This window comes from Saccopteryx bilineata, chromosome 11, assembly GCF_036850765.1.
Source record: "Saccopteryx bilineata isolate mSacBil1 chromosome 11, mSacBil1_pri_phased_curated, whole genome shotgun sequence".
NCBI lineage: Eukaryota > Metazoa > Chordata > Mammalia > Chiroptera > Emballonuridae > Saccopteryx > Saccopteryx bilineata.
In genome coordinates, this window is record NC_089500.1 from 39376784 (window position 1) to 39953499 (window position 576716).

At 38.2% G+C, this 576716-nt stretch overlaps 2 protein-coding genes and 1 pseudogene across 3 annotated transcripts; 2 read left to right on the top strand and 1 right to left on the bottom strand.

Moving 5' to 3' along the window:
• Positions 1 to 179317: 179317 nt before the first annotated feature.
• LOC136315043 (uncharacterized) lies at positions 179318 to 180942 on the bottom strand. Its single transcript, XM_066246241.1, has 3 exons — positions 180901 to 180942; positions 180036 to 180771; positions 179318 to 179940 (listed from the first exon to the last, which is right to left on the bottom strand). Exons 1-3 carry the CDS (start codon positions 180940 to 180942, stop codon positions 179909 to 179911), a joined length of 810 nt encoding a protein of 269 aa, XP_066102338.1. The 3' UTR covers positions 179318 to 179908.
• CDH2 (cadherin 2) lies at positions 180768 to 426344 on the top strand. 2 transcript variants are annotated; one of them, XM_066246179.1, is made up of 16 exons: positions 180768 to 181363; positions 217265 to 217376; positions 360639 to 360865; positions 362430 to 362576; positions 364869 to 365024; positions 369444 to 369588; positions 372450 to 372622; positions 381455 to 381592; positions 382296 to 382481; positions 384752 to 385005; positions 386422 to 386564; positions 389475 to 389708; positions 389997 to 390230; positions 392435 to 392574; positions 415541 to 415705; positions 424958 to 426344. In XM_066246179.1, the coding sequence occupies exons 1-16, from the start codon at positions 181304 to 181306 to the stop codon at positions 425162 to 425164; spliced, it is 2721 nt and encodes a 906-aa protein (XP_066102276.1). In that variant the 5' UTR covers positions 180768 to 181303; the 3' UTR covers positions 425165 to 426344. The 2 variants fall into 2 exon arrangements, with proteins under 2 accessions (XP_066102276.1, XP_066102277.1); XM_066246180.1 differs by lacking the exon at positions 180768 to 181363 and adding an exon at positions 181537 to 181668.
• On the top strand, positions 258364 to 258529 carry LOC136315857 (U2 spliceosomal RNA; annotated as a pseudogene).
• Positions 426345 to 576716: the final 150372 nt, after the last annotated feature.

Consider the following 576716-nt stretch of genomic DNA (forward strand, 5'->3'; position numbering starts at 1 on the left):
CCTCAAGTCAAAGTCACCCATTAGAGAAGTGCTACATCTCATAGAAAGGGGCTGCCTTAGGACCCCCACTAGACTCAGTCATGGACTATGAGCAGCCCACCAAGAAAGTATGATCTCAGGGAAAACATGATGGGCAGCTCCTAGGCTGTCAGTCAATTATGCTACTGCATCAGGAGGTCTGATAGGTATATTTTCATGGCCACTAAAATAAGTGTATCTTTGTAACATTTCATTCTAGATAATAGTCAATGGACTTCAATCCATTTAAAACATGGGCAATATCAAAGACTTGTAATGAAAATTATTTATTTTCATAAACTTCTACAAAGCATATACCATAATTCAGGTACCATGTCACCTGCCATGCTATTCAAAATATTATGATTAAAACACAATACCAGTCTCAAGGAAATTGCAAGCACAATGTTACATGAAAGAAAACACTTTACTACATAAACAAAAGTTTAAGCCTCTTAACATCAATTAAACAACTGACAATGTGATGATGGCAGCAGTATAATTTTCAAAATACTCTCCAAATTCTCCTAAATAATAAATCCTAATAACAAATCTTAAGGAAGACAAACAAAACAAAACTATGGACAATGAATTCAGCAAAACTAGGGACAAGGAATCCCCATGAACTTCAGAACAGGCATGAGTGTGACCAAACTATCAACAGCTGTGTGTTCACTCTGTGAAGAATAACCACTACATGTTTGGAGCACTAAGGAGTGAAAAAGTGATACTCACTTATCCTTCCAGCCATGAATACCAAGTTTTACTACAAAATAATTACAACCCAAATTAGATCACCCAATGGAAGCCAATAATAAAGAATCTGAGAACAGCCTAAATGTCCTAAAAACTTTCACAGACAGCAAATGTGGCTTATGAATGCAAGATCAAACAGAGCTGTGTTCGGGTTAGCCCTTGAGAAATGCACAGAAAACAATCGTTTTTAGAAGTGCAAATCCTTACTCTCAAGGAACACCACTAAAAGTAGATGCTAAAGTGAGTGCCACAAGAACACTGAGTATAAAAATGTGAGAAGCTTCAGATGTGGGGTAAAGGCACCGAAATGAAGATAATCCTGGAAAGTGGTATAAAGACAAAACAACAAGATTAAGTCTGACCTTGGAGTGCAAGGTCTACATAGTGGGGGCTGAAGCCCACAGCTAAAGAAGAAGGAGGGGAAGCAACAAGACACAGGCTATATTTTCAGTATTTCACATAACAACAGAAAGAAAATTCTCAATCCAAGGAGTTTTCCACAAGAACATCTTTTTAATAACCTAAGGAAATCTGCAACATTGAAATATTAGGGAGTGAGAGGTAATATGATGTAAACCATAAACAGTCATTAATAAGAAAAGTAAGTAAAATTAACATAATAGCATTTCAATAAGGAAGAGAAATGCTGAGCATACCCTATCGATCCATCTCATTAGGGATCCAAAGGGTAAACTACCTTCTGGAAGCCTCAGCACCCAGCCTATAGTGCCTGCCATGGGTCCCAGACTATGGCCCTATTCTCCACTCAGGCTGGAAGCCAACCAGTGACCCCATCCTAACATGGACCATAGTCTGCGGTCAGGTTCAGGAAACGAGGAGAGAAACATCACCCAAAAGTGCAGTACAGCCAGCAGATCCTGGACCACAGAACCCAGCCTGCAGTCCCACTCAACTTTAGGATACTGTCTATATTCCCATCTGATCAACAGTATAGCCTGAGGCCCCTCCCAACCAAAAAGCCATGGCCCTGCCTAGCCTGAACATGTAGCCCAGGCAACAGATGACCTGCTCTGATATTCCATCATTTTTATTAAAATTTTTGTGGATACTTTTTTTTTTTTGTATTTTTACGAAGTAAGAAGTGGGGAAGGAGACAGACTCCCGCATGTACCCGACTGGGATCCACCTGGCATGACCACCAGGGGGCGATGTTCTGCCCATCTGGGCTGTTGCTTTATTGTAACCAGAGCCATAGTGCCTGAGGTGAAGGCCACAGAGCCATCCTCAGCACCTGGGCCAACTTTGCTCCAATGGAGCCTTGGCTGAGGGAGGGGAAGAGAGAGATAGAGAAAAAGGAGAGGGGGAAGAGTGGAGAAACAGATGGTCACTTCTCCTGTGTGCCCTCGCCAGGAATCAAACCCAGGACTTTCACCCGCCAGGCCAATGTTCTACTGCTGAGCCAACTTGCCAGGGCCTGGATACATTTTTAAATCACTACAAATATCAACTGGCATTTTTCTGAATAGAGACACTTTGATTTTAAAATTAATCTGGAAAAACAAATAAGTAAGGATATCTACAAAATAATTGGAAATATATTATGATATAAAGAATATTTTCCCACTATATATTGTCTTATTACTGTTTATATAACTTAAAAATGTAATAAACCAGTGGGAAAAAGGTCTAAAATATATCCAAGTACATTTGGAAATATATTCAATTATATTCATAGCATATCAGAAAGAAAAAAGTGGACTTTTAATAAATGGTTATCAGATAACTGGGGGGGGATTACTGAAAGTATAAAAATCTATACAGAAACACAGAGGACTTAGTAGAGAAGACACAAAGAGAAGCAAAATTTCACCGAAAAAATATCGATATATAGCATTAATTTGGGGAGCACATGTTTCATGTATTTAACAATAAAATAAACAAATTAGATAACAGGTAAAAGTCTATCTTAGAAACTACAAATACATTTAAACAAGTAAGTTTAAGTTTGTGACTTTCACATGAAGAAAATGTGGAACTTGTTCAGGACTACTAACCTTGTTTTTACACAATGATAGAAAGTAAAAAAATAGGTAGAGGATATAAATTCTACTTCAAAATATTTGTGACCCAAATAACAATCAAATATAATATATGGGGATTTTTTTTTTTTGGATTTTGAGTTGAAAAAACAACTTTTAAACTCAAAACAAACTTTTTTGAAACAATTAGGAACATTTGCCTCTAGGCTGGATAATAGATGAAACCAATTGTTGTCAATCAAGATCCTTGTAGAAAAAAAAAGATGGCACAATTAAAAGAAAAAACAGTCATTGAGGTATAATAGCAAAGAGAGATTTAGAAGGCTCAGAGATGAAAACAAGAAATGGTGATGCACCCCTGTGCTAGCAACCATGGAAAATGGTTATCATCATTAGGTTAGAAAGGACACAATCCAAGACCCATAAGGGTAAGAAAAAACCTCCACTCTGAGAGAGCTCTCATTTCAGGTAGAGAAGCACAGTCAGACAGCCCAGCTGGAGAGACCAGGAGAATAAAGACCTGAGCCTCACCATTCTGCCCTCCAAATGTGCTGTCCTCCACAAAATGGAGCCAGAGGGAAAGGGAGCTAGCTCTATGATGCCATTCTGCGGAGTGAAATTTCCCACTAGGCACGGCTGGAGTATTTCACAAGGTAACTCTGAGAAACTTACAACTAAATGATAAAAAAAATTACTTACCATTAAGTAGTAATTTCAAATTAAATGTACAAAACCTCTTAAGGGCTTAGAATAATGTTCTACTGCCCTTAGGCTCTTTCAAGTCATAGTGTGAGACAGCCCTAAAATTTCTGTTGCTGCACTAACCAATTAAGTTTAATCAATACAGAATATTCCACAGCTACCTGCTTTATAACCAAAATAATCATTGAAGTGTCCCTGAGATGATTTCCCTGTGCCCTTACAATACACACACTCATTCTTTTGCAGTTATATTTTTATTTATATAAGTAATAACTTGTATTTCTCCTTCTTAAAAAAATAAATCATAAAAACACCAAGTACACCAAGCATAGCAGGAAAGCCTGATTTCTCCCCTCCAGTTTCCATTCCACTATCCATAAAGTCATTAGGTATGAGACCTGTCTATATATATATATACATATAAAATTATAAATACATACACAGACACCATCCAATAATATCTTCATGTAAACTGCTGCCAATTTTCAAAGGCTTCACCAGTACTTATGCTATCAAAGTGTTTGTTCACACCCTGGCCAAAAACAGTTCTTATCAGCTACTTCAAATTTTATCTAATCTTATAGAAGAAAAGAGCTTTTTGTTTTTTAATTTGCATTTACAAATGTAATAAACTTTATCATTTATTTTTATCTTCGATAATAAATTGCCTGTTCATATCCATTATCCATTTTTTAAATTGAATTGTTTATCTTTTTCTTTTAAGCCATAGTAGCTCTTCAGAATTGTACATACTTATCCATTATCTGTTGATGTATTTCCAATATTTGCTCCTCTTCATAATTTTTAATTTACTTTATGATGACATCTCTCTTTCATAATTAAAGTTCTAAATATTTTATGAGATTAAATTTGCTACTCGTCTGTTAAAGCTTTTAGGATTTGTGTTTGTATGAAGAAATTTTATCCTTGTTATTTGAAACAAATAATTGCACTATTTTCACCTAGTATTTTAGCTACTTATTTACACATTATATTTTTCAACTGCTTATAAATAGTTCCTAGGAAAAAAAAGTCCATTTTTATTTTTCTATTTATTGCCATACAATTTTTCCATTTTTACACAGTTTTAATCATGTCAGTAGTGATTTTAAAAAGTTCTCCAATTTCTCATTATCAGATGTATTTTATATTTAGCTAGCTAAGACTTGCCAAAGTTTTTAACCTTTCAAACAGCTTTTATTTTTATGACTCAGGACTATTTCATTAATTCCTGATTTTACTTTTATTAATTCCTCTATTTTATTACCTGTGGCTTTTTTTTTATCATTTTCCTAGAATGTGAATTTATGTTAATGTATTCTGTTTTCATTTTTCTTATTTTCAAAAATATATATATGATTTACATAATGTGTTTCAAGTTTTATCTTTATTCTGAATAGATTTTGAGCTTTTTATAGTAAAATCATCCTGCCAAAGACAACTGTGTTTTGATATTTACCCATAGTCTGAGAATTACCTATTAATAGAAAACTTCAAATTATTTAAATTTATTTTCATGATTATGTCTGGTCTTCTCTAATCTAGTTTTATTTCTTTCTATTTATCATTCTTCCTGTACATTATATTTTAATTTTTCCTGAGACTTTAAAGGTAAATGTCTTGTTTTTTATATGTGTTGAATTGCACTTTAAAAATATTGAACCTAATGCCCCTACTTATAAATATCAATTATTTAAGAACATATTCTGACTTCTATGTAGAATAATAAAATTACCAAACTTTTAATTCCACTTCCATGCTATCATTTTTTGTTATAATCTGTATTTAAATCTTAATTATCATTTCTAAACTATTTTACAATAATTTTGTCACAATAATTTTGCAATTTTACATCAGTTTCTTTTTTAGAACCAACTACAAGTTCTTTGCTAATCTATTTATTTCCTGATACTTCACTTAACTTGAGTATGACTTTAAAGTGTTCAATAGTTATCAGTCATCAGAATAGAATAAATGCTAGTTTTTTAGTCTTTCCCTTCCTTTTCACAACATAAACAGGAACTTGATAGATGCAGAATGCTTATATCACAACTTTTTCCCTTAAAATCCCTTATAACAGACCTTTCAACCTGGTGTGTCAAGAATAAGTTCTAGGAATGATGACAAGAGTGGGAATCCCCACAAGTAGAGGGTAACCTAGCAAACACCATGGCAGTTGGAACTCCATACTAATCACCTAGCCAAAAAGAGCCCTAAGGACTTAACATGCAAAATTTTATTTCCTCTTTGTGCCATGGTGCAAAATGTTGGAAAGTTCTATCATAAATGTTCTCTATTCTTTTCTCTTTAAAGTTTGGAAAAACTTGAAACCCAGTTAGTTTTTGCTCCTTGTATTTAATTTTTTCTCCCTTCTAGAGTTTGTAGGTTTCTGTTTCACTGTTAACTATCTAGATTTATATCAGAATATGTTTATATTCAGTTCCTTTTAGTTAAATGTGACTACTTCTGAAATATTTGAATTTACAGAGTAAGTTTATTCTTCAGTTTGAACATTTTGTCTTACAATATTTTGTATATGTCTTCTAGGTTATTTGTTCTTATTTTTCTTCAAAAAAGTAAGTTTCCATAATTTGTTGTCTTTTCTGTATATTGTTTTTTCCTTAATTGTTTTCACCTCTTTTTCCTTTCCTCTGCACTCTAGGCAAATTTTAAATTAATCTTTTATGTAATTCTTGACCATCTGTCATGTCAATCCTAGTCTTACTTTGTCTTTAACAGGTAAAAATTGTATTTCCATTTTTAATGTTTTATAATTTATATTTATTGTACCTAACAATCTTTATATTACTTTATATCTTTTGGCCCACATAATTTTTCATCTTTATTATTTCTTTTCTATATTGTCATGTATATGATATTTTATAAAATTTCATTAATTTCAAAAGTTTATGCTAACACTATAACAAAATATATACTTTTATTATGTAGGTATTATTTATTCTTTTTTTTGCTACAAAATCTCTTCATGGGCTCCACATTTTTTTGAATTTTCTTCATATTTGCTAGATAGAGATAATTGTACACAGGGATCTATTTGTCAATAAAACAGAGAACTGTATAATTTTGGAACCTCTTGTTCTCCAAATGAATGCTAGTGATTTCCTCTGATTTGACCTGAAGTCGGAAAGTTAGTTGATTGCTTGTTTTTGCAGTTATCTAGAAGCCTAAGAAATATGGACAAAGAACTGTGGCCAGTCTGCAAACTATCTTTCAGTGTTTCTGTAAATGGAAAATATTAAAATATCTCATGTTATAGCCAGATGAGAATCCTAGTGCTGTCACCAACTGCCTCAAGATAGAATTTGTGTTTCAAAAAATATATATATCTATCAAAATCTACTGTCACTTACCTTTACTTCCACTCTCCACATAAGCTTAGGTTTCCTGGCATATCTACCTTTAAATTCTACCTCCAAATTCCACCTAGTCCCCTTCAAGTGGTTACCATCAACCACACCAGAGAGGAACCCTGAAACTTTGGGCAAATGTTATTTTTTTCCTTTTCAACATAAAAGGACTCAGGCACACACTTAAGTTTATATGTAAATTAGTTCCATGCTTTTTCCACTCCAGGTAACTGTCTCTCAGACTCAGCAATACCTTCAGAATAAAGGTCAAATCTTGTCTTTCATCTCATTTGTGTCTAAACATGCTACACATAATTGTTGTTCAATATTTGCTTGTTCCCTTGTTTGCATGACGGATAGACTTGTTAGAGCAGCTCCTATTATTATAAACAACCTAGTGTTTGGGACTCCTATTGCAAATAAAGATCTTTACTGTTAATCATAGAGATTCCAAAAATTTGGAGCACAGGTAATTATATTTCAATACACCAGTAAAAGAAAGAACAAGACATCTATACCTCAGTACAAATCCCAACCCTTTGTTCTATACCGTCAAGGAAAATCTGCATTATTTCTCAATACTGCAGTCGAGGTGCTAAAAAGATAAGTGATGAGTAAGAAATCTGAATACACAGTTGTATAATGATCTTGGAAAGAGAATTAAGTATGGGCAGCAGGTCAGACTTGAGGCCTGTTCAGGGAGCAGAAGGGACTTTCATTAAGGGCAGTTGTTTCATAAAACCTAGTCCAGTTGTGGCCAAAAGAACTTCCTGCGACTGTGGACATGTTCTATATTTGTATACAATGTATTTGATACCTTAGCCATTAGCCACATGTGGCTATTAAGCACTTGAAATATGCCAGAATAACTGAGAAACTATATTTTTAATATTAATTTTAGTTAATTTTAACTTAAATTATCAGATGTATTGTATAGTACACACCCAGTAAAATCATTAACTTGTCTTTTGTCAACTCCTTCCCCTAATCCAATCCTCCAGCTTTACCAAGAGACACTGGGAATTTATTTTAAGGAGATTTTGAAGCAAATACTGCCTTTTTTTACATCTTTTTCTTAATCACTTTAGATTTTAAAGAATCCTGCATAGCGGGTCTAGAAAGTTAAAGAAAGCATTAACCCCTTCCATCCAGAACTCGACCTGTCTCAGAGCTGGCCCACAACTATTGTCAAATAAACTAGAAATTTCAGGGACCCTATAAGATTGACAAGGACTTTAGGAAGGAACTGGGCTCTTTCACCTTAACACTGTCTTTTCTTCCCCTTCTGGAGTCCTTTCTTAAAAAAGTTCTTAAGAGCCTACCATCAATGGTCCCGGTGTTCATCACTTCCCTTCCCAAGAACTAGCAAGATCTGTCCTCATAAAAACAAACACCTAAACTTCATGGTTTTTCAAGGTTGAGGGTTGTTGCTATAGCAGATATTCAACTTCTAATTTCACTGTGTCTGTAAAATATTGCATTATTACTGCATCTTACATTTTTTTTTCTGAGTTAAAATAAAACACAACTGTTGCTTAATGACCTATATTATGCACAGCATGTGGTTAAAATTAAAGTAATACTGTTCATTCTACATACAAACTATTTTTCATCTCAAGAAAAACACTGATTACTCCCAGAAAACACGGCTGCACAGTAGTTATTACTTTATCATTTCACAGATGAAGAGTGGGAGGAGGAAATGAATAAAGACTAAAAGAAGAATATCTGTGTGGCACCCTAGCCAAAATCAAAGCTAAACTTTTAAGGTATGTGGTTTTTTATTTTAACCTCAGACTGTCCTCTCTCTATTTAATATTATCACCACAAATCATCCTCAATTAACTGTGACCATACTTTACGTAGTAAATCTAAGTTCATACCAACAAACAGACAAGAAAGAAAGAAAGAAAGAAAGAAAGAAAGAAAGAAAGAAAGAAAGAAAGAAGAAAGAAAGGCTTGATTAGCCATGAAACTGTTTGTTATTATGCTGTTAATTTCATCAACTATAATGCTTACAAAAATTAAGAGGATATTTCAAAATGAATATGAAGCAATAAAATATCCTCTCATTTTTGTGAGCAGTATATTTAGTTGACTGGCTCCATGGGAGGAACTCAGACAATAGATACATGTGAGCAAGGGAATTGCAACTTCTTGCCCCACCCCGGGTTAATAACCTAGAAAATATCATGAAACCACACATCACATGATTTACAAATCATCCACACACAGAAATGGCTGCTTTTGCTCCCAAATCTCTATTACCTACAGAGCCTGCCTTATCACTACAAAGATAACTATACTTGATGGCATGTGATTGGGTGGGAATGTTTATTTCGAGAAACATCTTTGAAAATTTTACTTCGGAGCAAAATCTCAGCTATAAATACTTTCCTCATGTGGTTTTTTACCTACCCCCAATTTTTTTCTTCCTAAATATACTCATGTCAGAAATCTATTCTCTTTGTCACAAGGACTTAAAACCTACCAAAAAAAAAAGTTGTATTTTACTTAAGAATAACTCTTTTTAAGTCCAAATATCTTTGAAAATATTATAGATCTGTACTCCAAAAATAGCTCATCAAGCTGTTAGAGAAATTAGACTTAATTCTGGGGGCAGGGCTGCATAATAACAATTATGTGCAGCAAAGCAAACCCATTTAACATGCCAAATTTAGGTTAGTGCTCTTTATGCCTTAGTGTAAGTAACATCAACTTCTAGAATTTGGAAGAAATGGATTTCTTGGCCCTACCCAAGAGATTATACATCAGTAATTTGAGATAGGTACAAAAATTTGCATTCAAACAAGTTTTTCCAGGCAATTCCAATGCATGGTGCTCAGTTCCAGGAAACGCTGTCCCCAGGCATGTGCACAGAACAATCTGTGTAACATACGTAGGGCCCTGTGCATCACTCATTTAATAAGGGTAGGTCATTTGAATACCTGGAACATTGGGAATCATGAGGAAAGGGCTAAAATGGAAAGAGAGATGAATATTTCAAAATGACTCAGTGCCAAAGGCATACTTTGTCATTTCAAAATTTCATCAGAATTTGGCTTTGAACCCAGGAGAGCAGCAACCTCTCATATTGTTCGTTTTTTTCTCCTCCCCTGCTCTTCTACAAAACTCTCTACACTGAGGGCCAGGAATCTATTTTAAATAGTCCAGTATCACATGGACAAAACCATTTTCATATGCTGCCTTGGGAAACCATCTATCATCTGTAACATTTTTCAATAGGATATTGTATTAAGTACAAACAATGCAACACATCCGTCCCCTAGACAGAAACTTAACCAGGCAGACAAAGTTCCAAAAGAAAGATAAACAAACTCTACATTGTCAAGAACTACCATATAAATTAATTATATTGCTTTTCAAAAAAAATTGCAGTAATCAAAAGAATAATATTAGGAAATTGTTCCCACTTCCAAGGTTTTCCCCAATCTCTGTAGTTGTTCTTTAGAATGTTTTTATTAGTGTGCACTACATTTTTAAAAATGTAATATAAACTCATAATAAGAGAAGTACATAAGAATATTCTAAAACAAGTTATGAACAAATTTTGGATCATTCATCTGTTTCTCTCCATTAGGCCAAACTGTTACACCAGTGGTGGGATTCAAATAATTTTTTTTTTTTCATTTTTCTGAAGCTGGAAACAGGGAGAGACAGTCAGACAGACTCCCGCATGCGTCCGGGATCCACCCGGCACGCCCACCATGGGGCGACGCTCTGCCCACCAGGGGGCAATGCTCTGCCCATCCTGGGCGTCGCCATGTTGCGACCAGAGCCACTCTAGCGCCTGAGGCAGAGGCCACAGAGCCATCCCCAGCGCCCCGGCCATCTTTGCTCCAATGGAGCCTTGGCTGCGGGAGGGGAAGAGAGAGACAGAGAGGAAATCGCGGTGGAGGGTTGGAGAAGCAAATGGGCGCTTCTCCTGTGTGCCCTGGCCGGGAATCGAACCCGGGTCCTCTGCACACTAGGCCGACGCTCTACCGCTGAGCCAACCGGCCAGGGCCGGGATTCAAATAATTTAACAACCGGTTCTCTGACCTAATGACTGTTTTAAGTATAAAAATAAATACCAAAAAGTAGTTTATTATTTCATGCATTTAATACTTAAATATTAGAATTAAAGAGGTATGCAAAATTAGATTATAAAAGTTTTAAAATATTAATAAAAAGTATTAAATAATATCTAAAAAAAATAAAACTTTTATTTAAGATATTTCCATATTGCTTCTTGATTTGCATCCTCACTTGCAATTTTTTTCATCCTCAGACGGAATGAATATTACTCCGGGTCCTTAGAATACGTTGTTGCACAGATGAATGTTAAAAAAGAGTAAAGAACGTAAATTTGTGATTTCCACATTGGGCTGCTGCCCAGGTGCCCACCTTAGAGAGAACCCTGATAACAAGTTTCATTTTAACAACTGGTCCACCAAACTAAACAAAAAGTTATGTATCAGTTCTATGGAACCGTTGTAAACCAGCTGAACCCCACCACTGTGCTACACCTTATAAAACGTGGAACTCAAACTTGCAGCATTAGCATCACCTATGTACTTGTCAGGAATGAGAATCACAGGCTCCACTCCAGACCAACAGAGCCAAATCTGCATGTTAACAAGATTTCTGGTGACTCCTATGCACATCAACATTTAGAAACACTATTTTCTTTCACATCAAGACTTACCTTTGAGGGAAAGCAAAATCCATCTGCTATGGATGCTCTCTGAAGTTGATGATATTAAGTACCTTCAGTCTGGGTCTGAAATATTCATAGATATTATGAGTTTAGAATCAAACATAAATCCATTTTTATAAATGTAATTTTCTACAAAAAATATGTTCTCAAAGTTTTGATTCTTACTAAGGATGCTATAAAACAAAACTGAAGTCCTCCATCTGTTACAAAATGGCAGAGCCTCTTTCAATGGAGGGTAGGCCCAAAGATGATACTAGTTAAAAATTTTTAGCCTGACCTGTGGTGGCACAGTGGATAAAGCATCCACCTGGAAATGCTGAGGTTGCCAGTTCGAAACTCTGGGCTTGCCTGGTCAAGGCACATATGGGAATTGATGCTTCCAGCTCCTCCCCACCTTCTCTCTCTGTCTCTCTCTCCCTCTCTGTCTCTCTCTCTCCCTTTCTCTCTCCTCTCTAAAATGAATAAATTTAAAAAATAAATAAGTAAAATAAAATAATAAAAAGTTTTTAAATACATGCAAAAAATCATATTATTATAAAATAAATGCTTGTTCAGTTTATTATTCAGTTAGTAAACCTAATTAGACTATGTATTTGATGTTTGGCCACTTTGAGAATGCAGAAGAGAAAACTGTTATTTTAAGCACCCATAAAGCCCTCTAAATTTCTTTGGTTATGAAATCCAGAAGCAAAGTTTAATTCTTTATTTCATGACTCTCCAACTAACATCCCAAATCTTCAATAAAAGATATCAAAAAAATTGTGAAAATAAAATAAAATGGGGGTGAGGGGGGAAGAGGCATTCATAAGAGGGTTCATTCATGATATCTGTTCTTTTCTCTTTTCAATATAAACTACTTATTTTGCTTTTGTTGGTTTCCTAGAATTAAGGAAATTCAGACACTTGAAACTGGCATTTGATTTCTAGTCACTTAATCTTATCACCAGCTGCGATAAATAAAGTAACTAGTTTACCAGGGGTCAAGGACAGAGTTCTGTCCTTTGAGTAAATTTCCCTCACATTATTTCTTAACTATAATTGCAGGCCATACCCAAGCTAATCATCTGAAAATATATGCTGAATTTTAAAAAAGCAACATGCAAAAGAGTAGGTAGATGAACACAAGGCTATCAGCATAATCAAACCATTTAAAGCACATTCCTTTAATGAATTCATGATGTATGTGATGAAAAGCTTATTTTTATTCACCATATTAAGACACTATACAATTTTGATGACCCAATTTTTGCTCATTTAAATTATTTTATCTTTACTTTGATGTACTGTTTTCTTATTGCTTACTTTGCATTATTCCAATTTAAGACAGTCTGAATTTTTCTTATGTCCTTTTTATACAATTTTACTCACTGTAAAGGTCTCCTTTTTCTAACATTTTGATATTTCCCAATCGACTACAATAGTGTAGGTAATCAGTTCCTACTGTGCTAACATTGGTATAAAAATGCCATACATTCAGCAGATAAGAAGGTCGCTGCCAATATTATTCTTTGAAGAATACATACTCTCACTTTTATGAAAAAGGGGAGATAGATATTTGTGATTTGGCTTCTATAACTCAAAATTTCCATTTGTGCTATATAATTACATATATTTAGTTTGGCTAATAGATGGAGGGGAAAGATTAAAAAAATATAGCTTGATTTTATAGGACTAAGCTTTTCTTAGCAGTTGGGAGCTTAGTTACCTCTGTAAATTAAATACACAGATATATACAACCATGTGCAGTGCGTGTAGAGATTTTCAACGTCTATCAAGTACCTTAATGCTATCAAAGTACTCCAGTGATAATGAAACTCAAGGCCCACAGGACAGTGAGAATAATATTCCATATAATGTATTATGCATCAATAGTTTCAGGCAGGCAAATTCTACCAGCCACCACAACAGTCAGTGAGAAGAATATTAACTGATTCAAGAAATGGGAAAAGAAAAATAAAAAAAAGAAAAGAAAAGAAGATAAAAAACACATCCCTTCCTTATTTTATTTTAATCTCTGGCCATCTTTTTATGTCTACCTTGAGTTGCACAGATTTCCCCTATGGACTCTACACCCACCATCCACTCTCCAAATCTTCCTCTGACCCTTCCTTTGCCTCTATGTCTCTCTCTTGATAATGCTTTTCTTTTTTTAATTTGATACCAAAGCTAAATCCAAGGTCAAAGTCAAATATATAGCTGTTGCCTTTCATCCCCACATAGTCACTTGTCAAATTAAAGCTTTTAATTCATTTGAATCCATTATTATGACCACACTCTAATTCCAACCCTAATTAATATGCTCACCCCAGTGACCATGACATTAATTCCACCTGAGCAATATTTTTTCTGCATAGAAAAACTACTCTGTCCCTTTGCCCTATACTAGTGTCTACTTGTCATTTAAAAAAGATAAATAGGGTCTACTATCAGGAAAGAGTTGCTATTGCTAATCTTTTTTGACACCCAAACTGTACCCTGTTCTTTAAAACCCTGTATTATTGATTACTCTCAGATCATATTATATTGGACAGACATATTTTAGACAGTTTAAGACTCTTCCTCATCATTGCATAAGAACTGAAACAAAATTCAGTTGATATTTACTAGGAGATATGTATTTCATTTCTTGTGTACCATACAAAAAAAAATAAAAATTACTATTAGGTAGGTTACAGACATTTGCATGGATATTTTGAAAAGAGGCTGAAATAGCACAGACAGAAGTTTTTTCCAGCCTCATTGTTTTCCAAAGCAGGACAGATTACCAACTTTGCAAAACTTTTCCTGTTGAGTTTAAACGTACTGCATGTCCACGATTTAATATGGATTTTTAAACAACTTGTTCCTGAATATCAGAAATTAGCCTACTTAATTAAACTATCCCAGTAATTTGGTAAAGATACTTTAATAATTTTCTCCTAGCTCTGCTACCCTTTTCCATCCAAGTCATGTGTTCTGAAGGTCTCTTACTAGTCACATCCTGCCTCTATGTCTTACAATCTGCTCAGAAGTTTCAGTACAGGCACATAGCACAGCAGGTGTGTGCATATGTCTGCTCATCTTTTTATTGTTGCTGTTTACATAATGATAGGAGTTGCAATTATAAAATATGGTTACAGGAGAGTTTCAGTCAACATCTTGGAAACATCAGGTCCTGTCCAGTTGGCTCAGTGGATAAAGTGTCAGCCTGGCATATGGATGTCCCGGGTTTGATTCCCAGTCATGGCACACAAGAGAAGCGGCCATCTGCTTCTCTCTCCCACCCCTCACTCTTACCTTCCCACAGCCAGTGGCTGGGTTGGTCTGAGCATTGGCCTCAGGCACTAAAAATAGCTAGGTTAATTCGAGCATTGGCCCTAGATAGGAGTTGCCAGGTGGATCCCAGTTGGGATGTATGTGAAAGTCTGTCTTTCTGTCTCCCCTCCTCTCATGTAAAAAATAATCTTGGAAACATCAGTCTTCAAATAAAATGTGCAACAGAAATGCTATGGCTATTCTGTAAAAAAAAAAAAAAATTGGTGGATAGTGTAGAAAGTTTTTGCTCTATTGTATTTTACTTTTTTTTTTTTTTTTTTTTCATTTTTCTGAAGCTGGAAACAGGGAGAGACAGTCCGACAGACTCCCGCATGCGCCCGACCGGGATCCACCCGGCACGCCCACCAGGGGCGGTGCTCTGCCCCCCAGGGGGGGGTGCTCTGCCCATCCTGGGCGTCGCCATATTGCGACCAGAGCCACTCTAGCACCTGAGGCAGAGGCCACAGAGCCATGCCCAGCGCCCGGGCCATCTCTGCTCCAATGGAGCCTTGGCTGCGGGAGGGGAAGAGAGAGACAGAGAGGAAAGCGCGGCGGAGGGGTGGAGAAGCAAATGGGCGCTTCTCCTGTGTGCCCTGGCCGGGAATCGAACCCGGGTCCTCCGCACGCTAGGCCGACGCTCTACCGCTGAGCCAACCGGCCCGGCCAGGGCTGTATTTTACTGTTTTAAAAAGCCTTAACACTTTAGACAAAGTGCCCCTAAATTCACATATATGTACATTCATACATATTTGCTCATTTGTATATATATATATGCATATGTGAATATATATATATGTATAAGATCATTTGGTATGCTCCTTCAGCTCCAGTTTTGATCATAGCTCACCTTACTACAAACTTTGTCTCCCAATAGTGGCTCTTACCCATTCCCCTTAGCTCCTCCTAGAGGTGAGCCAAAACAAATTGAATGTTGAAACAAACCCAATAACATGCCTTAAACAGTCCCTTCCACACAAATAATGTCACCAGGATCATAAGCAAAAGTCATCAAAAGTATAACTAATTAGCTCCCTTTTGTCAATGCTATATGATGGCATTTGTAGCACTTTTTTATAATAAATAATAAAAATATTCAACCTACATCTATTTTTCTTTGAAAAAGCACAGAATTCAATAGCCAAGCTTTAACAAACTTTTACAAACTAGACCTGAAACTATATGTTGAAACTAAATTATGTTTTAAATAGTTTCCTTTATAGTTTAGAATAAATGATTTCCAGATGAGAATTAAAACTCAAAAATAGAGCCTCGAATTTAGAACTGTTTGGTTGAATTAAGACATTCGTAGGCTAAGACGAAATGAAGGCTCAAAATCTGCTAAAAGTATATATTTTTGGTCTCTTTGCTTAGAGAATATTCACATAGATGCTACAGAATATCAGTCAATTCCTAAAATAATCAAATATTCTACTTTTAAACCTAAAATAAATAGGAGAAGCACAGCTTTTTTAGTGGAACATAGCATGAAGTCAAAAATGAAAGCTTGGAACTAAACCTATTTACTGGAACAGGGCAGATCAGATCTAGGAAAATCAGCTGCATTGCCTTTGCGCTACTACTATTCCTCTCCATTTTTTTAGGTTTTATTCCTGTATTACCAGATACATAGTCTCCTGCCTTGGGAAAGAGAATTATGAAAAGAATACATGTGCTTCCTTCTTTCACAGAATATTCTTCTTTCTTGAAACCAGAACATATCACAGAATCAGAAAATAATGTCAGATTCACATTTTTTTTGTGACAAGTCGATCTCTGTCAGCACAGTGAATGTATGCAGCAGCTTGCTGATACAGATTTGGAAGAATCAAGGTTGAATTCCAGCTTCAGTGCCTACTAGCAAGTAAAGATCTGTCTGAGCTACAATTTTCTCCGCTGCAAAATGAAAATAATGCCTAGTTTTAAAGGATGTTTGTGAGGATTAGAAATAATGTACAAAAAGTTAGTGACACGGTTTTTGAGTCATAATAAGCGTCAATGTGAGGCCAATTATAGGAACCAGTTGAATTAACATGCCAGCACTCAGAAATAACCAGCAATACCTTCCTGGATCTATAGATATCCAAAAACGATCAAAGGTATGGGTTATAAATGCTAGTTATCTCTATCCTTCCCTTTAGGAAGAAGCCTGCTTTTACTAGGGTTTTGGGTATGCATTAGAATTTTGTAGTCACAATGACGAAATAAATGAAAACCAACAACTGGTACATGAACCAGGAAAGGCACACAAGCTTTTACCACTTTTTCTATTATGTTTTTCATACACAGTGTTTCTTTGACAAATCTTATCATAATTTATAATTAAAGGAGTACCAATAAATTATAGATAAATGTGTATATGTGGTACAAAGTATGTTTGAAGAAAATTACTCTCACTGCTCTAGGAAATAACTCTTTGACAAACCTATCTCCCCTTCCTATAGTAGTATTTCTCCTGTTTTCTTCCTTGCCCCTCTGCATTATTGGAAATCCCGATTCTACCCATTTTCCATGTCTCAGCTCAAAGTTCACTCTGCCCCATGAACCAGAGAGAAGCAATTTTTATCTCCTTATAACTGGTGTGGTAATATGGTTGCACATTTTTTAAAGCTGTCATTATTAACAAACAAGTAGAGAGCTGTCATCCCTGCAATTACACATACCAAAAACTTAAGAATAGCTTTCATCAATAAAATAGAAGGAACTCACCTGACCAAGTGGTGGCACAGTGGACAGAGCGTCAGACTGGGATGCAGAGGACCCAGGTTCAAGACCCCGAGGTCGCCAGCTTGAGCGCGAGCTCATCTGGTTTGAGCAAAGCTCACCAGCTTGGACCCAAGGTCGCTGGCTCGAGCAAGGGGTTACTCGGTCTGCTGTAGCCCCACGGTCAAGGCACATATGAGAAAGCAATCAATGAACAACTAAGGTGTCGCAATGCGCAATGAAAAAATAATGACTGATGCTTCTCATCTCTCCATTCCTGTCTGTCTGTCCCTATCTATCCTTCTCTCTGACTCTCTCTGTATCTATAAAAAAGAAAAATAAATAAATAAATAGAGGGAACTCTTACCTTTTGTGACAGCATGGATGGATCTGGAGAGAGAGCATTATGCTAAGTGAAATAAGCCAGTCAGAGAAAGACAGGTACTCTATGATTTGACTCATATGTGGAATCTAATGAACAAAATAAACTAACAAGCAAAATAGAGACAGACTCATAGGCAGAGAGCAGGCTTACAGCTGTCACAGCAGGGGTTGGATGAGGGGGATGGAGAGATTGCGCAAAAAAGGGCAAAAAAAAAGAGAAAACTCATGGACACAAACAGTGTGGTGAATGCCAGGGAGAAGGGGGGAAGGTGAAAAGGGGTATCGGGGGAATAAACAGTGACGAATGAAGACTTCGGGTGGGGGCAGTGAACACACCATATGGTGTACAGAAATGTGGTATAGAATTGGCACTGAAAGCTGTATAATTTTGTTCACCAGTGTCACCCCAATAAAACAATTATAAAAAAAGAACAGCTTTCACCTTTATCTTTAACTACAAGTAATCCTAACAGTCACCGTGGGCTGCCACACACTGCTCATTGCCTCTGTCACCCCCGTGATTTCTGACCTTTCAGGAACTGGCACTCCTCACCTGGCCATCCCAAAGCCTCTAAATTGCATTTTCTGTCTCCAGTCCTACAACTCCACTATTTTCTTTTCGACTGTAACAGAATGCTCTTCTTCAAGCAGAAATCTCATCACAGCACTAACTTTATAAATCTTTTCTCCTTTGTCTACTTAACAAAATTCAAGCCTGGGGCACGACTGCACGTTCTTGCCTGAGAAGGTAGGTTTGGGCAGGGGTTGAGAGCATGGCCTTTAGAGTTGCATGCTCCTGGGTTTCAGCCTGTCTCTACAGCTCACCAGCTGTGTGAGTGAGGCACTTACTCAAATCCTTTAATTTTGACTCTTCTCTTTTAAATGAGAACTGTAGGGAGCATTGAATACAATAATAAATTTATAGTGATGAGCAGAGGGCCTCCCACACAGAGGTAAGTGGTTTTTGTTATTCATAACATGACACCCTAATTGCACTACCCTCTTCTACCTCTCTCCCATTCAACTCCATAGCCAGAAGTTCCCTCCCTCAGACCTCTGCCTTACAACATACTGCTATCTCCACCTGGAGAACTCTCTAGCCCTTCTCTCTTCATCGACAACAGTAATAATATGTAGCCAATATGACTTAGTGCTCACAATCTTGAGCATGCAAGAAAACTTATTTTATAATAAAAACTAATTTTCTATGTTGAGCTCCATTTTTCCAGGAAGTGAATACTTACTATTAATCGATTCTTGAATCCATCACCCTCTTACCAATTCTCTGGGACTGTGCCTAAGTTCTGAATCACTCACGTAGCACCAAGGCGCTGGGAAGGGAGACATTCAGTGATGGTTACCATGCTTGCATCCTCAATAACTATACTGTCTTCACCTAGCATAGATCATTTATTGGCAATCCTGGGACCTCTTCTTGCTACTTTCATGCTCTTCTTGGCCACTCAAGTATTCATTTTGCTACTTCTGCTTCACTCTAAAACTATGAGACAGTCTCTGACATTTCTGTCTGGATTTCCCAGAGAACAATTTCTTCTCTGGGGTCCTGTCGCCCCCTGAACATAGCCCTCTCTGCACATGGATGCTGCAGGTCCACTGCAGAGGCTCCATCCAGCCTCTCCCACCACACTTACCCCTCCTGGTGGTGGGAGGCGGGGGACAGGAACAGTGTCCCATCTGAAGGACACTCCTACTGAGATCCATATGGCTTCCTTCTTCACTTGATCTAGTCTGACTCATGAGAGATTTTTCTAAGCTTTAGGTCGAGTGGTGGGATTCAAATAATTTTACAACTGTTTCTCTGCCTCACTGACCATTTAAGTATTAAAAAATGATGCATGGAGGAGTAGGCGGACGTACCAGCATCTACCTCCCAGAACCAATGTGGATTACAAACTAATTTTATGAACTATCAGCTGGAAAAACCAACTTTGGACTAAACTAAAAGGACTCTTCAACCAAGGAATGCTGAAGAAGCCACACAGAGACTGGTAGGAAAAGCGGAAACGCGGAGAGGGCTGCCCAGCTTCTCGGAGTGAACGGCAGCAGGGAGAGACTCACATGGCGGGAAGTGAGTTTAGCAGAGGGGAAAGGGTCCTGAGCCCCAGGAACAAAGCCCCAGCCTGCAGCCCCAGAGCCCAGAAGAAGCGTAAGGACAGTATTTAGCTGGAAACAAGTCAGGATACTGTTTGTGAGAGAGTCTGATTTCTCAGACCCAGGATCCTTCTTAAAGGGACCACACAGAACATCTCTCTCACAAACACTCACCCGGGGCTCCTGGAGTCGGAGGGAGAGGGGAGAGAACCACAGTAACAGGAAGGGAGTGCAATCTAGGAGGCATAGGGAAAAACATTTTGGGAGATAGCCACCCTAACCCCTGGGACGAGTCACTCCCCAAAGCTGAAGTGAATATTTCCCCCGGAAACAGCAATACCAGCAAAAGGAAGCAGGAGAGCAGCCAAACAAGCTCCCCCGCAGCATTCAGAGCAGAATCGCATAGAAGGAGGGAGCTTTCGGGTCTACAGTAGTGAGTCTTAGGGTCCGAGCTGCAACGCCCCCACCCACGCGGCTGAGGGCGCACCGCGGGCGGCAGCAGGAGACAAAAGCGCGGTTCTGCTGGCAGGGGCGGAAGCCGGTTGGCCACCACTGGGCTCAGGTGTGAGCTCAATCTTGCCCGGCTAGGGAGAAGGGGGCGTGCAAAAGCGGCCAAGCTCAGCTGCCGGCAGCCTGTAATCCAGCCTCTGGGAGAAGGGCAGGAAACCCAGAAAGGGTAGAAACCAGCCCCGGAGCAAGGGCAAAGGAGCACATCTCTGCCCCGCCCGTGCAACCCAGGCTTGCAGTCTGACTTAGTAGCCTGCTCCTCCCGCGAGGGTGGAGCCAAAAGCCCAGAAGAGGCTGAGTTGCACTACAAAGCTGAGCTTGGGCACGCAGCCCTGCCTGGCGGTAGAGCCAAGGCTAGCAGATGTTCCTTGTGTGGGATCATCCTGCAAAGGCAGGGCGAAAGCTCGGAAACAGGCGGAGACCCGCAGCTGAGCAAAGGTGCTTGCCAGTGACCTCAGGACCGAGCATAACGTCACACACGGGGGCGGGGCAAAGGCCAAGGCCACCAACCCTTGTGCACCCGAACACGTGATCACAGCCACTCTCGTGAAGAGAAAATGCGGAGGCAGAGAAATACAACACAAATAAACCAAGAGAAATCCCCAGAAAAGGACCTAAGTGAATCAGATATAACCAAATTACCAGATGCAGAGTTTAAAATAACGATTGTTAGGATGCTCAAAGATATTAGAACCACCATAGATGGCCATTACGAAAACCTAAATAAAGAGATAACAAATATAAAAAAGGACATTGAAATAATAAAAAAGAATCAGACAGAAATGACAAATACAATATCTGAAATAAAGAATACAATGGAAGGAATTAAAAGCAGGATGGATGAAGCAGAGAATCGAATCAGTGAGTTAGAGGACACAATAAATAAAGGCACGGAAGCAGAGCAGAAAAAAGAAAAGAGACTCAAAAAGTCTGAGGAAACTCTAAGAGAGCTCTGTGACAACATGAAGAGAAATAACATCCGCATCATAGGGGTTCCTGAAGAATAAGAGAAAGAACAAGGGATAGAGACTTTGTTCAAACATATTATAGCAGAAAACTTCCCCCAATTAAGGCAGGAAAACATTCCACGTGTTCAGGAAGCACAGAGAACTCCATTAAGGAGAAACCCAAAGAAACCAACACCAAGACACATCATAATTAAATTACCAAAGCTAAATGATAAAAAGAAAATATTAAAAGCTGCTAGAGAAAAAAAGACTATCACCTACAAAGGAGCCCCCATAAGGATGACTTCTGACTTCTCAACAGAAACACTTGAGGCCAGAAGGGAATGGCAAGAAATATTCAAAGTAATGCAGAACAAGAACCTACAACCAAGACTACTTTATCCAGCAAGGCTATCATTTAAAATTGAAGGAGAAATAAAAAGCTTTACAGACAAAAAAAAAAACTCAAGGATTTCACTGCAACCAAACCAAGGCTGCAAGAAATGCTAAGGGACCTGTTGTAAACAGATCAAAGGAAAAAAATATATAGCAAAAGAGAAAAACAGTTTTAAAGAAAAAAAATGGCAACAAACAATTACATAACAGTAATAACCTTAAATGTTAATGGATTAAATGATCCGATCAAGAGACATAGGGTAGCTGCGTGGATAAGAAAACAGGACCCATACATATGCTGTCTACAAGAGACACACCTTAAATCAAAAGATGCACACAGACTGAAGATAAAAGGATGGAAAAAATATTTCATGCAAATAGAAATGAAAAAAAAGCTGGGGTAGCAATACTTATATCAGACAAAATGGACTTTAGAACAAAGACCATAGTTAGAGATAAAGAAGGTCACTACATAATGATAAAGGGAGCAATCCAAAAGGAAGATATAACCATTATAAATATCGATGCACCTAATATAGGAGCTCCTAAATATATAAAGCAGACTTTGATAGACTTAAAGGGCAAGATCAACAGCAATACTATAATAGTAGGAGATTTCAATACCCCATTAACATCATTAGATAGATCCTCAAGAAAGAAAATTAACAAAGAAACAGCAGACTTAAAGGACATATTAGATCAACTCGATTTAATAGATATCTTCAGAACCTTTCACCCTAAAACAGCAGAATATACATTCTTTTCAAGCACTCATGGTACATTCTCTAGAATAGACCACATGTTAGGGCACAAAAGCGGGCTCAACAAATTTAAGAAGATTGAAATCATATCGAGCACTTTCTCTGATCACAATGGCATTAAACTAGAAATCGACCACAATAGAAAAATTGAAAAACATTCAAACACTTGGAAACTAAATAGCACGTTATTAAACAATGAATGGGTTAACATTGAGATCAAAGAAGAAATTAAAAAATTCCTAGAAACAAATGATAATGAGCATACATCAACTCAAAATTTATGGGACACAGCTAAAGCAGTCCTGAGAGGGAAGTTTATAGCATTACAGGCATACCTCAAGAAGCTAGAAAAAGCTCAAATAAACAACTTAACCCTGCATCTAAAAGAACTAGAAAAAGAACAGCAATAAAGCCCAGAGCTAGTAGAAGGAAGGAAATAATAAAGATCAGAGCAGAAATAAATGACATAGAGGCTAAAGAAACAATACAGAGGATCAATGAAACCAGGAGCTGGTTCTTTGAAAAGGTAAACAAGATCGATGAACCTTTAACAAGACTCACCAAGAAAAAAGAGAGAGGACTCAAATAAATAAAATTAGAAACGAGAGTGGAGAAATAACAACTGACACAACAGAAATACAAAATATTGTAAGAAAATATTATGAAGAACTGTACGCCAAAAAACTAGACAACCTAGATGAAATGGACAAATTCCTTGAATCATACAATCTTCCAAAAATCAATCTGGAAGAATCAGAAAACCTAAACAGACCAATTACAACAAATGAGATTGAAACAGCTATCGAAAAACTCCCAAAAAAGAAAAGTCCTGGGCCTGATGGCTTCACAAGTGAATTCTACCAAATATTCAAAGAAGAACTAACTCTTATCCTTCTCAAGCTATTTCAAAATATTCAAGAGGAAGGAAGACTTCCAAACTCCTTTTATGAGGCGAGCATAATTCTGATTCCAAAACCAGGCAAAGACAACACAAAAAAAGAAAATTATAGGCCAATATCCCTGATGAACTTAGATGCAAAAATCCTCAATAAAATATTAGCAAACCGAATCCAGCAATATATGGAAAAAATCATACACCATGATCAAGTAGGATTTATTCCTGGGAGGCAAGGCTGGTACAATATTCGCAAATCAATCAATGTGATTCATCACATAAACAAAAGAAAGGAGAAAAACCACATGATAATTTCAATAGATGCAGAAAAAGCATTTGATAAAGTCCAGCACCCATTCATGATCAAAACTCTCAGCAAAGTGGGAATACAGGGAACATACCTAAACATGATAAAGGCCATCTATGACAAACCCACAGCCAACATCATACTCAATGGGCAAAAGTTAAAAGCAATCCCCTTAAGATCAGGAACAAGGCAGGGGTGTCCCCTTTCATCACTCTTATTCAACATAGTTCTGGAAGTCCTCACCACAGCAATCAGACAAGAAAAATAAATAAAAGGCATCCAAATTGGAAAAGAAGAAGTAAAACTATCATTATTTGCAGATGACATGATATTGTATATAGAAAACCCTAAAGTCTCAGTCAAAAAACTACTAGACCTGATAAAAGAATTTGGCAAGGTGGCAGGATATAAAATCAATACTCAGAAATCAGAGGCATTTTTATACACTAATAATGAACTGTCAGAAAGAGAAATCAGGGAAGCAATCCCCTTTACCATTGCAACCAAAAAAATAAAGTACCTAGGAATAAATCTAACCAAGGAGATTAAAGACTTGTACTCGGAAAATTATAAAACATTGATAAAAGAAATCAGGGAAGATACGAATAAGTGGAGGCATATACCATGCTCATGGTTAGGAAGAATAAACATCATTAAAATGTCTATATTACCCAAAGCAATTTATAAATTCAATGCAATACCAATGAAAATACCAATGACTTACTTCAAAGACATAGAACACATATTCCAAAAATTTATATGGAACCAAAAAAGAAAACGAATAGCCTCAGCAATCCTGAAAAGGAAGAAAAAAGCGGGAGGTATCACACTTCCAGATATCGAGTTATATTATAAGGCCATTGTACTCAAAACAGCATGGTACTGGCATAAGAACAGGCACATAGATCAATGGAACAGAACAGAGAACTCAGAAATAAACCCACAGCTCTATGGACAACTGGTATTTGACAAAGGAGTTAAGACAATACAATGGAGTACAGACAGCCTGTTCAACAAATGGTGTTGGGAAAACTGGACAGCTACCTGCAAAAAAATGAAACTAGACCACCAACTTACACCACTCACAAAAATAAACTCAAAATGGATAAAAGACTTGAATGTAAGCCGTGAAACCATAAGCATCTTAGAAGAAAACATAGGCAGTAAGCTCTCTGATATCTGTCGCAGCAATATATTTGCTGATTTGTCTCCACAGGCAAGTGAAATAAAAGACAGGATAAACAAATGGGACTTTATCAAACTAAAAAGCTTCTGCACAGCTAAAGACAATAAGAACAGAATAAAAAGACAAACTACACAATGGGAGAATATATTTGACATAGCGTCTGATAAGGGGTTAATAACCAAAATTTATAAAGTACTTGTAAAACTTAATACCAGGAAAACAAACAATCCAATCCAAAAATGGGCAAAAGAAATGAATAGACACTTCTCTAAAGAGGACACACAGATGGCCAATAGGCATATGAAAAAATGTTCAACGTCAGTAATGATTAGAGAAATGCAAATTAAAACCACAATGAGATATCACCTCACACCAGTCAGAATGGCGCTCATCAATAAAACAACACAGAATAAGTGCTGGCGAGGATGTGGAGAAAAGGGAACCCTCCTGCACTGCTGGTGGGAATGCAGACTGGTGCAGCCACTGTGGAAAACAGTATGGAGATTCCTCAAGAAATTAAAAATTGAACTGCCTTTTGACCCAGCTAAACCACTGTTAGGAATATACCCCAAGAACACCATAGCACTGTTTGAAAAGAAGAAATGCACCCCCATGTTTATGGCAGCATTGTTCACAATAGCAAAGATTTGGAAACAGCTCAAGTGTCCATCAGAGGACGAGTGGATTAAAAAGCTTTGGTATATATATACTATGGAATACTACTCAGCCATAAGAAATGATGACATCGGATCTTTTACAACAACATGGATGGGCCTTGATAACATTATACTGAGTGAAAGAAGTAAATCAGAAAAAACTAAGAACTATATGTTTTCATACATAGGTGGGACATAAAGATGAGACTCAGAGACACGAACAACAGTATGGGGGTTACAGGGTGGGGGGAGGAGAGGGAGGGGGTTGGGGGAGGGGAGGGGCACAAAGATCATGGCTTTTCAGCATTTGCCATATTCCCCCCTTAATCTACAGACAGACAGCAAATATTTACGTATGGTGTTCCCACTGTAGAGAATGCTGTCTTGGGGACAAATGCTGATGGACTGTTTCAGCAGTTCCTCCTTCTTCAAAGACTTTTTTTTTTGCATTTTTCTGAAGCTGGAAACAGGGAGAGACAGTCAGACAGACTCCTGCATGCGCCAGACCGGGATCCACCCGGCACGCCCACCAGGGGGCGATGCTCTGCCCACCAGGGGGCGATGCTCTGCCCATCCTGGGTGTCGCCATGTTGCGACCAGAGCCACTCTAGCGCCTGGGGCAGAGGCCACAGAGCCATCCCCAGCGCCCGGGCCATCTTTGCTCCAATGGAGCCTTGGCTGCAGGAGGGGAAGAGAGAGACAGAGAGGAAGGCGCGGCGGAGGGGTGGAGAAGCAAATGGACGCTTCTCCTATGTGCCCTGGCCGGGAATCGAACCCGGGTCCTCCACACGCTAGGCCGACGCTCTACCGCTGAGCCAACCGGCCAGGGCATTCAAAGACTTATATGTAAACATAGAGCTCCATGTTTCATGGGACATGCTCGAGCTCACTCCATGCTCCCTGGTGCTTTAGCACAAGGGAATGCCCCCCACCTTTTTTTTAATTTAATTTTATTTTTTTTTTAGTATTTTTTCTTTTATTTATTTATTTTTTGTATATTTCTGAGGATGGGGATGGGGAGGCAGTCAGACAGACTCCTGCATGTGCCTGACTGGGATCCACCTGGCATGCCTACCGGGGGGAATGCTCTGCCCATCTGGGATGTTGCTCTGTTACAACCAGAGCCATTCTAGCGACTGGGGCGGAGGTCATGGGGCCATCCTTAGAGTCCAGGGTGGATTTGCTCCGGTGGAGCCTTGGCTGCAGGCGGGAGGAGAGAGACCAAGAGGAAGGAGAGGGGGAGGAGTGGAGAGGTAGATGGGCGCTTCTCCTGTGTGCTCTGGCCGGGAATCGAACTCGGGAATCCTGCACACCAGGCCAATGACTCCGACGGGTCTACCATATCATGCTTTTTACTTAAAAAAAAAATACATTTCTTTTGAATGCTGATGAACAGGAGACACCAAATCTTTTTCGCCTGCAAACTACTACCTTCTTTATTTGATCTAGGTAATAACACTGTTCTGTCTTTTTTCCAAATAGCTCCAGATGTATGGAAAAGATTTATATAGGCGGAAGGGGATCCTCAAACCCCTCAGCGAGATCTTCTGAGAATGGCTTTTAAGATACCTAGAGGCAGAAAAAGCCCAATAGAGATCAGGGGAACTACCAGCTTTTAGGATACACTCTTAAAGGCTCCAACACCCCAAAGGGTCTCATAGGATGCCATCTGGGTCCTGCTTCAATAGTAGAAAGGAAGGTCATTGAGCTAAAGCCTGCCAGGCTTACACGCCTCTGCTCTGAGGAAACAGGGACACTGGAAGGTGGGCTTCCCCCTCGCTCCTCTAGGGGAGAGTTCAGTCTCTTCCAGCCCTGCTCCAGCCACCTATGACCTAACCTTGCCCAGAAAGCTGGGGTTTGCCACTGAAGGCTGAAGGTGCCCAGGGCCGTCGGCCCCATCTACGACACTGTGGACGAGCCTAGGGTATTTCTTCCAAGAAGCAGGTAAACTGATCTCATTCGCACAAGGGCCACTTAATTATGTTTTGCCTGAATAGTCAGGTTTTTTTATTCTTCCCTCAAAGATCTCTGTTGTGGGTGTTGATAGTCCTATTTTCTGCTGCTTTGCTTAATATATAGTGTTTCCTTTGTCCCTCCTACCTCAATGCCCCACTCATATTTCAGGCTGAGACCTACTCTTAATTTAGAGCTCTCTTTCCTCCTTTTGCCAACTTCTATTATGAATTTACCTTTGCCACCCAGCTTAGTGTATCCCAAGGTTCTCTTTACCAGGCCACAGTCACAGAGCTTCAGGGAAAAGCAACCTGGTCTCAACTCTCCAGGCAGAGGAGAACAGAAGCTCCATATCCACGTATGCTGCAAATGCCTTTTTCCAGTCTGCCTGAATCATTACCAGCTAGAAGCAGCGGTCATTGGGACTTGGACATGAGCTGCAAAGTATAGAATGGTGACAACAATTCCAGTGCCATGCGGACTTTTCCTGTGGGGAACTTTCCTGGACTCCTGCTCCCTGTGACAGCTCCTAACAGACTGAACTGTGGTTGAGTTGCATTTTTCAGGGATTTGGCATGGTGATGGGGTCAACTTGGACTTGGGGAACATGTTAAGGACACTACTCATTCATGGATTCTTGCTGTATTGGCCAAGAGTTTGCTTAAAGGCTGTTAATCACTGTAAAAAAAATAGAGGACTGGATGGAGAAGATGGGGCACATATACACCATGGTATATTATTCAGCTAGGAGAAATGGTGACATCGATCACTTATAGCGGAATGGTGGAGTCTTGGTAGCATTGTGCGGGGTGAAATAAGCGAATCAGAAAAAAACAGGAACTGCAGGATTCCATACATTGGTGGGACATAAAAGCGAGACTAAGAGGCATGAACAGGAGTGTGGTGGCTATGGGGGGTGGGGGGAGGGAAGGAGGGAGAGGGGGAGGGGGAGGGGTACAGAGAGAACTGGATGGAGGGTGGCGGAGGACGATCTCTCTTCGGGTGATGGGTATGCAACAGAACTAAATGACAAGATAACCTGGAAATGTTTTCTTTGAATGTATGTACCCTGATTTATTGATGTCACCCCATTAAAATAAAAATTTATTTATAAAAAAAAATGATGCATGGAAAGGTAGTTTATTATTTCATGCATTTAATACATAAGGATAAAAGAGGTACACAAAACTAGATTATGTTATAAGAATTTTAAAATATTAATGAAAAATATTAAACAATACTAACAAAAACAGTAAAACTGTTATTTAAGATATTTCCATATTGCTTCTTGATTGGTGTCCTCACTTGCAATTTTTTCTCACCTGTGGATGGAATGAATATTACTAGGGGCACTTAGACTATGCTGTTGCACAGAGGAATATTAAAAAAGAGTAAGGAGACCCTGGCCGGTTGGCTCAGCGGTAGAGCGTTGGCCTGGCGTGCGGGGGACCCGGGTTCGATTCCTGGCCAGGGCACATAGGAGAAGCGCCCATTTGCTTCTCCACCCTCCCCTCTTCCTCTCTGCCTCTCTCTTCCCCTCCCGCAGCCAAGGCTCCATTGGAGCAAAGATGGCCCAGGCACTGGGGATGGCTCCTTGGCCTCTGCCCCAGGCGCTAGAGTGGCTCTGGTCGCGGCAGAGTGATGCCCCGGAGGAGCAGAGCATCGCCCCCTGGTGGGCAGAGCGTCGCCCCTGGTGGGCGTGCCAGGTGGGTCCTGGTCGGGCGCATGCGGGAGTCTGTCTGACTGTCTCTCCCCGTTACCAGCTTCAGAAAAATACAAAACAAAACAAAACAAACAAACAAACAAAAAAGAGTAAGGAATGTAAATTTGTGATTTTCACATTGGGTGGCTGCCCAGGTGCCCACCTTAGAGAGAACCATAATTACAAGTGCCATTTTAACAATCAGTTCACCAAACTCAACAAAAAATTAGTTCTCAGTTCTGCTGAACCAGTGCGAACCGCCTGAATCCCACCGCTGCTTAGGTCCTCCGGAGTCTATTTCAGTTTCTTCTCTGTTTATGGCTATAACAAACCTTTTGGTAAGGCAGTGAAATCAGTTGCCTACCTATCTGCTCCAGTTGGGACTAATAAAGTGACAATAGGCATATTAGAAGAAAAAACATTGCTTACATTTCAAAATATTGCCACAATGCAATATTAAAAATAGGGAACATTTATTGAATGAGTTAGCCAGATATGCCTTCACACAATTTACAGTCTGTAGCAGTGACTGTCTCAGCAGTCAACAGATGGTACACTCAAATAAAAATGCTTTGAATGGGGCTTACAAAGGGATAATTTTGCAAGTCTTTAGACAGAGTGTAGGTAAACCAAAAAAGAGAATGCAGTTTATTGGGGCTAAGGGTAAGCTGGGCAGGTGACCATCCCTAGACACATAGAGACAAAGACAGGAGCAGTAAGTGGAAGCCAGGAGAGAATGGTGGAGACCTGCCACCTTGAGGGGAGGGGCAACTTTTAATTCAGAACCAGGCAGCCAGAGGCAACCCTGCCAGAGGGAAGCCTATGGAATAAATACTCCAACCTCACCCTTGGCTCTCCCCCACACCCCCTCCCAAGGCTCAGCCACAGGGAGTTAGAGCAAGGGGAGGCCTTTAAAGGTACCCCGTACATACAGGTTGGTTTTATGGACTAGAGAGCAAGACAGGAGAGTGGAAATCAGATCCGTGCGTCAAACGAAAGATACCTAGTGCAGAGTACACTAGAAGTCTCTTATGTTTTAACAAAGTTCAACTCTATTTTAGCTCTGTCTGCTAATATATATATATATATATACACACACACACTCATACATATATATGTGTGTGTATGTACACACACACACACACACACACACACACCATACACATGGATGCTTTAACAACTGACATTTTTTCCCCCTCGCTCAGTTCTGGAGGTTGGATGTCTGAGACCAGGGTATCGGCATGGTCAGGTTCAGCTGAAGTCTCTCCCCCGGAGCACAGACAGCCACTACTCACTGTGTCTTCCCATGGCCTTCCATAGTGAGTGCACATGGAGAGAGATCGCCTCTTTTAAAAAGGTTTTATCTCATCATGGGGGTTCCACCCCGATGACATAATCTAACCCTAATAAACTCCCAAAGGTCCCACTTCCAAGTACCATTACCTTGGAATTTAGAATGAATATGAAAATGAGAGGGCCACAAATATTCAATCCATGACAAACTCAGGAAGTGTTTTCTCCATAAAGTCTTTCTCATCTAATAGAATCAACTCTTCCTATATTTTACTTCGTGCCTCAATGCTTTATACAGACCTCTGTGAAAGACATACAAATATTTTACTGTATTTTTAGTGCACATGTCTTTCTTTTTCACTCTATGAAGTGCCTTCAGAAGAGAGAAAAAATTTTGCTTATTTTTTTCTGACACCAATGACAGTGCCTAAAATATGAAATATAGTATGCTGGCTGAATGAACAGATAAATGAATAATCGCTTTTACTCCATTGCTTGGAAACAAACTTCTTAAAAAAAACAACCTTTTCATAGATAAACTAATTCATGATATTGCCGTTCTTTTCCAGACAAAATATATGTTTTATAATCATGGCTTTCCATAGGTAATACTTCAGCATTTGTCAAATACAAACTGATTTGCTCTGATATTGTAAATTTTAGGTATGGCAAAAGAAAAAGAGTGAGAGTTTGTGGCAGGGTGATAAAATATATACTGGTTCTATTTGGAGGCAGGTATAGCCCTAGCTTGTCAAGCAAAGCTTACTCAAGTTGAATATAAACATTAACATGAATTCAACAGGAAACCCTTACACATGATGCCATCTAGAATTATAGTATAACATAATGGGGTTTTTTTTTTTGCCAGAATGATGTTTTTTGGCTTAAAAAAATAAATATGTATCAATAAATTGGGTTAGCCTGTCACGCAGAGGTGCAGACATAGCTGTGCTGTTTTTCAGTACCCTGCACAGGACTTGACCACATAAGAGGAGAAGATCCTTCTAGCTAAACAGGAGCCTTCATATGAAACTGCATATACCTGAAGAAAAGGTGCTTTTTGCTTCACCTAAAGATGTAATTCACAGCCTGACCTGTGGTGGAACAGTGGATAAAGAGTCGACCTGGAACGCTAAGGTCTCTGGTTAAAAACCCTGGGTCCAGTCAGGGCACATATTGGAGTTGATGCTTCCTGCTCCTCCCCTTCCTTCCTTCCTTCTCTCTCTCTCTCTCTCTCTCTCTCTCTCTCGCTCTCGCTCTCGCTCTCGCTCTCACTCTCCCTCTTGCTCTCTCTCTGTGTCTCTTCTCTAAAATGAATAAATAAATAAATAAAAATAATTTTTAAAAAAAATATGTAATTCACAGACCCAGAAAAGGTTAACTTTGAGGGAAAATGTTTTTCAATTTATTGAGAGGTCTCTATATGCCAGCAGTAGCCCTAACCTCAAACTCACCTCAAATTCAATACAGTTGACCCTTGAGCAACACCGAGGTTAGAGGTGCTGGCTCCTTGCACAGGTGAAAAATGCTATTTTGTATCTGTGGTGGGTTGAATCTGCAAGTGTGAAACCTGTGAATTCTGAGGACCTGAGAAACAACCATATATTCAAAGAAAAAATATCCGTATATAAGGGGATGCACACAGTTCAAACCTGTGTTGTTCAAGGGTCGATTGTATTATATAACCCAATAAGCCCTCCATTCTGTGCCTCTTTTCCTTTTCAACAATTGACTTTTTTAATCATTATCCTCAACTTGTTTGTTCAAGATCAAAGTATTTTTTTGACTCCATGGATTTAAACAAAGAAATGTTGTATACTACATATAGTATACTGCTATATTTCTGTTCCAGAGATCATAGCAGCCATTTAGGAAAAGTAAATCAAAGGATGGGCCTTCAAAAAGCAAAACATTTAGTTAAAGAGATAAAATGTAAAGAGCCATGGAATGACAAATAACTGAAAAGGTCAGTAAATTGAAATTGCCAAGTGATATGAATAGAAACAGTCCTCACAGTCCCTGTGTGTCCCTGACTCCGGTCCCTCTCCTTTTTCTGCCATCCTCATGCCTTTTAATCCCCAAGAGGCAGACTGAGGGGGATCTAGTAACTGCCACAGCCATTAGCCACCTTCCTTAAATACCACCATGTTCAATACTTAAACTTTCCTAAATCTTGTGCACAAAGTGAATATGGGCAATTTTAGAAAACTTTATTTTTTTAATAATGAAAAACATACTATCTAAGTAAAAAAAAATGTGTGTGATATGCAAATGCATTTCAGCACAAATCCCTTAAAATCTTTTGCTTACATACTTCCAAAAATAGTTTTTAAAAGATATACAGCTCTCTCACATTTCTAAGTTGATATCTAAAAGTTTTCAACATATTTTCCAGTAATTTCAAAGGATGTAATTTCTGGCATATAATAAATATTAACTTGTTTAAAGAAAACTGTTACTAGCTTATTAAATATATCTAATGGAAAATAACCACAGCAATTTGACACCCTCCAACATCCATCTAAAAAAATACATGACCTAACTTAACTGTTTTGTATATCATTTCATTTTTCCTTTCAGTTTATATTTTCATTTAATTTACTGTAGAATTTCACCTTTATGTGATATATTTTTATTCAGGAACTCTTTTTTTATTTTAATTTTTATTTATTTTTTTAATTTTTAATTTATTCATTTTAGAGAGGAGAGGGAGAGACAGAGAGAGAGAGAGAGAGAGGAGAGACAGAGAGAGAGAAGGGGTGGAGGAGCTTGAAGCATCAACTCCCATATGTGCCTTGACCAGGCAAGCTCAGGGTTTCGAACCGGCGACCTCAGGATTTCCAGGTCGACGCTTTATCCACTGTGCCACCACACGTCAAGCCAGAAATTCTTGATTTAGTTATCCACCCATATACTTCTATTATCTAGGATGGTAAATCTCTAAATATTTTTAATTAAATTAATATTGTAACAATTAGTATATAATTAGCCATTATGTAACATATGCAATATATACATTATGCATTAGGTAACTGCAACATATGCATTATATTTTGTGCAAATGCAACATAAATGCACTTGATATTTTGATAATTAATATAAAATAAAAATATTTCCAAAAGTACATATCTTAGACATATGAAACTTTTCAAATTAGTTCATGTATCTGTGAACACCTGTTAATTATTGCTTAAATAAGATGCAGTTCCAGGCCTTGGCTGGTTAGCTCAGTTGGTTAGAGTGTTGTTCGGAAATGACAAGGTTGTAGGTTCAATCCTTGGTCAGGGCACACACGGGAAGCGATGAATGCACGTACAACTGAGTGAAACAACAAGTGATGCTTCTCTTCCCCCTTCCTTCTTTCTCTCTTCCTCTCTCTGTCTCTCTAAAAAAATCAATCAATAAATAAAAAATTAAGTCCTGGCCAGATAGCTCAGTTGGTTGGAGCAGCGACAGGAAGCTCAGAGGAGGCAGGTTCGTCAGGGCACTATTCTTTATTCTTGTGTGTGGAAGTAAGCCTTCCAGCAACGCTGTTCAGGTAAATACATAGTAGGGAGCTAAAAGTCTATTATTTTTCCTGTAGTACATTACTCAATTATTATTTTTTTTTTGTTTTGGTGGGGTTTTTTTTTGTATTTTTCTGAAGCTGGAAACGGGGAGAGACAGACAGACTCCCGCATGCGCCCAACCGGGATCCACCCGGCACGCCCACCAGGGACGACACTCTGCCCACCAGGGGGCGATGCTCTGCCCCTCTGGGGCGTCGCTCTGCAGCGACCAGAGCCACTCTAGCGCCTGGGGCAGAGGCCAAGGAGCCATCCCCAGCGCCCGGGCCATCTTTGCTCCAATGGAGCCTTGGCTGCGGGAGGGGAAGAGAGAGACAGAGAGGAAGGAGGGAGGGGGGTGGAGAAGCAAATGGATGCTTCTCCTATGTGCCCTGGCCAGGAATCGAACCCGGGTCCCCCGCACGCCAGGCCAACGCTCTACCGCTGAGCCAACCGGCCAGGGCCAGTACATTGCTCAATTATTTAAACTGCTTCTAAGTTTTATTTTAAAAAATCACACCTTATCAAAATAAAAATTAATGATCAAGTGATAACTTGGTAAGGTACTTTCTTACATTTTGTTGAAAGAAATGCATTGTAAACCAGTTGTCTTATAAAGTTTGGGGCTTTCACTTTCTTGACATCCACAACAATATTTTAAACTACCCTTCTTAATCTGTCCTCTTACATTTTACAATGACCTCCTTTCTGGGAATCCAGTCATATCTTCCCCATTTCATGCGCATATGTTGCTCACTTTTAGAGAGTGTCTTTGACCATGTGACTTTCTTAGCTTGGAATGCTTCATCCTCTATCAAAATGTGGTTATCTTCCTACTGTGCATTGCCCAGAAAAATTCTCCTTTCCTCTGCATACCCAACTGCTCTCTGAATTCTCATGATCTTATATACAAAACATGAAAGTAAATATTGGAACTACTTTTTCATTAAGGGGAGGTAGATTCTTAAAAATCAGTTGCATTGCCTGAAGATATGATATTTTCTTGTTTGTTGTTCTTCATGTTTATTAATTTTGCATTTCCAATCAGGCAGTGATTGGATAATGTATAGAACAGTGTTATATTTCTATTTCTTGCACTAACAAACTAGATGGCCAAAATAGGACACAAAAAGAGTACTGATCTGACCCAGACTCATCTGTCATATATAAAATAGCCATTTCTTTTCGTTGTTTTGGGTCTTCAACATATTTTTCCAAAACTCTTTAGGGTATCAGATAACCTATTAAATCTTCAAGTGAACTAGTTAAGTATTTATTCACTACAAGGTTTAGTGAATGAGAATAAAATTTTTCAACAGTATAAGCTGTTAATCTGCTAATTCTCAACTGGAGTGCAGAAGCACATACATACTAGGTAGTTAATAGTGTAGAATTCTACCATAAAAAAAAGAAAGAAAGAAAACTCTACTAAGTAAATGTATAATGGGTTGTGAAATGCACCTTTCCCCTATACAACAAGATTTTACTTGTCACAATAACACCTTGGGTCACTAGTCCTGGTGAAGAAAGTCATGCTTTATTATTCCAACATGTTGTTGCTCAAGTGAAAAATAACAACACAGAAATTAAATTTAAACCATTGAAACCTAATTAAAACCTCAATACCAACATTGTTAAACTTGGGTTTGTTTCCCACAGCCACCGAATGCCCTCATCTAAGGTCCATAGACTAAGAAAAGGCCACATGGACTTTCTTTTTAAGACACAAGTAAATTTTTGGCTCTCACGTCTAATTAATTTTGGATACTTCCTCTACCTTGGAAGTCTGGAATCACTGATGGCTAGTTTGACATCTAATTATAGTCATTACATGCACTACTAATTTGATGAGGATTTGTTCTGTACCATTTTGAGATTTAGACATTCCAATTGTATTTTTTTATCTCATATAAAATATACAGATTATATAAATTTTTGGTCACCAAAGGTCAGCACAGTGGTATCATAAATTAGTGTTTCCAAAAGAATCGCAAGTAAGCTAAAGCATGGTACCAAATATTCTAACTACATACGTTTACTGCCTTAACTTATAAAAATAAACCAGAATATTTAAAAAGAAGGTTCTATGAAATTATTTCAGCATTTTTGGGCCATATATGTGAACTCCTAACAAAGAATGGAACAGATAGTGTGTTTGTAGAAAACTTTAGACCTTAAATATATATAATTTTGTTGCTGAGGTTAGATGCTGATATAACTATAGACTTCATATAACATGGAAGAAAGAGGCAAAAGCTAAAAGGGAATGAACTCAGATTTAGTCTTTATTAGTCACAGTTTGGGTGAAGAGGAAACAGAAAATTAATCAAGAGAAATAGGTTAATGTGTTTCCTGATGTCCAAACAATCAGATCAAAATGTATTCATAGTTGACAAATGACAACTAATCAATGTCATGAAGGCAAAACTAAGAAAAAGGAATTTGTGACAAGTAAAACAGTCATTCATTAGAAAGCCAGATGATTCAGTTTCTGGAGAAGGATTTTGATTCTACGAGTAGGAATTTTTTAAATTATTTTTTTTATTTATTCATTTTAGAGGAGACAGAGAGAGAGAAGGTGGGGAGGAGCAGGAAGCATCAACTCCCATATGTGCCTTGAACAGGCAAGCCCAGGGTTTTGAACCAGTGACCACAGCGTTCCAGGTTGACTCTTGATCCACTGAGCCACCACAGGTCAGGCAGGAATTTTTTGATAAAAAAAAAATTGCAGCCTTTAGAGATGGTTCAAAGCACTGATATTAGAAGGGAACACCAGCCCAGAAGAGTATAATGGAATGACACACATGAAGAAGTTATGAGAATGAACAAAAAGTAATTTTTTTCCTACCATATCCTTGTCAGCATAACAACAAACAGAAGCCAAAGAAATCAGCATTGTACAGACTGTGCTAAATAAGAAAGAATTTGTTAGTTTGTAAATTCAAAAAATGCATAATTCTCATTTTACTTTATTTTTTACAACATAATTCTTTGTTGATTATTCCACCCTTCTTGAAATTCCCTTCTCTTTGTTTTAGTAATATCATTTCCTGACTCTCCCAAGGGTTACTCTATCTCATTCTCACTGGAAGGCTGCTGTGTTTTGTCTTTGTATATTGATGTTGGGTTTCCCTCATCTTCTTTCACTGGTACTCTTAATTTTTACTCCATATCATTTCCCAAGGCCACTTTACCCATGACTTCAACCATGAAGTGCCCGTCCTTAACTCTGAAATCTGTATCTTAGTTAGTAGTGGGTTAGTACAGACCACTACTAACTAACCATGTCCAATGGATGATCCCAGACCTATACATTATATATTACATATATGCATTATATATGAAGTTGAATCTTCCCCTCCTAGATGTTCTCCTTCCTCTTATGAAGAAATGGCACAACATCCACTCTTGTACAAGACAAAGCTTTAGAAGCAATCATCCACACAGGTACAATAGACTCCATGTGTCCCGCTCAAATCCCCTTTACCAACAATCTGTCCATCCCCCAGCTGCTGGGACTACTGGCCACGACAGTACACAGCTGCCACCTTTTTCTGAAAAATTGTCCCTAACTGACAGGAGTGCCCTCATGATGAACTCGGCCATTCCAGTGTGGCTCACAGCCAAATACTGACTGCTACAAAGAAGAAAGCCACCTCCCTTACCTCAACACCATGCTGCAGTTTATACATGAGAGTCTTTCTCTTGAGGACCAGGCGAAGCCTCAACTTCACATGAGACCATGTCTTTGCTGTTTTTTTCCCCCTCTCTGTCCTGCCTGAAGAACCCTTTCTTGAAACATGAGCATCTATCTCAGGCTCTGATTCCAGAAAACCCAACTTTGAACATTCCCCATTCCCAGTATGTCAGTGTCCTATTCATTCTTCTTTCTTAAGAGGTAAACATGATCCATCAACACTGTCAATGCCTTAGTTTGGGTTTCCTCATTTATTTTCTTAATCACTTTTTTACCTTGTCTATTTCAGATTATTAGTGTCCCTTTCTCCTATCTTAATCTTTCCAGCACATTCTCCTCATTGCCACTACGTTAGTCTTTCCAAAATAGAAATTTGATCCTGTCACTTCCTAGATTAAGTTTCTACTGACTGGGATAAAGGTAAGTTTTTTTCCACTGTGGCAGTTATGTTCCTAGCTGGCATTCAATTTCTGTCACCACTAATAGAGCCCTAGTGGATTGTACATATTTATTCCAACTCTCACCTCCACATCTTCTTCATTGCATGCGGACTGGTCTATCCCAATCTCTTCACAATATGAATAATTCCCAATTATCCTTCAAAAGTGGGAACCAGGCCCCTCCAGGAAGATCCCCCTATGCATACATATCTACAAATACTTCTTACAATCCTCTGATTACTTATCTGTTTTCTTTACTACTCTGTAAACTCCTTGAGTGCAGGAACCTTTTTATCCCCTGTGCCTAGCCTAGAGACGTGTATTTAGAAGACACTCAAAAGCTAAATTTAAAAGGTCGTGATTTTAGAAAAACAATAGCGAAGTTTCTAGCCACTGGATAGTCAGGGAGTCCGAGGTTCTCTAACCACCACCCTGCACATTTATGCAAAAGTGCATCACAGCCCACTGAAGGAAGACGAAAGAGGGGCTACTAGAAGTACAGTGCATTCAGGTTGAGTACAATAAAAAAGAGGTAACTATCCATGTTTTACTAGTACCTAATGAGTCAGAGTGTAAGGCATTCAAGGCCAGTTTCATAAGTGTGTGGCCAGTGCCATTACACAGGGCTTTGCATTGAAAAGAGTTTGCTAATGCTCTGCTGTCAGCATCTTGGAATTTTTAAGAATTCTTGTAAAGAGGTCCCACATTTCCTTTTTCATTGGCTTCACAAATTATGTAGCCAGTCCTCTGTACATTTTTTCCAGAATTAGTTACATGTTAACCCATTAGTGAACTTGTATAAAAATATTACTGATCACTTAATTTTATTTACTTCCAGGGAATAATTTACCTTCTATTATTAGTGGTTCTCCCTCCACTGTCTCTTCTCTCTGCTGGTCTCAGGCTAGGTTTCCTTGATGCCACAGCCTGAGACAAAGGTGTAAGAGTATGTGCTTTATGTGAGGGTCTGGGGAATCTTCTGGGAAGGGCAGTAGACCCATAGGAGATGTATTTTCAAGTGGCCCACATCACAGGTGCATAATGCTCATCCCAGGGAACCCCCTAAAGAGCCTATGAAATGCTGCCTAGAAGGAGAAAAAGCATAATGCTTATCCATTGACTTCCTTCCATCACTGGTGAAAGGACAGTCCAATGGGATTACTATCCTTCCTCTACTGAGCATGCACTTGTATCAAACAGGTCCCTAAGAGCATCAAAAAACCTAGGGTAGGTACATGGTTTGGTCCCCCAGTGGGGCACTGCCAGGTTGTGCATGCCCAAAGCAAGTCAAAGCTCCACAGAACTGGCTGATGCCACAGTGGTGGATATAAGAGGTGGGGCCAAGAAGATATGATAAGGCACTGAAGAAATGTCCAATGTGCCACAATTCAACTTCTTCTAATTGACACTTTTCTTATCTGTTTACTCATCTGACTCTCCCACTTAAAATGCAGACTCCTAAAAACCAAAGTTGAGCTTACTCAACTCATATCTCCACTATAGTTCCCATTCTGTAGGATTAAAAAAAAAAGGTGTCCAAATGATGATATTCACCCTACTTCAGATTTGCCCAAGGTCTTGAGTCTTACACTAAAATAGTTCATGACAATGTCCCCGTGCACAGTGGCAGGCCTCTCATTCAAACCATGCTTAGGAAATTTGATTACACCCTTCATATACACAGCACTACTAAATGTGTTGATAACCTCCAGCCTCCTCCTGAACTTATCAGTTCTTTGGTGTAAGTTTTTAAAGGCTGTGACGGAAGGATGGAGGTGTCTCACCTCTACCTCAAGAAAAAAGAAGAGGAGGAGAGTGATAAATGGTGATGGAAGAAGACCTGACTTGGGGGGGGACATACAATACAGTGGACAGATGATGTCTTGTAGATTATGTCCCTGAAACCTGTATAATTTTGGCAAGCAGTGTCACCCTGATAAATTCAATTTAAAAAAGGAGAAAAAGATGCAATCCAAAACAGGTGACTCATTGTCATAATCACCTGCCTGACCAAAGAGTATAAGCTGTACTTTCACAGATCGCAGGACCTGGAAGTATATGAGTGTTTATTTTAAAATTTAAGTGGAATCTTAGAGGGCCTTGGACATCCCAATAAAGAACATCTGTTTGAGGTAGACTGACGTAGGATGTCATATGCAGCAAACCAGAGGAGAGATAAAAGTCACATTTGGAGACTTTCAGTTGGAGCTAGTTATTAAGAAAATAGTAGAGCCCTGGCCAGTTGGCTCAGTGGTAGAGCGTCGGCCTGGCAAGCAGGAGTCCCAGGTTCGATTCCCGGCCAGGCACACAGGAGAAGTGCCCATCTGCTTCTGCACCCCTCCCCTTCTCTTTCCTCTCTGTCTCTCTCTTCCCCTCCTGCAGCCAAGGCTCCATTGGAGCAAAGTTGGCCTGGGCACTGAGGATGGCTCTGTGGCCTCTGCCTCAGGTGCTAGAATGGCTCTGGTTGCAACAGAGCGACACCCCAGATGGGCAGAAAATTGCCCCCTGGTGGGCGTGCCAGGTGCCAGGTGGAACCCGGTTGGGCACATGTGGGAGTCTGTCTGACTGCCTCCCCATTTCCAACTTCAGAAAAATACAAAAAAGAAAAGAAAAGAAAAAAAAGCAATAGTAGAAAAACTCAAAGGCAAAGAAGCCCCTAGGCAAGCATATGCCCTTCCACTGTCCCCCTACCCCCAGCTCAACACTGGAGACAGTAGGAACCACTGCAAACAAGCATTATAGGTTCCAGGTCTGAAGAAGTAGTAAACTGAGTCAAGAGGCAAAATCAAATTAGTTACAAATTCAGTTTTAAATCATGACACCGAACTAAACACACTAATTACTAGAAGGATGTTTTTCTTGGTCCAGAAAATAAATAGAGGCTTTTTTATTTTTTTCTAATATCAATGTGACTAGAAAAATCTATGCAGCTTGACATTTCGTCCATGGGGTAGGAAATTTTTAGTCTGTCTACAAATGAGGCTGAAATAGACCATGGAAAAAATATCTTCTACTGTCACTATATTGAATTTAAAAAATTCAATATATTTGTTAGAACTCTTCGATACTTGTTTGATGATCACATGCATGAACTCATTTATTAAGTCCCAGCTAAAGACTTCTGGTGTTGTCAATGTGGAAATCACTGAAGTCAAATTCTAATGAAACTCACTCAGAAATTCCTACAAAATTGGAATTTTAACTTGAATGGTTATAAGAAAATATCATACCTTCATAGGCTACAATGATATGCAAATACTTCATTAACTAAGAGGGAGTATATTTAAAAATGTGGGATGTAAAAACTCAGGCAAATTATTCAATTATTCTGACTTTTCTTACAAAGTCCTTTAATGTAAAAATGTCTCATTAAGAACTGATATAGGGAGAGCAGAGAAGGATTTATGATATTTAATCTTTCTCTTTCCTTTTTTTCTTTTTAGTGAGAAAAGACATAAATTGAGTAAAGTTAGATTGATCAGAAAACAATGTTAGAAATATTGAGTGGCCAAAATTAAAGATAAAATAAAGAAGAAAGAAAAAATAAATTTAGAGTAGAAAGTAGTGTGTAAATTATTCTCCCATATTTTATCCCATAATTATATTCTTGTCTTCACTGAAGTCTTTACCTATTCCTCGGGCCACCATCATCTTGACTCCGTTTCATCTCTTAACTCCAGAAGAGTCAACCACCTATTACACAATGTATCATTTTATTATCTGTGCTAATATTCATTTGAACATCTGTTGTAGGATTTATCATGTAACCATAACAAACTTAATCAGATAAAAGTATTATTTTCCTTTGTGCTTCCTTTTCTAATAAAACGAACACCTTCTGACTAGTTCTTAGACCAGGGGTCCCTAAACTACGGCCCATGGGCCGCATGCGGCCCCCTGAGGCCATTTATCCGGCCCCCGCTGCACTTCCAGAAGGGGCACCTCTTTCATTGGTGGTCAGTGAGAGGAGCATAGTTCCCATTGAAATACTGGTCAGTGTGTTGATTTAAATTTACTTGTTCTTTATTTTAAATATTGTATTTGTTCCCGTTTTGTTTTTTTACTTTAAAATAAGATATGTGCAGTGTGCATAGGGATTTATTCATAGTTTTTTTATAGTCCGGCCCTCCAACGGTCTGAGGGACAGTGAACTGGCCCCCTGTGTAAAAAGTTTGGGGACCCCTGTCTTAGACTATCCTTTGTAGTGCAGAATTCAAGTAATAGGTTGAATTTCCTGAGAAAGGTTGTCAGAGTCAATTATATTTCTCAGGGATTCCTGCTCAGTTGAGAACATCAAATGAGGCAACAGAAGGAGGAGGTAGTAGACAGAATTATCTGGTGGAAGAAAAGATGATGCGAATACAAGATAGCAGTATGGCGGTGTGGGTGAGAGATAGGGAGGGAGTTAGGGCAATTGCCAAGGGAGTAGCACCGAGTCTCAGAAAAGAGAGACTGGGGTTCTGGTGGAAATTTGAGGGTAAGGAATAAAGAGAAAGACCTTGAAACAACTTCATGAGTTTCAAGACGTTGTAGAACAGAATATGTGAGGAAAGGGGGTATTAAGAAATGTTGCTGTGGGTTATAAGAGTTACTTCTATGACATTCTTTGAATTTTTGAGAGGTGAAAATTGTGGTATACATGGTCATTTCTTATATAACGGTTATTACTATCCCTCTTTTCCTAAAAGAAAGTTCGGCCAGCAGTGGAGGAAGATCTTGATCAAAGAGAATAGCAATACCAACCCCTAGTCACAAATCACGACCTGATAATCAGTCCCTGCAACAGCACTGCTCTTGGTTTATGATTACTTTTAACTTGAACATGTATCCTGGGTCTGACAAACAGGAATAATGGAAAGTCTAACCAAAAGAGAAAAAGGGCCTCCATTCCTGAATAAAAATGTAAAGTTATTAAGGAAACAGCTCTTTCCCTCTTCTGCTTCCTTCATTTTTTCTGCCTAGATACAGAATTGGTGGCCGACGTTGGAGGACCCAAACTTGACCATGAAGATAAACGCCAAGAAAATCTTAGAAACCTAAGCACTGATTAATTATTACTGATTATTGAGCCACTCAACTAATGCCAGTGATCACTATAAGATTTTCTATAGTGTGAGAAAAATAAACTGCTCTTTACTTAACCACAATAGTTAGGTTTTGTGTTACCTATCACTGATGCATTTTTAGTTAATCAAGTAAAAATACTACTTTTTATTACTGACAGTATCTGGAGGAATGGATAGAATATCGCTTCAAGACAGACTGTCAGCAACCTTGGAATTCATTAGCCTATTATTATAGGACATCATAATTATATACACATGTATACTGCCCACCCAAATGCTGAGACCTTCAAGAAGAAAGACTACATTCTATTAGTCTTCTTATCTCTAATATTATCACACATATAATCACAAGGTATATTATGAATACATACAACTGAGGACACTTAAAAAATGAAATATCAATCAAGGTATAAACAGGTGTTTTAAAGCCAGCTCATTTTAATCAATACCTTTAGACATTTGACCTACGTACATTTTGAAATAAACTAACTTTGCATTTTCTAAGTTCCAACTCCCTAAGTCCATCTTCACTCTATATATGTTCTACCCAACACCACTGCCATTGGGTGTTGCTTTTGTGATAAATCAAGATAAACCATAAGATAAATAAATCAACCCATAGAATAAATAAATCCATCTTACATTATACTTTTTATATTCAATATTTTTTCCTATATGACAGGATGCTTGAATCAATATCCTGATTTGCACATTCTGCATAAATTTACATATCATGTTCAAGCATCCTTAACTCTAAACTTGTAAAATAAAACCCAATTAATTAATTAGTGCAACTACTGCAATTGTATTTAAACCCAATAGTCACAGCATGACACACAGTGTATTTTTCAACCAATTAACTTAATCACATTCCAGTTCCAAAAAAGCAGACACATAAAGACAAAGAACTAATGACAGAAAAAGATAGAGGCAAGGGAGCCTGAAGCCCTCCTATGAATTTAATTTTAACATCGGTATTAAAAGTCTAAAAATCAGAAATATGAATTAGAATGGTAAAGATCCTAATGTTATCAACATCTATTCTAGTATGATAATGAGAAATCTATTCTGGATAAAAGAAGAAACAATTTATGCTCAGTACAGTTCTACATAAGTAATATTGCCAGATACATCAGAGTCGAGATCTCTCTTCAAATTACTACTGTAATTGCTGCTGTTATGGCAACCCATATGAATGCTTCTTCTCTCTGAACTATTATCTTTACAGTAACCATTACACAATTTAACATATAATTATTTTACATTTCTTTATGTAGGCTGTTTTCTTTTATTAATTTGATCAATTTCTACAAAGGCCAGGATCATACTCTATGTTTATATAGTTCCACAAGTCCTTGGCAGTGTCTTAAAGAATAGCCGTGCAGTAATTTGAACTGGAACACCCTTACTGAGTTGTGAAGAAGAAAACATTAAAAAGCCAGTGTAGCTTCACAGAGATCATTTAGTCTTATCTTTAAGTGACCCAGAACATTACTGTTCTAAGGGATAACACCATAGGACCTTTGAGAAAATTATATTACACACTGGCCAATATTGGAACAAGTTGAAAAGAACAAATTCAGAGTTCAAGAACGTAGAGAAAATTATCAACAAAATGATGAAAGATAAAGGATTATAAGGCAGAATCAGAAATCATAAAAAAATTAACTGGGCATTTCAGAACTAAAAATAATATAGCTAAAATATAGAGCTCAGTAGATGGTTCAATAGCATTTTGGACATGCAAAACACAAAACTAGTAAACTAAAAACATAGAACATAAAAATTGAAACAAAGATAAAATAAAAATGGAAGGGAGCCTACAGGACATGCTAGACAAAATAACAAGACATAATATTTACAAAATTAGAGTACAAGAAAGACAGGAAAAAGGAATTGGGTAGAACAATTATGGTAAAGATAATACCCAAGATTTTTCTTTAAAAAAATCAAATATAAGTTATAAAACTACTAAATCATGAAGCTCAGCAAATTCCTAGTAGGATAAATACAAAGAAAACATATCTAGGCTTATCTTGATAAAACTGCTAAGCACTGAAGTCAAAGAGAAAACCTTTAAAGTGGACAGCCATCTTTGAAGAAAAATAATAAGACTGACTACTTTCAAAAGTAATCCACTGCTCAACAACAAAAATGTCTTTAAAGAGAAGACAGTAGAATGACATCTATGTCCTAAAAGAAAATATGTGCTAACCTAAAACTCTATACTCACCAAAATATCCTTTAAAAAATATAAAAGAAATATGCTGTCATATATGAGACTTAATTACCAAGAGACAATTAAAAAGAGGGTCTTCAAAAGAAAGAAAATTTTCTTAAGACAAAAATTTAAAAATGCAGAACTTTCACAGCCAAGACTCCATTAGAGCAAAGTTGGCCCAGGCACTGAGGATGGCTCCATGGCCTCCACCTCAGATACTAAAATGGCTCCAGTTGCAATGGAAAAATGCCCCAGATTGGCAGAGCATCGCCCCCTAGTTGGCATACTGGTGGATCCCAGTAGGGTGCATGCAGGAGTCTCTCTGCATCCCTGCTTCTCACTTCAGAAAACTACAAAAAATAATGCAGAAAAACATGCAGGCATGAGGTGATCCAGAAAGGATAAATATGTTACTAAAAATAGAGAAATATTAGCTGCAAAAAAAAAGATATTTGTAATGACTTCTACAGTTAAAAATATTTTTTATTTTTATTGATTTCAATTTATTGTGTTTACATAGATTTGTGTCCCATCAAATATATCTCCTTCCCCCCCCACCCCCGTGTTCCCCTTGATACCCCTTTTGCCCCTCGCCCCAACACCTTCTCCTCTTCCCTCCAGGATTTGCTGTCCTGCTCTCTCTTTTGTGTGTGTGTGTGTGTGTGTGTGTGTGTGTGTGTGTGTGGTTGAGACAGAGAGAGTCAGAGAGATGGACAATAGGGACAGATAGACAGAAAGGGAGAGAGATGAGAAACATCAATTCTTTGTTGCAGTTCCTTAGTTGTTTATTGATTGATTTCTCATATGTGCCTTGACCGAGGGGCTACAGCAGACCGAGTGATTCCTTGCTCTAGCCAGCAACCTTGGGCTCAAGTTGGTGAGCCTTGCTCAAACCAGATGAGCCCACGCTCAAGCTGGTGACCTCGGGGTTTTGAACCTGGGTCCTCTGTGTCCCAGTCTGATGCTCTATCCACTGAGCCACTGCCTGGTCACGCTGTCCTGATCTCTTTATCTCTGTGTTATGTATATATAATTTCACTAATCCCTTTACCTTCTCTGTTCCCATCCTATCATCCCTTTTTCCTCTGGCTACTTTCCCTCTGGGCCCTTTGACCCTGCCTCTGCCTCTTTTCCATTCCTCAGTTCACATTGTTCATTAGATTCCTCATATGACTTAGGTCATATGTTATTTTTCTTTCTCTGCCTGGCTTATTTCACTTAGCATAATAGTCTCCAGGCCCAACCATGCTGTCACAAAAGGTAAGATTTCCTTCCTTCTCATGGCTGCGTAATATTCATTGTGTATATGTACCATTGCTTTTTAATCCACTCGTCCAGTGATGGACACTTGGGCTGTTTCCAGTGTCCATCCAGCATTGTAAACAATGCTGCAATAAACATGGGGGTGCATGTCTTCTTTTTAATCAGTGATTTGGTATTGTTAGGATATATTCCTAAAAGTGAGATAGCTGGGTCAAAAGTCAGTTTCATTTTTAATTTTTTTGAGGAATCTCCATACTGTTTTCCACAGTGGCTGCACCAGTCTGCATTCCCACCAGCAGTGCAGGAGGGTTCCCTTTTCTCCACACCCTCGCCAGCACTTATTATATGTTGTTTTATTAATAAGCGCCATTCTGACAGGTGTGAGGTGGTATCTCATTGTGGTTTTAATTTGCATTTCTCTAATGATTTGTGATGTTGAACATTTTTCATATGCCTATTGGCCATCTATATGTCCTCTTTGGAGAAGTGTCTATTCAGTTCTTTTGCCCATTTTTTTTTTGTATTTTTCCGAAGCTGGAAACAGGGAGAGACAGCCAGACAGACTACCGCATGCGCCCGACCGGGATCCACCCGGCACGCCCACCAGGGGCGACGCTCTGCCCACCAGGGGGCAATGCTCTGCCCCTCTGGGGCGTCGCTCTGCCGCGACCAGAGCCACTCTAGCGCCTGGGGCAGAGGCCAAGGAGCCATCCCCAGCGCCCGGGCCATCTCCGTTCCAATGGAGCCTTGGCTACGGGAGGGGAAGAGAGAGACAGAGAGGAAGGAGGGGGGGTGGAGAAGCAAACGGGCGCTTCTATGTGCCCTGGCCGGGAATCGAACCCAAGTCCCCCGCACACCAGGCCGACGCTCTACCGCTGAGCCAACCGGCCAGGGCCATTTTTTGCCCATTTTTTGATTGGATTGTTTCCCTTCCTGGTATTGAGTTTTATAGGTTCTTTATAAATCTTGGTTATTAACCCCTTATCAGATGTATTGTTGAATATGATCTCCCATTGTGTGGTTTGCCTTTTTATTTTGTTCACAATGTCTTTAGCTGTCCAAAAGCTTTTTAGTTAGATATAGTCCCATTTGTTTATCCTGTCCTTTATTTCACTTGCCCATGAAGATAAATCAGCAAGTATATTGCTGCGAGAGATGTGTTGGAGAGCTTACTGCCTATGTTTTCTTCCAAGATGATTATGGTTTCACAACTTACAGTTAAGTCTTTTATCCAGTTTGAGTTTATTTTTGTGAATGGTGTAAGTTGGTGGTCTAGTTTAATTTTTTTACATGTACCTGTCCAATTTTCCCAACACCATTTGTTAAAGAAACTGTTTTTACTCCATTGTATGCTCTTACCTCCTTTGTCAAATATCAATTGGCCATAAAAGCGTGGGTTTATTTCTGGGTTCTCTGTTCTTTTCCATTGATCTATATGCCTGTTCTTATGCCAGTACCAAGCTGTTTTGAGTAAAATGAAACTTGATATCAGGAAGTGTGATACTCCCCCCCCCCACTTTATTATTTTTTTCAAGATTGCTGAGGCTATTTATGTTCTTTTTTGGTTCCATATAATTTTTTTAAACATATTGCTTTTTTTTATTTATTCATTTTTAGAGAGGAGAGAGATAGGGAGAGAGAGAAACAGAGAGAGAGAAGGGGGGAGGAGCTGGAAGCATCAACTCCCATATGTGCCTTGACCAGGCAAGCCCAGGGTTTCAAACCGGCAACCTCAGCATTTCCAGGTTGACGCTTTATCCACTGCGCCACCACAGGTCAGGCCCCATATAAATTTTTGGAATATTTGTTCTATGTCTTTGAAGTATATCATTGGTATTTTAATAGGAATTGCACTGAATTTATAGATTGTTTTGGGTAATATAGACATTTTAATGATGTTTATTCTTCCTATCCATGAACACGGTATATGCTTCCACTTGTTTGTATTTTCCTTGATTTCTTTTATTAATGTTTTATAATTTTACGAGTACAAGTCTTTAACCTCCTTGGTTAAATTTACTCCTAGGTACTTTATTTTTTTGTTGCAATAGTAAAGGGATTGTTTCCTAAATTTCTCTTTCAGACAGTTCATTGTTGGTGTATAAAAATGCCACTGATTTCTGAATATTAATTTTATATCCTATCACCTTGCTGAACTCATCTATCAAGTCCAGTAGTTTATGGACTGAGACTTTAGGGTTTTCTATGTACAGTATCATGTCATCAGAAAATAATGATAATTTTACTTCTTCTTTTCCAATTTGGATGCCCTAAATTGATGAAGGAAAATGTCACACAAGTTCAAGAAGCAGAGAGAGTCCCATTAAAGAGGAACCCAAGTAGGCCTACACCAAGACACATCATAATTAAAATACCAAAGTTAAGAGATAAAGAAAGAATACTAAAATCTGAAAGAGAAAAGCAGTCAATTACCTACAGAGGAGCCCCCATAAGATGATATCCAACTTTTCAACAGAAACACCTGAGTCCAGTAGGTAATGGCAAGAAATACTCAGAGTAATGCAAAACAAGAGCCTACAACCAAGACTTCTTTATCCAGCAAGGTTATCGTTTCAAATTGAAGGAGAAATAAAAAGCTTCTCAGACAAAAAAATTAAAGGAATTCATTACAACTAAACTAATACTGCAAGATTTGTTAAGAGGCCTGCTGTAAACAGAGCAAAGGAAAAAAAAAATCTAGAAAAAGATGATTGTAGATTTAAAGAATAAAATGGCAATAAACAACTACATATCAATAATAACTTAAATGTAAATGGATTAATTGCTCCAATCAAAAGACATAGGGTAGCTGAATGGATAAGAAAACAAGACTCATTCATATGCTGCCTATAAGAAACTCACCTCAGAACAAAAGATATACATAGACTGAGAGTGAAGGGATGGAAAAAAGTATTTCACGCAAATGGAAAGAAAAGAAAAGCTGAGGTAGCAATACTTGTATCTGACAAAATAGACTTTAAAACAAAGGATATAGTAAGGGATAAAGAAGGTCACTACATAATAAAAAAGGGAGCAATCCAACAGGAAGATTAAACCATTATATTTATATGATTTAAATTTATGTGCCTAATATTGGAGTGCCTAAAATATAAAAATAATTTAATGTAATATTATGTGACAAAGTAATGCAAATAATGTGAGAGAGTAAATCAGAATTATATTTTAGAAATGTCTTGGGAAAGTTAAAAATTAAAATTGGTATTATTTTGTAATATGTTAAAGGTGAAAATTGAAATCTCCAGGTAAACCCCCAAAATAAATAAATAAATAAAAATTTAAATATTTATCCAGAAAATTAATTGAAGGAAAAATATATAAATCTATTTTAAATGTTTTGATCAAACAAATGAGGTCAAGGAAAAAGGAGAACAGGATCATAAAAGAGATAGACTAAAGATTATGAGGATAACAAGATGGTATGCTCTATATTGCACTAAGTTCACATGAGCTTAATTCTCTAGTACTAAACTTAAAATGTAATTAAAGATTAAGTGTCAAACTGAATAAAAATGAATTACCTGCTACTTTTTAAGAGGAACAATTTAAATATCACACCACAGAAAGACTGAAGTAAAATATTAAAAAATAAAATATACAAAACTTGTCAACAATAAAAAATAACTGAGTTAGTTGGATAAACTAATATCAAAGTAGGCTTTAAAAAAGAAGCATTATTAGACATTAAAAAATATAAAGCTATACACCTGACCAGGTGGCGGTGCATTGGATAGAGCATCAGCCTGGGATGCTGAGGACCTAGGTTCGAAACCCCAAGGTCGCCAGTTTGAGCATGGACTCATCTGGCATGAGCGTAGGGGCACCAGCTTGAACATTTGATCAAAGACTTGACCCCATGGTCACTTGCTTGAGCCCAGAGGTTGCTGGCTTGAAGCCCAAGATCACTGGCTTGAGCCCATCGCTGCTGGGTTGAGCAAAGGAGTCATTTGCTCAGCAGCCACCCATTCTCCCCTTTAAGACACATGTGAGAAAGCAATCAATGAACAACTAGGATGCCTTAACTATGAGTTCATGCTTCTCATCTCTGTCCCTGTCTGTTCCTGTTCTGTCTCTTCTCTCTCTCTCTTTCTTTCTTGCTCACTCACTATCTATATAAAGAATATATTTATATAAAGATATTCTGTCAAGGGGTTAATATCCAAAATTTATTAAGAACTTACACAACTGAACACGAAAAGAAAAAAATCCAATTAAAAAATGGGCAAATGGCCCTGCCTGTTTGACTCAGTGGTAGAGCCTTGGTTCGGCATGTGGATGTCCTGAGTTCTATTCCTAGTCAGAGCACACAGGAGAAACATACATTTGCTTCTCCACCCCTCCTCCTACTTGCTTCTTTCTCTGTCTCTCTCTCTTTCCCTCATGAAGCCATGGGTCAATTGAAGCGAGTTGGCTCTGGGCACTGAGGATGGCACAATGGCCTCACTTTAGTCACTAAGTTGCTGAGTAACAGAAAACACCCCATATGGGCAGAGGATCACCCCCTACTGGGCTTAACAGTGTACCCCAGTTGGGGTGCATGCAGGAGTCTGTCTCTCTGCCTCCACTCCTCTCACTGAATAATAATAATAAAAAAAGGACAAAGGACCTGAGTAGACATTTCTCCAAAGAGGACATACAGATGCCAATAGACAAATGAAAAGATGATCAATGTAAGTAATCATCAGAGAAATGCAAATTGAAACCTACAATGAGATAGCACAATGCACCTGTCAGAATGGCTATCATCAGTAAATCAACAAACACTACTGTTGGCAAGAATGAGGAGAAAAGAACACCCTCATGCACCGATGATGGGAATGAAGATCGGTGCAGTCACTACAGGAAACAGTAGAGTTTCCTCATAAACAAAAACAAAAAATGGAACTACCTTATTATTCAGTGAATTTCTGCCTCTGTGTGTATATATATATTGAAAGAAATCCAAAATAATAATTTGAAATACTATAAATATATGCATCTCTATGTTCACTGCAGAGGTATTTTCAATAGCCAAACTACAGAAGCAACCCAAGTGCTCATCAATAGAGTGGATGAAAAAGCAGCAGTACATTTACACAATATAATACTACTCAGCCATAAATAAGAGGGAAATCTTACCTTTTATAAAGGCATGATGGACCTAGAAGGTGTTATGCTAAGTGAAATAAGTTAGTCAGAGAAAGACAAATACTATATGATTTCACATCCATGTTGAATCTAAAGAACAATATAAATGAACAAACAAAATAGAAACTGACTCATAGATACAAAGAACAGATTGATGGTTGTCTGAGGAAAGAGGGCTTCGGAGAGTGCATAGTAAAGGTGAAAGGATTAAGAGGTACAGATCGGTACATACAAAACAGTCGTGGGGATGGAAAGTACAGCATATAGTCAGTAATATTGTAAAATTAACACAGCTTCAAAATATGCAAAGTAAACATCAATAGAATCGGCCCTGGCCAGTTGGCTCAGTGGTAGAGTATTGGCCTGGCGTGCAGGTGTCCTGGGTTCGATTCCTGGCCAGGACACACAGGAGAGGCGCCCATCTGTTTCTCCACCCCTCCCCCTCTCCTTTCTCTCTGTCTCTCTCTTCCCCTCCCACAGCCAAGGCCCCATTGGAGCAAAGTTGGCTCGGGCACTGAGGTTGGCTCTGTGGCCTCTGTCTCAGGTGCTAGAATGGCTCTGGTTGTGGCAGAGCAACGCCCCAGATGGGCAGAGCATTGGTGGGCATGCCGGGTGGATCCCGGTTGGGCGCATGCGGGAGTCTGTGTGACTGCCTCCCCATTTCCAACTTCAGAAAAATACAAAAAAGCAAACAAACAAAAAAACCCACATCAATAGAATCAAAAGAATAAATCTATAAATCAGTTGGGTATGCATATTTTATGTTTCTTGACCCCTACTTAACATATCAATTACAGATGGATTACAGATCTCAATATGAAAAGTAAAATGCTGAAGTTTTTAGAAGAAAATAAAGAAAAACAGTTGATGGAATTAGCATAAGCAAAGATTTTTTAAATGAAACATAAAGGCATAAAACCCATTTAACAAAGACTTTAAATTGCACTGTATTAAGATTCAGAACTTGTATTCAACAAATGACACCATTAAGGGAGAAATAAGGCAAACCATAAAATGGAAGATGTTCCTAACCCATATATTAAATAAAGGACATATATTGAATATGTAATAACTCCTAAACACATTGAGAAAAAGACAACAAACCCGACAGAAAAAAAAAATAGATACAACAATTGAATGGAGACTTCATAGGATGTAAATGATCAATAAGTATATTAAAGTTGCTTAACTTCATAAGCCTTCAGGGAATACAAATTAAAACCACAATATGACACCAGTAACACCTCCCTTCTTCCAGATTAGCTAAAATTAAAAATAAAATGCTATTCAGTGTTGGCCAGGATGCAAGTAAGCAGGACTTTCATACTCTGCACATAGAAGTGCAAACTGATGTAATGAAGTTAGATAACTATTTGGTCTTACCACTAGGCATATATATAGATACACAATTCAGCAATTTTATGGCTAGAGAATACCCAAGAGAAATGCATATGAAATTTCAGAGCTAATTCATGTTGCTACAATTTATAATAACATTAATTCAACGTTATCATAGACTGGGTTCTCTGGAAGATCAGAACCTGTGAAAGGTGGAAGCAGGATTTGAACAGGAGGAAATGAACAAAGCCTCAGCCAACCTGTTAGGGAGCCCAACCTACTCAGCTGCTGGATACAGGCTGACCTGGGAAGGATGTGATGTTGAGCAGGTCGATCCTCTAGCTCAGGGGTTGGGAACTTTTTGGCTGAGAGAGCCATGAACGCCACATATTTTAAAATGTAATTCCATGAGAGCCATACAATGACCCGTGTACGTTACACATTATCCAATAAAAATTTGGTGTTGTCCTGGAGGACAGCTGTGATTGGCTCCAGCCACCTGCAACCATGAACATGAGCGGTAGGAAATGAATGGATTGTAATACACGAGAATGTTTTATATTTTTAACATTATTATTTTTTTATTAAAGATTTGTCTGAGAGCCAGATGCAGCCATCAAAAGAGCCACATCTGGCTCGCGAGCCATAGGTTACTGACCCCTGCTCTAGCTGAAGCCAACCCTGAAAGAGTAGACAGCTCAAGTTTGCCTGCTGAACACTCTCTCCACATAGGACAGCAAGTCCTTTTTGAAGAGAGAAAACTAGGTAGCACATCCCTAGGTCCACCATTGCTTGGGGATTCTTCTGAGCAGTAGAGAGTCTAGTTCATTTTTCTTAGGGTATTTTTTTTCTTTTTCTACATACAGTTGAGTTGACATAATTTTGAAATGTATTTGGGGAGTGGGGAGAGAGGCCTAACTTGACCAGAGACATTGAAGAAGTGGGAGAGAGAAGGAAAGGAAGGAACAAGAATGAGGAGGCAATCCTGGGTAGAAGAAAGCTAGAAAGAGCAGAATGGTTAAAGGGTTCTCATTTGGGGTTTTTCATTGTTGTTTTTGAGACAAGCTGCTGTGTGATTCTCTTCATCATCTTCTCTGAAAACATTAGTAAAATACCAATTGTTCTTTTTGAATTTTAAAATAATCTTCTGTGTTTAAGAAGAACTTTACAAAGTGTACAACTGGTTTTAGGGAAGATATGAAGCAAAGGAAGTTAAGTCACATCAGTTATTTAGGATAAAGACACAATTATGCAAAAATACTTAAGTCCAAGTATCTTCTATACCAGCCTCTTGAGGGTTTTCACATCTATTTTCTTATACTACAATTTACCAAAAGACTGTTACTGTTTTATGTGCATTATTATATAATTCAGTACTTATTCCAGGAACAATTTGAGGCAGACCTTATTTTATCCGATTTTATGGATAAAAAAAAGCTTCACAATGAAGTAATAAACTTAATATTTCACAGCCAATAAATAGCAGAGCAAGAATTTTCACCTAAGAAATGTCTACCTGTAAAGCTCATTCTGCCTTTAACTTTCCCATTATACTCCTCTTGTTCAAGGTCATCAATCTGATCATCAGTCACTATTTTGATGGGCTTTATTTCCACTCATACTAAATTATGAAAGGCTGATAAATAGTCCTATGTATTGCAGATAGATTTCAGCAAAAAGTACTGAGTAGTTAGTGTGCCAAGGACTGTGGTGGGGTGAAGGCAGTGGTAGGATTCTAACAATTTAAAAATTGAAAGGTAGTTTATTATTTCATGCACTTGATACTTAAATAGGAACAATAGAAGAGGTACACAATACTAGATTGCTATAAGAAAGTTTTAAAATACTAATGAAAAATATTAAATAATACCTGACAAAATACAATAAAACTGTTATTTAAGATATTTCCATATTCCTTTTTTTTTAATAATAATTTTATTTTTTTAATGGGGTGACATCAATAAATCAGGATACATATATTCAAAGATAACAAGTCCAGGTTATCTTGTCATTCAATTATGTTGCATACCCATCACCCAAAGTCAGATTGTCCTCTGTCACCTTCTATCTTGTTTTCTTTGTGCCCCTCCCCCTCCCCCTTTCCCTCTCCCATTCCCCCCTCCCCCCGCCGTAACCACCACACTCTTATCAATGTCTCTTAGTTTCACTTTTATGTCCCACCTACGTATGGAATAATGCAGTTCCTGGTTTTTTCTGATTTACTTATTTCGCTTCGTATCATGTTATCAAGATCCCACCATTTTGCTGTAAATGTTCCGATGTCATCATTTCTTATGGCTGAGTAGTATTCCATAGTGTATATGTGCCACATCTTCTTTATCCAGTCATCTATTGATGGGCTTTTTGGTTGTTTCCATATCCTGGCCACTGTGAACAATGCTGCAATAAACATGGGGCTGCATGTGTCTTTACGTATCAGTGTTTCTGAGTTTTTGGGGTATATACCCAGTAGAGGGATTGCTGGGTCATAAGGTAGTTCTATTTTCAGTTTTTTGAGGAACCACCATACTTTCTTCCATAATGGTTGTACTACTTTACATTCCCACCAACAGTGTATGAGAGTTCCTTTTTCTCCACAGCCTCTCCAACATTTGCTATTACCTGTCTTGCTAATAATAGCTAATCTAACAGGTGTGAGGTGGTATCTCATTGCCGTTTTGATTTGCATTTCTCTAATAGCTAAAGAAGATGAGCATCTTTTTATATATCTGTTGGCCATTTGTATTTCTTCCTGGGAGAAGTGTCTGTTCATATCCTCTTCCCATTTTTTTATTGGATTGTTTGTTTGTTTGTTGTTGAGTTTTATGAGTTCTTTGTATATTTTGGATATTAGGCCCTTATCTGAGCTGTTGTTTGAAAATATCATTTCCCATTTAGTTGGCTTTCTGTTTATTTTGTTATCAGTTTCCCTTGCTGAGCAAAAACTTCTTAGTCTGATGTAGTTACATTCATTAATTTTTGCCTTCACTTCTCTTGCCTTTGGAGTCAAATTCATAAAAACCTCTTTAAAACCCAGGTCCATGAGTTGAGTACCTATGTCTTCTTCTATGTACTTAATTGTTTCAGGTCTTATGTTTAGATCTTTGATCCATTTTGAGTTAATTTTTGTACAGGGGGAGAGACTGTAGTCCAGTTTCATTCTTTTGCATGTGGCTTTCCAGTTTTCCCAGCACCATTTATTGAAGAGGCTTTCTTTTCTCCATTGTGTGTTGTTGGCCCCTTTATCAAAAATTATTTGACTATATATATGTGGTTTTATTTCTGGACTTTCTATTCTGTTCCATTGGTCTGAGTGTCTATTTTTCTGCCAATACCATGCTTTTTTGATTGTCATGGCCCTATAATATAGTTTGAAGTCAGGTATTATAATGCCCCCAGCTTCATTCTTTTTCTTTAGGATTGGTTTGGCTATTCGGGGTTTTTTATAGTTCCATATAAATCTGATGATTTTTTTGCTCTATTTCTTTAAAAAACGTCATTGGAAGTTTGATGGGAATTGCATTAAATTTGTATATTGCTTTGCGTAATATAGCCATCTTGATTATATTTATTCTTCCTAGCCAAGAACAAGGTAACCATATTGCTTTTTTGATTGGCATCCTCACTTGCAATTTTTTTCACCTATGGACAGAATGAATAGTACTATGGATGCTTAGAAAACACTGTTGCGCAGATGAATGTTAAAAAAGAGTAAGGAATGTAAATTTGTGATTTCCACATTGGTGCTGTCCAGGCGCACACCTTAGAAAGAACCCTGATTACAAGTGTCATTTTAACAACCAGTTCGCCAAACTCAACAAAAAATTAGGTATCGTTTCTGCAGAACTGGTGCAAACTGGCTGAATCTCACAACTGGATGAAAGCAAAGATAAATGAAGACAGTTTAATCTCTTGAGAGGCTCACAATTTAACAGGAATAAATTAAATCATATTTTTTCATTTGCTATAACAATGTGTTGTTATTTTTCAATAAGCCTATTTTGAAATGTAAATAATGATTATAATAACTAGTCACAAAACCCAAAATGAAATGTGATATAAAAAATCATCAGCCTGATCAGGCGGTGGCGCAGTGGATAGAGCATCGAACTGGGATGCGGAGGACCCAGGTTCGAGACCCCGAGGTTGCCAGCTTGAGCGTGGGCTCATCTGGTTTGAGCAAAGCTCACCAGCTTGGACCCAAGGTCGCTGTCTCGAGCAAGGGGTTACTCGGTCTGCTGAAGGCTCACGGTCAAGGCACATATGAGAAAGCAATCAATGAACAACTAAGGTGTCGCAACAAAAAACTGATGACTGATGCTTCTCATCTCCGTTCCTGTCTGTCTGTCCCTGTCTATCCCTCTTTCAGACTCTCTCTCTGTCTCTGTAAAAAAATTAAAATAAAATAAAATAAAAATATCATCAGCCTGACAATTTTTCTCATTCTGAGGTATATAACACAAATATTGTGTTGGGTTAGAAATTCTTACCTTCAAAGTATATTTTATTTTATTTCTTCTAAGAGATAATGGCTTTAACAAATACACACACTACTGAGTGTATACATATTGCTATCATAAATAATTTCCCAGCAACTATTTAATCAGCTGTTCATTCATCTAGACTAAAATACATAAGTGATGTATTATCTGGGATTATAACTAGCTCTGACCTGCATGAGTTCACACGTCACATAGATGAAAATTCAAAATGTCCCAAAGTCCCAGAGAAAGGGTAAGTGAGAAGTACTTAGCTGGCTCAATTAGACTGTCTTTCTAGATTAGCCAAGTCAAAGTACTCGAGCCAGGTTTAATCATATGCTTCTTTTCGACTCTACTCTTGGTACGCAGGGCTTCACCTGGACATAATATTCCTTCTCAAACCGCTTTGTCAATGTCACTTTGGTAATGTTTTCTTAACACATAACTACAAATATCTGTAGGTGCTATTATCCTTATTAGACATTCTAGTACAAGCAATGTACCCACAGTTAGTCTCCTTGCAGGTTAGCAACGTTCTTTCCTTATTTTCAACTCTGGTCTGTCTCAAGGTTTCATTTGGCATTGTGTGTTGAAAGAGAATTTTGAAAATTATGTAACTTGTACTCAGGAGATCTTCTCCCCCTGTTTAATCCAATAGAAATCTATACATAGAGATGACGTCAGAGTAATGGCGGAGTAGGAAGCGATACCGATAAATCTCCCCCAAAACTCAACAAGATCTTCAACCAGAAACAGAAAAACCTATACTTGGAGCTTCCAGATTCTTCGCAATACACCCAAAGGTATGATTGAGTGAAAAATTGGCTAAATATATAACCAAACCCCGAAAGAAATAGGGAGTAAGAAATGCTCCGCCTTCCTCACTAACCTAAACAGGGCGGCTTTTTCTGGTAACTGTGAATATAGAAACTGAGGCGGGCAAAGGGGGTGAATAGATCCAGGCCGACGCAGCAAAAACGGCCGAACCAGGCTGTGGCTCAGAGATCCAAGCCGAGGAAAATCTGATCCTGTGGCAACCCGGGCAATACAAGCTAACACTCGCGCCAAACCCAAACAAAGAAAGACAAGCGGAGCGGCCATTTTACCCGGTCTCCTGGTCGGTGCGCAGTTAGTGGAAGAGAGATTTCTTCCTAAGCCGCGGAAGTGGGTGCCCGTGTTGCCCCACAGAGAGGCAGGGTCAGAGGCCTTTCTGTGGGCTGAGGGCAGAGTCTCTGGGCAGCCCCAGCGCCCTGGGAAAGCCACGCACGGGAGGGAGTGAGAACTAATCCCAACGGTGGAGATTTTCTGTGCTGGAGGCTGTTTCACTCAGAGGGAACCGCGGCCGGCCTCATATCCTGGTTTGCGCGCGCAGATAAGGAGTGAGCGATTCCTCCGAGTGCCTCGGCAGTGCGCGCCCGTGTTATCGCACAGAGGGGCAGAGTCAGGGGCCTTTGTGTGGGCCAAAGCGGAATCTCGGGCCGCCCCAGCGCCTTGCAAAAGCCGCACACGGGGACGGAGCGAGACTCAATTCCAACGCTGCAACTTTTCCCTGCGGTTGGGGGTTTCACTCAGAGCGTGAGACTGCTGGCCGGATATCCTGGTTGCAGACAGTGAGTGAGAGTTTCCTCCAAGCGCCCCGGAAGTGGGCGCCCGCTTGTGTTACCGGATAGAGTGGCAGAGCCAGAGGTCTTCGAGTGGGCGGAAAGCCCGCCTGATTATGCTAGCAGCTCTGACTGACTGAGCCTTACCCAGAGCCCTGTGCTGAGTGGAAATAGAGTGGGGAGTTGCCAGCAATTTGAGCCTCTTACTATCCAGGCAGAGGCAGCAGCAACCCCATTCCTGGACTATCAGGCTACTAATTGAGGAAGGAAAGACTAGGAGAAAGGCTCCAGGAACACGGACTCTCTCACTGTTGGAGCCTATAAATGCTAATGAGCCTCGACTCCCAACAAGAATAAAGCACAATACATGACATTGCCATAGAGACTTATCAACTGCAAACCTCTACCTGAGCTTGCCAAAGGGGCAGAACCCGGGGTACAGAGTCACCGACCAGGAAGAGGGAGAGAAAAGAAAAAGCAAGAAGATAACCTCTCAAAATCAAGAATAATCTGCAGACTTTATAACCTATCCCATTTTATTATATTTGTTCGTTTGTTTCTCTTATCTTCATTCTTGAGACTTTTTTTTCCTCCTCCAATTTGGCCGATTAACTCTCTACCGGTCTTACTCTCTCCTCTCCCTGAACTACACTACCCATAAGTGTTACATCTCCCATTATCATTTCTCTTCTCTTCCTTTCTCTCTATGAGGGTTGCACTCCAAAACCCTTAACTCTCTCTCTCTCTCTCCTTTCTTTTTTCTTCTTTTAGTGGTTCCCTTTTTTTTTCTCTCTCTTTCTTTTCTCCCTCTATATTAGTTTCTTCCTTTCTCCTTTACATCTCCTCTCATTCAAACCTCAATAACAAACAAATTATCTTATCTGGGACTCAAACCTATGTTTGTGGCATTTTGGGGCGTTTTGACTTCACCTTTTTAACTCACTAGCAGTGCTCCCATCCCTGGCTCTCCATATTATCTAGTTCTTGTTCCACTAAATACAATAGTAAGTTTTTAATTTGTCCCCCCATTTTTCCATTTTCCTCTTATTCCTCTCATCATAACTCTTAGAAAACCAACACCTAAAAGCAAATCATTTCATTCTTGACCCAAATTTTTTCCTTATTTGCTTTTTGTGGGTCCATACGCTCTTTTTTTTTTCTTTTTTCTTTTTTTTTTTTCCTTTTTTTTTTTTCTTTCTCTCTTTTTTGCCCCTTTATTACTTTTCCCCAATTCAGGCCCTCCATCACAGGCATTGTTTGTTATAACTCACAGTCCACCACAAGATTTTCTCAAGAAAGAGGGGAGAGGAGAGGAGAGGAAAAAAAGAGGGGGGGAATAATTTCCTTTTTAAAAAAATTTTTATTTTATTTTATTTTTCTTTATTTCATTATTAATTTTTTTAAAAAAAACAACTCTTTTCGATTTGTTATTTTTTTATTTTTTTTAACTTTTTATTTTTTATTAAATCTCATTAATACTATCAACAAAACCACGCTCAGATGCCATTAAGGAAGAGAAAATCGAATATCATGGATACAAAAGAAAGAGAGGTAACACAGCTAGATGAGGAAAAATCTATGGAGAAAAAATTTAATATATTGGAAACCTTGGAGCTAAATGACAGAGAATTCAAGATAGAAATCCTAAAAATCCTCCGAGATATACAAGAAAACACAGAAAGGCAATATAGGGAGCTCAGAAAACAACTCCATGAACACAAAGAATATATGTCCAAGGAAATTGAAACTATAAAAACAAATCAAACAGAGATGAAAAACTCAATTCACGAGCTGAAAAACGAAGTAACAAGCTTAGCTAATAGAACAGGTCAGATAGAAGAGAGGATTAGTGAAATAGAAGACAAGCAACTTGAGGCACAACAGAGAGAAGAAGAAAGAGACTCAAAAATTAAAAAAATGAGATAGCCCTACAAGAATTATCTGACTCTATCAAAAAGAATAACATAAGAATAATAGGTATATCAGAGGGAGAAGAGAGAGAAAATGGAATGGAGAATATACTTAAACAAATAATTGATGAGAACTTCCCAAGCCTGTGGAAAGAACTAAAGCCTCAAGTTCAAGAAGCAAACAGAACTCCAAGTTTTCTTAACCCCAACAAACCTACTCCAAGGCATATCATAATGAAATTGACACAAACCAACAGCAAAGAAAAAATTCTCAAGGCAGCCAGGGAAAAGAAGAATACAACATATAAAGGAAGGCCCATTAGATTATCATCAGATTTCTCAGCAGAAACTCTACAAGCTAGAAGAGAGTGGACCCCAATATTTAAAGTCCTGAAAGAGAGGAACTTTCAGCCACGAATACTATACCCATCAAAGCTATCCTTCAAATACGAAGGAGAAATAAAAACATTCACAGATACAGAAAAGATGAGGGAATTTATCATCAGAAAACCCCCACTCCAGGAATTACTAAAGGGGGTTCTCCAATCAGATACAAAGAACAAAAAAAAAACAGAGCCACAAGTAAAAGCTCCAAGAAGAACACAATAAAACCAAATTTAAACTGTGACAACAACAAAAAGAAAGAGGGGGAGAAGACGGAGATTAACAGTAGCAAAGGACGATGGAGTGCAAAAGTACTCACAAAATAGTTCGCTACAATGAACAGGGTAGGGACCCTTTTCATTACTCAAAGGTAACCACCATTGAAAAAACCACCACAGAAGCACATGAGATAAAAAAGATAGCAACAGAGGAAAGATGTATGGAATACAACCAAATAAAAACAAAAGATAGAAAAACGAAAGAGAAGGATCAAACAAGACACAAAACTAATAGAAAGCAAGATATAAAATGGCAATAGGGAACTCACAAGTATCAATAATTACACTAAATGTAAATGGATTAAACTCACCAATAAAAAGGCACAGAGTAGCAGAATGGATTAAAAAAGAAAATCCAACTGTATGCTGCCTACAGGAAACTCATCTAAGTAACAAGGATAAAAACAAATTCAAAGTGAAAGGCTGGAAAACAATACTCCAAGCAAATAACATACAAAAAAAAGCAGGTGTAGCAATACTCATATCAGATAATGCTGACTACAAGACAGCAAAAGTACTCAGAGACAAAAATGGCCATTTCATAATGGCTAAGGGGACACTGAATCAAGAAGACATAACAATTCTTAATATATATGCACCAAACCAAGGAGCACCAAAATATATAAGAGAGCTACTTATTGATCTTAAAACAAAAACTGACAAAAATACAATCATACTTGGAGACCTCAATACACCGCTGACGGCTCTAGATCGGTCATCCAAACAGAGAATCAACAAAGACATAGTGGCCTTAAACAAAACACTAGAGCACCTGGATATGATAGACATCTACAGGACATTTCATCCCAAAGTGACTGAGTATACATTTTTCTCCAGTGTACATGGATCATTCTCAAGAATTGACCATATGTTGGGCCACAAAAACAACATCAGCAAATTCAGAAAAATTGAAGTTGTACCAAGCATATTTTCTGATCATAAAGCCTTGAAACTAGAATTCAACTGCAAAAAAGAGGAAAAAACTCCCACAAAAATGTGGAAACTAAACAACATACTTTTAAAAAATGAATGGGTCAAAGAAGAAATAAGTGCAGAGATCAAAAGATATATACAGACTAATGAAAATGACAATACGACATATCAGAATCTATGGGATGCAGCAAAAGCAGTGATAAGAGGGAAGTTCATATCATTTCAGGCATATATGAACAAACAAGAGAGAGCCCAAGTGAACCACTTAACTTCCCACCTTAAGGAACTAGAAAAAGAAGAACAAAGACAACCCAAAACCAGCCGAAGAAAGGAGATAATAAAAATCAGAGCAGAAATAAATGAATTAGAGAACAGAAAAACTATAGAAAAAATTAATAGAACAAGGAGCTGGTTCTTTGAAAAGATCAACAAAATTGACAAACCCTTGGCAAGACTTACCAAGGAAAAAAGAGAAAGAACTCATATAAACAAAATCCAAAATGAAAGAGGAGAAATCACCACAGACACCGTAGATATACAAAGAATTATTGTAGAATACTATGAAAAACTTTATGCCACTAAATTCAACAACCTAGAAGAAATGGATAAATTCCTAGAAAAATACAACCTTCCTAGACTGAGTCAAGAAGAAGCAGAAAGCCTAAACAGACCTATCAGTAGAGAAGAAATAGAAAAAAACATTAAAAACCTCCCCAAAAATAAAAGTCCAGGCCCTGACGGCTATACCAGCGAATTTTATCAAACATTCAAAGACTTGGTTCCTATTCTACTCAAAGTCTTCCAAAAAATTGAAGAAGAAGCAATACTTCCAAACACATTTTATGAGACCAACATAACCCTCATACCAAAACCAGGCAAGGATGGCACAAAAAAAGAAAACTACAGACCAATATCTCTAATGAATACAGATGCTAAAATACTAAACAAAATACTAGCAAATCGAATACAACAACATATTAAAAAAATAATACATCATGATCAAGTAGGATTCATCCCAGAATCTCAAGGATGGTTCAACATACGTAAAACGGTTAATGTAATACACCATATCAACAAAACAAAGAACAAAAACCACATGATCTTATCAATAGACGCAGAAAAGGCTTTCGATAAAATACAACACAATTTTATGTTTAAGACTCTCAACAAAATGGGTATAGAAGGAAAATATCTCAACATGATAAAGGCCATATATGATAAACCATCAGCTAACATCATATTAAATGGCACTAAACTGAAGGCTTTCCCCCTTAAATCAGGAACAAGACAGGGTTGTCCACTCTCTCCATTCTTATTTAATGTGGTACTAGAGGTTCTAGCCAGAGCAATCAGACAAGACAAAGAAATAAAAGGCATCCATATCGGAAAAGAAGAAGTAAAGGTATCACTTTTTGCAGATGATATGATCCTATACATCAAAAACCCCAAAGAATCCACAAAAAGACTACTAGAAACAATAAGCCAATACAGTAAGGTCGCAGGATACAAAATTAACATACAGAAGTCAATAGCCTTTCTATATGCCAACAATGAAACAACTGAGAAGGAACTCAAAAGAATAATCCCCTTCACGATTGCAACAAAAAAAATAAAATACTTAGGAATAAACATAACAAAGAATGTAAAGGACTTATATAATGAAAACTATAAGCCATTGTTAAGGGAAATCGAAAAAGATATAATGAGATGGAAGAATATACCTTGTTCTTGGCTAGGAAGAATAAATATAATCAAGATGGCTATATTACCCAAAGCAATATACAAATTTAATGCAATTCCCATCAAAATTCCAATGACATTTTTTAAAGAAATAGAGCAAAAAATCATCAGATTTATATGGAACTATAAAAAACCCCGAATAGCCAAAGCAATCCTAAAGAAAAAGAATGAAGCTGGGGGCATAACAATACCTGACTTCAAACTCTATTATAGGGCCACGACAATCAAAACAGCATGGTATTGGCAGAAAAATAGACACTCAGACCAATGGAACAGAATAGAAAGTCCAGAAATAAAACCACATATATATAGTCAAATAATTTTTGATAAAGGGGCCAACAACACACAATGGAGAAAAGAAAGCCTCTTCAATAAATGGTGCTGGGAAAACTGGAAAGCCACATGCAAAAGAATGAAACTGGACTACAGTCTCTCCCCCTGTACAAAAATTAACTCAAAATGGATCAAAGATCTAAACATAAGACCTGAAACAATTAAGTATATAGAAGAAGACATAGGTACTCAACTCATGGACCTGGGTTTTAAAGAGCATTTTATGAATTTGACTCCACAGGCAAGAGAAGTGAAGGCAAAAATTAATGAATGGGACTACATCAGACTAAGAAGTTTTTGCTCAGCAAGGGAAACTGATAACAAAATAAACAGAAAGCCAACTAAATGGGAAATGATATTTTCAAACAACAGCTCAGATAAGGGCCTAATATCCAAAATATACAAAGAACTCATAAAACTCAACAACAAACAAACAAACAATCCAATAAAAAAATGGGAAGAGGATATGAATAGACACTTCTCCCAGGAAGAAATACAAATGGCCAACAGATATATGAAAAGATGCTCATCTTCTTTAGCTATTAGAGAAATGCAAATCAAAACGGCAATGAGATACCACCTCACACCTGTTCGATTAGCTGTTATTAGCAAGTCAGGTAATAGCAAATGTTGGAGAGGCTGTGGAGAAAAAGGAACCCTCATACACTGTTGGTGGGAATGTAAAGTAGTACAACCATTATGGAAGAAAGTATGGTGGTTCCTCAAAAAACTGAAAATAGAACTACCTTATGACCCAGCAATCCCTCTACTGGGTATATATCCCCAAAACTCAGAAACATTGATACGTAAAGACACATGCAGCCCCATGTTTATTGCAGCATTGTTCACAGTGGCCAGGACATGGAAACAACCAAAAAGCCCATCAATAGATGACTGGATAAAGAAGATGTGGCACATATACACTATGGAATACTACTCAGCCATAAGAAATGATGACATCGGAACATTTACAGCAAAATGGTGGGATCTTGATAACATGATACGAAGCGAAATAAGTAAATCAGAAAAAAACAGGAACTGTATTATTCCATACGTAGGTGGGACATAATAGTGAAACTAAGAGACATTGATAAGAGTGTGGTGGTTATGGGGGGGGAGGGGGGAATGGGAGAGGGATAGGGGGTGGGAGGGGCACAAAGAAAACAAGATAGAAGGTGACAGAGGACAATCTGACTTTGGGTGGTGGGTATGCAACATAATTGAACGACAAGATAACCTGGACTTGTTATCTTTGAATATATGTATCCTGATTTATTGATGTCACCCCATTAAAAAAATAAAATTATAAAAAAAAAAAAAAAAAAAAAAAAAGAAATCTATACATATTTTTTACTTTGAAATGTCAATGGTTCTCTAAGTTAGGCCAGTGGTCATCAAATAATGTGTAGTAGAATTCAAGCTTTTTTCAAATACTGTTGTTCAAAAGCTCCCAGCATGTTATGAAAATATATACTGTTTTCTCAAGAAGCTAAATTCCTTCATTGTTTATTGGAAGACTCATCATTGAAACCAAAGGAATCAATAGAGCAGTTTCATAATCACTCCCTTAGATATTCTTGTGTAACTTGTGATAAGCATTGCATTATATTTGTATTGTGACTGCCTCTTAGATGCTAATATTTTTCCATCTATGTATCTTTGTAACTTGTAAACTTGGGATAATCAGAGTCAGATGGAACTAGACTCAAACTCTGACTCACTGATTCTTTCTTGTGGCCACTGAGCAGTTAACTCAAACTGTCAGGGCTTTCTTATCACTAAAGGGAAACAAACAATCCTTGTTGATACATGGCAGGCTTGAGGAGTAATGAGGCCAAGTTCTGCAGATCTTTGGCATGCAGCAAAGCTCTCCAGAGAGGGCTGGTCTCCTCGACTCCACTGTATACGTCACAATACACACTAACAGATCAATCAGACCACAAAACGTACTAAAATGTAACTGCACTAGTGTCATCACTATCTGCTGGCTTGCAGAAATTGTTTGAAAAGCTACTGGGTCTCTGAAGCACATTTCCACTGAAAGTCTCAATATTTACCCAAAGTAAACTGCCTCTTCAACTTTCACAAAGACTTATCTCACTTGACAAGAAATGTTTGAACTCAGTTGGTGAGAATGTAAATTGGTACAGCCACTTTGGAAAACAAATTTCTCAAAAAATTAAAAATAGAACTACCATGTGATTCAGTAATTCTATTCTGGGTACATACCTAAAGGAAATGAAGACAGGACACTGATGAAGAGATATTTACATTCTCATGTTTATTTCAGCACTATTCAAAACAGCCAAGGTATGGAAACAATCTGTGTGTCTATAAATGGATGAACAGATAAAAGATGTGATATATTAAATCCATGAGAAAAAAGAAAGTCTGCCATTTGCAGTGACATAATGGACCTTGAGGGCACTATGATAAGTAAAATAAATCAGGCAGAAAAAGACAAATATTGTATGATGTGTGGAATCTAAAAATCCAAAGGCATAGACATAAAGAGGAAAGGTGATTATCTGGCACTGGAGAAATAGAGAGATGTTGGTCAAATATATTGACCTTCCATTTAGAAGATAACTAAGTTCTGGAGATCTAAGGCACAACATCTTGCTTGTAGTTAACAATACTGTATTATATACCTGAAAGTTGTCAAGAGGGTACATCATAAATGTTCTCAGCAATGGTGATTATGTGATGTGGTGGAGGTGTTAGTTAATGTTACAGTGGTAATCATATTGCATTATCTAAGTGTATCATATCAACAAGTCATATACCTTAAATTTACACAATGTTATATGTCAATTATATCTCAATTAATCTGGAAAAATTATGTAATAGCAAAGTTTAAAAAAAGAAATCTTTGCACTGTTTGGAACATTTAATAAAACAATTTCATAATAAGTTTTACTAAACACATATAAAGGAACTGACATTATTTTTTCATGGCACATATATAAGCCACCATTGTTTTTTCTCTCTAGCCTCTCTATATAATAAAACTTCTATATTATAACAACATATACCTTTATTATAGCTTTTTTTTTCTCTGTACTTTTATCGTACACCAATTGTGGCTTTCCTTTAATTAAACATTGTAAATATTTATACTAGTTTGGATATATCTTTTCAGCAGGCATTTATATCATCTTGCCATTTCTTTTTCCTTTTTTACTTAGAGGCAGGGAGGCAGAGAGACAAACTCCCTGCATGCACCCCTACTGGGATCCAGCCAGCAAGCCCCTTACAGGGCGATGCTCTGTCCATCTGGGGCCATGTGCCATTGCTCAGCAACTGAGCTAATTTCAGGCCTGAGGCAAGGCCATGAAGCCATCCTCAGAACACCAGGTCAGCTTGCTCATTCGAGCCATGACTATGAGAAAAGAAGAAAGACAGAGAAAGACAGAGAAGGAAGAGGGATGGAGAAGCAGATGGTCACTTTTCCTGTGTGCCCTGACTGGAAATCGAACCCGGGACTTCTGCAGGCCAGGCCAACGCTCTACCACTGAGCCAATAGTCAGGGCCTCTTCTTGCCATTTTTAAAGTCAAGTGCACACTGGTTTAATCATTTCCTGAAATGGATGCCAAATCTTTGTTTAAATTCAGTTGTGTTCATATGTTAAAATTTTTAAATGACAATATTGTTTTTTAAGAAAGAAGATAAAATATAAACTGATATGCATAGGTGATTTTTGTTTGTTCTTCCTATACTGTTATTGCAGAATACCTCTTAGAGAATATGTCATAATAATATTTTTTTAAATACCATACTTTTGTTTTATAATAAGCTTTACTTCGTAAAGCAGTATTAGGCTCAAAGCAAGACTAAGGAGAAAGTATAGAGAGTTCCCATATAACCTTTGTCCCCCCACCACCACCAAAAGCACAGTTGAAAATTTTGTTACAATCAATAAACTTACATTGAGATATCATTATCACTCAAAGTCTACAGTTGACAGCAGAGTTCACTTTTGGTATTGTACATCCTATGAGTTTTGAAATGTATAATTTTTCAAAATGGCTGTGTATCCACCATTGTGGTGTTATATGTAAGAATTTCACTCCCTTAAAAATTCTCTACTCTCCCTTCCCTGTCTCCTAACCCCTGAAAACCACTGATATTTATATGGTCCCCAAAGCTTTGCCATTTCCAGATCTTATAGATATGAAACATTCTTTACATAGCCTTTTCCAATAGGCTTCTTTCACTTAGTATTATGTATTTAAGATTCTTCTCTGTTTTCATGGCTTTATTGCTCATTATTTCTGCACTGAATACTATTCCATTGGCAAGATATACCATAGTTTATTCATTCACCTACTGAAAGACATCTTTATTTCTTCTAATTTTAGGAATTATGAATAAAGCTGCTATAAACATTTGTGTATAGGGTTTTGTGTAAACCTAAGTTTTCAGTGTATTTGGGTAAATAACAATGAGAGTGATTGCTTGATTGTATGGTTAGAGTATGTTCATTTATGTAAGAGACTGCCTAACTACTACTTTCCAAAATAGCCCCTGCTTTTCCACCAGTAGTAAATAAGAGTTCTTGTTGCTCCACACCCTTGCCAGCATGTGGTGGTGTGGGTGCTTTGTGTTTTCATTATTCTTATAGGTGTATAGTGGCATCTTGTTTAAATTTTCAATTCTCTACAATATATTGAGCATCCTTTTTTTTTTTTTTGTATTTTTCTGAAGCTGGAAACAGGGAGGCAGTCAGACAGACTCTTGCATGTGCCCAACCGGGATCCACCCGGCATGCCCACCAGGGGGCGATGCTCTGCCCATCTGGGGCATCACTCTGTTGCAACCAGAGCCATTCTAGTGCCTGAGGCAGAGGCCATGGAGCCATCCTCAGTGCCCGGGCCAACTTTTGTTCCAATGAAGCCTTGGCTGCGGGAGGGGAAGAGAGAGGCAGAGAGGAAGGAGAGGGGGAGGGTTGGAGAAGCAGATGGGTGCTTCTCCTGTGTGCCCTGGCCGGGAATTGAACCCAGGACTCCTGCACGCCAGGCCGACGCTCTATCACTGAGCCAACCGGCCAGCATCCTTTTATATTATTTTTATATATTCTTATTTCATCTATTTTATATTATTTGCCATCTGTATATCTGATTTTATGAAATGTCTGTTCAGGTGTTGGCTCACTTTTCAATTAAGTTGTTTGATTTCTTATTGTTGAGTCTTGAGGGTTTTAATTTTTTATGTGTTGGATCCTTTATAGATGTGTCTCTGGCAAATTTTTTCCCTTGTCTGTGGCTTGTTACTAATTCTCTTGATACTGTCTTTCACATATCAGAAGTTCCTAATGTTAATGAAGTCTAGTTTACCAATTGTTTCTTTCATGCATTCAGCCTTTGTGTTGTGTATAAAAAGTCATCACTACACTCAAGATTGTCTAGATTTTATTTCTATTCTTTCCTCCAGGAGTTTTATAATTTTTTATAAATTTTATATTTAGGTGAATGATTCATAATGAGTTAATTTTTACAAAAAAGTGTAATGACTGTGTATAATTTATTTTTTTTGTATGTGGATGTCATCCTAGTACCATTTGTTGAAAAGACTGTCTTTCTGCCATTTTATGGCTTTTGTCCCTTTGTCAAAGATTTGTTGACAATTCTTATATGGGTCTGTTTCTGAGCTCTTTATTTAGTTCCAATGACATATTCACTTATTCTTTTGTCAATATCACAGTGTCTTGATTGCTATAACTTTTCAGTAAGTCTGGAAGTTGGGTGGCATCAATCCTCTAAATTTGTTCTTTTTGTTCAATACTCAGTTGGCCATTGTGGGTCCTTTGTCTCTCCATATAAACTCTAGAATTATTTTTTTCAATATTAATCCACAAATTAACTTGCTGAGACTCTGATTGGGACTTCACTGAATCTATAGACCAATTTGGAAAGAACTAACATATTGACAATATTGTCTTCCTATTCATGAAGTATAATATCTCTCTATTTATTTAGTTCTATAATTTTTTTATCCAAGTTTTGTACTTTTCCTCACATAGACCTCATAAGTATTTAGTTTGGTTTGGGTTTGTTTCTATAGACTAGAAAACCTACAATTTTCTAATTTGCAAGCAACCAGATGGGTATATACAGAAGGTCCAGAAATCAAGGTTACATAATCTCCCCAAAAATATACATGCAATTCAATAACAATAGAGGTCTAAGAGATAGAGCATAGAATTTAATACCAAAAAGATATAAATTTACATTTGAACAATTTATCTTCTTAGCCACATGACTTAGATCAAACTACATAACAAATCAGTGTCAGGTTTTTCACCTGTAATATAGGAATAGTTCTGCAACTCATATTTGATGTATAACACTATCTATATTGTTGTTTGAAAGAAATGCATTTCATGAAAATAAGATTGAAATGTGATTTTAAATGAATGAATGAGGCCTAGAACTCAAATGGTCAAGTAGTTAAGTCCAGGAGGAAAGGTGTAGACAGAAGAGGGAATAACACAAAAATATTGCAGAAAATTTAGATTGAAAAAGTACAAATCTGAGTTCAAAGATTCAAAGTAATAAGTGGTCAAAATTCTGGCCATGATATGTTTAACAATTTTAGAGTAACTGCAAGAATAATCGATTCTGAATCAAAGAGTAAGAAAAAGAGTGAGGTGTAGTGCCCTAAACACTTTTTAATTGAGACTAAGTTATTTAGCAAATTGGATGTACTGGAAATATTAGAATCCAGCCTCAATTAGTGCAGTGAGTTTTTCTGTTTTATTCACTTTGGTATATTTAGCATATAAAAGATTACCCAAAACATATTATGCACTCAATGAGTACTTGTCAAATGAACACGGTAAAGAGACTAAGTTTTTTTTAGAAGCTGGAAATATTTATACTCTAGTTTGTGTTAAAATGAAATCCAACACTTAGCACAGCACATATAGGATGATATTTTTATCAGACTGAGAATCTTGACATGTTTTATCAATGTACTGATTGATTGAATGATTGATCACCTATAATATATTGATGTGTTATCTAAGTACAATGGTACATAGCATTATCTATGTGCTAAGTACAATATTTCAAATGTGTCAAGTGAAAGTAAAAAGCAACTAGTAAGAATGATTCTATTCTTTCTCCTTGTGCTTCTTTCAGATCCTAATGTATTACCTGCCTTTGGCTTTTGTTTCCTCCCATTATAAATAAAATGGTTTCCTTGGCTGCAAGCTAACATCTGATTACTTCTTGCCTTTGAATAGCAATGATAGTATTAACTCTAACCCAGAATAATGATTTTTCTTGTGTGTTTTTTTCTTCTTTAATTTTCTTTATTAAGTTGAAAAAGAAGCAGCAGTTTTAGAATAAAAAAGCAGCAAGATGTTAAATAAAAAGATATTGCAAATCTTTCACAAAATAGCAAGCTGAACAATGGTATTTCTTAGAAATAACATGACATAAAATCAGGGTTTTGTTAAAGACAGTAGAATACAATGGGTTATTATAGGTTTTTAAAAAGTTTTTCTGTAGCATTTTAAATAAAACTAACATTTAAAAAATATAAACACTTATTGAATAACATACGATAATTTGTTAGTGTTGTGTTATATATCTATTTACATAGCCAATCTCTGTTTCCTTGAAAAGAGATGATAAAATAGATTTAAATTATTCCTAGGGGTGGAAAGTAGAAGGAAGGAGCTACTTTATATTGAACACTGTAAGACGTTCTATTATAGTACTACAAAGGAATGGTTTTCATTAAAGCTTTCTTATTTGAAATCAAATATAAATTATACCTCCCTGTATGCATGAAAAAAACTAAAAATCCACACACAGAAGTAAAAATTCAAAATGAAATTTTCGCATGCACAGGCTGGACCAGGGATTGGCAGAGTGCAGAACACTTGGTAATGGTCTACCCACCTTGCGGTCGGGTCAGATTCTGCTGCCAGTGTACCATTGATTAGTCACTGGGGGTATTATCAACTATCACGTTATTTATGGCCAGGGTGGGTGGAGTTCTGCTCAAAAGTTAAGTTTGGCATTAAGAAAAATAAATTACCAAGGAAATTGATTCAGATTGATTGGAGAATTCTAAAACATTCAATATTCATTGCAAGCTTCAAGTTACAAACTCTTCCTCAGCATGTTCAATTCCATATTGCCTCGCCTTTTCAGTCACATTAAGGAAAAGTTATTGTCTCTACTACAGTCTACTCTTAATCCTGTCACCCCAGTTTTGAGTCCTTTATTTATAATGGAACATGATTAATGCCAAGAGTCAAGACAAAGAAAGGTAAAACTTGTGTAAAGGGAGAACGAGAAAAGACTTTTCTTCCAGTAGTACATTAACAGGATTAGAATATCGGTAAGCAAAGACGGACTAACCATGTGTTGCAGTCCCATTCCAACACCCATATCTGGGGCTGTTGTTCAAAATTTTAGGATATTGAAAATATGGTCAACATTCTCTCTGATTACTTAATGTAAGTCTTCTCTTTATTCTCAGTAAAAGGAGTTGTATGATAACTCTAGTTTATTCTATTCTTACTTTATTTTTCTGGACAGAAATTTTTAGATTGTGAGATGTGTTTAGTACTATACTATTATCTTACACACACACACACACACACACACACACACACACACACAGAGCTTTACCCTTTACTTCTTTTGGTTTTTCTTTTTCCATTGGTCTTTTTGTTCCTTGGTTTAATATTACTCATCCTACTCCAAACTTTTACATAACAAAAGCACAGCTCACACTAATTTAAAAAAATAAAATGCATTTGTTGATTTACAAATGCAAAGATAGAACAATTATGGCCAGATTCATAGATTTAGCTATTTCACCATTCATCAACTATTTATCTTGCAGTTCTGTTTTCATTATGTTGTTTTCCTTTATGGACAGGTTCTCTGCATGGGGCAGGTCCCCAGTAATATCAAGCTTATACATTCTTTGCAGTTTAGGAAAAAGTACTGGCTCAGAGGTCATTTGTGAAAGTTATTTGTGAAATCTTTTGCTGTTTTTAGAGGTTAAAAATATTTAAATTTTTAGTTCTAGTTCTTTTTTGCTTGATAATTCATTCTTCAATTTATCTCTCTCCTTGCATTTTACAAGCAGCCAGAACAGTCTGATCCTTTAATATTTTGTTTGAATTTTTCCTTATTTAAATAACCAATTTCATTACTTATATGCTTTATTGGCATATCAGTAAGAGTAAAAATATACTAAGCTTTCTGCCACTTTGTGACATGGATTTCCCCCTTCCATGAGTTTCTAAAAATTGTTCCTTACTTCCTTTGATGCCCTCACTGGTAATATCCTCAAACTCCAGATTCCTACTCAGTGTTCAAGCAATTTAGGCTTTGTTTATTATAGTCCTCAAAATCTTTTAGTTTTCCTACTTTTTGGATCCAAAGCAAAGTCTACTTTTAGCAGTAACAACTATTAATAAATTGACTCATGTCCCTCAAAAAGGATATTAAAATCCTTGCCTTAAATACCTGTGAATGTGACCTTATTTTGGAAATAAGACTTTTACAGATGATCAAGGTAAGATGAAGTCATTAGGGTGGTTTTAATCCATTGTGACTGTCCTTATAGAAAAGTAAAGGCTCTGGTCAGGTACTTCACTGATTAGAGGGTCATCCTGATGAGCCATTGTTGCAGATTGGATCTCCAGTCAGGGCAGGGCACATTTAGGGGTTGGCCGGTGACTGCATAAATGAATGGAACAAATCAATGTCTCTCTTTGTCCCCAACTCCATTCCTCAATCTCTGAAAATCAATCAATAAATACTTTTCTTAAAAAAGGAAAAGTAACATTGTACATTAATATAAATATAAACACAGAGAAAACACCATGCAAAGATAAAAGCAGAGATGAAGGTGATGCCTTTATAAGCCAAAGATTGCCTGTAACAAACTAGAAGTTAGGCATCAAGGAACAAATTGGACCTCACTATCCTCAAAAAGAACCACCCTGCCAATAAACTGTCATAACTATGAGGTGATAAATGTCTGTGTTTTAAATCTCTAGCTTACTATACCTTGTTACAGCAGCCCTCGCAAACTCATTCACTCACTTCCAGACATCAAAACCTATTATTAGTTAACACTTACTGTGTAATATTCCACTACAAATTCACCAGCTTAAAACAGCTCAAACTTATCATTTCACACTTTCTTTCAGGTGGGTATCTAGACATAGGTTGGCTAAATCTTCTCACATCTGCTATAAGATGTCAGGATAGTCTGGGTCTTCATCAGAATCCCCCCTTGGGGAAAAATATCATTCTAAGATCATGTGATATGGGACAGAATTCATTTGTTTCTTGATGGCTGTTGGCCAGAGCCTGTCTTAAGTTCTGTGCTATGTTATCCTCTGTTTAAGGATGCTCACAACATGGCAGCAGGCTTCTTCAAAGCCAGCAAGGAGTCTCCTAACAAGTTGGACATTACAACCTTATCCAGAGTAATAACGTACATGGAATAACATTCATCTAGTCGCCTTTGTCATATTCCCTTGGTTCAAATCAAGTCACGGGCCCTGTCCATACCTAAGGGTAGATAATACAGGGCTAAATAGCAGGAGACAGAGGTCAAGGGGGCACCTTGCAGGCGTCCCCAAACTATGGCCCGCGGGCCGCATGCGGCCCACTGAGGCCATTTATCCAGCCCCCACTGCACTTCTGGAATGGGCACCTCTTTCATTGGTGGTCAGTGAGAGGACCACTGTATTTGGCAGCCCTCGAATGGTCTGAGGGGCAGTGAACTGGCCCCCTGTGTAAAAAGTTTGGAGATCCCTGCTTAGAGTCTGCCTGCCTGCCACACTCTTTATATATTTTAAATGGATGAATTGTACAAAGCATAGTTTTATAGTTTGATCTTTTTATTATTTCTGACTATTTCTGCCTTTAATTGGGATGTTTAAACCATTAAGGCTACATGATTCCATACATTGGTGGAACATAAAAACGAGACTAAGAGACATGGACAAGAGTGTGGTGGTTACCAGGGGTGGGGGGAGGGAGGACACAGGAGGGAGGGAGGGAGAGATTTAGGGGAGAGGGAGGGGCACAGAGAAAACTAGATAGAGGGTGACAGAGGACAATCTGACTCTGGGCGAGGGGTATGCAACATAATTTAATGAGAAGATAACCTAGACATGTTTTCTTTGACTATATGTACCCTGAATTATTAATGTCATCCCATTAACATTAATAAAAATTTATTAAAAAAAAAAGGCTTAATGTAATTACTTACATGGCTAGATTTGTGTATATAATTCTATTACATATTTTCTACTTGTCTCTTCTGTTTTTTGTTTCTCTGTTTCTCCTTTAATGCCTTTTGATATACCTGAATATTTTTTAGAATTCAATTCTAATTTCCCTATTAGACATTTTAGCTATACTTTTTATAATTATCTTTTAGTAGTTGTGCTAAGGTGGCAATATATTATCCTTAACTCTTCACAGTAGACTCACTTACAGTTAATATTGTTCCACTTCATGCAATACATACAAATCTTACAACTTTATAGTACATATGACCCCATCATTCTTTATTTTAGAGTTGGTATAAATATATTACATCTATACACATAATAAATCTTAGAAGACAATGTAATAATTTTAGCTTTGAGTAATTACAGGTTTATAAATAAAAAGGACAAAAGTAAAAATAATTCAATAATCTTCAGGCCTCCCTAACTTCTAATAATATTTTAACCATTAATTGAGTAACTGTCCCCTTGCATGTAATATCTGATTATTGCTCTTGCTATTTTCAGTAAAGCATAGCTGCTGTCACCAAATAAGGAGAAAGTAAGGAATTAAGCAAATTCAATAAAATGTAGAAAGTGATCAGATAATTGGCAGGAGTTTTTGTTGTTGTTGTTACATTAATTTTGAAGTAAATTGTATGCATTAGGAAAAAAAATTTATAATGCTCTTTTCTTTTTTTTTATTTATTTTACTTATTCATTTTTAGAGAGGAGAGAGAAGGGGAGAGAGAGGAGAGAGAGAAGGGGGAGGAGCTGGAAGCATCAACTCCCATATGTGCCATGAACAGGCAAGCCCAGGGTTTCGAACCAGCGACCTCAGCATTTCCAGGTCGACGCTTTATCCACTGCACCACAACAGGTCAGGCTAATGCTCTTTTTCTATACACTAAAAACAAATATAATCACTGTTAAAAATAGTTGTCCTCAAGTGTGTGACATCAGCAAGATGGCAAATAAGAGGTCCCAGCCTTTATACCCCACAGAAGCACCAATTTAACAACCAGCCATAGGCACAAAGTTCTTAAGAGAACTCCTGAATCCAATTGAGAGGTTATAGCACCAAGGTGAAGAATAGAAACAAGAAAAGATGCATTAGAAAGGATAAGAACTGTTTCACTTTGCTCACATCACCCCTACCTCAACTCAGACAGCGAAGTACTGAGAGAAGTACCCTGGGCTATCAGTTCATTCTCCCTTCGGTGGGAGAATGAGCCCGCCCACCCACCTGGCATCAAGCTGTACAAGAGATGCTAGAGATTTTTTTTCAAGAGGAAATGAAATAATGTTACACGGCAACATAAAAGCATATGAAAGGATCTAACTGGTAAAGAAAATTATATAGACAAAGAATAATGTAATATTGTAATGGTAGAATATACATCATTATAAGCCTCTTATGAAAGTTAAAAAATTAAGAATAACTATAAACATGAAAGTTTGTTAAAGAATACACAATATATATATAATTGTAGTGGTTACGGGGGGGGGGGGCACAAAGAAAACCAGATAGAAGGTGATGGAAGACAATTTGACTTTGGGTGATGGGTATGCAACATAATCAAATGTCAAAATAACCTGGAGATATTTTCTCCAAACCTATATACCCTGATTGATCAATGTCACCCCATTAAAATTAATAAAAAATTAAAAAAGAATACACAATATATAAAGTAAATACTGACATCAATAACAGAAAGTGGTGAGTAAGGTATAGAGTTTCTTTTTATATAAATTTTTATTAATATTAATGGGGTGAAATCAATAAATCAGGGTATGTATATTCAAAGAAAAAATGTCCAGGTTATTTTGTCATTCAATTATGTTGCATACCAATCAACTAAAGTCAGATTGTCCTCCATCACCTTCTATCTGGTTTTCTTTGTGCCCCTCCCCCTCCACCTTCCCTCCTCCTCCTTCTCCTCCCGCCCCCATCCAAGACACACTTGTCCATGTCTCTTAATCTCGTTCATATGTCCCACCTATGTATGGAATCATGCAGTTCTTAGTTTTTCTGATTTACTTATTTCACTCAGTATAATGTTATCAAGATCCAACCATTTTGTTGTAAATGATCCGATGTCATCATTTCTTATGGCTGAGTAGTATTCCATAGTGGATATGTACCACATTTTCTTTATCCAGTCTTCTATTGAAGGGCTTTTTGGTTGTTTCCATGTCCTGGCCACTGTGAACAATGCTACAATGAACATAGGGCTGCATGTGTCTTTACGTATCAATGTTTCTGAGTTTGGGGGGTATATACCCAGTAGAGGGATTGCTGGGTCATAAGGTAGTTCTATTTTCAGTTTCTTGAGGAACCACCATACTTTCTTCCATTATGGTTGTACTACTTTACATTCCCACCAACAGTGAATGAGGGTTCCTTTTTCTCCACAGCCTCTCCAACATTTGCTATTACCTGTCTTGTTGATAATAGCTAATCTAACAGGTGTGAGGTGATATCTCATTGTAGTTTTGATTTGCATTTCTCTAATAACTAATGAAGATGAGCATCTTTTCATATATCTGTTGGCCATTTGTATTTCTTCCTGGGAGAAGTGTCTGTTCATGTCCTCTTCCCATTTTTTTATTGGATTGTTTGTTTGTTTGTTGTTGAGTTTTATGAGTTCTTTGTATATTTTGGATATTAGGCCCTTATCTGAGCTGTTGTTTGAAAATATCACTTCCCATTTAGTTGGATGTCTGTTTATTTTGTTGTCAGTTTCTCTTGCTGAGCAAAAACTTCTTAGTCTGATGTAGTTACATTCATTAATTTTTGCCTTCACTTCTCTTGCCTTTGGAGTCAAATTCATAAAAACCTCTTTAAAACCAAGGTCCATGAGTTTAGTACCTATGTTTCCTTCTATGTACTTTATTGTTTCAGGTCTTATATTTAGGTCTGTGATCCATTTTGAATTAATTTTAGTACAAGGGGACAAACTGTAGTCGAGTTTCATTCTTTTGCATGTGGCTTTCCAGTTTTCCCAGCACCATTGTTGAAGAGGCTTTCTTTTCTCCATTGTGTGTTGTTGGCCCCTTTATCAAACATTATTTGACCATTTATATGTAGTTTTATTTCTGGATGTTCTATTCTGTTCCATTGATCTGAGTGTCTATTTTTCTGCCAATACCATGCTGTTTTGATTGTCATGGCTCTATAATATAGTTTGAAGTCAGGTATTGTAATGCCCCAGCTTCATTCTTTTTCCTTTGGATTGCTTTGGCTATTCAGGGTTTTTTATAGTTCCATATAAATCTGATGATTTTTTGTTCCATTTCTTTAAAAAATGTCATTGGAATTTTGATTGGAATTGCATTAAATTTGTGTATTGCTTTGGGTAATATGGGTGTTTTGATTATATTTATTCTTCCTATCCAAGAACAAGGAATATTTTTCCATTTCATTATATCTTTTTCGATTTTCCTTCACAATGCTTTGTAGTTCTTGTTATATAGGTCCTTTACATTTTTGTTATGTTTATTCCTAGGTATTTTATTTTTTTGTTGTTGTTGCAATCGTGAAGGGGATTATTTTTTTTTAGTTTCTTTTCTAATGTTTCATTGTTGGCAAATAGAAAGGCTATGGACTTTTGTATATTAATTTCATATTCTGCTACCTTACTGTATTGGTTTATTGTTTCTAGTAATTGTTTTGTGGAGTCTTTGGGGTTTTTGATGTATAGGGTCATATGATATGCAAAAAGTGATACCTTTACATCTTCTTTTCTGATATGGATGCCTTTTATTTCTTTATCTTGTCTGATTGCTCAGGCTAGAACTTCTAGCATCACGTTAAATAAGAGTGGAGAGAGTAGACAACCCTGTCTTGTTCCTGATTTAAGGGGGAAAGTCCTCAGTTTTATGCCATTTAATATGATGCTAGCTGAAGGTTTATCATATATGGCCCTTATCATGTTGAGATATTTTCCTTCAATACCCATTTTGTTTAGTGTCTTAAAGTTGTGTTGTATTTTATCAAATGCCTTTTCTGCTTCTATTGATAAGATCATGTGGTTTTTATTCTTTGCGTTGTTGATATTGTATATTATGTTAACCATTTTATGTATGTTGAACCATCCTTGAGATTCTGGGATGAATGCCACTTGATCATGATGTATTATTTTTTTAATATGTTGTTGTATTCGATTTGCTAGTATTTTGTTTAGTATTTTAGCATCTGTATTCATTAGAGATATTGGTCTGTAGTTTTCTTTTTTTGTGCCATCCTTGCCAGGTTTCGGTATGAGGGTTATGTTGACCTCATAAAATGTGTTTGGAAGTATTGCTTCTTCTTCAATTTTTTGGAAGACTTTGAGTAGAATAGGCACCAAGTCTTCTTTGAATGTTTGATGGAATTCACTAGTATAACTGTCTGGGCCTGGATTTTTATTTTAGGGGAGGTTTTTAATAGTTTTTTTCTATTTCAATCCTGCTAATTGGTCTGTTTAGGCTTTCTGCTTCTTCATGACAGTCTAGGAACGTTGTAGTCTAGGAATTTATCCATTTCTTCTAGATTGTTGAATTTGGTGGCATATAGTTTTTCATAGTATTCTACAATAATTCTTTGTATATCTACGGTGTCCGTGGTGATTTCTCCTCTTTCATTTAGGATTTTGTTTATATGAATCCTTTCTCTTTTTTCCTTGGTGAGTCTTGCCAAGGGTTTGTCAATTTTGTTGATCTTTTCAAAGAACCAGCTCCTTGTTCTATTAATTTTTTCTATAGTTTTTCTGTTCTCTAATTCATTTATTTCTGTTCTGATTTTTATTATTTCCTTTCTTCGGCTGGTTTTGGTTTGTCTTTGTTCTTCTTTTTCTAGTTCCTTAAGGTGTGAAGTTAAGTGGTTTACTTGGGCTCTCTCTTGTTTGTTCATATATGCCTGAAGTGATATGAACTTCCCTCTTATTACTGTTTTTGCTGCATCCCAGAGATTCTGATATGTCATATTGTCATTTTCATTGGTCTGTATATATCTTTTGATCTCTGCGTTTATTTCTTCTTTGACCCACTCATTTTTTAAAAGTGTGTTGTTTAGTTTCCACATTTTTGTGGGGTTTTTTCCCTCTTTTTTGCAGTTGAATTCTAGTTTCAAGGCTTTATGATCAGAAAATATGCTTGGTAAAATTTCAATTTTTCTGAATTTGCTGATGTTATTTTTGTGGCCCAACATATGGTCAATTCTTGAGAATGTTCTATATACACTAGAGAAAAATGTATACTCTGGCACTTTGGGATGAAATGTCCTATAGATGTCTATTATATCCAATTACTCTAGTGTTTCATTTAAGGCCAATATATCTTTATTAATTTTCTGTTTGGATGAACAATCTAAAGTCATCAGCAGTGTATTAAGGTCTCCAAGTATGATTGTATTTTTGTCAGTTTTTGTTTTTAAGTCAGTAAGTAAGCTGTCTTATATATTTTGATGCTCCTTGGTTTGGTGCGTATATATTAAGAATTATTATGTCTTCTTGATTCAGTGTCCCCTTAATCATTATGAAATGACCATTTTTGTCTCTGATTACTTTTGCTGTCTTGTAGTCAGCATTATTAGATATGAGTGTTGCTACACCTGCTTTCTTTTGGATGTTATTTGCTTGGAGTATTGTTTTCCAGCCTTTCACTTTGAATTTGTTTTTATCTCTGTGTTTCTTTTAGGCAGCATACAGTTTGATTTTCTTTTTTAATCCTTTCTTCTACTCTGTGTCTTTTTATTGGTGAATTTAATCCATTTACATTTAGTGTAATTATTGACAGTTGTGGGTTCCCTATTGCCATTTTATAAATATCTTTCTGTTAGCTTTGTATCTTGTTTGATTCTTCCCTTTTGTTTTTCTATCATTTGTTTTTGTTTGGTTGTATTCTATACTTCTTTCCTCTGTTGCTACCTTTTTTAAGTCATGTGCTTCTGTGGTGGTTTTTTCAGGAGTGATTACCAATAAGTAATAAAAAGGGTATATCTATCATGTTCATTGTACTACACTATCTTATGAGTGCTTCTACACTCCATTGTCCTTTGCTACTGTTAATCTCTGTCTTCTCTCCCTTTTTTTTGTTTTTATTGTCACAGTTTAAATTTGGTTTTATTGTGTTCTTGGTGGAGCTTTTACTTGTGGTTTTGTTTTATTTTGTTCTTTGTATCTGGTTGGAAAACCCCCTATAGTATTTCCTGGAGTAGGGGTTTTCTGATGATAAATTCCTTCATCTTTTTTGTATCTGTGAATGTTTTTATTTTTCCTTCATATTTGAAGGATAGCTTTGATGTGTATAGTGTTCTTGGCTGAAAGTTCCTCTCTTTCAGAACTTTAAATATTGGGGTCCACTCTCTTCTAGCTTGTAGAGTTTCTGTTGAGAAATTTGATGATAATCTAATAGGCCTTCCTTTATATGTTGTATTCTTCTTTTCCCTGGCTGCCTTGAGAATTTTTTTTTTTGTCGTTGGTTTGTCCCAATTTCATTATGATGTGCCTTGGAGTAGGTTTGTTGGGGTTAAGAAAACTCGGTGTTCTGTTTGCTTCTTGAATTTGAAGCTTTTGTTCTTTCCACAGGCTTGGGAAGTTCTCATCTATTATTTGTTTTATTATGTTCTCCATTCCATGTTCTCTCTCTTCTCCTTCTGATATACCTATTATCCTTATGTTAGTCTTTTTGATGGAGTCAGACAATTTCTATAGGGTTTTCTCATATTTTTTTAATTTTTGAATCTCTCTCTTCTTTTCTCTGTTGTGCCTCAAGTTGCTTGTCTTCTATGTCACTAATCCTACCTTCTATCTGACCTGTTCTATTAGCTAAGTTTGTTACCTCATTTTTCAGTTCATAAATTGAGTTTTTTATCTGTTTGATTTGTTTTTATAGTTTCAATTTCTTTAGTAATATATTATTTGTGTTCATTGAGTTGTTTTTTGAGCTCCCTAAATTGCCTTTCTGAGTTTTCTTGTATATCTCTGAGTATTTTTAGGATTTCTATTTTAAATTATCTATCACTTAGCTCCAATGTTTCCAATATATTAAATTTTTCTCCATAGATTTCTCCTCATCTATCTGTGCTACATCTCTGCATTTTGTATCCATAATATTTGATTTCCTTTTCCTTAATGGCATCTGAGAGTGGTTTTGTTGATAGCACTTCGTGTTCAGTGTGTGGGACTTCCAGATGCTTCAAGGATAGATTTTTCTGTCACTGCTTGAAGAACTTGTTGAAATTTTGGGGAGACATATTGGGAGCGCTCCTTACGGCATCATTTCTCTGACATCACAAATGGGTATAGAGTTTTTATAAGGTATTGAAGTAAAGTTGTTACCATTTTATAAAGGACCATTATAACTGAAAGAAGTTTCTGCAAGTCTCACAATAACTTATTTTAAGACTACAGTAGATACATAAAAGATGTAAATAAAAGAATCAAAGTTTATCAGGACAAAAAAGCACAAAGAAGACAAGAGAGAAAAAGGGAAATGTTATCAAGATCTATAACATTATTTGGAGTAAAATAAGTAAATCAGAAAAAAACAAGAACTGCATAATTCCATACATAAGTGGGACATAAAAATGAAACTAAGAGACATGGACAAGAGTATGGTGGTTATGGGGGGGGAGGGAGAAGGGAAGGGGTAAGGGAAGAGGCACAAAGAAAACTAGATAGAAGGTGACGGAGGACAATCTGACTTTGGGTGATGGGTATGCAACATAATTGATTGACAAGATAACCTGGACATGTTTTCTTTGAAAATATGTACCCTGATTTATGGATGTCATCCCACTAAAATTAATTAAAATTTTTAAAAAGGGAATTGAAAAAATTACAAGGCCCTGGCTGATTGGCTCAGTGGTAGAGCATCGGCCTGGCGTGCAGGAGTCCCGGGTTTGATTCCCAGCCAGGGCACACAGGAGAAGTGCCCATCTGCTTCTCCACCCCTCCCCCTCTCCTTCCTCTCTGTCTTTCTCTTCCCCTCCCACAGCCAAGGCTCCATTGGAGCAAAGTTGGCCTGGGTGCTGAGGATGGCTCCATGGCCTCTGCCTCAGGTGCTAGAATGGCTCTGGTTGTGACAGAGCAATGCCCCAAATGGCAGAGCATCGCCCCCTGGTGGGCATGCCAGGTGGATCCTGGTCGGGCACATGCGGGAGTCTGTCTGACTGCCTCCCCGTTTCCAACTTCAGAAAAATACAAAAAAAATTACAAAACAGAAAACAATTATCTCACTAATCAAAAGCAGCTGAATAGAGTGTGTGTGTGTGTGTGTGTGTGTGTGTGTGTGTGAGAGAGAGACAGAGACAGAGAGAGAGAGAGAGAGGGACAGATAAGGACAGCAGACAGAAAGGGAGACAGATGAGAAGCATCAAATCTTCGCTGCGGCACCTTAGTTGTTCAATGATTACTCTCTCTAATGTGCCCCTGACTGGCAGGCTACAGCAGACTGAGTGACCCCCTTGTTCAAGCCAGTAACCCTGGGCTCAAGTCAATGAGCCTTGCTCAAACCAGATAAGCCTGCATTCAAGCTGGTGACCATGAGGTTTCAAACCTGAGTCCTCCGTGTTCCAGTCCGATGCTCCATCCACTGCTCCACAGCCAGGCTAGGCGCTGAGTGGATTTTCAAAGAGATCCAGTGATACGCTATGTATCAGAGACTCATGTTAGGTTTAAAGACATACATACATTGAAAGTGAAAGTATATATAAAAAATATGTATTCCATGAAGTGGTAACCAAATGAGAGCAAGGATGGCTATACTTATATTAGAGCAGACTGCAAGTCAAAAATGGTCACAAGAGACAAAGAAAATCTTTACATAATGAAAAAAAGGGTCATTTCAACAGAAAAATATATCAATTATAAATATATATGTACTGAACATGAGAGAAACTAAATATATAAAGCAAACATCGACATATTAGATAGGGGAAATAACAACACAGTAATGGATGGATACTTCAATACTCCAGTTGAAATAATGAACAGATCATCCATACAGAAAATCGGTAACAAAACAGCAGGCTTGAATAACATGTAGATCAAATATATCTTACAGAAACATATAGGTCATTCCACCCAACAGCAGCAGAATATACATCTTCTCAAACACACTTGGAACAGTCTCAAGGATGATAACATGATAGGGCACAAAACAAGTCTTAACAAATTTAAGATTGAGGTCATCCCATCTATTTTTGCTCACCACAATGGAATGAAATAGTGGAGTGAAATCATCAAGATAGCAGAGTAGGAGACATCAGCTTACACACACACACACACCAACACAGCTTCCATGAGTGGAGATAACTCTGGGAAAGCTCTAACGTCCACATGAACTGCTTCAGCAGCACAGTTGAACAAAAAGCCTGAGAATTGCTGCACAAAAGGTAGAAATAATAGCTTTCTTCTGCAGCATCATCCCATCCTGCAGGCCAACACTTCGTAGCACCAAGAGGAATCTCCCAATAGAAACAGAGTTCTCCTTGCCAGGAAACGGAGAACAAGGCAAGTGCCAGCTTCTCCCAACTTGCAGAGCACTACACAAAGGATCAGCTTTGGATTCACCTTACTCAAAAGTGGCAAAACCAAGACATCCAGAGTCACCTTGAAAGAGGGGAGAAGGTCAGGGGATACCAGTATCGACCACATAGTGGACAAATCATAGTTTGTCCCACTATTGCCTGCTCCACAAAGAACTCATCAGCTTTTGCCACTGAAGAAATCAACAACAGCCAGCACACTCACCAGAGACCCTCTGCAGGTTTTTACCACTGAGGTTCTTGTCCAACAGGTTTCACATTTGCAGCCTATTGAGTCCCTCCATGCTCCTTTACTCTACCCCCTGAATCCCAGGATCCACACTGGCAGTCCGCCCTGGCCTCTGAGGCTGTGCATGTGGAAGACAGCAGCCTAGACCTCAGCAGGTGACCACCACGACATGGGACATGCCATGGCTGGCTGTGTACCTGCATGCCATTGGTCCAACTCCCAACTCCACTGCTGGGCACATACCAATAGTGAGCCTCCATAGCTGAGTGAGTCACACTGACACCAATGGCCCTCACAGGTGCTTGGGGGTCCGCATCAGGTCATGACTCCTGCCATTGACCTGCACTGCTCGGCTCACCTGCCACTATCCCTGCAACAGTACACCTACATCCCACCAGCCAACTCCTGTCAACCACCTCCAGAACCATGCACACACATGACAAGACACTGCAGCCACAGGAGTGCACATCAAAGCCAGGACCACAACCTAATGGTCTGCCCACAGTTAGTCCTGGCCACTACTTCTCTGGCCCTGGTCTTTACCACTCTGCGTGGATGTGCAGCCATACCATGCTAGTACACATGCACCTAAAGCCAGCCCTCAAGCCAAAGGTATCCATGCTGCCGAATCCAACCCCTACCACCACCTGCCCTGGCCCCTAGCTTCTGGACCTGGGGGCACCACTGAGGACTCCAACAGCTCTAGCAGCCACTCTGGACAACTGCAGCTCTCACCAGGATCATGTAGTTGTCAATGTCATGAACTCCAATGGCCAACAAGACATCGCACCACTCAGACCCCAGACCACCGCACATTTCCATGTTAGGCACCCTGCACCGCTAGACCCAGGATTATAACATGCTCCAGCATGTTCTCACCCTCAGGTAAGGTCTATCCTTGCTGAATTCATCCCATGGGTCTGAAAGCTTCTTCAAGTGTGCGGACACCTATGCAAGGCTACAGGGATCATGAAGATTCAGGGACACAACACCCTCCAAGGAATACAGCAAACTTGCAGTAAGTGATCTGAAATAAATATACACAAATTGCTCTCTCTCTCCCTTCCTCTCTCTTTCTCAAATCAATGGGAATAAAAACTATCCTCAAATAACACTGAAAATTAATTCTCCTGAAGGATATATTATATATGTATCTGCATGCTTATTTGTGTATGTGTAGCTGAGAAATATATTATGTATTTAGTTTCTTTTCCCTAAAAAGATATTTTTCAAAACTCCAAAAAAAATACACAATGGCAGAAGTGATAAAATTGAGGTGTTCTACCTTTAGAGAAATAACCTTATGCTGAGTAATTATTTTATCAACTATCCTACAATTTACTTAGACAACCAGGAACAGTGCAAAGTACACTCGTTTGTGACATGTCCAGCATTAAATGCTACAGTCAGTATTTTATAACCTAGTGCTCTTAAACATGTCAGAATGGATTTTGTTCAAAGCCTGAGCATAAGATGGGGATAGACTAAGTAAAAATAACTGTCAGGAAGACTCCTCAGTCACCTTCTCACCTCCTAACAAAGTATGTATTATACTACTAATATATTGTGTTATCTTAGTTGTAATTTTCTGAATTTTTATCTTTTTGTATAATTTTCTGTATTATAAGGCTTTCCTTGCCTTAGTCTCAAAGGAACCCTGGGTAGGTATAGGGAGGTTGAGAAAAGATATGCCAAGTAATGTCCTACAATATGTTTTAACTAGGAGGCCCAATGGCCACCCTAAAGCATATAAGATTTTTCCATTTGCTTGTCTTTAGTAGATTAATTACAATGTACACAATGCTTGTCCTTGCTTCCAACATTCTAACCAGAGTAATAATCTTAATGAGATGCACGATTAGCTGATTTGAGAGATTTCAACAGATGCCATTTTATTTCATTTTTCTATCTAACTGTTAGCTACTTTTTTGATTAACACTCATAAATGTAATATCTATTATAATAAGAATAACATGTTAGTGATATCATACCAATTTTTCTTAAACATCAGGCTACCAGCTATTATTGATATAGCTTCAAACATTTCAAATTATGCTTGGGAGCACCACTGTGATCTGAAATTAACTTTTTAAAAATGTTCAATAAAATAAACCAAGCATGAAAATTTTAGCCTGGGTCATGTTCCCTTCTGCCTGAATGTTTATATAATGTAAACACTTAAATGTTTTTAGCACATTGCTACCTTTCCAAATCAACATTTTTCAGCCTGATTATAAACTGAAAGACAAAGACTTAGCATATTTCATTCAAGTTCCTAGAAAAGATTCATGAGCAAATAAATGAATGCTGCAGTCAATCATAAGTTGTAGCAAGGAACAGATGGTCAGTAGGGTCAACACCTGAAGAAACAGCCAGTGGATGAGCCCCCATTTTGACAGCACTATAAGCCAGAAGAAAAAAAGTACTAGAATCAAACAGGTTGAATCAGAGGTAAAGTGGTAGCATCTGTTGGCTATGAGCTAGAATTCACATCCAGATCTGTCCAGTTCCAACACTCTGCTACGATGTCTGTTTCACCACAGTGCCTGATCGACTTAGCAGATGTCAAGGACAAGCATACTGTCCAAGTCTTCATTTAAAAAAAAACACATATTAGTCCAAAATATATTGCAATAGAACACTAACTCTAAATTCTGGGCATGCTTATCAACAGTAAGAAATACATTCTAAGTTAATTAAAATCACCGGTAGAAGCTGTTAAAGTTTGATAAATAGGTAAAATCTTTTTAAACTTCTACACTACATAAACTAAATTTCACCGTGGGTAATGGTTAACGCCAGTTGTTTTACAATGCGTGAACTAAGCAAGCAATATAACAATTGGCTATCTCCTAGAACAACACATTAAAAGTGAAAATAAAATGCAGCACATTGCATGGTTTTATTATCTACAGAGAAACAAGAAGCTCAAGAACTTTAGTATGCTTTGACTAAAATTAGTCAGCTAGATTTTTATGTTGTACTAACACAACAATGCATTTTTTATTTCTATTATATAAGGCTACCAAGATTATAAATCGATTACAGAAGTTAGCTAACAAAGTGAGCTAAAACTTAAGAGTGACTTCTGTTGACCCTTATATACTGCTCACAAAAATTAGGGGATGTTTTCTATCTTGGTATTCATTTTAAAATGTACCCTAAATTTTGTGAACATTATATTTCTAAAGGTCATTAAACATTAGTTTTATCTGAAGTCAATTTTTCTCTTCACTGAAATAGGGGTAACTCACAGATGTTTAGCTCCTTTATGGTGTCATATATATATATATAATATATATATATATTATATATATTTATAAAAGTTGTTTAAAATTTTAAGAAATCAATATATGTTAAGAACCTACTATGTGCTCACTGTTTTTCCAGGTTCTAGCAGAAGAGTAAATTCCATATCTTTCTGAAACAACATGCTATGTGTGCCAATAATGTATGAACGATTCAGGAAAATTTAGTACTAAACTGGTGATTTCTTGACTGTAAAGATTAGATGATTTATATGTGTGTCAAAAATAAGAGCTATCTTTACAGGAATGATGCACATTAACATAACCTCAAATATGCCTGGGATTTCAATTAGGAGGGATGGTTACTTCTCAGGCAAAAGAAGTAACAGGTAAAATAACAAAATATCATGAACTCATAAAATAGTAAAGAAAAGGCCTCAGCACTGCCAGCACAGAGAAAGAAACAACTGTTCCCTTTGCCTGCTGGAGTGCTCCATTTTACACTGATAAAGGAAGTCTGCATGCAGAAGAGCAAGAATTGAAAGAATCCAGTAGAAGACTCTAATTGGGTGCAAGTATTGCTCAGCCTATTTCTATCCATTATGTCTCCCATCCCAATCTGATTCATTCTGAATTGTAACTTTCTTAAAATATGAAAAAAAAACCCCAAATAATATTAAGCACAAATTTATATGTACTCAGATGAAGAGTAACATTAGTTTAAAAGATAGTATATGCTGCCCTTTTTAGTAATATACAAAACATACTATACCATTTAGATATAATATTCATTTAGCTGTGAACTTGAAAGAAATTGACATGCTTTTCACCCAAAGCTTCTCAAATATAATTGGGTCGCATGAACAAAAGAATAACATAAAACTATTTAATGATTTATTACAAAGAAGGCTATGATATTTTTGACAGTTTATGACACTTCTTGTAGATAGTCAATTTTAATATGAGATCAAATCCTTCTAAAATGAGTCTTGAGGAAAAGTGGGGGGAAAATAGAAAAACCAGGCATAATAGAATCAGTGAGTTTGTGACCCACCATGTTCCTGCTTCCTAATGGAGGTGTGCAAGAAGAAATATGTCATAGATTTGCAGAGCTATAACCCCACATTGCCCGATCCTTGTCATAGACGTCTCAGAAAATGTGTTATTCCAGAATACCATATATTTATATAACAGAGCACATATATTAAAAAATATTAACATGACAATATGAAAAGACACTGTATCTAAAACCTAAAATAATCAATAAACTACAATTATATTAAATAATAATAATATTAAATCTGCCACAGTGTGTAGAGACATCTGAAGTTCTTCTGCATAATCAAAGTAGGCACAGTTTAAAATTATACATTAGAAATAAGTAGTAATATAAATACATATGCATATATGTGTGTGTGTGTATATATATACAGATACATACATGTGTATATATATATATTTGATATATGTATATATACATAATTCTGTCCCTAAATGATTGAGCTAAAAGTGAACATATCCCCCAATCAGGATCATGTAGGTATGCTAGGCTGTAACATGACTCGAGTGTTGAGAAACACCAAATAAATAAAACAATATTAATTCAAAAATGATAAAGGAAAAAAGTAAAACATTCAAAAGGTAGTGAAAAATTCCAGGATTTCAGGCGACTAACATCCCTCTTCATTTCTGAAAAACAAAACCTATAATTGCATAGAACAACCTATACAGAAATGAATTCAGCACTGACTTGATGGGAAGAATGACATTTACTAAAGCAACACTATCTCCTTCCTAATGATCACAGATGTTCCTTGGAGCTATATATACACACAAATAAAAACAAAGATTAACTTGACTTTAAAGATTGTTACCTGGTATTTTGTTAAAGTAGTCATATTTTGAATAAAAATAATATGTTAAATGCCTATAATACAAAAACCTCAATCTCTGCTATGGAATAAGAATATGACCACAAATGAGATATACTTTTATTCCTTTCATAAGACTATAGAACATAAACAAATGCACACATATTTGATAATATATCTGAAAATAATTTTAAATTACTTAAGACTGTATTAATGCTTTCTAAGAATTACACAAGCCAGAATACAAAATGTAAGCAATATGAGATTTTTATGTTTACTTAGCAACTAAAGTAAAGCAATATGTCATATATTACTTTATTTTTATTTTTTTATATTTTTTTATTTTGAGAGTAAGTTTAGTCCCTGGCCAGTTGGCTCAGTGGTAGAGCATCGGCCTGGTGTGCAGGAGTCCCGGGTTCGATTCCCGGCCAGGGCACACAGGAGAAGCACCCATTTGCTTCTCCACTCCTCTCCCTCTCCTTCTTCTCTGTCTCTCTCTTCCCCTCCTGCAGCCGAGGCTCCATTGGAGCAAAGTTGGCCTGGGCGCTGAGGATGGCTTCATGGCCTCTGCCTCAGGTGCTAGAGTGGCTCTGGTTGCAACAGAGCAATGGCCCAGATGGGCAGAGCATCGTCCCCTTGTGGGCATGCCGGGTGGATCCCGGTCAGGCGCATGCGGCAGTCTGTCTGCCTCTCCGTTTCCAACTTCAGAAAAATACAAAAAAAAAAGAGAAAGTAAATTTATTAAATCTGGAGACAGTGAAACAAGGAATGGCCTAAGATAGAAGATACAACAGGAGAAAGCTTAGGCAAGGTTGCTTTGGCTCTCTTGAAATATTATGGGAGAGAAGTGAGCCAAGGTAGGGCTGCTGTCAGCTCACTGGAAAGTCAGAGAAATGGGGGCCTTGGATAATAATCTCTAAGTCCACCCATTCTTTCACAAAAGGTAAGATTTCTTTCTTTTTATGACTGAGTAGTATTCCATTGTGTAAATGTACCACAGCTTTTTTATTCACCCATCTACTTGATGGGTACATGGGCTGTTTCCAAATCTTGGCTATTGTAAATAACACTGCAGTGAACATAGGACTGCATATATTATTTGGCATTGGTGTTTCAGGTTTCTTTGAATATATGCCCACCCTGGCCAGTTGACTCAGTGGATAGACCATTGGCCCAGCATGGACATCCCGGGTTCAATCATTTGTCAGGGCACACATGAGAAGTGACCATCTGTGTCTCTTCCCCTGCCTCCCCCTCTTCTTTCACTCTTCCTTTCCCACAGCCAGTGGCTCTATTGGTTCGAATGTCAGCCCCAGGTGCTGAGGATAGCTCAGGTGGTCTGAATGTCAGCCTCAGGCACTAAAAATAACTCAGTTGATTCAAGCATTGGCCCCAGATGGATTGCCAGGTAGATATTGGTTGGAGCACATGTGAGTCTGTCTCTCTATCTCCCCTCTTCTCACTTAAAAAAAAAAAGAAAGAAAAGAATATATACCCAGAAGTAGTATTGCTAGGTCATAGGCAGTTCCATTTTTAATTTTTTGAGGTAACTCCATACTGCTTTCCACCGTGACTGCACCAGTCTGCATCCCCACCAACAGTGCACAAGTGTTCCCTTTTCTCCACGCCATTGCCAATACTTCTTGTTTGTTGATTTGTTGCTGAGAGCCATTCTGATAGGTGTGAGGTGAAATCTCATTGTGGTTTTAATTTGTATTTCTCTGATGATTAGTGATGTTGAACATCAGATTATTATGCTAAGTGAAATAAGTCAGAGAAAGACAAATACCATGTGATTTCACTTATATGTGGGAATCTAATGAGCAAAATAAACTAATGAACAAAACAGATACAAACTCAGATACAGAAACAGATTGACAGCTGTCATTGGGGATGGAGGTTAGGAGGCTGGGTGAAAAAGGTGAAGGGATTAAGCAAAGAAAAAAAAACTTACAGTAACAGATAACAGTGTGGAAATTGAGAGGGAAAGGGGGTGGGGAGAGGTAGGAGAGGGGAGAGCGGTTAGATGGTGATGAAGGAAGACTATTTTCTGCTGCTTTGCTTTATATATAGTGTTTCCTTTATCCCTCCTACCTCAATGCCCCACTCATATTTCAGGCTGGGACCTAATCCTAATTTAGAGCTCTCTTTCCCCCTTTTGCCAACTTCTATTATGAATCTACCTTTGCCACCCAGCTTAGAGTATCTCAAGGTTCTCTTTACCATGCCACAGCCACAGAGCTCCAGGGAAAAGCAACCTGGTCTCATCTGTCCAGGCAGAGGAGAACAGAAGCTCCATATCCACGCATGCTGCAAATGGCTTTTCCAGTCTACCTGAATCATTACCAGCTAGAAGCAGCGGTCATTGGGACTTGGACATGAGCTGCAAAGTATAGAATGGTGACAACAATTCCAATGCCATAAGGACTTTTCCTGGATGTGGACTTTTCCTGGACTCCTGCTCCCTGTGACAGCTCCTAACAGACTGAACTGTGGTTGGGTTGCATTTTTCAGGAATTTGGCATGGTGATGGGGTCAACTTGGACTTGGGGAACATGTTAAGGACACTATTCTTTTATGGATTCTTGCTGTATTGGCCAAGAGTTTGCTTAAAGGCTTTTAATCACTGTAAAAAAAATAGAAGACTGGATAAAGAAGATGGGGCACATATACACCATGGTATACTATTCAGCTAGAAGAAATGATGACATCGGATCACTTACAGCAGAATGGTGGAATCTTGATAACATTATGCGGAGTGAAATAAGTGAATCAGAAAAAAACAAGAACTGCAGGATTCCATACATTGATGGGACATAAAAACGAGACTAAGAGACATGGACAGGCATGGAGTGGTTACGGGGGGTGGGGGGAGGGGAGGAGGGAGAGGGGGAGGGGGAGGGGCACAAAGAAAACTGGATAGAGGGTGACGGAGGACGATCTCTCTTTGGGTGATGGGTATGCAACAGAACCAAATGACAAGATAACCTGGAAATGTTTTCTTTGAATATATGTACCCTGATTTATTAATGTCACCCCATTAAAATAAAAATTTATTTTAAAAAAAAGATTTGACTTGGGGTGCAGAACACAATGCAGTATACAGCTGATATATTATAGAGTTCTGTACCTGAAACCTGTATAATTTTATTAATCAGTATCACCCAAAAAATTCAATTAAAAATTTTTTAAAGGGGACCTTGGACACAGGTTCAAAGAGTTAGCTCAGGACAAGCTGCCACTACCCACTGCTTCCCTCGTTGCAAGTCTTGTGAGAATCCTTAGAGCTAAGGAGAAAGAAAATTCACTAAAAAATATTTGAGTGAGCATGACCCAAGGAGGGCACACCTGGCATATATCAAATTAAACCTAGTGACATATTTGGTCCCTTTATGTTTGTATAATACAGGGTTTGAAACATGTATTGCCTGGACTCTTCAGGCTTTCATGACAAAAGTCCAACTCAAACTGTCTAAAGCAAAAGGAGAATGTGTTAGTTCAAATAACTGAATGATCTAGTTGTAGATCTTTCTAAGCCTGGCTGTGTCCAGGGATCAAGCTGGGTTTTCAAAATTTACTTTTGCTTGCCTCTTGACTCTATTTAGACTAATAGATCTCTGTTTTAGGTACAGATCTCTTTTCTGTGGGACACCCTTCTCTAAAACACAGTGTACTGACTGAGAAAAGAAAATATCTATAGCACAATATAAGTGCAAATAAGTACAAACACATAGTTCACAAGAATAAATATAGATAGATAGATAGATAGATAGATGATACATAAAGTATATCAATGTATCTATGGAAAAAGGAAACAACAGTGGGCTAAGGAATGAATGGATAAAAGGAAAGCAAAATAATGCAAGGCAAAGCTATGCAAATAGAAACCAACGATTCAATTGTGCAATGAATGGAAGGAAGGGGGAGGGAGGGAGGGAAAAAGGAAAAAAGGGAAGGCAAGAGAAGGGAAGACAAGGGAGGGGAGGGGAGAGGAAATGAGGGAAGTGGGAAGGGAGGGAGGGAGGGAGGAAAGGGAAGGGACGGATGAGGGAATTTGGGAGGAAAGGGGAAAATAGAGGAGGGGAGGGGAGGGAACCATCCAAGGAAGGAAAATTGAAGTCTGTTTATAAAACAAGGGCACCAGTAGTCACCCTCAACACCTGAACTCATGTCCAACTCCATGCAAAGCAAAATCACCTGGCACTTAAATCCAGGTTATAAAAATAGAAAATGATTTAAAAAAAAAATTGAATAGTTTTGGAAAAACTGGTGTAAATAGTGATGTTCCCGAGTAGAGCTCTTCACTTTTAGCCAATTTTAATTCCAGCAGCAGGAGGGGTGGATCACAGCAGCATCCTCACTCTAAAGACAGAGGGAGTCCATCCAAACACAGAAGGGATTCCCTTTCAGAATCCTCATTTAAGAGAGAGAACTTGAAGAGACCTACCTTTAAGAAGTGCTAGAAAAAGCACTTCCACAACAGAGTAAACCCTTATTAGCAACCCATTCCTTTTGAAAGTGTAAAAGGAATCATTACCAGACATATTAGGACACCTAACCACATGAAAGAGAAATATCGGTTGACCCCTGAAAAAGAGATGATTAAGGGTATTGAAAGAACTTTAAAACAAATCTGGCATTTTCAGAGTTATTAGAAAAGAATCACATCCTTAAAACAAAGCAAGGATGTTGTGAAATGGGGAAAAACATAGAGCAAGAATTTTTCAAGATTTAAGAAGAAAACAAATTTTTAAGAAAATAAACTATATGAACACTGCAAATTAACATCTAGTAAAACTCCCAGAATAAATAGCAAAAATGCGGAGTGCATTAGTTTACCATTGCTATGTAACAAATTACTACAAACTTATAGCTTAAAAGAATACCCATTTAGCCCTGGCCTGTTGGCTCAGTGGTAGAGCGTCGGCCTGGCGTGTAGAAGTCCCGGGTTCGATTCCCGGCCAGGGCACACAGGAGAAGCGCCCATTTGCTTCTCCACCCCTCCCCCTCTCCTTCCTCTCTGTTTCTCTCTTCCCCTCCCGCAGCCGAGGCTCCATTGGAGCAAAGATGGCCCCGGCGCTGGGGATGGCTCCTTGGCCTCTGCCCCAGGCGCTAGAGTGGCTCTGGTTGCAGCAGAGCGACCCCTGGGAGGGGCAGAGCGTCGCCCCCTGGTGGGCGTGCCGGGTGGATCCCGGTCGGGCGCATGCGGGAGTCTGTCTGACTGTCTCTCCCGGTTTCTAGCTTCAGAAAAATAAAAAATAAATAAAAAAATAAAAAGAAGAATACCCATTTATTATCTCACAGCTCCTTTAGGTTAGAAGTCCAAGTACTGTATATCTGGTTTCTTTCCTTAGGCTCTCACAAGTCTAAAATCAAGGGTTCAGGTAGACATCAATTTCACTTGAAGTTCAGGTCCTTTTCCAAGCTCATTCTGGTTGTGGCAGAATTCAGCTCCTTATGGTTTTAAGAGTGAGGTTTCAATTTCTTATTTGCTATTAGACAAGGTTCACTCTCAGCTACTACAGCTTCCGGGTTTTATCAAGGAAGCTTACTTCTTCGAAGCCTGAAAGTCCAATATTACACTAAGAGGAATTCAAAAGAGAAAGAAGAAAGTAATGGAGGAAAACAAAACAGCAAACAAAATAATAAATAAAATTTCCTGGAAAATGAAGGACACAAATCTTCAGAATAAAAAAACCTCCCTGGCCCTGGCCGGTTGGCTCAGTGGTAGAGTGTCGGCCTGGTGTACAGGAATCCCGGGTTCGATTGGGGCCAGGGCATACGGGAGAAACGCCCATCTGCTTCTCCACCCCTCCCCCTCTCCTTCCTCTCTGTCTCTCTCTTCCCCTCCCGCAGCCAAGGCTCCATTGGAGCAAAGATGGCCAGGGCGCTGGGGATGGCTCCTTGGCCTCTGCCCCAGGCGCTAGAGTGGCTCTGGTCACAACAGAGCGACGCCCCGGAGGGGCAGAGCACCGCCCCCTGGTGGGCAGAGCGTCGCCCCCTGGTGGGCGTGCCGGGTGGATCCCGGTCCGGCACATGCAGGAGTCTGTCTGACTGTCTCTCCCCGTTTCCAGAAGAAAAAAAAACAACAACAAAACTTCCTGACTACCAAGTGCAAAGAAAATAACAATAATAGATATGGCATGTCATCAAGAAGGAAAGAAAGATCCTAAAAGCTTCCAAACAGGAACCAAACAAGCCAATTAACTAGCATCTGACTTTGTAGTAGCTACATCAGTTGTTGAAAAACAAGGAAAAAATGCTTTCCAAGTTCTGAAAAGAAAACGCTTCTCAATCAAGAATTGTATAATTGGCCCTGGCCGGATGGCTCAATGGTAGAGCGTCAGCCTGGCGTGCAGGAGTCCCGGGTTCGATTCCCAGCCAGGGCACACAGGAGAAGTGCCTATCAGCTTCTCCACCTCTCCCCCTCTCCTTCCTCTCTCTTTCTTCCCCTCCCGCAGCCAAGGCTCCATTGGAGTAAATTTGGCCCGGGTGCTGGGGCTGGCTCCATGGCCTTTGCCTCAGGCGCTAGAATGGCTCTGGTCGCAACAGAGCAACGCCCCAGAGTGGCAGAGCATCGCCCCCTGGTGGGCATGCCAGGTGGATCCTGGTCGGGCACATGCAGGAGTCTGTCTGACTGCCTCCCCGTTTCCAACTTCAAAAATATACAACAACAACAAAAAAAAGAATTGTATAATACACCCAGACACCCATAAACTGTAAAGACAGAATAAAGTCGATTTCTGACATGTTCGAAAAGTGTATATATGTAAAAAATTTTAGAGAACTATTTAACAGTCTACTACAATAAATAAGAGAGTAATGTGTGTGTGAGAGAGAGACAGAGAAAGGCAGATAGAGAGACAGAGACAGGGATCCACCCAATACAATTAAGGAAATTCCCAAGGTAATTTCTGTGCTATGGGATTCAAGAGGGGGATAGAGGGATGGGCATAGAATACAAGAGTCATTATTGGTTAGGGGGAAAGTCCGTTTGAATTAATAAAGTATATAGTAAAATATCTAAAAATATTAAGCTTGTGCTGAAGGTAAACTGTGTAAGAATAATGGAAATGCTTTAAAAACAATAACAAAAATTATTTAATGGTGATGGTATGAAGCTAACTAAAATGTGGCATGATTTCAAACAGACAGTAGAATGTAAGAAAAGTGAATTGATTTGACATTACTAGTGAGAACATTTCCCTTCAATGGTACTATACTTTGGGAGAAGCAAACGTAATCTCAGCAATGACTTGACTCCACACCCAACAATATTTTTATGGTCAATATAGACTGATGAGAGGTACTTGTCAACTATTTGTCGTACCTGTTTGTGGTTCAGTATAAAATGCATTAATTAATGACCTTGAATTTTACTAAAATAAAAATGTACTTGACAGAAGGTAAGTTTCAGAGGATGGGGAAGGGAAGCAGTGGGAAAGATGGAGAAAAAGATCAAGAGAGTATTTTTATTTAACGAGCGGAGACCTAAGAGATGCTATCAGACATTATCAAATCAGGAATTAGAAATGTATGTGTATTGTTTAAAATTATTCAATAGGCTAAAAATACTAACGTAATTAAGATTTGGGAGTAGAGAGTTAGCATGAAAAAAATGCTCATCTTTCATATTACAGAGTTAATAGACATTGTTTAAATTTTATTCAAGAAGTAGGAAAATGAGTATATTATTCAGTTAATCAAGGAAACACATTTTCTTAGGTTGTGCTAAGCTCCAATAAAGTAAAAAGTGGGTGATTTAGAATTCTTTAAGTCAGTTCTATATGTAATGAATATACTAATTAGCCATAAAAGGGAAATTTTAAGTATTATAACACAGATAATTAAGGGTAAGGGTGACGCAGTCTTATAATTATATCCTGGAAAAAGAAAGCCTTTATTTACCTCCTAAGGAATATAATCTTGAAGGAAATTAAAAATCACCAAAGCTTCTTAAAGAATAAGAACATTTTTCATTGTTTGCCAATAATATATATATATATTTCCTTTAATTTGTAATATAATACCCACTATGATCTATTTTTCAGATATTGTTTTTTTCCTGAAAAATTGCATGATTTTTAACACCATGCTAATATCTGTAGATTTAAGAAAAATAAGCACCCAAAACATATGTATCCACTCATTTATAAACATCTTATATTTATAACTTATAAAAGACTATCTTAATGAAACAAAATAAAACTTATTCTCAACGACCGATTCTATTTCCAAAGTGTAGCCCAAATTTAAATAAACATTAGAGTTTAGCCTTGCAAAGCCAAAAAATACCAAGCTGTCAAACACATTTTTACCCAGTTTAAAATATTTAAATTAGCAAAAAAATATTGCTTTTGTTTCCAGAAAAACTTCTAGGCTTTAAGATTATTAAGCTTATTTAAGATTAAAAAGATTGTCAAGTATGTGACTACAATGAGCCCACAATATTTGTCAAGTTAAATCTTCCAGTAAATTGTTAACAGTGTGATGTTGGATACTCATATCAAAATAATCCTGCCTAAATAGTCATGTTTGATTACCCCTTGCTCTGTGCTGAGAGAAAAAGTCCAATAAATTCTCACTACTGTGTGTCAAACCATGGAATAGCCACTATAAACATAAAAGAATAAGACAAAATGAGTACTAGCATGAGCACAGCGTTTGTCCTAAATGTTAGATTCTGAGAGAAAGGTAATAAATGAACAAGAAGAAAAGTCAGAAAGTACATATTTTTGAGAGACTATGGAGTAGGATTATGTCAGTAAGATCCCTCACTATTTTACATCATATGAAAAACACAAAAAATATTTATTTTTCAATTAATATAAAAGTAAAAAGATACTCTACAAGGCAGTTAGTTCATTTCAAAGCTTGTCTCCATATATGGGAGCTCACAGGTCGACAGGCTATGAAGCAGTCTACGAAGATAAACTGTATAAACAAGGCATCATAACAAGCAAATGATTGACTAAAAATGCCCTTTCTGTTCAGTTACCGTTTCAGTTACGTGATGGGCTTTGCTGCTGTAAATGAGACACAAAATGATAATGCATTTAAAAGGTAAAGTTTATTCTCTCACATAAAATATGAGCTGATGTCATGGTGACTCTGCAGTCACATGGGGCAGAGAGTGTTGTGACATCTTGTTGTTCTGACATCCCTAGGGTTTTGCCCTCACCCATACAGTTCATGATGGCAATTTTGCATTCCAGTCTTCAAAGAAAGAGAAAGAGAAAAAGGCATCCCTTCATTATAAATATATGACTAAGAAATTGAGCCCATTGAAGCTATCTTCTTTCCACAGGCCAGCAATTTCAGGCAAATGACTACACTTTGCTGTAAGGATGTCTGAACAATGTAACCATGAACCAGGCAGCCACCTACCAAGAAAACAATCATTTTAATTTGTAGAGAAGAAGGCGTAACTGGATATTAGGAGACAATTAACAGCCTCTGCCATTGTGACCGTTGGCCATCACAGCATGGCTGCAGGTTACTGTCAAATCAAGACACTAATGCGTGAACGTATTATGTAAACTAAGGCAGTTTATATACATGAGATTTTAATTATCCTGATTTATTACTGACCAAATGGAAAAAAATTAAAAGGAGAAAGGTGAAGCAGAGGAGATATGGAATTACTTTGTGATACTGTTTTCACAGAAGAAACGTAAAGAGAAATTTTTTAAATAAAGTCTAAAGTTCAGCCTGGTCTGCTAGATTCAGAATAAATTTAGAGTGTGAATGTTATTGCTGTAGTTTGAAATGACACCTATTTGCATCAAAATATTTCAGGTGACATTCCAATTCATGAATTTTTTTTTTCCATAGGAACTACTGCCACTTCAACTTTTGTAAAGTCAGCATTGTGTGCCAGTAACACTGCTCAGCATTGGAGATGATGATAAACGTCAGTTAGGTAAGAGAGGATGTGTATGCAGGTTTAAACAGAAAAATTACAAAGCAGTGTCATAACTGAAATTATAAAGATATTTTTAAAAGTACTGTGGGAGGAGCCTACAAAGGAAAGAAATCTATGCTAGCAGTCACAGCGTGTTGGGTGTCATGCCAACAATACTTTAAAATTTTCACATACCGGCCCTGGCTGGTTGGCTCAGCGGTAGAGCGTCGGTCTGGAAATGTGGAAGTCCCAGGTTCGATTCCCAGTCAGGGCACATAGGAGAAGTGCCCATCTGCTTCTCCACCCTTACCCCTCTCCTTTCTGTCTCTCTCTCTCTCTCTTCCCCTCCTGCAGCCAAGGCTCCATTAGACCAAATTTGGCCCGGGCGCTGAGGATGGCTCCATGGCCTCTGTCTCAGGTGCTGAGGGCGGCTCCAGTCACAGTGGAGCAAACACCCCAGATGGGCAGAGCATCACCTCCTGGTGGTTATGCCGGGTGAATCCCGTTCGGGTGCATGCGAGAGTCTGTCTGCCTGCCTCCCCACTTCTCACTTCAGAAAAAATACAAAAAAAAATATTTTTTCTTACATACCAGTAGCATGCTTCTGTAAAGATAAAATATTGGCTAGAAAGTCATTAGTTTTGGAAAATAACAGGTATTACTCAAAATATCTCCCAACCTTCTAAAGTCCCTAAAATCCCAACAAAACCTAAATGACAGAAATGTAAAAAACTCTTCATATAAACCACTTTAATGGGGGCGTCACTGGTGGTAAAAAAAACTAACAAATCCACTTTATATGAGACTATTTAAGATGAGCAAACCTACATATATTAACTGATTATTATATTGTTTTACCCATATACAATATAAATACAGGGCTGTTTCTTATGTTACTATCTTTAATGAAGCCATTTCATTGAAAGAACTGAATATATATGGAATAAGAGACTTTTAGAAATACTCCCTTTTTCTTTAAATAAATTTGCTTTTTGAAAAGAACACAAAGCAACCCATCAAAATATAAAATTATTTCCAGTGTGAGAAATTTGGGAGCATTGTTTTTAAAGGATCTATAACTATTTCCTATATGTTTTCCTAGGTGGATGTTTAAGGACAGAGTGATAAAATGGTAATATTGTTAGACACTAAGTATTCTGGCACTCCTGAGTTTGTTATTACATTTTATGTCGTTATTAAGTCAGAATGCATCCAGGCTCTAATTTTGTTTGGGGATGTCTTGCTAGCTATACAGTAAAATTAAAAGCTGAGGCCAACTAGAAAGTCATCTTGAGGTATTGGTTTATAGCTTGATGATGGATGCCTTAGCAAAAAATCTTTACGTATTCAGGTTAATTTTTTTTGATGTTTGTATATGCAGTCTGAATACATGTAAACTTACCTGTTTATATTTGATCCTAACCCCTAGAACATTTTCTGAAATTAAATTTTTAGCAGAATATTGTATTTTGCCATGCACTTTATATTCTTGAGGTACTTGTTTTCTGGTACATTCCTTTACAATTAGATTCTCATAGCTATTTCACTACTTACTACAATTTAAGGTATTTCTTTTGATAATAATCCTAGTGTGCCTTAAATTTATCAAATTAGATATTAAAAAATAGAGTTCTGCTATTTTTCAGACCATGATTTTTTTGCAATATGAATTAAAGGATCTTAATATATCAGCGACCAAAAATATCCACCACCCTTCTGTAGTCTCTGAAATCCCAGCTTTAAGACCCATTTATTTTAACTAAAGTATATATAAACTCAGATGTTCTTGGCTCTCCCCTCAATGCCTTCTTTCAGATAAATATTAGTTTTGAATCATTAGCATAACACAGGTTATTTGACAGCTGTCAGCTAACTGTGGGTAGGGCTGCAATGGACCAAGTACCAGAGCACACTGTGATGATGGACAGAGTGGGTATTTACGTCCCAAGGGATGTACCTCATTGAGAAGATAAACCTGGAAAGGGTGTAAGTTAGTGACTCGGGACATTCTAAAGAAAGAATAAGAACATGTGATGTCAAGAAACAAGCTCATGGAAAGCAAGAAAATAAAGCAAGGAGACCACACCAAAGGCAAATATAGCCAACTTCACCATTTTACCTAGGGATTCGGTCTTAGATACCTTCAGGGAGAAGAAACATTTTAAAGAATAAAGCAAGTAAGGCATTCAGGGGTCAGTTCAGCACTCCGCAAGGATTTCTATAGACACACAGGTTTGGAGAACTCAATATCCTGTCATATCCTCTTAGAAACCCAAAACTTATATTAGCATCTTAAAAGGTTTTTTTGTTTTGTCTTGTTTTGTTTTTTGTATTTGTCTGAAGTTGGAAACGGGGAGGCAGTCAGACAGACTCCTGCATGCACCCGACCAGGATCCACCCAGCATGCCCACCAGGGGGCGACGCTCTGCCCATCTGGGGCATCGCTCTGTTGCAACCAGAGCCATTCTAGCACCTGAGGCAGAGGCCACAGAGTCATCCTCAGGGCCTGGGCCAACTTTGCTCCAATGGAGCCTTGGCTGCGGGAGGGGAAAAGAGAGACAGAAAGGAAGGAGAGGGGGAGGGGTGGAGAAGCAGATGGGCGCTTCTCCTGTGTGTCCTGGCTGGGAATTGAACCTGAGACTCCTGCACGCCAGGCCGGTGCTCTAACACTGAGCCAACCGGCCAGGACCTTAAAAGTTTTTAAAAGTTTTAGAGTTTATAAAACTGTATAAAAATCCAGCATTTCCCAGAGTTATTTGACCTCATAACAATGTTTTTAGTAATATCTGAATATTTTGCTAGAAATATTGAAATTATTATAACCCCTCCTATCTTGGCAGGGAAAATTTGTTCCTAGTTACAAAATATGTTAAAGGGAAGGCAATTGATATTTTCTCTACCTAGTCATGACAGCCACACCATTATGATTGACTAAAATACATATCTTTGTCAGAAATACCCCTTTTCATGAAAATTTAGTAAAACAGAGAATGTTAAATGACCATTACTAAATATCCAAAAAGACCTACTATCTTCAAAATAGATACTAAATAAGCAATAATCAACACAGCATTGGTAACAGTGAGTGTATTGACTGATTTACAACATAGATTTGACCAAAGGATTGTTAGTTTTTGTTCACTATTGTGCTGATTGCCCAGCTAACATGAGGCACAGAACCTATTAGTAAAGTCATTTTATAATTATTAATTCAAGCCAAATTTTAACAAATAGTCTAAGAGAGAAAATCTGGATCTGATTTCTACTGTCTTTCAGCTTCCAGAACTCATATGCAAAATTAGGCAAAAATATTCAAATATACCTATAGAGAACAGAACAGGAAGCTGCTTGGATCAACTGTGAGACTATCTCTGAGTCTGAAGCCATTTCTCAAGGACTGCCCCAAAATCTGGACTTTTCTGTTAATAGAATTTTCTGCTTTAAGCAAAGACAAGACATCTTCCTAAACATTAAAATTTGAAGGTTTGTGTAGCAACAGTCGTATTATCTTAATCTCTAGTCCAGTATTGCCTTTCTCTCTCTGTCTGAACTTTTGAAATAATTGCCTTGTATTACACAGAAATTGTCATCTAGTTTTCCCACTGCCATAGTTCTTTGAATATTTTAGAATATATCTCTTAAAATGATAAGACCAAGAAATTTTGTTTCAGTAGGAAACATGGAATCAGTAAATTACTTAAATTTCTAACTTCTATATAGATCACACTTGGAACCAAGAGACACTTGGACAATGATCTGGTACAGCAAAAAGTAGAGGAGGTTTCCCGACTGACATTTAAGTCTCTTATCCATTTTGAGTTTATTTTTGTGAATAGTGTACGTTGGTGGTCTAGTTTCATTTTTCTGCATGTACCTGTCCAATTTTCCCAACACCATTTATTAAAGAGGCGGTCTTAACTTCATTGTATGCTCTTACCTCCTTTGTCAAATATCAGTTGTCCATAAAGATGTGCGTTTATTTCTGGGTTCTCTGTTCTCTTCCATTGATCTATATGCCCGTTCTTATGCCAATACCCATATGGTTTGAGTACAATGGCCTTGTAGTATAACTTGATATCAGGAAGTGTGATACCACCAACTTTATTCTTCTTTTTCAAGATTGCTGAGGCTATTCATGTTCTTTTTTGGTTCCATTTAAATTTTTGGAATATGTGATCTAAATCTTTAAAGTATGTCATTGGTATTTTAATCGGTATTGCATTGAATTTATAAATTGCTTTGGGTAATATAGACATTTTAATAATGTCTAATCTTCCTAACCATGAGCACAGTATATGCTTCCATTTGTTTGTATCTTCCTTGATTTCTTTTATCAATGTTTTATAATTTTCCAACTACAAGTCTTTAATATCATTGGTTAAATTTACTCCTAGGTACTTTATTTTTTTGTTGTTGTTGCAATAGTAAAAGGATTGTTTCCTTCATTTCTCTTTCAGACAGTTCATTGTTGGTGTATAAAAATGCCTCTGATTTCTGAGTATTAATTTTATATCCTGCCACCTTGCTGAATTCATTTATCAGGTCCAGTAGTTTTTTTTATCAAAGGGACTAGAGGAAAAGAGGACAGAGGGAAAGGGGATGATAGGATGAGATAAACCTGAAGGGAAGGGGGGAGAGTGCTATGGGGAGGGGGCAAGGGAGATGTTGAGGGGAATACGGCGGAGGGGGATGCATTCGGGGCATCACTAGAATCTATGTAAACACAATAAATTAAAATCAATTAGAAAGTAAATAAAAAAAAAAAAACAGAGGAAGCCGAAGAAAAACTGAGAAGGAAACAGAAAGAATGGGACACAGGAGATGAACTTTTCTTTTTTTTTTAAAAAAATAATTTTATTTTTTTAATGGGGCGACATCAATAAATCAGGATACATATATTCAAAGATAACAAGTCCAGGTTATCTTGTCATTCAATTATGTAGCATACCCATCACCCAAAGTCAGATTGTCCTCTGTCACCTTCTATCTAGTTTTCTTTGTGCCCCTCCCCTCCCCCTTTCCCTCTCCCTCTCCCCCCTCCCCCCGTAACCACCACACTCTTATCAATGTCTCTTAGTTTCACTTTTATGTCCCACCAACGTATGGAATAATGCAGTTCCTGGTTTTTTCTGATTTACTTATTTCACTTCGTATCATGTTATCAAGATCCCACCATTTTGCTGTAAATGATCCGATGTCATCATTTCTTATGGCTGAGTAGTATTCCATAGTGGATATGTGCCATATCTTCTTTATCCAGTCATCTATTGACGGGCTTTTTGGTTGTTTCCATGTCCTGGCCACTGTGAACAATGCTGCAATGAACATGGGGCTGCATGTGTCTTTACATATCAATGTTTCTGAGTTTTGGGGGTATATACCCAGTAGAGGGATTGCTGGGTCATAAAGTAGGATGAACTTTTCTTATTTCACAGTTCTATCCCTGCTTTGCTACAAAGTTGTATAGAAGAGGTTTCCAGGAAGCTTTCAAAGTATTTCATGTTTATGGTGCAGAATTCTCAAATATCTATCATTTAATATGGAGATGCAATATGATAGCATAAAAGAGTACAGGCATAGAATAAGATAGATATAGATTCAAATCAAACTTCCAGGCCCTGGCCGGTTGGCTCAGTGGTAGAGCATTGGCCTGGCGTGCGGGGGACCCGGGTTTGATTCCCAGCCAGGACACATAGGAGAAGTGCCCATTTGCTTCTCCACCCCCCCTCCTTCCTCTCTGTCTCTCTCTTCCCCTCCCACAGCCAAGGCTCCATTGGAGCAAAGATGGCCCGGGTGCTGGGGATGGCTCCTTGGCCTCTGCCCCAGGCACTAGAGTGGCTCTGGTTGTGGCAGAGCAACGCCCGGGAGGGGCAGAGCATCACCCCCTGGTGGGCAGAGCGTCGCCCCCTGGTGGGCGTGCCGAGTGGATCCCGGTCGGGCGCATGCGGGAGTCTGTCTGACTATCTCTCCCCATTTCCAGCTTCAGAAAAATACAAAAAAAAAAATCAAACTTCCATTTTCTGGCACCACAGCCTTGGGCACCTCCAATGGCTTCACCTGATAAGACCTGGTCATCACACCCATTGCTCACCTCTGCAACATGATGTTCCGTGAACTCTGTAATCACAGCAACCTCCCTGCCTTGGACTCAACAACCATTCCAAATATACTTCTCCTTTAAGTTTTCAGGATCCAAAACATGTTTTTGCATTTTTTCCTGTTTTGTTTTTTGTTTGTTCAGTTATTACAAAACTATTGAATTTAGTTACCCATTGTTATATCTTTCTAGGAAACAACTATTTTTTTCTCTTCCCAATTATTTTTTCTGGGTGGTCAGAGATCATGCTTTACTCAGTGACAATGTTAAGATAACATAATAAACACTCATATGCACTTAAATAATAATACTTAACCTCTTAAATCACCTTTTTTTCTCCCCAGAGATATGTGCATACTAGAAGTTTAATAGAATTTTTATAAAAGTTATAAAAAAAAGGGATGCCTAATACATATATTATTTTGTACATAAAAAGTAATCAAAACATATTAGGGGCTTTAGGTCAAGATGACAGATAGGTAAACACAGTATTCACATCATCCCACAACCAAATCAAAATGCCAACTAAACTACAGAGCAACCGTCATTTAGAAAGAACTGCCTGAAATCTAGCTGCACAAAAGTCCTACAACTAAGGATATAGAGAAGCAGCCACATCTAGACTGGTAGAAGGGGCAGAGACTCAGACAAGCTGGTCCCACAGCCCACGTGTGGCAGATAAAAATGAGGGTGGACATCTCAGCTGCAGAGGTCTCTCCAAGGAGTGAGGAATCCCAGAACCCTTCCCTGTACACAGGCATGAGTCCCCAGCCCAGGTTTCCAGTACCAGAAAGGAAAGCCTCCATAACTGCTAGCAGTGAAAACCAGCAGACATTGTGACTGAGTAAGACAGAGGGCTCATGGAGCCCCAAGTGTTCCCATTAAATGGCCCACTCATGAACTTACGCACACTCACTGGCTCTGAGTTCCAATGCTGGGTCACCACTTGAAATGTACTGGTACAAAACAGGGAGAAACTGAGTTGTCTGACTTTGAAGCAAGAGCTGAAGGGCCAGCATTCTCCCAGACAGAAGAGGTAGCAGAAACCATTGTTCCTTTGCTGAGCCCTCTGCCCAGAGCTAGCAGATGGAACCATAGCTGAGTCTCCATTACCCTAGCCCTGTTTGCCTGAGACCTCCCCCAACATGCAGGCCCACCCAAGCCATATTCAGTGGCTTTTCCACCCAAATTCCCTGTCTTGGCTCATGTTGTAGACTTTCCTAAAGCCTCTCAAAAAGTTCACAAAACGCGAACAAGCAGCATTTGACCTCCACGTGCCCCATACCTCTTGCTAAGTGGCCCCAGGCCCAGCTCTAGCGGCAGTCAGCCTGGGTTTGCTGCTTAGCCTTTCCTGGGCCCTGCCAAGCCCAGCACAAATAGCAGCCATCCGTAGATTGCTTTGTAGCTTGTGCCTGGTGGCATCAGCTGATCTTAAATTAACCCTCCTAGGAAGCTTCAGAGCCAAGAAACTTAGTGGCTAGCTTCAGACCTGCCAAACCACCATCCAACCATCTCCACTGGAGAAACACTCAAGGGGAAGACTCATCAGGCACAAGAACCCCACTGAGGTGAGTCCTGCTGTATGGGTTGGCCCCTGCAGTTCTTCTAATGTGGTCATAGCCAGTCCTCAAAGTTGATCGGCCTGGGTGGTAAATCTCTCCCATTGAAGTGCCAAAGGCAATCAAGGCTCAACAACAACAGAAGGGTACACACAGCCCATACAGGAGGTCATACCTTGAACACCCAGCTCAGCTGACCAGAGAGGCTGCACCAATGGTCCTCACAAAACACCTAGTACAAAAGGCCAATCTACCAAGACAGGAGACAGAGCAACTCTACCTAATACATAGAAACAAACACAGGGAGGCAGCCAAAATGAGGGACAAAAAACATTTTTCAAATGAAAGAGGCAGCCAAAATGAGAGACAAAAAACACTTTTCAAATGAAAGAACAGAACAAAACTCAAAAAAAAAAAAAAAAACCCTGCAAAATGGAGACAAGCAATCTATCAGATGCAGAGTTCAAAACACTAATTATAAAGAGGCTCAATGAAGTTAGGGGAAGAGTAGATGTATTTAGGTGAGAACTTCAATAGAAAAATGGAAAACATAAAATGGGAGATAGAAAAATTTAAAAAACAGTCAGAAATAAAGAATAAAATAACTGACATGAGAAATACATTACAGGGAATCAACAGTAGAGTAGATGAAGCAGAAGATTAAATCAGCAATTTGGAAGATAAGGAAACAAAAAATACCCAATTAGAACAGCAAAAAGAAAAAAAAAAGAATAAAAAATGCCTCTGGGATAACTTCAAGCACATCAAAAGTTGCATCAATAAATGCATATCTATAACAATTACTTTAAATGCAAATGGATTAAATGCTTCAATTGAAAGACATACAATAACTGAATGGATAACAAAACCAAACCCTTACATATGCTGTTTAGAAAAGACTCACTTCAGACTGAAAGACACACACAGTCTGAAAGTAAAGGGATAGAAAAAAATACTTCATGAAAATGGAAACAAAGCAAAACAAAAAAGCTGGGGTAGCAATATTTATACCAGACAAAACAGACTTTAAAACAAAGGCTATAACAAGAGACAAAGAAGACCTTGGCCAATTCTACTACTGGGTATTTATCTAAGAAAACCCAGAACACTAAATTGAAAAAACATACATCCCTATGTTTATTGAAGCATTATTAAAATAGCCAAAATATGAAAGCTTTCTAATTGTTCATCAATAGATGAATGGATAAAGAAGTGGTGCATATATACAGTGGAATATCCCTGGCCAAATAATTCAATTGAGTAGAGAGTTGTCCTGATATGCCAAAGTTGCATTGTGATTTGATGTGATGGTTTCAAAGTGAAAAGCAAAGGACACACATGAGGACAGGCTGTGCCTGGTACTTTTCAGGGGCATTGAAGCTAGGGCCTCTTGCATGCCACAGTCCCCCAAAAAAACACTAATAAAGGAATACTTCTCCTGTGATACATGCAAATGGATGACAAAGGGAACTGGTGGACTAGAACAGAAGGAGTGAGTCATATTGTAGTTGGTTGTGGGTTTTTTTTGCATTTTTCCAAAGCTGGAAACGAGGAGGCAGTCAGACAGACTCTGGCATGCGCCCGACCGGGATCCACCCAGCATGCCCACCAGGGGGTGATGCTCTGCCCATCTGGGGCATCGCTCTATTGCATCCAGAGCCATTCTAGCACCCGAAGCAGAGGCCACAGAGCCATCCTCAGCGCCCTGGCCATGTTTGCTCCAATGGAGCCTTGACTGCAGGAGAGGAAGAGAGAGACAGAGAGGAAGAAGAGGGGGAGGGGTGTAGAAGCAGATGGGCGCTTCTCCTGTGTGCTCTGGCCGGGAATCGAACTTGTAGTTTTAAAGGCTACTAATCTATAGATTTCTTTTATCTCACAATTACTGACTGGCTTGAAGGACGTACTTAGTAAAATAATCAAGCCCCTCAGGTCCTGGCCAGCCAGGTAGCTGAGTTGATTAGAGTGTCATCCAGATACATCGAGGTTGCAGGTTCGATCCTCATCAGGACATATACAAAAATCAGTTAATAAGTGCATAAATATGTGGAACAATGAATTGATGTTTCTCTCTCTGTTTTCTTCTCTCTCCCTAAAATCAATGAATAAAAAATATGTATAGTAACTCCCTTATTAATGCCTTTTTTACTATGATGCAGAGCTACAGAAAAGACAAAAAGATAAAAAACAGTACAGTGTGTGTGTGTGTGTGTGTGTGTGTGTGTAATGATCAAATATAAGTGTCTTATTAACAGGAGGTGAAATCTCTTACTGCTTTATAGACATTATTATAGAGATTTCATGTAAAGATTCTCTAGAAAAATTTGTGATGTCTCCAACATACTTTATCACAATTTTCTCTTTTCTATCAACCTAAATTCATCTCACTTTTTAAAATAGATTGTGCCTCTTCGTGCATTATTGGTCCCATACACCATATTGGTTATTTGTAAATGTAAATGATCAAGCAAAAAAAGTGTTTGTGTAATTGACACCACACTACTAAGATTAAAGTTCTATTTACAATCTGCTCAGTGGAGAAGAAAGAGGGAAAGGGGATAGTTAAGGGAGTTAAGCAGAATATAACAAGCAGTCTTCATTTCTGACCACGCAGAAACTGTTTTCAGCTCACACCCCTCTCAGAATATTAATCTTCTTGCAAAATCAGGTGTAAGATAAAACCCTTGCTTCTCTGAGCAGTTGAGGGCCCAGGAGCAAAACCCAAAGTACTAAAAAAAAAATCATGTCAGCAGAAAGAAGAAACTATTTCAAGATAATAAGTAATTAGTTCTGGCATTTTACAGAGTGTAATTGAGAGATGATATATCCTGAAGGGCCCCCATTGATTAAAACTTAGTATTTTAAGTGAACTTAGTGAACTTTCATAAGAAAAAACTAATAATTTCCTGTAAATAGTGAAAATAGTCCTAACTCAAGAAAGGCAGCTGCTACCACAGACCCAGGTGGAAAAGGAATATTGAGTAGCAGAGGAACGGATGAGCCAAATTTTCCAGAGATGGAAAAGTATCGAGAAAAAGTGTCCTTTTAATCATACCTGTCTAAGTGTTATAATTAGTTCCTTAAAGAGAGGAATTTTAAAATTATATCAGAAACATACAGTATTTCCTTTTATTACATTGTAATAAAGTATGCTTAGCTTTACTATATGGTAAAGTATCTATGGTTCTCAACTGTTGGGTGTCAGATGACTTTTTTATTATCGTAATAAAATAAGATTCTGAGATAAAAACCCATTCATCTGTTGGTATATTTTCACATGGATGAACTATAACTGATCGTCACAGTCAAAAATTAAGAACTCAGTAGGAAAAAAACTGGTAAGTAATAAGAGCAATAAACTTGATTTAATAAAAGGTAACTCTTTCCGAGGTATTTTTCTGATTAATTTTGCATATGCCAGATATAGAGAAGGATATGAAACAATTGTGGTTTCCTGGCAGCCCTATGTTCAGTTTCTTTTCCATCCCTTGCTCTAATTTATCCTGCACAGCTTTGGCAGATTCTATTTAATTAAATACATATTTATGGAATAATTACATATTGGATGTAACAATGAATGACAGATACCCTCAAATTCTTAGAGTTCACTGAGAAAACAGATAAGGAAACACATTATGTTTGGGAGAAGGTTAAGAGGCTATGGGAAGCCCATAAGAGAGACCCCTAAAGCAGACTCCTGGGTATAGAGAAGGCTTACCACGGAAGTGGGTTTTCAAGATGCACAGCAGTGAAGGACATACAGCAGTTGTACAGATGAATGTAATAAAACATGCCCCCTAGAGGGTCACAGGAAATCTGAGAGAGGAAGTAAAGAAGGATAAGGTGTGAAACTTACATACTCAGAAGCAGAAGGGAGCCATTATCCTACTTAACAATACAATAGATTAAATAGGACTTTCATAGTTAAACACTTGGATGAATCACTTGTTGGTTTTCCTTGCTGATACTGATATCCCCTTTCCTGGGAAGAGACCCTTAAACCACATAAGAGATTAGAGGAAAAATTTTGGTGAGACTGGAAGCAGGAAAGTCATCATTGTTTCGCAGCAATCTAGGAAAGAGATGACGTTGTATCAAACAAAGTTATCAACAATGAGGAAAAAGAAAAATAGACAAAGTAGAGAGACACTTATACAATTGAAACAACAGAATCTAGCCATCGATTAGATGTGGCTTCAGTAAAGAAGACTGAACAATATAAGACAAATATTTATACTTTGAGCATCCGGAAGAATGGCACTGCTACTGTATTCCATTAGTTATGAGGAGTTGGTTTATGGAAAGGAAAGATAAAAAAATAAACATTTTACATGTTGAATTTTGTATTTTTGTGATAATCAAGTACAAGTGTTCCATAGACAGTTAGATATATATAGGTCTAGACTTCAGGGAAGAGATGTGTGGAAGAGATCTAAATTTTGGAGGTTGTAAAACAATGTAATCTACACATTTATGAAAGTTTATAAGACTATATTTTTATTCTTCCTATCCTTATATATCACCTTTGTGCTAAACCCAAATGCCTCACAGGTGCTGAAGAATCTCATTGTATCTTATCCCTTAATTATTCTTTTTATCTTCCTCTTCCCTACTGGATACTTTCCATCATCATCTACATATGCTAAAGTTTCTTTCATGTTTTCAACAAGTAAGCAAATAAGCAAAGCTCTTTCTCCTAGCTACCATGCTATATCCCTTCTTATAACAAAACTGCCTACATTTTCTCTCTCAGTTCCTTCTAAAGTCTAGCTTCTGTCCTTCACTCTGATCTCCACTGCTATTATCCCACCAAAATTACTGTGTTCATTTTTCCACCAAAAATGTACTGATCACTTTGCTGTGAAATGTAACAATGCCTCTCAGCCCTAATCTTCAAGGGCTCTGACTTTGTGTCCAGCTCTTCTCCTGGTTGTTGCTACTAGGTCTCCTTCACATGGTTCTGTCTTGTCACTTAAAAGCTGGTATACTTGTTATGTCCATTATATGTCATTTATTCCTGTTATTATTTCATATCAATGATTCCAAATCTATATCTCTGGCACAGGACTCTCACTGAGGAGAGTACATGGCAACAAGATGAAATTCTATCTCCTTCACTAGGTATTATCTTGTCTTGCAACCCTTTGTAATGCTGCCAGTTCAACTTGTTTGCTGACTATTCCAAGACACACCACAAATGAAGACACCTGTGTTCTTTGCTCCCACCTGCTCTCTAATCTAGAATGCCCAACTCCCTTATTCTATTAATTAATATCTTATCATTTTTAAGTAAAAGCTCAAAACTTAATTTTCCAGGGGATACGTCTCTAATCACTCCTTCCTCTGAATCTCTAGCATAACACTGTGTCATCCCCACAGTACAGAAACAGCAAAGAGGTTTCACCTTGAATAAAAATGCTGATTGACAGGCAACACCAACTTGGAGTTCAGAACCAAAGAAGATTCACTCAGCAAAAAAAGTATCATGATTGATTATCAATGTCTACCATGAGCACAAGAGAGAAAGAGCAGCTTCAAGTCACATAGTTACCATCTAAGTTTATTATAAACATCCTACCTTTATTGTAAAATTGTATCTAATTATTGGTTTTTACTTGATTGTAAATGTCCTGTCCAGATTTAAAATCACCAGATTTAAATCTCAACAAATTAAAGACTGTATCCTAATCTTCATCATATGCTCATTAAAAAAAGTAATGATCAATAAATGTTTGAGGAGGGGGAGAAGGAAGAAATGTTAGTAATTTTGGGAAGCCCAAACAAATGTAGTATTCAGAAAAAGTAAGCTTTCTAAAAAAAAAAAGAAATTTATGTCTTATTACCCAATCTCTAAAAGTACATTCCAAAATTAAATCACTTCCTTTTTACTGACTCAGATGGGATAATATTTTCAGAGAACGTATTTTCCTTTTGAAGCTTATACAATCTTCTTCTAACAACTTATCAGTTTTAAAGTATATATTATGGTTAAAATGGCTTCTACAAAGCCATATACATGGCTTTTATTAAATCCAAAGTCAATTTCCAAAGTTAATTATTCTTATTTGTTTTCCATTTTAGTAAAACAAGAGCTTGAGATGTAGGGTGCATTGAAATATCAAACATATTTTGGAACATAAACGTAGAGAGTGTTATACTAAAACAATGTTACAAAAATGAAAAGTGACAAGGTTAAAACTATCTAAAAGGATTATTCTTTTGTACCTCTCCTTCCCTGTCTCACCCCATTGCACAAGACTCACCCCATTGCACATACTCTTCAAGGGTGCTGCTCTCATAGTCACAACATATAAAATACATGCTTCCTACTGTAGAGGAAGAGATCCGGACATATAGAAGAACTCTATCTATAAAGAAGATATTTAAATATTTAATATTTTAATTCAGTTTCATAGTAATTCTAGGGTTGTCTTTAGTGTCTTTTGTACAGTTTTATTATATTAATGGTTGATGGACTAAAATTAATTAACAACTTTTTAAACAATAAATCAGAATATTGTTTCCAAATTTAGCCTTTTAAATTAGTTCTTTTATTACATACTGTACCATTTCTCTGGTACCTCTGTAGAAAGCAGCATTATCTTATAGAGACACGGTTCTGAAATAATGCTAAGAAAACTGTGTACTAAAGATACTATGCCTGTCTGATTGAATACAGGAGAGTAAACAGTCTTCAGAATTAGACCAAATTTTGAATCACTCTCTATCAGTTACTTTGTTATCTCAGGTAAGTCATTTAACCTCCATACGTCTTTGGATAAGTGTCTGACTTGCAAAATAGTAATAGTAATACCTATTATGTAAAAGTAGTCCATAGTCAAAGGAAATCATGAGTATTGTTTAAGAAGCACAACACCTAAAGTATAAAAGTGATTAATACAATAGATGCTAGCTCTGATTGTTGTTTTCCTTTCAAATGATCCAAAAAAAAAGTTATAAGCAGAAGTATTGATTTAAACACATCTATTTTTTCTTAGCATATTCACGAAAAAATTTTCTTGACTGAAATGGAAAAAGACAAAACTGAATTTTATATCTAAAAATAATTTTTATAGAAGTACTAATATCTACATATATTATCTACCAAATCAGCTGATTGACATATATTGTTTTCTACCCTTTCTTGCTATTTTATAGTGATCTCTGGATAAGATGTGAGAACACCCATGATATCATGAAGCCTAAAAAAATAGAAAAGCAGGAGACAGATGTTGTCTTATTACTTTCAGGGAAATGGAGGCTGAAGAGATAGAATAAATAAAATGAAATGCAAAGTAAGAATTAAAGTATTAAAAACATCATTTAAGCCCTGGCCAGTTGGCTCAGCGGTAGAGCGTCGGCCTGGCGTGCAGGAGCCCTGGGTTCGATTCCCGGCCAGGACACACAGGAGAAGCGCCCATCTGCTTCTCCACCCTTCCCCCTCTTCATCCTCTCTGTCTCTCTCTTCCCCTCCCACAGCCAAGGCTCCATTGGAGCAAAGATGGTCCGGGCACTGAGAATGGATCTGTGGCCTCTGCCTCAGGTGCTAGAATGGCTCTGGATTCAACAGAGCGACGCCCCGGATGGGCAGAGCATCGCCCCCTGGTGGGTGTGCCAGGTGGGTCCCGGTCGGGCGCATGTGGGAATCTGTCTGACTGCCTCCCCGTTTCCAGCTTTGGAAAAATGGAAAAACAAAACAAAACAAAAAAAACCTTATAATTTAATAATATGCACATAAAAGAAATCTTAGGGGTTCAGAATACATATATGAGTAGACTTTTGTAACCCTTTGGAGGTCTAAAACAACCTGACATTAGTAGTTTAGAGGCAAATAATTTTGTTTGTTTTATTGTACTCCACAGTAAGTACAGAAAATGATATCTTAGATATTATTATATTATTACTTTAGTGGTTTCTAGCCTATATGTCTAAGAAAAGCTACCATGTTATAGTTGGTAGAATAACAGATTGCGAGAATGCAGTGTTTCAATGAATAACTGATCATCAGACCCAATAGAAACTGGTCATTTACTGAGCATTAACTCTCAAGGAAATCACTAGCATATGTTCTTTCTATTAAGTGATAATAGTGATAGTGGTCTCAAAATACTATTATAAGAATTAATGTGGCAGCACATCACAAACCCCTCAAATGATAGGTTTTATGTAAGACCAAAAACAGTAATAATCTGTTAAAAACCTGAAAACTGCTCTGGAAGGTAAAAAGAGAACTTTCTGTATAAAAACAATACGTCATTATGCTCTTTGAAGCTGCAAACAATGTGGGAGGGTGAAATTTTATTTTCTCAGCTGTTCCAGGGACACAGAATTCTATGGAAAAAAAATTAGATGTACATATGAAATAGAGGACACCTGGAGACAGAGGAATTGAAAAGCTAAATTTGAAATGAATGACTGAACTAATGCATAAACCTTATGGGTTTAAATGTTTTTTTTACCCATGCTTTCTTGCTAATTGCATTTGTTTCCTGCTGCTGCCCTTATTGTCATGAGGTTTTTAATACCAAATCTGTGTGTGTGGAGAATGAGGCCTGTTATGTTTCATTTTTAGAGATTCTGAAAAACAGTGACCTATATTTAGTTCAATGGTGAAAAGACTTATGAGAACGCTGGATAATGCTGACTTACCTAAACCACTTCTTAGCAATCTGAGGAAACATTAATTGGCAATCTTGACCTGAGAATCCAGATACTCTCTCCTCTTTACACCCTCAGCTCTCCTAAAACAGAGCAGTGGCGTGATGATCTATAATATATCTGTAATTAAGGTCTATGTGTTCAATATCATCATCTCCAAGTGTCAAAGCTGTTGTATTTTCCAGTTTTGAAGTTATGTGAAGGATAACAAAAATCTCACGATGCCATTAATAGATATTTGCAAAACCCATGACTTCACTCTATTTTGTGTGATCACAAAATAGAGCTAAATCCTGGAAACAAAATAATCTGGAAACTGAATGTTTGGGGTAATTTAATTCACTGCCTAACTTTAAAATAATCACAGAGCTATTTTTTTACCCCATCAGTATAGCTGCATGTTAAATAATACACAACCACGTGTTGCCAATGTCCATTGAAGCCAATAATCATATTGTTTATATGGAGAATTGAACAGAGCTTGCACTGCTGTCAGAGATCTACTGGAAATTTTTTAAAAATCAATATTTGGTGGAGTCTTCACTTTTACTTTTTTATTTCCTCAAAAATGTTCAAAGTAAGAGATACAAAAAATGTCATTTGGAATTAATGTAAAAGTAAAAATTGGTTTTTATTTTGCATATCTCTGAAATTAGAAATTAATAAACAAAAGGTCTTTAAATATATTTGTCACTTTTACTTAGGAGAAATATTATGATGATCAAGTATGCAAAGAATATATAATATATATTCATATAACTCCTGCAACTTAACTCATGAGGCTCAATTAGCAGGTCATACTAATGCCCTGAAAGAGGTAAATCACCCACACAAAAGGACTCAACCAGATGACTAGTGGAACCATTTCCTCTCCACCCCTTTATCTGATGTTATAAAGGATAATTTTTTCCTTCATTTCTTTATTGGACATTTCAAAAACTTTCCTTTAAATCAGGTTTTAAACAAAGAGACTTGTTCAAACATATGTCTTATGAAATGAAAATAGGTTGGGATATGCTGTACATTAGCTATCAGATGTTTACAATGCATTTCACTTAATGGAGACTTGGAGATCTTTAGTAAAGTATCTTTTTTTTTCATTTAGACAATTAAATTTAACAGGATGACACTGGTTAAACAGAGTACAGAGAGTTAGAGAAGACATCTCCACATCATTTGGACAGTCGATTATGTTGTATGCCCATCATTCAAAGTCAAATCATCTTCTGTCACCCTATATTTTGTTTCTCTTTAAGCCCCTCCACTTCCCCCACACCCCTTCATTTCCTCCACCCCTCCCTTTCCCATCATAACCACTGCACCCCTATCTATGTCCATGAGTCTCAACTTTGTGCCCTACCTATGTATAGAATCATACAGTTCTTAGCTTTCTCTGATTTACTTATTTCACTCAGTATAATGTTATCAAGGTCCATCCATGTTGTTGTAAATGATGCTATGTCATCATTTCTTATGGCTGAGCAGTATTCCATCAGATATATATACCACATCTTCTTTATCCAATCTTCTATTGAAGAGCATTTTGACTGTGAATATACATAACAAAGAATGTAAAGGACCTATATACTGAAAACTACAAAGCATTATTAAAGGAAATTGAAAAAGACACAATGAAAATGGAAAAATATTCCTTATTCGTGGATAGGAAGAATAAATATAGTTAAAATGGTCATACTACCCAAAGCAATATACAAATTTAATGCAATTCTCGTCAAAATTCCAATGCCATTTTTTAAAGAAAGGAAACAAAAAATTATCAGGTTTATATGAAACCATAAAAAACCTCGAATAAAGAAAGTAATCCTAAGGGAAAAAAACGAAGCTGGAGGCATTACAATACCTGACTTCAAACTATACTACAGAGCCACAATAACCAAAACAGTACTGGCAGAAAAATAGACACTCAGACCAATGGAACAGAATAGAGAGCCCAGAAATAAAACCACATATATATGGTCAAATCATCTTTGATAAAGAAGCTGAAAACACACAATGGAGAAAAGAAAGCCTCTTCAATAAATGGTGCTGGGAAAATTGGAAAGCCACATACAAAAGAATGAAACTTGACTATAGTTTATCTCCTTGCACAAAAATTAATTCAAAATGGATCAAAGAATTAAATGTAAGATCTGAAACAATAAATTACATAGAAGAAATTTAATACATAGGTACTAACCTCATAGACCTTGGCGATAAAGAACACTTTATGAATTTGACTCCAAAGGCAAGGGAAGTGAAGGCAAAAATATATGAATTGGACTACATCCGACTAAGAAGCTTCTGCAAGGCAAAAGAAACTGTCAACAAAACAAGTAAAGGATCCTAGAAAAATTTATGTCTGACCAGGAGGTAGCACAGTAAATAGAGCGTTAGACTGGCAAGCAAAGGATGATCTGAAGCCCCAAGATTGCCAGCCTGAGTGCAGGCTCATCTGGTTTGAGCACAGCTCACCAGTTTGAACCCAAGGTCTCTGGCTTGAGCAAGGGGTCACTCAGTCTGCTGTACCCCCCCTCCCAGTCAAGGCACATATAAGAAGGCAAGCAATGAACAACTAAGGTGCCACAACAAAGAACTGATGCTTCTCATCTCTCTCCCTTCCTGTCTGTCCCTATCTGTCCCTCTCTCTGTCTCTCTCTCTCTCTGTCTCTGTCACATAAAAAAAAAAGAAAAATCTAATCTTTCCCAAAACTAACTTAAAGTTAGGATTCTTTTATATTTTTTCCAAATCTATAAACATTTTTTAATATATTCATGTTTCACAAGACATTCAAAAGACATTACTTAAATCATTTCAAGATTTGAATACTTTTTATTATATTGGAAATATGATCCAATCCAATAACATTTATTAAAGTATGTACGTACATCTCTCTTCTAATTAAATATTTTAGTAACTTTGCTTTTTATATCCATACTAATTTTAATCTTTCTTTATCAAATTGAAGAATGGTAGAAAAGAATTATTCTTACTTTTGTCTGAGGATAATTTTTTAAAGACAATTTCATACAATTATAAGTGAACACGTGTTCAAGGTCCTTTTTAACTCCTTAATTAGTGAGGAAAGCCATAAAATGTTGCAGCCAGTTCAAAGAAGAGTTCAAAGGATACACAGATAAAGGCAATCATGAATACAGAAATGAATTTACTGGTAGGTTTCATCTCCACTGGGCATAATCATTGACATGTCTATGGACAAAAATCATTTTGTATTACTAAAACTACAATTTACACATCTATAAAATAACTCAAAGACAGAAAAAGGTGGAGCTAACCTAACTGGATGCACAGAAATAACTTCTTTCACCCATTTCTAAGTCTTTCACAATATCCTGGGCATTTTTTAATGCAAAACAATTCTATCTCATTTAACCACCATTAATGAGTGCTTTTCTTTGTAATTATTACCCTAAGATATACATACTTTTTACTGTCAGTTATATTACTACTATCTTATTTACTAAGTGGTTACTATCGACTTAACATTATATTTAAATTGCTTGTATGCATTATTTCATTTAAACCTCAAAAATATAATAATATTTTATTACCAGAGGAAGATATCTTTAAAGCAATTAAGTCTTCAAAGTAACACAGCAAATAAGAAGTAAAAGTAGACCTCAATACTGACTCAAAGGTTCACCATCCTAACTATCAACCTGAACATACTGCTTAACCTATATCTTTCAGAGAGCAGAACAAACTCACTTTAGGTTTAGCATGGAATCAGTATCATTAAGATAAAGTGTCTCAACAAGAACCTGATCACCTCTCTATTTCCAGATAAAATCTCTCCCTTGAGGCCAATATTTATATGTTCAACAACTTTTTAATATTTCACTTGGATTTCTAATGAACATCTCAAGATTAAGTTTCCTCCTTTCCATACCCTACCCATCAGCAATTTCAACAACTCTTCTTTCAACTTTTATTCCAACCTTGTTTGTTTATTTCCATCTTTGCTGCTGCCTCCCTGGTTCATTCAGTCATCATTTCTTACATAAATTACTTCAATAACTTCTCTTCGTAAACAGTCAGGCTATGTCTGAATGAGAGAAAAGGAATGGACCAAAACAAAACATTTTCATTGTTTCAACTGTCTTTTAGTTACTTGTTCACATTGTCAAGGCAACCAGTGAAAAATAAATAATGAAAAATTTAGTCAAATAGTTATTCTGTTGGAGATACATGAATCTAAATAATGGCTTTTCCCAATGAACAGTATGATTGTTTCTCCAAATAAAGTCATTTGGTTATCGCCTGGAATATGAGTCTCCTTAATTTAGGAACAGTGTCTTAGTTTAGTGTCTTTTTATTCCCAGCTCCGACTTCAATAACAGAGCATATAAAATAGATAGTCAATAAATGATATGAAATAAATGAAATGTCATACCAGATATAGGTCCAATTGATGGTTTATATTGCCACATGGGACATCCAATCAGTTGTACTATGTATCAATCAGTCACTAATGCCAATACAAACAAACAAACAAAAAAAACAACAGGAGCTGATTTAGTTGTTTCTTAAGCAGTCCAAGTGTTAAGACCTAAATGGTAGGTACTTTTAGACCATTACAAACATTAGTTTACTATAACCAAGAATTTCGAGATCTAACTTCTAACCCCCATGATAAAATATTTAAGTATAGCGTTTTTATAACACGAACTTCAAGGAGAAAAGATGACACACTTCGGTGAGAGACTGCCTGCTTAAAAATGTGTTTTGATTTTTGTAAGAAATTAAATTTTGAGTTTTACAAAATAATTAGCTCCATCATAAAGACTCAAATGGCTATTTTGAGTCATTGAATATATCTTCTCCTATATTTTCATGAAGGTTTATAAGGTTTTTTTTCAGGATATTTTAGCATTTTTAAAATCTTCACAAAAAGGACAAACTATTCACAAAATAGATATGAACTTTTTATTATTATAATGGAAAAAATTTATAAATTAACTCCAAAAAATTTTCACAAAAGCCAATGGAATGAAAAAATTGAGATAAGAAATCAAGTCAAGGCTCAAGGCAAAGAGTGTGAGGGTCAAGACCTTGAATCTAGGAACAAAGTCATAATAAGGTGTAACAGTGAAGCCAGAAAAGCTATGTAGTATCAACAAAACCAAAAAGCATAGTCCTGGCTGGGTAGCTCACAGTGGTTAGAGCATAGTGCCTATCCTCCAAGGTTGCAGATTTGATTTCAGTCAGGGCACACACCAGAATCAATCAATGGATGCATGAATGGGTGGAACAACAAATTGATGTTTCTCTTCTCGCTTTCTCTCTCCCCCTTCTTCTCTCTCAAAAATCAATCAATAAATATAACTTAAAAACCAAAAAGCATAATATACCATATAATAAATCTGAGGGCACCTTAGGAGGTACAGTGGGACATTATAAACTAAGAGTGTTCTCTAGTAGGTCTAAATATACATCTATTCTAATTACAAAATCAACACGTCAAGTTAACAGAAGCTAAGTTTAAATTAGCAAACGTCTGCAACCTATTTGTCTCAGGAGAGCTGATACATTTGTTTGCATTTTCCCAATATCTCACTTTCCAAATGAGATCTTTCAGAAAGTAAAAAATCTAGGAAGATTATTCAAGCCTTATTGCTCATTATCTATATCTAAAAGATCAACTTTGTCAATTACTGAGAGTAATTTAATTTCATTTGTAATAATGAAGGCTACGTAGGTGATAAAGACACTAAACAACTGATATAATAGACTATGACCCTAATAACTAAAATTAAATTTGCACAAAATATTTCTTTACTGTATACGATGAGATTAAATTGTACTCAATTACTACCGCTTGACTCAAAGTAATTAATGATAGCAGGAATAATTCTTTTATTTATTTGGCTATTGTTGTAGGTCAGGCACTATTCGATTTATTTCTTCAAGTAGCCCTACATATATGAGCAAACTAAGGCTCAAAGAGTTCAAATAATTTTTCCAAGGTAACACAATTATTAAATGATTACAGAAAGAAATTAATGTTTTCAGTAGAACTTGACAGTACAGTGGAAATGAGGATATGTGATTTTCCTGGGAAAAAGTCCTCTGTAAACCCAATTTTTATCCTTGTGGATATTATGAGAAATCGAATTATAGCAACTTAAGCCCTTTGACTTTTTACAAACAGCAAGATTTTAAGAAGACAGTAAACTACTACAATGTTTACTTCTTTACTCAATAAAATCATTGTACATGATTAGTCTAACTATAACCCTATTTAGCTCGGAATGATGAACTGTGTTCCTCGGTAAAACACCACAAAACCTTCTATGCCTGCTGTAGTGACTGGGTACACTCCATTCCCAAGCACCTGCAGTATCCACAGCCTATCTTTCATTATCATCTTCCCTTCTCCTACAGAAGCTTCCACCCTCACTCATTGCCTTTTCTCACTAACAAGACAATAAATTTCCAAAGAAGCCTATGCTCAGAACTCAGAGTCATAAGTACGTAATAAGTAAGTTTTAAAATACTAACAAAAAGGTAAGAAAGAAAAAGTAAAACAAAAAGAAATGAGGAGAGGAAGAAAAGAGTGGAAAAGAGTGGGAGGAAGGAAGGAAGGGAGGGAGGGAGGGAGGAAGGAAGGGAGGAGGAAAGGAAGAAAACAAAGAAGCAAGGAAGGGCTACAACTTACGTTACTAAAATTTATCTTAAATTGTTCAACCAGTTATTTTAAAAGAAAATTTTTCAATGAATGTTTTAAGGAGCAGGAACTAGTAAAAGCAACTCAGATTTAAAGTTAATTGATAATATCAAAATAATTAATTCTGTGACATATAAACTTAAGTATTATAAAGATTTAGTGTGAAAGTATTTTCAGCCCACATCTGCATAGGGAGGTTAAGTTCTTTCACTGACTCATACGAAATTTTTGGTGGTCCAGTGGTCCCACTGGTCTAAAATGTAATAATGTAGAATGAAGAATGCCACCAAATCTAATGGGGGAAAAAAAGTACATTTATAAAAACAAAAATAAATAAGTTTTGTTATTTTATTTATTTATTTTTTTGTATTTTTTTTTCTGAAGCTGGAAACGGGGAGAGACAGTCAGACAGACTCCCGCATACGCCCGACTGGGATCCACCCGGCACGCCCACCAGGGGTGACACTCTGCCCACCAGGGGGCGATGCTCTGCCCCTCCGGGGCATCGCTCTGCTGCGACCAGAGCCACTCTAGCGCCTGGGGCAGAGGCCAAGGAGCCATCCCCAGCGCCCGGGCCATCTTTGCTTCAATGGAGCCTTGGCTGCAGGAGGAGAAGAGAGAGATAGAGAGGAAGGGGGGGGGGTGGAGAAGCAAATGGGCGCTTCTCCTATGTGCCCTGGCCGGGAATCGAACCCGGGTCCCCCGCACGCCAGGCCGATGCTCTACCGCTGAGCCAACTGGCCAGGGCCCAGTTTTGTTATTTTAAACTGATTAGTGCAACCTTGGCTGCTTTGAATAAATATACCTTAACAAGTGTTAGTAATTATCTTAAGCGATACATAGAACTTTCTGTAGTTTTAAAAGACATTTTGAAAATGAGTCCTGTGTACATATTTTTAGCTTGACAGCTTGCAAATCATGTTATAAGAAATGCACTGGTTAAGCTTTATAACAAGGGAGTTTCAAAAAAGAAAAATGTTCTTAATTATAATTTTATTATAATATTTAAATTATCATAAATAGATTTGTCTTCTAATAGATTATAAACCATAGAACTTAATAAAGATACCTTTAATTTTGTAAATAATTAACAGGCCTGACCTGTAGTGGCACAGTGGATAAAGTGTTGACTTGGAATACTGAGGTCGCCGGTTCGAAACCCTGGGCTTGCCTGGTCAAGGCACATATGGGAGTTGATGCTTCCTGCTCCTCCTCCCTTTTTCTCTTTCTCTCTCTCTCTCTTCTGTCTCTCTAAAAATGAGTAAATAAAATCTAAAAATGTTAAAAAAAATTTAATTAAGTTATATTGTAGAATAAAGAAATACGATAAACTACACATATTTAAAGTGTACTTTGGTAAGTTTTGCCATCTGTATATATCCGCAAAACCATCACCACAATCAAAATAATTAATATAGAGATCCCAACCTGATGTTTCTTCAGAGTCCTTGGAATCGCTCTCTCTCACCCCTCCTATTCCTTCTCCCCATCCGCTCAATCACTTACTTGTGTTTAGTTCCCATGGATTTGTTGACTCTCCTAAAATGTTACATAAATAAAATAGGACACTATGAGCTCTTTTTTGTTCTAGCTTCTTTCACTCACCATAATCAGATTGAGCTTTATCCTTGTTGTGGTATACGAACAGGCCTGGGCTGCACAACCATACTTCAGTCAAGGATGCAATCTACATAAGATTATATACAAGTGCCGAGAAATTCCTTTTGCTCAATGACAGGTTAATTACTGTTTGTGCGGTCTCATGCTATCTATAGTAAAGCTATCTGCTACATGTTCCTGATAGCCTCACCTGGGTCCCAGAAGCTTCTTGCAGACCTGTCTTACTGAACAAAATGTTACAACTGAAGTGACCTTTGTGTTTCTTATTAAGATTACAAGACACCCTTCAGCAAGAACCATTAGGAAACTTCAAGAAAAATAGTTTGTTACTTACAGGCACACCAGAGGTCACACAAACCTGGAGTTCTGTTTTTACTAGGGTGAAAAGTGAGGGCCCAGGGTTTGGGGGGATCTCTCTTTATTGGTGAATTTAAAATATAAGAGTGCAAATTTAAAGCGCAGAAAGAGAAAAAAACAAGTAGCCCAATTCGGTTATAGAAATTGATCAAGATCTAAAACGAAGTGGCTCTTTATCTAGCATTGGGCTAAAAGTCTGCTATAGGGAGCAAGTTGGCATTGAAAAGTGTGCCTTGCTTGCTTTCACAGTCTGTGTCCTCACAAAGCAGATTCCAAGGGCTGAGGATTGCTTCAGGCGTTCATAAATTACACGCTGAAGCTTTTCTCATTCAGGCTTGTGGTTTGTGTTATCAGTTGCAATACCTTCATACACTTAGTAGGGGAAAACCTTCTACAAAGGCAAATCGGAGAGCCATGAAGACAACAGACAGGTAGTTTCTCAGAGAGTGGATCCAGAATTTAAACAAGAAACTTTTTACGTGGCCACGGCATAGTCTTCCCAATCTGACCTACGGAATTCACTACAGCTATGGACCAGTGAGTAAGTTCTGTTTTTCCCCATCTTCCACTGCCCAAATGAAAATTTTTATTAGGGCTACGCTGATCCTACTATTCATTATTGAGTATGGCATGGGAGGTAGAGAAATTATTTTTTTAATAGCTTGTAAATATGTGGGAGCTACTTCTCAGCCTGCTTGAATGCAGGGCACATCACTCAGAGATCCTGGACTTGGAGCTGCATGCAGTTTACTGAATGGGACTTCGGTCTTTTTCACTTGGGGCAAGCGGATGTGGTCTGTGTGGGAAGATGGGTGCACATGCAGATGGGGTGGCCAGAGTTGTAAATTGGGGCACACAGCTGTTGTCTCTAAGTACTGTTTTTCCTTTCTTCTTTTTCTTTTTTTTTTTTTTCCTGAAGCTGGAAATGGGGAGTCAGTCAGACAGACTCCCACATGCGCCCGACCGGGATCCACCCGGCACGCCCACCAGGGGGCGATGCTCTGCCCCTCTGGGGCGTTGCTCTGTCGCGACCAGAGCCACTCTAGCGCCTGGGGCAGAGGCCAAGGGGCCATCCCCAGCGCCCGGGCCATCTTTTGCTCCAATGGAGCCTTGGCTGTGGGAGGGGAAGAGAGAGACAGAGAGGAAGGAGAGGGGGACGGGTGGAGAAGCAGATGGGCGCCTCTCCTGTGTGCCCTGACCGGGAATCGAACCCGGGACCTCCGCACACCAGGCTGACGCTCTACCACCGAGCCAGCCGGCCAGGGCCCTTTCTTCTTTTTAACAGTAGAAATTTTCTTTGTTAGCTAGGCATGTGGCTAAGCTACAGACTGTATTTTTCAGATTGATTCATATCCATTTCCTTTATTCCTATAAATGTCAAGTTTATTTATTGCACTTAAATACACATCAAATATCATTCTCAAAGGACCATCAAAGCAGACTGATTAAAATATGAAGCTGTCTACAAGGAGTGGTAGAATAAAGAGTTTAAAAATTATTTGGATAACTCAGGTTGAAGTAGCTTCAACAACCAAAAAAGACCATTTTTTATCCAAAAACGTTCAACAATTTTTTAAAACAATTCTCCATTTAATTTTCATGTGAAACAGTCACTTTAGAAACATTGCATTGGCCTTGATAAATGTAAAAACTTGTCATGTTTGTGTAAATAATGGTTAGTTAGAGGGCTAAAAATATGTGGTTTCTCAACATATGTAATTTTTTTTAGATCTGGTTTAATGTATATGTATGCCTGCACATTTGTATATATATTAGGGTTATATATACAGTGTATATGTTATGTATATATGTATATATATTAGTTGTATTATTTTTATAAAAGCTAGAAAAATTTTAGCTAGAAGGATAAGTTAATATTTCATAAGCTACTTGATACCTCAATTAAAATAAGCTGTTATTAGAAAAGAAGAAAAAGCCTATTTTATTTATTTATTTATTTTTTTTCATTTTTCTGAAGCTGGAAACAGGGAGAGACAGTCAGACAGACTCCTGCATGCGCCCGACCGGGATCCACCCGGCACGCCCACCAGGGGCGATGCTCTGCCCATCCTGGGCGTCGCCATGTTGCGACCAGAGCCACTCTAGCGCCTGAGGCAGAGGCCACAGAGCCATCCCCAGCGCCTGGGCCATCTTTGCTCCAAAGGAGCCTTGGCTGCGGGAGGGGAAGAGAGAGACAGAGAGGAAAGCGCGGCGGAGGGGTGGAGAAGCAAATGGGCGCTTCTCCTGTGTGCCCTGGCCGGGAATCGAACCCGGGTCCTCCGCACGCTAGGCCGACGCTCTACCGCTGAGCCAACCGGCCAGGGCGAAAAAGCCTATTTTAAATTGAGCCATAAGAACTGGCCCAGCAACTAAGATTATAAGCTTTCCTCACAGTCTCCCTTTTTAAAAACATTAAACAAATATAATATCATGACACAACTCAGTACAGAAAGTCGTGAAACTAACATTTAATGTTGCCATTAAAACAACATTAAATAGTTTGGGAAGAGAATAAAGAAGCTGAGAAGATCACATCTGCACAGATAAGACGGTAATGCTGATTAATGTATTTATAGGGCAAAGACAGAGCAGCATGGTGCTGAAAGAGATACCCAGTGTTATTCATGCAGTCTGAGAGAAAATAGAGCATTTATGTAAAAAAAAATTGTTAATGACTGTTTTAAACATATACAATGTAACTGTTAAGCATTTTTAAAATTACAAGATTATAGCTAAATAGAATGAACAAAATTTTTGCAAGCCATCATTTTCATGAGACAAATACATTTTTATCATATTTTATATATAATATGTTCTATTGCTCTTTAAATCCAGATGGACTGTGGAGGTGCTTTGTGATTTTAATCACTAAAGTAATTGTTTCATGAACAAAGAAAATAATTTAGGACTACAAAGATGATAAACTACTGAAGGAGATCTGTGGTTTAAAATTCATTTTATTAAGTATCAAATTATATTTATTCCTTTGCAGAAATCCTGGACAGAGTATGAAGGACAACATTTCTAAAACTGATTGGGTATTAAATAATTCAAAACCCAAGTGTTGTGATCAAACAGATCTGTAGGCATATGTAAGTACCACTGAGGTGAAAGTGCCAACCAAAGCAATTAGATTGAAAATAAATGTCTGGAGGTAATCAATGAAAGAACGGGCTGTGGAGCTTGACGTCTGCATCATCTTTGTTTATTGCTGTAGCTGGGTATTACGGAAAAACCAACTCATTTCTCAAAGACAGGGAGAGGATGTTTCCCTCAATGTAGGCATTCCTAAATTAAACTGGAATCTATAGGAAGTGATTCTACCCTCAGATCTTAAGCTGATTTTTATTAATGTTGCTGGCCAGTAATGAAGATAAATGCTAGGTGTATTCCACTGAAGGCAGGAACTGCAAATGCAAGGTTGGGGCAGTTGGGAGTGATTAATTATATTCTCTCTGCAAAGGTTCATGGGCGACTGGGGTTACCTTTTTCTCTAATGATATCTCTTCCCCTGACATTAGCAGCCATGATGTAGGAGTAAGATATTTGACATTCTTTCCATTATCCAAATGTGACTTAGAGTCATCATAATGACTGCTTCAAGGTGAGCCCATTTGGGGCATGGTCTTTAGATTTCTTAAAGTGTATTATACCCATTGGTAATATTAAAAATGCCAATAAGACCCACTGTAGCAGTTGTTTTCATGATTAGGGACTCTCTGTTAACTTTTCATGAATAGAAGAATGTTTCTGGATAACTGAGGGGTTAAATAGAAACACCTGTTTTGTTTCAACCAAGTAGCTGAAAAAAATCTTTTCAAAATACATTAGTCTACTTTACAGTCTTGCTAAATACAGTATACTAAAGCTAATTTAATATATATCTTTTTATGATTGATGACTGTGCAGTGCTTTGAGGTCAGCATGAATTGTTGTTGAGGTAATAAGCAGTGGTATATTGAACTCTGAATCTGAACTGACCAGATATTGAGTTATTTCATTGTGTTTTGCTTCTTTCTTACTAAAAGCACAGTACAGAGAAGAAATTCACTGATCTTGTGTTTCTAGTTAGAGCTCTGTACTGTATATGTGTGTCATGCATTGTGATTCTTAGGGCATTCAATGATTCTGCCATATAATCTTAAATGGACACCCCACTACCCTGTTCCTGCATGTAGGGGACTACTACAAGCCCCACTCAATTTTAAAGTACCTCAGTGCTTTCACATCCTCTGAAACTGCCATGATTCTGATCAGTAAGAAATAAGCACAACCGTAATTGGACTGTCAGCTTTGTAACGCCTTCATGGTCAAATTGGCAAGCATCACAATTGTGCTCTGAATTCTGATCTTTTAATAAAGAGATAATAATGACAATTTACCATCAAATTACACCATCACTATAAAAGACCATTCTCTATAACAGTGCTGCCCCCGTGCAAGTCTGCCGACCTATAAGAGCTTTCTTATCTTACTTGGAACACTTTATGTAAACACAGTAGTTCTTTTCCTAAAGCTTCTTCTTCAGGAGGTTAGAAGAGGGGTCCATCACTCTGTTCCTGTTTTTGTTTTAGGATTGTATCAAATTGATCAAAGAAAGGGACCACTAAAATCCCTTGGGGGAACAAATATAGAAACTAATAGAATATGACTCCTTACGAATACTATTTATGTGAGCTGAAGGGTCAGTTCTGTCTGCACCATTGAAAACCAAAGACTGGAGGTGCCCATGGGAAATGACAGAATGCTGCATGGCATGGTGATGGGGGAACAGGTGAAGATAATTCCAAATATTTCCATAACTTTTCTAACCTAAAGACCCAAAGTCCTTAATTTGCTAGTTTCCACAACAGACTACAGAGTTAGAAAACTCTTAGGAATAACCGCTTTTGAAAGAACAAGGAAATTGCTCCTTTGTTATATCAAGAAGTAAGAGGTGGGAAAGGGAGTGGAAGAATAGAGGATAAAAATCATTTACAGAGCACCTACTATGTGAAGACATTTTGATAAGAACGTTAAGTATATAACTTAATCCTCTTTGCAATCATATTAATAATGTAATGTTAGCCCTATTTATATATGAAGAAATTGAGATTTAATGGTATTAACCAACATGCTCAAGGTAATATTTTTAAATAACAACAAAAATAATCAATAGTTATTATTTATGGAAAGCCTAATATGTGCTGTGTTTATATCATTATATAACTTAATTTTAACTATAACCACATAGAATAAATAATACTCACTTTGTACAGAAGCAGATTGAGGCTTAGAGAGTTCTAAGCCCAACATCAAAGTACAAAGCAATTAAGATTTAAAGTCAGGTTTGTCTGAGTCCAAAGCCTGTTTGATTCCCATTATAACAAGTTTAAATGGGGAATGGTACACACCCTGGTTTTCACTAGTATTGATGGAGTAATTGATTGAGTAAGCCTTACAGTTCCAATTAGGGTGGGTGCTGAATGGGAGTTTTTGCCCATCAATAAAAAAATGGGATTTTCAGAATATAATGGGATTTTCAGAATATAATTTTAAGCATTAAAAGGAATACAAAAATGCATATAACAGTTTTTGCCTTCTACAAATATGTGATCTATAAAATATACAGGAAAAAGACTAGAGTGGCAGTTTATGATGTATACCAAATGACTTCTAATAATAGTGAATATTTATTGAACACTTATTTGCTGCCAGGCATTTTATATACGCTTTACATATATTAGCTAATGTATACTAAACGCAGGATAGGTAGGTAATATCACTACCCATTTTACATGAAAGGAAACTGAGAGACTTCTCTACACATAAGCTCCGAAGATATTTTGAGGATGAAAAGATCAAGATTTCTCCTAGGGGCATTAGTGAAATATTCTTGGAAGTGGCAAAGGAGGGGAGCAGAGCTTTGGGGAGGCTTCAAAATGGACAGTTTCTTTCAATAGTAAAAACGTTTTCCATTTCAGTCACTTGTTAAGCGCTTCAGTAACACTGGGAATTACAAAATGGAAAAATTCTGATATCCTTATATACAAATGGACAGCAACAGGGAAAAATAAGAATAGAAAGTTTATATAATAATCACTAAGCCTGACCAGGTGGTGGCACATTCAGACTGGGACGCAGAACCAGGTTCAAAACCCCAAGGTCACCAGCTTGAGCGCAGGCTCATCCAGCTTGAACCTAAGATTGAGCTGGGCTTGAGCCCAAAGGTCACTGGCTAGAAGCCTAAGGCCACAGGCTTGAGCCCAAGGTAGCTGACCTGAGCAAGAAGTCGCTCACTTTTCTCTAGCCTCCCAATCAAGGCACATATGAGAAAGCAGTCAATGAACAACTAAGGTGCCACAAGGAAGAACTGATGCTTCTCATCTCTCTCTCTTCCTGTCTATCTGTCTCTATCAGTTCCTTTCTCTGTCTCTCTCTCTGTCTCTGCCACAAAAATAATAATAATAATCCCTTAAAATTCTATATCCATATATGTAAAAAGCATAGACAAAAATCCCCCACTTATTTTAATTTTATGCAACTTATGGAAAGAATCTTTAATAAAAAGACTGAACTCTTAGTTAACATGACTTCAAATGAGGTAGAAAGAAGAGAATTTAAACCATTAAAATCATAATAAAATTCCATCATTTTTCAATTATGTTAGGGAGAATTTGAAGCAGAAATTGTTAGAACTGGGCTATGGGAAAGAAAAAATGATAACCATGGCAATAAAAAGTGAACTCCCCAAACCCATCCCTGCTCTAAACAGCACCTTCTTTCCCAGCCCTGTAGGGGAAGTACATAGAGCAGAACTACATGTGAGTCAGGGTTACTCTCCTTTGCCTAATTTCTCTGTATTAAAGAGTTAAGTATAGTATTTCATCTACACTAGGAAACAATTGCCTTGGCCAGATGGCTCAGTTGGTTAGAACATTGTCCCAAAGTACAGAAGTTGCCCGTTTGGTCTCTGGTGAGGGCATATACAGGTGCAGATTGATATCCTTTTCTCTCTCTCTCTTTTCTATCTTCTCTCTACAGAAAATCTAGAAAATAAATATTAAAAATAAAAAAAGATCTAGGAAACAGTCAATTGAAAATATGCCTTTGTTTAAATGCCCCTAAAATAGAAATATTAAACTATCATCATTAAACCATGACAAATACTTCCTCAGCATCAATTACAAGGCCATCCTGATTTCAAATGATTTAAAATGTGAACAAATGAGCATATTTTAATCAATAAGATATTATATAATCCAATTCTCAACTAGGTGTTAACCTTATTCTAGTCTGCATATCTTTTAGGGATTAATGAAAATGTGACTACGTGACCTGATTTAACTTACAGCTAGAGACAGAGGACAATCTGACTTTGGGTGATGGATATGCAACATAATTGAACGACAAGATAACTTACAGCTAGAAAATTGTCATTGGTAATCTACTTTGAAAGAATGGAGGAAGAAATAGCAAGGCATTGCAGAGAGCACATGGATTTTGTAATTAAACATACTTGGGTTTTAACTCTAGCCCCATGATGTATACATAACAGAAAAAAAATTATTTAATTTTTAATCTTCAATGATCTAATCTATAAAATGGGAATAATCTGGGTTCTTGTAAGAGTTGAGTAGAGAATTTTATGTGTAACACCACAATTTCTGGCACAGTTAACTATTCACTAAAAAGATCCTTAGTATAATAAATAATGCCCTGGCTAGATAACTCAGGCTAGTTCGATTCCTGGTCAGGGCACATACTGGAATAGATAAATGTTCCTGTCTCTCTCTAGAATCAATAAATAAACAGAAAAAAAGAATAAACAGATTTATAGGCAATTAAATCATGCAATCAAGGGAGTAATCAGTATTAGTATGAAAGGCACAGGTTCTTGCCAATCCTGTGAATCAATTGTTCTTTCCTTCCTCATTGATATAACCAAATATCTCTCTGGTGATAGTATGCCAAGGTATGAAAACAATAAACATTGAACAAAATAATGAATAATTTGAAGTTAATTTCTATATATATTTATTAAAATGCACTGATTAAAGACTATACTTTCAGGGATCATTTCTATAGTTTGTAAAATGCACTGATTGTACCACAAATGAAAGCAAAAGAGGAGTGTGAAACATTATAATTGGTTTAATGAGTTCAAGATGGATAACACTTGGTATTACATTCAAGGGAGAGAGGACTATTGGTGGCCACAAATTATAATTTATTGGTTTGTCTGAGGGATAATCTGTTGTAAAATAAGTTTTATTTGTTTGCTTGCTCTAATTTGTTCTTCATGATTCTATAATGATCTTCAGACTTATATTTTGTTTCCCCCTAAGGATATGATAAAATAAGCTTTCTAATATGTGGCTGATTTCGTTTGCCTACATGAAATTCATTTCTGATCTCTGTTGTACTAGATTTTAGCTTAGAAATGCTCTAGTGGACTTATTTTTATTTTCTTTTTTCCTTCAGTGAAACATACTGCCAAATTGACTTGAAGCCATTATGAAGAATAAGAAAAGTTTGGAAAAATCTAAACAACAAAATTCAGGAATGTCGTAATACATTAAACAAGCAAATTTCTCTCAAAAAAAATTTATGAAAATAAGGAGGGTCATTTTGTCAAGAACCTTGATTTAACAAACAAGTGCCCTGACTATTTTAAAGAAATGCTTTATTTTCAGTTATATCATTAAAGCAAGGTTCAAGTATTATATATTATATCATTAAAAGTAATAGCTACCTGGATTCTTGAATATATGTTTAAGTTTCTATTACCCTTAGAATAAAGCTCACATTGCTATGCTTGGAAATTGTAATAGCAATTTTTTTATGTATATAAAGCCAGGTTAATTTGAGGCCTACTGGCTACCTCCTGTAACTGTTGAAAACAGAAAATTACTTTACACCAAATTAATTAAAACCAGGCAAAGTAGCTTATTTCTATTGGTAGGCACCTTCGCCTAAGTAACAATTCCATCTAGCCCTTGTAAGAAGTGTTTAATATTAAAATTAAAGTAACTACCATCAGGGAAAGAAAATCACCTTAAGATTTTATTGCTTCAGATTTTTGTCATATTCATTAAATATTTGACATGCATAAATAAAACTGATATAACATACTATATAGACTCTGAATCTTGGATCCCATATGACATGTTGATCGGATCAGTGCTGTTGAAAGGAACAAAGAAACACTAGAAAAACACAGAGAAAATCATCTAGTCCAAGCCTTGCTGGGCCAAATTTGAATGTGTCTGAGCCCCATACCCCCAGGTGCATGTGGAAATGAAAATTCGTTGCTTGGTGTAAAGCCAGTATGCACAGCCACCATCACAGCCACCTGGCCCATGCAGGTTCATATTGGATTCAGATAGTCGGTAAAGAAACAACGGAGCCAAAAACTGGTGGACCATCATCTTTAATCCTAGCTTGTACCCAGTGGGCAAGTAAAAACACACATGGGGCTCCAAAACCCACTCAACATTCAGTGCTCACAAAGCTACTGATTTATCTGAGTTTCCTAGAATCAAAGGTTTCTAGCTCACCAGACTTTATTCACCTCTATTCCCCATCTCCTTCCTTCTCCCTGCACAAACTCTGCACAAACTGGCTTCTCACTCAACACTCCACCATCTTGGCTACTTCTCCTGGCCTTCCCCACGTGGCCTCCCCTGCTCTCCTCTCTAATGTTAATCTCAGGAACTGAGAGCAAGCTCCCGTTCTGCCCCCACTTTATAGTGTAGATTCAAAACCTTCAATCCAATATACAAAATAGGGAAGTCTCTAATACAAAGTCACTTATCTGGGGCATGATGGGATCGCACCACCCCACATCAAAAAGGGTGAGAAAGGCTTAGTCCTAAAACCAAGCCCAGGGCCACAAGGATCCTGCCTGCCCACAGCCCGCCCCCAACACACATTAATATCACCTGGGCGACGGCTTCCATGTGGGCAGAGCCATCTTTAACAAAGTGAGCATAATATATTTTATCTGCCTAACACTTGGGATCTCTTAAATAGGAAGTAATCTGAGTTTCTAAGATAGGATTCTCAAGAACTTTGATGAAGTGTAGGGTACATTTCTCACTTTATTTAAAAAAAAATAGCTGTCTCTCTGATTGGGAATTATCAGGCAAGGCAGTTTCCTCTCGCTCTGCTTGTTAATAGTCATGAGGTTTGGCTGGGAGTATTGCCTGGGACAGACCCCCCAGCTAGTCTTCATTGACTAGGATAACACACATTTCCTGCAGCAGTTACATGTAGCCGAAAGGGGTGGGCGGGCATGAGGTTTAAAATGTCCTGGGGACAGGAATCTTCTGGGGACAGGAATGAGGGAACATGTAGTCCTAGTTGGTGCTAATAGTCCTTTTATTTATGCCCAATTCACAGCAGAGGATGGACTCAAAGGTGTTCATGACTGAGTTCTCCTTTTGCTCTGGACAGTTTAGTTACAGTGCACAGCAAATCCCCTTTATATTAAAGTAAATTGGTTGCAACCCAAAGCATTATAAACTGAAGCAGGAGGATAGGCTTACCTATTCATCCAGAACCTGGCTGAATTCAGGGGGCATGTTTTCTATTTCCCAAGACAAGAGACAAGAATTACTGACCCAGCACACACTGTGCCCTCAGAGCAGGACACTCTCGGATTTATGATCCCTTGGAAAATTTGAACATATCGTGTCCCCTTAGCCTCTGTGACCTAAGCAGACAGTCTGCTTTAGGTTATCACATAAAATTGTTACAATAAAGCAAAGCCCCTTCATATCCAAGCAGATCTAGATACATTCTCTTAAAACAGCCATCACTGCCAGTGTGGAAGTCGGCCTGCCCACCACCTCCTCACACTGCTCTGCCCCACCAATGCAGATCTTTGTGCCAAAAGGTGAGCATTCCAGAAAGTAACCGAGTGTGGATAGCTTCATTCTCTTTCGGCCCTGCTGCTGTAATAACTAGAACTCCTGAGAATCCGTGTCTTCAGCCACCGCCCAGGTTTCACGGAGGTTTAGGCTTAACCAGTTTTACAAACAAGAAAGGATGAAGCCAGGAAGAGAAAAAAAAAGAGAAGGAGATCACAAAGTTCTCCCTCCAGGATCACTGATGGGACAGATGCAATCACCAACAATGGAATTCCAAAACAGCAGACAGGGGCCTCCTTCCGTCCCTCCAACCTTGGACCCCAGGGTAGACTGGGAAGCTGCAAGAATCTCTCATAGTCTCACATAGAGTCACAAATCCCAGTAAGACAGCAACAACTCGAAATGTGGGACTTTATTTTCTGTACAAAAGTAGACATGGATACATAAACGACTTCTCCTTTAAGCATTCAAAATTTTCCTTATTAACTATCCATGTATATGAAATATACAAAAGGAAAGGTGTCGCTCTGAGCTAGCACACAGAAGAGTATCAGAATGTTCAATTAGAATTTGATTGGGGCACCAAAATGAACAGATATGAAAGTCTTAACTGAGGTACCAGATTGAAAAGATATACATTTTCAATAAGTGTTTAAGTAACTATTTTAAAACTTATCATTTAATTCAAATTCAGTCACAGAGACTGCCTAAAAGGAGAGAGCTGTTCAGGTGCTGTGAGCCCCATTTCTTCCCAAGAAGAGGTTGGGAGTCATTAGCAGCTCGTAGTAAAAGGGGCTTCAAGCAGATCACTGGGAAATCCTGATGCATGGCCACTTGTATGAGGTATACACTAAATTGTGTCTAAGTCTGCCTGACCAGGCGGTGGTGCAGTGGATAGAGTGTCAGACTGGGATGCAGAAGACCCAGGTTCGAGACCCCAAGGTCGCCAGCTTGAGCATGGGCTCATCTGGTTTGAGCAAAAATTCACCAGCTTGGACCCAAGGTCGCTGGCTCAAGCAAGGGGTTACACAGTCTGCTGAAGGCCTGCAGGTCAAGGCACGTATGAGAAAGCAATCAATGAACAACTAAGGTGTCGCAATGTGCAACGAAAAACTAATAATTGATGCTTCTCATCTCTCCGTTCCTGTCTGTCTGTCCCTGTCTATTTCTCACTCTGACTCTCTCTCTCTGTCTCTGTAAAAAAAAAAAAATTAAATAAATAAAAATAATTTAAATTATGTCTAACTCTTTTCCACACACAAAAGCTTCTTCCTCAGTGGGAGAGAAGGACAATGTGTAACGGGTTCATATTTCTCTTGCACAAAAAACAGACCATACACACAGACAAGTTGAAGGTAAGTCATACTCAGTCCCAGAAAAAAAAAAAAAAAAAAAGGAAAAGGAAAAAAATGCCATCTAGAGGATGAACAACCCTCAGCAGAGAGAAGGGGAGCCAGATTCCTACCAACCGCAGAAAAAGAAGTGGTGAACCAGGTAAGAGTGGATGCAATAAGAATTTCCCAGCAACTTCTTGATCCAACTCCAGACTGATCAATATCAAAGTTAGAAAACTAGAGAAAAGAGGGTCTTGGGTCCTTCTGAGCGTGGCCTCCACCAAAGTCTAGCTGGGCAAGGGGGAAATTTGGAGTTGGAATATTTTAAATTTTATAAGAGATATGATATTCTAATTTCAGACTTCAGTATTAAGAGGGACTCTGATATTTTTTGCCTAATTCACATCAGAAAAGTCATGGACTGACCAATTGGAGGACTGGAGGGGTAAGAACTTTTCTCGTTGAACACAAGTTTAAAGAAATGATGGAAATCAATATAAAGTTATTTATTTTTAAACATTATTGAGGATTTTAAAATATATTCATATAAGATCTTTGGGGAGGAGGAAAAATCTTTGTTAAGAACATCTCAGCACTACCAAGGGGTTGAAAGGTAACAGGACGGGCACACTGAGCAAAAGATTACTCTTTATCTGATGGATAAAAAAGCTGCTGACTTATAAACAGAGACAGTGCTGACAGCAGAATGTGGGTTTGGAAAGGGTATAAAAAACTGTGACAGTGGAAGGCAAAATGACCCTCGACTTCTTGAAAGGGTTTGTTGAATACATAAACAATGTTCCATATTTAATACCTAAGCTTTTGAAATGGATTATAATCTAAATGTTTTCTTATGTTAATTAAATCAGATTTAGTAAGTGGAACTTCACTAACGTATAAACTCATGCATCCTTGTTTACTAGTACAAAGTCTAGCATTGTTATCAATATACATTGAATTCTATACCTTATGTTTCCTCCAAGAAAAGCTCAAAGCAAAGTAATTATCTAAGGTGTTTTTATGAAGTAGGCAGGAGAGCTCATTATTAGAAAAGTTAAGTAAGACACACAAATTTGGAATGTTTTTTCCAAGTTTCCATAACAAATTGACTCATGGCATCTAAAATTAACAGCCTTTTTCTTGATTTCTAGCTCATTACTTAAGAGCATTAGTGTACCTCTTGACCTTTTTTTTTTTGTAGAAACTCTAAAATGTGCAGTCTGAATATTTTTCACTAATTAAACAAATATTTATTTGGTACCTACTCTGCCCAGGCACTATGATACATAGATGAAGCCATACAGTTTTAAAGATTATAAACTGTCAAAGCAGCCAAGCATATAAGGAATAGTAGTAATTGTGACAAATATTATTAAGCAATTTAATTTTTGCTATTAACACCAGTATTTGATTTTATGTTTCCTACAGATAGAAGAAAGGACTATGGAGCCATGAGAGGTTTTTATTGATTGATTTTCAGGTTCCATTCAGCCAGCAGACTTTATCTCATGGATTATAACCAACAACAAAAATATATTTGAGATAATATGGACTTGATGTTTTTATTGAAGTATTCTTTTATTCTGTTGTGCAGTTTTCATTTTTAATAGATATAACATTTTTTAAAAATGTAAGTTGTTGCATTTCTTTTTGTTGTTTGCTACACAGTATTCTATTTTTATAACACTGTGATCAGCAAAAATGTATTCATTCTGCGCTTTTTTTTTTCTAACCACAGAATAACATTAGCAGAAATCAACCTTGGAATGGATGCTATAGGTGCTGAAGACTCTTGTTCTGTATTAGCTGAACCAGGAACTTATTAACATCCATAGTGTGGGATATAAGTAAAGATATAAGTACATAAGTATGTTTGTTATTTTTCTTATACAAAGTCATGAAAAAATCAAATATATAGACGATGTCAAACAGGCTCCTTCTGCTGTCTGTATAACCTAGCGCCACTTCCCCATCTTAAACACCCCTATTCTCTCTAGCTGAAAAGCTGGCCATTACATTTCTTGAAATCCCTTGCCAGTTGGATTCCAGATTATATTTTTGCCAATGATAGGCTCTTGTGATATATTTGTAGGGTGCAAAAGTGGAAGCAGAATACATACAATTGCTTCTGTGTCAGTGGTGGGCAGAAAAATGCTCTTCAGCAGATTTGTGGTTTTGCCGTGACCTCCAGGTGTTGCCTAGTGATCCATCTACCTTGGTACTGTAGGAAACTGTAATGATTATTAGTAGTTTTCAATGGCTTTTGAAATGCCGTGCTCCTCTGTAAGGTAGTGATGAGCCTTAGAGTTAACAGTGATATTTTTTACTTTTGCTTCTCCGCGCACTTTGGCAATTAGGAAAGCAGCTAAGGCTCTCTATAGACTAAATCTTCTCCTGTCTGAAATAATCCAAGTAGTTGCTGTTGTTCAGGTAGGACCTTCTAAGAAAAGATTCAGTACTGAAAGTCATCCTAAAAGGTACACTTTGCAATTGAAAAGGATCTTGGATAGCTTGTCCACCTGGTTAAGTTTAAAGATAAAATAACCCCATTGCCATGGTCTTGACATTCAAAGATTTTAAAATAATCATTAACTTATCACTGTAATTGCCTGAAATGAATTGCCTATTAAAGGCAAGGATTTGGGATACCGAGAGACTGCTAGAATAAAACAGTCTGTTGTAAATGATGACGAAGACTAGGACATAGTCTATCTGCTTCTGACTGTACCACTTCTTTCTACAAAAAGAAATTGAATGGCTCAGAGTTTTAAATTTTCAGCTCAATGCATGTTCAGGGGAAAAAAAAGAGCTCCTAAAATTGATTTTATTCTTGTAGCCAAATATATGATCAATGTTCCTGAAAGCTAGACTCCGAGTCTGGTAATGCATAATCTAGAATTATAAAGCACATAGAATGCACAGCCTTGCTTGGTATCTTATGTGAAATTTAGGCACTTATTGGGAAGGAGTTGGGGCCTTGGTATGCATTCTGATGGGTCTGAACCTCCAAATTCCTTGAAAATAGGAGGAGCTTGAAGGAGCCCTTCCCTCCCTTTCTGAAGAACTTGCAAGGGATGCACTTGAGGAAACTGCCTTGCTTGGTGTTACTGATTCTCCACCAGATATGCCTGATCACCTCCCTTTGTTTCCAGACCCATAACTACACTAGGATCAGAGGAAGATGAGTACAAAGTCTGTAGCTTGTCCAACAGAAGAATTGGAAGGTTTTGCTAACTTATAATAATGGAAACCTGGGAAGGAACATCATGAATAGATTCTGAGGGTACTGGTACAGGGAGACAAACGCAAGAGGCTGGATTAAGTCACATTTATTCATGTAATTGCAGTTTTCAGATCTAGTCAATTCAAGATGTTTGATGTTTGAGTATATAATTGTGGCTCACCAGATTACTTGTTCAATAGATTGAAACATGGGCTCTATGGTGGCCAAGGCCAAATGATGAGTGTGAGGATTACCAGGGTATAAGGTAAAGGAATGTATACAAAGAAAGGTAGCAATGCTAGTGCAGATTTACCAAGTAGTTGTTGTTGTTCAGGTAGGACCTTCTAAGGTAGTTACTTGCTACTCATCCCCTCACTATTTTGACTGGATATACTCCAAAGACATCCCTTCTCCAAAGTTCTAAGAAATACCTGGTGAAACCAGGGATGAATTATAACAGGAAACCCCATTTAAATGGGCTTCTTAAATTTAGTGGGGGTATTGGAATCCTGGAGAGTGGCAGAAGCCAAGTTACTTTGCATAAGCATGCAGGCCAGAGACAAGTGAAGATGATTTCCAAAGTGGGCACCGTCTAAAGCAGTGATCAAAATAACTTATGCTACAAGAATCATTAGTGGGCACCAATAGATCTTAGTATCTGCTGGACTAAAATAGAGTTCCGACCTACTAGCAACTTGATTTTATAATTTAAAATATTCTAGGTCTCATTATCATATTTTGGGTATAATTGAGGGTCATAGCCTTTTACTTAATCCAGACTCAGGGTTCCTAGAATGAAGAGTGTGTCAGGTTCTTTTGAAGAAGTACCCACTGTCTGCCAAAATAATAAACTCTGAATCTTCTTAGCAACCAGAATGACTATAAATTATATAAAATGAGGCAATCTCCTAGTTTTTGAATACATAATAATCAAAGATATATTCTTCCAATGCCCACATTGGCTTTTTGACTCATGGGATATTCATAAGGAATGATTATTTGTCCTTGGAACTGCTTCCCCACATCCAAATTGTAAACTAAATTCCAGAGTGGCACATTTTAGTGCCACCAGAAAGGACTAGAAGTATGCAGACATGATTCCTGTCATATACACATTTAAATGATCTATTTGACCAGGCCTGGAAATAGATGGCCTTAGTTAAAGAAAGGGGATTGCTGTAAACATAATCAGGAAATAACTCTTTTCCATGTAGCTGCTTTTCCATATGTAGTCTTTTATTCAGAGTAAATCAACACACCAGTAAGATCTGGTATGCAGCTATTGATCAGGCAAATCCTTTTTCAACTTGTTATTAGGAAAAAATATAGCAAAGAGATCTGACTTCCCAGAATAGGGTACGATTGTATCTGCATGTCACCTCACCTCAGGGCCAGGCCTGCTGTCTGCCCTCTGTCAGACTCTACGCCACAGAACCTGATGGCTCAGCTATCACATAAGACATTTTCTTGATCTACTGCATTCATTGTGGTAGGATGCATTTTCCAAGGTGGAAAGATGGTCTGTGTAGGCTTCTCTTAACCTCTAATGAATCGTATCCAGGACACCTGGCTCTTTTGTTTGAGAAAACACTGTCCTGGAACTTTGGGTTATAAAAGTCAGGGTACTAAAATGAAGCAAAGGCAGGTAAAGTACTCTGTTCTATCTTTTTAAAATCAGCTTTCCATTTTCTTTTGTAAGCTCAAGAAAGAAAATTTTAGAGAAATCCCCAGACTTGAGGAAAAGAAATAATGGAGAAAGACCTCTATGGAGAGTAAGTGTAGATAGGAGTCAGCCATAATGCCTGCGGCTGGGTTCTCAAGAACAAAGCTGGTGCATATGAAGGAAATGCTGCCTGTGGCTTAGCAATCGTGATAACCTATATGATAATGCAGAAGGAAATTGTTATTGTTCTGTGCTATAACCTTCATTTTTTTAACCTCCTACATTCAGGAAAATCTCCATAAATTATAGAAATCACAATAGTGGCCCTGGCCGGTTGGCTCAGTGGTAGAGCGTCGGCCTGGTGTGCAGGAGTCCCCGGTTCGATTCCCAGCCAGGGCACACAGGAGCAGCGTCCATCTGCTTCTCCACCTCTCCCCCTCTCCTTCCTCTCTGTCTCTCTCTTACCCTCCCGCAGCCGAGGCTCCATTGGAGCAAAGTTGGCCCAGGTGCTGACGATGGCTCTGTGGCCTCTGCCTCAGGCGCTAGAGTGGCTCTGGTCACAACAGAGCGATGCCTCGGATGGGCAGAGCATCGCCCCCTGTTGGGCGTGCCGGGTGGATCCCGGTCGGGTGCATGCGGGAGTCTGTCTGATTGCCTCCCCGTTTCTGGCATCGGAAAAATGCAAAAAAAAAAAAAAAAAAATCACAATAGTGCACTTAGCTGTATTTTTTAGTACCGAATCCAAGAACTAGACTAGCAACTGGCACATAGCAGGTGCTTATTTAAAAATGATAAATAACTGCATTGGTGGTGCTTTGGAAAATATCACTTGGAAATGATGTTTTATCTGTGCTTGGGATAACGTCTGAGGAGTGAATATTGCTAAGTATACAGATAAAGCAATGTATAGTAAAAAATAATAATAATAAGCAGTGATTCAAAGTTCAGAGTAAGAGGGGTAGAAAACATTACATGTTTAGGCACATGTGCCCTCTATACACTGAAAAATCCTTAGAAGTGGGAGGGCATGGGTTTTTCATCAATTACTTGGAATAGAGACTCATGCGATTGTATATGAGTATCAAAGGAAAGGTTGACTTCAAGAGGCTGAAGGACTTCGGGATATTAGGTAACATATAATAAAGTCATTTCAGATAAATCTCATAAATGTGCACCCAGCTTGGTGAGAGTTATAAATTACTGACCTAGCTCTTGTGTGTAAAGGGAAAATGCCGAGAGCAAAGGTGCACACACAGTCCTATTTTAGACCCCAAAGCAGTGTGCAGTCGAAGGACAAGCCCTACCAGCTGCCTACGTTGAAATGCCATCTGACGGGCTTTTACATTTCATGCTGGACCCTTGAAAGGAGAGGATCCCTCTCCACTGGAGACTGAACCTCATTATTTGCTGTGGGCGTGAGGCCCCCAAGCAAGTCATGAATGAGGCAGTAAGTCTGTTTGTGCAGGGCCCAGATGGAGAACTGTGACTGTGGGAGCAGTGTTCCCAAGCACACAGATGTTCTCCTAGCTCAGAGCTCTTCGAAGGGCTGTCCCCTCAGACATAGCTTCGCTTCTCTCTGAGGACCACCAGGGCATGAGCTGCACAATGGTGACCTGGGCGACAGAAACGTCTTACTTCTAGGTGGGTTAAAAAGCAAAATACAGTATAACAAAACTATAGCAAAAAAAGCAAAGCATCCTTTCTGACTTTTTTTTTTTTCTGGGACTCCTAAATTTGTATTTAAACCTCAGTACAAAGTTTTTACTAAATGCTAGCAGACTGGGGACTAATCTTCACAGTTACAAAACTTAGGTTGTACAAATGATAGATGTCTTTATTTCTTTATAACTGAACTGAACTTGTTCAGGCCTAATTTCTGCTGGTAAATTTTACGTGAAAATCAAGGCCCACTATCTTCATATAGTGATTATTTAGTGTCTCCAGATGTAAAGTCACTTTGTTTTGGGTAATTTCTTAGGCTATCAGAATATGTTCTCCTCTCCTTTTTCATTCCCTCCAGGGACCGTCTAAATCTCGTGTGTGTGTGTGTGTGTGTGTGTGTGTGTGTGTGTTGGAGAGGGTGAATATACCATCTTTGGTTTGGTATAGAATAGTGTTTTTCCATGTGAAATCCTCAAACAGCAATATAGTGCTGCCAGAAACTTATTAGAAATGTAAATCCTTGGGCCCCATCCCACATGGACCTACTGAAGAGAATCTCTGGATGAGGAGCCCAGGAATCTGTGTTTTAACAAGGCCTCCAGGTGATTCTGATGCACAATCACTTTTGAGAAGCACTGATCCAAAGTCATCAGCAAATACCTACATTCATTTCTTTTTTCTTTTTTTTTTTTTTTTTGTATTTTTCTGAAGTTGGAAATGGGGAGGCAGGCAGACAGACTCCCCCATGCTCCCGACCAGGATCCACCCAGCATGCCCACCAGGGGGCGATGCTCTGCCCCTCTGGGGCGTCACTCTGTTGAAACCAGAGCCATCCTCAGTGCCTGAGCCAACTTTGCTCCAATGGAGCCTCGGCTGCGGGAGGGGAAGAGAGAGACAGAGAGGAAGGAGAGGGGGAGGGGTGGAGAAGCAGATGGGCACCTCTCCTGTGTGCCTTGGCCGGAAATCGAACCCGGGACTCCTGCACACCAGGCCGACACTGTACCACTGAGCCAAATGGCCAGGGCCTACATTGATTTCTAATGAGACTTATGATCATTGCTGGTGTTGGGATTTGTGGCACCTACCTCCACTAAATGCATGACTGCAGTATCCTCCAGGCTTACAAGTTACCTCTGTGTCCATTCTGCTTTTTTTTTGGCCTGACCAGAGTGCCTGGTTTGCTGCTCTCTCCTTGTGTGCCTGCTCAGAGCCTGGAATACTCTTGCATGCTCCCCTCTAGCCATTTCTATTTTATAGCTTAAGAGTCCAATGCTTAGCTTCTCTAAAAAATTGAGGTCTCCCTACTCTATCTGGAACCTAGGCAATGCATCTCTTCCCTAAAGTCCCCCAAGCATCCTTGGAGTTTTGATCATCCTTAGTTGTCAGGGATTGACCTCAGGGGAGGGCAGGGAGAAGGCCCAATTCTCATACCACTCAGCCTTAACTTATTCTGTTCTCTCTCTTTTTTTTTTAAATCTCACTTCTCCACAGTCAAGAAGTTGCTTTGTTTTTGCTTCCTGTGAAACAAACAAACAAACAAAAAGAACTTGCTTAGCCACATAGACCTTATTTTTGAAAAGACCGCTCTTTGTAATACAACTCATTTTTTTCTTCTTGTAATGTCCACTCTTGTCATTGAAAACCTTAACTTCCAGTTCTGTGGGCCCATACAATGTCTCAAAATCTGTTTTGCATTATAAACCTTAGCATTGACCAGTTCTTTGAAGTCTTGCCTTAAAAATCCTAATTTTTGTTAAGACAATCAATGATACGTCTTTCTTAATAGAAGGTGAAGTATAAGAATGTGTGGAAATGGATTAGATGAGGTTGTGGGAGAAATAAAAGAGTTAAGAATAATTTTTTTACAGAAGGCTGTGTGGAAAAGCAAACATATTACTTAAAATTTCTATGATATTATCACACCATACCTGAAATTGTAGTAGTTTCCTTAGTATACTATTTGATTCTAATCACTTCACATGAAAATCTTTTTGCTATTAAACTAATTCTCATTAAACACTCCTTTTACCATATCATTTTCCTCCTTGGGTTTCCTCAATAGGTCCCTTTTTCACATAATTTTTAGACAAGTCTTTACTTAAAATTTTGTATGTTCATGCACAGGTACAATGCTTGTAAATGAATGAACAAATTCCAAGCCATCATTGACCTCCTCTTGATTATTGCATTAAACATTATTTCTAACATATCATTTACTCCCATTATACTCAGCCTAATTTACACTATAAAGAGATTCATATTTAAAATATAATTCCCATTTGTGGGCTCAGCCTGACTCCATGATCTAGCATTGACTCTTATCTTTGTTGACGACGATTTAGGCAATATCAGACCAAAGCTCTAGACTCAGAAGGAAGTTACCCATATGTCCCGCCAGTCTCTGTTTTCATAAAGTTTCTGCTTTATTTTCAAGAACCAATCTCTACCTTAGTCCCAGTCATTATTTGTTTGGCTTTCTTTCTGTTGAAGTCCAACAACAGCAACATTAGGTATTCAATAATATTTTTAATTAATTTTATTTTTTCATTTTATTAAGGTACTATAAGGTATTTCCACTGACATTTGCAAAATCAAATTTTCCTCCATTTACTTTAGTACTAGTTACTGTGATATGACCCAAAATATATTTCATTTGTCAGGATTTCACAGGGTTGAAAGACTGAGCCCTCATTAATAATTTATTCCAACAGTTACAATTCAATAAAATAGTTATATCTAAATTTAGAGTAACTAATCATAATTTATACACTTGTATAATGTAATCTTTGGCAAAAAGGTTTTCCATTAAATGTGATATATAAGGTTACAATGGCAGTTCCTATTTTACATTTTTAGTGTTCTGTATTTCATATTTCACTGCTATGTGGAAATCTGTGGAATAATGGGGGATTTATAATAGTCTTTTAAAAAATTCCTCACAGCAGACATAGCAGAATTGTCTCCGGTTTCAGGTGCTGTGTTTGATGACAAAATCATCTCCGACCTTTGTCCAGGTATTACAGAGTATTTGAGGGTAACGATGTGTCATCTCTGTTCTATATTACCACTTCTCAATGCACTTCTGTGAGGGGACCGCGGCGCGACAGTGGTGCTTCGTGATTACTTTGTGGTTCTCTGTGACTCCTTTCAACCCTCCTTTTTCACTCACTCTCCCTCCTGGCAGCCTTTCAGGTTGGAGAAAGATCCACTTGTTCAAAATTACCCATGTAGCCATGCGTTGAATTAGTTATAGAGAAAGGATCTCTGTTAAAATCAAATGACTCCATGATAGCCACATTCTGGTCTCTCGGAAAGCTGCATGGAAAACTAAAGGCATTGATTAGCTAACATTCTTTTATAAATATAATTTATGAAACACACATTCAAATGTGTGTAGCTAATGTATTTCTATTACTACCATGCTAATTTTTGCAAAGTTGCTTTAAAAATCTGATAACATAACTATTAAGGTATCTAAGTAATTATAAACAACAACTCAGATTTCATGTCACAGAATAACCATTCTGAGTGCAAATATTTTTAGAGTATTTGTACTCAGTGGATTTTGAAAAGAGCCAAGGTTTTTTTTAAATATATAAAATACTACACCTATAGAGACAATAATGTGAGTCCATTTTTAACCTACAATGATTTCTACAGGCAAATAATAGGGCTTTGAATAACAGAACTGCTATAATTAACTCAGTTGTCAATAAAGGCACTTTTCCAGGGCATCCATTCATACTTTAAAATATTTCTGAACGCTCTAGACTTTTGTCATTACTGTCATACTTTAGAAAAAAATATGTAGCTGCACCTGAATGATTTCTTTTAATCCTCTATTTAGGAAGCTATCAGAATAATTTGTTGGATGTGTCATAAAGAAATAGTATATAACTAATATTGTGATAAATACTTTTGAAGAAGTTGGTGCTTTTTAGTTGCAAAATCAAAACAATTACAACTTTTTTTGTGTCACAAAAACCTGTTCATTGTGTAGCTTAAACTTATGCCTGACCTGAGAGCTGCCTTCTAACCCAAAGACCTTCGCATTTATTTAATACACCAGCTCCAAGGAAACTGTACTACAGCAGAAGAATATATATATATTTAAACGTGGCAATCACAATATTCATTTGATTCACTAACTTTGGAAAAACTTTTGAAATGATGTTACTTATAAATACTATTTTATATAGAGGTTTATTTGTGAAATCATAGACTAATAGGTTTTTTTTTTTCAATTTCTCTATAATGTAGACAAATTCATCTTCCCCTTTCTTATTGTTTTAGGTAATCAGCTTTAAAAAATAAATCAAGATGAGATATTTATAGCAGTAAACTGAAATATAAAAATACCAAAGTATACTTTTAAAAAAGATCATGGGGCCCTGCCTGGTTGGCTCAGTGGTAGAGCGTTGGCCTGGCGTGCAGGAGTCCCAGGTTTGATTCCCAGCCAGGGCACACAGGAAAAGTGCCCATCTGCTTCTCCACCCCTCCCCCTCTCCTTCCTCTCTCTCTTTTCCCCTCCCGCAGCTAAGGCTCCATTCGAGCAAAGTTGGCCCGGGCACTGGGGATGGCTCTATGGCCTCTGCCTCAGGTGCTGAAATGGCTCTGGTTGCAACAGAGCAACGCCCCAAATGGGCAGAGCACCGCCCCTTGGTGGGCATGCCGGGTGGATCCTGGTCGGGCACATGCGGGAGTCTGTCTGACTGCCTCCCCGTTTCCAACTTCAGAAAAATACAAAAAAAAAAAAAAAAAAAAAAAAAGATCATTGTACTTTATATTATATTAAAATGATTTAAGTTTCTAAGTCATCAATGAAATAAAAAAGACCATAGGCCCTAAATGAAGCCATCTTCATTCGACTGGTGATCAAGAGCTCTAGTGCTTCTGGGTTAGGAATGGAGCTGTAATCAATAACAAAAGGGAAACTAAGGAGAGAGTGTGCAGAGAGGATTACAAGGGTGCAGGTTGCTGGTGCTGGAGCATCCTGACACACCAACAACCCCACTGTCATCCTGGCAATGCTGTGGAAACCTGGCAGAGGTGGCGTGGGTCACACCATCAGAAGGGCTAAGGAGGTTGCTGCAGAAGCCAGGTATAGGATAGCATTACTGAGAAGGAAAAAAAGACTGTGTTAATTTAGTGGCAATTAGACGAGCTTCTAATTGGTAAATTAGCAAGCAGTTCAGGCTTCAAAAATAAATCTATGCAAAACCAACTAAAAGAGCAATTCTGTTAAGTGAATGTAAGAACATTTCCTTTCACCCCAAATGTTTAACATCTTGTGAAAAATCTGTTGATCAAAGGTCTAGCATTATTTTTAAATCAGAAAAGAGAATGTAGTTTGTGTACAATAAGTTCCTGAAAGAGAGCAAAAGAATCTGCTTCAAGATTTGACCCCACAACTTTCCCCTTGCCTATGATGTATATGCAGCATGTAAAACAATGGTGGAAATAATTAGGCTGGTGATAATCCTCCCATCTTTGTAGTCTTAAAAGGCACATCAAATCTTTTTGATCATACTAGAATTAAAATTTTTTTAAATTATTTTCTAACTAAATTTAAGGGTCACCAATCCCCATTTAATCTATAAAAGGACATGCTTATCACCATGAGGCCTTCTTTACTACAAAGAGATTTTATGAAGAAAGACTGCGTGGTGAGATTAATATTATTCCCTAAAGACCCCTGACAGTTTTGTTATCCTGATTTCTACCACTTTAGGAAGCATATGTCCTCCGGGCAACTTAGCTATGCAGCAGAATTTCCCAGATGCCAGACTGCAGACTAGCACCCTTTGTGGTAAATTCTTACTTATTTACAAAATGTTTATTTCTGAAAGGGGCTTGGACTGTCATCATCTGGTATAAACTTGTGTCTCCCCTACCCGCAGCCTGACAAGTCCTGGTAGAGAATCATGAGATCCAGAGCTCAGTCACCTGGGACTGAGGTCCCTACTCTTCCCCGGGAAACACTCCTGTCCTCTTCATCAGCTGTTCCTCTTCCTGTCTCTCCTAAGATTTCCAGCAGGTGCCTCATTTGACATAGGTAGTCTAGTCTCTGTGCTTTAAGTTGATCCAACATTGATTACAGGCTTGCTCTGAGGTGGATAATGCCTAAGTCACTAAGGCATATATTAATAAGACATCAGCCCTGGACTTGAAGAGCTTATGATAAACTGGTGCTAGTCCAAAACTAACAGACCAGGGAGAGTTTTCCATGGGAAGGACCAGGTAGCAGCCGAGTTTATAGCTCCACCTAGGATTTTGTCCAGGCTCTCTAGAGGGGATTATCTTGAACTGGTATTCAAAAATGAAGGCAAGTCAGTCACTCAAGGAAAAGTGGAAGGGCTTTTAGGCCCAGGTGATAGCATAAATGAAGGCCTCCAGGGTTCTAGTACTATTCATATATTGAAACTCAAACCCTAGTTATGACTGTATTTGGAGATAGAACCTTTAAGAAATAAAGTTAAGGCCATAAGGGTAGAATCCCAATCCAATCAAATTGGTGGCCTTATAAAAGAAGAAGAGAGAGTTCTTTCTCTCTTTCTCTTTATCCTCCAACCCCAAGCACACATACCAAGGAAGAGCCATCTGAGCACACAGCAAGTGACCATAGGCAAGTCAGGACAAGAACTTTCAACAGACCCAACCATGCTGGAAGCCTGATCTCTCTCGGCCTCTAGAACTGAGAGAAAATTAAATTTCTGTTGCTTAACCCATCCAGTCTGTGGTATTTTATTATGGAAGCAAGAGTAAAGAAAGCCAAGTACTCTCAGGCACTTGGGTTACTTTTAAAAGTGTACTTATTAGACTAGATAGTTGAGGCCTGTAGTGGGAAAGATGTAAGGAAGTAGAAGGGGGGAAGAAGAGAACTAGAAGTGAATAGAAACAGAAACCACTCCTCATAGCAGTGGTTCAAGTAAGCAGAGAGAGGAAAGGTCGTTGCTAGGGCTCTTGGAAGCATATCATGACTTAGGCAACTGCAGAAGGGGACCCTAGTTCCTCTTCCTTCTTCCTCATTCTGCTATTTCTTACAGAGGGGTCAGCTTCATTCCCTTGAGCTGAATGCCCAAACTCAACAGAATTCTGATACACTTCCATCTTGACTGAAAAGCAGAAGTAAGTTGGAGAATTTAGGAATATTTTGCTTGGCCATCAACTGATGACCATAGTGTTGTAACAACTGTTGCAAAATATAACTATAAAGAAAATTCTGAAAACTAAAACAAAAAAAAAGTTTTGGTAAGGTAATAAAAAGCAACAGCTTAAAAATACAATTTCTTGAAAAGAGATATATGTTTAGGTATAACAATGACAAATTTTATGTAATCAGATAAATTGTTAAAGACTGAGTAAGGGAAAGAAATGGATAAAGGAGATTTAATAAACAAGATGCTCTTTGTTGCTATATTTATTTATTTTTTGTATTTTTCCGAAGTGAGAAGTGGGGGAGGGGCAGACAGATTCCTGCATGTGCCCAACTGGGATCCACTCTGCATCCCACGAGGGGGCAATGCTCTGCCCATCTGGGGCCATTCTAGTGCCTGAGGAAGAGACCATGGAGCCATCCTTAGCGCCCAGGCCTACTTTGCTCCAGTGGAGCTTTTGCTGTGGAAGGGGAAGAGAGAGAGAGAGAGAGGAAGGAGAGGGGGAAGGGTGGTGAAGCAGATGGGCACTTCTCCTGTGTGCCCCGGCTGGGAATAGAACCTGGGACTTCCACACGCTGTGCCGACGCTCTACCACTGAGCCAACCGGCCAGAGCCTTTGTTGCTATTTTGAGTAATGAAAATTAGTTATAAATATATCTTGAGAGTAATGGCGGAGTAGGAAGCGATACCGATAAATCTCCCCCAAAACTCAACAAGATCTTCAACCAGAAACAGAAAAACCTATACTTGGAGCTTCCAGATTCTTCGCAATACACCTAAAGGTATGATTGAGTGAAAAATTGGCTAAATATATAACCAAACCCCGAAGGAAATAGGGAGTAAGAAATGCTCCGCCTTCCTCACTAACCTAAACAGGGCGGCTTTCTCTGGTAATTGTGAATATAGAAACTGAGGCGGGCAAAGGAGGTGAATAGATCCAGGCCCCCGCAGCAAAAACGGCCGAACCAGGCTGTGGCTCAGAGATCCAAGCCGAGGAAAATCTGATCCTGTGGCAACCCGGGCAATACAAGCTAACACTCGCGCCAAACCCAAACAAAGAAAGACAAGCGGAGCGGCCATTTTACCCGGTCTCCTGGTCGGTGCGCAGTTAGTGGAAGAGAGATTTCTTCCTAAGCCGCGGAAGTGGGTGCCCGTGTTGCCCCACGGAGAGGCAGGGTCAGAGGCCTTTCTGTGGGCCGAGGACAGAGTCTCTGGGCAGCCCCAGCGCCCTGGGAAAGCCACACACGGGAGGGAGTGAGAACTAATCCCAACGGTGGAGATTTTCCGTGCTGGAGGCTGTTTCACTCAGAGGGAACCACGGCCGGCCTCATATCCTGGTTTGCGCGCACAGATAAGGAGTGAGCGATTCCTCCGAGTGCCTCGGCAGTGCGCGCCCGTGTTATCGCAGAGAGGGGCAGAGTCAGGGGCCTTTGTGTGGGCCAAAGCGGAATCTCGGGCCGCCCCAGCGCCTTGCAAAAGCCGCACACGGGGACGGAACGAGACTCAATTCCAACGCTGCAACTTTTCCCTGCGGTTGGGGGTTTCACTCAGAGCGTGAGACTGCTGGCCGGATATCCTGGTTGCAGACAGTGAGTGAGAGTTTCCTCCAAGCGCCCCGGAAGTGGGCACCCGCTTGTGTTACCGGATAGAGTGGCAGAGCCAGAGGTCTTCGAGTGGGCGGAAAGCCCGCCTGATTATGCTAGCAGCTCTGACTGACTGAGCCTTACCCAGAGCCCTGTGCTGAGTGGAAATAGAGTGGGGAGTTGCCAGCAATTTGAGACTCTTACTATCCAGGCAGAGGCAGCAGCAACCCCATACCTGGACTATCAGGCTACTAATTGAGGAAGGAAAGACTAGGAGAAAGGCTCCAGGAACACAGACTCTCTCACTGTCGGAGCCTATAAATGCTAATGAGCCTCTACTCCCAACGAGAATAAAGCACAATACATGACATTGCCATAGAGACTTATCAACTGCAAACCTCTACCTGAGCGTGCCAAAGGGGCAGAACCCGAGGTACAGAGTCACCGACCAGGAAGAGGGAGAGAAAAGAAAAAGCAAGAAGATAACCTCTCAAAATCAAGAATAATCTGCAGACTTTATAACCTATCCCATTTTATTATATTTGTTCGTTTGTTTCTCTTATCTTCATTCTTGAGACTTTTTTTTCCTCCTCCAATTTGGCCGATTAACTCTCTACCGGTCTTACTCTCTCCTCTCCTTGAACTACACTACCCATAAGTGTTACATCTCCCATTATCATTTCTCTTCTCTTCCTTTCTCTCTATGAGGGTTGCACTCCAAAACCCTTAACTCTCTCTCTCTCTCTCCTTTCTTTTTTCTTCTTTTAGTGGTTCCCTCTTTTTTTCTCTCTCTCTCTTTCTTTTCTCCCTCTATAGTAGTTTCTTCCTTTCTCCTTTACATCTCCTCTCATTCAAACCTCAATAACAAACAAATTATCTTATCTGGGACTCAAACCTATGTTTGTGGCATTTTGGGGGGTTTTTACTTCACCTTTTTAACTCACTAGCAGTGCTCCCATCCCTGGCTCTCCATATTATCTAGTTCTTGTTCCACTAAATACAATAGTAAGTTTTTAATTTGTCCCCCCATTTTTCCATTTTCCTCTTATTCCTCTTATCATAACTCTTAGAAAACCAACACCTAAAAGCAAATCATTTTATTCTTGACCCAAATTTTTTCCTTATCTGCTTTTTGTGGGTCCATACGCTCTTTTTTTTTTCTTTTTTCTTTTATTTTTTTCCTTTTTTTTTTTTTTTGTTTTTTTTTTTTTTTTTTTTATGTATTTTTTTCCCCTTTATTAATTTTACCCAATTCAGGCCCTCCATCACAGGCATTGTTTGTTATAACTCACAGTCCACCACAAGATTTTCTCAAGAAAGAGGGGAGAGGAAAGGAGAGGAAAAAAAGAGGGGGGGAATAATTTCCTTTTTTAAAAATTTTTATTTTATTTTTCTTTATTTCATTATTAATTTTTTTTTTAAAAAAAACAACTCTTTTCGATTTGTTATTTTTTTATTTTTTTTAACTTTTTATTCTTTATTAAATCTCATTAATACTATCAACAAAACCACCCTCAGATGCCATTAAGGAAGAGAAAATCGAATATCATGGATACAAAAGAAAGAGAGGTAACACAGCTAGATGAGGAAAAATCTATGGAGAAAAAATTTAATATATTGGAAACCTTGGAGCTAAATGACAGAGAATTCAAGATAGAAATCCTAAAAATCCTCCGAGATATACAAGAAAACACAGAAAGGCAATATAGGGAAATCAGAAAACAACTCCATGAACACAAAGAATATATGTCCAAGGAAATTGAAACTATAAAAACAAATCAAACAGAGATGAAAAACTCAATTCACGAGCTGAAAAACGAAGTAACAAGCTTAGCTAATAGAACAGGTCAGATAGAAGAGAGGATTAGTGAAATAGAAGACAAGCAACTTGAGGCACAACAGAGAGAAGAAGAAAGAGACTCAAAAATTAAAAAAAATGAGATAGCCCTACAAGAATTATCTGACTCCCTCAGAAAGAATAACATAAGAATAATAGGTATATCAGAGGGAGAAGAGAGAGAAAATGGAATGGAGAACATACTTAAACAAATAATTGATGAGAACTTCCCAAGCCTGTGGAAAGAACTAAAGCCTCAAGTTCAAGAAGCAAACAGAACTCCAAGTTTTCTTAACCCCAACAAACCTACTCCAAGGCATATCATAATGAAATTGACACAAACCAACAGCAAAGAAAAAATTCTCAAGGCAGCCAGGGAAAAGAAGAATACAACATATAAAGGAAGGCCCATTAGATTATCATCAGATTTCTCAGCAGAAACTCTACAAGCTAGAAGAGAGTGGACCCCAATATTTAAAGTCCTGAAAGAGAGGAACTTTCAGCCACGAATACTATACCCATCAAAGCTATCCTTCAAATACGAAGGAGAAATAAAAACATTCACAGATACAGAAAAGATGAGGGAATTTATCATCAGAAAACCCCCACTCCAGGAATTACTAAAGGGGGTTCTCCAATCAGATACAAAGAACAAAAAAAAACAGAGCCACAAGTAAAAGCTCCAAGAAGAACACAATAAAACCAAATTTAAACTGTGACAACAACAAAAAGAAAGAGGGGGAGAAGACGGAGATTAACAGTAGCAAAGGACGATGGAGTGCAAAAGTACTCACAAAATAGTTCGCTACAATGAACAGGGTAGGGACCCTTTTCATTACTCAAAGGTAACCACCATTGAAAAAACCACCACAGAAGCACATGAGATAAAAAAGATAGCAACAGAGGAAAGATGTATGGAATACAACCAAATAAAAACAAAAGATAGAAAAACGAAAGAGAAGGATCAAACAAGACACAAAACTAACAGAAAGCAAGATATAAAATGGCAATAGGGAACTCACAAGTATCAATAATTACACTAAATGTAAATGGATTAAACTCACCAATAAAAAGGCACAGAGTAGCAGAATGGATTAAAAAAGAAAATCCAACTGTATGCTGCCTACAGGAAACTCATCTAAGTAACAAGGATAAAAACAAATTCAAAGTGAAAGGCTGGAAAACAATACTCCAAGCAAATAACATCCAAAAAAAAGCAGGTGTAGCAATACTCATATCGGATAATGCTGACTACAAGACAGGAAAAGTACTTAGAGACAAAAATGGCCATTTCATAATGGCTAAGGGGACACTGAATCAAGAAGACATAACAATTCTTAATATATATGCACCAAACCAAGGAGCACCAAAATATATAAGACAGCTACTTATTGATCTTAAAACAAAAACTGACAAAAATACAATCATACTTGGAGACCTCAATACACCGCTGACGGCTCTAGATCGGTCATCCAAACAGAGAATCAACAAAGACATAGTGGCCTTAAACAAAACTCTAGAGCACTTGGATATGATAGACATCTACAGGACATTTCATCCCAAAGTGACTGAGTATACATTTTTCTCCAGTGTACATGGATCATTCTCAAGAATTGACCATATGTTGGGCCACAAAAACAATATCAGCAAATTCAGAAAAATTGAAGTTGTACCAAGCATATTTTCTGATCATAAAGCCTTGAAACTAGAATTCAACTGCAAAAAAGAGGGAAAAAATCCCACAAAAATGTGGAAACTAAACAACATACTTTTAAAAAATGAATGGGTCAAAGAAGAAATAAGTGCAGAGATCAAAAGATATATACAGACTAATGAAAATGACAATACGACATATCAGAATCTATGGGATGCAGCAAAAGCAGTGATAAGAGGGAAGTTCATATCGCTTCAGGCATATATGAACAAACAAGAGAGAGCCCAAGTGAACCACTTAACTTCCCACCTTAAGGAACTAGAAAAAGAAGAACAAAGACAACCCAAAACCAGCCGAAGAAAGGAGATAATAAAAATCAGAGCAGAAATAAATGAATTAGAGAACAGAAAAACTATAGAAAAAATTAATAGAACAAGGAGCTGGTTCTTTGAAAAGATCAACAAAATTGACAAACCCTTGGCAAGACTTACCAAGGAAAAAAGAGAAAGAACTCATATAAACAAAATACAAAATGAAAGAGGAGAAATCACCACGGACACCGTAGATATACAAAGAATTATTGTAGAATACTATGAAAAACTTTATGCCACTAAATTCAACAACCTAGAAGAAATGGATAAATTCCTAGAACAATACAACCTTCCTAGACTGAGTCAAGAAGAAGCAGAAAGCCTAAACAGACCTATCAGTAGAGAAGAAATAGAAAAAACCATTAAAAACCTCCCCAAAAATAAAAGTCCAGGCCCTGACGGCTATACCAGCGAATTTTATCAAACATTCAAAGAAGACTTGGTTCCTATTCTACTCAAAGTCTTCCAAAAAATTGAAGAAGAAGCAATACTTCCAAACACATTTTATGAGGCCAACATAACCCTCATACCAAAACCAGGCAAGGATGGCACAAAAAAAGAAAACTACAGACCAATATCTCTAATGAATACAGATGCTAAAATACTAAACAAAATACTAGCAAATCGAATACAACAACATATTAAAAAAATAATACATCATGATCAAGTGGGATTCATCCCAGAATCTCAAGGATGGTTCAACATACGTAAAACGGTTAATGTAATACACCATATCAACAAAACAAAGAACAAAAACCACATGATCTTATCAATAGACGCAGAAAAGGCTTTCGATAAAATACAACACAATTTTATGTTTAAGACTCTCAACAAAATGGGTATAGAAGGAAAATATCTCAACATGATAAAGGCCATATATGATAAACCATCAGCTAACATCATATTAAATGGCACTAAACTGAAGGCTTTCCCCCTTAAATCAGGAACAAGACAGGGTTGTCCACTCTCTCCACTCTTATTTAATGTGGTACTAGAGGTTCTAGCCAGAGCAATCAGACAAGACAAAGAAATAAAAGGCATCCATATCGGAAAAGAAGAAGTAAAGGTATCACTTTTTGCAGATGATATGATCCTATACATCGAAAACCCCAAAGAATCCACAAAAAGACTACTAGAAACAATAAGCCAATACAGTAAGGTCGCAGGATACAAAATTAACATACAGAAGTCAATAGCCTTTCTATATGCCAACAATGAAACAACTGAGAAGGAACTCAAAAGAATAATCCCCTTCACGATTGCAACAAAAAAAATAAAATACTTAGGAATAAACATAACAAAGAATGTAAAGGACTTATATAATGAAAACTATAAACCATTGTTAAGGGAAATCGAAAAAGATATAATGAGATGGAAGAATATACCTTGTTCTTGGCTAGGAAGAATAAATATAATCAAGATGGCTATATTACCCAAAGCAATATACAAATTTAATGCAATTCCCATCAAAATTCCAATGACATTTTTTAAAGAAATAGAGCAAAAAAATCATCAGATTTATATGGAACTATAAAAAACCCCGAATAGCCAAAGCAATCCTAAGAAAAAGAATGAAGCTGGGGGCATAACAATACCTGACTTCAAACTCTATTATAGGGCCACGACAATCAAAACAGCATGGTATTGGCAGAAAAATAGACACTCAGACCAATGGAACAGAATAGAAAGTCCAGAAATAAAACCACATATATATAGTCAAATAATTTTTGATAAAGGGGCCAACAACACACAATGGAGAAAAGAAAGCCTCTTCAATAAATGGTGCTGGGAAAACTGGAAAGCCACATGCAAAAGAATGAAACTGGACTACAGTCTCTCCCCCTGTACAAAAATTAACTCAAAATGGATCAAAGATCTAAACATAAGACCTGAAACAATTAAGTACATAGAAGAAGACATAGGTACTCAACTCATGGACCTGGGTTTTAAAGAGCATTTTATGAATTTGACTCCAATGGCAAGAGAAGTGAAGGCAAAAATTAATGAATGGGACTACATCAGACTAAGAAGTTTTTGCTCAGCAAGGGAAACTGATAACAAAATAAACAGAAAGCCAACTAAATGGGAAATGATATTTTCAAACAACAGCTCAGATAAGGGCCTAATATCCAAAATATACAAAGAACTCATAAAACTCAACAACAAACAAACAAACAATCCAATAAAAAAATGGGAAGAGGATATGAATAGACACTTCTCACAGGAAGAAATACAAATGGCCAACAGATATATGAAAAGATGCTCATCTTCTTTAGCTATTAGAGAAATGCAAATCAAAACGGCAATGAGATACCACCTCACACCTGTTCGATTAGCTGTTATTAGCAAGTCAGGTAATAGCAAATGTTGGAGAGGCTGTGGAGAAAAAGGAACCCTCATCCACTGTTGGTGGGAATGTAAAGTAGTACAACCATTATGGAAGAAAGTATGGTGGTTCCTCAAAAAACTGAAAATAGAACTACCTTATGACCCAGCAATCCCTCTACTGGGTATATATCCCCAAAACTCAGAAACATTGATACGTAAAGACACATGCAGCCCCATGTTTATTGCAGCATTGTTCACAGTGGCCAGGACATGGAAACAACCAAAAAGCCCATCAGTAGATGACTGGATAAAGAAGATGTGGCACATATACACTATGGAATACTACTCAGCCATAAGAAATGATGACATCGGAACATTTACAGCAAAATGGTGGGATCTTGATAACATGATACGAAGTGAAATAAGTAAATCAGAAAAAAACAGGAACTGTATTATTCCATACGTAGGTGGGACATAATAGTGAAACTAAGAGACATTGATAAGAGTGTGGTGGTTACGGGGGGGAGGGGGGAATGGGAGAGGGATAGGGGGTGGGAGGGGCACAAAGAAAACAAGATAGAAGGTGACAGAGGACAATCTGACTTTGGGTGGTGGGTATGCAACATAATTGAACGACAAGATAACCTGGACTTGTTATCTTTGAATATATGTATCCTGATTTATTGATGTCACCCCATTAAAAAAATAAAATTATAAAAAAAAAAAAAAAAAAAAAAATAAAAAAAAAAAAAAAAAAAAAAAAAGAACCAGAGATAAATGAGCCAATATTACTAGCCTTAAAGACTTAATAAAGCGGGAGGGACACATATGTAAACAAACAAACAACAAAAAAAAATATATATATATCTTAATAAGGATGAGATAGCCACTAATAATTAAATATAGAAAATCTGCTTTCTAAAACCATTGGAATATAAGAGTAAACAAAATAGTCAGCATTACAGAGGTCAAAGTGAACAAACGAAAAACAGACAATAAAAGTATCTGTCAGACCAACAAAATTAATCAATATAGTTTAAACTCCTTCATAAAAAAGGCAAAATATATCAGATTGAATAAAAAGTAATTCTGTGATTTCAAGAGAGATCTAAATACTTTAAGAGAGATCTAAATAATCGTACAAATAGTTACAGCAGAGGTGGTAGTTCACACAAACGGGACTAATGAAGGGCTGGTACGTATCAAAAACAATCACAAGGAGTAAGCAAAATGATAGCATAGGGTGCCTAAAGCTGAATAGCTTAAAACACATAAAACAATATTATTAAAAACATAGGAAATTACATTTTTAAACATAGAACTCTATCATCTATCTATCTTATCTATCTATCATCTATCTATCTATCTATCTATCTATCTATCTATCTATCTATCTATCATCTATCTATCTCACCTATTGTGTTAAACACTCCAATAGGTAGACAGGCAGACAGACAGAGGGATACATGTAACAAATATCTCTATTTTTTTATATCAATGCCTATATTGATCTGACAAAAACAATTATAAAGAATCTGGACAAGGTAGAAATAGTAAATTTCTTTTCCTGTACTCTCCTGATGGGAAGTCATTCTCCACGAGTGTCTTGCACTTCTGCACATAGTATGAGCAGAAGCACTAACCTCCTTTGTTCCAGACCATCTTTCCAAGGATGTTTTTATAGAAAACAGCCTTGGGAGAGAGAGATAGTCTCCCATATGCAGCAAAGAGCTGTCTTTCTTAGAGTCTGGGAAGACAGACAAAGTCTTCCTCTGGAACTAAGGGTGGGAATGCTTACTGCCGTTTAAAAAAGAATAAGGTTCCTTACGATCAGAATTCCTCTCCTGTAAATATACACTGTAATTATAGGTGTCATCTGGTCCTCTTCACTCCATCTTGTAGAAATCATGGCCTGGAGAACTGACACAAAAATGATGATACTTTAGCCATTGCCATTGCTGTGAGTAATAAAATCTATTCTCTCTGATCTAGGAATTGCCTGTCTTCTCTCAGCATTCATACAACAGAAGCTAACTTGTTAAGTATTAATTAGCCAAAATATCTCAACCTTTCACCATTATTGGCATTACCTATAACTTTATTCATGTAAAATATGCAAGAAGCATAGAAAAAATTGGTATCAGACCAAAAGCAAAGCCAGTAATCTAAATAAATCAAAAGTATGCAACATATTAACTGACAAAAATGTAATAAAAATATAAATATTTCTGTTATTAAAAACAAAGTTCATCCACTTAGATATGAAAACATACCTTTCTAAATAACTATTGAGCCAAAGAAGTAATAATATTAAAAAGAAATATAGAAAAAATGTTAAAGCAAAAGTTGAATACAAAAGTGAATTTATTAGTGTAAATATTTTTCTGCATATTATGAAGGATGCAAGCAAACTTTATTTTTAGAGAAATAAAAGGCCCTGGATGCTCAGTGGTAGAGCATCAGCCTGATGTGTGGATGTCCTTGATGGTTTGATTCCCAGTAAGGGCACACAGAAGTGCCACATCTGCTTTTCCACCCCTCCCCCTCTCGCCTCTCTCTCTCTTTCTCTCTTCCACTCCTATAGCCATGGCTTGATTGGAGCAAGTTGGTCTTGGGAGCTGAGGATGGCTCCATGGCCTCCACCTCAGACACTAAGAAGAGCTTAGTTGCTGAGCAATGGAGCAACATCCTAGATAGGCAGACATCACCCCCTAGTGGGCTTGCTGGTGTATCCCAGTCGGGGTGTATGTGGGAGTCTGTCACTGCCTCCCCTCCTCTCACTGAATTAAAAAAAAAAGAAAAAAGAAAGAAAAAGAAAATAAGAGCAATTTACAATAAATGAAGAATTAGGTAAGAAATTTAATTAATAGAAAATTAAAAATAGAGAAATATATCTAAATATTTAAAAACTAGAATAAAAGCAAATGTTTAGTAACATTAGGTAGTATTAAATAAAATTATAAGTGATAAATACAATATAATACTTTTAGAAATGAAACACCAAATTCTGCCAAGACTATTAAAAGAAAAAAGTCAACATATCTCATTGTAAAAATAAGTTTTTAAAATCACAAATAAATCTCAGAAATAGAACTTGACACCACACAAAAAAATCAAGTAAGATTTATTTCAGAAATGAAAAAAGTCAGTATCACATAATTTATTATAATACATTCAATTATTAAGTCAATTAAGAAATTCATAATCAGCATAATATTTGAACAAGGCATTGAAAAATTCAACAGTTACAATTATTGAAAACACCTTAAGCAAAGAATATTCCAAAAACATGATTAAAAACAGTCACTATCATACTTTTCTAATGTTTAAACCCAAGTGAGAATGGTATTAAATGTGGAAGAGGGAAACAGTGAAGTCTAACATCCTTATTAGAAGGCTTTGGTCAATGTTCGAAAGTGTGAAACAGAGCCAGAAGATATAAACATGAGACATAAAGAACAGTGATTCATTTAAGGAAAATATAAAATGGCATTATATGGAAAATGTATATATATACAATTATTTTACTACAAGAGAAAATGTAAAAACAATAGCATGTTCATATGCAGGTAATAAATATAGAAATAAAAGTATATAAAGAAATTTTACTCACTGTTGCAATGAAAATATAAAATCCCAAGGATCTATTTTAATAAAGACAATTTAATTTATGAAGGACATTATAATATTTTTGAGAGATATAAAAGACTTATATGTGAAGGCTAAATCTTTTACAGATATTATTATCAAATTAATTGCTAGTTAATACTATTCAAATAAAAATCAAATGTGACTTATAGTAATTTAACAAAATAATACTAAACTCTTCCTAGAAAAATAGTCTGGTGATAATAACAAAGACCTTTTTTAAAAAAAGAACATTAAGAAGAAGAAAAGGTAAGTCTTCTGATATAGTAAATGTATTACAAAGCTGTTACAATTAAAATGGGATGGGTCTGATTCACATACAGAAAGATCTTAATCAAAGGACAAAAAAAAAAAAAAAAAAAAAAAGGTATCCCAAATCAACCAGTAAATATCCTTAACACACTAGGCTAATAATTAATGGTGGGGTTGGAGGTGAAATAGAATCTTCACTTTTTTCATCACTGAAAATCTCCAATAGACATGTAGTGTATACCAGAACTAAACCTTTATTAATTTAAGCCACTGAGTTTTAAGAAAAGTTTAGCCTTTTAACACTGATAGTGATGCTCCAAAATAAGACCTTTCTAGTAAACTTTAATGTTGATTCCTACGATAAGCATTGATTTGAAATTACCTTAGGTAACAAGGGGTGCCAGTGTCTTATGGAACTAGGGTGCAAAATCCTATGCTGCCAATAGGTGTCGTGCTCTACATAATGCAGTGAAGGCTAAAAATGCCTGAGTTAAAATAAAGATTATGAGTTGAGTGCCACAGACAAAAAAGTAAGTATTTCTATTGTCCTAGAGCTAACTCCAAGTAATAATATCTATAATTTCTTAAACTAGGTCTCTATTTCATCAATTTTTAAAATGTACAATTAAAAACTTTTATGCACTGGTTTCTTTCAACGCAGAAATGTTAAAAAAAATAATGTTCAGTGCCAATATTTGATAGCTGACACAAGATTATTGAAGCCATTGTTAAACCAGTTAAGTACTTTATGCATAGCATTATAACATTTTAGTACTTGTACAATACCCCCTTAACAATAATTTGTATTACAAATAACCAGCCTAGGACTAAAATCCTTTACTTTTCTCCAAACAGTGTCTCAGAGGTAGACCTTGGAAACCTACCAAAGACATCCAGTGGTCTTACTTGTCCTTTAGTCTTCCTTGTTCCATGCAGGCACATATTTGTGCCAAACACTTGTCAAGTAGACAGTTTGGATCTGTTATAGCAAATAAAAAACAATAATGGTGGAAACAAAATGCTAGTTAACATTTTGAATGGTGTCCACAATAAACAGCTGTGAAACTGAATTATGAAGTAGACTCTACCCGTAAGGCATATTCCGGATAGAAATATACTCTTCTATTTTGTAAAATTAGATGTGGTCCTTGGGAAAACTTCCTGAAGACCTCTGCTTTACACCAATGATCATTAACTATTTCTTTCTGAAGGCAAAGTAACTGAGCAGTTGTTCCTTCCAAATGCATGTTTTCCTTTTAATCTGATGTGTTTGTAGGAGGGTCCATTGGTGTTCTGTGGTGACAGATGGCATAAAAACATTTGTGTTTTGGACTAATTAGATGGCTTCAGTTTTTAGGGCTGTCATCTTGACAATTTTTGTAAGTTTTAAGTTCAAGTGAAGTGAAATTCTGAAATTAAAGTTTACAACATAAAAACTAAACAATAATTAGCTTTAAAGTTTTGAAGAGTTGGTGTTAAATTATGAGCACATCCTAATGGGACCTCCTAAGAAGCAGAGCCACAACACATTCCTTTTAACATCAGGCATTTAAATAAAGCAGAGAAAAAGTCAAAATGTGGATAACTCCGTATCTTTTTGTTTTTTCTTCCCCCCAATATCCTCTCTACTTTTTTTTCTTGTTGGCTTATTTTTTTTAAATTTATTCATTTTAGATAGGAGAGAGAGTGTGAGAGAGAGAGAAAGAGAGAGAGAAGGGGAGAGGAGCAGGAAGCATCAACTCCCATATGTGCCTTGACCAGACAAGTGCAGGGTTTTGAACTGGCGACCGCAGTGTTCTAGGTTGATGCTTTATCCACTGCGCCACCCCAGGTCAGGCTTGTTTGCTTATTTTTATAAAATTGTAAATTGACTCCAAATAATTACATATTTTTTAGCATCAGTCACAGAGAACTAAGAAATTATATTAGCCGTCAGTTTTGAATCAAAGGAGAAAATAATTGGAGAAATGTTTAGTGAAAAAGATTGTAGTCAAAAGCAATTTTTGTTTGTTTGTTTTTCATTTCAAAGGTTTGAGGTAGTTGAAACTCCCTTTTCTTTCTTTCTTTTTTTTTTTAATAATTTTATTTTTTTAATGGGGTGACATCAATAAATCAGGATACATATATTCAAAGACAACAAGTCCAGGGCATCTTGTCGTTCAATTATGTTGCATACCCATCACCCAAAGTCAGATTGTCCTCTTTCACCTTCTTTCTTGTTTTCTTTGTGCCCCTCCCCCTCCCCCTTTCCCTCTCCCATTCCCCCCTCTCCCCCGTAACCACCACACTCTTATCAATGTCTCTTAGTTTCACTTTTATGTCCCACCTACGTATGGAATAATGCAGTTCCTGGTTTTTTCTGATTTACTTATTTCGCTTCGTATCATGTTATCAAGATCCCACCACTTTGCTGTAAATGTTCCGATGTCATCATTTCTTATGGCTGAGTAGTATTCCATAGTGTATATGTGCCACATCTTCTTTATCCAGTCATCTATTGATGGGCTTTTTGGTTGTTTCCATGTCCTGGCCACTGTGAACAATGCTGCAATAAACATGGGGCTGCATGTGTATTTACGTATCAATGTTTCTGAGTTTTGGGGTATATACCCAGTAGAGGGATTGCTGGGTCATAAGGTAGTTCTATTTTCAGTTTTTTGAGGAACCACCATACTTTCTTCCATAATGGTTGTACTACTTTACATTCCCACCAACAGTGGATGAGGGTTCCTTTTTCTCCACAACCTCTCCAACATTTGCTATTACCTGTCTTGCTAATAATAGCTAATCGAACAGGTGTGAGGTGGTATCTCATTGCCGTTTTGATTTGCATTTCTCTAATAGCTAAAGAAGATGAGCATCTTTTCATATATCTGTTGGCCATTTGTATTTCTTCCTGGGAGAAGTGTCTGTGCTGGGAAAACTGGAAAGCCACATGCAAAAGAATGAAACTGGACTACAGTCTCTCCCCCTGTACAAAAATTAACTCAAAATGGATGAAAGATCTAAACATAAGACCTGAAACAATTAAGTACATAGAAGAAGACATAGGTACTCAACTCATGGACCTGGGTTTTAAAGAGCATTTTATGAATTTGACTCCACAGGCAAGAGAAGTGAAGGCAAAAATTAATGAATGGGACTACATCAGACTAAGAAGTTTTTGCTCAGCAAGAGAAACTGATAACAAAATAAACAGAAAGCCAACTAAATGGGAAATGATATTTTCAAACAACAGCTCAGATAAGGGCCTAATATCCAAAATATACAAAGAACTCATAAAACTCAACAACAAACAAACAAACAATCCCATAAAAAATGGGAAGAGGACAAAAGCAATTTTTTGTATGTGACAGAGTCAGAGAGAGAGAGACAGAGAGAGAGGGACAGATAGGGATAGACAGACAGGAAGGGAGAGAGATGAGAAGCATCAATTCTTTGTTGCAGCACCTTAGTTGTTCATTGACTGTTTTCTCATATGTGCCTTGACCAGGGGGCAACAGCAGACCAAATGATTCCTTGCTCAAGCCAGTGACCTTGGGCTCAAGCTGGTGAGCTGTGCTCAAACCAGATGAGCCTGCACTCAAACCTGTGACATTGAGGTTTCAAACCTGGGTCCTCTGGGTCCCAGTCCGACGTTCTATTCACTGCTCCACCGCCTGGTCAGACAAAAAGCAAATATTTTTAAAGTGAAAATAGATGTTGGGGAAAATGGTAACTAAAGATACAAAACACATTTATGTTCAAATTTTTGCATAATGATTTAATAATTTGATTTCTGGAAAAAATGTAATGATAACATTAGTTGTTTAATGCAGATACACCACTTTAGAAGGCCACACACATTTTCTACTTTTATGAAGACTTTTTTAAATGCAAATTTTTTAAACAATAATTTTGGAAAACTACAAATAGCAAATACATTCTTTTTACTTTGATAATAATCCAATTATGCTATATTGATTTTGGGAAATATTGTTTATAACCTGAACTGCACAATTTATAGTGAAATACAAAGGAATTTCTTAAAAGTACATAGCATTCAAGCAACAGAATTTATTAGTGATTCTCAAAAAAATAATGAAGAATAAAAAACACGTACCTTGGAAGTTGCTGATTATCCAGGGAAAGAACTAAATCTCTGAGTAAGTGTGTGTGTGTGTGTGTGAGAGAGAGAGAGAGAGAGAGAGATGATGATTATGATGATGATGATTTCTAGAGCTAAGATTTCAAACTAAATTTAATCAACATCATAAGACCTTTAAGATTTTGGCCAGGGTCTCAGGTTATCTTTCTAGGCTCTGCTGACCAAACTAAAGAATTCTTTGCTTTTTCAGCTCCAAGGCACCTACATTCCTTCAGGCAGGAATTATCAATATATGAACTCATCATCTATTCAGTGCTAGCTTTTGCCAGGCACGTGGAGTATAAAAATCTCACTGGAGCCTTCGAGGATGTGTTCTCCTGCTCACCGTGGTCTTCCCTCCCGCCAGCCTGCTGGCTGCCCCATTGTTTCTTTTTCCATAAACTCTACCGTCTGTGCCGAACTGCCCTAAACTGCCTGTCTCCCATAGCGCTGGTCTTGTATTTTGTTCTCACTTCTCAAGTTCTCTAAATTGGACATAAAATTTTAAAAAGTCACCATTTTTTAAGGGTAAGTAGTTCCTATATTATTAAAAAGAGGTTTTACCTTTCCATATGTTAATAAATGTGTTGTTATTACTAAGTGGTAACCTACTCAATTTTACTGAAGGGTAAACTAAGTATTCTAAGCAGGTAAGCAGGAGCGGTACATTTCTTGGAACTAATTAACTGGAAATCAAACTTCTGGTGAAACGGTAAATAATTACTATGCATCTGTTAAATGGGTGCTAATATCTGTTTTAACTTCAAGCTTGAAATCATCATGTATAAAGTCTTATAAATCCTTGTAAAGTGAAGTGATGGCACCTTGTTGAATAGCAAGATGAAACTGAGCGCCTTTAGGACGTTCATTAATAGTTTTAAATCCTGGCTCCAAGAATCATATCATTCTCTCTCTACATATATACCTCTCAGAAATCTAGCCTTTCCCTGGATAATCAGCAATGCCCCAGGCAGCAGAAGACAGAAGTCGGGACCTGACTAATGGTCCTAGTGTCTGGATTTCTGGCAGGCTAAAGATAACATCTTGACCTAAGTTATATTTCATTTCCTGAACCCTAAGGTGGAACAACCCCTTGGCTACTCTCCCATGAGACTAGATAAAGGAATACCAGAAAACTCTTCAAGACCTAAAGATATGATTTATCACCGTTTCCTCACAGCTGACTACTTACCTCCCAGCATGATCTGGAACCCCCTAACCCAGGGGTCCCCAAACTACGGCCCACGGGCCGCATGCGGCCCCCTGAGGCCATTTATCCGGCCCCCGCCGCACTTCCGGAAGGGGCACCTCTTTCATTGGTGGTCAGTGAGAGGAGCATAGTTCCCATTGAAATACTGGTCAGTTTGATGATTTAAATTTACTTGTTCTTTATTTTAAATATTGTATTTATTTCAGTTTTGTCTTTTTACTTTAAAATAAGATATGTGCAGTGTGCATAGGGATTTGTTCATAGTTTTTTTTATAGTCCGGCCTTCCAACGGTCTGAGGCACAGTGAACTGGCCCCCTGTGAAAAAAGTTTGGGGACCCCTGCCCTAACCCATGCTATCTTGTGATGTTACCCTATATAAACTGTAACCTATGAGCAATTGGGGAATCTGGTCCCTAGAGAATTATCTCCCCGTCTCTGTATTACCAATTTCAATATTAAACTATTTCTCCCCCTATATTGCAAACTCCTGCTCATGCATGTCTTTGAACCAGTACACACAGGATGGTGGGTCTAAAGAAAAGCAGTGGATTATTGATAACAAAGGTGACAAAATTCAACCTCATAAGTTTTCAAATGCATATTAGAAGGTTCACACTAAGGGAAAGTGGAGAGCAATTAAATAACCAATCAGTGATTCTCAAAAGCTGGAGTATTAGTGGGTAAGGTATTAATGACCTTCCCCACCAGAAACTTGTCACAATATTTAGAGCAAGTTTTAATAAGAGTACCTACTGAGTCACATACATTTATAGGGTACATCTTTCCCAATGTAAGATAATTGTTTTCTAGGACATTTTAGCACACGCTTACAGGAAAGTATGTGACCCACCACCATTCTTTTAAAATTGTTTCTGCAAACGATGACTTGTAAATTCACATGTAGCTATGGGCAAAACAGCCTGTGTGCTTAAAGGATTCTCGGAACTAACCTAAAGAAAGCATTTCAGCTCCAGGAGATATGCTCACCTTTGATGGCAAATCCAGGATGTCGAAAACCATACATACCATCGCTTGACCTGGCTCCAAGATGGTTTCAGAGCAGACCGTGCTGACTCACACACAGCACCCTCAACAGAGAGCCCACAACCCCCTCCGTCTCCCCGGTTTCCTTTGTTCTGCCTTTGCCTTCCCCTGCTCTTCAATACCCTTACCTGTATGAGATATTAAGGCAGTCTTTGTGAAAATAGTCCCCCATCTTCTCAGGTTGCTGGCTCTTAAATAAACTGACTTTTCTTGCACCATCCTTGCCTCCCAATTTGGCTTTGCAGGTGACAAGCAGCTGATACCGGGTTTGGTATCAGAATGACAACATCAGGAAAAAAAGAGGTTGAAGATAATTATAGTAAATGTGGTGGTTATTGAGGAATTTCTACTTCAGCTATGCTGAATTTCAAGTGGATTATCAATATTGTAAATTTACATTTCATTTTTGTCTATGGGAAATATGAATTTATCCATATTATGAAGATAAGTATTTCATTTTAGATTGTTTTAACTAAGTTGATGCAAGTGAACACATTAGGGTGACTACACCTCCATGGTTTGCTCTGATATAATGTGGTTAAAACCTTAAAATTCCTTTTTATAATTATTATTATATTGTGTTGAGAATAGAGCATTTAGAATTTTTTTAAAAAATAGCTAAGAACTACAGGGGTGTCAAGCCAGAAGCCAAGGCCACTATCAAAGCAGCCCGGCTCATGCAGGTTCGCATTGGATTCAGACAGTTGGTAAAGAAACAACGGAGCCAAAAACTGATGGGCCATAGTCTTTAATTCTAGCTTGCACCCGGCAGGCAAGTAAAAATATACACTGGGCTCCAAAACCCACTCACATTCAGTGCTCACAAAGCCACTGACTTACCCGAGTTTCCTAGAATCAAAGGTTTCTAGCTCCCCAGACTTATTCACCTCTGTTCCCCATCTCCTTCCTTCTCCAGTGTCAAACTGCACAAACTGGCCTCTCACTCAACACTCCGCCATCTTGGCTGCTTCTCCTGGCCTACTCCACGTGGCCTCCTTCTGCTCTCTGCTCTGCTCTCTCCTCTAATGATAATCTCCAGAACCAAGAGCGTAAGCTCCCGCTCCGTCCCCATTTTATAGTGTAGAAATCCAAACCCTTAATCCAATATACAAAATAGGGAAGTCTCTAATACAAAGTCACCCTCTGAGGCATGATAGGATTGTACCAACCCACATCAAAAATGGGTGGGAAAGGCTTAATCCCAAAACCAAGCCCCAGGCTACAAGGATTCTCAACACACATTAATATCACCTGGGCGACGGCCTCCTCGTGGGCAGCACCGTCTTTAATAAAGTGAGCATAATATATTTTATCTGCCCAACAAGGGGCTAAAGAAAATGATCTGGGACTCTGTAATTCATGACAGAGGCATTATTTTTCATAGAATATGGAAAGCATTCTTTATTAACTTCACGAAGGGCTGGGTTTCAGAGGGTCCTAAACTGCTGTCATGAACATGGGCCTCAGTTGAGACTGATGTGTATGTCATCCTTGGGAACGGGTAGATGACCAATTCAGACAGGGAGAAGTATCAGCAGTCAGCCAGCCCCCAAAGAATCATGCAGGCTTCTTCTTTCCTTTGTCAAAGGAAAAATACCAGATTAAATCTGGACAGAGATAAGTAAGGTCAAGTCACCAGCACAGGACGGAGTGGCTTGAGCCTGTTCCAGCAGAGAGGTTCTTTACATACTTCTACAGTTTAGAAACTGGTTCCAGGGGGCATACTGAGCATGAGACATCTGGTGTAGGTGGGGTGATAACAACCCATTTTACATGAATGTGAGAGGGCAGTGACTAGAGGAGTATCTGAAAAGATAATCTTAAAAAATGTCTTTGAGACAAGCTCTGAACTCACCTGACCCAAGCCAAGCTGAGTCAGGATCAGGTGGCTTATTGAAAACTGGGAGGATTAAGTGAAATTCTAAAGTACACACTAAACATAATACCCCTCCTCTAGAAAGTCTTTCTCTAACATGAAAGACAAGAGATAAAAATAAACATCACAAGAAAAATATAGATATCAAACAAAGAAAAATGTTTTAGGATAACTTTAAAACAATATATAAAGAGATAAGAGAAACACTCACCTTCATGAAAGAAGAGCAAGTTTCTGTGGAAGAAACCATCAAAGAAATGAAAAGCTCTTGAAATAAAAAAACATGGCCAAATAGTCTTTAAAAATATAGAAGCTAAAAAAACAAACAAACAGAAAAAAGAAAACTCCCAGAAAGTTATCTAAGAAGAGAATGAAATGATAAGAGGGTGAGAGAATAACAAGCAAATTAATAATAAATAATCAATCTGTAAAGTTCCACATCCAAAAAGCCCCCAGAAGTTCCATAAAATGAGGAAAAAATAAAGAATAAAGAAACCAGCATACACATTCTTCAGCTAAAGCTTAGATTATCTCATTAACATACGGATAGTGCCTATTTTTGACTTAAAAAAGGCTATGAACTAGAAAGAGCCATTTTACATAATTTCTACTTTCCCAAAAATAATTTAAGAGGGGACTTTTTGAAGTATAATTAGGTTTTTAATATTTGTGGAGGTAACAGTTTGAGAACCGAGAATAACACACACATCACCACCAGAGTGGAACTTTGTCAGTGATGCCTTGCAAATATCTGGAAAAGGACAGACTGAACTACCCTGGATGGACTCTTATCAGTCCCCCTGTTGTGTGGACTTTCCTATCTATTCCAGATACTGAAAGGCTGTCGTCCCCACGCTCCTGTCTAAATTCCATGTCCTGTTTTTTTGTTTGTTTGTTTTATTCCTGGCATGATTCACTCCTGAGACTGAACAAATATTTATTGAGTAATGACTAGGATTATGATCATGTAGTTTGACCATATTCCACATTCTACTACATCCTACATCATTAGCCCCTTCTCTCTTCAGAGAGCACAAACCTCAGGTATATTTGTTCCTTCCCTTATTCAGATGCCCAATTTTATACATTTGTCCCTAACTCTGCTCATCCTGTCTCTTATTGTCCTAATGACCAGACTCCTTAAAGTTCTCTTCCTTCAATCAAAGATATCATTTGTCCTAGTGAGCCTCAAAGAGATTGAACTCAGTTTTTGGAATGCAAATATATGTGTATTATTGGCTGTCACAACAGCTTTAGACATGAGAATATGTTCGTCTCCTGCAAACACATTTTTGAGAAAAACCTTTCTCAAGTATAACTCAAAATAATAAAACTCCTCCAACGATAATGCATATTTGTGGTAATCACTCAAATCTTTCGAACTATGTAAATAATGAATCACTGTGAAATACATTATAAATTCTGTAATAAATGAGTCTATTGTTGACTTTTTTTTACATTTTCTTCTTAAAAGGAAAAGTAAGACTGTATCATCCCAGATACTACTGCAATGTGAGGACTCTTCTATTAACCATATATGAATAATTATGGTGCGTATGTGATTATTCCACTGAATATCATTCTCTCAAACACTATGCATAAATGTATTGCCTTTTAATAGAAAGATAAGTGTTATTTTTAAATTTTGTGGACAAATTTTTTTTAAAAAGAGCAAGATTTAATAAGCAGTTAGTGTCTTTTGGTTGTGACCACATCATTAAACTGTGATTTATCTTAATCATTCCTCTTCTGATACTGATTCTACCATCTTAAAGAATTCCATGTATTTATCTAGAATTTCTCTCTAAAAAACTAAATAGGTATATATTAAAATTATTTTCTTAGTCATCTTAGCATTTCTGTGAAAAAAAAAGTGGAATTATTTCTGTGCTACAGATGAGAAAACATGTAAAGAAATTAAGTGGGTTGTTTCATATTATTCAGTCAACTATGGACCTGGGAAGAGAACACTGGTATCCTGAGCTCAAGAACTACTTTATCAACTGCCTCAATTTTCTCTGAAGCAAAGGGCGCAGGCAGGGTCAGTCTGGATACTAAACATGTTTTACTATCCTCTAAATACTGACAGTCGTATTTCAGAACGATCCAGGAGGCAGTTCTGTGCTTTTAAAAGGACACGAGGGCAAAAGTTTTGGCACAGCCAAATGTTAACAAAGTCTTCAGTATGATTTGTTTTATTTTCTGAAGATACCTTTATCTTGAGAAATAGGTCTTCTGATTTTCAAACAATTCACCGTGCTGCTGTTACCCCATAAATAGCCATGCTCCCAGGGCAGAAGGTAGATGTCTTCAATATCATGAAACTCTTATTTTCTCTGATACAGCTGATCATGGAGCAGAACTCATGAAATCAACGATGAAAACTTGACTCTGGGAACATATACTCAAAAGTGGTTAGAGAAATGACAAAAGTCAGGTTTACAGGAGAAAGATTCTAAGTAAAATAAGCTTTAGTCCTGCCATACTATTATATGTTTATAAGGTAATTCCAAAAATGAAATTATTTTCCTATACGAATTTGATACATAAAAATGGAATATCTTGTTTCCCATGAATTCTTTCATATCTCAGATGTCTTTATGTGTCTTACAAAGCCACTGGATTTTTAGTACTTGTGTCAGCTTGTATATTATTCATTCAGCCATTACTATCTACATTAACTATTTTGTATTGTTTTATAAAGTATGAGCATCACAAATAAAACTCTGATTAAAAGCTCTGGGTTGGTTTGGGTTTCTTGGGGGGTGGGTCTTGGTTTTTTAAATTGCAGACAGAACTGGAAGGGGAAAGAGGAGCATTTACTGAAATTCCTGAGTACTCTGCTCCAAATCCTCAATGGAAATGAGTGAATTTAAACATATATAAGTAAAATGCTAAGCCCTTGCTGTTGTCCACTGTGTCTATCAGGCTTTCTTAAGAAATACTGGTATATTTTCCATATTTGAAGGCAAGGAAAAGGACCATTAAAAATGTTCAGAAACTCTCTCTTGATTCATCCTTGACCATATGTACTTTAAGTTACTTACTTTGTTAAATTTTCCATGAAAATGTTGAGTTTGATTTTCAAACATTAAAAGAAAAAGAAAGGAAAAAAGTGAATAATATCCAAACAAAGAGTGTATTACAAAAAGAAAACCAGGTTTTCCTTCTCATATTGGATCTGATCACGACTTCTCTGGTTGAGGACCAGATGAATGACCGCTTGTGTTTAACAGCGTGGTTATAGCGAAGATAGGGATCTTGAAATGCCAGAGTCACACTAACTATGGTGAGGTGATCACTCTGAGAAGGGCCCAGGAGAAAAAACCAGCAGAAAAAAAAGCAGAGTTAGGACTCCAATCTCGCACTCATGGTAGTCCCCCTTATCTGCTGTTTCACTTTCTGAGGTTTCAGTTACCCGTGGTCAACCACGGCCCGAAATTACTAAATGGGAAATTCTGAAAATAAACAGTTCAGAAGTTTTGAATTGTGACCTGCTCTGAGTAGCATAATGAGATCTTAAGTGATCCTGCTCTGTCCTGAGACGTGACTTATGAGCATATCCAGGCTGTACACGCCCCCTGCCCAACAGTAACTTACTCGCCAGTTGGGTTATTGATTGGTTGATGTGTGTGTGAGTGTGTGCGCTGTGTGCTTGAGACAGACATTCATAGAACTTTTTTTTTTTTCTTTTTTTTTTTTTCTTCATTTTTCTGAAGCTGGAAACAGGGAGAGACAGTCAGACAGACTCTCGTATGCGCCCGACCGGGATCCACCCGGCACGCCCACCATGGGGCGACGCTCTACCCACCAGGGGGCGATGCTCTGCCCATCCTGGGCGTCGCCATGTTGCGACCAGAGCCACTCTAGCGCCTGGGGCAGAGGCCACAGAGCCATCCCCAGCGCCCGGGCCATCTTTGCTCCAATGGAGCCTTGGCTGCGGGAGGGGAAGAAAGAGACAGAGAGGAAAGCGCGGCGGAGGGGTGGAGAAGCAAATGGGCGCTTCTCCTGTGTGCCCTGGCCGGGAATCGAACCCGGGTCCTCCGCACGCTAGGCCGACGCTCTACCGCTGAGCCAACCGGCCAGGGCCCATAGAACTTTTATTATCGTATTGCTGTAATTGTTCTATTGTATTAGTAGTTACTATTGTTAATCTCTTACTGTGCCTAAACTTTACCTGCACTGTACCACAGGTATGTATGTATAGAAAAACAAACAAACACAGGATATATGAGATTTGGTACTGTCCAAGGTTTCAGAAAGTTGGCCTTTAAGACCCACATGCAGATTCACCCAACCACGAATCCAAAACATGATTCTCCATCCAGTGCAGAATCCACAGTTGGGAAGGTGTGGTTTGGAACACAAAAATATTGTTTCCAATCTGCACTCGGTTGAATTTACAGATGGGAAGACCCATGGCCATGAAGGACCAACTGACTGTATTTATTGAAAAAAGTGCATGTATGTATACGTAGACCTGTGAGTTTAAATTTATGTTGAAGTTTCTACAGTTAAAAGGGAATCCTTAGACTCACATGGAGAGACTAGGTAAAGAACCTAGAGAGCCTGTGTCTCATCAGGGGCTCTGACTTGCCAGCTGGTAGGGACCCTTGCATAGCTCTTTGAGCCTTAGTGTTCCCATAAAATAAGGGGGGGGCGGGTTGCATAGACCATCTTTAAGTTTCATTTAGAAAATTTCATAGCCCTGTGATAGGTATATTACCCAGGGACCCTCAGCTTTAAAACACTAAAATTAATTGGGGAAAAACTTGTAATGTAAAGAACACTTTGTAAGGGAGAAGGAACAATCCTAGGTCATCCTGGAGGTTTGGAGAGAAGGCAGAAAAGTAGAAGAGGGTCTTCGTTCAATATCTGGGAAGGACACTTGGCTTGGTGTCAGAAGTAAGGACAAATGTGGTCTCTGCCTGGGAGCTGCGTGTTGGGGCTGTGGTAGGGGGCGTACTGCTACTGATAGACTACTTTTTTGGCATTTGTTCCCAAAGTGAAGGCTTTTTTATGCAAACATTCATATAATGTATTTGTACATTTAGCATCTCCTGTTTGAGGAAACTCACTAGAACAAAAAGTTATTATGATTTCACTTTGAAATTAATGTGTAAAAATGAATTATCACGGCATTACATATATATGAAAAGCGGCTATGTGTGCAGTAGATGTTATTTACTTAGGTTTCACACAATGCACATACTTACTTGCAGACGTCTTGTAGTAAATCAGCAGCAACCCATAGGTCAGATATCAAGAAATTAGACTGATTTTTTAGTGTATGAGTCCAGCCTTATTTTTTTTTTTTTTTTGTCTTACCCTGCTTCTTCCACCACCTGGATGTTTCCCTGGGTCCCTGCCAAGCCCCTGCAGCCCTGCACTGCTGCAGGCTGATGGAACATTAGTCTTCAGACAGTGATGCTTTGAGCAGAGGCTGAAAATCTGAGTTTGCTCACTGTTTGCCCAGAGGAATGAATGGCCTCATTAGATTATCTTAAGTATGGTGCAGTGGAGGTAAAGCTGTGTAGGGTGACAAAGTCAACACCAAATCTACTTTTAGTAACATCAGATGAATTCACTAAGTCTCCAGTGACATGATTTTAGACTAGGCTATTCCTTCCTCTGATAAAAGGCTGATTAGCAAAATTTGGCTGAGCATGTGATCAGGTTACTCAGGCAAGATTACAAAGCAAAACCTAACTGTTGAAGAGTGAGAGGTATGCAAGTTGGACCAAGGGGTGGGGGAAGCAAGTGCTTACCTCTGTGATCAAAAACTATTGGAACCGGAGAATTAGATGACTGACAGACATTACAAAGCAGATTTTGAAGTTATAAGAGCTTAATTTATTAGGGGTATGATGTTCAAAGTTTTAAGCATAATATTAATAAGTAACAGTTAATCTTGCTGGAAGCTAGCTGTTCTACCTTTATTATTTTTTTATTATTATTTTATTTATTGAGTTTAGCCAGAAAGGGGAAGAAAGAGACACAGGAACATCGATTTGTTCCTGTATGTGCCCTGACCTGACCGGGGATCAAACTGGCAATCTCTACACTTTCGGATTATGCTCTAAGTCTAACCAAACAAGCTACCCAGCCAGGGCTGTTCTATCTTTAAATTAATCAGAATGGCAAGAAATATCAATGGCTATTGCTGGGAGTAGAGAGGATGGTAAGGCCTCTGGTCCGGGGTCATGGAGATGGGATCTATAAATCTACTCTGTAGTACAACAAACATTATCCTCTTATTGCAACCGAATGTTTTGGGGTTTTTTTTTTCTTTATATTTTTCCGAAGCCAGAAGTGGGGGGGGGGCAGTCAGACAGACTCCCGCATGTGCCGGACTGGGATCCACCCAGCATGCCCACCAGGGGGCCATGCTCTGCTCATCCAGGGCGTCGCTCTGTTGTGACCAGAGCCACTCTAGCGCCTGAGGCAGAGGCCACAGAGCCATCCTCAGTGCCTGGGCCAACTTTGCTCCAATGGAGCTTTGGCTGTGGGAGGGGAAGAGAGAGACAGAAAGGAAGGAGAGGGGGAGGGATGGAGAATCAGATGGGCGCTTCTCCTGTGTGCCCTGGCCGGGAATCGAACCCGGGACTCCTGCACGCCACGCCGACGCTCTACCACTAAGCCAACCGTCCAGGGCGCAACTGAATGTTTTATTATCATGTATGACTCCTTGAAAATGGCACTTACACATATCCTCTTGCAAGGACAACTTTTATGCGATTAGCAATAGTATAACAATAATTCTAGCAAAGAAGGAAGAGAAAAAAAGAACAAGTCAAGCCTGACCAGGTGGTGGCACAGTGGATAGAACATCAAACTGGGATGCGGAGGACCCAGGTTCAAGACTCTGGAGGTCGCCAGTTTGAGCGCGGGCTCATCTGGTTTGAGCAAAGCTCACCAGCTTGAGCCCAAGGTCGCTGGCTTGAGCAAGGGGTCACTTAGTCTGCTATAGCCCCGTGGTCAAGGCACATATGAGAAAGCAATCAATGAACAACTAAGGTGCTGCAACAAAGAATTGATGCTTCTCATCTCTCTCCCTTCCTGTCTGTCTGTCCCTGTCTCTCTCTGACTCTAATTAAAAAAAAAAAAAAAAGAACAAGTCAAGCTTTGGTCATTAAATTTAATTAACATGACATTCCTTATTCTTCTGAGAAGAAAAGCCAGGGAAATTTTTTGAGTTTAAGAAATGGCTGAAAATACTATGTTTTAATTAAAATTCAGTAACCGTCCTCATGAATATTAAAAAAATTTAAAGCCTATGCAGCAATAGTATATTATTAAAAGCTGCATCGCCTATGTCAAAGAAATTAGTACTTGATTTTTAGAGATTCAACATCAAGTTCTTAAATGATCAATATTTTGAAATTCAAATCCAAATAACGTTATTTCAGTTACGAAAAGCAGAAGAATTGTTCATATGCTTAGATAAAATCAGTATTTTTATTTACCTGTAAAACTTAAAAAGTTCTGGAAAAATATTATTACCTCGCCAAAACAATTGCTCCCCCAACCTTCCCTCCAGTCCACAAAAGTTTGTGACCTAAACTTGTAAAGTCTCTCACTTTTTGTTTCACTCCAAGTTCTTGCTTTAAAAGGAGGAAGTAAAAATCCTTTACTTCGTGAGAACTCTACATCAGTCATTTTATCTTTTAGATAATCCTATTTCACACCAAGTTCGAGCTTTTAGATTATTTCTCCCTTTCTGTTTTCATTGTTGTTGGGGGTGGTGTAGGGAGGAAGTCCAAAACCCCTGAAACCGCTGAAAAATATGAACTGTACCACTAACAAGTAAAATTATAGAACGAGAGATTATAAAGGAAATAACACGCACTCTCAAACTCTCAGAGGGAACAAAAGAAAACAAAAGAAGAACACACGAACTTTGGCTGTTCCCGCACGGCTGCAAAGGTGAGAGGTGCAAGCCTCGAGAAGCCACGGCCTCTGCCCTGCCTGCCGTCAGGTGGCTCGTGGCAAGGGCCCTCAGACAACAATGGCCAGACTGGGCTCGCCTGCGTCCCTAGTTGGTGGTGTCTGCCCTAGAAAAATAATCTATTTCGAAAGAATGATAAAACAGAGAGAAGCGTGAGTTAGGCTACCAGGGAGGCATCTCCTGCCCGCCCTCCCCCCCATCCCTAATCTCTAACCGTTTTCCCCACTGCGGTCCAAGAAGAACCTGGCACCAATCAAGTTCCTGCGCAAGTTATTTCCCGCAGCCCCTCCACCTGCCGGGGCGGTGCTCCGCGCACCCCAGGCTTCCCTTCGGCGACCCCCTGTGGGCTGCAGCAAAAACGGGGCGCTTCTGCGGGGCGGGGGCAGGCGGCTGCCTTGGATCTGGCCGGCCACCACCGCCTCCGATTGGCCACGACGCGGGCGGGGAGGCAAGGCGATGGAGGGGGGCGGGGGCGAGGGCGGGCGGCGGCGGCGACGGCGGCAGCAGTGGGTAGAAGAGGGGATCGGGCCGTGCAGCCCGGCAGCGCGTGCAGCCAGAGCAGGGAGAGCGTCGTCGGCGGCGGTGGTGGCGGAGGATCCCTGGTCGCGGTGGCCGAGGCCGAGCGGAGTGCGCGGGCGGCGGCGGCGGCAGAGGGTGGGGCGGCGCGCGCAGTGAGCGGCGCTGGGCGAGCACCCGCGGGCGGGCGCTGGCGCGCAGGCAGCAGGTTCGGCCGCGGCAGCAGCTTCGCGGGACGGAGCCGCGCCGGTAGTGGTAACGCTGGCCCCCGACTTCACCCCTGCGCGGTGAACGAACACTCTCCAACTCGCCCAGGGACTGGAAAGGGGAGCCGAGAAGCGGCCCTCAGCCCCTACGCAGCGGAGGCGCCGGGACTGCTGTCCTTTGTGGGCGCAGCGCGCAAGATTCCGAGCGTCCTCCCTGCGGCGCTCTCCCTGTCATCTTCGTCGCGGCGAGCGGCTCTAGAGAGGGCACCCTGAGGAAAAAGCAAAAAGAAAAACAACAACAAAAAACCACGAGCCTGAAACCTCGCGTTGCGGCCGCTCTGCTCCGCTTCCACCTACGCATCCTACAGCGGCCAAGGTCCCCGCAGCTGCCGCCTGCATCCCTCCCGGCTTCCGCTGCGCTTTGGGCCACGGCAGAACCGCCTGCGCTGCCACTGCGGCCGCCTACACGCGCGCACACACTCTCACACTACACGCACGCCCGCCTCCTCCGCCCCCTCCCCGGCTCCTTGATCCCTTGGTCTGTTTTATTACTCCTGGTGCGAGTCCCGCGGACTCCGCGGCCCGCTATTTGTCATCAGCTCGCTCTCCATTGGCGGGGAGAGGAGAGCCGCGGAGAAGGGGTGGGGTGGGGAGGAGAAGAGAAGGGGGTGGAAACTGCCTGAAGCCTTCTCTCCGCTGCTGTTGGTGCTGCCGCTGCTGCCGCCGCCTCCGGCTCCTTGCTCGGCCCCTCTCCGCCTCCATGTGCCGGATAGTGGGAGCGCCGCGGACCCTGCTGCCGCTGCTGGCGGCCCTGCTTCAGGTACGCGGCGGTCCCGCGAGCGGGCCGCGGGTGGGGTGGGGTGGGGTGGGGCGGGCGACACCGGGTCCCTTTGTTCCCCGCGCCGCTGCGGGGCCGGGCTGCGCTCCCAGGAAGGGAGGTGCTGCACCGCGCGGCCAAGAGCTGCGCAGACTGGCGGCTCGGGCAGGGTGCAGGGTCGGGGATGCCGGGACCAGCTGGTCTCTCGCGCCTCTCCTGGCGGGTCTCGAAGAGGCGATCACCGGCCCCCTTTGGTCCTTCGGGGTTAGGCGAGCTCACGGGCTGACCCTAGGCAGCAGAAGGAAGAGGTAAGATAGCACACTGCTTTTGCAGTTTTCTCGCCCCTCTAATTTCACTTTGCCCTATTTTCTTTTTTTTTTTTTGTTATTGTTGTTGTTTATTTCTGCAGGGATAGGTCTCGAGTTTGCGATAGCAATGCTCAATCTGGTGACTTGGTTATGGGATTTTCTCCACCCCACCCCGGCACCCGCGCGTCTCCGGGTGTCCGACGACTCCACTGTCTTATTGTCTTTACCCCAGCCCAGAGTTGCCTCTTGCCTCCTATTTTTTTTCTCTTGCTTCGTAATTTGCTGTGTCCTGGGGAAAAAAAAAAAAAAAAAAAAAAGCATCACTCCTTTTGCCTCCAGTAGTCTGTGCGGGTTGGCGCCTCCGTACCTGGCCCCTGGCCGGCGCCCCACTTATCCCGCCTAGAGGGTGAAGTTCCGTTACTCGGCTATTATTCCTCTTTCTGGGTCCCGCTGCGTCTTCTCTGCGTGCGCTACCTAGGGGCTCCTTCGGCAGAAGCCTCCGCACTTTGCAGGCTTTCAGAAGAGTGCCCGCTAGTCTCTCTTGGAATCGGTACTAGGAGACTCATCTGCGGCAGGAAACACCTGCTTCGGATCTCCAGCCCGGCCCACCCCCTAACTTTACCGCCGCGTCCGTCGTGCCCTGAGGCCCCTCCCAGCGAGGCAACCAGGTCCCGGGAAGAGACGCCGCGCACCTACTCCGCAACCCCTGTGTTGTCCGGCGGGGGTCCTGAGTCTGTCCCCGCTTGCGGTGGGGTCCCAGGGCAGCTGCAGGGGAGGGGCCTGTCAGCTCTCACTGCGAACTAGGGTCTCTGGAGAAATTCGCAGGAGGGGCCCCATGAGCACTGCCGGGTGATGGGGGTGGACAGCCTGTGGCAGCTCCGAAAAGTACGGACGCGGCTCGGAAGTGTCGCTGCGCCGGGATTGGTGACAGATGGTGTGGATCACCCTTCTCTAGTTTTCACGGGTCAGGGTCTAGCGTGCTCCGGCCTGGGAAAAGGGGCCTGCGGGCACCCGGGGCAGGACGGGGCTGAGGCCTGCGGTGTCTCGCGCTTTTTCCCACTGCCCCCTAGAGGGGTGTGGGCCTCGGCGGCGCGGAGCCCTGTCCATGGTGCGCCGCGGAGCGGCACGCCGGACCCTGGCGGGCTTCGTGCTCTCCTCCCCCAAGTCGTGATCTCCCACTTTCGGGATCTCTCCCTCCCACTGTCTCCAGCCGCCCGGGCCCCGTCGTTCCTTTCTCCTTGGGTTTCTGCTTTTGTTCTTTCATCTCCTGCTGGTCGTTCTCTCTCCCCTTCCCCCACCGGCCAGTCCTACCCCCCTTGTTTCCCTTTGGACTCTGGGGTTTCAGAATTGTTAGATTAGACATTTTTGGCCTCTGCCGTTTTGGGGAGTGGATGGAATTTCTTTTAACTTGGAGGAGGAGACCTGCCAATCACTTGCTAACAAAAGTACCTCCTGTTATAAATCCGCCCTTTATTCTTGGAGCACACACTCTTCATTCTTTCACCTCCTGTCACTTCATTTATTGTTTTTTCTTTTAACATGGGGTTTATTAAAGAGGTTAGGCTAAAGAAGAAGAAGGAAAACAGTGCTACTTCAAGCGTGTGAAGTTAAGGGGAAGGCAAGATAAATTCATGAATCCTAGGCACATCAGATATATTGTTTTTCATACAAAGGAGAGGTCACAGATTTAAAAAAAATCTTATTTCTAGAAGTATCATTTTAAAAAATATATAATGTATCCTTAGCATGTGAGTTCATTAGTAGATGGTACTAACTTTTTGATCTGAAGGTAAGTTTTAATTTGAATTCTGTACAGTGAAGTTAGGACTGGAGGGGACATTTGATGGTCGTTAAGACCGTGGTACTTAATGTGGTACCACTGACACAATTTCATTTCCTCTTTTAGTCATTCACCTTGCAGTCAGGTGTGAATTTTGGAGGTCATTTACATTTTTATAGTGTTTTTGATACCATTTTATAAATATCAAACATTATACTTATCTTTTCCAATGTAAGATCTCAGTTTCTTTTAGATGATGCTCTGTTGACTTTTATAAACTTTCAGGAAAGGGGAAATTTTAACTTTGTCACCAAGTTGCTTGGCGGTCTTATAATTCATGGGTGCAAGTGAAGCAATAACACTGAATGATTTGCAAGGTCATTAGGAGTGGAAACCGAACAGTTTATGCAACATGAATTTTAGGGTTATGTGTACTGTGTGGATTGTACAACTGAGATTAGAAATGACTTTGTGCTAATGGTCTGCTTTACACTCCAGAATAGCAAAGAGCTGTCTGCAAGGTGAAAATGACCCCTCTGCAGTCATTTGCTATTAAAAATCTAGTTTTTCTTTTTAAGTGCAGACAAAGGAGTAACGAGTTTTAGAAAAGTGAATGAGCAGGGTATTAGTGTAGATGCAGAGTAATCTTATTATTCAGACCAAGTAAATAAGAATAATTGAATATTCAAAAGGATGTTATAGCTTTACTTGTTATCTGAAGTGTACCTTGTTTTTCTTGAACACTTTTTTTTCACTAAGAGAGATTATTTTTATTATTCTGTAACCTAGATTTATTTACATATTAAAATTTGCTCTCATTTTAATTTAAGGTATTAGTGTTGTCCTTTACAATTAAAGAAGTAGAATTTGAGCATTAAACTTTACTTATTAAAGAACATAACAAAGTTATGACAAGCTTTCTTTTTAAATTATACAGGTTGGAGGAAATGTAGGGTTACAGTTGTGAATATGAAAAAACAGAATTATTCTTGTATTATTATTAATTATTGTATTTTCCATACAAATAACTATAAACCTTCTTTTGCCCCATCCTGTACAAGTAACTTTCAAATCCATCAATAGTATTATGCTCAGGGAAAAAAAAATCAGTTTTGCTTTTAGTACCCACCAAGTAAATCTGTTTTGTTTTTCTAATTCACATTTTAATTGGATAACTCTGTTCTAATTTAAATAACTTATATGTGTTATGACACATCAAGGACATCACCTTAGTGTTCATAGATATTATAGACTCACTGTCTTACCACATAGGTCTTGCCTTCAAGCCTGGATGAGGACATATGAAAAAAGATGCATTGACTTTGTGTGGTTTTCATCTTCATATGTATAGACTTTGAAGAGATTAATAGTCAACATGTAAAACGTGTATACAAAGAGGCTTTTTTAAAGTATGTGAAACCTAAGATGCATTAATCATTTTAAATGTAAAATCTGTATATCTTCGTGTTTATTTTTGTTTTTATGTGTCTTTGCTACAAGTTATTCTGAAAGTAAGGAGAATTAACATAGTCGTGTTCACAGTTTATTCTACTTATTGAACATATTTACTCATAACTTTGCCCTTTTCTTATCTTGTGGTATGTGGTCATTACTAATAGATGGTGCATTGCAAACACACTGGGTATGATTTGAAAAATAATAAGTTGTGTATTCTAAAGTATTTTATAGGCATTTTTAAAATATATATATATATGTAAATTTTAGGCCTCAATTGCAAATCAAGAATTTATTTACAGAGTAGACTCTGACTTTCATTCCTGTATTAGTCTGCTTTGACCTTCTTTTAAACGCTTGGACTGAGAGACTTGAATAGGAAATTCTTTGTAGATAGTTCATGTTCTTTTGCATGTAGAGACTAAAGTCCTCTTGGAACAGATTATTGTGGCGACAGTGTACTGCACCAAACTGTCCTTAATTTCCTTTTTCATTAAAAATCTTCAATTCTTAAATCTGATGTGCCTCATTAAGCTTTAGGGTTATTAATCAGGAAATGTCAAGACTTAAAACAACAGTTAATCTTGCTTTAAAATGCCTTAAAAAAAAATCCTGAGTAACTCAAATCCCCATTCTGTTTTCCAAGGGATAGTTTCAAGTTAGAAGAGTGATCTTTTTAAAAAAGAAAAATCAGAGCTTGTTATTTAAGAAATGTAGTATTTGTGGATACACTCTCACTTTGCCCAAGTTAATGTTATTCAAATTTGTTCTTTTGGCTCAAATACAAAAAGTAATCAAGTTTAAGCACTACACAGACTTATGGTGAATTTTATCAACCATTTAAAATATGTGATAGATTTGGAATTTGGAGTTTGTAATTTGAGTATTTCGTATCTGCCATTAGTATACCTTTTAGAGCTAAGTATTTTCATGTTGGGTTAAGAAGTATAATTGAAAGATAATTTATACCAACAAATCATTATGCCTCACATTTCTGTTTATTCCTACTAAAACTTATGTTTGCCTTAATTTTTCAGCAAATGATATCAGTGAATTTGAGTAGATACTAGTCTTTGTGTATTTAACTAAATGTAGATAAATTTCAATTAAAGAAACCCTATGTCATGCCTGGCAAATGAATGTTTTAGTTAGAGCTGTATCTTCTACATATATAAAGGCATGGGTTTAAAGTAAGTGAAAGAAGGTGAAGTTTTCAGCCAATTATATTAGTTAATTTGAGTAGAAACTAGTCTTCATGCATTTAACTAAATGCAGATCAATTTTAATTAAACCACCCTATTCATGCCTGGTAGATAAATGTTTTATTAAGAGCTATACCTTCTATGAATATAAAATAATGAGTTTAAAGTAAGCGGAAGAAGGTGAATTTTGGAGCTAAATGGGAACTTGGAAAGGTTTGGTCATAAAGATTACAATTTGGATTATAATACAATTTTTAAAAGAAAATTTAGGTTACACATAAATATTGCTCAGTTTTTATTTCTTGTTACTCTTTAATACTCTGTGCTCTTTGTTGTTTGAGTTTCCAACTGTATATACTGCACCCTACCCATTTTCATGGGCTACATATATATACACACAACATATATGTTGAGGATGGCTATCTACATATGTGTCTCCTCCAACATTTATTTGTATTTGGCATGAAGTCTCACTGAAAGTTAATTGAGCCTGACCAGGTGGTGGTACAGTGGATAGAATGATGGACTGGGCCGCAGAGGACCCGGGTTTGAAACGCTATGGTCACTGGCTTGAGCCCAGAGATCGTGGGCGTGAAGCACAAGATTGCTGGCTTGAGTCAAAGGTCGCTTTCTTGAGCAAGGGGTCACTCATTCTGCTGTAGCCCCCTGGTCAAGGCACATGTGAGAAAGCAATCAGTGAAGAAACAGTCAACGAACAACTAAGATGCTACAATGAAGAATTGATGCTTCTCATTTCTCTCCCTTCCTGTCTATCTGTCCCTCTCTCTGTTTCTGTCAAAAAAAAAAAAAAAAGAAAGTTAATTGATAACTTTGTGTGTGTCATCCAAGGTGGTTTGAGTCCAAGAGTATAATAGCTTTGTTCTCTGCAAACGAGCTGCCTTTACAGAGGGTAAAGGGCAAGAGCTGGTAGCAAGGGCAGCATGTCTGTGGATCTAATCTGAGCCAGATGTAGTTTACTCTCTCAACTCTCACAACATCTTCTTTCTCAGTATAATCTTGGACCTGGTTGAATTAGTTGATCTCTAAGGCATTTTCAGTTCTGCGACGTGGGGCTGCTTAAATACATCCCAAATATGCCTCCTTTTCAAAGAGTTTGAAATTATATTTTAACTTGAAGTGCAAGGATTTTTAGGTACTCACAGTGGTAGAATGTGATTTTAGGGTTATTTACAGTAGTATCATATATGGTAGGTTAGAAGGCCTCTGTATTCTTTACATGCTTGATTTTTAAACATTGTTTTTTCATTGGCTGCACTGCCTTTACCACTAAAGGTAAACGTTTTGCAGAGAGGAGCTGGTTAGGCTTAAAGGTAGGGAATTGTAATATTAAGAATACTAATTACACTGGGGAAAAAATTTTTGTTGCATCCACAAAAACACTGGTTCTTACCTAATTCAAATGTGCTGATCTCAAATCTGACATTAGTTTTTCTCTGTAAGCTACAGGTTTTTTTTGCAATTCAAGATTTTAGGTTTTCATCTTATTGTAAAATTTTCAACATTTAGTTTAACATAATGAAGTAGAATGTCTTCTTGGGCATCATCTTTGTGAAAATATAATTATATAATGCAGTAAATACATTAGTACACTAAAAGATACGATTGTATCAGAATTTGTCTACAATTTCAAAATAGAACATATTAAAACACTTATTTTAATCATAAAATTTGCGCAAAACTTATTTAAATTCTGTTCAGGCAAAAATTTGCGTTTGTAGCTCTTGCTTTTGTGTACTTGTTGAGGACAATCTCGTTTGATGCTCCAGCAGTAGTCTGCTCATCACTAACAGCTCCAAGATTTTCGGGAAACTTATCAAGGTGACTGTTCAGGAAGTGAATCTTAACGTTCATGTTACCTCCAATGTCGTAGAAAGCCAACAGCATCCTTTGAACCAGAAGTTCATAGTTTTCTGTTTTTTTGTTGCCAAGGAAGTTCTTTGTAACTGCCACAAAAGACTGCCATGCTGCTTTCTCCTCCTTATTCATCTTCCTGGCAAATTCTTCATAACGTATCAGGGTTCAAATTTGAGGTCCATCGAGTACACCTGCTTTTATCTTCTCAAAAGACAAGGCAGAATGGGGAGTCACTACTTAGTGGTTATGAGGTTTCCTCTTTGGGTGATGAAAATGTTCAGGAACTAGAAAGTGGGGATGGTTGCACAACATTGTGAATGTACTAAATGTCATTAATGGTAAGTTTTACATTATATGTATTTTACCACAATAAAAAAAATTAAAATTAAAAAAAAAAAAACCACAAGGCAGGAAAAGCAGAAATAACATGTTGAAAGCATTCACTTTCTCTATTCAAAGCCTGAACAACTGCTTCATTAAGCCAACTATGATGTGGAGTGGGGGGAAAATGATCCTGTCTTGATTAATTATGGGTTCATTCACAGTATTTTGCATCCCTACTTCCAGAGCTTCATGTTTCGGCCACTCCTTCTATGTCCAGTGTTTCTCCCGAGCTCGGCTGTCCCACAAACACAGATAGCAAGGATACTTCATGATACCTCTCTGTTGTCCTAGCACAGGGGTCGGGAACCTATGGCTCATGAGCCAGATGTGGCTCTTTTGATGGCTGCATCTGGCTTGCACACAAATCTTTAATAAAAAATAATAACATTTAAAATATAAAACATTCTCATGTATTACAATCCATTCATTTCCTACCGCTCATGATCATGGTTGTGGGTAGCTGGAGCCAATCACAGCTGTCCTCCGGGATACCACCAAATTTTTGTTGGATAATGTGTAATGTACACAGGTCGTCGTATGGCTCTCACAGAATTACATTTTAAAATATGTGGCGTTCATGCCTCTCTCAGCCAAAAATGTTCCCGACCTCTGTCCTAGTAGGAAATTTACCATTTTAAGATACACACAAATGATCCAGTTATGCTCCTCATACTTCAGAAAGTCGAGGACAGTTTTTATGTCATTATAATCTTCTCGCAGATGAGTTGAATAACCAATTGTAACTGCTGCATAAACATTACCGTTGTGTAGTAGAACACATTTCAGACTCCATTTAGAGCTGTCAAGAAATAGCTGCCATTCTGTTGGACTGTAAGTGGTAACACCTAGCTGGCTGAGAAGACTACTGATATCATGACAGTAAACAAAGTGTTTGTCTTTGGAAAAGAAGTCAACAAAAATTTGTTCACGCTTCCTGAAATGGGATACTTTAGCTGACCGGTGAAGTACATTCTTTTCTTGAAACCTGGAGGTTAATAACTCAGCTGCTTTCTTTGATAGGCCCAAATCTCTTACTAAGTCATTCAATTCGGGTTGGCTAAACTACTGAGGGGTTAATGACTGCTTGGCATCAGAAGAAGACCCTTCAGATTCTACAACCATTTCCTCATGCATCTTATCAAAATACACTTGATCACCATGTTCACTTTCTTCGTCTTTAGAAGAAATAAAATAATTGAAAACTGGAACTGGGACTGTCTCAGAGTGTGGGATAGGTCGTATTGCTGAAGGAATATGAGGATATGCGATCATAAGCCGTTTTTTCTTGCTGATGTCCTTTGTATGGATCAGACAGAAATACCAGTCACTGCTGTGGTCCTTAGGTTCACGCCAAACCATGGGAATACCGAAAGGCATTCCTTTGCATTTTTCTTTTGTCCAGTCATGAAGCATTTCCTCACAATTATGACACACAATATGAGGAGACCAATTCTTGTCTTGATCACCAAGGGGAACTTGAAAATAGGCAATATATGCACAAATGATGAAATATTGCACCTTTGCCGTTGAAGTGTGTAACAGCCACATATATAACAGAAGGTGTCAGGACTATTTATGCCTACTCGAAGAAGCCATGATTCAATCTTAAAACAAAATGGTGTTTTTATCAGATAATAATTTTTTACATTTAAAAACAACTACAATTATGTAAAAGTGATGTTTGTAAAACATTAATTGCCTTGTGTTATGTTCAATCCAAGAGTCATTGCCCTTTAACTCCAATTTAAAAACCAATGCATGCCATTAACTGTAACAAAAAGAAATAAAAATTGCATAAAAATGAGAGCATGCACCAAAAAAACAGATTTCAGATTTGGAATCAGCGGTGCAGAACATATAGAAAAAGTTCTAAAACCTCATGCAACTGAAAATGAAAAAAAATTGTTCCCCAGTGTTATTCATTTTGTTGTTTTTGTACTTTAGTGTTTCTTTGAGAGATGATAGGCTTCATGAGAATCACTGAATTCAGTGATCTGGGTCAGCACTAACAATGTAGGCTTTTGACTTAGTAAGTCGTCCTCTAGCTATTTCTCTACCGATTTGTCTGTATTCGTGATATACACGTGTTGTGTGTACGTGTATAAAGTAAAAGTGCATTGAAGCATTTTTAAATAATTAAAAAAGATTGAAGTATTTGATCTCTGAAAATCCAGTAGGTACGGATTTTGTAAATTATGGTAGTATGCACTCAGTTTTGAGAACACTTACTGAGTAGAAGAAAACATTATAGTTCTAGTTCCAGATCAAGAAAGTGATTGTTAGACTACTCAATGTTTTTGGCATTATCATCACACTTAAAAGAGCTGCGGGGTAGGAGAATCAAAATAATCAGTGGGATTTTAGTGCTTCTGAATGAAGAGAAACTGGACAAAGACCACAGACAGAAGCTGTAACTGAAGAATAGAAAATCAAGCAGAGTAGAATTATGATGAAATTTACCTAAATTAGCACTAGAACATTCTCAAGTTAGGTTGAGAACAACCTATAGCAGGCTGAGCTGTAAGTAGGTCCAAAGGAAGTTTGGCTAAATTAATGGATAGTTAAATAATAGATAAGTTTCCATGTTGTATCACGGAATGACCACAATGTGCTGAGTTATCTGTGTGGAGAGATTATACTAGTTGGGTAAACCATTGTGATGTTTCTTATATTCTCTTGGATGATTAAATATTTAATTTTTCATCTTTTTTTATAGTGAAAGTATAGTCTACGGTGGACCTGACTACTATCTAGAACTTGAGGCACAGAAGAATGTTAGTATAGGATGTTCTGGTCTACTGCTTCCTAGATGAAGTGAACTATTTAACTTGTGTTTTTCCCAATCACTGGAAGAATTAGTTGTGTAATGCTTTTAAAACAGCTTGAGCTGTTTAAAAGGAAGTACTCATATAAATACAATATGGCATTCATAACAGAGTAACTTGAAAGGTGCTCGAACCATGATCTATTCTTAGGGTTTTTTTTTTGTATTTTTCTTTAGTTGGAAACTGGGAGGCAGTCAAACAGATTCCTGCATGCGCCCGACCGGGATCCACCTTGCATGCCCACCAGGGGGCGATGCTCTGCCCCTCTGGGGCATTGCTCTGTTGCTACCAGAGCCATTCTAGCCCCTGAGGCAGAGGCTATGGAGCCATCTTCAGCGCCTGGGCCAACTTTTTTTGCTCCAATGGAGCCTTGGCTGCGGGAGGGGAAGAGAGAGACAGAGAGGAAGGAGAGGGGGAGGGGTGGAGAAGCAGATGGGTGCTTCTCCTGTGTGCCCTGGCCGGGAATCAAACCCGGGACTCCTGCATGCCAGGCCAACGCTCTACAACTGAGCCAACCGGCCAGAGCCAGGTTTTTTTTATTAAAATATACCTACCTATAATAAAAATAAATACTTGAGTCATAGTGTACTTGCATTGTTCTGTGTATTATAATTTTAATATTGGTTTTTATGTTAATTTAAACATTTATTTGACTATAGTACTTGCATATAACTATATATTGTAGTTTTAATATTGCTTTCCCTGTTAGTTTTTTTTTCAAGTTACTTCACCATCACAATTTAAAACATTTAAATCTAGATTCCTTCTCTCCCCAATTCTGATATGTTGTTTAATATTTTAGTAGATTAAGGAAGTGTAAAAAAAAAAGTTAACTGAAGGGAACTGCTTTTGAATCTTTAGTATTCTGGAAATTACTGGCACTAGAGATGTGAAATGACTTCTTTCTTTGTTATTAAAATAAGTTTTGGCTTTATACAACTTCCTTCTCTTGCATTATACATAGCACTTTTGTAGTACTGCTTTCAGTGAGGATTCTAAAAATTATCCTTTCAGTTTTTGTTGGGTTTTTTTTGTACATATGTAGCTCTCAGTCATCTCACAAATTATTTTATTTTTAGTAATTGTCATAAGTTCATTTAACTCTAAAATGCACGTACGCCAGTGCAAATCACGCAAGCTTTATTTTAAATTTTGCTGCTACCTCTTCAAATCTCTTCTTAAAAACAATGTCTGGTAGTACTGAACCTTAAGATGCAATAGTTTTAATTTCAGGGAAGGAGACTACTATGTTGTCTCAGCTAATTATTTCTGTAACTCTGGGTGATAAATGGTTTCATTCCCATTTTAAAAATGATGAATCTCGGCCCTGGCATGTTGGCTCAGTAGTAGAGCATGGGCCCGGCCTGTGGATGTGCTGGGTTCAATTTCGGGTCAGAGCACCCAGAAGTCCCCATCTGCTTCTCCACCCCTCCCTCTCTTGCCCCTCTCTCTCTCTCTCTCTCTCTCGCTCTCGCTCTCACTCTCGCTCTCTCTCTCTCTCTCTCTTCCCCTCCTGCCACCATGGCTCAATTGCAGCCAGCTGGCCCTGGGCACTGAGGATGGCTCCATGGCCTCTGCCTCAGGCGTTAAGAAAATCTTGGTGAGCAATGCCCCAGATGGGCAGAATATCAGAGTGGATCTCGGTTGGGGTGCATGCAGGGGTCTGTCTTTCTGCTTCCCCTCTTCTCACTGAATAAAAAAAAAATTAAAAAAGGATGAATCTGGAACTCCAGACATGTTGAATATGATGAGAATCCAGAGGTGAACCCTACTGTCATGGTAGACGTGAACCTGACTGCAAAGCACATAGCCTTCTCCCTCTCAGGCTTGGACCTTTTAATATGAGACTCAGAGAGTAAATATCTCATAGTTGAAATTCCTCTCTACTGAAATGATAAAAAGTTTTAAAGTAGTTCTCTTCTGAGTGACATACTCTATTTAATCTTGACCTTAAATATTGTTACTTATTTTGGAATCTGAAGCCAACATTTTCAATGCTTGGTTAGGATTTTCACTTATTTTTTAAATATGTTCTCTTTGGAGAAAGAAAAAAAATCGTAGGGAAATGATTCATAGTCAGTTTTATAATGTTCTTCAAATCATTTTGATCATCATAGACTGATAAGTGCTCAAAAAGTAATTCTTTTATGTGAATCCTGGAACTTCCCAAGAGCCTATAGAAACTTGCAAGGCTATGCATGTGCAAGCCTTGCTTGCTCTTTTTCTTCCATGCTCTTTTCTGTAAAGAAAATTCAAGAGACACTCACTACGTTTTGAAGTATTTTAATGTTTAATGGCACCTTTTCCATGTTTCAATAGTTAGAATCCCTTTTTCTCCCACAAATAAAATTATTTGGCATCTTTAAAAATATATATGAGGCTCTGGCTGGTTGGCTCAGTGGTAGAGCGTCGGCCTGGCATGCAGGAGTCCCAGGTTCGATTCCTGGCCAGGGCACACAGGAAAGGCGCCCATCTGCTTCTCCACCCTGCCCCCTCTCCTTCCTCTCTATCTCTCTCTTCCCCTCCCGCAGCCGAGGCTCCATTGGAGCAAAGATGGCCCGGGCGCTGGGGATGGCTTCATGGCCTCTGCCTCAGGCGCTAGAGTGGCTCTGGTAGCAACAGAGCGACACCCCGGATGGGCAGAGCATCGCCCCCTGGTGGGCGTGCCAGGTGGATCCGGTCAGGCGCATGCAGGAGTCTGTCTGACTGCCTCCCAGTTTCCAGCTTCAGAAAATTAAAATATATATATATATTATAGATATATAGATATATATATATATCTATCTCTGAGGTGTCCACACCTCAGAAGGACCTACAATAAACAGTTTCTTCCGAAATGTTTTGTAGAGTGACTGTGTACAGACATTGATTTATTTGTTTGCTTGAGGAAACCTAGAGCTATTATGTTTGTAACTTGACTTATTGGTGGTGGTGGATATACTTTGCTGGACTATAATCTCCAACAATATATCTGTTAGTTGATTGGGGAGCTTTTAAGTGAACTCTGAAATAAATGACTAGTAAACATTAATTGTATTAAGTTTAGAGGGGATACAATCTACTCCTGCTTAACATAAACGTTTAATAGACTAGATCTGTGACTACTTTAATTTTTTTCTTTTGTTGTCTCAGTTGATTAATACAATGATTCAGAGTCTGAAGTTCATTCTTTATGGCTTTTTGGTACAATACAGAGTAAAAAATGTGCTTTGTGCAGCCAAAATATTTGTCTTTGGTAGCTCCTTTTGGCTCCCACCCCCAATAGAATCTAGCTGGTGTCAATGTCTCCAAGATTGGGTTCTAATGTCCTATTTCCCATGTTACAGTTTTGGGAATTCAAAATTTTAATTTTCCCCACACATTATTCACACTCACACTTATAGTTTATAGAAGTATCAATTGCATACAGGAAAGTGCACATACAGTGGATAGTATGTTCACAAATTGAACGTACTATTGAATCAGCAACCAGTCACAGCATTACCAGCAGTCAGCAGTTCCCTTCATCCAGTTTTAACTATCCCCTGATGGTAAATCTTTACTTGATTTCTAATATCATAGATCACTTTGCTTATTTTTCTACTTTATAATGTTATACACTGCACTGTATTTTCTCTCGTGTCTGGCATCTTCCACTTAATTTGTAAAATCGTTCATTTAGAGTATTTGTGTCATATTTGTTATTAGTCACCGAATTAGGACTCATTGACAGTAGAGAAATATCTGGGAAGTTAAGGAAATTGAAATTTAAAAAACCACAAAAATATGATGAACTTATTGTTTCATTGCAGCCGAAGGTCACCGCATGTTTATGGTGTGGAGCCATGAAATACCTTTTGTGGGTTTTCCAACTCAGGTATCTTTTTCTGTAACTTTGGTAATTTGCCAATGTTACTCCAGTTAAAAGCCGAATATATTTGGAATCCAGTAAATTATAGCTTCTCTTTATGAGAAGGAGGATGGAGGCAAAGAACTAAATGTCTTTTTGACTTGAAGTCTTCAAGCAGAAGGTTTGACTATTAACAGAGTCTAATCTAACTGATGCTTCTTAATACCTTCTCTGAGCTTAATAGTGACCCACTTCTTAATGAGGACTTACCTAGATTTATTTTTAATTTAAAAAAGGTTAAATGGAGGATTTATAATTCCTCAGACTGCCAGTTTTCCCGGCTGTTCAGTGCATCTTTGGGTCAAATTGACCCTCTTTTGTGATTGTGTGGAATTTTTAAAGATCTGAGAGATTGCCATGAAGGACGCTGGGTGCATACTTGCACTAAGATCTTTCTTTCTAGGGGCCTTTTCTCTCCATTTATAGAGGTTGCTGAGCAGATCTCGAATCTAAGGAGAAGAGTTTTTGCATAGTGATGAGAACTAAAGATTCAAATGCCAGAAGTAATGTCCCAACTAGGATTTGTTTGCTTCAAGACAGCTCTGATTTATTTATGTTCTTACACATCTGGGCTGTATTTTACGGTATTTAAAAGGATTGTACACATTGTGTGGACTTAGTTTATTGGTATATAATTTGTATTTTCTTGAGTTTCATTCCTGCATAGAGTTTTTCTACCATAAAAGTAATTGTTTACATATAATGTTTGTGGTTTTGTCATTAAATTTTATTTCCAGTTCTGACTTTTCTGTTCAGCAGAAAACTAAGAGCATTTGGGGAGAATGTCATAACCATTAGTTTAATTTACAGATTGATTTATAATAATAAAGTATTATGTAATGAAATTGAGTTATTTCATGATTTGGGTTATGGTCTTACCTATATTTGAGCGGTCTCAATAGAGCTATGTTTAAAAGGGGGATAGTGATATATTTAAATGTAGAGAAGAGTGGATTATCTGTAGATCACTCATAACATTTTATGGCTTAAAATAAAAGCATTTTGGAAAATAGTGAGGTTATTTTTTTAGCATTTGCATAAGTAATAGAGATTGTCAAGATTCTGAATCTTTATTTTCCTGAGTCTTGGTTCTTCATAATTAACATAAAGAAATATCTAAAAATATATATATAAATATATATATTTATATATATATATAAATAAATGTGTTTCTGGAATCCTACTTGTTGGGTGAACCAAGATGTAAATTGAGACTATCTACCCAGAAAGTCCTCTCAAATCAAATGCTCTATCACACTGTATTCATCTGTTGATATTTTCATATTTAGCTATTTCACTTGTCTGAAACTTATTTTTGTATGTAGTATGAGGTAACAGGTCTTGCTTTATTTCACCTCCAGATTTTGTATCATGACACATTTATACACAATAACACATGGGTGACTATCATTCATCAAATCAAATTTTTATTTTTCTGAACTGAAATGCTTTCTTTATAACATTTCTCTAGATTTTTTAGATCTCATTGTTTTCCTCTCCAATTTTACTGACTTAGCTGTTTATAAAGGCAGTGTAGCACAATGCTTAGAAGTGGAAGTTGTAGCTAGAAAACTTATATTTGTGCCCTGGTTCTGACACTTGAGTGTTACGGAATTTGGATGTATTTGACATTGCTAACTTTTAGTGTGCCCATTTGTAATGTGAGGGTAATAAAGATTATCGATCATAAGGTTTTTGTGAAGAGTGAATGGGCTAATATATATATAAATCACTTAGAAAGGTGCTTTCATACAGTAAGCAAGATGAATGATCTTCAAAGGTTTTTGAGCATAGTCATTACTATTATTTACACAAATACAGTCAGGGATAATTTAATTATTTGGCTAAGTCTGAGCACTTGATATGAGCAAGGTTTTGTTCATTGTTATGGTTGGATCACTTATAGCTCTGTATTAACTACCACCAGTGTTCCTTAGATCACACTTAGAAGTCACAATTTTGGGGCACATATTTTAACATTTTTCCTTAAATTATAACAGATGGGATTTGAGAATTACAAATAAATAGAAGCTATTCTGGTGTCTTCTAGGTCTGGGTCTTTTCTGTGATTTTGTTTTAATAGTCTAATATGGAAGCGCTTGTGTGTGTCTGGGTGTATGTGTGTGCACGCACGTGTATGTGTGTGTATGTATGTGTACATGTATGTGTGTGTGTGTTGTGTTTTAAGACTGGTTTGTGACCAGAGTACTGTAAGTTATTTAGTTTCCGAATAGTTTTAATCTTTATTTATTTATTTATTTATTTATTTATTTATTTTACAGAGACAGAGAGAGAATCAGAGAGAGGGATAGACAGGGACAGGCAGACAGGAACGGAGAGATGAGAAGCATCAATCATTAGTTTTTCGTTGTACATTGTGACACCTTAGTTGTTCATTGATTGCTTTCTCATATGTGCCTTTACCACATGCCTTCAGCAGACCGAGTAACTCCTTGCTGGAGTCAGCGACCTTGGGTCCAAGCTGGTGAGCTTTTGCTCAAACCAGATGAGCCCACGCTCAAGCTCGCAACCTCGGGGTCTCGAACCTGGGTCCTCGGCATCCCAGTCCGACGCTCTATCCACTGCGCCACCGCCTGGTCAGGCCTGAATAGTTTTAATATGATAATAAGACTCGATAGAGGATAGGGTTGGGGATAATGTTATCATATTGGTTGTTGCCATCCTTGAATATGCAAAACCAGTGTGAATTTAGGTTCATTGTTCTTTGTAGATGCTGATGACTTACTGACAAATAGATGCAGGCAATGTTGCTTTGAAATTAGTTTATCCTATTCTAATAATAGCATATCTTTTTTAGGTAACATGTGTGTAAGCCACTGGTTTAAGTACCTTAACATGTATTCATTTACTTTGCATAAAGAAAAATTATGATCCTTTTACATAGGAGGACACCAAAGCACAGACAGGTTAAACTAAGGTGCCCAAAGTTATTTTATTAAGCAATATAGCAAGGATTCAAATGCCAGCAGACTAATGTCAGAGCTTGTTGTGTTCCTAGATTTGACATTTATATAAATGCAGGTGAAAAAATCAAGGCAGGATTGCCATCCACTTCTAACTTGTATGTGTATGAAGTTCAACCTTTTACAAAACTTCGTGAATTGTAAAATGTTGTACATGTAGAGGAGTAGAAAAAGTATATATGCACAGTTTAAGCAATAATTAAAGTATATAAAACATGTCATAACTACCAGCTGGGTTAAGAAATAGAATATTGCTGGTGCCTTGGAAGTCTCCAGAGTACCGTTCTCATTCCCCTACTTCTAGAGGTAACTCCTGTTTTTATTTTTCTAATAATTTATTCCTTGCATATCTTTATAGATTTACCATCTCTCTATATATTTCTTTTATGTTTGTATATATATAGGTGTTTATGTAAATGTATATACCGTTATGTCATGCATTTTTGTATAAATGTACAGTTCATATATGTGTATGTGTGTATATATATATATATAATGTATTTTTATTTGCTTCTGCTCAGCATTATGTCTGTATGATGCATTCACTTGAATTGTAAAACTGTGCTCATTTTTACTGCTCTTGTGTATCACATGTTCTGAATATGGTACAATTTACTTATTCAATTTGTTGTTAACAAGTTTGGGAACATGGTTCAAAATTTGCTTCTGTGAACATTGTTGTACCTGCCACCTGGGCCTAAATGCCAAGAATACTCTGGGGCTCCATTTCCCAAACGTTAGTTGCATAAGACTTGCCTGGAAGCTTGTTACACATAGATTCCTGGACCCACCCCCTGAACTTCTGATACAGTAAATCTACGGTGAACTGTGAATTTGCTTGTCTAAGATATTTAGAGCGTTGGTCTGCTCTGAACTACATACCAAGGAAAAAAATTGTAGAACTGCTGGGTTGTAAGCAATGTGCACGTTCATCTTCACTAGTTAATAATAGGAGCATGTTTTCTAAACTGTCCATATTTTTGTTTTCCCATAATTTCGTGTACATGTTACAGTCACACTTCAACATTTTTAACAATCTAGTGGATTGCATATTGCTATCTCTTTTTCATTTCATTTTGCATTTCCCTGGTGACTAAGGAGGTGGAGATTGTTTCTATATGTGTTTTGGCCTTTTCTTGTTCCTCGAGCTCTCTGTGTGAACCGTAGCCTATCAGTGAAGTTTGTAACTTGTCTGTCACTTGGTCTGGCTGTTTGTTTCTCATTCCCTTTGTATAACATTTTTCAGTCATGGCTTGTATGGTGTGTTTCCAAGGATTGTGAGCCTTCACGGAAGTGGGTTCATTTGATTAAATCTAATATTTGCCTAGTGCTACTTTGTGCCAGGCAAACTCTTCACACACATTGTCTCATAATTCTCACATCAGCCGCCTGGGATAGGTAGGTGTTTACTGTCATCCGAAGACACCCCACCAGGAGGTGGCCAGTGGGGTCGGAAGCAGTGGGAAAAAAATAACTGTCTAGTTAAGATTTTGAAAGATTGCAGTCTGTAGGAGGACTGTAGAATAAGGACTTACAGGATCTCAGTTTCAGGGAGCAGACTTTGGCCTTATGAGTGGGAACATCCAACAGATTAATCCAGAAGTGGAATAGGCTTCTGTGAAAGCAGGCCGTTGCTGCCCCTGGGCAGTGAGTTTAAGAGAGGGAAGTAACTGATGAGTAGTTGGCGATTCCGTGAACTGCCCTATTTTTCCTGATCTCTGCTTGGCCCAGAACTGTAGTTAGCCAGTCATCCAGAAGTACATGTGACTTTCTGGTCCCAGCCCATCAACTCCCCAAGCAGTTGAAGATTCTTCGTTGTCCACTCTCAATCCTTGAGTGTCCAGCCATCCTAGTGGCCTTGTGGCCCTGCTGGCAGTATAAGAGTGTACTTGGCCTGGCTTCTTTTTCAATCTCCCAGCGTTGGCCTTTAAGTATTCAGTAATACTGAGTCTGCACGTTTCACTGATGTCTTTGAAGGGACCTAATACATAGGGCAGGGGTCCCCAAACTTTTTACACAGGGGGCCAGTTCACTGTCCCTCAGACCATTGGAGGGCCAGACTATAAAAAAAAACTATGAACAAATCCTATGCACACTGCACAGATCTTATTTTAAAGTAAAAAAAACAAAACGGGAACAAATACAATATTTAAAATAAAAAACAAGTAAATTTAAATCAACCAACTGACCAGTATTTCAATGGGAACTATGCTCCTCTCACTGATCACCAATGAAAGAGGTGCCCCTTCTGGAAGTGCGGCGGGGGCTGGATAAATGGCCTCAGGAGGCCGCATGTGGCCCGCGGGCCGTAGTTTGGGGACCCCTGACATAGGGCTTCCTATCATCCAAGTTCTGAATAGATAAAACAAAAGAGGAAGCAGATAGTGAACTAAAATACAACCTTTGTTACTGATAAAGACAAGATTGGAGAACGTGGCTTAAATGTCAGGTCTCAGAATTAATCCCCCTCCCAACCCAAAAACTCTGGATGAATGCTGGTCTCCCACCTGGAAGTCCTGCCTCTACAAATTTACCTACAGCATAATGATGTTTGCACTGCGTGACCGGATTGACCCCCAACAGAAAAGAGGTGATGGGGGACTGGACTCTGTAGGTCCACTTGTTTCATACAGACTTGCCAGAGAGGTTGACAGAGGTCAGGAGTGGTGTTGCTTGTGTGGTGCCCTCTACCTGAAAGTAGGGTTCAGCTAAACCTTCCCTAGATTTTGCATTGAACAATGAGTTTGTTTTTGGCCATCAAATGTGTGGCCCTCCGGAAGCACCATGATCGCTCTCAGGTGGGGGATGGGCTTCTGTTAGGACAGTTTTGTTTCCAAGCTCATGACGTCTTAGAAGATCTATAGCTTTACTTTTTACAGAGTCCTCAAATCTAATGGGGCATGGATCCTGGCCGGTTGGCTCAGCGGTAGAGCGTCGGCCTGGCGTGCGGGGGACCCGGGTTTGATTCCCGGCCAGGGCACATAGGAGAAGCGCCCATTTGCTTCTCCACCCCCACCCCCTCCTTCCTCTCTGTCTCTCTCTTCCCCTCCCGCAGCCAAGGCTCCATTGGAGCAGAGATAGCCTGGGCGCTGGGGATGGCTCCTTGGCCTCTGCCCCAGGCGCTAGAGTGGCTCTGGTTGCAGCAGAGCAACGCCCCGGAGGGGCAGAGCATCGCCCCCTGGTGGGCAGAGCTTCGCACCTGGTGGGCGTGCCGGGTGGATCCCGGTCGGGCGCATGCGGGAGTCTGTCTGACTGTCTCTCCCCGTTTCCAGCTTCAGAAAAATACAAAAAAATATATATATTTAAAATCTAATGGGGCATGGGAGACCGGCACAGCAGTAGTCACACAGCCTGCAACGTTGAACACAAATCAGTTCCCACCCTGGAAGATTTATCCCGGGAGAAATTATGACCCCATGAGTCTGTCCTTAAGTGTCCCAAAGACCAGAGTAGACAGCAGTGGTATTTGAGGGAGGAACTCGCAGTTGCCAAGAAACCTTCCCAGCTTTAGCCTTTCTGGAATGCGAGTCAGGCTAAGCCTCTTGTGCTAATCCATGACCTTTGAACAAAACACAGAGTTCAAAGGGGAAATGAAAACTTAAAGATATTGAATATGCTGGGTGAGAAAGAAAGGCACCTCAACAAAGATGGGGTTTTCCATCATCAGGCATTTCTGAATCTTGCACATAAGTGGCAGTAGCTCAAATGCCAGCTCTCGGAGAATAAACCCAGAATGCTGGGGATGCCCTCTCCTTCGAGTACATACAAAGTGCTAAATTTAACCTCTCATTGCGAGCCTCTTCCTGGTGAGTTTCATTTTGTAACCAGCACATTCAAGCCTCCTACTTTGCCTTTCCCCGTGAGCCACCTGGGACTGACAGCCTGCCGCTGTCACTAGAGCGGGCTCTGGGGGGTGGGTGACAGGGGGACACGCTGTCTTGGAAGCAGGTGTTTTCAGTCTCGTGCCACATTGGCTCTTTCCATGCCACCTGCTCTGGGGTTGTTTTAGGTAAAGAAGGCCATCAGCAAGGAAGATTTTTCCTTCATTTGCAGAGATTAGTCCAGACCACTAATGGAGACTGACCCTTGAGCCTGTGGTCAAGCTATGAGAATCCAACATGTGTTCTTTTTTTTCCCTCTGAATAAAGAGCAGAATCTGAAGCAGCCATTCCAGTGCTGCTCTCATAGGCCTGTCATTAATAATTTAAAGTGAGAACCTGGCTAGGGCTCTTGAACTCACTGTCATTTAAAGATAGCAAATATTGTTCTGCTCACTAGTCTTTAGGCAAGATGATGAAATAATCCCCCTTTGCTGTGTTTCTGCTCTCGCTGCTTGCTCAGGTATGGGGCCCATGGGTACCTCCAGAAGTGCTGACCTGCCTCAGACCTTTGCCAAGGCCCACCTGCAACAGCCCTCATCAAACATTTAGCTAAGGTCACTGCGAGTCCTGCCTCTTTTCTGAGATCTTTGGCCTTTCCTGGGGTCTGTTGTCTTTGCTCTAAGCCCTAACTGTGTAAACACCTACTTTCCTTGAGAAAAATCACCGTAAGTTGTGGTCATACATGGAGATCAAAATACCCTGTGGTTTAGGAATTAAAGCCTCTTAATGCTAAAAGCCACCTGTTCGCTATGAAAACCAGCCACAGTGTACATTCAAGATTGCACACCACCAAGTTAAAGAATATTCAAGGCCCAAATAAAGCACCTTTTCTTCCCTGCCTGAAGGCCCAGTACCTCCTTGAGTATTCTTTCCCAATGTTGGACTCCTTTTTTATTTTTCATGGTCCCTAGAGAGTATACCAATATACCAAAGTTTCTGAAGGGACCCAATAAATAGCACCTTTCCTTGTGCCAAGTTCGGAATGAAGTGAAATAGAAGCTAGAAGAGTCAATAGAAAAGGAAAATATCACCGAGGTTCTGATAAAGGCCGAGCTGGAGGGTGTGTAGCTTTTACCTGTGGGCATGTCTGTTGCTAATACAGAACCCCAGAATTCCACAGACATGCTCACTCAGTGGCAGGCAGTGATGGACTGCACCCCCCCACTCCACGCTGCAGGGGAGCTGCAAACTCCCAGCATGGAAAATGAGATCACCACGCTTGTTTTCTAAGGGCCTGTGACTCCCAGGTGGGAGGAGTAAGGGGCAGGGCTGGGCACCAGCTGCCTGGATTTTCCTTTGAAATTCAGACTACAGATAAGTTCAGTCCACCTCTCTTCTCTCTAGGGCTGGCAATTCACAACCTCTTGGTGTAAGAACTCTTTTACACTCTTAAAAAATATTGAGTGCCCCAACGAGCTTTTATAATGTGGGTAATATTGAGCAGTGTTTAGCATATTAGAAATTGAACTGAGAAAGTTATATAATATTTATTTAATTCTTTAAAAAGTATTAAAACAATTACCTGTGTAACACGAATACCGGTGTTTTTTGAACAATAACTATATTTTCCAAAACAGAAAAATGAAATTAGTGGGGAGAGTAGCATGATGCCTTAATATTTTTGCAGATCTTAAAGTGCAGCTTATACAGGACAGTTGGCTCCCCATTACTGCTTCTGTACTTACCGTGTTATCATACATCACGCAGCCTCTGGGAAATTTCACTTTACACTTGCGGGAGAAGGAGAGTGAAGTGCAAGTAATGTCACGTAATGGAAATAGTTTCACCTTTTTCAATCTTCTGGAAGGTTCCGGTCCTCTTTTCAGATCCTTAAAAGGACCAAGACCGCCCTTGGAGAACTGCCAGTCAGGATGTGTCTGACTGGGTGGTGGAGTTAAAGAGGTAGGAGGGTATTGGAGTGAACAGAGGTCCTTCTGCATTGAAAGGACCCTCAGGCGGGGAAGAAGCACTCCCCCTCTACAGGTTACCCAGTGGAATTGTCCAAATGCTAGCCTTAAATCACTCAGGATAGCCATGGGTGGAAAAAATGCCCGTTTCCCACCCCTGAGTTGAAACCGGAACTGATGGTATTGGCTCTAACCTCTGAGTTCGCATGCAGGACTTGAGAGTTTGCGTCTTTGTTGTTGAACCTATTGGAACTCCACTGGACCGGTGCTGCTTCCGAAACAAGCTCGGGAATGGCTGTGAACTCTGATCTTATGGGCTGTGTTCTCTTTTCACTGCAGCACATTTCTGAAACCTGTGTTGTTTTAGCACAAGAGTAATGGTATAATTGCTTGGGTTTATCTTTTCAAGGGCTCAGAATTAAATAATTCATCAATATGGCCAGCTATTCAAATTAAATCAAGAGTTAGGGGGACTGTAAAGGTCTGGAACCATTTTTAAAAAGGGAAAGTGTGGGCCCTGGCCGGTTGGCTCAGCGGTAGAGCGTCGGCCTGGCGTGCGGGGGACCCGAGTTCGATTCCCGGCCAGGGCACATAGGAGAAGCGCCCATTTGCTTCTCCACCCCCACCCCTCCTTCCTCTCTGTCTCTCTCTTCCCCTCCCTCAGCCAAAGCTCCATTGGAACAAAGATAGCCTGGGCGCTGGGGATGGCTCCTTGGCCTCTGCCCCAGGCGCTAGAGTGGCTCTGGTCACAGCAGAGCGACGCCCCTGAGGGGCAGAGCATCGCCCCCTGGTGGGCAGAGCTTCGCCCCTGGTGGGCGTGTCGGGTGCATCCCGGTTGGGGGGCATGCGGGAATCTGTCTGACTGTCTCTCCCCGTTTCCAGCTTCAGAAAAATACAAAAAAAAAAAAAAAAGGAAAGTGTGCTCCAGGTTTTATGAAACTGACCTAATTGTATGTGAACACAAGGCAGTCTGGATGACAGTATATTAACACAGTCTGTTCCATTCCTTCATTGATATCACTTACTGAAAATTAACATACTCAATGTGTATGTTTGGGTGTGGCTGTGGGGGCTTTATTTGGGTAACTTAAAAATCAAGATGTTTGCATAAGTTTGACTTAATGTCTTTTCTCTCAATTTTTTCCATCGAGAACAGAAACATTGAAATTATCTTATTAACATATATCACATGTCATATGTGAGAATTATATTAAAGAGAATTCACAGTGGCAGCAGGTAAATTTGTCACTTGGTCTTAATTTACATAGGGCAGTTTCTAGCCCTTAGCCTGTCATTCATATATATATATATATATATATATATATATATATATATATATATATATATTAGCACATTTGGAGGCTTCCAGGTGGTTTAATTGATGATTGGGCAGTGATGAAGGGTGGTCCCCAGAAGCATCCAATGATGGTTTCAATATCATCTCTAAGTTGACCGGCTGCATGACCTAGGGCCATGTTGTTTCAGTTCACTTCCTTGCTGCAAAATAACAGTAATACGAACACTTACATTGTCGTTGGGTTGTTGTACGGCTTGTTGAGAAATGGTGTATGGAAAGCATCGTATCATGGTTCCAAGCACATGGTAAGCACTCAGGAAATATTAGCTATCACTGATATTCAGTGCATTTAGTTAAAGTAATCACCAAATTAATTATAAAAACAGACTAATATGAAATACTATAAAATTGGATATTTTAAACATTGCATATAAACATGTTGTAATTTCTGGTGAGTGTAATGAGTTAATGGGACAAAATTAATCTAAACTAGTATTGGCCATCTCTACTGGAATTGCCTTAGACACTTTCTGAAACTTTTTTTTAAAGTGAGTGTGAGAGTCCAGCCACACCAGGGACCCCTTGCTCAAGCAAATGACCTTGGGCTCATGCCAGTGACCTTGGGCTTCAAGCCAACAACTGTGGGATTCAAGCCAGTAACCTTTGGGCTCAAACCAGCGACCGTGGGGTTATGTCTATGATCCCACACTCAAGCTGGCGACCTTGGGGTTTCGAATCTGGGTCCTCATTGTCCCAGACCAATGCTCTATCCACTGCACCACCATCTGGTCAGGCCATTTTCTGGAACTTTTAATGGGGTTTAATTGCCTAAATGCTTGAGCCATTTAGCCCACTCCCACTAAATGGAAGTGTCATACTTTCACAAGCCAAGTCAATCGGTAGGTGTTGTGTTTCTATTCATGACTTAAACATCCAGGACACTTACTGGTAAACTCCTGTCTGTCCATTGGCACTTTACTCCAAGACATCTTAGTGCTTAGGAGGCCTCCGCTCACATGGGCTCTGAACATAGGAGATTGGACAGGTCTCCGTGGAGCCCACTTGATGTATGTTTGTATACAATCCTAAACATCAATAAGTTCAACCCCTGAAAGTAGAAAGTTGATCCTCTAAAACCACATTTTATGTGTGGAATTCAAATTATCGTCCATCAAGCTGTTGTACTATGGTACTTGTTGTAGCTCAGACTTCAATTTCAGCAGAGTTATCAGGTTCCTGGTCCAGTATGATGCTATCATTTGACCATTTTTCTCTGTCATTACTTGGTTAAAAGAAATAAAAGCCAGAAAAATAACTGTACTGATACTAAAAATATTCAAGGACCTACCATAATAATACAGTTGAAGCAAGGATGGAAATCTCTAAGTGGGTTGCAGGTGTGGAAGAACAGTATATAAAATATATATGAATTTGAATTCAATTGAACATGAACAATAAGGGTCACAAAAAATGGCTACAGGAATGACTGAGTCATTTACTCGGGTAAATGGGATGAGATATCCTGCTACAGTTTCCCCGGAAGCCAGAGAGGATGGTCTTATCATTTGATTGCTGGCCTAGTTAATTATTCCGGAATGTGGTGACCTTTCTTTATTCCTAGAGGATATGCACAAAGGGTCCTTGTGTAATAGCCTCCATCCAAAATTTTTCCATAAAAAGGTCAGGATCTCAGACTGCCCCTGAAGCTTTAGAGAACTCTTCCTCATTGATGTGCATGGCAGGTGGCTGGCTTTGGAGCCCAGGTTGATGCTTCCCTGTCTGCTGATGTGTTCCTCCATGATTTGGTGACATTTGTACTTACTCATAATTCTCCTTTTCTTAGTCTATTGTTTTAACTAGCTATCACTCTAGAACCCAGGCTGATGTTTCTTTGTCTGGTGATGTTGTGTAGCTTATCATTATGTTGATTCTTTTCCTTTATTCTACTTTAGGTTACCTAAGTTCAAACTCCTTTTGATTTTTGCCTTGATTATTTTTTATTGTTATTAATCATAATAAATTCCCCCCTAAGATCCATCCATGAGTAATTGCAACTCTGTACCACGCCTCCTGAACAGCACAGCAGGGCACAAGGTGTGGCCTTCGTCAGGTAGTCTTTGCACTTAAGCTGGTCCAGGTTATATCATGAAGGCAAGAAAGAGTTCCAGACCCTGTTTGAAATGCTGGGCTTTCCCACTAGAACAGTATGTGACAAAACAAAAATATCAAAATCAGAGTTAAACTTCTGCACATTTTAAGCATGTTTCCAGGGATATGAAATTCAAAGTGTCATCAATAGATGACTGACACAGAGAATAATCTTTAAAGAGTGGCAGTAGCTCTTGAATAATCTTCTTAACACAGGATCCAACATCATGGATAGAATCCTATGAAATGTAGAGAATATGGCAAATGTAACTGTGTGGTTATAGATTGGATGAAAAAGTGAAAAAAATTAGTCATGTAAAATTGTTCTTCAACAACTTCATTATGCTATTGCCTTTTGGTGAACTAACCACTTGAAACATGTCTTCACTGATTGTTTTTATTTTTCTTATTTTTATTTATTCATTTTAGAGAGGAAAGAGAGGAGACAGAGAGGAGAGAGAGAGAAGGGGGGAGGAGCAGGAAGCATCAACTCCCATATGTGCCTTGACCAGGCAAGCCCAGGGTTTTGAACCGGCAACCTCAGCATTCACTGATTGTTTATATATGCTTATAGCATTTAGAAGACAGAACCGTGCAACAAAAGTATTTCCATGATTGTCCCCGCTTCTTCTACCACCACTGCCCGCCCTCACTCCATAAATCACATGTTATGAAGGGAGTTCCACTGTTTTTCTTTGTACATATTTGTGAATGAATTTTTATTAGTTTCTTTTCAGTATTTCTACTTCACAACATTCTTTACAAATATTTATCCACTACACAGAAGCAAAGGGATAAAAGTCTCCGTAACAAAAACAATAGTATCATAATAAGAGATAACCATTGCATTGTGGTGAATCAGCTGTTATTTTTAAGCCCTCTGTATGTTTCACAGCAACCCTGTGCGCCTGATACTCTATTATTAGTATTGAGGAGGAAGCTGACGCACTGATGAAGTTACATAGCTCATCGAGGTCACACAGGTAGTGGGGATTGGAGACGGGATATAACCTAAGCAGGTTTGCTCCAGAACCACTACAACATATTTGTATCCATAAAGAAGGAAGGGAATAAGCTCTTATAAAGTAAAAAGGAGGTTTTCAGCTTTGTTGACTATGGGTAACCTACTTCTTAGGACTCTTATTTTTACAGTATTCTGACCACAGAATACCAGGAAGAGAAAAAGGAAGAGATTGATACTTCCGGGGGAACTGTCCAGTTGATTAAGGTAAATAGTTTATGAAAACCAGCAAAGCCTAGGTTTTAGTTAGGCAGACTTCAGAACCAGAAGGAAAAGATCGTATTAGGTTTGGGCTTCTTTCAGATGTGAAATTTTTAGCCAATAACCATAAAAGTTCTTGATCAGAAAGAAGATGGAGACAAAGATGAAGGCTTCAAAAGAATATTTAAGAGCTTGTATTTAGGAGTGACTTGGGGGAAATTGGAAAGCAGAGCCAGTGACTTGTAAAAAAGAATGATAATGGGCACCTAAAAGAGTAGGGGACTCAGGGCTTTAAAGCTCCCAGTACTGAGGCTATGGAAAAATTTTAACGAGAACAAGAAAGCGATGTCTCTGTGAGTTCAGAACTGGAACAGATAGACTAATACTAACAGGCAAGCAGAACTCCTCAACTCCTATTACACTTCTGTCCTTTTTAGAACAAGAAGGTCGATCTTCAGCCTGGGAAGAGTAGAGCAAATACTTGTAAGAGGAAATTGAAACTCAAGATAGGTGTGCTGATTGTGTGAGAGCGCGGAGCGGCACTAAATGAGTTCACATCCTCTGGCCAGCATGCATTTCATCCTGATGGGTCAGAGCACTTGCTGACTGCTTTGGATCTTTGCAGAACTATACAGAAGAGGCGAATTACAAAAGGACTTGGATGGGATGTGTCCCAATTAAAAAAAAAATCAAGAAGGAATGGTTTTCGAATAAAATAAGTCTTGTGCCGGCTTGGGGCAGAATTCGCCTACTAGTAATTATGAACAAATGGTTGTGGTTTCAATTTCCAGGTGTACACAGAAACTAGGAGACAGCATGGAATAGTTAAGAGCAGAAAAAGTAATTGCTTCATTATTCCTTTTTGTTGTTGCTAAGTTATTAGAACTGAAGGCTAGGACAAAAGAAAGATATACCTAATCTGGAGTTCAGAAAGTTTTTAGAGATGGAGGTACAGGCTGCATGTGTGGTCACTTGTTAAATGCTGAGCTTTGATGAGAAAGTTTGAGAGCTAAATGGGCTGTATGACAGATGTATTATGAGTTAGATTCATGTTCCCATGAAAGTATTAATACTACTATTGCCATTACCTAATACATTGAATAACCATGTGCCAGACACGATTCTAAGTTCTTTACCCATATGATCTCTTTTAGTCCTTATTATATGTTTTGTGCAGCTGTGGGAGCTATTGTATGACTTCTCACAGGTCTCAGAGATAGGAAGTGGTGGCGTGGTCTGGCATGTTGAAAGTCCATGGTCTAAATTACTCCATGAATTGTCCCCCTAGAGGGCGATATCTTGGTATGTGTCATGCCCTGTCTTTAGTATCTAAGTAGCATCTTTTATAAAGGCATCAGGTATCTCATTAGATTTTTTTGATACAGAAAGTCAAGAGGAATGACTAAATCTAGATGGGATAATTAATTTATTGAGATCAAATCTTGTAGGGTTAAATATAAATTGTTGTTCCCAAAGATACGGGAAGTCATGACTTAACAGTTGCCTGGTACAAAAGATCAGGGTTATTTGGGTCAACTACAATCTCAATATAAATCAAGAGGGCCTTTGTCTGTGCTGCACCTCTTGCCTGAAATGAATGCCCTTTTCCGTTTCCTCCTCTTTCTCCTGGCAACGTTTTAATCATCTTTAAAGACAGAGCCTAAATGTCATTTCAGCTATGGAGTTTTTAATTTCTGCAGGCAGATTTACCATCCTATTCTTTCTGCTTCTTTATCACTTTGTTCCTGGTATAGTAATTTTGCGATTATCTTTCTTAGTTTGTGCCACACATGTCTCTAGTCACTCAGCTGGAAACATGGGGAATGGCATCATTTCCTTCCTCCTTGCCTCCTTTTCTTCCTCCTTCCGCTATGAGTCCCTGTCTTCACTGAGCCCTGTCATTTTTAACTGTCTGCATATTGATACAATCTGCCCCCTTTTCATTACTGCAGCCCCTGCCTGATTCAAGTTTATGTCCTAACTTGCCTCCCAACTGTCACTTGTTCCCCCTGCCACCCACTGCCACATTTCCCACGAAACATCAGAAAATGGTATATCAGACACAATCTGCCCCTGCTTAAAATCTGTGCCTGGTTCCCCTCAGCCGACAGGATAACCCCAAGCCCCCAGCGATCTAGGATCTAACCCTGTCTAACTCTCCAACCTTGACTTCTGACTTTCTGCTTCGCTGCTTGGACTCCAGTGACACTGAGCTCATTGTAATTCCCCAGACGGCATGCTGTTTCTTGCTGCCTTGTTCTAGCTCAGGCAGTTACTGCCTGGGATGGCTTCCTGCCACCCCGCACTGCCTGGCTACTCCTGAGCCCAGCTTGGGAGGCCCCCAGACCCCTGCCCGGGGCTCTCCCCCCCGTGCTCTCTGCGTATCTATACTTCTCAGTCAACACTTTCTATTGCATTCAGTCACCTCTGCTTTTTGTTCCCACATTAAGCCTTGAACTTCTTAAGGGTGGGGACTGTATCTTGTTCTGCTTCCACTGGCAAATGGATACTCAGTAAATGTTTCTTGAAAGAATTGTAATTGTTTGTTGTACTTGGGAAGGGTTAGATTCTTGCCTCTTCCTCTTCCAGGATGTGAAGTCTTGGGTATTTACTACAAAGTGAGAACCTATTTTGCTCATTTGTAAAATGTGGATAATTTCACACTGCTCAGGGAGTGATTGTGAAAATTAAAGGAGATAATAATGTTTTATAAAACTCAAAACTCTGTTTCAGGGAACTAAAAACTAGAGTCCCGATGCCTATTCTTTTTTTTTTTTGTATTTTTCTGAAGCTGGAAATGGGGAGGCAGTCAGACTCCCACACGCTCCCCACTGGGATCCACCTGGCATGCCCACCAAGGGTGATGCTGCCCATCTTGGGGCGTCGCTCTGCCTCAATCAGAGCCATTCTAGCGCCTGAGGCAGAGGCCACAGAGCCATCCTCAGCGCCCGGGCAAACTTTGCTCCAGTGGAGCCTTGGCTGCAGGAGAGGAAGAGACAGAGAGGAAGGAGGGGGTGGGGGTGGAGAAGCAGATGGGCGCTTCTCCTGTGTGCCCTGGCCGGGAATCGAACCCGGGACTCCTGCACGCCAGGCTGACGCTCTACCACTGAGCCAACCGGCCAGGGCCTGATGCCTATTCTTCTATGTCCAAGAGTATTTTTCACATTTTTAAATGCTTTTAAAAATAATCAAAAGAAGAATGATATTTTTTGACACTTGAAAATTAAATGAAATTCAGATTTTGGTGTCCATAATAATGTTTTATTTGAATGAACAGTGCCGTGTTCCTGTATCTCCAATTGTTAATGACTTCTTTTGAGCTACATCGGCAGAGTTGAATGGTATCAACAGAAATCCTATGACCTGCACATCCTCAAATATTTGCTGTTTGGCCCTTTTACAGAAAACATTTGCTGATCCCTGCATTATTCAAATATTACAAAATTCATGTAATTTACAACCTCATCCTTGCACTGTTAGGAGCTTTTTGAGGGGATAGTTCTCTCTCACTTTCTAACATTTAGAACAGGGGTCCCCAAACCACGGCGAGCGGGCCACATGCGGCTGCCTGAGGCCATTTATCCGGCCCCTGCCGCACTTCCGGAAGGGGCACCTCTTTCATTGGTGGTCAGTGAGAGGAGCACATTGACCATCTCATTAGCCAAAAGCAGGCCCATAGGTCCCATTGAAATACTGGTTAGATTATACGAAGTGAAATAAGTAAATCAGAAAAAACCAGGAACTGCGTTATTCCATACGTAGGTGGGACTTAAAAGTGAAACTTAAGAGACATTGATAAGAGTGTGGTGGTTATGGGGGGAGGGGGGAGAGGGAGAGGGAAAGGGGGAGGGGGAGGGGCACAAAGAAAACTAGATAGAAGGTGACAGAAGACAATCTGACTTTGGGTGATGGGTATGCAACATAAGTGAACGACAAGATATCCTGGAGTTGTTATCTTTGAATATATGTATCCTGATTTATTGATGTCACCCCATTAAAAATAAAATTATTAAAAAAAAAAGAAGTACTGGTTAGTTTGTTGATTTAAATTTATTTGTTCTTTATTTTAAATATTGTATTTGTTCCCGTTTTGTTTTTTTACTTTAAAATAAGATATGTGCAGTGTGCATAGGGATTTGTTCATAGTTTTTTTTTTTATAGTCCGGCCCTCCAACGGTCTGAGGGACAGTGAACTGGCCCCCTGTGTAAAAAGTTTGGGGACCCCTGATCTAGAGTCTCATCTGAGGCCTGTAGAGTGACCAGTTAATGTTGGGAAAAGCCACAGGTGCTAGGTTTTGGCTTGCTGGAAAGGAAGATGTTCTAATAAGAGTTTAATGAGCTACATAGAAAGCAGGCTGACAGCTAGCTGTTGAGGGGTGGTGGTGGTGGGGGAGGTGGAGGGATGGAGCAAAAAAGGGCAAAAAAATAACACCTCATGGACGAGGACCAGAGTGTAGTAATTGCCAGGGGTGCGGGGCTCGGGGGTGTTGTAGCGATGTGGGGTTAAAGGAGAGTAAGTGGTGATGGACAAAGACTTGACTTGAGAGGGTGAACACGGTACAGTGTCCAGAGATGTGTTGTAGAATTGGGCACCTAAAACTTGAATAATTATGTTAACTAGTGCCATCCAAATAAAATTTAATTAAAAAAAAGTTTAATGAGCTGTTTGAAGAGATAACGAGCTTTACACTGCTGGAGGTATCAAAGGGTGCAGCGTTATTCATGGGTGCACCCTTGACCCTATTGACATTTGGAGCTAGATAATTCTTATGGTGGGGCTACTTTTTGCATTGTGTGGTTGGGAGCTTTCCTGACTTCTAGGCAGTGGAAGCCAGTAGCACCCATCTTCCATTTTCTTTCTTTTTTAATTTTTATTATTCAGTTTAGAGGGGGGCGGTAGAGAGAGAGAGAAAGAAGGGTATGGGAAGGAGCAGGAAGCATCAACTCCCATATATGCCTTGACCAGGTAAGCCCAGGGTTTCAAAACGGCTTCCTCAGCGTTCCAGGTCAATCAATACTTGATCCACTATGCCACCACAGGTCAGGCTTTCCTTTCCCATTTCGACAATCAAAAATGTGCCCAGACATTGCCATATGTCCCCTGAGGGCATATCTCTGCTGGAGTAAGTCCCACTGCTGGGGAAAATTCAAGCATTAGCTATAGGTTAGACTCGAGAGATTTCAGTGTCCAAAAGATGTTGTCATCAGCGCCTTTACAAATGAAGTCAGCTTCCTGGGAGGATCAGGACACCAGATCTCCCACAGTCTCAGCCCCAGGATTGGCTCCAGACTCAGAGGGCTGCCCATAGCATTAAATGGGTTATTGATGCACCAGCACAGTACTAGGCATGAAGCAATCCAGTGATAGCTCCAGCTTTGAGATTGTATTCATTTCAGTGCTTCCTATATTTTATAAAATGTTAATTTAGTTACTTATGAAATGTGTGCTAAGAGGGGAAATTAATATTGATAGGGAGAAATATATGTTTCAATTTTATGGAGCCTGTTTTTAAGGAAATACAGGTTATGAACAGCATGTTATTTCTGTGAGTCCATTTTGTCTTGGGGAAGAAGAATTTAGGAAAGGTTCAGCTGTTTAAAATAAATATGAAAATTTCGTACTGCAATACATTCCCCTCGTGGTGTTTAATACTGGCGGAGAGCGCTTGTTAGAGATGTGATTTACAAACACGGTTCCAGGAACTCTCACAGCCACAAGGTACAGATAGGTGCCTGTTTCTGGGTGAGGAAAATGAGCAGAGAGTTCGAGTAAAGGGTAGCATTTTAAGGACAGAAGTTCCCTTTTCTGAAATAAGGGGGAGGCAGATACTCAGAAGTGAGCATTTACAGTATCACCGATGGACTTGATGGGGCCCTGAAATGCCATTCCTGTGGGTTTGCAGGAGGGGCATGGCTGCTGGTCCCCCTGCCGTAGGGCAGGGCCACTGGAAAACAAGACACCTGGGGTGGAGACGGAGATGACTGCATACCGTAAAGGAGATGATGTTAGCTAGACTTCCTGTCGTGATTATTTCACAATAGATATAATATCAAATCATTACATTGTACACCTGAAACTAATATAATGTTCTACGGCAACTATAGCTTAATAAAATAGAGGGATGTCAGGTATGGCCATTATAGCTCAATTTTAAACAGTTTTTTAAAAAGTGTAAAAGAAAAGGTGACAGTTTTCCTCTAGTCTTTGGGCTTCATTGATCGCTGGGTACGTACCTGACTCCAGTGTCCAGGTTGGAATGTGATTCCTGCTTACTCTGTGCTCCTCATTCTTCACCTTGGACCTGTTGCCCTGCCAAACTGTGTTCCCACCTGCCGCCCTGTGGCCACTGACCCCCTCTGCAGAAGCCTGGACTGGAGGTGAAGAGGCAGATCCCTGCCTTCGGTGGACACAGACTTACAGCACCTTGACCTGCTCATTGTATCTGTTTTGGTTTGCTAATAGCAAAAGCTTTCACTTATTGCATGGTTGCTCTGAGCCAGGCCCAGGATAAGTGCCTAGATATTTAGAGTTGGCAAGTATCAAAATATCGCCCAGTGTTCCAGACCAAGGGGTGGTGTTAGAAGCCCAGCTTCTTACTTCTTAGTTAATCCCTAATATTTTCTCTTATTAAGAAGTATGTACAGCATGCAGAAAATATAGAGACTAATATAATTTGCACCCGTGTGCCTATGTACATCTTTACATTTTGCCGTTTGCTCTAGATTCTTTGTGAAAGAAAGAAATTATTACAAACAACACCAGAGCCACCTGTATGATTCTTCCTGATGCTTTTCCTATCTTGCTTGCTCTGTGGAAGCCATTATCCCAAAGGTAGTATTTATCACTACCTTGTGTATTTGCACACTCTTACTACATGTGTGTCAACATTACATTATCTTTTGTACTTAAACATTATATATGAAAATCGAGTATTCAATCATTACTTTTATTTATGTTTTTTTACAAGATGAATATGGCAGTATGCTTTGTCTCCAGTTGGAATTTGGAATGTTGCATAAATAGATTTCAGAACTTACTAAAAATAACAGTCATCCGTAGGTTGGTTTATAATTAAATTTCTCTTTTGCTCTTAGATAGCTATCAAAGAAACTGACTTCTTGTTTATACGTTTGTTTTGAGATGGAAACTTGTGGATCAGTGCAGTTCTAAGTTTTCATTTTAATGCTGTTTAGTATATTCCTTTTTTTGGTTGTTTGAAAATGTGTGGTCCATCCATCCCCTGCTGGGTGGTTTGGTAGGTCCTGCTGTTCTAACCGTGCTGCCGTGAGCATTCCTGTACGTGTCATCTGGGGCACCCGTGGGGGAGTTACCCTAAGACTCTACCTACCATATAGGATATGTCACATTTTCGTCTGTACTAGAATTTTCCAGATTGTACCCTAGTGTGACTAGACCAGCTTCTACTGACAGCTGTGTAAAGAGCTGAGTTGCTCTGTATCATGGACTTGATTCTCATAGTCCTTCTTGCACATAGAAGACTAGACACTGTTGGCTAATTTATGGGTGTGAACTGTTACCTTGTTGTTACTCCAAATACTTTTTTGAGATTAAATACTGTATGATATATTTAACAAAGTTTGAATTTACTTTTTATATTTTCTCATATCTGGAAAAGGACAGAATATTACATGAGAATTCAGTTAGAATTTTAGATTAATCTGGATTTTTGCCACTTTAATATTTTTAAAAGCTCACGTGCATAAGCCAGGTAGTCCTTTAATTATGAGGTTGTGCTGTGCTGCTTCATTCAGACTACGGCTTGGAGGTCTCTGTGTTTCTGAGGCTTCCTGTTCTTCTTCCTCTCAGTTTATAATCTTCCTCAGTAGTGCAGACTGGCTCAGCCACCACTGAGACCCCCTCCCTCCAGCAGCCGCTACCACTTTTCCTCCTCCTGTGTTTGTGTCCTCATCAGTGCAGGGTAAGATTTCCTATAACTAAGGCAAATGCTGCGTGAGTTCTACTGAGATCTCGTCCTATGATGCTGTCCCCAGGACCGGAAGAAGTCGTGAAACTAACTTGGAGGGCTAGGTTTATAGCACTTGGTATAATGGCATTCTAAGCACACCAGGTAGATAACTGTGTATGTGATGATAGAGAGGAAGATGACAAGAGAAAGTCATTTTCCAATTTTAAGTCTTAAAAAAAGTAATTGTATTAGTCTTTATTTATATTTTAATGTATTCTGTCCTTCAAATATACACACACATACACACACAGATATATAATTTGAATTGATTGGCTTTACTTTGTATAACATATTTTATATCCTTCAGTAAACGTATTGCAATTTCATTTTTTAATTACCAGAGTCAAGAGTGAAACAAACTTCAAAGCGAATTAGATGAGCGTGTAAAATTCTATATACTTGAATGTATACATTTTTCTTGATAAAATTAAGTTAGCAATTTGTGGAGCCTACAAATTATTTGGCTGTCTCCACCCCCAGGTCCACTTGCTAGTTCTTTCATCACAATAACTACTTTAATGGAAAAACTCAGTTCTTAGATCAACCCGGAATGCGTGTGGTTGAGAACTTACTGGACAAGTGAAATTTATTTCTTCTACTCTAGTGATCAAAAGATTAACCCTTTGCCTTCTACATTCTAATTGTAACCATTCAGAAACAAAGGGGTTGTTTGTACATGGAAAAAAATGAGGGGTTGGGCCAAGTGTAATTTTGAAGGAGGTAGCAATCATTGCACACATTTTTTTTCTTGTGTTGCAGGCATCTGTAGAGGCTTCTGGTGAAATCGCGTTATGCAAGACTGGGTTTCCTGAAGATGCTTACAGTGCGGTCTTATCGCAGGATGTGCATGAAGGACAGCCTCTTCTCAATGGTACTATCTCAAAATATCTATGTGTGCATACAGTGTCTATGCTCTTGAAACAAAGTAGCCGTTAAACAGTTTCTAAATCAACTCTGCTGTAACACTAGCATGAAATTTTTCACAGTCACTGTAATGAGACTGTAGTAACCTTATTTTAGGGTTGCAGAAGAGCTCATGAATCTCTCATGTACGAGACTGGAAGGGTCCTGATCTCTTGAACACTTCACATTTCTTCCATTTATAAAGTACAGTGGGAACCATTATACATCTCTAATCTTTACTTCTCTGCTTATATTTCACTTATTTTGAAGATTAATATTTACTGAACATCTGATTCTAATGGTTATAAAATTATTTACAGCAAAAATTCACTTAGTCTTTTGAATTAAAGAAATTATTACAGCCCTGACTGGGTAGCTTAGTTGGTTAGAGTGTCATCCCAGGTTCAATCCCTGGTTAGGGCACATCCAAGAAACACCTAATAAATGCAAAAATAAGTGGAACAGCAAGTTCACATTTCTTTCTCTCTTTCTCCCTCTCTAAAAATCAATTAATCAACAAAAAATACAGTACTATAATAGTATCTTTTGTAAAGCATGCCAGACTTTAACATTTAGCTAAATTATAATGAACAGATTTGGCAGGTAAAGACTTGAGGCAGGAGCCTGGAAATGCGTATTTTTGTTATGACATTGTTTACTGAAGTTACTATATAACTAATTTGGTTGTGGCATATGTGGATTTCAAATATAGCACCATTTATTTAAATATGGATCAACTTCATTATAGTTATCATATGAAAACTCTTGCCAATAAATCTAGCTAAAACCTGAAATAAAACTTGAGTGTCAGAAGCAAAATTGCAAAGCCCCCTCTGTTACCTCTAATTGAAATCACATAAAATGTTGGTTAGTTGCATTTTCATGGGTTTATATATCATTACACACAATGTCATTGAAATGTGAAAGCAAGAAGAATTGATTAGTAAGTTGTATTTAAATTCTAATTCCCCACAAATTGTGCATACCTCTGAGGTTGTTTTAGAGAGCTGCTTTTAGAAAATCTCTACAACCTCAACTAATTAATTTACACAGGGCTCTACCACACAGCCTTAATTGAAGTGTCTCTCAGCACTGACAAACTGCAGTGGGACAATACTTAAGAATACCATAGACAGAGGACTTTGAAATGAGAACGGCCTCTTTGCCACTAAGGTTCTTTGGTGCAGGTTATGGTTTTATTTTCATTTCTGTTCTAATTGGAATTTGCTCACACCTATGTGATCTTTCTAAAGTTTATCTTTTGTAAAGACATCTTCCTGTCCCTGCCTCATTACGTGGTATTTTAATGAGGAAATAGTAAATCAGTCCATCTCAACACTGAATCGCAGTGTAGTCTAATCTACACTAGTGAGGAACGGTTGCCAGGATAGAGGTTTAATTCAAATCAAAGTGTGAAGATTTGGTTACGCTTTAATGTGAGTCTTGGAGTTCTGCATGTGTGTCATTTTCTTTAAATTTGTAAATAATTATGCGGCATCCTTGGACCTCTGTGACCTATAAAGATGATTTGAATGCTGAAGAAAAGTACTGATTTGATTTTGTAGAGTAATTCAGACAGATTAAAAAAAAAAACGTCTGAGGAAAGTTATTGCAATTTATTTTTTAGATTCATTTTTTTAACGGATAATTTCTTCTAATCTCTTTTCCGAAGAACTTGAATTTATTGATTGCAAATAAACATATGGTCCGTCAGCAGAAACCGAGTTAAGATGAAGTGCATTGGCTTGTTAAACAGTTTCCAAAATGAAAGCCTGTTTTCTAATTATTAGGGAATGCTGGTGACAGGAGAAATTGGGCAGAGCTGCTTGCCAAAGTCTTTTTGGTATTATCTGTACACTTCGAATTTTGCTCGCGTTTAAATTAAATGTGAACGATTGGTAATTCTTTGATTTGGTGCTCTAGTTGTCACTGCACTTAGCCGCTGGTAGAATTTTTAAGGTTCAGTTGTGCCTGGTGTTTACCGTTTTTATATTTTAGCCTTTTAAAAAAACCGTTTCTTTCATGACACTTTTTTTTTCTTTTTCACTCATACAGCATGTTAAAGGACACCAGCACCTTAAAGCTTAAAACATAAACTTCAAAATATTGATTCATAGGAAAAATAATTTTGTTTGGAAGAACATTGACTGAGGCTCTTGTGCTACATCAACATTCTTTTTTACAAGAGTGTTATCACTTGTTACATTTCACTTAGAAGTGTGTGTGTGTGTGTGTGTGTGTGTATGAGGGATCTACAGTGGGGCCAGCCAGACTGATCATTTTAGGAGTGGCTTTTGGTAGTTTTTAGTGTGTGTGTGTGTGTGTGTGTGTGTGTGTGTGAGATCTACAGTGGGGCCAGCCAGACTGATCGTTTTAGGAGTGGCTTTGTGACTTAGAGTGTTTAACGAAAGACGTAATGACACCTAAGGAATATGCAGCCACTTCCAAGGCATTTGCCTCATAGTAAGTCTTCACCCAATTAAAGTTGACTTTGGAGTCAAGAGCTATGTTGAAGTTACATTTAAGTTTCATTTCCCATTGATGAGGGTTGAGGAGAGGAGGACAGTGGTCCAACGATATGTATGGTGTGGTTTCATAGGACACATCCCTGGTGCAGTAGACCTTGAATGAAAGTTTAACATTTTGGTTTGTAGATGCCACTAATGCTGATTACTTTTCAGACATTTCAGTAACAATCTTTGTGAAGGTGCTTGAAAACATTCAGCATTAGATGGAGCCTTTATAAGGCGGTATTTGTTGTGTCAGAAAAGCTGTCTAGAAGATGCATAAAATATAGATGCTGAACTGTAGTTTAGAAAGCATTCCCTTCTCCCTATCCTTCTTTTATTTTTTTGCCATTGTAGTGACCTTAATAGTAGACCCAATGAACCAACTGTATCCTTCCAGTTTCCCATCTGGTTTCCATCAGTGTGTTGTTTGTAAAATACTGAAGAGGGCCAGTATATGTTGTGATGAATCTTTACATTTCATGTTATGTCATATTGACTGTTACCACTCTCTTGAGAATTGTTTAGGATTTAAAAAATGGCTATGGAGGCCTTTGTTCCATTTTGTTAGCAAAACCAGATTTTGCTTAACTGTGCCTCTATTTTTGTACAGGTTGTTTCCAGTTTTTCTCTCTTACATATAATGCTGCTATGGAGATTCTTTTTTAGAGAACTTTGATTTTTCTTTCGAGATATTTCCTTTGGGGATTTGTGTTCAAAAGAAGTACTAGGCCAAAAGGAATGTAGAGTATGACATTACTGTTCTTTGCATTTTTGTAAGACTCTTCTTTACAGGGCTAACATATGTTAGTTCTTGTCTACGTCCTTATTACCATTTAATTGTATAACGTTTTTCATTTTCCTGTTTCCCCTCAGGTAAAAAAAAAATTCCTTTTTTTATCCTGTGCTATTTTTCTGTGTTTGCCTTTATAAGTTCGGATCAATGTTAAGCATTTGCTGCCAACCTCCTTATTTTTATAGATAAGTAAATTGGAGCTCAAAGAGATTATAAGCTTTTCCCATGATTATATAGCTCTTTAGATTGTTAGCTACAGATCTGGAATTAGAACCCAGGTTTTCTGATTTCTAATTTAGTTCTGATGATGGTGATGATAAGAACTTATTGTGCTGTAATACATAGATGGTAGGGGCTGTGGAGGGCTTACCTAACAGCTGTTGTATGACAAGTTTATGTTAGAGCTGGCCTTCCTTATCCCGACTTACTGTCATGACTTGTATGTTACTAGACATATTCGAGAGCTGGAGGCCATGAGGCACACCACCCATAATGAAGAATAACTTTCAGTTACTGTCACCATTAGTATTTTGTGCATACCTCTTTACAAGCAGAAAAATTTAGGGCTTTGGAAAAGGATATTTAGCCCTTGATATTTAACTTACACTTCACCGAACTAGAAAACTCTCTTCTGGTAGCACATTGCTTGAAAATAAAATAACTGCAATCGTAAATTTTTATTCTGTCACCAGCAGTGTATCTGACACTATAAAATAACTACTACACTGTGACAGTAGAGAGAGGATCCAGGCTATTAGTAGAGTGAATGCCAGAGTGATTTTCCCGTGTGTTCTGCCCCGGTGGTCTGCATGCTTAGACATTTCACTAAGTACACTCCTCCAACTCTGGCCCACATAAATAGCAACTTGCAATTACCGAGAATATTTTCAGTAATTCATTCTTACTCACCAGCTCTGGGCAGCACTTGATGATTATTTTCAACTAGATGGAATTCGATTTAGATTAGTTCACTTACTGATTGAGTCTTGTCAGCATTAACATGCTCGGAGGAAGCTATAGTATGGTATCTTTAGATAACTGTACTGAAATATTTTTTATTAGTTTAGTAGGATTTTACAACTACACTACTTTTTTTTTTTAAATATTGTGAATATTTTTATGTGACATGTATTGCTGAATTGGAAAGCCATCCATATTTTAGGTAGGTCTGCTATGTTAGGGACTTGTATTAATTTGTTATGAAACTGTGGGTTTTGTTTTATTTTGATAAGTCTTTTGATTACTGAAACTGTTTTAAAATATTTGAAAGGTAGGTTTATGAATATCTTGTTTATAATGTTAGCTGTCCCTGTGCACTGGACTGATTTCCAGTTGGTTGTGGCAAAAGCACTGAGTACTGAGCTTGTTCTTAGATGTTGTCAATGAGTTCTAAGGACTTATAAATGAACGGCAGCCCTGTAGATTCTCGGCAGTGGAGAACCTTTTTTTTTTTTTTTTTTTTTTTTTTGTATTTTTCTGAAGTTGGAATCGGGAGGCAGTCAGACAGACTCCCGCATGTGCCTGACCGGGATCCACCCGACACGCCCACCAGGGGGCGATGCTCTGCCCATGTGGGGCGTCGCTCTGTCGCGACCAGAGCCATTCTAGCGCCTGGGGCAGTGGCCAAGGAGCCATCCCCAGCGCCCGGGCCATCTTTTGCTCCAATGGAGCCCCGGCTGCGGGAGAGGAAGAGAGAGACAGAGAGGAAGGAGAGGGGGAGGGTGGAGAAGCAGATGGGCGCCTCTCTTGTGCGCCCTGGCCAGGAATCGAACCCAGGACTTCCGCATGCCAGGCCGACGCTCTACCACTGAGCCAACCAGCCAGGACCGAGACCTTTTTTTTTTTTTTAACACCTTATGGCAGTTTTGTTTTTTAAAAAAGCAATTAAGTACATAATATGATCAATACAAAAACTAAGAAATTTTATTCCTTTTTTATTATAATTAGATTTTATTTAATACATAGACTTTTTATATCCTTTTTGATATATTTTCAGTCCAGGTTTCTTAACATAATGCTGCAAAATAAGTAAGCCCATTTGGGTGGTCACTTTTTAAAATCCCTTGGCAGTTATTTATAGCCTTCAATACTTTGAAGTAGCTGAGGTCTGTTTTCTCACAAAGTAGCAAGCAGATCTGTGTTTAGCAAAGTAAGCCACAGTTCACATATGAAAACATATTAGCAAGAAGGCACCAGAATGATTTAAAATCTGTCTTTCTAATATCGTAGAGCCCCTCTCTCTCTTTCCCATTGAGCTCTCTAGTAAGCGCCTAGTGAAGAGTAGATAATAATAACACTACGTAAGTAAAAAGTATTCAGGATTAGACGATATAAATGCTATGGAGAAAAATAGAGCAGGGAAGAGAACTAGAGAGAATGTGTATTCTGCAGGCTATGCAAGACATTCAAGAAAGGCATCATTGTATAAGAGACATTTGAATAAAAACTGATGTTGGAGACAGTTCAAGAACTTTAGATATCTAGGAGAGGAACATTTAAAATGAAGCGAACAAGTGCAAGGGTCCTGAGGCAGGAGTGTGTCTGGATTGTTGATAGAGCAGCAAGGAGCCTGGTGTGGCTGGAGTGGAGAGACAAAAGGGCAGAGTTGTGGGGAATGAGGTTAGATGAAGTGATAAGGGTAACAGGCCATGCTGTTTTGGCACCTTATAGGACTTTGGCTGTGTCTATAAGAAGGTAAAAAGCTATTGGAAGGCAGAGGTAGAAGGAGGGGTTGGATTCTATAATAATTTATAGAAGTGAAATTCACTTAATATAAAATTGACCATTTTAAAGTGAACATTCAGTGGAATTTAGTACATAATATTATTTTGCAACCACCATCTCTATCTAGTTCCAAATCATTTCCATTACTCTAAAGTAAAACCCTTATCCATTAAGCATTTTCTCCCAAATCTTCCCCTTCAACCCCCAAAAAGCCTTTTTGTGTTTGGCTTTCTTATTTAGTATAATGTTCTAGAGGTTTATCCACATTGTAGCATGTATCAGTACTACATTTATTTTTTATGGCTTAATAGTATTCCATTATATGTGCAATGTATGCATATAGTTTATGATTTGTAAACTATTTGTTTATCCATTCATTAGTTGATGGCATGTGAGGTGTTTTCACCCTTTGCCTGCTGTGAACAGTGCTAGTGTGAACATGTGTATACATGTATTCCTTTGACTACCTGGTTTTAGTTCTTTTGGGTATGTACCTGGAAGTGGAATTGAGGGGTCATAGAATAATTCTATGTTTAACTTTTTGAAGAACTGTCAAACTGTTTTCCACAGCATTTGAACCATTTTATATTCCAGCTAACAATATACAAGGGTTTCAGCTTCTCCCATCCTCACTAAAACTTGTTATTTTTCATTTATTTTGATTGTAGACGTCCTAGTGGGTATGAAGTTGTACCACTCTGTGGTTTTGATTTGCATCTCCCTAATGACTAACGATGTTGAGTATCCTGTGATGTGTCTCATTTGTACATCTTCAGAGAAGTGTCTGTTCAAGTCCCTGGCCCGTTTTTAATTGGGTTGCTTTTTTGTTTGTTTGTTTTTGAGATGTAAGAATTCTTTATATATTCCAGATACTAGACCCTTATCAGATATATTATTTGCAAATACTTTCTCTTGTTTTCTAGGTTGTCTGTTCACTTTCTTGATGTCCTTTTATGTACAAAAGACTTTGTAGTCCATTTTTTTCTCTTGTTGCTTTTTCTTTTGGTGTTGTATCTTAGAATCCCTGTAGTATGAGGTAGAAGTCCCACTTTATTCCCTATGTTTTGAAAATAGGGTGACTAGTTTGATGGATTGAATAGGTGACATGAATAAAAGGAGTCAAGGGTGAGTCTATGATATTTTTTCTGAAAACTGGGAAGGATGTGTCACTGTGATGAGAAGATCAGAAAGTTGTTTTCAGTCTGTAGAGGTGAATGTCAGAGGTGTCAGGGAGACATTTAAATATGGATTTGGGGTTCAGTGGAGTGGGCTGTGCTGCAGAGTGGGTAGTACTTAGTATAAAATAGTAAAGGCATGACCCAGGGTGAAATCACTAAGTAGACAGGTATGAGGAGGAGAAAACTAAAGAAAGAAGAGAAATGGTTTCATACTGAGTCTTGAGCACTCCAGTGTTAGGAAATCAGGATCGAGGGGTAGCTTGAAGAATGAGAAAGAGTGAGAAGGAAGGTAGGAGAAAAGTCAGTAGAGTGTGATGTCTTTGAAGGCAAGTGAAGGAGTGTCTCAAAAGGAGGGAGTGGTCATCTGTGCCAAATGCTAGTGACAGGTCAACTCAGAGGAGGATTGAGATGTCGCCATGTGGAGGTCACTGGTGCCTTTGGTCTGGGTGTGCTCCACCATCAGGTGGAGGAGGGAAGCTGGTTACAGATTGAGTTTTTCTATCAAAGGAAGAAGAGAAGTGGTACTTGCCTAGGGAAGTTAATCAAGAGTATTTTTATAAAATGGGAGTAACATGTTTGCATGATGATGGCAAAGACTCCAGTAGGCAGGGAAAAAGCGATGGTTTGGAAGAGAAGAGGGAATTGCTAGGTCTATGGCGTGTAGTCGACTCGTCCCATGGAGTTCACACGGGACTTAGAAGTCTGTTGGATGACAAGCTCCACAGATGTTTTTATATACCTGCATTTGGGAACCACTCTTTTTTTTTTTTTTTTTTTTTGCATTTTTCTGAAGCTGGAAACAGGGAGAGACAGTCCGACAGACGCCCGCATGCGCCCGACCGGGATCCACCCGGCACGCCCACCAGGGGCGACGCTCTGCCCACCAGGGGGCGATACTCTGCCCATCCTGGGCGTCGCCATGTTGCGACCAGAGCCACTCTAGCGCCTGGGGCAGAGGCCACAGAGCCATCCCCAGCGCCCGGGCCATCTTTGCTCCAATGGAGCCTTGGCTGCGGGAGGGGAAGAGAGAGACAGAGAGGAAAGCGCGGCGGAGGGGTGGAGAAGCAAATGGGCGCTTCTCCTGTGTGCCCTGGCCGGGAATCGAACCCGGGTCCTCCGCACGCTAGGCCGACGCTCTACCGCTGAGCCAACTGGCCAGGGCCGGGAACCACTCTTAACACATTTTGTTGAGTCACTCCTCAAATGGTTTAAAATCCTACCTTTCAGCTTGACGATTTCATTGTCAGCAGAAGGTTTGCTCAACAGAAATGGCAGCTCAGATAAAAATGAACCCTCGTGGCGTTCAGTGACGGGGACAGTGTTTGCACTGCCGCAGCATCCTGACAGATGGCTGTCCCGGCACTGTCCCCCCCCCACTTCCCCGAGGAGCTCACTTCCTCGCAAAGTCTGCTTCTTCTTTGGAGAGCTCTAATCGTTAAGTGGTTTCTTAAAAAGTTTAACTGGAGCATATTTTCTTAAATTTTTACCCACTGATGCCTGTTTCATCTTTTGGTACCACACAGAGCAAATTTATTCTTTTATATTCTGAGGTCAACTATTTTATCATTTTTTTCATTCAACAAGGCTTTTTGAGCATTTGTCATGCACCAGATGTTTTCAGGGAAGGGGCAACGGTGGTCATCAGGCCAGGCAAAGTGCCTGTGGTAGGAACTTCTATTTAAGAGATCTACACATACCTGAACATAATCACCTGGCTCCTTAAACGATTTCTGCTGCAAGCTAAACATCAAACAATGCCCTGAGTGATGTTTGAGCTTCGGGTTTACTTCTGTCTTCCAAAGAGAGGAAGCTGGGGTTCCCTGTGTGGCTGAGCCCATGCCACCCGTGTCCCGTGCGTGCCGCGGAGGCCGTCTTCTTGCCTGTGATGTGGACACCGCACTGTTGGTGCAGCCCAGAGTGGGTGGGCAGTGTCTGCTGTGGCCTCATTCTGTATGGCACTGTTTGAGATTGTGGCTAACTAAAACTCTTGGGTGTTTTTCAGACGAACTGCTAGCCATCTTGAGCTTGTAAAATTGATTTTTTGCATTCATATGTTAGACCCATGAGTTGATTATTTTCCTCAAAAGGCCATTGCTTCAATATCATCAGGAGACCCCACTAGCCACTTGCACACATGGTAACCTCAGGAATCAATGCCAGCACTTATTTTAAATCCTCATGGGGACGAAGGGGATACGATAGCATCTAAAAGTTTGACATAGCTGAAAAAATTGATGGAGTAAACTACTGTTGATATGTGAACATGTAAACAACAGGGTTTAGATCAAATTGGTTAGTAGTTTCAGAATGCTGCTGAAAAATGAATTTCATTTCACAAAAATAAAAATCATCTCTTTTTAGGAATGCTCCCGATCTTATTGAAGTACATCTATAACTGTTTCACAGTCTCCATTTCATCTTGAGAACTTTTATGTCAATAGATGCTTGTCCCCTAAACTGATAGAATGTAGAACAAAGATGGGTTCTTTATGGTGTGTGAAGATCTGAGCACTGTTCTTTTATTTTTTGCCTTCAGTTACTGTTTTGAACTGTGTCTCTGCAGGAGTCTAAAGTTTGCTTCTTTAATTGTTCCTTGTTGAATCTTGTACAGATCACTCCGGTTGGGTTTTGCTCACTTGTAAAGGGGAAAGTCACTGAGACCTTGATCTCTTATCTTTCCTTGTTCAATGTGGACTAAGTTTCTCTTATGGATGCTTGACTTTACTGTCATTTTGAAGAAAATGTCTTATATGCTTTTGAAAAAAATGGAACTGTCTTTGATGCTAATATTCATATTCTTGTGTTGTATCAAGAATGTAATTGAGCGTGCCAACCATTTTTGAAGTCTTTACAACAGGATATGCTTTGTCTGAGCCTCACTCCAGGAGCCAGTCATTCTCTGTGAAAGTGTGTCATTTCTCCTTGGTGTAAGGCATCTGGTGTGAGGAAGTACCCTTGCAGTATATGAATTCATCAGGTTATAATTGCAGTGCCTTTTAAATTGACTGTTACATATTCTACACTGTTGATATAGTCTTATTCCACCCAGGTTAGTTTTTGTTCCTACTGTCTGGATTAAAAGGTACAAGGAATAACTCTTATAAAGTTCTCTAGTTTTTAACTTTTTTAAAAAACCAGTATCATTAATTTTCAGATTTTAGGGTGCTTGAGAGTTACTTTGGGGTGAGCTGGTTAAAATTCCAATTCTTGGGATCCACCCAAGGTTTTAGGGGCTGGATCTTAAGAATATGTATTTTTACAAGTGAACTCCAGGTGATTCTAAGAAAGGTGGTCTTTCACCAGACTTACCTAATTGGCCTGAGTATGTATTTTCATGACAAACATCAGTCAAGTTTAGTTATGTTCCCTCTATGTTTGAATAGTCAAACCCTGCTAGTTCAGATGGATTTTGGAAGTGTTATACTTTTTGTTTGGATAGCTATTACATCTTCCAAAATAGATATCAATGAATATTATGTTAACGATTGATCAGAACACCTGTATACACTATTACTATATTTGTTTGTTTTTAAACATCTGAGTATTTATTTCACCAGATGCTCAAATATGGAGACTATATAATATGTTTTAACGTAACTGCTAATAAATTGAGATTAAGATTCTTTACTTACCTAGTAGGAAAAAGCAATTACAAGCAAAGAAAATGGCTCATAAGTTCCACTTTCAGTTAATTCCTAGGGCTGAAAGCTGCTTCTTCCTGACCCATTCCCGTATTTGCTGAAGGTGTGGTCTGACCAAGGGCATTTCAGTCAGCGGGGAAGCCCCTAAGAGACTGCATTTGATACTCCTCTGACACCAACCAGCCTTCCTGATGTTTATCTTTCATATTGGTACTTGACTTTATTTAGAAGTTTGTTGAATTACAGTTTTAAGCCCTACAAATAAAGCTTATTTGTATTATCATTATCACTGACTTTCAATTCAGAAACTCACTTTAAGTATTCTCAGATTAGCAGGTACTATGAATTTAAGAAAATGTTGATATGGAAATTCTCAGAGTTCTGTACCTTCATTCAACAGATACTTGTTGTGTGTAAGGAGACAACTCACTGCATTGCCTCGGAGAACGCCAGTGTAACACGGATTAGCTGTGGTTGTAGGGGACGTGTTTATAAGTGTGTGTATTCATTTAAATTATAAATATTTCTTTGTTTCATGTGGTTTTGAAGGCCAAATAATGGGCCACCTTAATGAACTGATCAGAGAACTATCTCAACAGAATGGAATATTTGTTTTAATTCCTTTGTGAAATTAAGTCCTGCCGATTTTCCCATTATGCATATACCTATGCAATTATTTCTTCACTCTAGTCACAGATTTGCTGTGGCATCTTTTGTTGACTTGTTGTCTGGTCTGTCGATGCAGAAGACATTTATGAAAGCATCCTGTTGCAGTTCCATTGTAGGAAAATGGTCCCTTATGAGGTGACCTCACATTAACTGCTCAAAGTGATCAAGCCTTAGTGTGGTATGTCACTCCACTCATGATGAACAAATTAATAGATAGCATGAATTCTCAATTCATTTTAGTGCCTCAATCTCAGAGATTTGGTAGTTTAACCCATCTCAAATAATAATTGTAATTTATTATTTTTCAGGCAGCTATTTAAATAAATTAAGCAATTAAGAACAGATTTATTTTTTGTTTTGCTGCTGGTTTATATATAATGCCTGGTGCTCACAGTGTGGGCATTTCAGCAAGGCTACATCGACATGTGTAAGAAGTGCCTTACCTTTGGCATTCAGGACAGTTATTTATAAGTGCATTGTATTTGCATAGCATTTTCTATTTCTTGAGCAGTTTTATAAATTTTATTTTAGCTGCTGCAGACTCTATGAGTCAGGTAGGACGGTGGAGCCTATTTTCACATAATGAAACTGAATTCCCAGAAGTGGAGTGACTCACTTAGAATCAGAAGATTAATAAGTGGCTGAACTCGGTCTGGATACTGTCTTCTGATTTCTGTCCATTGTATGGAGTCCTTTCCGGCCCATGCGGTCAGTGCGTCTCATAAAGGCCACTTCTGATGGAGAACTTTTTGCGTCTTTCACTTTCTTACCCCCTCCTTGCCCACATGCTAGGACTTGCTTGTCTGTGGGGTTTTAAAATTCATGTTGCCAGTCAAGTTACATTTTTTTTCCCCACAGAGACAGAGAGAGAGTCAGAGAGAAGGATAGACAGGGACAGACAGACAGGAACGGAGAGATGAGAAGCATCAATCATTAGTTTTTCATTGCACATTGTGACACCTTAATTGTTCATTGATTGCTTTCTCATATGTGCCTTGACTGCGGGCCTTCAGCAGACCGAGTAACCCCTTGCTTGAGCCAGTGACCCTGGGTCCTAGCTGGCGAGTTTTTGCTCAAACCAGATGAGCCCTCGCTCAAGCTCGTGACCTTGGGGTCTCAAACCTGGGTCCTCGGCATCCCAGTCCGATGTTCCATCCACTGCGCCACCTCCTGGTCAGGCTAAGTTACATGTTTCTTTTCCCATGTTTACCCTCAAGAATTAACTTTGCTCTGTGTCCTTGAGATGTGAGTACACCCAGAATTCTTCTCAGTACTTGAGTCTTGTTGCTCCACCTTTCTGAACTATGATAATTTCTCAAAAGCTCTTAGTTCTGTTTCCCTTGTTGTTGTCTTGGGGAACAGGTAGTTTGTCTCATCACCATCTACCCAGTGTACTTTAAGCCATGAGTGTTTTATACTGAAGATATAGAAATTAATTTCTATAGATAACAATAGAAGACAAGTGTAGCCCTCATAAAGAAGCATCTCTGTTTTGTCAGAATCAGAGGCTGTCAGTTAATTGAGCACAAATATAGAGCTGGAGCTCTTGTTTGCCCCAGAACACTAGTTTTTTAGGGAAGATCTAGCAATGAGAGCCCTAGAGAGCACTAGGACACAGCATATAAGCAAGAGATTTTACGGATCAATAATGATAATAGATTTTTTTTTCTTTATCAAGTGACTTGTATGTGCCAGGCTTTTAGTAGAAATTATCTTTAGTCTTTAAAATTTTGTGCTAATTTTGTGTTACAGAAAGGAAATTCAGATGTAAACAGTTTTCAAGTGATTTTATTCAAGGCATATCATAAGCAAGTGGTGGCATCAGGAGTTGAACCCAGGTCTGTTAGACTTCCTGCTTGTACTCTTCCTAATATACCATGAGGTCCCCAACCTTTTTTGGGCCATGGACTGGTTTAATGTCAGAAAAATTTTCACAGACCAGCCTTTAGGGTGGGACGGATAAATGTATCACGTAACCGAGAAAAGCGTCAAGAGTGAGTCTTAGAAGGATGTAACAGAGGGAATCTGGTCGTTTTTTAAAAATAAAACATCGTTCAGACTTAAATATAAATAAAACAGAAATAATGTAAGTTATTTATTCTTTCTCTGCGGACCGGTACCAAATGGCCCATGGACCAGTACCTGTCTGCGGCCCGGGGTTTGGGGACCACTGCACTACACAACTGATTTACACAAGATATTATTCACCTACTATTTACAGCCTTTAAAGTCATCTTCATCCATACTGTCCTTTCCAGAATCCACAATTGCCTAATCTTCCTTCCCAGTAGATGAATCCAACCTTATCGGCCAACTGAATTCCCTCCCTCAATTACTGTTTGGGAACCTAGTTCTGACCACTGATATGCAGTCCCTAGCTTGAGAAGGAGTTTAGTCACCTCTAGTCCTAGGAAAGAGATATCATGGCCCTGTTCCTGTGATTGCAGTGGAAGCCTCTGGGCCAGTGAGGTCAAGGGTAATAGGGTTTCCTCGCAAATCTGTCTATATCTTTTGCTCCCTCACTCACCTGGGCCCCTACATCTGCTTCCCTTTCTCTTCATGTTTTTTTCTTTCCCTCAATAGTAATAAAGGAGCAGATATGCTCAAGAGGTCATGTCAGTCATCCACATTAAGCAGAATAGAGAGAAACTTGACCCTTGGTGCAATTACTAAATGGCTGAATTTAGAAACCCTGAGCTTTTCCTATCCCTGGGCTTCCAGTCATGTTAGCTGATACGCGCCATTGATTGCTAAAGCAGTACTGTATAAGGTGAGTGTTCTGTTATGTGCAGTGAGTTGCATCCTAACTGATAGCGGGTCTCACTGAAGGTTTCAGTGAGGTTGGGAGAACAGACTTTATTACTTGGGAGGAATGAAAATATGCTTTATTTGATTATGACCAGAAAGGGGAAGTGTCAAAGTAGGGAGATGAAAGGTGTTGTTTTGATCAGGGGTCTGTGTATTTCGGCTGTGGTGTTTAGCTCTAGGAGGTAGGGACTGTTTCACTGGTCTACCCAGTACCCACAATGCTTAGAGCAAAGCCTGGCAGATCCTGGCCTTTACACTAGTTGATAGATCAAGTGAATGAATGAGTATAAACAAAAGTTTGCAGATTTACTGGGAAATGAGGTCAAGGAGAGTATCATGTATTGCTGGGAATAGTATGGACCCTAAAAACAAGTGAAGTAGTTATTGGGATGCTGACTTGTGAAATTGGCAGGAAGTATTTGGGTAAAAGAAAATTTAACTAAGTTGTGTGGTCACACTGTTTAAGGCCACAGGAACACTGCTTTGGGAACAGTTTCTTCTCTAGTTTGTCCTTAATTCTTTTTCTTGTTAAATGGATCATTTTTTGTGTGTCTTCCAAAATATTTTGACTTTCTTACAAGACTATACTGTAAGATAGAGAGCAAAGGAAGAAAATTTAAGGGCTTTTTTTCTAGGTCAGATCTTAATAGAAAATCAGCATGGCAGTGATTGATGTGCTATGTGAAGATTCTATTACAGTGTTCCTGTGACTTGCCGAGATGTGAAGAGAGGTGGTGTCATTAAAAACCCACGGTGTGCTTGCATAGGGACTTTGCTATGTGAGCTTTCCTTCTGTGGCCTCTTTTCTTGCAAAATAGGAATGCAGAAGTTATTCAGAATGTTAGATTTAAAAAAAATTGACAGAAAACTCACTATCCAAGAATAAATAAATATATATGTTAGTTCTTAGTCCATTTAGGCTGCTGAAACAGAATACTATAGACTGGATTACTTATGAACAACAGAAATTTATATTTTACTGTTCTGGAGGCTAGGGAAGTCCAAGATCTAGCCCCTGGCTGATTCAATGAAGGTCTGCTTCCTGGCTCATGGACATGGTCTTCTCACTGTGCCCTCACAGGTTGGAAGAGGCAAAGAGCTCACTTGGCCGTTTTTGGGTTTGTTTTTTTTTGTAATAAGGTTGTAATTCCGTCATGGGGGCTGCACCCTCATGATCATTTACCACCTAGAGGCCTTACCTCCATATACTATCATATTAGGAAATAGGTTTCAACCTATGAATTTTGCTGAGCCACAGATATTATCTATAGAAATTCTTAGCAGAAAAATATTTTAGTATTTTTGAAAAAATTAGGATGTATTTCATAATTATAGATTTGTGAATAGGGCAAAAGAAACTTAAAAAGAAATTATAACTTTCAAGCACTGTAGAACTTGGAATATCTTAATTGAGGTTGTTGTGGGTTTTTTTTTTTTTTTTTTTTTTTTTTGTGTGTGTGTGTGTAGGTCATTCTATCAACAAATTATATGGTATTTATTGATCCAAAATGACATTTGCTTTCTCAGGTTTTTGGAACTATTTTTTGGTATATATGAGGTTAGCCAAGGAAATGCTATAGAGAGCGGTTTTTAAAAATGAAGTTTGCATTAAATGGATACATGTGTGTGCTCATCAATGTGTCAATTCTAAATTTTACATTACCTCTTAAAGGGAACTCATCAAAATTTGTGATTACAGGATTGTCAGTCTCCCATGGAAATGTAATCTTTTCACTATTCTAGATGGCATTCAAGGAGGGATTAGTGCTCTCGCAGTCCACCTCCACTTTGGAAAGTCTTGGCAGCGTTATGGCTCTCTGAGGAAGTAACACAAATTTTAGCTTCCAGTCACTGTGAATGGAGCCCTGGTCCCTTCTCCAGGGCTCACTGGAAGAGGCCTGCTCAGATGCTCTGCTCACATCTTTTTTAAAATTTATTTCTTATTTACAGAGACAGAGAGAGGGACAGACAGGAAGGGAGAGAAATGAGAAGCATCACCTCTTTGTTGTGGCACTTTAGTTGTTCATTGATTGTTTTCTCACATGTGCCTTGATTGGGGGGGCTCCAGCTGAGCCAGTTACCTCTTGCTCAAGCCAGTGACCTTGGTCTCAAACCAGCGACCTTGGGCTTCAAGCCAGTGATCTTGGGCTCAAGCCAGTGACTATGGGGTTATGTCTATGATCCCACACTCAAGCTGGTGACCAGCGTTCAAGCTGGTGAGCCCATGCCCAAGATGGATGATCACACGCTCAAGCTGGAGATCTTGGGGTTTTATAACTGGGTCCTTTGTGTCCCAGTTCGTCGCTCTACACTGTGCCACTGCCTGGTCAGACTCTGCTCACATCTTGGTGCTTTCCATTTTCTTGTGGCTGGTGTCAGTGAATTCTGCCTTGTACCTTCCAGGTAGGGTTGGTGTGACTACTGCACAGATGTCCTGTTTGGTATGGGTGTAGACTCATATCTTTGAGGGCAACTGTTTTCAAATTCTTATGACTGGGAAACACTGTCAGAAATGCATTTGACATTATGATACTGTATTCTCACATATATGATATCCATGTTTTCACAAGAAAGTACACTTACCCTTGACAGTGATGTACTCCGTTTTCCATTCCATTTTATACTAATAATCTGTTGCTATTGGCACTTCGAAAAGCATGCATTTGCCCTGATTTCTAAGGTAGAGTAAGTAGTTAACCCTGGAGTCTCCAGAAGTGTTTCTGTCTGTTCTCCAGCAGAAATGGATTCATTTAATGACTGGCTGTAACCTACTCATGCCCACAGTCACTCTGTTAGTGTTAATGACATTCCAAAAATACCATAATACTGCAATATTTCTTTATAGAAAACTCTGTACTAGATATGAAATTGTATTTTTAGTGAATTAGCACCTGTGCCCCTCATAGTCATCTATTAGGTATGAACACTGTGATTGTATATCTATTTTATAAATGAACAGAGAGGTTCATTATTCTGCCAAGAAAGTAGCAAAGCAAGGACACTGTACAATTCAGGCGTCCCCAAACTACGGCCCGTGGGCCGCAATGCCACCCCCTGAGGCTATTTATCCAGCCCCCACTGCACTTCTGGAAGGGGCACCTCTTTCATTGGTGGTCAGTGAGAGGACCACTGTATTTGGCAGCCCTCCAATGGTCTGAGGGACAGTGAACTGACCCCCTGTGTAAAAAGTTTGGAGACCCCTGCCATAATGCTGCATTATTGCAAAAGTTCTGCTTTTTGTCCTAATAACACCTTTCTTACATAGTTATGAATGTTCTAAAATGGGTATTAAGGAACGTATATAAATTATGATTACTTACATATAAAATCATTTACTTTTTATAAGTTAATAATTTGTATTTTTAAAGTTGTGGGCAGACTATAGTGTAAATCTTCATCTGATTTGCAAATTATAAGCTGAACTTAAATGAGAAAAAATAAGTTTTGAGATTTTATCTGTGGTTTACATTAACCAAAGACATCGAGGCTGCCTCCTTTCCCACATTTATTGCTAATTACCACGCCTCAAATATATTTGCTTTAGCTGTAGATAGATTTTTATATGCAGGTAGTTATGTTTTTATGAGCTTAAAATTTTTATAGCTGTGATTGAAAAATATTGAACTAATGGAAGCAAATCTTTTTCAGAGGGAAATAACAGCATGAGAAATATGTCAACTTTGGACTTGATGTTTTGAAAGACAAATTATAATTTTCAGTGGAGTAGCTATTAACCAAATCACATGGTGGTAATTCTAGGTACAAAATCACATGATATATGATGCCTCATTGTTTTGAGTGAATTAGGAAACATTTTATACCTATATATAAAGATCTGACGTCATTATAGATTATGGGTATGACCTGTCTGTTGTTGGTTGCTCCGGAAACTAGTATACAAATTTACTTTCAGATATAAGCAAAACATTAATATACATAGGCTTTGGTTTGTACCACTGGATTGGATCTACTAGAACTCAATAAATAGTGTGTATTGAATTTTGACATAGCTCATATGATTTATTATTCTTTTCATCCTTCTGTGGGAGTTATCCTCATTAATAATGGGGTTAATGCTACACCCAGCACTTGCTCCATGAATGCCACTGAAGTATATTAAAGAGAAACTCTGGATATTACAGTTTAGCAGTCAGGCTTTTTTGAAGGGAAGTCAAATACCTATATATGAAAAATAAGTATACATACATCTGATACTTTAGGTACATGCTTACAATATCTTATTGTACACAGAGAGTTCTTGAAGCATAGTCTATGAAATTACTTAGATGAGAAGATTATGAGACTTAGTTGCAATTTGAAATGTTTTCAGAGCCTAATTACATATCCTGGTGTGATGTACTAATTTGTTTTAATTTTTTATTCAGGAAAAAACAAAAACTGGCAAAAATTTTAAAGCATACCAAGAGTGTGATAATGGGTTGCCATCGACTCCATTTAGTTGTTAGTGGCATACTAACCATCAGTTTTTGCTATTTCCTTTAGCCAGGTATCCCTGGGAATGTTGGAGTATCTCAGGATAGCAGCCAGCTGGCCATGGAGCATTTCTTAAGCTTTTCATTCATTATCTAAATTCTTTGTTGCTGAGCATTCTTTTTAAGATTGTAAGTTAACAAGTAATTGTTTAACCTTGCCAAATATTTGACCACCATTGTCCTTGGCCAGCATCACCTGTGCGCTTTGATGCCTAAGCACAGACAGCTTTGCAATATGTTAACCTTTCTTTAGCTGAGTTCATATGTGTATATAAAATGAAAGCAGATATGTCACGCATTTTTTTTTTTTGTATTTCTCTGAAGCTGGAAATAGGGAGAGACAGACAGACTCCCGCATGCGCCCGACCGGGATCCACCCGGCACGCCCACCAGGGGGCGATGCTCTGCCCCTCCCGGGCGCCGCTCTGTGGCGACCAGAGCCACTCTAGCGCCTGGGGCAGAGGCCAAGGAGCCATCCCCAGCGCCTGGGCCATCTTTGCTCCAATGGAGCCTCGGCTGCGGGAGGGGAAGAGAGAGACAGAGAGGAAGGAGAGGGGGAGGGGTGGAGAAGCAGATGGGCGTCTCTCCTGTGTGCCCTGGCCGGGAATTGAACCCGGGACTTCTGCACGCCAGGCTGACGCTCTACCACTGAGCCAACTGGCCAGGGCCCATTTTTGTTGTTTTATGAAAGAATTTTCTAATGGTACAAAAATAGCCTTACGGCAACATTAGAACAAACTCTACCTCCAACTATAATGAACCCCATTTTTTTCTGACCTAATTGTGTATATGTATATGTATATGTGTGTGTATATATGTATATGTGTGTGTGTGTGTGTGTGTGTGTCTGTGTGTACAAAGCAGTTTTTTGGGCACAGCTTAAATTGCTATATTATAATCAGCCTTGGTGCTCTTTGAGTAGATCATTTTTCTTATGAAAAATTGAAATAATTATTATTTTAATAATGCTAAATAAAATCTTAATTGTATTTTGAATAGGTAAACCAGTTTGACCATTGCTCACTCTGAAGAAAGTATTCTCTCTGCGCCTAGGGGGCCTTGTACTGATGGCTGCCTCCCAAATTTCTGATAGAACTGGAATAACCTGTCACTATGGCTACCAGAATTTAAATTTACTGTTATTAGGGGGAAGCTTATAAACTCCCAAGACACTCAGAAGTTGAATTCATCCACTAAATCTCTAACTGCTCCCATAGGACCTAGCAGAGAAGCCCTGTAGATATTAGTATTATTTCTTCCACATCAGGTTTGTGGATTGGATAACTTGACAATTTTTCTACTTTTTTTACAAAAGAAAGTGGTTTAGTATGTAAAAGCAATACTGATCTCTTTTTTCTTTATAATACGATTGCTCTGCAAGCCATTGTCTATACTGTTGCTGGAAGTCATTATACAAGGCAGATAGATATCCTGTGTCTCCTGCATGAAGAACTCACCATGGGCTTATATGCACCTACAAGTGTCTTAAGGCAGTGGTCCCCAGCCTTTTTTAGGCCACGGACTGGTTTAATGTCAGAAAATATTTTCATGGACCAGCCTTTAGGGTGGGATGGATAAATGTATCACGTGACTGAGACAAGCGTCAAGAGTGAGTCTTAGATGGCTGTAACAGAAGGAATCTGGTCATTTTTAAAAAATAAAACATCGTTCAGACTTAAATATAAATAAAACGGAAATAATGTAAGTTATTTACTTTTTCTCTGCGGACCTGTATATCAAATGGTCCATGGACCAGTACCGGTCCGCAGCCCGAGGATTGGGGACCACTGCCTTAAGGAGAAAGTCTAGCTGCGTACCCTACCCTGCAAGGTCTCAGATATGGCCCTGGAATGCTTCTGCGGTTCCTCTGCCCAATAGCCCTTGTGGACACTCTGGGCCCTAGTCACATAGAACTATTATTGGTGGGTGCTGGCTGTACCATTAGATCACACTGCCGTATCTTTGCTTATATTGATATGGCTCTCCAGAACCTACTGGTTCCCTCAGTCTACCTTTCAATTCTAGGAAGGTGTTTTTCTGTACTAGTCTGGCAGTTCTGCGGGGATGGTCTACATCTTATTTACAGCTCTGTCTCTTGTGTCAAGCAGAGAACCCTCAATAATGTTTGAAATCAGTAATGAATATCACCCACCCATCATTCTCTTCACTTAAGAGATTAGAACATTAGAGAGATTTGCCCAGTGTTAAGATTTTTTTCCAAGGTAGATTATTTGTAGATGAGAGGTTAGAAACATTTGATTGTATTTTATGTTTATGTAAGTGTACCAAATTTGCTTGAGTTCCAGATATTAGGGTAGGAGCTATATATAGATGTGTTAGCCTAATTATCATGACAACCAGTTGGGGTAGATTTTATATATATTTTAAAGGAACTGAGTAAACAGATTCAGAAAAGTTCGGGAGTTTGTAGAAATTCCCAGTCAGTAAATAGAAAATTCCATACTGTTTTTACAGGTTATTTGCCATCATTCTAAGACTAGATTATTGACTGTAGTATATGTTAAAGAAATAATTTATTTTTATTTTTTAAATGTTTTATTATATAGTCATATTATCTCCTCCAGTTATTCTGTTTCAGTGTTAATTTATGTGCCTATTTGAGGACAATATATAATTGAGCAATAATGGATATATATGTCCATTTTCTCAAGATGATGGCAGTCTTCAAAATAAAAATGTACAGTTTTTATAGCATGATTATGGATATTTGCTTAGAATAACAATATATGACCTTTAAACAGTCTCCTTTTTATTAAACATTTCCCTACATTTCTTTAAATGTGAACCATTGTCATGTCAGTCTGAAAAATTCAAAGTGTGATATATTGCAGTTGACCATAGACTTCAGCTCTTTACCATTAAAAATACTTTACATTCAGTAAGTTTTCATGTTTTTTGATTGATATACCACTTTCAGTTCATAATTAAGGAAAATGATAAAACCACCTTGTAATCTTTTCTATACTCCCAAATATTTCTTAAATATAAATGTGTATACTTTGTCATCGGGAGCTGTGAGCTGTAGGTCCTAAATCATAGCTGAGATTTAACCCCTTCAGATTCCTTCAGATACTGAGGATGATAATCGTCCCTATCTTACAGGCTTGTTAGGATGAGTAAATGAATTAATATTGATAAAGTGCTTAGAAGAAAACTCAGGCACACAGTAAATGCTCAATAAATACTTATTATGATGATTTAGGATTTTTAATTTACAACTTTATTTTCAACATGAAGTATTTTCAGAAATCCAGTTAATTTACATTTAATGTGTACCTTTAATAAATTAATGCATTAGAATAGAGAAGACCATTCTTAGAAAGCAGGTTCTGGGTTCAATGTTTTATTCCTCCTCTTCGGACATGAACAGACACTTCTCCCAGGAAGAAATACAAATGGCCAACAGATATATGAAAAGATTCTCAGCTTCATTAGTTGTTAGAGAAATGCAAATCAAAACTACAATGAGATACCACCTCACCCCTGTTAGATTAGCTATTATCAACAAGATGGGTAATAGCAAATGTTGGAGAGGCTGCGGAGAAAAGGGAACTTTCATCCACTGTTGGTGGGACTGTAAAGTAGTACAACCATTATGGAGGAAAGTATGGTGGTTCCTCAAAAAACTGCAAATAGAACTACCTTATGACCCAGCAATCCCTCTACTGGGTATATACCCCAAAACCTCAGAAACATTGATACGTAAAGACACATGTAGCCCCATGTTCATTGCAGCACTGTTCACAGTGGCCAAGACATGGAAACAACCAAAAAGCCCTTCAATAGAAGACTGGATAAAGAAGATGTGACACATATACACTATGGAATACTACTCAGCCATAAGAAATGATGACATCAGATCATTTACAGCAAAATGGTGGGATCTTGATAACATTATACGGAGTGAAATAAGTAAATCAGAAAAAAACAAGAACTACATGATTCCATACATTGGTGGAACATAAAAACGAGACTAAGAGACATGGACAAGAGTGTGGTGGTTACCAGGGGTGGGGGAAGGAAGGACATGGGAGGGAGGGAGGGAGAGAGTTAGGGGGAGGAGGAGGGGCACAGAGAACGAGATAGAGGGTGACGGAGGACAATCTGACTATGGGCGAAGGGTATGCAACATAATTTAATGACAAGATAACCTAGACATGTTTTCTTTGAATATATGTACCCTGATTTATTAATGTCATCCCATTAACATTAATAAAAATTTATTAAAAAAATAAAATAAATAAAAAATAAAAGAAGTGCAAAAAAACCCCCAAAACATGTAATTTATTCCTCCTCTTCCCCAACATGTTCACTTAATGCTGGCCTTCTTTGGATGCAGAAAAATTAATAAATAAAATATGTTATTTGAGTATTACTCATTTCCACCCGTCTTCCTTGGATTCATGGTTGGCTGATGCTAGTTTTTTTTTATTTGGTGTATTCACTGAGTGGCAGCAGCTCCTTCATTCATTCTAGATACTTTGTAAATATTGGTTGAATGAGTCAATGGCTGTACAGTAATGTGCTGGGTTTCTGGCTTCTTGATCTTCAGAAGAAGGAACTCAAAGTTTTCTCATACTCCATATACTATAACATAAATATTAAAGAAGAAGTCTCTTCGTCCACCCTCCCCAAATATAAAGCCTTTAATATCAGTCACAGTTATGGCATTTGCCTGATAAAGTAGACATAAAGATACTAGAATTTAAATCCCAGGAAATTTTTTTTAAATAACTCACATTTGTATCTAATACTGCTTTCAAATAATCATCTTAAAATTTCAGAACCAACTCAGTGAGCAGGCAGCATGTGCTTCATAATACTAACACCAAAAGGCAGGGTGACCTGCCTGAGATTCTGCACTGCACTACCCTTCAGTGGCTAAACCAAGGTTTGGGTTGCATTCAAGTTTGAATTCAGTCCCTGGGCCGGATTTCAAGCCCCACCCCCCAACTTACAACCAGTTACTTTATATCTTCTAATGATTCATACTTTAGTCATTATTAGCCAGTGAAGATGAAAAGACAAGAAATATTGTAGAGATTAATGCAGTGATTTAATGGTAAACCATTGTCTTCCTCTTTATTAAATACTGAAATATTGGAGTAGTAATATTGAGTAAATATGGTAGTATATCAGAGTACTTAACCCTTTAGATTTGGAAGAGAAGGTGAAAAGGCTTTTGGAAACATGACCTTGGCTGATGTTTAGAAAAACAGCTAGTTTTTCTTTTATTTGTTTTAAAATCGAGAATTTGTTGTAAGTGTAAATATGGACAGTAACAAAATTTAATAACACATACTTGGTCTGTGTTTGGAAAACCAGGATAAAGGGGTATGCTGTCTCCTTTTCTGATATTAAAGCGTGCTGTAAATTTGGCAGCAATGTTTTATTGTAATAAGAGCAGTTCATAACATTCAGGCTTATTTTGAATGAAAATTGAGTTTTACTAAAGAAAATCATGTCTTTCCAAATGGAAATTGAGCAGATGTACAAAAGAAACCTTAAAATCAATCTTAGATTCCCCCCCCACACACACACACATGCATCATTTCACAGTAACCTGGAACGTGACAAGGTGTGTGTAGGGGTGCTATATATTTAGAATTTAAAATAATCACTATGGAGGTACTTTGGGGTTTTCAAAGGAACAACTATTAAGGAAATGAAATTGCCTTCCTGCTTAAAAATATGCAAAGAAAATATTCTTCTTTTTAAAATCATTTTTACCCTTAAATGATGACATCATTTTAAAAACTGTGAATTATTTGAATTTAATACAAGTTTTATCTCCTTCCTGTTCTCTAACTGAATGCTGTCTATTATTTTAATCATGTTAATCTATTACTTAGTGTCAAACAGTGCTCTGTGGCAGCCAGAGAACAAAAGTGCTTTCTGTTCTTCCGTCTTAGTGAACCGGCCTTCACATCATGCCCGGTCCTGCAAACAGTTAGGGGTTTAATTCAAGCTGATCAATACATTCAGAACCCTTTATTTAGAGAGATCAATACAGTGTAATGAAGTCTGTGTTCCAATTTCCTTCCAAACATCACTGCCAGGCTAGGAAGGTGTCTGTTTTTCTGTTCAAAAACTCAATCAAAATTATGTTTGAGGTTCTTTTCTTATTACTCAAGATGCAGCAATGCTTTGAGCCCCATCCAGGCAAACTCCACAAAACTCACTCCTCAGTATGTACCAAAGACATGTCTTCTGTAATAACGAAGGAGTAAAAAGATACCATGTGAGCTGAGAAAGCAAAATTGAGTATCAGCAAAATACTGTGTCAGTTCATATTTATGACTTTATCTCATAAGATGATCGCTGTTAAGTGGTTTTGAATAAAATCCTTCATTTTATGGAAAGATGCCCACAGGTTAACAGCATACTTGTGAAAAGTATATGGATTATCATAACATTGGAGAGGTGATCTGTCAACTCTTAAGTTTTATAGATTCATTTATATGCAGCATGAATAAAGCAAATTGGAATCTATTGTACTTTTCCTTCTGGGTTGTTATGCTTTGTTCAGGATTTGCTCTTAAGTGAGACTTTAAACAGTTTTTTATCTTAACTTTAAAAATAGTTATATATTTGGAGTAGTGTTTAAGAGTATTGGGGGTATCAGTTTTAATATAAGACAGTTAATTAATAATTAATTGAGACCTACTGAAGAATCTCTATGTCCTAGTTTATTTTTTACTAAGTGCCGTAAGACAGAGCTTCTTTCTATTCCTAGGCAAGACTGAAGGACATGACTTCCAGTAAGCTGGAAGAGTTGTCCTAAAACAGTTTGGAGAAATTACCTTATAAAGTGTTGCTTTAAAAAGTTTATTTTTTGATCCACTCGTCCTCTGACGGACATTTGGGCTGTTTCCAGATCTTCGCTATTGTGAACAATGCTGCTATAAACATGGGGGTGCATTTCTCCTTCTGGAACCGTTCTATGGTGTCCTTGGGGTATATTCCTAAATATACTATGGAATACTACTCAGCCATAAGAAATGATGACATCAGATCACTTACAATAACATGGATGGACCTTGATAACATTATACGGAGTGAAATAAGTAAATCAGAAAAAAACTAAGAACTATATGAACCAATGCATAGATGGGACATAAAAATGAGACTCAGAGACATGGACAAGAATGTGATGGTAACAGGAGTGGGGTGGAGGGGTGGGGAAGGGGCGAGGAAGGAGAGGGAGGGAGGGGGGGAGGGTAGGGGCACAAAGAAAACCAGATAGAAGGTGACGGAGGACAATTGGACTTTGAGTGAGGGGTATGCAGCATAATCAAAGGTCAAAATAATCTGGAGATGTTTTCTTGGAACATATGTATCCTGATTTATCAATGTCACTGTGTTAAAATTAATAAAAATATGATTTAAAAAAGTTTATTTTTTGGTGTTTTTAATTAGAAATCTTAATACTAATAATGTTTAGGTAACTGTATTTTATAAGATTGATGACTAGAATTCTAGACTTGGATAGGAATATTGCAGGTGGCCTAGGCACCCTCTTCCTATGGGGCTCACTAGTTAAAAATAACAGCTTAGCTAACTTAACTTATGTTCACTTTGATAATAGAGTAATAGGAGATTGTTAAAACACTCGCAATAATAAAAGTCAGTGTAAGGATGAGCAGGAAATAAAAATTCTACTTGGAGAAAAGGCACCTGGTATGTACAAATATTGTAGTGCAAATGTGAGTAGAAATAGTTTTGTTTTCTGTCAGCTTTTCATCAGATAGAGTGGTTGATCACAAATATAGATAGTGGTATTATTAGAGACATCCTTTAAGGAGTGATTCTGTCTGTGATGGGGTTTGGAAACGGCTTCCGGGCAACAAGGCATTTGAGCTTGGTGTTAAAACATAAGCACAAAGTAGATGAAGCCAATGGGAATATTCTACTGGGCATTTGTTGGGTTTGGGTTCCCAGGAGTAGAAGGGAGCCCAACACTTTCAAGATGTAGGTATAAGTAAGTGGAAGATTGTTGGCACCATTACCTGAAATAAGCACTAAGACCAAATTTCAAGTGAGAGAGAAGACATCCTCCTTTTCTAAAACCTTTAGCTCTTGCTTTGCCAAAAGAAGTAGATACAGTTCCTGCACACAGTTCCTATACAGCAGTTCCTCAGCTGTACACCTTTGTAAGTGTCCCTCTGACACTTACACCTCCTCCTGCCCACTCTGCCCAGCTAGATTCCTTGCTTGTAATTTGTTTTTTTTTGTTTTTTGTTTTTTTGCAAAACTCATGTCAAGTGTCATGGCTTTGTGCATGGCCACTGGGACACGGGCTTTCCTGCTCCCTTTAAACCTTTTATGGTTTATCACACTAATGAGTGCAGCTTTATTCTGAGGCACTACAGTGACCTTGTTTTCCTTGGTAACACTAATCCTGGCACACTGTTAATACTCAGTAGATTTCTGTTTGGTTAATGAACGAACGTAAAGATTGCCAATTGTTGTAAGGATAACGAAGGGAGGACACCCACCAGCTGTGGTTTGGGCATAGATTTGGCGAAAAAGTTTGGGACTCTAATGCATTAGAGATGGTGCTTTGAAGCCAGAATCAAGAGAAGAGAAAAAGTCCGAGGACTGAATTGTGGGACCCAGATGTGGAGTGGAAGGAGGTTATAGGGGAAATTAGTACAACATAAGCTGAGGATAAAGAAAATCTCCAGAGTTAAGGAATGACCAAGGAGTTAAAATACAGCATGGAGGCCAAGAAAAATGAGACATAATAAAAAGGTTGCATTCAGTGAATGGTCAGTCTCTGAGGCCCTTGAGACTAGTTTAAATAGAGTGGTTAAGATGAAAATATGCGTTCCTTTAAGAAAACATTTCACATGTTTTCACATGTCATTTGTAATGATGTGCTGGGCAATTTAGTTTATTTAGGTGTTTTCAATTGACCTTTCACCCTTTAGTAACCAGAAAGAGGGCTGAGGATTTATTTCTTGTGGTCCTTTTCAGTTGATGTAGAGCTGGTTATTGGGTAAAACACATTCTAAGTACTGGGTACTTATGGGAAACTGCACAGAATAACATTAGTGTTTCACCGTGGTTTCATGGGTTTCTCTATTTGTCCTTGATTCATAATGAGCCTAATAGCTATAAGCTGTCACAGTGCTGTGGGTCCAGTCTGATTCCAAGAGGAAAAGGTAACAACTATGGCCAAAGGGGCTTACTCTTGAGAAGGGTTGAAACCTTTGGTAGACAGTTTAATTTTCTAATCAGGAAATTCTTATCAAAGGAAATAAAAATGTTGAGATAACTTCTTGATAGATTGAGAGATATCTGGCTAGGATGCCCTTTATATGTTGTAGCTGGGTATTTATTTCTTCACTACTGTTCTTTCATTCTTAGGTTTACAATTTAGGACAGGATGGATGGGGTCAGTGAAGTGCCATAGGTTTTCTGTCTGAGTTGGACATAATTCATGCCATTCTTTTATTATCTATCTCTTTTATATTACTGCTCATCTGTCTTCTTTATTATGGTCATGCTTGTTTTCTAAATGTACACAGGCTGTCTAGCCATGCATTTGTTGGATGAAATATCAATTTTAGTCATAAAAAGGCATATATTTGTTTTATATCTATAATCATGTAATAGCAAAACTTTTGAAGAAAACAAAGTGATGTATACAACTTAATGTATCACAATCTCTATCTTTTCTATTATTGAATATTCTGTCATTTCTTAGCTCAAGTTCTCTACTAGTCATATTTTAAAGCATCCAGTCCAGACAAATGTATCAGGGAGAGGGAGTTTAAGAAGTGTTGGGGCTAGCCCCATGCTGTGCCTTATCTAAATGATTGGGACCTGTGCACTTCCATACTACAGACATGTATTTCTGTGTCTGTTGTTCTACTTGTGTGTGTGTGTGAGAGAGTGATATAATTTAGACAGAGTACTTAGAGACAATTAAAAGCATGGTTTTTGGCCCTGGCTGGTTGGCTCAGTGGTAAAGTGTCGGCCTGGCGTGCGGAAGTCCTGGGTTCGATTCCCAGCCAGGGCACACAGGAGAGATGCCCATCTGCTTCTCCACCCCTCCCCCTTTCCTTCCTCTCTCTTCCCCTCCTGCAGCCAAGGCTCCATTGGAGCAAAAGATGGCCCCGGCGCTAGGGATGGCTCCTTGGCCTCTGCCCCAGGCGCTAGAGTGGCTCTGGTCGCGACAGAGTGACGCCCCAGATGGGCAGAGCATCGCCCCCTGGTGGGCATGCCAGGTGGATCCCGGTTGGGCGCATGCGGGAGTCTGTCTGACTGCCTCCCTGTTTCCAGCTTCAGAAAAATACAAAAAAAAAAAAAAAAGCATGGTTTTTTGTTCACTTGTTTGATGAATTGGGTAATACACAAATTTGGTGGTGTGAAACAGGAACAGGAAATAAAAAATAATTTAAGAAAGAAGTTTATTTTTCTCATAGATAACCATTCAGAAGTCGGCAATCAGGGGAAGTAGGATGGCTTTGCTCCACAAAGTCATTCAGAGGTCTAGGCTCCTTGGTTACTTACTGTTTTGCCTTCCTAGAAGGTTGTCTTCATTTGCATTCTCAGGTGGCTAACAATCAAGTCCACAGTCCAAGCAGCTGAAAGGCAAAGAATGCACCTTCTTTTTAAAGACATGACCTGGAAGTTACACATATCACTTACCCTGGCCAGAGATTTCTTGTGAGACCTGAAGGAAGGCAGGGAAATAAACCTTTATTTTCAGCTGTATTGGGCCCAGCTAAAAATTGTATTACTCTGTAAGAAGGTGAGAATGAATAATGGGTTATAGTTTCTGTCCAAGAGCACAATAGAGTTGGTGTATCTAAAGAGCAGAAATGTCATTTTCTGTATTTGCATTACTATAGATCATTTATTGAATGTCCATGCAATATTGCTTATTATTAAGGCATTATTGAATGAATCAGATATCTTCTTCAGTTGAAAAACTTGATGATCTCAAATTCCAGAACTTTAATCTCTGAGGACTTTGGTTGTGTAGGAGGTGGCATTTAATTACCGATGGAAATCCACTTGATTTCTCAGCAGAGCAGCGGTGGCCAGTGTCTGGTTACTTCTTGAGTATTGTTCTATTTATTCATTCATTTCAATTCTGTATTAAGCATTCCTCAGTGGAGGTCTTGTTCCAGACACTGAATGAAAAAGGACATGCATTGGGACACAGACTCAGGCATGAAGGCCTTTTTTACAGTTGTGTGTGCGAAAAGCTGATCTTGATGACAGTGGCTATGCCTGGTGAAAGTCACCAGAGATATTGCCTAAAAGTCTCTTCCTCTCATTCTTCCCCAGTTAATAATGTGAGGAAAAAGGTTTTGAAAGTTCAAATTCTTTATTTTCTTGGATTATTTTGTTGGTTTTGAATTTTTTAATGCATTAAGAAGCATCCCCACTATAGTCAGTTGGTCATGTCAGGGAACATGGAAAATAACTAATTTGTGATTTTTTTATATTTGGAGAGTTATTTTTTAACCTAACAAAATATACTTTCAGCTAGTAATTTAGTGAGATGATAACTTTTAACTAGCTCTTGAAGAAGTAATCCTTTCTAAAGCAATTCAGATTTAAAGTTTTACCATTTAATCGGACTATAACTTCTGGACTTTTTAGAATGGATGATCTTAAGAAATAAAAGGCTGGTTTTAATATGAAGTAATGGAATACATCAATAACCATTAAGGTATACAGGCTAAGCCTCCCTTAGGTGCACTATCTGGATTTTATTCTTAAAATCCCAAACGCAGCAAAACCTGGTATGACCTTCATATTGCTCACAACCTGAAGTCACACACACACACACACATCAAACCTTAAATGTACTCTATTATAAAACAGCAATAAAGAACACGGTTCTCCTAGTTTTTTTCTTTGTTTATGAATTCCCTTTAATGAGATCTTTGAAACTTGTTCTTTTTTTTTTTTAAGTCTTCTTTTGAAATAAGTTGATTATTTTTTTCTTTGATTACATTGAAAAACTGAAGACCAATTTTGATATTACTAAATGTCATATATAATAGAAGAGGAAGCACATTGTTTACCTATAAATATGCCTCATTGCATTTGGGGCACAATCAGCATTTATTCCTAATTCATTTATTCCCTATTGCATGTCTGTTCTTTCATTTCTTTTTCTTTCTTTTTTTTTTTGTGTGTGACCGAGACAGAGAGTCAGAGAGAGGGACTGATAGGGACAGGAAGGGAGAGAGACGAGAAGCATCAATTCTTCGCTGCGGCACCTTAGTTGTTCATGGGTTGCTTTCTAATATGTGCTTTGACTGAGGGCTATAGCAGAGTGGGTGACCCCTTGCTCAATCCAGTAATCTTGAACTTCAAGCCAGAGACCTTGGGCTCAAGCCAGTAGACTTTGGGCTCAAGCCAGCGACCATGGGGTCATGTCTATGATCCCACGCTCAAGCCAGTGACCCTGTATTCAAGATGGTGAGCCCACACTCAAGCCAGATGAGCCCACGCTCAAGCTGGCAACCTCAGGTTTTGAACCTGAATCCTCTGCGTCCCAGTCTGATGCTCTGTCCACTGCACCACCACATGGTCAGGCTGTCCTTTCATTTCTTACTCTTTTTTCAACCTCAGTCTGCTCTCTATCTTTTCACATAGAGAAATATGAATATTAATTATCATATAGAACAGTGGTCCCCAACCCCCGGGCCGTCGACCGGTACCAGTCTGTGGGCCATTTGGTACCTGTCCACAGAGAAAGAATAAATAAGTTACATTATTTCTGTTTCATTTATATTTAAGTCTAAACAATGTTTTATTTTTAAAAAATGACCAGATTCCCTCTGTTACATCTGCCTAAGACTCACTCTTTTTTTTTTTATAAATAAATTTTTATTTTAATGGGGTGACATCAATACATCAGGGTACATATATTCAAAGAAAACATTTCCAGGTTATCTTGTCATTTAGTTCTGTTGCATACCCATCACCCAAAGAGAGATCGTCCTCCGTCTCCCTCTATCCAGTTTTCTTTGTACCCCTCCCCCTCCCCCTCTCCCTTATTCCCTCCCCCTACCCCCCGTAACCACCACACTCCTGTCCATGTCTCTTAGTCTTGCTTTTATGTCCCACCAATGTATGGAATTATGCAGTTCTTGTTTTTTTATGATTCACTTATTTCACTCTGCATATAAGACTCACTCTTGACGCTTGTTTCAGTCACATGATACATTTATCTGTCCCACCCTAAAGGCCGGTCCGTGAAAATATTTTCTGATATTAAACCAGTCCATGGCCCAAAAAAGGTTGGGGACCACGGATATAGAAAACTCTTGAAAGATTTAATTTTATGATATAGATAGAATTGTATCATTGGGTGGAAAACAAAATTCATAGTTTAAAATATGTGTTATGAATATATTTTATAATATAATGTTGTTAAGCTCTAGTCCCTGGGTTAGATAGCATGACGCCTTTTTATGTTGTATTCAGGAGTATATACAGAAAAGGAAGAAGTCTATGTTTTGCTACCCTTGGCAGGAGGACAGAGATTTCAAGATGAAGATATAGCATCACTATTCTTTGCTATTGACTTTTTTTTTTAACAAATTAAGTCAGAACACTTAGGTTGGGATAAATGGAAGCTCTTAAAATATTTCCCAGGATTGTGCATATTAATTGGGTGACAGGCAGCCTAACCTACTAGGAAGAATGGGAGTCCAAGAGTTGGGAAACTTGGGTTTCAGGGTCAGGTCATCCACTAACTGTAGTGTAAACTCACCATGGATTGTTAGTATCACTGTGTGACCATTTCTCACTTGTAAAATGCAGGGTTTACTCAGTGTGATTACTGGGATTTTTTCTCAAGTCTGTGATTATCATTTTACTGGTCACTTTCATCTTAAAAATAGCACAACATAAAACAAAAAGTATTTTTTAAAGCCGTGTTCTACAGAAGCAGGATTTGTGCACACATCTGTGTGATTCATCTTACCTTAAGGCTACATACTTTTCTTGATAGTTTAAAACCCTCATGAATATATGTTACGATGTAGTGTTGTTAAGCTCTAGTCCCTGGGTTAGATAGCATGAAGCCTCTTTGTTTTGTATTCGGGAGCACTTACGTGAAATCTCTTTGAACCAGCTCATAAGCAGAGCTGTTGGTATGAACGTGGTGTTGGCAGCCCTACAGCTCTATGGATTGTGCGTTCTCTATGGGTGAGGGGCCAGGTGGCCAGCCGGGATGGAATGTCCCTGACCCGCTGCTTGTGAGCATTTGTCCCAGTTGTATGTTTTTCCTTTAGACATTTTCCCCTTGGATCACATGCCTAGCCACAGGGATTTAGCTTACTTCATTTGAGGTTGGTATTTCCAGTCTTATTTAACCTTATTTATAGAACATTTGGTTGTGACAAAGAGGTGAATGGATTTCCTCGGAGTGCCATTACTTCCCTTTTGGTAGTAGCAATCCATTTTAATTTGAAGGGAATTTTAAATGTCAGTTTGAGAAAAATGAATAAGATAAACAAGCCCCTTTTCAAACTTTGAAAGTTAGATTTATTTCAAATACATTGTAATTTGTAAGGGAAGGAGAGTACAAAAACTAGATTGTGGGTATTGTTGTGGGAGATGAAGCTACTTAATGAACCTTATCCTGCCTACAAAATTTGTGTAATCTAGTTAAAAAAGGTGAAGTACTGATTCTTCCCTCTTCATTCCTAAGTTGGGTATGTCACATTGATTCTGTGCTCAGGATCAAAGAAAACAGAAATAGCATAAAACTAATAACGAATAGAAGGGTAGCTTGGAAAAACATGACACATATAGTCTTTATCATTGATTTGTTTTATATAAAAACATTCAAGGTCAGTAACCTTTGGTATCTCCTTTAATTCTCTGGCCTTTTGGGAATTCTTTCTAAAATTGGCGCATGCATGGTCATTTGCTCTCCACTTAAAGTCTTATTGTGATAAGGAACTCACTTCCTACTGAAGCAGATATTTCCTTGAGAAATTTTACTTTGTACTAAGTTAAATTTGTGGAGTGAGACCCAGAATGGTTCATAAAAGGCTATTCAAAATAACACATAGAGTATGATCAGAAAATAAGTTAAAGCAGTTAGAACATTTAAGACATTATGCAAATATATTATCACCTTTATCATTATAGATGAACACGTTTCAAAGTTATCTAGGCCAAAATTATTACTACTATTATTATGTATTATTATTATAAGAGGAGGGGGAGATAATGAGACACACTCCCGCATGTGTCCCGACCAGGATCCACCCCACAACCTCTGTCTGGGAATGATGCTTGAATCAACCAAGTTATCTTCAGCGCTTAAGGCTGACACTCAGACCAACCAAGCTATCCTCAGCACCTGGGACCAATGCTCGGACCAACCAAGCCTCCGGCTACTGGAAGAGAAGAGGGAGAGAAAGAGGAGAGGGAGGGGAAAAGAAGCAGATGGTCACTTCTGTGTTTCCTGACCACGAATTGAACCCAGGATGTCAGTACTCTGGGCTGACACTCCATTCACTGAGCCAACTGGCCAGGGCTCCAAAATTATTTTAATTTTAAATTTTATCAATCAGTGGTCACTTCCTAACAAATCATTTTTTTCAGCCTAACAATTCTAGGTCATTTAGATTAAAAAATAAGTAAAATTTCAAAGAACTTGCCAAGTGAACACTTGAGCTCAGCTTTCTCAACCTCAGCATTTTTGACACTTTAGACCAGATAATTTTGTGATGTGTTTGGCTGTCCTGAGCATTTAATGGTGGTTAGCAACATCCCTCTAGCCATCAGATGCCCCAGTTGTTAAAACCAAAAATCTCTCCAAAGATTGCAGAGTATTACCTAGACGGCAGAATCACCACAAGTGAGAACCACTGCATTAAATAAAAAATTTCACCATTTAAACACCAAAAGTGTCAGAATAAAGGACAGGCTGTCTCAAGGAAAAATTTTGTGTGGGAAACAAGTTGACTTAACAAAAATTCAATATTCACATTTTATAAGACTGAGTTGACTTGTTTTCCTGATGCACTTTTGACAAATCTAGATCAGATCGTAGAAGGTGAACTGGAGTTCAGATATCTCATTTGTTTTGTCACTAGAAGTTATTGTGAAGATTGTAATTCACATAGACATGTTTGTGTAAATGGAGGTAATACTTTTAACATCAGTTGCTTGACTTTGGAATATTCTGAGCAACCTGGAAAAGCTGGCCAATAAATCGGTTGTGGTGGTTCTGATGTGGTTCTGGTGGGCCTATAGGTTGATCATCAAGATATTGCAGCCAGCGGCCCTGGTATCAGGAAATTCCCAAGGGACCAATGGGAAACGGTTCCCAGCCAGCCGGAAATCGTGGCCTGTGTTTGAGAATCCAGAGAGGTTAGTCAACCTCTCTGGATTCTCAAACACAGTCATGATAGGTGCTGAGGCGTAAGCCCCAGAAGAGCGAGGTGATTCATGCTGGAGTCATCCCTACCTCTTCCAATTTGGTGGGTCTGAAGAATAGGGCAGGAATTGTGAATCGTATTCCCTTCCTACAGGCATTTCTTCCAGAAGTGATCACGGTGGCATCTTGTGGGTGGGGGATCTTGGTTAGGAATGTCTTGGAAAAAATCTTTCAGCCTTAACTCCCAGGAGCCAGCACGCTTGAGTAACACTCGTTCTTTCCAGGATATCATGTCAGTTCCCAGGTTCAAGTTAAGACTGAAAATTCCCGGGCACCCCAAGATCATTGACTTAGTGAATTTTAATAGACAAGTTACATTCTCCAGTACTAAGAGTGTATGGAAGTGACATTTCCCCTGTTGGTATTACTACTTAGTAGGCCTAAATATTTTTGAAAAACAGGAGCTAAACCTTAATACACTAATTAACATTGTTTTCCACTATAAATGAAGCCTACAGTTTAGATGTAGTGTTAAATTTATTTTGTTAGAAGATGGACAACTTGAGCTAAAGATTGCAATGTGCCTAAGGTCATGGCATATTAATAACAGATTCAAGATCTCAAAACGTAAAGGCACTGTAACTAGAACCTCTCAGAAAGTCCTAACTGAAGTAAAATACTGACACCAAATCTAGAGAATGTCGGCATTGAACTGCAGCTTGATATGAGCTATTATTATTAAAAACCGTGTTTGACAGCTACATGCTGTTGAAGTTAAAGGAGAAGAACACAGTTTAAATGAAACTAAGGTCTACATTATTGCTCATCAGTTGTCAGTTAAATTGAGAAATAAACTCAAAGAAAAATCAGGTAATCCAGATATGAAATCTGTAATCATTTACATTTTCTTACTGAACATATGGTTCTGTACTAATTGTGTGTTGGAGAGTCACACGACTAATCAACTGGAAATATTTGAGGATTCGCTTCTCTTGTTCTACGTAATATCTTAATTGTTGGAGCAGAGGGACAGGACTAAGTACAATGAAATCTGATTTCTTCTCAAATGACTGCTCTTTTTAACTAGTCTTTTTTTCCTTTTAAGGATACCATTATTAGTTTTTTAAAAAAGGAAATGCATACCTTCATTATACGTCCTTGGGGTTTGTGTAAATTACTCAGTCTTTTATGAGGGGGTAAATTTATATACACTAGGAGTCATTATTAAAAACTTGAAGGAACATAGAGCAGTAGCATTTCATATTCTCTGTCTTTTTTCAGGGCTAATTCTATAGTATTTTTAAAAATCGTGCTTATTTTATCCAGTATTCTTAGGAAGAAGAACTGTCTAAATGCCTGCAGTAGAAATGTTCCAGTCCCCATAGCTATGAAGTTCTTTCTACTGTCTAAATTTAAATCATTCACATGTCTTTTATGCCTAATACCGCTCTGTCCCACCTTCCCTTCTCAAGCAGCAGAGACTGTCTGTGCCACATCTTTGGCACATGCACCTTTCTTAAATCTTTCCCCCCTTTGTCTTGGATTGTCACGGCATTTTGACAGTTCTGCATTCCAGATAGTAAACACCTGCCTGAATTTGAATGTTCTGTTCAGCATGGTAGCCACACATGGCTATCAAGCATTTGTACTGGGGCTACTCTTGATTTTGAGCACTGAATACAAAAAAGAAAAGTAAAATATCTTCTTTTAAATTATTGATTGCATATTAAAATGATAATATTTTAGATATTTTGGATTAAATAAATTTTACTATTAAAAATTAATTTCATCTGTTTCTTTTTCACCTTTAAAAAAAATAAACAAAAAAACCTTCAAAACCTGGCTACCAGAAACTTTGAAATTACATGTGCAGCTCGCATAGTATTTCCATTGAGCGACACTACTATGAATCTATACAGTTTATTTGCACCCTGCCACCCAGATTCAGTATTTTACTCAAGGTCTGATATATACCGATTGTGTTGAAATAGTACTTACTGTCTTCATATTCTCTGAATACTTTCCTGTTTTTTTGCTCAACCCTCTAGTATTCTTAAATTTTAACAAAAAATGATGAATACCTTAAAAAGTTTTTTTCATGCTGCAAATTTGGTCTCCTTCATCTCCTTCCCTGTGTTGACTCTGTGCGTTGACTTTCATCCTTCAGAGAATTAGTGGACACTCTCTTAATGGCTGGGCCTTGTTTGCCTGCCAGCCTGCCCTGATAAGGGGCCTTACAACGTGGGCTTTGATGTGCGTGTTTTAGTTCCCCTTTTTTGATCTGCTGTTTGAGCTTGTAAATCTGCTACTGTGAAGGTGGGCAGGGATCCTGAGGCAGGTTTCTTTCTTTTTTTTTTCCTTTTAAAATATATCTTGAATTACCAATTAGAGAACATTATAGGAGATCATGGACTTTAGAGAAGTAAAGGTTATTGGATATTAAAAGACCAAATGAGCACTAGAGTGTAGTCGTAAGAAACTTATTCTTTACCAAATCAGCCTGTTAATTTTTTAAAAATTGAATTTATTGCAGCGACATTGGTTGATAAAATTACTTAAGTCCATGTGTACCATTTCATAGTACACCGTCTGTATTCTGCACTGTTCATTCAACACCCCGAGTCAAGATCCTTCCGTCACCGTTTATCCCCTTTTAGCCTCTTCTACCTCCCCCTTTTCCCTCCTCAAATCACTGCACTGCAAATCTGTGAGCTTCCTTTTATTCTCTCTGCTTAATTTATTTTAAGAGTGTTTGAAGCCTTAGTGAAACTTTACATGAACTACACAGCCTTTTGCTAAATCCATCACCCCTGTCCCTCCTTCAAAGGAGTTTGAGTCTGGCCTTTTCATTGGCCATTTGGTCTCTGCCTTGGGCGGTGTGGAATGTGTTTCTGCGCATTGAGACCAGGGTGTGGAATTCTGCAGGCTGAGGTATCACTAACCCATTTGAGGACAGTAAGGGTAGAAAGTCAGAAGGTTTTATTTGTGTTCATTGAATGTGTCTGTGACTGGAGAGTTGAAATATGAAATAAACCAGCTCTGAAGACAGAGCGTTTTGCATTCATAGTGGAAGAGATTAGACAAGTAGCTGGGTAGTGACACAGACATGATTCATGCTTTATCTCCTAATGACGAAACTTTCCAAATACTTTCAGTGTGCTGATAGTACATTTCTTAAATGCTAAATATATCCAACTCTTAACAGTTAATTGTCTGTCAGGCTCACTGTCTGTTACCCTTAAATGCTAAGGTCAACCTGTCCTTCTAGGTTTGTAGAGATAATAATACCTATGTGTGGCGGGGGCTAGGAAATAAAATATGTAAAATTAAGTGTACACTTGTAAAACGTGGTTAGCTTATATTTTGAAAGTAATCATTGTAAAAGCATTTATGCTGTTTACATTTTATTCTTGTTATTTACTCTTGGAAAAGAGCCATAGAACTTTAGATCTGGGAGAAGAAACTATAGATCAACTCTGTGAAGCTCTTTATCTTTGCATATTGCAGATTAGCAAACCGAGTTTAAAGATGATAAGCACGCTCTTTTAAGTCTCCATGCTAAGGGACAGCATAGGGAGTGAGACCAAAATCGGAATCTCTGACCTTTAAGTTCAGTGTCCTTTCTGCCTGTACTTGATGCTTCTCGCTCAAAGTTTCAGGCAGATCAAGATATCTGAGAATTCAGTGTTTTTAATTTTAAAGAAATAGCATCTGCCTCTCTGACCTGACTTACTTCATTTATAAAAATAATAGGTCTTGATTAGATGATTCCTAAGATTTTTTGGCTCACACAAATTATAACACAGTTGTTTCCTTTTTTAATGGGGATACAATTAGCTCAAATACATATTTTTGCAACCTTTTGAAATGCCACTTCTATTTCAAGTTTGCATTAAGTAACATTCAAAGTCCAGATGAAACCAAGGAGGAAAGAGGGATTGTGAGATTCCGTTGCTGGGGTGGGGGCGAGGGACACGTGGACACCTGGGGGAGCGACTCCCCGGCTCTGATGTGTCTCCATCTAGGTCAGCAGGCAGGCTCCGGGAGGGAAGGTGAGGCTGAGGCCAAACTGCGAGGCTTTGAGATTGGATAATAGAAATCCTGCTCTATTGTTTCCTTCCCAGCAGTATTTGTCTTGACTGTTTCCAAGGCCTGTAAGTAGGCCAGGCGGGCCACTGAAGGTCAGCCTTGGGAGCTGATAGGACAGTTGATAAGCACTCGCTTCTGAACAGCGGTAACTGGGAAAGTCCACCGTCCATGACTGCGCTGTCAGATCAGCATGTCCTTTCTTTCCCATTCTCTTTAACGTCCCTGCCATACTAAACCGCTGCAGCTAGATCTGGAGGGCCCACCTGTACACGCAGTTGAGGAGCTAAAAGGTAGACCAAGGCCAAAGAAGGCTAATGATGCACATGACATAAATGCATGACGTCAGTGCTGAAGTAGATCTCTTATTTACTGCAGCAGAACTCAGAGAAGAAGGGGGCCCCTGTTGACATAATGGACCATGGAGACCGGGTTGCTGAAGAGAAGCCACAGTTTGGAGAAGAATGATTTAGGTTCTATAGACAGCCTTGGCCTATGCAGCTCGATTCCCTTGGCCAAGTCTGGCCACCTCTTTCTGACCTTAGTTTCAACTGTAGCCTCTGTAAGCCTACCTAATAGCATGTGCAGTTAGTCCTCTATAACTATGGGTTCCACATCCGCGGGATGAACTAATCACAGATGGAAAACCTTTTTAAAAATATTATCTTATCATTGGTCTGTACTATATATATGCCTAGGATAGTTGTCTGTACTGAATGTGTACAGGCCTTTTTTCTTGTGGTTACTCCGTAAACAATACAGTGTAACAACTGTTTCCATAGCACTTTGTATTAGATATTATAAAAGATATAGAGATGATTTAAAGCATACAGGAGTGTGTATAGATTATGCAAATTCCACACCATTAGTGCCGTGAGCAGTCTCGATTTTGGTAGCTGCCAGGGTCCAGGAACCGCTCCCCCGTGGAAACCACGGGACAGCTGCACACTCATTATCCCCCTTCTGATAACTCCTACTATCGCCTGGGTGGGTCTGCCCACTAACGTGCAGAGCGGACTCATTATCCTAGGACTGGGGAACAAAGGCAAAGGTTTATTTTCAAGAAATAATTGATGCAGGGAAAGAATGTGGCTGATAGAGGGTCTCATATAGGGAATTCTGTTTGTGTCTGGTTGACACTAAAACAAAGTAGAATTAACCAGAGGACAGTGCTACATAGCGGAGATAACAGCAGAGGTCCCCGGATGTAATTAGTACAGTGTGTGTTCTCATTTTCTGTGTTAATACGGGCAGCACCAAGTTCAGAATCCAGAAAGGAAATAGGCTCGTCAGTATTTTAGGTTCATTGCCTTTCACCTTTATCTCAAGAAGGGCCACCATATGGCCCCGTAATTGTTTGTATACTCTTGCCATGACAATTCCTCCCATCAAAAATGATTTTCTCCAGAAGTACAGCATGTAAATTCTTGGCCCATCATTCTGAAAGGAAGGAAATAGCATTTATTAACCAGCATTTTTGGAAATGCTGTTTTGGCATATGAAAGGGGTAAACAACCCCTTGTAAGTGCTGACACTGTGTATGTACTTTTAATGAGAACAAGGATACATATTGTATAAGCTGTAAAATAAAGCTTGCTTCTGGATCGAATCTGATTGTCTCAACATGGAAGATTATTTTTCAGAATGTGATAATCCAATCGCTTCTCGGCCTTTTGGCTAAGATCAAGTGTAGAATGTGATATGCCAGAGTAATAGGGAAAAGTGACAAAGAGATTTTTGACACTAGTTATTTGTGAAATCACCTGGAAGCTAAGACTTGGTTGTGTCTTGTGTGATGTTGAACTTTGCGTTAAGAAATCATTCCTCCGTTTCTGAGGATAATAGTCCAATGTGACCATTCCATAACGAACCCCTCATGCTGTTTTGTTTATTATTATAATATGTAGAAGGAGACAGGCCAAAGAGTTCCATTTTATTCTCATTACGTTCAGTGAACCTTTCACCTTGAATCTTTCGCGACCTGTGTGAGGAGGAAAGCGTTGCTCTTCTAAGTGTGCAAGGACATGGGAATCCCCCCACTTAAAATTTGATGTCCCACTTATTTATTTGTCAATTCTTTGTAAATTAGTAAAACTTCTTTTCTGTCCCCTAACAGCATTTAAAATGAAAAGGAAAGAAAAAGGCTACTGAGGGCCACAGGCCAATCTTCGCAAAATGTATTTCTTTTTCTGTATAGGAATCTTGTTTCTGTGGGCAATTTCCTTAATTTGTATTGGCATTTCAAGAATGAACTTTCTTTTTCGCTTCTTTTTTAGCTCTAAAAAAAGGAGTTTGTGGATCCAGTATTTATGCCATTAGCAATCTAATTATTCTTCCATTGCATCTGGACACGGTTCAGACGCTGGTTTAATAAGATTAATCATACTGCTTTTAGTACTGGAGAAGGTGCCGTTGTGTTGTCATAGAATTATTTAATGTTCAGCACAAACAGCCTCTTGAGGTTAGACTGGATGTGGGTTTCATTATTTTTCATTTCTTGACTGGTCAGGTAAAGGGAATTCTACAGACTTGAAGGAAAGGTAGGGAAATGTTTTTATTTGTTTAGACATTACTCCTGCTTGTAGTTAAAGTTAAGAATTTGGGAAAAGCTCTTCTCATCTTGACCTTGTTTTATTTCAAGGGCCCAATATTTTTGTTATGCTAGGTTCACATCAGTAGAGAATGGCTAGTTAAAACCTTCTGATCATTCATCTACCTATGTAAAATATTATCCCGGAATAAACTAGAGTTTGTAATTTTGCAATTGAGGTTTGTGTACATTCGGCATGCACAAATGCATCTTGAGGACTTAGAATAAACTTGAGGTTTGTAAAGTCCTCATTGGATGTGTATTGTGCTTGACTTTTAAAGGGACACAAAGGTGTCTTTGAACAACTGCTTGATTAAAAGCTTAGCCCCAGTCTGTCAGGGTGAGTTAGAATTGGCCAGGACTCCATTGTATGTGACTACAGTTTGTCCTTCAGTGACGACCAGATGTACCAATGACTATAGATGCCATTGACCAGAAAGAGTTAATAATGCTTTTAATTAGAGAGCTGTTTCCCATCGTAGTTTTAAGATTTATAGATGAAATAAGCAAGTGAGAGTTTTCAGCACTTTTTCAGATTTCAGAAGTTGTCTCGAAAATCTGATCCAAGGTAAATGAAGCCATGCCCTCTCAACACCTATGTGTTAATGGGATAAGTAAGAGTGGTTTTCATTCCGGAAACCTGTGGGCTGTCAAATGGAAGGGCTGAAACAGTCAAGGTTACTGCTTCCTCTGTTTACCAGGTTTTATTATGGAAACTGTGCACCAGATAATTGGGTTTAATTTGTAGCAGAAGGGAAGCTTTATATTGTAAACAAGAAAGTCCTTTGAAGTTAAATGGAGCAGTCTCTGTTGCAAGGGTGCTAGAGGAAGCCTATAGATATATATATATATATATTTATATTTTAATATAAGATAGTATTACATTATATATATATAATATATATATTAATGGCCTGGAGTGGGATAATGGTCTTTTTTTTTTTTTTTGTCCCCTTCTCCTCTTTTGCTAGACTACAAAGTGTTAGAGAGGTTGGAAGGTGATAATTAGTAGCCTTCACCGGATTTTTTTTTTCAGGCTAGTAATTAAAATGCATCAAAACTTTCAGGTGTTTTTTTTTTCCCTAAAGAGAAACATACTTTTGACAGCTGCCTTTCTGACCTTCTGCAGTCTTGCCTGTCACTCTCTTTGTTTTATCAACTGCTTCTTTATACCATTGAGAAAAACTCTAATATGCTTATTTGTAGCTCTTAAGTATTAGAGGACTGAGTCTACTTGTAAATGCAAGGTTTGTACCAACATTTTATCAATATTATAATATACATGTTATAGTCCTATTGCATCATGTATTTAATTCTTCTAGTCTTTTTTGCATTGGGTTTTTCCTTACTTAGTACTGTGTTCTGTCCTGAGGTCTTAGTGTTCCTACAATCTTGGGTTGTAATAGATCACCAGTACAGTGGTTTCGGTGTTGATACATATACCATTCTCATTCCAGACTTTGCTGTTACACCAGTCATCAAATAATTTTTCAACATTTTAAACACAATATCTGCAGGTAGTGAGCATGAGGTGTTGTAGATTTTAGGTTTATTTTCTTAGGTGTCTTGCTCCAAGTAACATATTATTGATAAAGTTTAATTTTATAAAATATTGCATGATTTTTATGAGGCATTACTACAATAAATGTATTAAGCACTCTATTCTACTTTTTGCTTGGTTTTAATTGTCACATTTGTGGGGTTGAAAAACGGTTGTTTTTTTTTTGCATTTTTCTGAAGTTGGAAACGGGGAGGCAGTCAGACAGATTCCCGCATGCACCCGACCGGGATCCACCCGGCATGCCCACCAGGAGGCGATGCTCTGCCTATCTGGGGCGTTGCTCTGTCACGACCAGAGCCATTCTAGTGCCTGAGGCAGAGGCCATGGAGCCATCCTCAGCGCCTGGGCCAACTTTGCTCCAATGGAGCCTTGGCTGCAGGAGGGGAAGAGAGAGACAGAGAGGAAGGAGAGGGGGAGGGGTGGAGAAGCAGATGGGTGCCTCTCCTGTGTGCCCTGGCCGGGAATTGAACCTGAGACTCCTGCACACCAGTCCGACGTTCTACCACTGAGCCAACCGGCCAGGGCCTGAAAAAGAGGTTTTCAAGTTTTTTTATCATATAAAAAAATGTCATGGAATTGATAATGAATGTTTAGTTGTGTGTGTGTGTGTGTGTGTGTGTGTGTGTGCGTGTGTATGTATTTTTTAATCAACACTGTGTTAGGTTATGTCTTTGTATATAATCTTGATTTTTGTGCTTAAATCCAAAATAATTTAGCTAAACACGTGTGTAATTAGATTTGTGGTAAAAATAAATTCCATGCTACCCATGATATGATTAATGCAATTAGAGATGCTAAACCAAAGCTATAAATTATTTTAAGAACTTGAATTTTATTTTTTTAAATGCTGATATATCCAATACTTACCATTAGCATAGGAAAATAGTTTTAAAAATAATAGCTTGATTAAGCCGGAAACAAGAGTCTATGAAATGAGATTCTCTGAAACTCAGGAACAGATGAGTAGCTGCTCCCATGGACTGCATAACTGATAAGTAGTTGTATGCACATGATTTTTTTTAATTATATCTATACATTTATAACTGTGGGTAATTTCTATAGATAATTGTTTTCTCTCTCAAATGAAAATATAAGTTCATTTAAGAGGAAAAATTTTGGTAAGTTTATACCCATCCTACCCCACATATGCTACCGAGAGGAAATAAGGTTTTTCAAGATTCGCACATTGAAAATCTCAGAGCAGAAAACCCGTGACTAAACTCGGTGAATGGAATAATAGCATGATGATACTATTAAAGAGAATCTATTTCACTAAGTTTTTATTTCTTACAACTTCTAGTTAATGCTTTTACTACAAATCTTCAATTAACTAATCTACATAGTTGAGTGTTGTTGTTTTCTTCCTAGTTAATAGAGTCATGTAGGGTTTAACCAGGAATTCATTTATGTATATTCAAGCTTTATTTTTAAACCGCTTTGTAAAATGTATTAGGATACTTTTCTATTATAACACCATTAATGAGTGTGATTATATTTTTATCTAAGGACCTGTGTATTGACCTGGGTAAATAATTTTCTAAATTTGAATTTCCATCTTAGAGTTCTGTGCCATAGGCCATGCCCCTGAGATTAGTAGAGAGCAAAAAAGTTTATCAAATAAGTGATATAAATTTTTTTCTGTTGTCAGATTGAACTTCTCTTCTAAGATTGGAGAATACTTTAAATATATCTGATTGACGAGTTCTGTTTAATTAAGACTTCACTGTATTCCTTCTTGTGAACAGCTAATTTTGAACTGGTTGAAGGAATTTTTTTTTTTTGACAGAGACAGAGAGTGAGTCAGAGAGAGGGATAGATAGGGACAGACAGACAGGAAGGGAGAGAGGTGAGAAGCATCAATTCTTCCTTGCGGCACTTTGGTTGTTCATTGATTGCTTTCTCAACTGCGCATTGACCAGGGGGCTACAGCAGACCGAGTACCATCTTGCTCAAGCCAGCGACCTTGGGCTAAAGCTGGTGAGCTTTGCTCAAATAAGATAAAACAGATGAGCCTGCGCTTAAGCTGGCAACCTCGGGGTTTCAAACCTGGGTCCTACGTGCCCCAGTCCAACGCTCTATCTACTGTACCACTGCCTGGTCAGGTTGGTTGAAGGAATTTGAAAGTATTCCAGAACTCTCTAAAATTCCTACTTAGTAATAACTTCATTGAGATTTTTTTGATTGGCATGCGACTCCTATCCTGTGTTCTGAGATCTGAGATAACCCAAATCACAACATTTTGATAAAAGTCTGCTCTAGTTTTGAATTGTTTTAAATAGTAATTTAAAATGTTCATTAATTGGAAAGTACCTTGTCATCACATTTTCTTTGTGTCATGAAAGGTTATCTATATTTGGAAGTAACATTTTGGTAAAAGGAAGATTATGGAATATTTATGAACTTTCTCACAGATTTGTTGAGTATTTGAACAGGATGGAACTTTAGAGCTTTTCAACCACAACCTTCTCAGTTTACAGTTTCAGGACATGAGGCACACAGGGATTAAATGACTTGCCCAAGGACACACATCTGAAGCATAGTATAAAGAAGGATTGTAACCCTGGACTCCTGACTCCAAGTCAAGTATTTTTACCACAAAAACCTTCTCTCCAAACATATGTAATATAATTTTAAAAGAAATCCTGGTATGAAGTTGGAAGAGAGTGAACTTTATTTATTTAAAGTATACTTCATTATGGTGAATTAGTTTTTGTATATACATTTGTTTAGGTAGTTAATTTTTTTCTATTAAAGTAAGTTTAATTCAGTTTTTTAATTACAATGAGAATAATTTTACTTGGGTGAGGATAATTTTACTTAGTCTTATGAATCAAATTTAGGACTATTGCTCTTTAATAACACCTCCATAACATAAGGAAAGGAATTAGGGATAGAGTGTAAAACACTTAGCTTAAATTAAATTCTTGGGTCGCTTTATGGTATTTTTTAAAAAAATATTTAAAGAAAGATGAAAGTTAAATATTATCTGTAAATGCCAACAGTTAAAATCTCAACGTTCATGTAACCAGATTTTATGGTACAGAACAAACACCTGTGCATTCCAGTTAATTTTGTTTTAGTTAATTTCTTAACAAGCAAACGTTTTCGGAACTTGTTAATGAATATAGATGGTAAATATGTTCACAGTTGTAGTATTTGGAACCAACAGAAACTGTTGATAACATTATGTGTAGTCTTCTTATATTATTAAATCAGTTTAAGGAACCAAAATCAATAACATAGCTAACTGGAATTGATTGTTTTCTTGGAGAGGCAGACAGGATACTGTCACAGCCACTTGGCATCAAGAAGGCACTACAAGCATGCTATGCCACTGGCGACAGCTGGTAGAGTTTGCCAGAGAAAGTGCTACTCCAGGTTCTTCTGGGCCATTGGTATTCACAGTATGCAGCCTGTTTTTATGTTACAGAACCAAAAGTTTTTTTGTTTGTTTTTTGTATTTTTCTGAAGTGAGAAGCAGGGAAGCAAAGAGACAGACTCCCATATGCGCTCAACCAGGATCCATCCGGCATGCCCACTAGGGCTCTGCCCATCTGGGGTGTTGCTCTGCTGCAACTGGAGTCATTCTAGCACCTCAGGCAGAGGCCATAGAGCCACCCTCAGCACCCAGGCCAACTTTGCTCCAATGGAACCTTGGCTGCAGGAGAGGAAGAGAGATAGAGATAAAGGAGAGGGGGAAGGGTGGAGAAGCAGATGGGCACTTTTCCTGTGTGCCCTGGCTGGGATTTGAACCCGGACTTCCACAGGCTGGGCCGATGCTCTACCGCTGAGCCAACTGGGGCCTCAGAGCCAAAGGTTTTTAAACTGCAGTTTAAAATCCTATTTTTTTATTCTATCTAAATACAAAGTTTATCCATTGGGCTTAAGACCTTTACTTTTATCACTCTATTTCTTAAATGGCTATTTATAAATACCGACTATTAAGTTCCTAGTGAAAACAGGATGTTATTTCTAGGTAAATAATGTTTTGATTATTATAATCAGCTCTGCTGTATATATTATGTATTTTACCTGACTTCAAATTTATACCGTAAATTGTGTTATGATCTGAAAACCTGTTTCAGTTGTAGTGCTAGGGATTCTTAGGTATTTAGCATTGCTCGCTATATACTAATAACCTATTTTTGTACTTTATGTGTCTTTCTAATTTTCACTTCAGTTTCTCAGATAAGTAATTTGGGCCATTACCTTGACCTTTTTGCCAACTTGCCTACAAATACGCCAAATAAATAACACCTCTAATGATTAATTCACTCTAAACTACAAGATAGGTTTGAAAATTTTCTATATTTTATTTACATTAAGTGTCTAACCTCTTGACTTAAAAAGGCAAGGGGATAATTTGCACATTTATATAAAAATAAATAATCTGCTCTGCAGTTGGTCTTCCCCAAAGTACCAAATACTGTCATTCACTGTTGGGTACTCAGTATGGAAATGGGCCTTTTGTCCTGCAGAGGGTCCACAGCTTTGACTGGATATTTAGAAAGCGAAGACACTGGTCTATAGTACTCTGTTCTGTGTCTCTAGTTAGGACAAACAAAACAAAACAACATATTTCAAGAAATGAGTCTGCAGAGATGGGTCCGCTTACCCAGACTGTGCTTGAAAAGTTTCGTCTCCTCATTCTTTAGACATTTTGCAGTCGATCAATTCCAAACACTTGGGATTTCATTTCTCCATTAATAAAGTAAAACAGTAACATTTTATTCTACTAAAATAAACTCATGATGTTTTGGCTTACGGAAAACGTAACAGTTTCTCTCACAGAGATTGAGGAACCCCTAACTTTTGCTCTGTCTTCTACCTGGAAAACGAAGACATAGGCCAATTTCATAGCAGAGGGGTTTCAGCTTCCTGATAATAGTGAGTTGACTTGCGGGCATTTCTTTTCAGAGGGCCTTGGGAAGTGGGCACAGGCCTCAGCGTCTCCCTGTATGCTGTCACCACCAGTTCCTTCTAAAGCAGGTCGAGAACTAGCAGGCAGACAGGTGGCAATGGAGAGGGCAGAGGATAACTGCAACAATAGCACAGGTGGCTAATTTTGGCTTTGATAGGGCAGACATTCACATGGCCAAAGGAGAAGTCTCTGTAAGGTGAAGCCGGTATTTTACTTTCCTGTATTTGGAATCCTTCTTAAGCAATCAAGGAAATTAGAAATGCTTTCATGTTTAGGGCGGATTTACTAATATGTTCTGTGCTTCAAGCCATGCTGTTTTGTTTCCTGCATTCCAGAAAAGTTTATTCAGGTAATTCAATCCATTCTTTCTCTTTTGAAAAACTCTGAATCTTCAAGAACTGCTATTTCAGGCAAACATAACATTTTACTCAAATTAAATTGCACATAGGTATTAAAATAGGTGAGATTAAATTCCCAAAGATGTTGGGAAGTATTTGTTTATAAATCACAGGTGTGGTTACTGTCAAGCCTCCAGATGGCTTGTAGAGAAATACAAGTTAATAGGATTCTGTTAAAGACATACATACAGGTGCAGATGACTTGGAAAGGCAGGAGAATGTACCACTACCTTTATTATGGCTTGATGAAAATTAAGGTGAGTATAGCAAGGAGTGTCACATAAACAGCTACAAGGGTCATATGATACTGCTAGGGAAGTCAAGTTGATGTAGTTTAAAATTGTGGAATACGGGAAGCTCTGGAATACCTGGAACAAAAGTTTGGATATAAAATAAAATCATAAGTAGAAAGCAAATTACTAAGGTATTCTAGATACCATATAACTAGGAAGTGATTTAAACCACTAACATTAATTAGAGTCATAGCAGTAGATGCTTTAGAGGTAAAATATGTTTTAATTTTTCAAATCATCCTGTGCAATAGATGGTCAGTTCTATGTGCCACATGTAATATATTAATACTTGTTAACAGATTTTTCACAATTTCCCTCTTTTAAGGCAAATGCCTGCATGAATTCCATTTTACCCCTCTTCACAGTGTTTGTCTCATTCACCTGCATTCAGACCATCTTGCTCAGTGGGACAGACAGAGGTAAAGTTTTAGCTAGTGATTTGGCACATGTCATTGCTAAGAGGTAACCTGTTGTGAGTTATCTTAAATTGACTATACTAACTATACAGATTCTAATAATTATAGTTCTGTAAGTTTCAGCAAAAAGTTTTTTTTTATTAGAAATGCCCTAAAACTTTTGGAATATGTATAATATGAGTGACGTTAGATTGTCTTATCATTGAAAAATCTGCCTCGCGAGACTGAGGACCATAGTGAATTTGTGCTATACACCAGGTTTGAAGACACTCAGGCACAGTCCCTCTGGTTTGCTCATATTTACCTGCTAGTCTAGTCTAGTGTATTAGTAAGGGTCGCAGAGAAACAGGAACAATAGGATGGACACACATGCACGCGCACACACACACGCACACACATGCACGCACTCACGCACGCACGCACGCATAACTTAAGGAACTGGCTCATGTGATTGTGGAGGCTGACAAGGCCTGAATGCTGCTGGGTGAGTTGGCAAACTGGAGACGCAGGAGCGCTGAAGGTGTAGTTCCAGCCCCAAGGCTCTCGGGCTTAGACCCAGAAAACAGTATGTTTTAGTTCAAGTCCGAAGGCAGGAAAATGTCGACTTCCCAGTTTGAAGGCAATCAGGCAGGAGGAATTTGCTTTTACTGGGGGGAGGGTCAGCCTTTTTGTTCTACTCAGGCCTTCGACTGATTAGATGAGGCTGACCTGTTTTAAGAAGAGCGATCTGTTTTGCTCGATGTGCCTATTTAAAACATTAATCTTATAAAAAATCACCCTCCCAGAATCACCCAGAGTAATGTTTGACCAAATACCTGGGCACCTCATAGCTCCATAAAGTTGACACATAAAATTAACCATCACACGTGGTGTCTGTACAGTGCTCAGGACAGTATTTTACAAATATCAGTGCTCAGTAAATATTGATGGATGGATGGTTGTTGAATATATGGATAACTGAATGAATGTTCATCACAAAGCTTTAAGAATCGCCAAGTTTGGCCCTGGCCGGTTGGCTCTGTGGTAGAGCATCAGCCTGGCGTGCAGAAGTCCCGGGTTCGATTCCCGGCCAGGGCACACAGGAGAAGCGCCCATCTGCTTCTCCACCCCTCCCCCTCTCCTTCTTCTCTGTCTCTCTCTTCCCCTCCCGCAGCCGAGGCTCCATTGGAGCAAAGATGGCCCGGGCGCTGGGGATGGCTCCTTGGCCTCTGCCCCAGGCACTAGAGTGGCTCTGGTTGCAACAGAGCGACGCCCCACAGGGGCAGAGCATCGCCCCCTGGTGGGCAGAGCGTCGCCCCTGGTGGGCGTGCCAGGTGGATCCCGGTCGGGTGCATGCAGGAGTCTGTCTCTCCCCGTTTCCAGCTTCAGAAAAATACAAAAAAAAAAAAAAAAGAATCGCCAAGTTTCCAGTTTGTTTTTTTCTTGTTCAACATCTGTAATTTCACACATTTTTTTTTTAAATATAGTATCCTTTAACCTCATATTTAATATATGGGCCAACCTGAAGGTTATTCCTACCTTTGAATGTACTCAGAAATACTGAAAAGGATCTAAGCTTTTTCTTTTCCAAAATTTGCACATTTTATTTGCTATTTGCTTTCTTTAATATTACACAGCCTCTCAATTTTTCTTATATTGCTGTGGTGTCTTTTTCTTATCAAGGTGGTATTTACTCTTTATATTTAATTTTGTCTTTACTTATTTTTATTTATGTTTATATTTAATATTTTTCTTTGGTTCACTCTTAATTTATTTTGGTTTTGGTTTGGTTCTGACCTTAATAAACTTTGTATCAATGTCTTGTCAGTTGTCTTTTTACTATATAAATAATAGCTTTTCAGATTTTAATTAATGTAAAAGTGTTCGATGAACTATTGCAACCATATTAGTATCAACCATGTTAGTATGACTGTTAATATTTTAAAAGTGAGATACAACATAATACTTTGAAAATGAATAATATATTCTATAAGTAACAAGTTTATTAGCTCTTATTCTGATATCTTCACCACAGAATTATAAAATTTTCTTGACCTGCATTCCTTTTAGTTCCTACAGAATAGATGTTGCCAATATTTAAGGGCCATGGTTAATTTCAAATAACAATATTACAAAATGTTTAACAGTATAAGTTAGTTCTTAAAATACATAGAGGCACCATCATTCCAAGGATTTTGTTAGGAATAGTTTTCTTCCCCTAATCAATGTGTGGTGTAGAAAATGTGAATAGATAATTTGGAGAAAATATGTGAGGTTGATAAGCTCTGTTCTGCCTTGAGCTGTTGTACTAGTGGCTGTGTGTTAAATGTTAATAAGTTAAATGTATATATTAATAAGATGTCTTTAAACAGAAACAGAGGACAAAGAGGCTCGCAGAACCCCAATTTTGTTTTTCTCCTAGGAGAAATAGTAAAGTATTTTTAGTGTTTGAAGTGACTTTATAGAACATAACTACCTTGAATAATGAAAATAAACTATAATGTTTTTTCTTTTTTTTCAAAAATTGAGTTCTAGTCTGATGAGGCGGTGATACAGCGAATAGAGCATCGAACTGGAATACAGAGGACCCAGGTTTGATACCCCAAGGAGCGTGGGGTTGCTGGCTTGAGCATGGGACCATAGACATAATGCCATGGTCACTGGCTTGTGCAAGGTGTCACTTTTCTGTAACCCCCCCACCTCAGTCAAGGCACATATGTGAACATAATCAGTGAACAACTAAGGAGCTGCAACAAAGAATTGATGCTTCTCATCTCTCTCCCTTCCTGCCTGTCTGTCCCTATTTGTCCCTCTATCTCTCTCTGTCTCTGTCACATACACAAAAAAGAATTCTGTGCACTTTTGTGCATTTCTTCCTAGTGTTATGAATACTTATCTGTGTCATTAAATATTTGTCAGTATATTTTTAATTCTGTGTAGCAGTATAGCATACCAAATGTGCTGTCAGTTTATTTAATACAAATCCTTTTATAGAACACTAGCCTACTCAGCTTTTTTGCTATTACATGCAGTTCTGAAATAAGCATCCTTGTAGTTTAATCTTTATTATAGCCATGATTATTTCCTTAGGATAAGTTTTATGCAACTGAAGTTTTTGAAACAGTATATGCAAATTGAGACTTGCTGTTTGGAAGCTTTCTTTGTGATCTTTGTGGTTCTTTTCTGAATAAAAGGAAATTAACAAAAAACTATTTTAAAAAATTTTTTGAAAACCTTCATAAGAATATAAGAAAATTATGTGATTTCTGTCCCTTACTCCTGTGGCCATTTATAGTAAATTTGTTTTAATGTGTTTAAGCTGCAGTGCAGTGTACTTTATTTATTTTTTATTTTCTTAGATTTTATTTATTCGTGTGTGTGTGTGTGTGTGTGTGTGTGAGTGAGAGAGACAGAGAGAGAGTCAGAGAGAGGGACAGATAAGAAGGGAGAGAGATAAGAAGAACCAATTTTTCGTTGCAGCTCCTTAGTTGTTCATCGATTGCTTTCTCATATGTGCTTTGATGGGGAGGCTACAGCAGAGCAAGTGACCCCTTGCTCAAGCCAGCGACCTTGGGCTCAAACCAGCGACCTTTGGGCTCAAGCCAGTGACCATGGGGTCATGTCTATGATCCCATGGTCAAGCCAGTGACCCCGCGCTTACATTGGTGAGCCTGTCAAGCCTGGTGACATTGGGGTTTTCAGAGAGCTAAATTCCAGAAACACCAATCACAACGTCTATTTTCTGTAGAGACAAATTCAGAAGTGAAGGGATACCATTCCCTTCTATCTAGCAACTCAGAGCAGGTTGACTTAGACTCTGCTACAAAGAATATCCTGATTAATGCCTCTGGAGAAATCTAAACAATGTATTGGAAATGCGGAGATTGGTACAAATATTACTTTCTGCTGTGAGAACTAGCCACTGAAAGAGGCGGCTGGTGCCCAAGACATTGAAAGATGATTTATGTTCATGGGAAAAATTATCCAGTGCTATAGATTTGCATACTTGTACTACATTGGCAAATTTTTAATTTTGCATATGATGTTTTTTGAGTAGAGAGTATGTCTTGCTTATTATTTATTAAAGCATTGCTGCTATAAGACAAGTGTTGAATTATGCTATTTAATTATTTATTAAGTTCACGTGGCATTTCATAGTTTATACATTTCTAAATAACCATTTTAATTTGTGTCTCCAGTATCTTTTTGATCATAAATTATTGAACACACAATGTTACATTGTGTCATTTCATTTTATGTATATTTTGTGTATATTTTAATTTAATATCCTTCCATAATTTGATTATTTTGGATTTTGTTCCACTTTTTGATCAATATGGATACTGCCAGATGAACAACTAATGCTTTTATAATTTTTATTTCTTGTGGGGTATTTTTAGAGTATATATTCCTAGGAGTGGAATCACTTGGAACTGTTTTATTGCTTTTGTTGTATATTTCATATTGCTGTCCAAAACTGTGTTATTAATTAATATTTCTTACAGTATTTACCCCATGATTGTATTGTAAGTATTAAAAACAAAACAAATCCTGATTTCTCTACAGCCATAAAATACCATCTCGAGGTTGCTTTAATTTATATATTTACTAGCAAGGATTGATCTTTCGCTAATAGTATTTACTATTGGAGTTTTGTCCTGTGTAAAATCATTGTTTATAATTTTAAAACAAATACCTGCATTAGAGAGCCTTCCCTTTGCCATAATTAGGGTAATTTCATACTTTATGGAGTTATTCTAAGTTAAATATATATTTATGTAAATGTAAAATTTAACACCTCTAACATGAACCTTTAAAGACCTAGTGGGACTATCACCTTATGTTAATTGTTCTTACTTGGATCTAAATACTTTAAGGAATAAAAACATGTCTTACCCACCCACAGAATGGCCTGTGAACCAAGCTAGTACAAAATGCACGATTACCAAATAATTGATTTGTTCCTGTTGGAATGCGCCCATTGATCCACTGTAATAACTCTCATGCATCGTATCAATTTATTTATTCCCCTTTTGTGTTGTTATTTTCCCTCATATACAGTGTGTCTATAAAGTCATGGTGCACTTTTGACTGGTCATAGGAAAGCAATAAAAGAGGATAGAAATGTGAAATCTGCACCAAATAAAAGGAAAATCCTCCTAGTTTCTGTAGGATGATGTGGCAGCATGTATGCATCCACAGATGATGACGTAACGCCATGTATACAGTGGAGCAGCCCACGGCCATGCCAGTCGAGATGTGGATGGTACAGAGGAAAGTTCAGTTTGTTCAGTGGCTCGCTAAATTCGAATCCGTGACCAAAGTGCAACGTGAATATCGGCGTGTTTATAACAAAGTGTCACCACATAGGAATAACATTACTCGGTGGGATAAGCAGTTGAAGGAAACTGGCAGTTTGGTGGAGAAACCCCGTTCTGGTAGGCCACCAGTCAGTGAGGAGTCTGTAGAGGCTATACGGGATAGCTACCTAAGGAGCCCTAAAAAATCTGTGTGTGAGCCCACATTGAACTGCACTGAATAGGTATGAAACTGGGAGAGTTTTCCTTTTATTTGGTGCAGATTTCACATTTCTATCATCTTTTGTTGCTTTCCTGTGACTGGTCAAAAGTGCACCATGACTTTACGGACACACTGTATGTTCTTCATTGTGTATCTTAATTACAGGACATTGTAATTCTTAGTTATTTTCCTATATCCTTGGTTATGGATTGCTAAGGGGAGGAAGAAACCATAACTAGATTGTGTAGGCATGAGGAATTAAACAGTACAGTCTCTCCTAAGTTTGTTTGTTCATTCAGCAAGCATTTATTAAATGTCTGAGTGCTGTCCTCAGCTTTATTGGGCATAGAGTATATAATGATGAAAAAAACCCAGTCCCCAAAGTCTGGCTAGATCATTTATGGGGAGATAGGGTGGGAGTGGGGATCTTAGGTCCCTAGGTAATTGGCAGAGTGTGAAGTCTGATTTTTAGAGTTTGCAATAAATGGACTTTAAGCACTAAAATATATGAGTTGAGACACCTTATTAAAGCAGCAATGATCAGGAATTATTGGAAAAAAATATAGAATAACATGTTATAAATTTTTTAAAGGTTATTTTCCCAGACTTGATAGAATTTTAGTTAAATTAGGGTGGCCAGCTATAAAGCCCCACCCTCATTCATTAAAGTTATAGGAATGTTGTATTTAGAGCTAGCAGAGACCTTAGTAATCATCAAGCATTTAAAACTCCTTTTTACAGTTGAGGAAACGGAACTACAAAGCCGTTGTTACTTTCCTCAGGCTAGCTGAGCTTTTTCTTTGAAAAGAAAATATTTCGATAATGTTGAAGGATATAATTCTTCGTAAATATGATGAACTTTATGTACCTCTTTGCACATCTGAGCCTAAGGGTTTTAATCAGATGCAAGTATAATTTAGACTCATTTATGTGATGGCGCTGAGAGTGTGTCCATTTGGTCTTGAAGGAGTCTGCACTCACACATGGCCCTATGTCTATATGTAGCTCCTAAAGTGATCCATGGATCTGGAAACTGTGACATGTATATATGTGTTTTGCTTTTTAAAAAAGAAAGATTGAAATTTACTTTGGGGTTTAATTTGGGTCCTCTCTGACATGTCTCATGACAAAGACATGTATAAATTACTACTGGGTTTTGAGTTTTAGTTTTTCAGTATAATGTTTAATTTTAAAGTAATGCAATAGAAAATGTCAAGGAAATTGTATTAATCATTCAACTAGCTGGCATTAATAGTGTTTTTCACAATGTTTTATCTGAACTTTGTGGCAAATGTTTTATTGTTTTTGAGAACAATGCAGTGTTTTCTTTTTTACTTTGCTTAGACTTTAAAAGATAAAGACGTAAGTATCTTAATCACACCAGAAAGAGCTAACACAGTCTCTCTCTGTGGGATTAGAATAGTGTAAAGGGGCAGAAAGAAACCTTTGAAACTATGTTATCTTGTCATTGAATTCTAAAAACCTAGAACTCTCATGTTGTTGCTTATGACATGGAAACTTTTTCAGTTAAGATGACAGCTCAGGGGCAGGAAACTCTACTTGGTATCTCCTAAATTGGGCTTTGTGATTTTCATCTGAGTCAGAGGTTTTAATTACTGAGTTTTGTTTTATTATTATTTATTGATTTTAGAGACAGACAGAGGAAGGAGGGGAGAGAGAGAGAGAGAGAGAGAGAGAGAAAGAGAGAGAGAGAAAGAGAGAGAGAGAAAGAGAAGCATTCATGTGTTGTCCCATTTAGTATGAGTTCATTCATTGGTTGCTTCCTGTATGTGCCCTGACTACGGATTGAATCTGCAACCTTGTCAATTCCTGAGAACTTTTTACAGGAGTGTTTGATTTCCCTAAAATGCCAAATTTTGTGAGTATATGTACTTTTTCTTGAGAAGAGAATTTATTCTATTATCAACTGTAATCTCAAAGTCCTTCTTGAACAAAAAGAAGATGAGGACATCTGTTGCTCCAAACTTTGATGTGGTACCTGTTGCAGCTAGATTGTGGTAACATGAAATGACAGACAACTCTATTGTCACTATCCTTTTGAACATGTCTTTCAGAATGACAGAAGTGACAGTTCAGTGTTACCTACATTTGTACTTTGCTCAGTAATATGAAAGATGTTCAGATTTATTTTTTGTTTTTGGAAAGAGCATATAACAAGAAGATGGCTCAAATATAGTGTTGTATGAAAGGAGAGAGGGTTAGGGCCTAGGCTTGAATACTGACTGATTACACTTAGTTGTCAAGAAAATTTCTTTTTAATGGTCCTTATCTTTCACTATTAAAACAAGGGTGATAGATTTGAAGATTTCTATAATTCTATCTTTCTCCTGTAATTTTGTTCATCCTATGAAATTAGAAATAATTTTTTACTTTAGTGTAATATGTATTTATGTATAATGTATGTATTTGAGGGGAGGGGACATGGTTTATTAACCTGTGAACATAATAAAAATAGACTCATAGAGAACAGACTGATGGTTGTTAGGGGAGGAGGGTTGCAGGCTGGGTAAAAAGGTGAAGGGATTAAGAAAAAAAGAAACTAAACTCACAGACACAGACAAAAGTATGGTAATTACCAGAGGGCTGAGAGGTTGGCAAGGTAGAAGAGGATACTGGGGATAAATGGTGATGGAAGAAAACTTGACTTGGGGTGGTGAACACAATGCCATATGCATGTATTTAACCCTTTGAGTAGTGAGTTCTTTGTTAACTCTCTGAGTGAGGACGTACATGAATGTTCGTACTTCTCAAAGGGTTAAAAAGAGAATTCAAAGTAGTTCTTTCCTTATGCCTTATATTAGTCAGCCCATGCAAAATGTCATTTGATACTACCCCAGAATACGGATTTTGTCTTGCTTTGGGTTCTTAAACGATACGGTCTCGACCCTGGCCGGTTGGCTCAGCGGTAGAGCGTCGGCCTAGCGTGCGGAGGACCCGGGTTCGATTCCCAGCCAGGGCACATAGGAGAAGCGCCCATTTGCTTTCCACCCCTCTGCCGCGCCTTCCTCTCTGTCTCTCCCTTCCCCTCCCGCAGCCAAGGCTCCATTGGAGCAAGGATGGCCCGGGCGCTGGGGATGGCTCTGTGGCCTCTGCCCCAGGCGCTAGAGTGGCTCTGGTCGCAACATGGCGACGCCCAGGATGGGCAGAGCATCGCCCCCTGGTGGGCAGAGCGTGGCCCCATGGTGGGCGTGCCGGGTGGATCCCGGTCGGGCGCATGCGGGAGTCTGTCTGACTGTCTCTCCCTGTTTCCAGCTTCAGAAAAATGAAAAAAAAAAAAAAAAACCAAAAAAAAAAAAACGATATGGTCTCTACCAAAATAATATATAAGAGATTTTTAACCGCTTAGTTTCTGTGAAGCTTTTACAATTTCCATGCTCTTTATTTTTGTTTTTCTCTTTCAATATTTTATTCCGAATCCTTGAAATAGAGTCTTTGAAGGAATTTTGTTAATTGGATGAGTGCAGTTTAATTACATTGGGCTTTTAAGTGATGATGACCAATATTTATGTGTCCCAGCTGTTCTTCTGACTTATTTATCTTTTATTTTATATTAATTAATTCAAATTTATATTCAAAAGTAGTCTTTAATTTTTTAAAAATGCTAAGATTAGACCTTAACTAGCATGGTTTAGCATCATGGTCAATGGTTTTTCTGACTTTTCCACTCTCTTCTTTTTTTTGACCTTGCGGATAAAGAAACAATGTTGGTTGAGAAAAGTCGACATTGTAGAGGCACTTGGAAATGAAGTGTTAATTTTTGGTGAATCAGGAGATTATGGACTAAATTCATCTCCTTGAAATTAATATGTTGAAGTTCTTACCCAAAGTACCTCAAAAAAATGATTATATTTGGGAATAGGATTTTTTATAGAGTTAATTAAGTCAAAATATGATCATTGGGGTGGGTCCTAATCCAATATGACCTGAGGAAGGCCAGAAGGACACAGACATACCCAGCGTGAAGACCATGTGAGGAAACAGGGAAAAGACATAGCCACCCAAGGCTAGTAGAGAGGCCTTAGGAGAAACGAACATTGCCAAGACCTTGATCTCAGACGCCAAGTCTCCAGAATTGTCAAAAAATAATTTTCTGTTATTTAAGCCCGTCTGTGGTAACTAGGTAATGACAGGCCTTAGCAAATTAATGTAAGAGACCTTGTTTAATGAGTGATTAAAATAGCATAGTTAATGAAATAAAAACATGTAAATCTAATATATTTCTTTGGAAAAAAAGGTGTTTTTTGTGTGTTTTTTGTTTTGTTTTTTTGTGGGAGAGACAGAGTCAGAGAGAGGGACAGACAGACAGGAAGGGAGAGAGATGAGAAACATCAATTCTTCGTTGTGGTTCCTTAGTTGTTCATTAATTGATTTCTCATATGTGCCTTGAGCAGGGGGCTACAGCAGACCGAATGACCCCTTGCTCAAGCCAGCGACCTTGGGCTCAAGCTGGTGAGCCTTGCTCAAACCAGATGAGCTCGTGCTCAAGCTGGCACCTTGGGGTCTCGAACCTGGATCCTCCACATCCCAGTCCGATGTTCTATCCACTGTGCCACTGCCAGGTCAGGTGGAAAAAAAGTTTTTATTGAACTTTGTCTCTTCCTCCTAATCCCTTTGAGGGTATTCCAAAACCGTTGATATTTCATTTCTTCATTTTTTAGTGGCAGCTCCTTCAAATAGCAGATCAGTAGGTTTTCTTTATAGTGTATTTTCTGTGACTCTCCAGGAAACCTATACTTTGAAAAATAATTTGAGTTAATCATTAGGATTAATTGCTTCGTTCCCATCAAAATATTGTTTTTTCTTCTTTGATGGTAAAAACATTAATGAGGTTTTTTTCCAACCATTTTATAAAAACGTACTGAAAAAAGTCTGCTGGCTAACTGAACTAACAGGAATTAAACCCAGTTTGTTATAGAGTAAGTGAGAGGCATTTAAGTGTCAGGGGGTGTTTTTCATTTTCTTTCTATTTCTCAAAGTAATTTAAGAGCAGTGGAGGGAAATGAGAGAAAGAACAGGAAATACAATTTTATCACTTTTGCTCTTGTTTTTGGTTTAAGATATCTAATATGAATTTTCAATAAGGAAAAAGAAAACCTTTGAAATCATATAGGTATTAGAGAAACCAGCACTCATAAGTTTACTTCTTCTTTTGGCTTCATACCAGAGTATATCTAGATCCTTTCATTTTTACAACCTAGTCCTGGAAAAATATGAGAACATCAGCCTATACAATTAAATGTAAAATCAATGTAAACTGCCCGGAGGACTAACGTATTCAGTATTAGCTTGTAGAGACAAATGCTTTCTCAGCCCCCTGTGATTCTACTAGTATTGAATATAGAAATTTAAGGCTTAATCTGTATTATCTCAGTGTTATAGTTGTAGGCACAGCAAAAAAGAATAAAAGAACTTTCTTTATCCTTCCCCAAATGAGATAGATCCATGTTGCAGTAGAAATATTATATAGGCTTCTGGGTATTTTTAGGCCATGATAGATATAAATTCTACAGCACAATAAAAGAAAATTTGTGGGGTTTTTGCCCTGAGGTTGTATTTTAACTTTCATTAAATTTTTATCTACCATGAGATTGGAAGGAGAAAAGCATTTCCAAGAGTTTGCAGGAATGTAGTAGAAGACACTCTAAATAGCACACACAGTTTCTTTTGCATTTTGTAGGTGAAGGAGAAATGTACTCTTTGGGAGAATGTTGTGGGTCGCACCTAAGTAGACGTTTGTAGAGGATATACGGTTAAAAGTAGACTTCAGGACTGGATAAAGAAGATGTGGCACATATACACTATGGAATACTACTCAGCCATAAGAAATGATGACATCAGATCATTTACAGCAAAATGGTGGGATCTTGATAACATTATAAGGAGTGAAATAAGTAAATCAGAAAAAAACAAGAACTACATGATTCCATACATTGGTGGAACATAAAAATGAGACTAAGAGACATGGACAAGAGTGTGGTGGTTACCAAGGGTGGGGGGGGAGGGAGGACATGGGAGGGAGGGAGGGAGAGAGTTAGGGGGAGGGGGAGGGGCACAGAGAACTAGATAGAGGGTGACGGAGGACAATCTGACTTTGGGCGAGGGGTTTGCAACATAATTTGATGACAAAATAACCTAGACATGTTTTCTTTGAATATATGTACCCTGATTTATTAATGTCATCCCATTACCATTAATAAAAATTTATAAAAAAAAAAAAAAAAAAGTAGACTTCAGTGTTGTCAAGTCCACTAGAGTATATTGCTAGCCAGTGGTATGACCTTGGGAAGATGATTTGGTCATTTCTGGCCTTTAATTGGCCAATGATGAGTGACAGGAAAGGGATGACATTTTTGGCTTTTTTCTTTAATAGGCATCAGAATTATCACCCTATATATAAATCCTAAAGTCAGTTAACATTACCCATTTGCTACTGTTTTTAAAATTTGATGTTGAGATAGTGTAATTTCCAAGTATTTAAAAGCATACTGAATTCAAAGTGATTCTTTCAATATGTAGTATGTTAATCAACCCATGATAAAAAGAATAATTACCAATATGAGGAAGGGAATCCACAGAGTTCTGTTTTTGTGTAGTTTTGTTTTGTTTATAAATTAAGAATTAGTACTTACATTAAAAAAGGAAAGGAACAACTAGACTAATTGATTTCCAAGATCTTTACAGCCATGACACTTAGTAAGTTTTTGAAGCTTGCTAACTACTATTTTAGTTTCTCATCCCTGAAACCTCAAAGATTTACTAAAATATATAATCAGAGAGTTTATCAAAGCACAATTTATGGTAGGTATTGAAGATTTTCTGTCAGTCAAATGAATCTGAAGTGTAGGGAGCTCCATTAAGATGGGCATCAGCTCCGTATTGTTGATAACTGTAGTCCTGGCACCTTTCCAATGCCTGCAGGTAGTAGGTGCCCACTAAATATTGGTTCTGGTAAGAGTACTAAGCATATCTTCAGCTAACCTTACATCTTCCAAATTATCTTTAAATAAGCATTTGTTTTAGAAAAGATTATTGGACAAAATTGCAGTTGAAGTTGTTTTAAGCTATTTAAATAATTTGAAGAAATTTAAAATAGGACTCTAACTATATCAATTTAGATGCAAGTTTTTGGGGAAAGGAGATTGTGAAAAACTAGCTACTCTTATATACAGTAGAGAGAGACACAATAACCATTTAAAAATTTCCATACATTTAGGAAATGCTATTGACCATAATAATAATGGTTATACTTTCTAAGTTGTGACTAAATATAATTGCTTGATTTTTCTGTGGGTAGTTATTACCTGGAAGCAATTTCACTGTGTTCTGACTTCTTTATTTGAGGTCCTAAAATATTTTTTTCCAGAAAATTATCAGTTCATGGTATCCTCAAGTCAGAGAAGTTTGCTTCGCATTCAGGCTTTCATGCGATCTGTTTCTAGCTGTTCTTTGTTATAAAACCTTAGTTTTGAATGTGAAGGGAACATACTTTTCATCTGTTGCTATGTTCCCTACTCTTGTCTATTCTAGGTCTGTTCAGTTATGAGAAAGAACAAATTAATAAAACCAAGTGACAGGCGGGTAGGTTATTATTAGTTTACAAAGCTCTTTTAGAATGATTATTTTGTAAATTATACATAAGTATATTGACCTTTGTATTAATATTTTTAAAGTCAGCTTTGGCTGCCTTTTGATTTTGCACTCTAGTCTTTACCTAACACTCCGCATAAAACTGGTGCTTCCTTCAGGATACACAGCATCTGCTTCAACTCCTTTTGCACCTACACTTCTTTGTGTTATTGTTATCTTTTGGTGAGTACAGACAGACAGATGCCAGTTTAGAAACACTCAGTCTGCTGAGAAGCTGGCTGCCATGGAGCAATCCCCACCAATCCTGTAGGGGACTCTTCTCCACCACTGGGGGGGGGGGGATTGGTGCTGGAAACCTTTACTCCCCTATCTACGTACTTTGGGAGGGACCCAGCTCACTAGAGCTGCTAGAACAAACCTACACCCAGAACGTTTCCTCCTCCATCAGCCTCAGTGTCTGTGTGCCTTCAAACTCAGGAGCTGGAAGGCAGTGTTGTGAGATTCTTTGTGCTATTAATTCACTGTGCTGTAGGTTAGAAAGGATTCCCTGAACTAGCTAGGAGACAGTCATATGATTTTCAATTTAATTTGGAAAAAACTGTGGTTCAAGTGTCAGATTTATAAATGTACTTCCAAATGCATTTGCTTGTTTGGGCCTTCTTAGATGTGTCTTTTTTCTTATACTAGATTTTCAGTCTCATCGTGCAAGGACACTTGCTGAAAAAGCAGTTCTAGTGATTAAAAAATGTAGTTCGTTTTTGAGTACCAGTCTATTTCCCCTCCCCTCCAAAAAAAACAAAGAAGAAAAATCTTATACTTTAATCTGATGTGAAACAGTATTTTCTTTAACACGTTTTTGTCAATTTAGCACAGTGGTTGTCAACCTGGTCCCTACCACCCACTAGTGAGCGTTCCAACTTTCATGATGGGTGGTAGCAGAGCAACCAAAGTATAAATATAAATAAAAAGATAGATTTAACTATAGTAAATTGTTTCATAAAGATTTATTCTGCCAAACTTAGCGAAAATCTGACATAAAGTACTTGGTAAGTAATTATTATTATATGCTTTAACTTGCTGTAACTCTGCTTTATAAATTTTATAAAGTAAAGTTACTTCCCTACTTTATTAATCACCATTACTGTGGAACCGGTGGGCGGTTAGAAAATTTTACTACTAACAGAGATACAAAAGTGGGCGGTAGGTATAAAAAGGTTGACTACCCCTGATTTAGCATTACAAATGAGTTGCTTCTTACCCATTCAACCTCATTAATCAAGGTAGCATATAATTTTCTCTGACATACTCTCTGCTTTAATATTTTTGCCAGAGAGTCATTTCTCCATTTTGACAGATCAAGTATATCTATTGAAGAGCTTCTGTTTATACATTTTACATTCTGCCATCTTGAGGGGGAGAAGAAAGATGAGAGAAGAAACAATGAAATCCTGAGTGGTCCAAGCCCAGATCTGCCTGTCCTGTGTGACACAGCTAGCTGTAATTCCCTTGCCTCCTGGCTCCCATGATGGAAGTTTATTCAGCACTCTTGTTTTGCTTTCTTTTTGTTTTTATGATTGGAGCAGAGGAGAATATGTATTTCAGCAGCAGATGATGACAGTGACGTGGTTTGGCTACACTTTTCAAACTACAGCAGTGTTTTAGCCAAGGAGTGAGTATGGGTTTGGGTATTGAGGTATTTGAGGTGTAGAGAGAAGGATTATTAGTTTCTCTTCTGAATCCAATGCAATAAAAAGATTGGATGAAGTTCAAGTCCCAGGAGTAAAAACCTAATGTGTTGAAATGTTGTCATTGTTGGATGGCACTGTGCCAGGGATGCTCAGACTCTGTGGTTTGTTTGTGTTGGCTTGCCTACACATACAGAGAACTTCTTAAGAAACCCTGGCAAGTGAGAACATGAGAAGATGCTTTTAGTACATTAACCTGGTTACTGTTGCTGTTAGAACATGTGTTTTTGCTTTCTTCAGGTAGGCCTGTTGTGTTTCCATCCTTCCCTCTCTGCCCCTCCCAAGTTGTGGGAGAATGTTTGGCTTAACCATGCCTCTCTTCACACAGATGCACGGGCGTTTTGTTTACTTTGCATCAAACTCCTCTTTCATCCTGTCTTTTGTATCTTTTGCAAGGACGTCAATTTTGTAAAGAATGCTATCAAATTCATTAACTGGCCAAAGATATCATTTCCAAGTATAAGGAAGAGACATGAAGAGGATGCAGTCATAGTTTGAGTGTTTCAACAGAACTGCTTAGCCAGAAAATATGGAATTTGCCTGGATGCCATTAAATTGCTCTGGGCATAACTCGCCAAAGAATTTCACAATGTGGATAACCTCCAGCCCTCTGACTATATGCAAAATAGGAAGCCTGAATAAGAGCATTGTGTTATAAAACCTTAAGCTGGAGGGAGACTAAAATGCCCATCTCACTAGTTATTTTGGACATTGAAATGCTATGTAAGAGAAAAGAACTCATTATGACTCAGTTCCGTTAATTAGACGTAAATTACCATCTTTTGTCTGATACAAATGAAGGTGAAGGGAACTCTGCAAGACCAGAGGATACAGAAATTCTAATGAGATGAGAGCATGGTCTGGGAAAGGGACTGAATACAAGGAGCCATTCAACTGGAGGCAAGCCTCTAGCGGGGCCTGTGTATGAGCAAAAAGCAAAAACATATATTTGCAATTGTCCGGATTCATATACTATTTGGAACCGTGGTAAGTGTCTCCACTGAGGGACCTGATTTTTGACAGGATGTGAGGCCAGCCCAGGAAATTTGCTCTTCTTTACTAATCCTGATTATACTCTGAAGATTTTTGTTGTGTATACAGCCTTTTCTCAGTGGGAGAAGAAAGGCCTCAAAAGTGGTTAAATGATAAATTAATGGACTTCTCAGTTAAAAACAATAAAGGCTTAACAAATAAAATTGGCAGAGTTTGACCAGGAGACTTGAGGAAATTAAACAGAAGTAGAGGAATTGTTTAAGCTAAACAATAACTGAAGAATTACAGAAGTCTGATGTTGGGAAGGATTTAGGGTAATTCTGGAACTGAAAAGGGACTTCATTAGGCTAAGAAAATAGTAACTTTATTAATCTCTTCTTTAAAAATATATAAACACGTTTTCTTAATTGCATCAACTTTTCAATGGCAAACCAGGCTGTTCCAGAGCAAAGTCAGCCTGATTGTGAAAGCTGGACTTTTCCCTTGTATTGGGCAGAAATTAACATGGTCTCAGAGGTCCTATAGTCTGGTCTCTAATAGTCATTCATTTCTAAGACATGTTTATAATGGTGAATATATTTCCAGGTAGATAACATTTTTATTCTCCTTTGAAAAGATGAGTGCAGTAGGAGTTTATAATCTGTTTCCTATAGCATTTACTGTTATATAATATTATATATAATCAGTTCATTCATTCGGCACATTACACATGTATGAAACCCCAAACACGGTGTGAAGTCCATAATACAGTGTTAAACGCTAGGAATTGAAGGATTTACTCTGACCTCAGAGTCATGAAGAAGGATAGAGTGAGTACAGGACCTGACTTAGAAGAAAGTCCTCAGAAGTTTGACACTGAGATGCCCACAAACATGACATCAGTCAGTGCCAAGAACATCATATGAACATATTTTTTTGTGTGTGACAGAGAAAGAAAGAGTAAGAGAGACAGGGAGGGAGGGAGCGAGATGAGAAGTTACCAACTTGTAGTTGCGGCACTTCAGTTGTTCATTGGTTGCTTCTCATATGAACATGAGTTTTTGATAAGGAGGTTACAGAGGTTACGTCTGGGCTAAAGGTCCAGATCTAGAAGTCACCAGTAGGGTATTGTTTATTGATACCATGTGATAGTGGATGAAATCTTCTAAGGTGCATAAGAAGAACCATAACATGTGGCTTATGTCCTAGGAATTAAGATTTAAGAGGCCAGTGGAAATTTAGGAGCATAAGGTAGAAAATTGGGCTTTTTCAGTGAAGCAGAGTAGGAAAGTAGTAGGTTGCAGTGTGAAGTTGCCAAGTAGGGAACTGTCTTCTCAGCATGGTGGGTGAGTGTGTCTCAATATGTGTGAGTTGTGGGTGGAGGGTGTCCCAGTAGAGCTCAAGCTCTACGTGGATCAGGCGTCCCTGATTCGACTTCCCCGTGCAGTGGGACATTCCTGCTTATCAGCAGGGCTGGCAGCCTCTTTGAGACTACTCTTGAGGTGGCTATGAGGATGCTACTGTTAAGTGCCACTGGAGGAAAGACATGACCGACACTCAAATTAGTTGCAATAATCACACAGGCAATTTATTACTCACAAATCCTTTTGGCATGCCTGGGTACAGCTTAAGGGGACACCGTCAGAGTGCTTCTCTCGGCTGGCTTTGGTCAGAGCTCAGAGTGGCGTGGAGACAGTCCACATCAACCTTGGAGTCTGGGAAACTCCTGCAGCACAGGGCCCTTAAGCTTTAGTACCTTTGCTGGCCAGTGCCTTCTACACTTGATCTTAGCCAAAAGGCCTAGAAGGCCTAGAAGCGACAGGCATCAATCTACAGGATTATCACCTCAAACCACCTTTTTGGGAGTTCCTCCAAGGGAATCCCCTTTTATGTTAATCTACTGAAAATGTTTACATTAAACCACTTTTTAAGATGTTCTTATTTAAATTAATTTACAAAGTTAATGTAAATAACACCAAGCCACTTATTATCTATGTATTACTTCACACACATATTAACTGGGCCCTGCTTGTAAGTCAGACTCTGTTTATCACCTTAGAGTTATGGCACTAAGCCACTGTATTAAATCCAATCTAAATGGCATAACTTTATTTAATTTTAATGATTATTTTTAATATTTTAATTACTTTTATATATCTTCCATATTTTTATATATTTAATTACTATAACCTTATATTACTACAACAGGGAGAAGGGGGGACTGCCCAATAAAGCTGAGAAGTATATTAAGCTTAGGCCTGGGTTGGGGGAAATGTTTATTTCTGAACAAGTTGTTGGTCTGTATACAGGAAAGTGTAAAGACAGAAGTTGAAAAATGGAAAGCGGGGGTTGAGGTGAGTGTGTTCCACCTGTGCCTTTAGGTGAAGTCAGGGCCAAACACACATTTGCAATTGGAAGGCTAGCCACAAGCAGAAAGAGAACTTCCAACTGGTGTCCTGGAGTAGGAATGGGTACACACACACACACACACACACACACACACACACACGTACACGCACAGATTGTAGATATATGTATGGGGAGTTGAATTTTTTTATTATTTATTTTGATGGGGTGACATTAATAAATCAGGGTATATATGTTCAGAGAAAACATCTCCAGGTTATTTTGACATTTGATTATGTTGCATACCCATCACCCAAAGTCAAATTGTCTTCTGTCACCTTCTATCTGGTTTTCTTCGTGCTTCTCCCCTCTCCCACAACCTCCCTTGCCTCCCCACCACCCGATAATCACCACCCTCTTGTTCATGTCTCTGAGTCTCATTTTTATGTCCCACCTATGTATGGAATCATATAGTTCTTAGTTTTTCTTGATTTACTTATTTCACTCAATATAATGTTATCAAGGTCCATCCATGTTGTAAATGATCCGCTGTCATCATTTCTTATGGCTGAGTAGTATTCCATAGTATATATGTATCACATCTTCTTTATCCAGTCATCTATTGAAGGGCTTTTTGGTTGTTTCCATGTTTTGGCCACTGTGAACAATGTTGCAATGAACACAAGGCTGCATGTGTCTTTACGTACCAATGTTTTTGAGTTTTGGGGGTATATACCCAGTAGAGGGAATCCTGGGTCATAAGATAGTACTATTTTTAGTTTTTTGAGGTACCACCATACTTTCTTCCATAATGGTTGTACTACTTTACATTTCCACCAACAGTGGATGAGGGTTCCTTTTTCTCCACAGCCTCTCCAACACTTGTTAACTTGTTATTACCTGTCTTGTTGATAATAGCTAATCTAACAGGCGTGAGGTGGTATCTCATTGTAGTTTTGATTTGCATTTCTCTAATAGTTAATGAACATAAGCATCTTTTCATATATTTGTTGGCCATTTGTATTTCTTCCTGGGAGAAGTGTCTGTTCATGTCCTCTTCCCATTTTTTTATTGGATTGTTTGTTTGTTGAGTTTTATGAGTTCTTTGTATATTTTGGATATTAGGCCCTTATCTGAGCTGTTGTTTGAAAATATCATCTCCCATTTAGTTGGCTGTCTGTTTGTTTTGTTGTCAGTTTCTCTTCCTGTGCAAAAACTTCTTAGGCTGATGTGGTCCCATTCATTTATCTTTGCCTTCACTTCCCTTACCTTTGGAGTCAAATTCATAAAGTGCTCTTTAAAACCAAGGTCCAGGCATTTAGAGCCTATGTCTTCTTCTATGTACTTTATTGTTTCAGGCTTATATTTAGGTCTTTGATCCATTTGGAATTAACTTTAGTACAAGGGGACAAACTGTAGTCGAGTTTCATTCTTTTGCATGTGGCTTTCCAGTTTTCCCAGCACCATTTGTTGAAGGGGCTTTCTTTTCTCCATTGTGTGTTGTTGGTCCCTTTATTGAAACTTATTTGACCATATATTAGTGGTTTTATTTCTGGACTTTCTATTCTGTTCCATTGGTTTGAGTGTCTATTTTGTCTGCCAATACCATGCTGTCTTGATTGTCATGGCTCTATAATATACGGTCTACCAGAAAGTTCTGTCCATTTTTGGAATAAAACAAAATACAAAATTTTCTTACCGTCAATAAACTTTATTAAATAATATAATTGCCATTATTATTAATGATTTTTTGCCAGCGTGAGGGCAATTTGTATATTCCATTTTTGAAAAATGTTTTATCTTTTGATGCAAAAAATTGAACCAATGCTTGTTTGATATCTTCTTTATTTTTGAATTTTTTGCCCTTCAAAAAATTTTATAAGGACAAAAACAAGTGATAGTTGGAGGATGCTAAGTCCGGGGAATATGGTGGATGTGACAGAATTTCCCAGCCTAGTTCTGCAATTTTTTGACGAGTCCCCAAAGCAGCATGTGTCCTGGCATTATCATGATGCAGTATGATTTTCTTCCTTTTGAACATCGCCGGCCTCTTTTCCTGGATTGCTGTCTTTAAATTATCCAGTTGCTGGCAATACTTCTCCAAATTGAGCTTTTTGTAAAGCTCATAATGTATTGGTCCTCGAATGTCCCACCATATACACAACATTCTCTTATTCAGAGTCAAATTTGGTTTAGAGGTGGAAGGGCTAGGTTTTCTGGGTTCACAATATGCCCTTTTCCTTACAATGTTTTCGTAGGTAATCCACATTTCATCCCCAGTTATCATCTGGATCAAGAAGGGCTCAATTTTGTTCTAAGCAAGCAGAGATGTGCATATGACAACTCGATCATCCAAATTCTTCTGACTTAATTCATGTGGCACCCATCTTGAATATTTCCACACCAATCCTATCTTCCGAATATGGTCCGAAATGGTTTGCTGAGCTGAATTAAGCCTTTCTGCGATCTCCGATGTTGTCAGAAAAGGATCTTGCTCCAACATGGTCTTAACATCATCATCGTTGATCAAAGATGGTCGCCCAGAACGTGGCTTATCAGAAAGGTTGAAATCACCTGTTTCGAATTTTTTGAACTATCTTCTGCATGTCCTATCAGAAACTGTACCTTCACCAAACACTTTCAATAAATTTCTACATGCTTCTGTAGCATTTCTTCCTTGTTGAAATTCATAAAAATACAGTGGCGTAAATGAACTTTATCAGTAGCCATGGGTAGGTACACTATCGCTTCACACATAAGACTAATGTGAATCAACTTTGTTTTAGTTAATTTGCTATGTAAGTATGTATACATTAAGTGATAAAAATAGAGATGCACACATGCACCAAATAAATGTGCTTACGTGTCGAAACTTGTGATAGAAATGGACAGAACTTTCCGGTAGACCTGATATAATTTGAAGTCAGGTATTGTAATGCCCCCAGCTTCATTCTTTTTCCTTAGGATTGCTTTGGCTATTCGGGGTTTTTTATAATTCCATATAAATCTAATGATTTTTGTTCCATTTCTTTAAAAAATGACATTGGAATTTTGATGGGAATTGCATTGAATTTGTATATTGCTTTGGGTAATATGGTCATTTTGACTATATTTATTCTTCCTATCCAAAAACAAGGAATTTTTTCCATTTTATTTTATATTTTTCGATTTCCCTTAACAATGCTTTGTAGTTTTCATTATATAGGTCCTTTATATTCTTTGTTATGTTTATTCCTAGGTATTTAAAATTTTTTTTGTTGCAACCTTGAAGGGCATTATATTTTTGAGTTCGTTTTCTGATGTTTCATTGTTGGCATATAGGAAGGCTGTTGACTTTTGTATATTAATTTTGTATCCTGCAACCTTACTGTATTGGTTTATTGTTTCTAGTAGTCTTTTTGTGGAGTCTTTGGGATTTTCAATGTATAGGATCATATCATCTGCAAAAAGTGAAACCTTTACTTCGTCTTTTCCAATATGAATGCCTTTATTGCTTTTTCTTGTCTGATTGCTCTGGCTAGAACTTCCAGCACCACGTTAAATAAGAGTGGAGAGAGTGGACATCACTGTCATGTTCCTGATTTAATGGGAAAAGTCCTCAGTTTTATGCCATTTAATATGACATTAGCTGATGGTTTATCATAAATGGCCTTTATTATGTTGAGATATTTTCGTTCTATACCCATTTTGTTAAGTGTTTTAAACATAAAATGATGTATTTTATCAAATGCCTTTTCTGCATCTATTGATAAGATCATATGGTTTTTGTTCTTTGTTGATATGTTCTATTACATTAACCGTTTTACATACGTTGAACCATCCTTGTGATTCTGGAATGAATCACACTTGATCTGATGTATTGTGTTTTTAATGTGTTGTTGTATTCAGCATCTGTATTCATTAGAGATATTGGTCTGTAGTTTTCTTTTTTTCTGTTGTCCTTGCCAGGTTTTGGTATGATGGTTATGTTGGCCTCATAAAATGTGTTTGGGAGTATTGCTTCTTCTTCAGTTTTTTTGAAGACTTTGTGTAGAATGGGAACCAAGTCTTCTTTGAATGTTTGATAGAATTCACTAGTATAGCTGTCTTGCGTTTGACTTTTATTTTGGGGGAGGTTTTTAATATTTTTTTCTATTTCCTCCCTGCTTATGGGTCTTTTTAGGCTTTTTGCTTCTTCATGACTCAGTCCAGGAAGATTGTATTATACTAGAAATTTATCCATTTCTTCTAGGTTGTTAAATTTGGTGGCATATAGTTTTTCATAGTATTCTATAATAATTCTTAGTATATCTATGATATCTGTGGTGATTTCTCCTCTTTCATTTTGGATTTTGTTTATATGAGTCCTTTCTCTTTTTTCCTTAGTGAGTCTTGCCTTCAAGGGTTTGTCAATTTTGTTGATATTTTGAAAGAACCAGCTCCTTGTTTTATTAATTTTTTCTATAGTTTTTCTGTTCTCTATTTCATTTATTTCTGCTCTGATTTTTATTATTTCCTTTCTTTGGCTGGTTTTGGGTTGTTTTTGTTCTTCTTTTCCTAGTTCCTTAAGATGTGAAGTAAAGTAGTTTACTTGAGCTTTCTCTTGTTTGTTCCTATAGGCCTGTAGTGATATGAACTTCCCTCTTATTACTGCTTTTGCTGAATCCCAGAGGTTCTGATATGTCAATTGTTAATTTCCTTTGTATGTATCTTTTGATGTCTGCTTTTATTTTTTCTTTGACCCACTCATTTTTTAAAACTATGTTGTTTAGTTTCCACATTTTTGTGGGTTTTTCCCCCCTCTTTTTGGCAGTTGAATTCTACTTTCAAGGCTTTATGATCAGAAAATATGCTTGGTATAATTTCAACTTTTCTGAATTTGCTGGTGTTATTTTTGTGGCCCAACATATGGTCAATTCTTGAGAATGTTTCATGTACACTAGAGAAAAATGTATACTCTTGCACTTTGGGATGAAATGTCCTGTAGATGCCTATCATATCCAATTGTTCTAGTGTTTCGTTTAAGGCCAATATTTCTGTATTGATTTTCTGTTTGGATGAATGATCTAGAGCTGTCAGTGGTGTATTGAGGTCTCCAAGTATGATTGTATTTTTGTCAGTTTTTGTTTTTAGGTCAGTCAGTAGCTGTCTTATATATTTTGGTGCTCCTTGGTTTGGTGCATATATATTAAAGAGTGTGATGTCTTTTTGATTTAATGTCCCCTTAATCATTATGAAATGACCATTTTTGTCTCTGATTACTTTGCTGTTTTATAGTCAGCATTGTTAAATATGAGTATTGCTACACCTGCTGTTTTTTGAATGTTATTTCCTTGGAGTATTGTTTTCCAGCCTTTCACTTTGAATTTGTTTTTCTCCCTGTAGCTTAGATATGTTTCTTGTAGGCAGCATACAGTTGGATTTTCTTTTTTAATCCATTCTGCTACTCTGTGTCTTTTTATTGGTGAGTTCAATCCATTTACATTTAGTGTAATTATTGACACTTGAGGGTTTCCTATTACCATTTTATATAATGCTTTCTGTTAGTTTTGTATCTTGTTTGATTCTTCTCTTTTGTTTTTCTATCATTTGTTTTTGTTTGGTTGTAATCCATACTTCTTTCCTTTGTTACTTTTTTTTCAAGTCATGTGTTTCTGTGGTGGTTTTTTCAGGGGTGGTTACCATTAAGTAATGGAAAGGGTACCTACCATGTTCACTGTAGTACACTATCTCATGAGTGCTTCCACACTCCATCATCCTTTGCTACTGTTAATCTTCGTCGTCTCCCCTTTTTTGTTTTTGTTGTCACAGTTTAAATTTGAATTTATTGTGTTTTTGTTGGAGCTTTTACTTGTGGTTTTGTTTTGTTTTGTTCTTTGTATCTGGTCGGAAAACCCCCTTTAGTATTTCCTGAAGTGAGGGTTTTCTGATGGTAAATTCCTTCTTCTTTTCTGTATCTGTTAATGTTTTATTTCTCCTTCATATTTGAAGGATAGCTTTGATGGGTATAATATTCTTGGCTGGAAGTTCCTCTCTTTCAGAACTTTAATATATTGGGGTCTACTCTCTTTTAGCTTGTTGAGTTTCTGCTGAAAAATCTGATGATAATCTAATAGACCTTCCTTTATATGTTATATTTTTCTTTTCCCTGGCTGCCTTGAGAATTTTTTCTTTGTCATTTGTGCCAATTTCATTAAGATGTGCCTTGGAGTAGGTTTGTTGGGGTTAAGATAACTAGGCATTCTTTTTGCTTCTTGAATTCAAGGCTTTCGTTCTTTCCATAGGCTTGGGAAGTTCTTGTCTATTATTTGTTTGAATATCTTCTCCATTACATTCTCTCTCTCTCTTTTCCTTCTGTTATACCTATATTCTTATGTTAGTCTTTTTGATGGAGTCAGACATTTCCTGTAGGGCTTTCTCATTTTTTTTAATTCATGAGTCTTTCTCCTCTTCTCTCTGTTGTGCCTCTACTTGCCTGTCTTCTATGTCACTAACTCTCTCTAATGTCTGGCCTGTTCTGTTAGCTAAGCTTGTTACCTGGTTTTTCAGTTCATGAATTGAGTTTTTCAAGTCTGTTTGATTCGTTTTCATAGTTTCAATTTCCTTGGTAATATATTCTTTCTGTTTGTTGAGTTGCTTATTGAGCTCCCTAAATTGCCTTTCTTTGGTTTCTTGTATATCTCTGAGTATTTTTAGGATTTCTACTTTAAATTCTCTGTCATTTAACTCCAAGGTTTTCTATCTATTAAAATTTTTTTCTATAGATTTTCCTCATCTATCTGTGCTACATCTCTGTCTTTTGTATCCACGATATTCAGTTTTCCTTAATGGCATCTGATGGTGGTTTTTTTGTTGGCCAGCTGGCTTAGCGGTAGAGCGTCGGCCTGGCGTGCGGGGGAGCTGGGTTCAATTCCCGGCCAGAGCACATAGGAGAAGTGCCCATTTGCTTCTCCACCCTCCCCTCCTTCCTCTCTGTCTCTCTCTTCCCCTCCTGCAGCCAAGGCTCCATTGGAGCAAAGATGGCCCGGGCGCTGGGGATGGCTCCTTGGCCTCTGCCCCAGGTGCTAGAGTGGCTCTGGTCGCGGCAGAGCGACGCCCTGGAGGGGCAGAGCATCGCCCCTGGTGGGCGTGCCGGGTGGATCCCGGTCGAGCGCATGCGGGAGTCTGTCTGACTGTCTCTCCCCATTTCCAGCTTCAGAAAAATACAAAAAAAAAAAAAAAGGCACAGAAAATACCACAAAGAAAAAATTTGAATCCAGAGTAAAATAATTTGTGATTTAGGATTGAATGAGAGGAAAAGTGAATGAGAAAGAATCCAAAAGAGAGGAAGAAGAGAAAAGTAAAGAAAAGAAAAAAAAGAGAAGAGAATTTAGGTTTTTGGAATGTAACAACCCTCATAGAAAGAAAGAAAATAAAAGAATGGGAAATATAACACGTATGGGCAATGAAGTTCAAGATGAAAAGAGTAAGACAAAAAGAGGATAAAAAGACCAAGGTCAAAGAAAAAAAAAGATAAAAAATGAAAGAAAAAAAAGGTGGCAAAAATTATAAAGACTGTGGATTATTCTTGATTTTGAGAAGTTATCTTCTTTCTTTTTCTTTCTTCTTCCTCTTCCTGGTTGATGGCACTGTAACCCAGGCTCTGCCCCTGTGGCACGCTTAGGTAGAGATTTCCATTTGATGTGTCTTTATGGCGATGTCATATACTAGGCCTCAGTCTCGTTGGTAGTCGGGGCTTGTTAGCATTTGCAGGCTCCAACAATGGGAGAGTTCGTTTTCCCAGAGCCTCTCTCCTAGTCTCCCCTTCCTGAGTCAGCAGCCTGGTGACCCAGCTGTGAAGTTGCCCCTGCCACTGCCTGGGAGTAAGAGGCCCTAAGAGCTGCCAAATCCCCCTTCTATCCCCACTCAACGCAGGGCTCTGGGTAAGCCTTTGTCAGTCAGAGCCGCCAGCGTAATCAGGCAAGGCTGCAAGCCAATTGCTTTCAAGGTGTCTTTCTATGAGCCTGCAGGCATGTCTAGTATGCCTCAGCACTCTGCGGGACCACTCTTCCCAGGCTTTTTGCACTTTGTAACCTGTATTGGCTGGCAGGAGGATGCCCTAGTCATTGCCTGCAGAACAGGAGGTTCTGTTCAGGCTTCCTTTCTAAGGTTCCCGGATATAAATAGTTAAATTTGCCTTAGCGCTTGGTGGGACTGCTCTCTGCAGGCCTTTCCCTTATTAAGAAGCCTGCAGCCTAGCCTGCCCAACTTCTGCAGTGTTCTCTGAGGTCTGTTCCATAGGAATGTGTTTTTTACCCTGTATCAGCCGGCAGGAGGTTGCCCCAGCCACTGTGTGCAGAGCAAGAGGCCCTTAAAAATATCACTTCTCTCCTTAGGTTCTCTTCGATCGCAGACATGAGAAAGAAGGCTTTGTCAGCCAGAGACGATGCCAGCATTAGCCAGCTGGGCAGTGAGCAGACTATGGGTTAGGCTCCTTTCAGTGATATCTAATCTGCAGGTCTGCTCTCCAAAGCTGTCTGCAAGCTGCCTGCGCACCCCTCCCCCTAGCACTTTTGTAGTTTTTCTTCCGGGACAATGTGCTTTGGTAGCCTGTATGGCTGGTGGAGGTGCCCCGCCAGCCTAGAAAGGTCTGGGCGTAAGGAAGCCGCGTGCTATTGTTTGGGGAGCAGGGATTACACCGAGACTATGGTCGCAGCCCACGCAGAAGGCTACTGCTGACAGTCTCCAACCCAGGCCCTCTGTCCGTGAACACGGTGCCCACAGCTGGGGCACTAGGAAGAACCACTCTCACACTGTCTGCTCTCACCGACCAGAGTATTGGGGAGTAAACAAGGCAACTATTCGCCCACCTCTGCCGGGGCTCGCCACTGGTGTTAGCTCCGCGCTCCATATGGGCTGAGCCACAGGCACATTCCCTCTTTGGTTTGAATGTCTCTGCCCTAGCCCAGCTTTTTTCACACCCCCAGCCCTCATCTTCTCTCAGTTCCAAGCAAAAGCAGCCCTTGCTCAGGTCAGTGAGGAAGGCAGAGTACTTCGTTCTCCATCTTATTTCCTTCACAGTGGATATTTTTAGCTACTGTTTTGCCCAGTTGTACCTTTGTTTGGTATATGTGTATTTCAGATGCTCCTGAGATTGTTTTTCTGTCTGTAGTTGTTGAATTTGTTGAAATTTCGGGTAGAGGTATCAGGAGCCCTCCTCACGGTGCCATTTCTCTGATGTCACCCTGGGAGTTGAATTTTGACCACGGCTGATGGCCTTCATTTCTTCAAGAGAGTGTGGCCCAGGGAGATAAAAGTCACTGTAAGTTGGGCTAGAACCTATTGAAGGTTCAGTATGGTTCCTGAGAGAATGGAAGAAAGTATAACAAAGACAACAACAACAACAACAAAAATTACCCAGTTAGGACTTAAGCAATGTGTTGGAGGAGATGGATTACTGAAAGATTTTTGTCCAGAAACTCTCAACTTTCTGTGTCTGGCTTAGATGTGGCACTCTGCTATTGATCCCATTTTTTGAGGTCTTGCTGGGTGGATGAGGTTGAAGAATCAGACCAAAATGGACAAGCAGTTAAGTGGCCAATTGGATGTGTGTGTGTGTGTGTGTGTGTGTGTGTGTTTACACTGCCCCATTACTTCTCAGTGCCTTTCCTTCTCTATGAAAACACTGAACTTAACTTTCTTTTCCAATGTGGCTTTGAAAATTGGGTAAACAGAGATTCTCTGGCCACATCTCAGATGCTTGACAACAGATGAAGACACGAAACGCAACTCCTGAAATGTCAATGATTCTTCTTATTATTATTTGGTGTTCTTGAGTTTTCCAGTATATAAAAAAAAACAACAATAAAGAAACAAGAACAAGTGAAACAAGAAAACTCTTTCCCTATTGTGTCTGATTGAGCTTAGTATCTTTTTTTGCAGAACCTGCCCAATTGGTGTCCTTAGAATTCAGTGTAAGGGACTGACTTCTGTCTTCAGTATTGCTTGTTGGTTTTCAGGTAGACGTAAAGACGTAAAGACGTAGGCACTGCCTTTGACTGATGTTTGTAAGCGTTCAGAGGCTAATATGTATACAGAGAAAAAAATAGGATTTATTTATGTTAATTTCTAGCACTGAGTCATGTACCATTGACATTTGGTAACTTGAATTTGTCAGACAAAAATCTTTATGGTTGATTTGCTTACTGGCTGTCTAGGACAGCCTTCAGATTATGTGAAGCAAGCTGGAGACAGCTCTCTAAGCTCTGCAAAATTGCTCTCTGCTGAACTCTGCAAGGCAAATTGAGAACTAACTAAACTAGAACATGCACCTTCCCACCCTCATGTAAAAATGTGAATGTGATGAGTTGATCACAGGGCCAACCTAGCGTGTTCTCTAAAAACTGACTTTATTATGGTGGTTGCCAACTTTGACTTTGGTGATATCTATGCCTGGTTCAATTTGCCTCAAACAAAAATATGGTTTAATTCATTTGACTATAGTGTGTATATGTATATTTTCAGTCAGCCTCAAAATTTATCACACCCTTTAGGAATGAGATAACATGTTGAAATCAAGGTGTGGGGAGTTGGTGAGTGAACCTTAGCCTGAAAAGAAGGAATATATAGGTTTAGTTCTTATTCAGCAACTAACCAGCAATGTCAGCTTGTGCAAGTCGCTTACCTCGGAGGTCTTAGTTTCCTCAGCCATAAAATGATTTTCAGGATCCTTTTTTAGCTCTTAATAATTCATAATCGTTTAACTTTTGTTTGAAAGATTTATTTATTTACTTATTTATTTTTTTTAATGGGAGAGGTGGGGAGGCAGAGAGACAGGCTCTCGCATGTGCCTCAACCAACATCCATCCGGCAAGCCACTGCTTGCTGTTTGGCAATCGAGCTATTTTAGTGCCTGAGGTGAGGCCAAACTTGCTTGAACTATTCAAGCCATGGCTGTGGGAGGGGAAGTGAGAGAGAGAGTGAATGGGAGAAGGAAGGGTGGAGAAGCAGATGGGCACTTCTCCTGTGTACCTTTGACCAGGAGTTGAACTCAGGACTTCCAGATGTCAGGCCAACACTCTACCAGTGAGCCAACCAACCAGGGATGAAAGATTTCTTTAAAAACAGCTCTATTTCTACTTGGGTCGATGTGGCCCCAGCTTTTTTTTCTGGTATACCATCACAGTATTTGTGCACAAACTGTAGATGGTGCAGGTTTCTGTCAGAACAAAGGCTTTTCTTTTCAAATTCTTAGTCTTCTATACATCCTATGACTTTTGGCTGTTTGTCTATTCATTAACACCCTAACAGAGATGGACAGAGACAATAAAATTGGAAATTTAGGCAAGGTACTGCCCTAACATTGGTCCTGATGCTGCAAATGTGCTTCTTAGGGGATGTTATTCTTAATTACTTAATTATCCTCTCTATGTCTCCAGAGCTAATTGAAGGGATGACTGCAAACAGATCACCAGCAACACACATGTTTCACCAGGCCTGCTCCCCTAGGAAGTCGTAAATTTAATACCAGCATTCTTCTCTGCTGGGGTGGCATAAATTGTTACTTGCTTTTAGACTGCTCACAAAGTTTCTCTAGATGATTTCAGTTTTAGGTCACTGTGAAGAACGACAAGCTCTACTCCTGTGGCTGTAGACCAGATTGGAAAGTTGGTGCGGTCCAGCCTCCCACCAGTGCTGAAGTAGTCTCCTTATCATATGATCCACTTGTCTTTAGCTGTTAGTTGTATTTTTGCCTGTTCTTTTTATTTGTATCCTAAATAATTAATTTTTAAAGTGTGTTTTAATCTGATTCAAGAAACTGAAGCTTAAGTACAATTAAGAAAAGTACTATTTAAGGAACAGCTGTATGGTCATAAAACAGTGCGTTTAAGGCATCATTTGATCATCTAATATAAAATAGGATTAATGAGATGTTAAGAATTACTTTGTGAATCTCTGAGTAATTTGTAGAAAAAATTAATTTCTAGGTGAGAATGCCTATTAAATTCTTTAGTGTGACAGAAAGACTTAGTAGGCATTTGATCCACTTTGGCTAGTCTGAGTCAGCTTATATCATGAGTCTCTAGAGAACATGTTACCATGCCTGTAAGTGCTGGTTGCCATATTTTAAAACAGTTTATAAACCCTGAGGTGGTTGTGGTACTTCCAATAAGAAGTGGAAAATATTTGTATCAGTCATTTGGTTTCAGAAAACTTGCCAGTAGTTCATAGCAAGACTTTTTACTAAGCTATAAGCTTAATTTTGGACATGATTACATTGTTTTAGGAGTTAAGTGTGTAGTTCAAGAGATGACAACGAAGAGAATGCTATACAGTACTCTTGTCTTTCTTACATGCTTATGCTGTGTATTTTTTTTTTTTTAATTTTTTTTTTACTTATTTACTTTTTTAGATTTTATTTATTCATTTTTATTAGAGAGAGAGGGGAGAGAGAGAGAGAGAGAGAGAGAGAGAGAGAACAGGGGGAGGAGCTGGAAGCATCAACTCCCATATGTGCCTTGACCAGGCAAGCCCAGGGTTTCGAACCGGCGACCTCAGCATTTCCAGGTCGACGCTTTATCCACTGTGCCACCACAGGTCAGGCATTATGCTGTGTATTTTGATAAAGTGAAATACCTTGCTGTAAAATATTTCACCTTTGGCAAACATTATTCACATATATTTCATCGCCTAATACTATCTTATATGAGGTTCAACAGCCACTAAGCTGATCATTTAAGCATGCCTATGTGCCAATGTATGTAGCATAGAAAATAATTAACTTTATATGATAAATGCAATGTAATTGTTATTCATGGAAGTCTTAGAAACAATGCTAAAGCCAGATGGTATTTTCCTGATGAAGCATCATTACACATGATAGGTGGTGCAATAATACAATTAGTGGTGCATTTTACTCATATGGTGGAGAAAGTTTACTTTTGTATGATCTGAAAACTTAAAGATTTATAATATTTCAACTTGTAAAACATCATGAGATAAAATATTACAACTTGTTTGTTTAAAAATACTTTATATAGCATATTTGTGAGGGATTTCTTATAATTATAAAACATTCTCTATAAGTTAATTTTAATGTCTAGCTATAATTTATTTGCTTTTTAAAAAATGAGAAGAGAGGAGGGGAGAGAGAGAGATAGACTCCTACATGAGCCTTGATCGGGATCCACCCTGCATGCTCCCTACTGGTGATACTCTGCCCATCTAGAGCTGTTGCTCGACAACTGAGCCATTTTTAGCACCTGAGGCAGAGAGGCTCCATGGAGCCATCCTCAGCACCAAGGGCAACTCGTTTGAACCAATCAAGCCTTGGCTGTGGTAGAGGGAGAAGGAGAAGGGGAGAGGAGGTTAAGGGTTGGAGAAGCAGATGGTCACTTCTCCTGTGTACCCTGACCAGGAATCATACCTGGGGCATCCACACCCTGGGCTGACATTCTACTTCTGAGCCAACCAGCCAGGGCCAATTATTTGCTCTTTTTTTAAAAAAAAAAAATTTAAATGGCTCTATTTGGGGGGCTTCAACGATAAATAAATCGATGAGTATTTATTTTGACTAGTACTTTACAAGGTGCTTCAGGGTATAAGATGGGATCTGTCATAAAGGAATGAAATATAGCTGAGGGACTCACTAACATAATTAAACCACTAAATGCTAAATTGTTAGAATTAAAGAGGAAAGATTATGTTGATGTAGACAACAAATAGCATCTTGGGCTGGATCTAGAATGATGAGGCTATGTGTGAGTCCTGTGGTTCACAGGAAATCTTGCTAGTTCCTTCTCTTATGGTTAAGTCCACAGCAGCCCTTGCTCAGTGAGGAGGCCAAAGCTCAGAGCTTAATCATTTACCCTGGATCACAAAGCTGCTGAGTGGACAGCTTGTGTTGGGGATAAGAAATCATTTAAAGTGGAAGAAATGTTTGAAAACAAGGCACCAGCATAGGCACAGTGTTCTTTTCAGGAGTTAGTAGTGCTGACAGGAAGCCTGTGTGTTCCTGGAAATCTGCTTTTGGTATGACTCATAACCTTTGTGATTATTGCTAAATATTTTTCCTAGTATCGTTACAGGGTATGGAATATCCTAGGTGCTCATTAGCTGATTGAGTTAAGGAGAATTGCATCTTTTCCAATTTACCATATAATATATTAAATTAGATTACTCATTAGGTTAAGTTTTAGCAGGAGCATGATTCATGAATAAACTGTAAGTATTATAGGAACAAAATAAATATCACAATTTATTCTGATTTGTTTCAGCATTTTTTCAGCATAATCAAAGGTTTCAGATTTTTTAAATCAAATGTTTTCTTTTTGTTGTTGTTGTCTGTACTACCTTAATTATTGGAAGACATAATGATTACATTTTTTAGGATATCTTCTGACAACTTCAAAATTGAGAAAGTGAGGCATCTTTATAACAAAAGCCTATTAAAATTGAAAACTTTGTGTATAACTTAACTTCTGGGGTATTTTAATTTCTTTTCAGCCCTGGCTGGTTTGCTCAATGGTAGAGTCCCGGGTTCGATTCCCAGACAGGGCACACAGGAGAGATGCCCATCTGCTTCTCCACCCCTCCCCCTCTCCTTCCTCTCTGTCTCTCTCTTCCCCTCCTGCAGCCGAGGCTCCATTGGAGCAAAAGATGGCCCGGGCGCTGAGGATGGCTCCATGGCCTCTGCCTCAGGCGCTAGAGTGGCTCTGGTCGTGATGGAGCAACGCCCCAGATGGGCAGAGCATCGCCCTCTCGTGGGCATGCTGGGTGGATCCCGGTCGGGCGCATGCGGGAGTCTGTCTGACTGCCTCCCCGTTTCCAGCTTCAGAAAAGTACAAAAGAAAAAAAAAAAAAAAGAAAAGAAAATCTTTTCAGCAGGAATCAGGGAGATTGGTAGCGGCCTTGTTCAGTAATTAATGAAAAGCAGGTTTCTGTACTCCAGTGTTATTCAGGTTCTCACACCGTCCCTGAGAGGCCTGCAGGTTTGGGTTAGAGTTCAGGTAGTAACCTTTGCTGTGCATTTCTAGTTTCTCTTCGGCTTCAGTGCAAGTATCTTTTTGGTTTATGCTTTGTTCTCAGGGTTTTGTCTTTCCTTCACCTTCTGATAATTTAACTACCAGAATATACTTCTTTCTCTTTTGACTGTTGGCCTTGTATTCTCTTCATTTAGGAATCCGTCATTAGTCACTGAAAGCTCCTCAGGATCCCGGGATCAGACTCTGGGTAATGTCATTCTAGAGAATTTCAGTTTATGTGTTATTGGTAGGAAGATGTTTCTTTCTGAACTTCAACAAAAGGAGAAAACATTCATTGGGATTACGGAATTTAAAGCTCTGGTCTCTTACAAAGTAAAATAGGACATAGCTATGGAGTCACAGATAACTGGAGAAATGCTGAATATGCGTTTTGATTGTATACAGACGAGACTCAGAGCCACATGAGTTTGAAAATAATCTAAACTTTCTGCTGTGCTTCTGTTGTCAAATAATATTTTCTGGAGATAATGCTTTATTTTAACAATTAAAGGAGAAATTAAAGAAAGGAGTAGAATGAATGATTAGAGAGCAAATGTTTTTATAATTTGGGGCAAGGTTAAAAGGTACTGTTTGTCCCCATCTGTAGGTGATAATGAAGAGAATTATTTTTTTACTACAGTTTTATTTTGAGAAATTAAGCTAAACATAAGAAGGAATCTTAGACAATTTAGACTGCTAAATGTTAGACTCTATTAATTATTTACTTTAAAAAAATTTGTTGAGCGCTTACTAAGTTGTCCAGTGCCAAAATCAATAAAAAAAACATTCCTGTCGGTTTAAGGAACTAAAAGTCCATTAGTAAAATCAGGTAAGCAAATAATTACAGTCCATGCTGGGTTTTCCTCTCGGATTAATGTACAGAGAAGTGATGTAATTAATATCCAGAGGAAGAGTCCCATACAAAGTTATCACAAATTTGATTGTTCAACCCAGTGTGAAATAAGCGTGCTCAGGAAGGAAGGAGAGAGAGGTGTGCTTTGGATATGTAAAAGATGGGGCTCAAACTTCTGGGGGGAGGGCATAGAAAGCTTTAGATGTGTGGAAATGTTTTCTTAGGGTCTTGAAAGATAAATAGGACCTTTTAGTTGGGGAAAGGTATTTGGAGCAGAAAGATGCCTGGGTGTGGGAAAGAACACATTATTAGGGAGGAGGATTTGGCGGATATAAAGCCACTAGCCACGGCCACCATCACAGCCACCTGGCCTGGCCCATGCAGGTTTGAATTTGATTCAAACAGACGGTAATGAAACAATGGAGCCAAGAACTGTGGGCCATTATCTTTAATCCTAGCTTGCACCTGGTGGGCAAGAAATACACACAGTGGGAAACACTTCCCTTTCCATTCAGGGCTCTCAAAGCCACTGACTTATCTGAGTTTCCTAGAATCAAAAGTTTCTACCTCACCAGCCTTATTCACCTCTGTTCCCCATCTCCTTTTCTGCACAAACTGGCTTCTTCTTCAGCACTCCACCATCTTGGCTGCCTCTCCTCTCCTCCACGTGGCCTTTCTCTGCTCTCCTCCAGGATGGACTCCTCTGCCCCATTATGTAGTGTAGAAATCAAAACCTTTAATCCAATAAGCAAATAAGGAAGTCTCTGATACAAAGTCACTTTTCTGAGGCATAATGGGATTCCTCATGAAAGTACAACACCCCACATCATGCAACAGTCAAGGGTGTGGGGAAAAGCTTAGTCTTAAAACTAAGCCTTAGGCTATAACGACCTGCCTGCTTACAGCCTGTCCCCCACACCCAAAGCAAACTACAAGTGAGCAAACATATACATCATATTTACAAACTTATTTGACCCACAATGTAGTTGGGGTGTGAGATGTGAGACCTCTAGAGGACATTCCAAAGGAGAAGCAGGCAGGTAAAACCAAGAAGTACTTTTCCTAAAGTCGAAGTCAGAGATGGCATCATCCAACTTTCTTATCTCAGTATCCCATGTGGTCAGATTGCCTCTACTGCCTAAATCTGCCTTTTAGTTAAGTTCTTCCCCCAAACTCTGCCCTTCTCCATTGTTGAAGTGCTGCCATCCCTTTTTTTCAAAACATTAATGAAACAAATTGTTGGGCAAATGAGTTTGTAACCCTTATTTTTTTTTGAATTTGTTCACTTTTAGTGTTAAAAAATGGTGCTGGGCAGCACCAGGTATGTAATCTGTGAAATTGCAAATGACCTTCCTGCTTGGGAAGGGCCATTGTTTTTGCTAATGTTTGCTGGAGGAGAGGTCTTGGAAGGACCAGGTAGTTTTGCAGCGAGAGAAGAAGAAGAGGCAGAAAGAAGCCATGTTTTGCAGGTAGAGCAGAGAGAATGGAGAGTGCTGAAGAAGAAGCCAGTTTGTGTAGAGAGGAGGTGTGCAGATGGGGAACCAGAGGTGAGAGGCTTTTGTGAGCTCTGCTGAGACTGGTTGGAGTCTTTGATTCTAGGAGAAACTGGAGAAGATTCTACTGGTTGTGGAACTGGAGAATGTGTCAGGGCTTTGGGAGCTCTGACTGAGTGAAAGGGAAGTGTTTTCCCTGGCTGTCAGCCGGTCCGAGATTCTAATAAAGGAATGGCCCACGATTTTTTGGCTCCACTGTTTCCTTATCGTCTGCCCGAATCTAATGAGAACCTGCATGTGCATGGCCACGATGGCCATGACTACTGACCATACATGTCAAATGGAAATGCAAAAGGAATGTAATATGTCCTACATGGAAGAGTAGTTTTCAAGTAGTAAGAATATATGGTATGGCATTGATTTCTTTTTGCACAAGATCACATATAAATTTGGTATTCTCTGAACACAGGCTAATCACTCTTGAACTTGATAACCAAGTACTTCTTCCCTTGCAATAACCACAGATTTCATTTAGTGTCTAAAATTTTGCAAAGCTTCCACTTCACGGGGAAGAATAAATGTTGGTGATAACCACTGTTCCTCTACTTTGGAACAGGATATGTGTATGCAATTTCTTTTAATTGTTTTTGTTGATTTTTGGAGGAAGTTAAATAATAATTGAACTTTCCAAATTTTCAGATAGCACTGTAGAATGCTTTATTTGGTCTAATATTAGCAGGAATTTTTGGATGTTCTTATACTGATAAGTTTCTTTATTAAAGAACTTCTTTATACCTTGTTTTATTTTCTGATTCGATGGTATCTTCCTTTATAAGTTTTTATTTTATTCAATTTGAAGATTCTGTAAGTCCCTGATGTAATTCATTTACTTACTAAAGATTCCAAAGATTATGACTTTTGCTGTTATAAACAAGTAGAATGTTATTCACGTGTTGCATTTTTTTTTTACCAGTTTTAACACACAAAACAACAGTATGACCAATATACCAGAAAACAGCCATTATCTAAATTAGGAAAGATAAAATTAATATATTTTTTTTGCCTATAGGGTTCTTTGACATAAATAGCACCCAGGTTTTATACCCAAAGTGGAAGATGAATAGATACTTCTGTAGATGATGATGACGTATGATTACAATAATCATGGTAATGGTAATGGCAAGCCTCTATTGAAGGCAAGCAAAAGAGACTACAGTTTATACAGTTCTTCTCATGCATCATCTCATTGAATTTTCACAATTCTTCGCCTTTTCACTTATCATGGATTGGCAAAGATGTTTGGATATAATTTTGTGAATGATCTGATGAACTAGTCAATGCATTCCCTGAAAACAGTATTTCTCAAGCTTGAGAAAGAAAAAGGCTTCTTACAATGAAGATTTAAATTGTATCATGTTAGTTATAAATGTGCAAAGTATGAAACTAAACCTTTATAACAATACATGTCTCATATAAATGTAAAATAAAGAAACTTTAAACATACCTAAAACCTAAAAAAAAATTATGATTGGAATTAAGAGTGTTAATTCAGTGTCATAGATGATATTTTGTTGAAATCAACATTGCACAAAGTGTGTCTGTGTTATGCTAGGGGTCTGTGTAATGCTAGTTTGTCTGTGTTATGCTTATGTATTCATGTGTCATAAGACAGCCAACTCTCCTAACTGCCTTCTTTATTTAGATGATTTCAAAACTTCATACAGCATGACACAGCCTCATTAGACCTTTGCTTGACAAGACAGTATCGTCTACGTACTACATCCACCTATTCATGGCTGCTTTGTACCTCTTTGTACATGTGGACACAAGTGGACATCAGTATTCTTGTTAACATTAACAATTATCACGTGAAAAATACCAAAATTTAATTTTAAAAATTCCTCTAGAGAATTTGTAGTTTCCCAGAATTCCTGGACCATATCTCTCTGCCTTCCCCTCAACGTACTAATCAAATTAATACAGAAATATAATAAGATAATTAATGGTGAGGTGCTTGAGCTATGCTCATTAGATGCACTATTTAACTTAATCTTTCAGCAAACCCAGAATCTAGGTAGTCTTTTTATTCCTCTTTTATAGATAAGACATGGAACCTTGGGCATATTAAGTAAATTACTCCGAAGGTCATATGACTAGTAGAAAATCAAACTGATTTTGAACCCAGGTGCTCTCATTCTAGCGCCAATAATACCCTTACCTGTAGCCTTATTTCTATAAATAATTCTATGAATATGTGTAGTGGACCTTCCAGTGAATCAGGTACTAGGCCAAACACTTCCCATATATGATAATCTTTTCAAAAATCTCAGCAGAGTGATACTATCATTTGCATTTAATAAGCTAAAGAGATTTAAGGTCACCGTTTAAGAAAGTTACTTCCCACCTTTAAAAGACAAACACTTAAAGACTCATTGTAAAGAATAGGTTTAAAAGAAGAATTTAAAATAGTGTCTTTCTGAAAGTTTCAGAAGCTTGATTTATATTTTTCAGAGAAAAATAAAAGATCATATATATAGACAGATAGTTTTAAAAATAAAAACTTAAATATTATTAGAAAATGCTTTGTAAAGGACTCTATTTAATGTAAAGCTTTGACAGAAGAAATGAAATAAATGCACTGTGAAATGACATTCTCTACACTAAAAAGATGTTTGATCAGCAAATTTTGTGGCAAATTTATCAATGTAAATATTTCATTTACTAATAGGGCTATTTGGGAAAATATTTGTTTACACTAGAATACTGAAGGAAATATCCAATTTATGGGCATGATGGTTCTCATTGGTATTCTTGCAGTGCCCTCTGGCTTATATGCATCTGTAAAATGACTGCTTTTTAAAAAAAATTTTAGTGTCACCATCTACGCAATTTATGTTAGATTATTGATAGTGTACTGATAGCTCAGACAGTAAAGGTCAGTCTGAGTGTGTATATGTGAACATGTGTGTATGTGTATATAGGTGGACACAGAAACATATGTGTAATCCACAAATCCAACTAAGGTTCAGATGCTTTTGAATATTGATGGATTTTTATTTTGAATTTATGATACTATTTATATGTTCAGATACTACTTTGCACAGAGCAGGAATTGTTGCTTTGGGTGTGAACATTATTATGGTCTTTTAATCTATTACTGTTTCTTGAAGGATAATACATTATAATGGTAAATACATCCTACAGTTCAGAAAGTCTCTCTGTGTTATATGTTAAAGGTTTATGGAAAATTGTTGGTTTTGTTTTTCACCACTGTAGTTTGGATATTATCTCATAGGTTTTATAATTTAGACCTCTTTATTGGTTACTTGCTAAGTCTAGGAGGAATCTGAATGTTAACTAAAGGGACAGAGTCCTTGACCTGGTAGTACTAGTGGATCAAACAGCTAACAAATACATGATCCCAAATTGTGGTGAGGACAGAGAGGACCTTGCCAGGTAGTCTTTCAAGGTGGAGCAGGCCTTTGTCAGGCGGGGTTGAAATATCAAAAGGAAAGAAAGCCACGTGAATGCAGACGCTGCAGAAGGGGGAAGGCATTGGGTATGGCGGTCACTTAAAGCTAGTACTGGGGACAGGTGGGTCATTAGCTTAGACAGGGTCTTCATGTCTTTTAAAGGAAAATTGAACAGGGTGCACCTACCCATTGAAAGAAAGAGAGATGAAAGAAAGAGACTGGTAAGGATAAGGTACAAAAGTGGGAGAGAAACAGGTGCGAGTGTTGACCCAGAGAGGTAGGTTATGGGGCACGGGTCCAAGACAGAGGGAATAAGGATTCACAGTGTCAAAGTGCTATAAAGTACCGTTTCGCTGTGTTTACATAAAGACACCAAGTCCAAATGAAGTTTTAAGGACTTTAATTAAAAGGACGAAAATTAATATGCTGGCCACATATGACTAACACGGAGCAAAGCTGACCCAAATCATGCGTGCTGCACACAGCTCTGAGGTAGGTTATATACCTTTGATCACACACAGGTTGGTGGGAAAAGGGGAGGGGGAATGATGACACAATACATTAGCAAGCTTACAACACTACTCTATAGGATTTATAAAAAACATTTCTGCACATTAAAACTTATAAGGTAACGCCATAGCAAAACATGTTGTTTTTCATATTAAAAGACATTTCTAAATTTTTCAGAGTTTATTTGCTATTCCTTTGTCTGGAGGTATATGCATTAACTATATGCTTTCAGGATGGGACGGGGAGCCTAAATGGCGCCAGCGAATAAGCTTTTGCAAATGACCCATTAAAGAAGAAAGAAAGAGAAAGGAAAGTGGCTTGCCTTATCTCTCCCCCCCTCCCCACACCTGGCTAGATGTGAACCCTGTCTTTTCACAGAGGTGGGGGAGGGGGAATCTAAGTCTCCCCAGCCCCAAATCTCTTTACAATACGATGTTGTTTCTCCTGAGTTGGTGCAAATCACACACAAGTATAAAAATCATATTTACAAAATCTCTCTGTATGCCTAGACTAAATTATAAAATGCCCTAAGCTTCCTGGTAAAAAGGGGGCTTCCTACACAGTATGTCTCTGCAAGCCAAGGAACTTTCACATTCCTTTACTTTCACTCCCTACAGAAAGGAGAGGACAAGAAACCTATTTTCCCTAAAATATTAATATTAATTTTCTATTCTTTGGTACCTGACCACAAAAGGTTACTGTTTCTTTCAAGGCAAGCACTCTACAGAGTCATTGACAGTAGCAGTCAGGCAGCCATTAGTGACTTCACAAACAGCAATAATCCCTAGTGTCCAGTGAATTTCTAAGATCTTAGAAGGGGAATTGTATGATGAAAAGGTTTCCTGAACTAGTCATTTTTCTAATGGCGACGGAGCTACGGAGGCATCATTATATGACCGTTAGGGGTAATAGTGTAGTCCCTGCTTGTGAAAAGGAGCCAGCCCAGGCAGGAAAGAGGAGGATAGCCCAGAGAAAGCATTACTCAAGGAAATGGACAGTGGACACAGGCTCGTCTGGAATATTTAAGTGACAGGGTTTATCTTAAGTAGCTTATAAACAAAATTACTTGGGTTGGTTGCTGATTAAGAAAATGCATCCTAGCTTGTCAGAATGCCAGTGGTTTGTTAATTATTTAGCAATAAAAATGGTTTACTTCTTTCCCTGCTTTAGGGCTAATGGGAAGATAAGAGGTGGTGGAGGGGAGGCGGGTCAGAGTCCTGTTATTCTAGGACAGCTTTCATTATGAAGCAAGATGAAGTGACAGTTATGGAGAGATGTCCCTCTCATCCGAGTTCTCTACTCCTTCCACCCACTCACACTTGCCCTTCTTAGACTTCCTGCTTCTTTGCCCAGAGAGCAGAGAATGGCCCCCCAGCTTCTGACTGGCATCTTGGCTCACTGGCACTCTGTTTGCCCTATTAGGAAGAGAGGATTCATGTTGACCCACATTCTTTCTCTTATTTAAAGGAGTGAGAAAAAGAGAAGGGGGAGGAGGAGAAGGGAGGGAACAAAAGTTGGCAGAAAACCCTAACAGAAAATGAGTTTGACCGATTTGTTCAGTTCTGGATTTCTGCCTTCCTGTTTCCTAAACCTGTCAGGGAAGCTAAGGCCCTGCCCCATGGTGAATAAAATCCCTAAGGCAGCTGTCTGAAAAAGAGGGAGATACACATCGTTTTCTCTCCAAATTATCAGAAGAGGATCCGTGCAGACAGAACCGAGACACAGATCATTATCTTCGAGTTATTGGCGGGAAATCAAATTAATGCTTGAGGCTTTAAAATGGGTGGGCTAATGTGGAGGAGAAAAATATAATTGAAAAACAATGTCTCATGAATGATAAATAAGTCAAATCTAGTAATTTAATTCAAATCCGACCACTAATGGATTGCTCGTGATTAGTAGTGTGGTGTGCTTTTTACTATTTTCTGATATTTCATCTCCCTACTTGTGCTGTCTCTCGTAAAGCATGTATCTTATGATGTTTGATCACTTGTTTACACTTCGTTGTGTCCAGTGAGGCGATGAGCTCTTTGAGACCTGGAACTGTGTTCTCGGAGGCTCCTGCATGCTTCTAAAAGTCTAGCCATTTTTATTTTGCAGAGATTGTCTGATCTAATGAGGGGCCCAGCTTTGAATGGTGGTGTCTTCTCAGATGCCCTGGCGTGACACTTGGCTGTCTGCATTCTGTACCTGGCTCCCTTGGGGGCTGGTTGATTGAAGTCTTCTGCTGCATGGTGGAATGAACACTGGGTTTGGAGTCAGTGAAATCTCCGAGCAAATTTCGGCTCACTCCACTCCAGAAGGACCATAGCAAGTTTTCCCAATTTTCCCAGCCATAGCAATTAAATATGATAATTATACCTACCTTATTGGGGTGTACTTTGACAAAAATACTGTAACTATGAAAACACTTTATAAATTATAAAGGTGGTAGTTGTAGTTGGATTCGTAAGTGGGCAGAGCAACAGCTGCAAATACTGTATTTCCTATGCAACTTGACTCTTGGCAAATATAATAAATTTTGTTTGCTGTAGAATTCCTTCCTGACTCAAAGGTGTGTTCCTACAGCAACCCAGATTTCCCCCATCTCTAATTCTATGCAGTTTGGATTAGGTGTTTGATTAGTTGCCTTGTTTCTTATTCATCTAACCCACCCCTGCCTATTGGGCTTCCTGTGGCTGTCAGTGAACTGGATACCTTTAAGGAAACCCTGACATTTTTTGTATTGTCATCTGGGGAACTGCTTGTATCACAGTTTTATAGAGTCCCAGAGAAACCAAACCCTGAGTGTTGTTCAAGTTGGGATCTAGGCAGCTAGTTCCTGAGATGGATGTATCCAGGCAAGTTAGACAGTCAGTGCTGAATGAGCTGCGGCTTGTTATGGCAGTGATTCCACAGCCACGGAAAACATGGTGCATGCCTACGTTGCTCACATTCTTGGGCGCAGACAGATAATCCCTTCTGTGTGTGCTGTTGGACAGGTATCAGATAAGTTTATGAGAGCTCAGGGACTGGGTACTGATAATCTGTGGTGAGATATCAAAGTTTGTCTTTTAGTTCAAGATCTCAGAGAGGAGTGCATAAAATAATGCACCTAAAAAAGCCAAGGTGCTCTGGAAAGTAAGTGAGGTGGTTGTTGCAAGTATCTTGGTTCTGGACACTTTAATCTTAGAATGAAAATAAAATTAGTGGGAGGGGGAGAGTTTCTGTTACAGAAAGAGCACCAAATGAGGAGAAGGGTAGTTCTTTCGGAAAGAATGAAATTCAACACAGAGTGGGAGTAATATTAGAGGTTCAGTGTAAAATGGATAATTGTTTCCACTAAAAGAATAATCACATAGAACTTTTCAGATGATTGCCTCAAAAAATATTGAAGAAGTATGTCTAATTCCAGATTAACAAAACAGCAAAGGTTGGCATCACAGTGTTATCAAATTCAAAAATTGAAAATACTGTAGTATAAAGATATGTATAAATATTTTTGCATATATTTTGAAATAATGTACATCTCCACAAATAAAAAAATATATCAAGATTACTATAATTTCAAAGTGCTTGAACTGCATGAATTTTCATAATAGTTCTACTGCATATGAGAAATAGAAATATCCTAATCATTTGCAGTTTTGGTCTTGAAATTAAGGGAGAATCCAGGAATATGCCCCTTGTGTAATATGTGAACATACTATGCTTTTTATTCCCCCAAAATAGCAAGGGAGAAAAATAATAAAGATGGTTTATTATATGAGAGGGAAATAACTTGTTCTTTTCCTATTTAATCTAAGTTTCTTAAATAGATTTAAAGATTGAAGAGCTTTTCACCAGTATAGTGTCTCATCAGGTTTTGTCAAATTAGTCACTAGTAAATGAAATAACATGCGAACTTGTTCACTATGATGAATTAGTTCTTGGCCTCTGCAACTTTCCTTTAGCTAGAGGGCATTTCTTGTCAGGCCCAAGACCAAGTTTAGTCTTAAAACTGCTAGTTCTGATTGACAGTAGCTAACATTATTATCTCTGTATGAACATTAGGTGTCATAACCTTACCACAAGGCTTAATGAAGCTATTTTGGGTATGGTGTTAACAGCTCCATTTTTAATACTGAGTGTCTACAATATCTGCTGTATGAGCAAATTCAGTTTATTTTTAATTTGTTGATAAGTTTTGTACTAGTTAGAAACATTTATCTGTGTGTTCCTTCTCAGAGTGTTCAAAGTGGGCTTGATAGTGTTATTAAGAGTTAGTTTGTGTGTGCACAACTTTACTAGTTTCACTTACTTGGATCTCCAGAAATTCATGCTGACTACTTATCATTTGGATACTCTGGAACATTTTTTTTGTATTTATAAATCAATATATTGCATGCTAATGATGTTCAGAACTTATAACAAACAACTCTGATATTTTTTATAACCTCTGTAATGTTTAGCTTTCAAAATCTGAAATGCTTTGGAACCATGGGTCTTCTTTTTGCCCCTGTAGATTTGTGCTCTGCCCCAGAGGGCTAACCTGTATGGACTATACAATGGCCTCCTTTGCCCTCTGTTTCTGGATAGATGTGACCAATTAAATTTCTTGGCTGACATTAAAGGGAAGGAAGAGAAGTGAGTCAGGACATTTATTACTCTATCTCTGTACATGTAGAGTTGCTTTAGACTAGTGTCATTAGACTGTATTTTGGGTTCTAGTCAGCTTTCCTTTTTTTTGATAATACTTTACTGCATTTTGAACATGAATATCTAGATTCTTAACACTTGAAACTCAGAAATAATTATTTCACCATAATTAGCTAACTTATTATTTCATAAATGAGAAAATTCAGAGCCTTATAAAGTGGTAGAGCTTGATTAAGAATAGTAGTACCACTTGATTCTCAAAACATTTAGTATTTTGGCCATAATTTTGAAAAGAAATTAAATCATTTTTTATTAGAGAGAGAATGATTTATAGAGCTTGATAGGATGAATATCTTTAGTCAAGAAAGTAAAAGTAAGCATTACTTACCCTGATTCCAAAATCAAGCAAAGACATTACAAAAAAAGAAAATTGTAGGCCAACATTCCTGATGCATATACATGCAAAAATCCTCAACAAAATATTATCAAATTGAATCCAATAATACATGAAACATTATATACCATGATCAAGTGGGATTTATTCCTGGTATGCAAGGTTGATTCTATATCTGCAAATCAATTAACATGATACATTATATAAACAAAATAAAAGATAAAAATCATAGATCAAAACATGGAGAAAAGCACTTGACCGAATACAACATATATTTATGACAAAAACATATATTTATGACAAGTTGGGAATAAAGGCAACATACCTCAACACAACAAAAGTTGTATATGACAAGCCCTCAGGTAACATCATACTTAATGGGGAAAAGCTAAATCATTTTTCTTAAAATTAGGAACAGGACAAGATATCTGCTTTTACTACTTTTATTCAACATAGTATTAGAAGTTCTAGCCACAGCAATTGGACAAGAAAAAGAAATGGAAGTATCCAAATTGGAAAGAAAGAAGTAAAACTGTCATTTTATTTGCAGATAACATGTTACTATGTATAAAGAACCTTCATGATTTCATCAAAAGCTCTTAGAATTGATAAATGAATCAATAAAGTTGCAGGATACAAAATTAATATTCAGAAATCAGCTGCCTTTTTATACTAATAACTAGCTGTCAGAAAGAGAAATTAAAAAACAATCCCATTTAAAGTTGCATCAAAATAATACCTAGGAATAAATTTAACCAAGGAGATAAAAGACCTATACTCAGAAAATTATAAAACATTGAAAAAGGAAATTGAAGAAGATATAAATAAATGGGAGCATATACAATGCTCATGGAGAGGAAGGATTAATGTATTTAAAATGTTCATACTACCCAAAGAAATCTATAGATTTAATGCAATCCCTATGAAAATACTAATGACATTTTTCATAGAACTAGAACAAATAATTCTAAAATTTGTATGAAACCATGAAAGACCCTGAATAGCCACAGCAATCTTGAGAAAGAAGAACAAAATTAGAGGTATCATGCTACCTGGTATTAAAATATACAACAAGGCTATACCAATGAAAATGGCATGGTAGTGACATAAGAACTAATAATATAGGTCAATGTAACAGAATAGAGAGCCCAGAAATAAGTTTATCTATACTGTGTGGTCAGTTAATCTATGACAAAGGAGTCAAGAATATATTGCAATACAATGGGGAAAAGACAGTTTCTTCAATGAACGGTGTTGGGAAACTAGATAGATACATGAAAATAAAAACAGAGGCAGTAAATTCTGACATTTCTCTCTCTCTCTTTTTCTTTTGCAACAGAAACAGAGAGAGACAGAGAGAGGTAGGGATAGGCAGATAGGAAGGGAGAGAGATGAGAAGCATCAATTCTTCATTGTGCCTCCTGAGTCTCCTTAGTTGTTCATTGATTGCTTTCTCATATGTGCTTTGACTGGGAGCTAGCAACCTTTGGACTCAAGCCAGTAACCATGGAGTCATAGTTATGATCCCATGCTCTAGCCAGTGACCTGGTGCTCAAGCTGGTGTGTCCATACTCAAGCCAGATGAATCCGTGCTGAAGCTGATGACCTCGGAGTTTTGATCCTGGGTCCCTCATGTCCCAGTCAGATGTTCTATCCACTGTGCCTGGTCAAGCTGACATTTCTCTATGTAATATTTTTTCTGATACATCTTCTCCGGCAAGGGAAACAAAAGAAAAAGTAAACAATTTGGAACAACATCAAACTGAAAAGCTTTTGCACAGTGTAGGAAACCATCAACAAGATGAAAAGACAACCTGCTGATTGGGAGAAGATATTTGCCACTGATATATCCCATAAGGGTTTAATATCCAAACTTTATAAAGAACTCATACAATTTAATACCAAATAATCAAACAATTCAATGAAAAAATGGGCAGAGGCCCTGAACAGATATTTCTCCAAAGAGGATATACAGATGGCCAACAGACAGATGAAGAGATGCTCAACATCACTAACCATTGGAGAAATGCAAAATGAAACCACATCACCCCAGTAAGTTTAATACAAAGAAAAAAATCTACAATGAGACATTACCTGTCAAAATGGCTATCATCAACAAATCAACAACCAATATTGTTGGTGAGGAAAGTTTAATGTCTAAGAGATGAAGGGTTTTGGGATGGTAAAAAACATGTTCTAGAATTGATTGTGGTAATGGATTTACAAAACTGTGACTAGATTAAAAGCCATTGAATTGTATACTTTGGATGGGTGAGTTGTATGATATGTGAATTATATCTTAATAAAGGTGTTAAAAATTAGTGTCATACACATTATGTAACCAATATGTGTATGCAACTGTTTGCTTTCAGATTCTGTGAATTTATAAAAATAAAATTTTGAATATTACCCTTACCAGGAAGTATATAAATCTATACAATGTATTTGTTAGTACATTTGTAAACTCTGTTTTCCCCCACAGTTTTTATAGGTTTGGTTTATGAAGAGAAAGATCCAAGTAGAGAATTAAACTTCTATAATGTTTTTATTTAGGGCTTTTATTTCAAGTGTTATATTTACTTTTGGCTTTTATATTTTATGTGATTTGCCATACTTTCTTATTGGAGAAGAGTATACATATATGTTGCAAAAATTGAGTCTTCTTCTGAATGCTAAATGTGCTCATATTGTGGATTTCAGATACTGACAGTAAACATTTTTATAACTTACAGATTAAATGTTTTTCTATCTGATTTAATGGTAAAACTTATTCTTTGTATAATTCAGATTCAACTTGACTATAATAGAACTCATTATTCAAACAGTAGAGTAGTATCAGCTTTGCTTTTCAGTGGCACCTAAACTAAAAAGAGAATTAGTAAAATAGTTTTAATTACATGCTTGTCTGTTTGATAGTCAGTAAGAAAAGGAGAGTTTTGCCTTTGAAAAGTGAAAGGGTTCTATTTGAAGAAAGAGATTGTCAATACAATTCAATGCATTACTATCAAGAATTATTCAGAAAATTGTTGATGCGTTAAACATAAGAGCCTTTGTTTGAACTCTTGCTCAAAAGGTGGCAACTTTAAAATCTAAAACTGCTCTGATTAGAAACCAGATTTTACCTTAATAAGGTAAAATGGGTATTTTCTTTATGAAAATCTGCATTTTTGGATTCCATAGGTAATTATGTTAGAATATAACATTATTTTATATTTAATAGATATCTGCTTTGCTGAGTCTTTTTTTTTTGTATAGTTGAAATATGCCATCCAGTTCAATACAGTTGAGTTATAGTTTTTCAGATAAATATTTTGAAGTTAAAAATAATTCTTTTAAAGATAGTGATCAAGTATTTTTCTAATGGTTATTAACAGAGAGAATTGTGGCATAACTTGACATGCAAATCCTGGAACATAACAAGCTCTCAAATATTCGATGAACAAATAGGGAGAGTGGGGGTGATGTAGACCCATCCCTGTCTCCCTGCCCTCACCCCCTTTAGCTGGAAAACACAGGATGCCTTTTTTCTCAGATTTGGTGCCTATCTCAGCAAATAATTATCAGAGCCTAGGTAGACTGAAATTTAATTCTATGGTCTTCTTCAAACCCTTAGCATTTTAGTCTGGCACTGCTTACAAGAAAATAAATGCTGGTGGTTGTTCTGCTTTTCTGAGTCATTAATCACCTCATTACCCGGGGGACTACTGACATCTTCCTAAGTCCCCCTGGCTTATGGTCTTCTGCAACATTTAATACTAGAGAATTGGACAGGATGATGATGATGGTGGTGGTGGTGGTTGTGATATGATGATGATGAAGACAACAGATGATGGAGAGGTTGATGTAATATTTCTTAGAATGTGAGCAGCCTGAGAAAACAAAGAACCAATTCTATAGCAAGTGACCATGGATTTCCTTGGAGGTTGACAATGACTGAATTATCAGTGTAGCCAGCATTCTTAGCACTTGAGCCAGTGTCTGAGAATGTAGCACAGTAATCTCTCTTCCATATTAGGAGAAAGAAACATTTATAGTTGAAAATATCAGTGCTTTTGAAAAGTTTCTGTATTGCATTTGTTCTGGAATAGATTCTTCTTAATGTATAACCCAAGTGCCTGTTTTAGTAAGACATCTTCTGTAATTATAGTGTTGTTTGGATAGACCTTAATCAACCTGCATCCTGATAGAAGGGTGTTATATTATGTATAGATACTCAGTTGTGAAGCTGAATAGAATTGAGATCCAGACTTAGATCTTGGCTTAATCTTGTCACCACTTTAAACCATGAAGTGTCAACAAGAGATAAACCCCTTGCTGACTGAATTTCTGGCCCAGCTCCCAAGAACTCCCTGTAGAAGAGGGACCGAGGACTATTGAAATACAGCACTACAAACTGGGGTGGTCACCGTAATTTATAGTTTTCAGTAGCCACTGAGCACAGCATTGGAATTGTAGTACTTTGTGAGGTTCTTGGGGATGAGAAATCTTCCTGTGGTAGGTAACTGCTGAGAAAGAGAGGAACTGAAAATTCATAGTTTGGGGACAAAACAAGTTGAGGGGAGTTGAGAATGGAAGAGGTAGGTTTACCATGAAGCTAAAGAAACTAAAATTCAAGGCCCTTCACGTTCAGGCCCTGAGTGATAGGATTTGTTGGGAGTTATTTCAGAGTGTCCTGGGAGGAGAGAAGACAAGCTGGAAACTTTTCTGCTAAATTGTCTGAGGAGATCTCAGAGGACAGATACCCAAATCCTTCAAGGTTCTAGGAATGTTCATCATTGATTTTTCTCCCTCTAAGCAAATTTTCACTTTATTTTATATTTTCTACTGTTGTTAAATATGACTTTAGGTTTCTGAATACTTCTGGTTAAGTCACCACATTTATTTGCTTTTTCCTTTTCTTTGAACCACCTGGGAACAGGGGGGAGGTGGCCAATTATATTTATCCCTATTTCTTTATACTTTAATCTGTTGGTTTTCTCATCTATCTATCTGTCTATCTATCTATCTATCTATCTATCATCTATCTTATCTATCTAATTTTGGCAGTTTTCTATTTCCTTTTTCTTCATCCTCTCACATATCCCCATAACCTTTGAATGGTGCTTTGTGGATAAATGAATAGTTTGGGGAGTCAGTGAAAGAAAAGAGTGGAGAAAGCCATCCTAATTTTCAGAGACCCCCTTCTATACAAATGTCGTATTTAGCATTGGGGTCCCTTTTGAAAGAGGAGAGAGAAAAATCTTCCTTCACTCTTCCGCCCCCCCCCCCTTTGCAGAATTCATAGCTTTAAGAGATTTCCAGATGTTTCTCATCTAGACATGTCTGGAGAAACAAATGAAGGACAACATATATTTTAACTCGATTTGGCTGTGAATGCCTCGCAGGCAGGCAATAAATATTATATTACTTTTTCCTTTGACAAAGTCGGTCTTAATTATAGAATATTTTGGGGTTGGTTATACTCAGTATACTGCAACATTAGTGATTTTTGAAGATTGTAGAATATAGATGGTTACCAATAATAATCTGTAACTCCTTTAAGAAGAAAATGCAGAAAAGCCTGTTAATACTTTTTGAAGCATGAAAAAGATACTCTTGTCTACAAATCCCAGGGACATGTGGCTTAAATGGTGTGAAGTGAAGTTTTACATATACATGTTTATTCTGTCAGATCTGTCCTAGCCAAGTGAATTTGTTTCAGTAGACACCCTGCTGAAGATCATTACTGGGTTCAAGCTTCACTTTATGGCTTCCTGAAGCTGTGGGCCTCCTGCTGACATTTAGTTTTGCATGTGGATGAGAAAAGAGACCCTGTGAAAATATTTATTAGGATGTGTTAATGATGCTTTAGTGCTCAAGACAATGGGTGAGAAATCTGCTCTAGTCCAGGGTGTGTGCCACCATATATAATGTGCTATTGTAGAATTCCTCATTTTTCTTTGCTCCAGGTGAAAAAGACTGTTTCTCCTCCCATCACTTCAAAAAATTGAACATTTTTCTGCCCTTTGTCAGTGTACTTCCTCCTCGGTTGTTGGTTGTCAATTTTCTTATCCATCTTTAAAATAAAAAAGCACAAAATAGTGACTATAATAGTAATGATATGTTTAATAAAATGGTTGATGTCTAAAATACAAGAAAAATAATATAAATGTTGCTGTTTTCATATAATTTGGGGGTATGATTTTTTTCAAATACTTTGTGAGAAATAAAAAGATTTTTACAAAGCTATATGCTTTTTTTTTAATCGCCATAAAAAGACTTAAGAAGGCCATACACTGCTACTTAAATATTAGATTTAAGTAGCTAAGTTTTTAGTTACTGCTTTGTTTTATTACATTATAGTTTAATAATTTTGGAGCTTTTAAGGCTTTTATGAAACATGTATTCAACAATTTGTGATGTTTCATGCCATTTTTTAAAAATGTTATACCATTAGACTTTAGGAAGTTTTCATACATGCCGCTGCCTGATTTCATGTTAATGCAGAGAATATGAGCATTATTAGCTCAGTTGCATGATGTGGAGTACTTGATTTACAGTATAAAGATCTGTTTTTAAAAAATATTCAATAGTCTTATAATTAAAAATAAGCCTAGAAATGGTAACAGTTTTCATCCATAGTAGTTTATAAAAATAATGAGGGTGCACAAAACTGAAATTCTGTTGTTGCCTCAAGTTAAATATACTGGGTAATAAATTATGGTCATGTCGTTGAGTAAGTTGTACATTTCCCGTTAGAAAAGTTGATAGATCTTTTCATTTAGTGAACAAGTGCATGAATAATTGCTGGTAATCCATCTGATTGCATTATATTCTTGTTCTTTTTGACATAATTTTAGCTACTTTTTAAATTTTAAAGAGAGAAATAGATAAGTAGCTAGAAAATATTAAATGTTTCAAAAGTTTATCACCAAAAACAAGGCTGTTCCATTCCACTTGTTTGTGACATTTAAAGACAGGAACAAACCAAATGACTAGGAGTTGGGAACTGGGATGGATACATTATAGTAAATCCATCTAAAGAAGCATTGTGCAGTGGTAAAAAGGAATGAGGGTTATCTACAGACTGCTGTGGAGACAGCTTTCAATAAAATGTTCAGTGAAAATAGTACTGGAGAGGAAAGTGTAATTAAGTAAATGTTACTCTGTATTTAAGGGGATGTTTTAAGGGTTTGATTTTAAAAACGTGTTCATATTTTACATAAGTAGGGAACAACAGTAAAGTGAAGACAACCATTGAAGATGAAGAAATATATCTAGTTGTTGGTATAATGAGTCACACAGAGTAGAATCATTTTAAATGATACTAAGCTACAGAAATCTGACTATACAATTTCAAGGGGATCTAAAATTAGAGGCTAAAGACATGTGAAACTTCCTCACATTTTTATTTGCAGTAGTGTTAATTTTGGGGAAACTATTTTGTGTTTGTATATTGTTGGGTAAAGCAAATGAGCAACCATGTTTTTGATTGGGAGAAAGAAGGTAAAGTTGTAAAATTGGCACGATTGAGAAAAATCCCAAATCCTAAATGTGAATAAGAAGTATTAAAATACATTTATTTAAAGAAATACTGATTTCTTATATTGAATATTTATCTTTTGAATTGCTACTATCTAGTAGCAATGAGCACCCCTGAATTCCATATTGAGGTTCACCCAAAGGAACCAGAGCTCTGAAGAAATGCCTGATGCCATGTCTATGAATGGCATGTTACTCTACCACACAGTATCGTAACTATCAACAGATACTTGTCTTATCCAAAGGACTTTCCAAGCTGAGTCAGCTTGGGCATTAATAGGGTTAATAACTGTGGTGGGGAAAAGCTACAGTTGGTCATTGTTTTGAAATTTTTGAATAAAAGATGATAACGTATTTTCTTGTTTTTTTATATGACTATTTCATAATAACCTTATATGTGAGTAGATGATTAAAGTAAGTTCCTTTTCATTACAGCTGGTAATTGCAGCTGATAATGAAAATGGATTAATAGAAATTGATCATCACCGTTTTGCAACACTCATTGTAATAGTGGATGTAGCCAGTGGTCACTAATGACTCAAAAAAAATTTTTTTTAATGTCTCTCTGATAAGAATATGCAACATCATCTGTGAACTAGTTTGCTCCCCTCTCCTCAAAAAGTAATAAGCCTGAATCTGATCAAGTTTCTAGATCTCCTAGTTTCTAAGAAATACAGAGGACAGGGAATCATGTTGCATGGCGTTATAGAACTGTATTATCAGCAACATCTCTATTGTGGGAAATACTGTAAAACAAATGATTTGGTTTCTTTAACGTTAGCAAAATAATTGAAAGGAAAAAGTAGATAGAAACTCTATAAATTAATGGGGACCTTTCAACTAGTCTTATTAAAATCTGATTCAAACAAATGTGTATGTTTGTGTGTAAGTTTACATTATACATATGTATATATATAAAATATATGAAACACACATGCACATGTGTATTTATATGTATATATGCAACCATAAGTATATATGTGATAAAGAAATTTGATTACTGATTTAATATATAACATTAAAAAATAAGGTCATACTACCTTGCCTTATTATGAATGAAGTCATTGACTAATTTTTAGAGTTTTCAGAATTACATAATGTATGAGTTTACTGGGGATGTCATAACAAAATGTCATAGAATGGGAGCTTTAAACAACAGAAACTTAATTTTCCACAGTTCCCAAGGTTGGAAGTCCAAGATCAAGGTATTGGCAAGTGTAATTTCTGCTGAGGCCTCTCTCCTTCCTTGGCTTGCAGATGGACACTTTCTTGCTGTGTTCTCACATGGCGTTTCCTCTGTGTAAGTGCATGGCTATGTCCAAATTTTTTCTACTTATAAAGGTACCAATTATACTGGTCATACCCATATAACCTCATTTTACCTTAATTACCTCTTTAAAGATCTTATCTCTAATAAAGTACTATTATATTCGAAGGATACTGAGGGTTAGAGTTTCAACATATGAATTGAAGAGTGACAAAAGTCAGCCCATAACACACAGAATATACTTTTTATTGACCTAAAGAAGAGAGATTAAATTTTTAAACTTCAAAAGACAAGTGAGCTAATTTTGGGGAACTTTCTTTTTTTCTTTTTTTTTGTATTTTTCCGAACCTGGAAACAGGAAGGCAATCAGACAGACTCCCGCATGCGCCCGACCGGGATCCTCCCGGCATGCGCACCAGGGGGCGATGCTCTGCCCATCTTGGGGCGTCGCTCTTTTGCAACCAGAGCCATTCTAGCACCTGAGGCAGAGGCCATAGAGCCATCCTCAGCACCCGGGCCAACTTTGCTCCAATGGAGCCTTGGCTGCGGGAGGGGAAGAGAGAGACAGAGAGGAAGGAGAGGGGGAGGGGTGGAGAAGCAGATGGGCGCTTCTCCTGTGTGCCCTGGCCGGGAATCAAACCCGGGACTCCTGCACACCAGGCCGATGCTCTACCACTGAGCCAACTGGCCAGGGCCGGGAACTGTTTCTTGATGTTGAAGAAATGGAAGCACCCACAGAAAGCTGGCCATGTTGTCATGACATATTTTCACTTCAGTCTCTGGCAGTTTCTGTGCTGTTCCTGTTCCTATGAAGCTTCCCTCCCCTCCCCTCCCCTCCCCTCCCCTCCCCTCCCCTCCCCTCCCCTCCCCTCCCCTCCCCTCCCCTCCCCTCCCCTCCCCTCCCCTCCCATTATAGCATTATTTAGTAACTTAAAAATACAAAAACACTTCTCCACAGTTTTGGAAGTTTCTTTACCTTTCCAAACAAGTATGAAGTAAGACCTTGTAGAGAAGCAAACCTTTGCCTATGATGTCAGCTTTTTGCTTAAACTAAGAAAGGAGACCCGGCCTGTGGTGGTGTAGTGGATAAGGTGTCAACCTGGAATGCTGAGGTTTCCGGTTTGAAACCCTGGGCTTGCCTGGTCAAAGTACATATGAGAAGCAACTACAAATTGATGCTCTTCATTCCTCCCTCACAGCCCCTGCCTTTCTCTCTCTCTCTCTCTCTCTCTCTCTCTCTCCTCTCTCTAAAATCAATAAATAAAATTTTAAAAACTAAAAAAAAGAAAAGAGGTCCCTCAGAAGTCATTTCTGTATGCTTTTTATTGACAACGAACACTGAGAAGTTTAATTTTTCATTTGATATTTTATTAGCCTAAATATAAACTAAAATTCAAGTAAAGCTTTTTATTTATCTGTTTAATTACAAGTCTGATATACATATTGATATCATGTCTTTTCTTAGTTATCCATCTCTTACACAAATTACTGTGTATAATAAATTAAAAGTGGTAATTATGATTCCTCTAATTATTTTTCATGTCTTCAATTTTCTTTTATGGAGAAGTATTGTAGTGTTGAGAAATAGATATAATTTTCCTTGCAAAATATATTGTGATGGGAAATAAAGTTGCTTTGGACTTTGTAGACAAGTTACTCCATGATGCAAACAATTATCGTTAATTGCATTAGAGCTATAATGGCATTGTGATTCCCTAGAAAGTGTTCCCATTTTTTTGAGACACTGATGAGATCAGGGGTTCTTTAAAATACTCAAGCAGTTACAACAAAAAGTAAGTGATGCATATGTAGCAAAATTTTGCTAATTGTCCTATCTGGATGATCAGTATGAGTTGAGTTTATTATTCTTTATTGCTTACTTTACAATTACTTCCAGTAAAAATTAATGCCATGACATAATTATCATTGTTACACAGTGATATCATAGAAAAAGAACTAACAATAAGTATTTACCACTTTCTGGAGATTGATTCTTATAGTTTGTTTTCCTATCGACCTCGAGGCATTTCTAACAGACCTCACAGAATGTGTACTGGGAAACTTACTTATAGTCTAGTATCAAAGCAGGCCAATTCTGCAGTTGTAGGAAGCATTTTTGAGTATGATTCTTTTGCAGCAAAGGATTAAGTTATGTTTTTATTAAGATGTTTGGCACTAAATATATTAATTTTTATGATTTTATTTTTTTAATTTTTATTAAATTTCTTGGTATGGCATTGGTTAATACAATTATACAGGTTTCAGGCATACAGTTCTATAATACACCATCAGTATATTGTATTGTGTGTTCACTACCCAAGTCAAGTCTCACTCCATCACCATCTGTCCCCCTCTTTCCTCCTCCCCCTCCTCCACTCCCTTTTCCTCTTGCAATCCCCATACTGTTGTCTGTGTGTCACTAATTTTTTCCTTTGTTTATTTCTTCACCTTTAAGTCAAGCACTCTTGATAGTTATTAGAATGGTTCTGATATAGAATCTGTCATCTTACATGTAAATCCCTTCTTTTACTTTATAGACTGTATTTCTTAGGATGAGTTGACATTTTTAGTTGCAAGCCTGATATTACTGACTGCAGAGATAACATCATTCTATTAATTATGCAGAGGTTATTTTTTAGTGCATTTGGTATCTTCCCAAGGTCATTGTTACTCCTACTCTTAATATCTAGTTTTCCTGCATCTTAAATTTTGAAAGATCTTTTGCCTTCAGTTAGCTATACTTTAGTTTCCACTACTATGAAATAGAGGTAGCCTGGCTACCTGGATGTATTCATGAATCTGATAAAAGATTATATGAGCCATAGAAATGTTAATAATTTAATATAGTGTTTAGAAGGACTTAATTTCTGCATCAGTATCCCTTAAAAGCTATTTCAAGAAAAGCATTTACAGAAAATGTTCCTAGTTATCTATCTTTTAAATAATATGCTTTAAGATTTGGATTTGGGAAAGGAACATTGTTTGAAAGAAGTGTTTTCAGTGTTAATTAGGAATATACTTGGTTAGGGAGGTGTATTTTAAAAAGTTGTATTTTCCTTTGTGTAGTCCTTATCAAGACTGACCTAACTTAATGATCACAGATGAAAAGAAAGAAACTCTTTTTAAAAAAACATCCGCTTGAGCTAGACCTTATGGATTCCTTACGAATTTTCTGGGCTGTACTTTGTAAGGAGAGAGCTTTCAGGCATCCCCAGAGGCCTCTCCTTGTCAAGCGAACCATCTGGGGGTGGCAGTGGGAGAACGATTTCAGTGCCAGACGAGTCCCTACAGTGCAACAAAAGTGGAAAAGACATTATATCTTCTCTGTGGAGTCAGCTTCTTCCTTCTTTAACCATTTTTAAATAAGAAAGAAAAGTTACTGAAATATGGTTAAGTATTAAGGAAGCACCTGTTTGATGACTGGAGCTGCAGCCTATTAGCACTGTGGTCTGAGTTACTTAACCTCTGTGAATCTTGATTTCCTTATCAGTAGGGGGGGGTACAGTTACATTAGTGAAAGTGTTTTAGGCATCAGATGAATAGAAAGTGACTGCTTTAGTGCCTGAGATGTGGACACCTAATATTTAATAAATGGCAGCAGCTACTTACGCGGGTGCAAGGAGTAAACTAAGAAGGTCCAGTTTTACTATGGCTTATAGCTTTACTGTATTCTGTCAGTGATAACAAAATCTGTATTTTTATTTCACCATTTACCATTTATTTAATATATGTAGATATATGTAGTGTTTATTAAGGCACTATTTCTGATGATAAACTAATTATTTCATTAATATAATCTCAGCTAGTTATTCTTGTTCATGCATTTGTGGTCTGGGTAGGGCTCAGCTGATCCAGGCTGGGCTTGGATACAAACTTGCAGATGGGGTTTAGAGCTGTACCATATTTTCTTTATCCTCTTCAACTCAAGGGGTATACAGAACACATTCCTCTGCATAGTGATGGCATCCTCTAAGAAGGCCAGCACATTTCAAGCATTTGTTTGTGTCATGCCCATCAACATCTCAGTGGCCAAATCAAGGCACATTTCTAAGCCCAACATCGATGGTCTGGTAGTATATTCTGCCATAGGTGGAGGAAGAAGCTAGGGAATATTTGCTGTATAATAATTCAAACTATTAAAATGGTTATCATTGTAACTATTATTAATTGTATCCAGGTTAAATTGTAGTGAACATTTCTAAAAAGTAGTGACCAGGTCTGCAGGATATGGCCAAGAAAGTTTTTTGGTGTGGTTGGTTGTTGGCTTTTTGACATTTAATGGTCAATACACCATGCCTGACAAACAAATGCATATAAAAATTTGAAATCAAGGTAGTGCTTCTCAGGTATGATTAATAATGTAGTCTAGCGGAGGTTGTTCCGTCCCAGTTTATCAATCTGCTTTATTCGATCTCACTTACCCTTAGTGCCACCACAGTGCATACTTGTCCTGTCATTTCATCTCTGTGTGAAGAGTTTCTCTCTGACAGAAGGCAGAGGTTCAGAGCGTGTTTGGCATTGTAACAGGTGAAATGGAAATAGCTGTGTAGCCAGTAGGGACTGTTGTTTTGATGCAAGTGCTACAGGCCTACGGCACGTTTTTGTGAAGTCATCACACAGGAGGCTTTGGGAAAGCATTCACCTTGCCGGTTGGATCTGCCACTCATCACGTTTAAGTGCTTATTTTTTTAAACTTTTCCTTTTACCTCCACATGACCCCAAACAAATCAATCAGAAGCCCTCTGGATGAAAACTTTTCCAATATGTAATGTGACACTGGAAGAATCTTTTTAAAAATTATTGTGTGTTTCCCCGAATGTACAATAGCTAGGAGTATCCAATGGGTCCAAGGAATGCAATAGAGTCTAAAAAGCAGTTTGTGGCTGCGGGGAGTTTATTCTGGAGAACAGCAAAGACACTGACAAGCTTTGTCCTCCTACTTGGGTACAGATACTGTTGTCTTTTTCTCTTTCTTTCTGTCTTTGTCTCTCTCTCTTTCTTTCTTTCTTTACTTTTTTTTTTCCGTACAGGAGTGGGATGCGAGCGCTGTCTCAGCTGCCATTGATGAAAATCAAACTCCCAGTGTTGGGTGGCAGGCTGCTATTTCACGCTCTGCTGTTTTTGTTTTAACAGAAATTCCATTTGTTGTTTTTGCTGGCAGTGTTTGCCTATGCTGAAGTACAGAGGCTGCTGAATTCAGTTGGGGTTCAGCATTCTTTGCTTACATTCAAATTCACGTCATGGTTGTGCTGTTCAAATTTATTAAATAGAAACACCTTCATGTAGATGGGGGAAGGGGCATGAATAACACTGTAGTCTTGAAGAAATGCCAGCAAACTTCATGTCGGTCTCTAGGTACCCACTTTGTATGCTGTGGAGCCATTTGGCCCACATTACATATCAAATACAGCTATTCCTTTTTTTTCTTAAGTGAGAATCGGGGAGGCAGAGAGACAGATTCACACATGCGTCCTGACTGGGATCCAACCAGCAAGCTCCTTACAGGGCAGTGCTCTGCCCATCTGTGGTCGTTGCTCCATTGCTCAGCAACCAATCTCTTTTAATGCCTGAGGAGAGGCCATGGAACTATCCTCAGTGCCCGGGGCCAACTTGCTCCAACTGAGCCATGGCTGTGGGAGGAGAAGAGAGAGATAGAGAGACGGAAGGGGGAGTGGGAAGGGTGAAGACGAGATGGTCCCTTCTTCTTCTTTGTGCACTGAATAGGAATCAAACCCAGGACATCCACACTCCAGGCCAACACTCTACCACTGAGCAAACCAGCCAGGGCCTACTTGCTCTTTATAACAGTCAGAACTATTATTTAGCACTGTGAGGTGCATTTTTTTTTTGCAGGGTTTTGTCTCTGTGTACATTTACCATCATAAAATCTCTGCCTATAATTTCAAGGAAAAAGCAGATAAGCAAAGCAAAAAATGTAATGGGAAATTTTTTCTGCTCCTTTTGTTTTTGTTTTATTTTATTTTTTAGCATTAAACACTAAATGTAAAAATATATCATAATTTAAAGTTCCTAGATCTTATTTCTCATATAGAAATGATCTGTGTATATCAGTGAAAGTGTTCTATAAGAACATGAATAATCAGATGAAAATTTTTGTTTGTTTGTTTTTGTTTTCTGATACTTATTGAACAAAATCTAGCATGGATTCAGAAGGGAAATGTTTCCTTTATTTTAAAAGGGTAACCATAAATACTACAATTTATTGGCTTAGTGCTCGGCAGGCCAATCTTACCCTCTGGTCTCAAGACATCTTGAGTTGTAAAATGAAGACTATTTTGATATATTTTCTTGCTCAGCCATGAATATAGAGAACAAAGGCTTTCTATGATAGATAGAACTTTTTTCAGCCTATCATTTCTTCTGGCTTCTAGCAAGCTCCGAGGTATTTAAATCTCATCGTGCTTTTGTGTAGCTGACTTGCTTGTCCTACAGTTAAGACTCCACTTCCTGGGGAAGTGATGGTAATTTGTGCACCGCCTGCAGCACGGCAGATCTCAGGCCACAGGAGATGGGAAGCAGAAGGCAGTCCCTCTGGGAATCGCAGCAAATGCAATTATTTGGTTTCTGGCACCTCCCAGAAATGCATAATTCTTTTTGCATAATTCTTTTTTGTTTGTCTGTTTGTTTTTTGGGGTTTTTTTTTTTTTTGTATTTTTCTGACGCTGGAAACGGGGAGAGACAGACAGACTCCCGCATGTGCCCGACCGGGATCCACCTGGCACGCCCACCAGGGGCAACACTCTGCCCACCAGGGGGCGATGCTCTGCCCCTCCAGGGCATCGCTCTGCCACGACCAGAGTCACTCTAGCGCCTGGGGCAGAGGCCAAGGAGCCATCCCCAGCGCCCGGGCCATCTCTGCTCCAATGGAGCCTTGGCTGCGGGAGGGGACGAGAGAGACAGAGAGGAAGGAGAGGGGAGGGTGGAGAAGCAAATGGGCGCTTCTCCTATGTGCCCTGGTCGGGAATCGAACCCGGGTCCCCTGCACGCCAGGCCAACGCTCTACCGCTGAGCCAACCGGCCAAGGCCCAGAGATGCATAATTCTTGAAATTCATATTCTTTTCGATCCCTCCACTTGATTTTACAGAAGTATAATACTGTGTTCCTGCTGTAGTGTCATTCACAGGAGAGATTTACTTAATCAGTCATGGCTCCTTACACTCTCATTTATTATTCCATTCAACAGCGCACTGTTAAATGCAAAATTGTATTTTTTTTTCTCTGAGTGAAGTTCATTGGAAAGCCCAAACAAGTTTTTAAAAAATTTTATTAACATTAGAATGGGTAGTGTTTCAAAAAATTTATTGAAATGTCCATTCATTTCCTTTAGTTCTTTTATTGATCAAGCTGAAAATTGATGGATAAATTACATAAAATTTATCTGGTCTATGGCACTATTTCATAGATCTGTTATCTAGGATGCATTCTGTAAGTCTGCAGAGTATTTTCTCAGTGCTGAGTCTTATATTACAACTTAATTTGATTTAGTAATGTAAAATTTTCCTCTAAATTATGTTATGTTTATATTCCTTCTCACTCGAATCACTTTATGTCAGAAAAATATTATTTTTGGCTTATGATCACATCTTTATACATATACTTAATGTTTTACTATGGCATAGCTATTAACCTTTTTAAAGAAATATTCTTTATTTTAATCAGCTGTTAAGCATATTCTTCCAGTGCATTTTTTTTTTTCATTTTTCTGAAGCTGGAAACGGGGAGGCAGTCAGACAGACTCTCGCATGCGCCCGACCGGGATCCACCCGGTATGCCCACCAGGGGGCGATGCTCTGCCCCTCTGGGGCGTCGCTCTGTTGCATCCAGAGCCATTCTAGTGCCTGTGGCAGAGGCCACAGAGCCATCCTCAGCGCCCGGGCCATCTTTGCTCCAATAGAGCCTCGGCTGCGGGAGGGAAAGAGAGAGAGAGAGAGAGGAAGGAGAGGGGGAGGGGTGGAGAAGCAGATGGGCGCTTCTCCTGTGTGCCCTGGCCGGGAATCAAACCCAAGACTCCTGCACGCCAGGCCAACGCTCTACCGCTGAGCCAACCGGCCAGGGCCTCCAGTGCATTTTTGTCTTCCAGATTTCTTCTAAAAGTTCTATTCCCCATTAAGGAAGTTATGAGCATATTTATTAAAGTTTCCTAAATTTCCAAATAATGTAGGAGATTGTCACTAATTACTAGGTAAGAGTAATCTATTGTTGCTCAGTAATGCACTGTATTTAAAAGCATTTATGTCTCTCAAACTGTTATTTAATGAGAATAGCCACCTTACAAAACAAATGCTTGATTGAACCCCGTTCTGAAAAATGTCTCAGTTTTATCACATACTTGATTCCCCTAAATAGGGAGTATTCTGAATAACTATGATGGAATGCTTTCTTAATTAGTAGAAATCATGATGAACAGTTATCATACTCTGTATTGCTGTTAGTCTTGTGAGACACTGAGTATCTACTGTCTTCAAAACATATGCTGAACTAGGCTTTTCATTCTCAAAATTCAAATCTAAATTTTCTCAACTATCTCTGTCTGTTACCATCTTCCAATCAGCTAACATTTATTAAGGGCTTGTTCTGTGCCAAGCCTGAGCGGAGCACCAGAGCCCCTAAAGAAATAAGGCATAGCTTTGTCCGTCAGTTTGGAAAAATATGTACCCAGCATGTTAAGTACAAATATGAGTGCTACAAGCAGTAGAAGTTTTTAAATGTTATAGTTGAATCACACATGAAAGAGGGCCATATCAGCCAGGGCTCTTGAAAGATATATATACAGTATAGTTAGTTACTTGCCAAGGTGCTGAATTAAGGACATTCCACTCAGATGCACCAGCACAAACAAGGCAAAGGAACTATGAAATAGTCTGATGTGTTGCATAATCTCTAAGTGGATATGAGCAGAGTGAAATTCACTAACAAAGCATGATGAGAGAATTGACTTTATGCCATGGCCACATTGTCAAGGACATGTGTAACAACCCTTAGAATACATCTTTATTCTCTAATCAATGGAGAGTTATTCATAGATTTAAATGTGAACAGCTTTGCATTTTAGAAGGACCTGTTCATTAGCTGTTGGGAGGGAAAATTTGGTGAGCCTAGTGAACACATAGTGTACCCACTAGGGCAGCGGTTCTCAACCTGGGGGTCGCGACCCCGGAGCGGTCGAATGACCAAAACACAGGAGTTGCCTAAAGCCATCGGAGTTATTTCAGGAGGCCTGGTGAAAGGTGCAGAGGATTTAGGTGTCAGGGAGAAACAAGAGGAAGGATCCCAGGTCTGCAGGGCAAAGAGACCAGTTAGGTGAGGAAAAGAGTCCAAATTATTATGCTTGTGGCTTGGTGACTGATGGATGATGATATCATGCATTAAGGTATAAGGGATGTAGGGCAACCCAGGTTGTGAGGAATGCAGGTGTTAATACAGATTGAATTTGAATTTGAATTCTTTCCACGTGGAAATGTCCTTTAGGCACTTAGATCTGTGGATCTGCCTCTGAAGAAAGACTTTGGGGTTAGATATATAGATTTAAATCATAATGAAATGAAAATGGTTTCAGTTATTGATAATATCTGTGTGTGAGAGCTTGTGCCAGATGATTATATATAGTGTTTTAAAATCTTTAATACAACTCTAGTAAGAAGATATTATTATCTTCACGTTATTAAAGAGTAACTAATGCTTAGAGAGGTTAGGAAACTTGTACAAGCTTCCACATCTCATAATTGGTAGGTCTAGCACTTGAAGCTCAACATATCATTAAAATAACATTCACTGCCTTTTCCATTATCATTTTCAGTAGTGATTTAGGAAGAATGGGAAGCAAGGTGTGGACGTGGGGACAGGCTATGTGTGTATACTAGACTTGGGGTGTCATAAAATTAATATTGGAATGCTTGTAGATTTGATTTTTATCTTATTGGCAGTAGGAAACATTGAAAGTTTTAGGAGGTTGATTACAAAAAAAGGAAATAACTTCAAAGGAAGCAAACAAAATGGACCAATGGGAAGAGATGAGATTGAATGTTCATTTGGATGCCAGTAACAGAAATGAACTCGAGCAGACAAGGTGGTTTATTAGAAGAATACCAGAAATATCTCAGAGATACAAAGAGGTCAACAAGCAAGAAGTGGAGCACTTCTTGGAATTTTCCTTCCAGGGTACAGCTGAAAATTAACACACTCTCCACAGGTCCCTGTGTTTTTATGTCTCTGTGGAAAATTCCCAGAGGCTGAGAAAGAGAGGAGGGGTCCAGCAGGGGTGGGTTCACCCTCACTGATCCTGCCAGTTGAGATTATTCACTTGTAAACACAGTCTCCAGCTCCTTCCTGTCTCTTGTCCAGTCATTTATTTTATCCTTATTTGTTAACTTGATATGAAAATGGTATTTAAAAAAAATAATTATAGGCCCTGGCCGGTTGGCTCAGCAGTAGAGCGTCGGCCTGGCATGCGGGGAACCTGGGTTCGATTCCCGGCCAGGGCACACAGGAGAAGCGCCCATTTGCTTCTCCACCCCCCATCCCCTCCTTCCTCTCTGTCTCTCTCTTCCCCTCCCGCAGCCAAGGCTCCATTGGAGCAAAGATGGCCCGGGTGCTGGGGATGGCTCCTTGGCCTCTGCCCCAGGCGCTAGAGTGGCTCTGGTCGTGGCAGAGCAACGCTCCGGAGGGGCAGAGCATCGCCCCCTAGTGGGCAGAGCGTCGCCCCCTGGTGGGCGTGCCTGGTGGATCCTGGTCGGGCGCATGCGGGAGTCTGTCTTTCTCTCCCCGTTTCCAGCTTCAGAAAAATACAAACAAAAAAAATAGTTAAAAAAAATAATTATAAGAATTGTGCTGGGGGGATTCTTCAGGAAAAGGATCTATAAAGTTTGAAGTACAAAGAAATGTAACGAAAACTCGATGCCATCAATCACTAAAGAACTGTTTAAGTGCCCCTAAAAATCCCAAGCCTCCCATTGACTTCTCACGTCACACCCATTTTCCAGCTATCCACGTTTCATCTCGGAGGAAGGAACTCTGTCCTTCCTTTGGTTTTTGTGTCAGGTCTAGTTTCCTGTGAGAAGTAACTAGTTCGAGTTACTTTATTTTCCTTCTTCTGCTTGGAAAATGATAAAAATCTCTTTATTTCCTAGACTTCAAGAAGAAATAAGGCTAAGCTGCTCTTAAAATCTTAATTTTTTTGTAATAACTTGGTTTATCAACACAAATGTTTCCTTAATTTTTCTTAACATCATTTGTGTGCGTGCACTTGTGTGTTCGTTTACTACTGTATCCTTAAGGCTTATAACAATGCCTGACACGTAGTGGGTGCTCAGTAAGTAATTGTTGAATGAATGAATGATTTTATTAGACATGCTAAAGCGAGGTGATTGTTTCCTTGTTGTCAACATGAAAAATGAATAGAATTTATCAAAGTTTAAGATACGTAAGTGCACTGGTAATGTAAAGCCAGACCATCTATCCAGATACCCCCACTATAATACCATTCTGCAACGACTGTATGTGTTTGATAAACATATCCCCTTAGGTGTTAGCAGAGGCAAGTTAATCATGGAATTACCAAAGAACCTCCAATTTATAGTACTCTTAAGGTAAAATAATATAGCATTTTTTCAGTAATTCTAGTGCTATATTATTGAGCATTATAAAAGCAGAAAAGCTTACTTATGACTAAAGAAAAATCAATTGTCCTAATGTCCAACATTTTGTTTTCTTTATACATATAGTAAAAAAATATGTAATAATACTATCTATTACTAAAATATGAAAGCACATATATTGTTAATAAAAAGTACTTATTAGCAGTTCAGTCTTTCAAATATACTATTTACAGCTTTCCTGTTTTTTGTCTTTATGGTGATGATTGCTCTTCTAGTATACAGCTATTTCTAAGTTCTGTCTGCAAAGAGCATGATAAAAATGAAGGCAAAACTATTTAAAGCTAAAACATTTCTTGGTGTTCATTTCATTTTTTTCATTGATAAATTATATTTTCAAACTTTGAGCTAAAATAGATAAATAAGGTCTGAGAATTTTATGTATAAAATGGTGACTATTGCTGTTAACTTTGTATTGTATAACTGAAATTTACAAAGATAGAACTGAAATGTTCTCACAAAAAATTATATATATATATATATATACGGTGATAGGTGTGTTAATTAAGTAATGTGAGAGATCTTTTCACGTTGTACACGTATACCAAATCATTACAGTGTACACTTTAAGTAGCCTGTCATTTTATTTGTTAATTGTACCTCAAAAAGCTGAAAATTATATTTAAATGAAATTGGGGTAAATGATTAAGGTCACTGGAAACATTTTGATGCAATGAAATACTTTTTTGTGTATTTATTTTTGGCAACTTTAGCTGATTATGAGTTACCAGAAAATATGCGAGGGGTAGGGTGGTAGTGGAGTGCCGACAGGTAGCACTTAGCACAGAGACACTCCCTCGCTCAGGAACAGGGATGAAAGTGAAGTGGAGGCAGGTCCATGCTTTTGTAATGCTTCTTAATTCTGCTCACAATGATTCATCTGTTGGAAGGGAAAGAGCTGCAGATTGATCTCTAGGCTAATTCTGTTTTTAATTTCTTTGAGCCTGCTAACAGTGTTGCCTGGGCTGGTGCGGCATTTTTTCCTGTTGTCATGGACACTTAACCATTGAAAATACACAGACTCCTGCTGACCGTCCATTTTTTCACATTGTTTGGTGAGTCTGAGGTCTGAGTCAGGCTTTGATTAAAATAGAAAGAATTCAGTCAAAATCCATTCTCCTTGTTTCATGTGAAACTCATGTACGATTCTAGTGAGAGATATTAAATGAATCCTGACATTTTTTTAGAAAAGTAAAACAATGTTTATGAATCCCTGGTGCCTATGGATATCTTATTTTAAGTAGAATGGACAGATTTTATACTTCAGAAAACCACATTTATAAACATGGCAATTAAGAGTCAGGCTTTGATTAAAATAGAAAGAATTCAGTCAAAATCCATTCTCCTTGTTTCATGTGAAACTCATGTACGATTCTAGTGAGAGATATTAAATGAATCCTGACATTTTTTTAGAAAAGTAAAACAATGTTTATGAATCCCTGGTGCCTATGGATATCTTATTTTAAGTAGAATGGACAGATTTTATACTTCAGAAAACCACATTTATAAACATGGCAATTAAGAGAGTTTCAAGAATGTGACAAATAATAAAGATTGTATTATTTTATAAATGTATAATCTAGTGTAGTTCCTAAGGGAAAGATACTTCTATTCATAAAGATATTAATTCATGGCTCATATATTTACACTGAACTTGTGCTCACCATGGACTTCTCTCATAACTGAAAGGCTTTGGAATCACTCACAGCCATGTTCAAATACCAGTTCCACCACTGCGTGACCTTGCACCTGGTACTTATCTCCCTGTGATTCTTTTTTTTTTCATCTCAGAAATAACATCTACTTTTTAGAGTTGCTCTTAACAACTAAACGAGATGGTGTATGCTGTGTGTCTGGCATAATCACTGAATCAGCGGACCAAAGATATTTCGATATGTAAACAATGAACTACAACCGTCGAAATTTGTTGCTCTTTCTTTATGTGCTAAGTCTCTGGAGGGCCGAGACTGGAGTTACCCATCTTGGTTTTCTGTATTTAACATGGTAACACTGAGTAGGATAATATTTACTACAATAAGGGTTCGCAGCATTCCGCTTCAAAGCTCAAGCTGGACTCTGTCGGTTCAACTTCCACTTTATACTGTTTTCTCTGCCTTTTTTGCATCTGGTATTTTTCAAGCAGTTGCCAGTGTTGCTACTTGTGGATACTTTTGTTCCTGACACTTCTGTTAACAGGAGGTAAAACTAAAAGTCTTTGTGTTGAGTGTAGATTGTAGGAACATTCAGTTTTTTGTTTGTTTGTTTGTTTGTTTTAAGACAGAGATAGAGTCAGAGAGAAGGATAGATACGGACAGACAGACAAGAACAGAGAGATGAGAAGCATCAATCATCAGTTTCCGTTTTTGACACCTTAGTTGTTCATTGATTGCTTTCTCATACGTGCCTTGACCTCCAGCAGACTGAGTAACCCCTTGCTCGAGCCAGCGACCTTGGGTCCAAGCTGGTGACCTTTTGCTCAAGCCAGATGAGCCCGCACTCAAACTGGCAACCTCAGGGGTCTCAAACCTGGGTCCTCCGCATCCCAGTCCGACAATCTATCCATTGCGCCACCGCCTGGTCAGGCAGGAACATTCAGTTTTAATCAACATGCTGACCTATGAAAATGGATGTGATCTGCTCATCACAGTATTTTAGCCACTTGGATGTGAGTTGATTATTTTGTGGATGTGGTGGACCCTGCCCACTGGTGTGCACTGTTTGGAGTACTGCTGTATCAGAAATCATAATTCGCTTTCTGCTTTTGGAAGGTAGTTTTGCAACTGCTAAAGTGTGATAGAGCTATAAGATGGTGGCCCTTTTGTGGTGGCCCTTTTGTTAGCTTGATCAGACAGTAAAGCTGAGATAGTCCCTTTCCTAAAGAGCAGTATCTTAGCTATAAAACGAAGGAACTGGAAAGGACCACAGCATGACACTCACTTGCCTGGATACTTAACTTCAAGGTCCTGTGCACAAATGCCCTGTCAACTTTCAATAAACGTCATTGGCACCAGCTAAGGAAACAGTTATTTATTCCTCAGTAGCACCATTTTAAGATATTAGCATAATTTTAAAAACTATTTTCAACTTTTATTTGAGTTCAGTTAGTCAAAAAGAGATTTTCTTCTGTTGTTTGCCTTGTCTGTCTGTTGTTGCCAACATTAAAGCATAAATTATCACCAGGTGTAGTTTAGAAGACATTGATTTTCTTGTTAGTTGTCTGATACTTTCCTTTTCTTAAACTTTGTTGACCTTAACTTCGCTTTTTTTGTGTTTATAGTTTTTCTGTTAAATCTGTTTCATAGTCACACAAGACTAAATTTTCTGGAATTGCTTATTTTCTGGAATTGCAACTAAGTAGAAATGGAGAAAAATCATCATTACAAATTAGTATTGAGTATAGCTTGACAAAAAACACAAAAACACGTAATGCAGACTCTGAAATTCTGACTTGGCACTGGTAGAGCAGAAAATAGCTAATTATAACAAGCCATAAACTAAGTGTGAGCTAGAAACCTACCATTATTTGTAGTTCATTTGGTCTCTAATAATGGCAGTTTGTTCTCTTTGACAGTTGTGGGACCTAGAGAAGGTTGCTTAATCTCCCTGAGCCATAATTAATTAATTTATGGAATGGAAATATGAGTTGGCGCCTACTCAGGCTGGAGTGAGCCATAAGGATCAAATATGATCATGTCTGTGAATTCACTGGCATATCAACACCAGTCTCCTAAATCCAAGGACAGATTGGAAGGGGCATGGAAAGAATGCGGCCAAGCAAACAGTGCCAGTGTGCCAATGTGCTTTGACCTCAGACACCTACATCATGTGTCAGCAACGTGGATTTACGCAGGAGGCCAGGTGGTCCAGGCTATGTGCTTACCAGAGACAATTCTCTATGGCTGTGGTAGGGAGAGAAGTGAAGGGACCCTTAAAGATGTTACTCCCAAGTCATAAATTTCCTAGAGCATTAGACAGGGGACCACAAGCTTGAAGGATGACTCTTGGAAGCCGCTGCTCTGTGTATAATACCAGAGATAAGGCTTTCATTGTTCAGTTATTATTAATACTTCAAAAGATTTTTAAGATCGCAAGAAATTGCCAAGCCTGCATAGGAGTTAAAAATGCTGAAAAGAGGCCCTGGATGGTTGGCTCAATGGATAGAGCTGGTGGCATATGGATGTCCTGGGTTTGATTTCCAGTCAGGGCACACAAGAGAAGCGACCATGTGCTTCTCTTCACCTCCCTTTTCTCCTTCTTTCTCTCTCCCCCTCCTGCAGCCAGTGACACCATTGGTTCCAGTGTCAGCCCAGGCACTGAAGATATCTCTGTTGGGTTTGTCCAAGCACCAAGCACTGAGGATAGCTCAGTGGATTCAAGCATTGGCCCCAGAGAGAGGGTTGCCAGGTGGATCCCAGTTGGGGTGCATGTGGGAACCTGTCCCTTGGCAATAATATGCACCAGCATTTGAGCTTAAGGAGTTTTATTTTTATAAGTTTTACATTTGAAAAAAGTACCAGCAAGTTAGAATATGGTGTACAGGGGAAAAATTGCCAAAGGTCCTTGACTAAAGAAACTAATAAATTTAATGAGGAAAATAAGAAGACATCAGTATATTTTTCATATCATATGGGAAAGATGTCTGCATACAAGATGGCTATCAGATGTTTTCTGTCAATAAGACAACTAAACAAGATAATCTCAGCAGGAAAATTTGAGATTAGACATGACTTTCTCCCTGAAAGATTTCACCTCATTCCTATGACTTCAATTAGGCAAGTGATTTGTGTGCCTGTCTCTATAATCAGACGAGGAGCTCCTCCAGGTAAGATCTGTTTGGTAATTTATGAGCCTTCTACACCTAGCCTAATGTCAGGCAGTCAGATGATGCACAATTCATACATTTTTGTAATACTAAATTAAATCAGCAGTTCTCAGAAAGCAGTCTGTCATAAAACTGTTTCCTCCTTCAGATTTAACCCATTTCCATTCATCTTTCCACCAGTCAGTTAGACTGAGAGCACTGGAATTCTGACTCCTTACTTCCCTCCCATAGCCAATTCCTCATCTTCACCTCTGATTGGCTATCAGTTCCTCTGGATTCTTTCTTTACTACCTTGTCAGATATACGTTTATTCTTTTTAGATTTCCATCATCATTACTCTGGTAATCAGATTCCTAGTGTAGGCTCAAAAACACTAATGTCTTCAGTGCTTTACCAGTCTCTGGGTCTTCGGTAATAATTCAGCCTGAACATTTGTTAGGCCACTTGTCCCAAAACACTACCTTCACTTCCTCTGCCCGAAAACCTGCAGCATCTGTCTCCCAAATTTTTACAAGTACTCTACAGTGTGTCCATACTAAATTTAGAGGTGTTTTTCTCACTATATCCATATGAACTCTATCTTTTAACCAGTGGGTGGCTTCTGCCTTTTTTGGTCACATCACTTGCCTTCTTTCTTCTGCTTTGTTATTGCTACTTCTTCTGGAACTCTTTCTTCCTAGTCTCACCTCAAAATCTTACGGGGTTCAGCGTTGTCCTGCAATATTTCTATGACTTTCTCACTGGTTCCCACAATGTCTTTTAGGCTGTGCTAAATTTTAAAAAATATGGTATGAACTGGAAAGTGAATTGTTGAAAGGGAGACATTCTATAACAGGGGTCCCCAAACTTTTTACACAGGAGGCCAGTTCACTGTCCCTCAGACCGTTGGAGGGCCAGACTATAAAAAAAACTATGAACAAATCCCTATGCACACTGCACATATCTTTTTTTTAAGTAAAAAAACAAACAAAACGGGAACAAATACAATATTTAAAATAAAGAACAAGTAAATTTAAATCAACAAACTGACCAGTATTTCAATGGGAACTATGCTCCTGTCACTGACCACCAATGAAAGAGGCGCCCCTTCCGGAAGTGCAGCGAGGGCCGGATAAATGGCCTCAGGGGGCCGCAGTTTGGGGACCCCTGATCTAGAACAAGACAACATATCTGACAAGTTATTGTTAAGAGTAGTTCTACCTTCATGCAGAAAACTTATCTGAAACTTCATTAAAATTATTGGTGTGTTTAACATCTATACAAATCTGGGAGAAAAAGCACTCTTTGAAGAATCTTGTCTTGCCTTGGCCAGGTAACTCAGTTGATTAGAGCATTGTTCCAGTGTGCAAAGGCTGTGGGATCAGTCACTGGGCAGGGCACCTACTGGAACAGACCAGTGTTTCTGTTTGTCTCCCTTTCTCTCTCAAATAAAGAAATGCATGTTTTAAAATATTTAAAAGAAAGGCTCTTTTATCTACCCATTAGCAAAATTATTTTCAGGCATGTTTGCACTTATCATCTCCCATTTTACAAAGAGTGCTTGCCTTTAATTATGAAATATTGTATTTTAACAAGTATTCTCAGACACATGCCTTTTGAAATTTAATCTCAGATTTATACCCAATTCTGGGTATAAAACCAATGACTCCTTACCCATCTTAACTATCTTACAAGCACTTTGAGTGCTGCTGGGTACACAGAGGCATTTTTTACTGACTTTTCATCCAAGTTACTTCCTTAGAGAAAGCTAGGAGAGCTGCAGATGTTCTACCTTAACAGATTGGTAAATAACAGGTGGTGGATAGTTATTAGCTTAAAAAACAAGACAGATCGTGCATCTTGCAGTAACCAAAGGGAGATATTTGTTCAAAAAGAAATGCTGTTTTACCCCCTAAGAGTTTATTGTCATGTTGTATTTTGTTTTTCCAACAGACAAAAGGACCAGCGGAGCTCAGGAAGGTTTTGTGTTGCTTTGAGGTTGGGGGCAAGAATGTGAAAGGGATCAGTGAATCAGATGTAATATGGGCTCTGTTTGAACTATCCAATCTCTGTTTTGCTGACAGTCAGTATTCCAGTTATAAAAAGCTGCATAGGCATTTCCGTCAGCCTGAAAGAACTTTATCCCTGTTTTCATTCTGACATACCTATTATAACTTTGTTCAATAAGCAGAAGGAATTATGGGAAACAGAGACTCGATGGCAAGTTTTTATTAAAGAGCTATGTGTGTATCTTTACTGAGAAATCAAAGAACCAAGCAGAATCATATATTTTCCTTTCAGGTAACAGAAATTGCCTATTCATTCGTTCTGACAGTGATTTAGTTAAATTGAAAAACAAAGTAGCATAAAATGCGAAAGGTTATGTACAAAGCACATTTTTATACTTTAAACAAAGAATTCAGTGATTCTCTGAATTTCTATTATTCTAAAATCAAACTAAAACATAATTGCAAAGCTGTGCAAAGATAATCTATGGGGAAGGGGTGGTGGTGTAAGGAAGGAATGTTTTAAAGCTGCACATCTCCTTTGCCTTTTTTTAGATGTGAGGGTTTAGACAACTGCACATTTGTATTTCAAAACAAGGTACACATTTTCAAATCCAACTGGTGATACTTTGCAACAAGTTATACTTGCCCCTTTCTCTATATGGTAGGCATTTTTCCTATATACCGCAGGTAAATTAAAATTTTACAAAGAAAAATTTTTTGTAGCAAACTTTATATTTATTCTCATACTGTATTTAATCATGTTCTTAAATGTCAACTTCACCTTTTTAAACTTTTTGGCCTAATGTCTCTAATCCCCTCTATGGGGATCTTGACCTTATTTCACATAAGTTGTTAGAGAAGTTTAAATGAGACTGTGACTTCTTGCTGGTAAAATACTTGCCTGATTCCCTTGTATATTTCCAGTTCCTCTCATAGCTTCTATGTTGGACTACCCATTGTGGTCAGGCATAGAAAAGAGGGAAAGGCAGAATATCACGCAACTATTAAGGAGAACCTTATAAAATGAAAACTGTTATGAATGTCTCATTAAATGTTAGTTCAGATGTCTCTATTTTTATCTCTAATTTATTTTATTCATAGTTAGTGTTTATTTAGTTACCCTGAAGTGTTGAAGATTAAGAAAGTGTCACATACTTTTCTTTAAAGATCTACCTTTTTTTTTCTGAAGCTGGAAACGGGGAGAGACAGACAGACTCCCACATGAGCCCGACCGGGATCCACCCGGCACGCCCACCAGGGGCAACACTCTGCCCACCAGGGGGCGATGCTCTGCCCCTCCGGGGCGTCGCTCTGTTACGACCAGAGCCACTCTAGCGCCTGGGGCAGAGGCCAAGGAGCCATCCCCAGCACCCGTGCCATCTCTGCTCCAATGGAGCCTCGGCTGCAGGAGGGGAAGAGAGAGACAGAGAGGAAGGAGAGGGGGAGGGGTGGAGAAGCAGATGGGCGCTTCTCCTGTGTGCCCTGGCCAGGAATCAAACCTGGGACCTCTGCACGCCAGGCCGACGCTCTGCCACTGAGCCAGCCGGCCAGGGCCAAAGATCTACCTTTAACTTTAGCAACTTTCCCAAAAGTGAAGTCAAATGTAAAAGTCCTTGACTATGACTCATCTTTAATTAAGGGGGTCTATGTTAACATAAAGTTATACTGCAAGTCTAAAAAATGAAGGTTAACCTCATTAATTTTGTAAAAATTTGTCAAACATCAAAGGACTTGAAACCACCTAAGAAAACAATAAGATATTCAACAGAGTTGCTTGTTTTAAAGCCTAAACTGAAATCCATGAAAGAATTATCAAAAGGTAGTGTGTGCATAGAAAATAGGCTCTTGACAAAAATGACTTTGAACATGAGAAAAAGAATGCTATGTATTAAAAAACAAAACTTAGAATAAGAACTGAACAGAGAATATATGTTTTTTTGACAAATACTGAGTTTATTTCATTAGAAACTTTAAAAATAAAATGTCATGTAAAAGTTAACTTAAACCCAGCAAACCTTAAACCTGAGGTAGAGTGATATTGATTCTCTAGTTATGTATCTTCCAAGGGATTTTGTAGGGTTTCTGGAGAGCTTTCATCCCATCAAAAGTGTAAATTAAGAGAAATCATGGATTGTATCCCTAGTTGTCTTGAATGCATATTTTTATTTTCCAAAGTTACACCTGTTTTGCATTCCTTACTAAGTAGTTCTAAACACCTCTTCTAAAGAAGTGTGTTCTAAAGAATTTTGAGTTTTACCTTCTCTCATTGACATTCATTATTTTCAAAGGGGACAGTGCACAGAATTTGAAAGTTGAAGTACTGGTAGCGTCGTTTGATCTTCAAGGATTTATACTCATTGTGCTACCACAGTGATGGAATGACTGAAATTCGTTTCAGGGAAAGATGGTGACTGGTCTATTCTACGGGCTATGTTTCAAACAGAGTAACTTGAGCTTCTTTTGCTTTTTTTGTGATGACATACGTTTTAGCAAAAGAAAAGCACCACCATTAATCATCACAATTTATTAATGCAGATGTTAAGTTGTTAATCTATTGAAAAGGAGAGTGACTGTTGAGTAATTGCCATGATTTTTTCTCACCGTAGCTACTGCTGCCCTTTCATATATAATTACGTGGAATGTGATGTTTGCATTTTTACTGGGCTTTGGGATTATTGCCTTTTAAAAAGTAGAGGAAAAAAATCCATTGAAATAGTTTTATTCCTCTAGGAGTTCTCTTTTGCTTTATATCCCAGAAAAGCCGTTGTGTTTTACTCACAACCCCCTCAACAACAAGAAAAACAAACAACAAAGCAAAAGTGCTTGAGTACAAGCATCAGTGGTGAGATTCACTCGGGGACTGGCTAGAATGTTGCATTTTAGAGTATGGTATGCATACTTTTTGTGCTATAAAAGTTGTTAGCATTCTTTGGTGAGAGTCCCTCATACCCCAGCTGAAGACATGAAGACTCAAAGCTGTTTGGAGAACAAGTCCATGCGTGGAACCACAAGCAGAACAGCATTTACTGGCTAGAGCCCACTGCTCTTTTTATTTTATATTTTTTACCAAACAAGAAAAAAATAATAAAAATCTTATTATCAATGCCATTTCTTCCTGTTCAAAGAGAAGGACACTGTGTCAGACTAGTTGAGAGCGTGGTTCAATTGCATATAAAATTACAGCATTTTATTGAGAATTGCTTATGAAATAACATGAGATTAGAGCTGGCCTTGATACAAAGCAGGGTTTTTATTTAGTACCTTTTAGTTTTATTAATAATTCATCTCATTAGACGTTGAAGTTACTCCCGTACTGTACTCCAAATTAAAGTGCATATTTAGTGCCCCTGTTGGTTGGACTGTAATTAATACAAGGCGTGCTTGTTATATAATGAATCTGATTTTTCTGTGTAATTTGCGGAATCAATCCCGTTTCTTTATAATCACATCTTGCATATTGTGTATTTTTGAATAACTCCTGTGTTTAAGAAATGCCACTAATGGGCTTTCTCACGTTAATAGGTCTAACCCATGGGCTCAGGGTCAGGGGAAGAGCTAAGCCTTTTCTTTTCATAAAAACAGCAATGGCATTTACATTTTGACACTTAATCCTACTGTCAGACATACACTTCACACACACACACACTGTGTCTAAATTCTGTAAGCCAATTCATGTGCATCAGTAATTAGATCTTTAGTTTGGGCCTATGTTGACCTTTCTTCTTTCAACCTCACAGATTTTAGTCTACCTGAAGACTGCTTTTCTCAGTAAGACACTTTAGTCTTTAAAAATTCCTCCCCCACAAAGATAATATGTCCTGAAAACACCTAGCTGAACAAATTTGCCCTAGGGAAAAATCTTTCACAAAAACTAACAAAGACATTGAGCAGGAACAATTGTGCTGATCCAAGCACTGTTCTTTACGTAAACATGGTACCTCTCCCTGCAAGGCCCATTACTCTCCCTGCCCCATTACTGCTGAAGCCCTGACTTTCACTTCTCCCTACACAACCATTGGAGTACTGCTTATCCTTCTGTGCTCAGATCAAAAGACAGCTACCATTTCCATTACATTGTCAGTGAGTCCTTTCTCCCTTCAAACATAAATGTCAAGACCTTTGGCTTTGCCCGTATTGTTATATATTGTTGTACTTTACTGTTAGTTATTGAAGGCCATTGCTCTTAAATTTAAGTTCCTGGAAATCAGGGACCTCACCATAGCCATTTTGATGTGCACCTTCAGTGGTAGACTAGTTTCATTTTGACTAGAAATGGAAATTTTAATTGGTCCAGAAATGTAATAGGCACTCCTCGAGATGACCCCAAGAACTTCAGTTGTCACTGCCTCCACTCTTAATGTGAAAAGGTAATTTATACTCTGTGGCTTGGAACAACAAAAAACTACATGAAAGTATTTGGATCATTGTAGGTGATACCTTTTTTTAATTCAATGAGAGGAGGGGAGGGAGAGAGACAGACTCCCTCATGTGCCCCAACCGGGATCCACCTGGCAATCCCACTAAGGGGTGATGATCTGCCTATCTGGGGCATTTCTCCGTTGCTCAACAACCATGGAGCCATCCTCAGTGCCCGGGGCCAACTTGCTCCAATCAAGCCATGAAGAGAGAAGTGAGAGGGGAAGGGTAGAGAAGCAGATGGATGCTTTTCTTGTGTGGCCTGACTGGAAATCGAACCTGGGACATCCATATGCCAGGCCAATGCTCTATCAATGAGCTAACCAGCCAGGGCCTGTAAGTGATATCTAAATGAGGTAGTATATCACAAACATTCTGAACACTGATCTTCTGACTTGGAAATAGCACTCAGAGTAATATCTGACTACTTATTCTGTTCTACTTAGTGCTAAACACTAAAGTTTAATACATAGGTAGGTAGTTGGATTCACATAATACATAGAAAACAAATTAGTGATATTATGCACTTATGCTGTTGGGTCTGAGAAAGTGGGTATAATGTCCACCTTTGTCCGTTGTTTTCTTTTGTTTATGACAGAGAGAGAGAAAGAGAGAGAGAGAGGACAGATAGAGATAGAGGCAGGAAGGGAGAGCAATGAGAAGCATCAATTCTTCGTTGCATCTTCTTAGTTGTTCATTGATCGCTTTCTCCTTTGTGCCTTGACCGGAGGGCTATAGCAGAGTGAATGACCTTTTGCTCAAGCCAGTGACACTGGGCTGCAAGCCAGTGACCTTGGGCTTCAAGCCAGCAACCTGTGGGTTCAAGCCAGCGACCATGGGGTCATGTCTATGATCCCGCAGTCAAGACAGCAACCCCTCACTCAAGTCGGTAAGTCCATTCTCAAGCCGATGACCTCGGTGTTTCAAACCTGGGTCCTGTGCTTTCCAGTCTGATGCTCTATCCACTGCACCACTGCCTGGTCAGGCTCCATTGTTTTCTTATATTAAGAGTCATCCTATATATGTTTTTTGAAGCAGGATGGTAATTGGTTGTTGAGAGGCTAAGCTCACCATTTTCTTTGTGCTAATTTTTACTAGTCTCCAGTTTTAGGGGACTAATGTGTACATAAATGAACACTGACTCAATACTATACTGTTGTTGTTTACCTTGCCTATGGCAACTGAGGATTTAGTTAGAATTTATTCATTCCTCCTACCAGTTTTCAAATTCCAGTGATGTTTGAGAGGCTATGTGGTACAGTATGGCACAGACCATGGTTACTCAGTAGTATCCCAGCCATGGCTACACATTATAGTCATTATACTAATTGCTAGATTGTGCCCTGGCTGGTTAGTAGTAGAGCGTCGGCCTGGCATGCAGGAGTCCCGGGTTCGATTCCTGGCCAGGGCACACAGGAGAAGCACCCATCTGCTTCTCGACCCCTCCCCCTCTCCTTCCTCTCTGTCTCTTTCTTCCTCTCCCGCAGCCAAGGCTTCATTGGAGCAAAGTTGGCCTGGGCACTGGGGATGGCTCTGTGGCCTCTGCCTCAGGTTCTAGAATGGCTCTGGTTGCAACAGAGCGGCGCCCCAGATGGGCAGAGCATCGCCCCCTGGTGGGCATGCCGGTGGATCCCAGTCGGGCGCATGCGGGAGTCTGTCTGACTGCCTCCCCGTTTCCAACTTCAGAAAAATACAAAAAAAATAAAAATAAATAAAAATAAAAAAATAAAAAACTAATTGCTAGATTGCAAATATCAGAACACCTTGGTTTGCTGCCTATATGTCTCCTGAGTTCTTATTAAAATGCACAATATGCTACAGCCCTCCCCTATGCATTTTATGATTCATATCCCTCATCTCAAATCAAACTACTAATAAGAAAAAAGAGGGTCTCATGTTCATTTTAATTACTAGCTGTGTTGGCTGGAAAAAATTCAACTCCAGTCATCCACTGAACCAGTGACCACTAAAGAAAAGAAAGGATGAAAGTTGGAAAAATTAAAGAAAAGTACCTTAAGTAGCCACAAAGCCTGTAAAAGACCAAAATGATCCTAACAGTTTTTTACTTGGACAGTTGATTGAATCTCTTGCTGGTTTTCCAAGCTCTTTTTGATTCCTCTCTTTTACTCTTACTTCTCCTCCGTCCTGCGTTGTGTATTTCAAATATACTGAAAAGGACCTGCAGCACAAATTAATTGGGCTTGTTGAAGAGTCACAAGACAGCCAGGCTCTGTGAATGCAGCAGCCCAATGGGCTAGAGGAGGCAAGGAGGACGAGGTCGCAAGGCCAGGGGCGTTTGTTAAGGATTTTGTTCTCTGTTAAGGATTTTGTGTAGTAGGACCTAATTTATGTTTTTAAAAGGCCACTCTAGGTGTCATGAAGAGCGGAAATGATAGGCCACTTAGAGGCTCTAGATGTGATTTAGTACAGGTAATGGCTGGTGATTAGATGGTAGCAGTAGAGGTGATGAGAAATGGCCATATTGGGAACATATTTTGAAAGTAGAGCTGACAAGACTTTCAAATTGATGACATTTGGTATAAGACAGGAGTCAAGATCAACTCCCAGACTTGCAGTCTGAGCATTTGGGCTGAACCTTTACCACGGAGTTTATTGTCTGGGGGCAAGAGCGAATTAAGCATTGGCTTTGTCACCTGCTCAGTGTGACTTACCTGTTAGAAATCCAAGTGCAGGCAGCAAAGAGTCAGTTAAATGTAGAAATCTAGACTCAGGGGAACAATCAAGGTCTGTATATACATATTCAGCGTTCATCTTTATACCTATAGGTTTTAAAACCTTTGGGCTGGCTGGAATCACCTAAGGAGAGAGAATCTTACAGAGATGGAGAAGGAAGCCAGTGGGATCAGGAGACCCAGGAGAATGGTCCATGAAATTAATTTCATCTGAAGTCTGTTAGATTTTGATTGTTGATTTTTGTCAGCTGTTGTTAGTATTTGATTTTTTTTTTGATGTGTAGTGATTTGGGGATTTCTGGCTCCTTGCAAGTGGGATTTGGGTGTCCATCTCTCATCCTGCCCTTGCACAAACCCCAGCCCAGCTCCACTCTGCGGTATCAGCGGCATCCTAGGTGCTGCACCCTGCTTCCTCTCACCTTCAAGCCCCGTTACTCTGCACACTGAACTTCCAGTTGCCCTGCTTGCTTCTTATTCAGGTGGCAACTTACATTAAATCTATTTCTTCTGGATAGTCATCTTTTTTGGAGTCTGCCTAGATTTTGTCTTGCTTTCTTTTAATTCTATATTTTATTATTGTTGCTGTGTGTTTGGAGCAAGGTGGTACATCAGAAACATGGAATCGTTGTGCCGTGCCATACTAGCTGGAAGTTTCCTTCATACCTATGTTTCTGTCTGGTTTTGGTTTTTATATCCCTTTTTATTAAAAAAAGTAGGTGAATAATTCACATTTAACAGGTCTTTTATCATTCCCATTTAGGTGTGTATCTTTTCTTTCATTGTTCCAATTATTTATATCTGTTGTTTTCATTTTTATGCCCCTAGAAAGTCAAATATTCTAAGTTCATCCTTTAAAACTAAGGTTTTTAATATATTATTTTAAAATGATAGTATTTGCGGAGGCTTTTAGTCAAAAAGATATACCACTTATCCACTTATCAGGACAGAAAAGGATATTGTTTCAGCCTAACTCGATTTATTGTAGCTAATACATACATTGGGAAAAGCTAAGTTGAAAGCAGATACTATGTGCACAGTATATTTGCCTTAACATTATTTTGTTAATGTAATAAAAATCCTTTAATACTGACTTATGTATTTACATGGGGTAAGTTAAATGTGCTCCTTATCTCCATAAAATTGAAGGATACCCTGACCCTTCCTAAGTATCCCTAAGAGATGGACTATGACTGCTGTAGTGGCCATCGGGGAAGGAGGGACAAGATTAATGCTCATAAGCACAACGCTCAGGCACCTAAGATATTTCCAGCCTAATCACACAGTGAGGACCATACATGAGAGATGGCCAAATGTTACAATGAATCCCATTCACTTTGATATAATTAATGAGAATGGTGAAACAGAAGTATAATCATTTCTCCAAGAGGAAATGTCAACCCACTAATGAGGATAAGGCTTATTGTCTGTTGAAGCAGCAGGTTTCTACCCAGCTACTAAAATTGCTGAGTTGGTGTGTTCCCAGAGGTAGATGTTCATTTGGGGCTGACATAGAGGGAGAGAACACTAGTGAAGAGGGGTTTTTTGTTTTATACCAGTGACAGCATCATGAAATGGCTGTGGTTCTGGACACTATGATAATTTAGTAAGCATAAAATATAATTTCTAAATTTAAGTGGCGTTTAAAAAGAGTATTATTCAACTTAAGTATGTATACATTTGTGTAAAATCAAATACCCTAATCTTTAAACAGCTCTTTATTACTCTTACGTTAATACAGTAATTATTGCAGCCCATTTAAAAATTATATGGTATAGATCCATTGCCCTTGGTTTCATTGTGACTACGTTGGCAGAGCAGAGTGAGTTGAACTGGATCTAAGATATACTAAGTTGTTGGGCGAATATGTTTATGTTGCTTGAACAGCTTTGTAGAGTTTATACAATAATTGTTTAAAAAGTTGGAAAATGGCCTGACCTGTGGTTGCGCAGTGGATAAAGTGTCGACCTGGAATGTTGAGGTCACCGGTTTGAAACCCTGGGCTTGCCTGGTCAAGCAAGGCACATATGGGAGTTGATACTTCCTGCTCTTCTCCCCTTCTCTCTCTCTCTCTCTCTCTCTCTCTCTCATCTAAAAATGAATAAATAAAAATAAAAAAATGTTGGAAAATGATGTACCAAGAAAATAATAAAAAGATGGACTGGAGACCCATGTTTTTTTCCAGGTTCTATGGTGATATTTCCCAGCTAATAATGCATTAATTGGACTTATATTAGAATTTGTTAATTGCTTTTACTACTTAAATCTTATTGGTAGCTTAGGAAATTTGTGTAATTGCTTTGAATAACTTCATTGGCTTTATGAAATAGTTAACGTTGATGAAACTTTTATGAAATCCTGTATATATTAAATACTTAATACACATCATGTTGCTAATGTTCAGAAAACACAGCCAGCCTTTAGAACTAATGCATCTAATATTGTGGGGTTTGGTATTGCTTCTGCTAAATTTTTATAGTTGGCTTTCTGTAGAAAGTACAACTTGGCTGTTTACAGAATGCTTTGCAGTAGATAGTGAGCTGATATATCCTTTAAGTGGAATAAGCAGTAATAATTGGGAATGCAGTGTTACCAAGAATTATCTATAACTTGGGCAAACTCTCAAGAGCTTTGCATACAGGGTTAGGTCAAATATAGGCTTACAGTTGTTCGTATGGAAAAATAATGCAATAATTAATAAATAATAATATAAGAATAAATTCTGTGTTTTACATACTCACAACTATATACCTGCTTTTACCCCATCCTATACATTATTTATTTGTTTATGATCAAAATCTTTTTTCTCCTGGTAGTGTTCATGGGAATAAATATATCTTAAATTGTTTTAAGGGTTTAGGATAAAATCTTACTGTGTTTGTTTTGTAACTTTACTGGCAGCAAATAATTTTGAATGTAATAGTTTAATAATTCAAAGGACTTTAATGTCAGTTAATATGATATGTCATACCAGTAGGGCTAATTTGCTTAATGAGCATTATATTCTCTGTACCTCTTTTTTTCAAATTTCATAAAACATAGAACATCTTTTTTAACCAGGTATGCCCCTGTTTTAGTAAGTTGAGAATTCTGGGGAGACAGTCATTCTTTCGATTGTTGCACTGATTCAGATACAAGATTAGTTTAGTTATTTTTTTTCCTTTTCTAGTGGTGTTTTTAAAAACTACAACTAGCAAGAACTTCTCTTCTCAGTATAGTTTATTACAAAAGCTCTTTTTAACTTTAAAAATGAACAGACCTGTCATAAAAACTGTGGATTAGGATTCTTTCTTCATTGAGATAAGTAGTCTGAAATAGAATGCTAACTAAATTTGCATCAACTTTCAGAGAATAATAACCATACGGTTGGGAAAAAGTGTTTCTACACAATCTTTGCTCTGTTAGAGTAATTTAATTAGAAGTAATGATACTTCATTGTAATTTGTTAATGAGCACATTCTGTAAAAAAAAAAAAAAAGAAAATAATTCTTCCTGAGCACTGGTAATTTTGTGTATTTTTAGCTAGATTCTGTCAAAAGACAGAGTTTTCATTGACTTTCATGGCATAAGGATGCCTGGAGGAAGAATATCAATGAAGTGAAGAACAACTTAAAATTTATTTGAGTTATTAAAATGCATAGAAAGGAGAATGCAATAATCTTCTGCTTTTTTAATAATATAATATGTAAAATTGTATGCATGATATTATTGGACTACTGAAAATCTTAATTTCATATTTTCGATGTCATAGTCATTTTATATTATCTCTACTGCTTGTTTTTATTTGTTTTCAATTTCATATCAAAGATGACTATCAAAGATCTTTCTTTTATTTGTAGCAACTTGTATGCAGATGTTAGTTAAATATTACATGACTTTCCCTAGAAAGGAAATGAAATAACAGATTTTCTAATAGATTTCATTACGTTTTAGAGAACATTATAACATTGTAATAAACCAGTTTGTTTTATGAATTTAATCTATAGTAAGTTTGATTTCGATTTATTTCATTTCATAGATACCTTATCTTAATTCTGCTTTGAAAAAGTTTTAGGTCACTCAAGTTGAGGCCTTACCAGATGTGATAGGTTAGGATGACCTGCACTGGTAGCAACCATCAGGCTTCTGTGGCTGACACAAAATGTCCATTTCTCCTTAGTGCAGAGTCCATCATGGAAACAGGTGACTCTCTGGGGCAACTTTCAGTGGAGTGACCTCACTCAGCCCGGGGGGTTCCATCTTGTATTACCTCCATTTAATATGCTTTCTTTCATAATTGTCCCTGCAGAGAATGACAGTATCAACTTTTAAATGCTTCTGCCTGGGAAAGTGGTATGTGTCACTTCAGTCCCCAGACTTTATTGGCCAAAGCAGACCACATGTTCATGCCTAAGACCAAGGGAAAGGAGATGTGTCATCTTTCTGAATGTCTAGGAAGGGGAGAAAAACTGAAAATACTGCTAACTGTTAGTAATTCCTTCACAGTATGGCAAAATAGGTCAGTGTTTCCCCAGCAGAAGGGCCAAGAGTGGCGTACAGGTGTGCTACAGAAACATATGGTTGGACTTTTTTATAGTGCTAACAATGTGGAGGCATTTTTATAATGAAGCAGTTTAGTAATTCATTCTAACCACTTAAAATTGTATTTGAATGCATTTTGGTGGCTTTCTTTAAAAATACTTGCTGAAAGTTTTTTATCATTTCATACTTTGCTGAGTGAGACTTATACAGACCCAAACCTCCATGTAGTGTCTCCCTAGAACTCTTTGACTAAGAACTCACCCTTGGAGTGGGTACCAAAACGTCCCCTTTTCTACTGAATTTCTCCAGTTTTCTGATCATTACTTTTGTATCAATGTGTTGAACCTAAGTGAAGATTTTATGCAACTATTCATTTTATTCTTTTAATAATTGGCTTGTCTTTTTTGTTTATAGTTTCACTCTAATTCTAAAACAAAAGGTATGTAAAAATTGTTTTGTGTTTTTGTCAAATACTAAAGAGTCATTAAATTTAAAAAAATTCTCTATTGTTTATTTCTTTTTTCTCTAGTATTTCTTTGTTTACACTTTCTTCTTTTGCTTTTTTCCTTATTTCCTATTGGATTTTTATCTGGCAAATAGTCTTATTCTTGATGGAAATCAATAATTATTTGGGGGTTTTTTAGAATTAGAGCATATTATATTAAATTTTATATAGGTTTTAAAAACAAGTTCCTAAGAATTGAATTAGTTCGTTTTTCTGTACATAAAATTTACTAAATTGGCCCTGGCTGGTTGCTCAGTGGATAGAGTGTGAGCCCAGTGTATGAAAGTTATGGGTTTGATTCCTGGTCAGGGCACACAGGAGAAGCAACCATTTGATCTTCCCTGTTTCCTTTCGCTCTTGTCTCTCTCTCCCTCTCCTGCAGCCAGTGACTCGATTGGTTCCAACATGGCCCCGGTGCTGTGGATGGCTCCATTGGAACACATCAGTCTCAGGCGCTAAAAATAGCTCATTTAGTTTGAGCATCAGGCCCAGATGGGTTTGCCAGGTGGATTCCAGTTGAGGTACATGTGGGAGTCTGTCTCACAATCTCCCTTCTGCTCACTTTAAAAAAACTAATGTTATTAAAGAGAACAGTAAATTTTAGATATTAACTATTTTCAAATGTTTTTTGATTATAGAAATAACTACGTATATTTTATACCTATTTTAGACTTAATTGTTAAATGAACATGAATATTCAGTATCCTAATTTAGATTTCTGTGTTTAGTTTTAAGCTTCTCTTATGCTTTTTAAAGCATTTTAAAAATGCAGTTGACTTTAAATATATATTTTATATATACATATTATAGTTATGTAATTATTTACATATCTTATATAACTACAGGTACTTACATATTATATTATTGTTTATATATTATTTGCAAATAGGTTATCTGAAGCTGTATATACCTGCAGTCTGTGTTGTCTTTAGATTTCATTTTTACTTTTGTTTACTTTCCCAATAATATGGATAATTTGAATAAAAGTTGGAAAGTCTTCAGTCACAAGAACCTTCTCAAATGTTTAATATACTAATTAGGCAGTATAATAATGACTCCCTCAAATTGGAATGCATGTGTTCTTATAATTGTTCTCATCCTTGGTTTAAATGTTTTATTTAATATAGACATGAGCAAATGAAGCTACATGCAGGACAGATTTTGTGGGCACCATACCCAAAACAGCCATATTAGGCAGAAGAAATTTTGGATTCTCTTACACAGAAATTGAGATAATTCCTTTATGAGATTGAGTATAGCACTATATGATTAAACTCTAAAAGCCACTTGGAAGGTATCACATTTAGGCTTGACCTGTGGTGGCACAGTGGATAAAACCTCCACCTGGAAGGCTGAGGTTGCTGATTCGAAACCCTGGGCTTGCCTGGTCAAGGCACATGCGGTAATTGATGCTTCCTGCTCCTCCCCCGCTTCTCTCTCTCTCTCTCTTGCCCCTCTCTCTCTAAAAATGAATAAATAAAATCTAAAAGAAAGAAAAAGATATTGCACTTAATGCTTTAAGCCAAAATACCTCACACCAATACAGAATTCTTATTTTACCAGCTTATATATACATCATTAAGGCGTACAGGGAACCAGTGAAGTAGAAGAAATAGAAAAGCAGCCACTTTGGAATAACACACTCAGGAGAGGGACTGGTGGCACATCACACATCATAGTGACAACACTAATCAAAAAGATTATTAAATCAAAAAAGTTACCATTGCATGTTGATGATTTTAAGATTTAAAAAAATGTTAGTTAATATCAGTGGTTAGGATCCGTGAAGAGCACTTTTTGCTCTGCAAAAATATATTATATATATATGTATATATATGTATATATACATACATGTATGTATGTATATCCACAAAATTAACATTTGTAAATTATGTATACAAAGAGGTAAGTGAATACTTTAAAATAGGATGTTAAGCAAACATTGCATGAAGCTGTTTGCTCTGGCCCTAATGGCATGCAGGTATAAAGCCTATAAATGGTATGAAGATAAAAAACATCAAGAGCTTAATCTGAGATCAGATTCTGTGTGTTTTATTCAAATAGAAGCTCTTGTATCTAAAAGTTTGATCATAAAATGTAATTTCACCTAAATTGATATTATTAAAATAAATGGCTACAGCTTTATGCAAAGTTAAGAGATTTAGAATAGTATATTTGCAAATATATACCAAAGTGCACAAACTGTTCAAAGGACACTTTTATTTAAGAGGTTACTAGCTAATAGAAAAATGGATTGTGTGTTCAAATGCTGTTTACAGTAGATTTGTTGAAGGTGAGATATTGCTTGAAAAAGAAATAGCTTATTTAACTGACATTTTGGAGCACCTGAATGAACTGAATTGAAACTACCAAGACCATGTAATACCACACACGGTTACACAGCTTATGGATTAGAAGCAAAAATTCAACTTTGGAAAAAAAACTAAAAATTATTCACTTGTGATAATTGGTGTTATATTTTTAATCTTACAATGCAATAGCTGTATATGCTTGAAGTAAAATTTTATTTTAGGCCCTGGCTGGTTGGCTCAGCGGGAGAGCGTCGGCCTGGCGTGCGGGGGACCCGAGTTCGATTCCTGGCCAGGGCACATAGGAGAAGCGCCCACTTGCTTCTCCACCCCCCCTCCTTCCTCTCTGTCTCTCTCTTCCCCTCCCACAGCCAAGGCTCCATTGGAGCAAAGATGGCCTAGGCGCTGGGGATGGCTCCTTGGCCTCTGCCCCAGGCGCTAGAGTGGCTCTGGTCGTGGCAGAGCAATGCCCCGGAGAGACAGAGCATCGCCCACTGGTGGGCAGAGCGTTGCCCCTGGTGGGCATGCCGGGTGGATCCCGGTCGGGCGCATGCGGGAGTCTGACTGTCTCTCCCCGTTTCCAGCTTCAAAAAAATACAAAAAAAATTTTTTTTATTTTAAAGTACTTAATTAAAAAAAACCTAAAGCATTTGCATTTTAACGAGGAATTCTAACAATATTTGTCAATGTAAGAAAAGGATTATGAAATTTAATAAATGTATTCCTCAGGATTCATGACAAGAAAGAACTGTCTGTCAATTGGTGGACAAGTCATGAATTTCGTGCTAGCATTGCAATCACAAACTTTTGTGAATTAAAGTTTTCATTGAAGATACTTATCAAGAATTGGATATCTCAATCAGAAAACATGTTATAAAAAAGTCATTTCATGAACACTAGCTCTCTAACTTTATATTCATTTTTCTTCTTATTAATGGACATATAATTGACATATAACCATTATATTAATTTCAGATGTACAACACGATGATTCAATACTTGTATATACAATTGGCCCTTGAACAAAGTGGGGGGTGCTGATACCCCACCTCACTGCACAATCAAAAATTGATGCATAACATTTGATTCCTCCAAAACTTACCTACTCACCCCTCTGTATATGTGGGAGATTGGTTCCAGGACTTTTCACAGATGCCCAAATACCTGATGCTCAAGTCTTTTTAAATGGTGTAGAGCAACGCATACAGTTAGACCTGTGTATTTATGGTTGGTTGAATCTGCAAATATTAGACCAGTGGATAAGGGGGGCTGACTGTATATTTATTGAAAAAACATCCACCTATCAGTGGATTTGCATAATTCAAACCCATGTTTTTCAGTGGTCAACTGTATTGTGAAATGATCGCCATAGTAAGTCTCGTTAATATCCTTTACCATCCATATTTACAATATTTTTTCTTGTGATGAGAACTTTTAAGATCTATTCTCGCCTGACCTGTGGTGGCGCAGTGGATAACGCATCGACCTGGAAATGCTGAGGTCGCCGGTTCAAAACCCTGGGCTTGCCTGGTCAAGGCACATATGGGAGTTGATGCTTCCAGCTCCTCCCGCCTTCTCTCTCTCTCTCTCCCTCTCTCTCTCCTCTTTAAAAATGAATAAAGAAAAAAGGAAAAAAAATTTTTTCTAAAGCAAGGTTCTAATCTAAAAAAAAAAAAAAAAAAAAAGATCTATTCTCTTGTCAACTTTCAGATGTGCAATACAGACAGTATCATTAACTATAATCACTATATTGTACATTACACCCCATGACTTAATTGTTTTACAGCTGGACATTTGTCCCTTTTGACTCCCTGTACTCATTTCAACCACCTCAGCCCCACCTCTGGCAACCACCAGTCTGTTCTCTGTATCTCTGAACTCAGGGTTGGTTTGTTTGTTTGCTTGATTGTTTTCATTCCACATATATGTGAGATCATATGGTATTTGTCTTTCTCTGACTTAGTTCAGTAACGTAATGTCCTCACAATTCATTCATGTTGTCACAAATGGCAAGATTTTATTCTTTTATATGTATGTATATAATACTCCATTTTTTAATCCATTTATCCATGGGTGGCGATTTAAGCTGTTTCTGTGTCTTGGCTGTTATAAATAATGTTGCAATGAACAGCATTTTTAAGTATGTTTAATAGTCAATATGTTTCCTAAAACTTCATATTTTATTTTTATCATAACGATATTTTCATCACTGTTCATATGTATATTACCAGACTATATCTGGTGAATCACATTGTGCATGTATGAAAAGGATTGATAGACCATGGAATAGCTACCAAATTTTTCTAGGAAAAATTATTTATCATATTTAAATTCAGGTGGGCCTACAGTGAAAAAGGAATATCTCAGCAGATTTTTCGGATTTATGTGCAAACTTCATTGGAATTGCTAAGTAAAAACATTTTGAAATATTTGTTGTTGAGACACCACTTCTTTATCTTCTTCCCTTCCATGTCTTCATTAATAAATATCTAATTCATTAATAAATACAAAAACTTTTGTTAATACTGTAATACCATTTCTGTTTTTCCAACATACTTTATAAATAACAATTAATGTTGGAAAAGAATTTAAAAAGTCAAAGGCATAGTTAGCCACTAAAATATTTTTTTTAATTATTTTTATTTATTTATTCATTTTTTTAGAGGGGGGAAGAGAGAGAGAGAGAGAGAGAAGGGGGGGAGGAGCAGGAAGCTTCAACTCCCATATGTGCCTTGACCAGGCAAGCCCAGGGTTTTGAACCAGCAACCTCAGCATTCCAGGTCAATGCTTTATCCACTGCGCCACCACAGGTCAGGCGCCACTAAAATATTTTATAGCTTTTCTTATAATTGTTTCTAAATATGATATTTTATTTGAGAATTATAAACCATATGTTAGTATTTGCACCTTTTATTCATATGGTTTATGTAAACTTCTAATACATTTAATATGTATGATCTATGGTTTCCTGTTAATATTTTATAAGGATATTGTGGTTTTATGGTTAACATTAGTTTTGAGGTATTGTTTTAACAATAAAAAATACTTTAAAATAATTATTTCCATGATGTTTAATTTTGTATTATTCATGTTAACACAGTAACTACATATTATGTAAACTATATAGTAGTTCTAATAATAAATTTCTTATTTAATATTATGGTGTGTTGGGGTTTTTTTGACAGACACAGAGAGAGTCAGAGAGAGGGATAGATAAGGACAAGAGAGACAGGAAAGGAGAGAGATGAGAAGCATCAGTTCTTTGTTGTAGCTCCTTAGTCTCCTTAGTTGTTTGCTGATTGATTTCTTGTATGTGCTTTGACTGGGGAGCTACAGCAAAGCAAGTGACCCCTTGCTCAAGCCAGCAATCTTTGGGCTCAAGCTAGCGACCATAGGGTCACATATATGATCTTAGGCTCAAGCCAGCAACTCTGCGCTCAAGCTGGTGAACCCATGCTTAAGCTGGATAAGATGGCTCTCAAGCTGATAACCTCGGGGTTTTGAACCTGGGTCCTCTGCTTCCCAGTCCAATGTTCTATCCACTGCACCACCACCTGGGCAGGCTAACCTTATGATGTTTTTAGCCAAAACCATTTAATTATATGTAGAGTAGTTTTAAATTTGAACAATCCAGTTTTAGTCGTCTAAAAAAAATATTTTCTTGTGCATTATGAAATATAGAGTTTCTACTTTGAATTATTTGAGCAGTTAAGCAAAATTAATTTTTTAATGAAAGGAAAATTGTTCTGTTGGGAGGACATTTCAAAATAAGTTTCTTGATTGTTTTAAAAATAAAACTTCAACTTTATTATGTGTCTGGTAAAATATTATGACTTTCCTGAAACAGTAGCTCAATATCTCCATACCTAGGGTATTTGTGTGAAGTTACTGATTCAATTATACTTCCCAGCTCTGACTGTCCCACCTTGAGACAACGGGCATCATGTTTGCAAGACACTGAGGATATCAACAACTCTCCATTCCATTCAAATATCTAAAAATGTGATAGTGGGTTAGACTATCACTTGTAAGGAAGTTTTTTTTTTTCTTTTTCTAAAGGTGGAAATGGGGAGAGACAGTCAGACAGACTCTTGCATGCGCCCGACCGGGATCCACCCGGCATGCCCACCAGGGGGCGATGCTCTGCCTACCAGGGGGCGATGCTCTGCCTACCAGGGGGCGATGCTCTACCCCTCCAGGGCGTCGCTCTGATGTGACCAGAGCCACTCTAGCACCTGGGGCAGAGGCCAAGGAGCCATCCCCAGTGCCCGGGCCATCTTTGCTCCAATGGAGCCTCGCTGCGGGAGGGGAAGAGAGAGACAGAGAGGAAGGAGGGGGGAGGGGTGGAGAAGCAAATGGGCGCTTCTCCTATGTGCCCTGGCCGGGAATTGAACCCGGGACTTCTGCACGCCAGGCCAACGCTCTACCACTGAGCCAACCGGGCAGGGCAGGAAGTATTTTTTATACCAGTTTTAGGTTTACAGAAAAAAAAATCAGCACAGAGTACAGAGAGATGCATATTCCCTCCTCGCCCACAGGTGTTCTCTATGATAGCTTTCCCTGCTATCTAGAAGTAGACTATTCCTGTGACACCTTTCTTAAGATGAAACGGTGTGAAGTGAAAAAGCAACTGCCACTAATTTATATGGAAAATGTTTTGAGTGTTCCCAAACCCAAAAATTAACCCACTAAATGATACCAAATAATACATAAAATCTAAAACAATGCTAATGTATATTACAAGCAGGAATGCTAGAATACATACTAAAGTTTTGTATACCCACCAGTTCACTCAAGTAATATACTTTTTCCATTTTCTCCATCCCTGGAGGGCAACTAAACGAGACCACTTTGCTACTTAGAGAACCAATAGTATCTTTGGGCAACTTTCAAGATTCTTTCTCTCTGCATGTGAATAGTACAAATGGTGGTGGTTGCAGGCACATTCAGTGCTGTCATGATGTCTGTTTTATCCACCACGGTGGAAACAATTACATCCAGTTTTACACCAAGTATAACACCTTTACGAATTATTTTAGGCTCTTCTGATACCTTAGGATGACATATCTTGCTAATGGAGGCACAAAATTCAAAGCTATGGTGCTTGACGCTGAGTATAGTTCCCAGGGAAGGAACGTGGCAGTTCCCTTCTCACTCCTCCGAGTGCATGCTGCTTCTGGGACAGAGCACTGCAAAACAAACACTGAACATTACTTTTGTTTTGTGCCTCTTCATAAAAGTGAAAATTCTCTTCAATTTTCTTTCGGTTAATAATAACAGGTAGTAATGATGGTCTTTACCAAAGGTGAAGTGGAGTAATCCAAACTTTCCAAGAGTGGGAGGATACCTCTATGAACATCTTGCATTAGTGTGGCGCATTTGTTAGAACCAATATTGATACATTATTAACTAGGTCCATAGTTTATATTGAGATTCACTCTTTGGGTTGCGCAGTTCCATGAGTTTTGACAAATTCATAATGTCACATATTCACCAGCTGTCACACAGAATAGTTTCACTGTTAAGGGTGTATTTTAATTATTTTTAAATGTATAATCACTTTTTTTTTCTTATACAATAATGTACTAGAAAATGATACAACAGCTTTATGTTTTTGGAATACAAATTGAAAGTCTTAATCGTTATTGTTATTCAGAGGTCTTTGTTTACCGTCCATTAGAAAATATTATACTAACAAGAACAGCTAGGTTCCACTAAGTTATATTTCCTTTCACAAGTCATATGTCTGTGACTTTTTTGCTTACTTCATTCATCTTAGGTGTTAAACTTTCTATCTAATTTCTGTATCTTTATTGTTTATTTATTTAAGATTGAGATCTCAATAACTTGAGTCTTTAGTTTAGTTTCCTTTACCCTTTTGTAGGGGAAAGAAGACTAGGAGTCAAACAGCCATGGGCATGGATGGTGGTTCTCTGAACTTACCTTCTCCTGTTCTGTAGAATAGAATTAACAATACCTAATTCAGGAGGTTATTGTTGAGGTTAAAGTAGATAACCTAATCTTAAGTATCTTGTTTAATGCCTGGCATTCAATAAATACTAGTTCATTTTCTTTCACTACCAAAAACCTAATACAAAGACAGATTATTTGAAATCCCTGGGATTTTGTTGTTGCAGTGGTTGCTGAGTGTTGCTATAGCAGACGGGGCACTCTTTTAAGTTTCCCATCTGGCCTGACCTGTGGTGGTGCAGTGGGATAAAGCGTCGATCTGGAACACTGAGGTCGCCGGTTCGAAACCCTGGGCTTGCCTGGTCAAGGCATATATGGGAAGTTGATGCTTTCTGTTCCTCGTCCTTCTTTCTCTCTCTCTCTGTCTCTCTCCTCTCTGAAAATTGAATAAAGTCTTTAAAAAAAATTTTTTTTAAAGTTTCCCATCTGTTTTCCTAGCTTTTTGAAAAAATATAAGATATTAATGTATACAATTGGCTCTTGGATCGTTAATGAACATTTATACTTTACCTATCATTGTAAGGCGTCATTGGAAAACAAAGAACCAAGACTCGCAATCAATGAACAGCTAAAGAACTAAGGAGCCGCAACAAAGAATTGATGCTTCTTATTTCTCTCCCTTCCTGTCTGTCTCTCCCTATCTATCCCTGTTTCTAACTCTCTCTCTGTCACAAAAAAAGAATACCTTTATTATTTTATCATTTTATTGTAGCTTAAATATAGCTGGGTCTACATTTATAAATATATGGTTTAACTTTTGTTCTCAAATGAGACATAAGCTGATTAAGATTGTTTTTAAGAAAACATTTTTTCAACTTGAAATCATTACATATAAGATAGATGTAATTAAGATACTGAAAGCTTTTTGATTTTTCTACTCTTAAGGCAGCTATTTTAGTTAAAATTAATTTTGAGATACAGCTCAAAATATATATAAAATTGTTTAAAAATATATAAAATTGTTACTGCTTCCTAGAACATTATAAGCTCCATGAAGATTAGAAATTGCAAACTATTCACCTTTTAATTACTATAGGTTTTGTAATTCTAAAGCATAAGGTGGACGTTCAGCATTCATAATGTCATTCCTGTGTTCCAGGAAATATGCAGAGTATACAAGAAGGCTAAGAAAATTTACTCAGAAGTACCTCTCACAGTGACTGTCAGGCATGACTATAAAACTAGGGTAGTAGAGTTCAGATTGCCACATGAAGACTGAGATCAAGAGACTTGTTATACCTTCAGTGACTTCAGAGCAGGGATCTGAAGGCTGAGTCAAGTTTTGTAGGGAGTGATGTGATGTATCAGTGAGCGGCGTAAGGGGAAAGCAGATGTGTCTGAAGGTCCAGGATCTGGGGGAAGGACAAGGCTTTGGAACCAGGAAATGCTGGGGACACAACTCAGACGCACAATCTGATATTCTCCACTGTGATAATTCCTTTAGTAAAGAAAAAATAACATTATTTATACTTTATGCTGCTACATTTTGTATTTAACCTAAAAGCAGGATACAGATTAAGATACCAGTTGTTTCTGCCTTTGGAATATAATTAGGCTTCTATATTTATTGTCTTTTACAGTGAAGTTTAGCAATTGCAACGAAAAAAGAAAAGTACAGTATGAAAGCAGCGAGCCCGCAGATTTTAAGGTGGATGAAGATGGCATGGTGTATGCTGTGAGAAGCTTCCCCCTCTCCTCTGAGCACTCCAAGTTCCTGGTATATGCCCAAGACAAAGAGACGCAGGAAAAGTGGCAAGTAGCAGTAAAATTAAGCCGCAAGCCAACCTTACCTGAGGATTCAATGAAGGTAGAGTAACTGCGTGTTTGAAAATCAGATTTATACTTAGACCAAATATATTTTAAGCAATCCAATCTTGTATTTTAAAGGTTTGTTTACACTTTGAGATTTATAACTTAAGTTAGAAGTAGTTGTTTATTTAAATTTCTTAAAAGCTTTTCAAGCTATTCAATATAACCACAAAATAACCAATCCTTTGAAAGTTTTTGCCAGCTGAATTTATTAGATGGGAAGTTCAGATTTGCAGTAGTAACAGGAAAGCAGTTCTGGCAAGCAACATTGGGTTTTTGTCTTGTTCCTTAATAATCAAATTGGAAGTATAAATTATTGGTACTACCAACATGACTTTTAGGAATAATGTACTCCCTCTGATGGAAACTTCTATAAGCCAAGATAAAATAAGTAAGATACATTTCCAACAGAGTACAGTTTGATTCAATTAAAAAAATTTTATTGAACACTTATTTTGTATAAGTCAACCTATCAAGAATTTTAAATAAGATAGAAGAATATCTTCAGTACAGTTGATAGCATTACTTGTTTAAATATTATATTCTTTGAGTTAATTTGAAAGCAATATGAGGGGACACCACACTCATATTCTGAAGTTTATGATTTTATCAACTATGACTAATACATTTGTATATTTATTGTATTGTGATAGATAAGAATACACACATTTATTTCTGGTATCTAATTGTAAATGTCATAGACACACCAGTAATAAAATATAAATAAATATATATCAGGGGAAAATATATCATTTCTCTTTTATGCCAGTGTCGGACTTTGATTATGTGAAATGCAATTTCCCCCATAACTATTAACTGTTAAGGGGGATCATGCCATTTAGGTAATATAAAGTGAGAAACTGATAACTAATCATGTGAAAAAGTTGCTTTTGCTGTTGATGATTCGATGTGTTCTGGCAAACTAGCTTGGATAATTTCACTGAAGCTGTAGGGTCTGATGGCTAAAATGTCTACAGCCATAAGAAGAAAATGTTGACATCCAGCAGAGATTAATACCCCATGTGCAAAGTGGGTCATCTACAGCATCCATCATGGCTGACATAGGTTTAGAATAATTACAGCATTAATTCTGTGGGATTTAATAGGGTCATAAATATTTGAGACATTCCTTAGCAGTATGTATTAAACTTCTCTTGGAATTCAAATTATATTTTAGCACATCAAGATCTAAATTTAATGTACAGTAGCGCATTACCTGAACTGTGGTTTAAACTAATGAGAAATATATAAAAGGGTCTTATTAAATTTTGCTCAGTATTAACTACTAAGATGGTTTATAGAAACTGCAAACAGTTTAAATAGCTGTGCCATATGATAAATTGTTTGGAATTCACTTATTTTTAGTGAACAGTTTAACCCAAAAACTTTGTGATTTTTTTTATTATTTTAATAGCAGGACGAAGTTAGGGTCTTCAGACTTGTTTGCTTGTTCATAATAAACTGGGATTGCTACAATTTCAGATACCCATTGATATTGATGTCCTTTCAGAAAATGTTTCTCCTAGTGCTCAGGACTTTCTTCTTGTATTTTTAATGCGAAGGAATCACAACAAACTGAAGAAATAGTATTCCCAAGACAACTGACTAAGCACAATGGTCACCTACAAAGACAGAAGAGAGACTGGGTTATTCCTCCAATCAACTTGCCAGAAAACTCCAGAGGACCTTTTCCTCAAGAGCTTGTCAGGGTAGGGAGGCACAGTTTTCATACTTTGTGGCATGTGTCAAGTGTATGTTAGAAATCCTTTTGTCTATTTTTTTACAAGGTAGAGTTTACAATATATATGTACTAAAAATATGTGTTTTTATAAATGAAACATCTTGTGTTGTAAAGGGCCTCTTATCATTTTTTATATGATCTTGGATTATTTATAGGTAGGGCTCTCAGTAGCTCCTGTACATCATAGATGATAAAGTTTGTTCAATTTGTTGAGACAGAAGTCCTAACTCCAGCATACACTAACACCCAGACCCTACCCTTTGCCATGAAACGCACACACCTTCGCTTCCCTGTCAGCAAGCTTCACTCTCCAGGATGGTCTTTGCCCTCTACAGATGGCTTTTGGGCCAAAGGAAAAATAAAGGGACAGTCATTGCTAAAAATGTCAACACTAAGTGCATCTGATGGTTTTTAAAAGAAAAAAAAAATGACCTCTGATACCATTAACCGAATTCCTGGGGTTGCGCAAAAATACAGGCTTTCAAATCAGGAAAGTCCATTTTTTTTTCATTGCTCTAAATGTATACCGTCAGAAGCAGAGAAAAAAATTCACACATTTCTCTGTGTTTAGCAAAATTAGTAATCCATTATGTATTACAAAGGGAAAATAAAGCCAACTCATTGTATGCCCATTTCTTAGAGAATAAATGTTTCTGTAGATCAGGCATCCCCAAACTACAGCCCGCGGGCTGCATGCGGCCCCCAGAGGCCATTTATTCAGCCTGCGCCGCACTTCCGCACTTCCGGAAGGGGCACCTCTTTCATTGGTTGTCAGTGAGAGGAGCACTGTATGTGGCGGCCCTCCAACGGTCTGAGGGACTGTGAATTGGCCCCCTGTGTAAAAAGTTTGGGGATCCCTGCTAGATGATCAATTTACCATTCCACTACATATTTACTGAAAGCTGTATTTTTTAATAAGTCATTTTTTGTGTTGTGTATATATTCTATTGCACCTTGTAATTCAACTTAACAATGAATGATATAACCTTAAATAAAGGTATTTCTTATTTTTTTTACTTTAATGAAGAATGAGAAAAATAATTTTGCCTCAAATTAAAAGATAATAAACTAGATTCTATTACAGAATTAAGTATATTTACCTAATACATATATGTCTATTATCACCTCTGGCAGTATTGCTCAACTGCCCCTTTCTCTGCGCTCTCCCTCCTCATCCCTGTCTGTAGCCTGATCCTATGATTGCTCATCTATAAACTTACTTTTCCTAGGAATTGTACTATTTGTAGGAGAAGGAAGTGATCCCATGGGTAAAGTTTTTGACAGTATGGAAATAGATTATTAAATGATGTCTTGTTTGATTTGTTATTAATAAGGAATTTGGGGTGATAAGTGCCACCTGAAATGATATGGAAAGTATTGGTTTGCGATGAATAATGTCAGTACATGGCAAGTGCAGAGATCTTATTTTCAGGCTCAACCAGAACCTTAGAGTTCCCAAATGAGGCTATTTCATACTATAGCTAAACAATTATTTCTTATCCTAACTGATGCAAAAAGGTCAACAATGTTTTTCATTAGATTGGACACTTGTTATTTGGTTAATATTCTAACCTGCAAATTCCCAGGATAGAATTTGATACTGTGTAAAAACTGGCACTCTTTAATTTTGACTTTTTGCACTTTTTCTAGTGAGTGTTCTTTTTATTTATTATTATTATTATTATTATTATTTTATATTTTTTCTGAAGTTGGAAACGGGGAGGCAGTCAGACAGACTCCCGCTTGTGCCCGACCGGGATCCACCCGGCATGCTCACCAGGGGGCGATGCTCTGCCCATCTGGGGCATCGCTCTGTTGCAACCAGAGCCATTCTAGCGCCTGAGGCAGAGGCCATGAAGCCATCCTCAGTGCCGGGGCCAACTTTGCTCCAATGGAGCCTTGGCTGCGGGAGGGGAAGACAGAGACAGAGAGGAAGGAGAGGGGGAGGGGTGGAGAAGCAGAGGGGCGCTTCTCCTGTGTGCCCTGGCCAGGAATCAAACCCAGGACTCCTGCACATCAGGCTGACAATCTACCACTGAGCCAACTAGCCAGGGCCTAGTGAGTGTTCTTTTAGATGTTAACATTGCCCTCAGTCTTCTGATGGTAGATAACATCTCTTTTTGAAGCCTAACACCAAGAAACAAGGATAGGGAACAGAACTGGGAATACTTCGATGGTTTTCTGGGAGGAGATGGTGTAAGGTAGGGCATGCTGTCTCATTTAGTCTCTCACTTAATGTGAATGTCTTCTTGACCCTCAGATTAGGTCCGATAGAGATAAAAACCTTTCGCTGCGATATAGCGTAACTGGACCAGGAGCTGACCAGCCTCCAACTGGTATCTTCATTATCAACCCCATCTCAGGTCAGCTGTCAGTGACCAAGCCTCTGGATCGTGAGCTGATAGCCCAGTTTCATGTAAGATTTCAATTGCTGGTATTCTATATATTAATAATCTTCCGAATGTGTGCAGAGCTTAACTCTTATCTCAGCCTTAAAGCTTGGCTCTGAGAGTCCTACCATGTGAAATGTATTTGTAGCCTTTTCAATTTCTTTCAAAAATTGTATTGTTTTTATAGAATTGATTAATGCTCATGGTAAACAAATGGTACCAAAAAAGAAAGTGAAATGGCCATTTTAAAATTGAATTACTCTTTACTTACTGATAGTTGCTTTCAGATATGTGGCTAAAAACTTATAAGAACAAATTATGGTACATATATACAGTGGAGTACTACTCAGCCATAAGAAATGATATATTGTCATTTATAACACATAGATGGACCTTGAGAATATTATGCCAAGTGAAATAAGTAAATCAGAAAAATCTGAGGACTTGCGTGATTTCACACATAGGTGGAATATAAAATTAAGACTCATGGACATAAACAAAAATGAAGTGGTTACCCGAGGGAGGGGGTTGGGGAAGGAGAGGTAGAGTAAAACGGGCCACATATACAGTAACAGAAAATTATTTGGCTTTGGATGATGGGCACACATTCTATGAACAGTTCAAATGCTGTAGAGATGTTTAACCAAAATGTGTTCTTGTGACCCAATGTCACCCTATGAAATTTAATTTCTCAATGGAAAATAATTTAAAAATAACAAATTTACATGTAGGGGGTCAAAACTGTTGCTTGTAAATTATGTAGAGATCACGGCATTTTTTAATAGCTGTATAGTATTCCATTGAATCTATAGGCTATAATTTTAAATGTCTTATTAAAAGACATGTGTGTTTGCCATTTGCCATCTTACCCGTTCCTCCTCATATTATTATGCCATTAAGTAGAGACCTAGAAAATTTTTGTTTGGTTGTTTACTAGCGGTATTCCCTCCGGAAAGATTATCATTTTGACACTACTGCTGGAAATAGAGATCTCCTTGTCCTCATAACCCTGCTAACACTTGGTTTCATCATTTGGCCAGTCTGAGCAATGTTTTCATAGATATAGTAGTAGTTACATCTCTTATGTTAATTATGTTATCTTTCTATATTTTTCATGTTCTTATTGAGTTATAACCACTTTTATTTATAGTTTATATATAAAATTATATATATATAATATTTGTGTTTTTAAATATATATGGGGTAGGGTAAAGGTGTATAGTTGTTTGTATGAAAAATTATACAATAATTAATGAATAATAATTCAAGAATATATTCCGTGTTTTACATTCTCACTCACCCTGTGTATATTTGAAACTGATTTTTTCTATTTAACAATAATGTTGTATTGAGTATTTCAAAATGCAAATATTATTAAAATATCAATTCCAGGGGGCTTGTTTCTTTTTTCATTTTTTTTCTAGTTATATTTGCACTATTTGCTGGAACAAGATTTTAACAATTTATTCATGAGGTTAATACGGAAACCAAAATTGATCTTTATTATTTCTTTATTTCAACATGAATAACTAAAACTTTTGATGAAATTATTTCCTTTTAGAAAAATATATGTGCATTATTAAAAACATTTCAAATACTGTAGTATAGAACTTTTAAAATAATATATTAATAAGAAAATACGATTTTTAATACTAGTACCTAAAACTATCATTTTTTCCTTTTGTAAGACTTTGGTGATATACTGTAAGATGTTCTACTATGTGTTGATTCATAAATGTATTCTATTGAAATAGGGACCATTTTATGGAATCAACTTTTGCCACTTAGCAATCATAAGATTTAAGCTCTTTCCATGTCAGTAAAAATTATTTATTTAAATCATAATTTTTGATTGCTCCAAATTACTCTGTTGAATGAATATAACATAATTTTAACTACCTATTGGTGGATATTTGTGTAATTCAGCTTTTTGAATTTACTTTGCAAGTATATATACCAATGAACATCTGTCTGTATGTGTCTCCATTATATCCTTGGAATAAAATCTCTACGTTGGTATTATTTTGATATATATAGTGAAATTTTTCTTACAATGGTTGTGTTGTGTTTTACTACCCACCCACTATATAGGAGATACATCTTTTCAACTCCAGTATCAATTTCAGGCATTATTTTTTTTTGCCAGCATTATTTGTAAAAAAGTTATTTCGGTAGTTTTAAGTTGTATAAGTTGACTATCTAAAGTGATTTTTTAATGTTTGTCTTATGTTGAATTTTCTTTTGAGTTGTTTATCTTTTTCTCTGTCACTGAGAACCTTTTATCTAATTGGGACTGTAATGTGTGGTTTTCATATAGTATCCCCTTTTTGTTATGTTTTGAATCTTTATCAATTTCTACACTACTATGATTATAGCTCTTACATTGTATAGTTTATTTGTTAAATGTTTGGCATTCTGTTTTTAGAGATGGTGAATAAAACCTTCCCAATGCCAATATAATGATCTCCCCGATTTAATCTGGGGTTGGAGTTTTCTACATCTAAATTTTTCTCCTTTGTGGAGTATATGAGTGAAAGGGAAGTGGGTATATAGATTTTTATGGTTAGCCTGCTGTCCCTGGTACTGAATTAGTATTCCCATTGATTCATCATCTACACTTAGTAATTAAAAAATTTTATTCCATATATGTATGTGTTTAGATTCTAATTTTTCCAATTAATATATTTGTCAAATTTTTGTACTTGTAGAAACTTGAAAATGGTTTTGGAGTTTTGAAAATTATTAAAATATTGATATATGATAGAGCAAGACTCCCTAAGGAACATGTAATTCTAACCTTTCCTGCATTCTAACACATAAAGAAAGAAGTAAAACTTTCAAACCTTTGACAAAAATACATCACATGAATAGGAGACTTAATAAAGACATACAGTATAGGACAGTCAGTAATAAGACTAGTCTCTAATTTATGAATATAAATAAGATCAATACAAAAAATTCTGAATTTCTCTTCTTGAATGAACTCTCACTAGCTATGGTGCAGTTAAGACCTAGGAAATATTTTCCAGTCAATTTAGGGGTAAATTCTTGCTTCAGATTCTCACACCTTGTACATCAAAGAGTATTAAAAAAATAGAATTAATAATTACTTAGAGATTTATAAGGATGGCTCAGTATTAAGACTCTATTAATATAATAAATTAAATAAGTCAAGGGGAGAAAGGATTATTTTTATAAGTATTGAAAAGGCAACAATAAAATTTACATTGTTTTATGTATTAAATAACCTCTATATAAGAAAAGATATGTTGATGCTTCTTTAACCTGATAAAAAATGTCTAGCAGAAACCAGATGCCAGCATCATACTTAACAGGAAAATCATAGAAGCACTCCCATTACAGCAAAACAATTCAATAGAACACTACACAGCTATTGAAAAGAATGAAATGGAGCTTTGTGTACCGGATGAAAAGATTTTGAAGATATTCTGCCAAGAGTAGCTGAGTGATTATATTTGTTTAAAAAGGAAAACAGATAAAATTTCTAGAATACTTGTGAAACTGAGAATTTGAGCTTGGGAGAGGAACAACTATTTTATATATTCATGTACTTTTCCTTTTTTTTTTACAGAAACAGAGAGTCAGAGGGATAGATAAGGACAGACAGACAGGAACGGAGAGAGATGAGAAGCATCAATCATTAGTTTTTCGTTGTGACACCTTAGTTGTTCATTGATTGCTTTCTCATATATACCTTGACCATGGGGCTACAGCTGACCAAGTAACCCCCTTGCTCGAGCCAGCGACCTTGGGCTCAAACTGGTGAGCTTTGCTCAAACCAGATAAGCCCACGCTCAAGCTGGAGACCTCTGGGTCTCAAACCTGGGTCTTCTGCATCCCAGTCCGATGCTCTGTCCACTGTGCCACTGCCTGGTCAGGCTATATTCATGTACTTTTAATGTTTATGAGTACCTTTTACAATTAAAAAAAAAACAACTAATGTCAGAATTACCTATACACACTTAATTCTTTCTAGATTCTTTTCTGTTACCTTGATCTATAGACTACTCTGTGCCCGTACCACATTTTTAATTACCCTGAATTATAGGTACTGATTTAGCAAAAGGATTTGAGAACTTTCTTTGACTATGGGCTCTGTCAACAGAGCCAAGTTACTTAGCCTTTCTGAAACTTGATTGTTCTCCTTTCAAATGCTGGTCATTTCTCAATCCTTTAGATGAAATGAATTAAAAGCCCATTAAACTCTGAACACAATGCCTAGCAGATAATCACGTGGGCTTTTGCTACTAAATCTACTCTAATTATATGGAATTTGGCTAACTTAAATTTTGATGAGAAGAGTAGCCTCTGTTTTTCTGCCTCTCGGTCCATCTATGCTATTTTAATGTGGTGATTATATATCTTCCATTTTCAGGCCAGATGGAAATCTGTTAAGTAGTTTTGTTTTCTTGGTATTTTTGCAGTTGAGGGCACACGCAGTGGACATTAATGGAAACCAAGTGGAGAACCCCATTGACATTGTCATCAATGTCATTGATATGAATGATAACAGACCGGAGTTCTTACACCAGGTTTGGAATGGGACAGTTCCTGAAGGATCAAAGCCTGGTAAGTTTGAAGATAATAATTCGGCGATTACTTCAGGAAATCTCGTGTTATCCAGCACTATTGTATAATCAAGAAAAAGAAATGTCTTGTGAGCTTCTGGTGTCATTTTCTTTTATTCCTCATGCTTTAGCAGTAAAGGAAAGTAACTTGGGGAAAAACTGGTTGAAGAGAGATAACAGAAAACTATCATTCTTCTGCCTACTATGATTTTTTTCTCCTTTGAAAAATGTGCTACAGTGTCTGATTCTATACTATACATTCTCTAGGAGGTTCCATTCATTCTCTTATGGTTGATAGAGCAAGGGCAGCTAGAAAGTGAGAACCAAGAGACCAGGGATGTCTGTTCATAAGGTACAGATTGTGTCAGATTAGTCACAACAGTAACTAAAATGCAACAGGGAGTCTAAAAGACACTTGGTGTTCCTGGGATCAGATGGTGAGGTAAACCAAAGCAGAGAGAGCCTTGGGGACAGCTGTGATTGCCGTCCCTCCAGCCACAGCAGGTGTTTTATTTCAGGATGACCCTAAAGTCTTCTGCAGCCCTTACTCTTAAACTAGTGTCATGGAATGATCCAGCCTAGACACAGCAGTTGCCAAGAGCCCCTCACCGTTGTGAAGTGCTGTTCGATGAAGATGTTAGATTCTTGTACTGAAAACACTGCGTGCTTCAGTCACAGTAGAAGAGCAAGTCGAGAATGGCCTATTTAATGTGAAACACTAGTGGACAAGAAAAGACAGCATTGTCAAAATGGTAGAAGGAAATGTTTTGCCAGTCTTCCTTACAGAATTTAGTGTTTAGACAGATTTAATTAGCTCTATTATTGGGGTGGGTTTTTTGTTTGTTTGTTTTTGATTTTTTGAGAGAGAGGAAGAGGGAGAAAGAGACAAGAACATCTATCTGTCCCTGTGTGTGCCCTGATTGTGGACCAAACCAGCAACCTCTCTACTTCGGGTGATAGAGTCTAACCAACCATCATTTGCCCAGGACTTGTCTTTTTTTTTTTTTTAATTTTTAAGAAAACCTCAATATTTAAACTTGTGCTCATATACTTTTCTCATCTATACCAGATTATGTAGCTCTCTAATGCATAAACCAATTTCTAGATATGACCAAATATGCCTTCACCTCATTGTTTCCTTGGTCTCACACTTGTCTGTCTCCTGAGTGAGGTGGGGTTGGGACAGCTGGAGGGGGAGGGGTGATGTGCAGGAAGTTCAGCCATCTGTGGCTCCATCTGAGCCACATTTCAGACTAGTTTTCTTCATTATTTTAAAATACTGTAAACCCAAAACATGATAAATGTATCTTTACTGAAACACAAGTCTTATACATATATTCTGCAGATAATAAACGTTGGGCCTTTGTGCCTGGGGACATTTTATGCTTTTAAAAAATTATTTTCTTTTTTTTCTCTATTATTTTTTACTTTGTTAATACTGCTTCACAAAAGTTGCCAAAAACAAGCCATTAAAGATGTATTTATTATGATCATGAATTTCTGTAGCATCTACCATAAATGAAAGACTTCAAATGATCACAGAGGAAGAGACATTTCATGAATGTATTTCTTGTGGTTGTTTTGTGAGTTTGAAAACATCCTTCTAAGCAAGGTTTGCTAATAATCATGAATCTTGATTTAAATTGCATTGCAGTCAATATTTTGCTTCAAGATTCTGAAACATATTATTTTGCTTTAACAATGTATTCATTTATCCAACAAATGTTTATAGAGCATGTGCTGTGTGTGTGGTAGGCACTGTTTAGACCCAATGAATACAGCAGCGACAAGCTAGTTCCTGCCCTGTTTGAGATTAAATTCTAGTAAGGATGAAAAATAAAAGGCAAGAATGTAGACATGCAGTTTTTTGGGGGGAAAAGTATATAAGGATGACATGTAATCCAAAAGCGTTTCTTGCTTAGAGTGTCAAACTCTGAAAGTCATTTGAATGATATGACTAGGCCTTAGTTAATTCTGGGGGAGAAAAAAATAAGTCGCATCCAAAAGAATAGCAACTATAAAAACTCCAAAGCAAGTTCCAAGTTTATAGTACTCACGAAGAAAGTAAGATATGGAAAATTTCATAATTTATCTCTTATAAATATCCCACAGAACAAACCACGTTAAAATAGTAATTACTTTTCTCTCTACTCGTAAATTTGTTTGCCTAGCTCGTTTGAACTTATTTGATCCTAAAGCTTTGTAGATTTTCTTACAAAATGTCTAATAAGTTGAAGTCCTTTGAGTTTGTTAGAATGTTCTTTTAATCTCTTAGGAAATAACAAGCCACATGCCAAAACAAATTTAGTACATGTGCAATGTACTAAAACAGTAATGCATGGAATGACTCCTTATGACCTGAGTAAATGGAGTGTTCATCATTATGTACATAGCGTACTTTCAGAAAGTGACTTAGGCACTGGGGAGAACCACGCTCAGCATGTCATTTCCTTCTGTTATTGCCTAAGAGAAGGATATATGGTGGTGGGGGACTAAGTGGCTATAATACGTGTTGCTAATGGCATCTGTATTACTTATTACTTGCATTTTCTATAAATGAAGATTTGAAGTGATCATTTCTTTGAATTGTATAGTAAATTTGTCTTTAATGTTATGGAAAAATTGAGGCTTTATGAATGTGTAAATGTTTTACAATTTTCCTTTAAGGTCACTAAGCCATGTTTTATGTTTCTTTAAAGTGAGTACTATTTTTATCAATAGTATTTTCAATCAAGCTTAAGTGATTAACTGTTTGATTTGAAAAAGTGAAATTGAGGTTAAATGAAGAAGTAAATATACCTTCTATTTAGGAGACCCTGAAATGAAGGGCGACCATTCATTTTCTATGTATACTGTGTCTAGGAACATATGTGATGACGGTCACTGCTATTGATGGTGATGATCCACTTACCTCCAATGGGATGTTGAGGTACAGAATTGTGTCCCAGGCTCCAAGTACCCCTTCACCCAACATGTTTACCATCAACAATGAGACTGGTGACATTATCACTGTGGCAGCTGGACTTGATAGAGAAGTAAGCCAAGCAAAACTGTCTTTGAATTTGTTTTTAATCTTAAAGGTACACGGTATCACATACAATTGATCTCCAACCAATCATATAGCCACAATATTATTCAATGTGAATAGCCATTAAGAAATCGGTTGTACTGTTTTCTACACAACTTCAAATTGGTTAAATAAATGATGTATGTATACAAGATAAATCATTGCTAGTCTGACATTATTGGTCTATGTAATGTTTAATGTGATAATTGACTAAGTTGATTAGATACCTCAGGCATCTAATTTTTAAAATTGTAGGCATTTTCTCTGTTTGGCCTTATTGTTGGTTTTTGTTAGGAATTAAACTAAAAACCATCCCCAAATAAGGTGTTAATACATTGAAGATAATTATTAACATTCATATTTTTAAGAGGCTGCAAATAATATGTGTGTGATTAGATTTTTTGTAGCCTTGGTGGAAAGCCTGGTTTAGTATAAAGAGATCATCTCCTTTATTAGAACTTGCCCCATAGCTCTAAGATTAATTTATGTAAGAGGTTTGAACACTAGAAACTGCTTTAATGACAAGCCCTTCAAGTTATAAATGGAGAAAAATACTCTTCTGCCATAGTATTTTGCTGAAAAGGCATAAAATTTGATGGTATTAAAATATTATGTAGTATCACAATCTGAGGGAATTGGTATTTTGGTTAATTCTAGATGGTCATCTAACTATGATACATCCCTAACCCACCAGGTTTCCACACACCTCTGTATTGTGTTCATATGATTCCCTCCACCAAAAATGTCTTGCACCTTGTTCTTGACCTTGAACTTCCTGGTTTTTTTTCAAGTTCCAATTTAAGCTCTACTTATATTCTTTTCTGAAATCTCCAGCCCCAGTGAATCTTTTATACTTTTTCTCTGTTCTTACCATTTTCTTGATAAACTCTCAAGGTCATTGTTAACCATCAATAATTATTGTATGAGTGAATTATCTGAGTGCCAACTTGTAATAATTGAGTTTTTGTAGAATTATGGCTGAGACAGCTTTTATAGTAATGAGACCTCAACTTATGTACATCAGAAGGAAACATTATACCTACCATAATAAATGTTATTGACAAGGATTTTAGGAATTGTTTTTTTTTTGACACTTTATTTGACCTACTCACACTCACTTGAATTGGAATGAAGGAAACATTACTATTGCAATTAATTATATATACAAGTTAGTGCTAGAAGCACTTTAATAATATAAATACAAAACAATCAAGATTACTTTATTCACAACTGAGCTCAGAGCCTTACCTATGAGTTAAGTGTACCTTACTAACTTTCAGGTGTCAATGATTTCTTTTCCTAGGAATGTTTCATGTGTTAGAGATTGTTGCAATTTAGTTATTGCAATAGGATTCTAAGTTTAGTGATATTCAGAACATGGATGTCTTTCACCTTTTCCATTACTAAAGGAAATACTACTCTTAAATGTCAATAAACTGAGCATGAATGCCATATTTGATATAAGATGGTATATTTTTTTATATTCTCTCTTGAGAGCCAGATTGCTCACACACTGTGTGTAACTCATCTCCCTATCCTAATAGTTCTTGTTCACTTGTTCATTCACAATTCCTTTGTGAGGTATAGAAGTGAGACTCCATCTTGTTTTCATACAGTAATATTCCTAACACATTTAGCCTGGCTGTTTTATGACAAGAAAGAAGCATAAAGAATTCAAGCTAGTTTTATTAACCGGACCAAACATATTTAACAACCAAAGACACTGTTTTTAGTTTAGAAAATGAAGGTTTGATGTCAGATTATAATTATGTATAAGTGTACCTTGAAGTGGACAGAAGCAGCTATCGGCTACCCTCTGATGAAATAAATGTGGAAATAGACTTAAAACTATAGACTTATGAATTAGATGTGGTATGAGAAATAGCTTCTTGCCAGTAAAATGATTTAACACAACAATGAACTAGTAAGGAAAATTATGGAAAACATTCAGTTTCCGAAAGTCATTTAACAAAGAAAAAAATGTGTCTATCTTGGATGGTTTATGATAATTCTGCCTGAAGCTGGGAATAAATTACTCTTCTCCAGTCCTCGTGCCGGCTTGAGATTCTTTTATTTCTATTAGAATTCACAGTTTTCTTTGTGTTAAAAGTAATTTCAGTTATCATTCTCCCAGGATACATGACACCTTTAAGTGATTGAACTTCTAATCATCGAAATACTAAGATTCAGCTTTTTATTTTCCTTTAATCTCTAAATATTTTAAAAATTAATTCTTCAGCATTTTTAGACCTAAAACAGTACCCACCACATAGCCCAGTGCTCTTATTTAATTATGTACTTACTTACTTATTTATTATCTCCAACTGACTTCTTGTTGCATTACTTGGTGGTACCTATTTCTGAAATTTTCTTCTTTTCTCCACACTTTTCTCTTTCTTTCTCCCTCCTGACTGCTGATGAATCAGTCCTCCTCTGCTTCACTGGGTTTGAATTCTGGCTCTTTCTCTTACGGGCTGTTTGACCTTCACTGTGTTAACCTGAAACCTCAGCTCCCACATCTATAAGTGGGAATGATGACCTGACTGACCTCATGGGATGGTTGTAAGGATTCTGTAACACAAGGCAGGAAGCGTTCAGTGTAGCGCCCAATGTATATTAGATACTGTTTTTCCTCATTGCCATCATAAATCTGGCCTCAGCCTCTACTCAGTGTGCACTATTACTTTTACTCCTTATTATAAATTTTCTCATGGCAAAGAAAGAATTATACTTCCTCTTCTCCAAGCCTAACATTTCTTTTATATGTGTCTTCAACACTGTGTTCTACCCTAAGGAATGTCCTGTTTTCTGTTGACTCAGAATCTCCTTCTCTACAGATTCCTTCCTACAAAACCTGCAAGTTCCTTCATAATCTATAAACATGCTAGTTCTCGCTTATGGCAAACTGAGTCTCCACAACCCATATGGTGAAGTCAGGAATGCCACTCTTTAATGTGACATTCCAGATTCTCTGTGACCTTGACCCCAAAGCCCCCTTTAGACTATCTACACACATAATTTCTTATCTCCTGCTTATGAGCAAATGGTGCCCAGCCACTCATACAGCCACATGCAATTCCTTCTACAGATCTGAAGTTTTGCATTCTTCTGTTCCTGTTTTACCTTCTGCTTCCTCTGCCTGAAGATTTCTTTCCCATCTCTACAGCTGGCTAGTCGCCACTCTCTGACAGCCAGTCCTCATCCCCTGTCCTGGTCACCCTCAGTAGTCTGTGCATTCATCTAGAACTGCAGAGATTATGTTACACAGACACTCCTCTGCATCCTTCCGCCCAGTATGCAGGGAAGCCAACGTGCTTTTTATCTTTTCTCCCTATCCAGGAACCCTGAAGAAATGTTCATGTTATGAGGTTTTTCTCCTTCCTTTCAACACCAGACCCCACAAAGGGCATCTTATACTCACTGCTCAAGTCCCACTCCTACCTCATCTTGAAATCTGGCTTTCTGCCTGCTTACCCCCTCCAGGATGTACACTTACATTCTGGCTTTCTTGGAAGGCACTGACAGAGTAGGGTGATTAATGGTACCCACTTTGGATTCAGAGAGACCTGGCTTCAGATCTTGTCTCTGCTACTTAATGCTGGTTTTCTTGCCATTGTGGCCAGTCTCCTTGGCTCTGTAAAACCTTGTTTTTCTCATCTGTGAAGAGCAGATTTAAAAAATCCACCTGCCTTGGAGGATTACTGTGAGGACTAAATGAGATCATGTTTAGTACTTAGCTCTGTACCTGGCGCAGAGTTGGTGCTCAATCTCAAACGCTAATTCTTTACTAGTAGTTAGGCCCTGAGAACAATGTCAACCTGTAGTTAGCATTCAGAAATATTTTAGAGTGCAAACTGATTAGGTAGGTTGTACTGTCAGCCCCGTTTCACAAATGAGGTAACTGGGGGCTTAGCATTTAAGAATTTGAACAAGGTTACAAAACCATACTTCCCTCATTAGTTCTCTTGAGAGTATTACTTAAAAGTTCACCCCTACCCCAATGCATTGTATTCAGAAGCAAACCAAGTGCCTTCCTAAATCTGTGGTTCTTAATGTAATTTCTGTTTCATGTGAACAGTGCCACCCTTTCTTCTGCTTTCAAGGTAATGGTCCCCTTGCCTTTCACACTTACTGCCATCCACCCACCTCCGTGTGGTTGTCAAGTTCCTCTCAGTTTACCCCCGTATGCCTCCTGCATGCGTTCGTCTCCCAGGCTTTGGGGACTGGTTCAAATGCCCCATTAAAGATGTCTCGAATCACTTCTTCCTACTCTTATTAGAGTTGCATTGCATATCGAGTTCTGTGATGCAATAATACATGTCTCCATTACTGACAACACCACCTCTGGTTAGTTCATTGTTTTATTCAATTGAATAGTGCATTGTCTGACATCTAGTAGACGTTCAATAAGTGTTTGCCAAATGAATGACTGAATATTCCCACCTCTTTATTCACATTTCACTGTAGTTTAGTGTTTCAAAAGTGTGGTACACAGGTACAATAATTTTAATTGATAAACATAGGGAAACCTCTAGAGAAAACCAGAGACCACAAGTCTTTTAGATGCTACTCCATCTAGAAGAGATTGCATTTTATTTTAACAGTTATATATACGGCAAGTGAGGATAGTTTTCCATTTATGGCACTTTTACCTTAAATAATGGTTTTTCAAAGGGAGTTGACATCGAGGTACGTATAAGTGACTCATGGTGTGGAAATAGGAGGAGAGGCAGAATTGGAAGATGGTAAATGAATCACCGCACTTGGGAAACAGTGAGCTAGTTTGTGCTATAGTATATATTTTAATGAGGTTTTTCTCAGACCCAAAGTGAGTTTTAATAATGTAATGCAAGGCTCAAGGTTTCTCATTTCTTCACTTATTCAACTTCAAATTCAAAAGCAAAAAATCAACAAATAACAAATGTTGGTGAGGATGTGGAGAAAGGGAAACCTTATGTGCTTTCGGTGGGAAGGTCAACGGGTGCAGCTACTGTGGAAACAGCACTTCTTAAAAAGTTAAAAATAGAACTACCATATGATCTGGCAGTTCCATTTCTGTGTATTTATCCGAAGAAATCCAAAACCCTAATTTCTATGTTCAGTAAGCATTATTTACAATAGCCAAGATATGGAATCAACCTAAGTTCCTATCAGTAGATGAGTAGATGTTATATACAGAGTAGAGCAAAATTAGGTTTACAGTTGTGAGTACACAAAGTTTACTGTATTATTATTTATGATTATTTTTATATAAGCAACTATAAATCTACTTTTGCACCAGCTGTGTGTGGATATGAAATATTACTGAGTCATAAAAAAGAATTAAATCTTGCCATTTGTGACAACATGAGTGGACTCTGAGGCTATTATGCTAAAAAATAAGTCAGACAGAGAAAGACAAATACTGTATGATTTCACTTATTTATGAAATCTTCGAAAAAAATGAAAAAACAAAACTAAAGGGAAACAGACACAGGGTACAGAGAACAAACTGAAGGTTGCCGGAGAGGTCGGGGGACAGGCAAAGAGGTGGGAGGGAGGGAGAAGTACTTCCGTTATAAGTTAAATAAGTCGCAGAGATGTAGTGTACAGCACAGGCAATATAGCCAATAGTATTGCAATCCCTTTGTATGGTGACAGGCGGTTACTAGACCATCATGATGGTCACTTTGTAAGATACATACATATTAAATTATCATATTGTAGACCTGAAACTAATATAATATTGTATATCAACTTTAACTTGGAAGAAAATAACTAAAAAATAAAAAAACATTTATCGCTTGGCTTGCTCTGTGAGGCATTATGTGTATGCAGGCAGCATAAACATTGACGAAGCAAGGACCCTGGGAAGGGTGTGTGTGTGTGTGTGTGTGTGTGTGTGTGTGTGTGTGTGTGTGTGTGCGCGCGCGCGCGCGCGCATGCAGAGAGCAGGAGAGGACAGATATTTGGACTGCTGACAGCTATATAAACTAAAAGTAATGATAGAGATGTGTCCTGAGTAGGCAAACAGCTCTGCCTCAAGGACTTTCAAAAGTCATCTCTGAGGGGACTTTTAAGCTTCCCATTTGTCAAGCTCAGAATGAAGGAAAGGGCACTCTAGGCTAAGGTTTCTTATCCTTGGCACTATTGACATTTGGATCACATAGATCTTTGTTAAGGGCATAAATAGGATGTTTCACAGCATCTCGAGTCTTTCTACCCATTAGATGTCAGTAGCACCCCTTAGTTTCGATAATCAGAAATGTCCCAGGATGTCTTCAGGGAAGGCGTGATAAAATCACCCTGATTGAGAATACTGGCAGAGGGGAATGCCAAATGCAGTGGTGCAGAATCATGATAAGCACTTGAAAATAAATACAAAAACTCAGTGTGGGTGAGTGAATGAAGGGTGATAACTTTGGTAAGACAGGTAAGAAAGAGAAGGTAGGATTGTCAGCAAGAGGATGAGTTTATCCTTTCTAGAACAGAACATGAGGAAGTGTTTTAAAGTGAAGTCCTCTTGATCAGATGTGGGACTGGGAGGGTGGGAAGTCGGATCGTCCTTATGGAACCTAAATGTCAGTCATTTAGAACCAGATGTCCGGTGACTAAATTAGGCAAGAAGCTCTAAACTATTTGGTTATCTAAAACATACACAGTCGTGTCTTCCTTACTGAATGTAAGAACATTTTACTAATCAAGCATTTGAAAATGGAGATGATATGGTTTTCCAAGTCATTTCTTTATTTGAAGAGTCATTTAGAAATAACAATGTTCTTTTGTAACAAAGATTTCAAGACTAGGTTGAAATAATAGGATATTTTACATATTAGCTGCTGATCCCAATATGTCAGCTAAATGAATAATTGCATATAATATGCTTATATAATTTTAAAGATCTTTGTAGAGTAGACATTAACAAAGAACTGTGTCTCCATATAATATATGTATTGGTTTTTTATCTTTTTTTAAAGCACTATTTCAAATTATTTTTTAAAGACTGTCCATCTGTTTCGGCAAACAGCAACTAACAAATGGAATTTCAATACCAGACTTTTATTTTCATTATTTTCAGCTGGGAGGCTGAACTGAGTGCCCTACAAAATTCTCTCAGTAACATGAGAACATTAAGCTGAAATGACACTCTTGATTGAGAAAGGAAATCATTGAGAAATTTTTTAGCTTACCTAAGCATTCTGGTGAAGTGTTATGGGTTAAGAAAACTTAAAATGGCTCAACCAGCACTATGCTATATGCCTTTGTGTCTTTTTTTTATTTTAAAAAATGCGGTATCTTCTCTTTTAGGAAGACAAAATAGAAAACTGAAATAAATAACTGCTAGAGGTTGACATTTGGGTGGACAGAGACTTAAATCGAATGTGTGAGGTTTGACTTCCCCTCCTCCTCCTTTCCTTCCCCGCCCTTCTCACTAACAACTGCATCAGAAGCTGCAATTTGTGTCTGGTCTGTCCAAGCTCCAGAAATCCCTTAAGTGTGGCCATTTATAATGTTAGTTATATTTAGAATTAGAGAAAACTGCACTTTGTGGTGACAGTTTATTTTTGTTTGAAGAAGTGAGTTTTGTTCAGAATGTTTTAACATTTATGAAAACAGTCTATGTATTTTTTTTTATCTGCACCAATTTTCACAGAGATTTCCAATGATTTTTAGATACTCATTTTGTTTAGATTTTCCTAATATCAACGTTTGTCAGCCAGTGCTCTAGACTTTGACAATCTCAAATTTTCTCTAAAGGACATTACAGCTTAATTTGGCTACCCTCTAAAAAATTCCAACCAGAATTTGAATCAATGATGCCCATTTGGTAATAATCATCAATGTATCCATGTCCATTATAGGTCTTTGGACACAAGTGTTATTATACCCAAAGAACAATACAGTGAGCATACACATATTAAATACCTACTGTGTTCCAGGAGTAAGGATTGAAACATAAACCCTTTAATTAGGTTCTGCCTTCATTTAAGAATAGAATGTATTTCTACTGTATAGTTGTGAATAACATGTATGAATTGGAATTATGAGAAAATATTTTATGAACCCTATTATAATAGAAAGAACTGGTGAGAATATATGCCAACAAATATATATATAAATATATGTAATGATTGTGAATTTACATAGAATCAATTTATTAAATAAAATGAGGTTCAATGTTTGACTCATCAGATAGCAAAAATTAAAGCTGGATAATATCCTGTTTTGGCAAGGGGATTGAGGGATGGGCTTTCAACACAGTGAAGGAAATTTTTCAGAGTGCACGTTTTAAGTATATGTCAAATCTGTTGACATGCCTAATTTTTGATTTAGCAATCCTACCTAAAAAAAGAATAATATATAAAAGGAAAACATATATACTATGTAAATTATATGTGCTTTCTTCTCCCTCTCAAGATTCTTTATTGTCTTTAGTATCTTAAACTGGGTAGAAATTAACACGTGATAAATAAACCAGTGGGACTTGAATTTTTGCTCACATTGCACTTGCATGCTGAGAAGTACAGAAAAAAAGGAAAGATTGAAATGAATGGAAGTTTCAGCTCAGCTTTGAATTTCACACATCTGCCCTCCATTTCTTTCCATGAGTAGAGGCGAAAATACATAGTTAAATCTCTCTTGACAAAGAACAGACCTGTGCTTTGCAAGTTAAAGTAAACTCCACTTGGGAAATCTCAAGTAATGTTGTCAGACTAAACGATGCTACGTTCTTCGTGTGTAATAAAGAGCCACTTACAGAACAACTGTTATGTCTTCCTGAGGAATTAGTTTCATTTAGGTTATCTTTATGTCTTTTTAGAAAGTGCAACAATATACGTTAATAATTCAAGCGACAGACACGGAAGGCAGTCCCACATACGGCCTTTCAAACACAGCTACGGCTCTCATCACGGTGACAGATGTCAATGACAACCCTCCAGAGTTTACCGCCATGACAGTAAGTATAGACTGTCACTCACAGAACTTTAGGCCTTGGTCCATTACCAGGAAGTTTTGTCATGAATAATTAATGTGTGTTAAGTAGAAATGGAACTAGCTTAACCTAATTGTAGAATGGCTACTGACTCAGATGTTTTCTGTCACTTAAACCAGAGTTTCAAATAAGGCACCAAAGTACTTTTTTTTTTTCCTGAGTCACCAGCCAAGTCCACTGATAAAGCTGTTAAAATACGCTTCATGGAAGAAATGACCCCCCCCCCCCCCCACACACACACACACCTCAAGTAACTCTGTCCTCTTATAACAAAATACTTACAAATATTTTCAGGTACATGAATTACATGACTGAGTTTTACTACTTCATCAGCATATAATTATTATCTCTTGAGGAAAATTGTTTTCGTCAGACAAGTCCTTTCCTCCCACTTTCCATTAATCAAACCGATGTTCACAAATGGATGCTAATTTTAATATTAATGAAACTTGACATAATTTGGAAAAACAATTGCCTGCTGGAGAACGTTACATTATTTTGAAAGTCGAACATAAATGCTATGATTACCTGCATTTCTGATCTTCTTGTTTAGTGGGGATAATAAAGATTTAATGGGCCAGTAAAGTCAGGGTGGTGTGGTCCTCAAGACACGCTGTCCTTCACTGGTCCGTGTCACTCCTCTGACTGAGGTTTTTCTTTTTTATAGTTCTATGGTGAAGTCCCCGAAAACAGGGTGGATGTCATTGTAGCTAATCTCACTGTGACCGATAAGGACCAGCCCCATACACCGTCCTGGAATGCTGCGTACAGAATCAGTGGCGGGGACCCGACTGGGCGGTTTGCCATTCAGACCGATCCGAACAGCAATGATGGTTTAGTCACCGTCGTGAAAGTAAGTGGAACTCAGGCCGTTGAATTGGATGGCCACTCTTGCAGGGACCAATATGTGCCCCTCAACCATTTGCTTGTTATTCAGTCTTCTGACTTTCTTCTTTCAATTATCTCTGAATCTGGAATTAATGTATTTTGAAGAGTCACATTTGTTATTTTGTAGTTTTTGTGGAGGCCAACATAGATATTCTCACTTTATCCCTGGGATTTGAATGTTTTTAAATGGTTTTGGACACTGTTAACAGTCTAAAGACAGGACAGCCCTCAACAGTGTTAACCATCAGTGTGGCTGTGCTCGTGATGTGTCACGTCCTGAAGTTTGGGTCACCAATTGATAGCTATGAGGACTGCTGCCCCACAGCTTCTATCCTTATGTCTACAGATCGCTATTAGAGTATGGGCTCAGGGCACAAGCCAGAAAATATCACGAAAGGAAAATGGGATGAGTGGGCAAGGAGAGGTTCCATGCCTTAGGTTTTGAATTTACGTTGCTGTTTTTAAATGCTATTTTCAAGACTTAAATTGTAAAAGCAAACAAACAAAAACCCAAGTGCTGTAGATAAAAGGGATGTTCAAGTATAACAGATACATAGCGCTAATGTAAAAGTGAACATCTCTGTTTATTCACCGAAGAGATTCACTTCCTTGTCCTGTATCCCAACACTCTTGATTTGTAAGGAAACCAAGACAGTGAACTTACGTAGAAAAGCACTCTCAAGTGTCAGCTGCCTTATGTGTGTCTGTGTGAGCAGAATGGTCATGTCCCCATCAGGTGGGGGCTGGAAGTCTCTGAACACAGAATTTTAATTATGAGCACAGGCTCTAGAACCTAACCATCTATGTTCCAATCCCAGAATTGTGACTGTGGCAGGATTTAACCTCTGTCAGCTGCAGATTCCTCGTGCAAAAAGTGAGGAGGGTAACAGCACCTAAGTCCGTGATGGCGAACCTTTTTATAGAAACCGCCCACTTTTGCAGTGTTGGTCAACCTTGTCCCTCCCACCCACTAGTGGGTGGTCCAACTTTCATGATGGGCCAATCGCGGCGCCGTTTGGTTGCTCCGCTACAGCCCACTGTGTGTCTGAAGATTTGGAGATGGTCTAGGTTAAGAAACGTGTATTTGTGATAATAACGTGGCTTTCTCATAGATTCAGCTCTTGACTGTTCTTATACAACCAGGGACAGCATACGGGCTCCCCAAGCGCTTTCTCCATGTTATTCCCGCACAGTACTGCTCATCTGCACTTTCACATCCTGGTCTGCAAACTGCGACTCGCAAGCCACAGGCGGCTCTTTGGCCCCTTGAGTATGGCTCTTCCACAAAATACCACATGCGGGCACTACCTGGATAAGGAATGTACCTACCTATATAGTTTCAGTTTAAAACATTTGGTTCTCGAAAGAAATTTCAATCACTGTACTGTTGATATTTGGCTCTGTTGACTAATGAGTTTGCCGACCACTGCGGGTGGTCAATGGAAGTTAAGAATGAAAGTCCAGTCTGGTCACTTTTGGGTGATAACTTTTCTGTGGACAGTAGGATTCAGTGGAACTTTGGAAGTTAATATTTACATGGCTTGTGAATTGCCTTTATCTAGAGTGTTGTTCTTAGATTTGGGGTTTTTATAGACTAGTAAAATCCCAAAATTATTTTGGGAAACAACCAGTGTTTTTGTTTGCTGAGTAAGGGGAAAAAAACCCTTCTACTTACAAATACTATTGTTTTTTTAATTGTATATATGTTAAAATGTATATATCAAATTATGAATGAACTTTTAAATTGAATGAGTTTAACTTTATGAAAAATTATATTTTCCAGTTTTTGGTGTTTTTTTTTTTCACTTTACTACAAACTAGCAGAAGCTTTCATAGCTAGGAATAGTCTGTGTGTGCACCAGCGATTGAGAGCACAGTCTCTAGACCATCATGTTCTCATCTGATCTTAGTTTATTTAGTGTGTTTGAGTAACCATACTATTTTTTAGAATAGCCAAGTTTTTAGTAAATAAATAAATTCAATCATTACAGTATTAAGTGTATTAATTTGTGAACATAAATCTTTGAAATACCCAAGATTTATAAATATCTTGTATAAATTGTGATAAATATTTCAATCACTGACCATGCTAACGCATAATTTCCAGAAATTTGAGAAGCTGTAGCATAGTGAATGAAAAATTAATGTTTTGGAAAAGGAGTTAATAGAAGAATAAACTGCAGAATGAAATGATTATTTCCTGCAAAAATATGTTTTCCCTTTTGTATTTCCTAGCCAATCGACTTCGAAACAAATAGGATGTTTGTCCTTACTGTTGCTGCAGAAAATCAAGTGCCATTAGCCAAGGGTATTCAGCACCCACCTCAGTCAACTGCAACTGTGTCTGTTACAGTTATCGATGTAAATGAAAACCCTTATTTTGCCCCAAATCCCAAGATTATTCGCCAAGAAGAAGGCCTTCATGCTGGGACCATGTTAACCACATTTACCGCTCAGGACCCTGATCGATATATGCAGCAAAATATTAGGTATCACAAGCCATTTGCGCTGTTTTTATCATTTACATTATGTTCTTTCATAATTTACAGTATGTTCTATGCTGTGCATAAAATGTATCATTTGAGGAAAATGTTTCTGTTGGAACCAAAACTACTTATTACACGATTATTTTTAATCCTTTGATGAAGTTTCCTCCTGGATCAATGAATATAGTACACTGGAAGTAGAAGAATGGATTGACGCAGATCTTATTTGAAAAAAAAAATATGTTCTCTGCCTCCATTTCTTCTGCCCCCTTTCCTTTTTTTAAATATTCAATAGTAATTTAGCCTGTGCTTTCATACCAAAATCACAAAAAGCTTCTATAAATAAACAGGTGACATTCCAAAGCTTGCAACATTTGTTTCATCTCCATACATCAGAAAGAACACTCGTGCCAAAATCAAGATATAAAAGCTAATTCTTTTCAGTCTTTTCCTGTACAGTAGTTATAGGACATATCTGTAAAGATTTCCAACTTCAGCAAAACCAAGTTTTTCCTTCTTGATGAGGGAGAAGAGGGTTGACAGAGCACACTCCACACCACTAGTCATGGCTGGTGATGATAATTTGTAAAATTAGCTCATATTTTATTTAACTTTTTTTAGATCGGCTGCTAACACATAACTGCATGGTTTTTCATTTCTCTATATATTAATGTCAACATAGATAAATAGCTCATTAATTGGTGTATTCCTACAACTTTTTAGTGCTCAAAACATAGGATCTTTTTTCCAATCTGTATATTGGTTATCTAAGTTTAAAAAGCTCACCCTCGCCCCCCAAAGAAAGAAGGAATTTAAGATAGAGATAACCTTGCTTCATACAGAGTCAGACTCTGGTGGGACTTCCTCTGAAGGGTGTACTTCTGCGGCTTGGCCCACTGTTAGAGAGTACTAGGGATAGGATTGTGGGGGTCTCCCCGCTATCACGGTGACCTCTCTCCACCATGATAGGCGGTAAACATTTTAGGAGTATTCTGCGATAGAAGATTCAATTTATAATTTCTCTTAAGTCCTGCACATTAAGGCTACTGTATATTTAGAAAGTATATTTGAGCTGTTGTATCTGCACCATCACTATTCATTGAACTAGACAGGAGATTAAAATGAGATCTGTTGAATCCACCACAGCCCACAGTAGAGAGACTGAGCTCCTGGTCTTTGCTCTCAAACACCTTACCTGATGTTTCCTGCATGCCTGCCTGTATATAACCTGTATGCGCCTCCCAACACCACTATCACAAAAATACTTTTCCATATTAAAGATGCATTTTCAGTCATTCTCTACAGAAATGCAAGTTAACGAGCTGGTTGCATTTGGAACTAAACCAGTAAAATATGCCTTATTTTTTAAGTTTCATGGCAAAAAAAAAAAAATTAACTTATGGTGTTTTCATTTTGTAGATATACAAAATTATCTGATCCTGCCAATTGGCTAAAAATAGATCCTGTGAATGGGCAAATAACTACAATTGCTGTTTTGGACAGAGAGTCACCAAATGTGAAAAACAATATATATAATGCTACTTTCCTTGCTTCTGACAATGGTACGTAATTAAATACCGTCATGGTATTATCCTGTATGTTGTTAAAAAGAGTAGATCCTCATCATGAATGCATCATCAGGAAATGAGGGTTCTCTATGAAACTCAATTGTCTAGAAAACTGACCTTTATTACTCATAGGCCCAATGTCTATGTTCCATTTCCGCTGGAGTTTCTGTGACATATTCTGTCTGTTTTAAAAGCCCATATATCCTCCATGGTTGCCTCGGATTGTGATCACAAGCCTTTGTGGTTTTTCTGCCTTGTTACACGTTGATGCCTCATTACTGAAGGTTGAGTTTGTCCTCAGTGGCCCAGATGCTGTGTTTTTTGAGGTGGTCTTTTTATATTACTGCTGCTGTCAGTTTATCTGTCTCTAGCATTTTTCCTCTTTCTAATTCTCTGCCTCTAGTGCGCTGTGGGCTAGAAAACTCTTAATTGCATAAATTGAGATAATTGAGTACATGAGCTTTAGTTTTAGTGTATTAGTTTTGGAACATACAATTTAGCACTTTTTTCTGGGTCTTTGCTACATTTTAAATGGTAGAGATTAATAGATAGTACTTTTTTTTAATGTGTAAAATAAACGTGACTTACATAAAGCTAGTTTTGGACTTGTTTAACTTTTTTAGTTTTTATTATGATAGGTGTTTCAGAGTGTAAGCTCTGAAGTTCTGAGCCCCTGGACCCAGATTCCAGCTCTATTTTCTAACTGTGGGATTGGGAACAAGGTTTTAAATCTCGCCCTGTCTTTTTCCTGTCAAATAGGGATGATGCCCGCAGTACCTAACTCATAGTGTATCGGGGAGGATAAAACAGCTTGTACATAAAAAGTTTATAAAACTGTCTGGCACAACCTAACACTCAAATAAATATTTTTATTATGTGTTAATCGTTTCAAAACTGAGTCACAACGATATTTTTAAATTCTTTTAAGTGTTTGACTCTGCATGTTAACATCTAATAAAAATTGCTGGCTTCAGTCTGGTGGTTAAGATGGGCAGTTTGTAAAACACTGTCCATCAGACACTTTTGATAGAATAGTTTCAATGAACCCTTCCAAATCTTGCATAATAAGACGCAATGGGATCATTATCTGTCATAAATCTATGTGATGACAGAACCAAAGCAATATTTTTCTTATCCTTTCTAATATGAGAGTGAATGTGGAAATATTTAATGTTGAAACTTGGGAGGAACAGCTTCTGCCGTGGCAGGTCGGGGCACAGCATTAGTGTCTGTCTGCTGCTCTCGCTGTGGGTAAGCAGTAGTTTTCCTTCCTGGTGGAACTTAGAGTAATGCATCTTGCACCGTGCTGTTGCTATTCAAAAAGCTATGAAATGATATATATGTATGTTGGTTGTGAGTTGCGATAAATTTTTCATCCACCGGGGTGAATTATTTTCTAATTAAAAGAGTGCTTGATATAAGTAGTGAAATCTAAGTCGCTGTGATGCTTTGCAGGTGCTCTTGACTTGAAGTGACAAGGCTGGATTTGGAGTTCTGCTCTTTACTGATTGGGCAAGCTCTTATGCTTGCTTTGCCTTCATTTCCCTTTGATCATGTGTTTTTGCTGCTTGCTTTTTCTAGAGTTGTTATGAGAGACAATAATATTAAGTGTGGAAGTTCTCAAACTATGGAGTCATAGTGGCCATGGTGGTATTAGCATACAGCCTCCCTCTTACCTCTCTCCAACTCCACCTTAATTCCTTCTGCTCTCGGAACCATTCCGAGTCCCCGGAGGTCCGTGGAGAGTGCTTCTTGTCTCCTCCTCAGGAATGCATGTGTGCTCCTTCCTATAGTTGTATGTCCTTGGGCAGGTCAGTTAAATCTCTGGGTCTCTGTATGCAGTCTTATTCAGAAGATGGTTATATTTCTATTATTATATTTATAAAATATGCAAAGTATATAATTAAGTAGTATAATTACATATGTATAATGTAGTATTTCCATGATATTACAGTAGGTTCTTAAATAACGTTGTTTTGTTCAACACCCTTTCATTATAACATGCGTGAGATGTCACGGGAACTTACATTTTGTTTATATCACTTAGCCTGTGGTACAGTTGGTTTCATTATATGTCATTTTTCGTTATATGTATATTGATGATGTAAAGTGAAGATTTACTGTATATGCATTTATAAATATCTCTAATATAACCAAGCCACATCACTAAATTATCACAAGTGGTAGGGACAGCATTATACGGTGGAGCGAGAATGGATGTGGGTTCAGTGAGATCAATCTTCAATAGCAGCCCCGCCAGTTACGGGTTTGTGACCTGCGCAGTTTACAGAGACTTGGGTTCCAAGTCTGTTTGAACTTACTTTCTAGGTTACAGTGGAATAAGGTGTTCAGAACAACCTCATGCTTTCCCAAGGCAGTATTTGTTGATCAATAAGTACCATTTCTCTTCTCCATGGTGTTTCTTCCCAAAATGAGGTTTGTGGATCTGTAAACAGTTTCAATATTTCATAGCTGTGTTGGAGCTTTAAAAGCATTCTTATGTTCTTTCACGCACACATTGTTGTTTTCCACCAAAAGTAGGCTCCACAGGACCGCAGGCCTGCTGTTCTGCTTCTCTTACATTCCCCATGGTGCCTAGAGGGGCGTGGAGGGCACAGGGCCCAGAGGAACGGACAGCAAGAGCCGGGGACATACACTCGCAGGGGCACATGCTATCACTGTGCTCAGCACCTGCACACCAGCAGGGGCAGCTCAGGGTCATCCTACAAAGGAAGCAAGACTTATCCTTGCTCTGAGAACAGTCGGCCCAGGTGCTGTGGCAACTAGATTTTTCCAAGGGTTTGCAAAGAAAAGGGCAAGCAGGCTAGAAGCTTTGAAAATTTCATGGTCATTGAGGCTCAGAGAATTGTTCAGCATCAGCTTGTAATTTCCCTTTCTTTTCAGGAATTCCTCCTATGAGTGGCACGGGAACACTGCAGATCTATTTACTTGATATTAATGACAATGCCCCTCAAGTATTACCTCAAGAGGCAGAGACCTGTGAAACTCCAGACCCCAATTCAATTAACATCACAGCACTTGATTATGACATTGATCCAAATGCTGGACCATTTGCTTTTGATCTTCCTCTGTCTCCAGCGGCTATTAAGAGAAACTGGACCATCACTCGGCTAAATGGTAAGAACAGGTTAATTATTTGAATACATTGTGCAGTTGAGACATTTGGAAGCCTGGTATAAAAAGTTAATTTTAGGTGCTTTATACTCTTCTTATTAAAGATATTTAAAAAGCTACATAAAGTTTAAATAAAATATTAAAGCCCTTAAAGCCAAAGAGTCTTCACAATGCAGTATAGTTGTAATCTACTTTATATCTACCATTAGGCAGTATGTACATTCTGGAATATGTTATGTGTTACACATCATATTACATATTAACTATGAAACTGTGTTTTTTTTTACATAGGTGATTTTGCTCAGCTTAATTTAAAGATAAAATTTCTTGAGGCTGGGATATATGAAGTTCCAATCATAATCACAGATTCGGGTAATCCTCCCAAATCAAATAGTTCCATCCTCCGTGTGAAAGTTTGCCAGTGCGATTCTAACGGGGACTGCACCGACGTGGACAGGATTGTGGGTGCAGGGCTTGGCACGGGGGCCATCATCGCCATCCTGCTTTGCATCATCATTCTGCTCAGTAAGTACTTTCTTTGGCTCTCAGATTTTAATTCTTTTCACCTCTTGGATGTTTAGCAAAGTAACTTACTGATATTGCCTTTCAAAGTAATTGAACAACTCTCTTCAGCCTCTGAGCATTTTCCTGCCAATCAGGGATGAGGCAGCCAAGTCCACTTCGAAATGAAAAGAACCCCAAGCACTGCTCAAGCCCTTCCCGTGTCTGGCAAACCCAGCCAGCACACCTCTTCCTGCCCTGCTGCCATGTTCCGATGCCAGGGTTTAGGGAGCTGTAGCAAACACACTTTACAGAAAAATGTTAGGCGCTCCTTAGCAGGAGCACTTACCTTGTGATTTCAGTATGAATCTATAGCCCGTAGTTGATGATTTAGAAAAATAAGTATATTGCTTTCCTTTCCTTTCCTTTATATAAAGCACAGTCAGCAACCTGCTCCAGTCATGCAAGGATCGAGGTATTTGTTTCTGAAAGACTGCGTAAAATAGTAAGAAATTGTATTTCATGGAGCACATTTGATAATAGAAATGATTACACAGCTCAATAAATTCTCTCTTTAGAGCAAGTTTAGATTAAGGAATAGCTCCTTTTAAAGAGACTTTGCGATCTTTGGTTCAGTGGAATGCAAGAAATTAACCACTGGAAAGTGCTTGAGGAACCACTTCTAAGCATGCAGGTTAAAAGGAGAAATGGCCCGGGCTCTGTGTTTTATTGTTGAATAGCAGCAGGCCTTAGTTCATAGTGTGATCATGCTATGCACCGATCACTTTCTTGAAAATGGCCATTTCTTTTAGGTTTTCGCCATTTGCAAGTGTTCTGGTAATTTAGAATGCTGTCCCTTTATTCTAAGCAATTACTATCAAGCCTGAGCATTTTTTTACTTCCTGTGTGGAGACTACTTTGACAATAACTTGAAACCTGCATGCTATACTAATAATCCACTTGCTAGATTTAGTCCCGGAACAATCGCAAATGAGATCATGTATCTGGCTTTAAAGGGAGGATATTTACTTTTATGGCCAATAATAAAAATGTGCTCAAATAGGAGTCATTAAATCTTTTGCTTTGGGATGTAAAATGATAACTGATATCTCCAGATTTTAGAGAAAAAGTCTTCCTAGATGTGCACATAGGTATTTGTTTCAATTTTAACTAAAATGTGACATATATGCCAACCTTATCAAGAGAGACCGAGCTATGATGGATTATGGCATGAAGACATGACTATAGCATTTGAAGGAAAATGAATTGGTGCTGATTTTAACATCAGCCTTCTGGAAAATTTATGATTTTAAAGCTGGCATACAAGTGTAAAGCATGAAAGCCTAATGTTATTTCAGTGCTCGGGCTAATCCCCTAGCCTTCTTACCTGAAGCCTGCAGTTTAATCTGAAAGGGAACGCACAGTAGTGCAGTGGAAAAACACCAGCCTTTGGTAGTAAAAAATCCTCAAGGTCTAACTGCTGATTCAATTCCAACTTACCACCCAAGTCATCTTGGCAAGCACTTATGCTCCCTGAAAAGTAGTTTTCCTTGAACTGAGGAGGATAATAATGACTGACCAATGTGAATGAAACAGCAGTTAATTAACAAGTAACAATTGAACTTACAGTTATATGTTGTTTTAGAATTTACAAACCATTTTATTGAGAGTAATATCCTTTAGCAAGCCAAAGTTAGAAGATAGAAATGGTTATGGTTCCCATTTGTAGATAATGGGACAGAGGACAGGCATTCACACACTGAGTTCACAGGACACCAGGTTCAGAAACACAGGTCTTCACACACTAGACCCAGTGGTAAGCTCGTGCTTTGTCTTGTCTCTCTTAATGTGAGGCCAGAAGTAGATAATAGAGGGAAAGATGTATAAAAGCTTTTAACTCACAGAAGTATAAATTATGAGTGTTGCATACTATGGTTAGATAGGTCAAGTTTTAAAAACTACAATATTGGCCTGACCTGTGGTGGCGCAGTGGATAAAGCATCAACCTGGAACGCTGCGGTCACCAGATCAAAACCCTGAGCTTGCCTGGTCAAGGCTTGTACGGAAGTTGATGCTTCTTGCCCCTCCCCCATTCTCTTTCTCTATTTCTTTCTCTCTCCTCTCTAAAATGAATAAGTAAATAAATCTAAAAAAAGCTAAAAAAAAATTTTTTTAAATAAAATAAAAATTACAATAGTATGCATTTTTACTCTTTTTTTCTCCCCAAGTCCTCGTTCTGATGTTTGTGGTGTGGATGAAGCGCCGGGATAAAGAACGTCAGGCCAAGCAACTTTTAATTGACCCAGAGGATGACGTAAGAGATAATATTTTGAAATATGATGAAGAAGGTGGAGGAGAAGAAGACCAGGTAAGCCATATTTTAAAACTTTAAAATAAAATTTCATGACCGTATAATTTAAATGATAGGACAGATGCTAATACACACCGTCAGATAATGACATCAAATTTCCTTTCTGCTATCACATTATTAAACACTTGGCAAATTTTTCTCAATGGAGTACATGATTCTTGAATTTTTTTTCAGTGTTAAATATTATATTTAGTTTGTAGGAAAATGATTAACAATGTTTTCAGGAACCTAGAATGTAACTCGTTCTAATTATTTTTGTAGAAATAAAAATATTTTTCTTTTTTTCCTTTGGGTATTCAAAATTTAAGTAAATTTTGAAAAAAAAAGTAGTTTCTATACTGGGATTTAGATATTTATATGTATAGAAGAAAAAAGCGCTAGACTAGAATCCTATACCCTTGAGAAATATTTGAAGTTAGAGGCAATGTCTAGTCCATCTTTGTGTCCGTAGTGTCTGTCGTGGTACTTAGCTGATTGCTGCACAGTAAATGTTGAAGTTGCCATCTGGCTATAAAATAACGTGAGCTTCTGCATCACTGTGTAAGGAATGGCATTCTTGTTCAGAGATGAAAATGACCAATAGGTGGAAAACAAAGAACTTCATCTGATTGAAAGTAACATTTGTAATACCATATAATACAGTGGTTCTCAAAAGTTTTGAAGTCGGGGTGCATTTAAAATCATACAAATATGGCCCTGGCCGGTTGGCTCAGCGGTAGAGCGTCGGCCTAGCGTGCGGAGGACCCAGGTTCGATTCCCGGCCAGGGCACACAGGAGAAGCGCCCATTTGCTTTTCCACCCCTCCGCCGCGCTTTCCTCTCTGTCTCTCTCTTCCCCTCCCGCAGCCGAGGCTCCATTGGAGCAAAGATGGCCTGGGTGCTGGGGATGGCTCTGTGGCCTCTGCCTCAGGCGCTAGAGTGGCTCTGGTCACAATATGGCGACGCCCAGGATGGGCAGAGCATCGCCCCCTGGTGGGCAGAGCATCGCCCCATGATGGGCGTGCCGGGTGGATCCCGGTCGGGCGCATGCGGGAGTCTGTCTGACTGTCTCTCCCCGTTTCCAGCTTCAGAAAAATGGGAAAAAAAAAAAGGTAAAATCATACAAATAATTGTAGGCGCACTATATACAAATTTCTAAGAAATATGTTATAATAAGTAAGTCAAATATTAAAGAAAAAAATATAAAGTCCAAGCATGCTTTTATGGTAATTAAATGAAATAAGTATGACAAAATTAAATTTATTCTGACATTAAAAACATTTTTATGTTACATTTTTTGAGTTATGCTTTCTGGAATTTGTAGAAAAGAGGGATTAAAAAACAACAACAAAAAAGTTATCTTTTTATCTATATAGATATAGTTTTAGTAAGATTTAGTAAATTTGGCAGGTCCCGACACAAATGTGTCAAGTTTTTCATTCTAGTGCTTATGAGAAACATGAGCCTGATGTGTCCTAGTGATTTCTTCAATGTTTGGGCATATATTTGAAAATCAAACTCTTATTTTGTTGTCAATACATTGAAGAGTTTCTCTCTTTTTACTCTCAATTGTGTTGAGTGCAGAAAACCCTCACCATACATATCATCTTAACTTGACACCAAACAACGGATAGAAGAAACTTGTCTCCTGTCTTTCCGGGGAACATGGGGGGTAGTGTAAACAATCAGCACCACAGCTTAACAGCCTTTTGCAACCTAATGAGGCAAGTGAGGTGGGGGGTTGAGCAGACTGTCAGCTTACAGCCAATTCCCCACACCTCTGTCCCCCAAAAATCTAAACTCCAAAAACCCTATTGGTTTTTTGGTCCCTAACAGGCACATATTTCTCTGGAATACCATAGGGCGCACCTGGAAATCTTCTAGGGTGTACCAGTGCACCCTGGCACACACTTTGAGAACCACTGTCGTAATAGCTAACATTTATAAGGTCTTTTACTATATACCAAGCCTTGTGCTATGTACATTAAATAGTTATTTCTCTCTTACATTTTGTGATATTTTAAAACCTGTGATATTATACTGTGAAAATCCCCATTTCTGTGATAGAAAACAGAGCCTAAGGATGGTTGAATTCTATCGAGTCGTACAACTAGGAAGGGATAGATGCAAGATGTGAATTCCGGTCTGTCTTATGTTATAGTCTAAACTACTCTGATAGAGTTCTAAGAATTATCTGGATGATATTAATGTAATCCATGGGAAATCACTGTGAAAGGTATCAGATACATTTGATAGTTATGTCATTTTTAATTAGTAATGCAAATATCAGGAGCAGTAGTCAGAAAAAATAACCCAGAATTCTTTGGTCCTGGGTTATTATCAGTAAATTCAGATGTACTCTGTCACGGGTATATATGTAGACATTAGCAATAAGACTATATACTTGAATAAAAGCAGCCCTGGCCAGTTTGCTCAGTGGTAGAGCATCGGCCCAGCGTGTAGAAGTCCCAGGTTTGATTCCCAGCCAGGGCACACAGGAGAAGTGCCCATCTGCCCAGCCATCCCCCTCTCCTTCCTCTCTAACTCTCTCTTCCCCTCCGTCAGCCAAGGCTCTACTGAAGCAAAGTTGGCCCGGGCACTGAGGATGGCTCCATGGCCTCTGCCTCAGGCACTAGAATGGCTCCGATTGCAGTGGAGCAATGCCCCAGAGGGGCCAAGCATCACCTCCTCGTGGGCATGCTGGGTGGATCTCGGTCGGTTGCATGTGGGAGTCTGTCTGTCTGCCCCCCCCCACCGCTTCTCACTTCAGAAAAATACAAAAAATAATAATAATAAACTTCAATAAAAGCAAATTTCCATGAATATAATTTCTCCTTTCCTTCTTTATCTTTTTTGAGGAAATAATGTATCACTTTTGTTTTAGAAAACACATTCACGCCCACTGTTGTGTTTAACTCTTTGTGGCAGCCTGTTAGAGTTCCCCATGTCATATCTGTAGCTAGTTGCGTGATTTGGTCTGAATTTGAACTGGTAGAGCCAGAACTCAAACATGTCTTTCAGCTTTCATGCTTGGTTTATCACATTCCTCAACTATCATTTGTAAGAATATTTAAAGCCTATTGGAAACCTGACTTGTGTGTGAAGCCGTTTTGAATACAGTGCTGACTAATTAAAGTGGCTCTATAAATATACCCCAGAGTTTCTTGCTTATAACTGTCTTTGGGTATTAAAATTCACATTTGGCTTATGCTTGATTAATTTATCTTTTCACTTTTCTCAGCTCTCTGCATTCAAGTTTAGCAAATGTGTGGTGACCACATTATTTCATGAATCTTCAACTGGTATCTTATGTTTCATGTCCACTGTGCATAATTTTCTAGGCATAAACTTAAACTTAACTCAATGAAACTTTAGTGAAAATAACAATACATGGAAGGACAACAGCGATAATTGGATACTGCATAGATTCGATGGCTTCAAAGCAGGAGCCACAGTATTTCTCAGTGTCTGAGGGTCTGGACTAGGGCACTTGATGCCACCAGATCTGATTTCTTCTCTCCCACATCCCATTCCTTTAAGAAATTGTTTAATGAAACGTTATTGTGCTAGTTATTTTAGGGGAGTCTTACCTCCTTTATTGACTTTATCCACTTATATTGAAGCTTGAGATCAAATGGTAAAATTTATTAATATTATCATCATAAATCTTCAAGCTTTTCTTTTCCTGACCTCTGAAGTTTTCTTTGCCCCCAGATAAACTCTTGGGTGTGAATATGTTGTTTCATATCCACTTTCCTGATAGTTTGAAGATTTTTCTGAAACTTTCTTTATATTGTTCACTTTGGCTAATTTATTTAGTGCTGGTCTTCTTGTGGCGTCCTTTTTGTAGCTTCTTGGTTCTTTGATGGCATTTTCGTCTAGATTAAGAGCCTCTGCCCATCTCTGATCCTTTGTCACGATTTCCATTTGCAGTTCTCATTATAGAAAATAGTGACAAAATTACATAATGGGTTTTTTATGCCTTCTAATTTTTGCTTCATAATAGCACAATGAAACATGCAGTGTAGTAATGCTACACCAAGGACTCTGTCTCCTCTCCCTCCTTAGAGGCTCATAAAATCCACTCACTTCTCTCCCTCATCCAGGCTGCTACCTTAACTTAGGTCAGAATCATCACCATCCTGCAACAGCATCCTGACGAGTGTCCTCTTTTTGGTTTCACACCCCCATCCACTCTTGGGGAATTATCACGTCCAGTCTTCCTCCTTAGCATGACAGACCTTTGACCCTGCACTCACACATTAATGTGCCCCCAGGTAAAGGCATATGGGAAAGAGTTGGAGGTGCATGCAGACTCCCTCAGGATGTGACTCCATCAAGCCTGTCCATCATGGCTACTGAAGGTTCTTTCAAAGTCAGGGTGATTTTCCTGTTACAATTTAATGACAGATTCTTTTTTCTTTCCTCTTGCCACTCTTCCAGGGATAAGAGCAGCTATGGGTCTTCTTTCTTTTAGGAAAGGCTTGTCAGTCTCTGTTTTTGTGCAGTTCAACCTCATTATATTCTCAGCTATCTGACAGTTTCAGAAGTCTGTGACTTAGTAACTTATCTGGCTTGTTCTAGGCATCAGAGTGAGAATAATAGTCTCATGATTTTCTACAGTCCAGCCAGAAGCAGAAGGTTCCCACAGGTTTAACTCATATCAACACAGGTTCACTCCTATCAACAAAGAACATTTCCAGCATCCCGGAAGCTTCCCCTGTACCCCTTGCCAGGTAGCATATTCTCTGCCAAAAGCAATCAGTATTTTTTTTTCCTATTTCTATCACCATAGCTTAGCATCACCTGCTTCTGGATTTTATTATGGAAATGGATGTCATATGGTAGGTACTTTTCCTGTCTGGCTTCCTTTACTCACCATTATATCTGTGAGTGTCTTCCATGCTGTATTTTAGAGTAGTTCATTTTTGTTGCTCCTAAATAGTCTTCCATTATAAGAATTAACCACATTTTATTTATCCATTCTACTATACTTGGGCCTTGGAGCTGATCCAATTATTACGTTTAAAATTACTATGAACTTCTGTGTGTGTGTGTGTGTGTGTGTGTGTTGATGCATTTCTGTTGTTGTGTGCACAGGCATTGAATTTATAGCCCCTAGAATGTGCATATGGGCAGCTGTGGTACAATCCTGCCAGTTTTCCACAATAATTGTACCAGTTCCCACCTTCCCTCGCCACAGTGGCATTTAATTGCCTAACATCCTCATTCGCATTCCAGTCTTTTAACATTTTAGCCATTCTGATAGTGTATGTCTTATGATTTAATTAGGATGTTGGTACTGACTTACCATATCTTCTTTGTGAACTTTTATCTCATTTGTCTATTTTTCTATTGGGTTGTCTTCTCATTGAGTTATAGAACATCCTTATATATTATGGATATCAGTTCTTTGCCAGGTAAATGTATTATAAATATCTTCTTTCATTCTGAAAATTGCTTTTTTATTCTCCTAATGATATCTTATGATGAACAGAAATTTTTATTTCAAAGAACTCCAGTTTATCAATTTTTTTTCATTATGGTTGAGAAGTGAAGTCTTATTTAAGAAAACTTTATCTACCCCAAGGTAATGAATCACCTTCCCCCCCCCCCCCAAATTTAATGTCTTGTTGAAGCTTTGTTTTACCTATCATATTTGAGATCCATCTGTCATGGATTGTTCATTAGATACAAGGTAAGGATCAGAGTTCTTTTTGTTTTCTTCCTTTGTGGATGTGCAGCACTGGTTACTAAAAAGATAACCCTTTTCCACTGCATTGCGGTGGTTCATTTGACATAAAGCAGGCGGCTCTTTATGTGTGAGTCTGCGGGTTGGCTTCCTGACTCTCTGCTCTACTACTTACTCTGTTTGTCTGTTCTAGGGCCAGTTCCATGCTGTTTTCATTCCCATAGCTTTCTGACATATCTTCAGATCTATTAGGGTACATTCTCTGACTGAATTTAAGATGTTTTTTCAAGGTTTTGTGGATTTTATTATTTACCTTCTCTCCTAAAGAAAAAACAACCCATTTATAAATACTTTCAGTTGCTAAGTGAATTTAATCCAAATACTTCTTCATTTTCTAAATAAGAAAGTATTGCTTTAAATACTAAAATCATGGTCGGTTCCTGAGAAGTTCAGTGTTGTGGAATACATTGCATTTCTATATCCCATAAATAGAATGGCTCCCGGCTAGAAATTCCATTCTGTGTAGTAGTGTGCATTAAGCCTTTTTAGCAACAGAACATGATTCATACTGTTTTATTAGTTTTTTTGGAAGATAGTATCTCTTTACAACAGTGGGCCTCGGAAATGGATTGGTGCCACGTTGCATTCCAGACAAGTTTTAGTCGATTTTTATTACACGTGGCTGGTGTTTTATGGAGCATGTGTGTTACCTCAAGATGTGGATGGAGACTGTGCCACTGGAGGCAGACATAGCTTGTTATAATCAGGCAGTGGCCTGCTTGATGTCTCAGCTGACAGCCTTACAGAATCGCCAGGTTTAAAGGATGGGTAGATCTCAGAGGTCAGTCAGGTAGGTGGGGGATGCCTGTGGTTAGAGGCACAGGTAGGTCTCCAGTAGCTGTCTCGAGAAGCTATGACGCACAGCCTAAAGCTGACTCAGCCAAGATTCCCATCTTCCTGCCAAGGGAAGGGACCCTTCTTAAGGAGCTAACTGATGAGAAAGAAAATGGAAGCCAAGCAGCCTTGACAAGGTTAGTCCTCCCCCTATCCTTCCTGCCCTTGATTTAGCATCTCTATCTGTTTAAGTTTTGTGCCAAAACAAAGGTTGCTAGTTTATTGAACAAAATAGCTAAAAATGGGCCTAAGAAAAGAAACACAAACAAAAAAACACCTTTATGTCTTCTGTCTTGCCTTATGTGTGGTAGACTTTTATCAGTGCTTGGGGATGGTCCGCTCTGGTCTGGACTGTCCGGAGATGAGGTTGGGCCATACTTGAAACTGGCATCAGATACGTTCTGAACGGGAGCATTATTTTCTCCCAGTGCTGTTGGCAGGTGGACAGACACGTTTAGTATAAAATGTCCAGTCTTTTGAGAGGGCGAGGTTTCTTCCTTATCTTCCTCACTGCCATAATCAGCAGGGCTTCTGGTGGTTATCAAGTCATGTTTAATTACCCTCATTAGGAAATGTCCTTCAGTGCCCTTTTGGCCATTAGAGCTGGCTGCAGAGACTCTATTCCTTTTAATGGTTTTGTGTCTATGTCCTTGCATATCAGCTTCACTAATAAAATCAGGGTGAATGTACAGTATAGCCAACAGCTCACCTTTCATGGAACCGTACCTTTTAGTTCTGGATAGGAAACAGAAACTGTTAGCATCCTCTTCTTTAAAGCTTAAGATTTAAATTAAGATTGCTTTTATATACTGCTCAAAAAAATTAAAGGATATTTTTAAATGAATATGAAGTGATAATATATCCCCTAAGTATTAAAGAAACATTTATTGAGTGTGCATTATATTTACAACACTAACTGGTGTTCATTTTATACAACCTCTCCTTAAAACCCTTGAAGATATACATCTTCCTTCTCCATAATAATAGTAAAAGCTAGTGTTGAGGGATACTTTATATCAGGGGTCCCCAAACTACAGCCCACGGGCCACATGCGGCCCCCTGAGGCCATTTATCCGCCCCCTGCCGCTCTTCCGGAAGGGGCACCTCTTCCATTGGTGGTCAGTGAGAGGAGCATAGTTCCCATTGAAATACTGGTCAGTTTGTTGATTTAAATTTACTTGTTTTTTATTTTAAATATTGTATTTGCTCCCATTTTGTTTTTTTACTTTAAAATAAGATTTGTGCAGTGTGCATAGGGATTTTTTCATAGTTTTTTTTATAGTCTGGCCCTCCAACGGTCTGAGGGACAGTGAACTGGCCCCTTGTGTAAAAAGTTTGGGGACCCCTGCTTTATATGTTAGGCACTGTATTAAGTGCTTTATAGAAATTATTTCATTTGACCCTCCCCCAAGTACAGCAAAGTAGGCACATACTGTTAGAAAGTAGAAAAGTGAGGATTCAATCCTAGTCTTCCTGAATCCGAAGAAGATGGTGTGGTTGCCATATTTTGTACCATTCCCAGCAAAGCACAGTCTCAGCCAAGCAGCTGAAACAGTATCTTTCAGAATGGTATTGGAATACAAATATTGATCGACTTACGACCTATGTAACTTACGACCATTCGACTTTATGACCACAATAGCTAGCCACAACTGCTCCGCGTCTGGCAGCGCAAGCGTTGCCCAGCTGGCTGTATGACAGTGCGAACCAGCTTCTGGCAGCACTACCATCTCTGTGTGCACCATTTCAGCTGTTATCCCAGACTCGGTACAGCAATTTGTGTTTTGTGTCTTGGATATTTTTCATCAAACCCCTCCCAAGATGTCTACCAAGAGGAAATTGTCTTTGCAAATATTAAACCAGTTGTACTAGTAATGCATTGTTTTACTTAAACCTGATGAATGTAATAATAAGAAACAAAATGGTGTAGAGATGATACAAATGGCATAAAATGAACAAAGAAAATTATGATATATAACAATAATTAAAAAAATTATGATAAAATAGGACTGAAAGATTTTTATAACATCATTTCACAGTACTGTACATATAGCCTACTCAGCTAACGACCAAATCGTGTTACAACCGGTCTGTCAGAACCAATCGTGGTCGTAAGTCGAGCACTAGCTGTATATCAAAGAAGGCTGTATTTTCTTTGGTGCAGGCTCTGGAATATCCAACAGCTTCCTGGGCTCTTAAAATTTGACTTGGGTCAAATTTGCTAAGGTCCTGGGCTGTTGTGGGGACTCAGGAACTATGAAAGAAGGCTCTGATGTTCATGTTTGGAGGTTTCACAAACGGCAGTCATTGGACACTGGAATCTTTGGACCATGGCTGGTGGTTCAGGGGAGCAGTGGCAGTCCTGAGAGAGTAGGCTTGTCATCTGACAGGCAGCCAGCTCTTTAGAGACTCAAGCTGACACCGTGGGAGCTGGTTGTGATAGAAGTGTGAGTGGCTACTGAAAGATTCCATGGTGCTTTTCTCTTGATTGCTCTGGGATTCTTGGCCCTTATTATCCCCTGTGTACTAGGTCTGTCTCCCCATACCCACTGCCGCTGCTGCGTGTAACATCACAAATGGCTAATTTTTTTTTTCCTCTCAGCCCAGTGGGCTCAGTGGGCTTCCTGCACCAGGACTGTGAGGACTTTTTAAGTTTTAGAGACTTGCTGTTACCTAGTTTGATGCTTTTGGGGACATGTTTAAAAGCTGGATAGTGTGTCACTTTAAAAGTGTTTACCTGAGCCTGACCAGGTGGTGGCGCAGTGGATAAAGCGTCGGACTGGGATGCAGAGGACCCAGGTTCGAGACTCCGAGATTGCCAGCTTGAGCGTGGACTCATCTGGTTTGAGCAAAAAAAGCCCACCAGCTTGAACCCAAGGTCGCTGGCTCCAGCAAGGGGCTACTCGGTCTGCTGAAGGCTCGCCCATGGTCAAGGCACATATGAGAAAGCAATCAATGAACAACTAAAGTGTTGCAACGGGCAATGAAAAACTAATAATTGATGCTTCTCATCTCTCTCCGTTCCTGTCTGTCTGTCCCTGTCTATCCCTCTCTCTGACTCACTCTCTGTCTCTGTAAAAAAAAAAAAAAAAAAAGTGTTTACCTGAAACCTATATGCTCTTATAGATCAATGTCACCCTATTAAATTAATTTTCTAAATAAAATTAAAAAATAAAAAGAACTAAAAATTTAAGAAATAAATAAAGTCACAGTGCACACACTGCAAGTCTCTTATGCAAAGCCCATGGCTGTGTTTTATTTAGCTTGCAGAGTGTAAAAATTGAAAAAATTTACATAAATATTGGGTCTCCCAATTCTCTCAAAAAATGAAAAGGTATAGCAATATGGCCTCAGTTCAGACATGACAACAGTTGCTAGAAACTAAATAGAGTCTTCCTCTTTCAGCAGGGCAAGCCTATATATTCAGTAATTCTTTATTCCTCTTTTTTATACCAGGCCACCTTTATTGATTTATGTTATCAGGCTATTCTTTATAGATACCTGATTCTGTAGACTCTGATTCAACTATATAGTCATTACTAGGCTTTGGATTAACAAAATAGATTTCTACAAGGAAGAGGTACTATAGTACTATGAAACCATAGAATAATTTTCTGTAGTACTGGTTTGAAAAAGAAAGTAGATTAGCCACAAATATATTTAGCCAGATGTATTAGTGACAATAAGCTAGCTGCTGAATAGACTCTAAAATTTCAATGACCTAAGTCTAGTTGAAATGTATTTCTTGCTTACTTAATAGTAATTGGATTTCAGGTCATGGGAATTTGGAATGGGAAGGGGAGGTCTGCTCTACTCCACATGGTCATTCAGGGACCCAGAGTGCCACTGGCTCCCCTATCTTTCCCAAGAGGCTTCTAAAGGTCACCACAGACATACATACATATAATCACTAGATGACAAAATGGCAAGGAGAATGATTTGCTGGAGATGTTTATGAGCCGGGCCTGGATGTGGCACCCGTTACTTCCACTCCTCTCTAGGTTTCAGGGAGCGGCTGGAAGTCTCTACCCTGTCCTGGTTAGGGACTTGAGCTTAGGGAGTCTTTCCTGAGGTTTTCTGAAAACAATTTTTTTTTCCCTATCGACAGTAGGATGCTAGATCCCATGCATTATTCTGACCCATCCAGATAAGCCAGAGGAAGGGGGTCCCTGGACCTAGAGGAGGCAGAGGAGGCACAACAGCCCATGAAAATGGGATACTGTGAGCATGAGAAACAGTATATAAGACTCACCAAAAACTAGGGAGGGCACCTTCCCCTGACCTGAAATATAAATATATGCCAGAACACCCTGGGCTGCTAAAGTCTCTTGAGCAGGGGGCCTAGCACTGACACATGTCAGGAATTCACATATAATTTCAGGATAAAGAGAGACATGATAGGAGCCCTTCTTAGTAACCCAGAGTTTCAAACCCAAAAGATCCAGATATACTTGCCATCTGGGTATCAGTTAGCTCTTTTTTATTTTTTATTTATTTATTTATTTTTTGTATTTTTCTGAAGTTGAAAATGGGGAGGCAGTCAGACAGACTACCGCATGCACCCGACTGGGATCCACCCGGCATGCCCACCAGGGGCGATGCTCTGCCCATCTGGGGCATTGCTCTGTTGCAACCAGAGCCATTCTAGCACCTGAAGCAGAGGCCACAGAGCCATCCTCAGTGCCCAGGCCAACTTTGCTCCAATGGAGCCTTGGCTGCTGGAGGGGAAGAGAGAGACAGAGAGAAGGAGAGGGGAAGGGGTGGAGAAGCAGATGGGCGCTTCTCCTGTGTGCCCTGGCCGGGAATCAAAGCCGGGACTCCTGCACACCAGGCTGACACTCTACCACTGAGCCAACTGGCCAGGGCCTCAGTTAGCTCTTTTTTTTTTTTTTTTTTTTTTTTTTTTTTTAGAGGGGAGAGAGAGAGAGAGAGAGAGAGAGAGAGGAGAGAGAGACAGGGTGGAGGAGCTGGAAGCATCAAGTCCCATATATGCCTTGACCAGGCAAACCCAAGGTTTCGAACCGGCGACCTCAGCATTTCCAGGTCGACGCTTTATCCACTGCGCCACCACAAGTCAGGCCCAGTTAGCTCTTTTTAAATGAGAGATTTCTCATGTAATTTGTGGAAATTAGTCTAAGGATTTTAGTAGATAGATCCCCAGAATTTCCATAACACAGAAAACATATTCAGCAGCAGTCAGGTGCCGGAGATGGGGAAGAACCCCCAATTCCTGTGAGCCATGATTTGGCTTTGAACAATGAGGGCTCTGAGGGTTGGTGACTTGACTTCTCCTCTCTTTGGCCCTCTACTTTGCACTTTAAAACTACCATAGGATTGAACTGCCTGTACATCTTACCTGTGCCATGTCACTTCCCACTTTAGTGGTTTTGTCCATGGTGCTCACCTGCCTAGCTATTAAGCACCCAAGATTCATCTCAAGACATCTTCTCTTGCAGTCCCAGGTTAAATCAAGTCTTTTTCCTGTGCTTTCACAGGAACCCATGTCTACTTGTGTTTTCAGCTTTGTGTCCAGCCCCAGTCCTGACCTTAAACTCTATGAGAGCAGGGCTTGTCATATTCATTTTCTATTCCAGTATCTAGGACACCCCACACCTGGCAGGCAGTCTCAGAATGGTTGTGCATTGGGCCTGCTTCCTGAATCTCTTAGCTTGCATTTCTATCTAGAGAGTTAATTGAACCAGTACACCCTGACAGCTTCACTTTCATTCTTTGAGATCTCTGATGTCTTCAGGAAGTGGTGATCGCATTCATCAATGCTAGCATCCATTACCTGCTTTTCTGTCAAGTACTGTGCCACACTCAGTTTGCATTTCTCTTGTAATCTTTCCACCAACCCTCCACACAGGTACTGCTATTAGTTCAGTTATCCAAACCAGGTCTGTGTGACTTAAGAAGCCAAGCTCTGGTGCACTGTGCTGGAAGTGACTTGATAGACATCTTATTCAGTCTTGTTGGTATATAGCGGGCAGGCAGTACTGGGTAGGACCAGTGATGCAGGGCACTTAGCCACAGCTTGCTAGATGACCACTAATAATTTGGCTTGAGAAAACAGGTAAAGGGTAAGACCCAATTAGTTGGTTAAATGCGATTTGCAAAATTGGGCACATTTTGACATTAATACAGTTAGACTCTGGAGAAGCAATCTGAGAAGCCAAGTTATTTTTTTTTTAAGTCAGGAATACAATCTAAGCAGCTGGAACGAAAATCTAAAATCCAGGCTGGAAGCCCAGGCAGAAGGATCGGGTGCAGATACAATAAAGCTCCTGGAGACCAAACCAGCCATCTCCCTGAGTCAAGGGCTCTCTGTGTGAGCCTGGGGTCCCTATGGACTTCCTGCCCCAGCCAAGCATGACTGTCTGACTCAGCAGAGAAGGAAGCTGTATAATATAACCGTGGTATATTTAATGCTCTGAATTATAATTGTTTTACAAAATCTTTTGCTGTATAAGCAAACTAACAGATGTCTGAATCTGGATATAACTGTAGAGGCCACTTTCAACATTTTTATTGTTGGCTAAAGCACACTCTGCTAACTGTGTTTCCCAGTTATTCATCTTTCATACCCACCTGCAAACACTAGTTCATGTTAGTTATTGAAAGAGGGACTTCATAAAAGGAGAGTTTCACCAGGGATTGGGTTAGCATATTATCATCTGCTTTATGTATGCTGTTCTTAAAACATTTGTGACCAGGTGACACACATTGGTGGAATATAGACAACATAGCTTCTGAACTGTCCCATTTCCGACTAAGCATTAAGTACATTTAATGTGTACATCATTTGAACATGACTCTGTTTGGCTATATTACTATCACTTCATGTGGCCGAACGCATTATTTTATGTAATTCATTTTAATATTTATTTTTCCTGACTAATCATACATTTACTACATTTAGTTTTACGTGAATAGAAATTTATCAATATCCCAATAATCAAATGATAAAAGATTTAAATGCCAAGCATGTGTTAGCAGTATGCAAAAAATAAAAACTAAAATACTAATTCACAAATGTCTACCAATTAGCCAAATACACACCAACCTCCTGATTTCATAAATATAGTTGTTTTGGAACAAAACCATAAGCCATACTATTGTTTACATATTGTTTATGACTACTTTTACATTGCAACAACAGCATAGTAGAGATTTTGTGACAGAGACTCTATGGTCCCTAGAGGCTAAAATATTTATCATCTGGTCTTTACAGAAAAAGTTTGACTTTGCTATAGACTTATTCCATTCATGGAGTCATTAGCTTTTTTGTTCAAATGTCAAGTTCTCTGAATGTTTGCGCAGGAAGTTTTAAGTATCCAGGCCAAGGTCACCCAGTTAAGTGTGGTGGAGCCAGGATTTGAATACTGTGTAGGCACTCTGATTTCAGATGCTATCTCTTTAAATCATAAGACTATGTTTTCTTTGTTGTGTTGAGTTTATGTGGCAATTTATCTTAAAATTATATATATATATATATATATATATATATATATATATATCTTCAGGCAACTCAAGAAAACTTGTAATATAACCTATAGTGAAGGATTTTGATGCTCTGTGACCATATCTCCAACCAACCAAATATTCCCATTTCTTTATTACTTGTCTTTAGGTTTCTTCCAAGAGAGAATAATAGGTCATACTAAGATAGAATTACTTTGATTTTGTCTGAGTGCTGAGTGGTGACATTTTAATTTTTGTTAAGGAGAAGTTAGAACTTGGGGTGAGAATGTGGAATTGAAGATGCATTTAGAAGGCTAACCCTCTTTGTCTCCTTGGAAGGGTAAAGATGTGCTCGTCTTTATAGAGCTATAACGGAATTGCACGGAAAAATGGGAAATGATAAACATTGGATAAAAAATACATTTCAAATTTCAATAAAAATTTCTTTCTAAAGCCCTTCAGAAAGGCTCTATTAAATGAAATGTAGTTGAATTGTATTTGCTGCATTTTTTCCAAAAGAACATGACAGATTTTATAATGGGAATTAGTTGTGATAAAAATTTCAATGATACCAGTTTTTCAAGTAGAACCATAATTTTTGAATCAAAGAAGAAACCTCATGTCATTCATAATTCTGAAAACAGAATTTTTAAAAAGCTGTGACCAGGCAGCATTCATAAAAGTAAACTATGGGAGCAGAAACAATGAATGTGCTTAATGGGAACACAGCGACTGTCCTCGCAGGAAGTAGGAAACGGGCTCTCCGGCGAGATTATAACGGAGTATGTGAACACAGACAGGAGGACCCAGGTTACGTTAAGTCTCCAAGTTATTTTATCTCTGATAGGTTTATAATTCAAACCAGAAACATTTTTAGCAAACCTTTTGTTTGGAGGAGCTTTAATAATCCATAGAATCTAGTTAGGTTTTCACATCATCTCACCTGGGTAGATAGTCACCATCATAACTGTATTTCTCTGGGGAAGAAAATCAGATGGTAATGTAATTTACATAAAGTTTGCCAGGGTATTTAAGTTGCTTGTCAGCAGTCCTATGGTAATATATTGGCATCTTATCACTATTTTATTCAATTATTTTAATGCCGGGAGCAATAGAGGGTGAGATAATAATGTTCTTTTCCACCTTCAATTTCTTTCTCTGTCGGTCTGAAGAATTTCTTGCTTGTGACATAGTCAGCTCTTTTTCCAGATAACTTTTCTTTTCCTTCAGAATTTTGCCCTTTTACTTTTATGTTAGTATTTTTTTTATTTCTCTCAGTCAGCCTCAAGACATTAAAAATGTCGTCTTAGCTAAATTAGAAGTTTAAAGTTAACTTGCCTTTGCTGCTATAAAAGAAAATTTTTTACTTGGATGTGCCCTTGCTCAGGGGGTAGCCAAACTGGGCACTGGGTTCCATCACTGGTTCTCGCCAGTGGAGGCTGATAATGCGCCAGGAACTTTGAAAGCCCGGTCCCTCCCCACCTGCCACATCCTTGTTGGATCTTCCCGACTGAAAATCAGTGAGATTTGCTTTAACCAACAACCAACTGTGCACAGACCCGAGTGCTAGGTCCCCATGTCTAGTGAGCATAACCACCTTCAACTGCCCTCTAGCACTTAAAACTCCTCATCTTTCCTCCCTTAGAAAACTGGTGCATTTTTCAATGGCATGGGCAGCAAGATGCAGCTTTTTTGTTTATTTATTTTGGTTCTCTGGTGGTCTCTGTTTTATCTTGCCACACTGCTTCACTGAGTCCATGGCCCTGGACAAACCATTAACCCCTCTGAGCTGCTGTAATCCATGAAATGGAACAACACCCACTTGGAAGGACTTTTGCTTGGAGTACAATGTGCTAGAGGAAAGAGATGGTTAGGGGCTCTGATCACCTGCACAGTCGAAAATCTGTGTTAACTTTTGACTCTCCCAAACCCTAACCATTAATAGCCTACTGTTGACTGGAAACCTTATGAACATAAAAGATAGATTAACACATATTTTTATGTAATATGCATTATATCCTGTCTTCTTACAATAAAGTAGGCTAGAGAAAAGAAAAGATTACTAAGAAAATTATAAGGAAGAGGAAGTACATTTACAGTACTTATTGGGAAAAACTCACATATTCAAACCCATGCTATCCAAGGGTCAACTATATATGAAAAGACACATAAGAAAGCATTTAATGTAATTCCTGACGGGTGGTGGGCACCACAGAAAGGTTGGCTTTCTCCTTTCACATTCTCAGAGCTGAAAATGGCATCAGAACCAGCAGGCATTTCCGAAATGCTTGTGGTAAACGAATGTTTTCACTACTCCCTAAAATGGACTTAAATGACACAATTCTATAGATATTACCAGCAATGCAGCTTTCTGAAATTTTTGCCTGGGATTTCAGAATTTCACGTTCTACCAATGCAGCATTTTGTTTTATTTTATTTAACATAATCAAATACCTGAAGGTAGATTCATGGTATCATTTTCTGAGCCAATTATAAATCATTGCAAGTTAGTGGAACTTAACAAGCCAGAACCAAAGTTTTAGCTGCTAACTTCTTAATAACTTTCCCAAAATTATATTATCTTTAAGACATTTTCAATCAGAAATAGGGGAGAAAAGTGTTTTCCCCTACTTGCAATGTTTATATTTTAAAAACTCTAATTCCGTGTCTAGTTCTAACGATTCTTGCCAAATAACACATGTTGCAAATATTAGTTAAAACAAGATTTTCTTTGGCCGTCATTTGAAAATTAAATTTCTTTGGGAAGTTAACATTGTAAAGGTTGACAATCAGAAGAGGATTTTTAGATCTTCTTTTTTTTCTAGAGAGTTTTAGAAACACAAGTAAAGATTTCTTTTTGGATTGTTTCTTTCTAATTTTCAGAATTAAGGCCATGAACCCAGTGGCCTTGAGAATTTTTTTTAAGTCTCTGTAATTCTCTTTATAATTCTTATCCTATGTGTTATAATTTGTGTAACTAAAGCATTACAGGATTGTAAAGATGTATAATTTAGAAGGTTTGCGTAGAGTGACCCCTTATCAAAAGGCTTAAAATTGGAACCTTAGGTCAGGATCTCTGCCACAAAACTCAGATGTGGACAGAAAAGTTTATTTCTGAAACCCAAGTGCAGTCCCACCTGGTCCCTACCGCCAGCAGATTTTTAAATCCTGAATTTGCAATAGACAAGGAGAAGCCATCACAGAGAAACTTTAAGCCATGTGCTTAATCTGGTTTCTAGCTTCCGATAAACCAGTATGTTTTTTTTGTTTGTTGGTTTTTGCCTCTTTTAGATACCAGAGTAACTGAGGAACATGACATGTTTCCATCGTTCTGGTGGACCCACCGTGACAATGAGTCTCAGCAGTGAGACCCAGAGTCTCCCCCCGCCATTGTGAATTATTGCTGTGGCGGACAGTATGACCCAAAGCTCACTTCTTGAATAGGTTGCTCTTTTGAACATCTGTCATGAATACTGTCCCTGAGATTTTATTCAACACATTTTTAAATGAGCACTTTCTAGGGGTCTCTGATGTATTGATGGTGGAAAAGACTGCAGGACTGTAGACATTTGTTAAGACTATTTCTGTTCTCTGGTTCTTAAGGTAGGAGGAAAAGGCTATCAAAAGAAAGATGAAAACCTGTAAATGAATTGGCTGCTGTATAAATACTAATAAGTGAGGCAGCCCAAGTGGAGATGCTGTTCTTGTCCCAAGGAGACAGCTACTATCAGCTGTAACACATTATGTCAGTATTTAAGCTCTGTTTTGCCAGATCGTTCTATTTTCAAGTGAAATGTTGGCAACTTAGTAGAAAATTTATAAAACAATGCTAACTAATCAAAATGCATTTGTGTTTGTAACCTTTAGATGTGGTGGTGGCTGTATAAGAAATTCAGGTAGACAGGCTGTTTCTAAGTAAGAAATAGCATAAGTAAAGCCCACATGCCTCTTCTGTCTCTAGTTATGCCAAAGAAATATTTCTATGTTCTTCTACTGAATAATCAGATAATATACTGGAGATTCTCAAGGAGTATATCTACAGGTAAAAGACAGTACAAATATTGATCGACATACGACCTATGCAACTTACAACCATTCGACTTTACGACCACAATCGCTAGCCACGACTGCTCTGCGTCTGGCAGCGCAAGTGTTGCCCAGCTGGGCGTACGACAGCGCAAACCAGCTTCCGGCAGCACTACCATCTCCACGAGCACCATTTCAACTGTTATCCCAGACTCGGTGTAGCAATTTGTGTTTTGTGTCTTGGATATTTTTCATCAAACCCCTCCCAAGATGTCTACCAAGAGGAAATTGTCTTTGCAAATATTAAACCAGTTGTACTGGTAATGCAGTGTTTTACTTAAACTTGACGAATGTAAAAATAAGAAACAAAATGGTGTAGAGGTGATTCAAATGGCATAAAATGAACAAAGAAAATTATGATATATAACAATAATGAAAGAAAATTATATTAAAATATGACTTAAAGATTTTTATATCATTTCACAGTACTGTACATACAGCCTACTAAACTTATGACCAAATTGTGTTACGACCAGTCTGTCGGAACCAACTGGTTGTAAGTCGAGCTCTAGCTGTACCTACACATAAGACTCAATGTCATGTAGTTCAGACTTCTTTTTTTTTTTTCTTTTTTTTTCTTTTTTTTTTTGTATTTTTCCGAAGCTGGAAATGGGGAGAAACAGTCAGACAGACTACCGCATGCGCCCTACCGGGATCCACCCAGCACGCCCACCAGGGGGCAACGCTCTGCCCACCAAGGGGCGATGCTCTGCCCCTCCAGGGGCGTCGCTCTGCCGCGACCAGAGCCACTCTAGCGCCTGGGGCAGAGGCCAAGGAGCCATCCCCAGCGCCCGGGCCATCCTTGCTCCAATGGAGCCTTGGCTGCGGGAGGGGAAGAGAGAGACAGAGAGGAAGGAGAGGGGAGGGTGGAGAAGCAAATGGGCACTTCCCCTATGTGCCCTGGCCGGGAATCGAACCCGGGTCCCCCGCACACCAGGCCGACGCTCTACCGCTGAGCCAACTGGCCAGGGCCTAGTTCAGACTTCTAACAAGGAAGGCACTGTACACCCTCAGCATAAAAATAATTATTAGCTTTCATCATTATACTTACAATTTGATTTCCCCTTTTTATAAAAAGCTTTGATAGTTCTCAGAAGGTACACTGATTTCTGGTTTACCCTCCTGGGTATTGCTTGGTAGTTGTGCGATTAAACATGGTCTGGAAAAACATGCTTCTTAATGTCTAATCACACGAAATTCTCTAAATGTATCTGTTTATTTTGTATAATACTTGAACATATCAAAGACTTTCACATCTACGTTATTAAGCGCCTTTATTTTAACCTGTTCTATAAATGACTCACAAATTTTACAAAATTTTAAATGGAGCACATTTGTGTAAGGTCAGGATATTATCACTCAAGCGTGGCATGGTTAATATAAAAAACTCTGTCCTGACCAGAGAAAACAGTATTCCTAGGTCTTTGTTCCCACTGTTGATTCTTCCTTCTTCCTAGCCCATGGGATATTTAAGGTTCAAAACTAAGGCCAGTTTTCCCGCTCTGAGCATCACTTGTGATATGACAAGTTTGCATGGCAGGCTGGCTGGTCCTGCTCTGTGTACCTGTCTCACTTCTCATCTCCCCTGTGTACTCCTTAAAGGATGGGCTTTTCCTCCGTGCCTTCCCCAGTTAGGTTAGCCGAATCTCTTGTTGAGGAGTTGTTTAGGGGGGTGTTGTCAGGAGCAGAGTTAACTTTTAGATCAATGTTTTGAAGTCAAACACATCTGGTTTTGACTCCCATCCTAATTATAGACTCACTGTGTGACCTTAGGCAAGTCACTCAACCCCTCCGAGTCTGCTGCTTCATCTGAAAAGATGATAATAAAGCATTGTTTATAGGTCTGTTACAAAGTATTTGTGAAAAGACACTTATTTAGTGGCTGGTTTAGTGCCTGGTACATAGAGGGTACGAGTGTCTGTGATCTTTCCCTCTCTGTCTCCTTTGTTATTTTAATCATTCCTCACATTCCTGTCCCTCCACACTCATCTGTCTAGTGTGTTGCTCTCTAAATCCAACCTTGTAGCTCAGACTTGACTCACCCTCTTAAATGACTGGTTGAAGAGCTAGGCTTTGAAGTCTAATACATTTGGAGTCAGTCTGTCTCTGTGTCTTAGTAGATCTGGGACCATGAACTAGTTACTTGAGTTGTTTGAAACTCGGCTTTCTTGACTCTTAAATGGAGATAATAAAACTTTATATCACCCAGTGTTGTTCAGAGCATTAACTGAGAAAACATATGTAAAGCACATAGTAGATTGCCAGAACATGGTAAATATCCAAGTGCTGAATAAATCAAAACCACTTATAGAGATACTGCAAATGGTTTTCACCTGGTTGTAGACAAAGAGATGAAACCTGAATTAGAGTACCAGAAACTATACTTTCTGTAAATATCAGCATTAAATTGGAGAATTTTCATTAAGTTAGGGATGTGGCATTTTATATCACCAGAATTTAGGGACCTGAAAACTCCAGAGTATTCACCCAAACGTAACATTCTGATGCATTTCCACGATATAGTCAGTTTCTTTATACATTTCTGCCCTGCCGGCTAATGTTAAAGCTCAAAATAGTGCTGAGGGCCCATTCTCTGCCCAGAGCTTTCTTCACAAGTTCTACTCAGCCTGTCCTAAGTGGACCGGCTGTTTTCTAAGTCGTTCCCAAAGGACTGCCCTGGAAGGGAAACCAGTCTCCCTAGCTGAGCACTGTGGGGCCAGAGGTTGGGAAACTTTTCTGTAAGAAGCCAGATAGTCAGGCTTTGTGGGCCCCATACAGTCTCTTTGACACATTCTTCTTTGTTGTTATTGTTGTTTTAAGTGACCCTTTAAAAAATGTAAAAGCCAGTCTTTTAGAAAAGTAGGTTATGGGTCAGATTGGGCCAACACACCATAGTTTGTGGACTCCAGACCTTGAAGGGATAGAGCTATAAAGTGTGGCTTTGAAAGCATGATGAACTAACTGGTATCTTTCTCTAAGGAAAAAGAAAACATATGTGCATCAGTTTAAAAAAAAAAACACTGAGACTTTGTAAGGGAGGAAAATGTTTTCCTCCACTCGGTAAGAGTCTCTGGCTTGGTCTGCAAAGTAACCTAACAAAGGAAGAGGAGCAGAAGAAAAGCATACATATTTAGATGTTTGTTTTATATGTCTCTGGGAGCCTTCACAAGAGAATGAAATCCCACAGATGTGATTATTATGCTGGTGGAAATGGCCTTCTTTCAGGGAGTTAAGAAGAAAGCATTCCTGGGACTCACCTATGGGGGCATGAGCCTTCCTGATAAGATTTATTCGGATTGAAATGGAAGGTTGCTCATAGGTTCCCAATGTCTCATCTCTGTCTGTCCCTTCAGGGGGAAAAAGTCTCTTCTTGTCTTCATCAGGCCCAATACAAAGGCCAGTGTCCAAAAACTCTATGCCTTGATTCAGTCCGTATCAAAGCATAGTCTAGCCCAGGCTTTGTCCCTGTGGACTGGCATAGTCCGTGTCCCAGCGGCACTGTGGCTAGTGCTGTGCTCAGGCCTGCGCTTGGGAGCCTGCACTTGGGAGCCCCCATGGTCTGCTGCAGACTCCAGGCTGCTACTGTGCCCGCGTGGCTATGAGGAGAACACGCAGATGCAGCAAGTGCATGTTCCTGAGACAGAGAGAAGAGAGAAGGAGGGAGAGCTAGCTGTTTGTTAGGCTGATTATATTACCTTGGGCTTTGGGAAGGACTAAGTGTCCTTCAAACTAACCAATCAACCTCTCCAATCTTTTCAAACTTCTGCTTGTTCACCCCCTAACCAACCCATTTCCTAGATCTCCCAGTGTTCTGTGTCCCTTACACAATCTGATTCTTTTCCCAGGCTAGACAGGCCCCTGTGGCCACCATCTTAGTTCCTACAGGCATGCCTTGTAGTGGAAGGGACCTCCCCCTGTGCCGGCTTGATTTCTACTGACCATGTGCCCAGCAGAGGAATTTCTCCTGCTTATTCCTCCCCCATAGCCTGGGCAAGTGGGCCGCTTGTACCCTGGGGAGGTTAAAAGCTGGTCCCTTCTCCCTACAAGAGTATGAATCTCCTCGGTGGGGCGAGGCTACGATCCTCTGAGGTGTCTAAAGCTGTCACTTCTTCATGAAACAAGCAGGATTGTCAATGTCTGATTCTCTTTGCTCCCTTTTCTTATTAAGATCTCACTAACACCTGGAGCAGGAAGTTTTTTGACATGACTAAGGGCTTTGAGTTAGGTATAGTGAATGGTGAAGAAGTAACTAGGAAGATAAGGGGGAGTTTGAAAAAGTTTGTACACATCTCTTGCCCCCAATTTCCCCTGTCATAAGAAGGTCTTCCCACCTCCTGGTATGAGGAGGGGACCTTCCACATGGGAGTTTTTATGACCTGTTTCAGGAAAGTAGGGTTAAGCAGGAGAAGGTCAGAGTGACCTTCCTATTTCTGTCATTTTACATCTCTTCAACTTAAGATATTTAGATGCTAAGGTGACATATTTCAGAGTAGTATGGCCTGAACCCGTATCAACATTTGAGTTGGTACAACTTGCATCATTGGTACAACTATACTTTCTAGTCAGTATTTTAGTCAGTTGATAGCGGGACCTCGTGTCACTGCTGTTTTCCTTTGGAAACTGATAAGGAACAGAGGAAAACAGATGGAGCACAGACTGTAGAAATGAGAAACACAGAAGAGTTGTGTGAAAGAAATATTTAATCATAACATGAAGAACTCACAGTGGCAACTTTTCCATTATGTTAAATTTCACTCATTCCTATGCATTTGGGGAACGTGTTTAAACATGAACAGTGTAATGTTCCATCTTCATGCCTGTTTACGAGGGTATTTTGTTTTGTCTCTTTCAGGACTATGACTTGAGCCAACTCCAGCAGCCCGACACCGTGGAACCTGATGCCATCAAGCCTGTAGGGATCCGACGACTGGATGAGAGACCCATTCACGCTGAGCCCCAGTACCCGGTCCGATCTGCAGCCCCTCACCCTGGGGACATCGGGGATTTCATTAATGAGGTACCGAGTGAGACTCACTTTCTCTAAAAGGGCATATATTTCATGCTACTGTTTAGCTCAATGTAGAGAGGACATTGCTCAGAATGCAACTTTGTAGTTCCTGAAAACACACTTGCTTTTCTTAAGTTTTTCTCTGTGTGTGAGCAAATGTGGCCTCAGTAACAGGAAAGATTTAGTTGCTTTGATCAGCCAAAAAGAGATCTATCAATTAATATTGTGTTCGGCATTTGTAAATGACATTCATATATATAATCAGCATTCGTCACACCATCTCTAAAATGATTTTCCCTAGGTTATAAGCAACAAATAGACTAACAATATGAAACTGTGTTTTAATTTCACTTCTTAGCACTGATGAATGGAAACTCTCACTTTCCTCAGATTGTACCCTTTAAAATCCACAAATGATGAGAGTACAGTGCCTACGAATGACTAGAGAGTTCCATCAACTAAAATTAGTAGGAAGAGCAGCTAAATTAAATATTATGTAAGTGATTTAAATACTTGTCTAGTTGAGGAGTTTTAAGAGCTTCTGTGAGAGGCAGCTAATTCTCTGTTGAATATAACAGATACGATTTTCACTGTCAAAATTATTATGGCATTCTTTTAGTTCATTACTGACCCAGAGTTCTGCTACATTTAATACTTAAGTTTTGAATTAAAATGATTTATGCTACTTCATTTGGTCATGCCTCTAGTTTTACTGCAGTTATTCTTTTGAATTTTTATTGTAAGTATAGGAGCAATGCATATTGATGTTGATTGTGAATAGACAGCAGGACTCTGGTTCTCTGGCCGTAGACTCACCTCGGCCTCTCCAAGATCAGTACTGGTGTTAGTGCCTCAGAAAGTGGAATGCATTTGTCGTATCACCTTCAGTCACATTCTGAAAAGACTCTTACTTCCTGAGCTTCCTTGAAATAGTCATATATTACATATGCACACTCAATCTTCCTAAGAGTTTTAGATACACTTGCAGTTTGTTAAAAAAAAACAGTTTTGAAACAGTTAGAATCTTTATCTATCATTGATGTTGTCAGGTTTCAAGGTATAGTGACTCTTTTAACCTTAGGTGAAGGAGCTGAATTTTTTCAAAGCAAGACTTCTAACTTCAGTATAATTCAACAATTAGCTGAATGTTTCTGCCTGTCCTTGAAGTGTAAATATTCTGTGGGATTCCATCCCATCCATGACACAGGACATGCTTCTCTCTCAGTGATAAACTCACTGTCACTTGTCACTTATAAGGCTGTATGTAATCTGATTCCATCCTGTGCTGCATCCGCCCCCCACCCCCGAACTATTTACACCTCCTCAAATGCATCACAGGTTTGACTTTAATATAACTTTTGTGGGCCTGGCTGGTTGGCTCAGTCCTGGTTTCCATTCCTAATCAGGACACACAGGAGAAGTGACCATTTACTTCTCCACTCTTCCCCATCCCTTTCTCTCTTCCTCTCTCTCTTCCCCTCCTGCAGCCATGGCTTGATTGGTTTGGAGCAGTTGGCCACAGGCACTGAGGATGGCACCATGACCTCAGACCTCAGGTGCTAAAATAGCTCTATTGCCGAGCAATGGAACAATGGCCCCAGATGGGCAGAGCATCACCATGTAGGGGGCTTACTGGGTGGATCCCAGTTGGGGCACATGAGGGAGTCTGTCTCTTTGCCTCCTGCCTCTCACATCATCATCATCATCATCATCATCAACATTATCATCATAATGTAACTTTTGCAAAGCCCTCACCTTCTTGACCATCAGTAAGACACCTACCTAGTCTCCAGCCTCAATTCAGACATCTCATTCTCTGTGGAGCCTTCTGTGATAACTGTGGGAAGGGTCAGCCAGCTGCTTCTTCTGTCATAGCCTCATCAAGGGGATGTGACGGTCAGTATTTCCCTTTTCCGTGAGATCATGTGTATTCTCTCCAGGATGGGGACTGTTTCTTGTTCATCTTTGTTTAACCTAAGCATCTAGTCGGTTGTCCAGTGCTTAGATTTTCTTGTTTTAAGAAATCCAAATACTGTGGCACATGTATAGGGTATGAAATAATGCATGCCACCTAATTTGCAGTTGATTGGGAGTTACTGGGTTCTAATCTAAGTCTGGAGCTGTTACTCTAGTGCTGATTCCATTTATAAAATGAGTATATTGGTTGTTCCAAGTCGTGTTTTAGTATGTGCCTTGTGTATGTATTCATTTATCTTTTTTACAGGGACTAGATTTTCTCCAGCAGGTAGCAAAGCAGAACTAGATAGTTAGGCTCAATCTCCCAACTCCACTAATGCTACAGTAAAAGGAGTTACAGCAGGAATTTACATTTAGATTTTCTTTTCCCACTTACAGAGCCTAAAATGTAGCTCAAGACCATAACGAATATCTGTAAATACTTACATGAAAAACATAGCGCCAAACAACTGATTTGCAGATTAACTTTTAGAATACAATCAATTGATAATTTGAAGATTGTCCGCATTTGATTAAAATGGCTCACTTTGAAATCATCTTGATCTTGGTTTAAAATCACTCATTCAGCCAAGAATTATTAAATGTCTACTACTGTATGTATCCAGCTGTGATAATGATATGTAGAAAAGAACATAAATCAGACCTATATTTTTGTGTGTGGGCGTGGCCTACTTTGCTGCCAGCATGGTCTTTGTACTCAGTAAACATTCTGACACCTGAAGCCTCACACTGTTAGGCAAGGAGGCCCATTGGGTCTGGTTCTTACTTGGCATTCCAGTTGCTTCTCAGACCCCTCCCCTACTCACAGCTCACAAGCCAGCAACAGAGACCTATGCATGTAGTTCCCAGGCTCAGCTTGTAATTCCATGCCAGTGTCTGTCCCAGGCTGTTCTTCCTGCAGGGGATGCCCTTCTCCCTTTCACAACGTGTTGGCCCCCTTGTTTCTACCAACCTAGGAAAGGTCAGGGACACAGAGTGTGAGGTAGAAGCCATCCAGTGGCCTCCATTCTACCCAGGACTCAGCTCACCTGAGAACTCCGGTTGTGGACTTCCCTTCCGGCTCCCCTGTGAGCCCTTCCATTCTTCAGGGGAAGAGGCGCATATTCCTGGTGGGGGGCAGCATGTGGGGCACGTCGCTTTGCTGAGTACCTGAACTGGTAATAGGATAACGTTTGGGAATCATTCTCCAGAATGACATTGAATGTGATTATAAGGCAGAAAAATGTGCAAGAGAAGGGGGACCAAAAAAGTCTGTACCCAGAAAAGCCCTACAGTTGACACAGGATGAAAATCGAAGGAGGTTAAGGTTTCACAGAAAACAACTAAAAAGAGAGTCCAGTTATGTGAGCGTCAGTTCTGTGGAAAAGTCAAGGGGACAAAACTATCAAAAGGCCTAAGTCAGAAATGATATCCAAACACACCGCATAGATTTTTACATCTAAGACACTCACTCAGACTTGTTCAGTATCTTTCTTAACAGGGCAGGTGAAACAAATACATGTGAAGTTTTTAAGTAGTTGAAGGTACCTAGAAAGAACTCAAGCACATTTTATAAGTACATTTAAAATGCCTACAGATCTCGTTATCTCCAGGTCATAATATATTTAGCATAGTACCCCGTGTTCTAAGGAACTCATACAGTGATGAGTGTAATTGCAGTGGTTTCATAGACATAAGGAACAGTTAAGCTCATGAAGACATTTCCTAGTTTGTTTATTTAAATAATGAGTGATAGTTGCCTCAAATCTCTTAAAAATGATAACCTTTCCAGTCCGGTAAGAAGAGTAAAGCAAATCACACAATTCTTAATTTCAGCTATGAAATTTCTTTCTATTTTGAGGTTTTTAAACATGACCTTCAGAGGGTGATGAGTTGAAACATTTCTTTAATCTCAACCCAACAGTAGGTATTAGCATACCTTCAGTAATTTTACTAATCCTATGTATTTCTTTATCTCAGACGTATAAAAACCAAGGGCATACTTTTGTTAAAAGACTGACTTGATTACCATCATTTAAAAACTTATGGAAAGTACTTTTAGAATAACTTCCTTAAAACTACTAAAGCTTAAAGCTCTTGCTTTTTATTCTCTTATTGATTAAATTTGACTTGTTCTCTTTAAAGTATTTCCATCTGCTCTTACAGGAGTTGGGCGTTTGTGTTGAAATCCAGTCACCTCACCTAGCAGTGCTGTTTACCTTGTACAAGGTCAAGATCCTTGGTTTAACCTGTTGGATTCTCAGTCTTCTTACATATAAAATAAGGATAATAATAGGACTTCCTTTTAATAGTGCATTGAGGATTAAATGAGCTAATCCACATAAAAATGCTTGGTATAGTGCCAATCACATAGTAAGATCTCTTAGTTAACATCAGTACCATATCATTATTATTACAAGATACCTTTCAGGAGTAGAAACATTCTGTTGCCCTCTAACTGTAAATAAAACAAATAAAAACCTTTTAAAAAACCGCTTTAAGTAAAATGAAATTTAAAAAGAGGACTTAATAGTGTAGTATTGGTGTAGGTAAGTCACAGAATTCTGCTATAATGTAAGCACAGTATATTTTTATGTCCACAGATATTTTAAACCTAGAGTCTAGCTTTTTCTGAAAGGAATATATAAAAATATGAAAAAGATGCTAAGATGAAAAAAACTAAGCCCAAGACAGCAGTACAGAGTCACCTTCCAGAACACCTGCAGGATGTCAGGCACTGTGTTGGAAGACAGGATATGAAAGGAATACAAACAGCCTCGGCAGAAAGGGATGTCACAGTCTCGTACACCAAAACATGGCAAGAAAAGTAACGGGGACAAAAGAGACCGCAGGAACTACTCCCAGTCATGGCTGGGGGAAGAGGGTAGGGAATCCATGACGAAGAATGGACATTTTAAACAGACTTTAAAGAATAGATGGACGTTAATCAGATGAAAAAATATGAGGCATTTCAAACAAACGGTATCACATTTCAGCTAGTAGCAAACGAATATCCCTATAACATGGAGGTATATAAGCACATGACGTTTTTAGGTATGAAGGGACTTTGGTGAATAAATAAGTTGTAGTTGCTGGAGTTGTGAATCGCTGACACATAAAAGATGGGAGAGTAGTCTAGGTGCACTGTATACTCTTCTAAAGACTTTTGACTTGATCCTGTAGATTACCCAAACCTCAGATATTTGAGTAACAACTTTAGTTTTATGTGGCTCTGCAAACTTTGTCTATTATTTACTTAATATTTTAATCAATTTTGACTTAATTTTTTAATAAAGGGAATTGTTAATATCCTCATGCACTAATTAAAAATCATTGTGCAGATACCCCCAGTAGAAAAGCTCCTTTCTTTGGGAAAAACTGTTGTAGGTGATAGAGGGGAATCAGAGAGTTTTACTTGGGTGAGTGACGTCAAATAATATCTGAGAGAGAAAACAATAGCAGTTTGTGGGAAAGAAGCAGGAACAGCACTGGGGACAGGGGACCAATCAGAGAGGCTTTAACTTGGTCCAGGGCTGTTATAATGATGACCCGAACAAAGGCAATGGCACTGAGACAATAGAAGAGAGATGTAATGGAATCAACAGGACCTCTTTTCTCTGTATATCCCACATGGGTTCCTTCACTGAAGAACATGGATTTTTACAGTCCCTATATAAGCATATCTGCACCCATAAAGCATAGGATCAGGAGTCTATAAATATAAGCTCAGCAAGAATTCAGCCAAAGCTGCAGTTCTTTCATTTTACAGAGGCACCTCGAACTACAGAAATAGTTCAGCATGACCCAGAGTTCAAGATCCAGGAAAGGTGAAGCAAGCACACACTCTTATAGATTTATTTGAACTTCGGTGGGGAGAGAGAGCACAAGCTCTGAGTTTGTAAATTTGTCAACAGTATGTCACACATCATGTGAAAAGAGGCCCACGCCTAAGAATAAAGGAATCCTTTAGAGTGGAATAGAAGGTTCTGTGGCCCACCAGATTTCTTTCGCACATTCATTCACTCTGGTGGCATGCCTGTCACCGTCAGTTTCTCAGGACTTAACTATGATCTTTTTAGAATTACCAAAATAGCACCCAGAATTTTATAATCCCTCATCCAAAAGAGTTCTTTTTTTATTGACTGATAATAAACCGTGCTATCCAGGTGGAAGGGATTGAAAGTACTAAGCTTCAGCATGGAAAGATGGCTTGCCTAAGAAATTCTTGAAAAGTTCCATGGTGTCTGCCTTTTTGTAATTATTAAAATCTGAGACTGATGCTCCAGCATAACACCGTGATTTCTAATAGATGTCACGGCTATAATCTTAAAGAGGAAGGGAAGGTGAGAGGGAGAGAGAGAGGGAGGGAGGAAGGGAGGGAGGAGAGGGGGAGGGAGAAAGAGAGGGAGAGAATATAGATTCAATTAACTATCATAGTGATCAGAAAGCCATGGCCGGGACAAAATAAAATTTTAAAGAAAGAAATACTTTTGAGAATCTTAATTATGGAACTATATTAACACAAGTGTTATATTTATTTTAAAGAATTAGGTGGCTTAGACACTTGATGAAAAGTCTCTGGTCCTTGAACACACCAGCAATGACCAGACAGCTTCTAGTGTTTATACTTAGGTCACAGTAAACAGGGGCCATCACTTTCCCCCACACTGATTCCAGACAAACTTGATGCCCTGCCATTGACTCTTCAGAGCTAATTTTACTCTAAACCTTTCCATGTTTCCAGTTCGGAGCTGACACCTTACGGGCTGAGCAGGGCTCTCTCTCTATGTATTTCCACTTAAAATTTAAATTATGATAAGCAGATGACCCAAACACAGTGCTGTTGACTTTTGTCTCAGTTGTTTATATGATAAAGCAGTCATAATTAAAACATATATTTGTCTTCATAGGTTCATTCTTCTTGTCAGGAATTTCTTTTATTTTTCTTTATTTTCCTTTAGCTCTTTCATGGGATCTGTTTTGATATGGACCCAAGTTTAGTTAGTGCTGAACTGAAGGAATCATCTTTTGCTTACTTTTTCAGTGGTTAGAATTTGCAGGGAAAAAGAGAGGGACTCATGCTAGCATGTGAATATGAACTCCAGGAGAGCATTAAGGGGATGCAGGTAGCTTATTAATGGCTGTGCCTCCCACTAAGCACAACACATTACAATGTATATACTCTAGAAATGAGTTTTGAATTGAATAAACAAGTGCAAACAAAATGAATGAGGGTGCATTCTTTGGCTACTGCAAGCCTAGCTACAATAACTAACGATCCAAAGTATTTGTTGACTTACTATAACAAAGACTTACTCCTTTTACATGTTAATTGTTGGCCTGCAGTAGCTGCATCCCTGGGTTCTTATGCATTTCAGGATCTAGGCAGAAAGAATACTCCTTTCTGGGGCAGGCCATTCTCCTGGCAGAGGAGGAAAGGAGAGAGGTCTACTGGAACCAGTTAGCTAGAACTCCTGAAGAGTCTCCTCTATACTGCTGCTTACATTTTAATGGTCAACACCAGTTCCCTAGCTAAACTTGAGGTGGGTTGGGGAAGTATTCTCTGGCTCCAGAGAGGCACTTGTGGTCGTGTGGGCATGTGTTCTGCCTACAGGAAAGGATTGTGAATCATTGAGGACAGTCTACCACAAAAGAAAATTAGAAATGTTGAAAAATTATAGTTTGTGGTTCTCAGTCTTAACGGAATTGCCCTGTAGTTTATTCTATAAATATGATAAAAGGAATTTTCATCTAGAACTATTTTTTTATATACATTGAAATAGTTTCATTGAAGACTTACTTTATTTTATTTTACACAGGTGGTTCTTGGTCACAGTATGTAACCTGACATGAGGAAAAGTGGTGTTTCATTAAAGGGTTAAGATTGTTGGTTAGACAGACTTGGGGAGGGAAAACTGGTCATGTGTACTCCTCTCTCTTGTCCTTGATTGAAGTCAAGCAACTGCCATTTTGTTTCTCAGATTATGTTTTCACATTTTTTTTTTCAAATTCCAAAGCAGGATTTTTTTCTCAAAACTTAAAGGTGTTGTTTTTTTTTTTAAAACAAACGAACTAATATTCATCTGACTATGGTGAGCTCTTGGGTCCCTGCATTCCACTTGTCTTCAAAATAATGTCATTGTTATTAAAGTAGCAGATGAGGAAAAGAAGTTTGCAGAACTTAGCCGAGTTCCCACAGTTAATATGGTGTTAAGCTGAAGTGTCAACCCAGCTTCTAATTTCTTAACCACTACACATAATGTCTCTAACCTTAATTTTTATGCTTTTTCCCTTTCTCTTCTTTGTAAATAAATGAACACATAAAACCACATATATGTACTCATAAAATACATGTGTATTGGGAGGGTTGATCTAAAATAGGACAGCCCTTGATGTCTTGAATAAGTGAGATCAGCATAAGCCCATCAGCATTTAAAAACCAGAGCTGTGGAAAAAAAGAATGATTTTTTGGAGACTAATATTGGTATATCTTGGAATACTAGAATGGAACTGGGGAAAAAAGTAGAGAAAACACAAACAGGACCTACTATTAAATCCATAAAGTTTTTGTAGTGCATAATTATGAATTCATTGCAGATATATGAATTATACATGAAAATATTTTGTAAGAGTTAAGTTTACAGATAATTTCATTGATTGGGTTTTTTTTTAATGCTTTGTAGGAGCAGAATTTTAGATCAACAGAATTCCCTTCTCCCCAACTAATATTCACAACAGTGTACAGATATTAGAGTGTGGCTTCTGGGGCCTGTGGGAGCTAGAAGTCACTGTACTTTAACAAATAATACCTGCTCACAATTTATTGATTAATTTTACACTGTATGTTTTGTTAAGATTATAATTGACTTTTAATAGTAATTTGTCTTATATTGTAATCACATCTGGCCTTGTCTTCATTCTTCCTTTGATAGCCTTACAAATTCAAGGAGAACTCCTAGTTCTCAGTGTTAGTCTGAAGTTTTTGTTTTGTTTGTTTTGTTTCCAGTATCCTGATGACTTTTGCCTGGACTTTCTCTGGTTAACCACCTCCCGTTGAATATCTTGATCTCACTGAACTAAACTCCTTAAGGGGTCTTTCTTTATAGAGGAAAGACACAAGTTAATTTTTGTCTAATTTTGAAACATGACGATAACCTCCGTTTCCATGTGTGTGGAAATGTTGTGGTCTGCACGTAGAAACTTACAAACAAGTATTTACGGTAATACCATGAGACCAGTAGGATCTGCTTGTGGATTTGCTAGTTATAACTCTCCCTTCATTCCTTCTTTCTTTCCAAATTGTAGGGCCTCAAAGCTGCTGACAACGACCCCACAGCTCCACCTTATGACTCCCTCTTAGTCTTTGACTATGAAGGCAGTGGCTCCACGGCTGGGTCCTTGAGCTCCCTTAACTCCTCCAGTAGCGGTGGCGAGCAGGACTATGACTACCTGAACGACTGGGGGCCCCGCTTCAAGAAACTCGCTGACATGTATGGTGGAGGTGATGACTGAACTTCAGGGTGAACTTGATTTTTGGACAAGTACAAACAATTTCAACTGATATTCCCAAAAAGCATTCAGAAGCTAGGCTTTAACTTTGTAGTCTACTAGCACAGTGCTTGCTGTAGGCTTGGGCATAGGCTGCAAATCAATTTGGGCTCAGAGGGAATATCAGTGATCCAATACTGTTTGGAAAAAACACTGAGCTCAGTTACACTTGAATTTTACAGTACAGAAGCACTGGGATTTTATGTGCCTTTTTGTACCTTTTTCAGATTGGAATTAGTTTTATGTTTAAGGCTTTAATGGTACTGATTTCTGAAATGATGAATAAAAGACAAAATATTTTGTGGCGGGAGCAGTAAGTTAAACCATGATAAGCTTCAACACGCTTTTGTTACATTGCATTTGCTTTTATTAAAACATGGAATTAAACAAACAAAAACAAGAACTCATGGAGCGATTTTATTATCTTGGGGGATGACACCATGAGATTGGAAAATGTACATTACTTCTACTTTTAGACTTTAGTTTTTTTTTTTCCCACTAAAATCTTAAAACTTACGCAGCTGGTTGCAAATAAAGGGAGTTTTCATATCACCAATTTGTAGCAAAATTTGAATTTTTTCATAAACTAGAGTGTTAGACACATTTTGGTCTTAATCCATGTACACTTTTTTATTTACTGTATTTTTTTCACTTCACTGTAAAAATGGTATGTGTACATAATGTTTTATTGGCATAGTCTATGGAGAAGTACAGAAACTTCAGAACATGTGTATGTATTATTTGGACAATGGATTCAGGTTTTTGCATGTTTATATCTTTCGTTATGGATAAAGTATTTACAAACAAAGTGACATTTGATTCAATTGTTGAGCTGTAGTTAGATACTCAATTTTTAATTTTTTTATTATTTTTTTTAATTTTCTTTTTGTTTTTGTTTGGGGAGGGAGAAAGTTCTTAGCACAAATGTTTTACATAATTTGTACCAAAAAAAAAAAAAAAGGAAGAAGAAGAAAGGAAAGGGTGGCCTGACACTGGTGGTACTAGGAAGTGTGTGTTTTTAAAAAAATGAAAAAAAAGCTTTTAAACTGGAGAGACTTCTGACAACAGCTTTGCCTCTGTATTGTGTACCAGAATATAAATGAACACCCCAGCATTCTGAATAAAATGCTAATTTTGGATCTGGTGACTGGTTTGAACTTTTTTTTTTCTACCTGAGCTGCTTTGAATGTTTCAAAAGCCTGAGTACTAGCGTTTCATTGAGAACAACAGTACAAAAATTTGTATTTCTTCTTGCACTGTGTATTCACTGTTGAGCCTTTAGCACAACAGCTGTGCCCAGTGAGCAACAGAGAGGAGCAAGGTAGACTTTCTCATTCTCCTGGAAGACAAACAGCATGGAAGTGGTCAGGAATAGACTGTACTGGCGGAGGTATACCAATCACATCCTTAACTTCAGGGAACTTGGTGTGATTCTTAATAACACTTACGCTTTAATTCCTTTCTGCTCATTGTTATGGTTACACTGACTCTAACGGGCCTTTCTCCTTAGTGCGCCAGCAAAAGAAAACCTCAGTAAAAAGTTATCCATAGGACTGGCCCTGAGAACAGCAGTGGACACCTGCAATTCTCGGGCAATTCTCACTGAAGCCACTGTTTTATGTACTTAGTGAAATATACTTTGGTTTGACTGCCTTTCATTTGTTGACCATTTTTTCCCACTTTTATTGAGGTATAATTGATAAACAATAATATATATACTAAGGTGTGGAATGTGATGATTTGATTTATGTATGCATTATGAAGTAATTTGCACAATCGTGTTAAGACATCCATCACCTCACATAGTTACCTTTGTGTGTAAGTGTGTGTGTGTGTGTGTAGTTGTGTGGTGAGAACACTTTAGATCTACTCTATATAAATTTTCATTGTACAATATAGTATTTGCTTGACATAAGTCACAGAGAACAAAAAAGGTGATCTTAATAAATTTTTTGAAATTGTTTATGTGTCTTACTATGATTCATAAGTACATTTTAAGAGACTTGAAGATATTCTCACTGTATTTTTATAACTGCTTTGTAATCATCATTATAGCATATATTCTTATACAGTACAGTTTGAAAAACATTTATTTACACAATATACCTACTCTAATTAGCACCAGTATTTTGTGTTACTTTCCTGATAATTGAATGCCAACACTTGCCTCTGGGAATTTCCATAATGAAACTTACTAAATTAACTCATCGTAATAGTCTTTTCTGAAATGTATTCCTAGACTCTGCCTCCATGAGGCTGTACATCCAAATGAAAACAACTATATTTTTAAATTCAAACATTGCAATATTTAAAATTTTCATCACTTCAACACTTCCAATAACTTTCTTGTAGTTGATGTACACCCACAGACTATATCTAATATCGTAAGCAATCATAATAACCATTCTATATATAGTGCTCACAAAAATTAGGATATATTTTATCGCTTCATATTCTTATTGAAAAAATCTAAGTTTTGTGAGCAGTATATAATCAGTATGTGTAAACACTAATATTTTTCAAACCTACCTTTCTTTTGTATAAGTACTACATGACTCTATTGTGAAACACTTTTCAAAGCCCCTGCCCTGCTGTTTGAAGAGCTTCTGTTAACTATGTGATATATATAATTTACAGTCTTTCTTAATATGCTCTTTTACACACACATTTCTATAAAGATTTCATTTTATTTACATGAAAATGGGATTGCATGTGATACATTTTCTGTAACTGCCTTTTTCACTAGGCATGTGTCTTGGATATTTGACATATTAGTATAAATACACACATACATTTGGCCCCTTCAGACCATAAGATACACAAATATCTCCATGACCTCTTTCTTCCCACTGTGGTGGGTTGCCATGAGCAAACATGGATTGCAGGGTATATCATTCTTTTTATTTGCTACATAATATTCCTTAATATGGATGTATAGTTAATTTAACTATACCCTAAATAGTTTGTTTTTTTCCAACTTTTTCTACTACTTGAAACAATGCTACAGTTAACATTTCTGTTTGCATGGGGGTATTTCGCTAAATGGCTAGGGACAAGATTGCTGGATTAAAGAATGTGGAGAGAGGTTAATTAAATATGGCTGAAATTATAATGTTTTTCTGTTACTTCTCAAAGTGCCATTTAACTAGAAGATGAGGCTTTCTAAAAGCCCACCACTTCCTCCTTTGGCAAAAGGATTTCATGCAGCTTAAAATAGTAACCACAAAATGTAAGACAATCTAGCCAGTGCCTTATTTTTTTCCTGTGGAAGTTAGCTTTTTAGTCAGGCCACAGTACTAGTTTCAAGTACTCTGCGAAATGACTATCACCATGCAATAAAATAAAACCTTGAAAACGATTTATGAGTGTGGTTTATGGATCCCATCCAAAATTGAGTTTTCCCAAGTCGTTCGGGATCTCTTCTGCAACATTGCCAATTAAAAAAAAAAAAAAAACATGTAAAATAGGCTATTACCTATGATAAATGTATATGCATTTTAAATTTTAATGAGCCATAGCCAAATTGTCCTAAAGTCTGCACCAATTGACACTTCCATCAACACTATACAAAAAATCTATACACGCTCATCCTCAACAATCTTGGGCATTACATGTTTAAATGTTTTGCTAATATGATGAGCAACAAAAGATACCTCATGCTAATTATGGCTTTCTTGATTGCTAATGAGATGAATTGGTGATTTTTTTCTTGTTTATTAACCATTTATGTTTCTTTAAATTGTCTATTTTAATTTCCCTACTGAATTACTTGGCTTTTCCAATTCATTAGTAAGAACTCATTATATGCGGTTTTTTTCCCCTGGTTGTTTGCTAATCTTGTAAATTTATCTGTGGTGTTTTTGTCTTACTGAAATTTTTGTTTGAAGTGGTTTACTAGTCAGTATTTTTAACTCTAGATTTTTGAGGTCTCCCCACCTTCAATTTATGCAATTATCCTAAAATGTTTTCTGTTTTTTTTGTTTTAGATTCATTTAGGTCTTTATTTCACCTGGAAATTATTTTGTGTGAGGTAGAAGTATAACTTGTATAAAAATTTCTAGATATATGGTCTGTTTTCCAAACAGTGCTTGATAAAAAGTCAAAACATAACCCAACCATGTGAAATACCACATTGATCATATACACCCCTCCTGTATAAATGTATGTTTATTTTTAGATCACTTTTTCTATTACAGTGATTTTTTATATTTAATTCTTGCACAATACTAGATTGTTATACTAGAATATCAGTTCTAACTAGCCATTTCTCACACTGTTCTTCTAATAAAATTTTCTTATATTCTTTTTTGAAATTTAATTTTGTGCATTAATTTTAGAAACATTTCATCAAGTTCTGTAACAAATTTATTGAAAATCGTATTTTTGTGAAAAGTTAATAGCTTCACCTATTATCACATCTAATATTATATTCTCACTTTCCATAACATATATTCACTTTCATTGAGTTTAATTGAACATCTTATTTCATTACACTTGCTTAATAATTTTCATCGCTAGTATGAGTGGGCCTACTTTTCACAGCACTTTTTGAGTGACTTTTTACTGCTTACTGAACATTTATCGACTTTTATTATCTTATTTTACTCTTGCACTACTTGTAATAGCTTTTTGGTGATCCTCTTGTATTTTCCTGACAGATAATCATGACTGCAAATACTGATGGGGTTTTTTTTCCTGCTTTCCAAGATTAATATTGAGTTTATTTCTTGTGTGTTTACTAATAATGTGGATCATAGGCATTTAATTGTTTCTGGTCATTGCAGAAAGGTTTTATATATTTTACTATTATATATAACATTTACTATAGGTATATATTTTATGGTATATCTAACTTACTTTGAGATTTGATAACTATACATGTTGCATTTTATAAAATGCATTTTCTTCATCTACAGAGATGATAAAATATTAACTTATTAATATAGTTTATGCCATTAGATTTTCTAATATTGAATAAAACATTTTGTAATAAAACATCCTTGGTCATAATGTTATTTTGTGGGCATCTAATACATTTGATTTGCTGCTATTTTACTTAGGAATTTAAAATTCTATGTGATTTTTATGTCCTTTTCTGTTTTTTTCTCTATTCTTGCTCAATTTTAGTCTGAGATTTATGCTGGCCTCAAATAAAAAATTATGAAGACTATCATTTATTTGTGTGATTTGGACTTGTTCATATAAAATGGGATTGATTATCTATTCATAAAAGTTTGCTAGATTTCTATAATTTTACTAGCGTGGGGATATGTACTCCCCAGTAGAAATTTGTATATTAAGCTATTATGCTTTTTTTTTTTTACCAACTTTCACATTTTACATCTCTTTGAAAATATTGTCTATTTGATTTAGCTTTTAAAAGTTTACCATAGAGCCTGACCAGGTGGTGGCACAGTGGATAGAGCATCAGACTGGGACGCGGAGGACCAGGTTCAAGATCCTGAGGTCGCCAGTTTGAGCGCGGGTTCATCTGGTTTGAGCAAGGCTCACCAGATTGAGTCCAAGGTCGCTGGCTCAAGCAAGGTGTCACTCGGTCTGCTGTAGCTCTCCCCCCCTCACCCCGTCAAGGCACATATGATAAAGCAATCAATGAACAACTAAAGTACCCAGTGAAGAACTGATGCTTCTTATCTCTCTCTCTTCCTGTCTGTCCCTCTCTCTGACTCTCTCTCTTTGTCACACACACTAAAAAAGTTTAGCATAGAAAGTAGCATATAGTATTTTAAAATTTGTGTTATATCTTAAGTAGTTTCCTTTTTTTCTTCAGCATAGTTCAGTGTCTATTGTTCTAGTAAAAGAACTAGCTTTTTGATTTATGAATCTAGCATATTTATTCATTTGGTTATAGGGTTCACATTTTTCTACAACTGTTACTTTGGTTTTTAAATTACCTGTTTATTTATTTTTGATTGATCAGTTTCTGAGAGATTGACTAACATATTCCATTAGCTTTTTCCTTTATTTTTTGTTTCTTTTTTTAAAAAAATTATTGAAAATATTGGGGTGACATTTGTTAATAAAAGTATACAGGCTGCAGGTGCACAATTCTACAGTACTTCATCTGTAGCTTGTATCGTGTGTTCACCTCCAAGTCAAATCTCCGTCACCATCTGTCCCCCTCCACCCTCCTTCACCTTCCCCCATCTCCTTTCCCTCCTACAGTCCCCAAACTCATCCTGTGTCTAAGCTTTCTTTCCCAGTATATTTTGGATTTGTGAATTTCCAGGCCATGTTGGGACATGTTTAAAACTAGTTTGGATTGTAGCTTTTGTCAATAAGAAATATCTTGCTTGACAACTAACTATCAGTGTTTGGAGCTCTAAATTCCACTTTGTCTGATACTGCTATTTGTATAACAATACCTGTCTTATTATTTGGGGGGTAATATTTGCCTTATACAGCTCAGATCATTTCTTTATTGTTAAGGATTTTAAAAATAATTTTACTTCTTATATCTTTGTAAACAATATATAAATTAAAATTTTATTTTCACTGTTATTTTCAAATAGGCAGTATGACACAGGATTGGCCAAAATATCTTTCTTGATAATGATTTGGTTTTTGCAATTCACTGTCCTTGCAATCAGTAGCTTCCAACCATGTGATTCTAGAGGTGACCTCCGGGTACTGGGGATATGAGGAGACTCTCGCTGCTGTTCTCTTGTTCTTCAGGGTATCAGAATGTGAGCTGACCTCGATAGCAGAAAAGGTACTAAGAAGTCAGGTCACCTTCATCTCTCATTTTTAGCATGTAGCTTTACAATTGTTCATTAAAAATCTATCTTTTCTTTTTCTCATTGGGAGAATAAAAGTATCATTTTAATATTCAAAGAAAATACTGGAAGACCTAAAAGATTGATATTATCTTGAACTGTCCCCTTTAACTCAGACAAAATGGTAGAGAATACAAATATAAAATACCTAACAGTTGTAATACTACCACATGCTCAACAAGAATGAAGGAACAAAAACCTGGAAAAATATCAGTTGATTCTCTACTTTTAAGAGGGCATTTTGAGGGGGAAAGCAGCAAAATCATTTCTCTCTCTTTTTCCTGATTACAGTAAACTTTACACTCACCATAGATAGATACGATGTACTTTCTGATTAATCTTTAAAGCTTCTGTAACATTGGTAATAAAAACTCACATACCATTATTTTTTAATTCTGTTTGTTAGCCAATCTGGTTTAGAGTTCAGTGGGTAAGAAAAGATGCCAGGCCTGATCTGTGGTGGCACAGTGGATAAAGCGTTGACCTGGAAATGCTGAGGTTGCCAGTTCGAAACCCTGGGCTTGCCTGGTCAAGGCACATATGGAGTTGATGCTTCCTGCTCCTCCCCCTTTCTCTCTCTCTCTCTCTCTCTCTCTCTCTCTCTCTCTCTCCTTTCTAAAATTAATAAATAAAATAAAATAACAAGAAAAGATGCCATCGCAGTGGCTATTATGAGTTTGGGGGTATTATTTATAGATTTAAACAAATTCAAATTTTCTTCATTTTTTTTTTTTACAACAAATGATTATATTACCTAGAGGGACAACTTAAAGTTTGAGAATATATTTACTCCTTATAAATTTTTTAACAAAATATAAGTCCATATAAGAAGTATGATACTGGTTATTTGAAGTTTCTACTCTTAGGTGTGGGGTGAGGAAGGGTGGAGCAAATCTCTTGAAACACTTCTGTGAATCAGAAACATGATGGCGAATATTTTGGGGGTTTTCTATTACTCTAATATGAATTTAATATATTGGGTTCATTTATTTAGTTTTTAATTTTGAACATACTGACTTCAAGAATAATTTTTAAGGTATTTATATGTTCAGGAATGCATGGTGGATTTAATTATTACGAGGGTGCCAGTCAGTCAGCTTCTACAACAACTTGTTTCTTGATCTTTGTCTGAAACTAACATACTTTGAACAAGAAACCTCAAATTTAAGAACGTTTACTTTTACCTTGTATGTTAAGACATAACATATATCAGTAATAATTTGTTTTTCAGTTCCTATGATGTGGGAAAGAGAGTTCGCATAGTACAATTTTAGAGTTTGCTATTTTTTTATAAAAGAGTTTTTCATTGTGTATGGTTAGGACATTTATTGTACTAACATTGGGGATCGGAGGAGAAATATGTCTATTGGATAAAAATATTTTCTAATTTAGTTTATTTTAAATTTAATGATTTCTATATTTGGGGGGGCTACTTGAGACTATTTTAATAATGTTTTTCTTGTTTCATTAGGTATTTCTTTCTTCCTGTTTTAACTTTTTTTCTTCTGTAAGTATCAATAAAGGTTTTAAGAATCATGTACTGAAAGAGAATTCTTTCCTTTGCCCCAGGGTTTTTCCACCTTCTCTGCTTAGCTCATATCACTGCACTAAGATCTCTGCGCTTTGGGCGTGATACGAACTGAATCAATGCCCTGTCTTCCCAGGCCCCATATGAACATTATACATTGAAGTTAACTTCTTTTGTGTTTGGAGAAAACATGACCACAAAGATTTTATTGAACTCAAATTGTTTCTAAGTTCAAGTAAATCCATACACACACATTCAATAACTTGAATAGATTTTCATAATGCTTTCTTCCTATTTGTAAACACTGTTCTGTTCAACATATTAGCTCATTTAATTACCCTATTTATCACACTTTTTTTTAGGCGAGAGGAGGGGAGATAGTGAGACAGATTCCTACATATGCCCTGACCAGGATCCACCTGGCAACCCCTGTTTGAGGCTGATGCTCAAATCAACTGACCTATTTTTAGCACCTGAGGTTGATGTGCTCCAACAGAACTATCCTCAGCACCCAGGGCCACACTGGAACCAGTCGAGCCACTGGATGCAGGAGGGGAAGAGAGAGAGAGAGAACGGGAAGAGAAAGGTGGAAGAAGCAGATGATTATTTCTCCTGTGTGCCCTGACTGGGAATTGAACCTGGGAAATCCATACGCTGGGCCGATGCTCTATTCACTGAGCAACTGGTCAGGGTCTCATCACTTCTAATAAACATTTTCCCCATGTTTTAAACAATTCTAAGACCAAAAAGCATTATACAATTATTGAGTGACTTCCAGCCTGGTGGCATGGTGCCACCAGGTGTGAAAACTTCACCTTGATGTTTTTGGGTCAGAGTGCCTTTGAATCTAGGAGATATGTATTAAGGTACATAAGGTCACTTTTATTTTCCCCCATTTCTTTAGATGGAGAGGTCAGAGCAGAAGCTACATGGCTTGTCCACTAACACTCAGCTAGTGAGTGGCAGAGCCAAACTTAAAGCCCAACTGTCTGGCTTCCGAGCCTCCATTTATCTCTCACTCAGCCGCAGCTGACGCTGGCTGAAAATCCACAGGGCTGAGTGAACCAAGGAAAAAGTAGCTCATTGCACACTTTGATTTATATTAGGTTGTATCATATAGGATTGCCATTTTTGGATGTCAGTCAAATGTTCAATTTATATAGGTAGTTAAAATTTTGTCATTTCAACCTAAATGTATACAATAAATCATTTACCGTATTTTACAAGGAAACATACATATCCTATAATACACTGAGCACATTAGTAAAGATGCATGTGGGAGGGAAGGAAATCGGAGGCTCCATGATGAGTGGGAAGTTTTTTGTTGTTTTTTTAAAATTGTATAGCTTCTGATATTCACTGAGTCTTTTCCTCTCACTGCCACAGCAAGACTGGTACATTCCTAGCATTCTTCTTCTTCAGTCTCTCCGTGGTCCCAGGCAGACAGCGCTGTGTTCTGTTGACTCAGGGCCTAGAGAACTGCTTAAAGCATCCCCTATCATCCCCTGTCAACTGTCTCCTTATTCACACAGCCAGTAAGACCCACCTGCCATCCCTGGCCTAAACGTTTCATTTTCTAGTTGTAAGCTGAACAATTTTGGAAATCAAAGTAGCATTTCCAGGCTCTGGGGAAACATTTAGTCTGCTAGCAGAAACTCCTATTCTCCTCCACTAAGAAAGATGAATCTTTTATTCTGTTTCTTTATCCAACATAGTTGGTTTGTTTTCCCAATACACTGACTTGTGGCCTGCCAGGGCATTGCAACCACCTCAGATGCCTGGAGGAGAAACTAGACTTTACCAGAAGGCACAGACTGGCATGATTCTTTCTGAATTCATATCCTGTTTCTGCTCTTTCATGGTTGTATAACCTTCAATAATTGCTTTAGTCTCTCGGTGTCCTTGTCTATAAAGTAGAGATATGTCACATAGCCACTCTGAGGACAATGCCTGTGACCTGGAACACGCTAAGCACACCTTAAATGTTAGCTGTTATTATTAAGGCATGATCGTACAATATTTGTTTACATACCCAGATCCTTTTCTACAGGCATATCTCAGAGATATTGCGGATTTGGTTTCAGACCACCACAGCAAAGCACCTATTGCGAAAAAGCAAGTCGAAATCTTTCGCTGGTGGAGGATCTTGCCTTCAATTTGTAGGACACGCAACACCTGTGGGGCACAATAAAGCAAAGCACAATAATACAAGGCAGGCCTGTAATTTAGAAAAGAAAAAAATGTTTTCACTCTTGATAAGCTTTTCCACTTTAACTTTCAGTGGAATCTCTTATTTCTTTTTTTGTATTTTTCTGAAGTTAGAAGCGGGGAGGCATCAGCCAGACTCCTACATATGCCTGACCGGGATCCACCCAGCATGCCCACCAGGGGGTGATACTCTGCCCATCCAGGGCATTGCTTCATTGTAGCCAGAGCCATTCTAGCACCCGAGGTGGAGGCCATGGAGCCATCCTCAGCACTTGGGCCAACTTTGCTCCAATGGAGCCTTGGCTGCGGGAGGGGAAGAGAGAGAGAGGAAGGAGAGGGGGAGAGGTGGAGAAGCATATGAGTGCTTCTCCTGTGTGCCTTGGAAGGAAATCTAACCTGGGACTTCCACATGCTGGGCCAGCGCTCTACTGCTGAGCCAACAGACCAGGGCCAGAATCTTTTATTTCTTCCAAAATGATTGACAAGGTTCAGTTGGAAGTTTCATAAGAACTTTACAATTCTATAACACATATTCTTTTTGCCCTTCCAATGTGTACACTTACCTTGATAAGAAACGTTCTTTTACCTCTTTTAGTTGAAGAAAATATTAGTATTAATTTTCTGCAGTCTATATTTTAAACTCTTACCATGGTTAAAAGCAGGATTAAATATATTTTATATGATGTATTGAACCCTAATGGTCTAGCTCACCGAAGTAAAATATACTGCTCACAAAAACTAGAGGACATTTCAAAATAAATATGAAATGATAAAAAAAAGCATTTGATTTTTTCTTATTAAACATGAACATTAGAAAAGCAAACGACAAGTCAAAGAAAGTTGTTCGGTTATGCAAATGGGATGCAAAACCAACTTTTATTTCATTGGTGAAAATTCACTATACAAAAGCCGAAACTACTGGAGTATCTGCACATTCCCTGATCCCCTAATTTTTGTGAGCAGTGTGGTATGAGATTCCAGGCCCCACTGACCAGAATGAGTCAATGCCTGTCAGCTTTGCTTCCTTAGATTTCCAGTTCTGCAAGAACATCCGAGATTATCCAGGAAAGTCAAAACTACAGAAATTCTAAAAATTGACTAAATTGCCTGGAAATGATAGATCCTAAAGAGATCAAACTTTATTACTGTAGAGATTTTCCCTGCAGGCTTGGGCATGAAAAAATTCAGACTTAATAACTCAGCTCTGTGAGCAGAATCATCTATTTTAGGTTGGCTCACCTAATTTTAAGTCCACTTTCTAATATTTTGCTTCTTAATAGTACCATTCTTCTTAAATTCTTTGACGGCATGCGTGAGAATCTTTCAAAAATTAGGTCATCATGCAACATTAAACTGTAATAGCAGAATGTACAGGGCAAAGAAGCAAATATATCAAATTACTTTTTGTTAATCATGATTACATTTTTTACAAGAGCTTACTGCTAATATCACCCAGTTTATTAAATCACTCAGCACAACTGAAGAATGTCAAATGAGATCATTGATGTCAAGATATGTTATACATTGTACAGAATGGTATAGTGTTAAGTTCCAAATATTTAGTTAATAAGTCAGAAAGCTAAATGTCAGGACTGTCATAAAAAAAATACCACTTAGACTGAAGCCTCAAATATGTATATCTCTTTTGGTACTGATAACTAGAACTTAGCTGTCCAGATCTAACAGATGATCCAGCCCAGAGAAACAAGATTAAAATAGAGCTATTAGTTTGTCCTTTTGTTTGTTTGCTTGGTGATTTTTATTTTCTCAAATAATGTTTTTGTAAATATGACTTATTAATGGTGAGATAAAATTAATAAATGATGTGACAGAACAATTCCTTGTCCTTTGATGGACACTGTCTTTATTGCCTCTACATGTTAAGTTGATTCTTCTATTGTCAAACCATAATTAGACTGACTACATTAGTCCTCCAGGTAGAAAATGCAATATAAAAACAAGTCATGAAATTCTAAAAAATAGAGGAGCCATAATCTGAGCCAAGGAGACTGATGTCACTCATTCGTCTCAAGCATAGCTACTCAGATGAGCATTAAACAAAACTATTCCCAAATCAAACACAAGAATATCAAAGAGCTAGCAAGTGTTCTTTTATAAGGAAATACAGCCAGGGAGATAGAGAGACTTGATGAAGAGTGACGGAGTTATTAACCAAAATTATACATGTGTTTCAAAATTATACATTAGAATTCCTGGGAGATCTTTAAAAATTAGATGCCTGGTTCCCACCCTAAAATACCCAAAGCCACAGTCTGAGCAAATGAACCTGCCATGTAGAATCACCCAGGCAAAGAACCATTCTGGGTTTGCCTAAAAGCATTGTTGGGATCTGACAGAAAGGTGGTAATCATATGGAGAATCACTAACTTGTCCCAGGATGAGTTCCAGAGGAGGCTGATTCTAAGATGATTGGCATGCAGAAAGTTTAGCAAGGTGGTCTCTTGGAGTCACTGCTTATGGAAGGAACTAGAAAGCCCGGCGGTCATACGAAATGACTGCTGTTCTAGATATTATAAATTATAATTAAAATGATTTGTGCAAAGGTGCCTGCTAATTCAAACTGAATTACCCAGGGCAGGCGGCGAGGATGCCTCTTTGCTTACTGCCCCACGGGGTTTCCCCCTTCTACTTGCTTAATTGCTTAAAGTATTGTAGAGTGCAATGAAGGAAACCACTGACGGTACATTTCTTAAGAGCCACCGCTAGCTCAATAAATAAAGGTGATTTAAATAATAAAATGTTAATTCACATGTCAAAGATCTCTTTGTACACAACATTTCTTGTGTAGATCTTTCCATCATTTTTAAGCTCGCCTTGCAGAGGACCATCAATTATTTTTAATTTTACATCCGTTCTTTCACAAACTCTTGAACAGGCAACATAAAGTTGACCATGTCCAAATGCAAGCTCAGGTAAAAAAATGCCAACACGCTTAAGCATTTGTCCCTGAGACTTATTGATGGTCATAGCAAAGGCAAGTTTTACAGGAAATTGTCTACGTCTCAATTGAAACGGCAACCCTGTTTGAGATGGAGCCAAATCAATTCTTGGAATGACATGTATTTCACCTTTAGAGGAGCCAAAGACTTAGCTGTTATGACATTATTTTTCATTTGGAGAACCTTTAGTCTTGTACCATTGCAAAGACCCCTTCTGGTGTTAAGATTTCTTAACAGCATAATAATTGCTCCAATCTTTAACCTCAATTTGTGAGGTGGCATGCCAGAAGGCGGGACTCTTTGAATGCCGTGGCAACTTCACCCCATTGGCTAGTACAGTTATGCAAGCAACCAATAAGCTATCGGTGACAAACAGACACTTAAGCCGCATATAATAAAGAAGTGAAAGAAGCCGGATTAGGCAGAAGGAGAAGATGGGCTGCCGTGCAGTTTCAACAAAGACCTCAACTGACACCTCAGGCTGTTATAAAGCTACAGTGGTCCTTCTGGTTGTGTCAAATTGAGGCAAGGGTGCTGCACCTATATAGCCCCATGTAGACTGGTCAATGACTTCCTCTTCCCTAAAAAGAACTTTGCTCTTGGGTGAGTGGACCCTCTTCATGGGAGATAATGTTAGAAGGCTCTATCCACTATGCCACCACCTGGTCAGGCTGAAGAATCCCATATTTGAAATGCACAGAAACAGTGGTGACATTGGGAGGGAGGGTGGAGAAGAGTATAGAGGAAACGATGACAGTAGAGCTGTCTGCCAACAACACTCTCAACAACTGGGGAAGTACGTCTTCAATTCTCAAGAAGATTCTAGGAGGCATGCCATAGTAAATGATTATTAATTTTTTTTTACCTTGGGTAATTTTATCATTTTATTATGTGGTATAGTAAAAACAAAATTAAACCATCTGGTATAAGAATTTCTCTTACAGAAAAGTTTTACCTTAGGAAGAGAGCTTTTTGGTATTGAAACTTAGTAGTATAAAAAAGGTGACTGAAGAATCCCATATTTTTTTAATATTTTTTTTAATTTTTTTATTTTATTTTATTTTATTTTTTTACAGAGGCAGAGATAGACAGGGACAGACAGACAGGAACGGAGAGAGATGAGAAGCATCAATCATCAGTTTCTCATTGCGCGTTGCGACTCTTAGTTGTTCATTGATTGCTTTCTCACATGTGCCTTGACCGTGGGCCTTCAGCAGACCAAGTAACCCCCTTCTGGAGTCAGCAACCTTGGGTCCAAGCTGGTGAGCTCTTCGCTCAAGCCAGATGAGCCCGCGCTTAAGCTGGCGACCTTGGGGTCTCAAACCTGGGTCCTTCCGCATCCCAGTCCGACGCTCTATCCACTATGCCACCACCTGGTCAGGCTGAAGAATCCCATATTTCAAATGCACAGAAACAGTGGTGACATTGGGAGGGAGGGTGGAGAAGAGTATAGAGGAAACGATGACAAAAATGGTGTTGAGGAAAAGATTACTACCAGGGTCATTTCATATTCAATTTCAATTCATTTGTACTGTTATATATTATATAAACCACCTCTGCCATTTGCACCATAAAAGATAAGTACGCAGATTTGTGGGTTTTACTTTGTTTTTGTTTTGTCATATTGTATATTTCTGATGTTTTGTGGGAAAAATATTCAGCAGACGTGTTGATTCACTGGGGGATGACAAATTAAAATAGAGTTAATAGAGGTCTTAAGAACACCAAAACTTAGGAGATATATAAAATGGCAGTTACTTTTATTACTCCCTCCATTTGTCCGTAGCAATGAGCTCATGTTGTGGAAGGGTCTACACGCTTGGTCTAGCGGTGGCATGAAGGAAAGTGGAGGGGGGCTCAGCAGAATGAACAGCCAAACGGAAGGAAAGGAAGTCCAATAAATAAAGGGGTTGAGAAATGCAGGATGCATTCCCGAAAATGCAAAGAAAAGAGAGAAAAGTCATTTGATCCAGAAGTTCACCAACGTTCTCCTAACAAAAGGAGGTAAGCTCTTTGTGTAAGCTCTAGGGATATAGCTCTATAATGTAAAGGAACTACTTCTAATTAGATTGTGTTATAAAGAAAATATACAAAGAAGAATAAAGTATAATTTGTTAAAGTAAAGAGGGAGAGCAGAGAATTAATTTCTATTTAATAGATATAAGTAGCACCTTCTAAAAAATTTTTTAAAATTTATTTGAAATTCAGAGCTTTGAAAAAAATATCTTCAATTGGAAAATGACAACCCAAAAATTGAGTCATTTTATTCTTCTGTTACAACTTGTTATCACCTTAAGAATGTTGGTGTCAGATATAAGAATTTTTTATTATAAAATTCATTAAGGTACATTAGAACAAACATGCTCTACAAATATTAATTGTATAGTCAAATTACATATCCAATGTATAAATACCATGTGTGCTTTTCAAAGTGCATGCCTATATTTTTAAAGAGGTAAAAATAAAAGAGCAATTTATTAGTGTTTTCAAAATTAAATGCAAACTGTAACATTTCATTTACAGTGATGATTTTTTTCCTTGACTATCTGAGTTATATATTTTCTTGAATAATTAAAATACTAGGCTTTTCCATTTATTTCAAGAAAACTTAAAATGTATTTTTTATATTTTGACTCCCTACTAATCTTACCATTATGTTGAGCACACTAAAGTTCTTTTCACTAAATAGTAAACAGAATTAAAAAAAATTAAGTCAGATAGCTGAGTTTATAATTTATTTTCATGTTATCCAGTGGTGCATGTCAATGTTTACTGGTTAAAACACTAAAAAGCGATATTAAAAATAAAAATAAGATAAATTGGCCTAGTGTCACAATAGTGTTAAAAAACATTACTTTATAAATATCTTACACTTATTGATGTGCTTTAAATAAATTATATTACTTAATCCAAACCTCAACCAATCTTTCATTTGAGTAAACAAATGTTAAAAAACAGTTGCCTTGCCTGACCAGGCAGTGGTGCAATGGATAGAGCGTCGGACTGGGATGCGGAAGGTCCCAGGTTCAAGACCCCGAGGTCACCAGCTTGAGCACGGGCTCATCTGGTTTGAGCAAAAGCTCACCAGCTTGGACCCAAGGTTTCTGGCTTGAGCAAGGGGTTAATTGGTCTGCTGAAGGCCCACGGTCAAGGCACATATAAGAAAGCAATCAATGAACAACTAAGATGTTGCAATGTGCAACCAAAAACTAATGATTGATGCTTCTCATCTCTCTGTTTCTGTCTGTCTGTCCCTGTCTATCCCTCTCTCTGACTTTCTCTGTCTCTGTAAACAAAACAAAACAAACAAACAAACAAAAAAAGTTGCCTTAAATCACATTGTGGAGTTTGGAGGAAATCTTTTATTTTTAATCACTACATATTCTCTTAATTAAATTTTCATTTTAATTTATAATAGATTATATGTATAACTAGTTTTCTCTCTCAAAACACAAACTTTCAGACTTCTCTTATAAATTTTGCATATCTGGTAAGATGTCAACATTTTAATAAAATATTTGAAAGTTGACCTTATAATGACAATGCTGTTAATGTTTCCAGCAAAAAGAAACAAAATGTGGCATTTCAAGATGTGAGCTCTCCTAACATAAAATGTACTCTTTATTTTGAATTTGAAAAAATACAACTATTCAGCTTCCACTTTTTCTCTGTATCAGCACATGAAATTGGCACTACAAAGGTTTTCTTTTGAATTAGAATATCACTAACTACTGAGATGGTTTTATTATTTTGAATCAAGTTAACATCCACTCCCTATCTCAAGTTTTTTTCCAGGCCAGATAGAATAAAAAGAAAAAGGATATATGAAAAAATATATATAATGTACGCAAGAATGAGTGCAGAGTAGTTTTATTATAAGAAGTTGGTAGATAGCCAGGTTCATGAAACCAAAGTACTGTATAGTTTAGTGAAAAGATTTTCGGAGCTAGAGGTCCTGAATTAGTATCTCAGCATTCATTGCCAGTTACTAATGACATAGTCACTTACAAACCACACAAGGTCAGCACTGATATCCTCATCTGTACCGTAGGCCTAATAAGAATGATTGTCCTTTACTTAATTTAGAAGACTATCATAGAAAGGCAAAAAGAAAAGGTATATAAAAGATTTTTTGTGTTGTGTAAATGTATATAAATGTTAATTTTGCTCTTTTAACCTTGGCTGGTGATTATCACAGCAGTTGTTCATTATGAATAAGCCTATGACTGACTCTCAAACTTCAGCTGAGTTTTCCACGGTCAAGAAAAAGTGAAATTAAAGCCATAAAACTAGCCTGACCAGGCGGTGGTGCAGTGAATAAAGTGTCGGACTGGGATGCAGAAGACCCAGGTTTGAGACCCTGAAGTTACCAGCTTGAGCGCGGGCTCATCTATCTGGTTTGAGCAAAAGCTCACCAGCTTGGACCCAAGGTCACTGGCTCAAGCAAGGGGTTACTAGGTCTGCTGAAGGCCCGCAGTCAAGGCATATAAGAAAGAAATCAAAAGTCTTGCAATGAAAAACTGATGATTGATGCTTCTCATCTCTCTTCTTTCCTGTCTGTCTGTCCCTGTCTATCCCTCTATCTGACTCTCTCTCTGTCCCTGTAAAAAACAAAAAACAAAAAACCATAAAACTAAAAATAGCTGACCTTCCCTAGATAATCTATTTTCTGCTGATATTGTGGCTGTGTTTACAGAACAGCAGGATAATATAGTCATTCATATAAATCAAAGAGTTCAGGATTCAGTAAAGGGTCCTTAGAAGGGTTTTTGTTAAATTTAATACTTTCAATGGGAAGTTTTTTAATATAGTTTTTAAACCTTAAGAGACAAATTTTGTAATGCAAGAAACTAACACCATGTTATATGTCAATTATATCTCAATAAACCTGGAAATAAAGTAAATTACATTAAAATAAAAGAAAATGATTCTCATAAAGTCTTGTGGTCAATAGCCAAAGCAAGCACATTTGTGGGACTATTTTATTGCATTTTAATGTTGATAGATGGTTCAGCACTTAATGTGATTATGTCCTATCTAATAACTATATTATGAAAATTGTTATATTGCCTTTTAAGGGAGATGTTGGTATAGAAAATGACTGCTCTTTCAGGTAGGGAAGCAATATCATGCTAAAATTGGAAAGGATCACAGAAAGAAAATCCAGCAGTATCAAAGAGGCAATAGACAAATCTGATTCCTGCTAGAAAAAGAGATCTATTCCTTCTAGTTGCAGTAATGAAAGCTTAGCTTGCTTGAAAGGAAATCTGTATATCAAAACATGAATGGCACTCAGGTTGCTTTCAGAATTATGTCAGAAGGTGATGGGAAAACTGGTACAATCCAGTGGCTTGCTTGATGGACACAGACTAGACAGCAGCATAAAGCATACTTAAGACAGAAGTAGGCAGAAGCAGACCTTACAATGTACCTATGTGTGTGTATGTGTGCTAGCATACTTAATGCATATATGTCATATAAAATGGTATTAATAGAGAAATCACAATATTTATGATCTTTTATTCTACTCTATGTTTATGAAAATGAAAAGAACATAGGCAAGTTAGTCATCATCTCACCCTTCCATAATTGTGTGAGAAATAGTTTGTGTATATTAGCTGACAATATCCTCTTTTTCTTTATATTATCTGAGTGTGACCATTTACAGGGATACCAAATAAGTCAAGCTCTTCAATAAAACCTACTTAAAATTATCAGCACTTGTTGCCTGACCAAGCAAAGCAGTGGCACAGTGGATAGAGCATTATCCTGGGATGCTGAGGACCCAGGTTCGAAACCCCAAGATCGCGGGCTTGAGCGTGGGCTCACCAGCTTAAGTGCAGGGTTGTTGTCTTGAGCGTGAGATCATAGACATGACCCCATGGTTGCTGGTTTGAGCAAGAAATCACTGGCTCAGCTGGACCCCCCCCCCAAGTCAAGACATGGATGAGAAAGCAATCAATAAAAAACTAAAGTACCATCACTATGAGTTGATATTTCTCCTCTCTCTCCCTGTCTGTCTGTTCCTATCTGTCCCTCTGTCTGTCTGTCTCTGTCACACACACACAAAAAATTATTAGCACTTGCTAAAACATTGTGGCAATAAAGTCAACAAATTCTGGTAAATCTCTATGTGCGTTTTGAAAGCCTTAGTTGAATTTCTAAGAAAATACACATGGGTGCATAATGCCATGTAAAAGTCACTGTGTTGGGCCCAGACTACTTTATTTCTAAAGTAAAGAATATTTACCTCTCCATTTCTCTCTTTCCCTCTCTGTCTCATTCTCCAACCTGATATTAAGAAAATTCAATTGGATAACTAGTTATATAAAAATTACAGTGTTCAGGTAATGTTATAGATTTCTGAAATAACATAATGACTTATTTGGGTCATAATAATGATCAAACAATTATTAGTTCATAATGTATTTGCACATTTTTTAAGTTAATATTTGAAAGAAGATTTATTTCCATAAAGGCCAAAGTATATGAATTTGTATGTTTTTTATTAAACATAGAAATTTCCATTATATAATATTGATATTAGATACAGGACATTCATTTTTATGTAAGAAGTTTCTTAAACATTGTCTTCAGTTCTCCTCACTTTTAATGGCATTGTTAATAAGAGTAGATGAGTTTTGAGATGCAGGATTTTTATTTTCTCTCTATAAAAATCCTGGTTTACAGTGAGTTTACACCTTTGACCTTGACTTCATCAACACAATGATCTCAGCAATTAATCTATCATCCTGCCTTTTGATCAAATGAGTATGAGCCACATTACATCAGAAAAAAGTGCCAGGGTTGAGAATTAATATTTTATAGTTACAACTACGTATGAATCTATGTGCTTGCGTTTATAGCAATACTGCGGTCTAGTGTTATTTATTTCTAGAATAAGAAAGGAGTAAATATGTTATGTGTTTTGCTATCATATATGATTCCAAATGGGCAAATATCTCTGGACAATAACAAACAGGTCGCTAGGCATGGTTGCAAACCAAACCCAATTCTAGCTTTCCCATAAACTAACAAACAAAACAGAAACAGACTCACAGATACAGAGAACAGACTGACAGCTGTCAGAGGGGATGAGGGCTGGGGAGTTGGGGGAAAAGGTGAAAGAAACGATTAAGCAAAGAAAGGAAACGATCATAGACACTACCAACTATTCTGATTACAGGAGGGAAAGGGGGGTGGCAGGAAGTAGAAGAGGGTAGAGGGGGATAACTGCTGATGGAAGAAAACTTGACTTGGAGTGGTGAACGTGCAATTCAGTGTGTACAGATGATGTTTTATGGAATGGTACACCTGAAACCCATGTAATGTTATTAATTAATGTCTGCCACCCCAATAGAGTCAATTAAAAAACATACTAATACCTAAAATATAAATAAATAAGATTCTAGATTTATTTAAATGATATCTGGTTGAGCTTTGATAAATACTAAAAAATCAATAAATAGAACTGATTGACCTAATATTTTAATTATTTATTTCCTTTGTAACTCAAAACTTCATGTAAGCAATTAAAAAAAACTTTTTTAGAATTTTTTTATTCATTTTAGAGAGGAGAGAGAGAGAGGGAGAGAGACAAAGAGAGAGAGAGACAGAGACAGAGGAGAGAGAGACAGGGGGGAGGAGCTGGAAGCATCAACTCCCATATGTGCCTTGACCAAGCAAGCCCAGGGTTTCAAACCAGCGACCTCAGCATTTCCAGGTCGATGCTTTATCCACTGAGCCACCAAGCCAATGTAAGCAATTTGAGACTTAAAATCAAGACATCTTTTGTTGCCTTTGAAATTCCTCTCATCATTTAAGTGTTTTGTAACAAGAGCCATTATGTTTGTGCAACCCAATTCCATCTTCAGACCAGAACGGATGTGGCTAAGACCAGTTTGCCTCTAAAAACATGTCATTCATGGCACAGAAGACTTCAAGTCTGTCTTGTTCATGTCTCAATTAAGGACAATATAAACGTGAGATCATTAAATACTGGCCGCTTCCCACCATAAAACTGAGAAAGAGAGGGAACTGTCTGCACTAAAGACTAAGCCAGACACTGCACAGAAACAGAAAGGAGAAGAGACAGCAGGGGTCCTTGAAACAGGCATCCAGTGTCTCCTTTCAGACATTCTTCAGCAACCTCCCATTTCCACCTGGGTTCCAAAAAGACCCCTGAGCCCTCGTGCCCTCGTACATAGATTCAATCTGTTTAAAATGTTTTTTGTTTTGTTTTGTTTTTGTTTTGTTTTTTTTAGCGAGAGAGAGACACACAGACAGGGACAGACAGAAAGGAGAGGGATGAGAAACATTAACTTTTAATTGTGGCATTTTAGTTGTTCATTGATTGCTTCTCATATGTGTCTTGACCAGGGGGCTCCAGCCAAGCCAATTACCCCCTATTCAAGCCCATGACCTTGGTTTGTTTCAAGCTAGCAACCTTGGGCTTCAAGCCAGTGACCACGCAGTCATGTCTATGAGCCCACGCTCAAGCCAGCAAACCCATGGTCAAGCTGGTGAGCTTGTGTTCAAACCAGCGATGTTGGGGTTTTGTACCTGGGTCCTCGGCATCCCAGGTTGATGCTCTATCTACTGCACCAATGCCTGGTCAGGCTAATATGATTTTCTTAAACCCAAAACTCAAAAAGTCTTAAGATATATAACTTGTACCCAGGATGATTCAAAGAGAAACCAAGTAAGGTTAATTGATTCATAATCCTCAGAGTCTAACCTGATAATTTCTAACAAAAAAAAAGTAAACTTAATTTAAATAATTTATGTACACAATATTGATCAACTATCATAAACAGATATTAAAATTTTTTCAGTGAACTTGCTTTCTCTTCTACAATAAGCTCCCTAACTAAATATGTTATTCGAAGAAGGTAAAGCCACATATTATGTTAAGAGTTCAACTAATCAAAGACATGTGGGGCAGATTGTCATTAAATCTTAGAATAAGCAGATTAAAATGAAATATAAATTGGACTTTGGTTCTTTGGGGAAGAGAAGGCAGTGCCTACCCTGAGGCAGAAAACACCATAGGGAAATAAGCATAGTCACTGAGAAAAGGAGACTAGCAGAAGGCACATTGCCAGATAGCATGACTTTAATCTGTTTACCAATTGCGTCTTAGATAGCTCTAAAGACCTTTACTTTTTACCCCTGAGTTTTCAGGTCCCAGCAAAAGTATGAATATGTATAAAAGGGGATTCATGATTCAACAAAGATTTATTCTGTTAGCTAAGAAAGCCAGAGGCAATTTTATATTTGAATTTTTATCATGACCTCTTAAAATAAGATTATTAAATTCTAAATTATCTGGTTATTTTCCAAAACCTTTTTGGAAATAATTTTGAATTAAAATTTATATTTAAAACAATTAAAAATCATTTTCTGGAGAAAACTTACTCTCTTTTACCTATGAATTTGGTAGAAATTTTAATTAATATTTTTGTTGTATTTTTCCAAATTATTTCCTATGCAATAATTTTTTTGATGTATAAATTCAAGACTAGTGGTTTGTTCATGTGAATTTTTTTTTAAAAAGTGATCCAGCCCTGGCCAGTTGGCTCAGTGGTAGAGCACTGCCTGGCATGTGGAAGTCCTGGGTTCAATTCCTGGTCAGGGCACACAGAAGAAACAACCAACTGCATCTCACCCCTCCCCACAACTCTCTTTCTTCCCCTTCAGAAGCCATGGCTTAAATGGTTAGAATAAAGTTGACTCCAGGCACTGAGGATAGCTACATGGCCTTGCCTCAGGCACTAAAATAGCTGGGTTGCTGAGCAACAGGGCAGCATCCCAGACAGGCAGAGCATCAGCTGGTAGGGGGTTTGCCAGGTGGATCCTGAGCAGAGCACATGTGGGAGTCTGTCTCTGCCTCCCCACCTCTCACTTAATTAAAAAAAAAAAAGAAGTAATCCAACAAGACAAGTGAACTAGTTCCTATGCCTAGCACAAATGGCTGAAACCTCATGTAATCAGAAAATTCAAAGAAATAGAATGCTTTGTTTTTTAAATTATATTATATAATTGAGGTACACTTAGATTTTAATATCTTCATACATGCATTAAATTTTATTAAATATATGTGAATTTTTCAATCATTGATAATTTTATTACTTGATGGGCAACATAGTTTAGAAATCATTATGAACAAAAATCTTAACCTTTTGAACTGGGGTTTTAAAATTACACAGAGAGAGTTAAAAAGATGCTATCAATTCTTAGATTTTGCTTCAGGAAATTACATTTCAGCTACTCACTTACTGTTATTTTTATAAACAAAAAAAATGGTTATTGCTGGTGTAATTATGGGATGCACTTCAGAGACTGATATTATTGCGTAGTGAATAAGGCACTATATAAATCAGAACTTAGAAACAGGCAAATTGGACATGTTGCTTCAAGAGCACTTATGGGCATAGTGCTTTCTCAATGTGAATGACTAACTTCCATTATTGTTAATAAAATTTTCTTACATAGGCATCTCAGAGAAGGAAACCATTTTCCTTTATTGGTTGCTATTTCTATGTTTCTGAGTGAGTGCCTGCTTTTTTGCAGATTTAACTAAAAATACTGTATAGTAAATCTATTTCTAACAAGATGGTGAGCTACTTAAGACTATTACTGAGGCTTCCAGTCAAGATGGCGGCATATCTAAATGCGACTCACATCCTCCCACAATCACATCAAAATTACAGCTAGCTCAGTTGGTTAGAACATCATCCCGATACACCAAGGTGGCAAATTCAGTCCCTGGTAAGGACACCAAAAACCAACCAACCAACAGACAGACAAAAGTTACAACCAAACTACAGGACGATCTTCACTCAGGACTGCCTGAAATAATAGCTGAATGGAAGTCGTACAGCTAACATTAGAAGAAATCACACTGAGACTGATAGGAGGGGCACGGATGGAGATCGGGCTGGTCCCACACCCACAGGTGAAAGATAAACATCTGGAGGGATATCTTAGCTGCAGAGGTACTGTCTGAAGAGGGAGGGATCCCAATCCAACACCAGGCCCCTCAGCCCAGGGTTCTAGTACCAGGAAGAGAAGTCTCCACAAATTCTGGCTGTAAGAACCAGTGTGGATTGTGGCTGAGTGAGAAGGAGGGCTCCTGGAGTCCAAAGTGTTCTTCTAAAAGGACCCATGTACAGACTTACTCAGACTCACTTCTTTTGAGCCCCAATGCTGGGGCAGCATACAGAGAAAAATGGAATTGTCTGACATCAGAATGAGGGCTGGAAAGGTGACTTCAGGCAGAGGCCACTGTTCCCTGTCTGAGCCCTTTCCCCACAGAGCCAGTTGTCAGGCATCATTTCCAAGTCTCCATCAACCTGGCTATTGCTGCTTGCCTCTCCCAGGTGAGTCCCTGAGACCCTGTCTGGGCTTACCTAACCTGTTTCCAGTGACTTTTACATCTAAAAGACCTGTCTTGGTTAATGGGGTAGACTTTCCTAAAATCTCTCATATAAGCAGCATCTGGCCTCAATGTGTCCCATACCTCTCACTAAGTAGTCCAAGCCTGCTACTAGTGGCAGTCAGCCTTGGTTAGCAGCTTTGGCTCTCCTGGGCACCTCCAGCCCAACACAAGTAGCAGCCCTCTGTAGATCACTTTGTACCTCATGGAGGGAGGTGCCAAGCAGAACACAGGTGGCAGCTGACCACTCCTATAGCATCTGGTACAACCCCAGAGCTATCTTACCCAGTGTACAGCTTCAGTCCATGTGGAAGTACCACCCAACCTTTAAAGATTTTATTTATTAATTTTAGAGGGAGGAGAGAGAGTGAAATGGAGAAGGGAGGAACAGGAAGCATCAACTTGTAATAGCTGCTTCTCATAAGTGCTTGACCAGAAAAGCTTGGGCTTTCAAGCTGTAACCTCAGCAGTCTAGGTTGATGCTTTATCCACTGCACCAGAACAGGTCAGGTGCAACCAACTTTTAAAAATGACACACTCAAGGGGTGGACTCAACAGGCACCAAAGCCTTGATGCAATAAATCTTGTTCCCTGGGTTGAACCCCTTCACAGCTGAACCTTCATGGTGGTCTCAGCCAGTCCTCGCAGCTGAGCAGCCTCAGGGTAAATCAACAGTAATCAACAGTAAACAACACCAGGAGTGTGCACAGGAAGGCTTTGCCACTGGACCCTATGGGACACTACTATATTAGGTCGCTCTACCAAGCCCAGGAAACCTAAAAGCTCTACCTAACACATAGAAACAAATACAGAGAGGCTGTCAAAATGAGGAGACAAAGAAACATGTCCCAAATGAGAGACCAGAACAAAACTTCAGAAAAAGAACTAAACAAAACGAAGACAAGCTAGCTATTAGATGCAGAGTTCAAAATAGTAGTAATGATGATGCTCAATGAACTTACAGAGAACTTCAACAGTATATAAAAAAAGGAAATCATTTAAAAGAAACAGTCAGAAATGAAGTATACCCTCACTGAAATAAAGAATAATTTATGGGGAATTGTGATAAGGTGCAGAGGAACTGCAAAAACAGTTAACATTAATATTTTAAAAAGAAGAGCCAGGCCCCTTTACCCCTCCTTTCTGAGGAAGAAAAAACAAAAAGAAGAGCTTACAGGGGCAAAAGTCAGCTAGTCATAGTTTAACTAGTTCCTATAGTTCTCTGGAAGGACTGGCGCCACTTGTTAGAGCAAAGAAGATAGAACCTATCTGAAAACCCCTTCCTCTTCTCTTTTCTCAAAAGCCTTCAGGAAACAATGTTTATGTACCTTAATTAAAAATTCCTACACTAATCCCGACTCACCCTCCCATCCTGGAATCATGAGAGTGAAGTATACCTCTAGACAAAGGGATCACGAGCCTCCGCTCCCTTGCATGAAAACCTGTGTTCTGTAACATTTTATATGCTTTCTAGTAATCATCATTTTGAAATTCTTTGTATATACAAAACTTGTAAATTAAGCAAGCGGAGACTAGCTTTAGACTTCCTAATAAACTAACCCCAACACTCTTAGCAAAAGTAACTTCATTTAGCTTCTCTCCTTATCCTAAACTAAACATTTCCCACTACTCTGGTGACAGGGATAGGTTGTAAATCCTAGAAGGTTCGGGAATATCTTTGTCAGATATGTAAAACATTCATCACTACTGTGTTTGTTATCTTATGGTCCTAGTGTATAGGAAAGATTTTTCCTTTTGATAGATCCTATAGATAAACGTTGTAACAAGACAGCAAAAACTCAATAAGCTTGTTAGTAAATGACTTTTGTACCATGCTGCCCCTCTTTTCCCTCCAACCAGTATGTGATTATGTCTATAAAAGCAGCCTCAGAGCTATATTCTGGACTGCATGATTTGGGTTTGATAATGCCCCGTGCATGTCACCAGCTTAATAATAAAGCTCCTCCTAAAATTTCTTCTATAACTTACCTTGAGGTCTCTGTGAAATTCACGAATTAAATTACAAAAGTATCAACAATAGTTGATGAAGCAAAGAATCAAATAAATAATTTTGAATATAAGAAAGCAAAAAACGCCCAGTCAGAACAACAACAACAACAACAACAAAGAATTAAGTAAAAAAATAAGGGGAGTGTAAGGAGCCTCAAGCACAACTCAAGCTTACAATAATCTCATCATAGGAATGCGGGAAGAAGAGAGAAAGCAAGAATTTGAAAACCTATTTGGAAAAATAATGACAGAAAACTTCCTTAACCTGGTGAAGGTAATTGAAATACAAGACCAGAAAGTACAGAGTCCCAAACAAGTTAAACCCAAAGATCCCCACACCAAGACACATTATAATTAAAATGCAAAAGGTTAAAGACAAGGAGAAAAATCTTAAAAGCAGCAAGAGAAAAGCAGTTAGTTACCTACAAGGGGGTTCCCATAGACTATCAGCTGATTTCTCATAGAAAACTTTGCAGGCCAGAAGGGAGTGGCAAGAAATATTCAAAGTGATGAAAAGCAAGGACCTACAAACAAGATTACTCTCCCAGCAAAGCTATCATGTAGAATTGAAGGACATATAAAGAGCTTCCCAGACAAGAAAAAGTTAAAGGAGTTCATCACCATCAAACCACTATTACAAGAAATGTTGTAAGGTCTTCTTTAAAAAGAAGAATAAAAAAAAGATTTTAAAAATGTGAACAATTCACAGTGGCCAAGACATGGAAACAACCAAAAAGCCCTTCAATAGAAGACTGGATAAAGAAGATGTGGCACATATACACTATGGAATACTACTCAGCCATAAGAAATGATGACATCAGATCATTTACAGCAAAATGGTGGGATCTTGATAACATTATAAGGAGTGAAATAAGTAAATCAGAAAAAAACAAGAACTACATGATTCCATACATTGGTGGAACATAAAAATGAGACTAAGAGACATGGACAAGAGTGTGGTGGTTACCAAGGGTGGGGGGGGAGGGAGGACATGGGAGGGAGGGAGGGAGAGAGTTAGGGGGAGGGGGAGGGGCACAGAGAACTAGATAGAGGGTGACGGAGGACAATCTGACTTTGGGCGAGGGGTTTGCAACATAATTTGATGACAAAATAACCTAGACATGTTTTCTTTGAATATATGTACCCTGATTTATTAATGTCATCCCATTACCATTAATAAAAATTTATTAAAAAAAAATGTGAACAATAAAGTAGCAATAAATACATGTCAATCAAGAGTTGAATGTAGGCCCTGGCCAGTTAGCCCAGGGATAGAGCATCTGCCCGGCATGCGGAAGTCCAAGATTCAATTTCCAGTCAGGGCACACAGGAGAAGAGACCATCTGCTTTTCACCCTTCTCCTTCCCCCATCTTTCTTATTCTCTTCCCCTCCAGCAGCCATGGCTCAAATGGTTGGAGCAAGTTGGCCTTAGGTGCTATGGATGGCTCTGTGGCCTCACCTCAGGTGCTAAAAAAGCTAAGTTGCTGAGCAACAGAGAAGCAGACCCAAATAGGCAGAGCATTGCCCTGTAGGAGGCTTGCCTGGTAGATCTCGGTTGGGGCACATGCAAGATTCTGTCTCTCTGCCTCCCACCTCTCACTTAATAAAGAATTGAATGTAAAAAACAAAATAAAAAAGAATTGAATGTAAAAAACAAAATAAACAAACAGAACAGTAACAAGCTTACAGATACAGAGAACATTTTGATGGTTGTCAGATGAGTAGGGGTTGAGGGGATGGGTGAAAAGGGTGAAGGAATTAAGAAGTACAACTGATAGTTAAAGAATAGTAGTGGAGATGTAAAGTACAACATGGGGAATATAGTCAATAATATTCTAATATTATTTATGATGTCAGATAGGTATGAGATATATTGGAATGATCACTTAGCTATTTAATGTCTAATCACTGTGGTATACATAAAAAACATATAATATTGTATATCAGCCCTAATTAAAATTTTTTTTAAATTTTCATTATTAGTTTTTAGAGAGAGGGGAGAGAGAGAGAGAGAAGGAAAGAGGGGGAAGAAGCAGGAAGCATCAACTCGTAGTAGTTGCTCCCTGTATGTGCCACAGATTTGAACAGGCGACCTTAGTGTTCCAGGTCGATGCTTTCTCCACAGTACCACCACAGGTCAGGCTTTAATTAAAAATTTTTTTTAAATGACTTAAAAGGAGTACAAAAAAAAAGGACAATTGTTTTTAATACTAGAACAAACATGATATCTGGTGTTGAAATGTTAATGAGTTATTATTATTTAAATGTTCTTCATGAATAACCTAGCCTAGGAGCAATATCAGATAGCCTAAGTATATAGGAAGTAGGCTATACCATCTATGTTTGTGTAAGTACACTCTATGATGTTCATAGAACAAAATCAGCCAATGATGCAATTCTCAGAAAGTATACAGTCATTAAGTGGTACATGACTATAGGATTTGAGCAATGTTTATACAGTTTTCTGCGGTAATTCTTGTGGACTGTGAGAAAGAAGATACATACAGAAAAGGGCTCCTGGTGGCTAGCTGGGTTCAACTTTAAAAGCTGAGCCTAGCAGCTATTTCTAAACAGAGGCCTCTTGTGCAAATTGCCTGTCAGGGAGAAACCTACAGTAAGCTGCCAGCCTCCACACTGAATTGCCTGCGTGCACTTTGTCCCTGCCACCTGAGCAAGCCCTTACAAAATAGTTCCTGGAATGTATTTCAACCAATAGAACTGAGACTTTCACTATCCAATGAGAGCTGTGCAGCTATATCCCCACCAACCAACTAGAAAGGCTCCATTCTGACGAATCAAGACAGTGCTTTATGGACCAATAAAACTATGAAGATTTGAGCGCTGGCCGGTTGGCTCAGTGGTAGAGCGTCGGCCTGGCATGCAGAAGTCCCGGGTTCGATTCCCGGCCAGGGCACACAGGAGAAGCACCCATCTGCTTCTCCACCCCTCCCCCTCTCCTTCCTTTTTGTCTCTCTCTTCCCCTCCCGCAGCGAGGCTCCATTGGAGCAGAGATGGCTCGGGCGCTGGGTATGGCTCCTTGGCCTCTGCCCCAGGCTCTGGGGTGGCTCTGGTCGCGACAGAGCGATGCCCCAGAGGGGCAGAGCACCCCCCTCTGGTGGGCAAAGTGTCGCCCCCTGGTGGGTGTGCCGGGTGGATCCCGGTCGGGTGCATGCGGGAGTCTGTCTGACTGTCTCTCCCGGCTTCCAGCTTCAGAAAAATACAAAAACAAAACAAAACAAAACTATGAGGATTTGGAGTCTTCATTTGCATGAGGACAGACCAATCAGGGACCAAGGCAGACTTAGATGGCTCCCTTCTGGCTTTGAGAGTGCACTTTCCCTTTCCACCTAAGACTGAATGAAGACTGCACTTCCTCCAGTAAAGATGTCTCAGCAGAGCAGAGTGGAGCAGATCAGCAGCACAGGGGCAGAGGCAAGCAGAATGATGCAGTGCAGGACAGAACAGACCAGACCAATAAAAAGCAGCAGAGCCAGAGAGGGGTCTAGCCCCAGGGCCACCTCTCACCAGAACTGCCTCACAGCCATGCTGTGCTGCTTCAGAATTGAGCCATAACACTACTGAGTTGTTTATATCCATGCTGTATCACTGAATAAAGTTTCCTTCTTCATCACACCTCAAATTGGGGGTTCCTATTGACACTGAATTGGTGCCAGCAACCATCAGTTGACACCCTGTAGACATGGCCCTCTAATCTGAGGTTTCCATTTTTAGTTTCCTTCTATATTCTAGCAGTCACGAACCTTGACTTCTTGACTCAGCAAAACCAAAGCTTTCTGCTTAAATTTCAGCTTCTCCATGCCATGTGGACTGGGTGTGTCCTCTGGCAAAATGCCATATGAACAAAAAAATCGTACCCAGTGCTCTTATCCTTTTGCCAGAGCCAACTTCCCTTCAGTTTCTGCCTGCTTTTAATGCCTCTCCAGTGCTTTCTAATGTTACCTAAAGTTATAATTATTTTATATGGGAGAGTTAGTCTTACTTACATAAATTACTGTGCAATTATCAAATGCAGAATCTGCCAAAATGAAACCTAATTATTTCTACACTCTGGTTCTTGACATAAAATAAAACAAAGAATCAACAATCCATTTATACCAGACATTAGAGATTAAATCTAGATTTCTTCTTTGTTTTATAATCTCTCCCTTACCATGGCTAATTCCAACTGTACTTATAACCTCTACTATCTCCTTTATTGATGCCTTTTCACATCTTTACCTTCAGACATTATCTTGTCCCTAAACTCCAGATTTGCATTTCAAGCTATCTCCCATCCATATTCATAAAGTGATATTTTCTTTGTGAAAACTTGCCCAGCCATGACCAATGGAAATTAACACCTCCAACTCTAGGCTCCTGGAGCATTTTATTTCCATTTCTATCTCATCACTTGTCAATATCTAATTTGTGTCTTAGCTACTTGCATGCTGCTGTTTCCCAAATATACTATAAATTTTTTGTTGCTCATTGTCATGTTTTATTTATCTTCATACTGTTAGTGCCTCATTTATTATTATACACAAAATTAGTTGTTTGAAAAGTAATTCAAAAGGATTCTAAATGATGTTCACATCATTTGAGGTGTGATAAAGGATACTATTGTCCCAAGAAAGTCCTTTGTTACTTACAAACGTAAATGCTTCCTTTTCAGTAGGCCTCTTTAGAAAGCTTTGAGGAATGTGTGAAGTGACACTCTGTGATCCACCACTTGTAGAGACACAAAGACAAATATTTAATTGTAACTTTGATATGACTTGTGTCTGACCTGTTAATAAAAAGGAAGGAGGACCTTTTTTTTAAAGAAAATAGTAAAAAGGTAAAAGTATTTTATGAGTTCAAATGCTGAATTGTATACAAATTGGGAAAAGTTATATAATATGTTTTCTCTTTTTGATACAAGGATAAAGAATACATCACTTGAAAAGTAATCACTTCCAAAAATTAAATAAAATACATGCAATTACTTCCCAAGCTCTCTCTTTTTCATAAAAAAAGACAAAAACAGTGTAGCCCTGGCCAGTTGGCTCAGTGGTACAGTGTCAGTCCAGCGTATGGAAGTCCCAGGTTCAATTCCTGACGAGGGCACACAGGAGAAGCACCCAGCTGCTTCTCCACCCTTCCCCCTTTCTTTTCTCTCTATCTCTCTCTTTCCCTCCCGTAGCCAAGGCTCCACTGGAACAAAATTGGCCCAGGTGCTGAGGACAGCTCCATGGCCTCTGTCTCAGGTACTAGAATGGCTCCCGTTGCAGTGGAGCAATGCCCCAGAGGGGTTGAGCATCGTCCCCTGGTGGGCATGCCAAGTGGGACCTGGTTGGGCACATGTGGCAGTCTGTCTGTCTGATTTCCCCTTGCTTGTCACTTTGGAAAAATATAAAAAAATAATAGTGTAATAATAATTAAAATAGTTAAAAATTAACATTTATTGAACAGTTACTGTATATTTGAGGTACTGTTTGAAGTACTTCAGACATTAAATGATATAATACTCAACACTGCTATGAAATATCTATGATCATTAATATTTCTATTAGTTGAAAAATTGAGACTTAGGCAGAAAGAAGCTGAAGATATTTTACATATATATATATATATTTGTAACCAAGAACCTGCTCTAGGGGGTATAGAATGTAATATTTCTTCCTATACTTACTTCCTCTACTTTTATCCTACTCATCTTTTGCTTTTTTTTCAATACCTTTCTGTGCCTGTTACACATTTCACTTAATGTTATTTTAATAGTGATGTTACCTAAAATCTAATTTTTCTTTATGCTTACACATATTTTCCAATCTGGCAAACATTTCCTTATCTATATTATAGCAGTGAGCTTTCATTTTGTTTATTTAGCTGCATACTTGCCTGTCACTAATACTAATTTTGACTTGAAGAATGAATCTTTTCAATCACAAGAAGAAAAAAGAAATTTATATCTCTAGAACAACAATTCTAAACCTGTTTTGATGTGAGCTGATATCCAGTAGAAATTGATTGGATTTATACATCTTTAAAAAACCAACAGAGAAATTAAACTGACATATTAAAAATATTTAGTTGACTCAAAGAAAGAGGAAAAAATTGAATTAAATAAAGATGAAACAAATCAAAACAAATACCAAAAAGGTAGACAAATAAAACCATGTGAATATTAATATTAACTATTAACAGACAACATATTTTATTTCTAAGGCAGAGATTATCAGATACATTTTTAAAAACCAAATCCCAATTTCTGTTGTGTAGAAGAGACACACTTTAGATGACTGAGAAGTATGGTAAATATATGGGAAATGCTATGTCATAAAATAGTAGATATAAGAAAACTTATGAAAGAAAATGAATAGTTCTTTAAAGATTCCACATTAATAAAAAATTGAACAAATCAAAGCAAAAATAAGTAGAAGGAAAGACAAAATAAAAATAATACAAAAATAGGGAAGTAGAAAAGAGGCAGATATAAAGATATTGAATAAAGACAAAAGTTGGTTCTTTGAAAGAATCAACAAATTGACAACTATCTAGAATGTCTGATCAATAAGAAAACAATTATCAGGAATTAAAGGGGTTGTGTTATATTCTTCAGAGCTACAGAGCTAGAGGATATTTATTTGTTTGCTTGATTACTATAAAGAAATTGCTCCTGTGATCGTGGAGACTGGCAAAAACAAAATCTTCAGGGTAGCCCATGATTCAGCTTCAGTTCAAAGACAGTGTGTTGTAGAGATAAGAAGAGCTGATGTAATTAAAATACTAAAGTCTTCTTCTGGAGAATTCTGTCTTGTTCAAGGAAGGCTAGTTTTTTTTGTTTTGTTTTGTTTTCTATTTAGTCCTTCAGCCAATTAGATGAGGTTACACTGACATTACAAAATGCAATTTGCTGTATTTAAAGTCCACTGATTTTAGTGCCAACTTAATCCAAATTTTTATATTCTTACAGAAACAGCCAGAATAATGTTTGAAAAGATATATGGGTATCTTATGTCAAGCAAAGTTGACACATAAAATTAATCATTATAAGAGTAATATCATTACATATTTTACAGACATAAAAAGATAAAAAGAGAATACTGGTACATTTTATGAAAACATACTTGATCATTTCAATAAAAACAGACACAAGATGAAAGAGAAAAAACTGAATATCCTTTTATCAATTAAGGAAACTGAATTCACAATTAAAAACTTTCCAGATCTAGAACAAATATTTCAAAAATTTATATGGAAACAAAAAAGAACCCAAATAACCTCAACAATCTTGAAAATGAAGAACAAAGTGGGAGATACCACACTTTCTAATATCAAGGCAATTGTAATCAAAACAGTACTGGCATAAGAACAGGCACACAGATCAATGGAACAGAACAGAGAACCCAAAAATAAACCTACATTTTTATGGTCAATTGATATTTGACAAAGGGAGGCAACAGTATACAATGGAGTAAAGACAGTATCTTTAATAAATAGTAATGGGAAAATTGGACAGGTACATGTAAAAAAATGAAATGAGACTACCAACTCAAACCATTTACAATAATAAGCTCAGAATGGAAAAAGAGTTAAATGAAAGTTGCAAATCCATAAAAATCCTAAAAGATAACATAGAGGACTTTCAGGCATTTTTTGAAGCAATATTTTTGCTGATATAGCTCCTCAGTCAAGTGAAATAAAGGACAAAGTAAATAAATGGGATTATATCAAACTAAAATGTTTTGCACAGCAAAAGACATTATTAAAATAAAATATGTGGTATCTAGATGCCTTCACCTGTGAATTCTATCAAACACTTTAAAAAAAAAAGTCTTTCACAAAAAAATGGAAGAGGAATGAATACTTCAAAACCATTTTATGAGACCAGCATCATCCTGATGCTGAAACCACGCAATATTATAAGAGAACTACAGATTGATATTACTCATAAAAATAATTATAAAATCTTTGAAGCCTGACCCGGGGGTGGTGCAGTGGATAAAGCATCGGCCTGGAACACTGAGGTTGCCGGTTTGAAACCCTGCACTTGTCTGGTCAAGGAACATATGGGAGTTGATGCTTCCTGCTCCCCCTCTTTCTCTCTCTCTCTCTCTCTCTCTCTCTCTCTCTCTCTCTCCTTCTCTCTACTTTCTAAAATAAATAAATTAAAAAAAACTTGAAGAAAATAACAAATCAAACCTCAAAATAAAAAGAATTATATTTCATGAAAAGTTATTATTTATCCCAGGAATTCCAGGTTAGTTTAATATTTGAAAATCAATTGTTGTAATTCACATTATTAAAATGAAAAGGAAAAAATGTATAGTCACCTTAATAGATGCAGGAAAAGAATTTAACAAAATTCTGTAATTCAACACTCATTTATGCTTTTAAAAACTCTTAGAAAATTAGAAATTGAAAAAAATCTTAATGTAAATAAAGGGCATTGATGAAAAAATCCATTGCGACAATTTTCATCCTGATAAAACATTAAATGCTTTCCTCTGAAATTTGGAAACAGGCAAGGATATTTTTGTTGGAATCCATGGGAGTCCGAAAAGACCAGAGTAACAGGCTGTTGGGCAAATAAAATATATTATGCTCACTTTGTTAAAGATGGCGCTGCCCACGTGGAACCTGTCACTCAGGTGATAATGTGTGTTGGGGGTTGGCTATAGGTAGGCAGGATCCTTGTAGTCTGGGGCTTGGTTTTAGGACTAAGCCTTTCCCACCCTTTTTGATGTGGGGTGGTGAAATCCCATCATGCCTCAGATAAGTGACTTTGTATTAGAGACTTTCCTATCCTATTTTGTATATTGGATTAAAGGTTTTGAATCTACACTATAAAATGGGGGCAGACTAGGAGTTTGCTTGCTCTCGGTTCCTGGGATTATTAGCATTAGAGGCGAGAGCAGAGAGGAGAGCAGAAAGAGGCCATGTGGAAGAGGCCAGGAGAAGCAGCCAAGATGGTGGAGTGTTGAATGAGAAGCCAGTTTGTGCAGAATTTGTGCAGGGAGAAGGAAGGAGATGGGGAACAGAGATGAATAAGTCTGGTGAGCTAAAAACCTTTGATTCTAAGAAATTCAGATAAGTCAGTAGCTTTGTGAGCACTGAATGAGTGGGTTTTGGAGCCCAGTGTGTGTTTTTACTTGCCCGCCAGGTGCAAGCTAGGATTAAAGATGATGGCCCACCAGTTTTTGGCTCCGTTGTTTCATTACTGTCTGTCTGAATCCAATGCAAACCTGCGTTGGCCAGGTGGCTGTGATGGTGGCCGTGAATACTGTCTTTACACAGGCTTTATTGAAAGGAAGAAAGGAACCCTGTCAGGCACTTCTCTGGGGAGAAGGGCACCAGTTACAGAGTAGGAGTGAATCTTATAAGGTTTGGAACAGCCTGAGGAAGTACTGAGTCAAAAGTTCTGGTATGTTCCCTTTTATGTTTTTAGAATTTCAGCTTTCTGAAAAGCTCCTTCTTGGGGCAGGTTGACCAGCTTCCTAGAATTTTTCTGCTTCAAGGACGATAGTCCAGTAAGTAAGGGTGAGGATTGACAAGCGGAACAGCAAAAGGGCAGTTGGAAGATCTGGTAAATTCACGTATCTATCAATTTTCTCTCACAAATTCTATTTATCATTGTATTAGAGGTCTTAGCACTACATAACACTCAAGCAATAAATAAATAAATAAATAAATAAATAAATAAATGATATAAAATTCAAAATTATAAGAAAATGGTTTTCATTTTCAAATGTCATGATTGTCAACATCATAGACTATCCCAAGAAATATTAAAAACTAATTAAAATTAACAAGTACATTTTGCAAGGCCATATAGTACAATAATAATGCATAAAAGTCATTGAATTTCTTTCATTTTAATTTATTGATTTCAGAGAGACAGTAAAGGAGAGAGAGAGAGAGAGATCTCATCTGTTGTTCCACTTATTTATGCATTCACTGGCTAATTTCTGTGTGCGTTCTGATAAGGGATTGAACCCACAATCTTGGAGTATCAGGATGATGTTCTAACCAACTAACCTATTCCACCAGGGCTCATTGAATTTTTATATTCTAGCAGAAAACAGTTAAAAAAATGATTCTATATATACTAGTGACAATACAAAAAATTTTTGATACCAATTTAACAAGTCATTCATGACCTCCACACATTAAAATACAAAACACACTAAAAGTAGATCTCTACATACATAGGGAGATGAATTATATTCATGGATTGTGAGACTAAATGTTGTTAAGTTGCCAATTTTTACCCCATTAACCAATAATTACATCAGCAGAGTTGGATGCCTTCTACTGACTTCAAGACCTATTATAATGATACAATAATTCAGTCAAAGTAATACTGTTATAAGTTAGACTGAAGAGATCAATAGAACAAAATAGACCTACAACAGTCAATTGATTTCCAACAAATTTACCAATGCAATTCAATGTGAAAAAAATCTATTAACAAATGCTGTTAGAACTAGATATCCATATGCAAAAATGTGAACCTTGACTCCAACCTCATACCACACACCAATGTTAACTTGAAACAAATCATGCAAAAGGAAAACTATACAGATTCTAAAGGAAAACAGAAGACAGTATCTTTACAATAGGCAGGCAGAGAGATCTCAGACAGAAATAATAACAATCACAAAAGGAAATGGTGACAAATTTGGCTTCATCAAAACTAAAGTCTTTGGCTCATAGTAAGACACTAGAGAGAAAGTAAATAGGCAAAATTCAGCTTTGAAAAAATTATTTTCAAAATATATAAGCAACAAATTTTTACACAGAATATTTAACTTTTAGAACTCTGTTGATTAAGTAAGTTTGTAAATATGATATATATATTTGCTCACTTATAGTTTGCATTGTGTGTGGGAGACAGGCTATAAGCAGGCCGAGTCGTTAAAGCCTAAGGCTTAGTTTTAAGACTAAGCTTTTCCCCACACCCTTGACTGATTGCATGATGTGGGGTGGTACACTCTTATGAGGAATGCCATTATGCCTCAGATAAATGACTTTGTATCAGAGACTTCCTTGTTTGTATATTGGATTAAAAGTTTTGATTTCTACACTATAAAGTGGGGCAGACCGGGAGCTTGCTCTCTTGGTTCCTAGAATAGCATTAGAGAAGAGAGCAGAGAAAGGCCATGGAGGAGGCCAGGGAGAGGCAGTCAAGATGGTGGAGTGCTGAAGGAGAAGCCAGTTTGTGCAGAGTTTGTGCAGAGAGAAGGAGATGGAGAACTGGGGTGAATAAGGCTAGTGAGGTAGAAATTTTGATTCTAGGAAACTCGGATAAGTCAGTGGCTTTGTGAGCACTGAATGAGTGGGTTTTGGAGCCCAGTGTGTCTTTTTACTTGCCCGCGAGGTGCAAGGTAGGATTAAAGGTGATAGCTCACCAGTTTTCGGCTCCGTTGTTTCATTACCGACTATCCAAATCAAATGTGAACCTGCATTGGCCAGGCAGCTGTGATGGTGGCCGTGGCTACTGGCTTTACAAACTCCATAATAAAATGAACCAAACCAATCAAATACTTTTTAGGAAGACCCTGTATATCAAAACAAAAAAAAAAAGAAAAAAAATGTTATTCTGAGACAAGGTAGTTTTTACATGGTTGGGCAGTGTTGGGCAGATAAAATGTATTATGCTCACTTTGTTAAAGATGGAGGCCGTCGCCCAGGTGATATTAATGTGTGTTGAGAATCCTTGTAGCCTGGGGCTTGGTTTTGGGATTAAGCCTTTCCCACCCTTTTTGATGTGGGGTGGTACAATCCAATCATGCCTCAGAGAAGTGACTTTGTATTAGAGACTTCCCTACTTTGTATGTTGGATTAGAGGTTGTGAAGCTACAGTATACAGTGGGGGCAAAACGGGAGTTTGCTCTCTTGGTTCCTGAGATTATCATTAGAAGAGAGAGCAGAGGAGAGCAGAGAAAGGCCACGTGGAGGAGGCCAGGAGAAGCAGCCAAGATGGTGGAGTGCTGAGTGAGATGCCAGTTTGTGTAGAGTTTGTATTTGGGATAAGGAAGGAGATGGGGAACAGAGGTGAATAAGTCTGGTGAGCTAGAAATCTTTGATTCTAGGAAACTCAGATAAGTCAGTGGCTTTGTGAGCACTGAATGTGACTGGGTTTTGGAGCCCAGTGTGTATTTTTACTTGCCCGCCGGGTGCAAGCTAGAATTAAAGACTATGGCCCATCAGTTTTTGGCTCCGCTGTTTTTTTACCGACTGTCCGAATCCAATGCGAACCTGCATGGGCCGGGCGGCTGTGATAGTGGCCCTGGCCACGGCTTCTGGCTTTACAGGCAGTTATAATAGACAACATCTCCTTCCATTCATTTGTACATCAATTTAATAAAAATTAAGCTAGGCTCTAGGAATACAAAAGGAAACAACATCAATTGCTTCCTAGTGAATGGAGTGAAATGAGTGAAAAATAAGTGAATGGAGTGAAAAATGAGTCAGACCAGAAACAGGCAAAGACAAAAGCACTTTGATAAGCACCAATATAAAGGGAAGTAGAGAACACTGTAGGAGCCAATCAGAGGATGAGAACACTCAACTTCAGCACAAGATCTCCCAAGGAAGAAACCCTTAAAGCTAAGGCCTGCAGGATAAGAAAAGTTGGGGAAGGGAGGAAGCAGACATGAAGTTATGGATAGAGAAGGTGGCATGGTGCCACAAAGGGGTTTCAGACAGGTGAATCAAAATGAGCTAAGATGAAAGAAGTGGGGACATTTTGAACGAGCTAAAATGGTTCAGTATGGGAATTCCCATGGGGTTAGGCAGAAAGCCTGGCCCTAGGAATACCTAGGTTATTGAACTCTGCCATAATAGAGATCATGGTTGCCCTACTGAAAGAAAGGATAAAAGAAGTTCATGGTCTGGAGACCTACAATACAATAGTGTCACTAGTACTAACTAAAGCAAAGTCTATGTCCTCTGATTTTACCAGGTGTCCACCATTCAAAATCTAGCTAAAAATTCACCTCTATGATGCCTCCTTTGATTCTCTTCTCTCTTAGCTCTCTTTATAGAGCTAGCACAATGCATCATGTTAGGTTGTAATTATTTGTTCACCAAATGAAGAGTGCCAAAGGCAGGAGTGACAGTTCACTAAATCTATGTTAGCAACTCAAAGTAGGAGCCTGGGACATAGTAGGCATTCAATAATCAAAAGCAATCCACTCCTCCTTTCCTTAAGGTTAGTCAATTAAGTTTGTAAATATGATATGTATATTTGCTCACTTATAGTTTGCATTGGGTGTGGGAGACAGGCTGTAAGCAGGCAGGGTCCTTATAGCCTAAGGCTTAGTTTTAAGACTACGCCTTTCCCAACCTTTTAATATTAAGATCTTTTCAAAACTAAGCTTTCCCCCGTACCCCTGACTGTTGCATGATGTGGAATCCCATTATGCCTCAGATAAGTGACTTTGTATCAGAGACTTCCTTGTTTGTATATTGGATTAAAGGTTTTGATTTCTACACTATAAAATGAGGCAGAGGAGCCCAGGATAGAGGGAGCAGAGAAAGTCCACGTGGAGGAAAGAAAAAGCAGCCAAGATGGTAGAGTGCTGAAGGAGAAGCCAGTTTGTGCAGAGTTTGTGCAGAGAGAAGATGGGGAACAGAGGTGAATAAGGCTGGTTAGGTAGAAACCTTTGATTCTAGGAAACTTGGATAAGTCAGTGGCTTTGGGAGCCCTGAATGGAAAGGGAAGTGTTTTCCCACTGTGTGTATTTCTTGCCTACTGGGTGCAAGCTAGGATTAAAGGTCATGGCCCACCAGTTCTTGTCTCCATTGTTTCATTACCGTCTGTTTGAATCAAATACAAACCTGCATGGGCCAGCTGGCTGTGTTGGTGGCTGTGGCTACTGGCTTTACACATACACAGTGTATAAGTGATATATACAACAACCATGTTCCTCTGACCATTAAGAACAGGCTGACTTTCAAATTCTCTGTCTTGTTCTCTCTCAATAAACAATAAAAATATCCTGGCAACTCCAAATGACATTTGCACAATGCCTTTTGCAATTTGAGTGAACACAGCAACTCTTTGTTTGACCATGGGTACCAATTTTTTCATTCAGAGAATGAGTTCACCAAAGTATATGCCATGTTGTCTGCAAGCATCAGTGCCTGGGAGGCAGAAATTAATTGTGAGAATGTTCTGTTCAATTGATAGCATGCTGTGGTTGCTCAGTACTTATTTCAAATATCAACAAAACTTGTTTCTTTGCTTTGACATTTGAACCAGCTATATAATGTTGGGTACGTATTTTGATTCCCATACATCTACATGCCAAAGTTGAAAAATAAGGCACCTATTTTTCCTTCAGAATTGTTTCATGCCTGTATCAAAATACCAAGTTGCCATGGTGATAGCTACTCTTGTAAATAGGGCAACTCTACCCCCCTATAGAAGCAAATGGAACACAAAAGGGAGGCAAAATAAGCTCTAAAGTAGAGGACAAAAGAGCCTGGGGAAAATCCCCACAGTGAAAGAGATAAAGGCTGTTCCAGATAAAAGTCTTGGGATGTGACAGGCATTCCTCTTTCCTCCTCCTCACAGGCCTAAGGGACAGCCAACAGCAGTAGGACCTTGAATATATGTAGTGAGGGGATTGTACTGGGGCAGCATAGGGAAGCTGTGTTCGCTGAGCACAGTGAAAATAAGGTGTTAATAATGATGATAATAACCAACATTTGGTGACAGTCTATTCTATCTAGGCCAAGCACCAGGCTACAGGCTTCAGTGCACCAATTCATTCAATCCTCTTTAACAGTTCCTTGAGGTAGGTCATAAGGCTATTCAGGAGCTAGGATGGGATTCAAACTTGTGGACTTAATCTCTTTATGTTGCAACCTGAAAAGTAATGAGGAAAGAATAGGAAATGCTAAAGGAGAGAAACTGGCCTTATCTTTATCTTCAGAACAGAGTGAGGAGGAGAGGGAAAAATAAATCAAAAGCCAGGGATTAAACATTAGAGCTATCCATGGCCCTAAGCACTGTGGGGCACCCAGGGATAGACAGCCAGGCAGGCTAGGGAGGAAGCAGGGGGAGGGAAGGGAGCAGCAACTTATGGAAGAAAACTGCTGTCAGGAGAGAAGAGGAAAAGTTGCTGCCAACTGATTCTTTAAAGAAACTGAGGTCTATGGGCATACAGTTAGCTTCTTCGGGTGGAAATATCTTGCTCGCTCCCCAAGTCTCTCAACTGTATGTTGTCCTTTAGTGAACCTGCTTTCCATTTCATTTTAATCAAATTTTGACAAATTGATAGATTTAGGGAGATTGAAGACCTTATGACTTTTATTGTCATTTGCTCCAACTCTTTGAAACAGTCTTGATTTCTGGCTTCCTTTAGACCAGCTGTTCTCAACCCGTGGGTCGCGACACCAGCGGGGTCGCCTAAAGCCATTGGAAAATACATAATGCATATCAGGTATTTATATTCCGAATCATAACTGTAGCAAAATTATAGTTATGAAGTAGCCATCAAAATTATTTTTTGGTTTGGGGTCACCGCAACATGAGGAACTGTATTGCGGGGTCACGGCATTAGAAAGGTTGAGAACCACTGCTTTAGACTATGGACTCTGTGAAGAGAAGAGGAAGCTTCAATGTTCTGTGCTTCACTCAGTCTAAAAGAGATGACACCTGGGGAATAGTACTCCATAACAATGGGCTGAAGTTACTTGTCAGGTAGAGCACTAGCCTAGCAGAAATAGAATGGCTTGTCACAGAAGCCCGCAACTCTCCTACAACCTTCAGGACAGCGAGCCCTAACCAGTCCCCAGTGTTGTACAGCAAGGAATTATAAAATGTTGTTTAAATGTCAATGCCATAACTAATGCAGAAAAATGAATATTGTTCAGCAAAATACTTTCTTTGCAAGTTTAGATGCTCCTTTTAATGAAGGTGCCATTTGTGCAAAATCTTTCGAAATGTCTTTCAGAGCATTTGCAATCACTTTTAATCATGCCTCATTTTTAGCACAGAATTTTACTAACCAGATTCATTACCCTTTTTATTCACTATACTGAATTCCACATAACTTTCTTTTTGAAAATTGAATCCATTGTCAAAGGATTAAGATTCTCTACTGAGGATTTTCATGGAGTGTTAAAGCCCTGAGAGTAATTCCAAAAGAGGAACTCTGGAATATTTGGTCAAGGGTCAGCACCAGTGGTCACTATGATCTTGAAATGTGTCTACTTTGACGTGGTGTATTCATTACAGACATGCAAAATTTGGTAGACTTAAAATAAATAGCTACTTTTTAAATCAGGCACATCTATTAAAATATGACTAACAACACTGAATAATGACCTAATTAATGAAGATAATGTGATATAAATTTATTTCTAACACTATACCTTTCTTGTGAAGAAATATTTTTTTGTCTGCTTTATTTTAAAATTTTTAACACAGATTTTTGGTTTTGGAAACTATATCTTTAAAGAAAAAGATATCTTATTAACAAATTCACTTACATTCACTCAAACACATTTATAAAATTAAATACACATTTTCTTACAACAAAGAGGATTTCAATCAGTGATGAATGTATAACCAATTTTTTGGATCAATGAAATCACGAATAGACATTTTCTAAGACTATATGCAGCCACCATGCCATTATAATTCTCATGGCACATTTAATGCATTTAGCTCTGTGCAAATTACCTATATTGTGTGCATCTGATTCAAGCAAAATTATTAGCTCCTTGAGGGTAGAACATTAGCTATGATAGTGTTAAACACTAGGAAAAGAGTCTGATATTTTAAATGTAATTGGTCATAATAAGCAAAATTGCAAGTCAATAACCAATGCAAGTAATAACAATAAAATAAAGTGTTTTCCCTATTATTACTGTTTCCTTCATTTATAATACATATGTGTAACATTTTTGGCTTTTCTACAGCTACTTGTTATTTGATATAAAGAAATCTGACTTATAACAAGACTTTCCCCTGGCAAATTCAACTGGATCAATATTTGCATGATTTAATTTTATCTTAATTGGGTATCCTGAGACTCACTGCAGGGGGGATTTTTCTCAATATGTGCCAATAAGTACTCTCTTCCATTTGCTCTTCTTAAAATTATATCCAAAGGCATATATTCCAACTGTTCCCTTTTCTCCATTGATACCACACTCAGAACTAAACTGCATTATTACCAAGATTTTACTATCCTCAAATGCAAGCCAGCTCACATTAGGGACCTACAAATGGAGGAGTAAGCAAACCAAACACTTTAAATTGTAACTTCAAAAGCCCTTTGAAGAGAATTCTGGTTGAATGCAATGCAACTTCAAATTGCTATAAAAAGTCTGTTTCAAGTGTAAAGTGTGTTTCCACTAAAATTACATATATTTTTATTTATTAAATATATTGCATTAGTTCTAAAAAAAACTACCAAATATATAAAAGGTATAATCATGCAACAATGAACACCGATGTATTCATACCTATTCAAAGAACAATAACATTAAAATTACTATGAAGTCTCCTCCCCACTCCATTTCCAATCTGTCATCTTCAGATGTTACCACTAGGTGATATTTTATACTTATCTTTCCCTAGTGAGTGTTATCAAAAATGTTGTAACCTTAAATATATTGTTCTTTAAAGCTTTTTATTTATAAATGATTTTAGACTTAATGAAATGTTTTAAAAATATTAGAGATTTCCTATTTTATATAGTCTTCACCCAACTACCTCTGAAGTTACCATCTTCCATAGTCTGATTATCAAAACCAGAAAACTAACATTGAAAAAAATATTACTAACGGCAGACCTTTTCAAATCTCACCATTTTTCCCAACGATGTGATTTTTTATGTTTCAAGTTCTAATCCCAGATTATATATTGCATTTAATATTTTTTTAATTTGCATATATCCTTATGATTGAACTTAAATATTTTTCCATGTTTTAGGATGGTTTGTGTGTGTGTGTGAATTGTTTATATCTATCTTTTTCATGGTGTTCTATGAGAATCTAGATTTTTTCTATCTTAATATTTGAGTTTTTTATATTATTAATTTAGCCCTTGTTAAGTATATATTGCCAATATTTTCTCTTTGTTTTTTAGTTCTCTATTGACAGTATTTTTGATATTTTGCTTCACATAAGATTTCAAATTTTATGTAGTCAAACTGATCAAACTTTTATTCAATTGTCTTTATTTTGAGTCAAAGTTAGAAAACTTTCTTCTACCATAAGTTCAAGAATAACTTTTCCATGTTTTATTCTTGTACTTGTATGGTTTCACTTTTTTACATTTATATCCCTAAACCATTTGGAATCTATTTTTGTGTATGATTTGACATACAGACCTACTAGTATCTTTTTCCAAGTGGCTAACCAGTTATCTTGTTGCCATTTCTTATAGTCAGTTTTGTCCCAGTTATTTGAGATGACAACTTTATCATACACTAAATTTGTATATTTATTTGAATCTATTTCAGGGCTATTTTATTCACTGGTTTGTCTAGTCAAGCACTAGAACCATAATTGTTTATTGCCTATTTAGCAGAGAATATTTAACAGTGGCTCAGTGGAAGTGTGTTGGGTGTACAATTATAGAACCTTTATAGCATGTTTTAATATCTGGGAAAGGTAGTCTTTCTCATAGTTTATCTTTCTTGGTGTTTTTCTGGCTACTCTTGCATATTTGCTTTTCTGTATGAAGTTTAGCATTACATAAACTTGTATTTTTTTTGGTTTGCTATATATGTGTATAATTCAGTTATCACTTTTGTATAGTATTTCATTATAAAATATACCAAAATTTATCAATTCTACTCTTCATAAGCATTTGAATACTTTCTAATGTTTGTTACCACAATATCTACTATTGTAAACAATCCAGAGTATGCCTTTTATTGCACAACTGCAATTTTTTTTTAAGGTATATACATACAAGTGGAATTGCGGGACCAGAAGATATAAGCATTTTTCACTTAATTAGATCATGTCAACTTCCTTTCCAAAGAAGCTACTTCAGTTAATATTTACAGCAGTTTTAAAACGAGTGCTTGGTAATTTTTAATCACATATAGCTAGCTAGCTATTCTTTTCTACATGTTCTTCTTTATTATAGTAAAATACACATAACATAAAATTTGCTATCTTAACCATTTTTAAGTGTTCAGTGGTATTAAATATATTCACAATTCATAATGGTGCAACCATCACTACCAGACATGTCTAGAAATCTTTTTATTTTGTAAAAATGAAACTGTACCAATAAAGGAATAAATCCTCATTCCTCTGGAAACCACCGTTTAACTCTCTATGATTTTGACTACTTTAAGTACCTCATATAAGTGGGATCTATAGTATGTAGCATTGCCATTTTGTGATTAGCTTATTTCATATAGCATAATGTCCTCAAGGTTCATCCATATTGTAAAATATGCCAAAATTTCCTTCCTTTTTAAGACTAAATAAATTCCATTATATCTGTATACTATATTCCAAAATAGTGTGTGTGTATCTATATATTTCATTATTTATATATATACATTTTTCTTTTTTTATTAAATTTTTAAACTTATTGTATACCATGGATCAAATATCCCACTTAATATAACACCCTCTCCCTGCCCGCTCCCCCTAATGACCTCCCCCCTTTCCCTCTGGGATTGCTGCCCTGCTATCTATATCTGCCTGTTATGTATACAGAATTTCACTAATCCCTTCACCTCCTCTGATCCTGTCCCTTCATCTCCCTTCCCTCTGACAGCTGTGCTGCTGCTCCCTGTGACCCCACCTCTACCTTTATTTTGTTCTTGAGTTCATCCTGTTCATTAGATTCCACATGTAAGTGATATTTTAATGTATTTGTCTTTCCCTACTGGGCTTATTTCACTTAGCATAATAATCTCCATGTCCATCCCTGCCATCGCAAAAGTTAAGGTTTCCTTATTTTTCATGGCCACGTAGCATTTCATTATGTATATGTACCACAACATTTTTATCTATTAAGTCCAGTTGATCGAGTGTGTCATTGAAGGCTGCTGCTTCTTTGTTAATTTTCTGTCTGGAGAATCTATCCTTTGATGTTAGTGGGGTATTAAAATCCCCTTACTATCATAGTATTGCTATTGATCTCACCCTTTATGTCCATCAGAATGTGCTTTATAGGGTGCTTCTATTTTAGGCACATAGATATTTACAATGGTTATATCCCCCTGTTGGATTGCTCCCTTTATCATTATGTGGTGACCTTCTTTATCCCTTACTATAACCTTTCTTTTAAAGGCTATTTTGTCAGATATAAGTATTGTTATCCCAGCTTTTTTTCATTTCCACTTGCATGAAATATATTTTTCTAACCCTTCACTTTCAGTCTGTGTTTGTCTTCTGTTCTGGGATGGGTCTCTGTAGACAGCATATGTACGTGTCCTGTTTTCTTATCCATGCAGCCACCCTATGTCTTTTGATTGGAGCATTTAATTCTTCTACATTTAAGATTCTTATTTACATGTACTTATTTATTGCCATTTTATTATTTAAATCTACAATCCTCTTTCTCTCAATTATTTTTCTTATTCCTTTGTTCTTTTTATAGCAGGCCCCTTAACATTTCTTGCAGTACTAGTTTGGTTGTAATAAATTCCTTGATTTTTTTTCTTTTTGGTCTGGGAAGCTTTTTATTACTCTTTCAATTTTAAATGATAGCATTGTTGGATCAAGTAGTTATGGTTGTAGGTCTTGTTTTGCATCACTTTGAACATTTCTTGCCATTCCCTTTTGGCCTCAAGTGTTTCTGTTGAGAAGTCAGATGTCATCCTTATGGGAGCTCCTCTGTAGGTAATTAACTGCTTTTCTCTTGCAGCTTTTAGTATTTTTTCTTTGTCTCTTAACTTTGGCACTTTAATTATGATATGTCTTGGTGTAAGACTCCTTGGGTTTCTCTTTAATGGGATGCTCTGTGCTTCTTGAACTTGTGAGTTTTCCTTCATCAATTTAGGGAAATTTTTAGCTATGGTTTCTTCAAATAGGTTCTCTATTCCTTGTTCATTCTCTTCTCCTTCAGGAACCCCTATGATGCAGATGTTGTTTTTCTTTATGTTGTCACAGAGCTTTCTTACAGTTTTGACAGGATTTTTGTGCCTCTTTACATTTTTCTGCTCTACTTCTATGCTTCTATTCATCTTGTCTTCTAAATCACTGATTCAATCATCTGCTTTTCCAGTCTGCTGTTAATTCCTTCTAGGGCAGTCTTCATTTCTGATATTGTATTTGTCATTTCTGACTGTTTTTTTTTTTTATGATTTCAGTGTCCTTTTTGATGCTTGCTATCTCTTGATTTAGGTGTTCATTATGTCCATCCATTGTTGCTCTAAGATTCTTGAGCATCCTAAAAATCATTATTTTAAACTCTGCATCTGGTATTTTTGTTACTTCCAATTCATTTAGTTTTTTTTCTGGGGATTTCTCTTGTTGATTCATTCGGGTTGCATTTCTTTGTCTGCTCATTTTGTTTGTGCATTAGGTAGCACTGTCTGACTTTGAAATTTTTGTAGGTCTTTCTGAGGAAATTGGTCTAGGTGGTACTGACCTCCAAGCCAACTATGTTCTAGGAATGCTTCTTGAGGGTACTATTTTTCCTCCTGTTGTATGTGAGTATTAAATGCAGTTGGTCATTTCATGGGTATGGTGATTCTTTCAGGCTGGCTGCTTCTAAGGGTCAGCCTTGATCATGTGTATTACATACTGTGCAATGTCTGTCCTGTTAGGCGTATTTATTCTTCACAGTGTCTGGTGCCTGCTAGATTCCTCCTTTGGATATGCTGCTTATGTAGCTAGCTGAGTCAAGCTTTGGTGTTGTCTGCCACCCAGTACCAATTGTCAGGAACTCAGTACTGGTAATGTAGCCCCTACTCCAGAGCCTAATTACTCAGCTACTGCTGGATACTAAAATTTTATTTCTCCTCAACAAGGTGAGCAGTAGGTTTAGATCAAGTAGGACTGACAGTCTGCTCTAGAGAGGTTCATACAGCTGGTGAGACCCTGGTCTCAGGGAGGAAAACTGAGAGAGTCCTTTTCTGGGGCTGACTGTGCCCTCCAGAAAGTGACAAAACCCCTCAACCAGATCCAATAATAGATTCACAGAAACCCACACTTTAAGTGTCCATGCTCCTAGTCTCTCCTCCTTCCCCATATAGAACCTAGCCTAGCAGGGCTGGATATCCAGCACCCAGGCAGGCTGACTGTGAAGCTCCACCCTGTCCAATGCACATGAGCTGCTGTGCCTGTACTGATCACAGAGAGCAGAGTTTGCCTCTTCTGGGCCAGGTGTGAAAAGCCCTTTCTTAGGATACCACCCTAGCAAGGATTATTAGATCCTGAACTGATGCTCTCCGTAGCTGGCCACTGGATGTGCAGGAACCTGGTGCAGACCAGAGGGATACACTGCTTGTGACTGGCCCTCAACAACCTTCTTGAAGCTTTAAGCAATCCAGAATTTCTGGCTGCCTCTTCTGGGCCCAAGTGCTCATGGAAATACCAAGCTGCACACCTAGGCTGGCTTTTACCCACATGGGCCTGCAGGAAGGTCTGCTTAAAATGTCAAGGTTCCCTGAGTCCCTCTTCCTGCAGCCTCAGTCTGCTGGCTGCTTTTTGGGCTCAGCCACAGGAAAAACCTCTGATGGAGTCTAGAGCCTGGAGCAATTCAGGGATTAGGAAGGATGGTGGGTGTGGCTCTGCCCCTCAGACTCAGGTGTCAGTCTATCTAAACTTTTTTCACAGACCTCAATAGGGTGTGGCCCCAGGAGTCTGGTGGGTGTGGCCTCTGAGACCCAGAGGTGTGATCTGCCCACACTCTGGACAGTTTCTATTGAGTTTTCTGTGGGGAAGAATTACCAGTCTTAGACTCAGGAGTGTTTGGGGGTAAGCTCGGGCTTCAACACAAGAAAACTGAGTCATTGATGTGCCCCTTCCTTCCTGGCTTCTCAGAATGACCCTGTCTCCATGAATAGGGTAGGAAAGACTCTCGAGGGCAGTGCAGTTGCTTTTCCCCAGGTTGATCCCACTCAGAGAGGATGCTCCGCACAAGAAAGATGGCTACTGCTGTATTGGAGAATGACTCAGCACAAGACTTATGGTAGCCATCACCCACAGTGTCTCTCCCTGGGCCTCCAACTTTACACTATTCTCACACAACTCTAGTCCTCTCAGCTCTCCCTCCATTGGAGCTCCGGATAAGTGACTGTGAGCAAGATTTTCTGCACTGGCCCTTTAAGACAGAACCTGCATCTCTGAAAACTCTGTCTCTTTCTCACAGACAGAACACAGCTCTTTTCAAGGCCAAATGCTGTCTTGGTGCCTCTTTTAGACTCTGGAGCTCTAACTTGGGGCTCTGGGCCTGGTGCTGAGGACCCACACCTCTCAGGGCAACCCTCCCCACAGAGAGAGTCCCTCCAGATCCTCAGCTGCCGCTCAATCTTGGGAGCAGGCAGCCCTTTCCGCATCTCCTTACTTCCTACCAGTTTTGGTGTGGCTACTTTGTTACAGAATCCTTAGTTTAGTCCAAAGTTGGTTTTTCTCAAGATGATTGCTCTTAAATTAGGTTGTAATCAAATTTGGTTCTGGGAGGTGGCAGTCTGAATGTCTTCCTACTCTACTGCCATCTTTGAATCCCCCTCCCCTGGTATTTCTTATAAACCTTGGATGGACTACCTCCTGTGCAAGTCAAGTACACTGTAATTTCCAGAAGTGAGCAAGCCTCCTATATATACTATTCAAGACCCTGCCTTGAATGTTTTGTGTATATATCCCAAAGTAAAATTGCTGAATTATATGCTAGTTTCTACTTTTGGTTTTTTGAGAAATTGCCACAGTTTTCCACAGCAACTGTACCATTTTACATTCTCACAAACAGTGCACTCTGCATCCTCAGCAATACTTATTTATTTTTTTGATAGCTACCTTCCTAATGGGTGTAAGGTGGTACCTCATTGTAGTTTTTATTTGCATTTTCCTAATGATAGTAATGTTGAGCATTTTTTTCATGTACTTATTGGTCACTTGGAAATTTTCTTCAAATAAATATCTATTCAAGTTCTATACCCATTAAGTTAGGTTGTTTGGTTTCGGTTGTTGAGTTTTAGGCATTCTCTACATATTCCAGATATTAACCCCTTATCTGATAAATATTTTTTGTGAATATTTTCTCCAAATTTGTGGAGTCACAGAAATGAAACAGTAACAGAAATGAAGAATGCCTTCCACAGGCTTATCAGTAAACTTGACACAGCCAAGGAAAGAACCAGTGAGCTTGAAGGGAAGTCAATAGAAATTTTCTAAACTGAAATGCAAAGAGAAAAAGAAAAAGCAACCCAAAAAAGCAAACCCAGAGAAAAAATATGCAAGACTGGGCAATTGCAAAAGGAGTACCACAGGCATAATTAGACTATTTGAAGAAGGAGAGAATGGAGAGGAAGAAATATTTGAAGTAATCACGGCCAAGAACTTTCATTATTGATGGCCGACAGGAAACCACAAATCCAGGAGCCTCAGAGAACATCCAGCAAGATAAATACCAAATAAAACACACCTGGGCAGATCATATTCAAACTGCAGAAGGCCAAAGAGAAAATATTGTGGTGATGGTTCCACAGCTCTATTAATTTACTAGACATCATTGATTTGTCCAATTATAATGGGTGAATTTTATGATATGTAAATTATACCTCAATAAAGCTGTTAAAAACCCGAGCCAGTAACTCAGAGAAATATTAAAAGCAAGTGTTGCTGTCAAAGCAGAAAACCAACATTTATCTATATCAAGGAATCACTTTATGTTTTTTCCTACACAGTTAAGACTCTCAGGAGGTGAATTAAGGAGAGGCCCAGCTTAGGTGCTGCTCTGCCATTGGTGAATTACTGAGGAAAAATCTTTGTCATGGCTATTCTCTTTACAGTTGGTGACTTCTTTGACCTGGATGAGGCAATATGAAATAAATGACTGTGTTATCTGCTTCTTCTCGACAGTCCAACTTTGAATCTGAGTGTTTCCACCATGCCTTTTCCTCATTGCATATTTGCTCATACTTTAACATTTGCTTTTCTGCCTGTGTGATGTATGGTTTTTTGGTCTCAAGTTTTTTAAAAAGATAAAAGCAAGCTACCATGGCACAGTGTTAGATGCCAAGTAAGCCCACAATTCCTGGGGACAAGAGTCAACAAAACCTTCAAAAGGGGCTCCTCTTTCTTTTTAAAACGCATGAGAATCTTCTGTTTCTGTTTTCTCCACTCTTCAAGAGGAAAAAAATAGCTTCCAGAGTGAAATAGCTTCACTGACATTTTCCTTCTGATGCGATGTTTATCTGCTTCCCTCTGAAGGTTTCTCATTGGATTTATCTGTCTTATGCTTTTAACAGTTTCTGATCTGATTATTGTTATTTGTACAGCTCTGAAGCCTTTTAATCTCTACAGTGGAGATCTATTATAAAGGCTTATTGCTAGGGAAGAACACGATTTTCAAAAAGACTTTGTCCTTCAATGATAATCAGCACACAAATGTATCCTGCCTCTTCCCCTTTTAACCTTTGCTGCCATTAGGGATGTTTTTTTGTTTTTTTTTTTTATTTATTTATCATATCTTAGGTTTTCTAATCTAGCAATTAGCTGAAACAATTTTATTAGGGGAAAAATGTCAGTGAGAGAGTATAGAATACTGGTTTAGGAAGGAGGAAATCTGGTCCAAGTTTCCCCTCTGCCCCTGTTGTAACCCTGGTTGGGTGTATCATTTCAGGCAGTTTGGTGTGACAGCATGAGCACCCCTGAAGTCTACGGGGGTTGACCTGATAAGATTCACATCTATGCAACCAAGTTAGTTATGCAGGAAAGATGAACTGAACTAGTTTCACTGAAAGTGATTTACCCCGACCAGACAAAAGGGGCAAAGGGCAAAGAGATTTCTATGAAATTGATTTGGTAAATTCCTCCTCAGGGAGCAGTGAGCCATTATCCAAATGTCTGGTCCGTAAGTCCACTTGCCTTTGCTTTAATAACCTGTTCCAAATAGACCCAGCTTTTCTGCCACACTCACAGAAAAATGTGAATAGGAGATATTTGTTTTGCTTCTATTAACAGGGTAGGAAGAAGAAACGGGATGAACAGAATAGTGGGTTCAATCAAGGAAATGCTTATCTAGAGAAAAGTTTCTACAGGAGGAAGAGAGGAACTATAAAAATCCTCAAGGGACCCGGCAGCATTGAAGCGGGAATAAATGAACTATGTCTCCAGGCTGTGAGCAATTTGATGTCATTTAGTTTTATCTCCCTCTTTACAGCCTCTCTATCCTCTATCTTTTACCCATGGTGCAGACCTTAAAATCCAAGATTAAAGATTTTGGAAATGTCCCTGGACCTATAATGTGACCTAAAAATATTGGGCTTTCTCTCAGCTGTATACTTCGATTGCATTTTTGTTAAGCAAATTGACTCATGACATATTCCTTGGAGTAAAAAATGTGATGTATTAGGTAAATACCCTCCCTCAGAGTAGATGTCAAACAAACAACAGCAACCAAACCCCAAACAAAACAGTACCTGCCCAATTTACAGTCTCCGATAGAACTGCATGGAGTAATTTCATTCGGGTCATGATTTTAAATAATTTCAAAGTTCAATTTCTAATTGTATTACTTGGGAAAGTTACATAGTTTTTTGGGGACTTTTTTCATGTCCTTAGTTATAGGACTGTTCAGCTACACTTCAGGCATTCTGAATAATGGTTCTTTAGTAATTTAGTTTTAATTTTGTTTTAGTTGTAAAAAGTCCTAAGTACTGTGTTTACCTGTGCCGCCATCTTGACTGGAACCTTAAATTCTTTGAATTCTGGTAAAGTTTGACCATGAGGAAATCTCAAGAATTCTGCCACATGAAGATTCATGATTAGACGAGAAAATATTTAGCCAAGTTATTTCACTGGCCTGTTGTCAGAAAGACAGAACAGTGATGACACTAGTGTTTCTAGTTCTCCCATGTGATTTGGCCTTATAAACAAATTATGACTATTCAAGCTGGTGATATTTTATAATGTTGGTGTATAGTAAATCCTTACTTAATGTTACTGATTAGTTATTGGAACTGCAACTTTAAGTGAAATAACATATAACAAAACCAATTTTACCATAGGCTAATTGATATATATGAGATTAAGCTCCTATGGCATTTTTTTTTTTTTGTGACAGAGACAGAGAGAGACACAGAGAGAGGGACAGATAGGGATAGACAGGAAGGGAGAGAAATAAGATGCATCAATTCTTTATTGTGGCACCTTAGTTGTTCAGTGACTGCTTTCTCATATGTGCCATGACCGGGGGGCTACAGCAGCAGACCAAGTGACCCCTTGCTCAAGGCAACGACCTTGGGCTTAAGCTGGTGAGCCTTGCTCAAACCAGATGAACCTGCACTCAAACTGGCGACTTTAGGGTTTTAAACTTGGGTTCTCTGAGTCCAAGTCCAACGCTGTATCCACTGCGCCACCACCTGGTGAGGCGCCTATGGCATATTTTTGGTCACAAAACCCTCACCAAACTTGAACACTATACAATGAAATAAATGTCAGCTATATGTACACTTAAGGAAGATTAATAAAACCAACTAAGAGAAATCTTTTCAACCCTCTTATTCCATTTCAGGGTCATGGCTGGTTGGAACCTCTACAGGCAGCTTAGGGTACCAAGTGAGATACACCGTGGATAGTATGACCTTCCATCACAGAGGCACTAACACACACACACACACACACACACACACACACTCACTCAGACTTAAACAATGTGGACACACTGACCACCTAGTATGCACATCTCTGGGATGTGGAAGGAAACTGGAGTACCTGAAGAAGACCCATGCAGACACAAGAGAACATGCACACGCCACACAGGCAGTGGTCCTGGCAGGATATCCGTTTTCTCTTTTTTGTCAAGCTTATAATGAAAAGCTGTTGAATGAAATGAGGATATTAGAGGACCTGCTGTAGTTTTTTCACCCAATGGTCCAAAGTCTATGACCTAAGTTCTTTATACCTAAGGACATATGAGTCTTTCAAAAGAGACGACAGTACCTACTGGGGGTGACTATTTTTGTAAACACCTCAGAGGACCCATGCAACATTTGTAGGCCAATAAGATGGTCAAACGGTGTTAGAAAAGGAGAGTAGAAGACTAATTATCAGTACTTTTAGGACAGCAACAAAGAATTCTGTGTCCTTGGGTAGGTTCTTTCTTTCCCTCGTGAAGTCATTGGACTACAGACTTTCCAGTCCCAAACTGGTACAAGTGGATCTTGGCACCTTCCTGTAGATATTATGAGCAGAGTTATTCCAAGTTTCTCCCTCATGTTACATTTCTGATTATCAAAGACTAATGTGTGTCTATGAATTCTTCCTATTAAATCATACTGTTCATTCAGTATTCATTTTTTATTTATTTTTTCCCACATACCAAACACTGTTTATGGTGCTGGACAGTTCCATCTGACTTTCTCCTTATGAACTGCAATTTCCTTTACCATATTTCAGACCATTGCCTCGGTGCTTCTGCTGCTCCAGAGAATCTTTTAGGTACTACTTGAACTCTATGAAAAGCAACTGTCAGGAGCTTTTGTTCTTTAATTAATCAAAGATGTTCCAGGCGATGAAAAATTATTCAGTATTCATAGAATGAGGTCACACATATGTGCCATAAACTAGGAATATAAATCTGAGTGATAGACCTTTACTACCTTCAATGAGTGCTTTCTAGCAAAATAATCAGTGGGTTATAGTTAAGATTATTTTTGTCTTTTGTTCATTTTTAATAGAAAATTCTATCTATTTTTAAGCATAAAGTTGTTAGTGAGATGATTCCTTACAAACACTGCTATTTGTTTTTATATTTTCCAAGAAATGATTTCAAATCACAAACTTTCTCATTGTTAAGATTATCTGTCTATATTATGGCAACCAAACTTTAAGTATTATTTGTTATAATAACAGCTCTCTGGTGGTAGAGAAGTCAAAATCCTTATATACCCACTCTATGACTCAGGTCTGAGTAAGATGCGGTAAGAATTAGAAAAAACTTGCTTGCTAAATTCACTCCCAACTCCCTTAACAGGTAGTGAGCAGTTAATAGTCTAGACATCTGCATGAATCTAGTAGTGGCAAAGGAGAAAATTAATTAGATGTTCTCCCAAACAAACTGCTAATGCATATTTGTTTCAGAAAAACCAAAGAATCAAGTCCTATTACAGGATGTGTAAAATAAATAAAGATAAGAAGATTGGAATTGTCCTCTAGATTAGCTAATCTTTTCTCTCTTTGCTTTAGCTTTCATTAATCTGTCAGATTCTCTTTGTTTCCCCAGTGCCTAATAGAGCCCACCACACAGTTGGGAAATCATAAAAGACTATTGAGTGAGTGACAAACAACATGTCTTTAATCTTAACAGAATATAACGCTGGTTTTCCTGTAATTTAATATACTCACATGCCTATCTTTAGCTATCAGAAGGGTGTGATAGTGTACATATGGATAAAAACTTTAAAAATAACAGTTCCTTTGGTTCAAAATATCTATAGACTATGTACTAAATGTGTGGGATACAGAAATAAATATCATAGAATGTTCAGCCTTCAAGGAGTGGGTAAATGCGCCTTTTCTTGCCATGGCTGGAAAGATGGCAAAGGACATTTCATGGCAAAAAATTTTAAGTGTCACTAAACATTTAGGTTAGGGTTACCTGTTAAAATACAGGAGACTTAGTTAAATTTCAAATTTAGTTAACAACAAATCATTTTTTTAGGATAAGTATGTCCCATTTGGTATTTGGTGCATATCTACCCAAAAATACGGTATTCATTGTTTATCTGAAGTACATTCTAATAAAGAAACTTTTATTTGTATTGCAATACATTTGCATGCGTGCCTGTGTACTAAGTCAGGTAGTTGTACTTCTCAGGCCACATTCTATACAGCAGAATCATCCAAGTTGGTTTTCTTCTGTGGCACCTTGCACGTTGTGGAGATGGTACATGTTAGTAAATCCTTTTACAACAGAGAAAAGTAGAAGCACAGATAATCAGCAGGGAAGAAAGACAGGTCCTTGGATAATAATTAACCACAGAAAAGTTACATGTTCAAAATGTTGAAGCTCACAGTGAGAACAGGCATGTTTAGTCTTTTTTTGTTTTGTTTTGTTTTGTTTTTGGTGGAAGCATATACTGTACTTTAGAATCTAGTTTTTGAAGTGAAATAGTCCCGTTCTACAACTTAACAGTGCTATGAACTTGGACAAGGAACTCAAGCTCTCTATGACTGAGTTTCTTCATGAGACAAATGGAGTCAAGCCAAGTGTTACCTTATTGAGTTGTTTGGAATGGCATAATTAGCAGTGTTCATCATGTAACAAGTGCTCTCTCTGTATTAGATTTACTCTTGTAACTACTACTGTTTAGTGGAACAAATCACCCCTTGTGACAAATATGACTGCACAGAGAGATAGCATGTGGCCATATTTACATAACTTTTATAAGCATTCGTTGCCTTTAGGAGCTAGTCTGACACTCCCAGAGAGACCTTCTCCAGCTGAGTATAAATTATTCCATAGAGTACCACATCAGATAAAACCATTCTGACCATGATAGATCAAGACAAAAAATAATAATAATTTTGCCTGTTTTCCAGCAGAAAGGGACCCAATGATATTCAGTAGTCCCATTTTATCCATGGTTTCACCTTCCTCGGTTTCAGTTACCTGTGATCACCTGCGATCTGAAAATAGAACAACTTGTAAATTTTAAATTGTGCTCCATACCCAGAGTGTAATGAAATCTTGCTTTGTCTTGTTCTGTCCTGCATGTGATGTGAATCATCCCTTGGTTCAGAGTATCTACATTGAACATGTAGTTATATTACAATATATTGTTATAATCGTTCTACTTTATTATTAGTTATTGTTGTAATCCCTTTCTGTGCCTAATTTTAAATTAAACTTTTTCATAGGTATGCATGTGTAGGAAAAAACATAGTACGTAGAGGGCATGGGCTTATCTGCAATTTCAGGCATCCACCATGGGTCTTGGAATGTATCCCTCATGGATAAGGGGGGGAGTGCTTTAATACTATAAAGAAATAGTTTATGGATAATAATATTTATTGTGGTTGTTTTTCTTGAATGTGGTTTCAGAGAATAGTGATGATTGATATATATGGGAAGTGAATGATACCTTCTACCCTTGAAAGCATTACCTACTTCTAGGCTAACTTTAAGGGTGTAGATTCTGCCAAGGGCAGCAACTTTTCTGAGCTGTTGGGATGCGAGCAATCCTGACTCTTTGTATCTTACATTCTTTCAATTTTTTCATATATAGCTGGGGACAAAAAAAAAAATTCCTTTCTTGTTATTTTTGCTGAGTGAGAAACCTCATGTTATTTCAGCTCCAAGTTGGCAGCATAAAACCTAGCCCAAAAATCTCTATAATTTATAATATTGGAAGGTGCTGTGTATCAAAAATATCAGATTGATTTTTTTTTCAAATTACATATACTGGGGGTGGAAAATTGGAATGGAGGGTTGAATCATGAGTATGAGTATTTATGTGCTAGATAAACTCTCTGGATAATTTTTATTTGACTCAGTTCTCAATTCCGGAAGAACCACTCTGTAAATGCAGTATTGCCTCTAGATCAAAATAAAATAGAGTACGTTGAAAATATTAACTTTAGGACCAACTTATGATCTACTCTTTAATACTACTTTGTGAAAGCCTTAACAAATTAAGAGAAATATCACACATCCACCTGAGTTCATCTAACTGCATGTTCTGCTGTCCAGATTTCCAGGGTACATATATACCAAGTCCAAGTGCTGGCTAGCAGTAACACATCTCCCTGAAAATCTAAAATAAAAGGACAGAAGTAGTGATGCTCCAGCTAAGATTGCTGAGGTTATGGTGAACTAACCTCTATTTTCTATTTCTGAATAATTTTTTTTTCAGAAGCACCTTTGGGTATATAATTTATCTTGCTTAGTTTGAGCTCAAAAGTAAATATGAGAGAAGGAGGCTACAGTGAAATTCAGTATGTTTTAAAATTATGCTGCTATGATTAGCTGAATATGCTTTGCTTCAAGAGCATAACAGAAGAATTTGCTTCAGAATATACTATTAGATGTACATGGCTTGATTTCAACCACAGGCGGTTTACTTTACTTTGAACGTCAAACCTATATGGACATTATAATGTGGAGAATGAGGAACGATTAATGAAATTATAACCCAATAATAATTATCTACAGAATTGCTCAAAACATGACTAGATGTGACTTTAATGAATCTCTCCCTCCATGTTGAAGAATAGACAAATAGTGAATGATTCCTATTTAGCAACAAGGTTTTCAATACAGAAGCCAAATGTAATTTATTGAAGAGCACTATATAATCAATGTAACCCCCCAGTTCAGCCTGAAATTTGTGAAAATAAGATAAGAAACAGGCTTTTAAGATTTTGTTTTTGTCACTGAATCATAACTTGGGTTTAAGTGTTGGATAATTTGAGATACTCAGAGAAAAATGTAAGTTTTGTGCTCAAGTTTTGTGTGTCATACTATTAGATCTTAGACAACAACCACATACTATAAAAAAATCAAACAAATAAAAATTAACAACAAAAAATAAGGTAGACTTTTAGCTTAATATTACCAGTCTGTTTCCAAAAAGAAGGCCTAAATATACTTTGAAGTTCTTAGTTTAGTGCCAACGTTAAAATTTGGAGAAAAATAATCTGGAGTCTCACCAGTCAGCCAACTTTCAAACATCTTATGCTAACTAAGAGGTAAATAAAATCTATCATTCAAAAAACCTGTTACTAAGAGTTAACTAATTACTTTTTTTATGGTTGTTTAATTTTTTAAAAGTTGCATAAAGTAGGAAGTCACATTCCACTTTCTGTTATTTCTGTTCATTGTTTACTTTCAAATGTTTATACATTTTGTGGGGTTTGGGGTGGTGGAAGGTGGGAGCAGCCAGGGGAAGAAAATATGCAGCGACTTCTTTAAAGTAAAAGCTATCGTTTTGGTAGCGAAGTATTAATGTGAAGCATTTCTTTACCTTTCCACCCCCCAGTTTGCCTTGATGCTCTCTCGTTCCCCAGTTACTCTGGTCTCCCCCTCGGTGCTCCCTCATCCTGAGTCTCCACCTCTCTTCCCTTTAACTCTTCAATACCAGGCTCCATAGTAATCTACAGGAAGGATTCTATTAGATTACATTACAATTAGATTAGATAATACTTTTCATGTTTGAATATCTGGGCTTCTAACTTCACTTTCTGAACTTCTTGAATTTAAATAGATCTACTTCTTGTATGACTTACACATTTATAGCTCAGGAGCAAAGGATGAGATGAGGGGATCTGGAGCAGACTCAATTCAGAGAAGGATATCTTTGTGGAATTCCTAGAGAAACTCCGTGTCGGGTCTCCTTTAAAGGTTAGCTCGCGTAAGGGACCCGGGATATTGGCAGTTGATAAACTTAAATAGAAACTGGCTGCTATGAGAACTGGCTGTAACAGGAAGGGAGGGACTACAGCAGTGGATGGCAGGAATGCTGGACAGCAGGGAGTAATCTGCTGATGGTGCTTATATGTCACCATTCATACTTGGGTTCATTTGGACAGCTATCACTTGTAGAGAGCATATCTTGAGCGCGTTTCTGGGAAAATCACATGATTAAGTGCCCTTATTTATTTATTTATTTATTTTTTCTGAAGCTGGAAACAGGGAGAGATAGTCAGACAAACTCCCGCATGCGCCCGACCGGGATCCACCCGGCACACCCACCATGGGGCGATGCTCTGCCCACCAGGGGGGCGTTGCTCTGCCCATCCTGGGCGTCGCCATGTTGCGACCAGAGCCACTCTAGCGCCTGAGGCAGAGGCCACAGAGCCATCCCCAGCGCCCGGGCCATCTTTGCTCCAATGGAGCCTTGGCTGCGGGAGGGGAAGAGAGAGACAGAGAGGAAAGCACGGCGGAGGGGTGGAGAAGCAAATGGGCGCTTCTCCTTTGTGCCCTGGCCGGGAATCGAACCCGGGTCCTCCGCATGCTAGGCGATGCTCTACCGCTGAGCCAACCGGCCAGGGCCAAGAAGTGTCCTTTTTAAATGATTGTTATATATCTTTATTGTTTGATCTTCTATACATTTGACTATTTCCATTTTTACTCCTTTTCACCCTACAGTAGATCTTAACAATCTTGAACGTAAGATTTTACATGTCATGACATCAATTATAGTGTGATTGATCATCATACATTCAAATTATTTTGGAGGAAACTACACCAACTTGCTTCCTAAACAGTTGTTTTCAAAACAGGCAAATATTTGTCAAATTTAACATGCTTTTTTTTTTAAAACAGATTTTAGCTGCAGATACAACCTCAATTGCAAGCATAATTACTCTTATAATCCAAGAACTAGCAGTGAATAGAAATTAGAATAAGTAGCAGTAAACAATGAATAGTTGGCTATTAATAAGCAGTCATTTTTTTATGGAAGATTTGGTATCCTGTTCATGTATCATTCAGGGGAATAACTACCCTAAACTCTTTCATCCCCTGCAGACTTTTTTATGAGGAATTCTAATACTATTGTCAGGAAAACAAATGATGCAGTTCCCTTTCTCAGGATTTAAAAAATCTTACTTTTAACAAGTCATGATTCTGGGAGTTAAAAATCAAGACCGGCTAATATTTTATTTTTAAGTTGTTTTTCCTAGGTTTTCTGGAATACTCAATCCTTGATTTAACCAATAGTTTAGCTGTTGGAGCAGGGGTCCCCAAACTTTTTACACAGGGGGCCAGTTCACTGTCCCTCAGACTGTTTGGAGGTCCGGACTATAAAAAAAACTATGAACAAATCCCTATGCACACTGCACATATCTTATTTTAAAGTAAAAAAACTAAACGGGAACAAATACAATATTTAAAATAAAGAACAAGTAAATTTAAATCAACAAACTGACCAGTATTTCAATAGGAACTATGGGTTTGCTTTTGGCTAATGAGATGGTCAATGTGCTCCTCTCAATGACCACCAATGAAAGAGGTGCTTCTTCCAGAAGTGCGGCGGGGCCGGATAAATGGCCTCAGGGGGCCGCATGCGGCCCACGGACCGTAATTTGGGGACCCCTGTGTTGGAGTGTTCATTCCTTAGGTTCCCAGGGAATATACGGAGAAAATGCATAACTAGATAGTATAATCCTTATACTCTTCTGAGTTTTAGCCATGGTTTCCTGGCTGGACCTTTACCCTGCTGAGCTGTGTCATTCCATGACTGCGGTACAATGATTCATTTTGCTAAGAGCAGACACAAGAAGCCTAGCACTTACCTTCATTTTTCCGGGCCTTCTTTGGTCCTACCTCACTTTCCAAGAACAGGAGGGTTCCTACTTTATTGGCCACAGAGGAGAGAAAGAGAAGAGCAGAGAGCTATGCGACAAAACCAATTTTTAAAGGGTTGTTCCGGTGGTGTACTATTTATCATTAATTTCCCTTCTATAAGCAACACCCCTTAGGACAGTGGCCTAATCATATATCCCTGGCACACATTCTCTGCTTAGAGTGCTTTTACTTGATTTATCCTGAGAGATGAAAAGCATGAGACTGACTTGAACCTACTTAGAATCAGTGTCAGACTGGAAGGTACTTTTGAGAGGGTCCAGACCAGTGGTTCCCAGCCAAGACTTTGCCCCAGTGCCCCGGAAGAGAGCAGCACACTCCATCAGTTTCAGAGAGTGTGGGGACTAGTGCAGGGGTCTTTCAGAAGAGAGTACAGAGTAGCCTTATGGGATGTTGACAAGGTGATAGGGGACTTGTATAATTTGAAAAGACTACTTGCCACCAATGCCATTCAGGATACACTGCTTGGCGCAGAACTGGCTGGAGGTGAGGGGGCATTAATGGATTGTTGTTTTAAACAATCCTCTTATTTAGAGAAGAAAAAACTGAAGCTCAGAAAGTCTAAGAGATTTGTTCTCACCCCCCAGCTAGTTAGTGACTGACACAGATGTAAAAGCTAAATCTTAGCTCCTCAGATGATTTTATTGCACTCAACTGCATCTTCATTAAATCCAGATTTTGTATTGTACTTTTCTGTGCCTAAATAGATTTAAAAAAAAGCAATAAGAAATGGAAGGAAGATGGAAAAAAGGAAGGAAGAAAGGAAGGAAGGAAGGAAGGAAGGAAGGAAGGAAGGAAGGGAGAAAAGAAGGGAGAAAAGAAGGAAGGAAGGGAGGGAGAGAGGAAAGGAGGAAAGAAAAAAGGAAAGGGAGGAGGGAGGGAGAGAAGGAGGAAGGGAGGAAGGAAAGAAACAACAATAAAAGACAACAACAAAAAACAAGGGCACAAACACCAAGGGCATGACTCAGAGAAGCCTGGTAGTGGAATTCAAATTAAATAATGTATGTGAGTGCTGTCATACAGTGATTGGACTCTGAAAATGAGGAAAAGAGGGACTGGTAGACCAAAAACTTAGAATTACTTTGGAGGAGCTTAACCCCATACTGATATTGTGGGCAAGAAGAATGGCTTGTATTAGGAAAGAGTCTTAATTGTGTCTCTGTGTTTTCCCTAGGAAGTTCCCAGTTTTCCAAGTGGTGAAAAATCCCTTCCTCTTGAAGTCCTGTCCATTCAGGAAAACTGTTGAAATTCTGAGGTCAGGTTTTCCTTAAAAATCTCTCTCTCTCTCTCTCTCTCTCTTAAATTACAAACAGTCCAGATGAAGCACCCAAGAAGAATTTTGATAAGGGCTGAATGGTGAGAACAGGAAAAAAAACCCTGACCTTGTGTGGGTGGAATTACTACAGTTCCCTCTAAAAGTGGAGAGATTTCAGAAGAATTTTGTATAGCTTGTGCACTGAAAGTCAAAACGACATTGAGTACATTTTCGTCTAATTTCTACCCAGCTCAGAAGGAAGTACTTGCCTCTTGTTTCTAATTAAGGTTGAAGAAAATGATTTTTTTTCCCCACGAATCATAAGAGAAATGGAAAAAAAAATTAAGGTGGAAATATTTAAAAGAGTATTAGAGGGGCACAAAAGAGACATAATTTCTAGATTAAGTGAATTCTTGAGTTTATTTGATTTATTATAGGCCCACAAATAATACAGAATACATCCAAATATACCAATAGGATTAATGTTTATTAAGTACTAACAATGTTCTTGTCACTATGCAGGTAATTTACTTACATTTTCCTCCCTTTTGTGGGTGAGTAGGGTCCATCTGGCATCTCCATTTTCATTTTGGAGAAAGCATTCCCCTTTCATTGCAAAGACCCCTCTACCTCCTTCCAGGTAATCTGCTGGGACAGCCACATTGGTATCTTGCATATAACTATCATATTTCCCTCTGTCTCTTTCCTCATTTCTGTTCCCACTTCTTACCTACCAAGCTTACTACGGGGCCACACTCATGTCCCAAGCAAGGAATGATGGTTATCAGTGGTAGCAGGTCTTGGTTATCTAACACTGCAGTGTGCCAAGGATGTCCATTGGTACATCCTTGCATTATCTCATTTAATAATATGATTTTTAAAAAGAAATACACAGGGCATGAAGAAACTAAAGCTAAATACTCTTGTAGTAGGAGTCCCAGGGTGCAGACCTGGGAGCTGTGTTCCCTGTGGAGCTGGTCAAAGCTTTCTGAGGTCTGAATGTTCCCTTTTTGTTTTATGTTTTTTGGTTTTTTTCTTGGCTGAGTCCCTGTAAGTTGCAATAAATTCCCCCCTTTTGGCTTAGATTAGTCAGATTTTACTCTTTTAACAGAAGAACCATTTTGCATATACATTTATAGGATTAGAGAGGTTAAATAAAGTCATACAACCACAAAGATCTGTATGGAAAATCTACATTTCAAGAGATGGTTCTATTGTTTATTGATATGTCAAATTATTTGTCTTTTTTTTTAATGTGGTTATCTTATTTTTTATTTCTTTAGTTAAACCAACTTCAGCTCCAGAAATAAAAGGATTGCCTTTGGCCACCTTGAGAAAACACTCTATCTAGTATAAATTGAAATCCAGTATATAAAATTCTGATTACACTTTCTAGTGAACTCTGGGGTAGCAAATACATGTCTCAAATGTGATTGTTTGCACTTGAAAGGGTTTTGCTTTGCTTTTTTTTTTAGTGTCCTCAATACACCATTTTTTCTTTACAGCCCTGCTTTAAAAACTCAAGGCTGTTCTATTCATTTCCCAGAGTTTTTCTAAATAACCTACTTGGTTTGAAATAGGCCCTTAAGAAGTAGGACAATGGTTGGATATAGATATTGAAGAGTGTTGGCTAATTTTTCCATTTTTGCTTTTGTGAATTAATAAATACATTTCTGATTATGAACCTTAAATCAAAAGTGAATGTTTGAAAAATTAAACATCATTAATAATTTGGGAAGTAGAATGCATAATTTTATCCTGTACAAGATAACATGCTGACATTGCTGTATTCAGTAAAACTCATTTAAATAGGTATGATTATAGTAGTCTGCATTTAAGGGCTCATTCAGACTTCTGTTTACTTTCAGAAAAGAGAAGCTGCTTTTTTTATTCCCTCCTAACAAAAAATGACATTTTGAATTGTGGAAATATAACTTTAGCATATGATTTTGGAGCATCTTTTTCATTGCATACGTCTTACTTTGTTCTTAGACTGCTAATGATGTGAAACAATACATGGACTTTGGTGACAAATCTGGACTTATGCCAAGCATAACTGAGAAGAAATTCATAGTAAATTTGCTGAGTAACCATCCTAATTCCCCACATTTGTGTAGAGAATATTTGGTAAAGGGAATTGTGTATTTAACTGAATAAATAAAGCATGATTGTTCAATACCTTCTGCCCAATTGTTCTTTCATTAGATATACAATTATTTTCTCTCATTTCCCAAAAGTCTCTACTATTAAAAAGATGAGCAAACTGCAGATTGAAGCTTGTTAAAGCCATCTAAGCACAAAGAAAAGGCATGATTTCACATTTCTGAGAACTATTGTATTGCCTCTAGAGTGAGTTTTACTTTATTATATATATCATTTTGATTTAATAAAAGTTAGGTAAAAGCAAATGTAATTATTATGTATAGAAATCTAAAGGTAAAACATCCAAAATGCATACATGATGTAATTCTCTCCATTTTGATGATACTCAGTAGTATTTTTTATTTCTTCTTCTTCTTTTTCTAAGTAAGAGGAGGGGAAATAGAGACATAGACTCTCACATATGCCCCGACTGGGATCCACCCAGCAACCCCCATCTGGGGCTGATGCTCTGTCCATCAGGGCCTGTGCTCGCAACCGAGCTGTTTTCAGCACTTGAGGTGGAAGCTTCATGGAACTATCCTCTGTACCCAGGGCTGACATGTTTGAACCAATCGAACTATAGCTGTCGGAGGAGAAGAGAGAGAGAGAAACAAAGAAAGAGAAGGGGAGGGGAAGAAGTGGAGAAGCAGATGATCGCTTCTCCTGTATGTCCTGACTGGGAATCAAACCTGGGACATCCATATACTGGGCCAATACTCTACCACTGAGCCAATTGATCAAGGCAGTAGTAGCTTTTATAACAGTTCAGACACAGTTTTTTTCTTTTTTTTATATACCATAAAATGAAATAAAGGGAATCTAAGATACTTTTTTTTTATGATAGAGACAGAGAGAGACAGAGAGAGGGACAGTTTATTTTCTCCAGTTCATTCTCCACCTTTGATAATTGTATTATACTCCTCATATCTCAGATCCAGAACATGATAATGGGTGGTGTGCAGTGGTGGGATTCAGCCGATCCGCACTAGTTTGGCAGAACCGACCTAATTTTTTGTTGAGTTTGGTGAATCGGTTGTTAAAATGGCACTTGTAATCAGTGTTCTCTCTAAAGTGGGTGCCTGGACAGCCGCCCAATATAAAAATCACAAACTTACATTCCTTCCTTTTTTTTAACATTCATCTGCCCAACAGAGGAATTATTATTCTAAGCTCCTGTAGTAATGTTCGTTCTGTCAATAGGTGGAATAACTGCAGGTAAGGACGCCAATCAAGAAGCAATATGGAAATATCTTCAATAACAGTTTTATTGTTTTTTCAGGTATTATTTAATATTTTTCCATTGACATTTTAAAACTCTTTCTTATGACATAGCCTAGTTCTGTGTACCTCTTTTATTGTTCTTATTTAAGTATTAAATGCATGAAATAATAATCTACCTTTCAATATATCATTTTTTTAATACTTAAAATGGTCATTAGGGCAGAGAACTGGTTGTTAAATTATTTAAGTTCCACCACTGGTAGTTTATATTTTATTTATTTATTTATTGTATTTTTCTGAAGTTGGAAACGGGAGGCAGTCAGACAGACTCCCGCATGCACCCAACCAGGATCCACCCGGCATGACCACCAGGTGGCGATCTGGGGCATTGCTCTGTTGCAACCAGAGCCATTCTAGTGCCTGAGGCAGAGGCCACAGAGCCATCTTCAGTGCCCGGGCCAACTTTGCTCCAATGGAGCCTTGGCTGCAGGAGGGGAAGAGAGAAACAGAGAGGAAGGAGAGGGGGAGGGGTGGAGAAGCAGATGGGTGCTTCTCCTGTGTGCCCTGGCCGGGAATCAAACCTGGGACTCCTGTATGCCAGGCCGACGCTCTACTTCTGAGCCAACCAGCCAGAGCCACCACCGGTGGTTTATAATGGTATCAGGTAATACTTACTGAGTCTTTATTGTGCTCCCAACATTGTTCTAAATGCTCAATGATAATGCTTGATAATCCTTATTTAAACACAGAGAGTAGACCAGTGGTCCCCAACCCTTGGGCTGCAGACCGGTACTGGTTTGTGGGCCATTTAGTACTAGCCCACAGAGAAAGAAAAAATAACTTACATCATTTCTGTTTTATTTATATTTAAGTCTAAACGATGTTTTATTTTTTAAAAATTACCAGATTCCCTCTGTTACATCCATCTAAGACTCACTCTTGACGCTTGTCTCAGTCACGTAATACATTTATCTGTCCCACCCTAAAGGCTGGTCCGTGAAAATATTTTCTGACATTAAACCGGTCCATGGCCTAAAAAAGGTTGGGGAACCACTGGAGTAGACCATTCACATAATATGGAGGAGAAAGCCTAAGAAGGAAACTTTCATGTGCTGACTTACTTGCAGCCCCTCAACATCCATATATATATTTATATTTTTGACAGAGACAGAGAGCGAGAGTCAGAGAGAGGGACAGATAAGGACAGACAGACAGGAAGGAAGAGAGATGAGAAGCATCAATTCTTTGTTGCAGTTTTCTAGTTGTTTAATGATTGTGTTCTCATATGTGCCTTGAAGGGGACTCCAGCAGAACAAGTGACCCCTCGTTCAAGCCAGTGACTTTGGGCTCAAGCCAGTGACCATGGGGTCACATCTACGATCCTACGCTCAAGTCAGCAACCCCTCACTCAAGCTGGTGAGCCTCCACTTAAACCAGATGTGCCCACACTCAAGCCGGCGACCTTGGGGTTTTGAACCTGGGTCCTCTACTTCCCAGTCTGACGCTCTATCCACTGTGCCACTGCCTGGTCAGGCTCACCATCCATATATTGGTGTCTTAATTTCAGTACCTCAGAATGTGATTGTATTTGAAAACAAGGACTTTAACGAGGTAATTTAAGCAGGCCTAGATCTGATATAACTGGTATCCTTGTAAGAAGAGGAAATGTAGACACAGACAAGTATGGAGAGAAGACCATATGAAGACACTGGAAAGGGTAATAGTTTATAACAAGGCATCAGAGAAACTAACCTTGCCTATAGTTTAATTTGAAACTTTCAGCTCCCAGACTGTGAGAAAATAAATCTCCATTGATCAGCCATCCTGTGTGTAGTGCTTTGTTATGGTGGCCTAGCAGACCAATACAGAAACCTATAAAAAGGTATTTGCTAGAAAAAGGGTTTAGAGTAATGAATAGAATAAATTTATTTTGCAATCCCTATGAGTAGTATTGATTGGAGATTATATCTAAATAGGTTGAATTGTTATTACCTAGAAATATTAACTCAGCTACATTTCAAGCTCTTGAAATTTAGGCAGGAGAAATATGTAAACAATAAAATCCAGGACATTTCTTACTTCTGTTGACCAGTAAAGACTACCAAATGTTTTTAGTGCTTACACAAACCATAAAATGTCTGGAAAATAAAAACTCATGAATTTATAACCATTGATTGCCATTTGAAAAGGCAGGGGAAAAAAACATAAGCCCTGAATAATCAATGAAAATCTAATGCCAAAAATAAGGAATTTAATGAATGAGAAATGCTTAATGAGAAGACATTAGATAAAAGCTATTTTTGTTATCATTTGTTTCAAGAAAGGGCATTGCTTTTATAGATTAAATTGACCCCAAAGAAAGTAGTCTCTCTCTCTTTGTCTCATGAGGATTCATTATTACAATGCATGACCACTAGCATTCATCACAGCTGGGTTTTCAAGGGGACTTTTCAGAGTTACTTGAAAATGTGGTTTCATGGTTCTTTATTTCTTTGGTAGAAAGTAAGATAATTAACTTTTATCTGCCTTTTTCTTGTTCAGTCTTTAAAAGAGCAGAGTATTTCACCTGTGACATTTTCCATTTAGTCATCATCACCTCAAAGTAGTGAATTCCATAGTGTTTCACAAAACTCTATTTCCATAGGCTATTAATAGAAATCGCATCTACTTACTGGGAACTCATGTTTGAGAAATCTGTGTTGTATAAATAACTTGAACCATACCAGTAAGGGTCCTTTTTTTTCTTCTAACATCCAAAATTACAGAATCAAAGGTTTAGGAACTTTTTAAAATTATTTTAAAATTTATACTAAGATTAAAAGTTACCTACCTGGAAGAATATGAGAGGCAAATGAATTAACTATAGGGTTTCAAGGGCCTGAGCTTACAGATTCAATATGTAGCCAGACTCTGATGATGATGATGATGATGATGATGATAAAGATGATGAGTACTTAAGTATTTGTTGAGTATTTACTAGGTGTCAGGCCATTGAACTAACAACTTCTTAGAGACGTCATGACTAATGTCCATTGTGAAAGTCCAGTAGCAGAATGTAGTATGCATCCTTGCTTAAAATTATTTTAGCACAAATATCCTCTTTTTATGAGTGTCTAGTAGACTCTTGCTTGGAAGAGGACAGTTCAGGAAATGCCTTAAGCTCATATTTGCCATTATAATTAACATCAGCTTTAAATTGACTAATTACTTATTATTACAGAATTAACTTTCTGGATACTAGAGAGGATACTATGTAAGACTTCTATCCTCTTATCCAACATTCAGAAATACTCATAACAAGATGTTTGTATAACAACCCTGGCCAACTTTAGTGACTTTAAACAGCAACAACCATTTTTATAGCTCCTGAGTCTGCAGGTTAATGATTTTGACTGGGCTTAACTGGATGGTTTTTCTGGTTCTACCTGGGCTCACACCCATAGGGGCAGACAAATGCAGCTGTGTAGGAGGAGGGGCTCTCTCACTTGTCTTGAGCCCCAGTTAGGGCAATTGAATTCTCCTTCATGTGGTTTCTCATCCTCCAGAAGGCTACAGAGGTTTGTGTACAAGGTGGTTGCAGAGTTCCAAGTGATAGTATGGAAACATGCAAGAATTCTTGAGGCTTAGGACTAAAACTAGCACACTGTCACATTTTACACACATAAGTGCAGCCCAGCTGACTGAATGTTAGTTTTAGGCTAGTCTTTTAATGTTATTTATTTATTTATTTATTTATTTATTTATTTATTTATTTATGTGAGAGAGACAGAGAGAGGGACAGATACAGACATACAGTTAGGAAGGGAGAGAGATGAGAAGCATCAGTTCTTCATTGTGGCCCCTTAGTTGTTCATTGATTGTTTTCTCATATGTGCCTTGATGGGGGGTGGGGGACTCCAGCAAAGTGAGAGAGTGAGCAAGTGATCCCTTGCTCAAGCCAGCAACCTTGACCTCAAGCCAGCGACCTTGGGCTTTAAGCCAGGGACCGTGGGGTCATGCTTATGTTCCCATGCTCAACAAGCAACCCCACGCTCAAGCTGGCAACCTTGGGATTTTGAACCTGGGTTCTCTGTGTTCCAGTCTGATGCTCCATCCACTGCACCACTGAGTGGTCAGGCTTAACGTCATTTACAGCAAATTTTTGTTATGCATAAATATTTATAGTAAAAGCTATCAATGATTAAATTATGGATTCTAGGTTTGGTCTTACTTAGACTTATTTGATCATTTTTTTTCTTAAAAAATAAAAGGAAATTAATTAAAATATAAAACATATACATCAAAAACCTTGAAGAAAATATGGAGACTTTAAACCTGGTCTCAGTATGGGAGAAGACTTCTAAACTGAAAAGTAATGGAACAAATCACCAAAAAACAGCTGAACAAATTTGTTGTTATAAAAAATAATGTGTCATGCTCAGCTGATGAAATTGCCTTCTATTATACTGAGATAACAGAAGTCAATCAGAAGGAAGTGTCCACTTACCAGCCTCTATATTCATAGCTCTGTCTTCCCTCACGTCACTATGGATAAACCATCCATACTCTTATCTAACGTCTAATCCACCATTAACCTAATGGACCCCACAGTCTCTTTCCAACTCATTACATTGCTCCATTAAGTCTTTTCTATTTTGAATCTTTTCATTCTCTAGATTGTTTTCATCAACACACAAACAAGCCATGTTGCTCTTATTGAAAATAAACTCTTTTGCTGTCCAGCTTTCCCTCTAGCCACCATTGTTCTCCATCACAGCAAAACTTAACCCAAATGTTTTTACCTGCTGTCTCTAACTCCTCTCCTATATTTCTTTCACACATGTTCTAAGAGGCTCATACCCAAACTTTCTGTCAAAGTGACTGGCAACTTCCATGTTGTTATATTCATGGCACTTTTGAATCACAGTCACCATCTTACCCAATCTATTACTAGCATTTGACACCATTGATTATCTTCTTCCCTTCTATTTATTTTTCTATATTTCAGAAGCCTTCAAGCTTTCCTCCTCCCAAATGACCACTTTTTAGACTCTTCTGCTGGTTGGCATTTCCCAGCATTCAGACTTTGTTTCTTTTCCTTTTCTATCATCAGTTTCATCCTTAATGATCTTATCTCATCTCATGGTTTCAAGTATAACATATACACTGATGACTCCAAAATGAGTATCTCTAACTCTGATTTCTCCTTTAAAGTTACTTTTTCCAAATGATTACCAGTCATCTTCATGACCGTTTCATTCTTTTATTATTCAGGCCAAAAATCTTAGAGTGATCATTACCTCATTTTTATCTTCTAAAATGTTGCTTTGAATAAATAGAGTAAACTTTTTTTCAGCGTATATCTAGATTTTGAACATTCTGTATTATAATCACCGTATTTTATCTCTTGTTTGGACTATTGTAGTAGTCTTCTAACCAGGGAACCTGCTTAAACCTGAAGGGGTCAGAATTTGTCATCAAGAAATGCCTCTTTGAGATAGTGATTATTTTAAGATGGCTTTTTTTTTTTTAATATCCAGAGGATTCAGAAAGAAACTGAATTTCCTCCTAAGTAACTAAAAAAAATTAAGTTAGAAAGTCTATTCCAGGAAGGAGCTATAACCATAGATAACTATAGTTTAGTCTGATCTTGGTGTGGCAGACAGGGAGGAACCCAACGAGGCTGTTTTGATCCAAGTCCCCCTTGCTGTGTCACTTTGTCTTTAGTTATCCCAGCAAATGTTTGTTTACTGAACATTAGCTCATTTTCCCCTTCCTCTGTAATAATTTTATCCACAGCATTATCATCTTCTAACATAATATGATTAATTTTTAAAATCTGTTTGTTGTCATTCAGAACACAAACGTCATGAAGGCCAAGATCTTTGGCTGTTTTGTTCAAACCTTATGGCCAGAGTTTTTAAATATCTTGTTTACATCTATATCACGGGACTCAGAACAGTGCATAGCCATTACAAGCCCTCAGTAATTATTTCATGAACAAAATTGAGTTGAGGAAATATTTGAAAAGTTATAATTTAATATATATATATTTTATTCCTACTGTGTTTATAGATCAATAAGAAAAACAATATTCTTATTTAAAAAGAAGCAATCATGTGAGAGAATATAACTCATAAAATTTAAGAATACTTAAAACCATGCAACCTCATTATATAGTTAAAATACATATCACAATAATAAAATTTTATAATTTGTCATGAATTTAGCAGAAATATAAAAATTTTAACATTCAATTATATTGTTTGTGGAGAAATGGATACTCTGATATATTTTTGATGGAGACCTAATGCCCTTTAAACGATTTTGTAATACATATATAAAAGCCTTCATGGTATTTAAATACTTAGACCCAAAATGTCTACTTTAAGAGATTTATCCTAATAATTAGAGATGCTTAGTCATATATAAGAGATTAAACAAATAAATAAATGTGACAACTATCTAAATAAATATATCCTGTGAGGAAATGGTTCAAAACAAAATAATACAAATATATTGTTAAATATCATATAGCTATTAAAAACATGTTTAATAAGATTATTTACTACAATAAGGTAAGATTTTTATATCCTTGACCTTGAATCTATCCATAAAACCAATACTAAATTTCACTTTACCCAAAAACTTAAAATGTAACATATTCATATTCACAATTTTGAAAAAAGAATTTAAATGTATATATGCATATATAAAAAGGAAATGCAATAGCATTTAACAGTGGTTTCTAGAACTATTGTAGCTCTAAGATTTAATACAATTAGTTTCTTATACTTTTCTTAATTCTCTGAATATGAAAATGATTACATATTTTTGGCAATCAGTCAAAATCAACACAACTTAAATAACCTAAATAAAAACAATTACAATTCTTTGTTTTTCAGTTGACTATAGATGGTCTTCTATCTCCCTACAGAGTATCTGCTTATAACACACTTCAGTGTATTGATGTACGGATTGTACTAAGTGGAATTTAAATTCCTCTTAGTAGGTAGAACAAGTATCTTGTGAAACCCAAGCTGCTGGTATCTACATCTAATTTTTAATTAAGCACAGTAATTCCTAGCAGTACCAGCTGTTATCATGTTTCTTCAATTCTGTGCCTTGATAAATAGCTCAAGGAATGTTATATTAAAATATAATCATGCAAACCTCTGTTCACTTTTAAAATAAGCTTTAAAAATAAAGTCCCTTTGAATCCTTACTTTCTTGAATGGGTGTTTATTGAGAATAATCAGCCCACATACACATCATATATTTTTTATCATACCTTTGTAATATCAGATTGAAGCACTTTTCAAATACTAGGGAAAATCCTTGAAGAAAGCAAATTGTTATTATCTCATTCTACAAATGAAATCCATCTCTTAGTAGAGTTGGTCAATCTTAGACTTTTAGATCTTTGATCTAATTCATGGCTGATATGTTGGCTGGAACTCTTGTTTCTAATCTGAAGTTTACAATATCTTTGCTGGCATTTCAAGATATCATAAGTATTCTAAAAGGTATACAGTAACTCTGAGGTGGGGATCTTCAAATACGACGTTTTGATATCTGCTATACGCTACTCATAAGTAAACCTGAGCAGAGTTGAGAGATCTCTGTTTTCACTACAGTTGCGTGCTACTGTCCCTTTGAATGAACTGAGGAGGATTAAAAAAGTGATAGTGCTATTTTAAAGTTGGTATGAAACATAGATGATAGATAGATAGATAGATGATAGATAATCCAGTCCATTTAACAGAAATTTATTGAATATTTATGAATATTTAAAAAGTATCCTATCATGGAAACAAAGGTTGTCAGTTTATTTGTAAAAAATGAATACATTTATGTTAGAATATATAAACAAAGAAAGAGTTTTATGTTTAAAAGTTTGGATTGTAAGACCATAGACTTTAGAAGATCTTTCCAGTGCCTATAGGAGTGCTGGAGAGCTATGTGAGACAGTGACCTCTTTGAGGGCAAGGACTGTTTATTTTACCCATGTTCCCTAGTCATGCAGTGTTGGAAAAACAGGGTGTTCAAAGAAGGCTTGGAATATAAGAAGAAAATCGGCTATCTCTGGTGTTTAGACCACTTTCCTCAAATCATTGAAGTATAGTAAATTGAGGTGTTTACATTTTACCCTTGCCCACATTTGGCTTGCTAGTCAGATATATTGAGATAATTTTCTTGTTTACCAAAGTTTTTTTTTGACAGCCTTTCATGTATTAAGCAATTCATCTTGTCACATAGTGTCAATATCCACCATTTAAAGTAACATGAGGACAATCCCTAATGCCTGTATTAGGTAAATAATGAGAACACCATTTTGGCTATTGGGAGAGAAAATATCGTCTGTTCTTGACTTTCATTTATTGAGAGGTTACCTTATGAGCAGAACTCTGCTGAATGCTGAGGATGTAATAATGAGAAAAGCTAAGGTGGTCACTGTTTTCCTGAAGCTAATAAGTACACAATCATATAACCTGGTGGTAAGAATGATGAAAAAGTTGAAAGTGTTGATAGTAAATGGAGTCATGAATCTGACCTATGTCAAGGATCAGAAAAAGCCTCCTTGAAATGAGATCTGAATGGTGAGTAGAGTTCACTTCATTGAGGATAGTAAGAGTGTGAACATTTATGCAATATATGAATAGCAAGAGCAAAATCTGTGATGTTGGGTGGGTTTGTAGAAATAGAGAAGGGAACATCATAATTATTGGATGAAAGGAAAGAAGACCAATGTGAACAAGCACCATGACCAGTGAAAGGATGATATGCGATGAAGCTGGAAGGGTACATGGGGTAAGATCGGGTAAGGATTGGGAAGCCATATTAATAAAAGGTGACTAAGGTGTTTAAGAGGCATGGTGTTGTGGGGATGACAGTGTGATCCAAACTATGTTTTGAAAATATCACTATGGCTCCAAAGGGATGACAGATTTAAATGGAGAGTAGTTAATGTGAGATGATCAGTTTAGAGGCTGTTTGAAATTTAGGGTGAGATGTGACAGTGTGGCCGAAATTGGGTGGCGGTAAAGATAAAATGAATCTTTTGAGGGCCACTGATAATTTAAAAATCAAATCTTCAAAATAAAAATTTAGAAATATATATATATAGTGAATTTCTGGGAGAGAGAATGTCATGCTGAGATAACCAGCTGTAGTGGTTTACTTATGCAATGAAGTCATTCATGTCATTCTTTGGAGAGATTGATAATTAGGAAAGAAACTTGACTACCTATATAATGTGACAAATTCAATAAGACAGTGGAGCCAGATGGGCTTTCAGCTTAATTTTGACAAAGTTATGCTTAACATGCATAGGTGCTTTTGTTCTTATAGTTATAATGAAACTCTGAAATCTGGGAAGTCTCCAGAGTCAATAAGAAAGGCCATAGTGAAGCTCCCCAAGAAACTAAGCAAAATTGAGTTTACAATCATGCAGATTGCCCAAGTTATTTATTTAAGTTTAACTACCGAGGAAGGCATTCTAACATAAAATTATTACTGAAGTCATGGATACTAAGAGGGAGGCAGTTGTCCTTAAAGAACAAGAATTCCTCATTATAACTGTTTTTGGGGGATAACTAAGAAGATTTTGATTGAGTTGGGTTGTTGAGGTTTAGACTGTAGCTTTGGGAGAGAAGATGATATTAGTATCATAAGCTTTAAAACACATTGTAATAAATGTAATGGAAAAAATACCCATAATCACTTTTTTCAAGTACCCAAACTGCTTTCATTTATCCATGTTTTATTTAATAATTTCCCACTGTTTCATTCATGATAAAATATAATTTATGTGATATTATATTATAAATATATTTCCACATTGTTATAATGTGTTGATGAATTATTTCAACAGCATTATATTCAATAAAGTTGATAGTCTGCAATGAATTTAACTATTCTTTTAAAAAATTTAGGTTTTTACTTTTTCAATTTAAAGTTAATATAATAACTTTCACTGAATATCTTGATGCATATTAGTATTATCCTTTTGTGTTTCGTTTAAATGATGCATTTCATCAACTTGAAAATTTTAGCAAAATAATAAAAACATTATAAAACATTTTAGATACATTTTCTAAACTCTAACATAGTTATTTTAATTTAAACTGCTACCAGCAATGCATTAATACACATAGAAATACAATGTTAGGTATGATCATTTTGGACTTTTAAAAATTTAACAGATAAGTAAATTGAGATACATCATTTTAATTTACATAACTTTGATAAAATGAAGTTACTTTTTTTTGACAGAAACAGAGAGAAGGAAAGACAGGGAGAGACAAATAGGAAGCGAGAGAGATGAGAAGCAGAGGCAAATCTTGTAGTACAGCACCTCCTACCAGAAAAAGGAATAATTATCTCTTGTTGGGGTTATTAACAATACTACTCTCAAATGCCATCAAGGAAGAAGAAATCAAATATAGATATACAAGACAGAGATGTAGCTCAGATAGATGGTAAAAAATCACCAGGAAAAAATCTCAATTACATGGAAACCTTGGAGTTTAATGACAGAGAATTCAAAATTGAAGTTCCAAAAATACTCAGTAAGATACAAGAAAACACTGAAACGCAATTTAGTGAATTCAAAAACAACTTAATGAACAAAAAGAGTACTTCACCAAGAAAATGGAAACTATAATAAAGAACCAAACAGAGATAAAAAACTCAATACATGAACTGAAAAATGAGGTAATAAGCTTAGCTATTAGAACAGGCCAGATAGAGGAGAGAATCAGTGATATTGAAGACAGGCAACTAGAGATGCTACAGAGAGAAGAAGAGACTCATAAATTAGAAAAAAAATGAGAAATCCCTACAAGAATTGTCTGACTCCATCAGAAAGAGCAATATAAGAATAATGAGAATATTAGAAGAAGAGAAGGAAAAGTGAATGGAGATCATATTGAAACAAATAATCGATGAAAACTTCCAAAGCCTGAGGAAAGGTTAGAGGCTTGAATCCAAGAAGCAAACAGAACACTGAGTTACCTCAACCCAAACAGACCTACTCCAAGGCACATTATAATGAAATTATCACAAATCAATGACAAAGAATACTCAAGGCTGCTAGGAGAAGAAGAATATAACATATAAAGAAAAGTCCATTAGGTTATCATCAGATTTCTCAGCATAAACTCTACAAGCCAGAAGAGAGTGGATCCCAACATTTAAAGTACTGAAAGAGAGGAACTACTAGCCAAGAATACTATATCCATCAAAGCTATCCTTCAAATATGAAGGGGAAATGAAAACATTTACAGACATACAGAAGCAATACAAAGACAAAATAAAACAAAATTACAAGTAAAAATTTTTAACAAAACCACAATAAAAACAAGGATAATCTGTGACAACAATAACATAAAAGGTGAGAGGATAAAAATCAGCAGTACCAAAGGAGGATAGAATGCAGAAGCACTCATGAAATAGTGGACTCTAATAAATATGATAATTTTTCTTTTTAACCTAATGATAACCACCCCTGAAAATGCCACTACTGAAACATATAGCTTAAAAAAAAAAAAAAGAAACAGAAGGTAGAAGTATGGAATACCACCAAACAAAAACAAATGACAGAAAAACAAAAAAGAAGAAACCAAACAAGACACAAAGCTATCAGAAAGCAGAATATATAATGGCAATAGGAAATCCTCAAGTGTCAATAATTACACTAAATGTAAATGGATTGAACTCACCAATAAAGAGGCACAGAGTAGCAGATTGGATCAAGAAACAAAACCCAATAGTATGCTGCCTTCAAGAGACTACAAGGATAAAAATAGGTTCTAAGTGAAAGATTGGAAAATGATTCTCCAAGCAAATAACAGTCAGAGAAAAGCAGGTGTAGCCATACTCATATCTGACTACAAGACAACTAAGTAACCAGAGACAGAGATGGACATTTCATAATGATAAAGGGGACATTGTATCAAGAAGACATAACACTTCTTTTTTTTGGTATTTTTCTGAAGCTGGAAATGGGGAGAGACAGTCAGACAGACTCCTGCATGTGCCCGACCGGGATCCACCCGGCACGCCCACCAGGGGGCGACGCTCTGCCCACCAGGGGGCGATGCTCTGCCCCTCTGGGGCGTTGCTCTGTTGCGACCAGAGCCACTCTAGTGCCTGGGGCAGAGGCCAAGGAGCCATCCCCAGCGCCCAGGCCATCTTTGCTCCAATGGAGCCTCGCTGCGGGAGGGGAAGAGAGAGACAGAGAGGAAGGAGGGGGTGGAGAAGCAGATGGGTGCCTCTTCTGTGTGCCCTGGCCGGGAATCGAACCCGGGACTTCTGCACGCCAGGCCGACGCTCTACCACTGAGCCAACCGGCCAGGGCCTGACATAACACTTCTTAATATTATATATACACACACCAAACGAGGGAACACCAAAATATATAAAACATCTACTAACTAATCTAAAATTACAAACTGAAAAAGATATAATCATACTTGGAGACCTCAATACACCATTGATGGCTTTAGATCATTTATCCAAAAAGAAAATCAATAAAGAAATATCAGCCTTGGAGTGATCTCAGAGAAATGGCGTCGTGAGGAGGGCTGCCAATACCTCTCTTAAAAATTTCAACAAGTTTGATAACTAGAGACAGAAAAATGATCCCAGGAGCCTCTATAAGACCCACACACTGAACAAAGGTATGATTGGGTGAAAAGTTGGCTAAATATATAATCGACCCTGAAGGAAATAAGACGGAGAACGGAACACTATGCCTTTCTCACTGACCTAAGCAAGGGCTGCTTTCACTTGGAACTGAGAGAAAGTGAGGGCTGGGGGCATGGGAAGAGCTGGCTGGGGCAGAGATGTTCAAGCCAAGGAGAGAGTGTGCCCACGGCAGCTCAGCCCATGTGAGCTAACGCCGGCAGCAGACCCCGGCAGAGGCAGGCAAGCTGTTGCCTTCATTACTTCTGATATCCTGTTTGGGTGGAGTACAGAGTGCATTCCTAGAAGCTGGGGCTGCTGCAATGCTGTGAGAATACTCCAGCTCCCAGAAACCTCCTGGACATACCAAGGAAGGAAACTCGCCCACTATAAGGAAATGACTTAGCACCAACCACGCAGCTCCCTGATTTTTTCAGCCATTGGCTTTGAAGAACAAGCTGTAACACCCTATAGGCTGAACCTGTGTATATAAGCTAGCTTACTTCCTGAATAAAGTGGATCTGCGTCACTAAACCTGGTTCCCGGAGTCGGGTCTTTGCATCTCCATCGTCCTCACCCCTGGCAGGACTTGTCCACAATCCAGGTCAGGGAGTGCAGACAGTGTGCAAGTGGTTCCTCCTAGTGCCCCAGGTGTGGGCACCCGCGTTCGCGGACAGAGGGGCAGGGTCAGAGACTGTCAGCAGTAGCCTTCTGCGTGGGCTGCGTGGGCTGCGACTCTGGTGTAAAAATACACTCTGGTGTAAAGCTATTATTCTGCTTTCCGAACAATAGCATGGGGAGTGCACAAAAGCTGACTTCCCTAGGCCCAGATTTCTCTGGGTGTGTGGGGCACCTCCACCAGGCTAACAAAGCACAACCCAAAAGAAAAAGTACAAAAGTGCTAGGGGGCACGCAGGCAGCTTGCAGACAGTCTCTGGAGCAGATCTGTGGATCCAATCGCTAAAATTAGCTGAACCCACAGTCTTCTCACTGCCCACCTGGCTTATGCCAGCAGTGACTCTGGCTGAAAAGGTCTTCATTCTCAGATCAATGATCTAAGAGAAGAGACGTGATATTTTTTAGAGCCTCTTGCTCTGCTTGCAGTAGTTGGGGCAACTTCCTGCCAGCCGATACAGGGTGAAAAACACATTCCTATGGATCAGACCTCAGAGAACACTGCAGAAGTTGGGCAGGCTAGGCTGTAGGCTTTTTAACAAGGGAAAAGCTTGCAGAGAGCAATCCCATGGAACACTAAGGCAAATTTAACTAGATGTACCCAGGGAACCTTAGAAAGGAGCCTGAACAGAAGACAACATGCCCTTCTACCTGCTTAAGCTGGTGGCTCTGGCCGGCAGAGCTTTCATACTCAGGTCTGTGCTCTAAAAGGACCTGGAGGAGGGACTCGGCAGCTTTTAAGACCTTCTATTCTGCAGGCAGCGACTAGGGCATCTTCCTGCCAGCCAATACAGGTTACAAAGTGCAAAAAGCCTGGGGAGAGTGGTCCTGCAGAGTGCTGAGGCATACTAGACATGCCTGGAGGGTCATAGAAAGACACCTTGAGAGCAATTGGCTCTCAGCCCTGCCTGATTATGCTGGTGGCTCTGACTGGCAAAGCGTTGCATTGAGTAGGTATAGATTGGGTATTTGCCAGCTCTTAGGGCTGCTTAATCTCCAGGCAGTGGCAGAGGCAACTTCATAGCTGGATCACCAGGCTACTAATTCAGGAAGGAGAGACTAGGAGAGAGGCTCCAGAAAAATGGACTCTCCCATTGTTGGAACCTGCAAATGATAAAAAGCCCTGATTACCAATGAGACTGAGGACTAGTATATGACATCACCATAGCAACACATCAACTGCAAATCTCTACCTAAGTGTGCCACAGGGACAGAGCCTGGGGTACAGTGTTACCAACCAGAAAGAGAAAGAAGAAAGAAAAAGGAAGATAACTTCTCAAAATCAAGAATAATCCACAGTTTTTTTTAACTTTTTCCACTTTTTTTTGTTTCTTTCATTTTTTTATCTTAATTTTTTTCTTCCATCTTGGTCCTTTTATCCTCTTCTCATCTTATTCTTTTCTCTTCATCTTGAACTACACTACCCATAGGTGTTACATTTCCCAATTTTTTCTTTTCTTTTTTCTTTGTCTCTATGAGGGTTACACTCCAAAAACCTTAACTCTCTCACTTTTTTTCTTCTTCTTTTTCTTATTTCTCCCTCTCTCTTAGTTTTTTTCTTTTCTCTTTCACTTTCCCTCTCATTTGATCTTCACTTACAAATTATTTTATTTTGGATTAAAATTTTTTCTTTGTGGCATTTTGTGTGCTTTTTACTTCACTTTTTAACTCATTAGCATTCCTCCCCAAACGCAGATCTCCATTCTACATAGTTTTTGTTCCACTTAATACAATAGTATTTTTTTGTTGCTGTTGTCTTCTTATCTTTTTCACTATATCTCTCATTAGACCATCATGTACAAGCAAATTATTTTATTCTTGATCCAAATTTTTTCCTTTCTTGCATTTTGTGGGTCTTAACCTCATATTTTGCCCATTTGTCACTTCTCCCCAACTCAGGCCCTCCATGCTAGGTAGTTTTTGTTCCATTTAGCACAATATAATTCTCAGTTTTTCACAGTATTTTCTCAAAAAAAAAGAAATAATAATTTTAAAAAATATTTTTATATATATATTTTTACTTTTTATTAATTATCATTAGTGTTATTAACAAAACCACCCTCAGATGCCATTAAGGAAAAGGAAATTGATTATAATGGATACAAAAGACAGAAATGTAGCACAGATAGATGAGGAAAAATCTATAGAAAAAATTTTTAATAGATTGGAAACCTTGGAGTTAAATGACAGAAAATTTAAAATAGAAATCCTAAAACTACTCAGAGATATACAAGAAAACATAGAAAGGTAATCTAGAGAGCTCAAAAAACAACTCAATGAATAGAAAAAAATATTACCAAGGAAAATAAAACTATGAAAACAAATCAAAGATGAAAATCTCAATTCATGAACTGAAAAATGAGGTAACAAGCTTAGCTAATAAAATAGGCCAGATAGAAGAGAGAATTAGTGACATAGAAGACAGGCAACTTGAGGCACATCAGAGAGAAGAGGAGAGAGACTCACGAATTAAAAGAAATGAGAAAGCTCTACAGGAATTGTCTGACTCCATCAAAAAGAGTAACATAAGAATAATAGATATATCTGAAGTAGAAGAGAGAGAAAATAAAATGGAGAACATATTCAAACAAATAATAGATGAGAACTTCATAAGCTTATGGACAGAACTAAAGCCTCAAATTCAAGAAACAAACAGAACATTGAGTTATCTTAACCCCAACATACCTACCCCAAGACACATCAAAATGAAATTGGCAGAGCCTGACCTGTGGTGGCACAGTGGATAAAGCGTTGACCTAGAAATGCTGAGGTTGCCGGTTCGAAACCCTGGGCTTGCCTGGTCAAGGCACATATGGGAGTTGATGCTTCCAGCTCCTCCCCACTTCTCTCTCTCTGCCTCTCTCTCCTTGCTCTCTCTCTCTCTCTCCCTCCCTCTCTCTCTCCTCTCTAAAAAAAATTAAAAAAATAAAAAATAAAAATGAATAAATAAAATAAAAATTAAAAATATGAAATTGGCAGAAACCAATGACAAAAAAAAATTCTCAAGGCAGCCAGGGAAAAGAAGAATATAACATATAAAGGAAAGCCTATTAGATTATCATCAGATTTCTCAGCAGAAACTCTACAAGCTAGAAGAGAGTGAACCCCAATATTTAAAGTTCTGAAAGAGAGGAACTTCCAGCCAAAAATACTATCCCCATCAAAGCTATCCTTCAAATATGAAGGAGAAACAAAAACATTCACAGGTACAACAAAGATGAGAAAATTCATCACCAGAAAACCCCCACTTCAGGAAATACTAAGGGGGTTTTCCAACCAGGTACAAAGAACAAAACAAAACAAAACCACAAGTAAAACCTCCACCAAGAACACAATAAAATCAAATTTAAACTGTGACAACAAAAACAAAAAAGGGGAGAGGACAAAGATTAAGAGTAGCAAAGGATGATGAAGTGCAGAAGCACTCATAAGATAGTGTACCACAATGAACATGGTAGGTACCCTTTCCATTACTTAATGGTAACCACTCCTGAAAAAGACCACCATAGAAGCACATGACTTGAAAAAAGAAGTAACAGATGAAAGAAGTATGAATTACAACCAAACAAAAACAAATGATAGAAAAAAAGAAGAGAAGAATCAAACAAGATACAAAACTAAGGCCTGACCTGTGGTGGCGCAGTGGATAAAGCGTCAACCTGGAAACGCTGAGGTCGCCGGTTCGAAACCCTGGGCTTGCCTGGTCAAGGCACATATGGGAGTTGATGCTTCCAGCTCCTCCCCCCTTCTCTCTGTCTCTCCTCTCTCTCTCTCTCTCTGTCTGTCTCTCCCTCTCCTCTCTAAAATGAATAAATAAAAAAAAAAAAAATTTAAAAAAAAAAAAAAAAAAAAAAAAAAAAAAAGATACAAAACTAAGAGAAAGCAATATATAAAATGGCAATAGGAAACCCTCAAGTGTCAATAATTACACTAAATATAAATGGATTGAACTCACCAATAAAAAGACACAGAGTAGCAGAATAGATTAAAAGAGAAAACCAAAATGTACGCTGCCTACAAGAAACACATCTAAGCTGAAAGGATAAAAACAAATTCAAAGTGAAAGGTTGGAAAACAATACTCCAAGCAAATAACATACAAAAATGCAGATGTAGCAATACTCATATCTAACAATGCTGACTACAAGACAATAAAAGTAATCAGAGACAAAAATGGTCATTTCATAATGATAAAGGGGACACTGAATCAAGAAGACATAACACTTCTTAATATATATGCACCAAACCAAGGACAACCAAAATATATAAGACAGCTACTGACTGACATAAAAACAAAAACCGACAAAAATACAATCATCTTTGGAGACTTCAATACACCACTGATGGCTCTAGATCGTTCATCCAAACAGAAAATCAATACAGAAATATTGGCCTTACACGAAACACTAGAACTATTGGATATAATAGACATGTACAGGACATTTCATCCCAAAGTGCCAGAGTATACATTTTCTCTAGTGTACATGGAACATTCACAAGAATTGACCTATGTTGGGCCACAAAAATAACATCGGCAAATTCAGAAAAATTGAAATTATACCAAGCATATTTTCTGATCCTAAAGTCTTGAAATTGAATTAAACTGCAAAAAAGAGGTACACAAACCCACAAAAATGTGGAAACTAAACAACATACTTTTAAAAAATGAGTGGGTTCAAAGAAGAAATAAGTGCAGAGCTCAAAAGATACATACAGACAAATGAAAATAACAATAAGACATATCAGAATCTCTGGAGTGCAGCAAAAGCAGTAATAAGAGGGAAATTCATATCACTACAGGCCTATATAAACAAAAGAGAGCCCAAGTGAACCACTTAATTTCACACCTTAAGGTACTAGAAAAAGAAGAACAAAGACAACCCAAAACCAGTAGAAGAAGAAAATATTAAAAATCAGAGCAGAAATAAATGAAATCGAGAACAGAAACACTATAGAAAAAATTAATAAAACAAGGAGCTGGTTCTTTGAAAATATCAACAAAATTGACAAAACCTGGGCAATACTCACCAAACAAAAAAAGAGAAAGGACTCATATAAACAAAATCCAAAATGAAAGAGGAGATATCATAGATATACAAAGAATTATTGTAGAATACTATGAAAAACTATATGCCACTAAATTCAACAACCTAGAAGAAATGGATAAATTCCTAGAACAATACAATCTTCCTAGACTGAATCATGAAGAAACAGAAAGCCTAAATAGACCCGTAAGGGAGATGACGTCAGAGTAATGGCGGAGTAGGAAGCGATACCGATAAATCTCCCCCAAAACTCAACAAGATCTTCAACCAGAAACAGAAAAACCTATACTTGGAGCCTCCAGATGCTTCGCAATACACTCAAAGGTATAGTCGAGTGAAAAATTGGCTAACTATATAACCAAACCCCGAAGGAAACAGGGAGTAAGAAATGCTCCGCCTTCCTCACTAACCTAAACAGGGCGGCTTTCTCTGGTAACTGTGAATATAGAAACTGAGGCGGGCAAAGGGGGTGAATAGATCCAGGCCATGGCACAAATGGCCGAACCAGGCTGTGGCACGGAGATCCAAGCCGAGGAAAAACTGATCCTGTGGCAACCCAGGCAATACAAGCTAACACTCGCGCCAAACCCAAACAAAGAAAGACAAGCGGGGCAGCCATTTTACCCGATCTCCTGGTCAGTGCGCAGTTAGTGGGCTAGGGATTTCTTCCTAAGCCCTGGAAGTGGGTGCCCGTGTTACCCCACAGAGAGGCAGAGTCAGAGGCCTTTCTGTGGGCCAAAAGCAGAATCTCTGGGCAGCCCCAGCGCCCTGGGAAAGCCGCGCACGGGAGGGAGCAAGAACTAATTCCAATGGTGGAAATTTTCCGTGCTGGTGGGGGTTTCACTCAGAGGGAAACACATCCGGCCTCATATCCTGGTCTGCACACGCAGACAGTGAATGAGAGATTCCTCCGAGTGCCTCGGCAGTGCGCGCCCGTGTTATAGCACAGAGGGGCAGAGTCAGGGGCCTTTGTGTGGGCCAAAGCGGAATCTCGGGCCACCCCAGCGCCTTGCAAAAGCCGCGCACGGGGACGGAGCGAGACTCAATTCCAACGCTGCAACTTTTCCATGCGGTTGGGGGTTTCACTCAGAGTGTGAGACTGCTGGCCGGATATCCTGGTCTGCGTGTGCAGATAGTGAATGAGAGTTTCCTCCAAGCGCCCCGGAAGTGGGCGCCCGCCTGTGTTACCGGACAGAGTGGCAGAGCCAGAGATCTTTGAGTGGGCGGAAAGCCTGCCTGATTATGCTAGCAGCTCTGACTGACTGAGCCTTACCCAGAGCCCTGTGCTGAGTGGAAATAGAGTGGGGAGATGCCAGCTCTTTGAGCCTCTTACTATCCAGGCAGAGGCAGCAGCAACCCCATAGCTGGATTATCAGGCTACTAATTGAGGAAGGAAAGACTAGGAGAAAGGCTCCAGGAACACGGACTCTCTCACTGTCGGAGCCTATAAATGCTAATGAGCCTCGACTGCCAACAAGACTAAAGCACAATACATGACATTGCCATAGAGACTTATCAACTGCAAACCTCTACCTGAGCGTGCCAAAGGGGCAGAACCCGGGGTACAGAGTCACCGACCAGGAAGAGGGAGAGAAAAGAAAAAGCAAGAAGATAACCTCTCAAAATCAAGAATAATCTGCAGACTTTATAACCTATCCCATTTTATTATATTTGTTCGGTTGTTTCTCTTATCTTCATTCTTGATACTTTTTTTTCCTCCTCCAATTTGGCCGATTAACTCTCTGCCGGTCTTACTCTCTCCTCTCCTTGAACTACACTACCCATAAGTGTTACATCTCCCATTATCTTTTCTCTCCTCTTCCTTTCTCTCTATGAGAGTTGCACTCCAAAACCCTTAACTCTCTCTCTCTCTCCTTTCTTTTTTCTTCTTTTAGTGGTTCTCTCTTTTTTTCTCTCTCTCTCTTTCTTTTCTCCCTCTATATTAGTTTCTTCCTTTCTCCTTTACATCTTCTCTCATTCAAACCTCAATAACAAACAAATTATCTTATCTGGGACTCAAACTTATGTTTGTGGCATTTGGGGGGGTTTTTACTTCACCTTTTTAACTCACTAGCAGTGCTCCCATCCCTGGCTCTCCATTTTATCTAGTTCTTGTTCCACTAAATACAATAGTAATTTTTTAATTTGTCCCCCCATTTTTCTGTTTTCCTCTTATTCCTCTCATCATAACTCTTAGACAACCAACACCTAAAAGCAAATCATTTTATTCTTGACCCAAATTTTTTCCTTATTTGCTTTTTGTGGGTCCATACCCTCTTTTTTTTTCTTTTTTCCTTTTTTTTGCCCCTTTATTACTTTTCCCCAATTCAGGCCCTCCATCACAGGCATTGTTTGTTATAATTCACAGTTCACCACAAGATTTTCTCAAGAAAGAGGGGAGAGGAGAGGAGAGGAAAAAAGGAGGGGGGGAATAATTTCCTTTTTTTAAAATTTTTATTTTATTTTATTTTTCTTTATTTTATTATTAATTTTTTTTTAAGAAAACAACTCTTCGATTTTTAATTTTTTTATTATTTTTTATTTTTTTAACTTTTTATTCTTTATTAAATCTCATTAATACTATCAACAAAACCACCCTCAGATGCCATTAAGGAAGAGAAAATCAAATATCATGGATACAAAAGAAAGAGAGGTAACACAGCTAGATGAGGAAAAATCTATGGAGAAAAAATTTAATATATTGGAAACCTTGGAGCTAAATGACAGAGAATTCAAGATAGAAATCCTAAAAATCCTCCGAGATATACAAGAAAACACAGAAAGGCAATTTAGGGAGCTCAGAAAACAACTCAATGAACACAAAGAATATATGTCCAAGGAAATTGAAACTATAAAAACAAATCAAACAGAGATGAAAAACTCAATTCACGAGCTGAAAAATGAGGCTTAGAGAGTAGAACAGGTCAGATAGAAGAGAGGATTAGTGAAATAGAAGATAAGCAACTTGAGGCACAACAGAGAGAAGAAGAAAGAGACTCAAAAATTTAAAAAAATGAGATAGACCTACAAGAGTTATCTGACTCCATCAAAAAGAATAACGTAAGAATAATAGGTATATCAGAGGGAGAAGAGAGAGAAAATGGAATGGCGAACATACTCAAACAAATAATAGATGAGAACTTCCCAAGCCTGTGGAAAGAACTAAAGCCTCAAGTTCAAGAAACAAACAGAACTCCGAGTTTTCTTAACCCCAACAAACCTACTCCAAGGCATATCATAATAAAATTGACACAAACCAACAGCAAAGAAAATATTCTCAAGGCAGCCAGGGAAAAGAAGAATACAACATATAAAGGAAGGCCCATTAGATTATCATCAGATTTCTCAGCAGAAACTCTACAAGCTAGAAGAGAGTGGACCCCAATATTTAAAGTCCTGAAAGAGAGGAACTTTCAGCCACGAATACTATACCCATCAAAGCTATCCTTCAAATATGAAGGAGAAATAAAAACATTCACAGATACAGAAAAGATGAGGGAATTTATCATCAGAAAACCCCCACTCCAGGAATTACTAAAGGGGGTTCTCCAATCAGATACAAAGAACAACAACAACAAAAAAAAAACAGAGCCACAAGTAAAAGCTCCAAGAAGAACACAATAAAACCAAATTTAAACTGTGACAACAACAAAAAGAAAGAGGGGGAGAAGATGGAGATTAACAGTAGCAAAAAACGATGGAGTGCAAAAGTACTCACAAAATAGTTCGCTACAATGAACAAGGTAGGAACCCTTTTTTATTACTCAAAGGTAACCACCATTGAAAAAACCACCACAGAAGCACATGAGATAAAAAAGATAGCAACAGAGGAAAGATGTATGGAATACAACCAAATAAAAACAAAAGATAGAAAAAGGAAAGAGAAGGATCAAACAAGACACAAAACTAACAGAAAGCAAGATATAAAATGGCAATAGGGAACTCACAAGTGTCAATAATTACACTAAATGTAAACGGATTAAACTCACCAATAAAAAGGCACAGAGTAGCAGAATGGATTAAAAAAGAAAATTCAACTGTATGCTGCCTACAGGAAACTCATCTAAGTAACAAGGATTAAAACAAATTCAAAGTGAAAGGCTGGAAAACAATACTCCAAGCAAATATCATCCAAAAAAAAGCAGGCATAGCAATATTCATATCAGATAATGCTGACTACAAGACAGCAAAAGTACTCAAAGACAAAAATGGCCATTTCATAATGGCTAAGGGGACACTGAATCAAGAAGACATAACAATTCTTAATATATATGCACCAAACCAAGGAGCACCAAAATATATAAGAGAGCTACTTATTGATCTTAAAACAAAAACTGACAAAAATACAATCATACTTGGAGACCTCAATATACCGCTGACGGCTCTAGATCGGTCATCCAAACAGAGAATCAACAAAGACATAGTGGCCTTAAACAAAACACTAGAGCACCTGGATATGATAGACATCTACAGGACATTTCATCCCAAAGTGACTGAGTATACATTTTTCTCCAGTGTACATGGATCATTCTCAAGAATTGACCATATGTTGGGCCACAAAAACAACATCAGCAAACTCAGAAAAATTGAAGTTGTACCAAGCATATTTTCTGATCATAAAGCCTTGAAACTAGAATTCAACTGCAAAAAAGAGGAAAAAAATCCCACAAAAATGTGGAAACTAAACAACATACTTTTAAAAAATGAATGGGTCAAAGAAGAAATAAGTGCAGAGATCAAAAGATATATACAGACTAATGAAAATGACAATACGACATATCAGAATCTATGGGATGCAGCAAAAGCAGTGATAAGAGGGAAGTTCATATCGCTTCAGGCATATATGAACAAACAAGAGAGAGCCCAAGTGAACCACTTAACTTCCCACCTTAAGGAACTAGAAAAAGAAGAACAAAGACAACCCAAAACCAGCCGAAGAAAGGAGATAATAAAAATCAGAGCAGAAATAAATGAATTAGAGAACAGAAAAACTATAGAAAAAATTAATAGAACAAGGAGCTGGTTCTTTGAAAAGATCAACAAAATTGACAAGCCCTTGGCAAGACTTACCAAGGAAAAAAGAGAAAGAACTCATATAAACAAAATCCAAAATGAAAGAGGAGAAATCAACACAGACACCGTAGATATACAAAGAATTATTGTAGAATACTATGAAAAACTTTATGCCACTAAATTCAACAACCTAGAAGAAATGGATAAATTCCTAGAACAATACAGCCTTCCTAGACTGAGTCAAGAAGAAGCAGAAAGCCTAAACAGACCTATCAGTAGAGAAGAAATAGAAAAAACCATTAAAAACCTCCCCAAAAATAAAAGTCCAGGCCCTGACGGCTATACCAGCGAATTTTATCAAACATTCAAAGAAGACTTGGTTCCTATTCTACTCAAAATCTTCCAAAAAATTGAAGAAGAAGCAATGCTTCCAAACACATTTTGTGAGGCCACCGTAACCCTCATACCAAAAACTGGCAAGGATGGCACAAAACAAAAAAACTATAGACCAATATCTCTAATGAATACAGATGATAAAATACTAAACAAAATACTAGCAAATTGAATACAACAACATATTAAAAAAATAATACATCATGGTCAAGTGGGATTCATCCCAGAATCTCAAGGACGGTTCAACATACATAAAACGTTTAACGTAATACACCATATCAACAAAACAAAGAACAAAAAACCACATGATCTTATCAATAGATACAGAAAAGGCATTCGATAAAATACAACACAATTTTGTGTTTAAAACACTCAACAAAATGGATATAGAAGGAAAATATCTCAACATGAGAAAGGGCATTTATGATAAACCATCAGCTAACATCATACTAAATGACATAAAAATGAAGACTTTTCCTCTAAAATCAGGAACAAGACAAGGTTACCTACTCTCTCCACTCTTATTCAATGTAGTGCTGGAACTTCTAGCCAGAGCAATCAGACAAGAGAAAGAAATAAAAGGCATTCATATTGGGAAAGAAGTAAAGGTTTCACTTTTTGCAGATGACATGATCAAAGACTCCACAAAAAGACTACTAGAAATAATAAGCCAATACAGTAAGGTCACAGGATACAAAACTAATATACAGAATCTATTGCCTTCCTATATGCCAACAATTAAACATCAGAAAATGAAGTAAAAAAATAATCCCTTTTACAGTTGCTACAAAAGAAATAAATACCTAGGAATAAACATAACAAAAATGTAAAGGACCTGTATAATAAAAACTACAAAGCATTGTTAAGGGAAATCAAAAAAGATACAATGAAATGAAAAAATATTCCTTGTTCTTGGATAGGAAGAATAAATATAGTCAAAATGACCATATTATGCAAAGCAATATACAAATTTAATGCAATTCCCATCAAATTCCAATGGCATTTTTTAAAGAAATGGAATAAAAAATTATCAGGTTTATATGGAACTATAAAAAATGCTGAATAGCCAAAGTAATCCTAAGAAAAAAGAACAAAGCTGGGGCATTACAATACCTGACTTCAAATTATATTATAGAGCCACGATAATTAAAACAGTATGGTATTGGCAGAAAAATAGACACTCAGACCAATGGAACAGAATAGAAAGCCCAGAAATAATACCACAAATATATGGTCAAATCATCTTTAATTAAGGAGTCAAAAACATACAATGGAGGAAAGAAAGCCTCATCAATAAATGGTGCTGGGAAAACTGGAAAGGCACATGCAAAATAATGAAACTTGACTACAGTTTGTCCCCTTATACTAAAATTAATTCAAAATGAATCAAAAACCTAAATATAAGAGCTGAAACAATAAATTACATAGAAGAAAACATAGGTACTAAACTCATGGACCTTGGCCATAAAGAGCATTTTATGAACTTGACTCCAAAGGCAAGGAAAGTGAAGACAAAGATAAATGAATGGGAGTACTACAATGAAATACCACTTCACACATGTTAGATTAGCTATTTTCAACATGACAGGTAATAACAAGTGTTGGAGAGGCTGTGGAGAAAAAGAACCCTCATTCACTGTTGATAGGAATGTAAAGTAGTACAACCATTTTGGAAAAAAGTATGGTGGTTCCTCAAAAAATTAAGAATAGAACTATCATATGACCCAGCAATCCCTCTTTTTGGTATATACCCCCCAGACTCAAAATCATTGGTACATAAATACACATGCAGGATTGTTCACGGTGGCCAAAACATGGAAACAACAAAAAAGCCCTTTAATGGGAGATTGGATAAAGAAGATATATACTATGGAATACTACTCAGCTGTAAGAAATGATGACATAGGATCATTTACAACAACGTGGATGGATTGTGAAAACATTATACTGAGTGAAATAAGTGAATCAGAAAAAGCTAAGAACTATATGATTCCATACATAAGTGGGACACAAAATTGAGACTCATGGACATGAATAAAAATGCAATGGTTACCAGGGAGAGGGGAAGGTAGGAGAGACAGGTGTTGGGGGAGGGGAAAGGGCTTAAAGAGAAACAAAATATAGGGTACCAGAGGATAATTTGACTTTGGGTGATGGTTTATACAGGTATACAGCATAATCAACTGTCCAAATGATGTGAAGATGTTTTCTCTAACTCTGTGTACTCTGGTTGACCAATGTCACCCTGTTAAATTTAATTGTCTGAATAAAAAATAAAAGTTTGCCTATAATCTATATCACCTCTTGTAGGATGAACATATTCATGTCATTTTCAATTTTTCTGTTGGTAATGTTATTAATTTGTATGGACTCAGCTAGTAGAATTAATGCAGAGAAGAATAAAGGACATAATAAATCACTTTTTTCTTTGATATGTTTTCTTTTAAAAATTCCTCCATAACTCTCTCAATTTAGGATGAACTGATGGAAATTTCTTTATTCCCATTCCTGCTAAGCACTATCCTTTGATCAATATTATACCCTCTCAGTCATCTCTTTTAAGTAACTTTTCTCAGGGTCCCACAATTAATCTGAAGAAGAGTGAACAAACCCTATCAATATAAAATGAGGAAGGAATAGTTTTGTGCTTTTTGGAAGCAAAAGAGCATGAGGTGTGTATGGAATACCCACAGAGCTCGTGAAACACCTGGTGCTTTGCTCTCAGAAAAGAAAGGGTGTTATGGAAACTGAGGGAAACTGAGGTCTACCTCCAAGCAGAGTTGCTCAAAGCCATCTGCTCTTTTCAGGTTGCATCTGGAAGACTTTTCTAGTGCCAAGATTAAGTTAAGAGTATCACAAAATAGAACTATGAATATCCAAACAAAAAAAAACCTGTGACATTTACTATATATATTAAAAATAATATGATTCAAAAAAATTCTTCTTGATAAATAATTATTTGCTGGTAAATGAAAGATTGCAGATTGTATTTAAATTTTTGAGGGTTTTTTTGCCCCCAAATTAGAATACTCCTTTGGGCATTCTGATATTTTCTATTGAAGATCACAGAATTCAGGAACTATATATATTTTATATAGTGTATATAGAAGATGTCATGAGTGTGGTAAAAGACCATTTTGACTATAGGTGCAGTAGTTTGCAAGGGTCCAGAGAATAGTACAACATTTTGGTCTCTAAATTTATATGATTGAAACATATTTACAATGTTTATCACATTCTTAACTAATCATCTCTCTGATGCTACCATGAGTAAAGCAAATGTAGTAAATTTACTTATAAACTATCTTCAAACACCAAAAAAAAAGAGTATAAAAGTAACATACCAAGTTTTTAAATACCACTGCTTGTGGACAAGGCCTGCTGGGGGTGAGAATGACGAAGATGCAAAGACCCGACTCCGGAGACCAGGTTCAGTGATGCAGATCCACTTTATTCAGGAAGTAAACTAGCTTATATACATGGGTTCAGCCAATAGAATGTTACAGTAGGGCAAATGGTCAAAAAAGGTCAGGAGTCTGCCTGGCTAGCGCTGAGTCATTTCCATTTAGTGGGCAAGCTTCCTTCCTGGGTGTGCCCAGGAGGGTTCCAGGAGCTGGAGTATTCTCACAGCATTGCATTAGCCACAGCTGCTAGGTAAATGCTCTGCGCTCTACCTACATCTCCTTCTTCTCTTTTAATTAAGGCCGGTTGAACTTGCTTGATGACTGCTTGTTGCTGTTGTAGCTTCTGAATGCTACACATTATGCAATAGAACCCTAGTAGAACTAAAACTATAATACCTATTATACTATATGCTAATAGATTAGCTCGATTAAACAATGAGGCAAGCTTCTGTACTGTTTGACTAGATAGGAAATAGAACAGGGATCTTAAACAGGGGATTCCTCCTAGGGGTTGGGATGTCATTTCCCTTCCATTGTGTTACTGAGACCTTCTAGGTGCTGTTAAACAGAGTTCCATTTTGATTGTAAAAAATGGATGTAGGTCCATGCATGCCCCCTTCCCACAAAGGTCCCAGTGTCCAAACATGAAACGAGTGGCTTGCTGTGGACTGCGTACTGCATATGGTTGCATTCCGTCTCTCAGCTTCTGATGCCAAACTCCGAGGTTGATGTTTTGTACATCCAGGCCAGAGGCAATGTGGCAGTTTCTACAGGTAATTCCTTCTCTCGGGAGTGTTCTTAGATTTTCGTCATATACGAACAGGCAAAGAGGTGACCCTGGGAAGGCAAGGTTAGGGGGACAGGCCCAGCTGTTGGTAGCTAGGGGGAGGAGGGTTTGTAGGCCAAGAACTGAGCCTTGGTTGGTAGTATTGTTTTCAGCAAAGTCCCCCCTAGTATGATTTCGAAGGAGGACCCACCCCTCCGAGGGGACAGTGTTATTATTCAGGGTAAACTTAAGTAACATTGGGTCACTGAAGTTACCCCATATAGTGCCATTCCACTGTTGGGATTCCCGGTCACTATTGTCACAAGGGAGACTAAGGGAGCAGTTACTGGAATATACTGCTGGAAACTGGACTATTAACTTCAACAGGCATAATTATGCCAGGGTGGGGAACAGCAACCCAGACGTGGGGGTCCGCCTGTGGCTGGGAGTTAGTGGTTACTATAGTATACATAAGCAGGAACAGAGTACCAGAGCCTGGGGACCCGCCAAGGGCCACTCTCTGGGTCCACCCCACCAAAGCCTCCACATCCCCCCAGGTGATGAGGCATGCACACCGGCCACGAGGTCTTCTTCTGGAGCTCTGAGGACCTCCTCCTCTCAGGCGTAGTCGGTGTGGAGGAAGCCAGGGCTGTGGCTTTGGACAGGTGAAGACTGAACCACTTAGTGGGTGCCCAAGAAACCCTGTCAAGCAGTTTGGAGGGTTCCTGGGATTCAAATTGGCAAAAAACACAATCATAACATCTTCCTTGCATTAGAAGGGGGTGCAGTCCCTGCCACTGAGCTGTGGCTGGGTCCTTCCAGCATCATTTCAGAGAGAGGGGTGGGGGAGAGTGAGAGATACAGAAAAATAGACAAGACAAACAAACAAGGGGGGAAAAGAAAAAAGACACATGGGGGCATATAGGCTGGCTCATGGGTCTATAGCAGGAACACAGGTTAGGTTTATAGTCTGAGGAATTAGGGCAGGGCCTTGAGCCCCTGGGGAAGCAGTGGCTTCTGCTTTTTCAGGCGGCAGAGCTGATGGCGCAGTTAGCAATTCGGTTGGTTTTGTTTCTGTGTGCTCAGCTGAGATTTTGTCAAACAAACTCAAAGGCTAAACTACTTTCCTCCTCATAGAGGGTGGTGAATAAGAAGGTAGGGGCTCCCCTGAGAGAGGGTTAGCCTGTAATATTTTTGGAATAGAGGGAGGGCCCTTGGCAGGATTGAGACTGAGGGGGAATTTTTGCCCTTCTTGTACTTCCACTGAACAGACTCGCCGGGAGAGTTCGAGCCAAAGTATTCGGATCCCAGAGAGGTGTGTCCCTAAGCCAAGGGTTGAAACCTGAGAGGATTTCCTAGTAGGTACAAAGATCCTTTTCATTAACTTTAACTCACCTACTCTGCAATAGGGCATGGAGGGCTCGAGGAGGGAGAAGGTTTCCTATTGCAGAGGGTCACTCACCCATCCCTTGGGTGCTGGTTGGGTCCCTGTTCAGGTGCCAGAATGTGGACAAGGCCCACTGGTGGTGAGGACGACGGAGATGCAGAGACCCAACTCTGGGACCAGGTTCAGTGACGCAGATCCACTTTATTCAGGAAGTAAACTAGCTTATATACATGGGTTCAGCCAATAGGATGTTATTGTAGGGAAAATGGCCAAAAAAAGTCAGGAGGCTACCTGGCTGGCACTGAGTCATTTTTATATAGTGGGCGAGCTTCCTTCCTGGGTGTGCCCAGGACGGTTCCGGGAGCTGGAGTATTCTCACAGCATTGCATCAGCCACAGCTGCTAGGTAAATGCTCTGCACTCTACCTACAACTGCTGATTCTTGGGGTGCTCATACCACAATTTATGAAAGAATTTGGATATAATAATGTATGAATTAGTATTTTCTCAGTATTTTTTTTTAATTTTTATTTATTTATTTCAGAGACAGAGCGAGAGTCAGAGAGAGGGACAGACAGGGACAGACAGACAGGAACGGAAAGAGATGAGAAGCATCAATCATCAGTTTTCCGTTGCAACACCTTAGTTGTTCATTGACTGCTTTCTCATATGTGCCCTGACCGCGGGCCTTCAGCAGACTGAGTAACCCCCTGCTCGAGTCAGCGACCTTCGGTCCAAGCTGGTGAGCTTTTTTTGCTCACACCAGATGAGCCCACGCTCAAGCCGGCAACCTCGGGGTCTCGAACCTGGGTCCTTCCGCATCCCAGTCCGATGCTCTATCCACTGCACCACCGCCTGGTCAGGCTTCTCAGTGTTTTTATAGAACTCAAAGTAAGGCAGAGTGAAATATAGAAGAAAAGTCTTATATTTTGAAGATATTAACTTAAAAAGCCAAAAACTTGCCTAGTAAAGGAGAGAATTCTGATGCAAAAATAATTTAAAAGCCATGAAACTATGAGACATAGTGTTCTGTACAAGCAATGCATGTAAAAATTCTATTTTAGAACCTAATCTTTAAAAAAAAATTTTTTTATTTATTTCTTTTTTTTTTTTTTTTTTCATTTTTCTGAAGCTGGAAACAGGGAGAGACAGTCAGACAGACTCTCGCATGCGCCCGACCGGGATCCACCCGGCACGCCCACCATGGGGCGATGCTCTGCCCACCAGGGGGTGATGCTCTGCCCATCCTGGGCGTCGCCATGTTGCGACCAGAGCCACTCTAGAGCCTGAGGCAGAGGCCACAGAGCCATCCCCAGCGCCTGGGCCATCTTTGCTCCAATGGAGCCTTGGCTGCGGGAGGGGAAGAGAGAGACAGAGAGGAAAGCGCGGCGGAGGGGTGGAGAAGCAAATGGGCGCTTCTCCTGTGTGCCCTGGCCGGGAATTGAACCTGGGTCCTCCGCACGCTAGGCTGACGGTCTACCGCTGAGCCAACCGGCCAGGGCTTTGTTTTTTTTTTCTGGAGTGAGAAGCTGGGAGGCAGAGAGACAGATTCTGCATGCGTCCACAGGCATCCACCTGGTATGCCCACCAGGTGGCAATACTTTGCCCATTTGGGGCATTGTTCTGTTGCAACCAGAGCCATTCTAGCACCTGAGCCATCCTCAGCTCCTGGGCCAACTTTGCTCCAATGGAGCCTTGGTTGAAAGAGGGAAAGAAAGAGACAGAGAAAAAGGAGAGGGGGAAGGGTGGAGAAGCAGATGAGTGCTTCTGCTGTGTGCCCTGGGGAATCAAACCCAGGACTTCCACATGCTGGGTCGACACTCTACCACTGAGCCAACCAGCCAGGGTTTAGGAATTAGTCTTTAATTGTTTATTACAACAAATATATTTTCTAATATTAATATAATATTTACTAGAAACTTTAAATAAAATACTCAGATAATTAATTAACCTATCTTTTTTTTCCTAATTAGTGCATAAGAGACTATAAATTTGCCTTTAAACATGACTTTAGCTGTGTTCCTTAAGCAGTGGATGAAGATGTGGTATAAGTAGAGCTACCACACATTATTTGTGTGGAAATAATGCTAGTTTTAATGCATGGGGGGAAAAATGGTAGTTTTATACCAAAACTGAATGTATTAGTTTCCCGCAAATTAGCAGTTTCAAACCTAGGCAATATACACAACAGAAATATATACATATGTGCCAAAATATATATATGATAATTTATATTTTTATTTTTGAAATTCTTTTCAATAATTACAAATGGGAAACAACTCAATGTCCATACACTATAGAACAGGAAGATAAATAGATAAATAAAATATTTCAATAATATACTACAGTACATAGCAATCATAATAAACAAATAATTGCAAACTGCCACACTATAAATAAATTGCAGAGATCAGTGGTTTGCAACCTATTTTCACTTGGGTGAAAATAGAATTATTTCATGGACCACTAAGGCAGAAATCACCCTGAGCATGATTGAATCCAACTAAGATTATTGGGTCTATAATTTTCATATAACATCAGGGTGGTTCACTCTTTTGTGGACCTCAGGCACAATATTTTGGACAGACTGGTCTGCAGACCAGTGGTTGAAAAACACTGTATAGATACAATGTTGAGTGAAATAATCATGAAAAAAAAAAAAAGATCTACCTTGCCAATCCATTTATACAGGATTCAAGATCACATAAAGTTAATCTCTATACTTGCTATTTACCACCATAATTACCCATTTCTTCTGCTTCAGGTAATCATTCTCGTATCTTCTACTTCTTAAGTTTTTTTTTTTTTTTGGATTTAATCTATAGATTCTTTTTATTATTATTAATTTTAATGGGGTGACATTGATCAATAAAGGTACATAGGTTCAGAGAAAACATCTCCAGCTTATTTTGACATTTGATTGTTGCCTACCCATCACCCAAAGTCAAATTGTCTTCTGTCACCTTCTATATGGTTTTCTTTGTGCCCCACCCCACCCCTTTCTTCTTCTCCCTCTCCCCAGCCCCCCATAACCACCACACTCTTGTCCATGTCCCTGAGTCTCATTTTTATGTCCCACCTATGTATGGAATCATATAGTTCTTAGTTTTTTCTGATTTACTTATTGCACTCAGTATCATGTTATCAAGGTCCATGTTGTAAATGATCTTATGTCATCATTTCTTATGGCTGAGTAGTATTCTACAGTATATATGTACCACATCTTCTTTATCCAGTCATCTATTGAAGGGCTTTTTCGTTGTTTCCATGTCTTGGCCACTGTGAACAATGCTGCAATGAACACGGGCTGCATGTGTCTTTATGTACCAGTGTTTTTGAGTTTTGGGGTATATAACCAGTAGAGGGATTGCTGGGTCATATGATAGTTCTATTTTTAATTTTTTGAGGAACCACCATACTTTCTTCCATAATGGTTGTACTACTTTACATTCCCACCAACAGTGGATAAGGGTTCCTTTTTCTCCACAGCCTCTCCAACACTTGCTATTACCTATCTTGTTGATAATAGCTAATCTAGCAGGTGTGAGGTGGTATCTCATTGTAGTTTTGATTTGCATTTCTCTAATAGCTAATGAAGATGAGCATCTTTTCATATATCTGTTGGCCATTTGTATTTCTTCCTAGGAGAAATGTCTATTCATGTCCTCTTCCCATTTTTTTATTGGATTGTTTGTTTATTGTTGAGTTTTATGAGTTCTTTGAATATTTTGGATATTAGGCCCGTATCTGAGTTGTTGTTTGAGAATATCATCTTCTATATAGTTGGCTGTCTGTTTGTTTTGTTGTCAGTTTCTCTTGCTGTGCAAAAGCTTCTTAGTCTGAGGTGGTCCCATTCATTTATCTTTGCCTTCACTTCCCTTGCCTTTGGAGTCAAATTCATAAAGTGCTCTTTATAACCAAGGTCCATGAGTTTAGTACCTATGTTTTCTTCTAAATAATTTATTGTTTCAGGTCTTGATTTTAGGTCTTTGATCCATTTTGAATTCATTTTAGGACAAGGGGACAAACTGTAGTCGAGTTTCATTCTTTTGCATGTGGTTTTCCAGTTTTCCAAGTACCATTTGTTGAAGAGGCTTTCTTTTCTCCATTGTGTGTTGTTGGCCCCTTTATCAAAAATTATTTGACCTTATATATGTGGTTTTATTTCTGGGCTTTCTATTCTGTTCCATTGGTCTGAGTGTCTATTTTTTTGCCAATACCATGCTGTTTTGATTATCGCGGCTCTATATTATAACTTGAAGTCAGGTATTGTAATGCCCAGCTTTATTCTTTTTCCTTAGGATTGCTTTGGCTATTTGGGTTTTTTTAAACTTTTTAAAATTTAATTATGTTTACATAGATTCTAGGGTCACCCCAAATGCCTCCCCCCCATTCCCCTCAACATCTCCCTTATCCTCCTCCCTACAGCGCTTTTCCCCCTTCCCTTCAGGTTTATCCCATCCTATCATCCCCTTTCCCTCTGTCCTCTTTTCCTCTGGTCCCTTTGATCCCTTCTCTGTCTTAATTCTGTTCCTCAGTTCTCATTATTCCTTGGATTACTCAAATGAGTGAGGTCATATGATATTTTTCTTTCTCTGCCTGGCTTATTTCACTCAACATAATAGTTTCCAGGTCCATCCATGTTGTTGCGAAAGGTAATATTTCCTTCTTTTTCATAGCCCCATAGTATTCCATTGTATATATGTACCACAGCTTTTTAATCCACTCATCCACTGACGGACACTTGGGCTGTTTCCAGATCTTCGCTATTGTGTGCCATAAACATGGGGGGTGCATTTCTTTTATTCAGTCGGTGATATGGTGTCCTTGGGCTATATTCCTATAAGTGTGATGGCTGGGTCAAAGGGCAGTTCCATTTCTAATTTGAGGGGGAATCTCCATACTGTTTCCCACAGTGGCTGCACCAGTCTGCATTCCCACCAACAGTGCAGGAGGGTTTCCCTTTCTCCACATCCTCGCCAGCACCTATTGTGTGTTGTTTTGTTAATAAGCGCCATTTTTACTGATGTGAGGTGGTATCTCATTGTGGTTTTAATTTGCACTTCTTGTGTATGTATGTTATACTTAAATTTTAGAATGTAAATTAAGAAATCCATAAAATAACAGAATAAAATTGGATGACCATGAATGTCTTTTTAAGTTTAAAATTCAATGCTTCCATATTATAGTTATTAAATTATAAAATAATATCATTGCTTAGTAAACAAAAGTAAGAGGAAAACATTTTTAAACCATAATTATTTTTCAGTGTTCGAATCATATCTATGAGATTATATTTCTGGAACCTCAAGTGGGTTAAATAAATAATAAATTTACCGACATTCAGAGATAATTTCATAAATAACTGTATTACATATTGAAATATCATTTATTTTCTTTTCATTTTTAAACTACTCATCTTCAGCAATCATAGCCCAGAGCACTGTGAATCCATATCCTCTTTAAAGATGATCTTACATGTTATATTCACGTAGTTATAAATCCTGTCTCAGGAGGGAACATAGCAAATCATCTCCTGTCCTATACTTTAGTTTTCTTCACTCCTGAAGGATTTTGTCATGAATCTGTTGGGCTTAACTCCAAAGTCAAAATAATTATAGATTTAAAGGGTATTCCCTAATTTTTCTTGAATTCAAATTGTTTCTTTCTCAGATACTTTTAAGCTATTACTCAGTAATAGTCATGTTCAGAGCAGGAATCACTAAAACAGAAGTATTTTCTTTAGGAGAGAGCAGAATGCATCTATTAAATGTGTGTGGAGAAGGGCACAGGGGTCTTATGATTATACAGAAACCAGACAGTTCGTGTTAAGAATGAGTGGAGTGCCATGGCTATAATAAAAGGTCTTGACACTTCATTTTTCATTCAAAAATAAAATGAATACCTAGATTTTGCTGGGTCACTGTAACTTTTCTATCAGATTGAGTAAAAGCTATTTCCCAACATTAAAAAAAAAGTGAACATTCAAAATACTCACATTTAGGTACATCTGTTCCCTACCTAGATGTTCTTCACAATAGACTCTGAACACAACGAAGATATGTTGATGATTTTGAGTCTTTGGCTCAGCTTATATAAAGAAGCTTTACTTTGAGGGACTTGGGCATATTACCAAATTGCATTTAAAGAGAAATCATTTTAATAATACCATATATTAAAATAATATGCTTCCACTTTAGGACAGATACATTTTTGGTATGAAGAGAAATGATCCAAAGGTCAATTGTAAGTTAATTTTAGCAGCTTCTCCTCACCAGTGCCTCTGCCCACCTAAGAAAGCACCTCCCATCCTCCCCATCTCCAACAACCGAGAACACTGAGAATGTATATGTATATACTAGATATATGTATAACGCTTCACACTCACTCAGTGTAAAGCATGAAACTTATAAAAACTTCTTCTGCACTCAGTCCCTAAGTAAAGAAATTTGTTGCACAATGTAAAGCTTAACATCACCACCAGATAGTGTTCAACCACCTACTGTGTGCTTTACAAGCCTGCTCTAGAGTTTATGGAGTTAAAAAAAAAAAAGAAATGACACAAAACAAAATTCAAGGCTGGTAAAAAAATAAAATAAAACAAAAAGTCTCTGGTCTTTTCAGAGCAGTGGGGGTGGGTTCTGAGCTCAGGCACAGGGTGCCAGAGGGAGACCAGAGCTGCCGGACATTAGGTAACTGTTCCCGCATCACGCAAAGGGGCAGCCTCCAGCCTGGAGAACGAAGCTACTGGTCCCTTTATGTTTATAGCATAGCTCTAAAGAGAGCAGCATCGAGTAAAGGCATCACCTGGATCATTTCAGATTACAAGCAATTCGTTGATAAATGAATTATTAAGAGAAAAGCTATATAATTTTGGACCTAGGTGGGAACTTAGAGATGTTTTTGTCATGAGTAGAATTATATCCCTCCAAACTTTATATGTTGAAGTCATAACCTGCGGTGCCTCAGAATGTGACCTTATTTGAAAACAAGGTCATCTCAACTGTAATTAGTTTAAATGAGGTCATTAGGATGGGCCTTAATACAGTATGACCGGTGTACTTATGAAAAGAGGAAATTTGGACACAGAGACAGACATGCATAGAGGCACGATTGTGAGAAGACACAGGGAGAAGACAGTCAAAGAGAGAGGCTGGACCAGAGTCCTTCCTCCCAGCCCTTGAAGGTCCCAGCCTTACTGACATCTTGACTTCAGACGTCTAGCTCCCAGACTGTGAGACAATATATTTGTGCTAAGACAACCAGTCTGTGGTACATTGCTCTAGCAGCCCTAGCAAATGAATTTTTTTAATAGTTAAAGAAATAATTATAGAAGTTGAGGGGCTTGCCAAAAGTGCCACATACCTTTGAGGAGAGCTGGTGGGAGAGTTTATATCTATAAATTTAGAGAAGGCCTTTTCCACATTATTCAAAAACAATCCCTTTTATTTGCTGCTTAACCATGTCCAGACTTGTTGCTAACAATATTTCTTATCAGAGATTGAAACAAAAATGGTCTACTTGGATGTACTGAATTTCTGAGGATTATATGGGGGTCATTGATATCACAGTTCATATCTTTTCATCTCTCTCTTTACCGGGTGCTCCTCATAGGCCGTTATTTATTATTCACACTTTTTTTCTAGGGCTTTGTAGAGTCTCTTCTTTCTCTGGTTAAACATGAAAGAACTATGTTTGTCATGCACTGAATTACAGAGCAAAGATTAAATCTGAATCTGGAGAAATTATAATCATTTATACTTGTTACCTGTATAAAGGAACCAAACTGCACTCTACTCCTATGGCGATGAGAACAGCTGTTCCCTTTGCCTATAGGACACAACCCGGAAAAGCCAGACCCCAAAGTAGGAGCGGTTATTGAAAGAACAGGGGCAGACAGGCAGAAATGGAAACTCATTGCTCTTCCTGACCCCAACCCACTCATAGGTATTTCACGTTAGTGAATTTTGGTATTTATAGAAAGTCTAGAGGCTGTCCATTTTAAAGATCTTGATAAAAATCAAACGGCAAAATGATAGCACTGATGAGCACAAATGTCCTTTCCGTGGAAACCTTATTGATGTAGATTAACCTTCCCTGATAGGAGAAATACTAAGAAAAATGGTTCACGGAAGAAGAGTAATGCATCATTGGTATCTAGGGAAGTCTCAGTGAGCCTTGGAAGCCTTGTAATTACTCAGTTAGGCTTTACCTGGTGGGGCTGGGGGGAGCTATCAGTTTTATAATTGAATCAACATGGCTGTTTGGCCGGAATATTTTCTTTATAATATAGTCACTAATCTGATAAATATTTGTTATCAGCATTAAGATAGACCCTGATGGACACTCAATGCCAAAAGGCTGGTGGATTTGTAAAAGGCTCAGGGAGAAATCCGGGACAAGGGATGGGCATGCTTCCCTGAGCAAATTACATTTTCCAGCCAGTGCTGGGTCTATCTAATATTGCTGTGCGAAGGAACACGCGCATCGTGGGGTTTGCAGCCCTGGCCAAGAGCACAACGTTCCCTCCGGGATTTATTTATGGCAAAGATCAATCGTACTTAAAGGGATAGTTTTTCAAAGAGTTCTGCTCTTGTGGGAGGCTTCCTGCGGCCGGAGCCATCCTGAAATCAGAGAAGCAGGGTGGTTTAAGGTCTCCCAAATCCAGGTCAAGGATAATGCTTTTCTACTTTCTCCCATTTCCCAAGGCAGTGCAACTTACAAGACTTGGAATTTCTAATCATTGAAGATCCAGCCAGGAGTGAGGTGAAGTCGTCATCGGAGCCAGGAACACGATCCTTGCTTCAGGTGACAAAGGTCATCTGTTCCTGACCTTTTGTTATGTGCTTTAGGAAGATTAATAAAAACCACACACTGTTGTGTTTCCCTTGTTGGTGTTTTAAGACTTTTACTGAGTCAAGGGAGGTCACTCGGGAGACAAAAATTGTATATTCCAGAAGGGTGCTTGTGAAACAAAACTCATTTTTACCTGTGCCAGTGTAACCCAGTCCGAGAGGGGTCAAAGCAAGAAAGAGCGAAAGAGTTGCTGCTGCTCCTTGCTTTCTAGTGAACTGCAACAGAACAGCCGGCAGCAGGAAGGGCAGGCAGAGCTGGGGGGCGCGTGGCAACCCGGCTTCGAGTCCCGTTGCCCAGTCGCGCGCAGCCCGGAGGCTGCAGGAGCTGCTGGCCTGGCTCTCAGGCTGCCACCTGGAAGGATGCGGCTTTCCCAGAGTGAAAGTTCTGGGCCCACCAGGCTATTCCTCCGCGCAGTGCCAGGCTCTGGAAATAGCAGCTGCAGCTGCAGATTAAAAGGTGGTGCTGATTAGATGCTGGAATTCTTTGTCTCGTCATCACTCTGTCAAGGACCATATACTGTACAGCGAAAAGGAGAGGTGTGTTTTCTTGTTTGTTTTGTTTCGCTTTATGTGAAAGTGAAATGGGATGATGGCTGTTGCTAGTTTCTATTTGAGAGTGATAAATTGCTTAGTCTATACAGTTGAAAACAAAAAGTTTAACATAATCTGAATAACTCTATGCAGGGAGAAGCGGAACAGGGGGACTGGAGATTTTCCAAAGCCGCACAGACGACAATGTGAGCTGCTCGCTCACACCCAGGTAGTCTAAAAAGCCAACAGTAGCAAGAAGCTCTGCGTGAAGGGGTTGAGGAGGTGGAGTGAGCTTACCCCTAGGTACAGCAACCGTATTAGTTTTCGAGTCTACCTGGGAAAAAGGAATTAGGCTTCTCAAGCACAGGCATGGGAAACAAGTGACTCGAGACACCCTGAATGCATATGGGACTCAACCCTCTTACCTGTCCATGTGAGGATGTGTCCCTGGTGGGACTGGCCTCCCTAGATGTCACACTTGTGACACAGCTTCTACAGGGAGGGCTTGTAAATGATCCCCTTTTGTCCCTTAGCTGTGATTCAGGATAGACATTTTATGAAAGAAATGTCTTAAGATGAATGTAGAACCAGAGAAGAAAATGAAAAATTCCTTCTTTTATGCTGTCAGTGTGCTGTAGTTGCCTCTTCTTTTGGCTACCGCGCTCCTATGTGTATATCTTCGAAAGTCTGCTATTATCTACAAGAGTGTTTTCTTTATTTTCCCACTAGACAGTAGTATACTCTTGTATCCTTTGTTCTTTTTATCTCTCTAGGCTCAGTGCCTGGGATAGTGCTGGTATGTAAATCTATTGAATAAAAATCCCATGAATCATACTATAAATAAGATCAGGTTAAATTAGTTATTTTGAATATATACAGTGTGTTCTTCCTGATGTCCCTGCTTTCAGGATCCGGTAAAAAATGTCTTACCCTTTTATGCCATAACCAGTAAAAAACTAGGGGTTTGGTCAAAGTTTTTCAAGAGAACCTTGAATAGTTAGGAATCACAGGATTATCTCTCAGAGGAAATGCCCTCTTGTTAAGTGACCACTTTAGAGGATCTTTAAGTGGTTTCCAGTAATAGAAGGCAACATTCACAGTTAAGTACAAGTTTCCAAAACTGATGGGCTGTCTCTGGGTATTTGTTTGCCTGAAAGCAGTTTCACTGTAGAGGTTGGCATTTCTAATTGTTTAATGGAGAAAGTCCAAATAAAAAACAGAAATACTCATGTTGTGTGGTTGGGCTTAGTAAATGCATAATTAGGATTTAAATCAGCATTTTAGCTCCAATGCAGCTTTTTTTAGACAAGCATGATTAGAAGGCAGGAGGAATTTGGAATGCATCATTTTGGACAAAACAATTATTTTTCTCTGGTTTGCCTTGCTGACCTGACCACATCAAAACTTACAACTTCAAACATTCACAAAACAATTATGATTTATAGTGCATGCTATGTGAAAACTCTCATAGTTAGCCCCAGGTGCTGCTTTGGCCTTTCTTGAGAGATGGTCTTTCTGAATATCATTGTGTTTTATGTATTCTTAGGACACTTGTTTATATTTTATTGTGGCTCCTGTGCTTACTTTAGAAGCTAACTCTATCATAAAATCATATTTCATTGTATATGATAGTTTTACCTTAGGACTATATTAAGATCACTAAAGAGAGTTGTCTCTAGTAGACTATTGTATATTTGAGTTTGATTCTCAGAGAAGAGTTTGGGAATAAAATTATGGATTGAGACCTATTATGTTTTGCTTTTATTGTTGTTCTTTTTTTCAACAAATATATATTTGGTGTATTATGTGAATTAAGTATTGACAAGAATATTCCCGACGCTGCCTCAGAGAGTTTACAGCATAAATAGGAAGGCAACCCTTACACAAATGTCAAGTGTGGGAAGTGTTACAACAGGGAAGGAATAAGATCCCATGAACAAGTTCCAAGGGAACCTAATTTAGTGCTATAAAGAATCGTGTAACAAGAGATTGACATATTTTGAGATAGTAACAATTTAATGAAGATCTAAATGAGCTTCCAGGTGAGAAAAACACTATTCCTTGCTCTACAAAATACTTTTCTAAGCAGATCCCACTTTTAGTGCTCAGGTAGTGAACGGTGGTGCTTGGATTTCAGGAAAGGTAAAAAAGTACATGCTGCATGTAAGTCAGCCAGGGCCACCATGCTTCTGGGTCACAGCATCATTGTCCTGAAACCGGGGACATGTGGGGAGAATTTTCTGGCTGATAAGATAAAAAGGGAAATTTGCTAGTGAAACTAATAAAGAGGAGAGAAAGTGTCTGCTTCTGCTTGTCCTTCCTGCCTGGGACAATGGTGTGAGGTTTTGTGACATGCTATTCCAGCTCTGCAGTGGCCAAGGGAAGGCCACATGCCCTCACATCACTGGCCGCCTGGATCATTTGCCTCCAGACTTCCTGATAGGTAAGCTAATTAAATATATTTATCGATTAAACCATTGTTCTCTTGGTACTTTCTTATTTATTCTGAAAGCATTCAAAAACCAAATCAAGGGGCACTGAGGGAAGTTAGATGAGGCAGACTGTCCCAAATGAACATGAACAAAGGCCCAAACATGAAGGAGCATGTGGTCCAATAGAAATCTATTCAATAGAATGGAGAGTTCTGGTGGCGTTTTTAGCAATATGGTAGAAAGAGAATTTCTGTCTACTACAAGATAACTAATGCTGAATAACCATAGCTTCCTCCTTCTTTCTCTCCTTCTTCCTCCGCCTTCTTTTCACTCTTCTCCTTTTTCTTTCCAACCCATTCTCCTTTACCTTGTGTTTCTCTCTCTCTCTCTCTCTCTCTCTCTCTCTCACACACACACACACACACACACACACACACACACACACACACACACTTCTTCCTTCTCTTTGTTGCCTGAAAGCTGAGCTCAGGAGAAATGAAGATAAATCTCAGGACAAAAACTGAATGACCTAAAGGCCAGAATGACAAGCAAAGTTAAAGATGGCCTGGCCACATTTGTCTGTATGAGGAAATTAAAGCTATTCTCATTGCTGGCTGGTGATGTCAGGGGACAAGGTTTTGGAGCTTTGTCAGGCCAGGAATTAGGAATGAGATGTTGCACAAATGTAAGACCCTCATAGGGCCACATCTTCAGGGAGGGATGGTGTAAAACCAGTAGCCAAGGCCACCATCACAGCTGCCTGGCCCATACAGGTTCTCATTAGATTAGGACAGATGGTAATGAAACAACGGAGCCAAGAACTGGTGGGCCATTACCTTTAATCGTAGCTTGCACCCAGCAGGCAAGTAAAAACACACACTGGGCTCCAAAACCCACTCATTCAGTGCTCACAAAGCTACTGACTTATCCGAGTTTCCTAGACCTAGAATCAAAGGTTTCCAGCTCACCAGCCTTATTCACCTCTGTTCCCCATCTCCTCTCTGCACAAACTCTGCTCCTTCAGCATTCTGCATCTTGGCTGCCTTTTCTTTCCTCCATGTGGCCTTTCTCTGCTTTCTTTTCTCTGCTCTCTCTCCTCTAATGCTAATTTCAGGAACCAAGAGAGCAATCTCTGGGCCTGCCCCACTTTATAGTGTAGAAATCAAAACCTTTAACCTAATATACAAACAAGGAAGTCACTTATCTGAGGCATAATGAAATTCCTCATGAGAGTGCACCACCCACATCATGCAATAGTCAAGGGTGTGGGGAAAGCTTAGTCTTAAAACTAAGCCTTAGGCTATAACGACCCGGCCTGCTTACAGCCTATCCCCTATACCTAATACAAACTATAAGTGAGCAAATATATATATTATATTTAAAAACTTATTTGACCAACAGATGTTGATAAGAAATTTGCCTTCTGGCAAAAGAAAATGGCAGAGATATTTGTCCCAAAATATTTATAATCAGGCATGAACACCTCACACAAGTTTGAAGATTAACACCCCTCCCCTTTGGTGTTATAAAAAAATCTCAAGACAGAAAAGTAATTTCAATTGTACTTCAATTGTCATGCCCGAGGGCACTTGATGGAACCCAAAGTCACACTGGAAGAGCAATTTATCAACCTAGTGTCCTCCAGATCCGTGGAGTCACATCAGTCAAATAGAAATTCACCGTCTAAAGTCATTGAAAACACAAAGAAATGAGCCCTTGTGGCCCCCAGAGACCTTAGATGCTAGAATATTTACAGAGAAACTACAGGATTTTATAAAATGTACAAAAATAAAAAGAGAATGAAAAGAAAGTAAAAGAAAAAAGAGACTATAAATATGATTGGGAAAGTGTGAAAAAGAACCGAAAGAAGTTTATAAATAAAAAAGTATAATTCTTATAATAATAGCATTAATAAATGAATTAAGTATCATATTAGACACACCTGAAAGACAAGAATTAGCGAGCAGAGCAGTGCTTCTCAACCTCTAATGTACACAGCAATCACCCAGGGAGCTTGTTTAAATGCACATTTGGATTCTGTAGGTCTAGGCTGGGATCCAAAAGATTGCATTTCTAATAAGATAGGTTTGAAAAAATGTGAACTAGTGAGACAAAGAGATAGAAAATATCTCTTGGCATAGTGAGAATAAAAATATAAAAAATGAGGGTGAACCAATGTTTGAAAGAAACAATAATGGCAGAGAATATTCTAGACTTGACAAAAGACATGAACTCACAAATTAAGGAAACCACATGAAAGGAATGAAGAAAGGGAGAGGAGGAGGGAGAAAGAAAAGGAATAGGGGAAGAGAAAGAATCCTCAGTAGGAAAACTGCAAATTAAAAAAAAAAAAAGGAAGATCTTAAGATCAGCCAAAGAAGAGAAAAAAGTTTATCCACAGAGAAACAATAATCAAATTGATATTAGGCTTCTCAAGAATACCAATGGATGTGGAATAATATTTTCCAGTGCTGAGAGAGAGAAAAAACAATCTCGTAAATCTTGATTCTTGCACCCATCTAAATTATCCTTCAAAAGTAAGGACAAATTAAGTCATTTCTCACATAAGCAAAAAAAACTGAACTGATGACCAACTCTCACCCAAGAATCTTCTAGTGATTTACAAAGTGTGGTCACCAAAAGCAACAGCAGTACCTTGGAATATATGAGAAATGCAAATATTTGGGCCACCATCCCAACCTATGACACAGAAACCTTGTGGTGTGTTGTATCAGCTTTCCAGGTGATCTGATGCTATTCCAGTGAGAGAACGACTGGTCTAGAGGCAGATGAAGCAGAAGAGAAAAGATTGCTGAAGGAAGGTCAAGAACCCAAAATGGAATCTAGATCAAATCATGTGGTAAACTTTAGGTTAAGTTAAACCCATACTGACTGAGTAAAATAGCAGTATAAAATCTGGGAATAAAATAAGATAGAACTAAAGTACTGAACAACATAAAATGTAATATAGGATGGGGATTATTATAGTTAAAATGTCCCTTTCTTTAAACAAAAATTGAATAAAAATTTTCTGACTAATAACAATAATAATTGTTTAATGATGTGATCTAGATTTTAGCAGTATTGATTAAAACCTCAAATGTTTTTTGAAATATTATAAATTATATTTTCCTAATACTTTCAAATACATTATCTTATTTAATCTTTATAACAAACTCATTAAATGAGTAACTTAAATATTCTCTCCTTTAAATAGATGAGAAACCTCAGAGACTTTGTACCTTGACCACAATCACATATTTAGAGTGTGGAAGAGGCAGAATCCAAGTATTTTGATTCTGGGACTTCATTCTGGCTCTTCTCACTACTGCCTTTTATCATTAATAAAAATTTAGGCCCTGGACAGTTTGCTCAGTGGACAGAGCATTGGCCCAGCATGCAGATATCCCAGGTTTGATTCCTGGTCAGGGCATACATGAGAAGTGACCATCTGCTTCTTTCTCTTTCCCTCTCCCCCTTCCCTCCCTCTTCCCCTCTTGCAGCCAGTGGCTCAGTTGGTTGGAACATTGGCCCCAGGTGCTGAGGATAGCTTGGTTGATTTGAGCATCAGTCCCAGAAGGAGGTTGCTGGGTGGATCCAGGTCAGGGTGCATAGGGGAGTCTGTCTATTTCCCCACCTCTCACCTAAAAAGAAATTATGTAAACATACTCTTTCATAAAAAATATTCTTTCAAAAAGTTTTTTTAAACATATTTTTTGTATTTTCTTTTATGTAACACAAACAGAAAGGAAACTAGCTTAACAGAAAACCTTTTTTATCATGAATGTAACAAAACTATATTCTCTCTGTACATACACTTAAATTATTTATGACATTGTTCTTTTTCAGAAAATAGATTTAGAGAAGAAAGAATGGCAACCTTTTTTTTTTAAATATGAAATCCAAGAAGACTTAAGAAAACTTTCCAAATAGTCTTTTAAAGATAAAATTGATTCACATCACTTAAGTCAATAGAGAGTATAAATGCAGTTAAGAGCATCTGCTTTGGAGTATCAGGCTGAATGTTTCTTTTCTTTTTTTTTTTTTTTCCTTTTTGTGTTTTTCTGAAGCTAGAAATGGTGAGGCAGACAGACTCCCGCATGTGCCCGACCGGGATCCACCCGGCATGCCCACCAGGGGGCAATGCTCTGCCCATCCGGGGCGTCGCTCTGTTGCAACCAGAGCCATTCTAGCACCTGAGGCAGAGGCCACAGAGCCATCCTCAGCGCCCGGGCCGACTTTGCTCCAATGGAGCCTTGGCTGCAGGAGGTGAAGAGAGAGACAGAGAGGAAGGAGATGGGGAGGGGTGGAGAAGCAGATAGGTGTTTCTCCTGTGTGCCCTGGCCGGGAATCAAACTAGGGACTCCTGCATGCCAGGCCGACACTCTACCTGCTGAATGTTTCCTGAAATGTCGTTCTTGGATTCTGTGGAATGGCTGGTGAGGATTATGCTGTGACATAAGCACTGGTCCTTCTGCCTGCAAACCATTGCAGAGAATAAACAGGTGAGTCCCCTTTTTACTGCAACTGGGGAGAATATATGTTATCTTCATTTATGGTTGTCTATTACCAGAGCTCTTGGCCTCACAGTTTTGCAGAATTTTCCATAACTTTTATCTATAATTAGATATACATTTTGAAGCTTAAAACATCTTTTGATTTTAAAATTTATAAAGGGTCAAAACTTGATGAGTCATATGTGGAATTTTTTTCCTATAATAATTGATGAAATTTTCCAGTTCAAATAAGTGTCAGGATGAATTTCTTGGCATTCTGTAATACCTTTCAAGTAGAGGTATTTACATGCATTGCAGACACCACGAGCTCATTAGCTTCCTGATGGCCTTGGAGACAGGTATTATCAGATGTGGAAACTGAGGTTTCAGCAGATTAACATGTAGTGAATGTTAGTCCATCCTGGATTCAAATCAAGAGCTCAGCAGCTTTCCTTGGGACACAGATTTTTATTTTCGCAGAGCTCTATAATTACATGTTTTTGATTTCTTAGTGTAGTTTGAAGTGACACAAATATGGAAACATTCATTACATCCTTTGGGAAATGATTTTGATCTTGTGGAGGGCTTTTTCTGTCTAACTTGTTATATGTATGTATAGATTTTATGGTTCAGTACATCTCATCTAAGAGTTATTTTTTCCCTCTGTTAGAAGGACTTGTTTTTCTTTTTTTTATTTTTTTGGTTTCTCTTTTAATTTAATAATTTTTTAACATATTCAGGGTTTTTTTTTTAATAAGTATTGTGGAACACTTAATATATGCTCATTTCTATGATACAGCTGGGTATACAAAAATGAGTAAGACCCAGTTTTCTCTGCATTGGAAAGAGGCATGAGGTTAAGTCTGTAGGTATTGATACATTGGGAATTAAGGAATTAGAGGTAAGTAACTTGGCTCAAAGCAAAATATACAAGGATTTTTTTTCAGTATACAAACTGATAGGTTAAATTTCTTTTATGCCTTTGCCACTGGGGAAGAGGGACCTTGCACATGTTTAGACTAATAACAGTAAAATAGCCCCAACATTGCTGCAGAATGGAGTGGAGACAAGAAATCAAGACTCTAAACTATTTGAGTGCTAAGGAGAACCGTTCTCTGCCGGGAACAGGAGAAGGGAAAAGCAAAGCGAGAATCCATTGAAAAAAGAGGTACATGAACATGTTTATGGCTCATTCCTAGCTGCTGGCATACTGTTTATCTAAGTCTAAAGATGTGTGTACAGCAGAATCAGTGGTGCCAAACATTTGTTTATTCACCCAATATTTGTAGTTTCTTGAAGACATGTAGGATATTAATAAAAAGGCAAGATAAACTTAGATAATGATAATCACTGCAATAGACTGAAGATCTGTGACCCCTCAAAATTCATACGTTGAAATCCACTAACCAATGTGATGACAGGGGATGGTGGGACTTTTGGGAAATGCTTAGGTCATGGGAGTGAAATCCTTATGAATGGGATTAATACTCTTATGAAAGAGAACCCAAAACACTTCCTTGCTTTCTGCCACCTGTGAGGTTACAGTGAGAGGACAGAATCTATGAGCTAAGTAGGCCTCACTAGTTACTAAATCTGCCGACACCACGATCATGGACTTCCCAGCCTCCAGGACTGTGAGGAATAAATGTCTGTTGTTTATAAGCCACCAAGTCTCTGATAATTTGTTATAGCAGCCTGGACTGACAAAAACAATTGCTATGGAGAAAATAAAAGGAGATGGTAATGACAGTGATTTGGGGAGATTTATTTTAGATAAGACAGGAGGTATCTTTTTAGCTTTGACCTAAATACGTAATAAGAAGGAGCTAGCTGTACAAGGTCCTAGGGAAACATTATTTCAAAGACAACAGTGCTCAGAATGGCCCTAAATGAGAGCAAACTTGTCTGTTTAAGGGATAGAAGCTGCTCTACGGCTAGTGTAGGGGGAGGAGGGTAGTGGTATAAAGTTTAACAGGACTCAGACAATACAGGGCCTCACAGTGAAGCACTTGGATACTTTAAATCTAGTGGAAAGCCATTAAAATGTTCTAAACAAGAGAATAACATGAGTTTTAAGTGACCTGATTGGAAAAAAAAAGAGATTATTAAAAATGGTGTGTATAGGAAAAGTTATTGTAAAGAAGCTGGTGTGGAAACAAAGAGACAGGTAGATGGTGCAGCAAGTTAAGCAACGACTGATAGCATCTGGGTCAAGGCTGTAGCAGTAGTAATGAAGAGAAGTGAATGAATTTGGGTGGTGCCTTTGTGAATATCAGAAAGTGATATCCCTCGCTTGAATAAAAACAAAGATTCACTTAGAATATTATTGTACCAACAAACCACTTTTGAGGATGCCTGGGATTCAGGCTCACTTTTTATAATCCATGTAAGCATTAGTCCAGGCATGGCCATACACATAACATACTCACTCACACACTACATAGATATCAGCCACATTCACCTCACATATACCCTAAACTGCCGGTAAAACAATCATTTCAGCCCTGGCTGGAGCAATCTGTGGGTAGAACCTCAGCCCAGAATGCAGACGTCCTGGGTTTGATCAGGTCAGGGCACGCATGAGAAGTGACCATCTGATTCTCTTCCCCTTTCTCTTCCCTTTCTCTTTTTCTTACTTTCTCATAACCGTGGCTCAACTGGTTCAAGCATGGACCTGGGTGCTGAGGATAGTTTGGTTGATTTGAGCATCAGCCCCAGACGGGGGTTGCTGGGTGGATCCCAGCTGGGGAGCATGCAGGAGTCCGTATCACTACCTTTTCCTCTCACTTAAAAACAAAACAACAACATAAAAAATCAGTTCAGATTTAGAGTTGTATTGGAGGCTGGGGATAAAAAGGTAGAAATCAAACTTCTTAGAATTCTATGAGGACTGAGCATAGCTGACTGAATGTATGTGTTTCAGAGAGTCTGTGTGTTTGCTGTGTGCATGGTTCTGTGTACTGACTCTGGATTATGGTGGAGGAAGGGAGGGTTTGCTGCCATAAGAACTTGGCTAAGAGACCACAGAGAAGTACGTGTTACTGTGAGAGCTTATTTAAGAAGTCATGTCTACTCTGTGACAACGATTCTTAAGCTGAGATCTGAAAGATAAATTATATTTAAGATGAATGTAATGCAAGATTATGTTAAAGACCTTGAGATGAGATTGCCCTGGATTAACCATATGGGCCCTAAATGCAAAGAAAATTGACTTTTTCGAAAGAGGCAGTCCAGAAAATAAAAACAGGAAAAAGAGGAGAAAGACCATGTAAAGATGGAGACAGAGATTGGGGCTATATGATATATCTATAGGTCAAATCATTCCCAGGATTGTCTGGGACAACCAGAAGCTGGGAGAGGAAAGAAAGACTCTCCCTAGAATCTTCAGAGGGATATGACCATCCCGTTAAGGCAAAGTAGAAGGAAGTTAGGGGAAAATCCCGACAAGTGAAATGAGGAAGTAGGAGGTAATAGGCTGCTAGGTCCTCTCACCAAAGCTCCCACCTCCAAGCATAGTCAAAGGGGAACATGTATGGCAGGAAACCTCTGTGGTGGTCTTAGAAACCAAGAAGGGCATGGACTGGCTATAACCAGCTCAATCCAAGATGGAGGAAAAATTGGCCAGAGACCACTCTAAAGCTCAATATACCATTATTATAATGCAAACTGACACCACAAGTAAAAGCAGCCCCCCAAGGGGCATGGATGCCATGACACTTCCTCCAGAATAGATCATATTAGGAACAAAACCCTTTCACAACCAAGTTAAAGAACTGGGAATACATAAAATCCTAGGAACAGACTGACCGTGGGGTCCGCTAGGATGCACTTGTGACACTTGCAACCAGGGGCCAATGGGTGGCAGCAGCCAGCCTCACGCTAGGACTCTGTTTTTGTCTCCATCAGCCCATGTTCTACCCTCTTTCTTTTTCTTTACCTGAAGATAAATTTGTTTTTGTTCACTCTCCAGCTCTTTCCTGAAACCTTTCTTGAGTGAGTCAAGAACTTGAAGGTCTTGTATTGTGCCCGGGCCGAGCTCGCCCCTAGTGCAGAACTAGTCTGGTGACACCACACCTTAATGTGAGACTTCTCAGCTCTTGAAATGTGAGATAATAAGTTTCCTTTTTTTATTTTTAAGTCACCTAGTTTGTGTTCATTTGAATGCAGCCCTAGGAAATAAAGTAGGGGAAAGGGGTGGGCAGATGATAAGGTTGTATGAGGCAGAGAGGCATACACAAAGGTTCCGCAGTAGGATGGAGCATAATGATGTTTTGCAACAGAAGGTTAGTATGGCTGGAGCAGATGCAGATGAAGCCAGGGCCATAGGCAGGAGCAGAGAACTCTCAGCTTTGTAGGTTTATTCAAGACTGTAGTCTTTATTCTAAGAGTGACTGGGAAGCCACTCTTAGAATAAAGTGTTTTAAGCAGGGAGTAAGATATAGTTGCCTTTTAGCACATCCTTGGTTTTATCATGGAAAATGGGTTGGAGGGAGACAAGAATGGCTACAATGAGACCAGATAGAAGGCAACTGATTGCTATAATCCAAAATGGTGGCAGTCAAAGAAGTAACAGAGGAGAGGTCCAAGAGATAGTTGGGAGAAAAAAATCTATAGAATTTGGCTACACTTAGTGTTGGTCAAATAAGTTTGTAAATATGATATATATGTTTGCTTGCTTATAGTTTGTATTGGGTGTGGGGGACAGGCAGTAAGCAGGCCGGGTCGTTATAGCCTAAGGCTTAGTTTTAAGACTAAGCTTTTCCCCACACCCTTGACTGATTGCATGATATGGAGTGGTGCACTGTCTTGAGGAATCCCATTATGCCTCAGATAAGTGACTTTGTATCAGAGACTTCCTTGTTTGTATATTGGATTAAAGGTTTTGATTTCTATACTATAAAGTAGGGCAGACTAGGAGCTTGCTCTCTCTTGGTTCCTGCTATCACCATTGCAGAGGCCTTTCTGATCCCTTGACCTTCATGGGAAAAGCATGTTTTCTGCTTTTCCCTTGTCTTCTCTTGTGGCTTGCTTGTCTTGGTGAGACACTAATAAACAGAATAACCTACCATCCTCCAACTCCGCCATTTCTTTAGTGTCTGCCAGAATCCAATGGGAACCTGCATGTGAATGGCCACCATGGTGGCTCCTAGCCTCACACTTAGGATATGGAGAATAAAGGTAATGAAATCAACGTGTTATGAATACTTTTTCTATGGACAGTAGGGACAGCTATGATATTAAAGCCACCGGATCTTGGGAGAAATGTGATAGTTAATTCTATTCACCAGTTGGATTGGGCTAAGGAATGTCCAGATAGCTAGTAGACATTGCTGGGTATGTCTGTGAGGATATTTCTGAAAGAGAGTCACATTTGAAGTAGTAGAGTGGGTAAAAATATCTACCCTCACTGATGGGAATGGGCATAATCGAAGGCCTGAATAGAACAGAAAAAAGGACAAATTTGTTCTCTCTGCTTGAGCTGGGACATCCATGTTCTTTTGTACCAGACACTGGCACACCACGCTCTCAGGCCTACTGGTTGGACTGGAACTACACCACTCATTTTCCTGGGCCTCCAGCTTATAGACAACAGACCACGAGACTTTTCAGATTCCATAATTATGTGATAGCTGATCGTTCATAATAAATCCCTTTTTACGTGTCTTTCTATGTATACTGTTGGTTCTGTTGTCTCTGGAGAACTCTGACTAATTCAGAAAAGGTTGTGAGATCAAATGGGCAATTTGAGGTTGTGGTTTTTAAGACATCCAAGCAGAAGTAGGTGGTGAGCTGTTGGATGTGTGCAACTGGAGATCAGAGGAGAGATCTGGGCTCTAGGTATAAAGTTAAACTTACTTGTATATTTATTGGAAAAAAGATCAAGAAAGAAAAGTGAAGACCTAGGACAAGGCTTTGAAGAAACACAATGTGTAAGGGCTGGATGGAATAAGGGCCTCCAGAGAGGTGTAAGAACACTAGAGATTGTTGTCATGAAAACTTAGAGAAGAGAGACTTTCAGGAAAAAGGCAATGTTCAAAATCATAAAAATACTGACAAAATAAAAATAGTAAGTTATCCCTTGAGTTAGTAACATAGAGGTGTCTGGTGACTCTAGCAAGAACTGTTTCAAGTAGGTAATGGGGAGAGGGTGGAAATAGGATCGGTCAAGACCTATTGACATCTATGATTGTTAAGGGGGTTGATGTGTTTTAGTTGAGAGAATTTATTTATTATAATGTGGAATCAATGAATAGTAACAAAGAGGATGATAAGAGTAAACAGAGATTTCAAGGTCCCTCATTTCCACATTCTTTCCTCATCCCCATTCCTTCCAAATATAAAACCACGTCCTTCTTATCACTCCAATGGCGAAAACCAAAATTCTGCTGATAAGAATGTCATTCTTTGGACTAAAAACATTGGGAATCAAGTGCCCCAGGAAGGGATAACTTCAGCGGCATTATTAGATTCATTTCTGCTTTTGAATTTCTTGATTCTGATTTACACATTGGTCAAGGAAATGTATGAGAGCAGATCTAATAGCAGAGATTGGACGAGAAGAGGAAAGTGATGAGTCTCTTGAACAGGAATGACAGGCACTGAGAGCAGAAAATTGTGCAAATGGAATGCTGTGGTTGCCCTCTGGCTTCTCTTGTCATGGGATCTATTAAACTGAGGAGACTTTGAATGTTTACTTCCTAGGATGCAGAATCTCTTGAGACTGCCACAGAATTGGGGATGTCAGAAAGGTGGCAGGGCATTTATTTCATGCTGGACACCTATATATATAACCTTATTGGATTCTCTCCATGTTTTTTTTAAAAATAAAAATATTATACTTTCCATTTAAAGATGAATAAATTGAGAGCACTTAGAAAATCAGGTGGCATCTACCAGATATCAGTATTAGTAGAGTGTTTCTGAAATTTTAGATTGTTATAATTCCTGCTTAGTTATACCCGCTGATGAAAACATGCTGGAATGATTTGCTATGGGCACAGTGTGTGCTCCATTCCTCTAAGACTGGGAGAATGAAGTAGGAACTTCCATATTTGTCCAAGAGGGTAAATTAGAAATAAGTTCATATTGCTTTCCAACGGAAGGCATAGCAAACCCCAGGGTAGTCAACACATACGGGCAGTTTCTTTTTGTGAACCAGAAATAAAGAGCGTAACTGAATGTTTTGGGTTGTGCGCATCTCTCCTGGTTCTGCAACCCCAATCTGCATCCCGATTCTGAGCAAATTTGCCAGAGGAAAACAAGGCAGAGTGGGGAGCAGCATTAAACAGTCAATGCCACGGTCCTTGGTCTTTCAATGGCTTACCTCCAAATGAATCAATGCTGTTCCCTTTTCTTGAGGAAGGAGAGATGAGTTCCTTTTTCCATGCCCTTCTGCCCTTTTTGAGGATTTTGTTTTTCTTCCTGTCTTAGCTTTAATTTGGGCTTATAGATATGATATGATAATTTTTTCAATAAAACATGTAGACAGAGGAACAAGGGTTCCAAATTCCTTTCTTGGCTCTTTCCTGACCCTGAAATAGGGAGAGAGGTGAGAGTGTATCTCCTTTTACTAATTAGGATTTTGTGTTAAGGAGAGACTTAGTTATGGAATCAGAGTGACAAAATTGTTGGTGACTTGTTCATGCAGATTGTTTTCTTTTCGTGGGCCTCCATCATTGTTTCAGACGCTGATAAAAAGACATAGAGCACCTTCATTCCAGAGGTAGGGTGGAGAAAAGCTTGAGCAATGGTAACCAGAACAGTAATTAAGGTTTCCATTAACACTGCCACTATTATTCTGCCAGTATTCTTTTATAATTTGCCTTTAAGAGAGAAACAACAGCTCTTAATGGAAAAATAAAATTTTGGAAGCAAAAGCAACAGCTCTGGGGTTGGTGTCTTAGCTCTGTTTCATCCACTTTACTCCCTGGGTAAGGTAATCTTCTGTCAGCCCCTTCTTTTAACTGGAGATAATAAGAGCTCCTTCCACAGGTGAATTGCGAAATATAACAGGCACATTTTTAAAAAATAACTATATAGGGTGTTTGGGTCTGAATCAGATTAACTAACTTGGTATACTTCCTCTGGATCTTTTGAATCTGATTTGTACTTAGTTTGAGCAATGACTCTTGTATTTATAGCTCTTATTTATAAAAATCTTGACCCTAGTAGGGTTTTATACTGCTCTAGAAGACATTTCAGAGCTGAGACACAGGTCTTTACCATATCCTTGGCAGTAGGCTTGTGGCCCACAATTTTGTGTATATGCCTGTGTGACTCAGAGCAAATGGGTGGCTGTATGAAGGTCTAACACCTTGTATATGAAGACTTCCCATAGAAGGGGTCATTTGGAAAGTATATGTAAGAAAGTCAGGATCACATTTGCTATTTAACACGATCCCGTGAAGATGTAATAAATTCATGCCTGCTCAAGTAGTAAGCCAGAATCTGTGCTCATTGTGACCATGCTGTGACCAGCAGTGTGGAACAGCCCAGATAGGAATAATGTTTAATTGCCATTTGTTGCTTTTAAGAGTCCTAAAAAGTAGCATTACTTGCATCATTCGTATTTAGTTAGTTGGTATTGACACCATCTTTCTGAGGATGATTAGAGTTTTCCCCTTGCTCTGGCCTTGGAAACAGTTTAATCAGTTTTTCCCCCAGGCTTACATCAATTAGCACGGATTTGAATCTAGAGGTCTGCAAACATCTCAGTGCATGCTGCAGGCCCTGCACATTAGTACTGACCATCTACCAGCCAACTACTTTCAGCCCTTCTAAACCTCATGATTTAGACAAGTGATGTGGTAAGTGAGGCATTGGGGAAATCATTTGATTTAGTGACAGTCAGTCCTAATGGTTGGTTAAGGAACAACCAAAATATAAGCCAACTAACTTTTCCAATCTGTAGCTAGTTATATCATTTTATAGTCAAAGTTACAGGCTCTGGTGACACTCTGTCTTAGGTTTTCTTCCAACTTACAAATTCAAAATAAATTACATAAGCATTAGAAGAATCATATTCTGTGGCCTCCAGGGCATGGATACAGAAAGAGAGAAACTAACAGACACTGAACTGATCATGTCTTTGGTAAAAAAGACACATCCAAGTGTTGTGTGCCAAGGGATTTAGGAGCCCTGCCATCATATTCGTTTGGCTACAATCTTATTGGATCTTATAAATAAAACAGGTGCAGACCCACCCAGTGCCTGGATGGCAGATGCAGAATCTCTTGAGGAGGTGCAGTAAGTAGTGCTAGGAAGCCAAACAGCACATCTCCACTTATACTGATCATAAATCTGTGGGAGATAAGAGGTTGCCTTTTAATGGGTTCTTGTCTTTACCCAGCTTCTTTCTAGATGGTTCAAAAAAATGACTTCGGCCCTTACATATATGTGGAGATAAGTTGCTTATTCTTTCCCTACATAAAATTCACCTATATATTTTTTTCATTACTTATCATGGAAAGAAGTTACCTTCTCTTCATAGTTGTGGCTATAAAAATGTGTCATGACTTCTTTTAGTTTTTCTGAGGACATGGCAGAGTTTAAAGGTGAATGAATGAATCTTTCTTAATATAGGTGATAATGTGCTTCTCATTATTAACTTTAGGTATAAAATGCAAGTATTGCTCTCAGCGTCTATCTTGTGGTTTTTTTTGATGCAGAGTTCATATCGGAGCTATGCGAGTCCCCGTTTACCTTCTCCTACGATGGCGAATGTGTTACTCTGGTTTGAATCAAGAGAGTTTCTGATGTTTTAATTTTTAGTTAATTTTGATGGTAAAAATAGTTAACCATGATACCTTATCTTTACTTGTAGTGATCTATTATTTAAACAGGTTTTCAGTGAGTCACTGCATATTTAATGCCATGTCTTCTTAGCTATGTCTCATATCAGCTTCTAATTTCAGCCTCTGCTTAGTTAAAACACTTCATCAAACTTCCCTATCATATCTTTATCACATTTTTCTCTCACACATCATTTTATCATCACTCTTGAAAAAATATGTTAGTGGCAATTCCAATATTGGCAATGTAACAGTGAAAAAATACTTTAAAGGGGGAAAACTGAATTTGAATGTCATCATTGCAAAAATGAAATTTTTGTTGAATATTTTCAGTGAATGGGCACATTATGGCCCAGATATATGTTGGCCATTAAGCAAAGAATTATTACACAAAGGTTAAATTAATTAAAATAAAAAGAATCATTTAAATATTTATTTAAATAGGTGTTCCTCTAATACATATAAATGTAGTTTATATATAAAGAATTGAGTTTTCTGAAGCAGAGAAATATAAAACATGAAGAATTGCCACCAGTTGGAGATCAATAAAAATGAAGAGTACATAACCCTGAAATGACAATGCTCTACCCTTAGAAAATATCATTTTATTTTTTTGACAATTTTTTTTTGTGAAACATATCTATGACATAATGTACTGTGTGTGGTTGTATAGTTAAATAACTATAGAAGATGTAGAATATAAATATTTTTACAAGAACAACATCAGGAATATGACCAAGCCAAGGTGTCAAAAATGGCCTAATAATGAGGACATCACCTCTGAGTTGAGACCTGGATGATAAGGTGAAAAGGGTAAATTTCTGGACAGAGTAAGCATCACAGGTGGAGTCACAAAGACCTACAAGATTGTGGAGTGTTAGAGAAATTAGAAGATGTTTAAAGGTTGAACCTAAAAAGCAAGAATGAAATTGGGGTGAAGTGAGCTAAATTGTAGACAGAGACCAGCTAGGTATGAGCTGTTGAGCAAAATAAAGGAAGTTAAATGTAGGTCTCTTCCTAATTTAATTCTGAAACTTATAATTTGGGAATTTACCAAGAGAAGTCTATTTATAGCAATATTTTTATACAAATACAATTTTTTTCAAATATAATTTTTATGTCCAATTACAATAAATACAGTACTGTGGTTTGATATTTTAACTTTTGAGAACCATAGCTATGGTTATTGATGTATTGATTGATTGATTGATTGATTTGTTGTTACACACGTGCCAGATACAAAAATAAGTGAGACAGTCATTTCCTTCAAAGAGGTGAGGGCGTAGTGTAGTGGGGTAGAGAACAAGAAGAGGAAGTTGAACTAAGAAAGTGGGATATTAAGAGGACATAAAATATTAGATCATGGATATCATCGAAACTTCTCATGGCAAAATACAACCAAAATTTCGGACTCCTGCCCCGACTCTCAAACAAGAAGCTTCTGTTTTCGCATCTGTTTGCTTTAGAGGTGTGCCCTGGTTCTTTTGGAAGGTGAAGTGTGTGGAATGGGAGAGTGGACCATCAAAGGAACTTCCAGATAATGAGTCAGCTTTAGCCAACTCTAGGGGAACCATTCATACTTTATTCTCTGTAAGTGGGGTTGAGGTGACAGGCATCACTCTTTGAGAATGTGAAAGAAGGCCCTGTAGTTTGCAGGACTAGCCTTATAGTCCTCTTTCTTTAAGGATACTCCTTACTATTGCAATATTTAGTCATTAGTGGCCATACCTGAGCCGAGTTAAATGGTGAAGAGGTTATTTGCAGAGCCCAGCGTTATCAGTTAAGGAGAATAGCCAACACTGACTTTCTCAGTTTGAAATTTCTGTTTATTGGTCTGAGTTTGGCCTCTTCTCACTCAAAGTTGATCATTTTTAGGAAACAGAGCTTTGGACACACACACACACACACCTTTCCTTGTACTTTCTTTTCTCATCAAGCTTTTCCTAGTGAGCTCTACAGAATAACTTGTCCTCTTGGTTTACTGAGATTTTCTTTAGTTGGTACACCTTTCACTCCATCAATATAATAAAATCTTCAGCCCACTAGTGGGCTTTTTTCTAATCTTTCTCTTCTAGGACACAAATAAAAATTTACAACTACATTTCTTGACATAAATTATGTGTAGTATCAATAATGGCCCTTGTTTACAACCAAGAGAATGTACTGCTCCATGCAAAGAATATTTGTAACAATTTTATTCTCAGTGCTGGCACATGGACACAGAGCATGACCTTTCTTTATGAAATTTGCCTACAGTCAAGTTTATAAATTTCATTGTAGCATTTTTTAAAAATTAAGTGAAAGGCAGGAAGGCAGAGAGACAGATTCCCGCATGCACACTGACCGGAATCCACCTGGCAACACCTGTCTGAGGCTGATGCTCTGCCAATCTGGGGCCACCACTCCATTGTTCAGCAACCAATCTGTTTTTAGTGCCTGAGGTGAAGCTATGGAGCCATCCTCAGTGCCCAGGGCCAACTTGTTCATTTGAGCCATGGCTGCAGGAGTGAACAAGAGAAAGAGAGAGAGAGAGAGAGAGAGAGAGAGAGAGAGAGAGATGGAGAGAAAGAGAAAGAGAAAGAGAAAGGGGAGAGGGAGGGGTGAAGAAGCAGATGGTTGCTTCTTCTGTGTCCCTGGCTGGAAATTGAACGTGGGACTTCCACATGCCTGGCTGACGGTCTTGCTGAGCCCACCAACCAGGGCCCATTGTATCATTTTTAACCATTGTGGTTTTACTTATTCATCTTGAGACTTTCCAGAATGTGTCTTTTATTCAAATATATTCCTATCACCAGGGACTGTTTGGGGTATGTTAAGACCTCTGAGAATGGTATATAGGAGTGGAGTTTTAGGGGTGAGAAGAAAGGTTGGGCAGCACTATTGTACCAGTCCAGGTGCGATGCAACAGGAACTGGAACCAAGGAGAAGCCAGTGAGGATGAAAATAAGATATAAAATAAAAAATTATTGGATAAGTTAAGGCCCTGGCCAGTTGGCTCAGCGGTAGAGCGTCGGCCTGGCGTGCAGGGGATTCCCACCAGGGCACATAGGAGAAGCGCCCATTTGCTTCTCCACCCCTCCTCCTTCCTCTCTGTCTCTCTCTTCCCCTCCCGCAGCCAAGGCTCCATTGGAGCAAGGATGGCCCGGGCGCTGGGGATGGCTCCTTGGCCTCTGCCCCAGGTGCTGGAGTGGCTCTGGTACGCAGAGCGATGCCCCGGAGGGACAGAGCATTGCCCCCTGGTGGGCAGAGCATCGCCCCTGGTGGGTGTGCCGGGTGGATCCCGGTCGGATGCATGCGGTAGTCTGTCTGACTGTCTCTCCCCGTTTCCAGGTTCAGAAAAATACAAAGAAAAAAAAAAGGGGGTGACTTAACCCAGGTGAATATAAAGATATACTAATATAAACATAAGCAAGTTTCCAAGAGAGAGAAATGAAAGCTGAGATGGAGAATGACCAGTTCCAATCTCCTAGGTTAGCTTTGAACTGCTAGTAGGAAACCAGGACCTGCTGAGGACCCAGCAGAAACTGTTGCCCACCCAGATTGTGTCTGTCTTCCTCTCCTCTCCCCATTCCTGCCATGCTCCTCTTTCTATCTCATCCTGTTTTACAACCTTTACTTTTTTTCTGGAGAGTCCTGAAAAGAGAGTGAGCCTGTGGCTGCTCTGGCTCATATTCCAGTCAGAAGAAGGGGCCTTTGCAAAGCACAGCTGCAAGCTGCACCAACTTGGCTGTGCCAGTTTGGCATGTGGCTAGATGTTTGAGATTGAAGTTCTTAGAGAAATCAGAACTCCTGAAAGCTCTTTGGGAGTCTCTACTTAGACATGAAAATTGAAATGAAGAGAGTAAATATATTTTCCAAGAAGACAGAGAATGGAGAGGCAGGCTAAATAGAGAAATGCAGGGGCCAGAGGCAAGGAGATGGAATAGAGATAAGGCCAGAGAAGAAGTAGTTCTGGGGGAAAAAGCAAACAGACAGGATATACAGTTTAGGGAAGAAAGATTTGAGGGAAAAGTTGCTGATCAGTGGTGTGATGTTGCAGAAAGATATGATGGAAGAGGTGAGTGGGTTTGGTAACTAAGGAGAATGGTGCCAATTAAAGGTGGGGTTTCATCCCAGTGACTGAATGCAGATTGTAGGGTGTAAAGAGGGGTATATGTTGGAGACAGAATGATGAAAGATTAATGACAGAAACAGTGGTCTGTGGATTGAATAAGAAAAGTATTTTTAATGCATATGTACTTTTAAATGCGTTCTGGCTAAGTGGAAATATTCAATAAAAAGGAAGACTTGAAATGTTTAGTAGAAAGTGGGAGGTGTTGTAACACACACACACACACACACACACACACACACACACACACACACACACACTCTTCCAATAGCCTATACAATGTCTAGACTGAAGTGTCTCCCCAGGTGGATGTGGGATGTGGCCCCTCACTGGAGTGAATGACTTGGTGAATAGAAAAACAAATACTGTACTTCAGTCCCCCTGTGCAACCTGCAACCTTTACAAAGATATGGGACCAAACTAGAACTATGCACCCTGTTGTATGCACACAGAGGGAGAACTATCTATGAACATTCTTCTCAGTTTGTCTTCTGAGTTCAGCCACAGTCATTACTCCTCTCAGGATACATGCTTGCCCTTGTTTATGGCTGGGAAATGAGTTAGTCAATATCCAAGGCTGAGCTCCCTCCAAATACTCTCTCCCTGGAGTTCACAGAGGCATCTACGTTGAGAAGGCTCCAGCTGAAATGTGTGGCAGCCAGCGATCACAGGACTAAGGACCCTTTTGCTTTGTTGATGTGCCCCGTCAGCTCCTTTCCTGCCACTGTTCATTGGGATGTGGGTACAATTCTGGAGTGTTGCTTATGTATTGAAAACTACATGTATTTTCCCTCAATTTTAATAGGTAGCTTATAATTAGGAACATACAGTTCAATCACAGTGTGGCAGAAAAGGGAATAATTGATATATTTTTCTTTTTGTCCTTTCCCACTTGGACATGAAAGTATAAAAGAATAAAGTTAGTTGTGAATATTATTTCATTTCCTTGGGAAGACACAAGCCATCAAAATTTTATTGTGTGTGCTTTCTTACTTTGTGTGAAAATTTCGCAAGTATATTTTTAGTGATTTCATCAGGGATTTTAAGGAAGAAATTTTCTATTTTAATACATCTAGATGACAGTGATCTGGATAAGAATGCACTGGAGAATTCAACAAAGATTCAGTCAATGAACAAAGAGGGTAGAAGGGAACTCTCGAGACCCCTGGCTCCCGGGCAGAAGGCTCCTTTCCCAACCCCAGCACTGTTCCCTTGTCGTCATTTTCAAGAGTCAAGAAAAGGCTCCAGAAGTGTGAGCTACATAGTCGGCACTCCTTCCTTCCAGCCTTATGCCAGAATTTGCCTTGAGAGTGTAATCACCTGGTTATGTCTCCTATTTATTTAAAACACAAGAAACTCCGAACCCCACACCATCCCTCCCTTCCCTAATTTAATTCCCTTTGCCCCCAACCCCTGCATAACCTATCCTATTTTACTGCCAATTACTGTATTATACTTACTTGTTTGTCAACAACCCCCCTCCCATTAAAGTGTAAATCAGAACATTTGAATGTTTTATTCACTGCTATCTCCCAGTATTCTGGAGAAGTGATAGAAGCACTCCATAAATATGTGTTGAGTGCATAAATGAAAACAACACATTGAGGAAGAGAGCGTTTGAATTTAACATTGGTTTAAATGTGGTCTATGAGGCCCAAGTGTTCCCTCCCCAGTGAGCATAAGATGTTTGTAGGATCATATTCAAAAGTTGGTGTCAGGAGGGCAGCAGTAGAAGATAACAGATTGGGAGGTCTCTTTACTGCAGATATTAATTTTATATCATGAGTGGTCATCCTATTGACTTACCGCACATAGAATATTGCTTAAAAAACACACAACACCGAGAGTAATGGCGGGGTAGGAAGCGATACTGATAAATCTCCCCCAAAACTCAACAAGATCTTCAACCAGAAACAGAAAAACCTATACTTGGAGCTTCCAGATGCTTCGCAATACACCCAAAGGTATGATTGAGTAAAAAATTGGCTAAATATATAACCAAACCCCGAAGGAAATAGGGAGTAAGAAATGCTCCTCCTTCCTCACTAACCTAAACAGGGCGGCTTTCTCTGATAACTGTGAATATAGAAACTGAGGCGGGCAAAGGGGGTGAATACATCCAGGCCGCCGCAGCACAAACGGCCGAACCAGGCTGTGGCATAGAGATCCAAGCCGAGGAAAATCTGATCCTGTGGCAACCCGGGCAATACAAGCTAACACTTGCGCCAAACCCAAAGAAAGAAAGAAAAGCAGAGCGGCCATTTTACCCGGTCTCCTGGTCGGTGCGCATTTAGTGGGCGAGAATTTCTTCCTAGACCCCGAGAGTGGGTGCCCGTGTTGCCCCATGGAGAGGCAGGGTCAGAGGCCTTTCTGTGGGCCGAGGGCAGAGTCTCTGGGCAGCCCCAGCGCCCTGGGAAAGCCACGCACGGGAGGGAGTGAGAACTAATTCCAACGGTGGAGATTTTCCGTGCTGGAGGGTGTTTCACTCAGAGGGAACCGCGGCCGGCCTCATATCCTGGTTTGCGCACGCAGATAAGGAGTGAGCAATTCCTCCGAGTGCCTCGGCAGTGCGCGCCCGTGTTATCGCAGAGAGGGGCAGAGTCAGGGGCCTTTGTGTGGGCCAAAGCGGAATCTCGAGCCGCCCCAGCGCCTTGCAAAAGCCGCGCACGGGGACGGAGTGAGACTCAATTCCAACGCTACAACTTTTCCCTGCGGTTGGGGGTTTCACTCAGAGCATGAGACTGCTGGCCGGATATCCTGGTCGCAGACAGTGAGTGAGAGTTTCCTCCAAGCGCCCCGGAAGTGGGCGCCCACTTGTGTTACCGGACAGAGTGGCAGAGCCAGAGGTCTTTGAGTGGGCAGAAAGCCCGCCTGATTATGCTAGCAGCTCTGACTGACTGAGCCTTACCCAGAGCCCTGTGCTGAGTGGAAATAGAGTGGGGAGTTGCCAGCTCTTTGAGCCTCTTACTATATAGGCAGAGGCAGCAGCAACCCCATAGCTGGATTATCAGGCTACTAATTAAGGAAGGAAAGACTAGGAGAAAGGCTCCAGGAACACGGACTCTCTCACTGTCGGAGCCTATAAATGCTATTGAGCTTCGACTGCCAACGAGACTAAAGCACAATACATGACATTGCCATAGAGACTTATCAACTGCAAACCTCTACCTGAGCGTGCCAAAGGGGCAGAACCCGGGGTACAGAGTCACCGACCAGGAAGAGGGAGAGAAAAGAAAAAGCAAGAAGATAACCTCTCAAAATCAAGAATAATCTGCAGACTTTATAACCTATCCCATTTTATTATATTTGTTCATTTGTTTCTCTTATATTCATTCTTGATACTTTTTTTTCCTCCTCCAATTTGGCCGATTAACTCTCTACCGGTCTTACTCTCTCCTCTCCTTGAACTACACTACCCATAAGTGTTACATCTCCCATTATCTTTTCTCTTCTCTTCCTTTCTCTCTATGAGGGTTGCACTCCAAAACCCTTAACTCTCTCTCTCTCTCCTTTCTTTTTTCTTCTTTTAGTGGTTACCTCTTTTTTTCTCTCTCTTTCTTTTCTCCCTCTACATTAGTTTCTTCCTTTCTCCTTTACATCTCCTCTCATTCAAACCTCAATAACAAACAAATTATCTTATCTGGGACTCAAACCTATGTTTGTGGCATTTTGGGGGGTTGTTACTTCACCTTTTTAACTCACTAGCAGTGCTCTCATCCCTGGCTCTCCATATTATCTAGTTCTTGTTCCACTAAATACAATAGTAATTTTTTAATTTGTCCCCTCATTTTTCCGTTTTCCTCTTATTCCTCTCATCATAACTCTTAGACAACCAACACCTAAAAGCAAATCATTTTATTCTTTTTTTTTTTTTATAATTTTATTTTTTTAATGGGGTGACATCAATAAATCAGGATACATATATTCAAAGATAACAAGTCCAGGTTATCTTGTCGTTCAATTATGTTGCATACCCACCACCCAAAGTCAGATTGTCCTCCGTCACCCTCTATCTTGTTCTCTCTGTGCCCCTCCCCCTTTCCCTCCCCCATTCCCCCCTCCCCCCCGTAACCACCACACTCTTATCAATGTCTCTTAGTTTCACTATTATGTCCCACCTACGTATGGAATAATACAGTTCCTTTTTTTTCTGATTTACTTATTTCGCTTCGTATCATGTTATCAAGATCCCACCATTTTGCTGTAAATGTTCCGATGTCATCATTTCTTATGGCTGAGTAGTATTCCATAGTGTATATGTGCCACATCTTCTTTATCCAGTCATCTATTGATGAACTTTTTGGTTGTTTCCATGTCCTGGCCACTGTGAACAATGCTGCAATAAACATGGGGCTGCATGTGTCTTTACGTATCAATGTTTCTGAGTTTTGGGGATATATACCCAGTAGAGGGATTGCTGGGTCATAAGGTAGTTCTATTTGCAGTTTTTTGAGGAACCACCATACTTTCTTCCATAATGGTTGTACTACTTTACATTCCCACCAACAGTGGATGAGGGTTCCTTTTTCTCCACAGCCTCTCCAACATTTGCTATTACCTGACTTGCTAATAACAGCTAATCGAACAGGTGGGAGGTGGTATCTTATTGCCGTTTTGATTTGCATTTCTCTAATAGCTAAAGAAGATGAGCATCTTTTCATATATCTGTTGGCCATTTGTATTTCTTCCTGGGAGAAGTGTCTATTCATATCCTCTTCCCATTTTTTTATTGGATTGTTTGTTTGTTTGTTGTTGAGTTTTATGAGTTCTTTGTATATTTTGGATATTAGGCCCTTATCTGAGCTGTTGTTTGAAAATATCATTTCCCATTTAGTTGGATTTCTGTTTATTTTGTTATCAGTTTCTCTAGCTGAGCAAAAACTTCTTAGTCTGATGTAGTCCCATTCATTAATTTTTGCCTTCACTTCTCTTGCCTTTGGAGTCAAATTCATAAAATGCTCTTTAAAACCCAGGTCCATGAGTTGAGTACCTATGTCTTCTTCTATGTACTTAATTGTTTCAGGTCTTATGTTTAGATCTTTGATCCATTTTGAGTTAATTTTTGTACAGGGGGAAAGACTGTAGTCCAGTTTCATTCTTTTGCATGTGGCTTTCCAGTTTTCCCAGCACCATTTATTGAAGAGGCTTTCTTTTCTCCATTGTGTGTTGTTGGCCCCTTTATTAAAAATTATTTGACTATATATATGTGGTTTTATTTCTGGACTTTCTATTCTGTTCCATTGGTCTGAGTGTCTATTTTTCTGCCAATACCATGCTGTTTTGATTGTCGTGGCCCTATAATAGAGTTTGAAGTCAGGTATTGTTATGCCCCCAGCTTCATTCTTTTTCTTTAGGATTGCTTTGGCTATTCGGGGTTTTTTATAGTTCCATATAAATCTGATGATTTTTTGCTCTATTTCTTTAAAAAACGTCATTGGAAGTTTGATGGGGATTGCATTAAATTTGTATATTGCTTTGGGTAATATAGCCATTTGATTATATTTATTCTTCCTAGCCAAGAACAAGGTATATTCTTCCATCTCATTATATCTTTTTCGATTTCCCTTAACAATGGTTTATAGTTTTCATTATATAAGTCCTTTACATTCTTTGTTATGTTTATTCCTAAGTATTTTATTTTTTTTGTTGCAATCGTGAAGGGGAATATTCTTTTGAGTTCCTTCTCAGTTGTTTCATTGTTGGCATATAGAAAGGCTATTGACTTCTGTATGTTAATTTTGTATCCTGCGACCTTACTGTATTGGCTTATTGTTTCTAGTAGTCTTTTTGTGGATTCTTTGGGGTTTTCGATGTATAGGATCATATCATCTGCAAAAAGTGATACCTTTACTTCTTCTTTTCTGATATGGATGCCTTTTATTTCTTTGTCTTGTCTGATTGCTCTGGCTAGAACCTCTAGTACCACATTAAATAAGAGTGGAGAGAGTGGACAACCCTGTCTTGTTCCTGATTTAAGGGGGAAAGCCTTCAGTTTAGTGCCATTTAATATGATGTTAGCTGATGGTTTATCATATATGGCCTTTATCATGTTGAGATATTTTCCTTCTATACCCATTTTGTTGAGAGTCTTAAACATAGATTGTTGTATTTTATCGAAAGCCTTTTCTGAGTCTATTGATAAGATCATGTGGTTTTTGTTCTTTATTTTGTTGATATGGTGTATTACATTAACCGTTTTACGTATGTTGAACCATCCTTGAGATTCTGGGATGAATCCCACTTGATCATGATGTATTATTTTTTTAATATGTTGTTGTATTCGATTTGCTAGTATTTTGTTTAGTATTTTAGCATCTGTATTCATTAGAGATATTGGTCTGCAGTTTTCTTTTTTTGTGCCATCCTTGCCTGGTTTTGGGATGAGGGTTATGTTGGCCTCATAAAATGTGTTTGGAAGTATTGCTTCTTCTTCAATTTTTTGGAAGACTTTGAGTAGAATAGAAACCAAGTCTTCTTTGAACGTTTGATAAAATTCGCTAGTATAGCCGTCAGGGCCTGGACTTTTATTTTTGGGGAGGTTTTTAATGGTTTTTTCTATTTCTTCTCTACTGATAGGTATGTTTAGGCTTTCTGCTTCTTCTTGACTCAGTCTAGGAAGGTTGTATTTTTCTAGGAATTTATCCATTTCTTCTAGGTTGTTGAATTTAGTGGCATAAAGTTTTTCATAGTATTCTACAATAATTCTTTGTATATCTACGGTGTCTGTGGTGATTTCTCCTCTTTCATTTTGGATTTTGTTTATATGAGTTCTTTCTCTTTTTTCCTTGGTAAGTCTTGCCAAGGGTTTGTCAATTTTGTTGATCTTTTCAAAGAACCAGCTCCTTGTTCTATTAATTTTTTCTATAGTTTTTCTGTTCTCTAATTCATTTATTTCTGCTCTGATTTTTATTATTTCCTTTCTTCGGCTGGTTTTGGGTTGTCTTTGTTCTTCTTTTTCTAGTTCCTTAAGGTGGGAAGTTAAGTGGTTCACTTGGGCTCTCTCTTGTTTGTTCATATATGCCTGAAGCGATATGAACTTCCCTCTTATCACACCTTTTGCTGCATCCCATAGATTCTGATATGTCCTATTGTCATTTTCATTAGTCTGTATATATCTTTTGATCTCTGCACTTATTTCTTCTTTGACCCATTCATTTTTTAAAAGTATGTTGTTTAGTTTCCACATTTTTGTGGGATTTTTTTCCTCTTTTTTGCAGTTGAATTCTAGTTTCAAGGCTTTATGATCAGAAAATATGCTTGGTACAACTTCAATTTTTCTGAATTTGCTGATGTTGTTTTTGTGGCCCAACATATGGTCAATTCTTGAGAATGATCCATGTACACTGGAGAAAAATGTATACTCAGTCACTTTGGGATGAAATGTCCTGTAGATGTCTATCATATCCAGGTGCTCTAGTGTTTTGTTTAAGGCCACTATGTCTTTGTTGATTGTCTGTTTGGATGACTGATCTAGAGCCGTCAGCGGTGTATTGAGGTGTCCAAGTATGATTGTATTTTTGTCAGTTTTTGTTTTAAGATCAATAAGTAGCTGTCTTATATATTTTGGTGCTCCTTGGTTTGGTGCATATATATTAAGAATTGTTATGTCTTCTTGATTCAGTGTCCCCTTAGCCATTATGAAATGGCCATTTTTGTCTCTGAGTACTTTTGCTGTCTTGTAGTCAGCATTATCCGATATGAGTATTGCTACACCTGCTTTTTTTTGGATGTTATTTGCTTGGAGTATTGTTTTCCAGCCTTTCACTTTGAATTTGTTTTTATCCTTGTTACTTAGATGAGTTTCCTGTAGGCAGCATACAGTTGGATTTTCTTTTTTAATCCATTCTGCTACTCTGTGCCTTTTTATTGGTGAGTTTAATCCATTTACATTTAGTGTAATTATTGATACTTGTGAGTTCCCTATTGCCATTTTATATCTTGCTTTCTGTTAGTTTTGTGTCTTGTTTGATCCTTCTCTTTCGTTTTTCTATCTTTTGTTTTTATTTGGTTGTATTTCATACATCTTTCCTCTGTTGCTATCTTTTTTATCTCATGTGCTTCTGTGGTGGTTTTTTCAATGGTGGTTACCTTTGAGTAATGAAAAGGGTCCCTACCCTGTTCATTGTAGTGAACTATTTTGTGAGTACTTTTGCACTCCATTGTCCTTTGCTACTGTTAGTCTCCATCTTCTCCCCCTCTTTCTTTTTGTTGTTGTCACAGTTTAAATTTGGTTTTATTGTGTTCTTCTTGGAGCTTTTACTTGTGGCTTTGTTTTTTTTTGTTCTTTGTATCTGATTGGAGAACCCCCTTTAGTAATTCCTGGAGTGGGGGTTTTCTGATGATAAATTCCCTCATCTTTTCTGTATCTGTGAATGTTTTTATTTCTCCTTCATATTTGAAGGATAGCTTTGATGGGTATAGTATTCGTGGCTGAAAGTTCCTCTCTTTCAGGACTTTAAATATTGGGGTCCACTCTCTTCTAGCTTGTAGAGTTTCTGCTGAGAAATCTGATGATAATCTAATGGGCCTTCCTTTATATGTTGTATTCTTCTTTTCCCTGGCTGCCTTGAGAATTTTTTCTTTGCTGTTGGTTTGTGTCAATTTCATTATGATATGCCTTGGAATAGGTTTGTTGGGGTTAAGAAAACTTGGAGTTCTGTTTGGTTCTTGAACTTGAGGCTTTAGTTCTTTCCACAGGCTTGAGAAGTTCTCATCTATTATTTGTTTGAGTATGTTCTCCATTCCATTTTCTCTCTCTTCTCCCTCTGATATACCTATTATTCTTATGTTATTCTTTTTGATGGAGTCAGATAATTCTTGTAGGGCTATCTCATTTTTTTAAATTTTTGAGTCTCTTTCTTCTTCTCTCTGTTGTGCCTCAAGTTGCTTGTCTTCTATTTCACTAATCCTCTCTTCTATCTGACCTGTTCTATTAGCTAAGCTTGTTACTTCATTTTTCAGCTCGTGAATTGAGTTTTTCATCTCTGTTTGATTTGTTTTTATAGTTTCAATTTCCTTGGACATATATTCTTTGTGTTCATTGAGTTGTTTTCTGAGCTCCCTAAATTGCCTTTCTGTGTTTTCTTGTATATCTCGGAGGATTTTTAGTATTTCTATCTTGAATTCTCTGTCATTTAGCTCCAAGGTTTCCAATATATTAAATTTTTTCTCCATAGATTTTTCCTCATCTCGCTGTGTTACCTCTCTTTCTTTTGTATCCATGATATTCGATTTTCTCTTCCTTAACGGCATCTGAGGGTGGTTTTGTTGATAGTATTAATGAGATTTAATAAAGAATAAAAAGTTAAAAAAATAAAAAAAAATAAAAAATCGAAAAGAGTTGTTTTTTTCTTAAAAAATTAATAATGAAATAAAGAAAAATAAAATAAAATAAAAATTTTTAAAAAAAGGAAATTATTCCCCCCCTCCTTTTTTCCTCTCCTCTCCTCTCCCCTCTTTCTTGAGAAAATCTTGTGGTGGACTGTGAGTTATAACAAACAATGCCTGTGATGGAGGGCCTGAATTGGGGAAAAGTAATAAAGGGGCAAAAAAGAAAAAAAGAAAAAAAAAAAGGAAAAAAAAAAAAGAAAAAAGAAAAAAAAAAGAGCGTATGGACCCACAAAAAGCAAATAAGGAAAAAATTTGGTTCAAGAATAAAATGATTTGCTTTTAGGTGTTGGTTGTCTAAGAGTTATGATGAGAGGAATAAGAGGAAAACGGAAAAATGGGGGTACAAATTAAAAACTTACTATTGTATTTAGTGGAACACCAACTAGATAATATGGAGAGCCAGGGATGGGAGCACTGCTAGTGAGTTAAAAAGGTGAAGTAAAAACCCCCCAAAATGCCACAAACATAGGTTTGAGTCCCAGATAAGATAATTTGTTTGTTATTGAGGTTTGAATGAGAGGAGATGTAAAGGAGAAAGGAAGAAACTAATATAGAGGGAGAAAAGAAAGAGAGAGAGAGAGAAAAAAGAGGTAACCACTAAAAGAAGAAAAAAGAAAGGAGAGAGAGAGAGAGAGTTAAGGGTTTTGGAGTGCAACCCTCATAGAGAGAAAGGAAGAGAAGAGAAAAGATAATGGGAGATGTAACACTTATGGGTAGTGTAGTTCAAGGAGAGGAGAGAGTAAGACCGGTAGAGAGTTAATCGGCCAAATTGGAGGAGGAAAAAAAAGTATCAAGAATGAAGATAAGAAAAACAAACGAACAAATATAATAAAATGTGATAGGTTATAAAGTCTGCAGATTATTCTTGATTTTGAGAGGTTATCTTCTTGCTTTTTCTTTTCTCTCCCTCTTCCTGGTCTGTGACTCTGTACCCCGGGTTCTGCCCCTTTGGCACGCTCAGGTAGAGGCTTGCAGTTGATAAGTCTCTATGGCAATGTCATGTATTGTGCTTTAGTCTCGTGGGAGTCGAGGCTCATTAGCATTTATAGGCTCTGACAGTGAGAGAGTCCGTGTTCCTGGAGCCTTTCTCCTAGTCTTTCCTTCCTCAATTAATATCCTGATAATCCAGCTATGGGGTTGCTGCTGCCTCTGCCTGGATAGTAAGAGGCTCAAAGAGCTGGCAACTCCCCACTCGATTTCCACTCAGCACAGGGCTCTGGGTAAGGCTCAGTCAGTCAGAGCTGCTAGCATAATCAGGCGGGCTTTCCGCCCACTCAAAGACCACTGGCTCTGCCACTCTGTCCGGTAACACAAGCGGGCGCCCACTTCTGGGGGGCGCTTGGAGGAAACTCTCACTCACTGTCTGCGACCAGGATATCCAGCCAGCAGTCTCACGCTCTGAGTGAAACCCCCAATCGCACGGAAAAGTTGCAGCGTTGGAATTGAGTCTCGCTCCGTCCCCATGCGCGGCCTTTGCAAGGCGCTGGGGCGGCTCGAGATTCCGCTTTGGCCCACACAAAGGCCCCTGACTCTGCCCCTGTCTGCGATAACACGGGCGCGCACCGCAGAGGCACTCGGAGGAATCACTCACTCCCTATCTGCGCGCGCAAACCAGGATATGAGGCCGGCCACGGTTCCCTCTGAGTGAAACCCTCACCAGCACGGAAAATCTCCACCGTTGGAATTAGTTCTCACTCCCTCCCGTGCGTGGCTTTCCCAGGGTGCTGGGGCTGCCCAGAGACTCTGTCCTCGGCCCACAGAAAGGCCTCTGACCCTGCCTCTCCATGGGGCAACACGGGCACCCACTCTCGGGGCCTAGGAAGAAATTCTCGCCCACTAAATGCGCACCGACCAGGAGACCGGGTAAAATGGCCGATCCGCTTGTCTTTCTTTGTTTGGGTTTGGCGCGAGTGTTAGCTTGTATTGCCCGGGTTGCCACAGGATCAGATTTTCCTCGGCTTGGATCTGTATGCCACAGCCTGGTTCAGCCGTTTGTGCCGCGGCGGCCTGGGTCTATTCACCCCCTTTGCCCGCCTCAGTTTCTATATTCACAGTTACCAGAGAAAGCCGCCCTGTTTAGGTTAGTGAGGAAGGCGGAGCATTTCTTACTCCCTATTTCCTTCGGGGTTTGGTTATATATTTAGCCAATTTTTTACTCAATCATACCTTTGGGTGTATTGTGAAGCATCTGGAAGCTCCAAGTATAGGTTTTTCTGTTTCTGGTTGAAGATCTTGTTGAGTTTTGGGGGAGATTTATCGGTACCTCTTCCTACCCCGCCATTACTTTGACGTCATCCATCCATTTTATTCTTGACCCAAATTTTTTCCTTATTTGCTTTTTGTGGGTCCATACCCTCTTTTTTTTTCTTTTTTCCTTTTTTTTGCCCCTTTATTACTTTTCCCCAATTCAGGCCCTCCATCACAGGCATTGTTTGTTATAATTCACAGTCCACCACAAGATTTTCTCAAAAAAGAGGGGAGAGGAGAGGAGAGGAAAAAAGGAAGAGGGGAATAATTTCCTTTTTTTTTAATTTTTATTTTATTTTTCTTTATTTCATTATTAATTTTTTTTTAAAAAAAACAACTGTTTTCGATTTTTTATTTTTTTATTGTTATTTTTTTTAACTTTTTATTCTTTATTAAATCTCATTAATACTATCAACAAAATCACCCTCAGATGCCATTAAGGAAGAGAAAATCGAATATCATGGATACAAAAGAAAGAGAGGTAACACAACTAGATGAGGAAACATCTATGGAGAAAAAATTTAATATATTGGAAACCTTGGAGCTAAATGACAGAGAATTCAAGATAGAAATACTAAAAATCCTCCGAGATATACAAGAAAACACAGAAAGGCAATTTAGGGAGCTCAGAAAACAACTCAATGAACACAAAGAATATATGTCCAAGGAAATTGAAACTATAAAAACAAATCAAAAAGAGATGAAAAACTCAATTCACGAGCTGAAAAACGAAATAACAAGCTTAGCTAATAGAACAGGTCAGATAAAAAAAAAGAGAGGATTAGTGAAATAGAAGACAAGCAACTTGAGGCACAACAGAGAGAAGAAGAAAGAGACTCAAAAATTTAAAAAAATGAGATAGCCCTACAAGAATTATCTGACTCCATCAAAAAGAATAACATAAGAATAATAGGTATATCAGAGGGAGAAGAGAGAGAAAATGGAATGGAGAACATACTCAAACAAATAATAGATGAGAACTTCTCAAGCCTGTGGAAAGAACTAAAGCCTCAAGTTCAAGAACCAAACAGAACTCCGAGTTTTCTTAACCCCAACAAACCTATTCCAAGGCATATCATAATGAAATTGACACAAACCAACAGCAAAGAAAAAATTCTCAAGGCAGCCAGGGAAAAGAAGAATACAACATATAAAGGAAGGCCCATTAGATTATCATCAGATTTCTCAGCAGAAACTCTACAAGCTAGAAGAGAGTGGACCCCAATATTTAAAGTCCTGAAAGAGAGGAACTTTCAGCCACGAATACTATACCCATCAAAGCTATCCTTCAAATATGAAGGAGAAATAAAAACATTCACAGATACAGAAAAGATGAGGGAATTTATCATCAGAAAACCCCACTCCAGGAATTACTAAAGGGGGTTCTCCAATCAGATACAAAGAACAAAAAGAAAAAACAGAGCCACAAGTAAAAGCTCCAAGAAGAACCCAATAAAACCAAATTTAAACTGTGACAACAACAAAAAGAAAGAGGGGGAGAAGATGGAGATTAACAGTAGCAAAGCATGATGGAGTGCAAAAGTACTCACAAAATATTTCACTACAATGAACAGGGTAGGGACCCTTTTCATTACTCAAAGGTAACCACCATTGAAAAAACCACCACAGAAGCACATGAGATAAAAAAGATAGCAACAGAGGAAAGATGTATGGAATACAACCAAATAAAAACAAAAGATAGAAAAACGAAAGAGAAGGATCAAACAAGACACAAAACTAACAGAAAGCAAGATATAAAATGGCAATAGGGAACTCACAAGTATCAATAATTACGCTAAATGTAAACGGATTAAACTCACCAATAAAAAGGCACAGAGTAGCAGAATGGATTAAAAAAGAAAATCCAACTGTATGCTGCCTACAGGAAACTCATCTAAGTAACAAGGATAAAAACAAATTCAAAGTGAAAGGCTGGAAAACAATACTCCAAGCAAATAACATCCAAAAAAAAGCAGGTGTAGCAATACTCATATCAGATAATGCTGACTACAAGACAGCAAAAGTACTCAGAGACAAAAATGGCCATTTCATAATGGCTAAGGGGACACTGAATCAAGAAGACATAACAATTCTTAATATATATGCACCAAACCAAGGAGCACCAAAATATATAAGACAGCTACTTATTGATCTTAAAACAAAAACTGACAAAAATACAATCATACTTGGAGACCTCAATACACCGCTGACGGCTCTAGATCAGTCATCCAAACAGACAATCAACAAAGACATAGTGGCCTTAAACAAAACACTAGAGCACCTGGATATGATAGACATCTACAGGACATTTCATCCCAAAGTGACTGAGTATACATTTTTCTCCAGTGTACATGGATCATTCTCAAGAATTGACCATATGTTGGGCCACAAAAACAACATCAGCAAATTCAGAAAAATTGAAGTTGTACCAAGCATATTTTCTGATCATAAAGCCTTGAAACTAGAATTCAACTGCAAAAAAGAGGAAAAAAATCCCACAAAAATGTGGAAACTAAACAACATACTTTTAAAAAATGAATGGGTCAAAGAAGAAATAAGTGCAGAGATCAAAAGATATATACAGACTAATGAAAATGACAATACGACATATCAGAATCTATGGGATGCAGCAAAAGCAGTGATAAGAGGGAAGTTCATATCGCTTCAGGCATATATGAACAAACAAGAGAGAGCCCAAGTGAACCACTTAACTTCTCACCTTAAGGAACTAGAAAAAGAAGAATAAAGACAACCCAAAACCAGCCGAAGAAAGGAGATAATAAAAATCAGAACAGAAATAAATGAATTAGAGAACAGAAAAACTATAGAAAAAATTAATAGAACAAGGAGCTGGTTCTTTGAAAAGATCAACAAAATTGACAAACCCTTGGCAAGACTTACCAAGGAAAAAAGAGAAAGAACTCATATAAACAAAATCCAAAATGAAAGAGGAGAAATCACCACAGACACCGTAGATATACAAAGAATTATTGTAGAATACTATGAAAAACTTTATGCCACTAAATTCAACAACCTAGAAGAAATGGATAAATTCCTAGAAAAATACAACCTTCCTAGACTGAGTCAAGAAGAAGCAGAAAGCCTAAACAGACCTATCAGTAGAGAAGAAATAGAAAAAACCATTAAAAACCTCCCCAAAAATAAAAGTCCAGGCCCTGACGGCTATACCAGCGAATTTTATCAAACATTCAAAGAAGACTTGGTTCCTATTCTACTCAAAGTCTTCCAAAAAATTGAAGAAGAAGCAATACTTCCAAACACATTTTATGAGGCCAACATAACCCTCATCCCAAAACCAGGCAAGGATGGCACAAAAAAAGAAAACTGCAGACCAATATCTCTAATGAATACAGATGCTAAAATACTAAACAAAATACTAGCAAATCGAATACAACAACATATTAAAAAAATAATACATCATGATCAAGTGGGATTCATCCCAGAATCTCAAGGATGGTTCAACATACGTAAAACGGTTAATGTAATACACCATATCAACAAAACAAAGAACAAAAACCACATGATCTTATCAATAGATGCAGAAAAGGCTTTCGATAAAATACAACACAATTTTATGTTTAAGACTCTCAACAAAATGGGTATAGAAGGAAAATATCTCAACATGATAAAGGCCATATATGATAAACCATCAGCTAACATCATATTAAATGGCACTAAACTGAAGGCTTTCCCCCTTAAATCAGGAACAAGACAGGGTTGTCCACTCTCTCCACTCTTATTTAATGTGGTACTAGAGGTTCTAGCCAGAGCAATCAGACAAGACAAAGAAATAAAAGGCATCCATATCGGAAAAGAAGAAGTAAAGGTATCACTTTTTGCAGATGATATGATCCTATATATCGAAAACCCCAAAGAATCCACAAAAAGACTACTAGAAACAATAAGCCAATACAGTAAGGTCGCAGGATACAAAATTAGCATACAGAAGTCAATAGCCTTTCTATATGCCAACAATGAAACAACTGAGAAGGAACTCAAAAGAATAATCCCCTTCACGATTGCAACAAAAAAAATAAAATACTTAGGAATAAACATAACAAAGAATGTAAAGGACTTATATAATGAAAACTATAAACCATTGTTAAGGGAAATTGAAAAAGATATAATGAGATGGAAGAATATACCTTGTTCTTGGCTAGGAAGAATAAATATAATCAAATGGCTATATTACCCAAAGCAATATACAAATTTAATGCAATTCCCATCAAACTTCCAATGACATTTTTTAAAGAAATAGAGCAAAAAATCATCAGATTTATATGGAACTATAAAAAACCTCGAATAGCCAAAGCAATCCTAAAGAAAAGGAATGAAGCTGGGGGCATAACAATACCTGACTTCAAACTCTATTATAGGGCCACGACAATCAAAACAGCATGGTATTGGCAGAAAAATAGACACTCAGACCAATGGAACAGAATAGAAAGTCCAGAAATAAAACCACATATATATAGTCAAATAATTTTTGATAAAGGGGCCAACAACACACAATGGAGAAAAGAAAGCCTCTTCAATAAATGGTGCTGGGAAAACTGGAAAGCCACATGCAAATAATGAAACTGGACTACAGTCTCTCCCCCTGTACAAAAATTAACTCAAAATGGATCAAAGATCTAAACATAAGACCTGAAACAATTAAGTACATAGAAGAAGACATAGGTACTCAACTCATGGACCTGGGTTTTAAACAGCATTTTATGAATTTGACTCCAATGGCAAGAGAAGTGAAGGCAAAAATTAATGAATGGGACTACATCAGACTAAGAAGTTTTTGCTCAGCAAGAGAAACTGATAACAAAATAAACAGAAAGCCAACTAAATGGGAAATGATATTTTCAAACAACAGCTCAGATAAGGGCTTAATATCCAAAATATACAAAGAACTCATAAAACTCAACAACAAACAAACAAACAATTCAATAAAAAAATGGGAAGAGGATATGAATAGACACTTCTCCCAGGAAGAAATACAAATGGCCAACAGATATATGAAAAGATGCTCATCTTCTTTAGCTATTAGAGAAATGCAAATCAAAACGGCAATAAGATACCACCTCACATCTGTTCGATTAGCTGTTATTAGCAAGTCAGGTAATAGCAAATGTTGGAGAGGCTGTGGAGAAAAAGGAACCCTCATCCACTGTTGGTGGGAATGTAAAGTAGTACAACCATTATGGAAGAAAGTATGGTGGTTCCTCAAAAAACTGCAAATAGAACTACCTTATGACCCAGCAATCCCTCTACTGGGTATATATCCCCAAAACTCAGAAACATTGATACGTAAAGACACATGCAGCCCCATGTTTATTGCAGCATTGTTCACAATGGCCAGGACATGGAAACAACCAAAAAGCCCATCAATAGATGACTGGATAAAGAAGATGTGGCACATATACACTATGGAATACTACTCAGCCATAAGAAATGATGACATCGGAACATTTACAGCAAAATGGTGGGATCTTGATAACATGATACGAAGCGAAATAAGTAAATCAGAAAAAAACAGGAACTGTATTATTCCATACGTAGGTGGGACATAATAGTGAAACTAAGAGACATTGATAAGAGTGTGGTGGTTACGGGGGGGAGGGGGGAATGGGGGAGGGAAAGGGGGAGGGGCACAGAGAGAACAAGATAGAGGGTGACGGAGGACAATCTGACTTTGGGTGGTGGGTATGCAACATAATTGAACGACAAGATAACCTGGACTTGTTATCTTTGAATATATGTATCCTGATTTATTGATGTCACCCCATTAAAAAAATAAAATTATAAAAAAAAAAAAAGAAACTCACAACACCGTCAAAGCTCTTGAGTAGCTATCTACATGGTGGTTTTCCCGATCTGAAGGCAGAATGACTAAGTGCCTTTTCAGGTCAACATTGGCCTTATGGGAGCTGAAGTAGTTTCAACAACATGCAAAAGTAGTAGATGCTGCCAGCATATAGTTGGTGCTCAAAAAGTGTGTGTAGGGGGAGCAGAGCATTCATGCCTGGACTCAGAATGAATCAGGCAAAGTCGGCTTTCTACTTCAACTCTGTGCCATTGCTTCTCCCCTTCCCAGCCTCCCGCAGGCTTTCCCGCTGCATTCTCCCTATCCTGCAAGGGCCTGCTGCTGACAACCCAACTTCTCACTTCCCTCTTCTCCCTCCTGAATATAATTACACGACTTTAAGACTCTGTTCCTGCCTGACCTGTGGTGGCACAGTGGGGTAAAGCGTTGACCTGGAACACTGAGGTCGCTGGTTTGAAACCCTGGGCTTGCCTGGTCAAGGCACATATGGGAGTTGATGCTTCCTGCTCCTCCTCCTTCTCTCTCTTTCTCTCTCTCTTTCTCTCCTTTCTGAAAATTGAATAAAGTCTTAAAAAAAAGACTCTATTCCTGAGAACCATGTTCTCTGTAAAGGTTAGCAATAGAGTTTTAATCAGACAGAAGAATTCATACAAATTCCATGCTTAATAAGCCATAGTGACCTAGAACTGCAATGCTTAACACAAGTTAAAATAACCAGGTTTTCTTAAAGACCCACAAGAAATCATGCTGGTATAGGCAATGTCAGGCAGCGTGACAAGACAGCAGTGGAGAGTTACTGGACTTTGGACTTAAGAATTAAAACCTGGACTGAAAAAGCTAAAGGGGTGTACAGATTCAGTAGCCATTTGTTTTTAAGAAGTGGGGGCACATAATTATTTCATTTCTGGTAATCGATTTCAGCAGGACAGCTAGGCTTCCTTGTATGCACTTTGGCACTGTATGATTTTCATACATTCTTTGGTAATATGTGAGATTTCAGGTTTTAATGTCAAATCTCATATTCCTATACATCAGGAATAAATTGAGCATGTGTTGGACTAGCTAAGATAAATGTTTTGTGATTTTTCTGCTGCTGAAAGAATCAATACATAGAAGACACCATTTGATATATAGCCAACTGGAAATGTCAGTTTATATCTAATGTTCTATAGTTTTTATTATGCAGAGATGGGAGAGTCAATATCAACTTTCAGAGCAGTTACATGGATTCACAATCTGCCCCTGCAGCAAGAAGAAAACTTGGCACAAAAATTATATGTGAGAACACTTTGGTTACACCCACCTCAAGGTAGTAGTAGATAGGTGAAGAAGAGAAAAAATATTTTATTTCATGTTCCTAAGAGTAAATCAGTAAAGGTTGCAATCAAAATTTGTTTTACTGATGTATCATTTTATAATTTCTCTGAACGCTTACCATATTCTAAATACAAAAGGCATCTCATATGTCAGCATTTCCTAGGGAACAATTATGGTTCATAAGTGGAAAGTAAGGGGAAAGATTGCGGGTAGGGTGGAGATAGGGTGGAGAAGAAATGAAAGAATAAACCATTTTGAGTAACTTTTAAGTGGTGAGTGCAAACTTTTTTCTCCTTTGGGTCTTCACAATAGGATCATGAGAGAGGTTGGGTTAGAACCCAGGATTTTGATTAGAAGCCAGGATTGCCTCCACCACATTCAGGAAGTAGTAATGTCACCCCTTATGCTGCTGACCTCCCTGACTTTTGCTTTTTCTCCTCAATCAGTTCCTTCCAGGATGGTTTATGAGAACAAAACTGGACTCCAGGGAACTTAAATATTCCTCTGTTCAAAGAAAACACCTTTTAAAAAAGTGATGGTTACTTTACAAGTAATCGTCGTATATTTAAATTGTTCTAAAACATTTTTAGAAAGGAAATCTATTCAACCAGAAATCTTTATAAAAGCTATAAAAATTAAGACTTGAATGTTATAAGTTCCCCAAACTTATCATTTGCATGAAAAACCTGTCATACTGAAGGAAAGGTGATAAGTTACAGCTAAAATCTTTCACTTAAAAAGAATTCTACCATCCAAAAAATAATGGGGTTGTGGGTGAATGAAAGGATGGTCATTGGTGCTCAGGTATAACAAAATTCATTAGTAAGTAGTTATAAATAAAGAATGAAGTCCTTTAATGGATATTTAATATGGTTTTAGCTACTGTTTCTAGAATTTTGTCTACACTGATGGACAAGAAACATTCCAGATGAAAACTGTCACTTTGTTAAATAATCCCCTCCTGTTATACCTGGTAACAGTACAGACTAAAAGTAAATGATACCAACATCCATATTAAATTTAAGCCCATTATTTGTTATTTAAATTAAGGTATTTGTCTTCAACTTTGGGTCTAAAACAGCGCTTCTTGCATCAATTCTTAAAATTCTAACTTAGTTATTTAAAAAAGAAACCTTTCCAGGTGATTCTGATGTGAAGTCAAGATCAGAGAAAGAACAGCAAGATGAAATAAAGTAGTAAGAGCTAAATTGAAATCAGAATGAAGGCAAATAAAGAAAGGAGACCCGGCAGTATGAAGCTGGGACACCTCCCAGGACCAAGTAAAGAGACATTTCGGGGGAGAACACCATGAACAGCTGTGGGAAGGAGTACATCATAGATTCTTAAAAGGAAATGAAAGGCTAATCTTACAGACCTTGAAGAGTAGAAGAAAATATTGTAGAAAACGGATGGTGCATTTCACTATGCCTGACACCTAGTTGCTCAATGAGTATTTGGCAAATGAATAAATAGGTGGACCTGATTATAGAGGGACTTAAAAGCCAATCAATTTTTTTTTTACTTTTTATTCACTGTATATTTCCACTGGCGAGCATATATTAGAAACTCCATAAATTTTGGTCTACATGTTGATTGACCAGTGTATTGTAGTGTGCACATGGTATGCATTGATCAAATGGTTGATATTGTTTTACAAATTATGATTAGTTGAATACCTTTATATTTCAGTGGGTAAAATCCAATCATTTGTTTATGTTAGAAAGCACTATTTTAGTCTGATAAAATAGAATGGAGAAACTATATTGTTTCAAAGCATTATAGTATTCCAAGGAGAAATTTTATAGAGGCAGCATTGTATTGCCAGTGAGAGAATTAGAGTTCCTGAAATAAAACCTTCCTATGAAATAAGCAAACAATAAAGCTGTTCATTTAAGAATTCAGTTGAGTATACTGCTATGGACCAGACAATCATCCAACTGAACAAAACTTTAAAAAGTTTCTGCCCTGGCACAGCTTCCATTCTAATTGGGGAAGCAGAAAATAAGCCAAAATGTATAGTAGGTTAAAATATGGTAAATCGTAAGAAGAAATGAGCACAAAAAGGTAGCAGGGGTCCTGGCCGGTTGGCTCAGCGGTAGAGCGTCGGCCTGGTGTGCGGGGGACCCGGGTTCGATTCCCGGCCAGGGCACATAGGGGAGGTGCCCATTTGCTTCTCCACACCCCCCCCCCCCTTCCTCTCTGTCTCTCTCTTCCCCTCCCGCAGCCGAGGCTCCATTGGAGCAAGGATGGCCCGGGCGCTGGGGATGGCTCCTTGGCCTCTGCCCCAGGCGCTGGAGTGGCTCTGGTCGCAGCAGAGCGACACCCGGAAGGGCAGAGCATCGCCCCCTGGGATGCGGAGCATCGCCCCTGGTGGGCGTGCCAGGTGGATCCCGGTCGGGCGCATGCGGGAGTTTGTCTGACTGTCTCTCCCCGTTTCCAGCTTCAGAAAAAAAAAAAAAAAAAAAAAAAAAAAAAAAAAAAAAAAAAGGTAGCAGGAAGCACTAGGGGCAGGGGATCAGAAATTCTCCGTTCGAGAATGGTGGCCAAGAAATGTGTGACTGAAAAGAGGAACAGTTGAGCTAAGACCAGAAAGATGTGATAAACCAAGGCATGAGGATGAGTGTGCCTGGGGGAAGCTGATGCAGTTCTAGGGAACTGCACACATGGAGACCTCAGGCAGCAGTGTGCCTGTCACCTTCCAGGAGCAGCAGGACACCAGTGTATCTGGATAAATGAGCACAGAGTGGTAGCAGATATGCTCAGAGAAGTCAGCGTAGGATCTCACAGGTTGTGGGAAGGACTTTGAATTTTACCTTGAATAATATGAGAAGCCACTGGGGGTTTTGAACAGTGTTATGGTTTGATTTGGTCATGTTTCTGGCAGCCACATACCTCTTCATAAAGCTGCCCATGATTTTATTAACTACAATGTATTGGTCCCTCGTGGGTTCTAATAGTATTTTCTTTCTATTGGATTACCACACTTCTTTTATTTTTAATAAAAATAAGTAAAGTTTTTTCTTTCTTCCTTCCTTGGGTTACAAATATCTTCAGGGTACCTGATTCATATTTATGTGTCTAGTAACAGCCAATGTAAAATCTATACATAGTAGACATTTATTTACCAAATATTTGTTGACTTTATATGACTTGTCAACTTTGTGATGAATCTGATAATGCCTCACGAGTACAGAGTTAGTCCTATGGACTGTGATTTTTTTTCCATGCCTGAATAAAACTTATATATTTTTTCTTTGAAAAAAATGTTCCTGTGTTAGTGTTTGATTTTTTTAAGCATTATATTGACATGCCCTTTCATTGATGGCCAAAAAACCACTTTGTTAAGTATGCTGCGGTCTGGGTTTCATTTATAGATATATGAAATAATCTTGAAATTCCTTTGTAATTCATTCTGTGAAATATAATGCTAGACTTAGTGTTATGAGTGTGATTTAAAGGTATTGAAAGGCTCCACTTACCCTAAAATATTTCCACTATCAAGATTGCCTGCTCCCTACCCCTACCCATATACTTCATTCTTCAGTTTTCACCTCTGGAACAAATTTATTTTTATTTAGCAAAGGAAAGAAGGTTGCTCTTAGCAAGCAACTATAGAACTCATAATGATATGAAGCAATTAGAATCACTCTGAGCATAATCTATTAAAGACCTTGTTAAAAAAGATGCAGTAATTGTAACTTTCTTAACCAGCTAAAGTGAAAAACAGTTTATCTATCTATCTATCTATCTATCTATCTATCTATCATCTATATTTATCTATCTATCTATCATTTATCTATCTAATCATCTCTCTATCTGTTAATGAAAGGGCTTGTAACTTTGCAGGCTGCTAATGACATAGTGAGTGTCCTTTTTCTGCAGGAATATCTATTGGATAAAATGATTCAATCAGCTTTGATAATATGAAATAACAGTGCTCTGCCACAGGACTGGCTCTTTTGATTTGAAAGTAAGTTTCTTAACCTCGCTTGCCATGACATTTATTTTCCATAAATGGTGCTGGCTTTGCCTTGGCATTCTTTTAGCAGCAGGAGACCATTATCCTGTGAGAATGTTCTCTCCCCTTTGACATTATCTCTTAATTATTGCCCTCTTTTCAATAGACAATGCCTTTAGGAATTTTTGTATAATTTTCTCCCTCCATTCCTTCTCTGATTTGTACTGCCACGGAAAGGGATTTGGGATTAACCCCAGAAAGTCCAGATTACTGAATCTTGGAGATTGTTGGCTCAGTTCTCAAGGACTCTTTTGAGAGAGGCTGAGGTGCTCTGAACAATGTACAAGGCAAATGCTTGGGAACTAAAGAATTTGCATTGAAGCCTTCTAGGGAAAGGAGGGAATGACAATAGAAGTCTCAGGCCTGGGGGACAAGGGGGATGGAAGATTTAGTTTTTCCCACATGCTAGTCTCTCAAGACAGTCCCTTTTACTAATTTATATTGAAGAAAAGATTTCCTCCCTCCCACTAACAAAAATAGCTTTCGTTGTGTAAATCCCATCTCTGCCATTTTGTTGAGTTCATCGCCAGCAAAATTAAAATAGTGGCTGCAAAAACAACAACAACTGAGAACTCCCCTGATGCATCTTAAAAGCTGTCTGGTAACCTCAAAACTGACCATTTAAATGCTAACCCTATTAAGCAAACAATCCAAAACATAAGCAATAGCTTGAATCATTAGCATTTAATGGTCTAACATTTTCTGTTGTTAGTTTGCCATGTAGGATAAATTTTTCATACAAATGTATGTGCATATACATACACTTTAAAAACAAACTTTAGGACACAAATTTGTGTTCTAATAAATGCTTTTGGTATTATGAATCCATGAAACTCTAGGTTAAGATTAGCATTTTCTGCAGAGGCACATACAAAACCTATTATTAAATAACAGCTTCTCCTCCACCTCTTATTTGGAAGTTACCTAAAGAGATCCTTGGGATTTTGTTGAATTTTTCATCAATATTTATTGACTGCAATTGTCATGTAATGTAACAGGAAACCTTAAGTTCTGTTTGCACATGCTTCTGGCAGTGAAAGAGTGGAGCTTAAGGTTTTTCCCTTCCTTTCTTTGAAAATAAAGGGAAAAAAAGAAATTCCTGGAGCTTTTTCAACATAATATAAAGGTCACTGACAAAGGCCCACCTATAGATGCTGATGTGTGACATTTAAACTGAATACAAGGAAAGCATGATAAGCATTAAAAAGAACTAGATGCTTTCAAGATAATACTGTTTACCAAATCATTTCTCTATGGAAAAAAAAATAGTGTACCACTTTTTTTTTATTTCTCAGATAATTCTTGAAAAATGCACACATTCTTTGAGAATGTGAATAGAATTTCTATTACTGATATTTAATCCACTAATTCATAAATCATATTTTTAATTGGCCTAAACTGCACCTGGGAAAATATTCTTTTTTTTTTTCTTTCTGAAGCTGGAAACGGGGATAGACAGTCAGACAGACTCCCGAATGTGCCCTACAGGGATCCACCCAGCACGCCCACCAGGGGGGAAGCTCTGCCCACCAGGGGGCGATGCTCTGCCCCTCTGGGGCGTCGCTCTGCCGCGACCAGAGCCACTCTAGCGCCTGGGGCAGAGGCCAAGGAGCCATCCCCAGCACCCGGGCCATCTTTGCTCCAATGGAGCCTTGGTTGCGGGAGGGGAAGAGAGAGACAGAGAGGAAGGAGGGGGGTGGTGGAGAAGCAAATGGACGCTTCTCCTATGTGCCCTGGCCGGGAATCGAACCTGGGTCCCCCACACGCCAGGCCGAAGCTCTACCGCTGAGCCAACCGGCCAGGGCCCGGGAAAATATTCTTTGGGTGATATTTTTAGTTTATGTTTTGGTGAAAAAAAAAAAAAAAAAGGTGTTTATGTAACAGAAGTCATGTGTGTTTGTTGCCAAACTGCCAGTGGAAGAAAACTAAGTTATTTAGAAAATTGTTCTATTTTTGTACATGCACAGGATACAATCAGCTGGACTGATTTGATTTCTCTCTGTGAATTGAGAATTATTTAACTGAATTTATAAAATTAACCACTGTTTTAGCATTATGTGTGTCAGAGTTAAAATCTGAATCCAGGTGAGAAATTAATAATGGTATGGTAAGCAGCACGAACACCCAATAG

Excerpts from the sequence above, each read along its gene's own strand:
- CDH2 (XM_066246179.1), top strand. The coding sequence starts at position 181,304 with ATGTGCCGGATAGTGGGAGCGCCGCGGACCCTGCTGCCGCTGCTGGCG. Across the intron at positions 369,589-372,449 it reads TCCTGAAGGATCAAAGCCTG|GAACATATGTGATGACGGTC; the intron begins GTAAGTTTGAAG and ends TACTGTGTCTAG. Across the intron at positions 415,706-424,957 it reads TCGGGGATTTCATTAATGAG|GGCCTCAAAGCTGCTGACAA; the intron begins GTACCGAGTGAG and ends TCCAAATTGTAG.
- LOC136315043 (XM_066246241.1), bottom strand. The coding sequence starts at position 180,942 with ATGCAGGCGGCAGCTGCGGGGACCTTGGCCGCTGTAGGATGC. Across the intron at positions 180,772-180,900 it reads CCTTGGCCGCTGTAGGATGC|GGAGAGCGCCGCAGGGAGGA; the intron begins GTAGGTGGAAGC and ends CGAAGATGACAG. Across the intron at positions 179,941-180,035 it reads GGACCGCAGTGGGGAAAACG|ATTATTTTTCTAGGGCAGAC; the intron begins GTTAGAGATTAG and ends CTTTCGAAATAG.